At 44.7% G+C, this 576,716-nt stretch overlaps 1 protein-coding gene across 1 annotated transcript; it reads left to right on the forward strand.

Moving 5' to 3' along the window:
• The first annotated feature begins 39,762 nt into the window (after positions 1–39,762).
• SLF2 (SMC5-SMC6 complex localization factor 2) lies at positions 39,763–433,745 on the forward strand. The gene is made up of 20 exons (XM_069239517.1): positions 39,763–40,141; positions 77,275–77,321; positions 92,640–93,403; positions 93,908–93,962; positions 112,805–113,886; positions 118,133–118,206; positions 135,707–135,823; positions 160,404–160,571; positions 163,632–163,734; positions 179,881–179,956; positions 249,086–249,227; positions 274,591–274,693; positions 293,222–293,398; positions 293,560–293,657; positions 310,146–310,233; positions 331,581–331,712; positions 333,530–333,607; positions 410,238–410,324; positions 410,864–410,932; positions 430,705–433,745. The coding sequence occupies exons 1-20, from the start codon at positions 40,134–40,136 to the stop codon at positions 430,846–430,848; spliced, it is 3,612 nt and encodes a 1,203-aa protein (XP_069095618.1). The 5' UTR covers positions 39,763–40,133; the 3' UTR covers positions 430,849–433,745.
• Positions 433,746–576,716: the final 142,971 nt, after the last annotated feature.

Here is a 576,716-nt window from a genome sequence, read left to right on the forward strand (position 1 = left end):
ACTGTTGTATGAGCTACCTACTGGCCAGCAGCTACCAGCCATAGCGATGTGAGGTGCCCTGGAGGCAGCCGTCAAATATTCCAATGTGTACTGCCCTGAGGGAGACACCATCTCCAGCAGTCAATGTTGCAACTGGGGCAGTGCTTAATTTGTAAATAACGAGGTGCCGGTGCTCAAAGCCCTTCTCTTAAACGCGAGGCTGTTGTAATTAAATCTGCCAGCACTGAATACTGAGGCAGCGTAATCCTGGAGCCATCTCAGGCCTCTTCAATCCATTTACGGCCACCCCCTGCCCCTTCAGCTCACTCTTGCAGCTTTCTACTGTCTCCCTTTATGACGGTTTTTCGTTTTTCCTTCTTCCGTCTTTCCCATGTGTGTCTTTTGCTCGCAGCAAAATGCTTGAGGCATAAAAATAAGCCCCGGCCCTCACAAATAAGCGCCGGTGCTCAGCACCGGAAACAACAAGCACAAATTAAGCACTGAACTGGGGCAACAATAACTTGTTGTAGCGGTGTCTGCTCCCCTAGGGGCAGCCACGACCAGTGGTGTATGCTCTATAGATGGTGCTTGTCATAAGCACAGTAGTGTGTTCTGGCCAGGGAGGGAGGCCACCAGTGCCCAGAAGGAGGAATGTGTGCTGCCCTGGGGGCATCAATAATCAACCAAAGTGATGTGCCATGTCATGAGAACAGCACCACTAGCAACAACAGGCCGCTCTTAGGTTAGCTGTCACAGAAGTATGTTATCACAGTATGTGCTGTGCTAGTGCAGTGGCCACCAGTTGCTACCATCAGCCGCCTGATCTACCACAGTTCTGGCTGCCTTGGGCGCAGCATTCACCAGTCGTGCTGTTCACGGGGGTGACGTAACAAGACATGGAACTGCAGTCACAAAGAATATCCGAAAGAAGGCGCTGTTAAGAAGGGAGCAGTGAACCACCGCAGATTGTGTGTGTGTTTCCCTAAGCACAGAAATAACAAGACATAGGAATATTGGATTCTGCTGGTCACTACTTACCAGCTATAACAGTGCATTATGCATTGGTGGAAGCTGTCAGCCTGCATTAATGAAAGCACTAGAACTTCAAGTCTTATAAGCCACGTGTCACCTGTACCTCCTTCACCCAAACAAAAAACAGCCATCAGGTGCCACCGCCCAGGCCATTCAGTCTGAACTCAGCAACCACCAGCTTCAACCTCAGACAACTATCAGGTGCTTCTAAGAATCAAACCTATTGAATTTCGCACTCACCAGGCACACCTAAGAACTCACTGCATCAGTCTTGTCTGGGGGCCACAGGGCAGGCAGGCTACTGGACTAAAACTCTGGAGGTTGGAGACATTTGCCTTTGGTGTTTCCGAAGTCTGACCTACTATGTCTCCGCACTGGGTTAAGCACAACTCTTCTGCACTTGATTCTCAAGGTATTGAGGATGAGCAGCCAGAGGCTTCTCAGGTAGGTGGTGTGGGACCAGGAGCTCAGACATCAAACAGTTAAACAGCAGACCCAATATTTTATGGTTCAACCTAGTGCTTATCGTAGGAAAAAGAAAGAACTTTGATGCCACAGCAAAATGAAATGCTGCACAGTTTGCTAGTATTTCGGCCCCAGAGTTCTACAATCCCACCTAGAGACTAGTTAATCTCCACGCCACCTACAGTACTGTATCTCAGTTCCGGGGTGCGCCCAATATCTATGGTGACTTATCAGAGATATGGTCATAGGCAAAGATTAGGCATTAGTGTGAATTCTCTAAGTGATTACCGCACTGGGTAGTTTGTAAAACCGCTTAATCAGTTTTTGAGCCAAAAAGATCACCTGGATAATGTTTATTTACTAACAGCGGGCTTCTCTTTGCATGTTCAAGGGAAAGTCTCAGAGTTTCAATCTCATACCAGTGTTACATGCTCAATGAGAGGGAGCTGTGTGTGTCGTGCTGTATGGTGCATTTGGAGGGATTTCACTGGTGGCATTTTATTTGATGTTGCATGACCGCAGTTGGCAGCTTTGTTCCTTGCTCGAGCCACTGGGAAGTACAGCAAAACAAGCTTGGTTGGCAGATGCTTGTCTATGGCAGTTGCAGCCTCTGGGCCAAAGGTCAGGTCCTCCGCTATGATGGGGATATTGGCTTTTGCAGAATACTATATGTGTAGGAGAAGAACATGTCAAGAATAAGTTCCTAACACAGGCTGCAAGGCTGCTGGATGACACACTGTTGTTTTGGCTTGTTTTTCTTTATGCAGTTCACAACATGAACCCCAAGAAAGGACGGGTGACTTTACACGACTTGGGTCAGCACCGGTATCGCTTTTGATATCAGTCACCTTCTTCTGGTTGCTCTACATGGGGGGAGCATGGCTGGGTCCCTCCTCACAGACAGACTCTCCTCCAGGTGGGTTAGGCTCTCCCATTGTCTCTCTGAGCAGACAGCCAGGGTTCTAGGTGCTAGCTAGACCCACATCTTCTACAACAAACTTCAACAGCTTGATATCCACTCACCTTTGGGAGACAAGCAATAGCATTATAATGCATACAGCAGCTATCCATTACAGTGGCTTTTCAAGTACACAGTGGGGCACTCCCTTTCTTGGTCAAGAGGAACTTGGAAATGTAGCAAAGTGGGATGGTTTGGATCCAATCTTTAAACCCAGTTCCACTGTCTAAGGTTCTGTATCTGGTTTGAGGTAGTTCTTTTTCAAATGTCATTTTCTGGCTGTAGTGCAAACACAGTATTTGTGAAGTGTGAAGATTGATGGCTTTCACATGAAGTAGTCTGGCTCCCAGCAGGAGTATTCAAAACATGTTCACAATGATGTGTGAAGTCTCTCCCTCTAGCTGTCATCAGCCATCCTAAAGTAGGTATAAGGACAGACAAAAAGGCTGGCCCTACCTAGAAACATCCTCACCTTTAACAACAAAATCTGCTGACTAACCACATCATCGCACCTATACGCCAAATGGCAGAGTTCAGGAAGGACTAATCAGCAATTCCCTGCTAAACCATCATCATTTCATGACAATTGCAGAGTTCTGGATAGACTTATCAGCAATTCCTAGCTAAACCATCAGAATTTCTAAGGTTAGCTTTGTCTCCACCCACCTCACTTTGTCTGGGTCTCCACTCTCGAGCTTAAAGAATGGAGGTGATACTCTCACTGTCGATGGAAGCTGCATCCCCCCCATCTAGTGTTATGCTAAACAAGCAGCAATCTAAAATAAATCGCACTAAACCCAGCAATCATACTCTCTTCACGTATGGGGTCTTGCTATCACATAAGCGCCACACATCCACAATGCATACAGCATCTGGAATTTAAGCGCAAGGATCTTGGTGTTACATCTAACCAGAACTTTTCTTGGGTAGGCCAGCAGGATTCCATTCTCCCAGTATCAGAAAAAGGTCTATCCATGTCTATTAATTCCTAAAATTGGTACACTGCCATTTCGCTGTATGTCAGGAACCCGTGACATAGACATTAGTCCCATGTTGATAAAGAGGGTAAGTTTAGTGCACCCCTCTAGGGCACAGAACAGATGCTGGGCCTTGGCTGTATCATGGACAGGCCTAGGCCTCCGCTCAAACACAAAATTAGTGCCAGACCAATAAAAATTCAACATGCCATTTTTACATACAGTTGGGTTATTCAGGACCGGGGTACACAATCCTTCACCATGTAGAGGAAATTCCCATACAAGCACACAATGTGCTTAAAACCTACCAACCTAAGTTTGGGACACATAATAGGACCTCAGGACTTTTCCAAGCAGTATACTTACTCACAGGCTTTTTTCTATTCCTTAAAATAAAGTTTGATCCTCATCCTCAGGTCCTTCTTATATTCTGCATATTAACAAGTAGACATCTGCCCTCTTATGAAATGTGGAAGACGCTTGAATCATTATATCTTGCCTTATATCATATCACAGGGTCTTCCTTTGAGTAATGCTATCTTCGCCCACCATCACAAAATAGCAATCAGTTGTCCTCTGTTCACTGTGTCAAAATGTTTAATACATTAGTCTTATAGATTTAACTGGAATAATTGAATTAGACAGAAATAAACCATGTCTGCATTCTCTCTATACAAGCAGAGAAACGGAAAATGGAGTAAAATATAGAAAAAAATACTTTTGTATAGGTTTTGCAACCACAAAGGCATAACTGATGTTAGACCTGGCAGTTTGTTGGCATGTCTCCCCTTTCTTTTTGCCTTCTGACCTCCTTTTTTATGGTTTACTAGACTGTGTTTTTTGCTGGTTTAATGTCTGTGCGCGCTTTACCATTGATTAGTGCTAAAGTGTGAGTGCTCCCTATGTAAATTGTACTGTTGATTGGTTTATCCATGACTGGCATATTTGATTTACTGGTAAGTCCCTAGTGAAGTGCACTAGAGGTACCCAGGGCCTGTAAATCAAATGCTACTAGTGGGCCTGCAGCACTGATTGTGCCACCCACATACGTAGCCCTGTAAACATGGCTCAGACCTGCCACTGCAGTGTCTCTGTGTGCAGTTTTAAACTGCCAGATCGACCTGGCAAGGGTACCCACTTGCCAGGCCCAAACCTTCCCATTTTATACATGTAAGGCACCCCTAAGGTAGGCCCTAGGTAGCCCCATAGGCAGGGTGCAGTGTATTTAAAAGGTAGGACATGTACAGGTGTGTTTGACATGTCCTAACAGTGAAATACTGCCAAATTCGGGTTTCACTGTTGCAAAGCCTATGGGGGCTGCCTTTAAATAACTTGAATGTACAGATTACCTTTTAAAGCAGATAGAAATATTGAGTTTAGGGTTTCTGAACTCACAATTTAAAAATACATATTTTAGTGAAGTTGCTTTTTGGATTGTGAGTTTGAAAATGCCACTTTTAGAAAGTAACACAAAAGGATGATGGACGGAGTGCTGAACAATGCAAACACTCACCCCCAGTCACAGATCTGGGTTTGATCCATGGTTCTTTTGCTCACCATGCCACCCCAGTTTGGACCCAGCCATATGCAAATCAATCTTGACCCTGTTTCTCATGGGAACAGTCCAGCCCAAACTGCCAAGCCAGGTCCTCCCTGGAGCGGAAACAAGCATCCTGGGACAGGTTTCAGGGTATCACCCTTCATCAGCCAGCTAGCTTGAATCCAGTGGCACAGTGAGTATGGGAGCCACGTCTGAGCATACCCTTCTCACTTAAGGCAACTTTAGCAACACAAAAGGATGATGGATGGGGTGCTGAGCAATGCAAACACTCACCCTAAGTAACAGATCTGGGTTTAATCCATTGTTCTTTTGCTCACCATGCCACCCCAGTTTGGACCCTGCCATATGCAAATCAGTCGTGACCCTGTTCCTCATGGGAACAGTCCAGCCCCAACTGCCAAGCCAGGTCCTTCCTGGACTGGAAACAAGCATCCTGGGACCGATTTCAGGGTATCACTCTTCCTCAGCCAGGCTGACACCGCCGCCGCTGCCTGCACTGTGGCCTGTGGACAACACTTGTGAGGAACACGAAGCACTGTCCTGTCCCGCACCGCAGCCCCGGTCCATCAACACCAGCACCATCAACTCCGTGTCGTCACCAGGCATCCCTGCCTGCACCGTGGCCTGTGGACACCACCTGTGAGGGTCACGAAGCACCGTCACGTCCAGCACCGCTGGCTTGGGCCTACCAACGACAGTGCTTCTGCAACGATGATGACGCTGCCTTTACTGTGACCTGGTGACACCGCACATTGACACATTGCACCGCCTTGCTTCACACTAAAGCCCTGGTCTCACTGACACTGCTGGATGCCATCACCGAGCCGCTGCCGGCACTGTGACCTGTGGGTAAAGCATATCACATTGTCCTGCTTCGCAGCCCCGATGCCATCCATGCCATCGCTCCTGACTTCATCAGCCCGGAGTTTGATCTACACCGTGTGTGACTTCAAGGGTCCAACGACCCACACACCCACTCCGGAACAGACACAGTGACGTCATTCTCCGGAGCACACCGCAAGGATCAAGACGCCATGCAATTCCAAAGGTACTGTTTGCAGGTCTTCCAGACACCGTACCTGGCGCGCTATGCCGCAGCCGTCCTGAACTGTTGGTTTTGTTGATCACAACGCTGTGATAGCCCCAGGTAGAACTATTGACATCAAGGAACTGTATTTTTAAGTTAAATCTTACAAAATCCATATCTTTAGCACTGTATGTTGGATTGTGCTCATTTTCGTCTTGTTTTATACAGATAAATGTTGGCTATTTTTCTAAAAACTGGTGTGGGGGCCAATGAGGGGTTTCTTTACTTTGTTACTGTGTGTTATGTGCAAATGCTTTACACATTGCTTCTGAGAGACGCCTGATTGCTCGTGCCAAGCTCCCAAGGGGGTAAGCAAGGGTTATCGGAGTGGGTATCTCCCTTATCCTGACTAGAGCGAGGGTCTATTTGGACAGGGTGCAAACCAACTCCCAACTAGAGACACCATTTCTAACAGCAGGCAATGTACAAAAGTTATTTTGTCAGTTGGAAAAGTCTTTCCCACTCACAAAATGACTTCTGCAACCTAATCTGTCGTATAAATAGTAATGCATGTGAATAGAGTATATCTGTTGTTAGTCTTGCTCCTTCCCATCCTATTTCCCGAGGTTTTGGCCTTGCCACATGGGTGCTGTTAGTGAGAACTCGCAACTTTGCCTCAAATGTCCTGGCCACCCCTTTCCATGCAACATCCTGCAAACCAATGGTATCCTACAATGTACTTTGACTGTACTTTTCCAATGTACTATGTTTATGTATATACATTGCTGAGTGACCAATCTTTCTTCGAAGACTTGGTGGTTCGCTTTCACCTACAACTTGTCTTACAATGATCATGCTAATAAAATTTGTTTGCTGCTTACCACCGCCGCCTGGTCTTTAACAAGCATTGTAAATGGGACAATTTTCTTTGGGTATCTTTCATGGGATACTGCCCGTCTTCAGTCCTGACTGAATGCAAACTAGGTATCATCAATGATTCTCATCTAACATTACAGGGTCAAAATGCTACAGTTTGAAATCCTGCTTCTACCACTTGAATATGTTGAAGAGGATTCTTCCTTTTAAGGTGAGTTAAGCCATGAAAGTCGTATTAAAAATCATTTCACCCTAATTCTTAAGTCATTATTACACTTAGTGCACGAATACCGGAATAACAGACAAGAGAAATTATCATGGTTTCATTGTGACTGTGAATTGATTTTTAATACTGCTTTCCTGGCTTAACTTGCGTTTCATCAGTTTTGAGGGATCTACGCTGCGCTACAGGATGTTTTCACCGGATTTTCTGCTTGTGGATGACTTTGTGACCTGTGTGGCACTTCATTAAATCGACGGTTATCATAAACTGTTTGCATTTACAGAATCATTGCCTTGAAAAAGTCATTGTTGACGAAACATGTGGTGGTTGCTTGTCTTCTTGGATTAAACAGCTGGATCTTTCATTATAGACATTTTCTGCCTGGTACAATGAACTACCACTTTGTGCTCGGGGTGGCCTCTTGGTGTTTTCTATATAGGAGTTTTCTCCCAATATTGTAGCACGCTTTAGGTAGCAAAGTGTTGTCACCGTTGGAGCCCTTATACTATTTGTTTTGCTATTACATTGCTTAACTGTGAGGGGTGGAGAAATCCTTTTGTTACCACTGATACCGGTTTGTTGTTTGTAACATTTCATATAAAACGACAAAACTGAGCACAATACTCTATGTAACGTTTAACACGTGATTTGTACACTTTTGAGTGGTAAAATTAGCTTTTTCCTCTTGAATTTGCCATTCCATTTAACAGTGCCTTAGGTGTCAGCACAGTTTAGCTCTTTGGCTATAAAATTAACTTGAGAATATAGTGATTATTTGTATGGGAGAAGCTTGTACTGAGCTATCCTTGCAGTATCCATTCCTTGTGACGGGTCAGCTTGGGGGCAGCTGTAAGAGCAGTGTTTCTTGTGCTGCTCTCTTTCGTTTCCTGTATACAATATCATCTGTGCTCTTGTGTTGGCTGCCCATGTGTGCACAGTTCTGAAACAGAATCCCTTTCACATTCACCCGGGTACGCAGGAGCTCAGGAGCATGAAAAGGGAGCCAGCATTTGTTACCTAAAGAAGTTTTAGTACATAGCGGAGTGAAAGGAGGGTAAATGTTTTGGAGATAATCACGTAAAAGTTGGGACACCTGAGAGGTGTACAACAACTGATGCCCGAGCAGAGGTTTTCCACATTGGCTTGCGCCTCCTGTTGCTGACCCTCACAGACTCTGTGGGTCAGGCCCCCAATCAATCAATCAATCACTGAATTTATAAAGCGCTCTACGTACCTGTGAGGGTTTCAAGGTGCTGGGGGGAGGGGGGAGGGGGAGCTGCTGTTACTGATCGAAGAGCCAGGACTTGAGGAGTCTTCTGAAGGTGAGTAGGTCTTGGGTCTGTCGCAGGTTGGTAGGGAGGGTGTTCCAGGTCTTGGCAGCGAGGTATTAGAAGGATCTGCCACTGGAGGTCTTTCGTTGGATGCGGGGAACAACGGCGAGGGCGAGGTTTGCGGAGCGGAGCTGACGGGTGGGGGTGTAGAAGCTGAGTCTGTTGTTCAGGAAGGCTGGTCCGGTGTCATGGAGTGCTTTCTGAGCGTGGGTAAGAAGCTTGAAAGTGATCCTCTTGTCCATGGGAGCCAGTGGACATTTCTCAGCTGGTGGGAGATGTGGCTGTGGCGGGGTACGTCGAGGATCAGCCGGGCGGAGGCGTTTTGGATGCGTTGGAGGCGTCGTAGGTCTTTTGCTGGGATGCCTGTGTAGAGTGCATTGCCATAGTCTAGCCTGCTGCTGACGAGGGTCTGTGTCACTGTTCTTCTTGTTTCTGTCGGGATCCACTTGTAGATCCTACGGAGCATGCAGAGTGTGTTGTAGCAGGAGGAGGAAACTGCGTTGACCTGTTTAGACATGGTGAGGGAGGAGTCGAGGACGAAGCCCAGGTTGCGTGTGTGGTTGGTCGGTGTCGGTGGGGTTCCTAGTGAGGTAGGCCACCAGGAGTCGTCCCAGGCGGAGGGGGTGGGTCTGAGGATGAGGACCTCCGTCTTGTCCGAATTCAGTTTCAGACGCCTGCTTCGCATCCATTCGGCGATGGATTTCATTCCCTCGTTGAGGTTGGTTTTGGTGGTGCGCGGGTCCTTGGTGAGGGAGATGGTGAGCTGGGTGTCGTCGGCGTAGGAGAGAATGTTGAGGTTGTGTTGTCGGGTCACTTGTGTGAGGAGGGCCATGTAGATGTTGAACAGCGTCGGGCTGAGGGATGAGCCTTGGGGGACGCCGCAGATGATGTTGGTGGCTTCGGAGGGGAAGGGGGGGAGGCGGACTCTCTGGGTTCTGTCGGAGAGGAATGAGATGATCCAGTCGGGGGCTTTTCCTTGAATTCAGGTTTTGTGGAGGCGTGTTCTCAGGGTGCGGTGGCAGAGTGTGTCGAAGGCGGCAGATAGGTCCAGGAGGATGAGGGCTGATGTTTCGCCGTTGTCCATTTGGCGCCTGATGTCGTCTGTGGCGGCGAGAAGAGCGGTCTCAGTGCTGTGGTTTCGTCTGAAGCCGGACTGGGAGGGGTCCAGGATGTCGTTGTCTTCGAGGTGGCTGGTTAATTGTGTGTTGATGATTTTTTCAATGACCTTTGCTGGGAAAGGGAGTAGGGAGATCGGTCGGAAATTCTGAAGGTCGTTGGGGTCTGCTTTGGGCTTCTTGAGGAGCCATGCCTGCCTTTATTACAACATCATTGACTGTTCCATCTCACTCTTCAAGGCTGGTTTTGCTGGAGGGGGTGACCTCTTATACCGTCAATTTCCTGTGCCACTTGATGTTTTGATTTGTTGTTCAATTTTTAGGTTCCTCAACTCCAGTTTGTGTCAAAGTCTTTCCCTAGGTCCCTGTTGTGCTGAAGCAATACCAGCAGGTACAGTAATCAGACACAATGTTCCATCATGGTTTGCTTCAGCACATATTAAGCATTCGTCACATTAATTCAGAAGATATAAATCTGGCCTGATTATTTTACCTCACAGTGCGGGAGCGGTCAAAGGCAAGCTGAAGGAGCAAACGGTTGTTGATGTGCCCTCTATTATACTGTCGCTGAATGTGTTTTCTCTGTTCAGCAATAAGAATTAGTTACTTTCTCGGTAATAGTACACCAAACTTCATCACTATGCCCTTGTGGATTTAAGACTGTTTTCTATTCCTGACTACTACTTTTCTTAGAATCATATGTAATTTCCCTGTCTAAGCATACCATAGCGCCTGCTACTTATGTTCACGCCCATACGAATATTTATCGATCCAGTGGCAATTTGCCCCAAAATTATCAGTGAACTCTACTTATTCTAATCTGCACCCTGTTCCCTTGATGTGCAACTAACTTGTTACCACTAATAAGTGCCCAATTAGCACCACTTCCAGTGAAGCTAGTGGAGATTACTTTGCAGCTCAAAGACGAGAGTAGAGTGGAACAGAAGAAGTAATAAATGCACCATATGTTTAGCTGAACTAGCCTACATGACACGTCAGAAGAAAAATGCCCTCCTAGCTCACTGTATACCAGACACTCCACTTCTATTCAACCCTCTACCGCACATATTCTCCACTTATCAGTGCCCAGACAGACAGCTGTGTGCGACTAAAATGAATTCAAGCATTCCACCTATCACTTTTTTATTTTTCCATGTTATATGTGACACCTTCAGCTATTTCTTGGCAAGCCAGCATATTATGACAGAGATTCGAGCAAAGAGTCTGGTTTGTCTCTAATAAACAAAGAACTAGACGAGCCATTACGAGTTTTGGCTGATAATTGCCTCAACAAAAATTACACAAAAATACAATAAAATGTTTCAAATTATGTAAGGAAATGCCTCCTTGGCATGGTTACCCCCTGACTTTTTGCCTTTGCTGATGCTATGTTTTGAATTGAAAGTGTGCTGAGGCCTGCTAACCAGGCCCCAGCACCAGTGTTCTTTCCCTAACCTGTACTTTTGATTCCACAATTGGCACACCCTGGCATCCAGATAAGTCCCTTGTAAGTGGTACCCCTGGTACCAAGGGGCCTGATGCCAGGGAAGGTCTCTAAGGGCTGCAGCATGTCTTATGCCACCCTGGAGACCCCTCACTCAGCACAGACACACTGCTTGCCAGCTTGTGTGTGCTGGTGAGAACAAAACGAGTAAGTCGACATGGCACTCCCCTCAGGGTGCCATGCCAGCCTCTCACTGCCTATGCAGGTATAGATAAGTCACCCCTCTAGTAGGCCTTACAGCCCTAAGGCAGGGTGCACTATACCATAGGTGAGGGCACCAGTGCATGAGCACTGTGCCCCTACAGTGTCTAAGCAATACCTTAGACATTGTAAGTGCAGAGTAGCCATAAGAGTACATGGTCTGGGAGTCTGTTTTACACGAACTCCACAGCACCATAATGGCTACACTGAAAACTGGGAAGTTTGGTATCAAACTTCTCAGCACAATAAATGCACACTGATGCCAGTGTACATTTTATTGTAAAATACACCCCAGAGGGCACCTTAGAGGTGCCCCCTGAAACCTTAACCGACTATCTGTGTAGGCTGACTAGTTCCAGCAGCCTGCTACAACCGAGACATGTTGCTGGCCCCATGGGGAGAGTGCCTTTGTCACTCTGAGGCCAGTAACAAAGCCTGCACTGGGTGGAGATGCTAACACCTCCCCCAGGCAGGAGCTGTCACACCTGGCGGTGAGCCTCAAAGGCTCACCCCTTTGTGCCAGCACCGCAGGACACTCCAGCTAGTGGAGTTGCCTGCCCCCTCCGGCCACGGCCACCACTTTTGGCGGCAAGGCCGGAGAAAATAATGAGAAAAACAAGGAGGAGTCACTGGCCAGTCAGGACAGCCCCTAAGGTGTCCTGAGCTGAGGTGACTCTAACTTTTAGAAATCCTCCATCTTGCAGATGGAGGATTCCCCCAATAGGATTATGGATGTGACCCCCTCCCCTTGGGAGGAGGCACAAAGAGGGTGTACCCACCCTCAGGGCTAGTAGCCATTGGCTACTAACCCCCCAGACCTAAACATGCCCTTAAATTTAGTATTTAAGGGCTCCCCTGAACCTAAAACTTTAGATTCCTGCAACTTACCGAAGAAGAAGACTGCTGAGCTGAAAACCCCTGCAGAAGAAGAAAGAAGACACCAACTGCTTTGGCCCCAGTCCTACCGGCCTGTCTCCTACCTTCTAAAGAACCCTGCTCCAGCGACGCTTTCTCCAGGACCAGCGACCTCTGAATCCTCAGAGGACTGCCCTACTTCCAAGAGACCAAGAAACTCCCGAGGACAGCGGCACTGCTCCAAAAGAACTGCAACTTTGTTTCAAGTAGCAGATTTAAAGACCCCTGCAACTCCCCGCAAGAAGCGTGAGACTTGCAACACTGCACCCGGCGACCCCGACTCGACTGGTGGAGAACCAACATCTCAGGGAGGACCCTCCGGCGACTCTGAGTCCATGAGTAACCAAAGTTGTCCCCCCTGAGCCCCCACAGCGACGCCTGCAGAGGGAATCCCGAGGCTCCCCCTGACCGCGACTGCCTGAACTCCCTTTCCCGACGGCTGGAAAAGACTCTGCACCCGCAGCCCCCAGCACCTAAAGAAACGGAACTCCTGTGCAGGAGTGACCCCCAGGAGGCCCTCTCCCTTGCCCAGGTGGTGGCTACCCCGAGGAGCCCCCCCCTTGCCTGCCTGCAACGCTGAAGAGATCCCTTGATCTCTCATTGAAAACCATTACAAACCTGACGCGTGTTTGCACACTGCACCCGGCCGCCCCGCGCTGCTGAGGGTGTACTTTTTGTGCTGGCCTGTGTCCCCCACGGTGCCCTACAAAACCCCCCTGGTCTGCCCTCCGAAGACGCAGGTACTTTCCTGCTGGCAGACCGGAACCGGGGCACCCCCTTCTCTCCATTGAAGCCTATGTGTTTTGGGCACCTCTTTGACCTCTGCACCTGACCGGCCCTGAGCTGCTGGTGTGGTGACTTTGGGGTTGCTCTGAACCCCCAACAGTGGGCTACCTTGGACCAAAAACTGAAACCTGTAAGTGACTTACTTACCTGTGAAAACGAACAAAAACTTACCTCCCCCAGGAACTGTGAAAATTGCACTGTGTCCACTTTTAAAACAGCTTATTGTGTTTTATGTGAAAAGTATACATGCTAATGAAATTATTCAAAGTTCCTAAAGTACTTACCTGCAATACCTTTCAAATGAGATATTACATGTAAAATCTGAACCTGTGGTTCTTAAAATAAACTAAGAAAAGATATTTTTCTATAACAAAACCTATTGGCTGGATTTGTCTCTGAGTGTGTGTTCCTCATTTATTGCCTGTGTGTATGTACAACAAATGCTTAACACTACTCCTTGGATAAGCCTACTGCTCGACCACACTACCACAAAATAGAGCATTAGTATTATCTCTTTTTGCCACTATCTTACCTCTAAGGGGAACCCTTGGACTCTGTGCATGCTATTCCTTACTTTGAAATAGCACATACAGAGCCAACTTCCTACATTGGTGGATCAGCGGTGGGGTACAAGACTTTGCATTTGCTGGACTACTCAGCCAATACCTGATCACACGACAAATTCCAAAAATTGTCATTAGAAATTGTTTTTTTGCAATTTGAAATTTTTTCTAAATTCTTAAAAGACCTGCTAGGGCCTTGTGTTAGTCCCTGTTAGCATTTCCTTTTAGAGTTTAAAAGTTTGGTAAAAGTTTGAATTAGATCCTAGAACTAGTTTTAGTTTCTTAAAAAGTATTCCAACTTTTAGAAGCATAATGTCTACTACAGATGTGAATGTGGTGGAACTCGACACCACACCTTACCTCCATCTTAAGATGAGGGAGGTAAGGTCACTCTGTAAAATAAAGAAAATAGTAATGGGCCCCAGACCTTCCAAACTACAGCTCCAGGAGCTGTTGGCAGAGTTTGAAAAGGCCAACCCCTCTGAGGATGGCAACTCAGAGGATGATGATAGTGACTTGGAGGGTGATTCCCCCCTACCAGTCCTATCTAGGGAAGACAGGGCCTCTCAAGCCCTGACTCCACAAATCATAGTCAGAGATGCTGGCTCCCTCACAGGAGGGACCAACCTCTCTGAAATCACTGAGGATAACTCCAGTGAAGAGGACATCCAGTTAGCCAGGATGGCCAAAAGATTGGCTTTGGAAAGACAGATCCTAGCCATAGAAAGGGAAAGACAAGAAATGGGCCTAGGACCCATCAATGGTGGCAGCAACATAAATAGGGGCAGAGATTCTCCTGACATGTTGAAAATCCCTAAAGGGATTGTAACTAAATATGAAGATGGTGATGACATCACCAAATGGTTCACATCTTTTGAGAGGGCTTGTGTAACCAGAAAAGTGAACAAATCTCACTGGGGTGCTCTCCTTTGGGAAATGTTCACTGGAAAGTGTAGGGATAGACTCCTCACACTCTCTGGAAAAGATGCAGAATCTTATGACCTCATGAAGGGTACCCTGATTGAGGGCTTTGGATTCTCCACTGAGGAGTATAGGATTAGATTCAGGGGGGCTCAAAAATCCTCGAGCCAGACCTGGGTTGACTTTGTAGACTACTCAGTAAAAACACTGGATGGTTGGATTCAAGGCAGTGGTGTAAGTAATTATGATGGGCTGTACAATTTATTTGTGAAAGAACACCTATTAAGTAATTGTTTCAATGATAAACTGCATCAGCATCTGGTAGACCTAGGACCAATTTCTCCCCAAGAATTGGGAAAGAAGGCGGACCATTGGGTCAAGACTAGGGTGTCCAAAACTTCCACAGGGGGTGACCAAAAGAAAGGGGTCACAAAACCTCCCCAGGGGAAGGGTGGTGAGACAGCCAAAAACAAAAATAGTAAAGAGTCTTCTACAGGCCCCCAAAAACCTGCACAGGAGGGTGGGCCCAGAGCCTCTTCACAAAACAATTCAGGGTACAAGGGTAAAAACTTTGATCCCAAAAAGGCCTGGTGTCGTAACTGTAGTCAGTCTGGACACCAAACTGGAGACAAGGCCTGTCCCAAGAAAGATACCACTTCTAACTCCACTCCAGCTAAAACTGGAATGGCCAGTCTCCAAGTGGGATCAACAGTGTGCCCAGAGCAAATCAGGTGTCACACTGAAGCTACATTAGTCTCTGAGGGTGGGGTGGATTTAGCCACACTAGCTGCCTGGCCCCCTAACATGCAAAAATACAGGCAGCAGCTCTTAATTAATGGGACAAGTGTAGAGGGCCTGAGGGATACAGGTGCCAGTGTCACTATGGTGACAGAGAAACTGGTTTCCCCTGGCCAATACCTGGCTGGATAAACTTATCCAGTCACCAACGCTGACAATCAGACTAAAGTACATCCCATGGCTATGGTAACTTTAGAGTGGGGAGGGGTCAATGGCCTGAAACAGGTGGTGGTCTCCTCAAATATCCCAGTAGACTGTTTGCTTGGAAATGACCTGGAGTCCTCAGCATGGGCTGAGGTAGAACTGAAAACCCATGCAGCCATGCTGGGTATCCCTGAACTGGTGTGTGTCAAAACAAGGGCACAGTGCAAGGCACAGGGTGACAAAGTAGAGCTGGAGTCTGGAAGAAAGGCCCAGCCTACCAAGAGGAAAGGAAAGTCAGCTGGGAAACCAGCTGCAACACAGCAAGAAAAAGAGAACCTCTCTTCTCAGGAAGAAGTTCTGCCCTCTGAGGGAAAGGAGCCTATGGAGCTGGAACCTTATCAGGTTGAGCTCTTGGGCCCAGGGGGACCCTCAAGGGAAGAGCTGTGTAAGGGACAAGAAACCTGTCCCTCTCTTGAAGGCCTTAGGCAGTAAGCTGCTGAAGAGTCCAAAGGCAAGAAAAATGGAACACATAGGGTCTATTGGGAAGATGGACTCCTGTACACTGAGGCAAGAGATCCCAAACCTGGTGCCACTAGGAGAGTGGTAGTGCCTCAGGGTTTCAGAGAGTTCATTCTGACCTTAGCCCATGATATTCCCCTTGCTGGGCATTTGGGACAAACCAAGACGTGGGAGAGGTTAGTCAACCACTTCTACTGGCCCAATATGTCCCAGAAGGTTAAGGAGTTTTGCCTCTCCTGCCCCACCTGTCAAGCCAGTGGTAAGACAGGTGGGCATCCAAAGGCCCCCCTCATTCCACTTCCAGTGGTGGGGGTCCCCTTTGAAAGAGTGGGTGTGGACATAGTTGGTCCACTGGAACCTCCCACAGCCTCAGGAAATATGTACATCCTAGTAGTAGTGGATCATGCTACTAGGTATCCTGAAGCTATTCCCCTTAGGTCGACTACTGCCCCTGCAGTAGCCAAGGCCCTCATTGGTATCTTTACCAGAGTAGGTTTCCCTAAGGAGGTGGTGTCTGACAGAGGTACCAACTTCATGTCAGCATACCTAAAACACATGTGGAATGAGTGTGGGGTGACTTATAAATTCACTACACCATATCATCCACAAACTAATGGCCTTGTTGAGAGATTCAACAAGACATTAAAGGGCATGATCATGGGGCTCCCAGAAAAACTCAAAAGGAGATGGGATGTCCTCCTACCATGTCTGCTTTTCGCTTACAGAGAGGTGCCTCAGAAGGGAGTAGGATTCTCACCCTTTGAACTTCTGTTTGGCCACCCTGTAAGGGGACCACTTGCTCTTGTTAAAGAAGGCTGGGAGAGACCTCTTCATGAGCCTAAACAAGACAAAGGGGGTTATTCTAACTTTGGAGGAGGTGTTAATCCGTCCCAAAAGTGACGGAAAAGTGATGGATTTACCACCAGCCGTATTACGAGTCCATTATATCCTATGGAACTCGTAATACGGCTGGTGGTATATCCGTCACTTTACCGTCACTTTTGGGACGGATTAACACTCCTCCAAAGTTAGAATAACCCCCATAGTGGACTATGTACTTGGCCTTCGCTCAAGGATGGCAGAGTACATGGAAAAGGCAAGTAAAAACCTTGAGGCCAGCCAACAACTCCAGAAGTTGTGGTATGATCAAAAGGCTGCACTGGTTGAATTTCAACCAGGGCAGAAAGTCTGGGTTCTGGAGCCTGTGGCTCCCAGGGCACTCCAGGACAAATGGAGTGGCCCTTACCCAGTACTAGAAAGGAAGAGTCAGGTCACCTACCTGGTGGACCTGGGCACAAGCAGGAGCCCCAAGAGGGTGATCCATGTGAACCGCCTTAAGCTCTTCCATGACAGGGCTGATGTAAATCTGTTGATGGTAACAGATGAGGACCAGGAAGCTGAGAGTGAACCTCTCCCTGATCTCCTCTCATCAGACCCTAAAGATGGCTCAGTGGATGGAGTGATCTACTCAGACACCCTCTCTAGCCAACAGCAGTCTGACTGTAGGAAGGTCCTGCAGCAGTTTGCTGAACTCTTTTCCCTAACCCCTGGTCAGACACACCTGTGTACCCATGATGTGGACACAGGAGACAGCATGCCTGTCAAAAACAAAATATTTAGACAGTCTGACCAAGTTAAGGAAAGCATCAAGGTGGAAGTCCACAAGATGCTGGAATTGGGAGTAATTGAGTACTCTGACAGCCCCTGGGCTAGCCCAGTGGTCTTAGTCCCCAAACCTCACACCAAAGAAGGAAAGAGAGAGATGAGGTTTTGTGTGGACTACAGAGGTCTCAACTCTGTCACCAAGACAGATGCTCATCCCATTCCTAGAGCTGATGAGCTAATAGACAAATTAGGGGCTGCCAAATTCTTAAGTACCTTTGACTTAACAGCAGGGTACTGGCAAATCAGAATGGCCCCTGGAGCAAAAGAAAAGACAGCATTCTCCACACCTGATGGGCATTATCAGTTCACTGTTATGCCCTTTGGTTTAAAGAATGCCCCTGCCACCTTCCAAAGGTTGGTGAATCAAGTCCTTGCTGGGTTGGAATCCTTTAGTGCAGCTTATCTTGACGATATTGCTGTCTTCAGCTCCACCTGGCAGGATCACCTGGTCCACCTGAAGAAGGTTTTGAAGGCCCTGCAATCTGCAGGCCTCTCTATCAAGGCATCCAAATGCCAGATAGGGCAGGGAACTGTGGTTTACTTGGGACACCTTGTAGGTGGAGGCCAAGTTCAGCCACTCCAGCCTAAGATCCAGACTATTCTGGACTGGGCAGCTCCAAAAACCCAGACTCAAGTCAGGGCATTCCTTGGCTTGACTGGATACTATAGGAGGTTTGTGAAGGGATATGGATCCATTGTGACAGCCCTCACAGAACTCACCTCCAAGAAAATGCCCAAGAAAGTAAACTGGACTGTAGAATGCCAACAGGCCTTTGACACCCTGAAGCAAGCTATGTGCACAGCACCAGTTCTGAAAGCTCCAGATTACTCCAAGCAATTCATTGTGCAAACAGATGCCTCTGAACATGGGATAGGGGCAGTTTTGTCCCAAACAAATGATGATGGCCTTGACCAGCCTGTTGCTTTCATTAGCAGGAGGTTACTCCCCAGGGAGCAGCGTTGGAGTGCCATTGAGAGGGAGGCCTTTGCTGTGGTTTGGTCCCTGAAGAAGTTGAGACCATACCTCTTTGGTACTCACTTCCTAGTTCAAACTGACCACAGACCTCTCAGATGGCTGATGCAAATGAAAGGTGAAAATCCAAAACTGTTGAGGTGGTCCATCTCCCTACAGGGAATGGACTTTATAGTGGAACACAGACCTGGGACTGCCCATGCCAATGCAGATGGCCTTTCCAGGTTCTTCCACTTAGAAAATGAAGACTCTCTTGGGAAAGGTTAGTCTCATCCTCTTTCGTTTGGGGGGGGGGGTTGTGTAAGGAAATGCCTCCTTGGCATGGTTACCCCCTGACTTTTTGCCTTTGCTGATGCTATGTTTTGAATTGAAAGTGTGCTGAGGCCTGCTAACCAGGCCCCAGCACCAGTGTTCTTTCCCTAACCTGTACTTTTGATTCCACAATTGGCACACCCTGGCATCCAGATAAGTCCCTTGTAAGTGGTACCCCTGGTACCAAGGGCCCTGATGCCAGGGAAGGTCTCTAAGGGCTGCAGCATGTCTTATGCCACCCTGGAGACCCCTCACTCAGCACAGACACACTGCTTGCCAGCTTGTGTGTGCTGGTGAGAACAAAACGAGTAAGTCGACATGGCACTCCCCTCAGGGTGCCATGCCAGCCTCTCACTGCCTATGCAGGTATAGATAAGTCACCCCTCTAGTAGGCCTTACAGCCCTAAGGCAGGGTGCACTATACCATAGGTGAGGGCACCAGTGCATGAGCACTGTGCCCCTACAGTGTCTAAGCAATACCTTAGACATTGTAAGTGCAGAGTAGCCATAAGAGTATATGGTCTGGGAGTCTGTTTTACACGAACTCCACAGCACCATAATGGCTACACTGAAAACTGGGAAGTTTGGTATCAAACTTCTCAGCACAATAAATGCACACTGATGCCAGTGTACATTTTATTGTAAAATACACCCCAGAGGGCACCTTAGAGGTGCCCCCTGAAACCTTAACCGACTATCTGTGTAGGCTGACTAGTTCCAGCAGCCTGCCACAACCGAGACATGTTGCTGGCCCCATGGGGAGAGTGCCTTTGTCACTCTGAGGCCAGTAACAAAGCCTGCACTGGGTGGAGATGCTAACACCTCCCCCAGGCAGGAGCTGTCACACCTGGCGGTGAGCCTCAAAGGCTCACCCCTTTGTGCCAGCACCGCAGGACACTCCAGCTAGTGGAGTTGCCTGCCCCCTCCGGCCACAGCCCCCACTTTTGGCGGCAAGGCCGGAGAAAATAATGAGAAAAACAAGGAGGAGTCACTGGCCAGTCAGGACAGCCCCTAAGGTGTCCTGAGCTGAGGTGACTCTAACTTTTAGAAATCCTCCATCTTGCAGATGGAGGATTCCCCCAATAGGATTAGGGATGTGACCCCCTCCCCTTGGGAGGAGGCACAAAGAGGGTGTACCCACCCTCAGGGCTAGTAGCCATTGGCTACTAACCCCCCAGACCTAAACACGCCCTTAAATTTAGTATTTAAGGGCTCCCCTGAACCTAAAACTTTAGATTCCTGCAACTTACCGAAGAAGAAGACTGCTGAGCTGAAAACCCCTGCAGAAGAAGAAAGAAGACACCAACTGCTTTGGCCCCAGTCCTACCGGCCTGTCTCCTACCTTCTAAAGAACCCTGCTCCAGCTACGCTTTCTCCAGGACCAGCGACCTCTGAATCCTCAGAGGACTGCCCTACTTCCAAGAGACCAAGAAACTCCTGAGGACAGCGGCACTGCTCCAAAAGAACTGCAACTTTGTTTCAAGTAGCAGATTTAAAGACCCCTGCAACTCCCCGCAAGAAGCGTGAGACTTGCAACACTGCACCCGGCGACCCCGACTCGACTGGTGGAGAACCAACACCTCAGGGAGGGCCCTCCGGCGACTCCGAGTCCGTGAGTAACCAAAGTTGTCCCCCCTGAGCCCCCACAGCGACGCCTGCAGAGGGAATCCCGAGGCTCCCCCTGACCGCGACTGCCTGAACTCCCTTTCCCGACGGCTGGAAAAGACTCTGCACCCGCAGCCCCCAGCACCTAAAGAAACGGAACTCCTGTGCAGGAGTGACCCCCAGGAGGCCCTCTCCCTTGCCCAGGTGGTGGCTACCCCGAGGAGCCCCCCCCTTGCCTGCCTGCAACGCTGAAGAGATCCCTTGATCTCTCATTGAAAACCATTACAAACCCGACGCGTGTTTGCACACTGCACCCGGCCGCCCCCGCGCTGCTGAGGGTGTACTTTTTGTGCTGACCTGTGTCCCCCACGGTGCCCTACAAAACCCCCCTGGTCTGCCCTCCGAAGACGCGGGTACTTACCTGCTGGCAGACCGGAACCGGGGCACCCCCTTCTCTCCATTGAAGCCTACGTGTTTTGGGCACCTCTTTGACCTCTGCACCTGACCGGCCCTGAGCTGCTGGTGTGGTGACTTTGGGGTTGCTCTGAACCCCCAACGGTGGGCTACCTTGGACCAAAAACTGAAACCTGTAAGTGACTTACTTACCTGTGAAAACGAACAAAAACTTACCTCCCCCAGGAACTGTGAAAATTGCACTGTGTCCACTTTTAAAACAGCTTATTGTGTTTTATGTGAAAAGTATACATGCTAATGAAATGATTCAAAGTTCCTAAAGTACTTATCTGCAATACCTTTCAAATGAGATATTAGATGTAAAATCTGAACCTGTGGTTCTTAAAATAAACTAAGAAAATATATTTTTCTATAACAAAACTTATTGGCTGGATTTGTCTCTGAGTGTGTGTTCCTCATTTATTGCCTGTGTGTATGTACAACAAATGCTTAACACTACTCCTTGGATAAGCCTACTGCTCGACCACACTACCACAAAATAGAGCATTAGTATTATCTCTTTTTGCCACTATCTTACCTCTAAGGGGAACCCTTGGACTCTGTGCATGCTATTCCTTACTTTGAAATAGCACATACAGAGCCAACTTCCTACAAATTATAAATAGGTTAGTTCTTGAACACTTGTGTTTCAGTTCAGTACATTGTTTTAAATCACTTCATTGCCATTTATTGAAGGTAATAGTATTTAAACATGAACTTTCCCCTGCCCCCAACACAGCCAATGAGTGAACCAGGAGATGCCAATGTGTTTCTGGGCACTGTATGTATTGCCAATATTGCTATTTTAAAATGAGCCACAGTGAAGTAACATCTTTTATGAAAGATCATAAAATGTGTTCACGTGGAAAAGTTGGGATTTCAAAATAGATTCTTTAGTTATGGATTGTGAAGTTCATCTACTGGGGGAATATCTCCTGTCTATACCTGAATTATTTTAGATATGAGTTTGTACAGTATATTCAATAATCATAAATATCACCTGTTAATTCATATACAAAATGTCAAAATATTCTTATTGGAAAAAAGTGCAACGGTATGTGCCAGAGTTAGGATGAGACTATTTTTTATAGTACTAGCACTGCTCAAAGTTTCAAACAAATGCATAAATCACCTCGATTCCGGACACATTCATCTTTTCATGATGTACTGTTTTGCTTTCACTAATGACCGAGCTGACAAAAATCTCTGGAATGCACTTCTTAGTTTAAAGAAGAAATTTATTATTACTTCACCACGAGGTTCCTGAGAGAGGAGATTAGTAGGTTGGAGGCACACTTTTAAAAATAGTCACTGCAATGAAAGGAAACTATATCAAAGTTATTCTCAAATGCAATGTACACAGCAAATACATGTGATTATATTATAGCATAACAGTCAAGCAAAGAACAAAAGTCAAAATTCATCACCGTAGGGCCTATCACTGCTCGTCATCTTTCTCATGCCAGCAAGTTGATGACCCCTGTTCAACTGCGAGAAAGAGATTTTCCACCCTCACGGGACAGGTCAGGCAGTTGACGTCCACTCCTGACTGAAGTCTCTGAAAATTCCCTCTCACTGCTGCCCAGGGACACCTTTTATAATATTCAAAACATGCTGGCTACTGTATGTCAGAATTGGAAGAAACAAGCGTCAAAAGTTGGCCACGTTTTCAAGGCTGTCTCTCTGTACTGCCATTTGTTAAATTTTGTTTTGACCAATGACTTTGTGTTTCACCACTGCGCATATTAGTTGCTCAATGTTCACCAGTAGCACATGGTATGTTTTGTTCAGTTTAGCCGCCTATGGGCTTTGACATTGCATTAGTCATTACATTCTGTATTCTGCCTATTGGCTTTGACATGGCATTAGCCATTACTTTCTGTATTCAGTTGAGCCGCCTATGGGCTTTGACATTGCATTAGTCATTACATTCTGTATTCTGCCTATTGGCTTTGACATGCTGTATCCAGTCTAGCCGCCTATTGGCTTTGACATTGCATTCCTATTGGCTTTGACATGATGTATTCAGTTTAGCTGCCTATTGACTTTGACATGCTATTAGATATTCTGCCTATGTGCTTTGACATGATATTATATATTGCATTTTGTATTCAGCTTAACTGCCTATTGGCTTTGACATGATATTATACATTACATTTTGTATTCAGCTCCGCTGCCTATTGGCTTTGACATGATATCATATATTACATTTTATATTCAGCTCAGCTGCCTATTGGCTTTGACATGATATTATACATTGCATTTTATATTCAGCTCAGCTGCCTATGGGCTTTGACATGATATTATACATTGCATTTTGTATTCAGCTCAGCTGCCTATTGGCTTTGACATGACACTAGACATTGCATTTGATATTTAGGTTAGCTGCCTATTGCCTTTAACATGACATTGCATTTGATATCTAGGTTAGCTGCCTATTGCCTTTAACGTGGAGTTAGACATTGCAGTTGAGAATCCAAGCTGTATTTTTCCAAGCTGTGTTTTTGCACCAGAGAACCAAGATGTTTTTCTCACAGTAGACTAGACATGATAAGAGAGAGTACATGGGTGTTGTTTTTCTTCGCTTGAGCTTGGGAACAGGAGTAGTCTTGGAGACTGGCCAGTCTCCAAAAGGCTTGCTCAGTTTCCCAGGTCTGAGAGGAGGGGGCACACCTTTGTAACGAATGTAACAGGCTGCAGAGGGTCAGATTCGAATCTGCCGGACCTCGTGCTGGTGCTTGGCGCCAGCTGCCAGCAATCCCGTGTGGGTAGATGAATCTCTTTCTCGCATGACAGGGGTCATCAGCTTGCAGACCTTAGAAAGATGAAGCTGTAAATAGTTTCCCACACGGTGAAGTATTTGTTTTGCTTTGCATTCAATATCTTAGAAATATAACCTGCTGTGTATATTGCAAACTGATATATTTTGTTTGATTAACGCGGGCTTGAAAGCTACTAATTCGTCATTCATAAATATTGTGGTTGGGGAAGAATTAACAACAATAAAAGTCTTCTTTGAACTCAGAAGTGCATTTCTGTTGTGTTATGTTAGTGCTTTAGAAACTAGCTAAGAGGAAAGCACTACAATTGGTACCAGAAGTGGGGTCGGTCATTAAGAGGTGATTAAGAGGGTGTTGACGAGTTGGTAGATTTCTAAGTGCACACTTTAAAAGTGTAATTGTTTTTGTTGTTTGGAGAATTACAGAAATTGTTTTTTTTGGGAGAATCACAGTAGCACGGCAGACCATGTCTGAGAATGCATGTGTTGTTAAACTGCCCGATGGTGCTCGGAAAAACTGTGAATTGTTTTCTGTTTGGGGAATTACAGATAGTGTTTTGAGAAATAATTTCTGTTGTACATATGTAGAAAAAGTGTCTTTTGGAAGTAATGATGACAGAAAGGTCTGGATACCTTTATCTGCTTACAGAGAAATGCAGGAGAAATGTAGGAAGTTGGAACATGAAAATAGGAATTTACGTGAGCAAATTAGCCAGGATACAATAATTCAAAATAATGCTGAAAGTTATATGTAAGGAAATGCCTCCTTGGCATGGTTGCCCCCTGACTTTTTGCCTTTGCTGATGCTATGTTTACAATTGAAAGTGTGCTGAGGCCTGCTAACCAGGCCCCAGCACCAGTGTTCTTTCCCTAACCTGTACTTTTGTATCCACAATTGGCAGACCCTGGCATCCAGATAAGTCCCTTGTAACTGGTACTTCTAGTACCAAGGGCCCTGATGCCAAGGAAGGTCTCTAAGGGCTGCAGCATGTCTTATGCCACCCTGGAGACCTCTCACTCTGCACAGACACACTGCTTGCCAGCTTGTGTGTGCTAGTGAGGACAAAACGAGTGAGTCGACATGGCACTCCCCTCAGGGTGCCATGCCAGCCTCTCACTGCCTATGCAGTATAGGTAAGACACCCCTCTAGCAGGCCTTACAGCCCTAAGGCAGGGTGCACTATACCATAGGTGAGGGTACCAGTGCATGAGCATGGTACCCCTACAGTGTCTAAACAAAACCTTAGACATTGTAAGTGCAGGGTAGCCATAAGAGTATATGGTCTGGGAGTCTGTCAAACACGAACTCCACAGCACCATAATGGCTACACTGAAAACTGGGAAGTTTGGTATCAAACTTCTCAGCACAATAAATGCACACTGATGCCAGTGTACATTTTATTGTAAAATACACCCCAGAGGGCACCTTAGAGGTGCCCCCTGAAACCTATCCGACTATCTGTGTAGGCTGACTGGTTCCAGCAGCCTGCCACACTAGAGACATGTTGCTGGCCCCATGGGGAGAGTGCCTTTGTCACTCTGAGGCCAGTAACAAAGCCTGCACTGGGTGGAGATGCTAACACCTCCCCCAGGCAGGAGCTGTAACACCTGGCGGTGAGCCTCAAAGGCTCACCCCTTTGTCACAGCCCAGCAGGGCACTCCAGCTTAGTGGAGTTGCCCGCCCCCTCCGGCCACGGCCCCCACTTTTGGCGGCAAGGCTGGAGGGAACAAAGAAAGCAACAAGGAGGAGTCACTGGCCAGTCAGGACAGCCCCTAAGGTGTCCTGAGCTGAGGTGACTCTAACTTTTAGAAATCCTCCATCTTGCAGATGGAGGATTCCCCCAATAGGGTTAGGATTGTGACCCCCTCCCCTTGGGAGGAGGCACAAAGAGGGTGTACCCACCCTCAGGGCTAGTAGCCATTGGCTACTAACCCCCCAGACCTAAACACGCCCTTAAATTTAGTATTTAAGGGCTACCCTGAACCCTAGAAAATTAGATTCCTGCAACTACAAGAAGAAGGACTGCCTAGCTGAAAAACCCCTGCAGAGGAAGACCAGAAGACGACAACTGCCTTGGCTCCAGAAACTCACCGGCCTGTCTCCTGCCTTCCAAAGATCCTGCTCCAGCGACGCCTTCCAAAGGGACCAGCGACCTCGACATCCTCTGAGGACTGCCCCTGCTTCGAAAAGACAAGAAACTCCCGAGGACAGCGGACCTGCTCCAAAGAAAAGCTGCAACTTTGTTTCCAGCAGCTTTAAAGAACCCTGCAAGCTCCCCGCAAAAGGCGTGAGACTTGCAACACTGCACCCGGCGACCCCGACTCGGTTGGTGGCGATCCAACACCTCAGGAGGGACCCCAGGACTACTCTAAGACTGTGAGTACAAAAACCTGTCCCCCCTGAGCCCCCACAGCGCCGCCTGCAGAGGGAATCCCGAGGCTTCCCCTGACCGCGACTCTTTGAAACCAAAGTCCCGACACCTGGGAGAGACCCTGCACCCGCAGCCCCCAGGACCTGAAGGACCGGACTTTCACCGGAGGAGTGACCCCCAGGAGTCCCTCTCCCTTGCCCAAGTGGAGGTTTCCCCGAGGAACCCCCCCCTTGCCTGCCTGCAGCGCTGAAGAGATCCCTAGATCTCCCATTGACTTCCATTACAAACCCGACGCTTGTTTCTACACTGCACCCGGCCGCCCCCGCGCTGCTGAGGGTGAAATTTCTGTGTGGGCTTGTGTCCCCCCCGGTGCCCTACAAAACCCCCCTGGTCTGCCCTCCGAAGACGCGGGTACTTACCTGCAAGCAGACCGGAACCGGGGCACCCCCTTCTCTCCATTCTAGCCTATGTGTTTTGGGCACCACTTTGAACTCTGCACCTGACCGGCCCTGAGCTGCTGGTGTGGTGACTTTGGGGTTGCTCTGAACCCCCAACGGTGGGCTACCTTGGACCAAGAACTGAACCCTGTAAGTGTCTTACTTACCTGGTAAAACTAACAAATACTTACCTCCCCTAGGAACTGTGAAAATTGCACTAAGTGTCCACTTTTAAAACAGCTATTTGTGAATAACTTGAAAAGTATACATGCAATTTTGATGATTTGAAGTTCCTAAAGTACTTACCTGCAATACCTTTCGAATGAGATATTACATGTAGAATTTGAACCTGTGGTTCTTAAAATAAACTAAGAAAAGATATTTTTCTATATAAAAACCTATTGGCTGGATTTGTCTCTGAGTGTGTGTACCTCATTTATTGTCTATGTGTATGTACAACAAATGCTTAACACTACTCCTTGGATAAGCCTACTGCTCGACCACACTACCACAAAATAGAGCATTAGTATTATCTATTTTTACCACTATTTTACCTCTAAGGGGAACCCTTGGACTCTGTGCATGCTATTCCTTACTTTGAAATAGCACATACAGAGCCAACTTCCTACATTGGTGGATCAGCGGTGGGGTACAAGACTTTGCATTTGCTGGACTACTCAGCCAATACCTGATCACACGACAAATTCCAAAATTGTCATTAGAAATTGATTTTTGCAATTTGAAAAGTTTTCTAAATTCTTAAAAGACCTGCTAGGGCCTTGTGTTAGATCCTGTTTAGCATTTCTTTTAGAGTTTAAAAGTTTGGTAAAAGTTTGAATTAGATTCTAGAACCAGTTTTAGTTTCTTAAAAAGTATTCCAACTTTTAGAAGCATAATGTCTAGCACAGATGTGAATGTGGTGGAACTCGACACCACACCTTACCTCCATCTACAGATGAGAGAGCTAAGGTCACTCTGTAAACTAAAGAAAATAGCAATGGGCCCCAAACCTACCAAAGTACAGCTCCAGGAGCTTTTGGCAGAGTTTGAAAAGGCCAACCCCTCTGAGGATGGCAACTCAGAGGATGAAGATAGTGACTTGGAGGGAAATTCCCCCCCTCCAGTCCTACTTAGGGAGAGCAGGGCTTCTCAAGCCCTGACTCCACAAATAATAGTCAGAGATGCTGGCTCCCTCACAGGAGGGACCAACAACTCTGAAATCACTGAGGATAACCCCAGTGAAGAGGACATCCAGTTAGCCAGGATGGCCAAAAGATTGGCTTTGGAAAGACAGATCCTAGCCATAGAGAGGGAAAGACAAGAGATGGGCCTAGGACCCATCAATGGTGGCAGCAACATAAATAGGGTCAGAGATTCTCCTGACATGTTGAAAATCCCCAAAGGGATTGTAACTAAATATGAAGATGGTGATGACATCACCAAATGGTTCACAGCTTTTGAGAGGGCTTGTGTAACCAGAAAAGTGAACAGATCTCACTGGGGTGCTCTCCTTTGGGAAATGTTCACTGGAAAGTGTAGGGATAGACTCCTCACACTCTCTGGAAAAGATGCAGAATCTTATGACCTCATGAAGGGTACCCTGATTGAGGGCTTTGGATTCTCCACTGAGGAGTACAGGATTAGGTTCAGGGGGGCTCAAAAATCCTCGAGCCAGACCTGGGTTGACTTTGTTGACTACTCAGTGAAAACACTAGATGGTTGGATTCAAGGCAGTGGTGTAAATAATTATGATGGGCTGTACAATTTATTTGTGAAAGAACACCTGTTAAGTAATTGTTTCAATGATAAACTGCATCAGCATCTGGTAGACCTAGGACCAATTTCTCCCCAAGAATTGGGAAAGAAGGCGGACCATTGGGTCAAGACAAGGGTGTCCAAGACTTCAACAGGGGGTGACCAAAAGAAAGGGGTCACAAAGACTCCCCAGCAGAAGGGTGATGAGACAACCAAAACTAAAAATAGTAAAGAGTCTTCTACAGGCCCCCAAAAACCTGCACAGGAGGGTGGGCCCAGAGCCTCTTCACAAAACAATGGGTACAAGGGTAAAAACTTTGATCCCAAAAAGGCCTGGTGTCATAGCTGTAAACAGCATGGACACCAAACTGGAGACAAGGCCTGTCCCAAGAAAAGTTCCACTCCAAACTCCAATCCAGGTAACACTGGAATGGCTAGTCTCCAAGTGGGATCAACAGTGTGCCCAGAGCAAATCAGGGTCCACACTGAAGCTACTCTAGTCTCTGAGGGTGGGGTGGATTTAGCCACACTAGCTGCCTGGCCGCCTAACATGCAAAAATACAGGCAGCAGCTCTTTATTAATGGGACAAGTGTAGAGGGCCTGAGGGATACAGGTGCCAGTGTCACCATGGTGACAGAGAAACTGGTTTCCCCTGGCCAATACCTGACTGGAAAAACTTACACAGTCACCAACGCTGACAATCAGAGAAAAGTACATCCCATGGCAATGGTTACTTTAGAATGGGGAGGGGTCAATGGCCTGAAGCAGGTGGTGGTCTCCTCAAATATCCCAGTGGACTGTCTGCTTGGAAATGACCTGGAGTCCTCAGCATGGGCTGAGGTAGAGCTAAAAACCCATGCAGCAATGCTGGGTATCCCTGAACTGGTGTGTGTGAAAACAAGAGCACAGTGCAAGGCACAGGGTGAAAAAGTAGAGCTGGAGTCTGGAAAAATGGCCCAGCCTACCAAGAGAACAGGAAAGTCAGTTGGGAAACCAACTGCAACACAGCAAAAGAAAGGGAACCTCTCTTCTCAGGAAGAAGTTCTGCCCTCTGAGGGAACTGAGCCTTTGGAGCTTGAACCTTATCAGGTTGAGCTCTTAGGCCCAGGGGGACCCTCAAGGGAGGAGCTGTGTAAGGGACAAGAAACCTGTCCCTCTCTTGAAGGCCTTAGGCAGCAAGCTGCTGAAGAGTCCAAAGGCAAGAAAAATGGAACACATAGGGTCTATTGGGAAGATGGGCTCCTGTACACTGAGGCCAGAGACCCCAAACCTGGTGCCACTAGGAGAGTGGTAGTGCCTCAGCTGTTCAGAGAGTTCATCCTAACATTGGCCCATGACATTCCCCTTGCTGGACATTTGGGACAAACCAAGACGTGGGAGAGGTTAGTCAACCACTTCTACTGGCCCAATATGTCCAACATGGTTAAGGAGTTTTGCCTCTCCTGCCCCACCTGTCAAGCCAGTGGTAAGACAGGTGGGCATCCAAAGGCCCCCCTCATTCCACTTCCAGTGGTGGGGGTGCCCTTTGAAAGAGTGGGTGTGGACATAGTTGGTCCACTAGAACCTCCCACAGCCTCAGGAAATATGTATATCCTGGTAGTAGTGGATCATGCTACCAGGTATCCTGAAGCTATTCCCCTTAGGTCGACTACTGCCCCTGCAGTAGCCAAGGCCCTCATTGGTATCTTTACCAGAGTGGGTTTCCCTAAGGAGGTGGTGTCTGACAGAGGTACCAACTTCATGTCAGCATACCTAAAGCACATGTGGAATGAGTGTGGAGTGACTTATAAATTCACTACACCTTACCATCCACAAACTAATGGCTTAGTTGAGAGATTCAACAAGACATTAAAGGGCATGATCATGGGGCTCCCAGAAAAACTCAAAAGGAGATGGGATGTCCTCCTGCCATGTCTGCTTTTCGCTTACAGGGAGGTACCACAGAAGGGAGTAGGGTTCTCACCCTTTGAACTTCTGTTTGGTCATCCTGTAAGGGGACCACTTGCCCTTGTTAAAGAAGGCTGGGAGAGACCTCTCCATGAGCCTAAACAGGACATAGTGGACTATGTACTTGGCCTTCGCTCTAGAATGGCAGAGTACATGGAAAAGGCAACCAAAAACCTTGAGGCCAGCCAACAACTCCAGAAGTTTTGGTATGACCAAAAGGCTGCACTGGTTGAGTTCCAACCAGGGCAGAAGGTCTGGGTTCTGGAGCCTGTGGCTCCCAGGGCACTCCAGGACAAATGGAGTGGCCCTTACCCAGTGCTAGAGAGGAAGAGTCAGGTCACCTACCTGGTGGACCTGGGCACAAGCAGGAGCCCCAAGAGGGTGATCCATGTGAACCGCCTTAAGCTCTTCCATGACAGGGCTGATGTGAATCTGTTAATGGTAACAGATGAGGATCAGGAGGCAGAGAGTGAACCTCTCCCTGATCTTCTGTCATCAGACCCAAAAGATGGCACAGTAGATGGAGTGATCTACTCAGACACCCTCTCTGGCCAACAGCAGGCTGATTGTAGGAGAGTCCTACAACAGTTTCCTGAACTTTTCTCCCTAACCCCTGGTCAGACACACCTGTGTACCCATGATGTGGACACAGGAGACAGCATGCCTGTCAAGAACAAAATCTTCAGACAGTCTGACCATGTTAAGGAAAGCATCAAGATGGAAGTCCACAAGATGCTGGAATTGGGAGTAATTGAGCGCTCTGACAGCCCCTGGGCTAGCCCAGTGGTCTTAGTCCCCAAACCTCACACCACAGATGGAAAGAAAGAGATGAGGTTTTGTGTGGACTACAGAGGGCTCAATTCTGTCACCAAGACAGATGCTCATCCAATTCCAAGAGCTGATGAGCTCATTGATAAATTAGGTGCTGCCAAATGTCTAAGTACCTTTGACTTGACAGCAGGGTACTGGCAAATAAAAATGGCACCTGGAGCAAAAGAAAAGACAGCATTCTCCACACCTGATGGGCATTATCAGTTTACTGTTATGCCCTTTGGTTTAAAGAATGCCCCTGCCACCTTCCAAAGGTTGGTGAATCAAGTCCTTGCTGGCTTGGAGTCCTTTAGCACAGCTTATCTTGATGATATTGCTGTCTTTAGCTCCACCTGGCAGGATCACCTGGTCCACCTGAAGAAGGTTTTGAAGGCTCTGCAATCTGCAGGCCTCTCTATCAAGGCATCCAAATGCCAGATAGGGCAGGGAACTGTGGTTTACTTGGGCCACCTTGTAGGTGGAGGCCAAGTTCAGCCACTCCAACCCAAGATCCAGACCATTCTGGACTGGGTAGCTCCAAAAACCCAGACTCAAGTCAGGGCATTCCTTGGCTTGACTGGGTACTACAGGAGGTTTGTGAAGGGATATGGATCCATTGTGACAGCCCTCACTGAGCTCACCTCCAAGAAAATGCCCAAGAAAGTGAACTGGACTGTGGACTGCCAACAGGCCTTTGACACCCTGAAACAAGCAATGTGCTCAGCACCAGTTCTCAAAGCTCCAGATTATTCTAAGCAGTTCATTGTGCAGACTGATGCCTCTGAACATGGGATAGGGGCAGTTTTGTCCCAAACAAATGATGATGGCCTTGACCAGCCTGTTGCTTTCATTAGCAGGAGGTTACTCCCCAGGGAGCAGCGTTGGAGTGCCATTGAGAGGGAGGCCTTTGCTGTGGTTTGGTCCCTGAAGAAGCTGAGACCATACCTCTTTGGGACTCACTTCCTAGTTCAAACTGACCACAGACCTCTCAAATGGCTGATGCAAATGAAAGGTGAAAATCCTAAACTGTTGAGGTGGTCCATCTCCCTACAGGGAATGGACTTTATAGTGGAACACAGACCTGGGACTGCCCATGCCAATGCAGATGGCCTTTCCAGGTTCTTCCACTTAGAAAATGAAGACTCTCTTGGGAAAGGTTAGTCTCATCCTCTTTCGTTTGGGGGGGGGTTGTGTAAGGAAATGCCTCCTTGGCATGGTTGCCCCCTGACTTTTTGCCTTTGCTGATGCTATGTTTACAATTGAAAGTGTGCTGAGGCCTGCTAACCAGGCCCCAGCACCAGTGTTCTTTCCCTAACCTGTACTTTTGTATCCACAATTGGCAGACCCTGGCATCCAGATAAGTCCCTTGTAACTGGTACTTCTAGTACCAAGGGCCCTGATGCCAAGGAAGGTCTCTAAGGGCTGCAGCATGTCTTATGCCACCCTGGAGACCTCTCACTCTGCACAGACACACTGCTTGCCAGCTTGTGTGTGCTAGTGAGGACAAAACGAGTGAGTCGACATGGCACTCCCCTCAGGGTGCCATGCCAGCCTCTCACTGCCTATGCAGTATAGGTAAGACACCCCTCTAGCAGGCCTTACAGCCCTAAGGCAGGGTGCACTATACCATAGGTGAGGGTACCAGTGCATGAGCATGGTACCCCTACAGTGTCTAAACAAAACCTTAGACATTGTAAGTGCAGGGTAGCCATAAGAGTATATGGTCTGGGAGTCTGTCAAACACGAACTCCACAGCACCATAATGGCTACACTGAAAACTGGGAAGTTTGGTATCAAACTTCTCAGCACAATAAATGCACACTGATGCCAGTGTACATTTTATTGTAAAATACACCCCAGAGGGCACCTTAGAGGTGCCCCCTGAAACCTATCCGACTATCTGTGTAGGCTGACTGGTTCCAGCAGCCTGCCACACTAGAGACATGTTGCTGGCCCCATGGGGAGAGTGCCTTTGTCACTCTGAGGCCAGTAACAAAGCCTGCACTGGGTGGAGATGCTAACACCTCCCCCAGGCAGGAGCTGTAACACCTGGCGGTGAGCCTCAAAGGCTCACCCCTTTGTCACAGCCCAGCAGGGCACTCCAGCTTAGTGGAGTTGCCCGCCCCCTCCGGCCACGGCCCCCACTTTTGGCGGCAAGGCTGGAGGGAACAAAGAAAGCAACAAGGAGGAGTCACTGGCCAGTCAGGACAGCCCCTAAGGTGTCCTGAGCTGAGGTGACTCTAACTTTTAGAAATCCTCCATCTTGCAGATGGAGGATTCCCCCAATAGGGTTAGGATTGTGACCCCCTCCCCTTGGGAGGAGGCACAAAGAGGGTGTACCCACCCTCAGGGCTAGTAGCCATTGGCTACTAACCCCCCAGACCTAAACACGCCCTTAAATTTAGTATTTAAGGGCTACCCTGAACCCTAGAAAATTAGATTCCTGCAACTACAAGAAGAAGGACTGCCTAGCTGAAAAACCCCTGCAGAGGAAGACCAGAAGACGACAACTGCCTTGGCTCCAGAAACTCACCGGCCTGTCTCCTGCCTTCCAAAGATCCTGCTCCAGCGACGCCTTCCAAAGGGACCAGCGACCTCGACATCCTCTGAGGACTGCCCCTGCTTCGAAAAGACAAGAAACTCCCGCGGACAGCGGACCTGCTCCAAAGAAAAGCTGCAACTTTGTTTCCAGCAGCTTTAAAGAACCCTGCAAGCTCCCCGCAAAAGGCGTGAGACTTGCAACACTGCACCCGGCGACCCCGACTCGGTTGGTGGCGATCCAACACCTCAGGAGGGACCCCAGGACTACTCTAAGACTGTGAGTACAAAAACCTGTCCCCCCTGAGCCCCCACAGCGCCGCCTGCAGAGGGAATCCCGAGGCTTCCCCTGACCGCGACTCTTTGAAACCAAAGTCCCGACACCTGGGAGAGACCCTGCACCCGCAGCCCCCAGGACCTGAAGGACCGGACTTTCACCGGAGGAGTGACCCCCAGGAGTCCCTCTCCCTTGCCCAAGTGGAGGTTTCCCCGAGGAACCCCCCCCTTGCCTGCCTGCAGCGCTGAAGAGATCCCTAGATCTCCCATTGACTTCCATTACAAACCCGACGCTTGTTTCTACACTGCACCCGGCCGCCCCCGCGCTGCTGAGGGTGAAATTTCTGTGTGGGCTTGTGTCCCCCCCGGTGCCCTACAAAACCCCCCTGGTCTGCCCTCCGAAGACGCGGGTACTTACCTGCAAGCAGACCGGAACCGGGGCACCCCCTTCTCTCCATTCTAGCCTATGTGTTTTGGGCACCACTTTGAACTCTGCACCTGACCGGCCCTGAGCTGCTGGTGTGGTGACTTTGGGGTTGCTCTGAACCCCCAACGGTGGGCTACCTTGGACCAAGAACTGAACCCTGTAAGTGTCTTACTTACCTGGTAAAACTAACAAATACTTACCTCCCCTAGGAACTGTGAAAATTGCACTAAGTGTCCACTTTTAAAACAGCTATTTGTGAATAACTTGAAAAGTATACATGCAATTTTGATGATTTGAAGTTCCTAAAGTACTTACCTGCAATACCTTTCGAATGAGATATTACATGTAGAATTTGAACCTGTGGTTCTTAAAATAAACTAAGAAAAGATATTTTTCTATATAAAAACCTATTGGCTGGATTTGTCTCTGAGTGTGTGTACCTCATTTATTGTCTATGTGTATGTACAACAAATGCTTAACACTACTCCTTGGATAAGCCTACTGCTCGACCACACTACCACAAAATAGAGCATTAGTATTATCTATTTTTACCACTATTTTACCTCTAAGGGGAACCCTTGGACTCTGTGCATGCTATTCCTTACTTTGAAATAGCACATACAGAGCCAACTTCCTACATTATAAAACTGCTGTTGTAGAAGAATCTTTCTTTTCCCATTCCAGTAATGAGGGGGTTAAGACAGCTCCGAGCTGCACTGAGTTTTCGTGTGAGCCAGGGTTTTTGGCAGTGAAAGCGCATTCCTTAACTGATAAGACGGACGAGAGAGACCAGAATGTGATTTACGAGTTACCGTTGCAAAATGCACAAGTAAAACGAAGGATTTGAGAGCAAGACACCCCGAGTTTCATTAGCTTGTTTGATTTTTGGAAAAAGAATAGCTCTCATTTGAGAGAAATCCTAACACTTTTGTATATGGTCACTGTGAAAAATTATATGCAGCTGCGCGCTTGTGATTTGGCAAATGAAATAATGCAGACTTTAGGTTTCTGCGCAGTGCAAGAAGGAAATACTTATGTACATGTAAATCAAGAACAAGGAAAGAAAATAGTGCCCCTAGCTAGGATCATACACTGGTTCTGGTACTTGCAAGACAGGGCTAGAGTACCACAGATAAAAGAGTTATCAATGAAGTTGTGTGCACCATTTGAATTCGTGTCTACTGAAGATAAAAAGCATGTTTGTTTTACTAATGATTCATTGACTGAAATGTTGTTTTCTGGCACAGTAGAAGGAACAGCGTTGTATAATGTGTGTCAGATTTTAAAGCAAGAGCTACGTGAGATGTGTCATTTTTACGCTGATTTTTGGTTCATTGCTAATGTTTTAGCACCTAACTGGTTCAATTACCTTGCAGATGTTAATGAGAAAAATTCAGAGAGAGAAGTGTACACCCAGAATTCTGCCTTAGTGGGGATGGCTAAGTGGGTGCCCCAGAAATGTGAACAGCAGAGAGAAAAAGCCACTTACAGGTGGGCAGAGATGAGAGAGATGCACATTCCCCTAGATTTGATAAAAACTGTGCAGCACGCACAAAAGCAATCTGTCATGCAAGCAGTCACAGAGCAGTTGGGGAGAGGAAAGTTACCAGATCAGAAATGGCAAATTGATCAGGTTTTAGGGAGAGTGATTGCTGCAAATTACCAAGGAAAAATCGAAATTATGCTGATACCTAGAAAAGAATCTGATTCATTCATACAAATTGGAGACAGAATGGCCCAACTTGACAAAAATGCAGTGAACGGAGGTTTGGTAAAGAATGAGTCTGCCCCAGCCCTTCTGACAGTGCAAGAAAAGGGAAGCTGTGGTGCAGCAGATAAAAACCTCAGTGCTGATGTGTGGGCTGAAGCCCCAAGTGACCCTCCAGAACCTGCAGAAAATATAACAAAGGGCCCCAAAAACGTCCTGCTGATAATAAAACAGGGAAAGAAAGAGAATGGGTGCAGTTTAAATGAAAAATGTTATTTGCAAGAAAAGTCATACTTGTTTCTTTTGCAGATCCTACCACGTTTCGCCACTGTCCCTGAGTGTGCTGTGTGGTCCCCCTTCCGGTGTGTGCGTGTGGGGTCGGGGAAGGGACCGAACCCCCAACCTGAACCTGGCTGAGTAAAGTGCCAGCACCATAGATCCATTTTGCGCAAACTGCGCCTTCAGTTCAAGTTCAACTTGTTTGATTGCATTCTTCCACTGGAACTAAGCTGTGTTTTTTTTTTTTTTTTCCCTTCTCGTATGGAACTCTGACTTTTGCTTACCTTCCAGCAAACCTTTCAGGTGGACCGTGCATCTTTACATGAGTAGAACTCATGCCACATCAAATTGCTAACACTGTTGAATTAGAGACTCACTCAGAGTATAAAAATTGCCCAGTCTTTTCTGTATAGATGTATCTGATGTGAAAGGTTATGAAATCAATGTGTTAATTCACTTCTATTGCTTTACAGGGATCATTCAAATCTGACTTGCTGATAATGTTTTTTTTTTGTGCTGATGTTTTTTTTTTGTTTTTTTTTGTTTGAAACAAGAGATATGTGAAACAAAAATTCATTGGTCAAAGGGCGGAATGTACTGCCATTTGTTAAATTTCGTTTTGACCAATGACTTTGTGTTTCACCACTACGCATATTAGTTGCTCAATGTTCACCAGTAGCACATGGTATGTTTTGTTCAGTTTAGCCGCCTATGGGCTTTGACATTGCATTAGTCATTACATTCTGTATTCTGCCTATTGGCTTTGACATGGCATTAGCCATTACTTTCTGTATTCAGTTGAGCCGCCTATGGGCTTTGACATTGCATTAGTCATTACATTCTGTATTCTGCCTATTGGCTTTGACATGCTGTATCCAGTCTAGCCGCCTATTGGCTTTGACATTGCATTCCTATTGGCTTTGACATGATGTATTCAGTTTAGCTGCCTATTGACTTTGACATGCTATTAGATATTCTGCCTATGGGCTTTGACATGATATTATATATTGCATTTTGTATTCAGCTTAACTGCCTATTGGCTTTGACATGATATTATACATTACATTTTGTATTCAGCTCCGCTGCCTATTGGCTTTGACATGATATCATATATTACATTTTATATTCAGCTCAGCTGCCTATTGGCTTTGACATGATATTATACATTGCATTTTATATTCAGCTCAGCTGCCTATGGGCTTTGACATGATATTATACATTGCATTTTGTATTCAGCTCAGCTGCCTATTGGCTTTGACATGACACTAGACATTGCATTTGATATTTAGGTTAGCTGCCTATTGCCTTTAACATGACATTGCATTTGATATCTAGGTTAGCTGCCTATTGCCTTTAACGTGGAGTTAGACATTGCAGTTGAGAATCCAAGCTGTATTTTTCCAAGCTGTGTTTTTGCACCAGAGAACCAAGATGTTTTTCTCACAGTAGACTAGACATGATAAGAGAGAGTACATGGGTGTTGTTTTTCTTCGCTTGAGCTTGGGAACAGGAGTAGTCTTGGAGACCTGGCCAGTCTCCAAAAGGCTTGCTCAGTTTCCCAGGTCTGAGAGGAGGGGGCACACCTTTGTAACGAATGTAACAGGCTGCAGAGGGTCAGATTCGAATCTGCCGGACCTCGTGCTGGAGCTTGGCGCCAGCTGCCAGCAATCCCGTGTGGGTAGATGAATCTCTTTCTCGCGGCTGACAGGGGTCATCAGCTTGCAGACCTTAGAAAGATGAAGCTGTAAATAGTTTCCCACACGGTGAAGTATTTGTTTTGCTTTGCATTCAATATCTTATAAATATAACCTGCTGTGTATATTGCAAACTGATATATTTTGTTTGATTAACGCGGGCTTGAAAGCTACTAATTCGTCATTCATAAATATTGTGGTTGGGGAAGAATTAACAACAATAAAAGTCTTCTTTGAACTCAGAAGTGCATTTCTGTTGTGTTATGTTAGTGCTTTAGAAACTAGCTAAGAGGAAAGCACTACACTCTCCCAAGGACGAAAAACACAAAATATGCGCTTCCTTATAATGCTATCATCGTGTTCGGTAAGAGAGAATACGAAAAACACAAGCTTAGTTTACCATGTGGAAAAACACAGCTCATCTGCAATGTCTCAACTGCAATGTCTAACGCCATGATAAAGCCAATGGGCAGCTAAACTGAATACAGAATGTAATGTTTAATGCCACGTTAAAGCCAATAGGCAGCTAAACTGAATACAAAATGTAATGTGCTACTGGTGAACATTGAACAACTAACATGCACAGTGGTGAAACACAGTCAGTGGTCAAACATAATTATTTTCATTACATGTACATCCAGAGTAATTTCAATTGGCACAAGGTGTGCACAAAATTGAATATTGTGAGTGAAAATGTTGGAAAATCATAGTGTCACTGTTCTGTGGTTTCATCTGTACTCTTGTAGTCACACTTTGTGATTTTATACTATACCCTTGTGTTCCCACTTGAAATAAAGGTTGCCCCTGGTCTTTTATGTCTATTTATGTGATCTGGAGATTTTTTTGCATTTCAACCACTGATCAGAACAGAAACTTACAAATGCCACATTAAAATTTGGCGCACAACTTAAAGAAGAACAAGTGTCACATGATATATCACCATAACGAACGTGTTCCAGTGCAAATAAGTGACGCTTGAGCTGCTTCTGTCAAGGTTGTGCAGTGCCTTAATGAAGATTTGAAAAGTTTTATTACTTAAAAGCCCCATTTTTTCTTCCTACGTTTGTGCATTTTACTATCTCATTTTTGTTAATTTCTACACCCGGTCCTCTCCTTTGTTCTTCCGTTATTTCCTTTTGGTTTCATCACTACTGTTTCCCTCCCTCCAGTCTCTTTCCCTCTTGTGCATTTATTTCAATCACTTTCTTTATAGTACTGGAGGTTTCCGTTTAGTCGCCTCATTTAAAACATCGAATTATTTTGAGACTACCGCTGCAAGCAGTAAGAACAGGCAGCATTTCAAACAAACGCAATCCGTTCCGCGCTTTGGAGAGCCGGGTTAAGATTAACCCATTAGCAGCTGGCACAGTGATGGGTGCATTTCTAGCAGTAGTGCTGCTGCTTCAGCCGGGACTTTGCGAGATACGGCTGAAGTGTCCTTCTCCTGTAGTCATCGCAGCGCAGTCGTCCTAGCTGCATAATAGCGCAGAACTCTGAAAATAGTCTCAAAGCAGGCTGGTGCACGTTTTCAGTGGGATACTAAATATTAACTCGAAGCCAGAATCACTTCGGACCCACTGCTTTGTCAAAAGTATCAGCTTGGATAACTAGAACACCGGACCACTAGCGGCTGCACTACTACTTCCGGAGCAGCGGAGCGGCGTCTTTTGGTGCAGCAGGAGGGGCGCATTCCGCAGGGATAGGTAGGCTGTCTTTTCTAGGGCGGGACATTTGTTCTGACCAATAGAAGGATTCAATGGCACTTACAGCTACAAGCTATGGCGCCCCAGCCTGTCAATCGGCAAGAAGCTTGGTTTCGATTTCCCCTCCCGGCTTGCGTTCTATTGAAGTTCGTCTGTCGGAAGCGGCATTCCTAGTTTAAGGCCATTGGATTTTTGACATTTTAGCGGGATGTGAAGACCGAACACGGTAACCTCATGCATGGATTGAGCAGTTTGGAATATGGACGAGGGAAGACAATTTCCTTACAACGTTGAAGACAAAACACCACAACAGTCCCACTGGAGTCAAAACAACACGGGTAACAGTAGCACTGCTGCAAGAAGCCGTGGGCGAGGCCTTCTAGTCGTTTGCAATGTCACACCGGCGGGGACACCGACCGTAGCCGCGCAGTGTAATCGTAAACGGGGACACTCCACAACCAGAGCATAAACCAACTTTAGTGCGGAGCCCCTCAACTCCAGAGAATGCAGAGGTTGGTATCTTCTTTTTACCTTAAACGTATCTTGTATTTACCTTAAACGTGATTTACCCGTTCGTTATTGTGAAAGGACATGCTCTGTTTTTATTTGCTAAGCTGCCTTAGTCCGCGCCAAAGATGCTTCAAAACATTGAGCCGTACTGTCCATTTATATAAGGTACACCACGTTCAGGTCTGACCAAGTTTACCATCTGGGATGCAAGGTTTGTTCAGAGGGAGTATAGCCGTATACTTGTTTTAGCAGCGTAGGAAATAGAACATTTCTTTCTCGCCCCCACATACATAAAACGCATTCTCATTTCAACTCAGTTAATCTGCCCCCACAATGCACAAGCAAAATAAATGCATTGTATTTGCATTTACATAGCTTTTAACTAAGCCTGACGAGGCGTTGAAAAACTTTATGCCACGCAAAATGCTGCTGCTGAACCCAAGGTTGACGGTTCAGACAATGTTACTGGTTATTGCTACTAGTCTCGTGCGCTCATTCGAACGTTTCTCTGTATTCACTCGACTTTGTGGTAGAGTGTAGTAATAGGAGTTTGTTATCATTTTTTAGGAAGGGGGATACGTTAGTTCATGTGGATATTTTGTGGCATTAATAGTTCTTTTAGAGGAGGTTAGGCAGTGTAAGGATACAGGGGCAGCACTTAAAAAAAAAAAAAAAAAAAAAAAAAAAAATTGTGCTTTTTGAAATGAGGTGTGTCTAAATTTCAGAAACAGATCAATAAAGATGAAGGCAATCATGCATGTGTCGTGGAGAAGGTTGCACTCACAGAGAGGGGTAGTTTGCAGATGGAATGGAAGGAGTCGGTAGAATGGAAAAAACAGAGGCGACCATCAGAATAGAGAAGATGTTTTTGAGATGGCGTCAGTGGTCGAAGTGCATTAAAAAAAGTATGGAAAATGTGATGCTGCACAAAGTGTGGACGGGGCAAGTGAAGGTGGGGGCGTGGCCAAAACAAAATATTATGTAACTTTTTGGTCTTTCATTTTCAGTTAACTACATATAAAATAACACACAGCCTAACTGAAATTTAAATGCACGTTATGTTAATCAGTGTCGAATGGATGTCACACATTATGAGATCTCTATTAGTTACTTGCAAGACACATAATAACAATAAAGAAAGCCCGTTGCTTACCATTTATTGGCTTGCCTGGCATTTATCTTTACAGCCTCGTAATTGGTCACTGCAGGCCTGGCATTATTTCTGTTTCTCTCAGTGGAGCAGGGACCAAGCACTGATTGATTCAACATAATCAGTGCCCATCTGCTGCTCCTGACATGACAGGAACTATTTGTTCTTTTTAATTTCTAGTGCTCCGCAAACAGAAGGCATGTGACTGGCAAAAACGTGCCTAACAGGGCAAACAAAATTGCAAAGTTTTATTTTCAATAGTTAACTTTAGTTTATTTTGCCAAGTCTTCTCTTCTCTCTTATGTTTTGTTTTTTGTTTTTTCTCGTGAGCACTGTCTCCAGTCTACCCCACTTCAAACCAAAACAATTTGCAAGACTCCAATCCAAAACAATGTGCCCCACTCTAATCTGCAATATTCCGGTTCAAAACAAATTACCCCACTCCAATCCAAAACAGTCTTTCCCAACTCCAATCAAAAACAATTTGCTCCGCTCCAGGCCAAAACATTCTACCTCACTCCTACCCAAAACAATCCGCCCCACTCCAATCAAAAACAGTCTGCTTCACTCCAGTCCAAAACATTCTGCTCCACTCCAGCTCAAAATAATCTGCCCCACCCCAATCTAACTCACTCTAATCCAAAACAATATGCTCTCTCCTATTTGATATGCTCCAATCCAAAACAATCTGCCCCACTCAAATCTACCTCACTCCAATCGAAAACAATTTGTCCCTCTCTGATCTCACCCACTCCAATGTAAAACAATTCACTCCACTCCAATGTGCCGCACTCATATCCAAAACCCATTCCGCCCACTCAGATTCATTCCACCCTCCCACTACAATCCACCCCACTCCAGTTCATTACAGCCACTCACCCCACTCCATCCTCTCCACCCCCTACAAACCACCTTATCCACCCCACTCCAGCCCACTCCACCGTAATTCACCCCACTAAAATCCAGTCATACCCACCCCTGCCCAATGCTTCCCACTCCAATCAGATAATCTCCAGTCCACCCCACTGCAATCCAGTTCCTCTATCCAGTCCACCCATGCCAATCCAGTCTTATCCAATCCACCTCACCCCACCATATCCAGTCTCCCACCCCATTCAATCCACCCACTCCAATCTAGTTCACCTACCCAGTCCACCCCATTGCAATCCACCTAGTCCAGTCCAGCTCACTCTACTACTGGAATCCACCCACCCCATACCAGTTTACCCCACTCATTCTAAATCCATCCAGGACACTCCAATCCACGTCATTCTAGTCCACTCCACCCCACTCTAGTCCGCATCCACTCCATTCCTCCAGTCCAACCCACTCCTGCATTCCACCCCACTCTCATCCAGTCCACCCCAGCCCAGTCCTATCACTTCAATTCATCCACCCCACTCAAATCCATCAACCCCATCCAGTCCACCCCAATCTATCACAATCCAATTCCCTTCACTCCACCACCTTAATCCACTCCACACTATTCCACCCCACTCCATTTCACTGTACGACACTGCAGTCTACAACACTCTGCCACTGAACTCTACTTCCGTCTGCTTAACTCTACAACACTCTACTTCCCCACTCCACTCCTTGATACTATACACCAACAAATACACTCTACTCTGCAACACTCCACACCACCAACTTTTAGCCATGCTGAACAGCAGCTACACTGGTGTTCAACAGGGCAAAAACAAATTTTCAAAGCCAGGAACTCTTGTATAGGCGAGACCTGTTGGCTTTGCCAGAGCTTGTATAGGTTTAGTTCTACAAGTTATCAGTCTGTGAGAGAAAGCACTGTGAACATGGAAGTAATTATTTGGGAATTACTTTACACACAGTATAAGATAGGCTGTTAAAAGGTGATTAAAAAGGTTGAGTATTAAAAAAGTACTTCCAAAAATTAGATTTTAGTAATACCCGCACTGTTCGTAGTGCAATTTGTTTTTATAACAGTCTTTTAAAAGCACACTTTTCACAGTTTAGCTGATAGCTTCCTTACAATACCACTCAACAAGAATAAATGTGTTTCCTCAGGAAACGTCAAGTGATTCCATCAGTTAAAGTCAAGGCCGAGTTCAAATCACCCTTTACATTTGCAAATTGACCATTTGCACGCATTTTACATTTTTTAAAACATGTTTTTTTTAATAGGAAGCAGGCACTTTGGCAAGATGGTTTATTTAGCTGCCTGCCCCTTCCTCTGGTTCACAGCACAGGAGACACCCTCCCTTACACTTCAGCTGAAGCATTTCAGTCATTGGAATTAACTATACTGGGACAGTTGAATTTTCAAAAAAAAAGTGAGGGAACTGTTTTTCTAAAATTAGAAAAGTAAGGGCACATAGAGCCCCTCATATTCACCCTCCCTCTGTCAACCGCTAGATGGCATGCAGTTTTGAGGATGCAAGATTGTAGAAATAAACGTTATTTTCATGTGAAGATAGTGCTATATTAGGAACTCTGATGGGGACTGGAGTAGGGTGACAAGTCTGCCACTGCTAAGTTATCATTAGATTATTTTTACAGCTTCGGGTTTGGAAGTGTAAAGTAGCTGGATACAGATATTAAAAGGAGATTCTGCAAATACTGGAGAGGATGTCCTCAAGTGTGGCCCACAGTGTTAGTTATAAAGCACTGTGGGATCTTTTTAGGATGCCTCTGGTTTGACATGGTGAAGGGTGAGGGATGCTTGCCATATATTGGAAATGTATTGCTGCAGTCCTGTGGATGGAGCTCCACAACTGAGGTGAGGGGCTCTCTAAAAATTTAATAAAGCCTTGTTAGTTGTGGTAGCTGACTAGGCGTCCTTAAGTCCTGCCATGTATTAGATGGAGGGTTGAGGGGAGGAATTGCAGAGTCTGTGCATGGTGACGGCTGTCTTTTCGGTGAGGCCCAGCCTTTTGTTGATCACACTTTCAGTTGGACTAATGACTGAGATACTCTAACACCTCAGACCTCTTTGTGCCCCTGTTATGGGTGCTTCTGGGCGAAGAGTATGCTGCTGTGAGGAGCAAAGTACACAATGGCTGTGTCCGGAAAGCATCCTGTCAAAATCTTTTGAAAGGAGAGCCAGCCTAAACCTGTCTGGGGCATATACCGGTTAAAAACGTCTATCACCAGGAATGAAGAAAATAATTGTCCCCATGTTCAGGTAGCGAAAGTTCACTCACGTGATTAGTAAAGAACTTAAAAAATTGTACCTGGCACTCATGCTATACATTGTCCACCGGCACTGTTTTATTAACTTTTCCACTTGTATGTTTCTTCGGTGATAACATCAGCTGTTTTATGAACTCTGTTCGGCTGTCCAGGTGTCCTGAAGCTGCACTTTATAGATACTAATACAGAGACATATTTAAACGTTTTAGAAATGAAACCTGCTGTACTAAATGTTCGGGATATACCTGTGTCATTAAGCAAATGATCTGGTATGGATGGCTGCTAGATATCAAATTTTGTAGACAAGTAATACACGTAGGAGGTAAAAACTGAAACCTGTAGGGAACAAGCTCACATAGTGACTATAACCTGAAGAAGCGAGTAACACAAAAGATACTTCTCAGGACAGTGTTGATAGTTTAAGTCATAATGTCTTGCAACAGCACCAGAGCCTAAACTAAATTCTCCCCCTTAGTTGTGAGTATCTGTGTGAGTGGTTTTTGATCACACCTCAGAATTGGGGAGCAGCAGTCATATTAACGGTAATACTCCAAACCCAGGCACATGCTAGCACTTTTTTCTCATTAAAGTTATGTTTTCTGAGTTGGGAGTTATTGAACGTGGCTCAAAAGCTGTTATTACTTATTTTTCATTCTTACCTATTTTTTGTGAGTACAGCTCCTATATCTTCCACTAGCATCAGTTATCACCCATTTTGACTCTAGATCAAAACCCTGTGAAGGTGATGCTTCAAGAATATAATTATTCGGATTTTTAGAGGCTTGCTGACAGTCAGATGACCAAAGAAATGTCTCATCTTTCTCAGCTGCTGAATGGAAAATATTCTCGTAGAAACATTATTCACAAACTTAGCATTAAACTCGGCAATGCTTGGGAAAGATTGAATTTCATCCATACTTTCAGGTGCTTGTGCATCTATTACTGCGTCCCAAGTTCTTTTTTTTTTTTGGCTTGATTACCACACTCGTTACTTTATGACCCAATTTATGTAACACTGCTTTGGCTGTATAACGTGCCTTTGGCTCTCCTATCTTTAAGTGCTTGAATTTATACTCTTAATACATGTTATTTGTTGTAAAAAGAGGACCATCACTCCTAGGGTGGAGAGACCAAGAAGATAGATGGATGATACTCCACCCCAATAGTTCAGAAACTGTAATGTTAGTGAATGAAGACGATTTTGGTAGTAGAATGTTAAACATACCCCTTCCCCCACCCCCCAGTTATTGTTGGGAAAACTGGGAAGTTAAATGGATTTAAATGTAAAATAGTTTTAAAGCAAACTGCTGCACACTGTATGCACAAAGCAAGGAATATTCTGTTATCGCCAAGGGGAAAGGTGGAGCATGAATTAAGGAAACTACAAGATTCTGTGGCAATCAAACAGGTCGACTCTTTGATTCAGTGGTACCTCTGGTTGTAGCAAGGTGGTCTTTTTATGGCAAGGTAAGGTTACGTTTTGATTTTATTTAAAGTATTCAAATAAAACAGTCCAGATAGATTCCCTTACCTAAAGTAAGTGAGTTACAAAAGAGGCTAATGGAATTTTGAGATACAAAATTTCATTAGCCTCTTTTGTGCATACACACATAGAAATGATTTATGATATGTATTGTAAGCAGGAGAATGTGTGGTGTTTACTATATTGTTTATGTCTTTGACTGTAAGCAAACCATCGTACTTTAGTGCTCTGGAATGGATTCCAGCACACAGAGGTTGGTGGCAGCCAGGAATAGCAGGAAGAAGCGTGCATCCTGTGAACAGGAATGCAATACATGATGCATCTTTGGGAAGAGCCCATTGTGCGTATTTACTTTACAAAAACTTATCTTACTGAAATCCTCCATTTGCATATTTCACAACACCTCTTTAATCTTCTGCACCCTCTTTTTGCCGTTTCCTGCATGCTCTTCACTTTTTACCATTCCCCTCACATTCACTCATCTATAAGCACTGCATGTACATTTAGTTCTGCACTGTATATAACTTGCAAGGTGTGTACCTCCGTCACCTATTTTTGCCTACACTCTCAATTGTGCTTGGTGTTGATCATTTTTCTTTGCGATCTTCAGGGAGGTCAAGGACTGGATGGTCACGTACTCGGAGAAACTTCCATTGCCTTCAGCCTCCTCTCCAGTGCGCTCAAACATATTGAGTAGTAGACACCCCCCAACAGCCTGAACTTGCACAGACATCTGCAGATGACTCTGTTCACAGTACGCACAATATAAAATTAATATGCTGTGTGAAAAGAACTTCAGAAGAACAACATCCTGGAAAAAGCAAATACTGCTATTGGGAAAGTAAATTATGTTAAATATGTGAATTGTACACACATAGTACCTCGCTGACATGCGTTGTGTTAAGTTTGTACAGCCATTGTTCAGAAATCGGCAAGTGTTCTTCCCTGTAAAGTTAAGGGCAGATTATAATGGTGACAGAGACGTGCTTCAACATCTGATTTTTATCAACTGCTGGGTATCGGACCCTGTGGCACCCCCCGCTCCTCCCCCACCCCCCAAATTAAAGCACTGAGCTTTTGCCTCATCCTCCTCGACCTATCGGGAGCCTTCAACACTGTCTCCCACCACACTCTCATCTCCAGACTTCACCACATCGGCATCCAAGGCACTGCACAAAATTTGAATCCCCTCCTTCCTCTTCGGTGGAAAACAAAGAATCTACCTACCACCCATCGCCTCCGCACCCAAAGACATCATCTGCGGTGTCCCCCAGGGCTCCTCCGTGAGCCCCACCCTCTTCAACACCTACATGACATGACTAGAAAACATTGGCCACACCCACATATTCAACATAATCTCCTATGCCAGGGACATTTATCTCATCCTGTCCCTCACAGAGGATGCCATCACCACAAGTACCAACTTCCAAAATACCGTGACCGACATCGCTACCTGGATGAAGACTAACTGCCTTAAAATCAGCTTGGACAAAACAGAGGTCCTCATCTTTGGGAACAGGCCCCCCCCCCTTCCCCCCCCCCTCTTGGAATGACACATGGTGGTTCCCAGCACTCGGACCCTCACCCACTCCCACCAGCGATGCTAGCAACTTCAGAATCATCCTAGACACCCCACTAACCATGAACCAGATTAATTCAGTCTCCTCAGCCTGCTTTTACACTCTCCGCATGTTCTGCAAGATCTTCTGATGGATCCCTATCTCAACCAGGAAGACAGTCGCATAGGCCCTCATTTTCAGCCGTCTCAGCAACTGCAACACATTCTACACCTGAACACAGTGGGCAACACAACTAACCCCCTCAGAAGAACCAGCATCAGCCCTCACTTCAGGGCTCCCTGACCGGGAAAGATGCCTCTTGAAGCTCCTCAGAAATCTGTACCCGTCTACATAAACATCCCGCTGATTCTCCACCAACCAACCAGAGAGCTCTGCTTTACCTCCTGCGCCTTGGCCCACATCCCGTGCGTCTGCCATGACTGCTGTGGAGGGTGCCCCTTTTCCTACCTCACAACCAAGTCCTGGAACGACCCCCCCGTCACTTGCGCACCTCCTCATCTCTGAAGGACTTCAGGAAGCAGCTCAAGATCTATCTCTTTGACCGCCATCACCCTCTGACTGAGACTCACAGATCCCACCAGCGCCTGGAGATCCCCTGGGATGACAAGCCGTGCTCTACAAGACCTACTGATTGATTCCACAATAAACTCTGTAGTTTTTAACATTTTAAAGCAGTTATGAGATGTTTTATAATGCATACTAATGCTAAGGACCAAGCGTCCCTTTATATGTAAACTTAAACGTAAAGATGTACACAGGAATACATTCAGTCTTATAATTTCTGCCCAAAGGACAACACAGAACAATTTTTTATGCACAAATAGTCTGGGAACAGCCAAACGAAAAGACAGTCAATTTTGACTTAGTACAATTCGAGCGTAAGAGTGTGATAATATAAATTAAATAATTGTAGCCACTATCCCAAAGTAGAGGGCTAAAAAAATCATAAGAATGTTACTAGACCTGCAGGTCGAGTAACTTAAATAATCTACTCGACCTAACTGTAATGTACTTGACCTGTAAACAGATCTCAAATTCGGTGATCCTAGGCAAATAGTTTACAGAGTCGCCTTTTTCTTAATTCTCAAATATGATTGCACCTTCAAATATGTGAGCTCAGCATTTCTGCAGTACAGAAAAAAATAACTCTCTTGTTTGATTAAGTAGGCTAAAGGTTGCTGCATGCATCACAAGAATCTAGCCCACATACCCATTAGGTCTACGACATAACCTAGGGCTTCTTTTAGTTTACTAACAACATTGCCATCTGGGCAGGAGTGTTTCTCAGTTTGTTTAAATACTCAGTTTTAATAAATATATTACTAAACCATGATGTGGTGACATATTGTCATCTACACACAGTAACTTTCCAAGAAATGCCCAAAAACCTCTCGACTAACTTGCAGCTTTACCGATAAAACTATATAGTGTATTAACAATCTGTGAAAATTGGGTTTCAGAAAACATATCCTTTTCCCATCAACATGTAAAGTATTCTGATTTGTTTTCATCCTAGTAAAATATTTTTTCATCACACAGAAATATTAAAAAAGGGCTTTCCCAACTACTGAAATATATTTGGAAATGTTTGTACAGTTGACTTAGTCATTTAAATGTTGTGTGTTAGGAAAAACCTGACACCCTATATCCTATTATTTTACTTTCTAAGCAGCAGGTCACACAGTTCACCTTCCAAAGTCCTGGAACTCTGCAGTCAGAAGGAAAATTAAGTGTAAGAAAAACTGACTTTTGACCTCTGTGTGAACACAGAGCAAATGTGACATAAGAAGTAAGTAGGTATTAAAAAATAGTAAGACTCGCCAGTGCGAGCAGTCGAGTGGAGTTTTCGAGCCCTGAAGTATCAGTGCTCATATATACAATATTATATGATTGAGCCATGGTATAGTCAACCACATTTCAAAACTTTAGAGAATTGAAGGATCCTCATCAGGAGAAACCAAATATGCCTGAGAGAAAAAAGCTATATATTTTTTTAGCCAACATAAGTTAAAAAGAACAAGAGAAAGAAGTACAAAGAATTAATAGCTAAACTCGAATACGGAGAAATAGTTCATTCATTCATCATATACAACCTTGATAATATCACTTTGAAGCTGTGAGCAACCACTATTCATGCTGAAATGAATAATCATGCTGCAATGAACAGCCTGTTGTATGATTAAACAAACCTGGGCCAATAGTGCCCGAGCAGCAGAAATAAAAGTTAATGCCAATGTAAAGAATAATAACCCGCATGCAAGGACATGACACACTTGAGGCAATAATTAGTATAGTATACTTATCTCAGCCTTAAAAATCCAATAGCCTGAAAAATAAGAGGCCCAAGGGAAGATGCCATTGTCAAATATGGGACCAGGTGGAAATCTAAAACTAAAAAAATGAATGAGCAAGCAGATTCCGCACTAATCGTGTGCAAGAGATCACACAGAAGGTTGTGCTTACCTAAAATATTATAAAGAGTAGGCCTGCCAAAAAATCTTTACTTGTGGAAGGCCCAAATGTGCTGTGCCCAGGAGAATGTTCCGAAAACCACAATAAAAATAAATAAATAATAATAATGGAAACAGGTATTGGCAAAGCCAATAGGTTTTGCCTTTGTTTAGGGTCGAGTGCAAAGCGCTCAGTCCCCTTTGTTATCTCTCTGCAGGCTTGTAACTACGCCATTGTAAGGCCCATCGCTTTGGTTGGTTCGTGGGCTTGCCTTTTACAATTCACTTAATTTCATTAGTGAAAGGCATGCATAAGTCATGCCTTTTCCGGGTGTTTAGCCCGCTTCAAGCCACCGGCCAGCTACTGAAAACATACGAGACTCCATGTTTTCAGTATGGTTTCTGGACTACTTTTTCTCTTTATTTCCCAGGCAGCGTGATCTTGCTGGATAGTAGTGGAGCGCTTTGCATGACATCGACCCTGTTACACGGATCATTGCACTTATGCCAATCCGTTTCACTGTGAGTGAACTTCTGTTTCCTTTTGTGTGTTTGCTTTGCGCTCATGGCGGCCGTCGGCTCATTTATGTGAAACTGTTTTACTTTGCAGTTTATGTGGCAAGAAAAGTCTGGTTAGGAGTTTACAACGCTAATAGCTCGCACTCGAGTAAACGCGAGACCCTTTGCATTGCAAATGCTTGTTTTTTCTTTTGCTTTCTATCTTACTGTCTAACTGGATTATAAGTAATAGAACAAGGTTATAATAATGTTTTTTAAATTTGGTAAACCATTAATAGTTGTTTTGTTTTTTATTAATTCAACACACATCACAATGTAAACAGCTAATAACGGTTTATCAAATTTAAAACCAATTTTCTTACAACAATTTTCTAATATTTATAATGCAGTAAGATAGAATGCAAAAGAAAGGCGAAACCTGTTGGGACTGGTGGCATTTCTTCAATCAGTCTATGGCTCCTGAGGAACTGCGAGAGCAGGTGGTGTCTACACAAACTGAATGACTACTTCTGAAGAGCCCGCAACGTTATGTGTTAAAATAATTGACAATGTTTATGTATTTATCTGTGGTGTAATAATTCACACTACTCGTAAGATACAAGCATCGTCGTTGGTCATAATTTGGACTCAAAGTTTACTAATAGCCAACAAGAACTGTAGGTTTTAAAGATGTTCACATTGCACGTTACTATGTGCAATTTATTTTGTTGCAATGGTCAAACATTTATTTAATTCTTACAAGGGGCAGGCACCTGCCTGGATGTTGCATCTGCGTGGCAGATTCAAGACCCACTATCACACATCACGTAAACAACATACGTAGTCAGGCATCCTTCTCATATATATTCCTGAATGTGCCCTACAATTAGTCTAAACTGTTGAAATAAAAATGTATGCAATTCAGACACTTTTGTGGCTTCAATGTGTCACCCTAGGTTTGCACCATCATCAAAGATACATAGAGCCAGCATTAAATAAAGAAAACATCTGTATGAGACATTGGCGCAACAACTAACATTCATGCAGCGCAGGGCTGCATGATAATACATGTCCTGTGTTGTGTGAGTGGGAGTCCTCGGTTGTGCTCCTGCTAAAAAAGCTGCATTACCATGGTTCTGTAACACAAAGGCAATCCAACCGTGTCTTGTGTAAAATACCTATTTATTTTTTAATTTTTATTTTTTTTAACATGAAACCACTCCAGCGTAAGCTGTTTAAAATGTTTAATTTCTTGGTACACCACCTAACTGTATGGAAAGCATGCAATATTCTGATTGCCCTTAGAGTACATAGCTCTGTGTGAAAGCCTCGGTGCTTGAGCTGTTCTGGCCTCATTTAAAGTCCTTGTGCATACATTACAGTAGAGCTTGTGTCCCAGCCACAAAGAGATTTTGTGCTCTGCTTGCATCTATGTTCAGTGGAAAATAGTTCTGGAGCACAAACGTCGATTGGCAGTGCTTTGCACAAGTGCATACGCAAACATATCGTAATCCAAACGGCGCACATAATATCAATATGTCTTAATAGCGCAAGCAGAGGGAAGAATCTTCTGAGCCTGCCTGGGTGGTTAACCCTTTTTGCAAAATAATTCGACTCCACTTAAATATGCCTCTCGTCCTTGTATCATCAAAGCACTGCTTACCTTTAGGCAGAAGTTATATATGTGTGGCGTGATCGTGGGCACTTAGCAAAGTCCACCACCGCTTATTCAATTCCCTTGATGCACGTAAAAGCATATCACATATGAGGCTCACAAAGCGCTCTCACAAGCATCCTTGTAGCCAGGGCGACCTTAGTCCCCGCCCTCCTGTGAATGTCAAGTTTTTTTTAAACCTCAAGTGTTGCCCGGGGCGGGGGCAGCACAAGCTCTCATGGGTTCAGAGCATAGTTACGCATTAAAAACAACCATCACTTCCCTAATTGTACTACTGGATTGCTCTGAACAGGTTTATTCATTGCTCTTACTGCCTCTCAGCTGATACTGTATAAAACAGCTGAAACCTGCATTCTATTGCCTCATTTCACAGCTATGCAACAACATACATGCAGCACAGTAAGAGAAAAGGGACAGAATGAAACGTAAGATAAAAAGAAACGCAGACCTCAAGATAAAGAGAGTGTGAAGCGTTTGCAATTAATCTCACAGACAGCTATATTGTTTTATAAAAACAAACTGCCGCACACTTACAACTAACATCAGTGTGCAATGATCAATTTCAATGGGAGGGTGTTTGGTTAGGGAAGCAATGGCGCTCAAAGCCCTGAGGTATATCTATAGATCTCTCATGAATCCTAAACGGTGCACTCAGTTGGGATTACACCCTCGACCCCCCCCCCCCCCCCCCAACTGATTGGCAAGCCAATCAGATATACAATAGACAACAAAGAAGCACTCATTACTATCATGGATTTATACAAATGATAAATATCAGTATACTAATTAATGTCATTACAATTACTCCAAATGTTCTTTTCAAATGGTATCCAGCATAAAAAGAAAAAGAGGTGACAAGGAATAATCCAGAATTGAAGAGGCGTCAATAGTCTTCAGCTTGGTTCAACATTTTTGAAGTTTAATGTCTCTGCTCCATGTTTCGTGCTTCCATCACGTGAACACAATTAAATTAGATCAGTGGTTTTGCCTCCAATCATGTTTCTCTATTCCATATTGACCCCACAGCCAGTGGTTTTGCCTCCAATCATATGCTTCTCTGTTCCATATTGACCCCACAGCCAACACGTGTTTCGTCCAGGGACCACCCCTTCGACTTCATCAGGGCTGAAATGTTATCAATATCGATCAGTGGTTCCCAACCTGTGGTCCGGGAACCCCTGGGGGTCCGCGACTGCTCAGAAAATACACTAAAATTAACAGATTAGGTCCCCAGCTTTCAGTAATTGCTTAGTAGGGGGTCCCCGGATTCCAATAATGATTCAGTGGGGGTCCCCAGGTTCCAGTAATGATAAAGTGGGGGTCCACAGATGTGAAAAGGTTGGGAACCACTGATATAGATTACATAAGTAACCAGTGAGCATCAAAAAGATATATTATTACACCCTTCATAGTGAAAAGAGTGGGATAGGTAACCACAAAGAATAGTCTAAAAGACCAGTCTTGAAGTTAACTATGTGTCCAAAAGTAGACCCCATACCAATAAAAATCACCTCCAGTCATGTGTACCAAAAGACACTGATTGCCTCCAAACCACAAGCTCCAAGTGAAACCTAACTAATTTGAACCACAACCCGTGCAGAAAAACAATCAGACATCAGCTATTATAAAATGAGAATGTTCATCAGTATATATCGCAAACATTGATAGCCCAATTATATTGTACCAGTGTCCACAGTGTCCATGCATTACAAATATCAACATGGTGCTACGTGTAATAAGTGTAACTAGTACCTGAAAGGCACCTATGCCAAAGAACCAATCAAATCAACTATATCATTTCATACAGTTTGTTTTGTCGAGGGCCAAAATTCTTTAACTCCACATTGTTCTGTTAGGTAATAAATAAAATCAAATATTAAATTGCAAACCGGCACCTGAATACTACTAGAGTACGCTGTGCTGTAACAGTGGTGTATATATCAGGCACAATCATAGCAGAGTTAGTATTACATATACATTGAACTAACTTAGCCAGGTAACCCACCTGAATCGGTATTTTTCACTGGTGTGCCGCCATACCGGCACAGAGATCCAAGCGTGCAATCCGGGTGCATGTATGCTACCCATACCGCGACCGGAAGTGCCCCATTTGAATACTGTTAAAAAATAAAGAACGGTCTAACTGCAGTTCTACTCAAAGCCCCACAGCCTTCTTTCCGTACCCTTTCCCAATTCTTAGCTGACAACAAAGAAGGACTGTAAAGTTACACGTTCTCCGTCCAATAAAATGAGACCCGGAAATGTCCTAAAGTGGAGAGTCCATCAAAAGAGAGGACGGACTGTTCAGGTTTATAATCAGCCCAAAATCGCGTGGTGCGGCATTGCCATATTAGAGTGTGTGGCATTGTCATATTAGAGATCAATGATTAGTATGGATTGTGGATGCAAAGACAGAGAAAAGGAGAGTAAATGGAAATATAGTTACAAGTGCCCTTAAATGAATGATCAAAGAATAGGAAAATATTTTGTATCACAATGTGATACCCGTATTGTAATCCTCCTTCGTGTGTGATAACTCTTTGCTCTTTGATGATCTCGTGTATATAAAAATATAGTATTGATTCCCAGATTATGAGTTCATTGGCTAGTATAGCTTGTATATCCCCATGACCTCTGAGAATAATAAGTTACCTTATTGTATCAATATGAACATTCGACAAATATAGATGATGGAAGATACATCAATGACAAAAACAGTATGACAATTGGCATCATCAAACTGATAGTTGTTGTGTAATAAATAATAAGTATTAGTTTAAGAGAAGAACACATATGTAAATCAACAACAAAAAACATTTCTAATGTGTGTACTTTAAGGTAAATGCATATATTATATATCTTAACCCTAGATTAGAAACCAACTTCACATAATTCAGAAAATTTAATTGCACGATTAAATGTGTCCCCCCCCCCCCCCCAAAAAAAATATTCCAATTCACGGTCCGTATTCAGACCTTCTTCCACTGCTCTGAGGCGTAATATGCACATTGCCTTCCTCCTACGTAGGGCCAATTCTCAATTGTCCCCGGGGTCTCTTAATACATGTTCACATCCAAAAAACTCAAAACTCTTATGTGTGCCCTGTAGTTCACATGTCATTATGTGTGCCACCAACGGATACCTGTTATCTTGTAGTAATGCTCATGCATAATCCTCACTCTAAGCGGGCAGATTGTACTTCCCACATTGAGGCGATTACATTTACAAGAAACAATGTAAACCACATAAGATGTGTTGCAATTAATGATTGATCTGATCATAACGGTCTCAGCCATACTGTTAGAAAATTCTTTCCTGCCGTGACAGGCCCATCTGCACAATCCACAGTGACCACACCTGAAAAAACCCATCCTGTGGGCTGACAACCAATCAGTGCTCTTGTTTAATGTTGAAAAACTAAGGCTAAGAATACTTTTCAAGGATCTACCTTTACGATATGTAAACTCGGGTTTGTTAGTAATGAGATCCCTTAATGCTTCATCCTGCTGTAAAACGTACCAATACTTTTGAACGCACTTTCTTAGCAGCTGGGAAGTGCCCGTGTAGTCTGTGACCAGTCTCACCTTCTCTTTTACCTGTTTTTGATCAGAATGTTCTCTGGGCCTAAGTGTAGCACTCCAGGGAATACGTCCTACTCTATTCTGCGCTTTCCTTATAATGTGCTTTTGTTAAACTCTCTGTTCAAAACGTTTTCCCATCTCTTCAATACATTCATCAAACTCTTCGTTCTTGCTACAGTTACGTTGCGCTCTTATCATTTCACCATAAGGTATTGACGTAACTTGATGTCTTGGATGTGCACTCTCTGCGTGTAGAATAGTTACATGCTGTTGATTTTTGAAATAATCTGCATTGTACTCCGTTGTTCTCAATAAACAATTCAACTTCCAAAAATCCAATAAGTTTGTCACTGAGGTGGTGTGTAAATCTTACATTCATAGTATTGGAATTAAGAAATTCAAGAAATTCAGTCAATTGATCGACACTGCCAGTTCAAATCATAATAAAGTCTTCAATATACCTCCCCCAATACAGTACATATGACTGCCAGCGGGTGGCACCCGGACCCCAGACCCACCTCTCCTCAAACAGACCCATGAATAGGTTTGCATAAGAAGGGGAAAATCTGGAGCCCGTAGCCACCCCCTGTTGCTGTCTGTACCAATCCTTTTTAAAGAGGAAAAAATTGTTATTAAAAATTAGATTGATCATATCCATTTACATCCTAATGTGTTCCCATAGACTTGCAGATTTTCTATTAAGGAAACACTACTGCTTGCAGACCCACATCATGTCCTATACACGTGTACAATGATATTACATCCAAAGTGACCAACAACATATTTGTATCCCACTCCACATCGCTTAAAATACTTAGAATATGTGTTGTGTCCTTGATGTATGATGGTAGATTATAAACCATTGGTTGCAAGAATAGATCCACATATTCTGATAATTTCTCAGTGGGTCCCGCAATACCTAAAACAATAGGTCTGCCCAGTGGGAAGGTCAATTTCTTATGGATTTTTGGTAAGTTATATACACATGGGAATCTGGGTCGGTCCACCATGAGATATAAATATCCTTCTTAGTTCAATTTATATGTAATACTAACGCTTCTATGACTTTGACTCATATATGCACCATTGTTACAGCACAGCGTACTCTAGTAGTATTCAGGTGCCGGTTTGCAATTGAATATTTGATTTTATTTATTACCTAACAGAACTATATGATGTTAAAGAATTTTGGCCCTCGACAAAACAAACCGTATGAAATGATATAGTTGATTTGATTGGTTCCTTGCCACAGGTGCCTTTCAGGTACTAGTTTTACTTATTACACGTAGCACCATGTTGATATTTGTAATGCATGGACACTGTGGACACTGGTACAATATAATTGGGATATCGATGTTTGTGATATATACTGATGAACATTCTCATTTTATAATAGCTGATGGCCGGTTGTTTTGCTGCACGGATTGTGGTTCAGATTAGTTAGGTTTCACTTGGAGCTTGTGGTTTGAAGGCAATCAATGTCTTTTGGTACACACGACTGGAGGTGATTTTTATTGGTATGGGGTCTACTTTTGGACGCGTAGTTAACTTCAAGACTGGTCTTTTAGATTATTCTTTGTGGTTACCTATCCCACTCTTTTCACTATGAAGGGTGTAATAATATATTTTTGATATTTGATGATCACTGGTTACTTATGTAATCTATATTGATAAAATTTCAGCCCTGATGAAGTCGAAGGGGTGGTCCCTGGACGAAACACGTGTTGGCTGTGGGGTCAATATGGAACAGAGAAGCACATGATTGGAGGCAAAACCACTGGCTGTGGGGTCAATATGGAATAGAGAAACACATGATTGGAGGCAAAACCACTGATTGATTTGTTGGATCTAATTTAATTGTATCCATGTGATGGAAGCACGAAACATGGGACAGAGACATTAAACTTCAAAAATATTGAACCAAGCTGAAGACTATTGACGCCTCTTCAATTCTGGATTATTCCTTGTCACCTCTTTTTCTTTTTATGCTGGATACCATTTGAAAAGAACATTTGGAGTAATTGTAATGACATTAATTAGTATACTGATATTTATCATTTGTATAAATCCATGATAGTAACGAGTGCCTCTTTGTTGTCTAACATCAGTGGGCACTTGCTCAAATGATGATCCAGCAGCTGCTATTTAGTATTTCATTTTTGAGAAGGCATGCAGCTTCAGCGTTGTAGCCAGAGAGGAAGGACACTGGTCAGTGTCCCATGGGAAGTGACCGGAAGGAGAACTTGGTCCACAGGCAACCCGATGGCAAGAATGGCGAAGAAGACGAAGACAACAGGAAGTAACGCAGGACGTCAGGCTGGCTAATCAGAAATACGTAAATCGGAGTGATGTTGGACAAAGCCAATGGTAGTAAGGGGCTGTTATTTAAAAAATATTTTTATTAATAGATGTCACAAGCACTTGGGCAGGCGAAACCTAAAAACAATAAGGGGAGCCATTTGATTCAGACATTCTATGAAATAGAGACCCGTACCGCGTGCCGGCTGGGGGATGTTAGCCTACCAAAAATAATATAGAGGACGCGCTGCAGAGGGTGTGCAGACTGACTGCTGGCAAGTCAGGGACTGTATGATGTAGCAATAATAATTTTGAAGATTAGCTACAAGGAGCGTGCAGGCCAACTGCTGGTGGGACCATCAGGCAACCACTAATCAATGGTACCAATAAAAAATCAAGGAAAAGCCTTTTTAGCCGAATTAGGAGTCGAACAGTAATTCAGACTGCATACATCCTGGGAACTGGTTACCTACCAGTATCAAGAGTGGAGGCATGCCGCAGTTAGCATGCAGTCTGAATGCTGGTCAGCGGAATGAGTGCTCGGCTTCAGAATCGCCGTGAGTCACTATGGAACTGAGTCAGAAATTCCAACTAGGTGCAAGTGCTTGAGGCAACAGCTACAATATACTGCAGTGTGACAGCAGGTCGATGTTGAGTTTCCCTACATGGTGTACAGCTCAATGTCTCAGAATACATTGTCTCAATTGATTGGAAATTGGAGAGAATGAAGTGATATAAACTAGTCTGTCGTTCTTTTTCTCTTTCAGTGTCAGTCTCTGGGGCAGCACTATGCCCTTTTCATTGAACTCTTGACAAGGTGACAGGCTACCCTCTAGCAAGCAATCTGTTGGATAGAGTACTAGCTTCTTGGGAAAAATCTTGTTTATGAGAAAAGTTCCATCTACTATGGAGGAATTGTGAGTATGGCAAGGAGTCCCTGAGTGCTCTTGCGTGATGGCTGGAATAACGGAGTAAAGTGTTCCTTCTATTCAGTAGGTTTACGGTAGAGTAATGTATAAAGGTAACAATCAGTGGTTTTAATCTTAAAATACAGGAAGGCAATTTAAGATCTTCTTGTGGCCAATGTAAATTTAAGGCCCTTACAATTTGTGTTAAGTCAGGTGTGACATTCAACAAGAGTAGCATCTGATCCTTGCTGTATTAGAAAAATGTCTCTAACTTTTCCAAATCAAAATATTATTGCAAAAAAGGATTGACACTGGAAAGAATGACGTTCTGTTCAAAGTCATCCATGAATAATGTGGCAAAGGTAGGGGCACAAACAGCCCTCATCGGTGTCCCCTTAACCTTAATCTACTAATAGTAATGTCCATCAAAATAGAAAAAAATCCTGGTCAGGCAGTGGGTGAGAAGCTCTAGAATAAATGAAGTGTGTACCGAATGAGGACAGGGACCCTGTTCTAGAGACTTGTGGATCACATCAATCCCATCCTGCTCTGATTATTGGTGTACAAGGCCTCCATGTCGATGGTACACAAAATACTAGTGTCAGGGAGACAGGCTGGAGGTGGGTGGAAGGATGTCTGCGGTGCTCCCTTTGTGACTCCAAAACCAGTCCTGATTTTCCTTCAAGATTCCGCCCTCTTCCCGGCAGGAGCGGCAGCAACGCTGCACGGGATACCACCGAACGTTTATTAGAAATAAACAAAAATGTTCTGCGACGCCGAGTTTTGGCACTGCAGACTTTACTCTGTTCCTCCTGAATGAAGAAGCGGTGCTCGGCCGTGTAGGAGCTCCCGTCATGCTCCGCGGCTGAACGCCGGCTCGGAAGGACGCACGCTTGCAGGCAGACACGTTAATGCCAGTGCCGTGCTGCTGCTACATAGAAAAGACAGTTCGGATTCCTCTCCCCCTGCTGCTCACCGCTTGCCGTGTTTGCCGTTTTGGATGCATTTTTCTGGAGGAATTTCCCTCGGGCTCAGCTGGCTGTCAGGGGAACTCGTTTGCAGTCCTGAAGAGGCCTGAGACTGACACTGCATGCTCAGAGTTTTGTTCTTTCAGAACAGCGGGACTGGCAACGGAGGTGAGGGGGGCTATAGAGGGCATAACTTTTCACCACTGAGGGAAGTTTTCCCTCTGTTTTTTTAAATTAGACATGGAATAAGTTACTTGGCTGTGAGCATTGTCTGGTGTTGGTGCAGTACATTTTTGTACAATTTTGCACATTTATCTATTCTCTATTCTCTTTGCTGGAAAGTGGCTGGTTAAAAGGACACCTACCCCCCCCCCCCCGGCAAAAAAAAAATGAAACCAATTTTTTTTAGCAATAATTGGCGCAAGGCTAGTTCCTTTTTTTTTTCTTTCTCTTTCCAAAGCCTGCTGCGCTGGTAGGGAGAGGAAGGGGGTTGCAGGGCGCATGTAGGGGAAAGGAGCAGCGCTGTATAATGCCCTGATCTCTGCACTATCTTCAGGGAAAAGGACGCCCTGTTTCTAGGGCTCCTAAAGCTGCCCGCACTCCTAAAACAAAGCGCCCAGCCACATTCGACCATCACCTGAATATGGACTTGTCTTCTAATATCGTCCCTCCTCCAACTGTCTTATTACCTTCCAGCGACACTTCTCCTCATAGCTTACCGCCCTCTAAGACTAGCTCGCAAAATGCTGGGTTTGGATTCTCTTCTGGCAGAGGCTAGGAGCTCGTACTTGGACTTAGATTGAATTCACAATCAATGAATAAGGCTAGTCCACCTCTGAATCACTCGGCCTTGAGCTGTAGCGCCGAAGCTACTTTCAGCTGGGCTCTGGATATGGGTGTAGGCTCCAAAATGCTCTATCCTCTGTTCTCTGAACTTGGGAGGGGTCCAAAGGGTGGTGCTCCCACATTGACTACTAACTCTGCCTCTGCTCCTCAAGCAAACAGCTCTCTACTTGATCTCTCTCGCGAATCCTGTGAATCCGTTTCTGCGTCAGGGATAAGCACTACAGTTGAGCCCCCCCAAACCCTTCCGTTAATGGAACTTCTGAATCGGTCCAGGATCAGCTGAACTCTGAAATGGGCTTGGTCTCTCACGCACCTAGAGTCAAGGCAAGCTCCGATATTCTTTCGGAAAAGCTACTCCATCAGATCTTATCTGAGTTAAAAGCCTTGAAAATCTCACAAAACGAGGCAAATCAGAGGACGGAATCACAGCTGAATTTAATTTTGAGTAATATACAGCAACTTAACTCGCGCATTAAGGAGATTGAACAGCGAGTATCCGACCTGGAGGATGATCACGTCTCTGAGGAACCATCAGTGGCAAAATGTCAAGCTGATTTGTTAGACTTACAGATCCGGCTAGATGATGCTGAGAAACGCTCACGCAGATCAAACTTGAGATTTACGGGACTCCCTGAACGGCGTGAAAACGGACAGACTGTCACAAACTTAATCACAGACCTTATTCTGCAGCATGTTCTCTCTGAACCAGGCGATAAACATTTGGATCTTATGATCTTGTGGCCCATCGGGTTCCAGCAGTACAGTCACCTCAAGCAAAGTATCCTTGAACTATCCCCGTTAATTTTGGTGATTTTCGGGTAAAGGAACACATTCTTCAACAAGCAATTACGAGTAAAATACATCAGGTTCATGGCGATTTTGCCTTTAAAGATTTTCATATATGTCTGTGGCGGCTGCACATCGAAGGAGAGAATTGAAAGGGATGATTCCGGCTTTCCAAAAAGCTGGTGCTCCGGCAGGACTTGTACAGCAATCCAAACTTTAAGTGTTTTATCAGGGACATTCTAATTTAATTCATACAGTTGATGCTGCTAAGACTTTGTTGCATTCAATTCAGAAGCAGTCGGGACAGAAGGTAGAGGGATGGGGGGGTTAAATATGATTAAGAAAGGGGGGGTAGGAGGATGGACCTGGCACAGGGAAGGGAATTGCTCCTTCAGAAAGGTGGGTTTCATAGAGTGAAAATTGAATGCGTCTTTATGGTACTTACACTCCAGTCCATGTCAAGGCACCCGATTAAAGAAGGGTGGGGTTTGGGGGTGGGGGTGGCCCCGGATTGCTCAGGCGGGAGGGCCCCAGGCTCTGGCCACCCAAGGGTGGGGGCGTGGGTTGCGGTTGGGTGTCGGGAAGGTTGGTAAGGGGTGCAGGATCCTTGTTTTCCACACTAAATAGTAGCTATGTGTATTTCAGAATGGATAAGGTTATAGAGGGGGTGATGGTAATTGGATTAGGTTTAGATCATTTATTTCCTTGGCGATTTTTTTTTTTTTTTTTTTTTTTTTTTGAGAACTCAATGGCAAGGTTGAATATTTCACTAAGAATAGATTCCTGGAATGCCAATTGGTTAAATAATCTGAGGAAAAGGTCTGTAAAGGGTAGCTTCCCTAAATCCCTCGTTATTCTTTTACAGGAAACTTATATCCCAGTCAAAAAAATTGCGGGCTTCCACATGTTCAAAGAAATGGCCCATTTCAAGGTGGATGCCGCAGCCTCAGCAGCCCATAGAGGCGTTGCAGTCTTTCTAGCTAGAGGCCTCAATGCACGGCCGCTTGACTTTCTTTGCGATCCCGAACGACGATGGTGTTGGGTGCACTGTTTAATTGCCAAAGAAAGATTTGTTTTCGTTAGTTTCTGTGCACCCTTGTTAGATGATCCAGCTCCCTATGTAGGATTGTTCCAGTCCCTTTTGCAATTATCAGGTAAAATTATTATTGGGGGGGATTTTAACTTTCTTCAGGATCCAATTTTGGATACCACTGTCAGGGTCAAGAAACAACATAAGCCTAGAGTTGCCAAAATCTTTAAAGACTATGTCAAAGTGTTGATACTTTGTGATCCCTGGAGAATGAATTCCCCCCATGAGAGAGAGTATACGTGTGTCTCAACCCAGTTTAAAAGTGCCTCTCGCATTGATTTTTTTCTGATATCTAAAACATTGCGTTTTAAGACTCAGTTGGTGCGGCACTCTGGCTTATTTGACCATGCCTCCTTGGTTCTAGAAGTGTCTCTTAATTCAGAAGTACCCAAGTTTCAGACTAAAAGGTGGGCCTTTAATCAGCAACTTCTTCAAGATGAGAGATGGGTGCAGATCTCTAAGAATGAAATTAGTGAATTTTTCAAACGTAATCAGGGATCTTCAACTCCGGCTATAATTTGGGATTCGTTTAAAGCCTTCTTCAGGGGCTTGGCAATCGCCAAGGAGACAGCAGATACATTTTCTCAGAGGAGACAAGCCAGGGGCCTGGAAGAGGCAGTGCAAAGGTGTTTAATTGCTTATCTACAGGCTCCTTCGGAAAACAATAGACAGGCTTTTGAATTAGCTAAAAAAGGCATTGGCCAACAATTTTCTTAAGAAGGTCGATATAGGATTTCAGACTTATAAACAAAAGGTATATGAGGAGAGTAATTCCACAGGCAAATGTTTGGCATGGCAGGCTAGGGAATCGAATTGCTGGTAATATCATACATGCCCTGAGATGCCCTATCGCTGGGGTTAGACATACTGACCCCATAGCTGTGGACGGAATTATGCTAGAGCATTATAGGTGAATTTACAGCTATGCTTCCGACATTGACCCTAGGTCTATTAAGGAATTCTTGGGGAAACTGGATATTCCTAGTCTTACAGAAGAGGACAGCGATATCCTAATACAGCCGATTACAAAGCCAGAACTCCTTGAGGTTGTCAAGAACCTCCCTATGGGGAAGGCTTGTGGACCTGATGGCTTTCCGGCTAAATTTTATAAATCTTTCATTAAGGCATTCATTGATGATTTTCGCTCTTTAATTAATGGCCAACTTAGGGGCGAACAGATTCCCAATTCTTGGCACTCAGGGAATGTGGTCAGTTTTCCCAAACCGAATAAGGACAGGGAAGATCCTAATGCTTATCGTCCGATCTCTTTGCTAAATACAGATTATAAAATGATTACGAAACTCTTGGCTAATAGGCTCAATGGGGTTGTCAATAAACTGGTGCATCCCGATCAAAACGGGTTCATAGCTGGTCGGCAACTTGCATCTTAAACGCATTTTTTGGCCGAGGCTCTTGACTATTTCGCCTCTAAGGAATTTCTGTTATCGTTCTTTTATTAGATGCGGAAAAAAGCATTTGATTTGGTTGTATGGGATACACTCTTCGCAGTATTGGCTAGCTATAAGGTGCCCTCTCAGGTCTCTGCACTAATTCAAAGGTTGTATTCAAACTCTGACATTAATATTATTATTAATTCTGTCTGTGTTGGTCAACTTCAAGTACAGCGAGGGACTCGGCAGGGTTGCCCTTTATCTCCTATACTTTTTGCTCTTTTCATTGAGCCTTTAGCCATTAAAATTAGACAAAATAGTCAGATTCAACCCCCTTTAAAATCAATGGGAAAGATTAAACTCTACGCTGACGATATTATTATGTTTGGACGAAGAACGAACTTCGCAGGAAGCAGTTTTTAGTGTCTTTGCCGAATTTGAGCAAATTGGTGGCTACAAGATTAATATAAGTAAGACCGATATTATTCTGTGTGACACCTCTTCTATTAAACTGCTCCCTGAATTAAGACTTTGTGAGAATGCTAGGCCAAAGAGATACCTTGGGGTTTATTTTTCAGCCGATATAGGAGACCTGTATGACCTTAATTACGCTCCGCTGCTCACGAAAACTCAGGCTTTGTTTGCTCAATGGGGGTCTCTCCCCCTTTCTATACTAGGTCGAATTGCATTGATCAAAATTTCAGTTTTACCATTATTTAATTTTCTGTTCTCGGCCATCCCGTGTGTTTTAACACAAAACTGAAAAAAAAAAAAACTGGAGTCTATGTTTCGTTCTTTTATTTGGCAAAATCAGAAGGCTCGAGCTGCATTAAGCACATTATATGGGGATAAAGAAAAGGGGGGGGTTAGCTTTGCCCAATTTTAAAGATTATTACTTTGCCTTTTTTGCACATTATCTCACTAGTTTTAAATTAGAACGATCTGTAGGTTTGACATTCTATAATGACTTTCGTGGGTTAATATGTAGGGAGCACGATATTCGGAATCCAGCACTTTTGGCGAAATCTCCCAAAAAAGTTTGCTATAAGATTCTTAAATGGCTCTTTAAGAGAAAGTCCGATTTCAACACCCACCTTACACAGTTCATGTTACGCTCTGGTGCTCAGCTCAAAGAAAGACTTAGTAAGGAGGTGGGGGCATGCAGGATTTAGTAAAATCGGGGATTTTCGTATCAATGACAATTGGGAAACTCCCTTCGATATCCAGATGGTTGTCAAAAATGACTTTCTTTTGGTGGGATCCTATAACATTATGGTAAACAGTCTAAGGGATCTGAATATCAATTTAATCATTTAATGCCCAGGTGTTAGTCTCAGAATTGGCGGATCCTCCTGGAATAAGGAGTGCCGGGTCATGGAGAAGGCTATTGGTGGACAGGGATAAGGTTGATCTGAAGGCAAAGGCAAAAAGAAAAATGGGCTCGTCAGGAGGACTTTGATCTTTCAAGTGAAATGAAGTTTAGTGTTGTAATCTTTGTTTGCTAGTTGTCTTTCAGTTTCAGATTTATTCTTTGTCCTGAACAACTATTCCACCACCTTTGTCAGCAGGTTTTATTATAAGTGATTGACTGAATTAAAGATTGGCTAAGGCCTGCTTTTCATCTAGAGTGATGCTATAGGGAATACATTTGCATTGGTGTTCCAATGTGGTCATCTCTATGAGGACCAGTCTTTCAAAAGTGTGTGTATCTGGTGGGAGGGAATTGTTTGGTGAGGAAATCATAGGAGGAGGGTATTGGCAGTGTTATGTGTATGTAGGTTGTCACTGAAGATTGTATGAAGGCAGAGTTTTCTGAAAAAACAGAATATTTCTGTCTGTAGGGTAGAAAAGGTATTGCGAATAGAGGGGGGGGGGGCAAAGGAGAGACCCTTATTTAGTAATGAAGTCTCTGTTGAAGAGAGTTGATGTCTTGATAGGTTGAAGAGAGGAATAGTTTGAGAATTGTCATCACTTTCACTTAATTTAAGTACAAGTTGTAGGTAGCATGGGTATACTGACAATGCCACCACTGGTAATGCTCTTGGAGTGTTTGGCAGGTTCCCAAGGTACTGAACCAACGTATCGCGCGTCCCCTCGCACGCCTGGGGTGGTTTCTGACCTGTCCTTTTCCCCCCAAAAAATGAAATCCAATGTATTAGTTGAAGTACTGGGGACTTCACTGGAATCTGAGTTATCAGAAGATTCAGCTGATGTGTCTGAAAAAGTAACAATGATGTTCGGCTTATTGTATCTACTCCAGGGACATAAGGGTACTGGTTTCCATATGTCCTGTTTGTATAAAAATTGCCATAAAGGTGGGGGTATGTGTTGTCTACTCTGTAGTTATGTATGTCTCTCTTGACCTTGTTAGTTTTTTTTGTCTTTTTCCACTCCTTTAAGTTTAGTAACGATTTTTCAATCTTTTCTAGCAATTTTTTTCGTGTCAGTAATCCGAATAGACTCCTTGATTTGTTTTTCTAATTCAAGAATATCTGCTAAGAGTTTTTTGGAATGTTCAATGGCGGCATCAGTGCCCAGCACAGTCCAGTGCCAGGAGCATGTTTTTATTTAATTTAATTTTTTTAATTTATTTTTTAAACCAGATTTTATTAAGATTTTAACATATTCGATATTTCTCATACATATATTCCCTCTGCGGTACAATTATTATACTTATTTGATCTGTTTGGCATTGCCATCAAACAATCTGGCTTGGTAATATCTAAATGTTTGAGCAAAATTAATATTAACAACAATAATAACAAACCCCCCCTCCCGACCTCTCCCTAACCCCTTCATCCGAGAACCATGTTCCAACGTTGATATTGTTTTCGAAGGGAGTCATGTAATGTTTTAAAAGTAATTAGATATATTAAGGTAGAGTTTGGACTACTATGTCTTCAACATAGATTTGGGTGTGTATTCTGGTCTTTGATTAACGGTTGAGAGCCATGTCCACTGTTATCGTTTGTTATCCTGCCCGTGATGTTACTAACTGTGGGAACCTTAGGGTGCTGTTTCTGTTCTAAGTGTATCCATTATTACATCTCAGCCCTCCGACAGTTCCAGAGGTCTGATCCCTCTCCTAGTCTCCCGTTAGAGAAGCATTCCCTCTGCGTTTGCCCATTTAAGTAATTCGCTTTTCTAGGCTGATGTTCTGGGGCCCCTGGGATTTTTCCTGTTGGATGCAATCTCTCTCTTGGCCAATGTTAAAGCTAAGTCTTGGAATCTATCTGTGGTTTTGTGTTTAGTTGAGTGAGTGAAGGCGTATAAGAGACAGTTATACCTGGAGCAGGTCACATTCCTACTCAATAGATGTGTCAGGGTCTGGCAAACCTCTGCCCAAAAGGGTACCAGGGTAGGACAATCCCAAAACATGTGGCTGAACTCAGAGCCAATCAAATGCATCTCGGGCAACACTCTGTAATTTTACTAAAGTATTTATTTATGCGGGCTGGGGTCAGGTAGGCTTAGTGCAGTATGTAAAAATGTATACGTTTAAAATAAGCGTTTCGGGTTGCTTTGGGAAGGTTTCTCAGGATGTGTCCCCATTCTTCTTCCGGGATATCTTGGCTGAGGTCTTTTCCCCACTTTTGTTTGAGATAAGTCAAGGGTGCTATACTGTCTGCTCTCATCAGCCCATAGAGCGTTGAAACTACTTTAGTTTTATCATTTGCGGAAGACAGATATGTGCAGATCGCTTGTGAAGGGAGTTCTGCGCCCTTCTTTCGCCAGTGTTTATATATGTTGGCCTTTAAAGCCCCATACATTAGGAAGTGTCTCGCTGGAATGTCCTATTCCGTCCTGAGGGTCTCGAACGACATCAGTTTGTTATCCCTGAAAAGCATGCCCACAGTATAAATCCCGGCTTCCGCCCAGTCTCCTAGTTCAAGACAAGCGCTTCCCTGCGTTATTGCTTGCAAGGACATAAAGGGAAGCTCCGTAGAGTAGGGAGTTTCTATTCTGTTCCTGCGTAGAAAGGTCTTCCAGCATCGGGTTAGGATTTTTAATTCTGGAGAATCTTGCTTACCAACACTGGAGGTCCCCAGGAGAACCTCAAACAGCCTAACCTCCTGTGGGGTGGATACACTCGCATTCGTTTTAGCAAATAGTCTGTCTGAAAACCAGTGGGCCAACCATTGTAGTTGTGCCGCCAGGTAGTAGGTCTCAAAGTCAGGGGCTGCCATACCTCAATCTGTTGACTGCCTTTGGAGTTTTGTCAGGGCCACTCTCCTCCTACCTTTTCCCTATATAAATGAGATTACCATGGTATCCAGTTCCCTAAAAAAGTCCTAGAAATCCAGATCGGAAGTACTGAGAAATGGTATAGCAATCTCGGCCACAAAATCATTTTAAGAATCTCAATTCGCCCAGCCACTGACAGTGGCAGAGTTTGCCAGAATGCCATACAGGTTTTTATGGAACGGATTGTGTCACCGATATTACCCTACAGGGTATCCCGGGAGTCATGGTAAACTTTCACTCCTAAATAGGGGAGCCCATTCGGTACCTATCTTACCAAACCCAAGTTCAGGGGTGGTAACTGCTGTTCTTTGACTGGGAACAAACCTGTTTTATCCCAATTCACTTTTAATCCCGAGTGGCTTTCAAAGCTGGAAAGCATTAGATGTACTAGTGGTAGATCTCTTTGGACATCTTCCATAAATATTAGGAGGTCGTCTGCATAGAGGGCTATATGGTGTCTATCACCCCTCGCCAGTATACCCGGTCCTCCCTCCCCCGCTCTAGCCGCTGCATCCAGTGGTTCCATTGCCAGGGCAAACAGTAGGGGAAAGAGAGGGCAACCCTGTCTCGTTCTGCGCTCAACTCTATACTTGTTGGATATTGTGTGCCCTGTGCGGACTCTGGCAGAGGGGTCAGTATAGAGTGACTTCACCCAGGTGATATATTCGGGTCCAAGTCTGAGTTTGCCCATAACTGTATAGAGGAAATCTCAAAAGCCTTTTCTATATCTACTGCTAGGATACCCGAAGCTGTGGTGCCGGGAGCCAGGTCTCTCATGATGGCTATTAATCTATGGATATTCCCAGCAGTACTGCGCCCCGGTATGAAACCTGCCTGGTCGGGGTGTATCAGGAGGGCATCAGTGGGAGGAGTCTGGATGCCAGGATCTTACTAAGAATTTTATAGTCAAGGTTCAACATGGAGAGGGGTCTATAAGATCCCACCCTTGTTGGTTCCTTTCCAGGCTTGAGAAGGGGGACTAGGACTGCCTCGCGGGAGGATTCCAGCAATAGGCCCTGGTCCCTAGCAAATTTATATATATATTTTCTAATCTTGAGAAAGGATATCCGCGAAGGTCATATAAAACTCGATAGGGAAGCCGTCTGTGCCAGGCGATTTTCCTCTGGCCATTCCTTTCATGGCCTCATTAATTTCGGCTAGTGTGACGTTCCCTTCCAATGGTTCTGTGAGTTCAGGTTCTAGAGATTTTAAGTGTAATTCTGTTAAATAGTCTTCAGTTTGTTCTCTGTTAAGATTGAGTCTTTTTGTGTATAAGCCCTCGTAAAATGTCATAAACTGGGTAATAATCTGTTCTGGTTCATATAAGTGGGTCCCCGTCTCTGAGGTCAAGTTCATAATGTGGGAAGATCTATCGGATTGTGAAGCCACCCACGCGAGGAGTCTGCCCGCCCTGTCTCTCGCTCCATGTGCCCGGGTGAGGTAATTTTTGTAATCAAAGCATCTAAGGCGTTCACTGCAGTGAGCTACTTCGGTCCTAAGGTCTTGCAATATGTTTTGTAGGTGAGGGTTCCCAGGTCTGTCTTTCTCTGCCTCCCTTAGTTTACTCTCAGCTCGTTCCGTGTCACCTAATAAGGTCCGGCGTACCCCCACTGTCTCTGCTATGCACTTCCCATCCATTACTACCTTGAAGGCGTCCCATTATACCAGTGGATTAGCAGTAGTTGCGTCATTGTCTTCAAAATATTGCAACACACTTTGACAGAGCTTGGCCCGGAAGGGGGCATCTTCTAATAGTTCGGGCTTGCGCCTCCACGTGGGGATACGGGGAACAATGGATCCCCATTTCAGAGTTAATAAAAGAGGGTTGTGGTCCGAAATTGTGCGTGACAGATATTCTGTGTCTAGAATTTGTGAGTGTACATCAGGTGAGCAGAGGAAAGCGTCTAGTCGTACATGTAGTTCATGAAGACAGGAGAAAAAGGAGTAGTTTCTAAACGCAGGGTGCAATCTACGGCAGGCATCAGTTAGGCCCCAATTCATTTGCCAGGTGGTGAATTGTCACCAGGGGGGAGTTAGACAGGGGAGGGTAAGATCTGTCCATGTTAGGGTCCCCCACGCAGTTAATATCCCCCCCCCCCCCCCAGCCCCCCCCTCCCAGTATCACTGAGGATTGTAAGTACGATGCTAGTAAATTAGATAGTTGTGTAAGGAATTCTCCCTGATCAGTGTTTGGAGCATATACTTTAATCAAGGCCAGTTCTCTGCCCTCTAATCTGCCCTTGACAGCCACAAATTGCCCTTCAGGGTCTATAAAGCTATCTGTCATTTGGAAGGAAACTCCCGCTCAAATCCAAATCAGAGTGCCTCTCGAGTATGCTGAGTAGGAGGTATAGTATGCCTGACCCCTCCATCTTTTCTATAGGGCTTTACCCTCTGTCTGTGTTAAGTGGGTTTCTTGGAGCATGGCTATTTGAATTCCCCTCCTCTGTAGGTATGATGAGACCTTATATCTCTTAACAATTGAGCGCATACCCCTGATGTTCCATGTAAGTAACATGTATGATTTTGGCGTTGTCATGTTGCTAGCTTTTTCCCCCTGGTCAGGGTGAGCCTCAGGGGGCAGAGGCTTGCATAACTCTCATTCATGCTATTGGTATCCCTGAACAAATCCTTCGTTTTAGTAAGGGTTCTCAGAAGCCTAACTAGACCCAAAGTAATCCCCAAAACTGTAGTAACCCATCACCCGATCCCCAGGACAAAAGTCGAAACCTCTCTCGCCCATACTAGTGAAAAAACTTTAACCTGTCCATCAATGTGGGGGGTGCTCTGAGGTGGAATCGAAGCATCCTCTCCCCGACCCTCGGGAAGTTATCATATGGGGATTTCATGCCACCAAGTCTGTGTTGAGTGCAGTTATTTGTAGTCTGGTGGGTTACTCCGCAGGATAGTCAACAGTCATAGGTTTGGGTATAGGTGTAGCATGCTTTTTCTTCTTCAGGATTTTGTGTCTCTGCAGTTATGATTTCCTTATTGTCCATCAGATGATGATGTCGGAGGTTCCTGGCGTCACGTCTGGACCCTGTTTGTTGGATGCGAGCGAGAGTTCTGATTCTTGCTCGATTCAGAGTGTTGTATGTCGTCCTGGGATTGTTTGGGGGATCCGTGTTCTGAGCCACTGAGGGAAGCAGCTGCCTCCATAGCTTTTTGTCATTCTTTCAGAATTTCTAGAGGGGATGGGCTGTTTCATCCACTGGAATTATTTTGCTTGTGTTTTCCTTTGCGGTCCGAGTGATGCTTTTCAGGACTGTGGTTCCTCTCTCCGGTCGGTTGTTCGTCGATCCAACTCCAAGTCTCTTCTGCCGTGTTGAAGAATTGTGCGCCAGATGTGGTCACTATTCTTAATCTGGCTGGGATCAACATCCCGTTTTGGACCCTCATCTTACGGAGTTTTTGTTTGGCTTCTATAAAGGATGCTCTCTGTCTCTGCACTTCTCTAGAGAAATCAGGGAAGATACGGATCACGTGGTCAATCATGCAATCTCCTTTCTTCCTGCTTTGACTTAGTAGGTAATCCCTATCTCTGTAATGGAGCAATCTGCGTATTACTGGTCTAGGAGGAGCACCCGGTGGAGGGGGGGGCACGTTGGGACCCTATGGGCTCTTTCTATTGCAAAGAACTGGGATAGGCCTTCGTCTGCCACTGTCTCCTTGAGTCATTTTTCAAGGGATTCTACCAGGCTAGATCCTTCAGAACGTTCAGGTAGTCCTATGACTCGGATATTGTTTCGCCGGGATCTATTTTTGGCATCTTCAGCCCTTAGTTCTAATTCTCTGATTAGTTTCTCCATTTGACGTGTTAGTTTGGAATTATCCTTTATTTCAGGCCGCAGTTCTTCCAGTTGTTTATCTGTGCTATTCACTTTCGCTGCCAGGCGGCGATGGTCATCTCTAAGCACTGTAAGGTCAGTTACCAGTGAGTCTATTTTTCATTCTCGGGCAACTCTGGAGGCAGTTATGGCTCGCATCACGTCTTGGAGGGTAGGTTCTTCTTTCTCCTTCCTCTCTCCTGGAGCAAGTTTCCTCGGATTCTCTTGTTCCGACAATGCCTTGGCGGGGAAGTCAGTAGTGCAGTCTGTGTCGCGGCGTCTGCCCGTTTTTCCCATTTTATAGAACTGTAGATGTGCTCAATGTGAATAGTTTTCCGGCAGGTTGCTGTTATTTGCTCAAGAGAGGAGGTAGAGTCTGATGCTGTCCACAAAACTCGCTGGTTCCCCTTGGAGTTTCAATTGGTCTGGGAGAGCTGTTCTTAGTTCTTATGTGGGCCCTGTGCTCCTCTCTTGTGTTGAGTTGAGGGTGTGATTTTCTCTGGGACTTGGATTTCCGTTTTCCCCCCAGGAGATTGTCAATATTGGGGGCGTATTACTTTATTAGCCTTGGCTTTCGCTTTAACGCGTTAGACTTGTCAGGCTTTTTAGTGTCTCCGCTGGTGTATTGTTGAACTTAAGGGGAGGGGATCCTGGTGTTCATTCTCAAGGGGTTTCCAGCTGGGAGGTTAGGCCAGCTTCATTCTCGGCCCCCGAGCAGGGCTTTAGTGCTTCAGTTTTTTTTTCTTTTTCCCCCAGGGGTTTTATAGGCGCATTCAGCTCTCTCCAATGCGGTGGGCCTCACCGGTTCCGGGTCTTCTCCGGGGTCACTCCCTCGGTGCAGGGCCGGAAAATTCGACCCCGCCGGGGTCCGGAACCCCTAGTGATCTCAGGGCAGTAGCTAGCACCAGGGGGCTTAATTCTGTGCAATCTGGGGCCTCCCTCCGGTACCACTGCCGCAAGGCCTCACCTCCAAATTCCTCCGGAGGTATCCAGCTGGGTTTGCAGGTGTGAGCTTCCCGGGTCTGGTTATTAAGGGCCCCAAGCTGGGGGCTCTGTGTGCTATGCTCCCTGCTTTCGAGGCAGCAGCGGGGCTCCGCTCCCTTGCGCTCTGTGTTGGGCCGCGGGTCAGCGCTGCTCACCTTTTCATGGCCGGGCCTGCCGTGATCAATCTGTTCCGAAGCTCCGTCTCTCCCGTGGGCCCCGCCGCGTCTGGGCGCCGCCGCCGACTCAGCAGGTTGGAGGTGAGTCGGATGATTAGCGGCGAGGGCGGCGATGATCTCCTCCTCTTCCCTCGTATGCGCGCGGCAGAGCTGCGGAGAGCTTGGCGGCCGGCATCTTCTTTTCTGCCGCGGAACCCCTCAAAACCCTTTGGCTCATTTTGCCGCTCAGTGAAGAGGTTTCTGGGCTCCAAATTTCATTTTGATGTGACTGGGGGGGGGGTCACCACACCTTACGCTGTTCTTATATCTCATTTGGGGTAGATGGGGCTATCGTGAACCCGAGGGTGGGGAGATTGAAGCGGGAGCCTCACGGAGAGGCTGCGACCGCCATGGCGCCAGGCCACGCCCCCAAAAGTTCCCAGTGCCGGGAGCATGTAGTGCCTATAAAGCTGAAATCCTGTAAGGATTTCTTGTCGTCAGTGAACACCTCTGGGATATTCCTCACTTGGAGACCTACAGGCCTAGGATCAGATTTATGATATTCTCTTGGCATACAAATCATCAACTGGAGTCTGACATATTTATTTTTACATTTCTCTGGTTGGCCTAACAAGTTAGAGCAGGGAGGTTGAGTTGTGTTAGATGTATTTGAAAAGAGGGATGGACTTTCCAAATAGTTTTTAATATATTCGTCTGAGTAAAGTGCTTCGAGGCAAAATCAATAAAATCAAATCAATAGCATACGAAAGTATTTAAATTCAAGTTACTGCTCAAGAATAGGAATTACCAGTTACTTTTTCGTCCTTCATGTTTGTAGATTGTGTGCTGTCACCAACTTTGTAAAATTAGGTGCATGCTGCAACTCGAGGAAGCCAATTTAATGAGATTCAGAAAAGCTCTCAAAATGTGGTTCTGTCCGTATAGTGGATTATCCAGCATCTTATCTGCCATTTAGGTGTTTTGGTTCCTTGTTCTCTAAGGTCCTTGAAGCCCCCCAGGTAGTTTGTTTTGCTTTAGAAATATGCATATTCAAAGTGCATTGGCAAAATTAGCAGGTCTCTCCTATGAAAGCTGTTGGCTTTGGCAATAAGTTCTAGCCATGCTGTGCATCATGGGCTAAGAATAATTAAAATAAAAAAGTTAGAGGCAGCCACCGCTTGTGCACTTTTTTATTTGAGAAAAAACAAACTGTGTAGTGATATGGTGAAAGAACCAATACAGAGAGGTCTAGAGAGGAGTCAGGTTGGGGAGAGGACACTTGAGAGACGATAGGGAAGCACACAATGGAGGGCTGGGAGGAGCTGCTGTGCCAGCAGCCTGACAATGGATGTCTGATGTGATAGGTTAGGAAAATAGGCTGACAATTGAGGAGGCCAAGAGGGGCTGGGACAGCAAGCTGATAAGAGGGTGAACTGGAGGGGATGAGAAAGCTAGCTGACAACAGAGGGCAGGCAGCAGGGGACAGGGAAGCAAGATGACAATGGTGGGCAGGAGGGGATGGGAAAACGTGGGTGGGGAGAGGCTTGGGAAGCAAACTGACAATGGAGAATGGGGGAAGCAAGAATAGCAAGGTAAGGTGGGCTGGGAGGAAACAAGAATGGTAACTGAGGGATTGTGGGAAAGAGGGACAAGGAGGGTAGAGAAGTACATGAGGCAGACAGCTGAAAAACACATACACTCAGAGTGCTTAAAAAGAAGAAAATAGTGCCTGAAAAGTGAGCAACAAAGAGATACAAGTAATGCGTCCATGCTTCGTGGGCAAGACAAACACAAAAAGAGAAAGGAGAGCCCAAAGAAGCTGATGAATCAAAAGCTAACAAATTAGAATGATGATAAAGCTAAACAATCATAAGCAATGGGTGTGCTCTAACCCACTGTAAGCAAATTCCCTGTCTTAAGCGAGACCTAAAAAGAAGGGGACAATTGTATGTGTTAATGGTCTGTGTCTTTATACGCCACTTCTACGTTTTGCACACATTCTTGCCACCAACTAAGCTCTGGTAATAAAAGCATATCCAAAGCTATTGCATGATGGTAGTGTTACAAAAACAAAAATGAATCTGCAGTGGCAGACTCAGTTTTTATTTTGTTTTACTCCCTTACCTCCTTCAACTACATTACGGTCTAAATGAATCTCCAATAATCATCAAAACTCAGTATTGATTTCTCTTTAATATCCTTGAAATATTTTCTCATGACATTGATATTCAATGTATAATGATGTTGCTTCCTAATGAAATAGGGTAGGGGATACTGAGTCTGATCACTCCGACTGAAATATAAACCATGCAGCATAAAGTTGAAGTGTTGGTGTAATGTAGGAGGCAGTGGGAGACCAGAAGAAGATAATCGCACATCAGTAACAGTGATGGACTGTGAGAGGCTAAGATGCACGGGTGCGTGAGCATGGACCTGTACTAGCATCCTAACACAGCAAGATATCTCCTAGTGTCATGCAGAGCAGGTGACGTAACATATGGATCTTACTAAACTTATAGGGAGCTCTTAATGAGGCTTGCAAGAAGTTTACTCTACTTTGCCACACCCACATCTACAGGGGAGTATTCAAAGACACTGTAATTATGTACTCTGCGGTGGTTGATAGATGAGCCAGGCAGGAAGTGACCCTGGCACAACATCTTGTCCACTTCTGGTTCGCACCACTGCCCTTTAATGTGGGAGCAAGCTGCATGTTAACCTCTCGGCACAGTGGACCTGATCTTCATGCCCATAGTTCTCACAGCTGGGTGCTATGGACATCCAAGTGCGAGTAGCAGTCGTTGTGAGGTTCTCTAGTATTGTTTGCATACACACATCTCCCTCCCAAATACGCACCACATGACCCTGGGTCAGAGGAGGAAGACTATACCTCTAGCCTAGGTGAGTGTGAGGATCCTGCAATGACTCAATCATGTCACTAGCACAATTAAGTTGTTTGCAAGACCAGCACACAGTAAACAACTTCGTCGTTTCACTAGGATTGGAGAGGGTCCTGAAAACAGTCCTGTTATACCTGCTTGGAGGGAATAGTTCTCAAAGAGGGGTATTGCTGAAAAGCTGAAATATTCAGGTATCCAGCGCTGTAACTCTCTTGCCCTCCATAGCACCAGGTGATCACAGTGGAATGTGATCACCTGGCGCTTCCACTAGACACCAGGGCTTTGTTTGTAGGTGGAGCAGCCCATTGAACAAGGGCCTGTACCCCTGCATCTACCCCCCCCCAAATATTTTCAGTCTTTCTACACCACCCTCCCCCCCCCTTCTCTCTGGGGAGCATAAAGCTCTCAGACAACAGGGAAGGGTTTTAAAAAAACATAAAGGAGTGGCCCATCATGAGCAGGGCCTTTCACCAACCCCAAAATGGGGCTTTACAGTCTTTCTGCCACCCTTGGGGAGAGGCAGATTGGGGGTTTGCTTGCTGTCTGCCCCAGCAGGGGTGGAAAGCCCTTCTAGATACCAGGGATTTATTGGCCACATTTACCAAAAAAAACAAAAGGGTAGGGGCAGCCAATCGTAGCATTAGGCCATGCCCGTACCCCAATATGGGCAGAAAGTGTAATTGCCCATACCCCCGTGGAAGGTAGATATTGCGGAGATGAAGCCCATTCGACACCAGGAATTTTACATTTGAGCAAAACACAGAGTTGCATGCAACCCACTCTTGATTTGTTCACCACGTCCACCCTTAATTGGGGGTGGGGAAGTTGCCCCTTAGGCCGGGTGCAAAGAAAGTCCACTTCACGCCAGCCATATTTTTATTAAATATTGGGGAGGGTTCTAGCCATTCAGACATCAGTTCTCACCACCAAAGCCTCAACAGACTTTCTGTTCAACTGGCTGTCTGAACACTTAAGTTGTATTTGTTTGGGGGAAAGTCTAGTGTGTATCTTCAGTCTTCTTGTTTTTAGTTTTTGTGTATGACGGGGATGTGTGTGCGTGATAGAGACTTTATTAGTGACACCAATGCTCATCTGTATTATTGATTATGAATGTTGGTAATTATTGCTAGTTTATCTTTTTTTTCATTTCAGAAATCAGTCTATTACAGATTTCTTCAAACCAGCTCATAATTCATCAGGTATGTCTTGAAATTTTTAACTAAACAAATATTTTTTTCATGTGGCTTATACATTTAAAACAGATTTATCCAAATAGATTTACTTCTAACTTAATATTCACATTCTTGGATGTTTTTTCAAACTAAAAGCAGGTTCTTTGGTGCAGAAAAGAGATGGGTTTTGCTTGTTCTTGGGTTTGACCTAAAGTGCAAGTGGGCATGCTAGATAATTAATGGAAAGAGCTGATCTACTAGCCCTGTACTACTCCTTTTCTCTGCTGTAGTTTCCTCCTTTATTGCTCTGTAATCCTATGTGTGCCCAACAGAGTCTTCCTGGTGTTGTAGAATGTTGTCAGCTGTGGGTTTAGAGAAGAGGGGCTGGTTAGTGTCTTGTTTTTCCCTCAATAGTTTCATAATGAGGCAATCAAAATTCACAAAGCTTGTAGCACTGGCCTGTCCTTCCTCTACCACACACAGGTATGGTGTAAAATAGTATGGGGGATGTGCAAGAGAGGGGGAGTCAGGGAAGCCATTCTGTGCTAGACCATCTGAGCCAATGCCTGACGGCTGTTCAAGGCTTCCAGTTTCCTTGCCCCCCTTATTTGACTGTGTGTGTGTGTGTGTATACTTTTAAATCTGACAGAGGATTTTTGTGATATGTTGGTGCATATAGTTGTTAGCAAATGTTCCAATTTTTGGTAAACCGATTATATGCTTTTTGGGGGGTTAACTTATATTTCATTCTCAGTTTTCACACTGGCAACATTAACCTTGCAAGTGTTGTGTAGTTTGCTCTTTTTGGTTTGAATGCATCCTATAATAATCATTTTTAAATATAAATTGCATTTAAATGTATATCCCCCACAACAAACCTATATATTTTAATCCTGAACATCCCACCACACTCCCATCTCTCCTACCCCAAATTCCTACTCATTCAAGATGAGCTCCCAGACCGCAGGCAAGTATAATTTACGCAAGCAAGATCTGATGATCACTGTTCTATCGCTTCCTCCTCCCAGTCATTAGTTATCAGTTGAACCCACCACCTTGAGACCGAAAATTCCAGGAACATGCAATGCATCCATTCCCAACTGTGTGCCAGAAAGAGGCTAGAATCCTCAGCATCCACTTTTTCTTTTATATGGGAAGAAGAGACGCTGTGAATTGTTGTCAGATTAAAGATTTGTTGTAGTCTGTGCATCGCCACAGAAGGGTCATCTGCGGCTGCCTTACATATTTTGCTTTAGAAGATTTGCATACTGTTGCTCTTCAGAAGCCAACTTGCATTCCTATGCCTTTTTTGCTCTGAAGAGGATGAATGTTTTTTTTCAAGTGGAAGAATTCCTCTTCATTCAGACAGCATCATTAACAGCAACAATCCTCTCAGCTGTAAGATCTTCATTTTGTCAACTTCTGATAAAGCAACATAATTAATGCTCACGGATCTTGTGAACAAAATTGTGATTTTTGTTGGTATCCCAAAAAATAAACCTGGAATTGCTCAGCAAACCTTCTTGATCTTGTATTTGGGAGCTGTGGCCCAGGCTTTCTGGTAGGATCTACAGCACAGTGGTATGCGGTCCTGCCACAAGTATCTTGGAACTGTCCAGTACATGGGTTCGGCTCCAACCAAATGGTGCTAATGTGGAATTTCTCTATTGAACTAAATGAACCTTTGTCATGGGTCTCTAGAAAAGCGATGCCTCTGCAGGGATGTGGAATTCCTATCGCCCGGCGGCCATATTGTTTGGGGTCAAAGGCAACAGGTTTTCATGTTCATTTTGTCCTTGGGACAGGTAGGCCCAACCCCCTGTAGCACAAATCCTTTGGCTGCCAGTTTACAGAGAAAGGAACTGTCTGCAGTTGAGGTAATATGTGTGTTTATTTGTTAATGCTGTTCGAACCTGTTTTTATGGTTAATTAATGAAAAGCCTTCATTATTAGGGTGAGTGCAGTAAATACAAGTTTTAAGGTACACTGCACTACTGATGGTAGTTCCAGTAAACAAAAAAAGTGTACACACGTTTGAAAGGTTTAACAATATGAGGCTAAGTATAATGCTTAGATGCAGATGTTTGCAGAAAGAGTTATTATTCTTTGCTTTCTAAATAAAATGTTCAGAAAAAAATGCAAGTAGGACATTTTAGGTGCTATTTCTTTGAAGTGTCACTGAATTAAATGTGTTGATGCATGCTGGTATTTCCAAAAATATTCCTAATGGAAAATCAGTGTAACCATTTTCAACAAGATCATGGGAAACATGAAAATATACAAGCACTGGCAACGCCAACCAATCTGACTTTTTTTGTGAGTGTTTTGGTTTCGTCATTGTGGGTCTTGTTTTGACATGGCTTTTGTAACACTTTATTATTGTGGGAGCTGCCAGGCCCTCACCATTGTAACGAACAATGGCAAAAAGAAAAAAAAGCTTTTAGTCTCAAAACGCACACATTGCTGCCAGTGGCGTAAGTCCCCCTTGAAGGGGCCCCTTCAGCACAGCACCTGGCCTGAATGAGTCTGGTGTAGAGGGGTCCTCCATGTTCGTTATGCATCTGATTGCCACAGTTGTCCCTGGCACTGAATAAAACTACTTTGTGTGCCAATAAGCTCCTTGTGGAAGAGCGAATGCGATCACTCACAGTAAAGCCAGCCGATAGAGAAATCGAAGCTTAATAAAAACAAAATGTGTTTGTTAATGCCAGACCTAAATAGGAACCCTATTCTTAAAGAAAGTCACACAAGTGCACTCATGGTACATGTCTTTGAATTAGTGGCTTTCATTAATTCACAAGAACTTACAGAAGTAGACCAAGAAATCTCACTGCTAGAAAATATTTGTGAACTGTATTTTGGCACAAGCAAATATGCATGTGCAGATGTGCTCATGTGAAAATCCATTGAGCGTTTAAAAGTTCACTTTCCCTCCTACCACTTTTTTCCCAATCAGGAAAAAACTTCTACTTCTGCCATTGTCGGGAGTAAATTTCCAACCTTTCTCATTATGGGAAAAGAATAGAGAAGAGCTGGTGAAGATCCTTAAAACATGCAAGTTAGAAGGATTGCAGACTTGAAGGCATTCCAATCCTGGAACTATTGCTTACTGCTTCCTCCAGCCCCAGTATGTAGATCTGCTGAAAGGTGGCAAAATAGGAAAATTGCTATAGTAGGGATTGAAATTGCAATTATTCAAGCCCTATAATAGTAGTAGCCCTGACATAATCAGAGAGGCAATTATCAGAGCTCTTACATAAAGAGATTGCTGCCATAATTTGTCGCTGCACTACATGGCATCAAAGGGACAATTAGATTTTTTTACAGGACAAGTAGATTTAAGAAGCAACCTGTCACATGGACAAGTAACTATTTGATTAAATCCCACACTCCTGCTCTGCCTGACACTCCATTCTGTCGTTGTTGATTGGGCTTTGAATGCCGGTGCCTGAGTAATCATCCTGTCCACCCATCCTCTTGCACGTTCAGGGGTGCAAAGGACTGGTCTGGGCTTCCTGGTGCACAGGACTGGTTTGGGCAGTCTTGTGGTTGTCAGAGTCCCCCCATTTTGCCCTGCCAGTAATTCCAGCCTCCAGTCAAGTGACTCGGATCTTATGAAAGTTGGCAAAGGGTGGGTTGTTCCCCTGGTGCCAATGGATGTTATGTCCCCTTGCAAATGTATATCTAGTGACTCTCCAGATGTTGGAGCCTCTGTTGGTGATGCAAGTGCTAGAACCCTAGTTTCCTCAGGATTGTTCCTTCCTGACTTTGCTTTGAGTACTGTTAAGATCACTGAAGAAGAAGCAGATATAGTGAAAGCTTGCATTGCACCCATCAATTGGTGGGGGTGTTTTTTTATTTTAAATATAAATCATCAAATTAAGTTTGTCTATTGATGACTTCCCTGCTTCCTTGGGACTTTTTTCTTTCAGGGATTGTTGATCCTGCAGTGCCCTTACAGTGGATCTTAGAATTTCTGCTGCTCCATGGTCGACTAGCAGTATTACCTACCCCAGGACGCTGGCTGTAAAGAGCAGGGCAAGTAAGGTTGGTGGAAAATATCAGAAGGCCGACACTGACAGCAGTTAAGATACTATTCCTCTAGTGCTTTTTTATTTAATTGGGAGAAGTCAACACTTGCTTTTTTTATTGAGTCAGACCAACCCTTCAAAAATGCACAAAAGGAGTAACTCATTTCTCATATTTTAAAGCAAAGCACAATCTCTCCAACAACACAGCTACTGATATTGCAATGCCTTCAGACAGTAGTGCCAATGGGTAGACAGAATGGGAATAAGCATTTGTTCTGCGGTTTCGGTACAAAGACCTTTTAGGCATTAAGGCATATAAGTCGCAGTTTCCTGAATATCATAGTTAACATAGTTCAGTCATTAATGAGTGTTGTCTTCAGTATCTGCAAGTCTCTCATCTTCCAATCCTGAATAAATTTGGTAACCATACATGGTATCAGCCAGACATGCTTTCCACAGGAAATAACAAAGGTGATAGATAGGTAAGTGTGAGTTTGACGGGACTGGACATCAAGTGGTTGAAATGCACACCATGATAATTATAAATATTCATTGCATACTCTTTCATTGTATTCTTTTCTCAGTTGGATTTGATCTGGGTCCATGTGCAGTCTTCCCTTTCCCCGTTTCCTTGTCTTTACCCAGTTGACCCTGGTTTGATTGAGTTTAGTGAGGGTTCGGTTGAGAATCCTCAGTGGAGATTGACGTTGCTTCTGCAGGAGTTCCTGGGCGCATTACTCAATTTAGTGGCGATCCATTCTGTTTTCTGACAGTGGCTTCTTCCTCCTTGTAGGTGTGTTGAACTTTTGTTGGATTTATTGTATCTTCAAGTCCATGGAACAGGGGTCCCATTACATATATCGAAAGGATATGTTCTATTACTTTCCTGGTTTAGAAGGTATCTGGGAACCTTCAGGATAGACGGTCTTAAGATTCTGGATCAGTGGGTGTATCTGAAGACATTCAAACAGATAATCTTCAATTACTAGTTTCTCTGATATTCTGGAGACATTCATGATGGTGTTGATGTTCCATCAGTCCAGGTCATTATTGTTTTGTCACCTTCAATCGTACCTGTTTTGGTTTCATTCTATGTGGTGAAAGATGCAGGGACACATAGCTCCCTGCATCTTTCTTGGTCCGGGGCATGGCTTAATTTTACACAAGTCCTGTTACTTCTTCCGAAGTATTGGTCTTCACTATTACTGGATTGTAGAACAATGGTTGCAGTAACATTAGAAGTGGAACAGTCCCTTCTGAGGTTGGTGAACCTGGTAATTTATCTAGTGGATTTCCTTTCCACCGGGGGAATTTAAGGTGATGACGACAATCATCAGTGTCACATGAAGCAATCAGGCAGTACAGGATCAGGCGTCTGTGGTGGAAATTCCACATTACTTTGACTGCAAAGAACTGGTGGCAGTGTTCCGATTGTAAATGGACATCCAATCGAGGTTCACAACGGACCTGTTCCAGTAAAGTTGAAGTGGCTCCTGGGCTCAGGAGGTTCCTGGGATTCTGTATACAAACTCTGCATTTTCAGTTTTGAGTACTTCTCTTTGGCCTTCACTTCTCTTGTCTCTGCGTTGCTTCACAAAAACTGTGGCACTGTTGGTAGTTTTGCCTCATTTTTAGGGTTGGCTACATTAGGTTCTTGGGCTTGGTAGCAGTGAATTAGTTATTGGTGGGGGGGAGTGAGGGCAAAAGCCTATGTCTTTAAAAAGCTAGCCACATAAATGGCCATTTTTGCAGTAAAATGATTTCATCACCCTTTCTGTCGCCATACATTACCAGGGCATGTTTCTGGAGACTCTGTTCTCCTGGCATAGATTGTTTTGTATCTCAAGCGAATAACTGTTTTTTCAAACCTCTGCTCTTGTATTATGATCAAAGGCGCATAGGGGTGGACAACACCTTCTTGGGGTTCACTGTGGTAATGATGGCTCTTGGGGGCCATAATTTTAGATCCTGGAAGTTGGTAGACATTAACTTCTCGATCATTAGGATGATTTGTTTAGTTGCAATGTTGTCAGTTTGTAAAATTGGGTCAGGGGTGGGCTCAGTTGTATTTATATTATTGTAAGGTGGCAAACTCCGGGACATAACTCAGTGTTGTGTGATAACTGGAACCGGGCCCGAGAGACTTCCCGCCAATGCATAGGTGTGAGGAGTGCAGTGGGAACTTTAACCTGATGTTCGTTCTACACACCTTGTTGGCTCCCATAGTTGGTGCAGTGCTAGGTTTTGGGAGGAGACAGTGCTACTGCATGTCTGTGGCTCTGTAGTGCCAACAGTACTTCTCCTTGTCATATGTCGGAACACAAGGGTGGCTTAAATACAGAGTGCAAGATACTGTGCATCTTTGTGCCTAAACTTTCTTTATTTCCACTGCTTCTTCTGCCTTACTTGGCACCCCAGATACCAGCTCACCCATCATTACTTCTTCTTCGATTTAGTATGCTGTCTGTTGGTCCTTACCCCACTAACAGCTGCATATATGAACTTTAATGACTGAGCTAACGGTGGATGTGCATTAGTATTTAGCATGTGTGGCCAAAACTACATCCTCTTCTCTCTCGATAATCATTGTCCCAGCTTTTTCTCTGTTTGGGCTTGGTTAAACCCTAAGAACTAGGTCAAGACCTCTACCCTGCCACATATTTTATTTTGGCAAGATGGTTTTTTCACTAGTGTCACTTAGCAACCCCCAGTGTACTATTGCTGTAATTACCTTCCTGCTGATGTGCATGGATCATAAATCAAAATTCCTCGCATTTACTGGCTCATCACCTTGGATTTTCCATGAGTCATTTGAGTAGCATAAATGTTTTATTAGCATGGCCTTGGGGTGCTAATAAAGTCTGATACCATTCAGTGTTGGTTTCAAGATTTCTTGCATACCAGAATTTAATTTGACTTGTGAAGCTGTTTCATCAGTGCTGTATTTTTGGTTCATGTACCATTTCCAATAAGTGTGTCCCTTTCATTAGTAATTTCAAGTGTATTAAGGACGGGTGTCTTACAAAATAGATTGGGTGCTGTTCAGATTATTACACATGCACAATTGGCATGTAGTATGCGGTTAGAAAGTCATTATGGCCACATTCATGTTTATTAGAACTTTGGTTTGCAATAATGTTCCCCATAATGACAGTCCCCCTGAAAGCCATACACCTAAGTGCATAATCAACTCATTCTCTACGGGATACCTGTATGTGCAGTTTTTAGTCTGTGTTCCGTAGGTTTTATGTTTCGTCTTACTGGTTGGTGCTATTGGATGTATGTGAAGTGTTCAGTGTAAAGTTTTCTGTTGGATGCTATGTAGGTCAGTAGAGGCATTGCAGGCCAGGTTAGCTCATTCCACTGCTTTGCTTGCCTGCTTACAAGGAGCATTAGATGGTACAGTTACTTAATTTGGTTTAAGTATGTAAGAGTTCATTTTACCAGTGTAGTGGAATTGAAAATGTAGCTGTTTTTGAAAAACATTCTGCTTATGTGTTTTCATTATGAAGTATTTTCTATTACAAAAATATATCTCCCTGAGTAAGGTTTTAATCTAATTGTGAGAATGTTTGTGGGTATTTTTGTCCCTGGAAGGATTCTCTCTCTGAGTTGTGCACATAAGAATTTGGGTTTGAGGATCTGAGGCTGGCCAATGGGCATTTAAGAAAGTGGGGTTTGGTTGGTCGGGATGGAGATTGTGAACTTAATTTGTATTTCATTCTATTTAGTAATTTTAGGTGTACCACAGATTGCCGCCAATAAAGTGAATTTAAGGCAGGCTGAGTATGCAAAAGTCAATATAAATGAGGAAGAATGGGCCGCTTTGAATTATCAAGTATACCTGAAATTTGAAAGGACAGCAATGTTGGGCAGTCTTTTCTTATTTAAGAGCGTTACTTAGTTTCTAGAGAAGTGTAAGGTCCACCTAAAAGTGATACATAGGGAGGGTATAGTTGCTCAATTCTTTGAAGATTGTGAGTTTTGCCTAAAAGTTATTTGCAAGGACAGTAGAGGGCTAGTTCATTTACTGGAGGAATATCTGTATTTAGAAAAGCTCAACCAACATTTGTAGGTGCTACTGCCTGTGAGGTACAAGGAAAATTAACAGGTACTCACCCACTTAGAAAGCATTTATGAAGTTCACATAGTGTGTTACAAGGTCGAAAGAAAGGTACTAATTTCCTGAGGAAAATTATGAGGTCCAACCTGATATGAAAACAAGCATTATAGACAGCCGTTTGGTTTCTAGGAATAGACATTGATTTTTCTTTGCATAGAAACCTACTTTTTTAAGCTTCTTGGGAAGCATTTTGAAGTTCGTTTTTGAAGCATGTTTTGCAGAACATACAGAGTTGCTCAGTTCTTATTAGAAGTGGATTCCACCTAGATGCAATATACCAAGCACATGGAAAACTACCCATTTTTCAAGAAAAGTGGATGAAGGGTTTCCAAGCAAAATATTTGTATTCTTTAAAGACATTTGTAAGGTGTACTCCAATGGATTTATAAGCAGTCCAATAGATTGGTTTGTTATTAGGAAAGGGGTCTGTTTTTGTGGATGCTGTTAGAGGACTATTCTGCATGTGGTTGCAAAGACCATGGAGCTGGTCACTATGTTCCTATGCATATATGTACTGGGGTCACCATGGGGTGATACAATGGCTTTCTTCTTTAGTAGCTATTTTCTGTATTATTCTAAAGATGACTGATTTTGATCATTGTATATTCTGTTAACTGATAGCAATGCAAAAGTTTGCTATGTGGTTTATTAGTGCAGGAGATGCTGTGGGTCCTCATGTTCTGTGTGTTTCGAACATTAACACAGACTGTTCTGCTTGTATTAGCTGCGTAGTTTATCGGTTGGTCCAAGATTTAGGTAATCTGTGTTTGGCATTTCGCGGTCAGGTTGCATACTCCTTCTGCCCTCCCTGTTATTTGCTTAGCTTTTTGCTGGTTGCATGTTAGTTAGGCCCTGTGAACTTTTGATGGTATTGCATGTGGCACTGTTAATCTTTCTTGTAATAATATGGGTCACCTTAGCTTGATGCCTTGTCTAGTTTCTCCTGTTGTCCGATTCTCATCTTTGCCAATTGGCAGTCAATCTGGCAATGTGTGCATGTCCTCCCCTTTTACTTGTACTGTCTTGTTTGGTATGTTTTTTTGACTGTTACTCTACTCATTTTGATTTTGTAGTATCACTGGAACTGAAAGGTCTGGGCTTTATCTTCTCCAAGTGTGTTCACTCTGTTGTAATTATGCTGTTCAGGCTTTTCCTTGAAAACCCTACGGTTGAGACATTTGGGTATTCCATACTTTAAAGGATTCTGGTTGCTGCTTGCATTTTTGGGGTGGAGTACAAGGGAAGTTTCCTTCTTTTTCCATTCTTCAAGGCCTGTGGTGTATTGGGAACCATGCTGATCTGTTGTTCTTGAGTGTATCTGAGTGTGTGTTTTTTTTTTTTTTTGTTTTTTTGGGGGGTTTAAAAAAAAACATTTTAGGCATTTTTAAGTAGTATGTCAATTCCTGTGTTTTGAGGTGATCATTGTTCAGCTAATTTTTCCTAATGTTCATGAAAAAACATCTTACTAGCTTTACAATGTGAATTTTGGCACAAAATGCAGTTACATTTCTGTAATTACGAATTAGCCTGTGGTGTATATCCAGTCTTGAGAAAACAATGGGTACAGTTTGTTATCGTGCAGTAGGCTGATTGTCGTTTTTTTTTTTTTAGTGATGTTTTTTCTCCCTTCTTTCTCATTCCTATGAGAATTAACTGCTTTCATATCCTGAACAGGAGTTTGAAGATGTCTCTTGTAAATTCAATGTTCTGGCATATTTTTTTCAGCTCATTTTTTAACACATTTCCAACATCCAGTTCACGTAGCAATCAAGTAGCAGAATTAGGTCTCTTGCTTTGTTTGTTGTTTCGTCTTTGCTGTAGTTGGTGATTGAATTCTTTACAGTGCAGCTTTTTTTCGGAGATTAATACATTTTGTTTGTCTAAACCCTGGTAGTGAATTCAGTCTGCTTTGTGATGAATGCTGTATGCTTTACCTCTTTTGTGTTTTTAGGTCAGTTGTGCCACCAACCTGCTCTGGCATGGGAGTGCTGCTCTCTGTTTCAAAGGTGGCATTAAGACATTCTGTGCATACAGTACCGAATTGGTATCGGCCTAAAACGTTTGGCAAATGTGCTCCTCATTTGTAGACCTGGCTGAGGTTGTGTCATGAAATTTTAGTTTTTTATATATATAAAAATCTAATGAAAGATATGTAATTGTATATTAACATTTTCTCAAGATTTGTATGGGCACAATTTTACATTTTGATGCAGATGCACTTTTAAGGAAAGTAGTTGGATGTGTCACATGTCATTGCTTTGCTGAAAGAGTGTTGTGTTGCTCTTTGCTAAAAGGAAGATTGCTGCCTTGCTTGGAAGAAGAGTGTTTACAGTATTGCTAAAGTAACTAGATCATTTGCAGCCACATTTCCATAGCATGAGGGTGACTATTGTTCAGAGTTCCCTTGAAGTGTTTTAGTTTGAGAACTAAACCTGCTGTCCATGTTTTTTCCTTTAATGGACCTTCTTTCTTCCGTAATAACTTAAAGAAGGGCCAGAGCATGTGGTGCCTAGTTGCTCATCACTAATCTGGTAGTTGATAACATTATCTTAGTGGTGTGAATGTCTGGTGACCTAGTATTAGTTAGAAAGCTAATCACGTGATTGGGTGGAAAAATGCTAAGCATTTCAATTGCTGTTTAGCTCGAGTCAGATGCCAGCTGTTTACTGACTGATTGGTTTTGTATGTCTATGAGCAGTCACCAGTCTGAAGCTGCTGAAGACGTCCATTATCCATGTGAATGGATTGCTTTTTAGTCACACCAATTCTACAGCTGAATCTGGTGCCATTAAACAGCTTCTGCTGCATGATCATTTGAAACACTCAACCTGTTAGTGTCTCATAGGCTCATCAACTTAAGGATGCTGTTCTTCCTTGGTATTACTCCAAATGCTGCCTTGCTCAGAACTAGCTAAGGCTTGCCACTGTTCTGCTGCTTCAGTGTACTTTGTGTGTGCAAGGTTCAGCCTAGGTCTCCTATCTCCCACCTGGGCACGCTGTCTCCTAGGTAAGCAGTACCACCGCCATCCTCAGCCATTCGCTGTACGTGAGGATTTGGTTGTACTATATGATATGGCTAGGAAGCCCTATCATGTAGTACACTTGCAAATACCATCTTAAGTCCAGTCAAGTAAGCTTACTTAACCTTAAGCTCAACCTTGGGTAGCTGTGGCTACGATCAATGAGGCTTAGCAAAGGAACAATTTGTAAAGCACTTAACAGCACCCAATAAATTTTATAGCGACTGCAAAGAAAGAGTTGGTTAGCAGAAAGTTTACAAACTTGTGAAGAGTTTGTAATAACTTAGTTCAGCAAATCCATTGGTGGGGGCTAGTGTACCTTGGGTACGACAAATCTGGTCCTGGATAGCATTCCTAGGGTCAGCAAACATGAGTGCAGGTTTTGACTAGCTCGGATTTGTCTTCTTGGGTCCTGGGCTACTGGTAGCAGTAAAGCTTCTGCGGTGGCTACCAACTATGCGACTTCAATCAATCACTGCATTTGTAAAGTGCGCTACATACCCGCGAGGGTCTCAAGGCGCTGGGGGGGTGCTACTGGTTGAAGAGCCAGGTCTTGAGGAGTCTTCTGAAGGCCAGCAGGTCCTGGGTCTGTCATAGGATGGTGGGGAGAGTGTTCCAGGTCTTGGCGGCGAGGTAGGAGAAGGATCTGCCGCCGGCAGTGGTTTTTTGGATGCGGGGGACTGTGGCGAGGGCGAGGTTGGCTGAGCGGAGGCTTCGGGTGGGGGTGTGGAAGCTGAGTCGGTTGTTGAGGTAGATGGGTCTGGTGTTGTGCAGATCTTTGTGTGCGTGGATCAGGAGTGCGTGGATCAGGAGCTTGAAGGTGATCCTTTTGTTGACGGGGAGCCAATGCAGGCCTCTCAGGTGGAGTGTGATGTGGCTGCGGCGGGGGATTTCGAGGATGAGTCGGGCCGAGGCGTTCTGGATGCGTTGGAGTCGTCTCAGGAGCTTGTTTGTAATTCCTGAGTAGAGGGCGTTCCCGTAGTCGAGTCTGTTGGTGATGAGGGCCTGGGTAACGGTTTTTCTCGTGTCGAGGGGGATCCATTTGTAGATCCTGCGGAGCATACGGAGGGCGTTGAAGCAGGACGCGGAGACGGCGTTGACTTGCCTGGTCATGGAGAGAGTGGAGTCGAGGATGACCCCCAGGTTGCGTGCGTGGTCTGTGGGTTCCGGGGCTGTGCCTAGTGACGTGGGCCACCAAGAGTCGTCCCAGGCTGATGGGGTGGGTCCGAGAATGAGGACCTCCGTCTTGTCTGAGTTCAGCTTCAGTCTGCTGTCCTTCATCCAGTCCGCTACGGCCTTCATTCCTCGGTGGAGGTTAGCTTTGGCAGTGTGGGGATCTTCGGTGAGGGATATGATCAGCTGGGTGTCGTCGGCGTAGGAGATGATGTTGAGGTTGTGTTGTGCGACGTGGGCGAGAGGGGCCATGTAGATATTGAACAGTGTCGGGCTGAGGGAGGATCCCTGTGGGACGCCGCAGATGATCTCAGTGGTTTTAGAGCGGAAGGGTGGGAGGCGGACGCTCTGGGTTCTGCCGGAGAGGAAGGATGTGGTCCAGGCCATGGCCTTCTCTTGGATACCGGTGTCCTGGAGGCGTGCTGATAGGGTGCGGTGGCAGACCGTGTCAAAGGCTGATAGGTCCAGGAGGATGAGGGCGGCTGTTTCTCCTTTGTCCATCAGGGTCCGGATGTCGTCAGTGGCGGCGATGAGGGCGGTCTCGGTGCTGTGGTTACTGCGAAAACTGGATTGGGAAGGGTCCAGGATGTTGTTGACTTCAAGGTAGCGGGTCAGCTGTTTGTTGACAATCTTCTCGGTCACTTTTGCCGGGAAAGGGAGCAGGGAGATGGGCCGGATGTTCTTGAGGTCCGCCTTGGGCTTCTTCAGAAGGGCCTTGATCTCGGCGTGCTTCCAGCTTTCTGGGAAGGTTGCTGTCTCAAAGGAACAGTTGATTGTTTTCCGGAGGTGGGGTGCGATGGCTGCGCTGGCTTTGTTGAAGACGTGATGAGGGCAGGGGTCCGATGGGTATCCGGAGTGGATGGAGTTCATGGTTTTGATGGTGTCTTCGTCGCTGACGCTGGACCAGACGGTCAGGCGACTGGTGCGAGTGGTAGTCGCAGGGGTGGTGGACTCGGTGGTGGGTGCGGGGGGTTGGGGTTGAAGCTGTTGTGGATGTCGGTGATCTTGCGGTGGAAGAAGGTGGGCAGGGGAGTCACACAGGTCTTGAGATGGCGGGATGTCGTTGGTGATGGAGCTGGGGTTGGAGTGTTCTTTCACGATGCTGAAGAGCTCTTTGGTGTTGTGTGCGTTGTTGTCTAGGCGGTCCTTGAAGGCGGTCTTCTTGGCGGTCCTGATGAGTTGGTGATGTCTGCGGATGGCGCTCTTGAGGGCTGTGTGGTTGTCTGGTTTTTGGTCGTGGAGCCATTTGACTTGGGCAACTTCAGCTCTTGTGTCGATGGAGCTGGTTCCAGGAGATCAGCCGACAGATTCTTGTAGTCACTTTGTGGTTGGATGTTACTAATCAACTTTTCCCCGGACCACCATGGGCACAATGCAGTCTTTGATAACCCAAAATGCAGCTGGTGCAGTCCTTCCAAGTGTGCAGCCTCTCTTTGTGCGGGTCCAAGGGCAGCCCTCCTTCAGTCCTCACTCTGATTCCGGCGTGATCTGAGGGTCAGGATGCCAGGGCTCCAGGGCTTCTATATCTATAGTAGGAAAGTGCTGTGAGGGGACCATACGGTCACTAGCCAATGGTCTATAGGGTCCCCACCTAACTAGTGACAAAGTTCCTGTGATGTGTGGCATCTGGTTATCCTAGAATGCCACATTCTTTCCCCTTTCAAGATGGCACAACCCTTCCTCTGTCGTCAGGAGCTTGGTAGCTCACCCTAGCGGTGTTTCTACCTGAGGGCTACTCTCCTATGGTAAAACTGATTTGGGGTGATATTCCCCCCTCTGTGCTGTTGACAGGAACAAAAAGCTTCCTAGGGGTGTTGGGCCAGGCGGCCCATCAAAGGCGGCTTCTCCTTGAAGCTCACCTCCTAGCCACTCACTAAGTCCTTCCCCCTGCCTCCCACAGTGGCCATCCTGGCAGAGAAGGTGAAACCTTGCTGCTGTGGCACTGCCTTTGTTCCTTTCTAAAAGTTGGCTACTTTTAATAGTGACATACATTTCAAACTGGTCATCGGATCGCATTTAATGCCACAACTAATTTGATACCTTACATGACCTAGGTTGGTAGTCCGAGTCAAATGTTAGCTGGGTTGGAATGTCACTCGGTAACCATGTGTTACCCAGCGGGGCTACAAGCTTTACCCACAGCAGAATGATAATTTGGAAGTGTTTCTGTTAAGACATACCGGAAAGCATATGTCTGTCTTAAACAAATGCAGCTCCGTGCCATAGGCCTTCCTTTGAGGAGACTTATATATGTTAAGGGATAAGGTGGCTTTGCCATTGGTTTGAGTGGCAAAGTCGAATTGGAAGTAAAAACACTGTCCTTCCAGTCTGTAGTGGTAGGCTATGAGACATTTTGTACCCTGTCACATGAAGGATGGCACCAACAGTGTTTAAGTCATCCTGTCCTATATGCCCTGGGTGTACCATATATTAGGTACTTATAAGTAAGTCAGCCCTTGTCAGTTGGGTATATCCAGTTCGACATATACTTTGTATGGGGTTAAAACGCTGGCACAGAGGTCTAGTTAGCAGGTCTCTGTGCACCCTCTGGAGCCAAAAAAACAGCTGCATCAGTCCAAAAGGGTGGGGTAAACTTGCAAACAGAGGCCTTTCCTTACACTGTAGTTCAGTGCCACTAAAAGTGTGGTGGGTTTTACTGTTATGCTTTGAAAAAGATCCCTGCAGGTCTGTGGTATTGGCCTCTACCTGCCCTTATTGAGCCATATCACTGCTTAATATGATCTAAATGTGAGAGACATTTGCTCTGCTAGTGACCATATAATGACGTGTGTGTGTGTTTGGGGGGAGTTATACCCCTGCTCCTATGCCCTCTACTTTGTGTCCGAATAAAACACTGCACTTCGATGCCTTTGTTGTACTAGTTCTGTTTGTAGTTTTAAAGTGTTTGTAGCCAGCGGTGCCGTTTGCTCAGTCATTGCTAGTTGTTTGTCATCTTGAGGCGCTATGTACAGATGAATTCTTTTTTATGTCTTCAAAGACAGAACTGTGTTTGCTTCGCAATTGAATGGAAATATCAACGATGAGTTGGGCAGGTTGGCAATTCCTGGTGCTGAACAACTTGGAAGAAGTATTAAAGTTTCCTCTCCTGCTAGAAAAAGAAGGAAGATGCCCTGCCCATCACCGAATAAAAGCCCAATAATTGAAGCTTTTAAGAGGGGAGTCAAGCAAGTAAAATCAACCTCTCCAAACACCTTTGACAGCATCTGTGTAAGCAGCAAGGAGACCCTTACATCCCTATGCAGCTGTACAAAATGCCCTGAAAACATTACTCCTCAAAAGACTGCAATGAGAAAACTCATTTTATGTACAGATTCCTCATTACATGCTCCTTTGAATAATACATTTAAGAAAAAAATAGCAGCTGAGGAACAGTCCGAAGCAAATGGGTGTTTCTCTTTGGAAAATAGTTCTGAACAGAAGGTACAGTGTAAGCCTATGGGAGGAGTGGACTCTGAGGGTATGTGGTCAAAACAGTCTCCAAAACCGGCTCCAAAAACCGTCTTGAAGGACCGTGGCATAGGATCTGGGAACTTGGAGAACATATCAGTTTCGCACCAAAGACTGAAATCATCCATCAGTAAATCTTGTAATTTAACTGACCCGGATTTACAGATAGCTATAGAAACCACCTATGCTAACGAGGAGGAAAGAGCATTTAATCCTAGATTGGTGCAATCGCTGCAGCACTCATGGAATCAAGAGAGTGGATCCTTCTCGGGAGTAGGCAAAAATTCACCCCAGGTAGGTTCTTTGTTGCATACTTTTATTCTGAGGAGAAATCTTTTTTTTAAGAAGATATTGTACAGACATACACTTTACGCTTATACCACTATGTTTAGTGTTGTACTACTGCTGACTAAGCTCCATTGCTACAATACACCTATTTAGTGTGAGATTGCACCACATCCCGAAAGCACTATAAATATTAATCTAATGGTTATAGATGTACACTATAGATAGGTAAGATTGCCGAGTGTAATGCTGCTGTTATCGTTGTTTTTACAGTTTATTAAGCTACTCTTATTTATTTTCTGTGAAACCTGTGAAACATATCCAATCTGATTGTTGTAAAAACTAAACACTTTTCTTTTCCCAGTCTATATTTGTCTGTACACATGCCTGCCTTGAATGAAATAGGTACGAGGAGGAAATGATGCATTGTATTTTTGTTGCAGAATATTTCAGTAGTACCCTTTCCAAACATCATTATACTCAACCAGTTTTTATTTTCTTTGCTTTTACTAGGAAAATAGATCGCATGTGATGAATGGACTTGGTTTAGTACAAGAAAATCTCCCAGGTAATGAAACTCCCTTCCTGTCCTAAAATGTTATATTGTGAGGAGTATTTCAAATTTAAAATCCATCTGTGATTTGCAGTCTGTTTCTGCTAGATTTTCATGTTGTTTTGCCTCTTGAATAGCTTTTTTTTTTTTTTGTTTTTTTTTGCAGAGATCATTTTTGCTTTGTTTTGCATTGTATATGCATTTTGATTTAGCTTTTTAACTAGGTAAACTAACCTCTACATTATCCCTTAAATGCTCGTTCTTCTTGCCATCACACCTTGCAAAATAGGCGTTTATTTCATCTATTTTGCAAAGAAACAGAGCCATTTAGAATTTAGTTTTTCTCCTGCTGTAATATGCTTGGTTGTTCCTTAGCTAACCAATCTGACATTTCATGGATTGGTTATCATGATTTCTAATGTTAGAAATTCCAGAAAGTAATAATGTATGTTGCTCTCCCCTGTTTATTTGTTGTGAATAGCTTCCAGGAGAAGCCATCATCACAATCCTAGTTGCAACAGCATCCCTTTCACCTGTCTTGGGTCATACAAACCAGGGAGGTAGAATGGCAGCCTTCCCTTTCACCTGTGGGTCTCCAAGTAACTGGCGAGTAGAGCCTGTTTTTACAGCAGTTCTCACAGAGGCTGTTGGCATGACACTGGTTCTCTGCTCTGCTAAAAAGCACAATTTAAACTGGGAAAGGAAAGTGAAAACTGTGGTCAGGGTTGTGGCAGGAACAAGGCATATGTTATGTGTTTGGGGGAGGGGACAGAGGGCTGGAAGGAGGGTGACCCGTTGTTATTTTAAAAATAAAACTTAGGATGCAGGACGGGGGGAGTGCGGAGTTGGTCAGGCCCTTTGATAGTTGGTGGCCACACACCAGATGAATTAAAAAAATAATACAACTGGGAGGAAGCTTGAAGACGTTACAGCTACCCGGTGAGTGCCATATTCATGCACAACTCGTCCAAGAGTGGGGGAATAACTTGGGGAGGCATGTGTCAAGTAAAAGTGTACATAGGTTGCTTTAGTAATGCGGTGTTCCAATTTATGAACTTTTATGTTAAGTTTCTTTTACAACTTTAACCCTTCTTAGTAGTAGTATAAAAGCATGGAATACCAGCACCACCATTTTCAATCAATTTTGGACAGATTTGTGCATATCAGAACCAGTGAATTATTTGATGGTGGAGGTCATTTGTATCTCATACATACTAACGATTTAGTCTCAGAATTATCGCTCAGTGGCATATACTTCATAGAATTTGACTATCATTGTCACTGTTTTCCTGGCCCAACAAATACTGGGTATCCCAGATATCTGTAGGCATTAATGTCTTTGTTGACATCACTGCATGTACTGCTGAATTAGTATTAATGTGTTAAATCTTTTAGCCAGTCTTTAACAGTTGTTTTTTTCCCCCCAAGACACAAGGATTCTTTTAGGTGCCATACATAAATAAAGCCAGTGCAGTGTATTTCCCGTGAGGTTTGTTTTTCCTTTGCATATCCTAACAAGGTGATGAATGAAGACGTCTCTGGTCTAAAACTAATCATTCCACTAAGCTCTTCAAATGTCTGCGACCAAAACTCCCATATGGGAGGGAAGTATCAAGCTAGGTGAACGAAGACAGGGTATCATAATTCTCTTGGATAACCCAGGCCCAGATCAGAATGATGATCAGCGCCGAAGTATCTGATAGACCATTGGATCGCGTAATTAAGATCTGTTTTTTGGTTATGCTAGTGTAGGCACCATTATAGTTTTTAGCCAGTGTTTAGCAAAGACTGACAAGTGGCCAAAGGTTATGAAATCTCCGATTATGGGATTGAGAATGTCTTCTGCATATAGTTCCAGTAGGATTCTGCGAGAACCAAATCTTAGCACGTTGTCGAAATGAACTCCCCAAGTAGGCTTGCAAGGGGCTTCGTAGCAAAGATGATTAGTGATAATGGGTATCTCTTTGTCACCCACCTCCCCAACCGATTTTAATATAGCAGTTCATAAGTGATTATTTATTGTGATTCCGTCAGTTGAAGAGAGACATAGCAATCTTATCCACTGCACTATGGCCATGCCTATCCCCATTCTTTCCAAAATCACCAGTAAGAATGGCCACTTAGTGGATTTGAAAACCGTGATGGCCTAGAGAAGCATTGCTGCTACTTTGATCTCAGGTTGACTTGGCTTTTTTAATGGTAAACCGTGTCTGCATATTATCTGCTGTCAGCCTGCTGGGATGAACCCTCATTGAACTGGAAGCACCATGCCCTGCATAAAGGGCATTAGCCTATTTACAATGGTTTTGGCCAGGATTTGTTTGTCAACATTAACTAGTGGCAGTGGTCTGTATAAGTCACAGACAAGCGGAAGCTTATTGTGATTTAGTAAAGGGATTACTCTTGATTCCCGTAACTTTGTGGGGGGGGTGCAGTATACCATTGGCCGGGGCCTCCTCGTACATCAGTAGCAATTATCGGGGCTAATTCTCTAGAATATTCTTTATGGACCTTGGTTGGCAGTCTTTAGCTTCTTGGTGCATGACTACTGCACGTCTTTGAAAGCCATTTTAATTTCTTTCATAGTTATTTATAGTTACTGGAGAGAAGAGAATATCCCAGTCACTTCTACCCTGCTAATGTCACCTTGTCCAAGTCTGTTTATGTGTTAAACTCAGCAAAGTCCAATAAAATGTCAAATGTTATGTTTGTGACTTCGGACTAATTAATTATATAGAACTGAATAGCACCATAAAGATTATTTTTAGTCATTCTGTGCAGACTTTGCCTGCCTGCACATTTTTGAGCAAAGCAGTGGATTTCCTCCCAGCAGCTTATGGCGGTAAGATTGGCAGACTTCTCCTCTCTGGACTGAGCCCTGCATATGCTTGATCCAGTCTAAACCTGAGGACAGGGAAGAAAAGGTTCCGAGAATTATGTGGATGAATGTTGACTGATAAAGTGGCTGTGCATAGATATTTGGAGGAAATCCTTAAAGTCACTGTTGGAGTCTGCCTTTCCTGCATTTTCCTACGAGGTTTTTCGTCTTTTGCTGTGTCCTACATTTTTGCTGGCTTTAGGACGGTGCACTTTAACCCTGCTAACCAATGGGAAAGTGCCTGTGCCTGTTAAGGTGTGTAAAGAAATTCCTCTTTTTTCTTTTTAACCCCCAAAGTTTTGGACTGATACTGCTTTTTTATCAACCTTGAAAGTAGCACTGAGGTATGCAACTCCAGCCTCAGTGCTAGTGTTCTGAACCTACAAACTATATGGTTGATTGTCTTATACCGAATTGGTATAAGTCCCTATTATATGGTATCGGGGTACCCGGGCCTGTAAGCTAAATTGTCCCATGAGGGATGCAGCACTTATTGTGCCACCCTAGATTTGGCAGTGCGAAAACATATCTCCCAACCTGTCAGTGCAGACTGGCAGAGCATTTTAGAATGCTAACTCAACTTTGCCATTTAAACTAATGGCAAATCAAAAACCTCCTTGTTAGGTTGCAGCCTACCAGAGAGTGCAGCTGTCTGAAGACATCTTGGAGACCTTCCGAAATCTGACCTAGGAATGTGTTCTGCCCATTGTTTGCCATTGGCTTTGTGTTTGTAAATCACATTTTCTTGCTTTCCATTTGCTGGCTTTATTTGTTTTAGGCTGTGTAGCTTCAATTGGTACCTTCCCTTACCCAGGACTTATTTAGAGTATCCTTCTGAGTGCCTTACTGTAAACACCTGTATATCTTGTTGTCTGGCCAAGTTTGCTGTGCGTTCAGACACTGAGGTCAGATGTCAGCCGGAGTCTTCCAAAGGCACTTGTTTTGTTTTCTTTCTCAGACTTCAAAGTGAGAGAATTTATGTGACAATCCTGCTGGATACTGTGATAAGAAAGAGTTTTTCCAAGCACACAACAACATTTAAATGAACTGTATGAGCATTTCAGAATATATCAGAATTAGGAACACAATGAAGCATATTTTGTGTTATTTCTGAAGTGTGTTGATCAAAACAAATCATTACACTAGGTGGTGCAATTTCCACATATATTATACGCCACTCTGCAGCACTTCACTCTATGCCACTGCACTCCATGCTAATATACTCCACGCCAATGCACTTTACTCTGTATAACACTCAACGCCCCTGCACTCTTTGCCAATCAGCTGTGCGCCACTCTAATCTACTCTATGCCACTGCACTCTACACCACTTTACGCTAATCCATGGTGCTCTGTCACTCTACGCAGCTGCACTCTACCCAGCACCACTCCACTCTACGCCACTTCAGTCTACTCCGAAACAACCTATTGTACGCCACTGCACTCTATGCCAATACTCTACACCAATTCACTCTATGCCAGTGCACTTTAATCTGTATGCCATTACACTCTGTGCCACTTTACGCAACTGCACTCTGCCCTGCACCCCTCCACTCCACTCTACTCAAACTATCTACTCTGCCACTGCACCCTAAGCCAGACTAATCCACTCTAAGCCACTCAATGCCAATGCACTCTTCCTAACTGCCCTCTGTCACTGCACTATACGCCACTGCACTCTGCATCACTTTTCTCTGTCGCTCCTGTTTACCCCACTCTACTCCGACACTCTATTCTGCAACACTGCACTCTCTGCCACTGAAATTTATGCCACTCTACGCCACTGAAGTCTATCCCTCTTGAATCTACTCTACTGCTGTCTGCATCAATCAACTCTACTCCACTCTGTCTCACTCCACTCTGAACCACTGTATTCTACAACACTGCATTGTACCCTGCTGAATTCAATGCCACTGCACTCCACACCACTGTAGTCTGCAACTCTCTGAGACAATGCACTCTACACAGTCCACTGTACTCTTTGCCACTCCAGTGTGTGCGACTCCAAACTGTGCCACTCCAATACATGACACACTTTGCCACTCCACAACACTTGATTCCACTCTTCGCCAATACACTCTACGACACTCTATGCCACTTTCTTCTACACCACTTACTTTTAGCCATGCTGAAAAGCGGCCATGCTAGTGTACAACATGGCTGAAACACATTGGCAAAGCCAATAGTTCCTGCATAGGCGAGATCTGTTGGCTTTGCCAGTGCTTGTTTAATATGTCACCCCTACAGCAGGCCTATCAAGCCATATAGCAAGGTGCTGTATGCTAAAGAATAGGACATGTATTTTTTCTACGTCCCAACAGTTAAAAAAAAAAAAAAATAAAAAAAAAAAAAATGGAATTTTACTGCTGAAAGGTTAGTAGCCCCGTTGATGAATACAGGGTTACACGCTGACCTCAGCTGTGCTAACTTCTGAATGGGACTGCTAAAATTGATACTTAAAGGTACCAAAATAATTGTTCCATTAAACCAGACTTGACACCCAAGTTGAATTTAATGTATCTCTTTAAAAATGCAGCTTTTAGAAAGTTGCCTCTCTGTTGCCCAAGTTTTCCTGTCTGCACTCAGGTGCTGGCAACAGAACAGCCCTCTGCTTTCCTGGTGAGAAGTGTGAGTGACTCCCAGGAGTATGAAGGCAAGAGTACTGCCATTGGAAGAGGTAACACCTCTCCCTGCCAGGAAGCCACATGGGTTGTGAGCTTCAAAGGGGAAGCTGCCTTTGAAGGGCAAATGGTGGGCACACAAAGGGAGCTGCCCTTTTGATGAAGACAGGTTGATGTTGGAGACGGAGAGGGTAGACCAGTTGCCAGGCTGGTTTTCCTGTGGGTGTGCAGCCCTCAGGTAGCCACACCTCTAGTGTCGGTTACCAAACTCCGCACACTGAGAGAGGAGTTCTGCCATCTTGGAAATGGGCAGAATAGTGCACTCTGCCCATTACAGGAAGTCCTTATCAGGTGGGTAGGGTCCTAGTAGCACATTGGCTAGGAACTGCGGCGTGCCTGAGGGCACTTTCTGGGCATAAACATGGCTCCGCTATCACCCAGACCTCAGATTACATCTAGACTGGAGAGAGAACCGAAGAAGGACTGCCCTGAGAGGCTACATAAGCCACTGGACTACACCTGCTGATCTTTGGGTTAGCAAAACAAGGTTTGTGCCTGTTGTGATTGGCTTGTGGAAACATCCTGAGCCCCAGACAGAAGAGGTGAACTGCAAGAGTCAGTTGTCTGACTCCCGGTTACAGGACAAAGGCCACATAAAATGACGAAGCCTCTCCTGGCCATTTAGTAGCCCCAATAGCTTGGTTGCCACTGACTTCAGACGTGCAGCCCAGACAATCAAGACCTGACCCTTAAAAGTTGTACCCGAGTCTGCTGGAGAGTTGTAGGAGTGTTGTTTCTTCACCCAAGAAGGACACTAGCCTCTGCGAAAGGGAACCCCTAGTTTCTCTGGGATCAGAGCCTAATAGTCCAGAGACAACTGGAAGTTCACTGGACCAAAGAGGACTTCAAGGGACATCTACCTCGGTAGTCAAAGTTGCTTCACCTGGACTGTGGACCGAGGAGTAACCCCAGAAAAACCTTTGTCAACTGCACAGCATCCGCAACATCTTACAGCAACTTCAGCATCCTGTATCCCTTGCATAAGGCCCAGTCCATTAAAGTCTGTGGCAGTTCACACGTAAAGCCTGGAACTGGATTTGAGAATGCTTTGGTGGCATGGTTAACTACTACTTTTCATTAGGTCCCCTGATCTTTTCCTCTGTCGAAATTGTTCACCCAAAGTGGGCTTGGGTAGCCAAATACAACTCTTCAAAAGATTCCAGACTTTGTGGTTACTGATGCTTGCTTGCATTTTTGAGAGAAAAGTTGTGACTTACCATTTACTTAAAAATCCATACCCTCATAACCCTCTGGTAGATTTTGTAGATTTTGATGTCTAAAACTTAATAAAATAAGATCTGTTTTTATAAATTGACATCTGATTTCTTTTGTGTTGCATGACTTTCTTATTTAGTTTTTTGGTACATCTAAATGCTTTATTCTTGTTCCATTGTTTAAGCCTTACCGCTCAAAGCCACAGCTACCCAGGATTCAGCTAAAGTTTAATAAATTAACCTGACGGTCCCCAGTCAGTAACATGAGTTTATTCCATGGTTTGGTCGCACAATGACATTACATAATACACCACTTCCTTCACATTGGTGCCTAGCGGCAAGATCCAGAACTTGTGTTTAAAATATCAGTTGATGGTGCATTGAATAAGTTGTATATTGAAGCCAAGCTTTTCTTGTAGCATAAATAGATATTTTCATTCAAGAAATCAAACTGCTTAGTGGTGTTGAGAAAAATGCCTGTAGCTTTTCTTTTTGAGTTCATAAAATGCAATAGTGCAAAAATGGTGTGGATATTCTGCCGCCTGGATCACCCTGGAATGAATCCTGCCTGATCTGCTTTAAGGATACTTGAGAGCATCCTTTCAGCGCTAAAACTTCTCAGGCGGCTTGTGTGGGTTCACAATGGTCTCTAATAAGGCTTCCCAAATCAGTGGTGTAAGACAACCGGTTGTCCTGGCTTCTTCATATTATTGTAGCAGACGAGAGGTTAGCATATCCACACAGTGATTAGCCCATCAGATCCTTGGGCTCTATCCACTGACATGCCTTGGATTACCTGCTCAATTTCTTCAACGGTGAAGGGAGCATTGAAATATTGCTTGTGTGCATCTCTAGCCAGGCTAGTTGGACAGAATTGAAAAAATATGGGATGTCCCTTGGGTCAGGATAAAGTGTGTATTGGTACAAAATACTATAGAAAATAACTGTTTGAGTAGTATCGTCTACATTAGAACAAGCAACCCCATTCACATTCACAAGTTTGATGATATATGAACTGGCCCAGGGTTTATTGCGCAGGCACACCAATGTCTTGCCAGCTCTGTTGCCATCACCTTATTGCCTAGCAATTACTTCCTTGCCAAGATATTGAGTTGCCCTAATGGCCGCATCACTCTACAGCATTAGATTTGCATTGATTTCAGTTAGTGTTTGCGCATCACCAGAGGTATGATAATTCATTTCCATTGCTTGTATTTCCTTTTCTAACTCCCGAGTTTCCTGTGCACTAAATTAAATACACCAGATTGACATTCATACCCCTGAAGTGATGACTTTGTATGCCTCCCAGAGTGTGCACTATACTCTGCCTATAAACGAATCTCACTGGTCCCATGTGCACACACATCCACTTATTCCCGGAAATGAGGTCCTGAATTCAGGGACTGGCCTTGATGGAAATGAAAAGGGAGTGCCAGTGAAAGAGGTTCAGTAGACAGAATGATTGGAATCTACATATGAAGCACAGGTTGTTTGGACAAAACTGGAATGTACAGCTTGACAGACCAAGGGCAAGGGGTAGGGGTTATAGCAGGTTAGTCTTTTAGTGTGAGGGACAGGAGAAAGGTCAGGGACAGCTTTATATTTTTTAATTGCTTTTTATAAGTTTTATATAGAAATGTCATTCCTGTTCTGGCAGGACATCTTGGGTTATACCCTATTGATCATCCCCATATGAAAGTAGAGCCACGTAAAACCCCTGTCTCATAGCAGCTTCCCACACTAGACTTCACTTGTGTAGTGCCCAGGTATCCACTTTGCATCTTCCAACCAGTCCCATCTCGAGTCTTACAACCTAACAGCAGCAGCAGTTAGACCACGGACATCTTTAAAGGGCAGGGCCTGTACTTTGTACACATTGCTTTTTTTCATTACATAGCCAGCTGACATGAGTTAGCGGTGTGTTGAAGGAGATGTATAGTGTTAGTGAATTGAAATTTCTGATGGATACAGCTACCTGTGGAATCCTCACCATATGAATTCTCCCAGTGCGCCAGCATTCAACAGAAACTTTCTTCTGAGCTCTTCACGTCGACCAGGACCTCACAATTGCCCGACTCCGTCTGATGTCATCAGGGCAATAAAAGGTCCCCGCCGGCGTGCTGACGTCCGTTCCATTTTTTCCGTACCTTTGAAGCATAACGGTTTTCTCCTAGCTCTTGGAAAAGGCTACTGTTGTCGAAGGTGTTGATTGTTGTTACAATGTCTCCCCCTAGGAAATCCTGTTTTAAACCTTGTCGGGAGTGCGGGGGTCGCGTGTCTGTGACCGATCCACACAATGATTGCCTGTGGTGCTTTAGTTCTGAGCACGACGTGAAGGAGTGTGGATCCTGCCAGAAAATAAACCCAAAGGCGCTCAAGGAGACGGAGGCCAAATTATTTTTGGCTAAGGCAAAGAAGGACAGGAGTCATTGGAGGTCTTCTTCCGGAAAATCCTCAAAGTCGCACAAGAAACGGCATCAGCATCATTCCTGGCGCTGTTCGGATAGAGGTCGGTCGAGGTCTCCATCCAGTCTGCATCGTGCGACGTGGGAGGTGAGTCCGGCGGTGACTCCACAGCAGAGTCCTTAGGCTTCTCCAGCGCTGTCAGTCTTCTACGTGGTTGAGCCTCAGGGAAGTCCTCGCTTCTCACCTGGAGCACAGTCTGATGTTCCGGATCCAGCACCGATGCCGCAGGAGGAGCATAAGTATCTTGCCTTCCCCGCTCCGGGAGCAGATCCAGCGGCATTTCTGAATGCCATGTTTAATATCTTTAACACCATGGCTCCTGGTGGTGCACCGGCTGGTCCCACAGGTCCTTTGGCCTTTACATTTGGTGCTCCGGCTCCATACAAGCTGGCGCCGTTTATGTCCTTTTATCCTGCTGAGTGTGTTGGTCTGGCGCAGATGCCGATGGTATCGCCTGGAAGACCTTTGATGCCGATGTATTCACCTGCTAGACCAGTGGAGCAGATGACGTCGCCCCAGGCTCGATCAACGCAGGTGAAGCAGCCCCGAGAGTCCACAGCGCCAATGGATTCGGTTCCGGCGCCGGATGAATCCGGAGATCGGGGTGTGTCTGCTGGTCGTCAGTCAAGTTTGAAGCCGATGATGTCTGCGAATTCCATGTCGACGCCGAGATTAGAGGCCAGATTAAGATCTAGGAGAAGAGCACTGAGGCTCTTAGAGGAGCAGAAATATCACAGGCAGCTCCTGGAGGAAGGAGAAATTGCTGAGCCTCTGGGGGGCTATTAGGGCTTGGACTCTGCAAGTGGTTTGGACACTTCCCCTGAGTGGGATCTAGCCTCTCCAGGAGAATACACAGAAGAGGCGGCCTCTTTTCATTTGGTGGTACAAATGGCAGCAGAGTTCCTGGACCTCCCACTACCTGCTGCAGAGGTTAAGACCAACATCTTGACTGAGGTCCTGCATCCTGCTTCAGCTGCTGGCAGAACCACTACTTCCTTTTGACGATGCTCTTACGGAGCCCATTCTGGAAGTCTGGAAGAAGCCAGTGACGTCGTTAGCTGTCAACAGATCAGTGGCAAGAAGGTACAGGGTGTCTCCGGGCGATCCGGGGCTCCTGTCACAACATCTGACTCCGGAGAGTTTGGTGGTCCAGGCTTCTTGCTCTTCTCGTTCGGCTCCAGGTTCCTTCCCCGCTACACCTTCAGACAGGGAGTCCAAGAGGATGGAGCAGTCGGCCAAAAAGACCTTTTCATCCTGCAGCATGGCCCTCAAATCTACAAATGCGACTTGCGTATTGGGCAGGTACATTCATGCCCTGATGGAGGCAGCTAAAACTGCGGTACCTGATCTGCCTCTAGAATTGCAGGGACTCCTGTCGGATGCGCAGGCTGCAGCTAGGCAAGTCATCCAGTTGGGCCTGGATACTACAGACTCTGTGGCCAGACGATGGGCACTTCCACTGTCACCAGGAGGCATGAGTGGTTGAGATATTTAGGATTCTCTACGGATATACAGACAACCCTTTTGGACCTACCTTTTGATGGGGACAAATTATTTGGAGCTAAAGCTGACTCTGCCTTAGAGCGTTTTAAGGAAAGCAGGGCTACTGCCAAGTCCTTGGGCTTGCAGGCTTCCACTACCACCCCATTCAGGTCTTTCAGAAGGTTTAGGGGGTTTGGGAGAGGAACTTCCTTTCGTGGAGACCTCAGTCAGCAGCCCAGCAGCCTTCAAGTCTGCCCTATAGGTCCTTTAGAGGGTGGGGTAGGGTTAGAACAAGAGGATCCACCCAGCAGCACACTGCCTCCTCCTCTTCCTCAGGGGGGACGCAGCAAGGAAAGCAGCCTTATTTCTCCTCCCATTATGTCTCATGCTTCTCCTGTAGGGGGAAGGTTATTTAATTTTCTCCGCGAGTGTGAGTTAGTTACATCGGACTCCTGGGTTCTCAACATTGTGGGGAAAGGTTATGCCCTTCCTTTTCTGGAGTTTCCTCCTCCTTTCCCTCCCCGTCCATCCTTTTGCACAGAAGACCATCTCCTGTTGTTGCAGCAGGAAGTTCTAGTCCTTTTATCGAAAGGGGCAGTGGAGTTGGCTCCAGAGCAGGAAAGGGGTCAGGGTTGTTATTCAAGATATTTCCTGATCCCCAAGAAGGATGGTCGGTTGAGGCCTATCCTGGACCTGAGGGTTTTGAATTGGTTCCTCAAACAGGAGAAATTCAAAATGCTGATCCTAGCGCAGGTGCTTCTGGCGTTGAACAAATAGGATTGGATGGTGTCTTTCGACTTACAGAATGCTTACTTTCATATCACTATTCTGAAGTCGCACAGGAAGTATCTCTGGTTTGTGGTAGGGATGCAACACTACCAGTTTGCGGTCCTTCCTGTTGGTCCTACTTCAGCACCTCGAGTCTTCACGGAGGTGATGGAGGTGGTTGCAGCAAATCTCAGGAGGAAGGGACTATCTGTATTCCCTTACCTGGATGACTGGTTGATCAAAGCCAAGTCTCCAGAGCTTGTGCTACATCACCTGCAGATGACAAGTTGTTCGATCTGGGTTTTTTGGTAAATGTGCCCAAATCTCACCTGGAGCTCTCTCAGCGCCTCCTGTTCATAGGAGCAGTACTGGACACAACGTTGGATCGGGCCTTTCCTCCGCCTCAGCGGATCCAGGACATTCAGGTGTTGATTCCAATGTTTCGAAATTAAGCGGTTGTTCCAGTCCTCAGGGTCCTACGTCTGCTCGGTTTGTTTGCTTCTTGCATTCTGTTGGTCACTCATGCACGTTGGCACATGAGGGCTCCTCAGTGGTGCCTCCGCAGGCAGTGGTTTCAACACAAAGGGGATCTTGAGGAGTCGATAATGATCTCCAGAGATGCTGTGGCAGATCTACGATGGTGGGCTGTGGACGGCAATCTTTCACAAGGAAGCCAGTCTTCACTACTGCCTCCGGTGGCCACGGTCATAACGGATGCTTCCACTCTAGGGTGGGGAGCACATCTGGGGGACCTGGAGGTCAAAAGTCATTGGTCTCCAGTGGAACAGATGTTTCATATCAATCTGTTGGAATTGTGGGCGATACGTCTGGCTCTCAAGGCCTTCCTCCCCTCCCTTCGTGGTCAGTAGGTCCGAGTCCTGACGGACAACACTACCGCGATGTGGTACATCAACAAGCAGGGAGGAGTAGGTTCGTACCTTCTCTGCAGAGAGGCTCTGCAGCTCTGGTCCTGGGCTCAGGACCACCGGATATGCTTAATAGCAAACCATCTGTCCGGAGTTCTAAATGTGCGTGCGGACAATCTCAGTCGGCATTTCTCGGCCGATCAGGAGTGGCGGCTACATCCAGACCTGATCCTTACATCTTCCAGATGTGGGGGTTTCCTCAGTTAGACCTGTTTGCCACTCTGGAGAACGTGCACTGGCCGTCGTTCTGCAGCCTCCAGTACCCACTGCAAGGAGCGTTGGGGGACGCGTTTCAGATTTCTTGGAATGGCCAGTTGCTTTATGCATTTCCCCCATACCCTTGATTCCTCGGGTTCTGAGGAAGATTCACCAAAACCGGGCCCAAGTTATCTTAATAGCTCCGGATTGGCCGAGAAGGGTTTGGTACACAGACCTTCTCCAACTCTCACTGTGCCCTCGGCTACGTCTCTTTCACAGGGTAGACCTCCTGTTGCAGTCGCAGGGGCAGGTTCTACACCCCCACCTCCAAACCTGCACCTACATGCCTGGAGATTGAATGGGGCAATCTGAATTCTTTTTCTCTCCCGACAGAAGTGGTGGACGTTATTTTATCGGCCAGGTGCCATTCCACCAAGACTGTCTATGCCGGGAGATGGGCGAAATTTGTTTCTTGGATGGAGAGAGACAAATTGATCCCTTAAATGCCCATTTATCTGATATTTTGCTTTTTGCACTTTCATTGGCACAGAAGGGTTGCGCAGTTGCAGCGGTGAAAGGCTATTTATCAGCGCTGTTGGCTTTTCTTTGCCTTCCTGATCAACCTTCCTTATTTAAGTCCCCTATAGTTCTTAGCTTCCTTAAAGGGTTAACTAACAAGTTTTCTCCCATTCCGTTTGTTATGCCTCAGTGGGATTTGAATTTAGTTCTCACTTTTCTGATGGGTTCACCGTTTGAACCTTTGCTTTCTTGCCCATTAAGGCTATTGGTTTTGAAGACAGTTTTCCTCACAGCCATCACGTCTGCTTGGAGTGTGAGTGAGCTACAGGCTCTTATTGTAAAACCCCTTTCACATCTTTCAATGCAGACAAGGTGGTGCTGAGAACCAGGGCAGCTTTCCTACCAAAGGTAGTTAATTCATTTCATATGGGGCAATCCATGACACTTTAGTCCTTTTACCCTCCTCCCCATCCATCGAAAGAGGAGGAAGAGACTGCATCGACTTGACCCAAGGAGGGCTTTAAGCTTTTATATTGAAAGGACCAGAGAGTTTTGAGTGGACGATCAATTGGCTATGTGGGGAAGAGGAAAGGAATGGCAGTCCACAAGAGAACATTGTCCAGGTTGGTCATTCTTTTAATTAAACTCTGTTATTCTTTGGCAAAGAAGGTTCCTCCTGTTGGTATTAGGGCCCATTCCACCAGGGCTAAGTTTGCCACTTCAGCCTTGGCAAGAGGTGTCCCGGTTGCTGAGATCTGTAAGGCCGCAACTTGGGCTTCCCTCCACATTTTCGCTAAGCATTATTTGCTTGGACTTGTAAGTTAGGAGGGACGGCCATTTTGCACATTCTGTGCTGCAGGATTTCTTGGTGTGACCATTCAGGCACCCGCCTCCGAGTGTGGTACTGCTTTGGGACTTTATTCATAAGGTGAGGAATCCACAGGTAGTTGTATCCATCAGAAGAACAAGTTACTTACCTTCGGTAACGCCTTTTCTGGTGGATACACTAGCTACCTGTGGATTCCTCACAGTACCGCCCTCCTCCCCATTTCCAGTCTGGTCATATCAAGATTTCTGTGGGTGTATATGTATATACGTTTTTACTCTTTTTATTTGAATAAATATTATGTATTATTTGATTGACGTTTATATATATATATTGAGTTTGTGAAGTCGGTGATCACCTGTTCGCCTCAAAGGCACGTAAAAAAATGGTGAAAACTGACATCAGCACCCCGGTGAGGACCTTTTATTGCCACAATGACGTCAGACGGAGTCGCGTGGAGTCGGGCAATTGAGACGTCCTCGTCAGCGTGCAGAGCTGGGAAGAAAATTTCTTTTAAATGCTGGCGCATTGGGATAATTCATAAGGTGAGGAATCCACAGGTAGCTAGTGTATCCACAAGAAAATACGTTACCGAAGGTAAGTAACTTGTTCTTCAGGCCTTATTTAGGGATGTAAAGGAGTTCTGCATGAGACATAGTAGCAAAATATTGCTTATTCCAGTTTACTGGGAACAAGATAATTTCTGAATGCTTTGGGTGTATGGAAAGGAATGAAAGGCTGTAGCTTATGTATCTTTGAAACCTCATACCAAGCAGCAGAGGTAGGTGTAAAAGATTCTGAGTACGTTGGAGTGAAGGGAACAAACAGGTTTGTGAAAAAGGCCAGTGTGTCAGTTGGAAAGTTGATTGGGTAAGTTAGAGAGCATAGCAGTTGAGGAAGGAAAGGTTCAGACTTCAGTCTTTGACTCTAGCATTAGTGATCATTATCCTTTACAATGGCGAATAACTGTGAGAAAGTCTGAAATATGAATGAAAGGGAGGTGAGGAAATGGGAAAGTGCCATATTTGCATGTTCACTAAGAAATTATGTCACTAAAAGAATTGGTGCATAGAGAAAATAACATTTGACCCAGGACTATGCGTTATTTGACACCACCAGTAATTCAGTGGGTAAGGAGAAATTTGGAATTACAGGCTACTGATATTACGCCATTGGGCAAGCATGAATAATGATTAAGGTGATGTAGGAAAGTGCCTTTTTGGCATGGTTACCGCCCCCTTTTTTGTTTGATATTGATGCTGATTTGACTGAGAGTGTGCTGGGATCCTGCTAACCAAGCCCCAGCACCAGTGTTCTTCCCCAAACACTGCACCATTGCTCCCACAATTGGGACACCCCAGCCCACAGTTAAGTCCCTTGTAAAAGGTACCCATGGTACCAAGGGCCCTGTGGCCGGGAAGGTCCCCGAGGGCTGCAGCATGTATTATGCCACCCAGGGGGACCCTTCACCAAGCACATGCACCCTGTCATTACAGCTTGTGTATGTTGGTGGGGAGAAAAAGACAAAGTCGACATGGCACCCTTCTCGGGGTGTCCTACCCACAAACCACTGCCTGTGGCACAGGTAAGTCACCCCTCTAGCAGATCTTACAGCCCTAAGGCAGGGTGCACTATACCACTGGTGATGACATTGCTACAGGAGCAATATGCCCCTACAGTGTCTAAGTTCATTCTTAGACATTGTAGGTGCAGGGTTGCCATACGAAGTACATGGGCTGGGAGTTTTTCATTATGAACTCCACAGCTCCAAGATGGCTCCACTGAAGTCTGAGAAGTTTGGTATCAAACGTCTCAGCACAATAAACCCACATTGGTGGCAGTGTTGGACTTCTTGAAAAATGAACCCATAGGGCACCTTATGGAAGCCCCGCGTAGTTTAGCTAAACGTCTAGTGCAGCACTGACTGGTCTGTGCCAGCTTGCCACTTACAGATGAGTTTCTGACCACATGGTGTGAGAGTCTTTGTGCTCTCTGTGGCCAGAAACGAAGCCTGCACTGCATGGAGTTGCTTTACAACCCCCCTCCCCCCGCAGGAGCTGTAACACCTGGCGGTGAGCCTTAAAGGCTCATGCCTCTTGATACAGTGCCCCAGGTCACCTCTGCTAGTGGAGATGCTGGCCCTCCAGACAAAGCCCCACTTTTGGCGGGTAGTCTGGCGGGAAAATTAGGAAAAACAAGGAGTGACCTCTTCAGCTGGGAACACCACAGTTCTTGAAAACTATTTAACTTGCCAAATTGAAACAAAGTGGTGTTGATACATGTGTATGATACTTACTTGCAAATGTACTTACCTGCAAACTGAATCTTGTGGTTCTTGAAATAAAGTAACAAAGCATATTTTTGCAATATAAAAATCATTGGCCTGACGTTTCTCATTGAGTGTGCTTCCTTTATTGCCTGTGTGTGTACTACAAATGCTAGTATTATCTACTTTAGCCTCTGTTAAGCCTCTGGGGAACCCCTTGGAATCTATGCATGCTATATCTTATTTTGTTATAGTATTTACAGAGCCAGCTTCCTACAGGTGATATCTAGGTAGCAAAGAATAGAGTGATCAAAGTGTGAAACATCACATATAGATGAAGAAAAATAATGGTAGATGGTTATGATAACCTGATGTGATGAAGTTGGCTACATGTGTGAGTGGTTTCTGTAGACTAGAAGGCACAGATCCATCCCTGGATAGAAGGGTTTAAGCAGGTTTTTGTACGGGGAGATGGAGTAAAGACTAGGAGTTCCAGTATTTTTAAGAATAAAGGGATCTAATACACTGATGATTGATGAAACGAAAGACTATATCGTATTTTATTTTTGTTTATTTCTTATAGTGTTATGAGGCAGTGATTAAAAGAGAAGTAAGGCAGAGGAGAACTTTATAGAAAAAAGTTAGATGTTTAACGGTTTGTGGGCTAAGAAGATCAGAAAGAGGGCATGAAGGATTAGGGGGATTTGATTAATGGCTAAGCTGTGCTGATCAGTAGGGTGGACAGACCAAAGAGCGCAACTTAATTAGGGTGGTAGTAGAGCCGCCAGGAATATCTCTAGTGGTGGTGATTTTAGATGAGAAATACAATACAAAATCAGTTGTCGTCCGTGATGGTTGAATGCATTTCACGTAGACAGTAACTGCTGATGATGCATGCATGTTCTTGAGATGAGGGTCATTGAGAATTAATAAGTTTCTGTAAGTATTCTGGTTTTCCATTGTGAAGGACAAACTTCAGTACATCTATACTACTTCATGGGTATTGCAGTTTTGAGTGCTTTTCTCTTATGGTATTTTCTAAGTAATGATAACAGTGTAAATCAAACACTAGCAAATTACTCTTTGTAGAAGCCAGTGTCTTGTGATGTATTAAAAGTGTTAACTGTATGCCAAATGTATTCCAAAGTCTTAGTGGACAGAATATAACGTGTTTTAATTCAGAGTCTGAGTGAATTAATTAGGAGGAGACTTCCTTTAAATAAGGTGTTTGTATATATATTAAAGGGGCATTTGTGTGTATGTGTACACACAGACACACACAGACACACACAGACACACACAGACACACACAGACACACACAGACAGACACTCACAGACACTCACAGACACTCACAGACACACACAGACACACACAGACACACACAGACACACACAGACACACACAGACACACACTCACAGACACACACGCACACACATACATACCTACATTTTTCCATAGGGTCTTTAGACACGCCTACAGCCCGAACCGCTGAACGGAATTAACCAAATTTGGCAGGCAGCTAGATCCTGTTCTGCAGATTGTGCTTTTTGTGATTTGTTGTAAAACCGTTCAGTAGTTTCTGAGATATTAGAGGTCAAAATATGTAGATATCTAGGGGTGCGGTTCCTCCACGGATCCAACTGTCCCCAAGGTGATACCCCATTGGCTGCCAGCACTTCAGCAAGGAAGTGTTGGCAGCCATTTTGGGACTCTGCCTGAGCCAACCCCAACAAAAAAAGTTTTAAAAAAAATAAAGAAAAGTGGCTAGTGTAGGGACCCCTCTAGCCATGGTGCAGAGGTTTCCAAGGAGCCCTTCCATGGCTAAAAAGCATATTTTGAAAAACAAAATTGTCAGAAAAATCTGCAACTGAATCAGTGGATTTTTCTGAGTTAAAAAAAAAAAAAAAAAAAAGCGGTCTCCTTTGCTTTTCTTTTACTTTGCCCCCAGGGTGGACCAGGTGCAAGGGGCATTGGGGGCTGAAAAAAGGACGGGCGCACAAGGCCCCCTTCCTGAGATTTCTAGTAGCCTAGGGGACTAAGAAACAAACATATGCGGGGCTGCATCTGCTGGTGATAAACTCTGCTGCAGTAGCGTTGTCTGGCTTTGCCTCAATAGCTTTAATGCATTGGATAGTATCTAGTTGGTAAATAACGCAGCCAGTGTAATTATATTTTTAACTATGGTATTCTGTATGTCTTTCTATAATCCCATAAGCTCTGTGGTTTATTTTTTTTTGCAAATAGACTGCAAAATAACAATATTGAGCATATCAATCAGTTAATTTTTTTTAATTGCTCATTAAAAGAGGCTAATAGCATTGAAGCACAGTGTTGGTCAAAATATTAGCCTCTTCTAGTGGAGAAATCAAAGATTAGTCATTGGTGGTCACAGTTTTATAGATGAGCATTGTATGGTCTCCTCTTTTTTTTTTTGTTGCCTTATCCTCTTCTTTCTGGTGCTCATTGTAAAATTGAGGGTTTTAAAGTGCTGTTTTTTCTGGATGGTGGCTTTTTTTTTTTTTTTTCTTTGCCCATTAAACCTACATAAGCAAATGTAAATAGTCTGAGTAACTGTACTAGTCTTTTCAAGGTGCTTTCACTTCGTAATGATGATTTTCTTTTTTCCCACAGTTGGTTCAGCTTCCTGCATTCAACGTATTGTCCCAAGGATTTCTTTGCCAGAGGCAATGCCAGTGTCTAGATCTGTTATGATTAAAAATAATTCATTTTCAGTGATGTGCTCCAATGGAAAAAGAAAAAGGACTTCTGGCCACTCTGGCTTTCAGAGCTTGGGGCACTCTGAGGGGCAGATTTCTGAGTCTTACCTGCATTTATCTGGTAAGGAATTGAAGAACACAAAAAGTTGCTTCATGGATAATGCGGTAACTGCTTCCAGTCTTGGAGTTCCAGACTCAAAAATAGCAGATTTAAGAACTAATAACGGCTCACTTTCAAAAGTCTCCTTAGAAAGCAACACACAAAATGCAAGGAGATTTGTCTCACTTAACATTGACCCCTCATCAGTGAAAGCTGTTAATGCTAGACAGTGTCACCACAATACCACTGAACATTCCAAAGACACCTCTCTAATTGCCCAGCCAGCGGAAAGTTTGAAGCTATCTGTTCCTTCTGATGAACGGACTACATACCGTCATTTAGCCTGTCTGCAGACAAAAGCTTCTTCAAACCTTCATTCTCTAGAACAAATGCATTTGCGGCCACACCCTTCAATTATGGGTTCTACCTCACCGGAGCCTCAGGACACTAACTGTATGATTGCTCTTCCCCATGTGGAAGAGATTTCACTTCCATCAGAGTGCTGTGGAACACTGAATTGCAAAGGAGATTTTAAGCCTGCTCTGCGTTCCTCCGAGATAATTCGAAAGCCTTTACTCTTGAAGGAAATTGATGGCACAATTACATCACATTCTTCAGAGGATGAGTTTTCATCTAGAGATTTGCTTCCATCTTCAAATGGAGATGTTCTCAGATGTGAGCTTGTAGATGACCACAAACCAAATAGAAGACGGCAAGACTCTCTGGATAGTGATGACAGTTTTGAGTGCAATTTGGATAGTGATGATGACGATGAGATGCTGCAACCCCTTGAAAAAATCATGCAAAATGCTTCCAGTCTTCCAACTGCAACACCAGAGAAGGCGTGTTTTGAAGTTCTCTCTTCACAGGAGTCGATAACGCCATTGAATACTCAAGTAAGTATGCAAAGTATTTCCTGTTAGCTCTGCTAGATATAATGTATCGATATAAAATAAAGAAAAGTTTTGCTTTTCCAAAACTTCAATTTTGAACTATTTTATCTAACCTCTAGTTCTACTAAAATGACACTATCCATAATAATAATTACATTCTTTAATACGTGACATACTTGTATTCAAATTGAAATAAAATGCAAAAGTCTCTAAAGTCCAAATCCTTATTCCACATATAAGCAAATGAATTCTTCACACAATAAACATACAGTTAGTATATTTAAGTTTCGATTGGACTATATGTCCCATATGAGTAAGAAGATATAGAAAGAGTGTTAAATTCACATGGATGTTAAATACTTTTTCTTATCCAAAATTTGATATTTGTCTTGTCTTCTGAGTTGAATGATAGTTACTTTAAAGGCAATGGCTCGAAAGCTACATCATCATTCATCGAATACAAAGATGCCAGTGTTTGCGATGGCTCCATTCTCTTGCTAAATTGATTTGAAACTCATCAGGCACTGGAAGATCAACAGCTGTGTATGTGACTTAGGTTACTTCTTTTGGATTATTACACACACACCCTGGTCTTTTAGGTCAGTTACTGATATTATTTTGCAGGGTTTGAAAGCTGGATAACTGTAGTGTCACCTGTCCTGTACCCTGGATGTCTACCTCGCTTCGTTCATATGTAGTACACTGCAGCTCGACCACCTTCTTGAGCTGTCTGCAAAAGTGTTTTTTGTGTGAGGAGGACCCTTGTTAGCAAAATCAATTATCACAAATCTAAAGCTGTGATAAAATGGAACTTTCACCTTTATCACGTTTTGGAGCCGACTATTACATTTTCTTGGCCTTACCAAAAAAGTGGCCAAATCATCCTGTTACTTTAAAAAACAAAACGGAGAAAAAAGATATAACAAATGAATTTGTCCAGATTTGTGGTGCATTAGCAGCTATACAGAGGTGTAATTGCTCATGTTTAAATGGAATTGACATTCTTTTACGAAAAATATGGTTTCCTGTAACCTCTTGTGAATTCTTGAAAGTTGTTAATATCCACCAATTCAAGACAATATAATTACCATGCGTCAAACACTTTAAATTAGGTCTTAGATAAATATTTTTTAATTTTTAAAGTTTCCCTGTCACCTTTTGTCTGTTGGTTTTCAAATAACAATTACTTTTTTTTTTTTAAATAAACAATTACAAATGTAGTTCTTAATTCTCAGAAGTTGCCTTTTCCCCATATCTTAGTACCTGCTTAAGTCTTTGATGATGGTAAGAAACGTTGGCATTCTTCTGGACTGTAAGTTTTGCAAGCCAGGATTTCTGGGGAGCTGCACCCGTGATCTTTTACCATGCGTCCTGTACTTCTCAGTGTGCTGCAGATCTACAGTTAACCTGCAAACAAAGTCAGCTAGAGGGTAACAAATAAAAGGTTTCCTATTTGCTGCTGTGGCTGGGATCATTACAGTTTCAATTTCTCGCCGCTAAGTAGCAGTTTGTGTGTGTTTTGGCCTAATGCTATCAATCAATCAGTAATTTGTTACGCGCGCTACTCATTCGGTAGGGTCTCAAGGCGCTGGGAGGGGTGTGGGGTGCTACTGGTCTAAGAGCCAGGTCTTGAGGGGCTTCCTGAAGGTCAGGAGGTCCTGGGTCAGACGGGGAGGGAGTTCCAGGTCTTGGCGGCAAGGTGGGAGAAAGATCTGCCGCTGGTTGTGGTACGGTGGACGCGGTGGCGAAGGCGAGGTTGGCTGAGCGGAGCTGGCGTGTCGGGTGTAGAAGTTGAGGCGCTTGTTGAGGTAGGAAGGTCCGGCGTCATGGAGAGCTTTGTGGGCGTGGATCATAAGTTTGAAGGTGATCCTTTTGTTGACGGGGAGCCAGTGGAGGTCTTTGAGGTGGGCTGGAGGTTGAGGATGAGTTGTGTTGAGGTCTTCTGGATACCCTGAAGTTTTCTCTGGAGCTTGGCGGTTGTTCCCATGTAGAGTGCGTTACCGTATTCCAGTCTGCTGCTGACAGGGGCGTGGGTGACCGTTCTTCTAGGTTTCAATGGGAATCCATCTGAAGGTCTTGCAGTGCATGCGAAGCGTGTTAAAGCATGAGGATGAGATGGCGTTGACTTGCTGGGTCATAGTGAGCGATGAGTCCAGTATGAAGCTGAGGTTGCATGCGTGGGTGGTGGGCGGTTCCCAGCGTGGCAGGCCACCAGGAGTCGTCCCATGCGGCTTTGTTAGAGCCGCAGATGAAGCTAACCACATGGACCTGCTGACTTATGACATGGAAGTCATAAAAATACTCTTTCTGACTTCTTAATTGAGCAAAGGTAGCGGGTCCAGAGAAAGCTTTGACCAGGTATGTTCATGTGTGAAGTAGAACCATATCGAACTACAGATGGGGCATGGGGCTATTGAATGTGGAATGGAACCAGGACTTGGTCAGACTAGGTCTGCAAACTAGGTTGACCTCAGATCTGTAAAGTCTTTATAGCTCTTTATAGGTATCCTTAAATGTTACACAAGCAAAACGATTTGCGTAATGTTTGGGGGCTTCAGGGCTGTTTGTATTTGAAGATACCTGCATAGGATATCCAACACATTCCCCAGGAGCCCGTCAGAATCTTTTTAGTAAGCAGTGCTCTTCAACACCACCCCACCACCTCAGCTGGCCGCAGGAATTTGATCATTTTGAGCTGAAATACCAACAGCTCCGACCTTGGGATACCCCTGGGTGAGGTCTGGAACATATAAAGTAACTGGTGCAAAATGTTATTTCTTATAACATGGATTTAACATAGCTTAGGCAGGTACAGTGGGCACTGTTGTCTTTTGACTTCTAATACTTGCTTTGTAGTTGAGGCTATTTAGCTTTGCACCAGCCATCCAATTTAACCTTAATGTTGAGACACATGTATTTCAGTTTGCCTGGTACCCAGATCACTGATGAGCATTATTGCTTAAACTGATCAGTTCTGGATTTTGTTAGAGCTTCTGATTTTTCTTTCTTGATATAGAATCTTAATTCCATCACAGAGCGGTCCAGTGTTTCAATAGTGCATGGATTGACATCTCCACATTTGTTACTGTGGTCAGCACATCATCATCCAAAAGATGTTATTCCTCTGCCCCAAACCTGATCCTCTTGATCTGTGGGTCGGTCTTAATCATAGGTCCAGTGGTTTCACTGCCAGGGTCAACAGCAAGGGGGAAATCAGGAATCCCAGTCTTGTCGCCTTTGCTAAGGGAAAACCATCCGAGTTCTTGTTGTTAACCCTAGTATTCGGGGCTATGTAACTCTCCAGTACCAAATTTATCTTACTTGGTCCCAGTCCCAATGTACGGTGGAGGGCTGCTAACTCCCGCTGTCAAATGCTTTGTCTACATCAAGTGATACTGTTTCCACTAAGTGTGCAGTTCTTCTAATGTTATCCTATTTCAAGGCTTGATAAATCCCGCTTGATCTGATGTAACTAAAAAGGGCATCAGATTCTCTAGTCTTTTGACTAGAATCTTAGTGATGATATGTGCATCTATGTTTAGAAGGAAAATTGGCCTGTACTATGCACATTACTTGTTGTCCTTGCCTGGGGCGTGAAGGTGATTTGAAAGCATTACACTTTTCCCTCTGTCCACTAGTTTTAGTTCTTTGTCATAACCCATCAGCGCCTGGTGTCTGCATGGGCTCACCTGTTTAAGAGGTTAAATTATTTCTGCTATAGTAATGGACACCTCTAGACTTTCCACATATTCACTTGGAAGGGTCAGAATCCCTTATGTTCGACAAAGGTTTGTATCTCCCTCGAGTCTACTTGCTTGCTGGCATATAATATTCAGAAAATGGCCTAGAAGAGGGACTGCTTTTCGCATTTCCTGAGTGCCCAAACCCTAGCCTGCAGAGATGTGTCCTAGTCTCTGAGTATTCCTCTATTTCCCTAGCCATTTGGGCTTTGTCTGCTGGGCCCCTGAACAGTCCCATGGTCTTCAGAAAAAAATTCAAAATGATTAGTGAATGAAACAGATTAGCTAAATTAACTCGGTTAATGGTAGACTACCGATGTCTAAACAATATTCTTCACATGCAGGAGAGGAAGGATGATTATGCAGATTAATTTTGACCTTCACTTGCTGCATATTGTTTTAATACCAGCATAGTAGAGTGATTTGCCGTGGATATTGCAAATATTTTTTTGAATGGCTTTTAAAAAAAAACACATTTTTTTTACTTTTGTATTCTGTTTACATTTCAGTTTACTGCACCCAGTCCTGTGGCTTACGCTAACAGCCTTGACCGACTTTTAAGAGAGAAAGAAGACTCTAAAAGGTTAGTTTAATATGTGTCAATTATTCAGCTACTACTGCCACTAAAAGAATGTTGTTTTTATGAAGACTGACATATTTCCAACTACTTTGTAAAGCAGAAGCCATGCATCATGCTGTTTTTAATGAAAATAATATGACTATGTAGTGGCCAGTAATGGGTGTGGTTTTGCCAGGTCCTGGAACAGTAAGATGGTCCCGTTAATAAAGGAGAAAGAATTTTCGTTAGGTGATGCTTCATGATAGAAAGTGTGTCTCTAGTTGGCTGAGGTATGCACCCTGTGCATGTAGACACCAGAATCCTAGTCGGTGTAAGTCAAATACATCACCTTAATTAACCTGTGCTCACCCTCTGGTAGCATGGGACAGAGCAGACCAGCTTAACCTAGATGGCAATGTGTAAAGGATTTGCGCAGTACTTAATTACAATAACATAGTGAAAGACACCACAAAAAGACTCAACACCAGATTAAAAATAAGTAAAATTTATCTTATTAAAACAAGAATAAAATGACAAAAATCCAGTCAGTAGAAGTCAAGATATAAATTTTTAAAGATTAAATCTGAAAGTCTTTGATGTCCCTGAGAGTGCTGAGAACGGCGACAACCCCTTGGAGGATCTTGTTTGCAAGGATGTAGAGAGCAAGTGCAGTCCTTCGCACTGCAGTTCAGAAGCAGCAGACCAACACAGCAGAGCAAACAGCAAAGTGTTAGTCCCTCCTACATCACAGCACACAGCAGCAGTGGGCCAATACAACAATGCAGTTGAAGAGTGGCAGTCGCTACTGGCAACACAGCAGTCTTTCTTCCTGGCAGAGTGACCTTGCTTCCTGTAGAGATATGATTTGCTTGGGTTTGGGGGTCCAGTAGTCATATTCAAAAACACCTTTGATGTGGGGGAGGCTTCAAAGAAGTTCACTGAAGTGCACAAGAGTTCCTTTCATCCTAACCCTGTCTGCCAGGCTTCCTGTGGTTTGGAGAAAGGGGCGTACTCCGTCCTTTGTGTGGAGACAGGACACCACCTATTGAAGTGTATGTGCCAAGCCCTCCCCTTCCCTCTGCCAAGGAAGACCCATCAGTATGCAGATAAATGCAGCTGAGTGTCCTGTGTTTGTGGCTGTCTAGAGGGAATTCACAAACTGTAGCTGTTACACAGCCCACCCAGACGTGTATTCAGAGACAGGCTAAGACACAAAATGGTTTAAGGTAAGAAAATGCCAACTTTTTTAAAAGTAAAAAGAACAGATGATGTACGGAATGCTGAACAGTGCAAATATTCACCCCCAGTCACAAAGATCTGGGTTTAATCCATCGTTTTTTTTTTGTTTTTTTTGTTTTTTTTCTCACCACGCCACCCCAATTTGGACCTAGGCATATGCAAATCAGTCTTGATCCCCTGCTCCCCATGGGAACAGTTGAGCCCGAACTGCCAGGCCAGGTACTCCTGGACTGGAAAAAAGCATCCTGGGACAGCTTTCTGGGTATAACCCCATATCAGCCAGGCTTGCTTGAATCCAGGGGCATGGTGAGCACGGGAAAAGTCCCCTCTATAACTTTGCGCTGCTCTCATACTTATTTGTATGCTGCTTATTCATGAGGTGCAGTGAACTTAGTTGCCGTACATAATTATGATTAAGAAATTACATCATTCTTGAATTATACTCATTTTCTTCTAAAAATCTATTTCTCCCAAGTACCTACTTTTTCCTAGGTTCTTATTGGTTATACTCTATTCAGACTAGCCTCGCCTGCAACAACAAAGAGGCAGAGCTGGATGTTTTATGCAGTTTAAAAGTCATACTCTCAACTGATATTTTTCCTTCAGGCAATCATAGTATTAACCTTTATTATTTATTGTCTCCTCCGACTGTTCGAGTAAGACCACTTTTGTTGACTAATTACTGAATGAATTAAATGCAGTCACCTCTCATCCATTCACTTTCGTTATGTGACTTTGAACTGTTCTGCTTATTCAACAGATGGTGTTCTTGTATATTCACAGCACATCCCTGCTTATTGATTCAGTCACTAAATCTCCATTTTATTTTTTATTTCTTCAGCTTTACCTTTCCTCTCTTACTGTTCACTAAACTGTTGCTGATAAACAATTAATGCCCTCTTACAAAGAACTGCAAAGCAACTAGTTTTGCTTTTAGACATCACTTGTTCTTGCAAACTTTGTTTATGTAGTTGTAATGTGGGTTAATAAACACTACTTTGTGTATTGCTAATCCCTTTGCAGTGAAACAATTGGCTTCTTTGTAGTGCCAGTGACACAAAAGGGAATGGAAGGGAATGATTACAAAAAGTCTAACCCCTGGCAATCGCTTGCTGTAGCGTTCTATTCCATGGGTACACCCACCGAGGATCTGTAGACAAAGGCCCACGTTATGCATATCAGTGGAGAAACAACAAAAGGAGGGGCAAAAAATGGGATATTCGGAGTACAAACTCCTGGTCCCGTGCGTAAGGCTCCCACTAGACAATGAATCAAAAAAAGTTACACACGGTTCCAAACAATGTAGAAGGTTTCCTTCCAGGGGATGGTCCAATCAGTAGATGGAAACCGAAATTTTTCAAAGCAAGAGCCCTCACTCACCATCCGGTGACATGCTTCATCATAGGGCTCAGCTCCTCGTCAGGCCAGCACTGCAATGCCTGACGGGCCCCACAAGGGGGCTCTTTGCCGGAGATCTTTTGAAAATCGTATGTAGCCGGTCAAAAACTAAAAAGTGTGAAGGATTGGTATATAGGAAGAATGTTAAAAATGACTAGAGGTAAAGACTAATGATTTTTATTCTCATGCTGATACCTCTGACATGATTAAAACCAGAAAACGGGGAATTGGTGGAATAATGTCCACATACCCCAAAAACAGGTAGGTATAGTTGTTATGTCTCTTAATAGGGAATAGTAAGAAAGAGACAGTGCACACAGGGTCCCCTGTGTCACTTTATGTAGTTGGTCAACATGTTTCTTGCTTTTTCAAAGAATTATCTTACGCGATTCGTCAGGACCTAATTACATACCTAATCCTTTAAATAATGGGTATTCCCACAAATGAGAAAATCAAAACCCTCCAAAAACTAATGGTAGGGCCACATCAGGGTAGTCCAGGCTCTAAAAAATCCACTCTGATTTATACAAGGGACGGTCACTGCCGGAACACCTATGCCTGCTGCTATACCCGGTATCACTCAGGCTCAATTCTTCATTGGAACAGTCCATCCGAATTGCCAGACGAGATCCCTTGTAGAAGAGAACCAGCAATCTCAAACTGATTTCAGCCACTTTAGTCCTCCAGTGAGGTATAGATTGGATCCTATGGCACAGGGAACAAATGACAACCATTTGAGCATACCCTTGGCCAGTTAGGGTGTAACACCAATCACACATGTAGTGCAACATATGTAAGTCCACTTTCACTTCTTTTATTGAAATTGTTTTTCTTTTAAACACCCCTGTTCACACTCCTCAGCATATATAGAGCCTTTTTACTGCCAAATGTTTATCTTATAATTTCTTAGCCCTCAAAATATTTTTCCATGTGGTCAGACTTGGAGACTTCTTAAGGAATGCATTTTTCACACGCATTCCTAGAATAGAATATGCAATATTGATCTTAGCTTCTCGTATAAGTCAAGTCTGAATATCCTATCATTCTGGGAGTTAGTAGATTTATATCGCTAAAATGCAACAACAGCGCAAAGCTGTAGCTACCATGGTTTCACAGACTGCCTTAGATTCGATTGATAGAATTTGCCATAATACAAAAGGGCCTTGTACATTTGTTTATATACAGAGTTAAGTTTAGCTATGAGCTCCTCGCACAAAGACCAAATAGCAATTCTGTATAAACTTTAGGTTTTTTTTTTTAACTTAAAGGCTTAGTTCATTAACTAGCTATTCAAAGAAAGAACCCAGAATAAATTGTTACATTATGGACAAGAAAAGAATACTACTGACGAAATAAAAGAAAATCATGGCTGCTCACACTGTGTCTGTGGAAAAAGGGGCGTGCACAGTATAAGTGAACAAGAGTCCATAAGACTAGACAAATACTTAGAAGGAGCCAATGTTAATCTAAATTTATCCCTGGGAATACGTTATGAAATCCTTATTCAAATGAAAGGAAGGGGATATTTAATCTTGCTGCTCCATAGCTGGGATTTTTTTTTTTTTAAAAAGGGTTTTGGGGTAGAGGTGTAATAAGCAGGAATGTGTAGGCTGAGCTGTTAAATAATCATCCCTAGCTTTTCTAATTGTATGTCAGTCACAAGGGCAATATATCTTAAGGCAGAGACCTCTGGTTCTCCGTTAAAGTTTACTTCTTGGTCACCTCATAGAGGCCTGCTGCCTCGTCAAGGTTCAAAACTACCATAATTGTTGAAAATGTTGGTGTGTCTTTCTCATCACGTACTATTTAAACATAATTTAAGAAAAATGATATAATCCTGCTGTCGGCTACCACTTATTCCACATTTTTTTCATTTGTGAGCAAACAGCTATGCAGCTACTTTGAAACTACTGCTACTGGTTAGTAAGACATGTAGGACCCACCTGGGCTTCCTTGTGACACTCATGTTTTGTGGCCCCCTGTGATACAAATGTGTGGGGTGAGGTGGGCATAAAATCCAGGGCAAAGAGTATTCCTGCTGTGCAGTACTAGAGCAAGGGTTGCCCATTGTTGCTTATGTGATGGTGTGGCCATGGAAGCATCTAGTTATGGGACAGAAACTCTTCCTTGTTGTTCTCCTCAGCTGTAATAAAACTATTCCTGCAGGCCATGTATGAGGGTCTGAGTGCAAACCACACTTCTTGGGCATCTTGACTACAAATTCCAAATAGATTTAGCCTGTGTCCAAACCATTGTAACAGTTCCAGTTCAGGCGTTGGAGGAATGATCCTTTATTCAGAAGATTGACAAAGGGAGGCAAGTCGAAGCCTTATTTAGTAAAGGAGATTAAGAGGAAGATGTGAAATGACAAGGGGTGATTATATCCCACAAACTCAGTATACACTTCCACTCTGTGGGAGAACCGATGAAGAGAAGGATTGAGTAGTGTGCAGTTATTTTGATTCACTAGATACAAAATGGATCTTCATGTTGGCCACTCCCTGAACCTCTGTTAAAGCTGCAAATGCAACAGTGGTTCTTGCTCTGTAAGTGGAACTGTTGTTCTGATATATCCCTATCTCTAAACGAGCTTTCACTAAATTGTGGCAGCCATCTTGAAATCTGAGCAAACTTTGTCAGCTATTGTAAATGCCGCAACCTGTGATTTGATGCACTAGCAACTGGTGCTCCCCTAATGTCTGAAGACAAAAAGTACCTCCTTTAGGGCTCAAATCCGATCTTGGAAGCTGAACATGTCCTTTGAATATTTCTGGCAATCATGTTAATGACTCCCTAAAAAGACAAGCTAACAACAAAGTCATGGGGCTTGCTGTAGTGTTTGCCCTCTAGTTCATTTTTCAGGAGTCTGACCTAACTGCAGTGAGGATTGTATAAATATCATCTTGGTAATTGTTGTTGTAGAGGCAGGATGTAACGTATGGTGGGAGCCAGTTGTATACTCAATACGGGCGATTTAGAGAAACCATGGAGGTAGACCTACCTAGAAAACAAGATACGTCCTGCCGCTGTTAGGAGCAAGCAAAGCAAACATGACTTCACATTCAATTTACCTTGCCTCTTAAGCCTTATAGTGGGGTAGGGGCAGTGTTCAAAGTCCTTAACCAGAATGGAAGAATGTTACCTTGAACAAATGACAGGTGAAAATAGTTTGATTTAGACATTCACAGGAGTTCGACCACAGGCAACAATCAAAGAAGGAACATCGGCATCCGCAAGAAGCGCAAGAGTAAATCCTAAAGTTGATAAAGAACATCATAGAGACAGCACAGAATATGTTTACTTTAGGTTCCTGCCATTGCAGATATCTTACTGTCCTACTATGCTGGACCTCATGAAGTTGCAGAATATGGATTGAAGATGGTAGCTGCCAAATGTTCCACGATCCTTAGCTTAGTTAATTTTTTTTTTTTTTTTAGCAACTTCAGATCTAGGACACATGCGATCATATTTCTGTCCACCTACGGCAAGGGTATTTTCAGTTTGTGGACATTACCACTGTTACCTTGAGAACTTTGCAGTTGGGCCTCAAGTTTTTTGTGAGTACATTTCTGTGATGGCAGACAATTTTGTGATATATGGGGAAACATAATGAAATGAAGTAGCGATCAAACACTGAGCGATACATCTGTGTGTGGACGTTTGGTCTCTACCTCATCACCAACCATAGAAATTAAGCGAACTACAATACATGTATGTATTAAAGTTTACACTCAAAAGGAAACTCTCCGAGCACAGACCTAGGATATATATCTATCACACATTATTCTGCAGAGAGAAATCAATTGTATGCGCCTGGCCAGTACATTGAGATGTGCGCAGAAGTGACAATACATGGATGAAAAGCATCTTTGAGTTGCACGCCCTCATGTTTCCTGATTCTAGCTCAGAATGCAAGGCATTGAAAAGGAACTTAAAGTCCAATAACATTAAAACAAGGGAGTGATCATATGCTTATCACTCTATATCCAAGGGTGTCCTGGTATGGTGTCCAGTCAGAGCTCACATCTTTAAGGTCCAATGTTGAATTGCTTAAAAGAAATAATTCTTAACATTGGATGCCTTTGGTTGATTCAAGTGGGCATCTGTAACAACGCTCTACAAAGGCCATATTTCTTAGCAAGAAACTCTGCTACACAGAAACATGCTAAAACCCACGGCAGTGAAACTGCCCTCAAAGCCTGTCTTCTGCAAGTCTGAAATTCTCATGTCCGGTCATGAACAGACTTTGACTCTTTGTATGTGTGAAAACAGGCAGGAGAGGTTCCTCCCTCCTAATGTTGCAAAAGGCTCAATAGCTCTGGTTCTACCCAATAAAGCACTGCTATTTTGTTATCGGAGGAGCATATCCCCGACCTCTGTGACAAATGGACGATGTTTGAAGTAGGGTGTAGATCAGCTCTCTTGAATGTAAAATAGATGGCAGAGAGCTATGACTAGTCTTTTAGGTATGGGGAACACCATAGTGGGACCTATTGGACATTTCACAATTTCACAGAATGTCAAACGCTGACTCGCAAATAGATGGTAGTGCCCATGGACTTAGTGGATGGGGAGTGGCGAGGGTAGGAAGAACTCATTTTCAATAAGAATAGAGAAGAGTTTTGCCTATGCCTGTCCTCCATATTTGCTCATTTTCACTCCCTTGCTCATGGTGAAGATAGAGCCATGCTATGTTATTCTGGTGACTCTAGCATGGACCAGACAGTTCTGGTGCGCAGATCCATTAAAGTGTTCATCTGATTATTGATAAAATTGGAGCCGAAGCCTAGTTTGCTGAACAAAGTTCAAGAGTAGGTCCATTACCATGACACAGCATCATTTCATCTAGGTGCTTGGCTGTAGAGGACCTAGAATTTTCATCCTTTAATTTGAAGCCGAACTGCATTAAGGCGCTCTGAGAAAATAGAGCAAACTCGACCAAATGTAACTATGCTTTTAAATGGAAATAATTTCAATCTGGGTCTATCCCAATAGCTTGAATCCACTTCCACCTTTCTTGCTGTACCTTGCCTAATAAGAACTCAAATCCTTCTCCTTTTAGGGACACATAGCTGCTGTGTCAAAATACTGAAGAATGCTAAAAAGGTTACGTCGTCAATTTTTGGAAAGGGTTTTTTCTGTGCTCTTTTACTGGTGGCAAGGCCTCCCTCATCCAGAGAGCTGAACAATTGTGGGTGCCTGGTTGGTGTGCAGCACAGAACCTCCATCTCATTAGCCATGTGTTTATACAGTGACGTAGATGAACTACAAAAGATGAGAGAGTTATAGAGGCATTTCAACAAATCACACATGCATTCTCACTAGAACCAGAACTCTTTGGCCTTCTGAAAAAAAGTTATAATGGGTAAAACCCCAAAAGGCCTATAATCACTTTATGCTGGGAAATAAAACAGTTGCTTTTCCCACATGATACTAGAACTAGAAAGAAAGAACACATTAGTTATTGGTATTGAATTTCCTTTATTTCAAGTTTGTAACAAAATACAGCATCCCCTCAATGTACCCTCTAATTACATCCATGTTCAAGTCCACAGCTTAAATATAGGAATTTACACTTCATTCTTAAACATCTTCCCACGTCTCAACAACTACAGTTATTATGTTCACTGTTTCGGATGGTCTTCACCTACATCCATGTTTGAGAGTAGATACTCCCTGAATGGAAACCAAATGTCCTTTGCATTAGAGGCCTCGGGAAGAAGTTCCTTATCAAGTTCTAATTGTTCATTGCAATTAGATAGTTAAGTGAGCTATAGTTTGTGTCTGGGAGCTTCCTTGTCCCCAGTGCTGTGTAACCATTAGTTAGGCAATCAACTATGAACGGGCAGTGGAATAATTTCTTTGACCCAACCAAGTAAGGCAGCGATTGGGGACATCTGAGTAGGGTTTTCAGTAATTTTGTTGGTATTGTGTTTAATACCTACTCCCAGTATTACAAAATTCAAGGGCATGACCAACCTAAGCTGATAAACACCTCGCCTTCCTCCTTGTTTCTCTACCATCGGGAATGGGCTTTCAGTTTCCATTTGTGTAGTAATAGTGGGGTATAGTAGATATTCTATGAATAAATCTAAAGTGGATTATTCATAGCCTGCTGCTGGGCAGGAGTTCACTCATCTGCAAGCAGCAGTATTCTCAGATTTTTACTGTGAGGGTAGGTACCTAGATCCATGTCTCATCTTGCAGGAATATCACGTGTTGAAAGCAATTTATGTATTTCCCAGTATAATGCGATTATAGTCCTCTTGGGGTTTTAGCCATCACAACTTTTTTCAGTAGGCCCAAGGGTTCTGGCTCGAGTTGGAAGGCAGGTGTGATTTGTTTACGTGTGGACTGTGGTAAAGGAAAACGGCCAGTGGATTAACTTGAAAGCGAGCTTTAAAGGTATCAATTAAGATGATTTGTCCTTCCTATTAAAGGCCTCCCCATTCAGTAATGTTTAATTTGAGTAGTTAGGAAGCTGCTTTTTACTACCCGATTACAGGGAAAATGGGGTGTGTTAATAGATGGATATGAGATCTTTATAGCAGTTGAGTTGTACCTTTTTTTTGAGGTTCTCAGGCAGTCTTTCCACAGCAAGTTGGATAATGTAGTGTTCTGGGTTAAGCCAATAATGTGCAAGGTGCACTTAAATAATACAGTTGCATATCAGGAACCTTGAAGTCCCCTTGTTTAGTGGCTAGAGTGGGTATTTCCCAAGCAGTTGTGAGTTTTTGTTATTTTGTTTTCCTTGCTAATTCAATTAGAGTTGTGAAGGATTGAAAATAACTTTTGTTACGTGGTGTGGGTGCATTGACAAAGTAGTATAGAAAATTAGGAAGAATCAACATTGTAATTAATCCCAAACGTCCGGACACTGTCAGCGAAATTTTAGTCACCTGTTAATGTGTTCCTCAAGGGTTGCTGAGTGCACATTCATAATTTAGTCTCATAATTTTGTTCCTATTGCGACTAAGTTGTATACCCTGATATTTAATGGATTAGTTGTCATTCCCATGGGATGTTCCGAGATCTCCCAAATCAAATGAAATGCTTAATTATGGTGTTGAGGGTATCGTCAGGGTTTGTAAGGTAGAGGATTATGTTATCTACATAGAGCAAGACAAGTAACGATCAGTCTGTGAACCTCAAGGCATAGTGCATATGTTTTTGTCTGAGTTTAGAAGCAAGAGGTTCTAGCACCATTGCAAATAAAATTGGGGATAGGAGGCACCCTTGACTGGTTCTGCATTCTAATGAAATCAGAAGGGGGGGGAGGGGGTGAATTCAGCCACTAATATACAGTTTGACAGTTGGTGAGATATATATATAATAGCTAATTAAGTGCAGGAAAGGTCTTGGCATGCCTATACAGTGCAACACTGTCAGAAGATAGGTCCACTGTAGGGAGTCAAACGTTTTGATAATATGCAAAAAGACTGCTTCAGCGATGGCCGCAGTTTAAGCTGGTATGGGACTGTAAATATGGTTAGTAATTTGTGCAAGGTTGACCTACTAGGGATAAAATCCACCTATTATTTTGTGCAGTATCAGAAGTATTTTACTATCAAAGATTTAAACAAATATTATAGTGTCACAATTGATTAGTGAGAGAGGCCTGTATGAATCACAGCTGTCTGTATGTTTCAGAATAACTATCAGAAAGTCTTTGCGAAGGGGAAGGCAGCCTTTATCAATAGCTTCATTAAAGATTTCCAGTAATTGTGGGACTAACAGATCAGAGTAGATCTTATACAGTTCAGTAGAAGGCCATTGGATATTGGGCCTTTGCCATTCAGAAGGCCATGTACTGTCACTTTGATTCCCTCTATTGCAGTGTTTCCCAAACCTTTCAGAGCCATGCCTTACTTTTTAGAATGAGAAACGTTTGCTATCTACCTAGCTTTAATGAACAGGAGGCAGGCGTTATTTATTAATTTTTAATGTAACTAAAGCATTGTGTGGCAGCACACTGTCATTTACAGATGGCACAACGTCCACTGAAGTGGCAACTAAATTGGAACAGACACAGTTTTACCGATAAAACTATATTACACACAAATGATATTGTGGTGACGTCGGGTTTCACAATATTTAATTTTTGCTTCACCCACTAAAATGACTTTATTTGTTTTGATACAGATAAAATTGTTGTTCTGTCACGCTTCAGAATTACAAAAAATGTGCTTCGTTTTTGCTTTCCTAACTGCTCAGTGTGTACAGTTCCTTGAGACATATTTAAGTTTTTGTGTGTTACAAAAAATGACCGCCTACAGCCTTTCACACTGTCAGTACAACAGCCATATTGACGCATGATCCACTTTAATATCTTCAAAGTGGGGTGTTTGAAACACCAATACCCATGTGTGTTTTTGTATTTTTTTTAATTTTTTTAAAGCAGTTTTGTAAGAAGACACAGACTCACATTTGACCTCCCGAGTTTGATGAGCAACAAAAGTGGCAAGATAAATACAGATTTAATAGCATCTTTATTTATTGCCTAGACTTTTATGACCCACCAAAAATTGGCTTGCGACCCACAGTTTGGGAAACACTGCTTTAATGTAATGGGCAGTGATGAAATTCTTGATGGGCATTGTTTAGTGAGGCAATGGTTGTGTTTCTAGGTCCTGTTGGATGTGTGCCTGTTCAATGTTGTATTGTGAAGAATATAAGTCTCAATACATTTTATGAATACTTCCTCAATTCCTCTCTCTCGTATTTGAGGCTGCCGCTGCTAGTATTTATGGAGATTACATTGTTTTTGTCAAGGAATTTTCACTGGTCTCCCTCCTTCACTGTACGCTTAGGCTTTGGCGTAGTTTTCCAAGTAGTTGACCTTCCTCTCCCCTATTTCATTATATTCCTTAACTTTTTTCCTGATGTTTTCCCTGATCGCCATGTTTTCCCATTGGACAGGCTGTGTTTCTAGGGGTTTTCTGTCTTGCTTCAGTGGCAGTATGTGTTGGCATAAGGTCTTTAGCTCTCCATGTTGTTCTGCTATAAGTTGCCCTCTAATAGCCGTTTAAAAGGCTTTTCATAGAGTTGCTGTTGACTCTACGATCTTCTGATTATCAAAGTATTTTTTTTATTTCTGTGCATATTTCCTGTCTAAGGACTTTGTTTAATGGCGTTCTCTGTGATAATCAACATAAATATTCCTGGCTGTGAGTGCTGGGAATCTTGAGGTGCAGTATAACTGGAGAATGATCTGATAGGGTTGTCTGCCTCCATCTGTGTGTACGTCTTTGTTTGTTAACCAATAGTTGAGTGTGAAACACACGTTGTGGGTAGCGGTGTAGTATGAACCCTCTCTCAGGGATGTATCTAGTTTGTCATATTTCACTGACTTCCCCTTCTTATGTTATTCCCACCATGGACATACTCGCTGCAGTTTGCTTCTGGTTGTTTATATGCTATCTTTTCATGAGGCACAAATATTGTGATGATATCCCCTCCCGAGATTAATGTTTTTTCAATTCTATTTCCTTAATTTTACCCAATAGGAAATTAAAACATTTGGAGTTGTCATTATTTAGGCCATAAGTATTGACAATTGTCAGGTGTTTCTTATCCAAGATGCTCTGAAATATAACCTATGTGCCTAAAGCATCTACTGCTGTGCTTTTAGAGTGGAACTGTGTATCCAGTATTATAGTTATGGTGATTTCTCTAACATACAACGAACTTGAGAAGGCCACTCTTAGTCCTACCCATTTTCTATATAACTGTTTGTTATGCGTGTTTAACAAATGGATATTCTATCATTTACACCAGATTCTAAATCTTTTAATCCATTGCTATGATGTAGCAACACTTGATACTACAACTCGTTACCAACTGTTGCTATGTCATAAAGGCCTTGGGCTCTGAATGACATCATAGACAGATCTAATTTAGATCTTGTTGTCTACTTGCTATCACTGAGAACGCCTCAGTGAAAAACATTCTTGTAACTGTTATCCATCTATAATTCTATGTGTTATGCTTAGACTCTCATAGAAACCCTCCAGTGTTTACACCAGATTCTAAGTCTGGTAACTCTCTGCTATGACATAGCAACAGTTGATTTAAAAAAACAACAAACAAAAAAAACTTGTTTCCCACTATTGCTATGCCATAAAGGCCTTCCAGTCCAGGCCAGGCTGACAAGACTCTCAAAGAGCCTGCCCGGTGCTAGGTACTGCTACGGTTGGTTAAGGTTCTTATTTTTCACACACGGGCCAGGGAGGGGAGACCATGCTGTGTATGGCTTCCCCATCACTCCTCCGCACCTGAATAGCAGTTGAAAGCAGAGGCAAATAAAAATGGGGGCAAATGATTTGGGGGCCATAAATAACAAAGTTATAGATGGTTAAAAAAGTGAATTACAGGGATGTTTTTCATTTTACCGTTATGAGTGATATCATTGAGCTTCACTTTGTTTTTAATGTCACTCAGAACCCCTCAATGAAAAACCTCTCCATAATTCACTGTTACCCAGCTATATTTCTATTTGTCATTCAAGTGGAATGGGGGTCAAATGGGTCTCCTGGAGCAAGTCCATATTTACCTCTTTATGCTTTAAATAATATATCACTTTTCATATTCCTGGGATTATTTAGGCCTCTCACATTCCAGGTAATGAAGTTCTAATGCTCATTAGTTTTGATGTGATTGGTCAACTGGTGACACAAGGGAAGTGTGAATTGAGCATGCTAGCAATTAGAAGGTGATGTGTGTTGTTAAGCTCAGGTTGTATGTCTCAGTCTTGCACATTTGGAACAGGACTAGCCCCACCCACCCCCATTCAGTCAGGTCCCCTTGTAACTTTACTGTGTAAGTCACTGATTAGAATAAAAACCTTGAACATAAAAAATATTAAATCTGACATTTCCCTTAAAAACACCCCCCTTTATAATAAAAAAAATAAAATACAAATTCATTACAATTGTAAAAAGATCTGATAGTTATTTCAAGATTTTGCATCCGTAGATGTATTAAAGATAAGGTCACTATCTCATTTGCTTAAGATAAAGGTATATTTGATCAAAACATTTCATAAGATTACCAAAAAAGGAATTGCTGTGAACATCATTAAAACAGAATTTTACAGCCTCTTTTATTGTCCTCATGTTAAATTCTCTAAAATGTTTCAATACAAATGTCTTCTGAATATCCTAAAGCTTCAGGTACAGACAGATTATGTGCCCTATTGATTCTCCCTTATAGCCACATAACCTACATCCCAATACATTGAAGCAGGTGGAATTTCACAATCGTTCAAATTGGGAGATTAGAATATACATTAATCTAAATCTTGAAAATGTCAGTTTTACATGGCCTACCAAATGAGAAGTGATATATGGTTGTTTTATAGTGACGTAGGAGTCTAAAACCAAACCTATATGTTGTTATTTCAATGATACCGAAAGGTCTTCTTCTATACTACTACTCAGTAGAGAATTATTTCTCACTTCCGAGTACCTTTGGGCAACTTCCTGAGATTTTTAGTTGGGGTAGTTTTTGTGCCTCCGATAAGTTCTTTAATAACCAGAGTTTTAGACTTCCATTTTTTCTGTGTTTGTATTCGGATCTTCAAAAATAAGCCACTTGAGGGAGGCTGCTTTAGCTGTGTTAAAGTCTCAGACATAATTTTCTATTGCTGCCTTATGAAGGGCTCATAGTGAGCACTTCATGTGGTAAGCATAGCAGGCTTTGAGGAGTTGCCTACCGGAGATTAAACAAAAAATGTATCACCTGCATATGTATGGTATTCAGGTTGGAGATTGTTTTTAAATGAAAAATCTGTGATCTGTGCAGCAATGATGGAATTACTTTTGGGTTGAAAACTTCAATTGATTGATCAATTTGCCCTTCCTCCATAGATTCTTATGAATTTTTTTATAGCATTGATTACTACTTCAACGTTGTTTCTTGTTTGAATGTGCAGGCTCTATTTTACTTTGTCTACGTTCACACTAGGATTCTTACTACAGTGCTAATTTGTACTGAGACAATTTTCCATATTTTTTTCTTATAGTATTTCCCAAAACATTACTTTACTTTTATTTTTGTTTGATCATGAAAAAGTTCAAGATAAATTCAAGCAGTCTTGATAACTGAGTTTGGAGTCCTCTAGCTGAGGGGTAATCTGCAAACCTAAAATGTGTTATTAATTGTTTTCCTAATTTTGGTGGTATACCGTCTGTATGTTCTAGATAAGTATGGAAGTCGGAAATACAAAGGGAAAACAAAAGAGAAGCAAACATGCATTCTTTTTAATTCCGGTAACCTCTGCCCCCAAGCAAGAAATTAAGAAGTTTTAAAAGCTTGTTGTAAATTTTTGCAAATTTTAATGAATGCTTGCTGGCAAGCTGATTTTTTTGTTATACGTGATCAAATATTCTGTGGGTAATCTGTGCCTGTGAATCTGGTTGCTGTGTAAATATGCACCTATAAACGTTGGGTTGAAAGGTTGAAAGGTTTCCAAGTGATGTGAATCTGCTGCACAGCTGAGTGCCAATATTAGCTGAAAATGAATTATTTTAATAAGGGGAACAAGTGAGGGGCCACACAGTTTGGTATACAGAGGTTTGAATGCAAAGATTACGGATTTAGCTTTTTGTCTTTGCATTTGAAGTTGTTGTTTGAAATTGTATTGGTTGTTAAAATTACTCCTAAGTAAATTTAGGTTGTTACCAATTTCTTCTTTGAGAACCAACGTTTTTATTACGTTGAGGGCCAAAAAGCAAGACTTTAGTGTTTTTTGAGTATTCATTTCCATCCCGCTATTCCTTGTGTCAATTGAGAATGCAGGTATTCATCATGCTAAGGAGTACTATATCTTCTGCATATTGCAGGCTAGCAGTTTGATTAAGGTTCGCCCAGGAAGTGGTGTTTTTGCATTTGCATTCAATATGCCATTTTGATCAGCAGTAAAAAGTTTAAATAAAAGCAGAGCCAATACCCAACCTTGTTTTAATCCATCCTATGTTGGAATTTGCTTTGTGTTTATTGAGCTGTCTCCTAGCTTTCCTCTCACTCAGGTAGATATGTGTGTGTGTGTGTGTGTATATGTGTGTGGTGTATTCCCCAACAGTTCCTTCCTATCTGTAGAGTACTTCTCAAAATCTTGTTGAATGTGGATTTCAAGTCCACAACACATGCAGAGGGTCTTTGTAATGCTAGAGGATATTATAACTGATATAGCCATGAGATTTGGTGTAGACCTGCTCCCTGGGCGAAAGCCTGTCTTATTCCTGGACAAAAGCTGGCTTGATTTGATGGAACAAGGCTAAGTTGGTCTGCCCAGGCTTTGAAGTCCTTGGGCAGAAAGCTGGAGAAGAACTTTGCTTCAATGTCTGTAAGGGCGAACATCTTATAGTTGCTGGATTCCAGTTTTATACATTGAGTAACCTATGGCGCCTCTCCAGGTTTCTGGGAAGGTTCCAGTGTTCAATCAGTTGTTATACAGCAGAATTAAGGCTTTGTTGCAAGGGCTTTCGGACCTGGAGCCCCATCTCTCTTGGCTTTGTTTATGACCAAACAAAGTTGAGTGGAATTAAAACTGGGACACTGTTCCTTGTGAAAATGTGTACCACTATTTCTGGAAAAAGTTTGGGCTCAGTAATTTAAGGTACAGCTGGAGATTTAAGACAAGCAGTGTTTTTTTTCTGATAATGATTCTGGTTGCTCCAGACTGGCCAAGACATTTGCGGTACATTTTGGGACCTGCTGTTTGCCCTCCCCCCTCCCCGTCCCCCTCCAAGACCCCCTGTATCGCATATCAGGCTCCTTTAGGCAATCTATCAGCGCCTCCAGGCCTGGGCCACTTCCATAGAGCATGGTCCCTTCCTGGCCTCTCTAAGGAGTACCTTGCACTCATAATTCGCAAAGAGCTTGAGCTTCCCCTGAAGCCCCCATCACCCCCTACCCCCCCCCCCCCCACCACCACCACCACCACCACCACCACCACCACCACCAGGCCAGCTCTTGAAATCTGGTTGTGACCTTTTTAGTGGTGTGAGGGAACCAACCTAGTACACTGTGGCTCAGCAAGCATGGAACGTCTTTGGCAATAGTATCTGGTACCAATGTTGTGACCTCCTCCTTGTTAGCCATTAATAGAGGACAGCCCCAAATCATGTTTTTAAGCTCAGCTCCAACCTTCCTGCATTGCGGGCAAGTCGCATCCACAGTGTGGGAATACCTAATTATATGTCCTGGGGTAAGGTATGCCGTTTGTAGTAATCAATCAATTTAAATGTTGTACCCTTTGTTTATATACTTGTTTCTTTTGAAGACCCATACACTATTTCTTATCTGTATATTTTGAAGAATGCATGAGGCAACTGTTTCATAAGCAGAACTTGCAAATCTGCATATATAACTAAATGCTCTAGTCCAGCGGTTCTTAACGTTTTGGTTTCTGTGGACTTCCACTGAATCATTACTTGAATTGGGGGATCCCCACTGAGTCCTTATTGAAACTTGATCGGCCTCTGTCCCTAGCAGTGTCTAGGATTTGAACTTAAAACAATGCAAAAAAAAATACAAAAACCAGTATACCTCAAACCAGCGCTCGCATTTTGAAATATTTTGTTTGATTCACAATCAAATATAGAGAAAGTTCCCCCTTATTTCAGTTTTGCTTCTATATTTGTATATACATTAATAATTGTAATTCATTATAATATTATTTAATTTTGTAAATCAGTCAAGGGTCCCTTGAGTAGGTCTCACGGACCCCAAGTTATGAACACTGTTCTAGTCTAACACTACAGTTAGACTCCATTCATATACCAACTAATCTAAATTTTTGTCTTGCTAGTGCTATCCCTGTTTAAACTACATACCCTGAATTTTCTATGCTTATGACATTCACCTTTTCTTTCCTGTTCCACAGATTAGATGATCTGGAGCAGAAATTGAAGGGCGACATCGAACAGGGAATGGGCATATTCTGCCCATTTGCAGACGAACCGAACACAGATGAGGAGGGGACACTTTCCGAAGAGCATAGGTTGATGATTGTTACTTTATTTAAAGTTTTCTGATTAATACCTGATGTATGTGAATTTAAAGAGTATGATGAAGGTCCACAACTTTAGCAGCATAATGAAAGCTTTAAGTGTAGTTCACACGTGAATCTGCCTCCTGTTCATCATGTAGGTAGAAAGAAGGGGACTGAGTCTTTGGTGGATATGAGATTCTGAGTGCAAACCGCAAATAAGGATCCATTGAACCATTTGACAAAATAGTATGAAACTAGTTCATGTTTGTGTCTGTGCATGATTAAGCTTAATTTGAATTGAGAGATTGCATATTTTACCATTTTATTTTCTATATTGTAACTAGTAGCAGTCCACAAAATTTCTTATAGCGGAAATGGGAAGTAATAACCTTGCACAAATGTACACTATTTGTGATCCAAGCCTGCCAGTGATGGTGATTGGTCATGAGTACAATTGTCTCCAGGCAAAATTATCCAGCGGTTTAATGTTATTTTGTCCATAAAATCTGAGGTTTGACTGTGTCGTAGCTAATTTGACCTAATATAGTTTGTGGCTTGTTGGTGCTGGCTGCTGTTATGTATTCTTGGTATGGTGTGTGCTTGACTGTATTGGCCTTACAGAATACCCTCTTGTGTTTGTAGAATCCTCATCTTCCCTTCTAACCTCACTGCGGCTCCCAGAGCCTATAGTGAAATTTTCTCAGTTTTGAAAAAATCTGCCTTGGTGTGAAATAACCATACTAACAAGCAGTACAGTCATGCCCCTGTCATGTTTGATCAGTTTCGTGCTAGGTATGAGGGGAACTGGACTATTAAGTGAATTACAAGCCATATGGGTTCTCCCAACTGTACCACAAAGATGGTAATTTTGTAGCAAAGTCAGGTTGAAAGGCATTGATAGTACAACAGAGGTTGTGCTGTGGTTAAAATGATGGATGTTGCATTTTCTCACACTTCAGCAACCCAGTAGAACAGTTATTTCATCACTGCTTGAACTGCTCAGACAAAAACGTCTTACAGACTGTAGCTTGTGGATACAATTTATGAAATGTAGAAGAGCTTCTAAAGTGGCTAAAGGAAATGTTGTGTGTTTTGTTTCATATATATGTATATAAATAGGAGACTGTCTGTAGAAATGTTGAATTGTTAAGGCTAATGCTGGGTTCCAATCCCCCAGACAGCGGAATTTCTACAATTTATTTCTGTTGTTTCTTAAGGAGGCCGACGTCATGTTGACTTCTGTTATACATGAGATTTACTCCCACAAAAATGGGTATTGCTCAGTTGTATAATTTAGCATATAAAATTGTAACTGTAATCTACATAATTGATGGTTTTAAATATAAGACTAGTCTTCAAAATAAATTTTTGGTGGATATTCCACATGCAGATCCCTCACATTTTGATTAGGTCCAGGTGTCCAACTCAATATATCTGGAAACTTTGCAGTATCTCTCCTGTGTTTGTAGGTGGCACTTGTTCCAGTTCAAAGCTGGAAGTTGCACATTTGTGACCTAACTGGATCCATATAGCACCACTGTGCACCCTAACTCCCATTCTTTTTTTACCTTTTTTTCAAAGCCCTTTGTTGCGGATTCAGTGTTGGTCACCATCAGATATCCCCCCACCCCTCCCCTTCAGGTTCTTACAAAGTGTGCACTGCTTAAAGATGTCACCACCTAAGAAATATAAGTAGTTTAAGCCCTGCCTGTCATGAACATCTTTGACCTGCTTGAGGTCTACCTGTTGTGCTTAGGGCCGACAAGCATCAAGACCAGTGACATTCATGGTTGAGGTCAGTCTTGAAGTTCTGCTCTTCTCCCTCTTTCAAGTCATGCAAGGCAAAGAGGAAGCATACGAAGAGGAGAGGGAAGGCTGTACCACTCAATGTTTCTTCCACTCATGTGGTAGTTTGCCTCAACGAGTTGGTAGACATTACTCCACCCCAGAACACTCGACTGGCAGCTCCTCCTCTAGCCTTATTGCTGACACTGGCCTCATCGCGGTACATGGCCCTAGCCCATCCCAACCGGAGTTTCTAGCGTCTTCTGATGGCAATCTTCATTAATGCAGCAGTCACTTCTGGGGCTCCAGCTAGTTCCGTAGTTCTGTTCAGGGATCCGATTGGATTACAGCCAGCGAACTCGCCTTCTGTGCCCTTCTGCACCAGAGACCTTCCCTAGGCACAATGTTGATACTAGCTTGAGCTGTCTAAGCACCAAGACCTAAGCCAGTGCCTGCTCTGTTGGTGCCACCAATGCCAAAACCTGAGTTTTCTCCAGTGCCAGCCTCTCCTTATGATCATGGCCTGAAGACAAGATCCACAAGGAAGCATGTTGATTGGCTGAGAAGGGTGGCTAAAGGAAGGAATCCCAATCTGAGCATACTCTGCAACAGCAGTACTGGCAGGCGATGGATGTCCTCTTTGGATCTCATTCTGGCCATTGTCAGATGCCAGAAATAATTTGCATCATATGATAATAGCAGTTAAGCTACAAGTTACTACCTCCTGCATCCTCTGACATGGCTGACTATTGGGCTCAAAAAAATTCCAGTAATTTTGACTCCTCTCTGAAACTGAGATCGGGTACCTCTTTCTGCTGGCAGCTCCTGAAGAAGCCTCTTTCCGCGCATTTCCAGTAAAAGCAGCATAAGTGATGAAGCTATTACCCACCATAGAGGCTACGTCAGTTCTCTTGACTGGGGCATTGCAACCTCCCTCGATGCCTCAGAACTGCTGCTACTTTTAATGAGGCCTTACTGGAACGCATCAAGGTAGCTTAGGACTAGCCATCTTCTGTCCGCTGGTACAGCTCGATTCCAGTGAATCCATATACCTTGCTGAAACCTCCCTCTCAGCAGAGCTTAGTGATGCAAGCACCTTCCTGCTCCTAGCAGAACCCAGAGAGAGTCTAAGCAGCTTTAGGCCTTTGGGAAGAATTTATTTTCAGCAGGGACTCTTGTCCTGCTCTCTGTGAACACCACCTATTTAATGGCAACGTACATCCACATATTGTGGAAAAAGGCTAGCATGGTGGTACCAAGCCTACCAGAACATCTGAAAGCGCCATGGGATCATTCATTGCCCTGAAAGGGCACACTTGGTTGAGGTTGTTCTTATTTTCCAGTGGTATACAGACAAGCCTCATGGATATACAATTTGATGCCTCTCCCCTGTTTAGGGGGAAAGTCGAGTAGCCCCTGGAGTTGTTCAAGCTAGGCAGAGCAACTGTCTCATTCTTTGTTGGCATCCCCAGCCCAAAACGTTCACTGATGGTACCAGCAGTTTTGTTGCTACTCAATAAGGGTTTCCTTTTTGCTAACTCTAGCCTTACCATCCAGTCCAACTGCCCGACCACCGTCGCCGATAATACATGTAGAAGTGGCAAATAGGCCCAGAAGTACAAGTTCTACTTGTCCTGTGCTACCTGGTAACCCTATTAAACTTTTCCCCACGCAAAGGGAAAAGACATAGCTTGCTGGAGAGAGGACATTGTCCTTTCTGCATTCCTGGAAGATCAATACAAGGAACCAGTAAGTTTTGCAAATTATTGAAAGGGGAATATGTCCCTTCCCTTTCAACAGCCACTCACTCCAAATCCTACAGCAGAGCCTCTTCAGTCAGAAAATCACCCTCGGATTCTGCAACAGGAGGTATTAGTCCTGTTGCATAAAGGAGCAATGTTATTGGTCTGATAAGAGGAAATTGGGCATGGAGTAATACTCCTGGTACCTTCTGTTTAGTAAGAAGGTTCTGCGTCTGTCTGCACAGAAAGTGACTTCACCGGTTTCTCACAAAAACGGTCTCTAAAAGAAGAGGCTAAGCTGGTTGGTTCATGAAGGAACTCAAACTGATTTAACGCCGCTACAAACAACTGGAGCGCAAATGGAGAATGAGCCGGGACAACACAGACGGAAGCACGTTCAAATCCGCCCTGAAACTAACATCAAATGATCTGGACACCCAGGCGGTGGCGCTCTGATGGACCACATCTATGCCAGCATCAACAGAAGAAAGGAAATCTTTGCCATTGTGAAGGATTTCACCTCCTCTACGACTGTCTCCAGCTCTATCACCCAGTCGCAGGACCTCTGCAACAATCTTTCTCAATTCTTTAGTAACAAAATCACTGCCATTTACAACAACTTCATCCATCAGCTGCACTCCGTAGACCTTGCCAAATGCCTCCTGATATTACCCAAAGAACCAATGCTAACCACATGGCCCCTCATAGCCCCGGAAGAAACTGCTGCCACCATGAAGGGCATCCACTCAAAGGCCCATTCGACCTCTGCCACCCAACACTGCTACTTCAGAGGACTGCCTCCTATGTCATCAGAGCCATGCTAATACCCATTCTGAATGCCTCTACCCTTTCTGTGACCTTCCCAGGTTCTTGAAAGCTGACGACTGGCCTCTCATTGCTGAAGAAACCCTACTTGACCCTTTAACGCTCACCAACTACAGACCAATCTCCCTACTACCATTCCTGGCTTAGTTCCTAGTGAAAATCATCAACAGATGCCTCACTGAATAACTCAACAACCACCATCTTCTTGACACTGCTCAGTCTGGTTTCAGACACATGCACAGCAGCGGAAACTGCCCTCATCGCACAACAGACGACATCTGCATGAATCTGGACAGAGGAGACACAATGGTCCTTATCCTCCTGGATGTCTCTGCAGCATTTGACACTGTCTCCCACCCCATCCTCATCCAACACCTGTACGACATTGGAATCCAAGGGCAGGCACTTCGATGGATCTGCTCCTTTTTGACTGGTAGGACCCAGGCAGTCAGCCTGGTACTGTATACATCAGACGCTCGAGGCCTCATCATCAGAGTTATGCAGTGGTCCTCCCGGGGCCCAACCCTGTTCAACGCATACAAGATCACACTAGCCAGCATCATCCAGTCTCACTATGCCAATTCCTCTCCTATGCCAACAACATGCAACTTATTCTTTCCCTCATGGACAAGACGCCACCGAAGCGGACCAAGTTCAGTGTCTGCATGATTGAAATTGTCCACTGGATGAAGGCCAACAGTCTGAAGCTGCACACTGTAAAGACCAAATTTGCGATCTTTGGGAAGAGCACTTCACTGGGGGACTCCACCTGGTGGCCATCACAGCTAGGACCAACACCCAACTGTGCCAAGATCCTCTGGATCGTCCTCGGTCATGATTTTATACCCTGAAGATGTTAAGTAAGAGTTTCAAATGGATTCCAATCAGTACCCGGAAACCTGTCATACATGCCCTGGTCACAAGCAAGCTGGACTACAGCAGCACCCTCTTTGTGGGATCAACAAAAACTCGTAAGAAGACTGTAGACCTTTCAGAACTCAGTGGCCAGAATAACGTTTTACCTCCCAAGCCAAACTCTCATCACACCACACCTGCAGCAACTTCACTGGTTCCCCATACACAAACAAGCACAGCCACCTTTTCAAGGCCCTGTATAGTACTGTCCCAGTCTACCTCAATTTATTTTTTTATTTTTTTGAATGAATGAATGAAATGAAGCATACTTGCTGTCACAAACCCTCCAGACCCCTCTGATCGTCTGGACTTCTGCTTGCACATTGATACCGAGAGCTAGATCCAGTGGTCGAGCTCTCTCCTACATTGCTCTTAAAGCATGGAGTGGCCTGCCACCACACGGGTTTCTTCCTCACTTCTTAAGTTCCTTGAAAAGCTGAAGACCTGGCTTTTTTGTAGTCCAACTAAGTCCTAGGTTTGGCTAGACTCACACCTGCTCAGCACCAGGATGCCTTCCAGGGAGATAGTGCGCTCTGCAATTAAGCAAAACATTACATATCATCATAGAGTTTAGGCTGTTGAACGTTTTTTGTTTCTTTGCAACAAAAAGTTAAAGATGCTGTCCATTGCACAGAGGCTTTTTGCAATGGGAATTGGAAGACTGGGTGGTGCTCCTGCACTTGCAGGATGTGTATTTCCACATACCAATCCTATTCATTCGAATAGGAGGTACCAGTGTTTCATGGCAGGTGCCACTCACTGCTAACTGGCCGACCTCCCGGCTTGATTGACATTGGCATCCAGAGCCTGCACCAAAGGAATGACAGTGGTTGCAGCGCATCTGCAAATGTTAAGCACGTCTGTATTCTTGTACTTTGATGATTGACTGCTCATAGAGGGCTCTCTGCAGCTGATATCTGAACACCTGCAGGCCACACCATCCCTGCTGTTAGACTTGGACTTTTTTGTCAACCTGCTCAAGTCACTGCTGGAGCTCTCTTGGTGCTTCCTGTTCAAAGGAGCAGTACTATGCATAACATATTTACAGGCATTGTCTCCTCCTCTCATGCTGGTCACACTTGCATGATGGTACATGAGGTCTCTCGACTAGTGCCTAAATATGCAGTGGTTTTAATACAGGGGCATTCTCTCTTGTCCTGGTGATCAGTAGACAAGAACTTCTCACAAGAATAGGCCTTCTCCCCATTGCTTACAGTCACCAATGTGGTGACCATAAGGTGGGGGACTACAGCTGGAGGGACTGGAGATTGAAGGCCTCTGGCCTTCAGATGAACAGGTTCAGCACACAAACGTACTTGAACTGTAGATGTTTCGCCTTGCAATAAAAGCCTTTATGCCCACACTTTGTTCCTGATCTGGTCAGATTTTGCCAGACAACACAGCTGCAGTATGTTGGGTGTCAAAACAGGCTGGTGTGAGGGTCTTATCTTTGCTATCTAGAAGCTCTGAGATTCTGTGACTGGGTAGAAGCGCTTAGGATCTTGCTGGTCGCTTGCCATGTGGCAGGCTCTCTGTACACAAGAGTGCATGTCAATGTCAACTTGCCAAGTGTAGGAAAGTGGGTTCTGGTTGCAGAAGCCCCACATTTCTTGCCTGGTTTTTGATGCAGCTTTGACTAATGTGCACTGGATTCTTGCTAACCAGATCCCCAGTGCCAGTGTTCCTTCCCTAAAGCAGGAGATCTGGTCACTTGATCCCCAAGTGGCCAGGCCCTTTAGCACCTCTGTAGGTCCCTAGTAAATGGTGCCTCTGGTACCTAGGGCCAGGGAACTAAAGAGTCCCTCAAGAGATGTAGCACAGCTTGTGCCACTCTAAGGGACCCAGCATCAAACACATGCAGACTGCAACTGCAGGCTGCGTGATAAGGTGCTCCAACAAGTGAAAACACAAAATGGCACACAATTGGGTCCCTTAACACTGCCTGAAATACTTGTAAGTCACCTGTACAGCAGGTCTTACACCCCTAAGGCAGATTGCATTATATTACAGGTTAGGGCATATCTGCATGAGCAAATATGCCCCTCCTTTGTCTTTGTCGATTCTTAGACATAGTAAGTGAACAGGGAAGCCATTTTAAATACATGTATTGGACACTGTGTGGTAGATGTCTCTCATGGCATCTCAGCAGATGGTAGAATGTAAGGGATTCTATTCCCAAGGTTGATGTCACTCTTGACCTCCCATTAGAGTGTGGAGTGTTGTAAGTCATTTGCTGGAGACTGAGAAGAGAGATGGATGTCCTGTGATTGCAGGTGGATAGGATGCGCTAAATAAAGAACCTACATCTCATTTTGGATCGTGTTTCATCTTTACATTTGGTGACGAGGGTCCATTGGAGCATCCTAACACATATACTATTGTCATACCCCTTGGGATTAGCATTGAGGAACATTTTGCCCATCGAGGAACATTCTATCTTTTGTTGAACTAAGGACATTAAAAAATAAATCTTTCTCCTTCAACATCTAATGCTGGTGCTGGTGAGCATATTCCCAATTTTATTTCTGCCTCACTTTTTACTTCAGTTTTCTCTGATTGCTAAGCACGGAATCATTTATATTCAAAACTATACTTGCCGCTCTCTTGCTAGTGCCGCGCACCCACTTCAACCAGAGGATTCCTCTTCATGCTCATTCACGCGCGTGTGTCTCCTGTCACCACACATGCATTATTTGTTTGCTCGCGCTCAACTACAGCGCGTTTTCCGCTCAGCAAACTCCCAGCATCACGCGTTCATCATTTGTTTTCCGGCAGAATCCACACTTCAAATTGCACACGCAGGCGAGCTCGTTTGAAGTTATACATAAACGCAAGCAGCAGTTCCCGTGTTCATCAGAAAGTGTACTCGAAAGTAAAACAAGGGGTATATCCTAACAAAATAACCGCTTTTGTTGGAAGAAAACACCGACAGATACAGAACTTTGACGTTTTACTTTCAAAACTGAAACTGAATTGAAACTGAAACAAAGTGTATAGGATTCTTTACAAATACTGTGTCTTTTTACAAGAAATATTTGTGCAAAAGTTTTGTTTTAGTTTTCCATAATTGTTTTTGCTGTTTAGACTTTAAAAAGTATTTTAGAAGTACAATGCAAAATATTTCACCTCCACCTTTTTTCTTAACTATCCCGGGAGAACCACCCATAAAATGGTCAAAATGGAAAAAAACATTTCTTCATTACTCCAGGGTGTGTGGTACTAACCTGTCTAATGAGAGGAAAACAGCTTTACTTATGCACTGTTTGGGCGTGAAGAGCAAGAAATCTTTGAAAATCTGCTGGACCCAGGTGATGAAGGTACAGATCTAAATGAAATTGAAATATGCTTGAAGAAACTAGATCTACATTTCTTACCCAAGGTTAGTACCATTTTAGAACGTTTTCATTTCGTCTTGAGAGAGCAAAAATCTGGCGAAAGTACTGAAGAATACATTACCGCTCTAAGGAAATTAGCATCTACTTGTAAGTTTGGGAGTACTATTGATGAGCGGATCAGAGACCAGTTTATGTTGAGGTGTTTAAGTGACAAAATAAGGCAAGAGCTGTGGAGCAAGGATGATCCATCTCTGCAGGAAGTTATTATATTAGCAAAGGGTGTGGGGCACACCTTAGCTTGTTTTGAAGAACTAGAAAATTGGAAGAATGTTGGGATAAATAAAATTACTACAAGAAAAGAACAAAACCGAGGGAAAGAAGCAGATGGCGATAGAGTGGAAGATAAAGCTGATCAAGGACAGTGGGTCAGATTCAAGGATGCAAGGTGCTTTTGTTGTGGGAATAGTGGCCACTATGCATCATACAGGAAGTGTCCTGTGATCAATATGACTTGCAAATTGTGAAACAAAAAGGGACGTTTTGCTAAGTGCTGTAACTCTAACAAGAGTCTGACGTCGGTGCAAGTCGTAGAAGATTGCATATTATCGGTTACAACGAACGCTGAAAGGAAAAAGCACCCGAAGGATACTGTTACTATTTTAGGTGTTACATCTGAAGTACTGTTCGACTCTGGAGCATGGTTGACTTTGATATCCAACGATCTATTTGACGAACAGCTGAGTCACAAGGTTGAATTGAAAGACCCTGATGTTCCGTGAGCTTATGGGGGGCAAGTTATTGATTTAAGAGGTTACATTGAAGCCGAAATCTCTTTCCAGACAAACACAATCTTTGGGAAAATGTATGTTACTGTAAAGGGGGATAGTGTTCTGAGCTGGCCACACCAGAAAGAGTTGAATGTCATTTTAGACTCCAATTCACCCACACCTGTCATGATCAAGGATGATTTTGTTGACATGTTGCGAAACGTATGTGAACTTTCTGTGCAAGATGGAAAGGGAGAGTCTTACCTGATTTTGTTAAGTCCTTACCTGACTTTGTTAATGAATACAAAGGGGTATTCAGTGACAAATTAGGTTGTTTGAAGAAGTATTCCCATCGTATAAGGATAAAAGAAGGGTCCGTTCCTGTGGCTGCCAAAGTACGTCCCATTCCGATATCTATGAAAGATGACGTTGAGAGAGAAATACGTAGATTGTGTAAAGATGGAATAATTGAGCCAGTAGAATCCTTGGATTGGATTTCACCCATCGTCGTTGCACGAAAGCAGTCTGGGGAGATTAGGCTGTACATTGATTTGAAAAATCTTAACAGGTGTGTGGTCAGTGATCAATTCCCATTACCCAACATAATGGAGATGGTCACAATGTTGCATGGGTCAAAATATTTCAGTAAGCTTGACTTGACTTCTGCGTACCATCAGGTTATGTTGCATGCTGACTCAAGAGACTACACCACATTCATTACTCCTTTTGGAACTTTTAGATATATAAGGATGCCTTTTGGGTTAGTGTCTGCTGCTGCAGTATTTCAACGCTTGATGTACAACTTGTTTGGCTCAGAACCTTGAGTGAAATGTTTCCAGGACGATATTTCAATACATGGACAAACTGTAAAGGAGCATAAAATTAGAGTTAGGAGGGTTCTAGCTATATTGAGAGACCACGGTTTAACTCTTAAGTTAAATAAGTGCTCCTTTTGCAAAACTGAGATTGAATACCTAGGTCACAAGATTACAGCTAAGGGTTTATGTCCTAAGGAAGAGCTAGTCAGGAACATATTGAATCTGCGTAATCCAGAGAAGAAAGAGCAGTTTCTATCATTGCTTGGAATGGTAGAGTTTCATGCTAAGTTTTTGCCCAATCTAGCCTCTAAAACAATACACATGCGTAAACTGCTAAAAAAGGGGACTGAGTTTACATGGGATGAGGAGTGCAAAAGAGAATTCGAAGGGATAAAAAAGGAACTATCGACGATTGGAAGCTTGAATTCATTTGATCCAGATAAGAAATGTGTGATTATGTTAGATGCTAGTGTGAGAGGTTTAGGGGCAGTGTTGTTACAGGATATGGGTGACGGTGACCTTAAGCCCATAGTGTATAGTTCTAGGACGTTGCGAGGAGCTGAAGTCAATTATTCCACAATTGAGAAGGAGGCTCTGAGTGTCTTCTGGGCGGTTAACAAATTCAAGAATTTTGTGTGGGGCATAGAATTTCAGATTTTTACGGACCATAAACCCCTAGTGGAAGTCTTTATGAAAAAAGGTCTGGATATGATTTCTAGTAGAATTATCAGATGGGTTGTCAATCTACAGGATTTCTGTTTCAGTATGTTCTATGTTCCTGGATCCAATAATAAGATTGCTGATTGTTTATCTAGACTAAGTTCTGAAACGGAAGAAGGGTTAGAAAAAAGTGAGGAAAGTGAAATCAGTGTGTGCAGTGTAACTTGGAGGTATTGTAGAGCAGGATGAGTGGTTAAGAGCAGTAGTTGAAGATTCTGTATTACAGCGGGTGCGTGAAGGACTTAGGTACGGGTGGAATAATAATGTGAAACGGGGGTTAAGGAGTTGGGAGGATTTTGGAAAGTGAGAGATGAGTTATCTATAGAGAATGGTGTCCTTTTGCGTGGTTTGAGATTAGTAGTTCCAGCTGTTTTGAGGGACAAGATTATCGAGTTGGGACATGAAGGACATCAGGGGATGAGTAGGATGAAAGCCAGGATGAGCCTTAACTATTGGTGTCCAGGAATGGATTTAATGATTGAAAGGATGATCAGGAATTTTCCAGACTGTTGCAATAGTGACAAGGTGTACAAGACTAGAGTACCACCGATTTGTATAAGAGACATGCCTAACAAGCCTTGGGAAGTGGTAGCAGTGGATGTTGTTGGACCTATTTACGGGAAAGGTGGGTCCAACTACATTTTGGTTTTGGTAGATCAGTTTTCCAGGTGGGCTGAAATATGAATCTGTAGTAGCATTGAAACTAAGATAATTATTGAATTTTTCAATGACATTTTCAGCGTGAAGGTTTGCCAAATACAGTTGTGAAAGACAATGGGCCGCAGTTTGTTTCTTCTGAAATGGAAGAATATTTTCAGTGCAGAGGCATTAAACATAGAAGGTGTTCCTTGTATCATCCTGAGGAGAGTGGTACAGTGGAAAGGTTTAATAAATGTGTAAAAGAATGTATACAATTGGAGAGTATAGCCAATAGGAACTGGAAAGATGGTCTCAAGAATTTCCTTGATGCCTACAGATTCACGCATCACTCTACTACAGGCGACGTCCCTTTTGAACTTTTTAGAGGTTGTAAAGCTAACACTCTTTTGGCACCAGGATGGGTGTGTTTGGGAAAAATGACAGTGTCTCATGGAGCAGCGTGAGTGGGGGGAATGAGTGTGAAAAGAAGTGCATACAAAGAAGGAAGGAATATTTTGATGAAAAGAAGAACACACTAAACATTGGTGTGAAAGTTGGAGATCAGATTTTAGTCAAGAAACCAACACTGTGTAACAGTGGGAGTAAGTTAATGGGATCATTTGAAGTAATCAGACTTTTCAGGAATGCTGTAAAAATTAAGGATGGAAGGGTGTGGAATTTTAATAGAGTGGTGATATCTAAAAAAGTTTCATGATGTTAAGTTTGTTTATAGGGTTTCTCCTCCCTGTTTTTTTTTGTCCTTATTTTGTTTTGTTGTATATTTTAGTTTTATTGAACATTATAATCTTGTGTCCTATCTTTAAGAGGGAAGGTGTGTGGTAGGTGTCTCTCATGGCATCTCAGAAGATGTTAGAATGTAAGGGATTCTATTCCCAAGGATGATGTCACTCTTGACATCACATTAGAGTGTGGAGTGTTGTGAGTCATTTGCTGGAGACTGTGAAGAGAGATGGATGTCCTGTGATTGCAGGTGGTTAGGATGCTCCAAATAAAGAACCTACATCTCATTTTGATCGTGTTTCATCTTTACACACTGGTCAGTACGAGTTCCCCAGCTACATGATGGCTTCACTGAAAATGGGGATGTTTGGTATCAAACATCTCATATTAATAAACCCTCACTGACTCCAGTGATGGATTTATTAATACATGCACCCAGATGGCACCCTAGAGGTGGCCTCTGAAAACCTACCAACTGTTGGTGGGCTGACTGACTAGTTTTCACCTGTCTGCCACCAACAGACAAGTTTCTGACCTCCACGGGTTGCTCTCATGTGGTCAGGAACAAAGCCTGCTCTGGCAAGGGTGTTAACACCCCTCCCAACAGTGTTAGCTGTAAATCTGTATTCCACGTCAGGGGATGAAGTGAAGTTGTAGTGCCTCAAGATTATGAATAAGCCACTTTACAGAGTTATACTCAGTTTGCTCAAAATGTATGTACAGGTCTCCGAATAAGGTAAAATTTGCTTTTTGAAGGCTGCACTCATCCATTAATTCCGGTAAGGCTGCTGCAAATTGGGAGGAGGCTCCAGGAAGGCTTTGCATTACAGGTCCTGAGAAGGTGAAGGTCTGGGCAAACTCGAGGGAAAACTGGATGCTTTTACAACTTTTCATGTCTATCGATCTATCGGTGTGAAATTGGCCATGTATTTCTTTTTGAAAATGATGGCAACCCTTCCGCCTAATCTACCCTCCCTATTCTTATTAGCTATCATGTAGACAGGTGGCAGAGTCATAACTGTATCAGGAGTTGACTCATTTTTTTTCTCGTCTCTTCTAGGACAATAAACAGCTCCGAGCCGAGTTTAGGAATGGACCTGCAGTTTAAAAGGTTCATCTGCTTCTTATAGATGAGAGGGTGTGGGTAGTTTGGAACTAACCGTCGGTGTTGTGAGGTGTTCAGCCTTCCAGTTACAATTAGTGCAGGTGGTAAGAGTGTCCTGCAGAGATAATACTTTTGTGCAGTTATTTGTCATCCCCTTAATAATTTGAAGCAGCTTTTCAGAGGTGTATGTTAGGTGTGTCTTAAAAAAAATCTTTAAAAATGCACGGAGCTTCAGGCCCCTGGCCCTGGCCGGACATGGACAGGCTTGCCTTGACGCACTGGTGGCACAACCTCTTCGTGCGTCCAGTGCACGTCCGCAACATGGAATGCCTTACGTACCGGGCTGGGCAGATGTAGAAAAGACTGGACCGCTTTCTAAAATGGCGGTTTTACTCAAGCTGGAGTGGCAACCAAGAAGTGGTTGTAGTGGCACTGAAGGCGGCCACAGATTAAAAAAAGGTAAAAACACCTCTGCCCTCCACCCCCATTGACACACTTCACAAATAAATTTATCCCCCACCACGATTTAAAAGGATGAAAACAGTGACCGTTTTCACAGTAGGGACAAATGGGTATATTGTTGCAGCAGTAAGGTAGGGAATACACTCAGTCGAAGAGTGTTGCCAAATATGTGTCTGTGCCGCTGTATGCCTTAAGTACTGACCTGGACTGATATAGAAAAGACTAGACCGCTCTCTAAAATGGTGGTTCTCATCCAGCTGGAGTGGCAACCATGAAGGGGTTTCAGTGGCATTGAATATGGCCACAGATTTAAAAAGATAAAAACAGCCCCTGCCCACTTCTCCTGTTGACACATTTCACAAATAAATTGATTTCCCCAAGCATGATTTAAAAGGATAAAAACAGAAACTATTTTCACAATAGCAGCAAATGGGAAAATTGTTCCAGCAGTAAGGTAGGAAATACTGGCAGTCGAAGAGTGTTACCAAACCATTTCCACACAATATCCTTAATGCAGACTTTCTGTGACTTCCACTGGGTCCTCTACTCTAGCTACCTCTCAGAGCAGACCTTCTCACTCAGTTGCCAGGGCAGGTTCTTCACTCCAACCTCCAGAGCCTCCACCTTCATGCTTGGGAATTCAACAAAGACAGCTTTGACATGCCGACGGAGGTAGACAATGTGAACTTGTCAGCAAATCGGTTTTGTTACCTGATGTGCAAATGAGCATGTAGATACCGTGAAAGCACACATTCCAAATATTACATTTTTCTATTTGAGTAGCACAGCATTGTTGTGCTGTGGGCACTGTTACAAGCTACATTGCAGGCCTTTCGAGGTTGCTTAGCCTTCCGGAATAGCCATATTTTTTTAAGACCCTGATTGTTTAGAATTTTGAGGGGGCTTACATGTATGTTCCTCTTTAAACTTTTGCTTTGTACCAATACACCTTACATTTGGGACTGTTATTCTTGATAGGAGTCCATTCTCAACCTCTAGATAGTTGTTAGTTGTGAATGTTGATCCTTGAAACTGTGTTCTTGGTAGCCATACGTCAGTGCAACATGTCGATGAGCTGCATGCCTTGTGTCTGTCCAGCCTTCACTTCCTTTTATCTGGACAATCTGGTCCCGAGGATTAAAGCAGTCTTCCATATGGGACAGTCCATTACTCTTCCAACGTTTTTCCCTCTGCCCCATCCCACCAGAGAAGGAAGCACAATAACATTGACTGAACCCCTGTGTGGCAATCACTTCTTATATCAACCAGATGAGAATTGAGGTGTAATGACCAACTGCTTGTGGGATGTGCAGGCATTAAGAGGAGTATGGTGATCCAGAAGATGGCTTTGTTACAGTGGATTATCCTCTGCTTCGAAATCGGTTACTCCCATGCTAAAAAGCAACAACCAGAGAGAATCTCTGCTCATTCCACCAGACTGATGGCCTTAGCCTTGACACTGAATGGGGGTGCTCCTGTGGTGATTTGTCAAATGGCGACATTTTGCTTGTTAAGTGGTGCAGGATTTATTAGTCTGGCTGCTCCCAGAGGCCCACTTACTGTTAGAGGGGAATGCTATGGTGCCTATTCCAAAGGTGAGAAATCTACAGGTAGATGCATCCATTAGAAGAATAAGTTGCTAACCTTTGGTAACAGTCTTTTTGGTGGATTCTTTATCTACCTGCAGATTCCTCATCGATGCTGCCCACTTTCCCCTTCTGAAAGATGGTTGTATACCTTTGGAAACTAATAAGGTTGCAACTTTGTTCTGCTGTGCTGCACATTCCCATATGATTTGATGCCGTCCTCATATATGCCTATTAAAGACTGATAAAATGTATGAATAAGTGTAATAAGGGTGCTAGGGTGCCACTATATGGCACCAGTGATGTCACACCCGTACTGCATCCTGTGCGGAGATGGAGCCAGCACCACCTCCCAGTGTGTGAGAACTATTGCAGAGTTCTTGGATCCAGACAGATGCCGGTGGATATTCAAAATGTGATGATGATACAGGTAGAGTATCCACCAGAAAGATTGTTACCAATGGTAAATAACTTCTCATTTTTAGCTTAAAGATCACCCAAAGTTCTATGACATGCTGAAACAGGATATCCTTTATTCACAACTACATTCACTTGACTATAGGATGGACCCCAATTCATTTGTGGCGAAATAACATTCTGTTACATGCCAACCATACAAAATACACCATGATTTATTTAATTGAAAAAAACAAAGTAAAACAGACATCCTTAATGGTATAATTAATTTTTGGAAAAGCAACCAATAGTAAATATAAAAATCTCCAAAAACTAAAGCTTGGCTGCTGTCGTTTATGAATTTAACAATGATACCTTTGAAAGAGAACTTGTGATAAAATAATTCACTTTTTTTTCTTAGTAGATGCCCAATTGATTCTGGGAAGCATTACTAAATAGATAAAGGGAAACTTAAAGATTAAAAAACAAAAACACTTGTTCCAAAATAGTTTTTGACACACAGTGTGGTGATCTTGACACCCATTATCTGAAATAGTAAACTGTGATCTGGGTGATTGTATCAAGATTGCACTCTGCACATGCTCAAGTTGGTGGCCTTGTTACCCCGGTTATGTATGCTAAGTAAATAATTACAGACCTCTACTTTCAAAGTCATTCTTACAACAGAAGTATCAACTTTCATCTCTGGTACCTGCTTTTTGACTGAAAGATCACTTCACACAATAAATAAGGTCATTCTCCCTGTTTTGACAAAATAAATCCGGAAACTCTGACAAACTTGTCATAGCTTTGGTCATCAGTGAACATGTAATGGCATCAGAAAGGCAATGCTTGCTGTATGAGTAGTAAACTGAATTTAGATCTGTTTCAAATTCAGTAACTCCTAGGTATTAATGGTCTTTAAATAGGTCCTTCATTTTATAGATGGAATTCCCTGCCATAAGTTCTGTGTGCAGTATGTGAACATATAATGCATTCGTAACACAGAACAAATGTCACTCGTGTGACATCAGGTTGTTCCTTGTGTTATTGTTCATTAGTGCTGTCTATTATTGACTCCACTTTTACTGGGTCTGCCTTTCTGAGGTAGAAGATGGCAAATTTATTCTTCACATGTTACCTCCCAAAGTAAGTTGCAGGAAAAAGGCAGTCTGAAAATGTCTCCTATTTATGTAGCGTCACTTTTTTTGGGTCAACATTTTACTTGATATTAGGGCATGACCAAGATGACCCCGCAGTCAGATGTGTTGTAAGAAGTGCTGCTGAGGCCTGCCAGAATCCTGATATTAATCCTCACCACCCTTAACTAGGGAGCATGCAATCATATGCACACCTCCCACCCCACCCCGCCTTCGCCCTTGTCGATTCCTCTGCAGATCAGGCTTTTTTTTTTTTTTTACTCTCCTGCATTCCTCAGGTCGGCTGCGTGACTGGCCTGAGCCGAGACCAGAGTGTGGCACAAGACCTCCCCACTGGCGATTGGGGAGCCGAGCGGCCTGAGGGCACCCTTGAGAGGCTGACTAGAGGCGGTCGAGCCTATGCAGGGTTGGCGTCCCACTGCCTCACAAAGAGCTGCTTTGCCTCAGAGGCCCTGGTGTTGGACCTACGAGGACGACCTGACGCACTGTGCTACTGAAGTGCCAGACCACAGTAACAATTAGTGGTGTCGGCTGCTAGGGGATTGTGCAGCCCAGGGATGCTTCCGGAGGGCTGCAGGTAGGGGGTGGCTGGGAACACACTGGATTGGTGTCCCACCACCTCCTCAGGGGCTGCTTGAGCTCAGAAGCCCTTGCGACGCAGAAGAGAACAGAGCCCCCGACCTGGGTCACAGGAGGTGACTGGGGGATGTGGAGGATACAGCCTCTGACTGCTTGGCGCTGCAGAGCAGAGGCGACGGAGGAGCAAACCCACTGTGCATTCCTGGTGATTCTGGACCAGAGACCATGGCAGCTGGGGGATCCTATGGCCCCTGAACTGTGTAATCAAGAGTAACAATGTGCACAATGCACATTGCCAAGAACGCCAGGATTGGGAAAGTGGCCCTTTGATTTGAGGCAAGCCTGGGACCATCATGCCTGATTGGGAGGTTATCTCCTACTGCTGGATCTGTGTTTACTATTCTTCCCTGCGACCCTGAAGGGGGTGGGGGGTCAACTTTAGCATTCTCTGCCTTCAGTGTTCATTTCGAGCTTCCTGTAGATGGAAGAATCCCTGGTGGAGCATTCCCATTCCAACAGTATGGAACTAGCAACTATTGTGTCTAACACATGGCTAGATCCCCCCCTTCCCAGAGAAGTTGATTGCTGTGAGGCCCAGGGCAGGACCCTAATTATACCAGAGTCCTCTGGATTGCCTAGTATTTGAGACTTTGGGTCTTTGGGGGACACTACAAAAAAACTTTGGTGTGTGGCACTCAGTTTATGTCCTGGCGGTTCCCCCTAGCATTGCATAGGCTCCAGGTGGAGGCAGTGGGGATTAGTGGCGGTGCCTGATAATCACAGTCTTGCTGTGCCAAAATGGGTAAACCCATAAAGAAGAAAGATCTAGATTCCGGGTGCACCAGCCACGATGAAGGCCTCTAACCTCAACTTAAATTATGGAGGTCCCAGCTTGGCGTAGCAGACCCCATGAGTTCCCACATTGAAAGACGTACTTCAAGCAATCACTACTTCCAGGGAAGCTTTGGAAACACAGATCGACTCATTGGAATTCGGAATCCTGAAAGATGTCCATCGACGTTTAGCTGAAAGAGTACCCCACAGCGGAAGGGACATTACCAGATATCCTCACTGATCTTATAGCGATGTGGGAAAGACTAACAATCCTGGAGGGCAAAGTTCAGACCCTGGAGCTGCACGCAGAAGACTAGGAAAACAGGTCAAGAAGGAACAATATCCGAATAATAAAACTAACTGAAAAAGTTGAAGGGCATAGCATGGTGGCCTTCCTGGAGAAATAGATCTGAGAAGAACTGGCACTGGAGGGCCTCTCACCCTTCTACACACTAGAAAGAGCGCGTCGAGTACCAGCATTGTCACACCCATTGGGGGTAAATCATAATATTACAGAGACCAAGATTACACCCCAGCCCAAGCCTGGAAAAAAGATGACCTCATGGTGGACAACAGCAAAGTAAAGATTTTTGAAGACTTTACTAGATAAGTACAAAAACCACGGTCCACATTACTGACGGCAAAGCAGCACCTTCGTCAAATGGGTATAACTTATCATATGTTTTTTCCTGCCTGACTGAGGGTGATCACACCGGATGGAGTGCATTTCTTCAGCACCCCACAGGAAGTATGGGACTAGATTGATCACCACCCACAAGCGGACCCCAGCTGAAGCGCGACTGAGTGCTCACCGAGACAGAAGCGGCTACGATGTGGACCTTGAGGCACCCCTTGAGGGACCCATTCTGAGCAGAAGTTCAACGTGGGCAGCAGAGGGCGCTGACATTAGCGGGAGCCCTGAGCGGGAGCGAGCCCCCCCCTGCTTCCTTAGATGAGGAGGAGTAGGAACAGGCATTCAATCTTGAGAGAGGGTCCACCTCTGCTGAGGACTCAAATGCTGAACTACCTGTGGTGACTCCTGGAACAGCAGGTGAACTTATTTGACTGGTCTATGGTATAGTAAGAAGGGGAATGAGTAAATCGGACACAGACCTCATGCTGGCAGGGGAGGAATGCAATATAATATTTCAAGCAGACCACTAGATTGACAAATCACCCTATATGCTGGCAGACTCTGCAAGTCTATTGATTTCACTGATTTTAACAAGTGGCAGGACCTGTGTTGGCTACCCCAAGTGACTCACACCCACTACTGTTTGTATTCTTGCAAAAGTTTGGATGAGGGTGTTCACCTGCTAGTCCTGGGGAGGGGGAGTTGGGTTGATTGTTGTTTACATGTTTGGGACGGTTACACCTGTCGCTCTCCAGGAATACTAATTGCATTAATTTGTGGAAGGTTGCTGAATTGCACTACTGTGTTTCTGTCCGATCAGGAATTAGGCTCCTCTATTGCTCTTTCACAATGGCTACCCCCAAAATGTATATAATAATATGCTGGAATGTGAAGGGAATGCACAATATGGCCAAGCAATATAAAGGCTTTTCATTTTTATCTGGGGTGGGTGGTTATGGTTCCAGATAGCACTCCTTCAGGAAACACACCTTATCATAAGAAGAAGGGGTGGCTCTTTACTGTAGTTGGCGAGGCCAGGCTTTACTATACCTCTTATGTGACATTTGCACAAGGGACACTGATATTGGTGCGCCCAGTAGTTTCTCTTTCAGTGCACTGGGGGATCTCATTGATATAGATGGCTGTTGTGTGGTGGTCACGGCTCATCTTGATGGTAGAGTCATTACCATAATAAACATATATTCCCCGATCACAGATCAAGAAGTGTTTTTGGCTGAACTGTCAAGGAAATTAGTCCCCTACTTAGTAGGCACTGTTATCATGGTAGGGAACTAAAATTGTGTAGCTAACACAACACTGGACTGATCCCATCCCTCTCTGGGAGACTCCCCAGTTATTAGAACATCTACCTTTTTTTACCAAATGGCAGGCGGAATGGGAATTGGTGAATTCATGGTGGCCCCACCACCCACAGGAATGGGACTAATCTTTTTTTTTTTTCTCGCCTCTACATTATCTCCACTTGTGCTTGGACGCATTCCTTTGCCCCATGGTCTAGTGCACAATATAGAATACCATTCTCGAACCTTATCAGATCACAACCTGATTTTACTGCACCTAGAATGTCTCCACATGGATGCTGAAGTTTGAATCCCTGGAGGACCCTGTATACCAGAACTCAATAGGACAGAGAATTAGTCAATACTTTGAGGAAAACTCTGGAACAGCATCTTCCCAGGTGGAGTGGGATGAATCTAAGGTGGTGCTCCAAGTGAGGTGCATAACTGAGTTGGTGTGCGTGAGACACACCTAATTGACTGAAGTGCTGTCCTCTGAGAGCACCTTGCGATCCCTTGAATTAGCCAGACTGGGGTTGCCAGACCGCCAAAGAGCACTACTAGAAGCAAAGGAGGTAACAGAGCAGGTGGAACACCTTCGGTGGTTTGATTACAAATTCTATATGATAAGAGCACATTCAGAAGTTGACTGCACAGGCCAACTTTAGGCTTGGCTTGCACATCCTACCAAATTAGGTTCTGTAATAGTCGAGTTTGAGACGAACCAGGGAGATGAGCTCTTTAGACAATTGGACATCAACCACAAATTTTATACTTATTATTCAAACCTCTATAAGAGCGCAGCCTTCTTGAGGTGATACAAATATTCAAGACTTCCTGTGACTCCAGTGCAATTTATCTCTACATATGCTTAGGATCTGGCCCCCAGACTGGTGGGCGTATATATAAAGCAGCCAGGGATGCAGGAACTCTTCCAAACTCCATTTGAGAAGTGTTAATAGTACCACTCTTGAAACAAGAGAAACCTGCCCATGACCAAAGGGCATATCGACCTCTGTCTATTTTTTTTTTTTTTTAATGTTGATTACAACATTTTCAGTAGAATTCTAGCTGCTAGACTTCTTCCCCATATGCCCAAGCTTATTCATCCAGACCAAGCGGGGTTCACTCTTGACTGTAACACAACACTGAATATTCGCAGACTTTTTACAATACTAGAAGCTGAAGCTAACAACCAGTTGGATTTTTGCAGTCAACATAGAAAAGGAGTTTGATAGCCTGGAATGAGTCTTTGTATATCGGGTTATGGCACGCTTCCAGGTGGGGCAGGGGTTTTGGGATTGGACCAAGTTGCTGTACTTCGCTCCTATAGCCAGAGTTAGAATGTGTAAGATCATCTCAGAGAGTTATAACATGGGATGCAGAACTCGCCAGGGATGTCCTTGATAGTACCTACTCTTTGTGTTAGCTATGGAGCCCTTAGCCTGTTACGCAAGGATGGGGAATAGCTACAGGGGCGTTGAGGTAGATGATCAAACCCACTATTTAGCCCTTTCTGCTGATGATAGCAGCATAGATTAGTTTGGAATGTTTTCTAGGTTGAGAGTTGGCAAAAATCCAGACTATTCTCAGCAAGGCCAGTTCCTGAACCCACTGCTGGACCTAGCACCCCTTTAGTGGGATCCCAGTTGCATATATTACTTGGGGGGCGTGAGTATTTCACGACTCTACAGATCTTTAAGAAGGTAACGTTAGTCGAGCGATTCAGTCCCTCCACCTTAGTAGGAAGTTTTGGGGAACGCTTCCCCTCTTAGTTGCAGACCAACTGGTGCTATTGAAAATGTTCACATTGCCCTGCTTGCTATACTACTTTGGAGTCTTACCGGTGTGGATCCCGCGGGCAATCTTCAGAAAAATCGGGTCACTAGTGGTATCATTTCTGTTAGGTTCCAGTCGTAGATGAGTGGCATTGACTACACTACTGCGACCAGTGGGGGAAGGAGGCTTAGCCGTCCTGGATTTTGAATCTTACTATCTAGCTGTGCAGCTGCAATGGCTGACGCAGTGGGCGGCAGGAAGGTTGACTCCCAAACAGGAGTGGAGATCTGAAGCACCAGAACTCGAACATCTGATCAAAGCACTGCTAGGGGTTAAACGCACCACTGATGGCGACTGTACTGAATTTACTGTGCTAAGTAGCTGCTGGATTGGATGCTTTCAAAGAACACTGACTGGAATTCCATAGTCTCCTGACATACCGCTTAGAATGCTGAAGGCTGTCCTCCCATGGGGGAATTTGGAGAGGACTAGCTAAATGGATGGCAGCTGAGGTAACTACTTGGGGGACTTCTCAAACGGAAGGAATACCCCTTCTTTGTAGGAGTTGGGGGAGGAATATGACCTACATCCTAGACGTGTCTTACTCCACAATGCAGTGACCGCTGCTATAAGTAAACACTGGAGAGTGGGATTGGCGGAACCCCCACAGCAAAAGAGCTGTTCATATATAGTGACATCAGGAACCTATAAAGCAGTTACCTGCTTATATAGGGCGATAGGTGAAGACATTATGTTATCCTTGAGCACACTGCGTACACAATGGGAGAAAGACTCTGCTAAACCCATAGATAAGAAAGTTTTGGCAACAGTATTAGGGAGAGGACCTAAGATATCAAGAAATGCCCGGTTCAAACTCAAACGTTTGTGTTCCACAGCACATACCTTACACCTGGGAGGATAAATAGGTTTATGTCTATACCAGATGCAAAATGCCTGAGATGTGGAGAAGTGGGTGCAGAATTTGCCCATATCCTCTGGTCCTGCCCGAACCTTACTATTTTTTGGGAAGAGATCACTATGATAGTTGCATACATTATAAACATGGAGGTCCCGTGTGAACCAGTATATTGCGTCCTGAGCAATTTCCCACATACAGCAAAAACAAGCCACTAGTAGGTTCCAGGACATAGCTTTTGTACTGATAAAGAGTGATCACTGGGAACTGGAAAACAGCTGGGGGACCTAGATCACTGGTTTGGCGTATAGAACTGGATAGATGGACTGACTACAGGGGTGCTTTATTGCTCCATGAGGCTAGACACAAGCGGGAGATCATGGACTTGGCCAGAGTCTGTGAAGTATTGGTGGAGGTGATGAAGCATCCAGAGACCACCCCCCACAAACCCCGACTCAGCCAAACACTCTGTAGAAGATATTCACTCCTTGACTAACCATTATCTCAGCAGTGAGCCTAGGGGAACAGAGTGTACATGTTGCTTCACAGTAGATAGACCTGACCTAAATTTTAACAGTCTATCCAACAATACCTTTTAGCATTTCTTTCAGATCATGGTTGACAAGGTGCGCGACAGAGGATAGAACTGTTCCCACATTGCTTTGGCTATTAATTTCTAACTAACGCTGGAGAAGTAATACAAAATGCACAGCATAGCTGGCAATGTGTGTTTTCGGTGCAATATCAATAAACTGTTTTTTTTAAAAAACATTCCCAACAGCTAAATGGCAAAATAAAGTACAATATCTAAATATATATTATGCACAAGTGGCAAAAGTACTGTTTAAGACAAGTGCAGTTAAGTTAATCATTCTAACTTTGATTGACTTCTGTATTTCTAGTATTTTAGCCCCATCCTCCAACCAACCCATTCTCCATTCCTGCTCTTTTTATTTAAATGAGAAAGAGAGATCGGCAAAACCAGATTGGTGTTTATGAAGGTTTGCTTGGATTAAAGTTGGCTGTTAAGACACTTTGCACATCTATATACAGATGTTTTGCTTTGCTGTGCAAATGTTATCCAGTTGTCCCCATACCAGGATGAAGTCTGGTTATCCTCAGTGAAGTTGGATAGTTTAGACATACAAGAAATACAAGTGTTTGTGATGAGTAATTTGTACGTTGGTTTGATATGTGCCGTGCATACTACAAGGTGCACACAGGAAAATATTAACACAAATATTTGTGGGGAAGCACACTGCATTTACAATAAACATTGTACAACTTTCTGAGCTGTAGAAATAAACAGGGGGAACATGATAATTGTGTCCTTTTGAAATAAATGTATTTGGTTCTGATAATGATTTATGGATTTGCATACTACGAAGGCACTTGCCACAGCTCCTAGTTTCTTGTTTGACTGGTGTGTTAAGGATACCAGTTTTTCTTACTGTATACTGGAAGATAGCCAAATTGATTGATGATTCATTTCTGAGCAAGTAATTTTGTCCTTCACTGCCTTTAAAGTGTTTGGTTTTTATTGTTTCGTACAGGGCATTTATAAACAAGTTTTCTGTTGTGACTGATGCTATTCCTGACCTTCATCCGGGTGAGGAAATATTTCACTTGTCAAACTCAGGGAAACTATTTAATCAGCATACACTGGATTTGAAAAACTTTGGATTTGTACCACATCGTGAGGAGGAGAAGCTTATCTTAAGGTATGGATGTACAAGCTTAATGCTAGTGCATGTTGTCCACCATTTACAATGTGGGTACTTTCCTCCAGGACAGGCTTTATGTAAGACCACATTCACTTGACTGTTAAGTTAGACTCCAATTCATTTGTGGTGAAATCACATTTTGTTACATGTCATCCATACAAATATATACACCCAGATTTATTTAATTTAAAAACAAAAAACTAAAACTGACATTTATCCAGTATGGTAAGAGTAATTTGAGGAAAAGCAACAAGTACTAAAGACAAAATACAACAAAAAAACTCCAAACCCTAAGGCTCGGCTGGCGCAGTTTATGAATTTACCTTTGAAAGAGAACTTGTGATAAAATAATTAACTTTTTTCCTTGCTTCTTCCTTTCTTCCCCACTAAATGCACCTTTTAGCTTCTTAGTAAATTACACAACACTGAGTTGTAACGTATGCAGCAACTTTTCTTCTTTAAGTTCTCAACGTCTCCCAGAATATATTTGACCAACCATCTGATGGCAGATATCATTATCATACATTATATGTGTTGTCACTGTAGTTGTTTTGAAAACTTTTTTTCTTCCTGTAGTTGGTCAAATAAACTTTTGTAGTTCAGGATTTAACCCCCAGGTTAGATGGGGTACAGGATGTGTTCAAGTTCAGTTGTAAACTTTAAATTCTGGAAAAGGTTTTAGTACAAGTGTCATTCAGAAAGTTGTCAATTTTCCATATACCCAGAATGTTTTTTAACCTCTTCAGTATCTGTATCTGTTAAGCTTTGCCTTACATGTGCCCTGGTTGTCATCTGGGTTGGTGTGTTCCTCCATCTCCTAAACACCCTTAATGAATATCTGCAAATAGTCGTCCAGTAGTGCCATTATTTTCAAAATGTTTCTATGCCTGTGTTAACTATAATATGTTGAATCTCCATCAGTTTTCTGCATCACCTCCCATCTTTTTCCTCTCTATATTGCTTATAGAAAAAGGCCCTTACTTTCCTCAGAACATTAGACTGAAACTATGACTCTTATTTATATACCAATCACAATGTCTGTCAAGTATTTAAAACTCCAAACGTATTTGCAGCGTTTACGCAGCTAGAGGCTGCCATTTCCTCTTAGGTTTAATTTCTGATACCTCAGACTCATCCATGATAAATTTCCTTCTACACATTTTTGCCTTGATTCATCAGAGTAAACATTTTTATCAAACATTATTCACATTTTATTAATTATGCTCCTGTCTCATGCTATTCTTAGCACCCTCCCCCCCTGGAATCCTTCACCCTCTCTCTTCACGGATCATACCACTCATCTTCAATATGCATACTCTATTGAAGACTCTAAGACACTGGATTTCCATGATCTCCTGAAGCAGCTTTGTGATGGTTTTTAACCCATTACCATGAAGAGGGCTGCTTAATCCTCTTTTTTTGTGCTTTTGAAGAAGATAATCTAGAGGAATCTCATAATGCCAGAGCTGCATTTGAAATCTGTCTATTTCCCTTTCTCTCCCCAAAAATATAAAAAATCCCCTTATTTTTATTGCCATATTCAAGTGAACTAAAGGTAAAGCTTAGACTGTGCATGTTTTAGGTTACATTTGCACATTTGCACAATATATGTGAATTCCATACATCTATGTTCATAAACAAATTATCTACCTAATTAGCACAGACAGGATAAACGTTTTAGCAATCAGCCAAACAATTGTAAAGTGCAAACATAGTTGAGCATTTTCTGACTTCTAAGTTTAGAGATAAAACTTCCATTTCCAGTCAAATGGGACCCTCCCCCCTTTTAAGTATGGTCACACATTTGACTGTTAAGCCACCCAAAACATTGAAGAGGCTTAGCCTTAATGTTTCATCTTCTGAAAGATTTACAGTCCACCAGTTAAAGGTTAAACACCTGTGAAGGTTACATGATTTAAGATTTGAAAATAAATCATTATGATTGAACACAAGGAGATACCTTGCTATGCAAAACATTTAGTGCTAGAACGGTCTTCAATGTTAGATGGTTGTAAAACTAATCAATGCAAGCCATTTTATTAAATGTTAATTTGAAATCCAACAATTTAATTTGGTAATTATTTGTTCAGGTTGGATTAATTGTCCCTGAGGTAACTTGCAGCTTGATAATTCTGTGATTTTTTTTTTTTCACCACTAGCAACTACATCTAATAATATCAACCAATACCATCCCAGCATTATAATTAGAAAAAGAAATTGAGTAAAATATAGGTGGTAATTCTTTCCAAATAAAAAGGGCAGGAGAACCTACACAAATATATGGAAAACAAGAAAGTAATGAACCAAAAAATATTCTAGCACCCTTATTCTCATTTGCAGAATTTACTTGATAAATTGGGCATTGCAAGCATTGGAAGGCCGGTTTACCATCTAGTACTGACTCAAGCGTTTTTACCCATAATTTTCTAACTAAGGTTAAGTATAATGCAGAGCTTAGCATGTTATGCCATGTGCTATAATGCCAACTAAACTTCTCTAGTCGAGCAATAGGTATATAGGTTCATTATAGCAAAAAAATCTAAATTTAAGATAAATTACCAAATTTCTATATGGACCATCTCTGCTATCTTTAAAAAATGTTGATTGATGCACGTTTTCTTCTCTTTTGCAACAGTAAAGCACTTTAGGGCCCTTTTTCATTGTCTCTCTCAGTCACAAAGCACAAGTTAAATGCGTAATTTTGAGGTTAATTCCATTGTTTTATTGTTTGCAGTTGGTTTGGGACGAGGAGGAGTTAGTACAACGATAAGGGAACCCAGATTATGAAGGTTGAATGTGTGAGAGAATTGTCTGGCATTACATTAGGTTGAAATCAGTAGTAGAAGACTTGCAGGGATTAGTCCAGTTGTTTATACTTAAAATGGCACAGCCTACATCATCTAGAAAAAATAAAATTTAGTGCGTTAAATATTTTTTGCTTGAGCTAAAACTGTTGAATGTGCTGTGACCCAGCAAATATTTGTTATTCAAACAGTAGGACAAAGAACACAAAGTAGTTAATATTGTGCGTTAATATTGTACTTTTTTTTTTTTTAGTGCAGGGAAAAAACAGCAGATCAATTTAGCTACTCAAAGTTTCCTCAGCCTTATCTATCGGTTTGTGCAATGCCCAGCACCCATCTTAAGGTGGCTTTTTCAGGTAAGATGTTTTTTTATACCATGTATTCTTTGCCTCTTGTGTGGGCATGGTAAATGTTTACGACCCAAAAAATATTAGGTTCGACAGGAGAATGTGTTCAGTTATGTATCCCTTTCCTGACACCTACGTATACATAAGACATTCTTTGTTTTCACAACATTGTTACAATAGCTTGATTTTCTACTGTATTTACAATGAATTTTGGGACCAAAAGGTGGTGAAGATTTGATTGTTACACAAATGCACTGTAAGACTAGCAGTATGCAAAATCTAAGCTGTATGTAGCTGGACATATTTATACTTTTGCAGTACATTAAATTATAACTTTTTAATTGTAGCTGTCTGAATTTTCCACTAAAGTGTATTTGTATATTTTTTGCAGATGTTTCTTAAAGTACCACCCAAATATTTTTTCTGATCGTTCTAAACATTAGTGCACTATATACATCTAAAGTAACCTAATTATTATACGTCTGGTCTCTTTTAAAAAAAAAAAAAAACAGATCAAACAAAATGTTGACTGAAAAGTAAGATTTGTAATTCATTCCTAAGGCAGAAGTTGGAGGAGGTTTGCCCCGCTTAAGTGGGCAAGCAATTCCAAAGTGAGGAAGTGAAAACAGAAAACTAGCAAACACATTTGGCCCACTGAAATTTACAGTGTAGCTAGCATCTGATTTGATAAACTGAGGCCTTTTAAGAACTGACTAAATCAGATGATCGGAGATGTGGTTAGATACACAACTAGCAGTGAAGCAGTAAATGAAGCATGGGATCTAAAAAGATTAAGGCGCTGACAGCGGGCCAAAATCAGGGGAGAGTATGACAAGAAAGGCATGTTGGTTTTGAATAGGTTGTAGGAGTGGTATGAGAGAGTGCTTAATTCTCAGGTGGTTACTGTTGCAGCAGTCCAGTGCAGATTAAACCTCCATCTGTGACTGGAAGGTCATCTTCAACCAGGCTTTGTATCAAAGTTAAGGACGGGGTGACAGATGCCTCCTGGGACTCCAGTTGAACAGTAGAGTTAATTTTAACTGTTAGGCTTTTTACTGTACTGGGTGTCAAAATTACGAACCCAAAAGAAACAAAGACTGGTCTTCCACATGTGACCGAGTTCTATTTTTTTTTTATATGAGCTTCGGCCAATGAAGCCCCATCCATTGTTGGACTTCTAATAAGCTGTTTCTTCGAGAACAATCATCTCGGGTACAGCTTTCAATCTGAATAATAATTAGCATCAGTGTGTGTGCATACTTGCAGTCCACAAACACAAATTAGAGTGTCAAGAAGTCTGTCAAGTATTAAATAATACTGGAGAGCTCAGCCCCTGGGGAACATGTAAATGGACTTGTAGGCAGATGAAATGCCTTTGCCTCTCTTCAGTTCCACTGTTGCTCATTTAATTTCACTTAAGACAATGGTTAGCAGTATCAAACTCCGATGATAGGTGTAGTAAAGTATTTGAAAAGTGATAGATGGAATGGTTAGTGGGACAGGTATACCCAGACATGGGCCTTGTGCATACTGTGTCACTAGAACCCAGCTATATCTGGTTGATAAGCCCATAGCAAGGGCGAAACTGGTCCTGGGTTGCTTGTGTTCCGGTACAGGGAGGCATGATTACATATAGCTGAGTCCAGTCTGAAGTGGAATGGTGTGCAGAATAACAATGGACTGGGATGCGCCCTTAGTAATTACTGGTGGCTGAGATCAATTCAAGCATTCCATCCATTACTTTTTCTATACTGTGATAGGTGCATTAAGTCAGGGCATTGATACTTTTGACATCAGCAGCTAAACACATCATCTAGTGCAATAACACCCGTTTCTGTGCCTCTGTTAGGTTGGAAACCCTGATGCAGATGAAGGATGAAATGTAATTGTCCTGTAGTTTGCAGTGAACTTAGAATCTAGACCTGCATTCTTCAAAAGAGGGAACAGGCTTCCTTCTTTGAAAAGAAGCAACACTATGATGGAAGAACAAGGATTAGTTCAAGATATCCCATGCGGACTCTGTAAAATAATTTTGTACAGCGGTAGAATACGGACTCGTTCAAGGCCAGAGCAATAGCCAAATCTACTATGAATCAATATCTAAAGACGGCTGGGTAAACATTAAAGCCCACAATCTACCCAGAATGAGGAAAGTACTTCATCTGGTCAAGGCGGTATAGCAGCGGTAGTGTTTTCCGCAGCAATATTGCCTCTAATTTCATTAAGAGGTAAAGAAATTCAGCCATATTGCCACAAAAAAGGAGATTGGAAAGTATGATCAGCATCTGTTAATTCATTATTAATCTTAAATATTTTCTTTGGCTTCTTACTGGCTGTTAAAATTCTAGACTACAAAATTTGACGAGCCTGCCAAATTAAGTTTTCTGTAACCAAACAAGAATGTTAGAACCGTCAGGCATAAGCAATTTAATAGGGTCAAAGGTTTGAGACACAAGAGAAACTACAGTTCATTCATCCCACAAATAACTGTAGTCTCTGTTGTGTACTTGAGGGGCATGATTTTCTGTACCCAGATGTATTGCGTGGCTGCACATAATCTAACATTGAATCTGTTTCATAGCATGTCAGTGCCAGGCAAGAGTCAGTTAAGGGGAACATAAGTGCATGAAGATGAGATTTCTTTGGGGCTATTGCCATGGGAGTCACCCTCAGGATCATCTCACAGTTGTAGTAAAGCGGATGTGTTAGAGTCGTGCGTCTCTGGAGTCTGAGGATTCCTGCCATGGCAACCTTATTTCATATTTCCTTGGGCACCTGCTTGCTGTGTATATGTTTTTTCACGTCCTGTGTCTATCCCTGGAGGGATGGCGCACCTTGAGACCGCCACCCATTTGCTATATAGTTTTTAGCAATCATACCGCCCATTCATAAGAGTTTATATCCAGCTCTGCGGCCCCCTCATTCTTCCAACATGCCCAAAAAGGCCATTTTAGGTGTAAGGGACAAGGGTTCATAGTAGGGCAGGAGCAAGTCATATTGTTGTAATTGCTCTTCTATTTTATTTTTGTTCCCTCCCTTTTTCCCGAAATGTGCTAGTTTAGTATGTTAAAGTCAAGAGACAGCTGGAACTGCTGAAGTTACCGGAGAAGAGCTAGGAAGGGCAGTTAAATACGTCCTTTCTTCATCCTCTCTTCATAGAGGGCAGATTATGCTGCCAGGCATTGCAACTCTTTCATCAGAGGCCAGCTTCATGTCAGCGTAGGGTGAGGCTCAACTTGCCGATGTTTCAGAGCCATCACCATATCTCCTACTCAGGGTGTGAACCCTGCATGTTAGCACACTGCCTTTTACTCGAGGGCTTCTGATAACTTGAGATGGCATGTCTCTGTTCGATATTGTACTGAGACATTGTGTGAGGAGCAGATTCTGCTTACTCTGAGATATGACTTCTTCCTCCTCAGAGTACCACTCTGCTCTTCCATAAGCTGTTGATAGTTGTCAGATCTTCCACGCTCCTGTGGAAGGATCGGATCCTGCAGTCACGGTGTATGCCACCTTCTTCTTGTGTTCCGTCTTTTGGACCACAGCTCCGCCACACTCTACATGCTGCCACCTCTTTCTTCAGAAAAGCACTTATAGAGAATGAAACCATTGTTAGCAAAGCATTCTCTACCTTTCTGGATACTGCCCAAGGAGGACTACACTGACTATACCAGCAGATATGCTACAGAATGCTCCAGTTTTTACTTTAAGCGCAATATGGGGATGCGTTCTGACATATGTGCCACTTCATATGGTGAGATACAAGTGGGTGGTACCCCTTCTTACATTAGTTTGAAGTATAAGCACCACAATTGGAATGTATTTTGGCTGAATTTGTGCTATGGTCGTAATACATGATATTAGTTTCAAGTTTTTCACTTATTCAGTATGTTACCATTCACTTTTATAGTTGTGTGAAAAGATTATACAGTTATTTCTTATGCAGCATTATGACTTTTTCAGGTGTGGTGTTTTCTAGCTCAGTTTCAGTAGTTCTCTGTTTAACATTATGGTACATCATATGGATTTCACCACTAATGAAATCTTCTCTATCTTGATATTCTTTGGTTCACTAATTTGCATTGTCTCAGGCTCAAGCTCCTGATTGTCCTTATTGTTCAACTGAATCTGTCTCAACATTTGTTTCATTTGAGGAGATGTTAGAAGGTTGCATTGGGCACATTGTTATTTTTTTATAGTTCACGCTTTAGTGACATGGTTATAAGGATCTTTTAAGTTACATTTTTCAAACCCCCTTTTGCAACATTAGGTGGTCCTAAATCCAAATAATCTGTTTTATGGTGTGTAATTCTGTTACATTGATTGTTATGAACACTGTTGTGTCTTGCGTCGATCATCTTTGAATCTAGTTGTCGCTCATTCTTGCATAAGCTCTTATTAGTTTTGTTAGCATTTAATATGTCCTTTATTGCAAAGATGTATTTCTGATTTTTGTTCCTGTGTGACATATTCAAAATAATAGTGCATTTTTTAGTTTGTCTTTTTTCAATACTTTCCTTAGTTTTTTACAGTTTTTTTTCTCATAGAGCACCTTTTCAAATGGCCATTCCTTTTATAAAGGAGGATTCTCAGTAGTGTTTTGCTGTTCTGTAATATGTAGAAAAGATTAATCATTTTTGTGATCCACTAGCTATTCTGATACCCTCCCTTCGTAGTTCAACAGCTTTAAACATCTGGGTTATAGCTGATTATTGGGTTGCATTTTGTCTACTTCTATAGACGTTTGTCCAAATATACTACTTATCATGTCTTATTTTGTTCTTTTTAGGTTGTACCATGCTGCTGTCATTGAGTGTAATATAGTTGGCAGAGTCCCCAGTTTGTCAGTGATTTCCCCGCAAAGCACATTTTTTCCTCTGGAATTGCCTTACTACCATATAATGGTGTTACTTTTGTGTCATTTTCTTTTGGTTGCATTGCAATATTTATATGTGTCTCCATTTTAAAACTAAGACCATGTACTGTGGCTGTTAGAGAGCAGTCACTGAGTCAGGAGTTACTTTCAGTGTACCTTTTATATCTGGCTCATCTGGTTGACCTTCACAATATTGGGTTGTATCCCTGTAGAATCCCAGCAAAGAGTATCTGAGAAGCTTCAGTCAATGTTGATCAAATTGTGTCCTGCCTTGTTTGTCTCACCATTTTCTTTAAAATCTTCCACCGAGACAAGGTCCATTGAGTTATCCAGAGCTTCCAGGGTTGACGTGGTGCTCTGTCGTACTGTAAACTTCTCCAATGGTTCCACAGTATTAGTTATTTGTCTCACATGGAGCTGCTATTTTCAATCTCACAGGTACTTCCCATAGTCCTATTAAAAATCTATCCTGTTATCTGCCCTAATCCGGGGTCAGGTATGGTTAAGTTCCTTACCTTTGTTTGCTGAAGCATGATCTAGCGCACCTCAACAGGCTCTATGTTGACAGTTGGTTTATAGGTGTTTGATTTGCTTGTCAATAAGTTGACTGCTTTTGGATGAGCTAATGCTTCTACCGTGATTCTTCACACTTCCCTGACTTGTGTCCTAGGTCATTCAGTTATTAGTGGCGAGGATGGCATGATGTGATAATGATGGTCAAAGTGATGGTAGGCCTCGCTCAGTGCTTTGCTGATGCTTCAGGAGATTCTGTATGCAGAATACAACTGCACTCCAAAACTACTTACCTGATTAAGTTGATTTGTATCCATCATCCTTTATCTCTTTTTTTGTGTGCAGATATGATGCAGTGATGGAAAAAAAAAACTTTCTCAAGGTGTTCTTTTGCTGTGACATAAATGATTTAATCGTGGTCATTTTGGAAATGTTAAAACTCGTTCCTTTGTGTTGCTGTCTATGGTTTAAGTGCCTGAATTAGATTTTGCTTTCTGTAACCTTATTCTGTGTAGAGCCTGTTGGAGTTCCTTTTGCTTGGTATATTCCTTTTTTTGTCATATTGTGTTTATTGACATTTTTTAAAGGCACACTTTTAATGATAACGCCAGACAGATAGGTCATTAAGCAATCTGAATAGCAATTAGTCACTACCGTTTCAAAAGAATTAGTCAGACACACTGCATACCTCATATGTAACGTGATGTCAACAAAAGAAAGATGATTGTTTCTTCTAGCTGCAAATAAGAGCATATACAGTTTCTTTTACATTTCTCATTGATCAGGAGTGCCTCAAGTAAATCAAAGAACAAACATACAAAAACATGTATAACTTTCAAAACCTAAAGTATGATTGTCAAGTGGAGCAGAAGTGGGCAGAGGTGGGTTACGGCCCATTGTAGGAAGCAGTGGAGAAATGTCATAGTTATGTTACAAAGCAAGGAGGTAAGCGGCATTGTCATGTTTGGAAAAGGTGCTGTGCTCGTATGCGAGTAGGGCATGAGAAAAGCAGCAATCCTTGTGAAAGAAAGTGGTCAACTGGGCCCCAAATAAAATCAAAGCCCTTCCCGGCATCCTCCATAATATGTCATGCGATCCATCATCAGAGCTTGCCATAGGCGGGCATGCCATTGGGCCATAGAAGGATCCTCCGGTTTCTTCCAGGCCACGGCTAATGCCATTTTGGCTGCCCCTAAACACAACCACATAATAGATCGGTCACCCATTGTTTGGTATTTAAGGGTTGGAGAGCGGAGTATCAGAAGTTCCAGTTCAGGAGTGCATGGCACTGGATATCCCAAAATGTCCTTGATTTGGGCTCCGATTTCTGTCCAATACGGTTGGATAGTTGGGCAGTCCCACCATATGTGTTGGAAATCCTCTAAGAGGCTGCAGCCCCTCCAACAGTGGTCTGAGGTATTCGGGAAAATCTTTTGAAGTTTTGCAGGGTGTAGGTAACAATCATAAAGCACTTTGTAATGTGCCTACTGAGCAGTTGGACTTTGTTCTATCTGTCCACAACGTTTGCCATTGCTTATCGGTGATTGGTTTTCCTAAAGTGTGTTCCCAGAATGTAACATAATGGGGCAAGGGGTGTGTGTGTGGTGGATTGCAAAAGTGAATAGAGAAAGGAAATGGATCCTCGAGTGCCCCTGCTCTTTTCAGGAATTGCTCTATGGAGAGAAGCTCCCTAGTGGCGGCCTCTCGCTTTGGCGGGGTAAGAACCCAATGTTTCAGTTGAGTATAGTGGTAGATCTCAGAGATAGACAATTGAAAATTGTGGCAGCAGTTTATAAAAGTCAGGATATCCTCGCTGTGAAACAAGTCAGAGATAGTAAGACATCCACCCTCCCTCCGTCTATCAAAGGGGCCTTGGTGTAGTGCTGGTTGAAATGCCTCATTATAGTTGATAGGCATATAGGGAGATGGGAATGTCAGCAGGCCATTCGTGCGGATTACCTTGTCCCATACTTTCAGCGTGGTAGCCGTCAGACTACTTAAATATGTGATTACGTTTGAGCTTCCACAAAACAACCCAGATTTTCCTCCCTGCCACTGCTCTATCCATGTGTAGCCATTGTTTCTCGGAAGCTTTAAGGGACCATTCTGTTACGATTCTTAATTGAGATGCTCTGTAATAGTTTGCAGAGCCAATTTGCCAGCCTCTCTCAGCGTGTCAATAACGGGTGCGATAGGCGGGGTCTACGTCCCTGCCATATGAAATTCGGCACCATGGTACGTATGGTTTGAAAAAAGCCCCTCTCTAATTCAATAGGGAGCCCTTGGAAGAGGTGTAAAATGCGAGGTAATACGATAATTTTGACTGCATGACTGCTTCCTACCCATGTCAATTACAGTGGGTCACAATGCTTAAAATCTGCTTTTCATTGTCGTAGTAAGAGGGGATAATTTGGTTTATATAAATCTGAGATTCTAGGGGTGATCATTGTACCGAGATATGGGATTTCCCTTTCCACGCTTTGGTTAGGTTGTCTCCACTCGTGGGACAGTAAGATTGAGTAAGAAGGATTTACTAAGGTTATCCCTGAACACCGCCACTGATTCAAAAAGTTGAAGTTCAGTTCACAAGGCTTGGAGCAATGTTTTAGGAGCAGTGAGAGATAATAGAATATCATCAAATAAAGAAATCTTGTGTTCAACGGAGCTAAAGGGGACACCGCAAATGGCTCAGTGCTCAAGACAAACAATATAGGGGATAGAGGACATCCTTGTCTAGTACAGCGGGAGAGTTCAAAAAGTTCTGAAACCACCTAATTCACTAGTATTCGGGATCTGGAGGAAATGTAATTAGCTGTATCAATCTGATAATACGTTCGTCAAATCCAAACGTATGTAATGTCTGTAAAAGAAAACTCCAGTCAACTTGGTCGAAGGCCTTTTCGATGTCCAGCAGCAGGAGAATTGTTGAAATATTCTTTTTGTTAGCCTTCATAATTAGGTGTTTCACCCGTCTCCGATTATCATTGGTCTGCCTTCCTTTAATAAAACCAGATTTATCCAGATGTGTTAGTTCTGGCATGAGATCTTCTAGTCTAGTGGCCAATATTTTTGTATAAAATTTAGCTTCGACATTAAGTAAGGTGATTGGCCTAAAGGAAGCACAGAGTTGCTGTTTTTTCTCAGGTTCTGGGAGAATGGAGATTATAGCTTGGTAGGAGTCACTGCATGGGAGTCAGCCTTATAATTATATAATTCCGTCAGGTGAGGGATACTGAAAGTCATGTAAAAATGTACATTGTCTGTCTGCACCCGGGGATGTTCGAGAGTATTTATTGCATTTGTACCTCCTCTCTAGTTATAGGACCATTTAAGGTGTTGTGGAAGGCTGAAGGGACCTGAGGCAAGGTTGTGGCCTCTAGATAGGCCAGTTGGGCATCTGCATCCATGGGATCAGCAGTATACAATTGTTTATAAAATTGTTTGAGCGCCTCCACCTTTTTCTCTTCAGTGTGGTGAACAGCCCCAGAGTCCTCTCTAATGTAGTTTACATACGCTTTCTCCTGTTTAACCCTCAGTTGTCTCGCTAGATGTGTATCTATTTTGCTACCCTGGTCGTATGTGTTTTCTTTTAGGCGAAGATGTGTTCATTCTGCTCTTTTGGAGTGTATAACTCTAAGTTTGTCTCTCAATGCCGTAACCTTCCTCTGAAGAGGAATCGAGGGCGTCTCTTTATGCTCTCTTTCTGCTTGAATCCATTCCACTTCTAATGCTAGACATTCTTTGGTCCTTTGTTGGAGCAAAGTAGACATCCAAGATAAAAAATTTACCCTAGATCACTGCTTTAAATGCATCCCAGTTTGTAGAGTGGGATGTATCTTGAGTGTTATTCAATTGAAAATATTCCTGAATCGTTTTATGGATTTCATCCCGAAAGAGATGGTCTTGGGTCAGTATAGCTGGGAAATGCCACCGGTGAGCTTTCGGGGTCGAAGGGTGCCGGTCCATCACCACATCCACCGGGGCTTGGTCCGATATTGCTATGGGGTGAATATTAGCCTGCATTATAGAGTATTGTAAGTGTTGGCTAAAGAAGACATGGTCTATTCTAGAGTAGGTTTGATGCGAGTGGGAGCAAAAGGTGTAGTCCAGTGTAGTGGGATGAAATTCCCTCCAGGCATCCAGCAAACCCAACTGATGGAGAGTCAATTTATTTCTTTTTGGGAATGTACCGGCTTGTGTCCTGTTGGTGAGTTCTATCAATGGTGGTATCCCATACTATATTAAAGTCTTCCATCTGAATGATGTCCCCTTCTGTAAATACCCCCAGTAAGGAGAGGAGATAAAAGAAAGTCTGATTGGCCCATGTTTGATGCATAAAGCGTTACAGTGGTGCGTACTCGGCCCTCCAACCTCCCCTTGACCATCATTATCCGCCCATTCTTTTCAGATTTGCTGCCCATGACCTGAAATTTCAATGAAGTGTAAAATAGAAGTGCTACCCTGTTGTGTTTAGTGGTGGCTGATGATTTATAGATTTAGGGATACATTTTATGTCACAGTCTATGTTCCTCGCTATGTTTCAAGTGAGTTTCCTGGAGAGATACAATATCCAGGCACCTATCGAGAATATATTTCTATACCTGGTGACGCTTCATGGGGGAATTTAAGCCCTTTACGTTCCAAGTTAAAATATTAAGAACCATTTGGGAGTATGTGATGAAAGGACACAAAATGTCTCTCCCCCCCCCCCCCCCCCCCCCAGATCCCAATGGACCACTTAGACCCTGCCCATTGTTTCCTAGTGTCTCCCCGCTCCACCCCCTGTCACCCTGCCCCTCCACCCCTCCCGCCGCATGTAAACACTTGACCATCCATCCAACAGTACAGAACAGAAAAAAAAGAACCAACCAAAGTTTAGGTGAATGAACCCCTCACGGACTATTAAGTCCATTGAAACAACAAACAAAATGGGCGTATTGGCACATATCCACCACTACATCCCACAGATGATGTAATCTTAACATACAGTAGTATCCGAGACTATGGTAAGGCTAAGTCCTCTTAGGTGCCGCCACAGTCAATCACCACAGAGCAGAGTCCCACATAAGGTTGCCCTCTTCAAAATATGTGCCACGCAGAGAAGAGACTAAGTTAACCTCAAAGCATTTGCCTAGAGGAAGGAAGAAACACAGCCTCCACAATCTGTAACCCTTACATGCTTACAGTGTCAGAGGTGTGTTTAGCAAATCTAAACATCAGGAAGTCCCAGGAACAGTATATCTCTTGTTGTCTCGTCTTCCCCTCTGCTGAACATGCCATTCTCCTGCTGAGGCTTTGGCTGCATGTACCGGTGGGGACCCTTCAGTACTATCACTTGTCTCTGGGAGTGTCGTTTGGGAAAGACCGAATAGTGAAGCTGCTTCCTCAAAAGATGTGCAATGATGTTGCTTGTTATGAATTTCGAAGGCAATACCAAAAGGATAGGTCCAGCGGTATTTGACTCTGTCTTTATTGAGTGCTGCGTCACCGTCTTGAACTGCATGCGTCGTGCTAAAGTAGCGGGGCCAATATCTTTATGAAGGGAGAATGTCACCCCTTGAAAGGTTACTGTTTCCTTCGTTTGCGCCGCTTGGAGAATTCGTTCCTTGAGTTTAAAGGAGTGCAACTTCGCAAGTATATCCCTTGGTCTCATTGCTTTCTCGAAGGATTGAGGGCCAACCCTTTGCACCCTTTCCAGCTGCACCTCCTGGTGTCCTTCGTCTAAGATTACTTAGAATAAGCTGACAACAGATGCCTCCAGATTAGGTCTCCCGACTTCCTCCTCCAAGCCTTTCAATCAAATGTTCTCCCTCTGAGATCTATTTTCCAAATCTTCGCATTTGAGTAGAGCCATCTGCAGTTGCAAATGGAGGTGGTCCAAGGCCCCGCTCTGTGTTGAGAGCCATACCTGCGTCTAGGATCTCCGACAGTTGCCCTTGCTATCGTTGTAGGGAAATAATTAGACATTCGATTACTGTTGTTCTTTTTTTGGTGGCATATAGGTTGCTATATCCTCGGCATGGGAGAGGTCATGCAAGAGTATGTGAGGTATGGCTATCACCCGGACGGTCTGCTGTGTTATAGATGGTCATGTAGCCTGCGGTATGCCTTTAAGATAAACATTGCTGAGTCTGTCTCTCGCCGTCCACCCCCTCAGACACTGTCTTCTCCAGCAGGAGCTAGGGGCGCATCTCTTTTACCTCAGGCGCTGACTTTCCCCTATGCATGGGGTTCCCCTCCCAGTTTTCCTGATCAACACTGGAGCCTCCCAAATCCAATTAGCAGTGTGGTGAATAGAGGGTACCCAGCACCTAGAATGCTCTGTGATGATTCATAGCAGACGCCATGTCGAAGTCAGGCATGGCTACTCTGCACTCCGTTCCAGCCCAGCTGACACCATCCCCGCTGCTAGTGTCCCGTACCTGTCTCCTCTCAGCCCTTCAACAAACCTTTGCTCTGTAGCACACATCCCAGGCCTCCACTCGAGGCATACAGCCGTCGCCTCTCCCCAGACACCCGGAACAAGGAGCAGACAGGACGGAGCTTCTCTCCACAGCTCAACAACTCTGGTACTATTTCTCCACCTTGCGCCGGCTTCCAGCTGATGCCTCTATGCCTTTCCTGTTGCTTGTTTTACTCGGATGAAACCGTGGCCGACTCAGCGCTTGCGGAGCGTCCCGACCCTCTTTGCTGCCATGTTGAGGTAGGCTGCTTGAACTGTGCTGTGCATTTCAGGGTAAAGTCACCAGCGTAGAAGCTCAAACACCAACTGTAGTGTTTCACTTTCTTGCCCTCATCTTTCAACCAGTGCCAAAACAAGCTGATGACCTCGGATTTGCTGATTTCTGTAGGGTAGTTGATGGAGCCACTGTGGATCAAGTCCACATGACCATGACGGCTGGCCACGCCCGCGGTATTTCCTTTTGTTGTGGTATTTTGTTTTTTAATCTTTAGGTGTTGGCTTTGCCCAGTTCAGACACACAGTACTTTATGCCCTTTTGATAAGCTCTTTGTGTACTCTGCAATTCCCATTAAAGAGTAACGATTTTAGAACTTGTATTATAGCATAGGACCTATAAGTGGGCCACTTGACACGCATTTCAGGCGACAGCAATTTAATTCAGAGCACAATAAACAAATACTTTGTGTGTTCATTTACAGTGGGCTGTAGTAGTAAGCAGCTTCAAGCAATATATGTTTATTGCATCACAATTGGAAATCTATAGTATTCAGTTCCTTAATATAGGAATTCCCACTGTCTTAAGTTCACTTCAGTGTGCAGTTCACTTAAACTTAGATGCACACCATTGCACACTAACATGGGTATATGGTTTGTTTGGCACTTCAGTTGGACGGATACTTGCACTTTGGTGGTTTCAAAGTATATTACTAGAGCCTGGGATGTATACAAATAAACTCAAACAGTGCCACCACTTTCCTCCTGCTGCTTTCAAAGTCTGTGTGTGACTTTATCAATACCTAAAATGAAATCCAGGAGGACCCAGTAGAACTCTAAAAAACATAATATTTGCAACAGCAGGAAACAAAACGGTCATGAGGGGTGCCGTCTGACCTCTTTGGCGCACACTCACACACACACAGGCACACACAGACACACTCCTCTTGCTTTTCACACAGATTCCTCCTGTTCGCCTCTTTGATTTTTTTGTTAGTTATAATACTTCTACAAGGTCCCTGTCCCAAGACTCCAGTTTCTCAGGATTTTGACTATTTTAAGAGCAGGGAGGCCTAACGGCCTCCTGAGCAATCAAATATGGTGAGCCCTTCTAGGCTGCTCGCCCAACTATGGCTTGGGCTTAGCTAGCAAATTTAGACTGTGATACACCTGCACTCCCAGCTCCTTGACAGTGCGACACAGATGAGCCAACCGGAAGGTCGATGCACATATGGATGATTGTGTTTGTATTAAAAAATTTTGTTTGATGAGTGATTCTAAAGATCCTGAGGCCTACAGAGGATCTCAGTAGGGAACTATTTTTAAGGAAAAGTAACTTTTCATTCTCACCCTGCCACTTCAAGATTTCTGAGGCCTGGTGGGTTGTCCCATTTAATTACCAAAATGTGAATAATCTCTATTAGGTTGGTTTCTTTCAGCAGACATGAGGCCAAGCTAAGATAAGAGATATGCCAAATCGTTTTGGAATAAAAGTTGTTGAAGCTCTCCAGTCTTTCAAAACTGATTCTTTGAGTGGTAGAACAGTATTATCCTACTCTGAAAGATGGCCTTTCGCTTTTTGTAGGTAAAGAATGCGTGTTTAGGCCACATATTTCTTTATTCTCTCTCTTTTTGACAATTCCATTCAATGACCTGTGACAAAAGAAGCCATTTCAGTTCCACTGCAGAGATCTGCAACCACCCCCTATCCCCCTACCCCAAAACCACAAAAAAAAATCTAAATTAGGTCTTAAACCAGTTCGATCAAAAGCAGTCAGAGATAATGGGAAATGGTGTAGAAATACCAGGTGTGAGGCATTGTGGTTTTGGGAGAGTGTTCAAGGGAATATTTCTTCCCCTGTGCCCTGTTCCTTCCCTCTTAACCCTTGCACAGCCTCTACTTGAACAACAAAAAATGTTATGGTATTATTGTTCTGCTGCTAGTAAATGAGTGGCTGTTGGATAGAAACAATGTATTGTTCTGAAGGCTTGTGTATCCTTCTCCTTCACCACCTACCTTTGCCCCACAAGGCTGTAATGCCCATGAATCTTGAAGTATGAATAATGCTCGGTGCAGGGAGACTCTTGCCAGTCATTACTGAAAATTAAGCCAAACTTTGGTGGGTGTGCTATTTCAGTAGTGGTGGCCACCCAGTAAGATCTTTGTCACAGATGATTGTGAAAGGCCCAGACTTCGCATTTAAGTTCTTTAGGCAGTGGTTAAAATGTGAGGCATGTTTAAACAGGCCAAATTTGTCTTCCTCCAAGTCTCCTAAAATTAATGGTAATACACACACACTTAGGTGATGCCCCTGGCAAGTGAGTTGTGATCTAGATCTCCTGCATGTCTCCATGCCACCACTTGGCTGCTTGCCAGTCAAACTGAATATCCTCATAAAGGTTAAGGACAAAATGTACACCACAACCCAGCTTCATGGGAGGTCAGTATCCTGACTTTCTGGGTGTTTGGTCATCTCATCTTACCAGAACACTATATGTAGTTCTTGTTAGAACAATCAACTTTGACAAAACCTGTCCCATAAATGGGAAATGTATGTAGTCTGGATGAAGAGCAATTTCCTCCATTCTGTAGTTTCTAGGCCACAATACAGTCACGATTTGGCAGAATCTGAGCTGGTGTACTACTTTTGAAGGTTGATCAGTCCTTGATTGGTAAAGGTAGAAAGTGAAAATTGCTAATCTTTGATCAGAACGACCCATGTTGTAGCACGGAAACTGCTGCCTTTCACATCATAGATGAAGTCTCTTAACCACCGATTAAGATGACTCCTGCCTTCTAATGTTGCTGGACCTCTCAGGTGCTTTGAACACTGTCAACCATCCCACCTCCATATGCCCTTAACAGGTTCTTCTCTTACCTTTCCACCAACACCAGTTTGTTCACATTGGGATGTCCAAGAGAAAAGTGTATACCTTTAGTGGCCCCAGTACCAGATTAGAGAACAACATGAGGAACCAACTTCAAGATAATAGTTGCTTGGTTTTTGTTAAAATTGCATTTAATCTATAAAAGATTGTAAATGCTAGGAAAGCTGTTACCTGTAACATTGGTTCGCTAGCAGTGATATCTTTCATAGTTGCATGCAATGTACCCAGGTTCTTTAGTCTGCCAAGCCCATCTTTAGAGAAGGCAACACCCATCTTGAGAGCAAGGATTAGGCAGTCATTAGCAATTTGCCTGACCGTCATTAAAAATAAAGTTGTATACAGTTTAATAAACTATTCATGCCATGCATATACCTATAGTAAATCATTTCCTGTTGTCAACCTTGGAATTTACAAATGTATTTGTATCTCTGAAATATATCTAAAATGAAGAGCCACGGTCACAAAATCACTTATTTATCCTCCTCATAATATGCTTGTTCTGATAATCTTTAATCCCCACCTCCCCAGATAGTCCTCCATGTCTGTCTGCTTTGGGGTGCAGAAAATATTTCAGGTATGACAGCTTGTGGGACGTAAAGGGGTATATGTTGTGCTGCACATGTGCCCAGCTTCCAAATCTTGTGCCTGGGTATGTATGCTGTGCTGTGGTGCAAGCCCTCAGGCTTGGGACATTGTTAGAGTCTGTAGAAAGAAACTGGGATTACCATTAAAAGAGTGAGTATATTTTTGGGCATTTTCACCTGCATCCAGTGTCTTGAATTATACTGATCTAGCAGCTGTTTATCAAAAGGAACTCAATATGTTACTCTTGGAAATTCTCCTTTTCACATGAGAGGTAGATGGTTGGGTTAGTAATTTGGATAAATTAGGTGGGATGTTCTAGTTTTCCTCTGGCAAACATGGGTGATTAACCATGACATATTGTCCAGTAAGTGAGCATATGCTTATGCAATTAGGAGGGAAAATTCTAAGATAGTAATTAAGGACCATATGTACCAACGCATTTTCCCATGGACACAGAATGGGTAAAACCATTTGATGCATCTGGCCCTAAGTTTCTTAAGTCTGTTATCACTGTTATTCAGCTGATGTTTGTAAACTAGATAGTTATATCTTGTGATGGTAACTTTAATCACTAAAGTGTAAATTGTGGTTTCACCATTTTCTCTTTTAACAGATGATGTCAGTTCATTCGGATTACATTGTTTCAGTTCAGATCTTAAACACTTTGATGGATGTAACAGTTAGCAATTGTAAGTATCTAACAAAAAGAGGTAATTAGTTTAATGTACGGGATGTGGAATTTTATAAACAATATCTACTTGTCCATGGGACACGTTACTTCATAAATCTACCTGTCCTGTTAAAAAAAAAAAATCCACTTGTCCCTTTATGTGCCATGTAGTGTGGTGACAAATTATGGCACAATCTCATTATATTGGAGCTCTGATAATAGCCTCTCTGATTATGCCAGGGCACATACTATTGTAGGCTTTGAATTCTAGCAATGCTGTATTTTTGCCCCCTTTCAGCAGATCTACATACAGGGGTTGGAGATAGGGTTATGCAATAGTTCCTGGGTTGGAATGCCCATTCGAGTCTTTTCAAACTTACAAATTTGCATGTTTTTAGGATTTTCACCTGGTCTTCTCAAATCTTTTCCCATGCATAGAATGGTAGAAAATTTACTCCTGACAAGGGCAGAAGTAAAACTTCATCCTGTGTTGGGAAAACGTGGTTGGATGGAAACTGAAATTGTAAACGATCAACAGAGTTTTGCATGAGCAAATCTACACATGCATGTTTGCTCATGCTAAAATGCAGTTCACAAATATTGCCATTTCTTGGCCTACTTCAATAAATTCTTGTGAATTAGTGAAAGTCGTAAATCTGCACTAATGCAAGGACATATATCATGGGTGCACTTTTGTGATTTTCTTTAAGAATTGGGACCTTTTGTTTTTATTTCAGTTCTATCTCTCTCTCTGTTTATTGACTGGCTTCACTCTGAGTGGCAGCATTGTGCTCTTTCACAAGGGCCGTATTGGCACAAAAAGTAAGATGTGCTTTCTTAGACCAAAAATATTTTTTAATGTTTGTTATGATTGTGAGGGCCCAGCAGCTCCCACCACAAAGAAGATTCACAAAATCCATATCAAAACAAGACACTCATTGACAAAACCAAAAGCTGACCACCAATATCAGACCTGTTGGCTTTTCCAATGCTTGTTTTAGTTCCAAGTTTCCCATAATCCTGTTGCAACTAGTTACACTGATTCCTCCATTCTGATTGTTTGGAAATACTAGCATGCATCAAAGCATTTGACTGATTGATGGTTCAGAGAAATAGTACCGAAATTTCAGTGTCGGTCAACAAAACGTTTTTTCCTGGTTGCATTTTTGTGAACTTTACTTTTGAAAGCAAAGATCACCAACCCTGCTTTCAAGCTTCTGCAAATATTTGCATCAAACCAGAGAGCATGCTGGGAACATTATACGTAGCCTTCTATTGCTAAACTTTGCAAATGTGTGTACTCAGTATAGGAACTACTGTCAGTGTGAGCTAACAGCATTTTCTTAGAGTGCCCTCATTAATAATAAAGACTTTGAGTTCATGAACCCTAAATACAGGTTCAAACAGCATTAACATATGGACACAACTATTACCTTAATTGCAGACAGTGTCATTTCCTGATCAATTGGTACTGTAAACTGGAAGACAGTGGGCTTGTGATGTAGGCGATTGGGCCTACTTGTCCCAAGGACAAAATTAAACATAATAACTTGTTGTCCTTGATGCCAAACAGTATGTCCTGGGCATCGAGCTATAAGAATTTCACACCCATGAATTTAAGACAGACTATAATGGCATTCCTCTACAAAACAAAGTCTAGGGTGCGTGCTGTTTATCCTTCATTCCATGTCTTGGTACATTGTGTTTTACCATTTCAATATTTGCATTTCTGGAATTAAGTGGAATCATCTTGATAGCCATCCTGCTTCCTTGTCTGATCTGGAATGACATCTGGCTTAATTTGATTCTTGTCTCATTCTTGGCCATCCAAAATATAAGCAAACACTCTAATAGTGTAAAAAGAGTTTTCCTGGTTTTCAGGAGATACTTGGGTGATAACTCCTTTGAACTAACCAGCAAGATGTTTTACTTTCAGTGAGAGGTTGACACTGTTAGTGGACTGGTGTTGGAATGAAGTCCCCTGCATAGATTTAGAGCTTGAGCCCTTCCTATTACACACACTGGAACCTTGAGAGCTTGGTACTCGCAAGTCTAGGTAGGCTCCCAAAGTGGGTCCTTCTGGAATGAGCAAGAGTGACAGACACTTTCTGCATCAAACCTTGTGGCACTGGCATTGGTGCAACATAGTCTGAAGCAAAGGGACAGGCCTTTCTCCTTTGGTGGTAATGCCTTCAAAACTCTCCTGTGTTAATGTTGTGACAGTCTCCTTTAACTGGAGCTTTTGACTTGCCTCTTTCAGAGTAAGGACTGAAAGGTGTGTGTACTTTGTGTGTATCGCAAGATGAGTGAGGATCCTCAAAGAATGTCTGACAGAATGCAGCAGGGAATCCATATGCGTATGTGTGGGTAGTTTTTGCTCGCCAACCTGCCAGCAGTATAGTGGTTGTCTTTATACAATGTAGCCTGTGTGTCTGATGACCTAGGAGCCTGCAAATTTCCATTCCTTCTCTACTCCCAGTGGTACTATATGTTAGTGTCCTGTGATGTGGAGGAGAAATTAGATTATCCTGTTTCAGATTGTCTGCAGTTTCCCTGCCAGATTGATTGCAGCTCTGCAACTCTTTTCCCTTCCTAACCACACCTGAAGACACATAGGATTTCACTTGCCCTACAAAGAATTCTGCCTGAGCTTACTGAAACTGTCTCAGGAAGGTATAATGGTTTTCATGGCTCCATACATGGTCAGTCATTAAGGGCCGTTCAGGAACTCCCACTTACCTCATCCCACTCTGTGACATGTTAGGGAATGTCCTCCTCTCATTGGCTGACCACTGGCAAGTTCAGCCAGTGAGAGCAGGTGGTGGAGTTCCCATCCTGTCCTTCCCTGAAGTCTCCAGAAACCCCCACATCCTTTCTGCTGCTCCGCCTGCCACCCAGTGTCTCCACCACAGCCCAGCTTCTTGATGTTGTACAAATGTATGCATGTATGAATGTATGTGTATCTGTGCTTGTGTGCCGTGAATGGGTTTGGGCGTATGTGTGTGCTTGTTTGGGTGTTGGTGAGTGTGCATGTGGATAAGTGGGTGTGAGTATGTATGTGTGTGTGCTTGTTAGTGAATGAGTGCAAATGAGTCCCCACTCCACTGCTCAGCCAAATTATGGGCTGCCACCTCATGGCCCTCTTAAGAACTGATCATGCAGTAACCGTGAAGTATTTGCTTGAAGGAACCTTCCCAAAAAATGTGAACTATGCAACAGCTGACATTGCTGCTCTGGCCAGTGCCTGGTTCCATGATCTCACGTGATCAAGAAAGGGGTCGTACAATTAGGAAAAAACTGAGCTCAAATGAGAGACTGTATCACTGCTTTCCTACTGTGAGAAAAGGGGTATTAAGTGTTTATCCCATGGTCTTTACCCTGCAGGACATTACCATGCATGTAGTACCATTCACATAAGTGCCATCGTGGCAGTTTATTATTTTTTTTACTTTACCAAGTAGTACTTTGCTACGCACGTAGGATTTAAAAAAAAAAATCTCATTATGATGTAATTTACAAAAAGGAGGTTTTAGGGGTTAAGAGATGGTTAGGAGTTCAGGATATGAAGGGTAGTAAAGTGTTTTTTAGGCTTCGGGCTATAGTGGTAAGGGATGGTAAGGTGTTTTGTTTAGGGTTCAGGGTGGGTAGTGGTAAAGGGAGGTAAGGGGTTCTTGGGGGTTCAGGGGTTGGAAGAGGTAAAGGCAGGTAAGGGGTTTAAAAAAAAAAAAAAATAAGGAGTTTAAAGGTTACTCCCCCCTTCCTCAAAAAAATAATATATGTATGTTCAATGGCATGTGTAGCTGCAGATACACATGCTATGCACAGGTCCTGCCATCTAGTGTTGGGCTCGGAGTGTTACAAGTTGTTTTTCTTCAAAGAAGTCTTTTCGAGTCACGGGACTGAGTGACTTCTCCTTTTCGGCTCCATTGCGCATGGCCATCGACTCCATCTTAGATTGTTTTCTTTCCGCCATTGTGTTCGGACGTGTTTCTTTTCACTCCGGTTGTTCGAGTCGGAAAAATATTACAAACTCTCTACATTCGTCAGTATTGTTTTCGATCGAGTACCATCTATCATCAACACCTCGGTACCGGCGGATACAAATCTCTACTTGCCCTTCGGGGCACCCGCGCCCAACTTGTATCGTCGAAGCCTCATGGACCAGACCACGTTTAGATTCTGCCCTCGGTGCCACGCCAAGTATCCCTACATGGACCAACATCTAGTTTGTAACCTGTGTTTATCTCGGGATCACCGAGAGGATACTTGCGAGGCCTGTAGATCCTTCTGCTCGAAAAAGTCTCTAAGAGACCGAAGAGCGCAAAGGTTAGAGATGGCGTCCAGAAGCACCGAACGCCTCGACACAGAAGAGGAGGAGATGATCCACACCGCCGTCTCCGTTTGGGGGTCTGATTCCGAACACGAGTCCGACATCGACCGACAAATAACATCGGGCCAGCACGTGAGTACGCTTGCGCTGACCCAATCCAAGCCCAAATACAAGGCCTCTGGGACGCCACTGTCAGAAGGCCATGGCTCCACCCGTAAGGAAACTACAGGTGACCAAGCAACATCTTCGGCACCGAGAAAGGCCACACCAACAGCAAAGCCTTCGGACTCGAGCCAAGGCACAGGCTCTGAAATTATAAGGCACCGACCCATCGAGTCTAAACCCCGAAAGTCACTTTCGGAACCGAGGCCAAAAAGTACTTCAGGCCCTTCAACCCAGAAGAAGCCAGCTTTGGAGCTGAAAAAGCACACATACACATGGACTTTGGAAGCACACATACGCATGGACTTTGAAAGCAATTAAAAGAAAGCCAAACATTTGATGAAGAACTCACACAAATGGAGGATTTTGACGAGAAACAGGCCAGAATTCAAATCCATAAAGACACTGGCAAAATCCTCACTGCTCCTCCTCTAAGAACAAACAGGAAACTGGCCTTCCATGGACGTTTGGACACTGATCAGCCACCGGCTAAAGTGCCAAAACCAAGAGAAAAATCTCTGCCTCCTTAATTTTCACCTCACCAGTCTCCTCCTCATTCTCCTCACCTAACTGTCTCCCCGCCTGCTACCCCCACTGCACAGTCTCCATCACACACTGTACAGTCACAACACGATGACACTGATCCATGGGACCTCTGTGATGATCCAGTTTCAGATAATAGTCCAGAGTGCTATCCATCAAAGCCATCACCCCCTGAGGATAGCACCTCATATACACAGGTTCTAGCTGGGGCAGCGGCATTCCACAACGTAGCCATGCACACAGAACCTCTTGAGGATGACTTCTTATTTAACACATTGTCCTCAACTCACGCCACATACCAGAGTCTACCCATGCTTCCTGGCATGTTAAAACATGCACATCAAATCTGCCAGGAACCAGTTAAGGCAAGAGCTATAACTCCAAGGGTAGAAAAGAAATATAAGCCACCACCCTCAGACCCAATTTTTATTACCCAACAGCAATCCCCAGATTCCGTAGTGGTCAGCGCAGCAAGGAAGAGGTCTAACTCCCAGTCCTCTGGGGACGCACCCCCTCTGGATAAAGAAAGTAAAAAATTCAGTGCTGCAGGTAAAAGGGTGTCATCACAGGCAGCTAATCAATGGCATATAGCCAATTCTCAGGCCCTAATGGCCAGGTATGACAGGGCTCACTGGGATGAGACGAAAGACATTATTCAGCATCTCCCCAAGGACCAACAGAAGAGAGCCCAGCAAATAGTAGAAGAGGGACAAGCAATCACAAACAACCAGATCAGGTCAGCGTTAGACTCCGCAGACACAGCCGCAAGAACTATTAATACAGCTGTCACCATTAGGGGACACTCATGGCTTAGGTCATCAGGATTTAAACCTGAAATCCAGCAGGCTGTCCTCAACATGCCTTTTAACGAGCAACAACTCTTCGGCACACAGGTTGATACAGCCATTGACAAAATGAAAAAAAGACGCCGACACTGCCAAAGCTATGGTGGCGCTTTACTCATCCCAATACAGAGGCTCATTTCGAAAGCCCCAAAATAGGGGAGGCTTTAGACCCCAACCATCAGAGCCATCTACCTCCCAAACCAAACCCTCTTACCAGATGCAAAACCAGGGAGGGGGGGATTCGGGGAACCTACAGAGGACAATTTCCTAGATCTAGAGGAAAATACCAGCCCTCAAAGCAAGCCACTCATGCCAAACAGTGACTTTACCAACATCTTCCCTCACAACACTTGCCCTGTGGGAGGAAGACTACAAAAGTTCCATAACCACTGGTTACCCATCACAACAGACAATTGGGTGTTATCCATTATCCATCATGGTTACTGCATAGAGTTCACACAAACTCCTCCAGATATTCCCCCAAAAACGCACAAACTCCCATCTCAACACATTTCAATGTTGCAAACAGAAATACAGGCACTATTACTCAAACAAGCCATAGAACTTGTGCCACATCATCAGAAAGGAACAGGGGTTTACTCCCTGTATTTTCTCATTCCCAAAAAGGACAAAAAATTGAGACCAATACTAGATCTCAGGACTCTCAATCTCTACATCAGATCAGAACACTTTCACATGGTAACACTACAAGATGTAGTCCCACTGCTACAACAGCAAGATTTTATGGCATCACTGGATCTAAAAGATGTGTATTTTCACATACCCATCCATCCAGCCCACAGAAAATATCTCAGGTTTGTAATACAAGGAAAACATTACCAATTCAAAGTGTTACCTTTCGGGATAACAACAGCTTCCAGGGTATTTACAAAATGCCTTGCCATAGTCGCAGCATACATAAGGAGACAACATATACACGTCTTTCCATGTCTCGGCGACTAGCTAATAAAAGCCAACACTCAAACACAGTGCCAACATCATACACGGTATGTAATAAACACCCTACACACACTAGGGTTCTCAATAAACTACCACAAATCGCACCTACAACCAGCACAAATTCAGCAGTATTTAGGAGCCACATTAAACACCCAAAGAGCACTTGCAAGCCCAAGTCCACAAAGGGTACAATCGTTCCACAGCATATTGCCAAAAATCCAGCCAAACCAACAGTACACAGTCAAATTTGTAATGAAACTGTTGGGCATGATGGCATCATGCATCACCATTGTCCCAAACGCAAGATTAAACATGCGGCCCTTACAACAGTGCCTTGCAAAACAATGGTCGCAGGCACATGGTCATCTTCAAGATCTAGTGTTGATAGACCGCCAAACTTAGATATCGCTTCAGTGGTGGAATTCCACAAATTGAAGCAAAGGGCGGCCATTTCAAGACCTTGTGCCTCACGCCATTCTTACAACAGATGCATCAATGATTGGATGGGTAGCACATCTCAACAATCACAACATTCAGGGACAATGGGACACCAAACAAAAAAATCTTCACATAATTCACTTAGAACTGCTAGCAGTGTCCCTAGCACTAAGATATTTGCAACCTCTTCTTGTTCACAAACACATTCTTATCAGAAGAGACAATATGACAACAATGTACTATTTAAACAAACAAGGAGGAACCCACTCATCACAACTTTGCCTTCTGGCACAAATAAATTGGCATTGGGCAATTCACAGCAACATTCACCTGGTAGCTCAATATATTCCAGGGATTCACAATCAATTGGCAGATGACCTCAGCCGAGATCATCAACAAACACACGAGTGGGAAATTCACCCCCAAGTGCTTCACAAATACTTTCGCCAGTGGGGAACACCAGACATAGATCTGTTCACAACCAACCACAACTCAAAATGCCAAAACTTCACGTCCAGGTACCCACACCCACGATCCAAGGGCAATGCTCTATGGATCAACTGGTCAGGGATATTTGCTTACGCTCCCCCCCCCCTCTCCTGCTCATTCCATTTCTGGTCAACAAACTGCGTCAAAAACAAACTCAAACTCATACTTATAGCACCAACGTGGGCACGTCAACCATGGTACACAACATTATTAGACCTGTCACTAGTACCACACATCAAACTTCCAAACAGGCCGGACCTGTTGACACGAAACAAACAACAAATCAGGCACCCCAATCCAGAAATACTCAATCTGGCAATCTGGCTCCTGAATTCTTAGAGTTTGGATATCTACAACTTCCACCAGAATGTATGGGAGTGATTAAACAAGCAAGAAAACCCACCACCAGGCAGTGTTATGCAAACAAATGGAAAAGATTTGTTTTCTACTGCCAATCCAAACACATAACACCCCTTGACGCAACCATACAAGACATTGTAGGTTATTTACTCCATCTACAAAAAGCCAATTTAGCTTTTTCATCCATTAAAATATATCTCACAGCAATTTCTGCTTTTTTGCAAAATATACAAAACAAATCTCTATTTACAGTGCCTGTCATCAAAGCTTTCATGGACGGTCTAAAACGTATCATACCTCCAAGAACTCCACCAGTACCATCATGGAATCTTAATATTGTACTCACACGACTCATGGGTCCACCCTTTGAACCCATGCACTCCTGTCAAATTCAGTTCTTAACATGGAAAGTAGCATAGTACTTCGCACAAACCCAAAATAACTACCTAAAGTCATTTCACCGTTTCATTTCAATCAAACAGTGGAACTTCCAATCTTCTTCCCACAGCCAGACTCAGTGGCAGAGAGAGCACTACATACATTAGATATTAAAAGAGCTTTAATGTATTACATTGACAGAACAAAATCATTCAGAAAGACTAAACAGCTGTTTGTCGCATTCCAAAAACCCTATACTGGTATTCCTAAATCAAAACAAGGCATAGCCAGATGGATAGTAAAATGTATCCAAATTTGTTACCTAAAGGCTAAAAGACAGCTGTCAATAACACCAAAAACACATTCCACTAGGAAAAAAGGCACAACAATGGCATTTTTGGAAAATATACCAATGACAGAAATCTGTAAAGCAGCTACTTGGTCAACACCCCATACATTTACCAAACATTACTGTGTATATGTGTTAGCAACACAACAAGCCACAGTAGGACAGGCTGTACTAAGAACACTATTTCAAACAACTTCAACTCCTACAGGCTGACCACCGCTTAAGGGAGGAGAACTGCTTTGTAGTCTATGCATAGCATGTGTATCTGTAGCTACACATGCCATCGAACGGAAAATGTCACTTACCCAGTGTACATCTGTTTGTGGCATGTTCCGCTGCAGATTCACATGCGCCCTCCCCGGGAGCCTGTAGCCGTTTAAGTTACATTTAAATTTGTACATATGTATATAAATCTCCTTTCCATTGCATGGACATTTCTTTCTTTATACTCTTATCACTCCTACCTTACCCTCTGCGGGAAAACAATCTAAGATGGAGTCGATGCCCATGCGCAATGGAGCCGAAAAGGAGGAGTCACTCGGTCCCGTGACTCGAAAAGACTTCTTCGAAGAAAAACAACTTTGAACACTCCGAGCCCAACACTAGATGGCAGGACCTGTGCATAGCATGTGAATCTGCAGCGGAACATGCCACAAACAGATGTACACTGGGTAAGTGACATTTTCCATATATATATATATATATATATATATAGGTTCGATGGCATGTGTAGCTGCAGATACACATGCTGTACATTATCCTGCCATCTAGTGTTGGGCTCGGAGTGTTACAAGTTGTTTTTCTTTGAAGAAGTCTTTTCGAGTCACGAGACCGAGTGACTCCTCCCTTTTGGTTCCATTGCGCATGGGCGTCGACTCCATCTTGGATTGTTTTCTTTCCGCCATCGGGTTCGGACGTGTTCCTCTTTGCTCCGTATTTCGGTTCGGAAAAGATAGTTATCCATCGGAAAATTAGACTGTATTGTTTGTGCTCGTTACCGGATTAGTTCTAACACATCGACACCGAGGAAAGAAGAGCTCCGGCGGCCCTTCGGGGCTTCCATTCCTCGGTGGGGCCTGGTCGGCCCGACCGCGTCCATCTTCAAACCTCATGGACCGGACCCCCTTCCGCTTCTGCCCCAACTGCCACGCAAAGTATCCTTGTACAGACCAACACTTGGTCTGTAATCTGTGTTTGTCCCCCGAACACAAAGAGGATACTTCGAGGCCTGTCGGGCATTTCGATCCAAGAAAACACTGCGGGATCGAAGAGCTTGAAGACTTCAGATGGCGTCGACACGGGCCGGGCACACCGACGTCGAAGAAGAGGAGAGATTCTCTATTCGAGATTTGGACTCTGACGAGTCCGAGAGTGAGCAGCCGAAGACGCAGCAAACTGTGAGTGAACCAGCCCTGGCAAAAACTCACTCGAAAATAATGAGGGCCAAGGGGATGCCACCGCCAATAGGCCATGGCTTAACCCGAAAACACGGTGACCAAACATCGGCACCGAAATAGGCCTCCCAGCAGCCGAAGACATCCGACTCCGGTCGAGATACCGGCTCCGAAGAGACTCGGCACTGAGAGTTCGGCACCCCGAAAGTCAAAAAGGTTTCCTCTGAGCCAAAAAAGACTGTCGAAAATATTTAGGTGCCGAAACATGCAGCCTTGGAGCCGAAACAAAGCTCCTATACAGAGGAACAAGGCCTTTCCACACAATTACAAGGTCACAGATTTGAACAAGAACTGGACATGGGAGAGCCAGACCATACCCAGAGGAGGCTCCATATACAAAAAGACACAGGGAAAATCAGAACTCTTCCTCCAATAAAGATGAAGCAGAAGCTCGCATTCCAAGAGGCGGAAATGCAGCCAAAAGCAAAAGTGCCTAAAGAAAAAACACCACCAACACAGTCGCTACATCTGTCCCCCGGTAGCAACACCCCCAATGATGCAGTCACCAACACACACAGGGATGAGCCAAGATGACCTGGATGCATGGGATTTGTATGATGCACCGGTCTCTGACAATAGTCCTGATTGCTACCCGGCAAGACCTTCACCACCTGAGGGCAGTACTGCTTACATGCAGGTGGTTTCCAGGGCAGCTACCTTTCATAATGTAGCATTGCATGCAGAGCCCATAGAAGATGACTTCTTGTTCAACACCCTGTCATCTACGCACAGCCAATACCAAAGCTTGCCAATGCTGCCAGGCATATTAAAACACGCCAAACAAGTGTTTCAGGACCCAGTCAAAGGCAGAGCCATCACGCCTAGGGTGGAGAAGAAATATAAACCTCCCCCTACTGACCCTGTGTACATCACACAACAGTTAACTCCTGATTCGGTGGTAGTAGGAGCAGCCCGGAAAAGGGCAAACTCACAAACTTCTGGAGACGCACCACCGCCCGACAAAGAAAGTCGGAAATTCGATGCAGCCGGCAAGAGGGTGGCAGCACAGGCAGCCAACCAATGGCGAATTGCCAATTCTCAAGCTCTACTGGCAAGATACGACAGGGCACATTGGGATGAAATGCAACATCTCATTCAACACCTTCCCAAAGACTTCCAGAAACGTGCCCAACAGGTTGTCGAGGAGGGCCAAACTATCTCCAACAACCAAATAAGGTCATCTATGGACTCAGCAGACACGGCGGCCAGGACAGTAAACACGGCGGTAACCATTCGGAGACACGCATGGCTACGGACCTCCGGATTTAAGCCCGAAATTCAGCAGGCTGTGCTGAATATGCCTTTCAATGAGCAACAATTATTTGGGCCGGAGGTGGATACGGCGATAGAAAAACTGAAAAAAGACACGGACACGGCCAAAGCCATGGGCGCGCTCTGCTCCCCACATAGCAGAGGCACTTTTATGAAGCTGCACTTTAGAGGGGGTTTCGGGCCCAAACCACAGAGCCTTCCACCTCACAAGTCAGACCCACATATCAGGGCCAGTATCAGAGAGGAGGTTTTCGAGGACAATATAGGGGTGGACAGTTCCCTAAAACAAGAGGGAAATTCCAGAGCCCAAAAACCCCACAAACTAAACAGTGACTTCAATGTCACAAACCCCCACCTCACAACACAGTGGGGGGGAGACTTACAGATTACCACAACTGGGAACACATAACTACGGACGTGTGGGTCCTAGCCATTATCCAACATGGTTATTGCATAGAATTCCTACATTTGCCACCAGATGTGCCTCCAAGAGCACACAATATGTCCAAACAACACTTAGACCTGTTACAACTAGAAGCCCAAGCATTATTACAAAAAGAAGCAATAGAACTAGTACCCAACCATCAAAAAGGAACAGATGTTTACTCCCTGTATATCCTTAATTCCAAAAAAGGACAAAACACTGAGACCCATATTAGACCTCAGAACACTGAATCTTTACATCAAATCAGATCACTTTTACATGGTGACACTTCAAGACGTGATTCCGTTGCTCAAACAAGAAGACTACATGTCAACATTAGATCTCAAGGATGCTTATTTTCACATACCCATACATCCTTCCCACAGGAAATACTTGAGGTTTGTAATCCAAGGCGTGCATTACCAATTCAAAGTGTTACCATTCGGCATAACAACAGCCCCAAGTGTATTCACAAAATGCCTGGCAGTAGTAGCCGCTCACATCAGGAGACAGCACATGCACGTATTCCCTTACTTAGACGATTGGTTCATAAAAACCAGCATTCAGCAACAGTGTCTTCTACACACAAAATACGTCATAGAAACCCTTCACAAACTAGGGTTCTCTATAAACTACCAAAAATCACATCTACAGCCGTGTCAAATACAACAATACTTAGGAGCAACATTCAACACACAAAAGAAGATTGCCACTCCAAGTCCACAAAGGGTACAAGCAGTCCAAAATGTAATACTGAACATGTACCCAAACCAACACTATCAAGTGAGGTCTGTAATGAAACTCCTAGGCATGATGTCTTCATGCATAGCCATTGTCCCAACCGCAAGACTACACATGAGGCCCTTACAACAGTGCCTAGCAACACAATGGACACAAGCACAGGGTCAACTTCAAGATCTAGTGTTGATAGACCGCCAAACACACTTCTCGCTTCAATGGTGGAATCCTATAAATTTAAACCAAGGGCGGTCAGTCCAAGACCCAGTGCCTCAATACGTGATCACAACAGATGCTTCCATGATAGGGTGGGGAGCACACCTCAACCATCACAGTATACAGGGACAATGGGACGTTCAACAAAGGCAACTGCATATAAATCATTTAGAGCTGTTAGCAGTGTTTCTAGCATTGAAAGCATTTCAACCGCTAATAGTTCACAAACACATTCTTGTCAAAACATACAACATGACAACAATGTATTACTTAAACAAACAAGGAGGGACACACTCATCACAACTGTGTCTCTTAGCACAGAAGATTTGGCATTGGGCGATTCACAATCACATTCGCCTAATAGCACAATACATCCCAGGGATGCAAAACCAGTTGGCCGACAATCTCAGTCGAGCTCACCAACAGACACACAAATGGGTAATTCATCCCCAGATACTACAAACTTACTTTCTACGCTGGGGAACACCAGAAATAGACCTATTTGCAACAAAAGAAAACGCAAAATGCCAAAACTTTGCGTCCAGGTATCCACACCCTCAGTCCAAAGGCAATGCGTTATGGATGAGTTGGTCAGGGATATTTGCCTACGCTTTTCCCCCTCTCCCTCTCCTTCCTTATCTGGTAAACAAATTGAGTCAAAACAAACTCAAACTACTACTAATATCACCAACCTGGGCTCGCCAACCATGGTATACAACATTACTGGACCTGTCAGTAGTACCTCATATCAAACTACCAAACACACCAGATCTGTTAACTCAACACAAACAGCAGATTAGACACCCGAATCCAGCATCGCTCAATCTAGCAATCTGGCTCCTGAAGTCTTAGAATTTGGACATTTAGACCTTACACAAGAATGTATGGAGGTCATTAAGCAAGCTAGGAAACCTACTACAAGACATTGTTACGCAAACAAATGGAAAAGATTTGTTTATTACTGCCATAATAATCAAATTCAACCACTACATGCTTCTGCAAAAAAACATTGTAAGCTATTTATTGCACTTACAAAAATCAAAATTAGCATTTTCTTCTATCAAAATACATCTCACAGCAATATCTGCCTATCTGCAGATTACACATTCAACATCACTCTTTAGAATCCCAGCCATCAAAGCATTTATGGAGGGTTTAAAAAGAATCATACCCCCAAGAACACCACCAGTTCCCTCGTGGAACCTCAATATTGTATTAACACGACTCATGGGTCCACCATTTGAACCCATGCACTCTTGTGAGATGCAGTACTTAACCTGGAAAGTAGCCTTTCTAATAGCTATCACATCTCTTAGAAGAGTAAGTGAAATACAAGCATTCACTATACGAGAACCCTTTATACATAAACATAAAGTGGTTCTCCATACAAATCCAAAGTTCTTACCAAAAGTTATATCACTGTTCCACCTAAACCAAACAGTGGAACTCCCTTTTTTTTCCCCACAACCAGACTTGGTAGCTGAAAGAGCCTTACATACGTTAGACATCAAAAGCGCACTAATGTATTACATTGATAGAACAAAACAATTTCGCAAGACAAAACAATTGTTTGTAGCCTTCCAAAAACATCATGCAGGAAATCCAATATCCAAATAAGGCATTGCCAGATGGATAGTGAAATGTATTCAGACCTGCTATATCAAAGCAAAAAGAGATCTGCCTATTACGCCAAAGGCGCACTCCACTAGGAAGAAAGGCGCCACAATGGCCTTTCTAGGAAATATACCTATGACAGAAATCTGTAAGGCAGCCACATGGTCTACGCCTCATACATTCACAAAACATTACTGTGTAGATGTGTTAACAACACAACAAGCCACAGTAGGACAGGCTGTATTAAGAACATTATTTCAGACAACTTCAACTCCTACAGGCTAAGCCACCACTTTTGGGGAGATAACTGCTTACTAGTCTATGCACAGCATGTGTATCTGCAGCTACATATGCCATAGAACGGAAAATGTCACTTACCCAGTGTACATCTGTTCGTGGCATGAGACGCTGCAGATTCACATGCGCCCTCCCGCCTCCCCGGGAGCCTGTAGCCGTTATAAGTTGATGAAACTTGTACATTTGTAAATTTGTAAATATATACTATTTTTATACACATTATGTACATACATACTCACTCCATTGCATGGGCACTTTTACTATATACACAACTCCTACCTCACCCTCTGCGGGAAAACAATCTATGATGGAGTCGACTCCCATGCGCAATGGAGCCGAAAGGGAGGAGTCCCTCGGTCTCGTGACTCGAAAAGACTTCTTCGAAGAAAAACAACTTGTAACCCAACACTAGATGGCAGGATAATGCACAGCATGTGAATCTGCAGCATCTCATGCCACGAACAGATGTACACTGGGTAAGTGACATTTTCCATATATGTGTGTGTGTGTGTATATATTTATTAGTTAAAAAAAAAAAAAAAAAAGGTTACAGGGACGTTATAGTTAGGTTCTGAATTCACTCATAGAAAACCATAGAAATTCAGCAGTTACAGTACTTTCAAGTAACTATAACTTGCTCCCTAAGGTAACTATAACTTACACCCCCACCATGCACTGCTAATTAATCCACAAATCACGGCACTCATAACATCTTTGATAACATCATTGATAATATCAATGTAATATTTGCAGTAAAATATTTGATGAATAAACTGCAGGTCATGCACAGTTGTCTCATCAATAATTTTATTGCAAATGTTCAGTGATATAGTATGTGGAGTAATTAGCTGTGCATGGCAAAGGCGTGCGTTATAGTTACCTGAGGACGCTTGTGTAAAAAAAATATATATATCCCAGGTGGGCCAGGTCCTGGGGGCATTATTTAGAAAAGAAAAATGGAGGGGACACATGGGCCCCCCCCCCCCTCCTGAGGCTCTTGGAGCCCTGGGAACCACCACCACCACCTCCACGGGGCTAAATCGCAGTACCCTTGCCTCCCTGGAACCACGTGAGCAATAAAGAGGGGGGGAGGGGATAGGGAAGCTTGCGCAGGCCATGGGTGCATTTAAAAAAAAAAAAAAAGGAAGGGGACCTCCACCTCCCCAGGGCTAAATTACTGTAATGAGTAATGGGGGCTGAGTGGACACCCCTGCCTCCCCACCCCCAAACACGGGGCGTAGTGACCACCGCCTCCCTGGGACCACGTTAGCAATAATGATTGGGGGGTGGGGGTCTCCCGCACCCATCGTGTCCCTACCCTGGGCTAAGTAGAAAGTAAGGGGGTTGAAGTAAGGGGGCTGGCTCACGGACACCCCATGGACCAGCACCTCCCCATGGTCAAAAAAAGTTTTGAAAAGTGAGGGGGGGGATCATATACAGCCCCGGGGACCACTGCCTCTCCTGGGCCGGCCCATGAGCAACAAAGGAGGGGAGCTGTGCCCCTTCCTCCCTCCCCCCCTCCTTTCCAGAAGCCATATATGGTCCTGGGGACTTTCACCCCCATGGCCAGCTCCTGCTATGTCCCAGGTTGCCCACTCTAGGGACATAGCTGTTTGCTCGCTAATGGTGTCAAGATGGACATCAAGAGTGGTGTCAGAGCACACTTGCCACTCGAAGTCCTAATGTACATCGACATCGAGAATCCCATCTACGTCCAAGTCCCATCATCCTTTGACGTCGAAGCAGACGTTGTTGTAGAAATGCTCGTTAGCAGCAAGATCACCATCAAGGGGCATCACCGTTGAGGTTACTGCAGCCGTTGACATTGAAACACCTGTTGACATCGAGGAAGGTTAAACCGTCAAAGAAGATATGACATTCATTGACGTTGAGAATGCACTGGTCGACGTCGAAACAGCCAGAACAATCTGCAGACTGTTTCTCGAGCCCCATCAACATCAAGAGCTCGTTTGACGTCCTCAGAGGCACAACTTATACCATCAACATCATTGTAACACAATCTGGTTCTCCAACTACTCCTTCTGAGAGACTGAATAGTTCTCCACGTTGGCTAGAAAGTTTCACACACATACTCACCTGTGCCTAGTTCTCCTTGAAGAGCTAGGTGTCCTCTAAGACATAGATCAGTCGCCTGACAGAACCAGATCTACTTCAAGATCCCTTAGATTTCATCATTCCACATCAAGGTGAAGACAGATCTCCCAGCTAGTCACCAACTTTCGCTCCTCGGTGAAAGAGTATTCACCAGCATTAACAGATACACCCCTGGAAGAGTTTTTCCAATTAGGTATTACACCATTATACAACGTATTGGTTAGAGGCTCATCAAAACTCAGTATAGATATTCCCATGCCCACAACTTTGACATCAGCCACCTTCGTACTCTCCATCACAGAGCGGTATCAAGACCACCTTTACCTCTAGTTCCAGGCCTTTTAGAACCGGCCATGCAACTTTTCTTGATTCCAGCTGCATTACAAGCAGCTCCATCACGGATCCCTAAAAAATATAAAGCTCCGGACCAGGACCCACTATAACTGAGGACTCATCTCCCACCAGATTCAGCCGTCATAGCTTCTGCTTGAAGGACACATTCTGTGGCCTCGTCAGTAACAGTTCCCCCAGACAAGGACAGTAAACAAATCGACACCATAGGCAAGATGATGTGTGAAACATCTGCTTCAGCCATTAAAGTGGCCAGTACCTCTGCCTTACTGGGACGTTATGATTATGGGACTCTCTGAGTAGATTTACAGATAAACTGCCAAAGAAAGGAAGTAAGACGACTCCGAGGAAGTCCTACATGTAGGTGGATTAGTGTCCAGACAAAAAAATAAGTGCAGCAGCAGTTGCCTCAGATCTTGCAGCGCATGAATATTCGCATGGCATCTGCGGCAGAAGGTCTTCATGGTCTGTTTTAATGCGCGTAAAACTAAAGGCCCCATATAGAATCAAGAAAGTACCTTTTACAGGAAATTCATTGTTTTGTTCCCATGCAGATAGTGACATGTCCAAAATAAAAGCCTAACTAGACATTTATTTTTTTATTCAAAGAATTTATTTTTTTATTAAACTCAGTACATCCTTAACATTGTACCATGAACAACCTTGCATATAAAGGCCAGACCCCCCTCCCCCAACCACAAGCGATCACAGATGTATTCCCCCCCCATAAGAAATGCAGAAGTTACAGAACATTTGCATTCAAACATAAAGATATTGCTTTAAGTGTTTTCCCTTATAACTTGCACAATGGTTATCCCCGAGTCCGCATAGGTACATCCTGCCCGGGTTCTTCAACTTCCTCTATTCGTGTGAGTATCTCCTGCCATGTTTGTATATCTTCCTCAAGGTGATTGTCCCGTCTATCTGTTGTAGCCGTATTTCTTCTGCCACTGCCCATTGCTTCACATCCTTAAGCCATCCCTTTACACTGGGCCCCTGGGTGTTCATCCAATCGATCGCCACCCGGCGCTTGGCTAACAAAGTTAGCTGCATGAATTTCCATTCCTTTTTTTTACCTTTCTTTTTTTTCCCATCGTGGCCCTATAGATGTGGGATATAATGTGTTTTAACACCCTCCCTCCCCAATATTCCAGGAATGCCCCTGACCATTGCCGATGAGGCTGGGGCCTCCGGGTATGTGGGCCATACCTCTCTTGCTATTTTGAGTATGCTGGCCTATATTAAAAACTGTCCCTCATTCAACCCGCAAATGTCCTGTGCAGCCTCAAAGGTTACAAAAGTCTCATTGGGATAGAGGTCCGTGAGTGTTAGGCACCCACCCTCTTGCCAAAGTCGAATATCCACTGTGGTGGTCAGGTGTCGAAACGCTGGAAGATCCCTAAACTCAAGTTCCTGAGCAAATGGTGCCCGCTGTAAGACCACCTTCACGGTTCGCATCCAAAGTGTTGAGGTATGCTTTATTATGTATGGGAGTGTGTGGTCCACTCTACTCCCAGTATGGAGTAGCTGTTATAGTGCTTTGTGTCGAGAGTCATCCCTAGGGAGGGTTTCACCCAGTTATCGCCCTCTGCTAACCACAGTGCTGCATGCTGTAACTGGGACTATAATAATACTCCAAGTTGGGTAATGCCAGTCATCCTTCCATCAGTGGGAGTTGGAGGGTCTCATGTTTCACACTACTGCGGCCGCCCGACCATGCCAGGAATATTAGCTGGGAATGCAGATGCCTGAAAACTGAGCGAGGAAGAGTCCAGAGAATGCTGCAAAGTAAATAGGCATCAAGGCAAAAATAAAAATTTTGCTACTGCTACACGCCCCATTATTGACAATGGGAGGGTATTCCAAAAATGCACTGATCCTTCTAAACCTCACAGTACTCTATGTTGAGCTGATTTGTCAGTGTGACGGTGTGGGCCACCATTATTCTGAGAAAAACCGAAATGGTCAGTTTCCCATCGTAGGGGCATAACCGGTAAAGCTTCAGATGGGAGTCTTGCTAGGCTTCCCAAAGGGAATAACAGTGACTTATTCATATTAATACATAGGCCAGATAGTCGCCCAAAGGTTTCCAGATCTCTCATCAAAATAGGGATGGAGGATCTTGGCTCTGTCAGGTAAAAGAATGTATCATCCGTGTACAGTGATAATAGGTGGTGCATCCAACCCACTGGAATGCTCCACCCCTCCATGTCACGCCTAAGTTGCTCCCGAGCCGTTGCAAAAAGCAAGGGCAATAAGGGACACCCCTGTCGTGTACCCCTCTCTATCTTCAGTATTTTGGAGTACTGCACACCCCCTCCCCCCAAATTTGGACCTTGGCTGAAGGTTCCGTCTAGAGAATTTTGACCCACCTCTGGAATTTTGTCCCAACCCCCATGGTTGCCAGGATCGCCAAAAGCTAATTCCAATTGACAGTATCAAACGCCGTAGCGATATCTATCGAGACCAGTGCCAATTCATCCTCCCTATTCCCTAGCCTTGACCTCGTGGAGGACATGCTTCAGTCTGCGGGTATTCATAGTCGGATTCCGTCCTGGTATAAACCCACATTGGTTAGGATGCACCAGCTGGGTCACCTTGAGGCCAAACCATGTTGCAAGGATCTTACACAGTATATTTACATCAAGGTTAATCATAGTGATAGGTCGATAGGACGCTGGATCGGCTGAGGCCGCCCCTGGCTTGGGGATCATAGCAATGAGCCCCTCGCGCATCGACTCTGGTAATATATTAGCAGTAAATGCCTCGTTACACACTTCTAAAAGCAGAGGAGCGAGTTCGGTCTCAGATGCCTGATAAAGTTTGGCTGTAAAGCCATCACTGCCAGGACTTTTACCCATTGGGAGAGATTTAATTGCCGCTTTAACGTCATCAAGTGTTAGGTGAGAGTCCAGCACCTGTACCCCCGTCTCACGCAGCTGAGGACAAACCGATCCAGTTAAGTATTCCAGTAAACTGTCTCGATCTGGGTCCCCCGGATTGGAATATAGTCTCTCAAGATGATCCTGGAACACCGTGACTATATCACGCTTTGTCCTCGCCTCTCCCCCCTGGGGGTTTGTGAGGTGAAACACTAAGGAGCATGGCAGCTTCCGTCGGAGGATCCACACCAGGAGCCTCCCTGATTTGTCGCCCTCTCGATGTAGGAGTTGTCGATATGATTTCAAAGTGTACCATTAAAGTCTGTCTCTGGTTTCAGTCAGTTGTCTAATAAGATTAGTTTCCTCTCCCTGATGGTGTCTCCCCCGCATTGGGCTTTAACTGCCATGCCGTCAGGGCATCCTCCCTATGAGCAAGTTCTGCCTGTAATGCTCGCCGCACTCCACAGGTAATCCCCACACATCGTCCCTGGAGCACCATCTTGCATACCTCTAACTCTGTTGCTCGCCTTTGTGTAGACGTCCAGTTCTGTTCCTTGTCGTCAATTATTGATTGTGCAATCGTGTTACTGCCACTGGATCTTGGAGAATCTCTGATGGGAATCTCCAGCTATATAGAGTTCGGGAGCTACAACCCCACTGAAACACACACGTCACTGGGGCATGATCTGATAAGTATTGTGTAAGATGGGATACTTCCTGTATCCTGGGGACTGTATGTTGCGTGAGCAATATACGATCTAGTCTACTGAATGTGCCATGTGTATTCGAGTAACAAGTATACTCCCGGAGGCCTGGGTGTGTGCCCCTCTACATGTCCCTGAACCCCAGTTGTGACATTGTGCCCCTCAAACTCAGTCATTCGTGGCTTGGTGCCTTGTCTGGAAGGGTGTCCATCCAGGTCCCCATCCGTATTGCAGTTAAAGTCCCTCACCCAAAGAGTCTCAGTCCCCATGTGCGTGGACGGTTCACTTGCCAACATGGGGTAGAATGACTCATCTGTGCTCGGGGCGTATGAATTTAGTATCTTCAATTCCTGACCATCCAATGTTCCCCTAAGCAGGTTGTATCTACCCTCAATATCGACCTCCATAAATTGCAGGGCAAAGGGCACCCCTGGGGCTATCCAGATGAGCACCCCCTGGGGAACGAGGAAAAGGTAGCATAGTAATTTGCCCCTTCTATTTTTTAGCCAGCTTCATTCAATCAATCAGTATTTTTAAAGCGCGGCTACTCACTTTGCGTGTCTCAAGGTGCTTGGCGGGGGGGGGGGGGGGGGGGAAGGGCCCTCATTCGAAGAGCCACGTCTTGAGGTTCTTCTTGAAGATGGTGAGTGAAGGGTTTGTCTGAGGTGCTGGGGAAGGTTGTTCCAGCTCTTCACTGCAGTGTAGGTAAAAGATCGTCCTCCAGCGGTGGTTTTGCAGATGCGAGGGACAGTGGCCAGGGCCATCTGGGTGGAGCGGAGGGATCTGGCGGGGGTGTGGAAGGAGACGCAGAGGTGCACTAGGCTGGTTCTGCATTGTGTATGGCCTTGTAGGTGTGGGTGAGAAGCTTGAAGGTGATTCACTTCTCTACCGGTAGCCACAGGAGGGTCCTCAGGTGTTGGGAGATGTGTTCTCAGCGAGGGAGGTCCAGAATGAGTCTGGCGGTGTCATTTGGGATGAGTTTGATGTTCCTAGTTGAGGTGCCGGCGTAGAGGGTGTTGCCGTAGTTGAACTTGCTCGTGACTAAGTTGTGGGTGACTGTCCTGCGACATTCTGCTGGGATTCATCTGAAGATCTCCCTGAGTTTGCAGAGTGTGTGCCAGTAGGAGGAGGTGACAGAGTTTACCTGGTGGACCATGGATAGGGAGGCGTCAAGGATGATTCCTAAGTTGTGGACGTGCTCAGTTGGCGCATGGGCGGCGCTGAGGGATGTGGACCATTATGAGTCATCCCAAGATGAGGTCTTGTTTCCAAAGATGTTGAGCTCCGTCTTGTCGGAGTTGAGCTTGAGGCAGCTTTCTCTCATCCAGGTGGCAACAGCTTCCATTCCTGTATGAAAGTGCCGTGTCCGGGTCTTTGGTGAGGGAAATGACGAGTCGTGTGTCATCGGCATATGACACGATGTTCATACCGGGGGCCACGTATACGTTGAAAAGTGTGGGACTCTGTGAGGATCCTTGGGGGGCTCAGCAGTTGACTCCTGTGGGTCTGGAGGTGTAGGGTGGTAGTCCGACCCTCTGCGTCCTCCCAGAGAGAAGGAGTGGATCCATTCCAGGGCTCTTCCGCAGATTCCTATGTCGTGAAGTATGGTGCACAAAGTGCTGTGGGAGACTGTGTCAAAAGCTGCTGAGAGTTCGAGGAGTATAAGTGCTGCGGTGTGGCCACAGTCTAGGAATAATCGGATGTCGTCGGTGGCTGCCAGGAGTGCTGTCTCTCTGCTGTGATTGCTTCCAAAGCCGGATTGCGAGCTGTCCAGGGAGTTATTGGCCTCGATGAAATTCCATAATTGTGCGTTGATTGATTTCTCTAGTACTTTGGCGGGGTAGGGTAGCAGCCAGATGGGCCAGAAATTCTTTAATTCTGATGGGTCGGCCGGAGGTTTCTTCAAGAGAGGGCTTATTTTGGCGTATTTCCAGTCCTCAGGGGAGGTGCCTGTGCTGATGGAGCAGTTGATTGCGTTACGAAGCTCGGGGCAATGGATGTGCTGGCTCTGATGTATATGTGGTGCGGGCAGGTGTCCGAGGGGGCTCCGGAGTGGGTGCTGTTCATGATGTTGACTGTTTGCTCTTTGGTGAGCGTGGACCACTAGTAGATGGTCTGGGCGGGTTCTGGGTGGGGGTGTCGGTCGCAGGTTCTGGTGCCAGGTGACAGAAAGCTGTCGTAGATGGCCCGGATCATGTGGTGGAAAAAGGAGGTGAGTTTGTCGCAGAGGTCCTGTGACGGGGGGATGCTGATGGCTTCAGAGGGGGGATCTATGAACTAGATGACTGAGAAGAGTTCCTTTGAGTTGTGTGCGGAGGAGTTGATGCTCTCCTGGAGTGCGTCCTTCCTTGCGTTCTTGATTTTTGGTCAGTAGGTGGTGGTTAAGGCTCTAAATGAGGCAAGGTCTTGACTAGATTGGCTGTTCCTCCATTTGTTCTCTAAACGTCTGCGGGTATGCTTTGATTCTTGGAGTTGGGTGGTTAACCAGCTGGCCTAGGTATGTGTTTGGCCAATGTCGACTGGAGAGGGGCTACACTGTTGGCGCATTCAGTAATTCATGCGTTGAGGTTGCCCACTGCTGTGTTGGCATCATCCGAGGAGGGAGGGATTTGGCGAGCGATGAGGTGAGTTGCTCGTTGGTGATTTTGTTCCATTTCCTGTAGGGTGTCCTGGAGGTGCGAGTGTGGCTGCTGGGTGCGGTGATTGTGAAGTGTATGCAGCGGTGTTCGTTCCAGTCTGGGTTGGAGATGGTCTTGATGGTTATCTGTTTGCTTGAGGTGAAAATGGGGGCCAGTGTGTGTCCTGCGATGTGTGTGGGTGCGGAGACCACCTGTCTGGGGCTGAGGGTGGTGAGGTTGTTGAGTAGAGCGGTGGTGTTTGGGTCAGTGCGGTCCTCAAGGTGGAAGTTCAGGTCGCTGAAGAGGAGGTAGTAGACTGATGCCAGGGTCTGGGGGGGTAGCGCTGTCTACGGCGTCATCTATGGAAGCTGGGCGGGGGCTTTGTGGCCTGTACACCAGGGTGCCGCAGATGGAGGAGTTGTGGTTGAAGTGGACCAGGAAGTGAAGGTGTTCCATAGTGGTGCAGTGATCTTCGTGGATGGCTTTGACACGTAGTGAGGACTTGTGTATGATGGTGAGTCCTCCACCTGGGCGGAAGGGCCGGTCTCGCCTTAGGATGCTTCTGCGCTTCAGTGTCCGCCAGGTGGGTCTCCTGAAGACAAGCTGTACTTACCCCCCGGCGCCTAAGCAATGACATCACCCTATATCATTTCTTAGCATTACCAAGTCCTCTCACCTTCCAAGTGAGAAGTTTATAGGTGTTTCGGACTACCATTGTGTTGCATATTCTAAGTTTTCCCTCTGTGGGGTCGTCCCCAGGCTGACACTGCCATTTTGTGCATAACTAACCAATGTATTAAAAATAGAAAACCTTACCCACAACTTTCCCAATTCCCTCCCCCTTCCCATGGACAACCATAGCATTAACATAAATCTCTCGGAGCCCACGCAATATTGTCTGGACGTTGACAATCCCACCTACTGGTCCAACTGGGACCTATAACCTTATGCTTGCTGCTCCCCCAGGTTACAACCTCTATTAATCTCATGTACGCCCATCTAGCTGACTACTATAAAGGGCTGAAGAATGTAATAAGCTCATTATGTTATTTCAAACCAGCTTTGTGGTTTGATGCCATGTGTCTCAGAATAATTAGAGGTGGTCATTTTGTGGATTCTGTGTGCGGGCAAAAAGTTCACTCCTGAGCACAGGTGGTGCCCCAGAGTTCTAAACAAATAGAAACTACATGTTCGATGGCATATGTTGCTGCAGATACACATGTTTGGCACAGTCCGCTGCCTGGTGTTGGGCTCGGAGTATTACAAGTTGTTTTTCTTCGAAGAAGTCTTTTTGGTCACGGGACCGAAGGACTCCTCCCTCCTCGGCTCCATTGCGCATGGGCGTCGACTCCATCTTAGATTGTTTTTTTCCGCTGTCTGGTTCGGACGTATTCCTTTTCGCTCCGTGTTTCGGTTCGGAAAGTTAGTCAGAATCTCGGAAGAAAGCGTCGGTATTGTTCCGTTCGGTATCAGGATAGTTAGGTACATCGACACCGATCATCGGAAGACTTTGGGGTAGTTTCAATCCCCCATCGGGGCCTGGTCGGCCCGACCGCGTGCAACATCGAAGCCGATGGAACGGACCCCGTTTCGTTTCTGCCCAAAATGTCACAGTAAGTATCCTTATACAGATCAGCACTTGGTCTGTAACTTGTGCTTGTCCCCCGAGCACAAGGAGGATACCTGTGAAGCCTGTCGAGCCTTCCGGTCCAGAAAAACACTCCGGGACCGAAGAGCCAGGCGTCAACAAATGGCGTCCACGTCGACAAAACAACGTTTCGACGAGGAAGAGGAAACATTCTCGGTTCCGGAATCAGAATCCGGAGACTCCGACGTCGAACAACAGCAACAAACTGTGAGTAAGACGTCGAAAAGTAAATCCATCGACAAACCGAAAGCCCAGGGGACGCCACTGCCAACAGGCCATGGCTCGACCCATAAAACAGGCGACCCGTCGAAGGCGCCGAAAAAGGGCACGCCCATAGCGAAGACACCCGACTCCGGTCGAGGGACCGCCATGGAGCAACCTAGGAGCCGAGAAAGCGGCTCCGAGAGACAAAAACAAGATACCGGCACCGAAAAACATCGGCACCGAGAATCCATGCCGAAAGGAACAAAAATTCTGTCGGTGCCGAAACCGAAAAAAGATTCTCTCTCGGCGCCGAAAAATACCACACCTTCATCCTACTCAGAGGAACAAGGAATAAGTGGCCAAATGCACAGATTTGGACAAGAGCTCCAAAGTGTAGAATCGGACTACACACAAAAGAGACTGTACATCCAGCCCGACACAGGGAAGATATCAACCCTTCCCCCAATCATGAGGAAAAGAAGGATCGGACTTCCAAAGGATGACGCACAACCACAAGCCAAAGTGGTTAAAAAAGTCACGCCTCCGCCCTCTCCACCACAGGCATCGCCGGCACAAACACCGCCACAAATGCACTCACCAGCGCAAACTACCATAAGTCATGACGATCAGGATCAAGACGCTTGGGACCTGTATGACACCCCAGTGCCGGACAATGATCCCGAGTCATACCCCACAAAGCCGTCACCGCCAGAGGACAGTACCTCATACTCGCAACTGGTGGCTAGGGCAGCAGAATTCCACAATGTCCAACTGCATTCCGATCCTATAGAGGATGATTTTTTATTTAACACCCTCTCGGCTACACACAGCCAATATCAATGTCTCCCAATGCTACCAGGGATGTTACGGCACGCAAAACAAATTTTTGAAGAGCCCGTAAAATCAAGAGCCATCACCCCAAGGGTGGATAAGAAATACAAACCACCACCCACAGACCCAGTGTTTATTACTTCGCAGTTACCACCTGACTCCGTGGTAGTAGGGGCAGCTCGCAAGAGAGCAAATTCACATACATCTGGCGACGCCCCACCTCCGGACAAAGAAAGCCGAAAATTTGATGCGGCAGGGAAAAGAGTAGCATCACAGGCAGCCAACCAGTGGCGCATCGCAAATTCACAAGCGCTGCTGGCCAGATATGACCGCGCACACTGGGACGAGATGCAACTTCTCGTAGACCATCTTCCCCAGGAATACCAAAAAAGGGCGCAGCAAATAGTGGAAGAGGGACAAACGATCTCAAACAATCAAATCCGCTCTTCACTAGACGCAGCCGATACTGCAGCAAGAACAGTCAACACTGCTGTCACCATAAGGAGACACGCTTGGCTACGCACTTCAGGCTTCAAACCTGAAATCCAGCAGGCTGTCCTTAATATGCCCTTCAACGAGAAACAACTTTTTGGCTCTGAAGTGGATACAGCCATTGAAAAACTTAAAAAGGACACAGACACGGCCAAGGCCATGGGCGCACTCTACTCCCCGCAGAGCAGAGGCTCTTTCAGAAAAACTCCATTTAGAGGGGGGTTTCGTGGCCAACCCACAGACACCACCAGCCAACAAACAAGAACCACACCATATCAGGGTTCCTTCCAAAGGGGAGGTTTCAGGGGATATCGGGGGGGTCAATTCCCAAGGAGTAGGGGAAGATTCCAGACTCCAAAAACACCTCCACCTAAACAGTGACTTTCAAGTCACGCAACCCCTTCACTCAACACCAGTGGGGGAAGACTAAGCCAATTCTACCAATCTTGGCAACAGATTACAACAGACAATTGGGTATTAGCAATAATCCAACATGGCTATTGCATAGAATTCCACAACTTCCCACCAAACATCCCCCCCAAAACACGCAAAATGTCACCACAACATTTAGAACTTTTAGGACTAGAAGTTCAAGCACTACTGCAAAAGGATGCAATAGAGTTAGTACCAGTACAACAAAAAAACACAGGAGTTTACTCCCTGTACTTTCTAATTCCAAAAAAAGACAAAACATTAAGACCAATATTACATCTCAGGACACTAAATACCTACATCATATCGGACCATTTTCACATGGTCACACTACAAGACATCATTCCACTGCTCAAACAGCAAGATTACATGACCACATTAGACCTAAAGGATGCGTACTTTCATATACCAATACACCCTTCTCACAGAAAGTACCTACGGTTCGTATTCAAAGGAATACATTACCAATTCAAGGTGTTGCCATTCGGAATAACAACTGCACCAAGAGTGTTCACAAAATGTCTAGCAGTAGTAGCAGCACACATCAGGAGACAACAGATACATGTGTTCCCTTACCTAGACGATTGGCTAATCAAGACCAACACAGTAAAAAAATGCGCAAACGACACCACATTTGTCATACAAACCCTTCACAAACTGGGGTTTTCCATCAACTATACAAAATCACACCTAGAACCGTGTCAAACACAACAATATCTAGGAGCAACCATCAACACTTCAAAAGGAATTGCCACTCCAAGTCCACAAAGAGTGCAGGCATTCCACAAGGTAATAAGTGCTATGTTTCCAAACCAAAAGATACAAGCAAAACATGTGCTAAAACTTCTAGGCATGATGTCATCATGCATAGCCATTGTCCCAAACGCAAGACTACACATGCGACCCTTACAACAGTGTCTAGCATCACAATGGTCACAGGCACAGGGTCAACTTCAAAATCTGGTGTTGGTAGACCGCCAAACATACCTCTCGCTTCTATGGTGGAACAGCAAAAATTTAAACAAAGGGCGGACATTTCAGGACCCAGTGCCTCAATACGTTATAACAACAGATGCTTCCATGACAGGGTGGGGAGCACACCTCAATCACCACAGCATTCAAGGACAATGGGATATACACGAAACAAAATTTCATATCAATTACCTAGAACTGTTAGCAGTATTTCTAGCGTTAAAAGCCTTCCAACCCATAATAACACACAAATACATTCTTGTCAAAACAGACAACATGACAACAATGTATTATTTAAACAAACAAGGAGGAACACACTCAACACAATTGTGCCTCCTAACACAAAAAATTTGGCAGTGGGCGATTCACAACAACATTCGCCTAATAGCACAATTTATTCCAGGAATACAAAACCAACTAGCAGACAACCTTTCGCGAGACCACCAACAAGTCCACAAATGGGAAATTCACCCCCAAGTTCTGAACAAGTACTTTCAAATTTGGGGAACACCCCAGATAGATTTGTTCGCAACAAAAGAAAACTCAAAATGCCAAAACTTCGCATCCAGGTACCCACACCGCGAATCACAAGGCAATGCTCTATGGATGAGTTGGTCAGGGATATTTGCGTACGCTTTTCCCCCTCTCCCTCTCCTTCCATATCTAGTAAACAAGTTGAGTCAAAACCAACTCAAACTCATACTGATAGCACCCACATGGGCAAGACAACCTTGGTATACAACTCTACTAGACCTTTCACTAGTACCGCATGTCAAACTACCCAACAGGCCAGATCTGTTAACACAACACAAACAACAGATCAGGCATCCAAACCCAGCATCATTGAATCTGGCAATTTGGCTCCTGAAATCCTAGAATTCGGACACTTAGACCTCACACAAGAATGCATGGAGGTCATAAAACAAGCTAGAAAACATTCCACTAGACACTGCTATGCATCTAAGTGGAAAAGATTTGTTTACTACTGCCATGCCAATCAAATACAACCATTACATGCCTCTACTAAAGACATAGTAGGATACTTACTACATTTGCAAAAAGCAAATCTCGCTTTTTCATCTATAAAAATACACCTCGCAGCAATATCTGCTTACCTACAAACTACTCATTCATCGTCTCTATTTAGAATACCAGTTATTAAAGCATTCATGGAAGGGCTAAAAAGAATTATACCACCAAGAACACCACCAGTTCCTTCATGGAATCTTAACATCGTCTTAACAAGACTCATGGGTCCACCTTTCGAACCCATGCATTCCTGTGAAATGCAATATCTAACCTGGAAGGTCGCATTTCTCATTGCAATCACATCCCTCAGAAGAGTAAGTGAAATACAGGCATTTACCATACAAGAACCATTTATTCAAATACACAACAATAAAATAGTTCTAAGAACAAATCCAAAATTTCTGCCAAAAGTAATCTCACCATTCCATTTAAATCAAACAGTAGAATTGCCAGTGTTCTTCCCACAACCAAATTCTGTGGCTGAAAGGGCACTACATACATTAGACATCAAAAGAGCACTAATGTATTACATTGACAGAACAAAGCTAATCAGGAAAACAAAACAACTGTTCATAGCTTTTCAAAAACCACACATAGGAAATCCAATCTCTAAACAAGGCATTGCTAGATGGATAGTCAGATGCATTCAAACATGCTATCTTAAAGCCAAAAGAGAATTGCCTATTACACCAAAGGCACACTCAACCAGAAAGAAAGGTGCTACAATGGCCTTTCTAGGAAACATTCCTATGAGCGAAATATGTAAGGCTGCAACCTGGTCTACGCCTCATACGTTTACTAAACACTACTGTGTAGACGTACTAAATGCACAACAAGCTACAGTGGGCCAAGCTGTACTAAGAACATTATTCCAAACTACTTCAACTCCTACAGGCTAAACCACCGCTTTTAGGGGAGGTAACTGCTTTATAGTCTATGCCAAACATGTGTATCTGCAGCAACATATGCCATCGAACTGAAAATGTCACTTACCCAGTGTACATCTGTTCATGGCATTAGTCGCTGCAGATTCACATGTACCCTCCCACCTCCCCGGGAAGCCTGTAGCCGTTTAGAAGTAGATCATAAATCTTAAACATCTGAACATTTGTAAATAATTATTAGAAACTCTTAACGTACACACATATTCACTCCATTGCATGGGCACTATTTATACCAAACAACTCCATCCTCACCCTCTGCGGGGAAAACAATCTAAGATGGAGTCGACGCCCATGCGCAATGGAGCCGAGGAGGGAGGAGTCCTTCGGTCCCGTGACCAAAAAGACTTCTTCGAAGAAAAACAACTTGTAATACTCCGAGCCCAACACCAGGCAGCGGACTGTGCCAAACATGTGAATCTGCAGCGACTAATGCCACGAACAGATGTACACTGGGTAAGTGACATTTTCATTCCTCTCTGGTGTATGTTTCTCTACCTTCCTGACTCCTCTTTTCGAGTATCGCTGTATCTGGGACAGTCTTGAGTTTGGGGCGCAGACTGTGCGAGACAACCTCCCCTGAGGATGCCCGCTCCGGCAACCAGTCAGCTCTCACTGGGGAGCTCAATTTTGTCAAATGCATAGAGCCATCTTCTCCTATGTGAATTCGGTTAGAAGTCGAAGAGTTGTGTTTCGTTTTTTTTCTGCAGGCGTCTGCAGTTACTCTGGGTGGTCCAGTATCCTGTGCTCTCCTCCAGCGTCGGTCCTCCCTGGCCTGGCCTGCGACCTCCAGTTCCTCGATCTCGAGCCAGTCCCAAATGTCTTGTGTCTTATCAAAAAAATGCGCTTTGCCATTGTGGATGACTTCCAATTTTGGCAAGGTACAATAACATATAAGTCAGTCCCGTGGCCTTCAGTTTTTGCTTTGCTTTGCTGCCAGGAAGGATTTGCGTTGTTCCTGCACTTTTTTGTATAGTCTGGGAAAATATCAATATTACAGTTCTCATACTGTTCCCGGGTGGCTAACAAGATACAGTCCCTGTCCAAGGGCCCTCGGAGGGGCACCCGGGCGTGGAGGAGGAACCAGGTCTCTGTGCGCCCTTTCAATCACAAAGATCTCTGAGAGGCCACGGGGTTTCAGGGTCGACCTAACCCAGTCCTCCAGGAAGTGCTCCGTCGATGCACCCTCTGCATTTTCCGGGAAACCCAGCACCTGCATATTACTGCGGTGGGAGCGGCCTTCTGCATCCTCTGACCTCCTGCCTAGTTTGGCCACTTCAGTGCTTAATGTGGTCATCTGTCTCTTCAGTACTGCCATTTCCCCCTGGAGGGTCCCTATGTTGGTCTCTGCTGCGGAGACTTTGTGTGAGAATTTGTGCAGGTTCGCCAATAAGTTGACATCAATAGACATAGTCTCTATCTGGTGTTCCAGTGCTGATCAGAGTCCCTGAATGGCCTGCATCAGACCCGCCTTTGTGGGCTCCGTTATTTCCCCTTGGGGGGTCCCTATCAACACGCCTCCATCTGTCTTGTCAGCCGTTGAGTGGGCTGCCTTGGGGGTGGTATATTGTGTTATGGAGTGCAAGCCGGCCGCCCGCGCTGCCCTGTCCTTCCCCATAAGACCTTGTGTGCCCGTCCCCTGAGGTGGGTTAGGATAGTTCTGCTGTTAATCTGGCAAATTTCCAACAAGACCGAGAGGGCCCTCCGACAGGTGCACTTTGGCACCTGCCCGGTGTATCCTCGTGCACCAGTCAATTAGAGCCTAGTTGTTACCTGGCAAGTAGCCACCATCCTGTCCACGCAAGCGGCCACACCATCGAGGCAAACGGGAGGCCAAGATATTGCCACCCCTCCTGCGCCACTAGCACAATGCGATTTCTCTGTCCTCTGGCCATATAAGCGGTCTCCCGGCAGGCAGGCAGAGCGACCTCCCTGGAGCTCTCAATCTGTCATCCCAGAACCAAGTCACCGATAGGGGGGAAGTCTGGGTGCTCTGCTTCCGCACAAGGACCCCTTTCCGCCAGACACACCGGTCTTCATCTCCAGCCAGGCCACCGAGCTCCTCTTCCGCAAATGCTTCCTCTGTCAGCACCAGGCCGGCGTGGCGCTCGCCCCACTTCACCGTCCGGATCACCCTTGCAGGCCCCTGCTGATTTCTCCTGGGGCAGACACCAGGACCTGGCCGGTGGCTCCCACCTGCGTTCTTTTCTCTTCAGGAGTCCCCCTTGGCGTCCCCCACGGACCCTCTGCCCCCAAGACCCACCTCTCAGGATGACCCGCTGAGGGTCTTGGGAGTCCTTTCCGTTGGAGTCTTTCCGAAGGATCTGTTCCAGTCTGCGGCTCCACGCACCGCGGGGCTCCCCAGGAGCTGGATTCTGACACTTAAAGGATCTCTGGAAGGCTGCCTGCCTTCAGCTCGTCCTCCTCGTTCTCCAGGCCTCTGAGGGTCGGAAGCAAGTTACGTGGCCAGCTAGGCTGCTGTAGGCCCTCTGTTGGTTGTCGCCGCTCCAGTCGGGTCATTTCTGCCCTACCAACCACGCCTGCAACCTCGTCTTCATCCTGGACTCAGCACTCTCAATAAACCGCCAAGTCAGCGCAGTATCCTCCGCCTGCTTCCACACCATGCGCCTGCTCCATAAAATCTTCAAATGGGTCCCAACCGAATCCAGAACAGTCACCCAGGTCCTTGTCAGCAGCCGCCTAGACTACGGCAACACACACTACGCTGGAAGCACCGCCAAGGTACGGAAAAGACTGCAACATATCCAGCACGCCTCCGCCCATCTCATCAAGAACGCCCCCAGACACAGCCACACCTCTGCCCTATTGAGAGACCTGCACTGGCTCTCAATAGACAAGCGAATAACATTCAAACTTCTCATGCATGCCTACAAAGCCCTTCACAATGTCGGACCAGAATACCTCAACTGCATACTCCTCTTCTACACGGGGGGATGGAGATGGATTGTGGACAGTGGGAGGGGCATCGTTGGTGGAGGTATCACAAAACACCTGGAAGAGTAGCACACGATCATGAGAGACAAGTGGTTACTCTTCATTTGAAATCCCGTCCTCCCGCTGTCCCACCTGCAAAAACATAATGTCATCAGCAAAGCCTCTTACAAAAAGACGTCACCTGCTGTCCAGAAGAAGGACTGGGGAACTCTCTACCTGAAAAAGGACTGAATGCGATACCCTATTGTATCCACCAGGAAGAACAAGGCCCGGTCCCCTTACCCCCTTTCTCCTTACTTCCTTAGGGGTCTCTAAAGAATACAGGGAGGGAACTAGACAGCCCCTACTTTCCGCTTGAATATAGTACAGGCTGCACAAAAGAGGAGATTTCGGACAAGAGCCCTTTAAGGGGGCATGGCCCAAAACCCAGAGGAGTGCCTGTCAAGCGGACACTGAGGAGGAAGAAGTGCGCAGCCTTTGGAAAACTGGGACAGAGAACGAGAAATCGGCCTGTCCAGAGGATGAAATCAGAAACAAAAACTCAACGGAAGAAGCCGAGAATTCAGCCGGGAATTCAGGAAGGCATGGGAGGTCCATGGACAAGCTGAAGGGGAGTTGACCCGGAGAAAACCTTGGAATCCAGGTCTGTGGTAGACCACTGTCCAAGCAAGCTGCCTTGCCGTGTCCCAGGAGGGACATGGCTCTCCCAGGCACGTAACCAGCTCTGGCGATGCCCGGTGTGAAGAAAGGGGCGGGAATTTGGGAGGTATAACGAGAAGGGAGGATCCAGCAGCAACAGATTAATACCACAAACGGAGAGAAAACAAAGTGGAAACAGTAGCGAGAGATCAATCTTGAATGGTTATGTTTCCTTCCATATGCCACATCAAAGTATCTGATTTACGGAACTTATTCACAGAACCCATTACCAAAGACTCATGAAGAGCACGTTTGTCCTTGGTTATTCAGTTTTCTTTTGTTTGGCACTCTTTATAGGGAGTGATTAAAACTCTCCCTACTGGGGTGGGAACTCTCTCCATTTCGTATCTTTTATTTTCTTTAATGATATCATTATATATCTTTGGTGAGAGTGGCACCAAAAACAAACACAGACGAAAGAAGAGCACTTGCATGACAAAGAAACCAAACCCATAAACAATAGCCATAAACACTTACCTGTAGCATTTCTTTAGTTTTGAGGGATGTGACCCAAAGACAGTGGTCTGAGAGTAGCTCCATCATGCAGAAAAGAAAGTTATATGTAGCTGTATCTTTCCAAGGCTATGAAATAAGTCCAATGAAGACAGTGGAACCCTACAAAAGCAGGTGTGGTGTAATAATAGGCCTCTTGCATTGTTATAGTCCCTCACGCAAGATTGCACATGAGACTTCTTCAGCAGTGTCTACAGGACAAATTGATCCTGTCACAAACTGCGATCCTATGACTACTGTGGTGGTTTCAGAGGCCCTCCCATACAGACACTGATCACAGATGCCTCCCTCCAGGGAGACACTGATCACATGGATTCACTTCAAATGCAGTGAGCGTGGTCGGAAAAGGAGCAGAATTATCACATCAACATGCTAGAACTCCCTCAATAATAAGCTCTGTCCTCATCCGAACCAACACCATCACCACCATATACTCCCTAGGCAAGCAAGGAGGAACTCATTCTCTTCCCCGGTCAGTGGAAGTGCAGGCCATTTGAAATGGCTCATAGCCAGGAACTTGACAATATCAGCCATTCACCTGCCAGGAGTCCAGAACATATAAACTGACTTGCTCAGTTACAACGTCACAACTGGATTCTAAACAACGATGTCATACAATACATCTTTCAAGAATGGGGGCATCCTCAAATTGACTTATTTGTATACGCAAACAACAGAAAATTACCTGACTATGCATCCAAGGGGAATGCCCTTTTGATAAACTGGTCAGGGAAATTTCTTTATGCATTGCTGCTGACTATGCTAATACCAACAGTGATCAACAAACTGTCCAAGACCAGAATGATTCTCATAGCATTAGTATGGTCTCGCCAGTGGTGGTTCACCTTGCTTCACCTATCGGAGAGGCCACACAGGAGGTTGCCATGCAGACAGGATCAACTGTGCAAGTTTGGAGTGCATATCTTCCATCCTAACTTTCCCTTGCTGAGCTTGGCAGCATTGCTCCTGAGTTCCTACAATACGTAAAATTTAGGCCAATCACAAGAATATATGAACATTCTTAAAGAGTCCAAAAGACCTTCCACCACAAAATAGAATGCCTTTGATTGGAAAATGTTTTATGTGTGGTATGCCCAAAATGATCTTTATCCAATTTTGGGTCAAGAAGATGTATCTTACCTGCTCTAACTAGTGAAATGTGGTCTGCAGTTTTCCTCTATAAAGGTACATCTCACAACTATAACAGCTTACAAAAAGTCTCCTACACAGACCTCTTTCTTTCAAATGCTTGTGTCAAGGATTTTTGAGAGGGGGCTAAAAAGGCATTCCATCCAGTTAGATCAGCTTCTCCCCATGGGAATTTACCATAGTCCTGTTAAAATGAATGGGTCCTCTTTCGAATCAATACACAAAACCTCTTTACCTCATCTCACGTGGTAAGTGGCTTTTCTGGTTGCCATTTCCTCAGCCCTTGGAGTCAGTGAGATACAGTCCCTGTGTGCTAAAGAACCTTGTACAGTTTTTCATGCTAATAAGGTTGTCATGAGAACTCGGCCTAGTTTTCTTCCCAACGTGGTTTCTGACTTTCACATTAATCAAACTATTTCACTTCCAACTTTCTTCCCTGAACCTTCTACCACAGCAGAAAAGGCCTTGCATTAGTTAAATCCTAAAAGAGTACTAAAGTTTTACTTAGACAAAACAAAATACATCAGACAGTCTGACCACCTCTTTAACTATGGTCCAGTGAGAACAGGCATGGCTTATTCCAAGCAAACAATCTCTAGGTGGATAGTTTTCTGAATAGTGTTTTCCTACCAGTTATTAAACAAACACTTATCTGCCAGACACAAAGTCCACTTTACCAGGGGTAAAGCGGCAACCGCTGCTCTACTGAGAAATGTACCCATTTCTGAAATTCGGAAAGCTGCAACATGGAGATCGGTACACACTTTTACCAGACTTTACTGTCTCGATTCAGACACTCAGACAGATACTCAAGTAGGGCAGGCTTCTTTAAGGAATGTTTGGATAATTGTGATGGCTGCTGTTTAATTTTTTCATCCACAAGTGTGTGGGATGGGCCAGCTATTCTATTCAGTGCTTATGACTGTTGATGAGGATTCCCTGCAAGAGAATGATAAATTGCTTACCTGTAATCCTAACTCTCTACCAGGGGTCTTAAATACACGGTGCCAGTTTTTTCTCTGTTGTTTTGAATGCAGCCTATTGGCTAAGAATGTCTCATATTCCCTTGTATTTTCCTTTTTAAATAAAGGTTGTGAAATCATTTTATGTTTTTTTTTTCTGCTTTTAACATAAATACCTTGGTAATTCTTTTGTATTTTAAAATGAAAACTCAATGTAATGTGGACATTTTTAGGCTTTGTCATAGGCTGCAGTTATATGTATGTAGTGTGTGTGTGTGTGTGTGTGTGTATATATATATATATATATATATATATATATATATATATATATATATATATATATATTCGGTGGCATGTGTAGCTGCAGATACACATGCTGTGCATTATCCTGCCATCTAGTGTTGGGCTCGGAGTGTTACAAGTTGTTTTTCTTCGAAGAAGTCTTTTCGAGTCACGAGACCGATGGACTCCTCCCTTTCGGCTCCATTGCGCATGGGCGTCAACTCCATCTTAGATTGTTTTCTTTCCGCCATCGGGTTCGGACGTGTTCCTCTTCGCTCCGTATTTCGAATCGGGAAAGTTAGCTAAATATCGAAAATTCGACGGTATTGTTCGTGCTCAGTACCGGTTTAGTGTTAGCGTATTGACACCGACAGTAGAAGCGCTCCGGCGGCCCTTCGGGGCTTCCACTCTTCAGCAGGGCCTGGTTGGCACGACCGCGTCCTTCGATGAAACTAATGGACCGGACCCCCTTCCGCTTCTGTCCGAAGTGCCACTCGAAGTATCCTTATACAGACCAACACTTGGTCTGTAATCTGTGTTTATCACCAGAACACAGGGAGGATACTTGTGAGGCCTGTCGGGCATTTCGAACGAAAAAGACCCTACGCGATCGAAGAGCCAGAAGACTACAGATGGCGTCGACACAGAGGGAACAGCTCGAAGTCGAAGAGGAGGAAAGAATTTCCATCCTGGGAACGGACTCAGATGATTCCGAAAGTGAGCGACCTGCGACGACACAGAAAACAGTTAGTAAAACTGCCCCGTCTAAGACTCGCACAAAGATCGTAAAGGCCAAGGGGATGCCACCGCCAGCAGGCCATGGCTTAACCCATCGAAAAGACGGTGACCAAACATCGGCACCGAAAAAGGCCAAAGAACTGCCGAAGACATCCGACTCCGGCTGAGATTCAGGCTCCGAACGATCTCGGCACCGAGAGTTCGACTCACCAAAGGTGAGAAAAGTTATGTCGGAACCGAAAAAGACTTTCACTGAAGCTTCGGTACCGAAAAAACTGCTTCGGAGACGAAAAGAAGCTCTTACATGGAAGAGCAAGGAATTTCCAGCCAAATGCAAAAACACAGGTTTGAGCAGGAAATAGGTATGGGGGAACCAGACCATACCCAAAGGAGGTTGCATATCCAGAAAGAGACTGGAAAAATACAAACTCTTCCTCCAATTAAAACCAAAAGAAATCTGGCATTTAATGAGTCAGAAATGCAGCCAAAGGCAAAGGTGGCAAGAGATAAAACACCACCACCAAGGTTTTTGCCACAACCTTCTCCACTGCATTCACCACAGCTGTCCCCGGTAACAACACCCCCAATGCAGTCACCGACCCATACAGGGATGACACAGGATGATCCGGATGCATGGGACTTATATGATGCTCCGGTATCAGACAACAGCCCAGATTGCTACCCAACAAGGCCGTCACCTCCAGAGGACAGTACTGCATATACGCAGGTACTATCAAGGGCAGCTACATTCCATAATGTAGCAATGCATTCGGAGCCAATAGAGGATGATTTCCTATTCAACACCTTGGCGTCCACCCACACTTCCTACCAGAGTCTGCCAGTGCTCCCAGGCATGCTTAAGCACGCAAAACAGGTCTTCCAGGAGCCAGTGAAAGGAAGGGCTATCACACCTAGGGTGGAGAAAAAATACAAACCTCCCCCAACGGACTCTGGGGGTTATTCTAACTTTGGAGGAGTGTTAATCCGTCCCAAAAGTGACGGATATACCACCAGCTGTATTACGAGTTCCATAGGATATAATGGACTCGTAATACGGCTGGTGGTAAATCCGTCACTTTTCCGTCACTTTTGGGACGGATTAACACCTCCTCCAAAGTTAGAATAACCCCCTCTGTGTTTATAACACAGCAGCTTACGCCAGACTCAGTAGTTGTAGGGGCAGCAAGAAAGAGGGCAAACTCTTAATCATCAGGAGACGCTCCACCGCCTGACAAGGAGAGTAGAAAGTTTGATGCGGCGGGCAAACGGTTGGCAGCACAGGCAGCCAATCAATGGCGAATCACAAACTCGCAAGCCTTACTGGCTCGCTACGACAGAGCACACTGGGACGAGATGCAACACATTATACAGCACTTGCCCAAAGAACACCAGAAATGTGCCCAACAGGTTGTTGAGGAAGGACAAGCAATATCCAACAACCAAATAAGGTCCGCATTACACTCGGCAGACACAGCAGCACGAACAGTCAACACTGTGGTAACCATTCGTAGGCATGCATGCTTACGAAGCTCAGGATTCAAGCCAGAAATCCAACAAGCTGTGTTAAACATGCCTTTCAACCAGGAACAATTGTTTGGGCTGGAGGTGGACACAGCACTTGAAAAATTAAAAAAGGACACAGACACGGCCAAAGCCATGGGCGCGCTCTACTCCCCACAAAGCAGAGCCACATTTAGAAAGCCACAGTTTAGAGGGGGGTTTTGTATGCAAACACCAGAACCTTCCACCTCTCAAACCAGACCCACCTATCAGGGTCAATACCAGAGAGGAGGGTTTCAAGGCTCATATAGGGGTGGACAAAGAGCAAGGGGAAAATTCCAAACCCCTAAAACAAGTCAAACCAAACAGTGACTTCAATGTCACAAAACCCCAACACTTAATACCAGTGGGGGGGAGACTTACTGCATTCTACAAAAACTGGGCGCACATAACTACGGACTCATGGGTCCTAGCCATTATCCAACATGGTTATTGCATAGAATTCATAAATTTCCCACCAGATGTGCCCTCAAGAGCACACAATATGTCCAAACAACACTTACACCTGTTACAAATAGAAGTCCAAACATCGTTACAAAAACAAGCAATAGAGTTATTACCCAACCATCAAAAAGGAACAGGCGTCTACTCTCTATATTTCCTAATTCCAAAGAAAGACAAAACGTTAAGACCCATATTAGACCTCAGAACGCTGAATCTCTTCATCAAATCGGATCACTTCCACATGGTAACACTTCAAGACGTGGTTTCCTTACTCAAAAAAGAGGACTACATGTCAACATTAGATCTCAAGGATGCCTACTTTCACATACCCATACATCCTTCCCACAGAAAATACTTAAGGTTTGTAATACATGGCGTGCACTATCAATTCAAAGTGTTACCGTTCGGGATAACAACAGCCCCAAGGGTATTCACAAAATGCCTTGCAGTAGTAGCCGATCACATAAGGAGACAGCACATGCACGTATTCCCATACTTAGACGACTGGCTAATAAAAACCAGCACTCAACAACAGTGTCTTCTTCACACGCAATATGTTATAGAAACTCTACACAAACTAGGGTTTTCTATATATTACCAAAAATCACATCTGCAGCCATCCCAAGTACAACAATACTTGGGAGCAACACTCAACGCACAAAAAGCGATTGCCACTCCAAGTCCACAAAGGGTACAAGCGTTCCAAAATATAACATTAAACATACACCCAAACCAACACTACCAAGTGAGGTTTGTAAGGAAACTTCTAGGCATGATGTCTTCATGCATAGCCATTGTCCCAAACTCAAGATTACACATGCGGCCCTTACAACAGTGCCTAGCAAAACAATGGACACAATCACAGGGTCAACTCCAATATCTAGTGTTGGTAGACTGCCAGACACACTTCTAGCTTCAATGGTGGAACCCTATAAATTTAAACCAAGGGTGGCCATTCCAAGATCCAGTGCCTCAAGACGTGAACACAACAGATGCTTATATGATGGGGTGGGGAGCACACCTCAACCAGCACAGCATACAGGGACAATGGGACAATCAACAAAAACAACTACACATAAATCATTTAGAACTGTTGGCAGTGTTTGTAGCATTAAAAGCATTTCAGCCACTGATAGCCCACAAACACATTCTTGTCAAAACCGACAACATGACAACAATGTATTACCTCAACAAACAAGGAGGGACACACTCATCACAACTGTGTCTCTTAGCACTGAAAATTTGGCATTGGGCAATTCACAATCACATTCGCCTAATAGCACAATACATCCCAGGTATAGAGAACCAGTTGGCCGACAATCTCAGTCGAGATCACCGACAAACACACAAATGGGAAATTCATCCCCAGATCCTACAAGTTTACTTTCTACGCTGGGTAACGCCAAAAATAGACATATTCGCAACAAAAGAAAACTCAAAATGCCAAAACTTCGCGTCCAGGTACCCACACCCTCAGTCCAAGGGCAATGCGTTATGGATCAGTTGGTCAGGGATATTTGCTTACGCTTTTCCCCCTCTCCCACTCATTCCTTATCTGGTAAACAAACTAAGTCAAAACAAACTCAAACTAATTCTTATAGTACCAACCTGGGCTCGCCAACCATGGTACACAACACTGCTAGATTTATCAGTAGTACCTCACATCAAATTACCAAACAGGCCAGATCTGTTAACGCAACACAAACAAAAGATCAGACGCCTGAATCCAGCATCGCTCAATCTAGCAATCTGGCTCCTGAGATCTTAGAATTTGGACATTTAGACCTTACACAAGAATGTATGGAGGTCATTAAACAAGCTAGAAAACCCACTACAAGACATTGCTACTCAAACAAATGGAAAAGATTTGTTTACTACTGCCACACTAATAAAATTCAACCACTGCATGCTTCCGCAAAAGACATTGTAGGCTACTTATTACACTTACCGAAGTCTAAGCTAGCATTCTCTTCAATTAAAATACATCTCACTGCAATATCTGCAGATTACACATTCAACATCGCTTTTTAGAATCCCAGTCATCAAAGCATTTATGGAGGGACTAAAAAGAATCATACCTCCAAGGACACCACCATTACCTTCGTGGAACATTAATATTGTATTAACACGACTCATGGGACCACCATTTGAACCCATGCACTCTTGTGAGATGCAATACTTAACTTGGAAGGTAGCCTTTCTAATAGCTATCACATCACTTAGAAGAGTAAGTGAGATACAAGCATTTACTATACAAGAACCCTTTATACAAATACATAAACATAAAGTGGTTCTACGTACAAATCCCAAATTCTTACCAAAAGTCATATCGCTGTTCCACCTAAACCAAACAGTGGAACTCCCAGTCTTCTTTCCACAACCAGACTCAGTAGCTGAAAGAGCCTTACATACATTAGACATAAAGAGAGCACTAATGTATTACATTGACAGGACAAAACAATTTCGTAAAACAAAATAATTGTTTGTAGCCTTCCAAAAACCTCATGCCGGTAATCCTATATCCAAACAAGGCATTGCCAGATGGATAGTTAAATGCATTCAAACTTGTTATATCAAAGCAAAAAGAGATCTACCTATGACACCAAAAGCGCATTCCACTAGGAAAAAAGGCGCCACAATGGCCTTTCTGGGGAATATACCTATGACTGAAATTTGTAAGGCAGCCACCTGGTCTACGCCTCATACATTCACAAAACATTACTGTGTAGATATGTTAACAACACAACAAGCCACAGTAGGACAGGCTGTATTAAGGACATTATTTCAAACAACTTCAACTCCTACAGGCTAAGCCACCGCTTTTTAGGGAAGGTTACTACTTAGTAGTCTATGCACAGCATGTGTATCTGCAGCTACACATGCCACCGAACGGAAAATGTCACTTACCCAGTGTACATCTGTTCGTGGCATGAGACGCTGCAGATTCACATGCGCCCTCCCACCTCGCCGGGAGCCTGTAGCCGTTGTTAGTTGATTAAGATTTGTAAATTTGTAAATAAATATTATTTTAATATACATTATGTACATACACACGTACTCCATTGCATGGGCACATCTAGTACACTCTTAACTCCTACCTCACCCTCAGCGGGGAAAACAATCTAAGATGGAGTCGACGCCCATGCGCAATGGAGCCGAAAGGGAGGAGTCCCTCGGTCTTGTGACTCGAAAAGACTTCTTCGAAGAAAAACAACTTGTAACACTCTGAGCCCAACACTAGATGGCAGGATAATGCACAGCATGTGAATCTGCAGCGTCTCATGCCACGAACAGATGTACACTGGGTAAGTGACATTTTCCATATATATATATATATATATATATATATATATATATACAGTGTATTTATATATATATATATATATATATATATATATATATATATATATATATATATATAGTGAATTGATTTATAGAGCGAGCGATTACCCATAGATATCTTGGTACTGAGAATCAGAAACTGCAGCTCGAGCTAATACCGTGAGGGGCTGACACAACATATCCTTATATTAAATTAGGCAGGGAACAGCCAAGGTTCAATAGTTTTTGAAAAGCAAGAACATTGGATTGTTGTTTGAGATATAAAGGCAATCCGTTCCACTGCAAACATGTGGTATGCACACAAATACGACCACCCCAAAAAGTTGTGTGAATCCTGGGTACTATAACAAGCATTGATGGTGCTGATCTAAGATGTCTGTGGGGCCGATACTACCTTACTTTTTTCTGCCAAGCCTGGAGTCTTTGTACTATACAAAGTCTTGTGGGCTACGCAAAGGGCTTTAAATATCACCCTTTCCTTTGCCGGGAGCCAGTGAAGTTCCTTTAAGACACTTGACACTGATGAATGTTTAGGAATCTTCTTTGAATTATTTACGGCGGCATTCTGCACCACTTGAAGGTTCTTGAATACAGATTGATGTGAGCCCATTTAAAGGGCATTGCAATAGTCAATCCTGGAAAGAATGAGGGTAATAATCACAGTTTTTGTTACTGAATAGGGTCATATGGGAACACTTTCCTTTTTGACCTAAGAACCAGGATATATGAGGACACACCTTGTTTACCTGGTCCCGAAAAGCGAGATCGGCAATGAAATTAAGCCCAGATTTCTTACTTTGGTCACCGGTGCAGGAGTAGAACCAAGGGAATACGGCAACCATGAGTAACCCCAAAAAGTAGGCCCTTTACCAAAAATGAGTACCTCTGTCATTTCAGACAGGTCATGCATGTCATAATAGCATTCATACATCTGGTAAACCGGTCTGCCTCCTCATTCACATTGCCGGGAACTGATACCACTATCTGAGTGTCATCAGCATATGCAATAATAGTGAAACCAAAAGATTGAATCAGTTTGGTTAAGGATGCAACGTAGATGTTAAGAGTGTAGGACTTAATGAAGACCCTTGGGTGAACTCCACAAGGGAGAGAAAAAGGTTTTGAGCGAAAAATTCCCAAGGGCCACATCTGCTTTCTTTTGTTTAAGAGTGAAATTAAATCGGGCTCCCCTCTGGATCAGTGTCCTCCTTCCATTTTTCACTTTGTTCCGGATTTAATGGCACGGATGTTGGTCCCCATTTACCAAGAGGTAGCTATGTCTGGGGAGTACCCATCTATCTGGAAAGAAACAATAGTAGTACCCCTCAAGAAAAAAACAGAGGGGGATAATCAGGACATGAGTAATTTGCGGCCAATAGCATGTCTCCCGTTTTTGGCAAAGATTCTAGAAAAAAAAATTGAACTCTGAATTGATCGAGATTTTAACAAAAGCGGATGCTCTTGATATCTCCCAATACGGGTTCAGAAAAGGGCATAGTACTGAAACTGCCCTAATCTCATTTTCTGATACTATTCGAAGGATGGTTGATGAAGGCAAGGGGGCCGTTTTGGTTCTTTTAGATTTATCCGCTGCCTTCTACACTATCTCTCGCACACTATTAATGTCCCGTTTGCATCATGTGGGTTTGAGGGACAAGGCGCTTAAACTTTTGAAGTCTTTTCTTACAAATAGATGGACCACAGTTAGCTGTGGTGATTTCAAATCTAGACCTTATCTTCTGCCATGTGGGATTCCGCAGGGATATTCCCTCAGCCCCACATTGTTTAATGTGTTTGTAGCGCCTTTGGCTAGTCTAATTCGTACTTTTGGTTTCATTCCATCTTCCTATGCTGATGACTCCCAGCTTATTATTCCTATTAATCAGCCATGGGAGGAGGTTGCAGATCGGTTCAGTAATTGTATGGTGGAAGTGAGTAAATGGATGAAGACCAATTGGCTAAAAATGAATGCCACCAAAACTGAAGTTTTATGTTTTGGACCTGGAAAGAATTTATGGAACTCACGGTGGTGACCCTCTGAATGTGGTAACTGCCCTGTGCCCACTACTGTTACTAGAAACCTAGGCATCTTGTTCGACGAACATCTGTCTTTTAAAAAACAGATTAATCATGTGGTAAACATCAGTTTATGGTCAATTAAAATGCTCAGAAAAATCTTCCCCTATCTGTTACATGAATGGAGAGTATCTGCTATCCTGGCATTGGTAATGTCCAAGATAGACTACTGTAATGCACTGTTCCTTAATCTGGATAAGGGGCTGATAAAAAGACTCCAATTAGTTCAGAATTCCGCTGTCAGAGCGGTTCTTAATCTCCCACGATGTATATCAGTTAGAGAGAGTCTCAGGAAATTACATTGGTTACCAGTGGCGCAGCATATCCAGTTTAAGGCCCTCTGTCTTACTTTTAAGGCAGTTCATGGAAGAGGCCCATGGTACCTGACTTCCAGACTCCTCCTGCATGTACCTAAAAGAAGCTTGAGGTCTTCCCAAGCTCACTTGATTCAGGTCCCTCGCACACATAAAGCCAAATGGGGAGACAAAGCTTTTACAGTAGCTGCAGCCAGAGGATGGAACTCTCTCCCACAGAATATTAGGCAAGAATCCGGTTATATGAAATTTAGGAAAATGGTGAAAACTTGGCTCTTTCCTCGTAAATGTTTTGGTACATCAAGATCAGGGTCTTTGATTTAGTTTGTTTCAGTTTCTTCTATTGGATGTTTTTCTATCTTCATTATTTCTGTTATTTTTCTTATCCTCTGTCTATTTTTTACTACGTGCTTTCTTCCCAGCGCTTCGATGCTCTTTGAGTAGGAACGTGCTTTATATATCTCGAATTACATTACATTACAAGAGTGAGGCGGTGAGATCATGAGCTGCTCCATGAATCCTAATTTCTGACAAACATTGTAACAGAACTGAGTGACTCAGTCAGCTGCGACAGCGGCCGGGAGATCCATAAAGACCACTGCCAAACTCCCTCCATTGTCTGTGATCTCTCTGATCTCCGACGACACCGTGATTAATGGTGTCTCGGTACTGAAGCCTGCTCTGAAACCAAACTGTGATTCCTCCAGCACGCGGTCGGCTTCCAGATATTGGGATACGCACAAATTCAGATGTTTTTCTAAAAGCTTGGCCGTAAACGGAAAGTGCAAATTCGTGCAGTAGTTCCTCTCAACGGTTGGATCCATCTTACGTTTTTTTTTTTAAACAGTAAGGATGGAAATCTTTTTCCATTCGGTAGGAAAAGAACCCAATGAGATGACGACATTCAGCAATTATGTTAACATTGGAGCTAAGTTTGCTGCAAGCTCATGAACTATCTGAGGCAGACATGGCTCTGAAGGTGCTCCAGATTTCACCTGGGCAATGAGTCTACTTGTTATTCCAACAGTTAGTAAAGGGAAATTGGCAAAAATCGTCTTACACCGTGGTGTATTAAAGGCTGCTTGTGAAGAAGGGATGACCGTGTCGAACTCCCTATGCGCAGACTCTGTATCTTGTGTATAAAATATTTGCTAGCCTATCACAGAGTTCTGACTCAGAATAATGGTCATGGGGGAGTCTGGATTAGAAAGGGATCGAACAACGTTAATTATTTTCAAAAACTTTATGCAGCTTCAATTTTGTTGGAGAAATATTTAGATTTTTCCTTAATAATGAGGTGCTTGTATTCCCCAATAGCTTGCCTTTAACTGCTTATCTGGGACTCACTATAGTCGGTCCACTACAGTGTCTCAAGTTTACAGAATTTTCAACTCATATCTATGAGTACTGGAGAGAACCAGGGAGCATGGGGACTATTCCTCTGGGGGTTAGCTGTTTTTAATGGAACATGTCTCAAAAGTTCTGAATTTAGCCAGTCATGGAATTTAGCTACTGCCGTGTTAGATCCATTGCCCAACTCCAGCTTCATAAGCTCAAGACTTTCAACCAGGATCAGCTTGTCTAATTTTTTCCATAATCTTACCGTCTTGCATTGTGTTTCCCTTTTCATAACAGAAGGTAATATCTGAAAATCAAGGTTAAACTGAAGACCAAATCAAGGTTAATGTGCCCATTCAGTGAAGATTATATATAATCTATAGATTCAGTGCTTATGATGAGGATTCCCCCTAAAAGAGAACTATGATTACAGGTAAGCTTTTTATCCCTCTGTCTCAGACCCTCTGGAATTGGGCTGTACATCACAACATTTACCTGTTAGTGGATGAGGTGGTGCAGAATATTTGCCCACGCTTTTCCACCTCTCCCTGTCTTTGCATTTCTGATTCAAAAGCTCAGGCAAACGTCACTCTCAATGATCCTAGTAACTCCTACTTGGGAGCGTCAGCCTTGGTTCACAACACTTCTAGACCTCTCTATAGTTCCACAAGATACTTATTAACAGGCTGTACCTTCTCACTCAGAATCGAGGGCACATCAGACACCCAGATCCCAAAACTCTCAACCCAGCAATTTGGCTCCTGAGGACATAGTTTGTCTACCTTAACTTACCACCTGAATGAATGGGCATTGTTAAAGAAGCACGTAGACCCAACATGACAGCCTGTTAAACCCAAAATGGAAAGGTTTTCCTTACTACTGCCATTCAATGCAATTGGGCCCTTTCAGTGCACGGTGCAAGACATTATTTGCTACCTACTTCACTTAAAAAAGGCTAAATTAGAGTACACTTCTATACGGTTACTTCGCGCTGCAATAGCTGCCTACCTCCAAAATAGGCAGCACCTTTCCTTTTTCCAAAATTCCAGTCATGAAAGCCTTCGTTGAAGGATTCAAATGCGTTATTACATCAAGGGTTCCTCCTGCACCTTCATGGAACCTTAATATTTATAATTAGTAAAGACTCGTGGGTCACCCATTCGAACCTCTACACTCATGAGTTTATTTCTTGGAAGGTCTCATTCCTAGTCACCATCACTTCCCTTATGCGTATTACTGAGCTCCAGGCTTTAAACTTAGAAGAACCCTTCTTACAGAGATAAAGTGGTCCTCTGTACCAACCACAAATTCCTACCCAAGGTAGTGTCTCAATTTCATCTCAGTCAATTGAATTGCCTGTTTTTTTCCTTCAAACAGATTCTGTTGCAGAAAGAGCTCTTCATACATTAGAGCATTTATGTTCTACGTTGATAGAACTGAAAATTTTAAAATTTGTAAACAACGTTTTGTCGCCTTTTCACCACCATACGAGGGCAATCCTGTATCTAAATCAGGCATAGCCAGTTAAATAGTAAAGTGCATTCAGACTTACTATGCTAAAACCAAAAGACATTTGTCTGTGCCTCCCAGAGCACACTCTACTATCAAAAAGGGAGCAATAAAGGAAATATTCCCATAGCCGACATATGTAAGGCAGCTACATGGTCCACACCTCACACTTTAACCAAACATTACTGTGTGGATGTATTGGCACACCAGCAAGCCAATGTAGGACAGGCAGTACTATGTACCTTCTTTGAGAACTCAGCAACACCCACAGGTTAGCCACCTCTTCTAAGGAGGGACTGCTTTACAGTCTATGCAGAGCATGTGTATCCACAGCCACAGATGCCATTGAACGGAAAATGTTACTTACCCTGTAAGCATCTGTTCATGGCATGAAGTGCTATAGATTCACATGCGCCCATGCTCCTTCATGCTCACCTGTGGCCATTGCAGTTCTTTACATTGACTAGTTTTCACTATTTATACATTGAGCATGGCCATTGCATTACTTACACATACTTTACAGGGCCAGGGTTGCTATTCATGATACTTCCTGGTCCCCAAGAAGTATAGCAACCTTCATCCAGTTGTAATCTCAGGCCTCTGAGCTGCTTTGAAAAAAGGATACTTAAAAATGCTGTACATACCTCAGGTTCAGCTTGCACTGGAAGTGGGAGACTGGATAGTGTCAGTTGACCTGCAGGATGCCTATTTTCACATTCCCATCCTGAGATCACACAGGAAGTAGCTTCTCTTTATGGTGGGTACCGAACATGGCCAGTTTTCTATCCTCCCATTTGGTCTGACTTTTGCACCACCAATCTTCACAAAGGTGATGGTGGTTATAGCAACCTGTCTCGGACACACAGGAATGACTAGCTAATAAAGGCTGGATGACTGGCTCATAATGGCTGGTTCTACAGAGTGCCAGGCCACTTGCAGATGACTTCCACGCTGAAGTTGAACTTGGTCCCATCTGGTGCCCTGTCAGCGCATGCTGTTCAGAGGGGCAGAACTGTACACCACATTGATTCGAGCCTTCCCCCTCAGTGAGTTCAGGACATTCAGGCTATGATTCTGATATTTGAAAATGGAGCACACATGCCAGTTCAGATGGTATTATCTCTGCCAGCTTCCTGCATTCTGTTGGTTACTCATGAACATTGGCTTACGAGGGCTCACCCGCGGTTCCTTGAAAGTAGGGACCACAATCTTGTCAGGTTAAGTCAGATACACAACCTAAATTAAACTGTGCTCACTCTCTGGCAGTTTGGCATAGTGCATTCAGGCCTAACTCAAGAGGCAATGTGTAAAGTATTTGTGCAGCACTTAAATTACAGTAACACAGTGAAAAACACCACAAAAAAACTCCACACCAGTTTAGAAAAATAGAGAAAATGTATCTAAGTGAAAGAAGACTAAAACAACAAAAATCTAATAAGTAGAACTCAAGTGTTTTTACAGAATAAACTGCAGTTTTGTTCTTGGAAATCAATAGCGCTAAAAGGATACTTGAGGTCGTGGTAGACCGAGGTAAATCCAAAATTCAGGCTGACTGCAATGAAGGCAGGCCGGCTACAGAGCTCACACGGATCCCGCTGAGAAAGTACATTGGATGGAGCAAGTGCCTGCATCGAAGACTTGATGCGTCTGTTCCGAGTCATGCAGTCGGGCAGATGCGCCGTTGTTAAGCCTCACACTCGGGTCCTGCATCATTGTGGACCCTTTTTGATGCAAGTGAATCGTCATCGAGCTGCGCAGTGATGTCTTTGGATCGGCGCTGTGCTGTCATCGAACCTCACAGACTGGACCTGTGTCGTAATCGTCTAATCAGCACCGCAGCAGCGTTGTAGAGCACTATGTAGGTACCGATCGGCACAACACCATCAATGCGCTGACTTTTTTAAGGGAAACAGCGGCAGAGTCCCCTTTCGAGGCCCAGAACTGGACTGGCACCTCTTGGAAGGACAGGACCCACAGTTGGCAGAGCCCAGCGGCTATAGCGAGGTTGGAGGAAGTCTTTAATGGCCTTGAGACTTCAAGAACAGGAGGCAAGCCACCAAACCCTTAGAGAACTTGATTTCAAGGATATAGAGAGCAGGTCCAGTCCTCCTCACACCCATACAAGAAACAGCAGGCCAACACAGCAATCAGCAGGCAGGAGGCCGACACAGCAAAGCAGTTACCAATGTGGTAGTCTCTCCTGCCAGCACACCAGCTATTCCTCCTGGCAGAATGTCCTTGGTTCCAGCAGAATTCTGATATGGTGGTGTTTGGTGTTCGGTACCTATACTCATTTGAGCCTTAGAAGTGGGGGAAGACTTACCTCAAAGAGAGGCCTTTGAAGTGCATAAGGTTCCTGCCCTTCCTCCCCTGGCTCCATACTCTCTACAAAGGGTTCTGCAGCTCTTTGTGTGAGAGCAGGCACAGCCCTATTCAGGTTTGTCAGCTCCTCCATCTCATCTTGCTCAGGAAGGCCCATCAGCCTGGCGATGAGCCACCAGGATGCAAATACCACACCCCAGCTCCCTTTTTGTTTCACTTTCTGGAGGGAATACACAAAGCACAGCTGTCACCCACCCCAGATGCATATTCAGAGACAGACCGAGGCACAGAATAGTTAAAATAAGAAAATAACAACTTTCTCAACATTGCATTTTCAGACTTACAATTTAAAATCCGAATTCACCATAAGTTTAGATTTAAAATTTTGAGTTCAGAGACTCCACATTTCTGTCTTTTCCCAATTGGAAGTTACACTTAAAGACTGCTTTATGGTAATCCAAATGTTAACTTATGGGTGAGATAGGCCTTGCAGTAGTGAAAAACAAATGGAATCGTTTTTCACTACTAGGACATGTTAAGCTTAAAAGTACATGTCCAACTTTTTAAATACACTCTACCCTGACCTTGGTGCGAACTAGGGCCTACCTTAGGAGTGAATTACATGTAATAAAATGAAGGGAATGGTTGAGTGTTTGAAAAGTTTCAACACTTTGTTCATCATTTTATTTTGTGGTATTGCTATGTACACTTTAAGTGGCATAGCCCTGTGATGTAGATTGCGGTCTTGTTGGAACAGGAGGAGTGCCCAAAGCTCTACCGTTAAAGTGGTAAAAGGCTACCGCCTTTGCCAGGAGTTAGGTACCACAGGCATGGTGGTGGCTGCATACTGTGTAGTGATACATAGAACTGAGCAGGCCTCTCTACATGTGTCACTGGAGTGAGGCCTACAGGCTCACTCGTGTAAAGTTCAGTCATTGTCCCACAACAAGTTAGTATGTAGTGCTGTGCTGCACGAGTTGCATGCGTGTGCTGGGTATAATTGTGTCTTTGAATGGTACAATACATGGAATACTTTGGGTTCCATTTTGGGAGACCCAGGGCTGACTAGGAGCATGAATATGTAGAGGAATCCTCCAAACAGATTTCTGGATTGCTTCACACGTGTAAGCTGGGTGAGACACTCTGGAGAAGAACCTAGCTCTTCAGTGCACTTGAAAGGGGACTGACACCTCTCGGGTAGGAGATGGGTCCGATAAGAGAATTATAAGGATTGGGTCCTTGACTTAACCTTTTGATGCACATGTCACAGTGGCGGACATTTAGATGTGAATCTCTAGTCTCTGACATGGCCTGTGTTGTGGTGCTATCAGATTTCGTGTCGCTCCTGCTATGACAGACAGATTTCTAGAGGAAGGGCAAGACAGAGGACTGGGCACTTCAAAAAAGATGCAGAGCCCCCTCCCCCCTCCCCTCCCCACACACACACACACATCTGTGCATCGCCTGTCATTAAAAGGAAATGCCAATAAGAGCAACACAGGAAAAGGTAAAAATCCCTGTTAGACCTGGCATTTTTTGGCGTGGTTTCCCCTGACGTTTTACTTTCTGACCTGCTGTTTTTACTGTGTGCTGAACTTTGTTTTTGCTGGCTTTAGGACTGTGTGCTTTTTTACTGCTGACCAGTGGTAAAGCGGATGTGCACTGTGTCTGAAACATGGTGACAGTGGCCTATCCATGACTGGCATATTTGATTTATTGGTAAGTCCCTAGTAGGGCACTCTGTGTGCTCAGGGCCTGTAAATCAAATGGTACTAGTGGGCCTGCAGCACTGATTGTGGCAACTACTACTGCAGCCTTTCAAACATGTCCTAGGTCTGCCACTGCTGAGCCTGTGTGTGCAGTTTAAACTGACTTTTTGACCTGGCAAGTGTCCACAGTTACCAGGCACAAACCTTCCTTTTTATTACATGTATGTCACCCATAAGGTAGGCCCTAGTTAGCCCCTAGGGTAGGGTGCACTGTATCTAAAAAGTTGGGCATGTACTTTTAAGTTTACCATGTCCAGATAGTGAAAAACTCTTAAATTAATGTTTCACTATTTCAAGGAATATCACTCCCATAGGCTGGCATTGGGGTTGCCTTAAAACATATTTTAAAAGTAATTTCTAATTGGGAAAAGCTAAAATATGGAGTTTGGTGTCTCTGGACTCACAATTAAAAAATACCTCTATTGGTGAAGGTGGTTTTTTAATTGTGGGTCTGAAAATGCCACTTTTAGAACGCTGACCTTTTCATACTTTAACCATTCTGTGCCTTGGCCTGTCCCTGAATACACATCTGGGTTTAGATGCCAACTACATTTGTGCATACCCTCTAGACAGCCACAGCACAAGAGGGGCTAGGTGTGACAGGGGATACATCTGCATACTGATAATCTATCTGGGCAGGGAGAAGGAAAGGAAGTTCACACTTACATCTGAATAGGTTGTGGCCTGCCCTCCTACAAAGGGCTGATTACCCCCTACTGGTAGTCTGGATCCAGGACTGGGTTGAAAGGGAACCTTGTGCGTTTCAGCGAATTACTTTGAAGCTACCCCGACATCCAAAGACCTATTTGGGTATTACTACTGGGCCCCTGACACCATATACTCAGATCACTTCTGGACTGAGAACATTCTACCAGGACTAAGGACTGCTGTGCTGTCAGAAGGTATTTCCATTTAGCTATTTGAGCTGCTGTTTAGGCCTGCTGCTTCTTGTCTGGGAGTGAGAGGATTGGACTTAACTTTCTACATTCTGCAATCTAAAAAGCCTGTGTAAGCTTTTCTCCTATTCCTGAAGTCACAGGGATATCAAAGACTTCACCTACATCTTGCTTACCAGCACCTGGGGTCCTTTGCTGTGAGTCCCACTCTGCCAAGTGGTGCCAAATCCAGTCCTCGGCCCTTGGAGTTGAGTGTGGTGCTGTAACACAAGCACTGACACATCAACACCGGCGTGTCACTTGGAACCAACGCATTCTGCTGCAGAAACATCATTTTACTGCTCCCTGCACCAAAGCTGCAGACCATGCTCGGCGACTACGTGTCACAACAATCCTGACTTTGAACACAGCACCGGCTTGGCTGACTCAGTACCGACGCATTAGAACCATCACACATCAATTCTGGACATCAATGCATCGATGACGTTGCTTGATCAGGAAACAATGCTTCTCCTGCAAGTGCAACGCAACCCCTCCTTGGATCAACGCATCGTCACCGAGCATAGATGCAACCAAGGTACTGCCAGCCGTGCTCCATTGCGGTCGTACTGAACATTTGGATTTTCCCGAGTCCAGCGTGACCAGATAGTCCTGGTAGGACCTATTGTTTTTTCAGCACTGTATTTTGATTTAATCTTTGAAAATTCATAACTTGACTTGATAAAAATGTACATAAAGTTAATCATACACCATAGCTGCTAGGCATCTGTTTATCTTTATTATGTTGCCATGTGCTCGACAAACCTCCTGAACTTTGATGATTGACCTTGTGCTCGCAGCCTTGGGCTGCAATCTGCTTATCGCTGTAATTTACTTGTTCTAACCGTAGTTCGAGAATGTTTGTGCTTAATCAGTAACTGCCAGAACAGGTTCGTACAGGTCGTTGCCACCTCCTGCCAGCTGCATCTGTACTTTCTCCCACCACACGTGTATCCCTGAAATATTCTGAAGACCGCAGAGGACCTTGAATACACTAGGGGTGGAGTTGTCCTCTGACTAAGCAGTTTTGTGTGTATATAAGGTTTGGTGCCCCAGAGTGAAAGGGTAGCCTCCGTAGGAAAGTCTCTATGACTATCCTGGGACTCTGTACTGGCTCGGGCTAGTAAACCATCTAATAAAACGTATCTTTTCTCCTACAGTTGGTGACTCCGTCTGGTTTGTGTAATGTATGACTATATACCTTGAGGACTTAGGGTGTCCCTCCACCGCTGAGAGAGAATCAGCAACATTTTCTCCCGGTTCCTCAGACTTGTGTATGTTAGATTTTTGTAGTGTTTGACTCAGATAACTATTGGCTATTTTTCTGACCTGTTTTCACTCTATTACTGTGGGTGTGCTCAAATACTTTACACATTGCCTCTTTATTTTAGCCTGACTGCACCAGAGGGTGAGCAAAGGTAAACCTTTAGTGTGTATCTTACTTGCCCTGACTAGAATTTGAAGTCCATACTTGGATAGAGTGCAAACCTCTGCCAACTAGAGACCCAAATTCCAACAATCCCCTACAGCACAGTGAGCTTGAACCCCCTCAAAGAAGTTAAAAAGTAGAACCAACTAGCTTTAAAGTGCAGTGTATGCAGTATGTATGAAGCAATTTCATTCAATGCAGTCATAATGCAGAAAGTCGTTATACATAATCTTTTTGAAGTCCAGCTACTTTTCTGGTAGTCCAATTAATCATTTGTATTCTCTGAGGAAGTCCAGATAACTAATGACAACACAACAGGAGTGCTTTACCTGATCAAAGCTCACAACTTAATGATTCTGATATGATTTTGAGAAGAGTGTGGGTAAGGGGCTCATATCAAAAGGTCACCTCTTCTAAGATTTTTACAACATTTGGCAACTTGAGCAATAAACCTGGATCAAAGAAATTAGTAAATTGGTCTCTTCTTGAACACGCAAAACAGGCCAAAGTATTGATTTAAAATTTGGTTCTAACAGCTTGCCTCCCTCTCTGTTCTTGAAGCCTTCCCTTGGACTAACCCTCTTGGAGTCCCTTTTTCTTTACCTTTGAGTGTCCTTTAAATGCAAGGTCTACACTGGACAGATGATTTAAACAGCTGTGCTCCTAGTCTAAATTGACCACTGATAATTTCAGCAAGGCTTTACACGGCTTTGCATCTGTTCTTTACAGCACAGGTATAAATTATATGGTCTTTCACATTAACAGTGAACCTTCCCCAGCTCTCTCTGAGAAAACGTCACTCCTCTTAGGACTCAATCCACTATACTACGATTCTGTCCGATGAGGTTGGACTCTACATTGATGCACATCTTTTCCATATCGTCTGCTTCGCCTGATGATCCCTGCCCACTCTATTACTCAGACTTGTACTGAATCTCCTAACTCCACAACGTATTTCCTTTTGTAACGTTTCCTAATCTCTTGTCACACTATCTTGACTTTGGAAAGAAGCAATAGTCATTCCACTGCTGAAAAACAATGGCAGATCTATCCATGCCTATTAACTATCGTCCCAATGCTATTCTTTCCTTCCCAATCAAGATCTCATAAAACGAAGTAAATGTGCAGTTTGCATTTATCGAAACTAACAGCGTTTTGAATGACTCACAAGCTGGATTTCATTCTTTACCTAGAACAGAAGCAATTTTGCTTGCTGTTACTGACTATATATTGTATGATGGTGGATAAACTAGGAAATGCAGCACTAGTCCTTCTCGGTGTCAGTGCTGCCATGAACACTGTTTGTCATTTAGTTTTCGGCCAAAGGCCTTATTCTTTTGGTATTGGAGAAAAACTCTGGTATGGCTATCTTCTTTTTGATTGCCTGTTCTCAAGCGTGATTGCGCCACCCTGTTGATCCAGCTCAGACCTCTGGTATGTGGACTACTGCAGGATTCTGCACTTATCCTTATGTTTTTTAGTATCTACATAACCCCCCTGGTTGAGCTTGTCCAATGTTTCAGATTTTCCTTCATGTCCTAAACAGACAACACCCAGTTTGTCTTCTTAATGGATATGTCTACTGCAAATCCTTCCAACTACCACGCTTGTCTTACTGTTGTGGTATGTTAGAGGTGCAAATATTCTTCAAAACGGAGATAAGACAGAGCTGCCCCTTCATTGAGAGTGCCTCTATTATTTGGTCTCCATCTGGTTGTCCCTCCAGCTGGGTCTGGGTAAAAGCCAACCCCCTTACCCACCACTGCACTGCCAAAGGATCTGTTAAAAAGGAGGCTTATTATTTTATTCGTACATGTCCTTTCAAAAAATAATGTTAAATCTGTGTGTTGCTACTACCTGTGGATGTCAAGGAAGGTCCTTCCTCTGCTCCTGCCAAAGTGCTTTTGTTTAGGGGTTCAGATCACCTTGTCATAAATTGATTACTACTGGAACTCTGTTTACTAAAAGCACATTACATCCTCTTCAACTCAGTTAGAATTTGGCGGGCAGACTTTTACTCAATATCCTGCCATGTTTTCTCTTAATCTATCATTTTAGAAGTCTGTGTTCTGTGTTGGTTGCCCCTGGCACAAAGCTCAGTGCATTATTTAAAGACCTTACCATACCCTCGGACCAGCAGTTGTTTGATCTAGTTTAAGCATTACTTTCCAGACAGACTCTTTGTTCTGGTTATGTATTTTTCATACTATTTATCAGTATGCGGAAGAACCTTTGCTTACTTGAAGCCTAAGTTGTGGAACTCTCTCTCTGTTTAGATTTGTTCGGAAAATGACCATCTAAAGAGTAGAAAAACTTGTCTGTTCCATTGAATTCAGCTGTTTACAGCCCGGTACAAGGACACTTTTAGTTTCACACTTAGCGAATCAGTTTCATTATTCATCCATTCAGGGTTGATGCGAATTGCTCTGATTCCTGCCCACAAAGAGTACAGCTGCTAAGTCTGTGATCAGACTGGACATTTTTTGGTCTTTAAGCATGTGAAAGGAAAAGAGTTGCATGTGAACTTTGTGAACACAAGATTTTTCATGCGGTCGAGCATTTTGTCCATTTTTAGGTCTAGCCTAGAGACCGGTTTAGTTGCTTTGCCAATCTTGTTTTTATTAAAAATGCCCTTAGTAAAAAATACATATATGTAGATACATAGAGTAGCTTTCGGCTAGCCCTCTTTATCCACTGATCTGCTCAACTGTCATGCGTAATTTTGCTTTTGCCCATCACATGAATAGCATGTGGCAATGGATTAGCCACTGGAATCTAATTCTCTGGAGGTGAAGCAATGGTGCCTCATAACACATGCATAGTCAGCTAGAAAAAACTCACTTCAGTGCCAGGCCTGGTGGGGCCAACTCTTTACTTTGCCAGTATTTTTCTTCCCATTTGTTTAGCAGTATCTTAGCCATCCTTGTGTCTTCACTCACGTTTCTACCTATTTGAAGACCAACACCTTCAACATTCTAAACAGTTGTACGATTATGAGGCAGTGGGTCAGCCTAAATAAGCCACTGGTGAACTTCACTTTGAGTGACTGCATTTTGCTCTTTCACAAGGAGCACATTCTGACACAAGGCTTTTCCCTTCAATGACAGTGATTTTGCTATTACTTAAAAATTACTTTAGTGTTGCACTTGTGTTTAGAGACAAGATGTGATGGCAGGGTGATTTTAAAGGGAGCACAGGGCTTCTTCTGGCTTTCGGTTCCTGTCTTCTGCCAGTGCTTTTGTAATTTCCTTTTGGAGTAGCCTTTATTTATCTGACTGCTGCTATGTAAAAGCTTGGCAGATTTTGTTAATTTAAAACGGTCTGTATTAAGTTATCCTCCTTTTACTGCCCTCTTTCCTTTCCTTCTTTCTTTCTTGCTTTCTTACTTTATTTCTTGCCTTCTTTGTTGCCCTTCTTTCGTTTCTCTTCTTTTCTCTCATGCCTTATTTCTCAAATGCAAGCTGTAAGGAAATGCCTCCTTGGCATGGTTGCCCCCTGACTTTTTGCCTTTGCTGATGCTATGTTTACCATTGAAAGTGTGCTGAGGCCTGCTAACCAGGCCCCAGCACCAGTGTTCTTTCCCTAACCTGTACTTTTGTATCCACAATTGGCAGACCCTGGCATCCAGATAAGTCCCTTGTAACTGGTACTTCTGGTACCAAGGGCCCTGATGCCAAGGAAGGTCTCTAAGGGCTGCAGCATGTCTTATGCCAGCCTGGAGACCTCTCACTCAGCACAGACACACTGCTTGCCAGCTTGTGTGTGCTAGTGAGGACAAAACGAGTAAGTCGACATGGCACTCCCCTCAGGGTGCCATGCCAGCCTCTCACTGCCTATGCAGTATAGGTAAGACACCCCTCTAGCAGGCCTTACAGCCCTAAGGCAGGGTGCACTATACCATAGGTGAGGGTACCAGTGCATGAGCATGGTACCCCTACAGTGTCTAAACAAAACCTTAGACATTGTAAGTGCAGGGTAGCCATAAGAGTATATGGTCTGGGAGTCTGTCAAACACGAACTCCACAGCACCATAATGGCTACACTGAAAACTGGGAAGTTTGGTATCATACTTCTCAGCACAATAAATGCACACTGATGCCAGTGTACATTTTATTGTAAAATACACCACAGAGGGCACCTTAGAGGTGCCCCCTGAAACTTAACCGACTGTCTGTGTAGGCTGACTAGTTCCAGCAGCCTGCCACACTAGAGACATGTTGCTGGCCCCATGGGGAGAGTGCCTTTGTCACTCTGAGGCCAGTAACAAAGCCTGCACTGGGTGGAGATGCTAACACCTCCCCCAGGCAGGAGCTGTAACACCTGGCGGTGAGCCTCAAAGGCTCACCCCTTTGTCACAGCCCAGCAGGGCACTCCAGCTTAGTGGAGTTGCCCGCCCCCTCCGGCCACGGCCCCCACTTTTGGCGGCAAGGCTGGAGGGAACAAAGAAAGCAACAAGGAGGAGTCACTGGCCAGTCAGGACAGCCCCTAAGGTGTCCTGAGCTGAAGTGACTCTAACTTTTAGAAATCCTCCATCTTGCAGATGGAGGATTCCCCCAATAGGGTTAGGATTGTGACCCCCTCCCCTTGGGAGGAGGCACAAAGAGGGTGTACCCACCCTCAGGGCTAGTAGCCATTGGCTACTAACCCCCCAGACCTAAACACGCCCTTAAATTTAGTATTTAAGGGCTACCCTGAACCCTAGAAAATTAGATTCCTGCAACTACAAGAAGAAGGACTGCCTAGCTGAAAACCCCTGCAGAGGAAGACCAGAAGACGACAACTGCCTTGGCTCCAGAAACTCACCGGCCTGTCTCCTGCCTTCCAAAGATCCTGCTCCAGCGACGCCTTCCAAAGGGACCAGCGACCTCGACATCCTCTGAGGACTGCCCCTGCTTCGAAAAGACAAGAAACTCCCGAGGACAGCGGACCTGCTCCAAGAAAGGCTGCAACTTTGTTTCCAGCAGCCTTGAAAGAACCCTGCAAGTTCCCCGCAAGAAGCGTGAGACTTGCAACACTGCACCCGGCGACCCCGACTCGGCTGGTGGAGATCCAACACCTCAGGAGGGACCCCAGGACTACTCTGATACTGTGAGTACCAAAACCTGTCCCCCCTGAGCCCCCACAGCGCCGCCTGCAGAGGGAATCCCGAGGCTTCCCCTGACCGCGACTCTTTGAATCCTAAGTCCCGACGCCTGGGAGAGACCCTGCACCCGCAGCCCCCAGGACCTGAAGGACCGGACTTTCACTGGAGAAGTGACCCCCAGGAGTCCCTCTCCCTTGACCAAGTGGAGGTTTCCCAGAGGAATCCCCCCCTTTCCTGCCTGCAGCGCTGAAGAGATCCCGAGATCTCTCATAGACTAACATTGCGAACCCGACGCTTGTTTCTACACTGCACCCGGCCGCCCCCGCGCTGCTGAGGGTGAAATTTCTGTGTGGACTTGTGTCCCCCCCGGTGCCCTACAAAACCCCCCTGGTCTGCCCTCCGAAGACGCGGGTACTTACCTGCAAGCAGACCGGAACCGGGGCACCCCCTTCTCTCCATTCTAGCCTATGTGTTTTGGGCACCACTTTGAACTCTGCACCTGACCGGCCCTGAGCTGCTGGTGTGGTGACTTTGGGGTTGCTCTGAACCCCCAACGGTGGGCTACCTTGGACCAAGAACTGAACCCTGTAAGTGTCTTACTTACCTGGTTAACCTAACAAATACTTACCTCCCCTAGGAACTGTGAAAATTGCACTAAGTGTCCACTTTTAAAACAGCTATTTGTCAATAACTTGAAAAGTATACATGCAATTTTTATGATTTAAAGTTCCTAAAGTACTTACCTGCAATACCTTTCGAATGAGATATTACATGTAGAATTTGAACCTGTGGTTCTTAAAATAAACTAAGAAAATATATTTTTCTATACAAAAACCTATTGGCTGGATTTGTCTCTGAGTGTGTGTGTACCTCATTTATTGTCTATGTGTATGTACAACAAATGCTTAACACTACTCCTTGGATAAGCCTACTGCTCGACCACACTACCACAAAATAGAGCATTAGTATTATCTCTTTTTACCACTATTTTACCTCTAAGGGGAACCCTTGGACTCTGTGCATGCTATTCCTTACTTTGAAATAGCACATACAGAGCCAACTTCCTACATTGGTGGATCAGCGGTGGGGTACAAGACTTTGCATTTGCTGGACTACTCAGCCAATACCTGATCACACGACAAATTCCAAAATTGTCATTAGAAATTGATTTTTGCAATTTGAAAAGTTTTCTAAATTCTTAAAAGACCTGCTAGGGCCTTGTGTTAGATCCTGTTTAGCATTTCTTTTTAGAGTTTAAAAGTTTGTAAAAGTTTGAATTAGATTCTAGAACCAGTTGTAGATTCTTAAAAAGTATTCCAACTTTTAGAAGCAAAATGTCTAGCACAGATGTGACTGTGGTGGAACTCGACACCACACCTTACCTCCATCTTAAGATGAGGGAGCTAAGGTCACTCTGTAAAATAAAGAAAATAACAATGGGCCCCAAACCTACCAAAATACAGCTCCAGGAGCTTTTGGCAGAGTTTGAAAAGGCCAACCCCTCTGAGGGTGGCAACTCAGAGGAAGAGGATAGTGACTTGGAGGAAAATTCCCCCCTACCAGTCCTATCTAGGGAGAACAGGGTCCCTCAAACCCTGACTCCAAAAATAATAGTCAGAGATGCTGGTTCCCTCACAGGAGAGACCAACACCTCTGAAATCACTGAGGATAACCCCAGTGAAGAGGACATCCAGTTAGCCAGGATGGCCAAAAGATTGGCTTTGGAAAGACAGATCCTAGCCATAGAGAGGGAAAGACAAGAGATGGGCCTAGGACCCATCAGTGGTGGCAGCAACATAAATAGGGTCAGAGATTCTCCTGACATGTTGAAAATCCCTAAATGGATTGTAACTAAATATGAAGATGGTGATGACATCACCAAATGGTTCACAGCTTTTGAGAGGGCTTGTGTAACCAGAAAAGTGAACAGATCTCACTGGGGTGCTCTCCTTTGGGAAATGTTCACAGGAAAGTGTAGGGATAGACTCCTCACACTCTCTGGACAAGATGCAGAATCTTATGACCTCATGAAGGGTACCCTGATTGAGGGCTTTGGATTCTCCACTGAGGAGTATAGGATTAGATTCAGGGGGGCTCAAAAATCCTCGAGCCAGACCTGGGTTGACTTTGTAGACTACTCAGTGAAAACACTAGATGGTTGGATTCAAGGCAGTGGTGTAAGTAATTATGATGGGCTGTACAATTTATTTGTGAAAGAACACCTATTGAGTAATTGTTTCAATGATAAACTGCATCAGCATCTGGTAGACCTAGGACCAATTTCTCCCCAAGAATTGGGAAAGAAGGCGGACCATTGGGTCAAGACAAGGGTGTCCAAGACTTCAACAGGGGGTGACCAAAAGAAAGGGGTCACAAAGACTCCCCAGGGGAAGGGTGATGAGACAACCAAAACTAAAAATAGTAAAGAGTCTTCTACAGGCCCCCAAAAACCTGCACAGGAGGGTGGGCCCAGAGCCTCTTCACAAAACAATGGGTACAAGGGTAAAAACTTTGATCCCAAAAAGGCCTGGTGTCATAGCTGTAAACAGCATGGACACCAAACTGGAGACAAGGCCTGTCCCAAGAAAGGTTCCACTCCAAACTCCCATCCAGGTAACACTGGTATGGCTAGTCTCCAAGTGGGATCAACAGTGTGCCCAGAGCAAATCAGGGTCCACACTGAAGCTACTCTAGTTTCTGAGGGTGGGGTGGATTTAGCCACACTAGCTGTCTGGCCGCCTAACATGCAAAAATACAGACAGCAACTCTTAATTAATGGGACTAGAATAGAGGGCCTGAGGGATACAGGTGCCAGTGTCACCATGGTGACAGAGAAACTGGTTTCCCCTGGCCAATACCTGACTGGAAAAACTTACACAGTCACCAACGCTGACAATCAGAGAAAAGTACATCCCATGGCAATGGTTACTTTAGAATGGGGAGGGGTCAATGGCCTGAAACAGGTGGTGGTCTCCTCAAATATCCCAGTGGACTGTCTGCTTGGAAATGACCTGGAGTCCTCAGCATGGGCTGAGGTAGAACTAAAAACCCATGCAGCAATGCTGGGTATCCCTGAACTGGTGTGTGTGAAAACAAGAGCACAATGCAAGGCACAGGGTGAACAAGTAGAGCTGGAGTCTGGAAGAATGGCCCAGCCTACCAAGAGGAAAGGAAAGTCAGTTGGGAAACCAACTGCAACACAGCAAAAGAAAGGGAACCTCTCTTCTCAGGAAGAAGTTCTGCCCTCTGAGGGAACTGAGCCTTTGGAGCTTGAACCTTATCAGGTTGAGCTCTTAGGCCCAGGGGGACCCTCAAGGGAGGAGCTGTGTAAGGGACAAGAAACCTGTCCCTCTCTTGAAGGCCTTAGGCAGCAAGCTGCTGAAGAGTCCAAGGGCAAGAAAAATGGAACACATAGGGTCTATTGGGAAGATGGACTCCTGTACACTGAGGCCAGAGACCCCAAACCTGGTGCCACTAGAAGAGTGGTAGTGCCTCAGTCGTTCAGAGAGTTTATTCTGACCTTAGCCCATGATATTCCCCTTGCTGGGCATTTGGGACAAACCAAGACGTGGGAGAGGTTAGTCAACCACTTCTACTGGCCCAATATGTCCCAGAAGGTTAAGGAGTTTTGCCTCTCCTGCCCCACCTGTCAATCCAGTGGTAAGACAGGTGGGCACCCAAAGGCCCCCCTCATTCCACTTCCAGTGGTGGGGGTCCCCTTTGAAAGAGTGGGTGTGGACATAGTTGGTCCACTGGAACCTCCCACAGCCTCAGGAAATATGTACATCCTAGTAGTAGTGGATCATGCTACTAGGTATCCTGAAGCTATTCCCCTTAGGTCGACTACTGCCCCTGCAGTAACCAAGGCCCTCATTGGTATCTTTACCAGAGTGGGTTTCCCTAAGGAGGTGGTGTCTGACAGAGGTACCAACTTCATGTCAGCATACCTAAAACACATGTGGAATGAGTGTGGAGTGACTTACAAATTCACTACACCATACCATCCACAAACTAATGGCTTAGTTGAGAGATTCAACAAGACATTAAAAGGCATGATCATGGGGCTCCCAGAAAAGCTCAAAAGGAGATGGGATGTCCTCTTGCCATGTCTGCTTTTCGCTTACAGAGAGGTGCCACAGAAGGGAGTAGGATTCTCACCCTTTGAACTTCTGTTTGGTCACCCTGTAAGGGGACCACTTGCTCTTGTTAAAGAAGGCTGGGAGAGACCTCTTCATGAGCCTAAACAAGACATAGTGGACTATGTACTTGGCCTTCGCTCTAGAATGGCAGAGTACATGGAAAAGGCAACCAAAAACCTTGAGGCCAGCCAACAGCTCCAGAAGTTTTGGTATGACCAAAAGGCTGCACTGGTTGAGTTCCAACCAGGGCAGAAAGTCTGGGTTCTGGAGCCTGTGGCTCCCAGGGCACTCCAGGACAAATGGAGTGGCCCTTACCCAGTGCTAGAAAGGAAGAGTCAGGTCACCTATCTGGTGGACCTGGGCACAAGCAGGAGCCCCAAGAGGGTGATCCATGTGAACCGCCTTAAGCTCTTCCATGACAGGGCTGATGTAAATCTGTTGATAGTAACAGATGAGGATCAGGAGGCAGAGAGTGAACCTCTCCCTGATCTTCTGTCATCAGACCCAAAAGATGGCTCAGTAGATGGAGTGATCTACTCAGACACCCTCTCTGGCCAACAGCAAGCTGATTGTAGGAGAGTCCTACAACAGTTTCCTGAACTCTTCTCCTTAACCCCTGGTCAGACACACCTGTGTACCCATGATGTGGACACAGGAGACAGCATGCCTGTCAAGAACAAAATCTTTAGACAATCTGACCATGTTAAGGAAAGCATCAAGGTGGAAGTCCACAAGATGCTGGAATTGGGAGTAATTGAGCGCTCTGACAGCCCCTGGGCTAGCCCAGTGGTCTTAGTCCCCAAACCTCACACCAAAGATGGAAAGAAAGAGATGAGGTTTTGTGTGGACTACAGAGGGCTCAATTCTGTCACCAAGACAGATGCTCATCCAATTCCTAGAGCTGATGAGCTCATAGACAAATTAGGTGCTGCCAAATTCTTAAGTACCTTTGACTTGACAGCAGGGTACTGGCAAATAAAAATGTCACCTGGAGCAAAAGAGAAAACAGCATTCTCCACACCTGATGGGCATTATCAGTTTACTGTTATGCCCTTTGGTTTAAAGAATGCCCCTGCCACCTTCCAAAGGTTGGTGAATCAAGTCCTTGCTGGCTTGGAGTCCTTTAGCACAGCTTATCTTGATGATATTGCTGTCTTTAGCTCCACCTGGCAGGATCACCTGGTCCACCTGAAGAAGGTTTTGAAGGCTCTGCAATCTGCAGGCCTCTCTATCAAGGCATCCAAATGCCAGATAGGGCAGGGAACTGTGGTTTACTTGGGCCACCTTGTAGGTGGAGGCCAAGTTCAGCCACTCCAACCCAAGATCCAGACTATTCTGGACTGGGTAGCTCCAAAAACCCAGACTCAAGTCAGGGCATTCCTTGGCTTGACTGGGTATTACAGGAGGTTTGTGAAGGGATATGGATCCATTGTGACAGCCCTCACTGAACTCACCTCCAAGAAAATGCCCAAGAAAGTGAACTGGACTGTGGAATGCCAACAGGCCTTTGACACCCTGAAACAAGCAATGTGCTCAGCACCAGTTCTAAAAGCTCCAGATTATTCTAAGCAGTTCATTGTGCAGACTGATGCCTCTGAACATGGGATAGGGGCAGTTTTGTCCCAAACAGATGATGATGGCCTTGACCAGCCTGTTGCTTTCATTAGCAGGAGGTTACTCCCCAGGGAGCAGCGTTGGAGTGCCATTGAGAGGGAGGCCTTTGCTGTGGTTTGGTCCCTGAAGAAGCTGAGACCATACCTCTTTGGGACTCACTTCCTAGTTCAAACTGACCACAGACCTCTCAAATGGCTGATGCAAATGAAAGGTGAAAATCCTAAACTGTTGAGGTGGTCCATCTCCCTACAGGGAATGGACTTTATAGTGGAACACAGACCTGGGACTGCCCATGCCAATGCAGATGGCCTTTCCAGGTTCTTCCACTTAGAAAATGAAGACTCTCTTGGGAAAGGTTAGTCTCATCCTCTTTCGTTTGGAGGGGGGGTTGTGTAAGGAAATGCCTCCTTGGCATGGTTGCCCCCTGACTTTTTGCCTTTGCTGATGCTATGTTTACCATTGAAAGTGTGCTGAGGCCTGCTAACCAGGCCCCAGCACCAGTGTTCTTTCCCTAACCTGTACTTTTGTATCCACAATTGGCAGACCCTGGCATCCAGATAAGTCCCTTGTAACTGGTACTTCTGGTACCAAGGGCCCTGATGCCAAGGAAGGTCTCTAAGGGCTGCAGCATGTCTTATGCCACCCTGGAGACCTCTCACTCAGCACAGACACACTGCTTGCCAGCTTGTGTGTGCTAGTGAGGACAAAACGAGTAAGTCGACATGGCACTCCCCTCAGGGTGCCATGCCAGCCTCTCACTGCCTATGCAGTATAGGTAAGACACCCCTCTAGCAGGCCTTACAGCCCTAAGGCAGGGTGCACTATACCATAGGTGAGGGTACCAGTGCATGAGCATGGTACCCCTACAGTGTCTAAACAAAACCTTAGACATTGTAAGTGCAGGGTAGCCATAAGAGTATATGGTCTGGGAGTCTGTCAAACACGAACTCCACAGCACCATAATGGCTACACTGAAAACTGGGAAGTTTGGTATCAAACTTCTCAGCACAATAAATGCACACTGATGCCAGTGTACATTTTATTGTAAAATACACCACAGAGGGCACCTTAGAGGTGCCCCCTGAAACTTAACCGACTGTCTGTGTAGGCTGACTAGTTCCAGCAGCCTGCCACACTAGAGACATGTTGCTGGCCCCATGGGGAGAGTGCCTTTGTCACTCTGAGGCCAGTAACAAAGCCTGCACTGGGTGGAGATGCTAACACCTCCCCCAGGCAGGAGCTGTAACACCTGGCGGTGAGCCTCAAAGGCTCACCCCTTTGTCACAGCCCAGCAGGGCACTCCAGCTTAGTGGAGTTGCCCGCCCCCTCCGGCCACGGCCCCCACTTTTGGCGGCAAGGCTGGAGGGAACAAAGAAAGCAACAAGGAGGAGTCACTGGCCAGTCAGGACAGCCCCTAAGGTGTCCTGAGCTGAAGTGACTCTAACTTTTAGAAATCCTCCATCTTGCAGATGGAGGATTCCCCCAATAGGGTTAGGATTGTGACCCCCTCCCCTTGGGAGGAGGCACAAAGAGGGTGTACCCACCCTCAGGGCTAGTAGCCATTGGCTACTAACCCCCCAGACCTAAACACGCCCTTAAATTTAGTATTTAAGGGCTACCCTGAACCCTAGAAAATTAGATTCCTGCAACTACAAGAAGAAGGACTGCCTAGCTGAAAACCCCTGCAGAGGAAGACCAGAAGACGACAACTGCCTTGGCTCCAGAAACTCACCGGCCTGTCTCCTGCCTTCCAAAGATCCTGCTCCAGCGACGCCTTCCAAAGGGACCAGCGACCTCGACATCCTCTGAGGACTGCCCCTGCTTCGAAAAGACAAGAAACTCCTGAGGACAGCGGACCTGCTCCAAGAAAGGCTGCAACTTTGTTTCCAGCAGCCTTGAAAGAACCCTGCAAGTTCCCCGCAAGAAGCGTGAGACTTGCAACACTGCACCCGGCGACCCCGACTCGGCTGGTGGAGATCCAACACCTCAGGAGGGACCCCAGGACTACTCTGATACTGTGAGTACCAAAACCTGCCCCCCCTGAGCCCCCACAGCGCCGCCTGCAGAGGGAATCCCGAGGCTTCCCCTGACCGCGACTCTTTGAATCCTAAGTCCCGACGCCTGGGAGAGACCCTGCACCCGCAGCCCCCAGGACCTGAAGGACCGGACTTTCACTGGAGAAGTGACCCCCAGGAGTCCCTCTCCCTTGACCAAGTGGAGGTTTCCCCGAGGAATCCCCCCCTTGCCTGCCTGCAGCGCTGAAGAGATCCCGAGATCTCTCATAGACTAACATTGCGAACCCGACGCTTGTTTCTACACTGCACCCGGCCGCCCCCGCGCTGCTGAGGGTGAAATTTCTGTGTGGACTTGTGTCCCCCCCGGTGCCCTACAAAACCCCCCTGGTCTGCCCCCCGAAGAATCGGGTACTTACCTGCAAGCAGACCGGAACCGGGGCACCCCCTTCTCTCCATTCTAGCCTATGTGTTTTGGGCACCACTTTGAACTCTGCACCTGACCGGCCCTGAGCTGCTGGTGTGGTGACTTTGGGGTTGCTCTGAACCCCCAACGGTGGGCTACCTTGGACCAAGAACTGAACCCTGTAAGTGTCTTTCTTACCTGGTTAACCTAACAAATACCTACCTCCCCTAGGAACTGTGAAAATTGCACTGTGTCCACTTTTAAAACAGCTATTTGTCAATAACTTGAAAAGTATACATGCAATTTTTATGATTTAAAGTTCCTAAAGTACTTACCTGCAATACCTTTCGAATGAGATATTACATATAGAATTTGAACCTGTGGTTCTTAAAATAAACTAAGAAAAGATATTTTTCTATACAAAAACCTATTGGCTGGATTTGTCTCTGAGTGTGTGTACCTCATTTATTGTCTATGTGTATGTACAACAAATGCTTAACACTACTCCTTGGATAAGCCTACTGCTCGACCACACTACCACAAAATAGAGCATTAGTATTATCTCTTTTTACCACTATTTTACCTCTAAGGGGAACCCTTGGACTCTGTGCATGCTATTCCTTACTTTGAAATAGCACATACAGAGCCAACTTCCTACACAAGCCCATGCTCAAATGATTGGCTTTTTTAGGTCACTGTTACCCGAGACTTTTGGTTTTACTAAAATTATGTGTGGAACATAGTTAATTACAGGGTGTTTAGTCAGACCTCATCCATTCGTCTGTGGTTGTCATTCACATTTTTCTTCCATCCACTCCAGCATGCATCAAGGGACAATGCATCAGCCCTCTTCAGCGATTAGCTAATTTTACTGGGAGTTATGACATGTGCCCTTTCACAAGGAGTACTTCCACACACAAGTTAGTTCCCTTCACTATCAAATAGTATGATTGCTTCTTTGACTCCCCCAAAAAATGTTTTGCCTTTAGCCGTTTTTTTTAGATTTATGAGGGCCAGGCAGCTTCCCGAACAATAAAGTTTTGCAAAGATCTTGAAAAAACAAACAAGAATTAACAAAAGGTTGCCAGCCAATGCCACACCTATTGTTTTTGGCAATGCCCTTTAAATCTCACCAAACTAGCTTTGAAGGAGCAGATGTTTTTCAGTAATACAGCTCGGCATTTACAATGTTTAAAATGGTCATTGATCATGACTGTGCACGCTACTGCCAAGTTTTAGAATGTGTGCTGCTCGTTGTACAGTAATTGTTTTATATTTGCTCACTTCCTTGTAACCAGTCTTTTACTTAAGTCTCTCTCCTGAAGAAAGTTCTGTTTTGTAGCAAATTTGTGAAAGCAAACCGTTTTCAGGCTCTAATACCTCTCAACAAAGATTGTAATTGTATTATGATGCAATCAACTCCATGAAAATGTGTTGTTTATTTTTGTTTTCGTTTTGTTTATATTCTAGTTTCAACCAGTGATGCACATTTCAGACCTTGGATGCCATCCATCTTGGATGTGGCTGTTGTGTTTCTCAACATGGGAATTCCTTTCACATCCTTATTTTCGTTGCAATGTCTTCAACCGGATTTCAAAGAGGAGGATATTCTGTAAGCATACTTTTTGACTTTTTCTTATGACAAAACCAGTTACTGGGTACTCCTGGTAAGCCTGAATTGTATTTATTGTTTCTGTTTATTGATCTTGTGATATATTTTGTCAACGTCCATCACACGCCTAATTTATTCCAATATATATTTGTAGTGTTTGAAAGATTTTAATGCAGTAACAGTAAGTGAGAGAGCAGTCATTCTGTAAGGCCAGTGGAGACTGTGCTCTGTTGTATCTAAAACACTGGAGCAGTAGGTGAATTGAGAGGCAAAGTGATGCAGGCAATTTGTTGCTTTTGTGCGATTCTTTTTTCGCTGGTGTGTTTCTCTCTTAGCAGTTCTGTTAGCTCATTGTCTCTTTCTGTTTCCTGTGGCATCTCTCTGTGACAGAATATATTTTCTTTTGGCTTGTCTTATTTAGTCATTGCTCTTTGCTCATAGCGTCTTTCATTCATCCTGTGGTTTGCTTCTGTTCATGGGCTTACCCCCTCTTTTTTCCGCCATTTTTTAGATATTACCTCTTTTTTTAATGGATTACATATACGGTCAGTATAAGCTTCACCTGGACAAAACTGTTACATTGGTATACTAAATACCATTATTCTAGTATGTCTTTCCTTCGCACACTCCTTTCCAAGGCATCTGCTTTATCATTGTAGTGTTCATCTTTCTGAGGCACTTGCTGTTCACCAACGCCTGCCGCTCTCTCCCATTTTGGCTTTTTCCAATACCTCAACATCAAACAGCGAGACGTTTCCTGATGTCCACTGGTATTCTTAGGACACTGACATGGTCACAGATGTTCTCCGATGCATAGATAGGTTGAGAAAGATCGACCATAGACCACACAAAGATGGACAGAAAAATGCAAGTCAAAAGACAAACCAACACAGAGAGGACAGGCTGTTTCAGAAAGCCAGACAGCTATTTCCCACCCCAAAGGATGGATGGAGAGAGGCAGACGGACTGAGATAGTTGAAGATGGACTGACAGAGGCAGACACACACACAGCTACACAGGCACATACTGACGCAGTGGGAGGGAGAGATGCGATCACAGAAGACTTCACTAATGGACATACATTAAAACTGCCACAGAAGGGCATGGATAGAGAGGGTTGCAGAGAAAACTGAAATAGACTATCATCAAGAAATGTGGACAGAAAGAAACAGACAACCAAACTAGACGGACACACTGATATTAACAGATGAACTCAGATTTCGCAGATGGCTAGAGACAGTTGCAGATTGATGCATAGAGAGACTGAGGTTGTTGTAGACAAATGGAAACGGATCTTGCGGATGGGTACAGGCAGTTGGTGAAGGACACTAACAAACAGGCGGAGGCAGGCCCAGTTCGGGATGGGTACAGGCAGGCCCATTTGTGAATGGGTGCTCTCAGGTAGTAACAAACCTGAACAGAGAGTCTCAGGTGAGGACGAACAAAAATACAGTCATCATTATTTTCTTTGGCTTAGTCTTCAATCTGCTGCATTTGTTCTATTGATGGTTCTCGGAGAAAGACGCAACAGAACCTTGTGTACAGTACCAACGGATCAACATTGGCTGGTGTTCCAAGAACAAATGGAAGATGATACCTTTAGCTATGGCATTAGAGCAGAGCGGTGTGGCCCCCTTCCTATTTCTTTTTGGGGCTTATGGTACTACAGAAAGGAATGATGGGGTTGACAGAATGTTGGCAGGGTACAGAACCATGGAGATGGATTCCATGGTAAACCTCTTAGGGGTATCAGTCTGAACCATTTACAACTTGTGTTAACTGTGCCTCCTAGTGGTGGATCCGAAAGCTTCTTCTATAGCTCTTTTAGTATTGAAATTGGCACACAATCTGCATATGTATGTCATCATCAGCTTTACCTGTGCAAATGCGTGTCCTTGCCTGTTCCCTTTTCCGCAGAATAATGTGTAGCAGATCTTGACTTTCTACATGTTCCCATGTATCCTTAGTCGCAAAATTCTGATATTCAGAAACCTTTCACTTTGTATCTGGATCGAACTAATGAGCTTCTTCTGACAGACCAGGTTTTTATGACATTTGTAGGCAATGGTCCTACCAGTGCCATCACTGCCATACTGCTAATGTCATGGATACACTTAGCATATGGCATAGCCTTTAATTCGTGGCAGGGCACAGCCAGCAGTGTTGAGGCCATACGAGTGGCCTCCAGACACTATAGAGTGATGCAGAGTTTGACCTAAAAGGTATGTGAAACCTTTTCCCTAGCCTGACCGAATCTGTCTTTCTCCTGTCTGCTTTCTGTTTCTCAGGTGCTTTAGAAACTTTCAGTAGGTTGAGAATGGGAAAGAGCCAGCATAAAGTTACCTTTGTGATTCCTTTTTTATCTGTAGACTTTTTCCCATTTTAAACTTCCTTCCACTCAGCTGTTAGTCGAAAACAAGACCAATTTCCTCCATTTTCATATTGAAAGTACCTGAAAGGGCATGCTTGCTCACACGCAGATGGGGCTGTTCTTCTTATGAAGTTCAAAGAGCCTATGATCTACAGTATAACTCTAATGTGAACTTTATGCTTCTGTCCATTTTTTCTTGGCAGTCGGCCATTGGCCAGTGACGTAACGAAACTTGAGGGGCCCCTCTGCAAAGTACATTGAGGGCCTCCCTCCCGACTCACTCAGGAGGTCTCAGACCAGGGTACTGTGCAGAGGGAGCTCCCTTGAGCTTGGCCTCGTCTCCACCCCACAAGGGGTGCGGGGCCTCTGTTACACCACTGCCGTTGGCTAAAGGTGATGTACCACGTTACTGGTTGTCAAAACCATTCTGATTTCAGCAAATTTGATAAAACCCCCGTCCAAAATTTGTAATAGATTTCTGTAATAAGCCACTCTGATTGGCTGTTGAGTTTAATCATAATAAGTAGGACATCCTTGACTCCCTAGAATGTTTTACAATCCACAGGAGCACAGTCAGCTTAAACACAGAGTTTCTGTGTTTGGGCATGGAAGCCACGCTTTAATTTTAGTATGTTTCTGGAGTGGGGTTGGTGATTTTTCAAAATGAATCCACTCTGCAGATTGACTAAGGAGAAGCCTGAATACTTAGATCCTGCTTTTCAGCCCATTGAACTAATATGATGGGTTGACCTATGTTCTTTCCATCTTAAAGTTTGATCATATCAATTTACATTTCTTTTATTAGTTCAGTTGCTAGCTTTTTCAGTTTTCTCTCTGTTGCTGTCCTTAATTGACATTCCTTTTACCATTTTTTCTACTGTTTTATTGTCTTTTCGTTCCGACGACTTCTTTGTTTAATTCAGACATCCCTGCTATGTTCTGTTTATTGCATTCCATTATTTTTACCTTCTTGAGAAGAAGGAAATATTGCAGCATTGTGTTACACGTGGAATGGACTTGGTCACAAATAGAGATGATAGGCCCCATGCAGAGTGCACACCCTAGATATTTTTTTAAAACATTGCTTTTAACTGATTTGGAGAGAAAAGGGCTGCGGCAAGTTGTAAATGATCTCTCTCTGCTCAGGCATGCAGCACTTCAGGTTAAAAGGCAAACTAAGCTGACCTATTAAGTCACCTTACCGCCCAGAAGCAGGTGCAGTGTGGCAGAAGCCAACTGCCCACTCAGATTCAAAATTGTCCTTTTGGATGGAACCAACCATTACAAAGTGCATTTTACCTTTAGATGTTGTACAGTACAGTGGCTGCTAGCTACCAAAGGTTTATGTGTCTTTATTTAATTCAGACAACCTATGCATTCTCGATCTGTTGGTGGGCTTCTTCTTTTTGGTAAAATCAGAATGCGGTAGATGGGCATGCAACCCAAATGTGTAGGTATAAACTAGTGCACAGGCTGACCTGTTGGGACTTGCGTGATCCAAGGAAGCTGTCCTGGAGTCATTGTTTCTGATCCATTGAAATGTATCTGAATCCAAACCAGACGTATGCACTTTATAAGCCCTAGAATATGACAACATCCCGGTGTATATGTCTGCTTCTGTTTTTCTACCCTTCTTGGATGTTGGTTTGGAGCAATTATGTATGACTCAACGATGCAATTATACAGCAATCAAACAGTGAATAGGTCAAGCGTCTTTCCTCGAGGTTTTGGTAAAACCTGTCAAAGATGTAAAAACACGCCTTTGTGGTACATGCATCTCATCTGCAGGCGGTGTCTTGGATCAGATTGCTGAGCTCCTGGGAATGCAACTCTTGCTCTTTAATGAAATCGAAAGCCAACAGGGAGAAAGAGGCCAAGCTATTTTGACTAAGGCCCAGAGGTACTCTCCAAAACTTTCCTCTCTATGCCTTCACTCAAGTCTTCATACTAAGAATGATCCCTTCATGGATCTTCCTATAAAAAATGCCATAGGTAGGTTGAGTCCTCTTCCTCAAAGAAACAGTCTAGCTCGTGGCACAGTTTGGAAACTAGACACTGATCCTAGATGCTGGTCTCTTCCTTATAATGTGAGCCGATTCTGAATCTACAAACGATTAAACTGAAGTCTCGGACTCCATCTGCTACCGTCTCTGATTTTAAGCTGCATCACTTCTGGGGTCTCCATTGAAACTGGAGCTGGTAGAGATCACCCTGGTGCCGGATCCAGTTCCTGCCCAGATACGACTTTGGCTCTGGTACCACCCTTGGCATACCTAAAGGACCTAGCACCACCTATTCACAGGTGATGGCCTTCACACAAGCTTTGTTGGCAATGTTGTGCTACACCAAGTTCATCCTGGCACATCTTTGGGGCCCTCTAGACTGAGTCTTGGCACATGCAGTGGGTCTCCTCCTGGCACTAGTCAACCCTCAAACATCCTTCTTCATGGCACCCTTTGCACTCCAGCCGGTACCACTCTTATGCCGAAGGACCACCGGAGCATCTCCAAAGTCTTCTGAGTACTTTCCGAAGACCAAAGTCATTTTCATGTCCTCAAGTAGGCCGGTGCAGTGCCTGGTGGATGAAGTTCCATGATAGCAGTAGTTGCAACACATCTTCACAGGACAGGGATAACTGTGTCCCCATATATGGATGATAGGCCGCTGATGGCAGGCTCACAGCTTTTGTCAGACTACCTGAGTGCCACAGGCTCCCAGCTTTTCAAATTGAAGTTTTCTGTCAACTTACCAAGTCACTCATGGAGCATTAACACCACATACCTTTCTTCGGTGCAGTGTTGGACATGCTGTCTCTCAAGCCCTCCTTGTTTCTGGAGACATTTAGGACATTAAAGATATGAATCAGATATTTCACATGGGAGCTCTTCATCCAGTGCTGAAACTCCATTGCCTCCTTCTGATTACCCATGATCGTTGGCACATTCATGCCCTTCAGCAGCTTCCAGTGGGTTCAACACTGTGGTGGACTTGTAGACAATGGCCTGAAAAATCTGCACTCTGCAAAACATTTTCGGTGGATGTCAGTGAAGGAGAATTTCACATCTTCATGACTCTTCAGCCACGCCACCCCCCCCCCCCCCACCTCCAAACAGCAGTGGCCAAGATGGTGGCAGATGCATCGACTCTAATATGTTGTGCACATCATGAGGACTTTGGTCTCCAGCAGAGCAGAGTTCCAAGACTGGAACTTCTGGTAGTTGGCATGGTGCTGATGACATTTGTACCCTCCATTCCATGTGTGTCAATTCAGGTTCTTATGGAAAATGTGTATGCAGTGTGGTATATCAGCCATCAGTGGAGCTTGAGTTAGTGTCTCTCTGCTGAGCAGTGCTGAAGGAGTAGGCTTGAGCATGTACTGAGAGCGGGCTGCTTTTGAACCACTTGGTAGGTCCCTGAATGTGAGAGACAACAAAGTGAGTAGGTATCATCCTGCCTACTACTGTGATGTCTTCATTCAGAGGTGGTTTCCTCCATCTTTGCCCTCTTGGGCACCGCCCTGGTGGACCTCGTCTCCACTCACTGCCTGGTGATCTGTGCCCCTCTGTTTCTGTTGCAGCTCTATAGGATGCATTTTATCTGAACTGGGACTTTCCCCTCCAGTATGCATTCCCTCCCATTCCTCTGGTCTCTAGAAAGCTGTCATGATTAGGAGCAGATGATACTGATTGCACCAGACTGGTCACAGACAGTATGATATATAGACTTATTGTGCTTGTCACTGTGTCATCCACTTCCACTTCCATTTTGGGCAGGCCTCCTTTCAAAGTCAGAGGGGCAGGTTCTGCACTCCCAATCACCAAAGTCTCTACCTTCACGCTATGGGCACACAGTGGAGCAACCATAGTTCTTTTCATCTACCCTCAAAGTTTCTGTTCTAAATCTGTATGCTCTGGGAACTGATTCTGTTTTGTATCCTGGTGTGCTGGTGTGAATCTTGGTCCCCTTGAGGCATATCTGTCAGATATGCTGTGTTGTACTTTCTTTAGTCTGGCAAGCTTTCACTTTGGACACAATTAAAACGTACTTTTCAGTTCTTTCAGCCTGTTTATCCAAAAGACCAGCCTTCACTTATTAAGTCTCATATTGTGGTGTGGCTTCTAAAGGTGTTAGCTAGATGTTTCCCCTTTCACTGTTAATTGTTAGTCAGTGTGACCTTAACTTGGTTTTTATATTCCTGATTGGGTCTCTGTTTGAGACCTTGAATAGCTGTCAGTTGCTGCTGACAATAAAAACGACTTGCTTGATTGCCATTACTTTGTCTCAACCTGTGAGCATGCTACAGGTGCTGCACGTTCATCACCCCATTTAGCTGTTCATTTCTGGACCAGCTGATTTTGAAGACAAGCTTTGTTAGTTTTGAAGGTGGGGACTCGTACTTCAACCTATCAACCTACTTACATTTTACCCTCCTCCTCATCACATAAGGAATACAAGAGATGCCACGGCTTGGAACCTTGTGGGGCTCTCTGCTACTTCACGGACTGTTCCAGGGAATTCTGGTCAGATTATCAGTTTTTCATGGAAAATGTTGGTGCCTTCAAGGCCAGAAGAGAACACTGTCCAGTTGGATTGTACTGTGCATTAAGGTCTGCTGTGTGTATATTCCATGATGAAAAATGATGCCCATTTCATCAGGGCGAAAGCAGCTTCTTCAGCTTTGTCCAGAGATATTCCTGTTTTGGACATATGTCGGGCTGCGACGTTGCTTTGATCGACACCTTTAACAAGCATTATTACTGGGACTTGGAATTCTGAAAAGGTTGGCCATTTTCAAGAGCTGTGCTGCAGGACTTTGTGTTGTGGCCATTTCCTCTGAAACATAACCTGGGCTGGCATTGCTGTGGTACTGATTCAAGAGGTGAGAATCTGAAGGAAGAAAGATTATCTGCCAGAAAGCTCATTACCACAAAGGTTAGGAGTTTTGTTTTTTTATCTCAGGGAGCAATATTTACTGGGTGCACTATTACAACCCCATTAGGCATTTTATTGGCCTGTATGTGTGATTAATGTTGTAATACTGGACTTTTTCCCCAGTTCTGAGCTGTAAGGCCTGTAAAATTGTTTCACTGCACAAATGTAGCCAGGTTTAAACTTGCAAAATTTGCATGCGTAAGGTGGGGGTATGAAAATTTGGCACTCATTTTAATCCCCACCTTTGTAAAAACTCCTATTTTGGTCCAATCAGAATTACTGGGGAATTAAGAAGCTTTTTTGTGTACAGTGATAAACTAGAGAAGGAGCTGGGGAGCAACTTCTAAAACGAAGGGAGGGTACTGGATAGAAATAGATGGGGAACACCTGAATGGAGAGCATACTCCAGATGGAAGGTCGGCACACGCAAGTAGGAGGTGAGATAGAGGGCATGTGTGCGGAAGAAGATGGCAGGCACATGTGAGTTGGACATAGGAGATCATGGTAATTTGGGGCGAATGGAAAGTAGTTACAGAGGGGAAAATAATGTAGAGCAGCATCTATGAATGTAAGGATGTGAGGATGGATGAAGATCAGGGGAAATGAGGCCTGGTGAGTAGGTGGATTGAATGTCTGGTTGGTCAGCCATACTCTGTCTCTCACTCCTCAGAGAGAGATAGATAAGCTCTTGCAAGAGTAGAAAGTGGTGAAAGGTTCATATAGGTTAACAGAAGAGATAGTGGGCATTAAACTGGGGTGGTAGAATATTGCAGTCATGCATGATAAGAAAAGAAGATGGTTGGCTCATCTGATGGGTGGAGGGACACGCCAGATAAAATACCCGGAGAGATGAGGAGAATAGGTCTGGTGTTTGATTGGGGGCAGGAAGAGAATAGCATTGCATACAGGTATGATGGGGAGATGGAAGTGGATGGCTGTGCCCTCTGTTGAAGCAGGGCTGCCGACAGCATGCACATGGTGGAAGAAAGATGATGGGGCATGTTTGGAGAAAGGATAGGAGAAAAAAAGACCAGACGGCAATGCAAACAGAAGGGAGAAATTAAGACAGCCATAGGAGGGGAAAGAGCAGGGGAGTGAGAGTGCTGTAAATAGAAGGCCAGAAGAGGATGCAGGGGAGGTAGAAAAGACAAGATGGTCCTTCAAGATGGAGGGTGGATAGGAGGGGGAGAATCAAGAAGAGAAAGGCAGCTGCGGTAGAGTGAGGGAGAGGATAAAGTTGAAAAGAAGGCAGCCATGTGAAATCAGGACAAGGAAGAAGAAGGAGCCGGAGAGGGATAAGACGTTGCCCACATGAGGGTATCTCAAGGAATATGAGGCTAGAGGAAGGATTGCATGAGCAAGGAGAGGATTGCAGGCCCAATGTAGCAGTCATGTCCAGTCAGGGAGGCCGAAGACGATGGTGGGGATGCATGTAAGAAGGGAGATAGAGAACAAACACTGCATGGGTGCATGGGGTGAGAGATAAAATAAGTTGTTGGGCATACACAGAGCACAACAAAAACGGTCACAGATGGGAGACCTGTGGAGACTTTTTTTTTTTTTTTTAACAGTTACATTAGGAGAGGAGGACTGCAAGCACAGGTGATTGTCGGAAGGTGACAGTGGGTGCAAGTGGATGAATGGGCGTACTTGTGATCGGGAGAATACGGCAATTTTTAATGGGGGTTGGTTTGTGCAAGTGAGATAGAAGAGAACATTAGGGATGCTTGTGCTGGTGGGGGGAAAGGACGCTCAGCAGGTCTGTACAACGGTGGAAAGAATGTCAGGCATGTGAGAGTACATGATGGTAACAAGTGAGAGGAAAGGAAGAGGTGCACATTCGGGCAAAAATGATGTGGGCATGCACACTAAAAACAAAGGATGAATGGGTTAGGTGGTTGTCTGCGGGTAGAGTGACTTGTTATAGATACTCGTAACTTTAGGTTCCTCGGTTTTTTAATATTCCCTAGGTGTCAGAATGGATCCGGATGTGCGATCGGTCTGGTGGCTCTTCACCAGCGTTGTTCCACTCCGAAAGTGATGCTCGAAACCGCATATAGGTGCCACTCGCATGCACTGATGTGAGTTCTTTTTTTTTTTTGCTACACCAGATGCAGGTCCAGAGATATCCCTCACCTTTCACGAGACCTTCATCTAAAAAATGCATTGTGCAAGGGAATATACCAGCTCCCAAGACTACAGAATTTAATACATACCAAGAATGTTGCAATCAAATGTCTGTTACAATCTCCTAGATTTATTCCGAAGGACAGATTGACAATGTACGAGACACACAGATCTTTTAACCGTTGCCTGAGGTGGTGGGAAGGATTATCTGGGGGAACAACCCCAGAGGAGATCAAAGGATACACTCTCCTGATTTTAAACAATGTCTCTATCCTTAAACCAGGACACAAAAATGCACTGTTGGCACTCTTAACATTCATTTACTGATTATGCCTTCTTAGGACTTATTTCTATTCTTTTTTTTTTATTTTAATTTTATTGACCTTCACCCACTCTAGTAGTGGCATGCTTCATTATTAGGTCCATCCCACCCCCTTACACTCCAGGGTGGGCTCAACCCACTAGCATTAGCACTTAAACAGATCCTGCCGGGAGTATAAAGATTAAAAATACCTTATTGATCACAAAGGTGTCAGTAGGTATCATTAAAACAACAAAAACAAAGGGGTACTCTAGGTTATTATGGTCCTATGACCCTCTCCTAATGTGTTATTGTGTCGACATGTTTCTTCCCTTCAGAGGCCATAAAGGTCCTGGGCTTTCTTCAGAACATAGGATCTAAAGTGTAGTCCCGGTGAATAATACAACACCTCAGTAATGAAAAAACAGGCCATGTGTAATGTATTAGGAATGCGGAGAAAATCTTAAGTCACCTGCAACTAATTGTAGCATGGATGTGGGCCCTAGAGGAAAAGAACCGAAAAAGCAAAGCATATTCGTTTTGTGGCTATTGCCAGAATAACATACTTAATCGTCGCTTTTTGGAATAAGCTATTATTTTTCATCCATCTGAAAGAAAGAAAAACAATGTATTTTAGACACTGCAACACATATGGGCATATATCAGGGGCCTGTATTCTCTGGATGCATCGGTTGCAATAACACGTTCAAAGTGATACACCACCTATGCAAAACACAAAGTACAAACACATATGAGTATTGGAGGACCAACATATAAAGCAGCCCATGTGTACATATGACTGAGAAAATAGCCTTCTTTTTGCACTCACCCGTGTCCGGGAAACCAACCAGCATTTCTAGGGGAGTAGTGTAGCATGCCCCTGTAGTCGCACACTGAGAGTACAAAACATTTGAAGGAAACGAGCAGTTAAGTGCTTACCAGCTTGTTCTATTTTTTCCCTCACTTTCTCTGCTTTGCTTTGTATGCATGCTCCCTGCAGCATGCAGCTTCTGAGAGACTGATAGCCTTCGCCTCCCTCGCGTTGAACTAAGACCCCAGCCAGTCCATTTTGATAACTGCTCTTTGGCTCCTGGCTTTGTAGCCCCTGCCCTGGATCACCCTTCTGACCCTCTTCTTCTGCCTGCCATTCCTGTAGAAACTGCCCTGTATGATTACTCAGTATTTCATCACCTGGATTCCTTTGCCAGTTGATCTTAGCCTGGTGCTCATTAACTGTTGGGACTGGCTCTGACTGTCTGGACATGCCATGATATTGCCTGTGGAGATAATGCTTCCCAGACAAATATAAACTCATATCTTAAGGAATACTGTTGGGACCCATTGGATCTCCAGCACTTAGAACTCCACGAAGACCCCATCAACTTGGTGAAGCTGTAAAGAGCCCTCATGGAACTGCTGATGGGCTACACCCCAGGCCCAGTCGGTCTATTTGTGGTATTCTATCAGCAAATTCTTTCATCACATCCAAGATCATATTCTGTCCTTATTTAACACATTTACCGCAGACACAGGCCTCACCCCCACCATGGTGGCAGCGGAAATAGTACTTATCCCAATGCTGGGTAAAGACCCTTCTCTGAGCTCATTGTATTGACCCATAGTTCTTCTGAACACAAATGTCACAATCTGTACAAAGATTTTGGCTAGTAAATTAGAACCATACTTTCTGGCCTGATAGTCCCACATCAAGACAGTTTTATTCATCAGAGGGAGGCAGTGGACGATATATGTCGAATCGCTCATCAAATAGAAAAAGCCCATTGCCACAATATTCCTACCTGCTTGCTCTCGCTGGACATAGAGAATGCCTTTGACCGAGTCAGCTAGCCTTTTCCTATAAGCTGTTTCTAATAAAATTGGACTTGGACATGGTATGATCTCTAGGATGACAGAGTCATATGCATTTCCCAGGCCCATGCTCTGAGTTAATGGGACAGCGTCATCGCCATTCCACCTGCCGAGGGGAACCAGGCAGGGCTGCCCCCTCTTGCCTCTGATTTTTGCTCTAGCTGTTGAGCCCCTAGATATTAATATTCTTAGAGCGGTAGACATAACAGCCCTTCCCTTTGGAAGATGTGATTATAGGGTATGTATTTTGTCCTTCCAGTGGGCTTACCGCTCTATCAAATACTTGGGCATTAACTAACTACTTGGCACCATGGACTCCAGCCAGCTGGCCGAATTACCAGTGCTCTGCCCTGGAGGACCCGGGTAGATGGAAGCCCCACCAGATATCTTGGCTGGGGCATCTCAACATTGTTAAAATGTCTCTGCTACCAAAAAGTCTCTATCTATTCCAGATACTACCCTCTCCCATCCCCCAAGACGCTATTCTTCATCCCTGGAGAGACATATGCATGTTTATCGGGGTGGGAGATGCACCCTAGATTCTCCAACACTATACTGATGCTCCCCAGAGATCGAGGGGCCTGGCGTTCCCCTGCCTCCTCGAGTACTACTGGGTGGCACAGTTGCACTATATTTTGGAGTAGGTCATCCATGACAGTGAGAAACATTAATTTCACATGGACTGGGCAAATGTGTGCCGTCCACTCTGGGATCTGGCATGGATCCCTAACAAAATAGACTGCAGAGTGCTTATATTGTCACCCCTGCCAAAATGGTCCTTATTGTCTGGGACAGAGATGCCCTCAAGTGGCGACTGACCACCTTTCCTTTCCCAAACACTCCGCTTGCCCTCAACCCAGATTTCACGACGGCCTTACAGCCCCACTTTTTCTCAACCTGGAGGGAGGGAGTATGCCGCTCCTTCCGAGACCTCTTTGAGGGAGAGCAGATCAAGTCCCTCGAACAGTGCAAACATGGCTTTCGAGTTCCAGAATCATCCAGACTGCAATATTATCAACTGAGACATTGGGCACTCTCTCCAAATTAACACTCAAGTATGCAGCACTGCAGTTTGAGACTAGTGTGCTCCTTCAATAGGACAATGGGTTGATCTTGTGCACCTACAAAGTACTCCAGCACTCGACCCCTGTAACATCACACACCTACCAGTCTCAATGGACCAGGGAAGGGATCTCCCAGAAACAATGGGAACAGTTGTGGCAGGATATCCCCAAATTATATAGGAGTACACCTCCGCGGGAGAGCGCTTACAAGCTGATGACACAATGGTATTACACCCAGACCCCTTATGCACTATCTGTCCATCTACCTCTCTGCTCTGTTGGTGCTGCAACTTGGCACCAGGCCACATCAAAGGGGTCATTGGGTCCCTGTTCCCTAACGCTCCCACCACGATGATTCTTGGCATACGGCACCCGACACTTAGACATGACGCATGGTGAATAGCGACTGATAGCTCATATGTTAGGTGCCATGAAGCAACTTATCGCGCTCCAGTGGAAGAAATCTGTTGCCCAGCCTGTTGCTCAGTGGTTCACATGCCTTTGGCACGTATTCGCTGTGGAACACCTATCTCATAAGGTAGCATTTGCGTACACCAAATTTACATATATTTGGTGACCCCTGATAAACTACTTCACGTGATTGGAACATCTCTGCTTTACCCCACCTAGACTCAAAGCACAACAACTGTTTGATTGACGCATCCTATGCTTCTAGTAACAGATTATTCATTAGGTGATCCACTTCCTAGTAGGCCTCCATTGACTGCCATTTCCATGCTCAGGCACCCCCGACTCATTCACCCACAGGGTTCACTCCCGGTCCTGTACCTCTATCCTCTCCCCCTGCCTATTCTTGTCTTTCATACACCTGTTGAAAACCTTATTTATGTCGTAGTTGGAGTCTTGCTCTAGGCAAGACTGCTGGTTTAGGGATGACAGCACTTTTGTCTGTAGGCAACTAGGCCAATCCTACATCAAGTCGCAAATTTCAGGCCAACCCTCCCGGTTCACAAGCAATACCTAACCAAAAACCCAAAGAGTAAACAGTGATTTGTGGTAGCCTTTACGCATGGACCCAAGAGTGCACATCTCAAGGGAGTCGTGGTTAAATGGCGATTACTCTTTTCTCACATGAGCAACATGTCCAAGTTAAGCCCAGGCAATGAAGCATTTGCAGTAAAGTTATCAATAGGTTTTATTAACATGGCTGCAATCTACTATAAATTGCATAGGCTGCAATGATTACGACAATGAACAATGCAAGAAACAGAAAGGTAAAAACGAGGGTCATTAATACAAAGACCCCCACCATCTTGCAATATCATGAGATGTAAAATAGATGTGAAATTAATCATAACAGCCTAGCATGATGAACCTAATCTCTAACCTAAAAGATCTAGGTGTGTTAAACCTAATCTGACAGTACCATGTCCATGAGAAGAGCGCCTCAACCCTCGTTACCTTGGAATGAGGTCTTTAGATCAGATTCCGTGGTGACACGATTAGGTCTGCATAATGGGGACATGTAGCATAGATAGCGTTGATGGCATCTGGTAGCAATCCCTCTGATAATCTTGTCTGTGTGAGATGTCTTTATACTGATCTTGTAGGACCCCTGGTGCAGGCATGTTCCCAAACAATATATAAGAAGGCATGCCTGGGACAGCAATTATATAAACATTTTCCTGAAAAGAGTACATTAAGTTACTGTCACACAAAAGTGGGAAAGTACATGATGTGAATACCTATGTATCTCATTTATCTTTGACGCTCATAGTAATGCCTTTAGAGTGGCACTGATGATAACGTGAAACTAAAACATCTTCCGAACTATAAACATAGCCATCTTGGAAGAAATAATGTGCTAAAAAAGAGCAAACTAAGTAGGTTAAAATTCACTAGGTGACGGGGCACAGGCCTGCAAGCCAGAAGGCTAAGCTAAATCCTGATTCCCATTAAAACTAAATAAGATCCTCTACATTTACTTCACTGTTTATTTTATTTGTACTAATTGCCATGGCTTAACCTGATATTTTTGTGATAGGTTTGTTTGTGTATGTTGACTATGTAATGTAATGTTTCAACGCTCTATGCACCCTCTATAGGGCACCCCCTGGGGTTCAACTTGTTTTATCCTTGGCCTTCCCTCAAATACCCCATTTTCTTACCTGTTGCACTGCACGTTTAATGCCGGCACTCCTCAATGCATTTATAGGCTGCACTCTTCATTATTTTGTCTTGAAAGAGTCCTAGTAAAAACAAGGCAACATGTTGGCTCTTTTAGCTTTTTTGCAGTTGCCAGATCAGAAGTCTTTGTTTAAATCACTTATTGTGAAGTATTTTTGAAGGTTATGTAACATTTTGTTTCCACCTTCTCCCTTTATCATGCCTCAGTGGGACCCTAATGTGGTCCTCACCTTCCTAGTGTATACTCCTTTTCAACTATCTTTTAACTTCTCACCCTCAAGATAGTGTTCTCATCACTCTAACATTAGTACAGCAGGTGAGTGTGAGAAGTTGGGTTGTTGGTTGAATGGGGGTGACCCCTATTAAAGCAACAGCCGCAATCATTGCCAGGGTTAAACCAGAAAAGTCACTAATTTAGCCTTGCTTAACCATCTGGAAGCTCAGCATAAAAGTAGTCAGGTTTAACTTGGAGGCAATGTGTAAAATATTTATGCAGCAATCAAACTGGAATAAAGTTAAAACACAGTACAAGAAAAATCTAGAAACCGGGTAAATTTTTGTAAATTATTTTACACTAAAATGACAAACATCTAATCAGTAGTGCAAGCGTTATGATTTTTTGAAGTTTAAGGTGAAAACTAGTACCTAAAAGAGCAAAGCGCCAACCATGGACATCTAGTCGCACAGGACCGGGTCAAAGTTGAAAAATATGGCTGACTGCTATGGAGCACGGTTCGACTGCAAAGAGTGGATTTGGCTGGTCGGTGGTTACCTTCAGACTTAGAAAGGTTTTTGAAGAAAATGTTCTGAGAAGGTGAAGTTCAGCGGGGTAGGGCTGCAGGCGATGTCTGAGGAGAGAGCTTTGTCATATTTATGGCTGCCTGGGAGTAATAAACAATGGCCAGCTACACTCAGTCATGTGTCCCATGATCAGGCTGCAGGCACCAAAGAGGGCAGGAAAATGCCAACTTTCTAAAAAGTGGCATTCTCAAAATTGTAACTTAAAATATGACTTTTAATATTAAAGCCTACGGTTCATTACAATTTCCCAGACACCAAACAAAAAATGCTTACCTGTTCCCAATCAAATGTTAGCACTTATCAAATATAATAAGGCAACTCAATGTTATCCTAAGGGAGAGGTAGGCCTCACAGCAATGAAAAACAAATTTAGGAGTTTTTAAGTTCCACCACATGTAAAACTTAAAAGTATATGACTAACCTTTTATTTACAATGCACCCTGCCCTATGGGCTATCTAGGGCTTACATTAGGGGTGACTTACACGCAATTACAGGGGATTTTAAAGTTTGGCAGTTTAGTGCATTCAGGCTGCAGTGGCAGACTTGGGACGTTCTTTAAGGGGCTACTCAAGTGGGTGGCACAATGAATGCTACAGGTCCCAAGTAGCATCTAATTTACAGGCCCTGGATATATGGTACACACCTTAACTAGGGGCTTGAAAGTAAATTAAATATGCTAGTGCAGTAGAATCCAGTTTTACCATGTTTTAGGGAGAGAGGGCAAGCACTTTAACACGTTAGCAGTGATAAAGTGCACATAGTCCTAAAGCCAACAAAACAAATTCAGCACCATAGGAATGTAAAGGCAAAATGTTTGGGGGAAGACCACTCTGAGGCTGACCGATCTAACAGTTAGTGAGCAGCAAGCCCTCCATCAAACCGCCATGCACTACTTTCTTCCCGGACAAGCTGGTCCTGAGAACCGCAGCTTCCTTTCTTCTAAAAGCGTTGATCCTTTTTTTACGTCGGAGGGGGAATGTCACTCTACCAGTGTTCTCTTTTCCATCTCACCCCTTTAAGTATTAAGGAGAGACTCCATCAGCTGGATCCTAAAAGGGCTCTTAACGTTTACAGGGAACATGGTGTGAATGATCCGCTCTTTGTGGGATTCGCTGGAGCGAAGAAGAGCAAGTCAGTGTAGAAGAGGGCCATCTGTCGGTGGATCCTGCTCTTCTGTGTTATGTTAGGTAGAGTTGTGTAGAGTACTAATCACCTGTGAGAGTATTCAGGCACCTGAGCAGGTGAGTTGGACATATGATCTCTGCTGAGTTATTCGAAGAGCCAGGTCTTCAGTTTTTTGTAGCACCCTAGAAGTGAGGAAGAGACCATAATGTGTTGTAGAGGTTGTTCCATGTTTTGGGCACAGCGTAGAAGGAGTGACTTTAGCTTTTTTAAATGCAGGGGCATATGTGAGCAAGAGAGGGTAGATGTGTAGTCGGCTGGTGAAAATGTATGAGGTTGTTAAGGTATGTTGGTCCGATGTTGTACAGGACTTTGTAAGTGAATGGGCAGCTTGAATTGGCTGCATTTGTGAATGGTGAGTTAACAGTAGTTCCTTGAGGTGCAGGGCAATATAAGTGCAACATGGGAAGTCTAGTATGAGTCTTGCAGTAGCGTTTGGGATAATCTGGAGTCTTTGTAGGGGTTGCTTTGAGATTCAGATGTTTGTGTTGCCATAGTCAAGCCTGCTTGTGATGAGTACTGGGCTGATGGCCTGCCTGGTGTTTTATGGCATCCACTTGAAGATCTTACATAGCATGCATAGAATATGGAAGCATGATGTGCTCATTGCATTTACTTGTGCTGTTATGGGGAGATTGTTGTCTAGGATAAATCTCAGGTTACTATTGTGATCAGTGGGTGTTGGTCCTAGCTCTGACAGCCTCCAGGTGGAGTCCTAGGGGGAGGTCTTTTTTTTACTGAAGATCAGAACTTCTGTCTTATTGGAATTGAGCTACAGTCTCATACAGTCTGCTACCATTGATCATGCAGTTGGTGAAGTTGGTTTTGGAGGAGTTACAGTTGTTCTTCAGGGAGAGGATGAGTTGGGTGTCGGCATATGAGATGACAGATGCCTTGAAATCTCTCAATTTATATCTATCTCACATTGACCGAGAAGCAGCCCCTGGAAGGTTTACAAGCTTATTCCACCAGAGCCAGGGCTGCTAGCGCCATCGTTGGCACACAGAGCCTGTTCTGGATATTTTCCAGGCTGCTACATGATCTTAACTCCATATGTTTACAAAGTACTACTGTCTGGCCTGGCAGGTCCATCAATATGGGTGTATTGTTCATTTGGTCCTGCAGGACTTCCTCTTTTTGAGCCAGTTCACAGACCCACTACCTGAGAGTTTCTGCTCTGGTATCTATTCAAAAGATGGAAGATATGTGCTTGGAACCATCTATCAGAAAAACAAGTCACATACCTTCTGTAATGTTCTGTTCGATGGCATGTGTGGCTGTAAAAATATACATGTTCTGCATATCTCCTGCCATCTAGTGTTGGGTTCAGAGTGTTACAATTTGTTTTTCTTTGAAGAAGCATTTCTAAGTCACGATTGAGTGACTCCTTCTTAGTGATACTGCGCACGGGCATCAAGACCTTTGTTAGATTGTTTTCTCTCTGCTGTCTGGTTTTAACGTGTATTTGCTTGCTCTGTTTTCGACTTGCTCCGGTCAGAAACTTTCCTTCCATCTCTCCTATATTCAACTGTATTATTTTTTCAGTCACAAGCTTCAATCTTCTGCGTTCATACTTTCAAAATCGTCAGCTCCACTTCTGACCGTGCACTCTTCAGGGCGGGCCTTGACCGGTTTCGGGCCTGCCACCAAGCAGCACCAAAGAGAATGTCGATCTGAAGTAATGGATGCTGTTTCGCTTCTTCCCACTGTGCCACTCCAAATTCCCTCACAACAATCAACATCAAGTGTGTAATCTGTGTCTTTCTCCCGATCACCAGGAGGCTACCTGCACGCTTGCAGATCCTTCAGATCAAAGAAAACCTTTCGAAATCGAAGAGGTCACCGGGCCGCCACTGCCACTATGCTATGGTCTGTCTCGGAAAGCCATTTCAGCTGCCCCACTCCTCGGCACTGAAACTAGCGAAAGCTGTACTTTTGCTGTCAACCTCCTCCATCTTTGTCTTAATGTCTTCCACCAAGCCTTCAGTAGCAAGCACATCGGGTCTGAGCCGAACCACATCCACTGCAGCTTCAGCACTGAAAAAGGCTCAACAACCAAAACCGTCTGTACCAAAAACAGGAGACCACTTCTTCAGAGCATCTGAACTCGAGCCAATCCTCCACTACACAATCTCCAATCGAGCCGATATTAAAAGTCATGGATGCTAAACACCGCCGCCTCCACATTCAGGAAGGGATAGGGCGTATTGTTGCTTCTCCCCCTGTCACCCTTAAGATGAAATTATCATTTCAAGAGGCCATGGACACTTCACTACCTCCAAAAAAGGCTATTAAGGACACGGGCACCACTTCTTTGCCCAGGCCTTTACCTCCTCCTCCACTACCTTCCTCACCACCTCCAATTACAACTTCTTCTTCACTCCTTTTCCCTCCTTGTTCTCCTACCTCTCTACTGCAGGAGAACTCACCTCTCTGGGTTCACCCTTACTTGTAGGGGAAGATTTAGCTGTTACACTTCCAGACCCATGGAATAAATACGACCCCGATCCCATGATCAGTACGGATCTAGACTTATATCATATATGAATACCCCCCCAGCAGGTCATAGCAAGGGCAGCTGTCTCTCATAATGTTCAGCTGCACAGAGAACCAATAGAACAGGATTTTCTATTTGACACTTTGACCATTACCCATAAAGACATCCAGTCATTTCCAATGCTCCTGGGCATGATTCGCTATGCAGATGTTATCTTTAAAAAGAACCAGTCCGCTCTAGGATCATAACTCCTAGGGTGGACAAAAAGTATAAACCTGCTCCTTCAGATCCACTATATATCAGGTCTCGGGACCCACCAGATTTGCAAACAGCCAGGCTGCAGGGGACTCTCCTCCACCAGACGAGGAGAGCAAAAGGCTTTATGTGTCAGGCAAGAGATTTGCTGTTCAAGAAACAAACCATTGGCGCATTGCCAGTTTGCAGGCCTAACAGGATACGACCGGGCTCACTGGGATGAGGTGGAGGAGTTTTGGGAATATCTTCCAGATGAGCATTGTAAACGTGGTAAACGTATTGTGTCCGATGGGCAGCCAATCTCAAACAATTCATTACGCTGTGCACTAAATGTTGCAGACACAGCTGCACAGGGGGTAAACACCAGCATACTGCTAAAGAGACATGCATGTCATAGAGGTTCAGGCTTCAAACCAGAAGTGCAACAAGCTGTGCTCAACATGCCCTTTGACAAGGAGCATCTTTTTGTCCTCACTTGAGAAGTTGGTATCAAACTTCTCAGCACAATAAATGCACACTGATGCCAGTGTACATTTCATTGTGAAATACACTCAGAGGGCACCTTAGAGATGCCCCCTGAAAACATACCCGACTTCCAGTGTGGGCTGACTAGTTTTGCCAGCCTGCCACACACCAGACATGTTGCTGGCCACATGGGGGAGAGTGCCTTTGTCACTCTTTGGCTAGTAACAAAGCCTGTACTGGGTGGAGGTGCTTCTCGCCTCCCCCTGCAGGAACTGTAACACCTGGCGGTGAGCCTCAAAGGTTCACCCCCTTTGTTACAGTGCCACAGGGCATCCCAGCTAGTGGAGATGCCCGCCCACTCCGGCCACGGCCCCACTTTTGGCGGCAAGGCCGGAGGAGATAATGAGAAAAACAAGGATGAGTCACTGGCCAGTCAGGACAATCCCTAAGGTGTCCTGAGCTGAGGTGACTCTGACTTTTAGAAATCCTCCATCTTGTAGATGGAGGATTCCCCCAATAGGATTAGGGGTGTGCCCACCTCCCCTCAGGGAGGAGGCCCAAAGAGGGTGTAGCCACCCTCAGGGCTAGTAGCCATTGGCTACTAACCTCCCAGACCTAAACACACCCCTAAATTGAGTATTTAGGGGCCCCCAGAACCTAGGAAGATAGATTTCTGCAACCTGAAGACGAAGAAGGACTGCTGACCTGAAGCCCTGCAGAGAAGACTGAGACACCAACTGCTTTGGCCCCAGACCTACCAGCCTGTCTCCCCACTTCAAGAAAAACTGCAACAGCGACGCGTCCCCCACGGTCCAGCGACCTCTGAAGCCTCAGAGGACTACCCTGCATCTAAAAGGACCAAGAACTCCAGAGGACAGTGCCCTGTTCCATAGAAACTGCAACTTTGCAACAACGAAGCAACTTTTAAAGACCACACGTTTCCCCACGGAAGCATGAGACTTTCCACTCTGCCCCTGACGCCTCCGGCTCGACCTGCGGAAAACTAACTCTACAGGGAGGACTCCCCGGCAACTGCGAGCCCGTGAGTAGCCAGAGTTGACCCCCCTGAGCCCCCACAGCAATGCCTGCAGAAGGAATCCAGAGGCTCCCCCTGACCGCGACTGCCTGATCCAAAGAACCCGACGCCTGGTAAACGCACTGCACCCGCAACCCCCAGGACCTGAAGGATCCGACTTCCAGTGCAGGAGCGACCCCCAGGTGGCCCTCTTCCTAGCCCAGGTGGTGGCTACCCCGAGGAGCACGTCCCCCCCACCCCTTGCGTGCCTGCATCGCTGAAGAGACCCCTGGGTCTCCCATTGAAACCTATTGCGAACCTGGTGCCTGTCTGCACTCTGCACTCAGCCGCCCCTGTGCCGCTGAGGGTGTAACTTCTGTGCTAACTTGTGTCCCCCCCGGTGCCCTACAAAACCCCCCTGGTCTGCCCTCCGAAGTCACGGGTACTTACCTGCTGGCAGACTGGAACCGGGGCACCCCTATTTCCATTGAAGCCTATGCGTTTTGGGCACCACTTTGACCTCTGCACCTGACCGGCCCTGAGCTGCTGGTGTGGTAACTTTGGGGTTGCCCTGAACCCCCAATGGTGGGCTACCTTGGACCCAACTTTGAACCCCGTAAGTGCTTAACTTACCTGTGAAACTAACAAATACTTACCTCCCCCAGGAACTGTTGAATTCTGCACTGTGTCCAATTTTAAAATAACTTATTGCCATTTTTGCCAAAACTGTACATGCTATTGTGATGATTCAAAGTTCCTAAGATACCTGAGTGAAATACTTTTCATTTAAAGTATTGTTTGTAAATCTTGAACCTGTGGTTCTTAAAATAAACTAAGAAAATATATTTTTCTATATAAAAACCTATTGGCCTGGAATTGTCTGAGTGTGTGTTCCTCATTTATTGCCTGTGTGTGTACAACAAATGCTTAACACTACCCTCTGATAAGCCTACTGCTCGACCACACTACCACAAAATAGAGCATTAGAATTATCTCTTTTTGCCACTATCTTACCTCTAAGGGGAACCCTTGGACTCTGTGCACACTATTTCTTACTTTGAAATAGTACATACAGAGCCAATTTCCTACACGCAGTTTCACCTAGAAGGAGTCACTCGATCCCATGACTTATAAATTCTTCTTTGAAGAAAAACACCTTGTAACACTCCGAACCCAACAGTAGATGGCAGGAGATAAGTAGAGCATGTGAATCTACAGTACTACATGCCACAAACACATGTGTACTGGATAAGGAACATTTTCCTTCTGGTAGGTATTCTGCCTACCCAGGATTCCTCACTGACCCTCTCCCCCTCACCATGATGTGGAGTGGGCTCCTTTCCACCAAAAAGGGTCCCAAGTGTAGACATCTCTACGCTGGTCAAAGTTAATTGGGCTCTGTGTCTGGGAGTGCAGACTGCCTACAAATTATCTGGCTTGAGCGTGCGCAAGTGACACCTATATGTGGTTCTGCCTGTCCCTGCCAGAGCAGAACCACGTCAACCCAGAGTGGCGCAACGCCACGTATAAGCCAGGTACTGCTTAAAAAAATCATGATCAAGTTCGGGGATATGAAAACAGAGAGTGAGAAATCTGCAGTTGGAGTATCTACCAGAAAGAGTGTTACCGAAGGTAACTAATTTAATCATTAGGATGGCAGGCCTCCTTTAAGGATTGAGAGAGACAGAAAGCTATGAGTATGGTAGTCGCAGAAAAGAAAGCGTGATGGTTTAAGAGACTGGAATGGTCACCTGTTGGTGGGCAAAGATGACTGTGAAACTTACGATGGCTGGCGTGGACAGGATGGAGGAATGCAGGAGAGGATGACTGGCCCTTGCTGAAGAGGAGAAGAACTTGAAGGCATGGTGGGTAGAAGAGTTTGGCCAGCACACAGATATAAATTGGCAGGCTAAGAAAAAGGCAGGTATAAGCGTGATGAGAGAATGATAAGTGTTTGATGAAAGGGCAGAGGAGGGTGAAGCGGGCAAGACTGAAGAGGACTGAGAGTGAGAATAGAAAGAGGACTGGTGGCACACAGAAATAAGAGGATGGTGGCATATGTGCAATGGGATGAAGTAGAAAGATGAGTCCCCATGAGCACACACAAGGCTGGGAGAGACCGAATGGCTGGCACCTTTGGGAAAGGAAAGCGAATGTCTGGCACCTGTGGGAAGAGGACTGTATATAGGACATGATATAGGGCATGCATTCAAGTTGTAGGGCATGCCCAGATGGGAAATGCTACTGGATGTTTGTGCAGGGATGAAGGCAAACTTGAGAGTGTCGGGTTGGTTGAAGAGCCTGATGGGGACAAGGATGATAGCTCTAGTGTTGAAAGGGGAGCAAGAGGATGGCAGGTTTGCACACCTGGGAAAGAAAGTATGTGTGTGTGAGGACTGTGGCTGCATGTAAGGGTTGAGAGGAGTTTGTGTTAGGGGAAATAGCAGGCACGCATTTCAAATTGGGGAGCATGAACAAGGTTTTAGACATGCACAAAAGATTTGGGTGAGCCTGATAGAGGTGGAAAGAGGACAAGTTATGGAGAGAGAAATGATCAAGTTGACACGCAGTAAGGGAAGAGAAACCAGATGGTATGCATATGTAAAAGTTGGTGGGTGCAACCAGTTGGCAGGGATGTACAGTAGGTCAAGCTAGAAAGTAGCATGGTGGAGTGCAATTTTCATGTTCTGAAATGTGATGTTAATGGGCATTGGCGTGGTAAAAGATAGAAGATTGTGTAAAAAGGAAGGTATTAATGACAGAACATGCCCAAAGAGGTTGGTGGATTTCTGTGAGGAAGATGATATTGGACAAGGGGGAGGAGAGGATAGTAAACACATGGCAAGGATGGGAGAAAAAGATGGTGGGAATCCACACAATGAAGTTGTCTGTTACAAAGCTGTGTGCCTACTTTTCTGTACCTGCAAAGTGGTACAATGTGGTTCTCTTCAAGTGGCACACCACAGTTTAGCTTGTTACACTACAGTTGGGCATATTCTTAATAGGAAACGGTGAATACAGGTGATACTAATTTAGTTGAAACCTGTTGATTAAAACATTGGTAGCAATGTTTGCCTAGATATAAGCTCTTTCGTTTTTTCAGTTGGTTTTCATTGTCAGGATAATTGATCTTCCGACTCATGCTTATCATGCTTCCTGTGGTTCCAATGCACAATGGGTTTCAAACGGGTTATATTCATATATTCATGTACATGAACTGTTAATCCGCAAGCTGTCTGATTCCAGAAATCCGTTTATGATCTTACTAAGAACGTACAACGGGTTTACAGCCTGCCCATTGCTTATCAGTTATTGGCTTCGTTTTCCCTTTCATTTGCTTGCTTCTTATTTATTGGTTTATGTTGGCTTCCCTTCCTTTCTTTGTTTTTGTCTTTATCATCAGCATGGCCTCTTTACTATTCTTTTGATTGGCTTTCTTATATCCTTCCTTAGCTCACTTTGAGAGATTTTTCAAGTACTTTATGAAAACAAGTTTTCCCAGCTCTCTCCCTTCTGTGTGTCTGCCGCTGTGCTCCATGTTCTCTCCATCGTATGCTTCTCCACTCATCCCAGTGTTGATCTCCCCCACTTGTGCTTCACCCCCTGCCCCATGTCACTCTGTCTTGTGTGCTGCATTTCCCCTCCTCCCACCACAGGATTTTATTATATAGGCTAGGTAGCATATTTTGTGGCTTCTCTGCCTTAAAATTAATGCTTGTCCAGTCCTTAAGTTTACTATTTTCTCCTTTCAGTCTCTTTCTATTTTCATTTTTTAAAGCATACTGCAGCGTCTAAGATAGTATTCAAAGACCACACTGATTTGAATCCAGTGGCTATCTTTGAATGCTATTGTGCTTATTGTATCATAGCTTTACCACTCAAAGATGGCAAGCACCTTCTAACTATTGTGGCCTTGCACTACTACATTATGTGCTGTATCATTGCATTACTTTGTTTATTTCTTTATTGCAAGAACACACCAGCCACAGGTTTTTTCCCTCTACTTTTATCCTTTTATTTTCTTTTGCATATGTTACGTTTGTGTGTGTTTTATTGTGCATGTGTAAATGGATGAATGCAAGATGAGTCAGTGGATAGATGAATGGTTGCATTAGTGTGAGTGACAAAGTGCATGTAAGATAAATATGCCCATCAGTGACTAAAAAGGCACTATAGTTTTATAAGCCATCAACTGGCATTGCCAAAGATTTTTGATTTATAAAATAGGTCTTACATTTCATCGGTCAGTCACAAAATAGACTACCTGTTTTATAGGACCTGTTGTAATGCATCGCAGGTACCAAAAACATTTCACTTAATGTTTTTGTCTTTCAGGTTTCAAATGAGGACATCTGTAAGTCAAGAAGAAAACCATCAAAGCACAAAAAGTCCAGCCTTTTCAAGATTTCCGGAGTCAAACATCATAAATATAATCAAGGTAAAGATTGTAGGACGTGTTTAGTGACGTATAGACACTTAGTTTTTCTGCTAGATTTTCCCTTATGTCAAATAGACCATAGGAATGAACATTATCAGATCCTTTATTTGCTCACTGGATGTTTTATTCATTATACAAAATACCTTTGCTTACATAAATACCTAGCACTTAAAAACTAGAGTTGCAATTCTTAAGTCGTTTCATATTCATTTACAGTTTTCAGAGTCATGGAACTAGGCAGATAAAAAATAAGTATTGGGGTAATAGCAGAGGTAAATGTGAAGTAAGATATGCCTTAACCAAGAGTAGAGCCCTGTAGAGTACATTTTAACACTGATATTTTCACATGGCCACAATGAACACAGTGCACAGCTGCTTCCACAAATAAAGCTGTTAGGGGGATGTATAGTTTCCAATATCACAGACCTTTTCCTAGAATTCCCATCTTTGGGTCCACACATACTCTACCAGATAGCTTTCACTGATATTTGCTGCCATGTTGTGGTATGTACTTCAGTTCGAGTCTGCGCCCGAAAGGCATTCATGTTGATTTTATTAATCTGTAGGTTCAGGAAGGAATCCGTTTTGGCTTCCCCTTCCTACAGTGTTTGGCTAAAGAGGGCTAGGCGTCCTAATGATGGTGGCCAGATTAATTTCCCTTATATTTGCCTGCAGCCCGCCCCTGAATACTTTCAGGTCATTCCCTACATCTTGCCTGATGTGCTTTCACAAAAAATGTGGGCTTCTGTCTGGGCCATCTCATAAAAGGATCCTGTTGCCCATGGCCTTGGCATGAACTGCTCATGCAGAGGCCATGCAGTTTTTGATTGGAGGAACCTCTAAAAAGTTGAACTATGCACGAGAGCCGACAGGACAGCTCTGGGGATAAATACAGCCTTATTGGATATGTACTTTGTTCAGGGATACTTTTTTAATCCAAGGTGGAGCCTCACCTTAGTGGAGAGACGAGTTTAAGGAGCAGCAGTATGCTAGTGGCGGCTCTCCTTACAAATCTGAGTTGAAATCAGACTTAAGAATGCTGCTGAAAGTGCTGCTGGTTTAAAAAATGAAGGCATTTCTGCGTATTCTGGTAGAAGTTATAATGCTGCGTTCTGTAGAGGAGAACGTGCTTCTGAAAGAAATTCATCTTTCAAGAACACTGTGGACCTTTGGTGTCTTTGTTTCTAGGTCAGGAAATCACTCAGTTACTGTACAGTGTAAAGAATTACTCGCATCTGTTTGCATTGTAGAGAAGAATAACTGTGCATCTTGTTTGGTGAGGCCCTTCTGTCCTGATCATACCAGAGCACATGGAAACCTATGTGCCCTGTGCCCATTTGCCTCCACAGAACCCTGAGCCCCTCCCCCAGAGTTCTATCTCCTTAACTGGTGCCAGTTAAAGAGTTAGCTACGTGAGGCATCACTGAATCAGATCTTGCAAATCTTAAAATCAGTTGAGGTGTTGCAGAGATTTCAGCATTTAAACCTCCTGCCCTTACATTGAATCTGGCAAGGGAGTCTATCTGCCTGGATGTGTGGACACCACCCGGTATGGAAAATATCCAGCTGCATCTATCAGTTTCAGAAATGTAGTGCCTTTTCTTTATATCATTTGAAGGATGGGTATTCCAGTGGATGGTGCTGGAAATTTTTAGCCTCCCAACATCGTGACTGTGTCTTCTGAGGGACCACATATAGGCCATTGGTCCATTCAACCCCTCAATTGCTATCTGATCAGCATCACCATCTTTGGTTGGGCTTTCCTAGCCATTTTGAGTGGATGAGATTGATTTGAGTCTGAGTGACTTCCGTGCGAAAGCACATGAACCTTAAAACATTTTGCAATCATTGGAGTGGTATATGACCCCATAGTCAAGTGAATTGCTATAGAAAGGTAATCTTCCAACTCTAGGCATTGGAATCGCTTCCCTCAAGACACGAAGACACCTCATGGCATAAGATCAGAATCCGACCAGAGGACATAAAGGTCAAGTGATAGGAAAATGACTTATGGTGGAGGAAATAGGGTATGGGGAACACACCTTTCCAGTTATGGGCTAAATATAATAGTAATTTCCTGTGGGCAGACAAATATAGGCTCTGCAGTGTAGAATCGGGCTGTTCAGTCTGCAGGTCGTTGGAAACAAAAATACTATCTGTTTCCAAAGAGAACCTTGGTGGGTGCACTACTGGATGCCGAAGCAAAGTGATCACCTGAACTCTGCACTAAGGATGTTGAGGAGACATATTCAGGTGTAGCAAAGAGCCCCATCAAGTATCTTGGGATGTTAAAGGAAGCAGATTGCACAGTACTTCTCCTCAGAGGACACCGATTTTGGAGAAGCACCATCTCCAGCGCTCAGTGAAGCCTAGACACAGACTGTGCCTAGGGTTCTGCCATCCACAGCGCTCAGATCTTTCCTCCGGGTTTCGACTACGAGTGGAGCCTAGGATCCAGAGCAATCAGAATCAATCACCTTGCTAGGTGCCCAGAACTGTCACAGAAAAGCCTTTGAAAGTCTGCACGAATCACTGCCCCTAAATCATCTCTGCATCAGATGCTATCTTGAACCTGGAGAAGCTTGGACATCAGCCTATTGAGCCTCACACCATCCGAGGAACTGGCAGAGCAGCCTGATGTTAGGCAGAGAAAAAATATATTGATCCTGTCACTAGCACATTGTAGCACATCCAACACAACAACCACCGCCTGTTGACCAGACCCAAAGAAAAGAAGGATCATTCACGAAGCGACTGTATAAGAATATCTTAGAGCTAACCTATCCTGGAGAAACAGAGGCCTAGGGAAAGTAGTCTCTCTACCAGCATGGATCTATCACTGGAACATTTTGCCCACACAAACTTGAGAACCTACCATGGATCTTATGGAGAGTCCGTCGTAACAGATGATTGAGGCAGCCCCTTGCACAAGCACGATGTAACTCCCCAAAAAGACCCATCTTAAGAACCTTACCCAGTTCAACCTTCCTCACTGGATGGCAATACATCCTATCACACAGTCATTCAGAGGGCGGCTAACCACCAGAATTTATAACTCCATGTGTGGGGGCAGAATTGTTATTCCTGATAGAAATGCTCTAACAATTGAGTGCTTTGTGCACTTCTTTCTAATTTTGAATCGCATGTCATAGAGTGTGACAGAAAACATCGGAGACCGAAGGAAAACCTGGGTCATGACTTCAATGTAAAGCGCTAGAAATCTGTTACTGCCATGTGCAATCCAATTCCATTGTAAACCATACCACCAGGAAAAGGGCTTTTGCTCAGGGCACTGGAGATTCCTATCCTCCTGATGAGGAAAGTAGGGCAATTGATGCAGCAGGCAAAGGTTTAAACTTTGGAGTGGCTAGTCAGTTTTATTTTGCCAGTTCAGTGGACCTTCTGTCCAGACAAACAGCTGATTAAACTCCTTCCAACTGCCTACTGCAAAAGAGGCAAGGAGTTCCAAGAATGGAAGATAATCTCCTATGCAAATGTCAGATGCACCGTAGTTGCTCCTAACACTGCCTTCTGGGAGAATAGCAGCATCCTACTATGGCGATGTGCATGGCTAATAGTCTATGGCTTTTGTCTTGAATTCCAACAAAACCTTCCTAGTGTCCCCTTCAGATCTTTTTGGCCTACACCTGGAGCCTATGCTTGAGAAGATAAAGATACTGAATTACTCGTAGCCCAAATAGACAGATCACGGATTCTGCATCCACATTTGGTAGTGGCAGCCACACTGCATCATCCAGACTACCAACAACTGTCCTTTCAGGAGATTTTAACATCATTACTCCTGCTCGCCAGGAGGGGGCATCATGTGGCTCCATGTTGACTTTGTTCTACCCCAAAAATGACAAATGGAGCCACTTGTAATTACGACTTCAGCTCTCTGTAGTGAGTTCCTTTCTTTCTGCACTTCATACGCTGATCCAAAGCTTGCTCTTAACTTTTTCCTCATCTTTCGACATGTTTGTTCTTCACATTCTTTTTTTCAGTGTGCAAGGGCTATGTCCCCTCCTTAAACTATAGGGTTTAAGTATTATTATGGACTGTCGCAAATAGATGTCTGTGACAGATCCCCACGAGGTCAGCCTCTTGGTGTTTGGGTTCAGCACATAACTTGTGAATGTGATTAGATTTATGAAAGACTTTGCTTATTTATTTAGCTATGCAACCCTTTGTAATGCCACAGTAGGATCTTAATTTGGTTATTAGTTTCCTTGTTTGTACACCATTCAAACCCATGGAGAACTGTCCATTACATCTCAAAACTGTTTCTAGTGGTAGTGAGCATGGCTCGTCGCATGAGTGAACTCCAAGTTCCCTCAATGCAACAACCTTTTATAGTATTATTTTTCCAGACAAAGTAGTACTGAGGACTGTAGAGGCTTTGTTGCCTAAAGTTGCTATGGCTTTCATGTTGGGCAATCTATCACTTGTCCAGCATTCTTGGCTCTGTCCGACCCCTCGAAAGAGGAGGAGAAGCTCCATCATTTGGATCCTAAAAGAGCTTTGAGTTTCTACATAATTCACACCAAAGACCATTGGGTGGTTGATCACTTTTTGTAGGGTGCTATGGGGCAAAAAAGGCAGGGCAGGCAGAAAATGAATGTGCTGAGGTGCATAGTTCTCTGTATTAGGATGTAATAGGCAATGTCCAAGAAGCAGCCTCCTGAAGCATTAAGGGCTCATTCCACCAGGGCCAAGGTTCCTACCGCTGCACTGGCATGCGTAGTGCCTGAATTTGACATCCGTCAGGCTGCAACATGAGAGGTGGCACATAAATTCACAAAGTGCTACACACCTGACAGCCAGGTCCATTTGGAAGGACATTTCATTTGTTTGGTCCAGCAGTAGTTTTTGATCTGAGCCATTCTACAGTCTGCCCACCTTGGGAGGCACAGTTTTGGTATCCATTCCAATTATGATGTATCTGCAGTTCAAATTATACATCAGAAGAACTTAAGATAACACTTGTTCTGGTGAGTACTCATCGCAGATTCCTCACCTCTCTCCCAACTCCCTGTTTTGTGGCTTGGTCTCTTTTTCAGTCTAAAAATGTCCCAATATAGGAATCTAAAGACTGTTATCTACTGAGTATGACCTTCACATCCAAGGGTGTGATCAGAGTCCAGAAAGAAACTGATGTCAGCACACTAGGATGGCACTTGTATGTGGCTCTGATCATGACTTCTGGGTTGGAACAAAGTCAGTGCTGAGCCCCACGATGCCACCTGCTGCCACGCAGGAGTAGTGCTGTTAAAATATTCTGGATCCAGTGTGATACCTAGGGATATTTTAAAGGTGAAGGATATGCATTTAGATAGAGTATCCAACAGAAAGAGCATTACTGAAGGTAGCTACCTTGGCTAGGAAAGGGCAACAGCTGACGGCAGTGCCTCACTTACACTCAGGAAGCAGTGTCCTCCACAAAATAGGTTTTACAGTGAGTGCCAAAAATGTATCTCTCTCCTGAACAACATTTACCCTTCGTTGGGACCCTGAACCTCAGTCTTCTGGAACTTCTGGCTGTAGCTGGCACTTCAAGCATTTTACATAGTGAACTACGACATGACAGTGTGCATGCCTACAGACATGTTGATCATGTATTGCATTAAAAAAAATGGGCACTTCCTCACCCCATTTATCAACCTTGGTACAGATATTATAGCATTGGGCTATTCATTATAGTCTTGCTCCTAGCAAAGCATTTCCCAAGAGTGGACAGTAACTTCACTGGCCTACACATCAGGATTCATGAAAAAACAATTGAATGGGAGTTAAACAGCCAAATACTTCTGCTGCTGGGGAATCCCTATAGTCTCTCTTTGCTTACCAGCAAAGTGAATGCAAAATGCCTAAGCTATGTCTCCAAGTACCCACATTCCATGGACAATGCTCTATGGCTGAACTGTCTGGGATATTCACCTATGTTTTTCCTTCTAGGCTACTAATCTCATATGTAGTAGGGAGGATGAAACAGGCACCCACGAGTCACATTCTCGTTGTGCCCTTCTGGGGGATGCAATCATTCAGCTATTGGACATGTCGGACTTCCTTGCAAGAAATTACCTACCAAGGACACGCCTATTCACAAAGCATCATAGTTTGCTCCGATTCTCAAATCTCAAGACACTGTGATTTTGGCTCCTAAAGTCTTAGAGTTAGGGTTGAGCATGAGTTAAAGGTACTGGGAAGCAGAGTGCATGCTCATTCTTAAGGAGTCGCGTTGGCCTGTCGTGCTTCCAAATCGGAAATATTTGTCCAGTATTGTCAGCTTTAACCAGCAGCCCTGAAGGCCTTAGTACAAGACAATATATGCTACCTGTTTACCTGCAAATGTCAGGTCTGGTGTAAACTTCTGTTAGGATTCATTTAGCAGCTTTCAGGGAGTGCATACAGAATAGAAAACACTAAGCTATATTCAGAATTCCAGTGGTTAAAGGTTTCATAAAGGGTCTTTAGAATCCTTCCTCCTAGAATGCCACTAGTTCCCGCATGGAGCCGTAATGCTGCTTTTACTCTGTTTGTGGGGCCTCTTCATAACCAGTTGCACTCTTACTCGTTCCAAGTTCTTTCGTAGAAAGTGGCCTTTCTCATTGCGGTCACCTCCTTTCATAATTTAATTACAAGCCCTGATGGTGGTTGGACCAAACCCTCATTTCCTGCCTAATGTCTTCATGTTTCATGTTAGTGAAACTATTAATTTTCAGTTTTCTTTCCACAACTCCATAGCTGTAAAATGGGCCTTGCACACGTTAGTTGCCAAAAGAGCCCTCATGTATTATGTTTGCCAGACTAAATCTGTTCGAAAATCAAAGCAACTATTAGAAGCCTTTGCTAAGTTACCTTGAGTAAAACTTTTTTCCAAGACTGGTCTTGATAGATGAATACTGAAAGTGCATCCAAGTGTTATACCAAAGCCATTTGCACAGCACAAACTTTGCATAGGTCACATTTTACCTGCGAAAAGAGAGCTACTGTGTCTTTCCTTGCCAATGACCCACTTGTTGCCACATGTAATGCTGCAAATTGATTTAACACACACACACACACATTGATTTAACTAACACACACACGTTTACAGAGCATTGTTGTGTGTGTATTCATGGAACAAAACGTTCTGTAAACCTTCGTTCTAAACATCTTCTATTGCAGCTCCCAATCCACTGCTTAGGAAGGACACGTTTTTTTCAGTCTGTGTAGATCTTGTGCCATGGAGACTGTTACAATCGGTTTGTAGCTTCTAGTGCTGTATAGTCTCATGCTCCTTCCCACCTCCCAATGAGAGTTATGGTATGAAGCTTGGAACAAGAGTAATAATCACTCTATTTTTCACATATTCTCTGCCCGTACACATGGACATAGATTCCCCTTCTTTTCATCACATACTCTTACCTGTATGAAAAAAAACACAATCTGAGATGACTTATTTTGTTCTGGTGTATTGCGGGTTCCAGGGGAGGGATCATGTGCTGCCTCAAAATCTTTACTTCAAATAAAAACAACTTGCAGTGCCTGCACCAAACACTCGATGACTGGAGTGGACAGAGCATGTCATCCACAGCATTACAAGCTGTAAACAGATTGCTATGGGTGCCTGATGCTTTCCACAGATACTCTTGAAGTAGTGACAGCAGCGTGTGGCCGCTGAACTCTCTCCCTCTCGCTCTGTAATTGAAACAAGACTTGTGTTTGTGCCTTTGAATGTGAGTTTTCAGATTGTGCTTGAGAATCTGGACCTGGTATTTGCTAGCATCATTGAAAAATAGTGTTGCAATAGCATTTGAACTCTGATCTTTGGTGGGCGAGTTCTGTTTCTCTTTACTGATTTTCTATTTGTGTGTAGTATTTAGTATCTGATAGAGACTTCAAGTGCAGATTCCTTACCTTAGAATTATCCCCAGGCATCGGACTGATAAGGAATTTTTTAACACTATCCCTGCGCGCTGGTAGCTGATGTCGTTCAGTTCTGTGTGGCATTGCCCACGCCAGAAGTGACGTGTGCGGTACCTATAGTCAGTTCTTTTCTTCCCGCCCCAGCCAGCGCAGATCCAGAGAGAACAACCCCAGTCATTTTTTTGACTGACCTTTTGTCAAATTTTTGTCAAATTGTTTTGAGCTCTTTCTCCTGATGTGACAGGGATGTCTTCCAGGAAAGCTGGCTTTGAGCCCTGTAGCTCCTGTCACAGACAGATGTCAGTTACAGACCTGCATCTTGTTTGCCTCTGGTGCCTTGAGCGCAACTACGATGCGAAGACCTGCATCGACTGCCGCGCCATGCACCCCAAGCCCTAGGGAGAGCAGTCCCTCAAGCTCCATGCCACTCAACACCACAACTGCCTCAATCCCGGTCGAGAGGAAGGTCCTAGATTGGTTTCAGGGCCATCAATCTTCATTGCAGCTGAAGTTGTCTGGGCTTTCGGGTCAGTCCCACAAGAAGAGAAAGCGTAAGAAGTTGAAGAGGACATCACTTGAACTTCATCCTGTCTATCAACGTCATCTGATGAGACAAAGTTGCTTCATTATTTAGGGCCTGGCTCTGCAGTTCAGTCTGCACCTGTCCCAACTCAAAACCTCGCTGAGTTTCAAGGAGCTGGAGTGATCCTCCTGCCAACTCTGCAATTCTTATGAGACCATGCACCTCATATTTAGGCGCTCCATGTGTTTGGGAAGGGGCCCTTACTGGTTTTCCACCGGCAGATCCACCCCCAGTGCTAGTTGGGCCCATTGTATCCACAAATGGATCTAGACCAGCCAATCGTACTACCTCGACCTTCCCTGGATCTGGTCTTAATGTTGATGCTCCTGGGGCTTTCTGGTGGCGCTGTCCCTATTCTCATCTTCGGCAGGGAGCAGGAGGGTCGTCTCCTGACTCCCGGTGACTGGAGCCTTGTTCTCCAGACCAGAACCTGATCCCTATTCCTACGGACTGAAACTTGCAGAAGATTGGGAGAGGCCACTAGACTCTGAGGAATACCAGCCCCTAGACCACAACATGGACTGGCGTGAGGAATTGGCGGGTGCCAGTGGACTGGATATCTCCCCAAGTACTGCTATGGTCTCTCTTCTTACTGTGGCACTTCTTTTGCTGTGGTTCTGAGAAGGGTGCAGAGGTCCTGGTCCTTAGCCTGGCTTCAGTAGCAGTCAAGACATATGTCTTGACAGAAGTGATTCAGTCAGGAGTGAACCCCCTCTGAACTGCTTCTGCCATTTAATGAAGCCCTTAAGAGCGTCCTGCGTGGGACCTGTTCCAAGCCCTGCACTAGTGCTTCTGTGAGCTGGACAAATGCCTGCTGCTATCGCTCCGCCCCAGGGGACCACAATTACCCTACCCCGGAGAGCTTGGTGGTCCAAGTCTTCACTTCCTGTGTAAACCCTGTCACATTTCCTAGCATGCCACCAGACAGGGAATCCAAGAGGCTCGACACCTTAGGAAAGTAAAACATTTATCCACCAGCCTGGCACTGCAGTCCGTGAACACTGCATGCCTTTTGGGTAATTACTCCCATGCAGTGTGGGATTTGGTTGCGCAGGTGCTGCCCATGCTCCCGAATGATGCCTGGGTATACTCTTCCAAGCTATGGCAGGCGGGATAGATGTAGCCAAGTTAGTGATCAGATGTGGGCTGGACCAAACTGACTTGCTAGGCAAAGCTGTTTCGTCGTCAGTGGCCTTAAGGCACTATCCCTGGCTTTTCAGGGGATGTCCAAACCTTGCTTACGGACATGCCCTTTGATGGCTTCCATTTCTTCAGAGATTGAGTGCTTCAAAGATAGCAGAGCTACAGCCTGCTCCTTGGGTCTTTCCATGGACCTCCGCCAACCCCAGTCTGCCTTTCTTTCTTTTTGTGGCCATTGATGGGGTTTCCAGCCTCTTCTTTACCTGTCTTTCCACAACAGTACCCAGTTCTCCAGCTTCTGCATGGCCAAAGACACAGTACCCCCAGACCTTGTGGGATGGGCAGCCAGGTCAGCCAGTACACTCCCCTGGGCAGCGGCAGCCTCCAAATCTCTTTAGTTTGAACACAGACCACCATGGACAACCAGTAAGAGGTAGAATACACCATCACCTGCACCACTGGAGGTTGATAACATCAGACCGCTTGGTTCCCAAGATTGTTGAAGGGGCTACTCTCTCCCCATTGTGAGTACTCCTCAACCCATGCCACCCACTTGTGACCGGCTGACTGAGGACCAGCTCTCATTACTCCACCAGAAAGTGGTAGCTTACTTAGCAAAGGGAGCCATATAGTGGGCGCTACCTCCGGAAGTAATTTGTGATTATTATTTCTGCTATTTTCTGGTGCCCAAGAACGATGGAGAACTTTGTCCTGTCCTAGACCTGCACCCTCTCAGTTTCTTCCTCAAGAAGGAGAAATTCAGAATGCTGGTGCTTGCTCAAGTCTTGCCTGTCCTGGACCCCGGAGAATAGATGGTAGTGTTGGACTTGCAGAATGCATATTTCCACTTTCCCGTCCTACCTGCCCACGGCCTGCCTTACCTGCGGTTCACAGTGGGCCACAAGCACTTTCAGGTCGCTGTGCTCCCTTTTGGCCTTACCAGCCCCACTCGGGTGTTCACAATGGTTATGGTGGTGGTTGTAGCTTAGTTGTGGAGATCTGGGGTACTAGTCTTAATCTATTTTGACGAATCATCTCCTATCTCCACAGTATGGTGGCCCTTCTACACTTGCTGAGGTTCACTATCAACGTGCTGAAGTCACACCTGAATCCCTCTGTTGCTTCCTTTAATCATAGCTGTTCTCGATGCTGTGCAGTTTCGGGCATATTCTCCTGAAGAGCAAGTCCAGAATATTAAGCCTATGATACTGATGTTTCAGCCTGTTTCTTGGGTTTTGCTGAGAGTGACTCGGAGGCTGCTTGGCCTTTTGGCCTGACAGATGCCCGCTGGCATATGTGGGCTCTGCAGTGGGACCTAAAGTTCCAGAGGGCGCAGCATCATGAAAATCGTTCGACATTGTTCAGATCTCGGAGGGAACTGCAAAAGATCTGCAATGGTGGTTAACGAACTTTGATTGGGTCAGCTGCAGACGCCTCACCCTTCCCAAACCAGATCAGCAGTGGTGACAGATGGATTGCTTCTGGGATGGGATGGGCATCTGGGAGAGTTGGACATCAGAGGCCTCTGACCTCCAAAGGAATCTGGTCTCCACATCAACCTATTGGAGCTCCTGGCAATCTGGCTTGCATTGTAGGCCTTTCTACCTCCTTCAAGAGAAGGCAAGTGCAGGTGTTTGCAGTTAACACCACCCCCATGTGGTACTGCAAGAAACTGGGTGGGGTTTTGGAGCCTTTGTCAAGAGGCCCTGCACCTCTGAACATAGCTGGAATGTCAGGGTATAACCCTGGTGGTTCAACACCTTCCGGGCTCTCTGAATGCCAGAGCGTACAAGCTCATCCTAAGATGCCTAGCAGATCATGAATGGCGTCTCTATCCGGAGGTGGTGCAAGGTCTCTTTCAGCAGTGAAGAGAGCCTTGGTCAGATCTGGTTGCCACCGTTGAGCGATCAATGTCAGCACTTCGGCACACTGGAGTTTCGAGGCAGCTCTCACTTGGAAACGTGTTTCATCTCGAGTGGAGCTCAGGCCTCCGGTATGCCTTTCTGTCCATACCACTCCTGTCCAGAGTTCTCCAGAAGATCAGGAATGACCAGGAACAAGTTATCCTTGTGGCTAAGTACTGGGCTCAGAGAGTTTGATATCCCGAACTGTGGAGCATGGCCATTGGTCCTCTCTTCAGACTGCCTCTTTGGGTGGATCTTCTGTCCCAGCAACAGTCGAGAGTTTTCTCCCTGACCCTTTCAACTTTCCATCTTCATGTGTGGAGATTGAGCCATGACAGATGACAGCTTTCGAACTTCCACCCAAAGTCTGCAATGTTATCTTGAAAGCAAGGTGTCCCTACCAGGGCGGTATACGTCAGGCACTTGGGCAAGTTTGTGACATGGCATGCAGAAAAGGAAGTTGACCCTCTTTCTGCTTCCCTTTCTTAGGGCCTTCAGTTTATTCTTTCTCTTACCTAGCAGGGCTCTGCTTTGGTCACCTTAAAGGGCTTTCTTTCTGCCATCTCATCCTTTCTGTGGTTGCCAGTTCAGCCATCCCTGTTCAAATCCCCTGTTGTAAACCGGTTTTTGAAAGGTCTCCAACTTAATTTTCAACTTTCACTTTCACCCTTCACCCTTTATTCAGTGGAATCTGTGTATCAGTGGAATCTCGTAGTCGCGTTTCTGATCGTCTCTCCCTTTATGATGCTACATAACAGTCCTATGAGGTACCTTACCGTCATGGCCTTCCTAGTGGCAATAACATCTGGTCATATGGTCAGTGAGCTCCAGGCTTTCTTAACTAAGCCTTCATACCTCAACATCTTTCCAGATAAGCTGGTTCTTCACACCAGAGCTTCCTTTCTGATTAAAGTTGTCACTCCCTTTCATGTAGCCCTGTCCATCAACGAAAGAGGAGCAGCTCCATCGACTGGACCCAAAAGAGCATTGTCCGTACAAAACCGCTCTGGGTGGACGACCAACTCTTCGTGGGGGTTTGTCAGAGCAAGAAGGGGAACGCTTTACAGAAACAGACCATCTCCCAATGGTTTGTACTCTGCATTGAAATCAGCTATGTACCTGCCAAGAGGCAACCCTCTCAGGATTTTCGTGCTCATTTAACCAGAGCTAGGGTTGCAACCACTACGTTGGCTTGCAGAGTTACGGTACTGAACACCTGCCAGACAGCAGTGTGGGCGTCTCTGCACATGTTCACCAAGCACTTCTGCCTGGACAGTCAGGAATGTTGCCTGTTTGGTCTTGGTGGATTTTCTAGTGTGAATTTGTTCCGCAGACCCACCTCTGGGAAGATATTGCGTGGGATCTATTCTAAGGTAAGGAATTTGCTGCTAGAAGTATCTATCAGATGAACAAGTTACTAAACTTTTTGTAAGGCCTTAACTGGTAGAGAGACTATCTAGCCATGGATTTCCTTACCGACCCACCCATCCTCCCCGCTTTGTGAACAGATTTCTAGAGACATTCCTTTTCCCCTTTCAGGGGCCTAGTTTTCCACACCAGTGGTCGGTGTTCTTTATGGCTTCGGAGTCCTGGTGTAGGAAGTTGTGTGAAGAAACTGACTTTTGCTTCACCATGTTTTTCCACAATGTAACCATTCCTGTCCACATAACCACTCACAGCTCTGTTATCTGTTTGGTTGAAAGCATGAATCATCTTTCCAGCTCGCTAGTTTCAGTACACTGAAGATCCTGTTTTGAGACAGGTGTTCTCTTCATGGCTTGGAGAAGCTGTTTCTGCTTGCTTTATCATTTTTATCTGGCATTTTTGGTTTTACCCTAGTGGACTCAACAAGCTCAAATTTCAACGAAATTGCTCCACTTTTCTAAGTGATACATTTAATGAAAAAAGGTAAAGCTAAAGTGCCTCCTAAACCAGAAGAATGATGTCTTCTGCCCCCTTTCCAGACTCTTACCAGACTATCGAGAGACAGGCAGTGGATTATAGCTGAATTGTACACTCCTTTTCAAATACCATGTTGGATAGAATGCCCACTGGCTCTCCCCTGTAAAGTACCATCCACTACCCATTACTGATACCCTCAACTGTTGTCCCTGTGGTGAGAAATCCCTTAAGGCTGTATTTCAACCATTTCTTTTATTTTTGAACTCTGCATGTTTGGAATTTTGAACTCTGGTGCGGAGAGGGAGGCCCTGCTAATAAACTTCAAGCTGTATTTGCTCTGCGTTTTAACCGAAATCAGCATTGTGATTAATTTGGCATAATTGATACTTAGTTGAAGTCAGCTGTAAGTATGTGCAAAGGATTTTTGCTTAGTTGCCCAAAGTTAAAATCTGAGCTGGGCGCCTGAAGAAGCTATTTTCTCTACTTACATCCATTAAAAGATAACTTGGTTAGCTGCATATGTTGGTGCTAAAAGTGCCAGGCTTGAGTTGAAAAGAAAATGACAAGTTTTCTTTTGTTTAATTGGCCAATAATATACTTTGGCAAATATGTTAAATGTACACTAAGTTCCAAACAGCTGCATAAAATTCAGTGAGTGCTCGCACACCAATTTAGAGTTAGTAAATTTTTACTAGACTTGGGCAAACCTCATTTGAGTCTTTCAGACCAAACCAAAGTCCACAACCCAAAGATGGCAAAAAGAGCCGTCCTCAGCTGGAAGCTGTAATCCGTTGTACATTAGAGAGGTTAAGGGGGCAATTTACAGGGCACCTTACTGAACAGTTAACAGGACTCCCCAGCCATTTATGGACTGTTTTCTGGTGTGTGGGTGGAACATTGATCTTCTGAAGGAACATCTTTTTGATGTTTTGCGCTTTACACATACGTTAGCCCACCATGGTTGTGCAGTATCGTAATTAAAAGATACATTTCAGCTTTGACAGCTTTCATTTGTTTACTCTACCAACCTTCTCTTTGTGAGTCTCTGATTGTCATGAGGTTTCTTAAGGGGTTGACCTACATTGTTCCCCTTTCACTGTAAATTGTGTCTCACTGGGACGTTGACCTTGTTCTCAGAGTTCTGATCAGGGCTCCATTTACGCTGTTGCATAGCTGTCGCTTGTGCCTTTTTGGTAATGAAGATGGTGTTTTTGGTGGATATCACGTTGGCTCTTGTCAGTGAGCTGCAAGCACAGTGTGGCTGTCCTCCATCCATATCCTTTATCACAGACAAGCTGGTTCTGAGAACAAAGACATAATTTCTTCCAAAGGTGGTATCCCCGTTTCATGATGGATAGTCTATCACTCTTTGTATGTTCTACCCTGTGCCCCATCTTACCAAGGAGGAGGAGAGGGTGCTTAGGTTGGACCCTCTTAGAACAGTCAACTATTACATCAACAAGACTAAGGAATCTTGATTGGATGATCTGCTGTTGTCAATTACATGATCTTTAAGAAGTGCAATAACACTCAGAAGAGAGCTTTGTCCGGATAAACCATGCTTTGCAACGCCCTTTCCAAAAAAGGCCTTAGCTAGGTGTCTTCCTATTGTATATGTCGAACACCGACTTGAGCACCGATTTATGCGGTAGCTAAGCAGTAGTGCTTGGACTCAGAAGTCCAAAGGGATAGCCGTTTTGCTTGCTCGGTGCTCCATGACTTTGTGGTGTGAGCATTTCCTCAGACCCACAATGTTGGAAAGGTATTGGTCTGGTATCTGTCCAAAAGATAAGGAAACTGGAGGTAGAAGTATCTGCCCTAAGAACAAATAACTAACCACCATTAACACATTTTCTGGTGCATATTGTACCTGCAGAGTACTTACTGTTGCTACCAGAATTGCCTGTTCTGAGCAGGGGGCATAGTCATCTCTCTATTAAGGTTCCAGTTTAGTTTGCTGCACTGTTGAAATTCTACTGTTCTTGTCTCCACCTCTAAGGGCTAGGAAAGAATGGGAATGGAATTGACATACAGGCAAAGGAGTTGGCACTGTTTGGCTCTGATGATGTAATTCAGAAACAGAGCCATGTACCGCCTGTTGGCGGGGGGAGAAGTATTGCAATGTTTCCAACAGAGTACTCTATCTGAAGTATAGATTCAGGTAAGGTAAGTTACATGTTCGACTGAGCTGACCTGTAGTTCTTCTAATTGATACTCTTCTGACATCTCAGAAGAGGCAATGAGGAGAGTTTGACTACTTTAATGGTTGACTGCATAACTGAGGTAGTGTTGCTTTCTTGTATTAATTAGGGATATAAACCTAAAATATGCTGTGGCTGAACTAGTCTAAGTGAGATAATTTTCTAATTTCGGCTTTACCCCCAGTCTGACTGTAGCTGGTTGTTTATACACAGGGAAACATTTTTGCAGTGAGCAGCCTACATTCAGCAGCTTCACAATGTTAGATCAACCAACACAGTCTGCTCAGTTCATACTAGATAGGTGTGAGTCCACTTATAATATCTTCCAGCTTTTGGAAGGCACTGCTGTGATATACATTTACAAGATGAGGAATGCATGGTTTAGGAGTATCAATTGGCAGTACTAGCATCCATTGACGCCACCTGCTGGACCATCAAAGCAATAGCCATGAATAATTCCGGATCCAGTCAGGACCTTAGTGATCTTTAAAAAATGAAGAATCTGTGGTTAGATAGAGTATCCACCAGAAAGAGTGTTACGAAAAGTAAGTAACTTGTTTGTTACAACTAGCTTAGATTTCCAGTTTTAAAATTATCCTGCCTAATTTGACTGTGCATATTCAATCATTAAAATAGTCAGGCTCTTGAACTCAGTTAAGTCCCCCAATCTCGTGGTTACAAATGGGCGAGTAGATATGTCCCTTTATTTTGACATGTTGTAACTGGTGGCCTACTGACATTTCATGGCTATCTTCTTTCTCCTAGCCATACTTCTAAAAAAATTTGATGCCATGAAGTCTGTTGGTTAATTCCTTTATTAGAAACGTTTATGAAGTGTGGTCAAAACTTGAGCTTGCATGTTTGAAGGAAGCTACTGAGGGGATTGCTTTTAACCTCTCGTTAAGTGCTGCTCCTCAAGTATTCTCCCTGTAGTATATTGCAAAGACGCCCACCATGGCGACTGCTTGAATACTTATTTTGGTGACTTTCAGGAAGCATTCGACAGCTAGGATTGATCGTGACTTTGTGTTAAATTAGAACAGATGGTCATAAGGAGACCATTAACAAATGTTGTTCAGATATTTCACTCCTTTATGTGGGCTAAAGTTTCCTTAGGTAAGAAAAGCCCACATCAATACCATTGCAGTTGGCAACAATTTGCAAAACGAATGAGGAATTATGCTGGAAGAACCGTTATAATTTTGTAAAGGATCGGGCAATTTGTGTTTTTGTGCGTAATGGAAATCATTATGGAGTGAGATTGTTTCATAGTTCCTGCGCTTATCGCAATGCAAGTGATTTTTTAAATTATTTTTTTAAAGAGAGGCGACTACTGGCAAAGTCATTTGAAGTCGTACTGTTCTGGACTCTGCTAATAAATTGTTCCCTACTGGTGGGGGTTTGCCTCAATACTAGAAACTGCTCTTTCAAGATTTGTATCAGACAAGAGTCTAAATGGAAACCTGACTTGATTGGGCTAATCATCGTTTTGATTCCAATAAATGGTTCCAAGTCCACTCCAGGCGTTCCAGCTTTATCTAAACCAGACAGCACTTGATAATTCTCCAGAGATAGTTATTTACATGACTTTCTACTCAAACCATTCGTATATCTTAAGGTAAGAGGCTGTAGTGAAATACCAATATTCTCATAAAAAATGACCTTAAATCTAGTGTTAAACAGGGCACATTTCAGCTCTAGATTGCTATGTGATGGAGACATCAAGCTATAACTAGTAGAGCTAGTGAACAAAAATACACCCTTAGTGTTGTGTGGTAGTCCAAATGTTAGATTAATTTAAGTAATGCAGACCTCTATGCTTTACAACTGTAGTCCAACATTCTGGACTGGTGACGTTCTGTTAACAATGGTGTCACAAGCATGGTAGAGCACTTCTTCAAAATTAACCTAACTGGTGATAGATTCATCAAGATGGTAACATTTCATTACAGCTATATATTTTTGTATTCATGGCAGCATGAATTGGTATTGTCATTGTGGGTTGGAGCAACCACCACAAGGCCAAATTAGTTCAAATTCAGCCTCACCAAACAAAAACAGGCTGCTCATAGAATATCAGAGTCACTAAGAAGGTCTTTCCTGCTTCCAGTACTCGCATGTATTGTTGCATAGTGTCCATCACAAGAATACAATAACATTAAATAAAGGTAGAAATCACATAATGTCTTAAAGAAATATAAAATGTTGCTCAGGTTTATCTTGTAAAGTCAGTTCCAAGATTTTAACTTTGTGTAAACAGACTTGTGATAGTCGATTGAGATGACTTTAGGTGCGGATTGTAATATATTTATATAATTGTAATATTTTATCTTGACTCTCAAATGTGTATTTTAGCCGCCTTCAGTTTAGTTTTTAATGTACAACTGCAATCTAGTATCTCAAGTTGTCTTTAGATTAAACTGTACCATGCCTCTGAGGCTTAGGATACCCCAGAAACAACTTATTTATAGACAACTTAGTAGGTTTCATTTTATACAAGTGTAAACATTAGGAGAGTAAGTATTGCTTAGGAAATGTTACGTGCTTCTTTTACTATGTTGTATTGTATAAAACTAATTTTGTAGCATATTCGATTTTTGTGTATAAGTTGTGACACATAATTGTAGGGCATATTATTCATACAACATATGTTACTTTTGCACGAAAGTTGAATATTTTGATATATGTGGTGGGTGCTGTATGTATTTAACTTGTTTTGAAACAAAGAAGTTATTATGGGGGATGGTAAAGAGTTTGTAAAGCTCTTCTTTTGATTAATTTAGAACCTTAAATATTTTGAAATCTAGGACCTTTAATAAATATCAAATACAATATTTTGAATATGAAGTATTCGTTCACAATAGTCAATTTGTATTTTTACTTTTGAAAGTTTTTAGGTTTTTGTACAACTGTTTGCCCTGAGCATTACAAGGACCATGATATCATGCAGCTCTTAATATTTCTGTTCAAAATAAGGCTGGAGAAACAACTGAAGCAGATTCCATTGGTAGATATCCATTGTTTACTAGAAAACCTGCTGAAAAATATCAGAGACTGGAATGTAAAGGTAAAATGCAACATCTTAAAATACATCTTTTGGTGTTTTGTTAATTAAACAATCTTTGCCATTTACTTTGAGAACGACTTTGCATACTTTAAGACATACCTAATCGTTTTGCTTTAATTTTCTGAAATAATGTGCTGTCTAATATTTGCTATTTTTTTCAGATGGTAGAGCTCTGCATGTGTATAAGTAAACTTTCCAGCCATCATCATAATCTTCTGAAGTTGGTGCACCTCGTCCCCAATTCAATAGCACGTGGAAGGTAATTTTTTACTTTGATAGAGTGGGCCTGTATGTGTGAAAGAACCAGGAAAGAGGTGTGTTGGGCCCCAGAAGTAACTAGAATGGGAGGGTAGTACATTGAACAAGGGTGCAACCTTGTAGGAAAATAGAGGTCTGTGTTACCCCTCAAAGTGACATAGTAGTTAGTAGGGAAAGTGTATAGCAACCGTAAACACAACTTTGTAGGTCAGGGTAGGAATTTCAATCACCAGAAGAAAATTATTTAAAAAATGTGACAGATTTAGTCACTGTGTCTGCATAGTTATCTGCTGTGTTTGATTTTGCTCAGTACCTGTGATAATTTTAGGACTTCAAAAAATATGATATTGGTAATTAACGCTTGTCCATTTCTGTTTTGAAAAAGGGGACCACAGAAAGTCATTGGTTAAAATGTGATGCATTCATCTATCTATAATAGTTTGGCCCCAGAGCCCTGTATTACATGTTTAGTATTTGAAAATAGGCTACCAGTGGAGCTAGAAACTACTGTCCATCTATTTTGAAAAGACTGGACAGGGCAAGGAATGCTATAGCACCACAAAGTACTAAATAAAAAATGGTGCAAGGATGACATTTTATTTTTGCTACACACCTGTAAGACTTTGTGTTATGTTATGGGCATTTGTATAGAACAACCTTTGCCATTGTTCTAGTCACTTAGAATCAGGTTGGTGATGGTACCCTGGGAATCATGTGAAAAGTCACTATCAATCATAGCATTTGTAAAGCGCACTACCCACCCGTGAGGGTCTCTGGTGTCTCCTGAAGGTTAGCAGGGTCTGTGTCTGTCGCAGGTGGATAGGAAGGGTGTTACACGTCTTGTTGGCAAGGTGGTAGAAACGATCTGCCCCCTGCAGTCGTTCTGTGGATGTGTGGAATGGTGGCGAGTGCAAGATCAGCGGAGCGAAGCTGGCAGGTCAGGGTGTAGAAGATGAGTTGCCTGTTGAAGTATTCTGGTCCAGCGTTGTGCAGTGCTTTGTGAGCGTGGGTGAGGAGCGTGAACATGATTCACTTGTTGACGGGGAGCCAGTGCAGGTCTCTCAGGTGGGCTGTGATGTGGCTGTGTCGGGGATGTCCAGGATGAGGCATGCGTTGGCGTTCTGTATGCGTTGCAGCCTTTTCTGGAGCTTGGCCGTGGTTCCTGCATAGAGGGCATTGCCGTAGTCCAGTCTGCTGCTTATGAGGGCTTTGGTGACCGTCCCTCTGGTTCCGGTGGGGATCCATCTCTAGATCTTCTGAAGCATGCAGAGGGTGTTGAAGCAGGAGGAAGAGACGGCGTTGACTTGCTGGGTCATTGATAGCAATGAGTCCAGGATGAACCCATGTTGCGTGCGTGGTTGGTGGGTGTCGGTGTGGTTCCCAGTGTGGCAGTCCACTAGGAGTCGTCCCAGGCTGAGGGGGTGGAGCCAAAGATGAGGACCTCAGTCTTGTCAGAGTTCAGTTTCAAGCAGCTGTTCTTCATCCGTTCGGCGATGGCCTTCATTCCTTCGTGGACGTTGGTTTTGGCAGTGGCGGGGAAGGATCAGCTGAGTGTCGTCGGTGTATGAGACGATGTTGAGGTCGTGTGATCGGACATTGTTTGCGAGTGGTGTCATGTAGACGTTAAAGACAGTCGGCCTGAGGGATGACCCTTGGGGTACGCTGCAGATAATCTTGGCGGCTTCAGAGTGGAATGGAGGGAGGCGGATTCTGGGTTCTGCCGGTGATGGAGGAGGTGATCCAGTCCAGGGCTCTGTCGTGGATCCCTATGTTGTTGTGCGTAGTGTGTGGTGGCAGACGGTGTTGAAGGCGGCCGAGAGGTCCAGGAGGATGAGGGCCGCGGTTTCGCAGTTGTCAATTAGGGTCCTGATGTAGTCAGTGGAAGTGATGAGGGCGGTTTCGGTGCTGTGGTTGCTGTGTGTTGTTCTCCTTGAGGAAGCAGGTCAGTTGTCTTTTGACAATCTTCTCGATGTCTTTTGCCGAGAAGGGGAGCAGGGATTTGGGCTGGAAGTTTTGAGGTTCTTTGGGTCCGCCTTTGGTTTCTTGTGGAGGGCGTTGATCTCAGCGTGTTTCCAGCTCTCCAGGAAGGTGGCGGTCACGAAGGAGCTGTTGATGATCTTCCGGAGTTGAGGTACGATGACGGAGCTTGCTTTTTTGAAGATGTAGTGAGGGCAGGGGTCGGATGGTGACCTGTAGTGGATGGTGTTTTGATTTTGATGGTGTTGTCGTTGTTGACGTGGGTCCAGGAGAGCAGGAGGTTGGTGTGGCTGAGGGGTGGTGAGTCTGTGGAGTCGGTGGTTGACGGGGGGTCTGGGTATTGAAGCAGTCATGGATATCTGCGATCTTGCGGTAGAAGAAGGTGGCTAGGGAGTCGCAGGGGTCTTGCGATGGTGGGATGTCGTTGGCATTGGAACCGGGGTTGGAGAGTTCCCTCTCGATGTTGAAGAGCTCCTTACAGCTGTGTGCGTTGTTGTCGATGCATTCTTTGAAGGAGGTTCTTTTGCCGGTTCGGATGAGTTGGTGGTGTCTGCCGATGGCGTTCTTGAGGGCTGTGTGGTTGTCCGGTGTCTGTTCTTGGTGCCACTTCTTCTGCCGTCTAGTATTGAGTCCAGAAGGTTGCAAGTTTTTTTACTATGAAAAGTCTTTTGAGTCACGAGGTATCATGACTCCACCTCTTGATGGTAAAGTGCATGGGGTTCGACTTCATTTTTAGAATGTTTTCTTTTGCCATTGGGTCCAGTCCTGTTTTCGTCATGCTCCGGTTCCATACCGATTTCCAGACTCTTGTCTCCTTGAAATACGTTCCGTACCATCTGTGTTGTCTTTTAAATGCGTATGTCCTAGACTTTGTATTCCGGGGCCTAAAGAAATTATCTGTTTCATCAACACGTTTCAACAAAGGCCCACTGGGTGACCATTTTCTCAGTTCCATCTCGAGGAGAGTGCACATCTAATGGAACAGACTCCCTTCCATTTCTGCCCTAAGTGTCATGTAAAGTTCCCGTGGACTGACCAGCAACCAGGTGTGCAACCTCTGTTTATTTCTTGACTATATAGAGGAGGAATGCAAGGCTTGCAAATCTTTGAGGTCTAAATAGTCTCGGAGGGATTGAAGGGCCAGTCGTCGTGAGATGCAATGACAGGAGATCAAGGAGATCCCAGACATTTTCGGGCTACAAGACACTGTCTGAACCAGAGCAGGATGTACAAGAGGCCTCCCCTTCTCAGCCCAAAAAGACAACCACTCATACCGAAGCGAAGGCTACTGGACCGCCACAGCTGTCGGGCCATGGTTGGCACTGAAAAACTCATTCGGAAGCCCAGCCACCAGGGTCAACTCTGAAAAATAATCCTCAGCAGACCATATCTGTACTGAGCTGAGCAGCACCAGCTTCGGTCTGAAACCTTCGACCTCCCAATCGGCAAAGGCCACTCTGGCGTGATAAAACCATTGCCTGCCTCAGCACCAATAGTTCTGGGATCGTAACACAAGCACTATGGCCTGAGAAAATTGAAAGTCACCGCGCCTTTGGAGCTGAGTACTTCAATTGAGCCTGTCGTCCACAAAATGAAGCTGGACACTAAACAAACAAAGCTTCTTATCTAACCGCAGACTGGACGGGTTCTGGTTAAAGCTGTTGTTTTCACACCCTCTAAGAGGCAGCTTACTTTTGAAAAGGTCATCAACATTCCCAAGCCTCCTGCGAAGACCAAAAGGAATGATAGAAACTCTTTTGACATGTACCCTCCTTTGCCTTCTTCTCCACCACCACCACCACAAACATCACTGCCATCATCCTCCCCCTCACCACTTCACATCCAGGGTGACGCCTTGATATTACACCTCAGTGCTTCCCCTACTCCTTTCATGATGCTCGGGAAATAGGGGATGATACAGTGGCATTTCCACAAGACAGACCTGTGGTCACAATATGATGTTGACCATTACATCAACACTGATACAGAAATCTATACAGCCAGACCTCTTCCCCGCCATATACTACCTCCTTTCAGGAGCTCATTGGGAGTGTGGTCACTTGCCATAAGGTACCTCAAGACAGAGCGCCAATTGAGGATGACTTCCTCTTTGAAACCCTCACTACATCACACAAGGCCACACAATACCTTCCCATGTTTGAGGGAATGATGAGTCACATAGACAATATTTTTAAGGGTCCGACAAGGGCATATATCACACTGCATGTGGATGGACAATTCAAAGCCTCTTCCTCAGACCCTGTCCTTATTAGAGGTCAGATTCTGTTGTGGTCTCTATTACAAGGGAGAGAGCCAGTTCACAAGCACCTAGCTGTGCTCTGCCTCCTGATAAGGAGAGGAAGCTAATTGATGCCTCTGGAAAGCGGGTTGCTACTCAAGACGCCAACCATTGGCGTATTGCTTACACTTAAGGCCTGCTGCTTAGGTATGACCATGGTCCACTGGGACGAAATGGAGGAGCTCCTTCAGTAGCTCCCAGAGGAACACTGAAAGAGGGGCAAAGAAATTGTCAGTGAAGGTCAGCTTATATCTAACAGTTCTATTTGCTCTGCCTTGGACTCTGCTGACACGGCTGCCTGGGGCATCAACACCAGTGTCCTCTTGCGCCGTCATGCAAGACTTTGTATTTCCGGTTTCAAACCTGAGGTACAGCAAACCACACTTGGCATACCTTTTGACAAGGAGCACATTTTTGGCCCACAGGTTGACCAGGCGCTAAAAAAAAAAAAAAAGGACAATTAAATGGCTAAATCCATGACCACCCTACAAAACCCACCTCTAGAGGGGCTTTTTGTAGGCCATTATAGAAATCATCCTCCAAACAGCCACAGATACTTCATCCTCTTATCAAAAAGGCAAGTCCCACTCATCCTACTATAGAGGTTTTCATAAAGCCCCGTGTAGGGGAACAATAACAGAGGCCATGGTAAGATAGCCTCCCTTAGAGGCTCCTCCACTGCATCCAAACAAAAACTCTCTTCAACCCCACCCGACTGCCTAATACCCATCGGGGGACGTCTTCAACGATTTCTCCAGACATGGCACACTATCACAACAGATCAAAGAGTGTTGAATATTATCCAACATCGTTACTTTCTGGAGCTCATTTCCACACCACCAAACATCTCCTCTCGCACTCACAAACTTTCTCCAGAACATATTGTGCTCAAACAGAAAGTGCAAGCTTTACTAAGCAAAGGAGCTAAAGAACCCATTCCTTTACAACATCAAGAAAAAGTGATACACTCCCTGTATTTTCTCATTCCCAAAAAGGTCAGGCCGTTAAGGCCTGTTCTAGATGTTCTGTTAGAACATTTTCACATGGTCACCCTTCAGGACGTGATTCCATTGCTTCAACAAGGCGATATCCTCTCCGCACTAGATTTAAAGGATGCCTATTTTCACAATCCTAGTCACCCAGTGCATCGCAAATATCTCAGATTTGTGAAAGCAGGATAAGGTTACCAGTTCAAAGTACTCCCCTTTGGAGTCACAACCTCCTCAAGAGTGTTCACAAAGTGTCTAGCAGTCATTGCCGCTCACTTGTTATATTCTTGTCTTCCCATGTCTGGGCCACTGGCTTATCAAAGCCAGCACTCTCAAACAATGTCTACATCGCACTCAAGAGTCTATAGACTTGCTACGTCAACTAGGCTTCACTATAATTTCCAAAAATCTCACCTACATCCTCTTCAGATCCATTTCTATATCTGGGCTGTTCTGAATACACAACTGGGATTCGCTAATGCAGCAAGGATATAAAACTTTCAAACACAACATTTGCTTTTATGCCCCAATCAATAAGTTGCAGTCTTGTTATGATACTTTTAGGCATGATGGCCCCTTGCATTACCATAGTGCCAAACTCCCGTCTCCACATGTGCCCATTTCAGGATTGTTTAGCAGTGGTCTCAGGCACAGGGTTATCTAGAGGATCTAGTGTTGGTAGACAGCCGCACCCATTGCTCTCTGCATTGGTGGAACAAAACCAACTTGTTGAAGGGGCGGTTCTAACTAGACCCTGTTCTAGAGATTATTCTAACTACAGATTCATCTCAGCCGGGTTGGTTCGCTCACTTTCAGGATCTCACATTCCAAGGTCTCTGGAATTGCAAACATCGCACCATGCACATCAGTTGCTGAGAGTGTTCACAGTTCAACTCATCAACAAAGTTGTCCTACTACGCACAGACAACATGACAGCCATGTATTATGTGCAGAAATGGGAGACACTCTCTCTACAGCTTTCTTGTCCATCAGAGACAATCTGGCATTGGGCCATTCTCAACATCGTTCACCTGCTAGCAGAACATCTCCCAGGGACACACAACAATTTTGCCGACCTCCTCAGTAGGATGTGGCAACTAGTTCACAAGTAGGCATTCCACCCACAGGTCCTGCTTCTCTACTTTCAAAAGAGGGGGTACCCACACTTGGACCTATTTGCAACAAAAGAAACTAAATGCCCACAGTTTACCTCCAGGTTCCCACACCCTCAGTCCAAGGGCAATGCTCATTGGATGAACTGGCCAGGGATATTGGCCTATGCTTTTCCACCTCACCATCGCCTTCTGTTTCTGGTTCGGAAGCTCAGGCAAACAGTTAATACTGGTGGCCTCCCAAGTAGGCCAGACAGCCGTGGTTCACCACTCTTCTAGAATTATCTGTTGTTCCTAATGAGAAGCTTCTCCTCAGCTCAACCTTGTCACTCACAACCATGGTCTAATCAGACACCCAAATCCCGAGGAATTCTATCTTGTGAATATGGCTCTTGAAGTCATAGAGTTAAGATACCATAAATTGCCTAAAAAATGCATGGATGTTCTGAAAGAGGCAAGCAAACCCACTTCTAGAGTGCTATGCAGCAAAATGGAAACGTTTTGTCTGTTACTGTCAATCCAAACAATGGGACGCCTTCAAGGTGTTGGTACAGGGTATTATTTTGTACCATCTACATGTGCAGAAAACAAACTTGGCATACACTTCCATAGTATTACATCTAGCAGCTAAAGCAGCTTGCCTGCAAAACAGACAGCATTCTTACCTTTTCAAAATTCCAGTCATTAAAGGTTTTATGGAAGGACCTAAGAGAGTGATTCCGCCAATGGTACCTCCTGTGCCTTCTTGCAATCTTAACGTTGTACTCACTAGACTCATGGGTCCACCATTTGGACCTTTACATTCATGTTCCTTTTAATTTCTGTCGTGGAAAGTGTCATTCTTAGTTGCTATCACTTCACTTAGGTGCGTAAGCGAGCTCCAGGCCTTAACCTTAAAAGAACTCATCCTCCAAATACACAAGGAAAAGTAGTTATTCGCACTAATCCTTAGTTCTTACCAAAGTGATATCACAATTTCACCTAAATCAAACCATTGATGTGCCAGTCTTCTTTCCACAACCAGATTCTGTTGCTGAAAGAGCTCTCCACGTGTTAGATGTGAAGAGAGCGATTATGTTATACATTTATAGAATTAAAGCATTCAGGAAACCTTAACAGCTTTTTGTTGCCTTCTCACCACCTCATAAATGCAATCCTATATCTAAATCTGATATAGATTACTGGACTGTTAAATGTGTCCAGACCTGCTATGCTAAAGCCAAAAGACCATTACCTATTCCTCCTAAAGCACACTCCGCTCAATATAAAGGAGCGACTAGGGCCTTTTTAGGTAACATTCCCATTGCTGACAAATATGAGGCAGCTATATGATTTATACCACACACCTTCACTAAATATTATTGTGTGGATATCTCAGGACGCCAACAAGCTAATGTAGGGCAGGCAGTGCTTCATACACTATTCAAAACAGCTACAATACCCACAGGTTAGCCACCGCTTTGGAAAGGCACTGCTTTACAGTTTATGCAAAGCATGTGTATCTGCAGCACACATGACATGAAACAGAAAATGTTACTTACCCAGTAGGTATCTGTTTGTGACATGTAGTGCTGTAGATCCACATGCGCCCACCAGCCTACCTGGACACCTGTGGCCATTACCGTTTTATTTTCCAATACTCATACATTCATTTGTATAGTCATCTATTCTATTCTCTTATATTTCACTCCGTCCTAACCCGACTTGGGGAAAGTAGTCCAACAATGGAGTTGATGCCCATGCACATTACCAGGTGGAGTCACTCTACCTCATGATTCGAGAGACATCTTTTAAGAAAAACAGCATGCAACCTTCCAGACCCAACACTAGATGGTAGAAGTATGCAGAGCATGTGAATCTACAGCACTACATGCCACAAACAGATGCTTACTGGTTAAGTACCGTTTTTCTTGTTGACCTTAGGACTCTGTGCACTTTAACACTGCTGACCAGTGCTAAAGTGCTTGTGCTTACTCCTTAAAACGTGGTAAAATTAGCTTACCCCTGATTGGCATATTGTTAGACCTGACATGCCTTAGGGTGGTCACCCCTAACGTTTTGCCTGCCTCCCTCCACTTTTTGGACACTGTTTTGCTGGCTTTTAGACTCTGCGCCCTTTACCACTGCTAACCAGTGCTAAAGTGCATATGCTCTCTCCCTTTTTAAACATAGTAACTTTGGATCATACCTGATTGGACTATTTAATTTACTTATAAGTCCCTAGTAATGTGCACTATATGTGCCTAGGGCCTGTAGATGAAATGCTACTAGTGGACCTGCAGCACTGGTTGTGCCACCCACTTAAGTAGCCCCCTTAACCTTGTCTCAGGCTTGCCATTGCAAGGCCTGTGTGTGCAGTTTCACTGCCACTTCGAATTGGCATTTAAAAGTACTTGCCAAGCCTAGAACTCCCCTTTTTTCTACATATAAGTCACCCCTAATGTGTGCCCTAGGTAACCCCTAGTGCAGGGTGTTGTGTAGGTAAAAGGCAGGACATGTACCTGTGTAGTTATATGTCCTGGTAGTGTAAAACTCCTAAATTCGTTTTTACACTACTGTGAGGCCTGCTCCCTTCATAGGCTAACATTGGGGCTGCCCTCATATATTGTTGAAGTGGCAGCTGCTGATCTGAAAGGAGCAGGAAGGTCATATTTAGTATGGCCAGAATGGTAATGTAAAATCCTGCTGACTGGTGAAGTCGGATTTAATATTACTATTCTAGAAATGCCACTTTTAGAAAGTGAGCATTTCTTTGCACTTAAATCTTTCTGTGCCTTACAATCCACGTGTGGCTTGGCTTGGTTGACAGCTCCTTGTGCATTCACTCAGACACACCCCAAACACAGGGTACTCAGCCTCACTTGCGTACATCTGCATTTTGAATGGGTCTTCCTGGGCTGGGAGGGTGGAGGGCCTGCTCTCACACAAAGGACTGCCACACCCCCTACTGGGACCCTGGCAGACAGGATTGAACTGAAAGGGGACCTGATGCACTTCTTAGCCACTCTTTGAAGTCTCCCCCACTTCAAAGGCACATTTGGGTATAAAACAGGGCCTCTGCCCTACCTCATCAGACACTTGCTGGAGAAGAAACCTGAACCAGAAACTACATCCTGCCAAGAAGAACTGCCTGGCTGCTCAAAGGACTCACCTGTCTGCTTTCTACTAAGGACTGCTGCCTTGCTGTTGGCCTGCTGCCTTGCTGAACTCTTGTCTGGCTGTGAAAGTGCTCTCCAAGGGCTTGGATAGAGCTTGCCTCCTGTTCCCTGAAGTCTCAGGACCAAAAAGACTTCTCTTTTTCACTTGGACGTTTCATGCGCCTAAATTTTCGACGCACAGCTTGTTCCGCGGCGAGAAAAACGCCGCACACCGACGCTGATCGACGCGACGCCTTCGGGACGACCGGAACTTCGATGCACGGCCTCGCAAGGACAACGCCGCCCGACCTCCAGAGGAGAAATCGGCGCGACGCCTGCCGTGAAAGCAAAACTACGACGCACAGCCGGAAAACAAGCAGGAGAATCCACGCACAGACCCGGGACATCTGGTAATCCCCGCGATCCACTGAAAGAGACTGTCCGCGCGCCGGAAAACGACGCACGACTTCCCCGCGTGAAAAATAACGACGCAAGTCCGTGTGCTGGGGAGAAATCGACGCACACACCATTTTTCCACGTATCTCTTCTCTGTGGCCCTCTGAGGAGATTTTCCCCTCCAAACCAGGTACTTTGTGCTTGAAAGAGACTTTGTTTGCTTTTTAAAGACTTAAGACACTTTATATCACTTTTCAGTGATATCTCTACAAATTCACATTGCAACTTTATTCGTTTTGACCTACAAATATCCTGATAAATATTATATATTTTTCTAAACACTGTGTGGTGTATTTTTGTGGTGCTATATAGTGGTATTGTATGATTTATTGCACAAATACTTTACACATTGCCTTCTAAGTTAAGCCTGACTGCTCGTGCCAAGCTACCAGAGGGTGGGCACAGGCTAATTTTGGATTGTGTGTGACTTACCCTGACTAGAGTGAGGGTTCTTGCTTGGACAGAGGGTAACCTGACTGCCAACCAAAAAACCCATTTCTAACATATTTAATATACTTATAAGTCCATATTAAAGTGGAATACCATATACTTGCGGCCGGTTAATTAAATGCGAATGGTGGGCCAGCAGCACTTATTGTATACCCACTGAAGTACCCCATGTCTCAGGCCTGCCATTGTACCCTGCGTGCAGTGTTAAACTGCTCATTCAACTTGGACAAATACATCTTTTGCCAAGCCTAAATCTCCCTTTTAATACATAAGTCACAGCTAGTGTAGGCCCTAAACAGCCAAAAGGGCAGGGTGCGGTGTATTTAAAAAGTTCAATCTGTTTAGGAGCATGTAGAAATCTCATGTTTGGTGTCTTAAAAATTGTAAGTCGGATTTTAACTCTCGAGTCTGAAAACGTCACCTTTTTTAAATTTGGGATGTTTGTCCTCTAGCCAGTTGGTTCATATAGCCTGTTCCTAGTTTGTATGACTAGGTGTAGTTTGCAGTTGGTCTTTGTGTATTCCTCCCAGACTGCCACACAATAGGGGGACTGGATGTTGACTGAAAGAGCCTGCCTGGCAGGATGGGGCTGGTGGAGCTTTGCTCACCCTCTCTTGCGCTGCAAAGACTCTGTCGCTGTTCACTGACAAAGAACTTCACACTAACCTTTTGTGACTATAGACATCCTCGGACCAGGGCAGGGAGGCATGGAATTCAAGACACTTCTGTGGGGAGAAAACTCCAGAGGTGTCTTCCACTTCAAAACGGGCACCAGATGTAAAATCAGCATCCTCAGACTTGATTTTCAGTACATTTCAAGACCTGCGGAGGACTGCCCTGCTATCTTTGACTCGCTGTGTACTTCAGAAGACTGTCCTGCTGCACCAAGAAGCTTGCCCAGCTGCCCAATGCCTGCCCTGCTTCCCGAATCCTGCCCTGGGCTCTTAGAGGACTTTCCTGCTGATTGAGACCTCCTTTTTTTGATTGAACCCTGGATTTTCAGAGTGAGTCGGAAGGGCTAGTTGGCTAGCATCCTGATAAGACCCTCAGGGACAGAAATGGCTCCAACCATCTTGATCCCGCCCCTGGACCCAGTCTGACTGAGTCCTGACCCTCCAAGTGGTGTCGCTTCAGTCCTGGACCCTTGCTAGTGGTGTTATGGGTGCCCACATAGCCCAAACTGAAAACTTGGGAACATTTTCAGCCAAATAATGCTCTGAGAAATGAGAGAACGGGACCTACTTGCTCGCTGATCGCCCAAGGTATGTCACTGGTCGGCCTGACTCCGCCTCAACTTCTGCTGCGTTTTTTTTCCCACAGCAGCAGATCTTGTTCAGCAGCTCCTCACAGAAGGGGTTGTCTGGCCTTGTGAAGCTCTCGAAAGCTACAGCGTGCCACTTAGTCCTGATGGAGATTTTTGAATTCCATAAAAGAGACCAAACGTAGAAATCCGCACGGCATCCAATGGTTCCTCGACAATGACTTCTCCTTTTCAGACATGCCGGGTACCTTACCCCGCTGAGTTTTACCTTCTCATTCATTTGTTTAAAAACTGATCTGAAAAAGTCCAATGGTAAGGGGAGACCGGGCCCAGTCCACTTTATGTATCCAAACCACGCTCCATTGTGGTCAGCCATAACTTTAGAGTTAGTCTTGGTCTCGCTCGACTAGATTTCCGCAGTTGGTGCTTTGAATTTAGCGCTATTTTTCACATTAAACCTGAAAAAGTAACTGCTTTGGTGCTACTGATTGGATTTTTGTTGTTTTGGTGTCAAATAATATATTTATATTTTCTCTATTTTTCAGAATAACTGTGGGCTTTTTCTTGTATTTTGTTTTCACTTCATTACTGTTTAAGTGCTGCATAAATACTTTACACATTGCCTCTAAGTTAAACCTAACTGCTTTTTTGCCAAGAGAGTTAAGCACATGTTAATTTAGTGACTTTTTGTGAAAGATTGTGACTCTTGCCTGAGAAGAGCTCAAGCCTCCATCAACCAACAAACCAGTTTCTCACAAGATCCTTAACAGAAAGCATGAGGCAAGCAGTAATTTTTTTAGGATGCATTTAAACCCATGGTCAGTGCACATAAAGTTTTATATAGACCAAGTTAGTAAATATAGAACTAGCAAGGCATACGTTGTTACCTTTGCTTATTCAGAGAATGATGGGCCCTTGGTGGCCGTTTATAAGACGGGTTTCTGGGTGTTCGTAAGGCATGAGTGTGATGGCACATTTCAGATTTTCATGAGCTGCACATAAGCACCTTCTGCAGTTATCAAGCAGAAACTACATGTGTAGGTCCTAGAGTATGTATTGGTTATACTGAATTTGCGTTGTGAACAATGACATATTCTGAAACTGATTAGTTTGTTACATCAGGTTGTCATGCTACTGGTTATTGACTAGCACATTAGTGCAATCAAAGCACCCTAAATCAGCCTTAAAAGCCAATATTGAATGGTGAACTACCCATGCCAGACTGAAGCTATGAATAGCAGAGCCCCTCTCTGCCTTAGTCCATGTGTCTGTGTATATTTTATTTACTAAATCTAGCAGCATTTATATCACTTTTGTAGACCTCTTTTAATTCCGTTTGTCATAATGTATAAATCCTGAAGCCTGCAGAGAATCTTAGGATTTACTAACTGAATTTTTCTCTGTGATAGCGAGAATTGAAACCATATTATCTTTCAGGCTCTTACAATGAGACCTGATGCGTCTTGAGTTTAAAGACATTGACATTTTGATGTTTGATGAAACATCCCTCTTTTAATTACGTTGCACATTTAGTCACATAACTTTTCTGCCTTCCAAGTCAGGGATCCATTGTATTTCGAAGAAGGTTCTATTTTGTTGTTGTTAAATGCAGAATTAGAGGAACGCCATGAGGAACTGTTTCCCCCTGATAAAAATCTGCCACTTTCATGGAAACAATATATTTCATATTAAGCATGTAGTGGTCTTTGAGCCCACCTGTATGATATAAGATCTTTTAACTAGATTGCTAATTCTTGTGCAATTATTGGTTAGACAAACCACTTACTGCTTTAGAGAGGGGTGCAGTTCTTCTTGTAAGACCAATTTGCTTTGTAAAAACGTTTTGTTTTTTGCAGATCTGTTTCATCATATAGTTATTGCTTAAAGGACTGTATAATATTGATGGAACCAATGACCACCAGTATCCATTCTGATCCTTTTACAGAGGGGTTCTGCAGTCAAGGTTAAGTCTCAAATCAGAGGGAATTGGTAGGTGGAATGCTGCATGCCTTAAATTCTGCAGTGAAAAGAGTGCCAACCCTCTGGAAGTTATTTGACAAGATTGACACCAATTGTGTAAATCTCATAAGCAGCTCCCTGAGGATCTGTGTGCATAATTTTGCCTGTATACCTACTGTGTAGATCAAATGACAGGTGGGGCAGTCAGTTTTGATATAACTATGTTAAACAGTTGCTGGTAATGTAGCACTACTGTTTGTTTCCCAAAAACACTTCTGATTTTAATGTGACTTATGGTTTATATGCTTAGTAAACAAACAGACTGATGCAGTAGCTTAAGAAGTGTCCCCTACTCTGTTTTGCACAGATTAGTCTGGATTCTTGGCCATGAGGATAGTGAAATAATGTCCACCCACGTGGACAAAGTCATGTGAATAAATCCTACCCTCCTAGTTTAATTTATAATTTCAAAGTGTACTGAACACTAAATACACTATGACATGGAATCAGCAGTACCTATAATAAAATTATCTTCCAAGTCCTACAAATGCAGCTTGAATGCTTGTGTTATGAATCGTTCTATGCTGTTGAAGCTGGCAGCCCACAATATTCCTTCTCTCTGCTTTAATATACTTCCACTCAAGCAAATAAATCAAAAAAAGAAAAGTTCCTTACATGATAAAAATGTTTTCCAATATTGGAGTCTAGATTCAGATATGACCTTCCCCCTTCAAAATGTTTTCCAATATTGGAGTCTAGACTCAGATATGACCTTCCCGCTTCTAATTGTAACAAATGTATAACCTCTCTTTTCTGAAAGAACTGAAACTAAGATTGGTTGAGATTTTGTATACCTTCAAAGACAACATTAAGCCTTTTAGGCTGTTCCAATCAGATATATAAGCTTCAAAATGTTTTTAGTGTCCTAAACATTCCCCATATCTCTGCTTTTTTTATGATGGTAAACATGTGAATCTATACAAATATCAGTTATTAGTCTTGTCTAGATTTATTTTTCTACCCTTCTATACAGTTAATCTCATCTAAATATGTTGTCTTAACACTAGCTTCAGCTATCGGCAAATTTAATTTGGTTTTCTTTTAGGTCACTGCAGTTCAGAATTGATTTTGCAGTCTCGGTTTGTGAATTTTGACAAAGTGGAACAAGGTTTGCTGTCTGTATTTCATGGCAAAAATGCACTCGTTTAAGTGATGATGGGAGGATAAGAATGCTTTCCAGCAAATAATTATAAACCTATTGAAAGTGCTCCCTTGTAGCCCTTCAGTAAACCCAATCACATTGAAAAATTAGAGACAAAAGCAGTTCTCCGCTTACTCTGCTTTCGTCTTTACTGTTACTTCTTGTTTCTCATGTGGTAACCGCATTTAACATGCTTTGTTTTTCCTCGCGTATTCTGCATACAGTTGCCCAAACCTGCAAATCAAGTGGTGGTAAATGGCTTTTTATTTTCAGGAAGGACATTACTTATGGAACAAGCAACTAAGGGTTGAACCAAAATTAATATACTGCAACTTTTCAGAAGGCCTGGTAGTCTGTGTGGAGGATTGTGTCAAATTGACGTGCACAATCATCAAACTTTATTTTTTTTAGAATTTAGAGAAAGTAGAGAGTCACTTAATTGCTACTGCACATCGTCTTTGAGTACCACCCATTCCCATATGGTATCCATAGTCAACCCACCAAGAGTTAAGACTTGGCGTCACAGATGATAGTGTCTGCACTGGCTCCTGCACGAATTAAATATTCACAAGGGCATTGGTCTTGTGTTTCTCAGATTTTCTTTTCCTTTTCTGTACTCCTTTTTTGTCAACACATTGCACAGATACTGTATAGACTTGGGTAGTTCTTAGGAAGTAGTGTAAAGATTCTGGCACTGAAGAATGCTGCAGACCCATAGTTGACTACACAGAGAAACAGAAGAGGGTAGATCAGCATGAATTGAAGGGGTCTAAATACATTCTCTGATGTTTTAATCTTGCCTACAGGAGACCATAATAAACTTTGTACAGTCTGCAATGAGATGTTAATTTGATTTTGATCCCTCCATGTTTCTTCATCTGTTGAGAAGCCACAATAGCGTATTGCTGCACAGACAACTTCTTACCGAGTATTATAGAGCTCTCTTCCACAAGAGGAGCCCATCCATGTTGACAGTTGTTTTCCTAGTGGGCAGAAGGTGCTGGCGTCCTGATGATGATTGCCATCAAGGAGGACGACAGCCCAGTGTTCTTTTTAAATGAGAATGCAACTCTGCCCTGCCCACCACTTCCTAGTCAGGCTTGAACTCAATTTTAGTTGAGAAGCATACACTGGAATCCTTTTATTCAAGGGTAGGTAACATGTTTTATTGTTTTTGAGAATACGATATCTTTTAGTGACCTATTTGAAACGTTTTTGCGTGTAGAAAATATTTACAACAAAAAGAGTGAGAACGGGTATGTACGCAAATCTGAACATTCAGTTACGTGAACTAAAGTAAATGTTTTGTTGACTATAGAATTATGAGCATGCTAGGAAAATAGTAATTGGGACCCAAAAAGTTGAGTCATTTGGGCAAAAACCTGGATGGCTCAATTCCATAGAAAAAGTTTCTACTTTTTTCATCTGATGCTTGTGCCCACTGTATGCTAACGTTCTTCCATCTTCCTCAGATATTACAAAAGTAAGTTTGAAAGGAGATTAACATATTTAATGCTGAAGTTTTTAGATTTGGGATGTTTAATGGAAAATGTACTTTCTTGATTCTTACAAAAACAAATGGTTCTTACAAAAGATAAAAAAAAATACAGCTGTACTTTTAATTAAGAATATTTATTGAATTTTCCAGACAGCTCAGAAAACACCTCAGCCTTTTGATAATCTCCAAACTGTTAGACAAAAAGTGTGAGTGCCTTCCACAGGACAATAATTTGCAGGTATGAAGTATATTTTCAAAATAATCAGTTTTATGTGTGTACTTCTGCTACATGAAATGTATTCATTAGCCCAACTCGTGTTGTCCGATTGATCTTTGGTGTTCTCATTCATAGTGGCCTAATATAAGCACCATTGGTTTTCACTCCAAAGTCAAGGTACACTAAGAAATTGAGTATTTACAACATTTCGAAACATCAATAGTTTTTAAATTACTGTATTTACAGTTTTCATAACGCACCTTAACCAGAGGTTAAAGGGGTGGCATAAATTATAATTAAAGACACAAGTAAGAAAAATTGGAACAATGGTACACAAATGAAATAAAGACATGAAAAAAATTAACCGTGTTCAAAAGAGCAACAACAGAAGCATTTTCTGATTCCAAGGTTTTTTTTCTAAATTGCTTTAAAAACCTTACACAAAGACAGTGGTAGTGACAAAAACAGATCTCAGGTAGCCAAAGGTTTCATAGCATTAGACTAAAAATCTGACACACCAGAGAATATTAATGTGTGCAATGCAGAAATTACTAAGACCCAGGAGGCTGAAAATAACGGTTGATTTGAGAGGCAAATAATGGGGATAGTTTTGAAACAGGTAAGTAATGTGGTATTAAAAACTGTAAGTTGATTCAAGAAGAAAGCTTAGGGACCCGGCTACGAACTAAAGACTCAGACTTAAAAAGATTCAGTTTGGTGGAGTGGTAGACACCCAGTCCCTTAATACTGAGACAGTGCCTCATACAAGTGATATGCAGCATTGATGCTTTAAAACAGAAATGGGTGTTCTCTCGCAGTGGCAGACTGAAGATGGTTGTGTACAGTGCCATGAACCCTAGCTACTCCTTGGTGATGATCTACAAGATGGGTTCCCCAGTGGCACCATACAGGTCACAGTGATGAGGCTTTATCTAGTACAGCCAATCTAAACAAACTGAGTGCATCCATAAAGGGAACTCCTCAAGTGAGACCACCATTGCACATATGTGAATGATAAGGAAATAAGTGTCTCATAGTTCATGGTCTGGCAAGATAAGCAAATAGACAAAATTAACTTTTGCAGACCCTTGGCTTTCCACTTTGAGGGTGCCTGTTGTAGTACCAAAAGCCACATTGTTATAGGTAGCAAATGTTATGTGAAGGGAGATGACTTTGAAAACTAGACTTCTCCAGTATTGGATCGTTCATATATTCACATGTTTGAATCATTCCCTGTTGTTGAAGTGGGATTTCCATGATACAATTAGAAAAGCAGTGTAATGTTAAACATAACTTAGGAAGGCCATAAAGCCTTCACTTAGGTAACATATTACTATCATTTAAAAGAAACCAAGCTTCAACCAATCAAGTTGCAGCACCCTGTAGAACACCTCCTGCATATACTGCCCATACGCTTCTCACAAGGTAAAATATTGTAAAAATCTGTCATACTTTCTCTTCAAAAACCCTAAAATAGAGAGAAGGGAGGTTATTGCTGTGGCTATAAAGGCTAAAAGCCAAGAAAGACCTTGTTTCTGGGATGACAGTCCAGAAGAGATACAAAAAGGGAAAGCGAGAGGTCAGAAGTTCGGTTAGCTCATGAGCATCCCAAGAAGTCTTCTAAAAAAGACTCACTATTTATTTTCCAAGGAGTGCAATCCCTCTGAAGGTCACACTCACAAGCATAAGGGACATGACATTTCCTCAGAAGAACCAGGGAAATCAAGATCTGAACCCTCCACACCTTCCCCTCAGATTTCTCTTAAGTTTAAGAAACCGGCATCGCCGAAGGAGAAATTGTTGACAAGCACACCATCGACGAAATAATTGTCTACATTGATGGCGACGATCACAACAAAGGTAATGAGTGATTGTGGTCACTTCACCGATGATAACTACATCAACAACGGTACAGTCTACGGTGCCCATCCCGTTGATGGCTAAACTGGTCTATGCCTTGTCGGTGACGATGACCTAGTTGATGGTGAAACCGATTTCATCTGCAGTACTGGTCAGACTGCCATCAATGTCGTAGACGAGAGGAGAATCACAGGAAAAAAACAAAGAAATGGGGAAACCGTATCTCTGATACCAGAACATGCATCCCCAAACAAGTTATGACCCTTACTACCCAGTCATCTCCTTGATGAGGATGACTCAGATGATTAACTTTTTGGAGTAGCATGCAGCCATCAGAGCTGCATATAAAATATGAACAAGATGATGATGAGGAGGAGGAAAAATACTATGGTCAGGAATATTACCCTCCACAACAAGAGGGCCTTCATTATCAGGAGCAATTCCAGCCATATCTGCAGCAATAATATCAGAAGGAAGTGGTATGTGTACCAAGTGCACTGGTCTCTATGACCTCCAGATGATTTTGGCTGATTACCACAAGAGATTTCTGCCTACAACTACCTCACCTAAACAGGTTACAGTGCTTCCTAAAACTCCTTCAGTACAGCCTTTCACGCCTCAAACGCCACAGAATATACCAACAGCCGCCCCAAGGCATACACCACAATCCAGAATCATGCCAGGGCATGATATCTTGTCTTCTGGTGACGAAAGGGAAGAGAGGGAACTTCGAGATATCCACACTGAGTGGGATGATTACATCATGCCGACTCCATCATCCCCAACACCGTCACCCACGAGTTTGCCCCCCCTGTGGATATAGAAGGTTTCCATAATCTCCTGGAGAGAGCAGCTAAAAGGTGTGACCTTCTGATGACAACTAATCAAACTGTTTTTATTCGATTTTAAAGAAACCTTCTGTAAGACCATCAGAGCTATTCCTACTGGCGACTACATCTGGGAGGAAGGTATAAAAACGATGAAAAACCAGCCACAGTGACTACAGTGTTGCAAAGCCTAGACAAGAAGAATAAGGCCCCGGAAGATTCTCCAGCCTGCCTAATTAGATATCCAAAACCTGACTCTGTAGTCATCCAAGCGGCCCAGCACCTTCCCAAAAATCCATCTGCACCAATTTTAGCACCTCCTGATAAGGACGGCAGTCACCTCAATAATATTGGCAAGCAATTTTCTCCGATGTTGGCACTCACAGTGCAAGCAGAAAACTTGCTGCCAGTGCTCGGAAGATATGTCTACTAAATATGGTCAGACATAGCACCATGTATTGATCATCTAGCAGAGGATGCCAAGGCCGAAGCCAAGAAGATCCTACAAGAAGGAGAGTGTGCCTCCTCCGAAATAATTGACTGCACCATGGACATTTCGTCCACAGTATTTAGACAGTTGGCAGGAGCAGCTGGCCTATGGAGGCATGGGTGGTTAAAAGCTACTTCTTTTAGGTCAAGGGTACAGAGTAAGATTCTAGACCTCCCATATGGCTGTGAAACCCTGTTCGGGAAGCACATTGATGAGGCTTTCCAATCCATTAAAGCGGATACTGCCAAGTTGCTGGGTACCCTGCAATACCAAAAGATTCCTTTCCATGGTGCACGTGGTTCTACTACAGAGATGGTTATCAAAAATACAGGTACCCAACATACCAATCTGAGTTGTAACTGTTTAGTCCACAATACCAACAGCGACAGCCTCCTCAGACAGACTAAACAAGGCAGACCCAGAGAGGATAGCTGGGTTGACAGAGCAAGGACACAGGAGATCAACAGCAACATATTACAGGCATCGGCCTCTCCATCTCCTCTGGCATGTCTCGGAGGCAAAACAGCCAATTGCCTCCCTGGATGGATAAACATAACAGGCCAATAGCTTTGGATTTAATTACATTCGGTCACACACTGAAAATCATTCAAAAATCACCTCTGAGACCACCCCAGAAGTCTCCGCCAAAATATCTGTATCTTCTCAGGTTAGAAGTCCAGACCAGGCTCAGCAAATATGCCATAAACGAATCCCTCCAAATCAGAATGGAAAAGGTTTTTATGCCCATTTCTTCTTGGGCCAGAAAAAGTTAGTGGAATGGAGACCTATCCTCGATGTAAGAGCATTGAACAATTATCTCCGGAAATAGACCATTTGTCATACTCACAGGGCAACATTAGATCTCAAAGATGCATATTTTCTTGTCCCAGCTCATACACTCCATTAAAAATGTTTAAGGTTATTAAGGCAAGAAGAACACCAAGTCTTTCTGTACCTCGACAACTGGCTGGTCAATACACCTTCCCATCAATCTGCACAGAGGTAGCCAACGCAGGCTTCCTCTTTTTCAGCAAACTAGGCGTTACGTTGAACCCAGAAAAGTCAGTCCTTTAGCCATTTACAAGGATAACATTCTTGGGAGCTAAGCTGTACACACTGCAGAACAGGATATCTAACTCCAGAAAGATGGGAAAGATTGTTGCGCTTGGCTTGTTTAGTACAAGGAAAAAGTCACTTTCAGTTTGCCTGTTCAAATCCCTGCTAGGAATGATGTCCTCATGCATTTCTTTGGTACTGTTCTGCCGCCTCTGGATGCAACAGTTGCAAGAGGAACTTGACCAGCAATGGGATCCAAACAGAAGGATGTTTCGATGATATAGTTTGTGTCGCTCTGGAAATAGGCACAGCCCTTTCCTGCTGGCCTCGAGAGGCAAATCTTTCCACAGGCCTAACATTCATATCCCAAGCTTCCCGGTTGGCCATCACAACAGACACTTCCTTAGCCTGTTGGGAAGCTTGTGTCCAAGATTTGCAAGCTAGCGGCTAATGGGAACTGTCTTGTTTATCTCTACATATCAGCCTACTGGAACTCAAGGCAGTGCACTTAGCCTTGCAAGCCTTCCTGCAGAGAACTCAAAAGTCTGCATTGCTCATCCGCACAGACAACACTATGACCATATGCTGTATCAACAAGCAAGGGGTCACAAGATCCCAAGCACTGTCCCAAGAGGCACTAAGGATTTGGGTGTGGTCGATCAGTCAGTAGATACATCTGACAGCTGAGCATGTACAAGGGAAGCAAAATGTCATGGCAAACACATTGAGCAGAATGAGAAGTATCTGGCATGAGTGGGAAATCAATCAGCAAGTCCTAGAGGAAACTTTCAATCAATGGGGCATGCCAAACTTTGATTTTTTTCTCAACTTTCTAAAATTCTACTGAAGCTGGCATCCACACCCAGGCTTGTGAGGGGATGCATTTTGATTGCAAAGTTTTCCTCCAACTCCTCTCCTTGCAAGTATTCTCAGGAAGATGAAGGCAGAACCCTGCAGGATAATTCTTATAGCTACAAGATGGCCAAGACAACATTGGTTCACAGAGCTTCTTCTCCATTCAGAGAGACAGCTCATCCAACTACAACCATTTCCGTCGCATCTGACCATCCGGATCCAAGATCCTTACGCTTGTCAGCCTGGCTCCTGAATTCAATGAGTTTTCACATCTGAATATCCCAGGATATTGCAGAGATATTCTGGCCAGAGCTAGAGCATATAATACTAACAAGACCTACAGTCTTAAATGGAAGCGGTTTTAAATCTGTTGTCAATGAGCAGTGTACACCTAGTGTCATCTCCGCCAGAAGAAATTCTTCCTTACTTGCTACATCTGGCACAGTCAGGACTTGTTCATGCCTCCATTAAGTTTCAGTTAGCAGCCATATTCTGCTTCAGAAGATTGTTGACATTACCATTGTTAAGGTTTGGCAGGCTCATCAAACTATTTCTTAAAGATGTCCTTTCCTGCTCTGGCAACTAAATACTGTACTTTCTCAACTAATGAAAAGCCCATTTGAGCCTGTACACAATTTGTACATTTACTTCTTGGAAAGTGGCAATCCTGCTGGCACTAACATCTGTAAGACGAGTAGGTGAAATACAAGCATTCACCATTCACAAACCCATTTTACAGTTCAGGAGTGATAGTGATTCTGCGAAAGAATCAGAAATTCGTTCCAAATGTTTCATCAGGCTTCTTGCTGAATGAACCAATAATTGCAAATACATTTTTTCCAAATCCCCAGAAAGTAGCAGAAAGGACATTACATTCCTTGAAAGTCAAGAGGTGTTTGAAGTTTTATCTTGACAAGACAAAGCAATTCCCCAAATCCAGTCACTTGTTAGTGGCATACAGTGCTCCTAGATAGGGTTATCTGCTGTCTAAACAAAGCATAGAAAGTTAGATAACTAGTGCCATACAATTTTGTTGTCAAAAAGCTGGCACACCAACAAAAGTACAAGCTCATTCTACCAGGAGTATATCAACTTCGACAGCGTTGTTTGCTTATGTGTCTCTTCAAGATATCTGCAGAGCAGCAAGCTGGAAGAATAGACACACCTATACGCAGCACTACTGCTTGAATTCCACAGTCCACAGCAATGCAGCCAAGTGGCGTTACAAAATCTTTTCTATTAGAGGTCAGGCATCATATTAAGTGATATCCCTCCATCCTCTTATGTATTGTGCACATTTCACATTGTTTATATATGTAAAGGTGTGTGTGTGTGTGTGTTTGTATATATGTGTGTGTGTGTGTATATATATATATATATGTATATATATATATATATATGTTCAATGGCATGTGTAGCTGCAGATACACATGCTATGCACAGGTCCTGCCATCTAGTGTTGGGCTTGGAATGTTACAAGTTGTTTTTCTTCGAAGAAGTCTTTTCGAGTCATGGGATCGAGTGACTCCTCCTTTTCGGCTCCATATCGCATGGGCATCGCCTCCATCTTAGATTGTTTTCGTTCCGCCATCGGGTTAGGACATGTTTCTTTTCACTCCGGTTGTTCGAGTCGGAACAGTACTACAAACTCTCTAAATTCATCGGTATTGTTTTCGATCGCGTACCATCTATCATCGACACCTCGGTACCGGCAGACACAGATCTCTACTTGCCCTTCGGGGCACCCGCACCCAACTCGGGCCTGGTCGGCCCGACCAAAGTCTTATCGACGCCTCATTGACCGGACCCCGTTTCGATTCTGCCCTCGGTGCCACGCCAAATTCCCATATACGGACCAACATCTAGTCTGTAACCTGTGTCTATCTTCAGACCACCGAGAGGATACTTGCGAGGCCTGCAGATCCTTCCACTCGAAAAAGACTCTACGAGACCGAAGAGCGCGAAGGTTGGAAATGGCGTTGAGAAGCACTGAACGCCTCGACGCAGAAGAGGAGGAGATTATCCACACCGCAGTCTCCGTTCGGGGGTCTGACTCCAAGCATGAGTCCGACAACGACAGACCAATAACAGTGGGCCAGCACGTGAGTACGCCTGCCCTTACCCAGTCCAAGCCGAAACACAAGGCCTCGGGGACGCCACTGCCGGAAGACCATGACTCCACCCGTAAAAAGAATGCCAGTGACCAAGCAACAACTTCAGCTCCAAGAAAGGCCATGCCACCGAAGCCTTCAGACTCGAGCCGAAGCACAGGCTCCGAAATACTCAAGCACCGACCCATTGAGTCGAAGCCCTGAAAATCCCTCTCGGAGCCGAGGCCAACGTCTACTCCAGGCCTTTTGATCCAGAGGAAACCGGCTTCGGAGCCGAAAAGACCCATATATAAAGAGGAGCATTGCCTTTCCAAACAATTGAAAGAAAGCCATAGATTTGCAGAAGAACTTACGCAAATGGAGGAATTTGACGAAAAACAGGTCAGAATTCAAATTCATAAAGACACTGGCAAGATCCTCACTGCACCTCCTGTAAAAACAAAGAAGAAGCTGGCCTTTCAAGGACATTTGGACACTGACCAGCCACCGGCTAAAGTGTCAAAACCGAGACAAAAATCTCCACCTCCTCAGTTCTCACCTCACCAGTCTCCTCCTCATTCTCCTCAACTAACTGTTTCTCCACCTATTACCCCCATTGCACAGTCTCCAGTACACTCTGCAGAGTCACACCAGGATGAGGTAGACCCAGGGGACCTTTATGATGATCCCATTTCTGACAATAGTCAAGAGTGCTATCTGTCAAAGCCATCATCCCCAGAGGATAGTTCCTCATACACTCAGGTTCTAGCTAGGCCAGCGTCATCCCATAACATAGCCACGAACACTTAACCTCTTGAGGATGATTTTTTATTTAATACGTTGTCCTCAACTCACGCCACCTACCAGAGTCTACCCATGCTTCCTGGCATGTTAAAATATGCACATCAAATCTTTCAGGAACCAATTAAGGCAAGAACAATCACTCCTAGGGTATAAAAGAAAATATAATCTGCCTCCTTCTGACCCACATTTTATTACCCAACAGCTACCCCCAGATTCTGTAGTGGTCAGCGCAGCAAGGAAAAGGGCTAACTCCCAGTCGTCTGGTGACGCACCGCCACCAGATAAAGAAAGCAAAAAATGTGATGCTGCTGGTAGAAGAGTAGCATCTCAAGCGGCTAATCAATGGCGTATAGCCAGTTCCCAAGCGCTAATCGCTAGATGCGACAGGGCCCACTGGGACGAGATGAAAGACATCATCCAGCATCTCCCCAAGGATCAACAGAAAAGAGCCCAGCAAATAGTCGAGGAGGAGCAGGCCATTACCAATAATCAAATCAGGTCAGCGTTAGACTCCGCAGACACAGCCGCAAGAACTATTAATACAGCTGTCACCATTAGACGACATGCATGGCTTCGGTCGTCAGGCTTTAAACCTGGAATCCAGCAAGCTGTTCTTAACATGCCATTTAATGAACACCAGCTGTACGGCACACAGGTTGATACAGCCATTGAGAAAATGAAAAAGGACACCTACACTGCTAAAGCTATGGTGGTGCTTTACTCAACACAATACGGAGGCTCATTTCGAAAGCCTCAATATAGGGGAGGCTTTAGAGCCCAAACATCTGAGGCATCTACCTCACAGTCCAAACCCTCTTACCAGCCACAATACCAAAGAGGGGGGTTTTGAGGAACCTACAGAGGACAATTTCCCAGAACTAGGGGAAAATATCAGCCCTCAAAGCAAACCACACACACCAAGCAGTGACTTGCTCTACATCGTCCCTCACCACACTTCCCCTGTGGGAGGAAGACCGCAAAAGTTCCACACACACTGGTTACCCATCACAACAGACAATTGGGTCTCATCCATTATCCACCATAGTTGCTGCATAGAGTTCGCACAAATTCCTCCAGATATACCTCCAAAACCACACAAACTCTCCTCCCAACACATTTGAATGTTGCAAGCAGAGGTACGATCATTATTACTCAAACAGGCCATAGAGCTTTTACCACATCATCAAAAAGGAACAGGTGTTTACTCCCTATATTTCCTCATTCCCAAAAAAGACAGAACATTGAGACCAATACTAGATCTCAGAACTCTCAATCTTTACATCTTATCAGAACACTTTCACATGGTAACACTACAGGATGTAGTCCCACTGTTACAACAACAAGATTTTATGGCAACACTGGATCTAAAAGATGCGTATTTTCACATACCCATCCATCCAGCGCACAGAAAATATCTCAGGTTTGTAATACAAGGAAAACATTACCAGTTCAAAGTGTTACCTTTCGGGATAACAACAGCTCTCAGGGTATTTACAAATTGCCATGCCGTAATCGCAGCCTACATAAGAAGACAACATATCCATGTCTTTCCATATCTCGACGACTGGCTAATAAAAGCCAACAGTCAAACACAGTGCCAATACCATACACGTTATGTAATAAAGACCCTACACACACTAGGGTTCTCAATAAACTACCAAAAATCTCACTTACAACCAGCGCATGTTCAACAGTATTTAGGAGCCACATTAAACACCCAAACAGCACTTGCAAGCCCAAGTCCACAAAGGGTACAATCACTCCACAACATATTACCACGAATGCAGCCAAACCAACAGTACACAGTCAAATTTGTCATGAAACTGTTGGGCATGATGGCATCATGCATCACCATTGTCCCCAATGCAAGACTAAACATGCGGCCCTTACAACAGTGCCTTGCAAAACAATGGTCACAGGCACATGGTCAACTTCAAGATCTAGTGTTGATAGACCGCCAGACTCACATTTCGCTTCAGTGGTGGAATTCCACAAATTTAAACAAAGGGCGGCCATTTCAGGACCTTGTGCCTCAAGCCATACTTACAACAGATGCATCAATGATTGGATGGGGAGCACACCTCAACTATCACAACATTCAGGGACAATGGGACAACAAACAACTTCACATTAATCACTTAGAATTGCTAGCTGTATTCCTAGCACTAAAAGCCTTTCAACCTCTTCTCGTTCAGAAACACATTCTCATCAAAACAGACAATATGACTACAATGTACTACCTGAACAAACAGGGAGGAACCCACTCATCACAACTTTGTCTTCTACCACAAAACATTTGGAATTGGGCAATTCACAACAGCATTCACCCTGTAGCACAGTACATTCCAGGGATTCACAATCAATTAGCAGACGGTCTCAGTCAGGATCATCAGCAAACACACAAGTGGGAAATTCACCCCCAGGTACTTCACAAGTACTTTCGCCAATGGAGAACACCAGACATAGATCTATTCGCCACCAGCCAGAAGGCAAAATGCCAAAACTTTGCATCCAGGTTCCCACACCCTCTATCCAAGGGCAATGCTCTATGGATCAACTGGTGAGGGATATTTGCTTACGCTTTTCCCCCTGTCTCGCTCATTCCATTTCTGGTCAACAAGCTGCGTGAAAACAAACTCAAACTCATACTTATAGCGCCAACGTGGGCTCGTCAACCATGGTACACAACATTGTTAGACCTATTACTAGTACCACACATCAAGCTACCAAATAGGCCGGATCTGTTGACACAAAACAAACAACTGATCAGGCACCCCAATCCAGCAATACTCAATGTAGCAATCTGGCTCCTGAAGTCTTAGAGTTTCAATATCTACATCTTCCACCAGAATGTATGGAAGTAATTAAACAAGCAAGAAAACCCACTACCAGGCAGTGCTAGGCAAACAAATGGAAAAGGTTTGTCTTTTTCTGCCAATCCAAACACATTACACCTCTTTCCGCATCCATACAAGAAAATGTAGGTTACTTACTTCATCTACAAAAAGCAAATTTAGCTTTTTCATCCATTAAAATACATCTCACAGCTATTTCAGCCTATTTACAAAATATACAAAACAAGTCTCTATATAGAGTCCCTGTCATCAAAGCCTTCGGGGAAGGACTAAAATGTATCATACCTCCAAGAACACCACCAGTGCCTTCATGGAATCTCAATATTGTACTCACACGGCTCATGGGTCCACCGTTTGAACCCATGCACTCGTGTCAGATACAATATCTAACATGGAAAGTAGCATTCCTCGTTGCAATCACTTCATTATGAAGAGTTAGTGAAATACAAGCATTCACTATTGAACAACCCTTTATACAAGTACACAAACATAAAGTCGTACTTCGCACAAACCCAAAATTCCTAATTAAATTTGTCTCACCGTTTCATATAAATCAAACAGTGGAACTTCCAGTCTTCTTCCCACAGCCAGACTCAGTAGCAGAAAGAGCGCTACATACATTAGACCTTAAAAGGGCTTTAATGTATTACATTGACAGGACAAAATCATTTAGGAAAACTAAATAGTTATTTGTCGCATTCCAAAAACCCCATACTGGTAATCCTATCTCAAAACAAGGAATAGCCAGATGGATAGTAAAGTGCATCCAAACCTGTTACCTAAAAGCAAAAGGACAGCTATTAGTAACACCAAAGGCACACTCCACCAGGAAGAAAGAAGCAACAATGGCATTCCTAGGGAATATACCAATGACAGAAATCTGTAAAGCAGCCACTTGGTCAACACCCCATACATTTACCAAGCATTACTGTGTAGATGTGTTAGCAACACAACAAGCCACAGTAGGGCAGGCTGTACTAAGAACACTATTTTAAACAACTTCAACTCCTACAGGCTGACCACCGCTTATGGGAGGAGAACTGCTTTGTAGTCTATGCATAGCATATGTATCTGCAGCTACACATGCCATCGAACGGAAAATGTCACTTACCCAGTGTACATCTGTTGGTGGCATGATCCGCTGCAGATTCACATGCGCCCTCCCTCCTCCCCGGCAGCTTAAAAACCTTTTTGTAGCACTGAAGGTTTTAGAGCCAAATTCAAAGTAAGAGAGTACAGATTTTAACAGACAATATAACTGCCATGTTTTACCTAAGACACAGTGGGTAACCTTATTCTACTCGCTCTCAAATCTACCAGTGCATCTGCAGGTGGGCAATAAGAGACAATCCGCAGTGGCGAAACAAAACTCAAGGGCCCCCCTCGCAAAGTACATGGAGGGGCCTCCCCTCCAGTCTCACCCAGGAGCTCTCAGGCCAGGATACTGTCCTGCGGGGACCCCCTGGAGCTTGCCCCCTTTCCCCCACACCACAGGGCTAAGGGGCCTTCATAATGCCACTGACAAACAGTTTCTAGCATTTTAGATCCCAGGTTTAGGAAACACTTAAACAGAAAAACTCAGCAGTCAAACAAACATTTCCTATGAATAGGAACTAAAACAAGACCATGTAAATGAAATCTTTTCAGCTGTGAGAAACACCACTGGAATATCTGTCCACAACAGCAGAAAATGCAAAATGTTATTCCTTCACATCCAGGCATTACCATCAACATTCCCTAGGGAATGTCCTATTCATAAACTGTTACAAGATGTTTGCTTTTGCTTTCCGTCTTGTATTATTATTGATTCCATTAGCATTGCATTAGAGTCCCTGGTTCTGTAGATATCTGCATTTGGATACCTGTTTTAGCTATCAGCTACAACACTGAACATTATTGGAGACCTGCTTATGTCATCCACGAGAAAGTGTTATGATGTATAGTGGAAAAGATGTCTAATATGGTGTAAGAAGAAACATGTACTTTACTGCTTGTGTGATGAAACAGTGATGGTTAGATAGCCCACACCATCTGGTGAAGTGCAGATTATCGTAAGCCTTCATAATGGTTCACCTAGTGACAGTGGCAGCATATATTAGGGGAAGTTATACTAAATAGGTTTTGTCAATCAAACTCATTGAAAAAATCATGGAGGGAGCAAAAATACTTTTCTTGGACCGTTCCAGCACAACAATGGAACTTCAAGCTAGTTCTAGCAGGATTAACAAAACCACTCTTTGAACTCATTTATAAAGCTTAACTTAAGTGTATAGCATTTAAAACAGATAGTGTAGCTGCAGCATCACTTAGGGTAAGCACGGTGGTCACCCACAGTCCAGTAGCCATAGTTATCTGTCTACAAGGGCAAGGTAATAACAAGGACATAAAAAATGTTTACCAAAGGTATACCTGAATTTTCACATAAAGTAAACAGTTAAACTACCAGACTTCCATTAAATGTAAGGAGAGCTGTAATGTACCACATATGAAATACTCAGGCATGAAAAGAAAAAAAAACAGTTCTCTGTCGCCCATTCAATACAAACACTAGGCACAGATTTAACAAGAAGACCAAAGCAAGATGGATAATGCAAACAATTGAACATTGTTTCACAGGGCCCAATAAGGCACTAGAAATAAAGCCCAAGCTTAGTCCACTAGAACAAAAGGGAGCAACACTTGTATTTTTGATGGTAAGGATTGGGTTATTGGGTGAGGGGGAGTGAAAACCCTACTATAACAACAACCGCAATCATTGTCAGGTCAACCACAAAAGTCACTAAATCAACCTGTACTTTACCCTCTGGTAGTTTGACACAAAAGCATTGAGGCTTAACTTAGGGGCACTATGTAAAGTATTTATGCAGCACACAAACAGTAATAAAGAGAAAACACAAGACCAAAACAATTTAGAAAAATAGAGAAAGTTGTTATAACCCCTTCTGTGCCCAGGACGTAATGGTTACGTCCTGAGGCACAGTGCTCTTGTGCCCAGGACGTAACCATTACGTCCTGGGCACAGAGCCCAGAGGGAGCGCTAGCGCTCCCTCTGTGGGGTTCTCCCCCCAGCCCCCCAAGGCAGGGATGGAAGGGGAAGACCTTACCCTTCCACCCCGAACCCCCCACCCCCCTTGTGATGTCAGCGCGCAATCACGCGCTGATTGTCACGGAAGGCCTCCTCGCGATCTAAACTCTTCCGATCATGTGGAGGAGGCCCGGAGAGGCTTCAAAGGGAAGGAAATGTATTTCCTTCCCTTTGAAGTCTCTCAGGGCATTTCAAAAGCCGGATTGCAAAGCAATCTGGCTTTTTGAAATGCCCACTAGACACCAGGGATGTTTTTTTAGAAAAAGGAAATTGGCAAGGGTCGCAATTATTAGGCCGATCTGCCCCCAGTGGGGGCAGAAACCTCTAGGCACCAGGAATACATTTTTTGTTTGTTTGTTTTTTATTTTAGAGGTGGGGAGCGACCCCTTAGGCAAGGGTCGCTCCCATAGGGGGCGGCAAATTATATTTAGGCCATTTCTGCCCCCCTTGGGGGCAGATTGGCCTATTTTTATGAGGCCAATCTGCCCCCAAGGGGGACAGAATCCACTAGACACCAGGGAGTTTTTTTTTTCTCATGAATTTCACGCAAGGGGAGCGACCCCTTAGGCAAGGGTCGTTCCCCTGGGGGGGGGCAAATTTATTTTAGGCCATTTCTGCCACCTTGAGTGGCAGATCAGCCTATTTTAATTAGGCTGATCTGCCCCCAAGGGGGGTAGAAACCACTAGGCACCGGGGATTTTTGTTGTTGTTGTTGTTGTTGTTTTACAGATGGGGAGCGACCCCTTAGGCAAGGGTCGCTCCCCTGGAGGGGCAAATTGTATTTAGGCCATTTCTGCCCGCTTTGGGGGCAGCTCGGCCGATTTTAGGTCAATCTGCCCAAGGGGGGCAGAAACCACTAGGCACCAGGGTTTTTTTTTGTTTGTTTTTTTGCGCAAGGGTCGCTCCCCAGGGGGGGGGTGGGGGCAAATTTATTTTAGGCCATTTCTGCCCCACATGGGGGCAGATCGGCCTATTGTTATTAGGCCGATCTGCCCCTAGGGGGGCAGAAACCTCTAGGCGCCAGGGCAATTTTATTTTTGTTTTTTGTTTTTTTAGAGATGGGGAGCGACCCATTAGGCAAGGGTCGCTCCCCTGGAGGGGCTAATTGTATTTCGACCATTTCTGCCCCCCTTGGGGGCAGATCAGCGGATTTTAGGTCAATCTGCCCCCAAGGGGGGCAGAAACAACTAGGCACCGGGGATCTTTTGTTTTGCGCCAATGTCACGCATGGGGAGCGACCCCGTAGGCAAGGGTCGCTCCCTGGGGGGGAAAGGGGGGGGGGGAATTTATTTTAGGCCTTTTCTGCCCCCCCTGGGTCCGGCTGAGCTAGAGGCCAAAATCCACAGGTAGGCACTTTGCAAAAAACACCTCTGTTTTCTGTGAAAAAATTTGATGTGTCCACGTTGTGTTTTGTGACATTTCTTTTCGTGGGCGCTAGGCCTACCCACACAAGTGAGGTACCATTTTTATCAGGAGACTTGGGGGAACGCTGGGTGGAAGGAAATTTGTGGATCCTCTCAGATTCCAGAACTTTCTGTCACCGAAATGAGAGGAGAAAGTGTTTTTTTTGGTCAAATTTTGAGGTTTGCAAAGGATTCTGGGTAACAGAACCTGTTCAGAGCCTCACAAGTCACCCCATCTTGGATTCCCCTAGGTGACTAGTTTTCCAAAATGCGCTGGTTTGCTAGGTTTCCCCAGGTGCCGGCTGAGCTAGAGACCAAAATCCACAGGTAGGCACTTTGTAAAAACACCTCAGTTTTCGGTGAAAAAATGTGATGTGTCCATGTTGTGTTTTGGGCCATTTCCTTTCGTGGGTGATAGGCCTACCCACACAAGTGAGGTACCATTTTTATTGGGAGACTTGGGGGAACACTGGGTGGAGGGAAATTTGTGGCTCCTCTGAGATTCCAGAACATTCTGTCACCAAAATGAGAGGAAAAAGTGTTTTTTGGGTCAAATTTTGAGGTTTGCAAAGGATTCTGGGTAACAGAACCTAGTCAGATCCCCACAAATCACCCCATCTTGGATTCCCCTAGGTGTCTAGTTTTCATAAACGTGCTGGTTTGCTAGGTTTCTCCAGGTACCGACTGAGCTAGAAGCCAAAATCCACAGGTAGGAACTTTGTAAAAAAAAAAAAAAACACCTCTGTTTTCTGTGAAAAAATGTGATGTGTCCACGTTGTGTTTTGAGCCATTTCCTTTCATGGGCGCTAGGCCTACCCACACAAGTGAGGTACCATTTTGTATCGGGAGACTTGGGGGAACACAGAATAGCAAAACAAGTGTTATTGCCCCTTGTCTTTCTCTACATTTTGTCCTTCCAAATGTAAGGCAGTGTGTAAAAAAGACGTCTATTTGAGAAATGCCCTGTAATTCACATACTAGTATGGGCGTGCCGGATTTCAGAGATGTGCAAATAACCACTGCTTCTCAACACCTTATCTTGTGGGCATTTTGGAAATACAAAGGTTTTCTTGATACCTATTTTTCACTTTTTATATTTCAGCAAATGAATTGCTGTATACCCGGTATAGAATAAAAACCCATTGCAAGGTGCAGCTCATTTATTGGCTCTGGGTGCCTAGAGTTCTTGATGAACCTACAAGCCCTATATATCCCCGCAACCAGAAGAGTCCAGTTGACTTTTGTCTACCTTTTAGAAATGTTTAGCTTTCTGGGATCCAGAATTGGTTTCTCACCCATTTTGGTCACTAACTGGAAGGAGGCTGAAATCACAAAAAATAGTAAAAATGGGGTATGTCCCAGTAAAATGTCAAAATTGTATTGAAAAATTGGGTTTTCCAATTCAAGTCTGCCTGTTCCTGAAAGCTGGGAAGATGGTGATCTTGCCACCGCAAACCCTTTGTTGGTGCCATTTTCAGGGAAAAAAACACGAGCTGCCTTCTGCAGCCTTTTTTTCCCATTTTTTTGAAGAAAAAAAACTACATTTTCACTGTATTTTGACTAATTTCTTGGTCTGCTTCAGGGGAACCCACAAAGTCTGGGTACCTCTAGAATCCCTAGGATGTCAGAAAAAAAGGACGCAAATTTGGCGTGGGTAGCTTATGTGAACAAAAAGTTATGAGGGCCTAAGCGCAAACTGCCCCAAATAGCCCAAAAAAAGGCTCGGCACAGGAGGGGGGAAAGGCCTGGCAGCGAAGGGGTTAAATAAAATGACACCAAAACGATTCAAATCCAGTGAGTAGAACCGTAGTTGTGAATTTTTTTAATCTTTAGTGAAAACTAGCATCTCTTGGATTTCTGGTCTTGCAAGACCAAGGCAAAGTCAAAAGTTAAGGCAGACCGAGATGGAGTGATGGTCACATACAAGAGGTGGATTGGGCCCAGCCTCAGCTTATCATTGGACTTTGAAAAAGTTTGAAGAAAAAGTCCAGGAGAAGGCAAGGTTCAGTGGGGCAAGGCAACATGCTGTTACCAAGTCGTAGTTGTCACCGGGGAGCCACTGGACGAAGTCTTGGTGAAGAATTTGACAGTGGGTGGGAAAAGCTGTATTTCCAGACCGAGGAGATGGTCGCTCTCAACCCGGATGAAGATTTTTTTTACCTTCGGACCTAGACAACTTTTCTGAAGTCAAAAACCTCCAGTGGGATGAGGCTGAATGATGTAGCTGAATAGAGCTCCACAAGGCTGAATACTATCCCTGAGAGGTCCTGCTGAAAGGGATTTGGTGCTGCAGAGAAGGTAGCAGGAGCTACAACGAAGTCAGGCCAACTGGTGTTGCACCTTGGGCAGATCGCCAGGTGGGTAGGTTCCAGTCTTCTGTCTTCTCTAGGAAGTTCTTGGTGAAAAAATATTCAAGTCCCTAGTTTTAGGATTAGGCAGGATCAGTAGTACCAACACCACTTCCAGGCATCCAGGAGCTGGTGGGCACCACTTGAGTGGTTAGGGCTCACTGCAGCAGAGGCCAGGCGCAGAATTCAAGGCCCCAGGAGTTTGTCCTTACAGTTCACACACAAGGTCAGCCAACTAGCCCATGGTGTCACTTCAGGTAGTTCTGGGGTCAAGGAAAAGGTCCAGTTCTCCTTCAAGTAGCAAGAGAGTAGTTAAAGCATCAGGGTAGTCCTCTGATGGGCAGGCATTCCTTCCAAAGTCTTCCACAGTTCCAGGAATGTACCAAAGATGTATTCTGAGGGTTGAGTATTTATACTTGGTGCCATCCTTTGTGTGGGGTGTACACCTTGCCCATCTCCCACATCTGGTTCTGAAACGTTCTTCCCTTTGACAAGGCTGTAAGAATTCTGGGGTAAAAGCCTCGTATCAAGGTTCTTTGTGTGTGCTGGAGGCAAAACACTCCGAAGTGTAAATGGCAGGGAAAAGCTTGGCCCTCAGCAATCCTTGCAGGATGGTCCATCCTGCCCACATCTAGACCCTTTTCCGTCTCACTTTCTGAAGTAAATACAAAAATGCCCAACAGCAGAGCCATTCAGAATCATGGGACACAGGACACTGGCAGAAGGCACAAATGGTTTGGTCAAGAAAATGGCAACTTTCTAAAAGTGACATTTTCAGAATTGTGACTTAAAATCCAACCTTACTATTAAAGTGTATTTTAAATTACAATTCATTTACGTCTAAACATGACATTGCTACCTGCTCCCAATCCAAAGTTAGCATGTATTAAATGAAATAAGGTAACTCAGTGTTAGCCAATTGAAGTGATAGGACTTACAGTAGTGAAAAACAATTTTAGGAGCTTTTCACTACCATGGCATGTACAACTTAAGCATTCATGTCCTACGCTTTAAATACAGTGCACCTTGCCTTTTGACACCTTAGGGCATACGTTAGGGGGTGACATATGCAATACGAAGGAAGGTGTAGGCCTGGCAAAAGGTTTATTTTGGCAGCCCAAAATGGCAGTTTAAAACTGTTCTACAGTCTGCAACGGCAGGCCTGAGACATGTTTTAAAATACTATACTGAGTGGCACAAGGAATGCTGCAGGCTCAGTAGGAGCATTTAATTTACTGGCCCTGTGTACATGTAGTACCATATAATAAGTATTTATAAGTGAATTCAATGTGCCTGTTCGGTGTTATCCAATTTTACTGGGTTTTAAGGAGATAGCACAAGCACTTTGTGCACTTTGCCATTGCTAACCAGTGCTAGAGTTCTAAACCCAACAAAAAACAAATCTAGCAAAACAGAAGGGTTGAAGGCAAAGCGTTTGAGGGAATACCACACCAAGGATGTCATGTCTCCCAATGACCAATGTGTCATGGCCTTCAGAGCACACTTTCGCAAGACACTGTAACACTCACAAGGAGATGGAGATACGAAAGTCAATAGTGAAACCGTTGTTCTCATCCAACCCCTCTTGAAACACACCACCACTGGGGGATGGAACAGTGAGATGCTCACCATGTAAATCGAGAAGAGACTTCACACTGCAAAAGGAAACCAGTTAACTGCAAATAATTTTTTTCAACTTGAAGATCATCTAGATTCTCATATAACCCTTCCCACCTCCCCAGTAAAGGAGGGTATTAGAGGAACAGCAAAAAAATCTAAAATGGCGATCTGGTGATTAGGCATTTTAAGCTTACGGTCAACTTAAAACTTGGTCTAAATGTATGTTGACGCACACTTGAACCCAACCACTAGATGGCAGAATTATGCACAGCTTGTGACTCTAGAACTTTGTGCTGCTAAACCATAATTACAGGTAAGTAACGGATTCCTCTACTTGCTTTAAGATACTGTTTATGAAGCAGCTTTGTGATTATGGATACTCTAGAGTTTGGTAACAGATACCCTTTTAATTTGGATGCTAAGCATAGCGCCTAAAGCTGGAATTAAATGAATGACTTGGCATGCTATTATGTTAAGCGCAGGTACTTGTTTTACATTTTTTGTAACATTAGTAACATTGTGACCCTGAAAGAAGCAAATGATTGTCTGTTTTCTGTAGTTCAGCCCCCCTGTCTCTATGCCAGTATTCACCACAGTCAAATGTATTTTCCACTTCTCATCCAATTTCTAAGCTGCAGTATGTGAATATCAATCATCTGTGTCTTGACATACTGTTATGTGATACAGATTTCAATAACTGGGTTTTGGTTGTTAATGTATAAAGACATACCACTGACGCTCCTAGAGATGATAGTTACCTCACTGTGGACAGCCTGAGTTTAATTACTACTCTAGTATGAAGATTCCGGTTTGCAGCCTTTCCTTATCTAATAAGTGTATTCTCAATGTAGTAGAGGGAGCTAAGATGCCCACAGATAGCTCACAATTTTATATCAGTGATATTAAAGGATATTATTTGTGCATTGTACATTTGCATCATAGGCAACACATGCTTCTAAAAGATGCTCTGAGATTTTCTGTATATCTCCAGGAAATATTCCAAAGCTTGTATCTTTGTTTATCTATTGTTACACATAAGTAACCTTTCCCGTAGACCTCTTAGATCAATGTGTTTATTATATGAAAGTGGTTTCATTTGTAAAGAAAGGAAAATATGTGATTAAAATAAGGGTCCTGAAAAGGACAAGAGTTTATTTGACTGTTTGCTTGCTGGCATCGTTTATAGCAGCCAATTCTTAATAAACTTCCATGAGGTCAGGTGTTGGTACAAAGTCCTATATGCTGTAAGAGGTTTTTCAAAAGAATGCCGCTGGTCTCATGGAACATTGAGCCTGAGTTTGTCAGATGGAGTATTGTCCGTCCAGATGAAGGAGGACATTACCCATACCATCCTGATGCTACTCAGCCTGCCAATTTTAGAGAAGGCAGATGCCTTGTGGTCATCTCTACACTGAAAGAAACTGCTATTATGGTGCTTCCCTTCGATGTACTAAATGTTTTGATGCCCATACACCAAATTATTGACTTTTTTTCCCAAAAACAAACTTCCAAAATGTAAATTTGTTTTTGTGGACCCACCACACCCTGGCAGCGCTCTCCATGTATTTGTGAGTCATAGTTTTTTTCCTGTCCCAAGAGACCGAAATAACAGTCATTACACTGTCCACCTTAAGTATGGTGGATGGAATAATGCTCTTCTTACGATAGCCACTCCTCTGTGAGGCTGCTGGATGAAGTATTTAGTTAACAGTCAATCGATACTACATTGACCGAATACTACATCTGCCTATCTCTAAATGAGATAAGCAGACCCTAGGTTTGGAAGAATGGGTACTCTGTCATATTTGCAACAGAGTACTCTGTCTGCCAAACTTTATATTGGGCCCTCCTCTTCTAGATCACGACCTTGAACAACCTGGTAGAGAGATGAAGGTGGTCCTAATTTTGGCATTATGTGTATCAGTGTATCCATTCCTCAAGAACTACTACCCGATTCAGTGCGGTACCATAAACCATCTAGCAACAAGTATCCAAAAAAACTTTTTCAAGTACATAAATGTGTCTTTAGGAATCCAAACTAAATGGTTGCTTTTCTTGACTGTTTCTCTTTGCAGATGTCACTTCTGTATCGGTATATCATTCAGATGAAGCCTTCTACTTTGACAAAAAAAATGTTGGCAGAAGAAATAGCTGAGCACCAAAATGATTATCCTGAACAGGTTGTACATGCAAAGGTTGAGCAAAAGGTACAATATAGATTGCTCTAATGATCTAGATTTGGAAACAACACTTACGCTAGTTAGGAGTATAGAGCAATTTGAATGTTTTGTGAGGGAAATGAATAAGCAAGGTGGTAAAGTATATGGTAAATCACAATATCATGATCCTATGGATCGTGATAGGACTGTGTGGCGTAAGGATGATATTTTGTTTGTTTTTATTATAGACGCCAAGTACATATGGGCAATAGAAAGAGTTATTTGGCCACATTCATGCTATTATACCCATCTTTCAGCCTTGGTCCTGGATTTCAGTGAGGCCAACTCTGAGGCCGCTAGAACTGTTGGCTTCCTGCATCCTGCTGTTTGGAGTAGCTCTCTAGGAGAGGTTACGATCAAAGACCTCTGGTCCCTGGCAGAACCCCAGCTCCATATCAACCTTCTGGAGAAGATTCAAGCTGCTTGGTGTTGAAAGGCGAAGTTTCTGATCTGCAGTTGTTGTTCTCCTTCCCAGTTATCTTCGTGATATTCAGACCCGGCCAGTGTCTCATTTATCAGAGAATTCCAAGATGTCTCAGTTACTTCAAATAGAAATCAGGGAATTGCTTGACTTAGGGCATTGCGGATGCTGTGAAGCTTCACAATTGCAGTTACCTTTGTAGCTTCAGCATGAGTATCCTGCTGTAAAAACACTGAAAGAAGTGTTCGTTTTTTTTAATGACCTGATATTTATCGATATAGTGAAGAAACATTTGATGGAGAACTTCTTTTAAAGTTTAGAAACTTTACCCTGTCCTTAACCTCATTCCTCTAGCAAGTCACTCAGTATTCCCAAGGTTCCTCTGAGCTAAATTTACTTGGCTAACTAGTGAATCTTGAAGCAGAATTATATCTAAACGGTTTGGGTTTTATTACCTGTGGCCTCATAGTATAGACAGCTGTGGCGCATTTGCCAACACTGGTTGCAGTGCGACCATTCCCTTATATCATTAACGAACAGGCCAGGACTTGCATGCTCCAAATATATTGCAAGGATGTTAGTAGCATTTCATAATACGTGCATGCATGAGGTCACTGTGTGAAACACTGTTTTTTTCCTTTTTACAGTCCAGCTGTTAAATCACCCCATTCCTCTAAGAGGAAAATGGCATTGCTGCTGTACTGTAATAATTTTACGCAGATGAGTTGTGACTTCCCAATGCCTGCTGCCAGTCGGCACTGTTAAAGGCAGGCCATTGAGCTGTACATCTGCTCTTTAACCTGTGAAAGGGATAACTAGCTTTTCAGCACTTATAACCTATTTAACCTAACAATTCATTCATTAGTGGACAAAAGACTTCTTTATGGCACCCTTATTAATGTGCTGCACTGATAATTACAGCAAAGCAGAAATGTATTCAAATGTGACCATGTGTGAATTACAGCCACTGTTTTCAAAGTTACTCATGGACTTTCTTAAATATATTTCGCAGTCAAATGGAAGTGGCATTGTCTTTATTTTAACAGTAAAAAATTCTGTGTTTATTGTACATATCTGCAACCGTAGAATGCCATTACTAAAAATGGTGCAAGAGCTTAACAGATTTAAAGTACTGTTTGGGGATGAAAGATGCTATGATGAATAAAATACCCTATTATGTACATTAAATGGAATTGCAAGCCGCCGTGGAGGTCTTTGATTACAAGGAAAAACTGGTTTGGTCTTGTTCCTTCATATGGTCAGAGAACTCCTCAGTGACATGCAGTTTACGTATAAACTGCACTAGAAGCTCTTTATTCTATTCTATATATATATTTGACCAGAATTAATGGTTTTCTCACTCTGTTGTTGCTATCTGTTTTAGGCATATTATCTCACCTACAGTCTTCTTAATTTGGTCAATGAAGCAAGTTATTTGGATGTTTGCCTTTCTAATGAAAGGGTAAGTGGCATTATCTTACGTAATACTGCTGTTAAACAATGTTGCACAACTTAATCAGCACAGTTATTTATTTCCTGTTGGAACTAATCACAGATTTGTTTGGACATCCTATTCATACACTTTCAGGTTGTGTACGTTTTGAAGAATTTGGTGCACTTTACAAAAGTAAATACCAATCAAGTTTGCTAGTTACAATACTGGACTTTCGAAGAGCAAGGTTGTATTGTTTTTGTGACTAGAAAAACATTCCAAAGTAGATGGTGTGATATGACTAGTAAAAGTCGTCTATGTCATTGTTCTTTTCCATTCTTAACTCTTTCCTTATTGGTACTCCTTCCACGCAGTGGCAGGACCAGAAACTGTGTATTGCTGGTAATACAGATCTTTGTGCTCCAGTACCGCTTATGCATGCGTTGGTCATAGGCGACATGCTTCCATTGCAGCATATTAGCAGGCACTTTTGGTTCTTTTTTTTTTTTCCCCACTGTGGTTCAAACGTGCTTCTCTTGCACTCAGTAATTGCTAAGGAGTTTCCAAACCTCTTCTTGCTTCCCTCAGAACAGGCTTCCTGTTGTGATTCCATGCTAGCCATTAAACTAACCTCAGACTCCTTTGGCAGTGTTCTTACAGTGAAGTTGAAGTCTTTGGCAAACTACCCCCCCCCCCTCCTCCCCCCCAGGTCCCCTTCCTCAAACCCTGGTGCACTCCACAACCAACCCCCCCCCCCCCATACCCCCCTCCCCATTCAGGTGATGCTTTGCCACCAGAGAGACCCAACCAGAGGCACTAGCCTACATTGACATGGCTGGTTCTCATCCATCTGCCTTTTTCAACCCCAGTTGTGTCCTGTCTAGGTTGGCCTGCAAAGATGGAAGATTCCCTATATTTCGTTTAGGTCGTCTCCTGCAATATGACTTATTTGAGGAAGAGACACCAGCCTGTACACAGATCTGGAAACTGGTACCTGTAAGCATCCTCCAACCGTGCATTTCCATGCTTTCTTGTCCAAGGATTTGAAAGGGCTACCCATGGAAATTCCGGCATCCTCACCAGAGAATGAGGATATTCCTTAGTGGCAAAACCTCTTCCATCAAATCCAGCCCAGGCACTTGGACATTGGTGCTGAAGCAGGCCCAGAAAGTTCAGAGAAGTCCTTTCCATGATCTTGTTATGGTCGTTTGCGTTGTGAACACCGTAAACCACAGCAAGTATGCTGTCTTCCCGACACAGACCGCACAAATTTCTACTGACTGCAATACTGCCACATTGCACACAAGGAAACAAATTAATCTCTATTCGGTTTTGCAACAAATCATAACAGGCAGTACAGTGCATCATTACCAGTATAAAACATGGTTAAAACAATCACGTTCATCCTAACTAAGCAAATATGTACAAACAGGGGCTAGACTTCTAAATCAACCTGCCATTGATTTCCTACTTCTCGCTGGCACTTTAAGAAATGAACGCACACTAAAACATTCATCTAGACTTCCTAAAAGCTAAACATAAAATAATGCATCTTTGCATTTCCTAAAATTGAGGCATTTTAAAATTAGCTTTAAATAAAGTAAAAATGGACCTCTGTAATATTTACAAAAGCACAAAGTGCAACAAGATTTGTATTGATGAACTGTCACAAGGGTTGGCCAAATCGCACGTTCCCTGATAAAGAGCACCTTTCCAAAAAATAATAAGACACCATACAGTACCCACCCTAAAATGCAATAAGAGTGATCTCTCCTACCGAGAAAGGATTTAGAAATAGATAACCGGTACCTCTGACATTCTAAGCACAGTGTACGCTTTGACTGTGCTTTTGTTGGACTCTGCGCATAATCTGTTAGAGTGGCAAAACGTGTCAAATCTGGCCTAAACCACATTCATGTCAGATTTTATCTGATAGCGACATCTAGTTGCAGATTCCTTTCCTGAGATATTCCTCCAGGCATCAGTCTGGATCTGGAGATTTTTCTCAAGCAGTACCCCTGTGCGGCATTAGGTGGCGTTGGTTGGTACGGTCGTCTGCGTCATCTGCCGCGGATATAACGTTGCGGGTCCTATATAGGCGCCACTCAGGGGGCTGATGTCCGTACTTTTCTTTCTGCGCCAGCCAGCACTGATCAAAAGAGAGCTACCCCTCAGTCACATTTTGACTGGTCTTTTTTCGACTTTTGTCAAAGCTTTTTTGAGTGTTTCTACTCCTGGTTGCGACGAGGGATGTCTTTGTGTTAGACTGGAATCCTGCTGTAATGTCCTTGACTGATCTGCACCTCAAGTGTCTTTGGTGCCTGAAGCGCAACCACTACTCAAAGTTGTTCTCCGAGTGCCAGGCCATTAACCCGAAGGCTTTGAGATGGTGGTCTCTAAAACTGATGGCAGCCCGGTGCTTGGTCTGCGTAAGTCCCGATCTCAGTCGAGCGGAAGGTTTTGGGATCAGTCGTGAAAGTCTTCGGGACGATCGGGTAAGTCGAGGCATAAGGAGAAGGCAAAATGTTCTTCAACTTCACCTCGTTCGTTGGCCGACCAGGGAGTGGGAGTGTCGTCATTCGAGGCCTTTATCTGCAGAACCTGCATCTGGGCCGACTTTGTGCTTCCCTGAGGTTCCGAGAGCCGGACCGACCCCTGCCCAACTTAGAGTTTTATGAGGCCATGTGCCTCATTTTTGGACAGTCCAACTCCGCTGGATCTCTTTTTGGCACCTGGGACTCCGAGGGTTTAGGAAAGTGCCCCTTTTGGCATGGTCACACTCACTCACACACGCACTCTCATGCACTCTCCCGCACACACACACGCAAATTTTTTGCCTGATATTGATGCTGACTTGACTGAGAGTGCTGGAATCCTGCTAGCCAGGCCCCAGCATCAGGGTTCTTTCCCAAAAACTGTACCATTATTTCCACAATTGGCACACCCCTAGCCCACAATAAAGTAACTTGTAAAAGGTACCTATGACACCAAGCGCCCTGTGGCCAGGGAAGGTCCCCAAGGACTGCAGCACTTATTATGCCACCCTGGGGGACCCCTCACCCAGCACATGCACACTGCCATTGCAGCTTGTGTGGATGGTGGGGAGAAAAAGACAAAGTCGACATACCCCCAAACCACTGCCTTTGGCATAGGTAAGTCACTCCTCTGGCAGGCGTTACAGCCCTAAGGTAGGGTGCACTGTACCACAGGAAAGGGCATAGTTGCATGAGCAATATGCCCCTACTGTTTCTAAGTCCATTCTTAGACAGTGTAATGTGCAGTGTGGCCATACTGAGTATATGGGCTGAAATTTTGTCATTACGAACTCCACAGCTCCATAATGACTTCACTGAAGTCTGGGAAGTGTGGTACCAAACTTCTCAGCACAATAAACCCATTCTGATGTTAGTGTTGGATTTATTGAAAATGCTCACAGAAGGCATCTTAGAGATACCCCCTGTATTTTGGCTAAACTTCTAGTGCAGGACAGATGGGTCTGTGCCAACCTATCCCTTCCAGACAAGTTTCTGACCAGATGGGGTGAGAGCCGCTGTGCTCTCTGTGGCAAGAAACAAAGCCTGCACTGGGGGGAGGTGCTTCTCACCTCTCCCCTGAAGGAACTGTAACACCTGGTGGTGAGCCTCAAAGGCTCAGGCCACTTGTTAAAGTGCCCCAGGGCACTCCAGCTAGTGGAGATGGCCGCCCCCCAGACAATGCCCCACTTTTGGCGGCAAGTCAGGCGGGACAGTTAGGAAAAACAAGCAGTCGTCACCACTTCAGCTGGGACCACTCCTAAGGTGTCCAGAGCTGAAGTGACCCACTCCTTCCAAAATCTTCCATCTTGGTTTGGAGGACAGGTACAAATAGGGTTCGGACTGTGTCCCCCTCCCCAAAGGGCGTGTACACCAGAAAGGGCTTAGTCACCCTCAGGGACAGTAGCCATTGGCTACTGCCCTCTGATCCTTGTAACACCCCTAAATCCAGGAATTAAAGGCTCCCCTGAACCTAGCTCATCAGATTCCTGGCAACCTCAAGAAGGTGACAAGAAGCAAGAAGGACTGCTAAGCTGACCCCCAGCAGAGAAGACTGAAGACACCAACTGACTTGGCCCCAGCCTCACAGGCCTGTCTCCAGGTTCTAAAGCCGTGCTACAAAAAGGCGACGCATCCTGCAGGACCAGTGACCTCTTAAAAACCTCAAGAGGACGGGCCTGCACCAGAGAGGGGTCAAAATCTCCAGTGGACAGCAGCCCTGTCCAGAAAGAAAGTCCAGCAAAGGACTCCAGAACCGCCCTGGATCCGCAAGTCCTGCCCATTCTGCACCTGACCCCACGGACCGTGTCCTGGTCACCCAACTGACTAGAGCTCGTCCCCAGATGATTCTGACCTAGTGTCCACGATGGCTTGCCCCCTCCTGTCCAACACAACAATGCCTGCATCTGGATGTAGCTGGAACATCAGGGCATTTCACTGATGGTTCAACATCTGTCAGGCTCTATGAACGTGAGAGCAGATGAACTCGGTTGACAATGCTTAGTTGATCACAAATGACATCTCTATCCGGAGGTGGCGCAAAGTCTCTTTCAGCAGTGTGGAGAGCCTTGGTTAGATCTGTTCACCTCCCCAGAGAGCGTGCAGTGTTAGCAGTATTGCACTTTGGAGTGTCCAGGCCGTCACTCCCTCTGCAATGCTTTTAATCACGAGTGGAACTCAGGCCTCCTTTACGCCCATATCGCTTCTGCCCAGAGTTCTCAAGAAGATAATAAGGACCAGGTACAAGTAATCCTTGAGGGTCTGGACTGGGCACAAAGAGTCTGGTATCCCGAGCTATTGAGCATGGCCATAGAGCCTTTGGTCAGAAAGCCCCTTTGGGAGGATCTTCTGTTGCAGCAACAGGGGAGGGTTCTCCTCCTGAACCTATCCAGTCTCTGCTTCTTGTGTGGATATTGAGCGGTTGCAGTTGACAACTTTTGACCTTCCACCCAAAGTCTGTAACCTTATCTTGGCAGCCAGGTGTCCCTCGACGAAAACAGTATATGCCTGTCTGACAATATTTGTGGCATATTGCACAGACAAGCCTGTTGACTCCCTTTTTCAGCCCCTCGCACTGAGGTCCTGTTTATCCTTTCTCTGGCCCAGCAGGGGTCTGTTTTGAACACCCTCAAAGGTTATTCATCTGCTCTGCTCTCGGCGTTTTACTTTTTTGTTTGTCTCCTAATGTTAATAGGTTACTCAAGGGTCTTACCCATATGTTTCCTCCATCCCCATTCATTATGCCCCGGGGGGATTTGAATTTGGGTCTGACATTGCTAATGTGCACTCCTTTCGAGCCTATTCACAATTATCCTCTCAGGCTTCTAACATGCAAAACAGCCTTCCTTGTGGCCATTACGTATGCCCGCAGGGTGAGTGAGGTGCAGGCATTGTCATCTAAGCTGGCTTACCTTTCTTGTAGACCAATTCATCACCATGCCTGCTTACATTTTACGCACCCCCCACATCCTTCTAAGGAAGAGGAGAGACTCCACTGCCTGGACCCAAAAAGAGCATTGGTGTTCTACCTTGATCGTACATAAGATCTCCATGTGGATGATCAACTCTTTGTCGGTTATGTGGGTGCGAAAAGAGATCAGGTAGTGCAGAAGCGGGCCATGTCGCGATGGGTCATAGACTGCATTAAAATGTGTTACGCATTGGCTAAGAAGCAACCCCCTGAGGGTTTGCGTGCTCATTGTGCCAGAGCTAAAGCTGTGACCACTGCATTAGTAGGTGGAGTTCCAGTCCTTGATATCTGTCTGGCGACAGCGTGGCCATCTCTGCACACGTTCACCAAACACTGCTGCCTGGGCAGTCAGGGCTGTAGGGACAGGCACTTTGCCCTTTTGGTCCTGCAGGACTTTCTAGTATGGTCTTAGTTCTCAGACCCACCTCCGGGGATGGTATTGCTTGGGTATCTATTCTCAGGTAAGGAATCTGCAATTAGATGTCTCTTCGATAATGCTTTTTCTGGTAGAGACACTATTGAGTTGCTGATTCCATAGCGACCCACCCATCCTTCCCGCTCTACAAACTAATTTCTAGGGACAGGGACTACCCTTCAGGGCCCTAATTTTGATGCACCATCGGTCAGTGTTCTTCATGGCTCTGCATGGCTCTGTGCTCCTGGTGTGGAAAGTCGTGAAAAGAAACTAACCTCAGCGCACCGGGGTGGTGACTATATAGGACCTGCAACATCCTACCTGGTGCGGTCACGATGATGATGGATGCGGAGCCAGTCGACCCCACTTAACGGCGCGCAGGGGTACTGATTGAGAAAAATCTTCGGATCCAGGCTGACGCCAGGGGGAAATTCTAAAGTAAAGAATCTCCATTTAGATATTGCCTTTACCAAATAAGGTGTTACCGAAGGTAAGTAACTTCCCTGATAAAGTGCTTGAAACATATCAGACAAAACTAACTCTCAAAATAGTTTGCAGACGTATCGTAGCCAGGACATAGAACAGTTCTAGTTTGTGACAGTCTAAAATAATGTCCCTGCACAGTCTGGCATGAGCATTAGTCCATATGTTAACCCAAAGTAAAAGTGGGAGCAATTGAATTTTATCTGTAATGAAGGGTTGGTTTGGCCTCATGTGAGTAATAAATTAGGAGCTGGTCGTGGACAGATGGAGCAGTCATCTGCAGCTGCAATTCTTCTCTAACTGTATGAAGGAAGTATTGAAATAACCCGAAACCCCTGCTGCGGTAACACATCGTGCATTGTACATTTTTGAATAAGGTGCAGTTGAACTTTTAACTGCCGCCTGGGTTATAGAGAAAAGGGCCCCAACCTACTCAGTTTCAACCGAGCAGAGGTGACCTGTAGCTGCCAAGATCCTGATGAGTTGAAGACGACCACAAAATAACAAAAATTGTTCCTGCTCAAGGGTTGATTATTACTAGATATCGAAGCTGACCCTTTTTTTTTTTAACGTGTGCCACATGCCATGATGTGGGACTTTCCAAAATTAGGGCCCGATTTAGATCTTGGCGGAGGGGTTACTCCGTCCCAGTGCCTTGCTTTAGTGTACTGACCAACAATCAAATGTAAGTTCAGGCACTGTTGCACCACACCTAGCCCTTAGTGAAAACCGTACTGAAAAGGGCACAAGATATTATTTTAGTTAATCCAGTCTCTCATACTCACAAAAATCACCCTGCCCACAATCTTCACAGTTCTATCTAATGAAGAAATCGGACATTAGCACGTAGGCGAATTCCAGTCACCCTTTTTGAAGTTAGGGACTACAGTAGATGTTGCCTAGGAGCATGGTATCTTGCTACATAGAGCGTTGTTAAAACATTGGTTAACAAGGGCCCCCATAGATCTATGTTGTTTGATAAGGTCCATCGGTACCCCATCTGAGCAAGGCGCTTTTCTGCCCGGACTATGTATTATGGTAACTTTTACTTCTTACAATGTAAAATACAGGCAGGGGAGATTGCGCCAGTCATCCTACAAAAGAGCCTCTCAGCTCTGTATCCTCTACAGTGTGATAAATTGTGCCGAAATTCGAGACCCAGTTGGAGCCAGACACATTAGAGGAGAGAAGAGGACTTACCAAAGCATCCCTTTGCGTACTCCGATTCACCAAATTACAGAACGTTATTATGTGTGGCTCCAGGTTCTGTAGTGAATCCTAATTTGTTTTAATGAGATAACAGGAGTTAGCTTAGCCTTTAGCTTGCAGACTCGTGCCCCCGTCACCTAGTGACTTTTAACATACTTAGTTTGCTCTGTCTTAGACCATTTATTTAATTAATTCTTCTAGGATGGCTGCCTTGTTTATAGTTAGGCCCTTTTGTTTAGAGCTATGTTATCAGTGTCACCGCGCTAAGGCGTCAACTCATGTGACAAAGACAAACAAACTGTAGGTGCTCACATTAGAAATTACCGTCCCAAGCATGTGGTGTTATCTATTGTTTTGGAACAACCTACGTCAGGGGTCCATGTAGATCTGTATAAATACATCACACTTTAGATAGATAATCAGAGGGATTCCAACCAGATAACATTGCTGCTATCGATGCTGCACGTCGCCTTGACGCTGACCCGGACTTCGTGTTCTTCCGAAGTCTGAGCTTGATACCTCATTTCAAGGTAACCTGGGTTGGGGCTCCTTCCAGGGACATGGCATTGGCAGATTAGGTTTAACATACCCAGCTCTCCTCTAGGTAGAAGGTTAGGCCTATCATGATAGGGTACTAGGACAAATTATACACTTTGTCTTTCCATGCTAACGCAAGATGCTAGGGGTCTTCATAATCATGACTCTCGTCTTTACAGTTCTATTTCTTGCACTGTTCATTATCCTAATCATTGCAGCCCATGCGATTTACCGCATTGTATTAAATAAAAACTGTTGAAACATTACTGCATCTTCGTTATTGCTTGTGTTTGGTTGAGACATGATATATCTGTGAGAAAGGGGTAATCTCCATTTAACCACAACACTCCCAGAGATGTCATACTTCTGAGTCCATGCGTAACCGCTGCCACAAACCCTTCAACTGTTTGGGTTTTTGGTGAGGTACTGCTAGTGAGCCGGAGGGTTTGGGATTACAGTTGCAACTTGTTGTAGGATAGGCATAGCCGCCTACAAACATAAGTACTGTCATCCTTGAACCAGCAGTCTTGCCCAGAGCAAGAGTCCAAACTACGACAGTTCCAGCTGATTCCAGTCCCTTTTGAGCAGAGATTCTCTCCTCACTTTCAGGGTGCTTTTATAGTGCGGCTTCACAGACCTTAACTTATCTCATGGGTATCTTTAGGGGAGTTAGAAAAGCGTCTTTCCAATTGGCGATGAGCCGCCAGGCAATGCTTTTAAAACCTGTGAGGGAACTCCATTTTACGCCAACCAGGCTTCAGCAGATGACTCCTAATACATGAACAAGGATTTTCATAATAATCTTACAGTACACCACCACTCGTGTTTGCCAAGCAACCCTGTAAGATCTCCTGGTGGTTCCTTAAAAGTAAACCTAAATTGGACAGGGATTCTTTTAGGAACCAAAGAAGTCTGAGACCATCATTTGAGTGCTGGGTGAATGCAATGGAGGATACTGGTGCTTTGGCCTTGTGCCCAGGGAAGTAAACTTCAGCTGTTAGAGCATCATGATTTCCCTCTCTGTTTCCTTTATGTAGAAACAAAATAACCAAGGCAAAAAGGCTCTACATGAGGTCTTTGCTAAACATGCAGACCATGTCAACCAGGTCTGAGCTGAGAAGGAGCCCTAACTTCTTCCCTTTAGAGTCAATCTGCCCTTGGGGAACAGCTTGATGTTCACTCTCCCGCTCCTCAGGAAAAGCCGCTACTTTCACATTGAAATCCCCACATAAGTGAGATATTGGTTGGGAGCAGGCCCCTTCTTTAACATACTTCAGACGGGATAAAAAAGAAAACAACTCAATAAAATGTACACATACTAGATTTAAGAAGTCATTTGTGTAGAAGCCTACCAAATAGAAATAATAGGGGCAAGGGTGTCTTGGTCTAACACAGCTTGAAAAGCAGAAATCACAGTAGCTAAGACAGAAACTTTCACTTTCAAATTTAGATGGACCCAGATGGAAAGACCACCTTTAGCCCTCCCTCGTGAAGAAGGGATTGCAGAACAGGAATAGCATGTTAAACCAGGGCATGAAATAGAAGTTGTAGCCCAAGTGTCCTGAGGTACCACAAAATTATACTTGGCAACGAATTCAAGCCAAGTGGGGTTTGTTAACTTTTCCTTAATGCCTGCGGTGTTCCATCTTCACAAAAGAAAAGGGTGAAGCAAGTCTGCCATCACTGAGCAAGAACCTGCAGATGAAACAAAACTCCTTAGATGGTCATTAAGGGGGAGTTCTCCCGCTGGGAGCAATCGAGCATCAACACATACATCCTTGGTGGTATAGCCTAACACCAAATTATCATTCCACGTACCATCAGAGTTAGAGGGAACTGCTCGTTGAACATCAGTGAGTCAATCAACACTGACTAGCTACAGATACATTAAGTACATCCACTTCACACAAAGGAATAAGAGCCCGACACGTGCGGCCCACAGGCCTCAGTTAATGCGCTAGCATTGGGAGTATTGCCAACCACATGGAACTTGCTTGGCTGACATTCAGTGGCCGATACATGGGCAGGACAAGGTTATTTTACTCCAAGCAGCAGGTTTACTCATGTGCCTAAAGTGCAAACTCTGCCCCAAATAAGGGGCCTGAAATTTATACTAAGTCTCCTTGTCTGTCCTTCTGCCAGAGCCCAATCTTTCCAACCCTTCACATTAATAAGATGTTGGTGACAGAAGGAAAGGGAAAACCCCTGTTCCCCTTGAGCCAATCCTAAAGTTTATTAGAATTAGCATTCTCTACCAGGTGCAGATTATCTGGGTGCCAGGGTTATAACCATTTCCATTCCATAACAACCTGTGAGGCTGTCTGGGCCCACATCCATAGCCTGGGTATCATTATGCACTAAATTAGAGACAGATGCAGAAGAGGGTAATGGCTGCTTAAAGGTAGATAGTTTGTGCTGGATTGCGTTCATATGATCAACAGTGGGAGAAAGTTTGGATCTATGAAGTGTCTTGAAGTTAGGGAAGCAGTCCTCCAATAGCTGTGCTGCACAAGGAGGTCTTAGCTCCATAACATCCTCCTCTGCAGCTGCCAAATGAGTATGCGCCTGTCCCTGAAGACCAGAAAAGCATGTTTGACTGGCAACGCTATGATTGTTACGAGCTGTCCATCTTGTCCGTCATTGCCAGTTGACACTTCACCTGTAGAGGGATTTGTGGGCAAAAGTGCCACAGAATATGAGAGCAGTAGGGCATTGTTAGCTGCTAAGGTGGAACCAGAGTGAGCGAGAGTCTCCACTCAGTTAGAGCAATTTCCATACTAATGACCCCCATGGCCCCCTTCAAAACGGAGGTGCCTTTAACAGGGGGAGTAGGAGCTGGGGTAGTGCCTGTGACTTTCCTTTTGCCCATTATAACTACAAAAAAAAACTAAATGCACAGTTCCAGTTATCTAAAGAAAAGCAAACAAATAACTTCAAATGAAGCTAAGAGGAATGCCGCAGCCCAGTCTTCTCTGGGATCTGGTCAGTACAGGTGGGGCATGCCCTTAGCCCGGCCTTTGCCTGGATGCATCCTGCACAGCAGGAGGGCCAGTGCACTTTTCAGCATCTCAGTGGTGTGCCCTGCCGTCTTCTCTGTGGGCTTGTGCAGCGGGAAGCCCAGTGCAGTTTTCAGCTCCTCAACTGTAAAGCAAAAAAAGAGTTCAAAAACACTCACACAGTGGGAGGCCCAGCGCAGTTTTCAGCGCCTCGACGGTGTGCCCTGCCACCTCCTCTGTGGGATGGTGCTGGTGCAGTGAAGGTTTCTGGGACCCATAGTCCTGCAAAGAAGCAGCAGAGTCCAGCACACCCTCATAATTTATCATATCACCAGCACAGTATCCTAAGGCTGTATGCTGCAGTTGGGCAAAACATGTTGATTGTGACCCTAAATACACTTACCAAAGAACTTAAGCAGTCAACAAAAGGACCCATGTCTGCGCATACCTGTCCACTTAGGACCGCACTCTAAAAAAAAAAAAAATACAATCGGTGATGGATGGAATGCTTGAGTTACTCTTAGCTACTGGTAATAACTCTGGCCACATCCCTGTACATCATTGCGACGGGTCTGCCCAGTTGTGAGCCCAGATGCACTGTTTCACTCGAGCCAAGCCATACCTGACTGATGATTCCTAACTAGGACTGGTTTAGTCCTGGGTTGCTTTTGTTCCGGTTCAGGGAGGACCTGGCCTGGCAGGTCGGGCTGGACTATAACCATTGGCGCAAGGTCAAGACTGATTTGCATATGATGGGTCCACACTGAGGTGGCATGGTGTATAGAATAACGATGGACTGGGATGCTGCCTTGAGTAATTACTAGTGGCTGAGATTATTTCAAGCATTCCATCTTCCACTTTTTTGTATACAGAAAAAAGTAGTGGCATGCTCTTTGCAAATTTCAGATAATCTTTCAGAAGTCTTTACTATGAACACTCTCATGACCTCATTCCTTCAAGCAGAATGCACTGTCTCTCAATTAGGCTTTTTTTAATTACATCTAGGAAAATATAATACATTGAATCTATCATCTGGCTATGGCAATGGCAACTTTTGCCATTGCATATCCTGTTGTGGTTGTTTCATAAGTATAAAATAAGTTTGAAGTCACTCTGTTCTTTTGCAATCCATTGTGTGGATAGCCTTTTCAGCCAAACGTGTTGGTTTTTGGAAAAAAAACAGTAAAGAAACAGTCTGAAGGAAATGAAATTTAGAGACAGGTAGGGCATAACCGATTTAATGTATTGAGTTGACCATTCTTCAAATGGGAACCACACAAATGTAGTCCTTCACAATCAGAAGAGCTGCTTCTCTGGTCAGATAGAGGTGATGTTGAACATAATAGAACTAGTTTAATCTTTCCTGGAGGTCTTATGGAAGGTAATTGGTAAAAATATCCTGTTCCACTGTACATTCTTATCTGACAGAGACTTCTAGCTGCAGATTCCTCACCTTAGAGTATCCCCTAAGCATCAGACTGAATCCAGAATAATTTTAGCAGTACCCAGGCATGCACGTTAGTGGCGTTGAACGGTTCTGCATCGTAGGTGTGGTCCGAGAACATTGTGATGAACATGGTGCCTATATAAGCACTACCCTGGCGTGCTGACCTCCATTCCTTTCTTTCTGCACCAACAGAGCAGGTCCAGAAGTGCTACCCTAGTAAATTTTTGACCATGTTTTCTAAAAAAATTTGTATTCTGCTCCTAGTGATAAGGATGTGGTGTAAGAAGCCAGTGGGTTTTTAATCTCTGTGGGGTCTGTCACAGGCAAATATCTGTTAAGGTCCCCCATCTGGTTTGTCTGTAGTGCCTGGAGGTAGATGATGACTCCAGGAACTGTTGCACCATGAATCCGAGTGCGATTCAGTATTGGAAGACAAGGCTTTGTGGCCCAAAATCAAAAATCCACACCCATCCAGGTCCTAGTTGAGTGGAAGGTCCCAGATCCGCTTTTAGAGTTGTTCCTGTTGGTTGTGTAAGTCATTGTTGGGTAAGGCCCACAAGCACAAAATAAATCTAAGCAAATGAAGCCCCCTTCCACCTTGCCTTCTTGGTCGAAATAATCGGATGAGGCTCAGGAGCTATGCTATAATTTGAGGCCCTGCCCCCGCAAAACACCTGCAGAGCCTGAGCCCATTCTGAGACTCTGTGAATTTCCTGGAGCCAGAGAGACCCCTGTCCAACTCACTTTTATGAGGCTTTGCATCTCATATTTGGGCTCTGGAGTGCCTTTGAGACCCACGGGTCTAGGAGGTGCCCCAACTGGAGTTCTGGCGTGTTCACCTTTGGTGCCTGTCGGGCCTTCAGGATCTGTTCCTGTATCCAGAGTGACTGCGGTCACATATCCACAACCTTTGCTGGGGTCTGGCCCCATTGTGCCACTCCAGACGCCACCAAGCCCATAGTTCTTCCCAACTCCGACAAGGAGCTCAGCATTGGTAAACACCGGACACCAAAGACTGTCCAGTTCGAGGAGAATGCTTCCTTTCTTTGATAGGCTCTGTGGGGATTTTGGCTGTCTTGAAATTGAGGATCCTTTCGGCTACCTTGAGCCCTATGAAGACTTTTTGGCCAAAACGGATGATAACTGGTATGAGGAGCTGTCAGATGATAGTGGCCTTGACACCTCACCAGACATGGGCCTGGGCTCTCCTCCTTGTGTGGCTACTGAGGAAGGGGTGTCATTTGCCATGGTGGTGAGGACAGCCGAGGTCCTCGACCTCCAGTTTCCCTCAGTGGAAGACAGAAGACAAGATCAATGTCTTGATGGAGGTGCTTCTACGGGGATCCTGCACAGTCACTACCCTTCTATGAATCCCTCTCTGATGCCCTGCTCTGGGCATGGACTAGATAATCTCTTCCAGATAAATCACTACCGAAGGTAAGTAACTTTTTTTATGATCTGTTGAGACAAAATCATTTCCTATGCACTTTTTCCCTATAATATGTAACCTTTGCTTGATGATGGGTAACAATGATGTCTTGAAAAGGCAAGATTAGGTAGCTGTGGCAAAATTTTATTGTGTTTGTAGGTACTGAGGTTCAAGATTCTGTTCTGGTGTTAGAGTGAAACTCATTCTGTTTTTGTAAAAATGTTTTGTTCATAGTGCATGGTTTTGGCAATACTAATATTCTGTGCATTTCTGAGTCATGTAGCCCATCATCTAGCTGCCTCCCCACCGGGCCCATTACAAGTTTCCTTTAAGGTCAGCGGGCCTAAACCTCAGTTTCTGGCCGCTGGCCTAGCGGGAAACGGCCTACAACATTGTCTCCGGCTCATAATAGAGCTGACGGCAATTTTGTAGTGCGCAGGGTTCACCAGCACCATCGCTTATGTTCACTGTCTGCAGACAGCGAACATAGCGATGGTGCTGGCCAGGGGTCCCCTGCACTGCCCATGCCAAGTACATTGGCAATGCATGGGCCCCCTGCACCTGTTCTTCGCCAGTCTTTTTATGGCGGTGAAACCGCCATGAAATCACTGGTGGATAACGAGGTCGTAATGCCCAGGGCGGCACTGCAGCAGCGCTGCCCTGGTAGATTAGGCCCGCCTGAACCACCAGCATGCCGGGATAACTAATCCTGGCAGTGCTAGCAGTGCGACCGCGGCACGACTGCCATGGTCGTAATATGGCACTCGGATTGCCACATTGGCGGCTGTCCGATTTCCATCCGCGAACCTGGGATCATGAGACCACCAGGTTCGACGTGAGGGCCTGAGTGACTATACAGGAGCTTTCTTGACTTCAAACTAAGAACGTAAACAACGCAGGTTTGTCCATGACCAGAAATCTCATAAGTACCAATTTTTTAACAGCATGTACAAGCAAGTGGCTTTAAAGTCTCGGACGTACATGAAATATCCAGGTTGGAGGATTGATGTGATATTTGCCCAGGCTATCATGCACAAATATGGTTTGTAAATTGATCTGTTGAAGATGCTTAGGTCTATGATTGGCCTGATGTGGAAGAACAACTTTTGCACTTGGAAATACCTTGAGTAGTTGCTTCCCCTTATGATTTCATAGAGTCCGGTTCTCTTGGCAACTGTTTGAGCAAAATGGCCCAATCCGCTTCAATAATCGATGCCTTTCTTTATGATCCTGCCCCTTTGAACCTCGAGCCATCATCTGAACCATCCTTCCTTTTTGTTGGCCTCCTTCGGTGTAAATATGTAAGTAGAGGCGCTACGTTGAAGGAGATGCAAGATTTTTCTGAACCTTGTCACCTCTTATAGATCAGGCACACTTAACCAAATGGGCAGAAATAATTGCTCACACACACAGACTGTCTGATGCACATATAGTTATGTGCAAATACACATTTTTTATGTTTAGCTACAGGCACGTGAATCTTTCCATTTAAATAGTGAGGGATTCTCAATTTCTGTTCTCTTAAATTGGTATGTATTCGCAATTCTAAATTGTGATTCGGCAACATGCTACTGAATCGCAGTTTGTAATTCATACATACCAAAATGCATTTTTCTGGTCGCAAACAGACCTATTCTGCGGAAAAATGCATGATACATCTGGTCATTAATGCTAACGGTTGGATACCTCTTAAAATATATTTCTACATGCAGCAAGGCTTATATTGGCACCAATTATTTAGCACTGAGGAAAATTTGTTTGTTCATATTTCCGCTCCCTCAGGAAATAACATTTGTTTGTACTTCTAGAACAAATAAGTGCAGGTAGCTTCCAGTGAGGTGCACAGTGATCATACTATGAATAAGCACACATTCCACTTCATGGCTCTTGTCATGGATTTTTGGATGATAATGAGCATTCTTTTTTCCACTCTTGGGTGGCTCATATGAGATTAATGAATATTACTCAGAAAGTCCTGATGACTTATTCCATGATTGTCCCCACTTGCAGATTTTATATCTTTTAGGACGCAGGATTAAAGCAGTAAGAGAATGTAATATCTGGCTGCAACAAATAAGACTGCAATAATATTTTTTTAGACTTTTGAGACTCCTCCAAGTTTCAAAGTTTTCATCTCTAATATGCAAATGTTTTTTCAAAGCTAGTGAGCTAAGGGCTTCTGGCAAAGACCTCTAATAGAATGATTTGAACATAAAATGCTTGCAAGTACAAAGCTTCTGATCCTGAATCCTTCTTTTCGTGGGCCTTACCTAATCTTCAGCAGTTTTTATAGTGGACTCTGCAGTCGCAAATACCCTGCAGACTGAAAGTCAAAAACTAGACATCCCAGCTCTCATGTTGTAAACTTTATGGTGGGTAATGAGAGAGCCATTCCAGATAGATTTGACTGGAGCAATTGGGACAAAGTGCAGGAGGGGGTATGTATCTGCAAAGATGTTTGTTAGCAAAAGAAGCCATGGAGTAACTACCTTTTTTTAATAACAACCTGTTCGATGGCATCTGTCGCTGTAGATACGCATGTTCTGCAATAGCTCGCCATCTGGTGTTGGGCCGGAGTGTTACAAGTTGTTTTTCTTCGAAGAAGTCTTTCGAGTCACGGGACCGAGTGACTCCTCCTTTTGTCTCCATTGCGCATGGGCGTCGACTCCATCTTCGATTGTTTTTTTTCCGCCATCGGGTTCGGACGTGTTCCTGTCGCTCCGAGTTTCGGAACGGTAAAAATAGTTAATTTCGCGGTATTGTTGCGTTCGGGATCGGCGTACTTAGATTCAACACCGCATCGAAGATCGAAGAGCTCCGGTGCCCTTCTGGGTAGTTTTTTCGATCCTCCGTCGGGGCCTGGTCGGCCCGACCGCGTGCTGAGGAACGCCGATGGAACGGACCCCGTTCCGTTTCTGCCCCAAATGCCACAATAAATACCCCTACACAGACCAACACTTGGTCTGCAACCTGTGCCTGTCACCTGAGCACAGCGAAGACACCTGCGAGGCCTGTCGTGCGTTCCGGTCCCGAAAAACACTCCGAGACCGTCGAGCCAGAAGACTTCAAATGGCGTCCGCACCGACAGCCCAACGGGAGTTCGAGGAACAGGAAGAAGAAGGTACCTTCTCGATCCAAGACTCAGACTCCGAAGGATTCGACGACACACAAACCGTGAGTAAGACGTCGAAAACCACACAAAGAAACATTTACAAGGCCCAGGGGACGCCACTGCCACCAGGCCATGGCTCCACCCATAAATTCGGTGACCGACCGTCGGCACCGAAAAAGGCCCAAACAGTGCCGAGATCGTCCGACTCCGGTCGAGACACCGGCACGCAGCCTTCTCGGGACCGAGAAAGTGCTGGAGACAAGCCTCGACACCGAGATGCCGGTGTGGACACGGCTCGACGCCGAGACAGCGGCACCGAAACAGATCGACGCCGAGAGGTTTCGGCCCCGAAAAGGAAAAAAGTCACCTCGGAGCCGAAAAAACACGCAGACAAAGTTTCAACGCCGAAACAAACTGCAAGCGACCCAGCTTCAGGCTCTTATACAGAAGAGCACTCGCTAACCTCCCAAATGCAAAAGCATAGGTTTGAGGAAGAGCTACAAGCAACTGATGTGGACCATACGCAAAAGCGCATCTTCATTCAGCAGGGGACAGGAAAAATAAGCACCCTTCCCCCCATTAGGAGAAAGAGAAGGTTGGAGTTTCAGACGGAACAAGCACCACAACCAAAAGTGGTTAAAAGAATTACACCACCACCCTCTCCTCCGCCCGTGATTAACGTTTCACCAGCACAAACTCCATCTCACTCCCCAGCTCACACCACCATGAGCCAGGGTGACCAAGATCAGGACGCATGGGACCTATACGACGCCCCAGTGTCAGATAACAGCCCGGAGGCCTACCCTACAAAGCCATCTCCACCAGAAGACAGCACCGCGTACTCTCAGGTGGTGGCTAGAGCAGCACAATTTCATAACGTAAGCCTCCACTCAGAACAGGTCGAGGATGATTTCTTGTTCAACACACTCTCCTCCACCCACAGCTCCTACCAAAGCCTGCCTATGCTCCCTGGTATGCTCCGGCACGCAAAAGACATATTTAAGGAGCCGGTCAAAAGTAGGGCAATCACACCAAGGGTGGAAAAGAAGTATAAGCCGCCTCCTACGGACCCGGTTTTCATCACTACACAGCTGCCACCAGACTCTGTTGTTGTAGGAGCAGCTAGGAAAAGGGCCAACTCTCACACATCTGGAGATGCACCACCCCCAGATAAAGAAAGCCGCAAGTTCGATGCAGCTGGTAAAAGAGTCGCAGCACAAGCTGCAAACCAGTGGCGCATCGCGAACTCCCAGGCACTACTTGCGCGCTATGACAGAGCCCACTGGGACGAGATGCAACATCTCATTGAACATCTGCCCAAGGACTTCCAAAATAGGGCGAAACAAGTGGTTGAGGAGGGACAGACCATCTCCAACAACCAGATACGTTCCTCCATGGACGCTGCAGATACAGCTGCACGGACAATTAATACATCTGTAACTATCAGACGGCATGCATGGCTCCGAACGTCTGGATTTAAACCAGATATTCAACAAGCAGTTCTCAATATGCCTTTTAATGAAAAAGAACTGTTTGGTCCAGAAGTGGACACAGCGATTGAGAAACTCAAAAAAGATACGGACACTGCCAAAGCCATGGGCGCACTCTACTCCCCGCAGAGCAGAGGGAATTACAGCACATTCCGTAAAACGCCCTTTCGAGGGGGGTTTCGGGGTCAAAGCACACAAGCCAGCACCTCACAAGCAACACCGTCCACTTACCAGGGACAGTATAGAGGAGGTTTTCGGGGACAATATAGAGGAGGGCAATTCCCTAGAAATAGAGGGAGATTTCAAAGCCCCAAAACCCCTACTACTAAACAATGACTCACATGTCACTCACCCCCTCCACACAACACCAGTGGGGGGAAGAATAGGTCATTATTACAAAGCATGGGAGGAAATCACTACAGACACTTGGGTTCTAGCAATTATCCAACATGGTTATTGCATAGAATTTCTACAATTCCCTCCAAACATACCACCAAAAGCACAAAATTTAACAACACACCATTCCAATCTCCTGGAGATAGAAGTGCAGGCACTATTGCAAAAGAATGCAATCGAATTAGTGCCAAACACACAAATAAACACAGGAGTTTACTCACTGTACTTTCTGATACCAAAGAAGGACAAAACACTGAGACCAATCCTAGACCTCAGAGTAGTGAACACTTTCATCAAATCAGACCACTTCCACATGGTCACACTACAAGAAGTATTGCCATTGCTAAAACTACACGACTACATGGCAACTTTAGACCTCAAGGATGCTTATTTCCATATACCAATACACCCATCGCACAGGAAATACCTAAGGTTTGTATTCAAAGGAATACATTACCAATTCAAGGTACTGCCTTTCGGATTAACAACCGCACCAAGAGTCTTTACCAAATGTCTAGCGGTAGTCGCTGCACACATAAGAAGGCAGCAAATACATGTGTTCCCATATTTGGACGACTGGCTAATCAAGGCCCACTCGTTCATACAGTGCTCAAATCACACAAATCAGATCATACAAACCCTCTTCAAACTCGGGTTCACCGTCAATTTCACAAAATCCAAAATTCTGCCACGCAAGGTACAACAATACCTGGGAGCCATAATAGACACATCAAAGGGAGTAGCCACTCCAAGTCCACAAAGAATTAAAAATTTCAACACCATCATACAACGCATGTATCCAACACAAAAGATACAGGCAAAGATGGTATTACAACTCCTAGGCATGATGTCATCATGCATAGCCATTGTCCCAAACGCAAGACTGCACATGAGGCCCTTACAACAATGCCTAGCATCGCAGTGGTCTCAAGCACAGGGTCACCTTCTAGATCTGGTGTTAATAGACCGCCAAACTTACCTCTCGCTTCTGTGGTGGAACAACATAAATTTAAACAAGGGGCGGCCTTTCCAAGACCCAGTGCCACAATACGTAATAACAACAGATGCTTCCATGACAGGGTGGGGAGCACACCTCGATCAACACAGCATACAAGGACAATGGAACGTACATCAAACAAAACTGCATATCAATCACCTAGAACTTCTAGCAGTTTTTCAAGCACTAAAAGCTTTCCAACCAATAATAGTTCACAAATACATTCTCGTCAAAACAGACAACATGACAACAATGTATTATCTAAACAAGCAGGGAGGGACGCACTCCACGCAGTTAAGCCTGCTAGCACAAAAAATTTGGCATTGGGCAATTCACAACCAAATTCGCCTAATTGCACAGTTTATACCAGGAATACAAAATCAACTCGCAGACAATCTCTCTCGAGATCACCAACAGGTCCACGAATGGGAAATTCACCCCCAAATTCTGAACACTTATTTCAAACTCTGGGGAACACCTCAGATAGACTTGTTTGCGACAAGGGAGAACGCAAAATGCCAAAACTTCGCATCCAGGTACCCACACAAACAATCCCAAGGCAATGCCCTATGGATGAACTGGTCAGGGATATTTGCTTACGCTTTTCCTCCTCTCCCTCTCCTTCCTTACCTGGTAAACAAACTCAGTCAAAGCAAACTCAAACTCATATTGATAGCACCAACTTGGGCAAGGCAACCCTGGTACACAACGCTGCTAGACCTCTCAGTGGTACCCTGCACCAAATTGCCCAACAGGCCAGATCTGTTGACACAGCACAACCAAAAGATCAGACACCCAGATCCAGCATCGCTGAATCTAGCAATCTGGCTCCTGAAATCCTAGAATTCGGGCACTTACAACTTACCCAAGAATGTATGGAAGTCATAAAACAAGCAAGAAGGCCATCCACCAGGCACTGCTATGCAAGTAAATGGAAGAGGTTTGTTTGCTACTGCCATATTAATCAAATACAACCATTACACACAACTCCAGAACATGTAGTGGGTTACTTGCTTCACTTACAAAAATCTAACCTAGCTTTCTCTTCCATTAAGATTCACCTTGCAGCAATATCTGCATACCTGCAGACTACCTATTCAACTTCCCTATATAGAATACCAGTCATTAAAGCATTCATGGAGGGCCTTAGGAGAATTATACCACCAAGAACACTACCTGTTCCTTCATGGAACCTAAATGTTGTCCTAACTAGACTTATGGGTCCACCTTTTGAACCCATGCACTCCTGCGACATACAGTTCCTAACCTGGAAGGTGGCATTTCTCATCGCCATTACTTCCCTGAGAAGAGTAAGCGAGATTCAGGCGTTTACTATACAGGAACCTTTTATACAACTACACAAAAATAAAGTCGTCCTAAGGACCAATCCTAAATTTTTGCCAAAGGTTATTTCACCGTTCCATCTAAATCAAACAGTGGAACTTCCAGTGTTCTTTCCACAGCCAGATACCGTAGCTGAAAGGGCACTACATACATTAGATGTCAAAAGAGCATTAATGTATTACATTGACAGAACAAAGAACATCAGAAAGACTAAACAACTCTTTATTGCATTTCAAAAACCTCATGCAGGAAACCCAATTTCAAAACAAGGTATAGCCAGATGGATAGTTAAATGCATCCAAATCTGCTACCTTAAAGCTAAACGACAGCTGCCCATTACACCAAGGGCACACTCAACCAGAAAGAAAGGTGCTACCATGGCCTTTCTAGAAACATCCCAATGCAAGAAATATGTAAGGCAGCCACATGGTCTACGCCTCACACATTCACCAAGCACTACTGTGTAGACGTGTTATCCGCACAACAAGCCACAGTAGGTCAAGCTGTATTAAGGACATTATTTCAGACTACTTCCACTCCTACAGGCTGATCCACCGCTTTTGGGGAAATAACTGCTTACTAGTCTATTGCAGAACATGCGTATCTACAGCGACAGATGCCATCGAACTGAAAATGTCACTTACCCAGTGTACATCTGTTCGTGGCATCAGTCGCAGTAGATTCGCATGTGCCCACCCGCCTCCCCGGGAGCCTGTAGCAGTTTGGAAGTTACCTTCAATTATCTATATATGTATCATCTCAACCTTAAATAGGTGCATACTTAGTCACTCCATTGCATGGGCACTATTACTACAATTCAACTCCTACCTCACCCTCTGCGGGGAAAAACAATCGAAGATGGAGTCGACGCCCATGCGCAATGGAGACAAAAGGAGGAGTCACTCGGTCCCGTGACTCGAAAGACTTCTTCGAAGAAAAACAACTTGTAACACTCCGGCCCAACACCAGATGGCGAGCTATTGCAGAACATGCGAATCTACTGCGACTAATGCCACGAACAGATGTACACTGGGTAAGTGACATTTTCATTATTGCATTTTCGAAGTAAGACAATATGTAAATATCAATAGTAGAATCATAATGTACTCCTGTGCCATCATACATGCTGCCATTCTACAATGGTGTAGTAAAGCTTTGAGACAATAAATCATAATGTGTATTGCAACAGGAGTAGTAAATACAACCCCATCAATGCCCCTCTCCCGGTTCCCAACTTTAACATTGTCCAAGCTGTGTCCGTGGAACAATTTCACTGGTGCACCATAAAGGGAAGAGATGAGGTCCGTGGTGTGACAAGGTATAATTAGTGCGGGTACCCATGAATCAGTACTACTTAATGGGGTAGGTATGTATGTGTCCATCCTGTCTGGGTTAGGGTAGCCTACTTGGTATTGAAATGTGTGGCCTTCGTTTAATGATTGGGTTCATGCGAGTGGAGTTTCTCCGTTAGGGTGTCCCATTCCATTGAAATAAGTGTTTTGCTTAATCCCCTAAGTTCCTTGTGGCGAATCGCAAAACTCTCTGCATTACCCCACTTTCACAACTCCTCCTAACAGTCGGCTATCCAAGGCGGTGTCACCAACTTCCACCTTTTGCCATTTGCTATTAGTAGTGCTAATTAGAGAAATCTCTCCTCTACTTTGGTCCCCTGTGGCTGAGCAGGTAGACTAAGTATACAATGTGCAGCACTGTCCCTGGTTGCTAAGCCTGGTATTTCGTGAAGCGTTCGAGTTGTACTAGCCCAGTACACTGTCAAACAGGAGCAGGACCAGAGCATTTGTAAGAGGTCTGAATCCTCCTCACAGCATCAAGGACAGGCAGATCACCATTGGGGTATATCTTATTAATGTGATAGGAAGTTAAGTATGCTTGGTGTAAAATTGTATATTGAATACATTTGAATCTTGTATTACGGGACACCCTACAAGGGTGTTCAATTATTATTTCTCAATCTTTTTCAGAGAATACGTGATTTAGTTCTGCCTCTCATTGTGTTCTAATCAATAGCAAAGGGGTCATCAGGTCTGTCCTGAGGCCCTGGTAAACCCATTTCACTAAGTGGCATCCTTCGCCCATTAAGTGCAATGCCGTAAGTAGTTGGTGTGTCAAATGTTTTTGATTGTTCGGCACCCAGTACCCACGTTTAAACCTGAGAATATTGGCATGCGTTAGAAAAGTGAGTTAGGGAGAGTTTGTGTGGTAATGAAACCCTCATGTTACATCAGGGTGCCTTCCGAAAAGAGGCCTCCCACCGATGTAGTTCCCTCTTGTTCCCAGGGTGCTAATCTACATTTAGTTAGTGTGCCCGACACTGTGGGGAGACCCTGTACTAGAACATTGGGAACATATGGTTCGCCCGTTCCCAGTAAGTGCAGGCAACCTGTAGTAACAGTGGTTGTGTAGGTGGTAGCAGCATATTACAGAAGAGAAGATGGTGCAGATGGCCCTGGTCTAGGTGGGACTTAATGAAATCTATCTCAAATAAGTTACAGCCAGTTGGGCTTCAAGGCAATAAGCTCAGAAGCCTGGTGTCCACATACCTCCACTTTCTGAGGGAAGTTGTAATTTTGCAGGGCTAACCCTATGGCATCCCTGTCCCCATGTAAGATTCGTCAGGATTGTATTCAGGTACCGAAAGATGGATACTGGCACCAAGATTGGTAGATTAACAAAATAGTAGAGGAGAACAGGCACCATCACTCTTTTGGCTAGTGTCACTTTACCAGCCACTAACATTGGGATAGTATTCCAAAATGTTACTTGCAATTTAAGTGCTATGAGAGAGCACCCTAGATTGCCTTTCATGAGGTCTTGACTGTTACGATATATTTGTATTCCGAAATATCAGAAGATACCTTGTGCAGCTAGGATTGATGTGTCTCAAAAGTGTATCTGAGGCTCCATGTAGGTTCCGGCAAAGGAGTATGACAAGGATTTATTGCCATTTATGCAGAGATCAGCGAGATCTCTGAAGGCAGAGAAGACCTCAGCGGGCTCTCCACGGGGCTCTCCAATACGGTCAAGGTACAGTAACTGAAGCCACAACTAAAAGAGCCATGCATTCCTTTTTTAATGACCAGAAATCCTTCAAACAAGTGAAACTTTAGATTTAAGACTTCTAAATAAGGTTCTAGACAGAAAGAAAATCATGTAGTCAGTTGGATCTACAGGATGCATATTCCTATATTCTTATCAAAAGTCTCACAGACACTTCTGCACCTTGTGATTGATGGGAGTATTCTTTCCTTTGAGTTACCATCAATATCAAGGAAATTTATGAAACATCTAACAGGTGTTTTAGGTCACCTTAGAGGTAAAGACATATATTGCACCCACAACTTAACAAATAGTTAGTGAAGCCTCTATCAATAACAGTGATGACCACAAGCCTTCACACCATTGGAAAGATGAAGCGGATTCCATTGTGACTTTCAGAAGATCTGAGGTCTGTTTATAGAATTTGTCAGTCATGTTGATTCTCAGTGAATACACTGTCTACACCCTGTGCAGGAGTGACATCAGCTGCACTGAGTGAGCACCCCAGGCAACCTGAGGGACAAAGACACGAAATGTAGTTCATGCACCCAGATGGTATACAAGATCCCAACATGACACACATTATTACTAGTTATTGCTCTTTCCACACGGAAGAGAAGGGTCATGAACGATCTCTCAAGGATGGAGTAGCCCATATAAGAGATCGTGCAAAACAGTGCTTCTTGTTTTTGTAAGTACCTCTGTATCTCATAATGTGCTGAGTTGAGAGTCCTAAGATTAGCTCTCCATGCTTTTATTCGGTACTGTTCTGGGAAAATGTATGTGTTAAAGATGTGAACATCAATTTGTTTTTGGTGTGCATGGAAGGAGGGAGGAGACCTCTGAATCGGATGTACACCAGATTCTATACTGGGTGATCCTATCAACCACTACCTGGTGATTTTTACCATTACCTTTTTTTATCTTTGATTAACAGACAATACATTCTCACCAACACCCAACTTGAGAGAGGCACTTTCAAATCAGTTACTAAATTGTGTACTTCCACTTGTCTTTTGCCATTACACCACTAAATACTGGTGCCCTTCTACTCATTGTACTGGCAACCACAGGGTGTGCTTCTTCCTAAGTGATCATGATATAAGACCTTGTTATTATTCTACTTATATTGAAAAAAGAAGGGACTGGGAGGTTATATGGTCCAGTGTACGTACTCCCTTTTCTTTCCACAGGTATGGTTCAGTTCTGCTGACAATCAACAGGAACTGGTGTGAGTAGAGTCTCACAGTAATGTAGTTTTTGTGTTTTTTTGACTGATGAATTTTCTTTTAATTCCTGGAGAAGAATTTATCTAGTCCTGGAGAAGCACCAATTGATCCGTATGGACATTGCAAGGTGCGAAACATGTTGACTTATTGGAGTGGAATAAGCAATATCTTCCATAGCCATTCCTTTTGTTGAGAGTATAGGACCATTGCCTCCACTACTCCAATTTTGTTTTTAATCTTGACCTACACTTCCTTGTTCTAATACAAGTGGTTCTTTTGGGAGTGTTAGAGCCAATTTTAACACTTTTCTTTCTTTCCAGTCTTTTTTTTAGCTCTTTGTTTTTCCTCGAAATTCAGGCAAAGAGGCCCTCTCAAGGGTCTCGTCAGACATTGCAGCGCTAGTCTGACGTGGAGCAAGCCCAATGATGAAACATGAGGGCTTCTGCTTCTGAATTCACCCATACCTGAAACACCTGAAATTCTTTGCCGTTGTTGTGGTTGCTCTGGAATAGTGTACTATGTAAATTGATATATTGTTCTTCTTAGTCTGAGGCAGGAAATACGCATGAAGCACGTGTTGGCTGACTCTTTATACAATAACCTTTTCAAAAATAAAAACTATAAACAAAAATGAAGCAAGAGCTTATGTACAAAACTTATTTATTGATCAGTCTTGTCTCCTCCTAAGTTTAGACGTTAATATTTGATTACTGTTGAGGGGATCAGTGCGATAGCATCAAGGTATAGTTCCAAACAAGCGTGTCCCATTATACACCATCTGCCTAGTTGCAGACTTTTGAAAATGCCATTACCTCCACACAATCACTTCGTTTTAACTTTGATCTCGATAACCATTCCTAACCTTCAACCTAACCAGTGGGAAATATTTAATAATAGTAACATTAAATTCAGTTTTAAAAAATGAGGTTCACTTGCTGTAACCCATATGCTAACCCTAACCATAGTAAGTGTTAACTATTTCATTTATTAAATCAGACCATTCCTCTAATCCTACCCATAACAAGCTAAACCTGTAATTACGTTAAAAAAAATACAATTTAAAAATGAGGAACCCTTACCCCAAGTATGAAGACTAGCCACTGTTAAATATTTGATTATATAAATATTTATTAGATTGATTTCAATTAAAACAACTTAAAGATGAGGTACGTTTGCTTATTGTGATGACCACAAATTATACAAGTATTGTCAGTTTAAATGTAGGCATGATGGTATAAAGGTCAAATGAAATAAAGTAGGCAAAGTAATGGTATGTCACCCCTCTGATACTTTCCTGTAAAGCTAAGGAGCTCTAGTCCTGGTAGAGTACAACAAGTAAGCTGATGCATTTAGCAGGCATGGATGGGAGCTGTATTCAGATATGATTATACTTCATTTTCACTTTTGGAGAGAACCAGACATAGACCTGTTTGTCACAGAAGAAAAATTGTGTAGTTTAAGCATACAAACTTCCAGAGCGAAGTTGTGTGGGGAAATGAACTGTTCATTTTGTACAGGGTATTGCATGCTGTTTTACTCATATTTCGCATACTAACTACAAATTATGAATTCAGTAAAATTAATTTGATGGTCATACAGATGATCCCCAATTGGGCAATGGGATTTAGTATCCAGATCATGATGGTCTAACATCAGACGTGCAATGCGTGACCATATTGTAGAAATTATCATAGGCACAAATTTGTGCCCATTCTTGTACTTCTGAGGCAATTCAGTATTTTATAAAGCGGTCACAGATGTTTTTGTAATACCCATTGTGTGGCAAAAATTCAGAATTTAAAATGGGAGAACCCTAGTTTGCTGTGTGCTTGGCCCAATGTACACAAGGGAATTACTTTGCAAGTGTGCCTATAGCATATCAACAGTGTAATCGTACAGAAAAATGCTTGTGAAATGTGTTCTGTGCAAAGCTTAGAGCCCCTGCTTAATGGTGCCCTTTGTGAGCAAGCACAGATGTTTCCAGGAAAGCAGGATTGCTCCCAGCTGCTGTGCGTGGAAGGGATGCTGTGACCCTTTTCCAACTGGAGATCATAGGAGCTCATGCACAGACATGGGCATTTAGGCAGGGGCTACAATGTGAATATTTTCATTGGAGCAACCTGTGGGGAAATCCTAAAGGTTCCCTCAACTGTACCCCCTTTGTGGGGACATTAAGGGTCATTTAAAAGTTCTGATGGCCACATATTTAGAAGCATGCTGCAACAGGTAAATGTGCATGGCTTGAATGTTCCTCTTACCGAGTCTAAACTCCATTCACTAAGTTGCTAGCTAGCACGCCTGTTGGAGACAGCTGTTTAAAAAAAATATAAATTAAGCCTTATTCCACTCTGACCTGGGTGTATCCATTGTTCAATTGCGGTGGCTTCATGTGCTCAGTCAGATCCAGACCTTAATCTTATCTTGTGATGAGATGAGATCCTCTAATATATCCTGATTCATTTATAGGTTGGCTCCAGAGATCCTTCAGAGATTTAAGCTGTGGTTATTTTGCTTTGGGGCTTATCCTCCTTAATAGAAAATATTTTTTTATTTGGTGCTTGACTTATGATTGTGGCTTCACACCTGTCAAGGAATTTTCATTAACTGGAAGACAGCAGCTTTGGCCGTTTTCAACCTCCCACAAAAAAATAAGATAACTGCTTGCAGATCTGTTAATCGATGATATGATTGTGACAAAGGCCATGCTGCAAATAGGCTAAGATGTTGTAGATACTGTTGCAGGCGCCACGAGGGCCAAATGCCATTCCCACAGGGCGTGGCATGGATGGGATCACTCCGCCTTTGCTTGGATGTGTATCCTTGTTTGCTTGCTATACCATTTGATGGCCAGAAATTATGCAGACAAAAAGTTTAGGATTGAGAAATCTACACCACATTGCTAGAGGAGCCTGGGTGCTGGGAGTAGTTTTCTTGGCCACAACATTCTACTAGCAGGTTTGAGGCAAGAGCCAACACTACATTAGATAAGTGCAGAAAACCACCAGCTCTTTAGTATCTCCACCTATAAAAGGAAGAGATGTGAGTAGAGGTTGTCAGCAGCTATTCCTCCAAGCAGCTCAAGACTCAATGGGGTGGTGTCTTTCTCTCCAAATTAAGAACTGACTATGTTAATCTGAGTATAGAGCTGTTAAAATTGAATCATGTATATACTGGAACCACGGGATATTGAACCCATTAGAATTGACATCCACCTTGCGGTCGGGTGGGGAGTGGGGGATTTCCTTCAAACATCTTAGAGGGGTCATCATGCAGGCTGCTTTGTTTTGAGTCTGATCGGCTGTAAATCACACTTAGGACACAAGTTCACTTACAAATTATATACCTCTCTGAATTGGAATGTACTCGTGAATGTTCTAGAGTTGCATGTTTAGCCCTGATAAGCATTCTTTCCCCTGTTGAAGGGAAAGCATGTGTAGGTTCTGACTGCCAAGGTGGCCACGATGTTTACATGAATAAGCGCATGGAGTGAACTTCAGCCCTTTGTGAGGAGCTGGCATATTGTTTTCGGTCATATACAAAGAGATTTCACAGTAAGCAAATGATTTAGCAGGACACCGAGAATAGACCTTCTACGTATACTGAATACTGTGATTAAAAAATGGAAGCTGCTTCCTCAAAGAGTGGCACAGCTCCCATAGAAGTGGGGACATCAGTTAGCTTCAGACCTATGATAATGGGTCTTGTCAACCAATTTTTATTGGTGTAATTCTCTGCGATAGTGCCATTAGGAAAATCTCTTCATCTAGAGTGGACATTCATTCCTAAGTGTGCTTTCTCACAGCTCCTACTAATTCACAAGGTGGTTTAAAAATTCGGCCATAAAAGGTGCATTACACCCTAATTGCTCTTGTTTAGGCTGATACCCAGACTTACTAAACTGCATCTCTGTGTCATCTTGGCCCCTGCTTCACAGGGAATTCTTTCTATTGCAACAAAATGGGATCTTACTACATCTCATCCTGCGCACTCTTTGTATTTTATGAACCGGATAGGTTACTTTTGGTTTGAATACTTCATATCACTGGACATTGTTTAGGCAATATAAGTTCCTAAGAGAGAACTGCATATTTAGTAGCTGTTTTTATTTGGTTTTAGGCTTCTCTCTAAATTTTATTCCAGGTAGTGTCCATCCTCTGTGTTGTCACTCATTGAGACATTTTTAAATATATGTTTCTTAACCTGTTTTTCGGTCTACCTCTATTGCCCTTATCAAGGTTTCTTTTCCGACCACCTAGCAAGGCCAGATTCTTCAGACTTTGAGAGTGTGTTATCCAGGTACCTTTTGTCATTCCTTCTTGTGACCTTAATGCAATACAGTTGTTTCTTTGGGGGAAGGGGGCCTTTCAACCCTTTATTCCTGTACAGTGAATTACTTATGTCTAAAGACAGCTTTTTGATATACTCCCCACATCAACAAAAAGGCTAGGAGAAATATGGTGCTGTCAGCCTCCCCCATGCATCCACTGTTTTTTCTTAGGACAAGCTGAATTGGGTGGTAAAACCATCCTTGCTACCTAATTTTGGAACTTCATCTCTTGCTGACAATATATGGCGCTCTTCTATTACAAACATGGGTTGAGTTTCACATGAGTGGACTGTTTGTGGGTTAGGAAGGATCTAAATCTAGTAAAGCAGTCAAGAAGCACAATTTCTAGATTGCTCTCTTCGTCAAACACTGTTATAAGCTCAGAGGGTGAGACCGTGCAAATTGATTTAAAGCTCACTTGGCTAAAACCAATGTTTGGATTTTAAGGTCAATGCAGAATCCCAACTGGGCAGGGGTGTATTCAAGTGATTTTTTGATATAGGATTTATTATTACCTAAATTTCAGCCTGTATCCATTTACAGACTAGCTTGGGAATGTTTCACAAAAAGCTTTGTTTGTGAAAGTGGAGCAAATGGAAGTATAAATGACTTACCTTTGTTAACATTCTTTCTGATAGATGATTAGCGTCCAGCAGATTCCTCATTGCCTTTGCTATCTTTCCTCTCTGAGGCAGTTAGCCATTTGTTATTTATTTTTGAATTTTTTTATTGTATTTAGCTAAGTTATATTACATCCTCAGCCTCTGTAGACTGTTGAAAATTGGTGGAATTAACATCACTGGGGGTGTCATATAATAATGGCTGAAGGTGCACCATGTCACCTAGCTTCCGATGAGTGACACTGCTTCAAAAAATTCCATATGTCCTATTTCTCTTGGGGCAGGGTCTGCACCTAAGGGATCTGCATACAACTATGCATCCCCTGGAAATAATATTACCAAAGTTAAGTAACTTAGGGCCTGATTTAGATCTTGGCGGATCGAATACTCTGTCACAAACATGACCGATATCCTGTCTGCCGCATTATGATCTCCATAATAAATAATGGTATTGTAAAACAGCGGACGGCATACTCGTCACGTTTGTAACAGTGTATTCCCCTCCGCCAAGATCTAAATTAAGCCCTTATTCTTTAATGAGGGTGTCATCCTTACATTAATTATCAAAAATTCATTTTTCCTTGATGGGTTTTCCCTGTATGAGAAATATCAAGTGAGCAAAAAGAACTAGTGTCTTCACTTGGTGCCAAACTTGAGGTACAATTACATTTAATTATTCTTTTTACAAAGGGGAAGGGTTTTGAAGTATCTTTTGATTAATTGTTTTGTTAACACAAGATACAACAACTATGGTGGAAGAAACAGTGTTAAAAAAGGTGTTTCCAAAGTCCCAGATGTATTCTAATGTTATGAATTTGGGAAGCATATCCTTACCGCAGAGCTGTTATTACAAATAAGCAACTTTCTGATCTTAAGCAATATGAGGATACGCCTCACTTATATAGAAGTAGAAGCCAGAATCCCTGTGTTGGCCAGTGTTTGCCTGGGCTTTAGTAATTCTTTTTCTTATGTTTGATCAGAGTGGTAAGATACAAACATACATTCTACTTTTGGCAGAAGGAAAATTAAAGAAAAAGACTATTCTACATACAAAGTAGACCAGTTTATGATGTCTACTCTGCAGTGTTTTAACAGTGTTCTTTTACATTGGTTTTGCCTTCCTTACCTTCACAAAGTTGTAATTGGGTCTCATATTATCCATAAAGCCTCCTATATCTTGATTGTTGTCTAATATGGAGGAAATGCATTTCCACCAGATGCATTGTTTTCTTTGTTTTGATTGCCCACTTGTTTCTGGGTGGTGGGTCTCTAGATTCTTACGTTTGTGCTATGGTAGATTTTGCAGCCAATGACCCAGCAAAGATCAAGTTCTTGATTTCCAGCTTCTTTCCAACACCAATCAATGTCATACAATGATTGTTATGCAGTTCCCATTCAAGTGCTTGTACTAGTGCTCTATATATAAAAACACCAAGTTATCCTACTTTCACCAGTTCCGAATCATATGCTTCCATGACCCATATGCTTCTAGGCATCTGGTGCAGAGACTGCTTATTTTGATTGTAATGTTATGTCTTGGCTGAATGATATAATCATTATAGAAAAATATATATATTCTACTACCAGGGAGCTGACAACAAGGTAACGCAAGGTAATATTTGTGTTAAGCCTTTTTCAGATGATATGTGAATTCCTAGATTTTCTGCCCATCTGAAGCAGGTTTTGGAGAGATCAGGTATTTACATTTCGAATAGTTTTCTACATATTTTTCCAATTTATCCCTGACTGGGCAAGCGCGAAAATACACCATCAATCAATTTGGTATTCTCTTTTTAATGATTAAAAAAAAAAGCTTGATGTCTGTAAATATGTAAACGTCAACTACAAAACTCTATTTGATATTTTTGCTGGATCCTCGAAAAAATAATTAACCCATTTCCATCTACAATTTGATCTGCATCCCTTGGACCTATCTTTAAAACTAATTCAGAGTGGATGCAACAAAGTTCAATGCATTCAACACTAATGGTTTTATCACCCCATATTAAAGCGGTAATTATAGCGAGAATTAACCTGTCAAGCTTAGAAAAAAGTTTTTTGTTTTTTTAGGTAATACAGGAAACATTAGAATAAAAAAACCACTTTGGCAAAGTTATCATTTGAACTAGATGTTCTGAAACAAGGGCAATTAATATCTACTGCCAACTCTCACTTGTTATTTGGGATTCGGAGGAGCAAAAATGTCAATATATAAATAAATTAAAATTGTGTGCAATTTATTTTGCTGCTTAATATACAGATCTATAAAATATAAATATTACTATTTATTGCCTTATTGTCATTTGAAAAATGTCCACATATAAAAAGACAAGAGTCTAAAGTTTAAGGATTCTCTTAAAATAATGATGTTCTTCACACTTTATAGTGCTCCTTGAAAAGTTCCCTTCTCACGTACAGTTGAGTTCCTTTCTTAATCTTAACACTGATTGCCTTTCATCAGACCTGATTCAGTAAGTCAAAGAATACGGCGAAGACAATCCAAGTGGCTCCTTTTGAAGGTATCCAAATGGATGCCATCCAAACAGTTCTGGAGCAGAGTCCTTCCATGTGCCAATTTTAACTTTGTATCCCAGCAGCCAGCCATCACTTGTATCACAGGACCACCTTGCTGCTTCCTTGGAGCTGTACAGAATACATCATTTATAAACTGTGGGAGAATATCGAATATGTACTATTAAATTACATTAATTTCATTCTTTAATACAATTTACGAAACCAAAGGGCATAGTACACATATTAATCACTTCAAAAGCCACTGGGACATAGGCCCTCATAATGAACACGGCGGTGTTTACCGCCGTGTTCAAGCTGGCGGTCATTTAACTAACCGCCAGCACCCCTGGACCCCGCCGGCCGCATAAAGAACATTCTGCTGGGCCGGGACATTGCATCAATGCCTCTGTGTGGCGAGTGCAGCCCGTAAATTGGGCCAAGTGCAGGGGTCCCCTGGGGGGACCGGAACACCCCTTCTGCCAGCATTTCCCTGGCAGAGGAACTGCCAGGGAAATTCTGGGGACAGTAGGGATCATTATCCGAGGGGCAGCAGCGCTGCCCTGTCAGATAATTATTCCTTCCACCGTCAGGCTGCCTTTTGGAGGCAGCCTGGGGGTGGAGGCCCTCCATGTGTTCCTTATATGGCGGTTCAGCCCGCTATGCCGGTGGTGGTCTTTTCACCCGCCGCCGGCATGGCGGGCTGAACCGCCGGGGTTCATAATGACCCCCCATAGTGTCCAAAATAGGATAAAAATATCTCAGAGGAAATGTCATAGTGATATATAGTATGGCATATTAGAAGGCCTGTCTATAAGTTGTATTATATTTCATTAGCAAATGGTGAAGCCACAAATACTGAATCTAATACAGACTTCTAGTTGCAGATTCCTTACCTTGGAATTTCCCCAGGCGTCAGACTGGATCTGGAGATTTTTCTCCAAGCAGTACCCTTGTGCGCCTTCATGTGGTGTAGGTTGACTCTGTGTCCATCGTTGGCATTGTGGTTGCCGTGATAATGTTCCAGTCATATATAGGCACCATCCAGGCGCACTGACGTCAGTTCTTTTTTTTTTTTTCTCACCAGCCTACTCGCAGATCCGGAGAAGAGCAAACCCTTAGTCGCTTTTTGATTGACTTTTTGACCCTTTGGTGAACTTTTTGACTTCTTGGTGTGTCAAGATGTCTTCCCGTAAGACCGGATTCAAGCTCTGTAACTCCTGTCACCCCATAATGTCGGTGACTGATCCACCACATGTGTGCTTTTGGTGTCTGCAGCGCAACCACGACCTGAAGTCCTGCTCCGACTGCTGGGCCATGAACCTGAAGTCTTTGAGAGAGCGGTCCCTAAAGCTCATGGTGTCCCGGAAGTCGGGTCCATATCACTCCCAGTCTCGCTTGAGAGGAATGTCACTTGACCGTTCGCAGAGCATCACCACTCATCCGCGTCCCACTCCAAGTCCTTGGGACACTCTGGTCACAACCAGAAGTTGTCGAAGAGGAACAAGCTTTCTTCGACTTCACCTCATCTCTCAGTCCATGCTATGTGGGAGGAGCGTCGTCGTTGTAGGCCTTCGTCCTTGGAGCCTGCTTCTGGGTTGGCTCTGCGCCTCCCTGAGTTTCCGGAAGCCAGAGCCACCCCTTCCCAACTCAAGGAGTTTTATGAGGCCATGCGCCTCATATTTAGGCAGACTAACCCTCCTCTGACACTCAGGCACAGAAGGGTTGGCGGGTGCTCACTCTGGCTCCTCGCCAGTGGCTTCGGCTTCGCAGGGCACGCAGGATCTGTTTATGGATCTGACCCAACGCCGTTCGTGCCATTGCGACCTTCCCCGGCACAGAAGCTGGCGCCCCCGATGTTGGTTGGGCCAAAATCGACGTCGATCCCTGTAGGAAGCTGGCCTGTTGTGTGGCGGGTACCTAAGGTACTTACACCTTATATCGGGTCCAGGTATCCCCTATCATTGAAGTGTAGGCAGTGTCTAGAAGCCAGGCTCTCTAGAGGTAGCTGTATATGAAAGTCAAGGCTTATCTAGGAGACATGCAAAGCTCATGCAATACCACTGTAGTCACACAGCACTTACACATGAAAGAAAACACTCAGTTGTACAAAATAAAGGTACTTTATCTTTGGAGCACAATACCACAAATACTAGAAGGGCAATCCACCAACAGGAGGTAAGTAATTACACTAAATATATACACAAGCAATCTGGATTTTCCCGAAACCACCCAAAAGGAGGAAAAGAAGAAAAAGAAGACACCCAGACAAGACTGCAAGAAAACCAGCGCTGCGGTGGATTCCTAAAGAAGGAAGACCTATGGAGAGAGGGGACCAAGTCCAAGAGTCACAGTGGAGTCCAGGAGGAGTAGGATCTACTACCCACGCAGCTGTAATTGCAGGAGTTGGTCGGTGATGAAGAACAGGTCAGCACTGCAGCCCTGGAGCCGTAGAAGAGTTCCTGATGGATGCAGATGATGTCCCTCGCTGGAGTGAAGATTGCAGACGAATGTCGGTGTAGGAATTCCACTAATAAGTCTTGGCAAAGGCAAGCTCGCGGTTAGTGGAAAAGTGGTGCTGCAGGGGACCAGCAAGGCCCAGGAGGACTCAACCCAGGAGGGGGGAGTCACAGGGGACCCTCGGCTTCGCAGAGAGTCCACATGAGCAGAGGCAGCATCCACAGGAGTCCCACAGGATGGGGACACAGGAGTTGCAGGAGAAGCCCATGCAGCACTACAAAAGAGGATCCCACGCAGCCAGAGAACCACATAGGAGGCTGTGCTTTGTAGAAAGGAGTGCTGGGGGCTGGAGCTACATATCGCCCGAGGAGATGCAGACAAGCCTTGGCAGCTGCAAGAGACCATGTGCACGGGGGTACTGTCCTGTGTGGGAAGGCAAGGGCTTACCTTCACCAAAATTGGACAGCTGGCAGAGAGGACCAAGAGGACTACTCCAGACCACCACCCATGATGCAGGATCCACGCAGCTCAAGATGAGGGGAGATCCACGCAGCCAGTTGTTGCTTGTTGTAGGTGTCTGCGGTTGTAAGGGAGTGACTCCTTCACTCCAAGGAAGGTTTCCTCTTCTTGTGCAGGCTGAAGAGTTGCTGTCTTATAAGGATGCATGGCTGAGGAAATGTTGCAAAGCTGACAGGAGACGTGGAAACAAAGTTGCAGGACAGTCTTTCATTATTGCAATGTTGTCTGTTCCTGGAGGGTCCTGTCGCAGTTTCAGTGGCCAGAAGTCGAAGTGGAAGTTGCAGAGGAATTCTGCTGGAGTCTTGCAAGTTGAATCTGAGGACCCACCCAAGATAGGGACCCTAAATAGCCCTGTAAGGGGGATTGGTCACCTAACTCATTAAGCACCTATCAGGAGTGGGATCTGACGTCACCTGTCTGGACTGGCCACTCAGATGCTCCCAGATTTCCCTGCCAACCTTGAAAACAAGATGGCAGAACCCGTGGACCCTCTGGAGAAGCTCTGGGCACCACTACTGGGGTGGTGATGGACAAGGGGAGTGGTCACTCCCCTTTCCATTGTCCAGTTTCGTGCCAGCACGTCCCTGAACCGGTGTGGACTGGTTTATGCATGGAGGGCACCAAATGTGCCCTTCAAAGCAAGCCAGTGGCTTGGGGAGGCTACCCCTTCCAAGCCAGGCACACCTATTTCCAAAGGGAAGAGGATGATACCTTCCTCTCCCAAAGGAAATCCTTTGTCCTGCCTTCCTGGGCTTGATCAGATCAAGCCACAGGAGGGCAAAAACCTGTCAGAGAGGTGGCAGCAGCTGGATTGCCCGAAAAAAACCCTGTAAGACTGGCGGTAGCAATGCTGGGTGTCCTCTAATTAGCCCCCAGAGTGCATGAAATCATACTTGCAGCAATATTGGGGTATGAATCAGACATGTTTGATACCAAACATACCCTGGTTCGGAGTTACCATTATGTAGCTGGACATAGGTAGTGAAAATAGTGTCACTGCACTCACAAAGTCCAGGAAAATGGATCTGGAGTTTGTGGGGCACCTCTGCTAGTGCAGAGGTGCCCTCACACTCAGGTACCTGCACCCTGCCCTCTGGGCTAAGAGGGCCTGCCATAGGGGTGACTTACAGTGACCTGGTGCAGTGACCTGTAGTGAAAAGGGTGCATGCACCCGTTTCATGCAGGCTGCAATGGCAGGCCTGCAGAACCCTTTGATGGGCTCCCTGCAGGTGGCAGAATAACTGCTGCAGCCCATAGTGATCCCCTGGAACCCCAATTCCCTGGGTACCATATGCTAGGGACTTACATGGGAGGACCAGTAAGCCAATTGTGGTAAGAAAAAGGTACAATTTATAGGAGAGAGAAAAACTACTGGGGTGATTAGCAGGGTCCCAGTAGACACAGTCAAACACACTGACAACAGGCAGAAAATGGGGGTTACTATGCCAAGAAAGAGGGTACTTTCCTACAATCACATACTTATTCCCGACTCAGAGCCAGAACGGGCTATGCTGATTCCGACTTAGACGAGGACCTCACTCCCCAGGTTGGATCCCGACTCTTACACTTATGCGTATGGGTACTGCAAGAGTATGGGGATGGTCTCTGGACCCTCTAGAATATCAGCTTGAAGACCCTTCCAGGCTCAGGAATTGGGTGAAGCTAGTGGGTTGGACACCTCCCCTGATTCAGGCATGCTTTCTCCCCGTACCGTGGCTCCAGAGGAGAGAGCTTCCTACTCGATGGTGGTGGGAAGAGCGGCCGAGGTCCAGGACCTCGAGCTGCCTTCAGTGGTCAGGACTAACCTCCTGACTGAGGTGCTTTAGCCCGGGGCTTCCGCATCTGAACCCCTATTGCCCTTCAATGAACTCCTCACTGATGTCCTGCTGGGGACGTGGTCTAAACCCAGCACAGGGACTCCTGTCAACAGAACAATAGCCCGCCACCATAGACTTGCACCTAACAACCCTAAATTCTTGACCAAACACCCTACGCATGAGAGCTTAGTCATTCAGATTTCTTCCTCTTCTGGCGCATTCCTTTCCTCACCCCCAGACAGGGAATCAAAAGGACTGGAACAACTTGAGAAGAAAATGCTCTCTTCCTCCAGTCTGGCAGTGCGGTCTGTGAACACCGCATTCCTTTTTGGCTGCTACACCCATACACCCATACTTTATGGGATGCAGTCGCACAGGTGCTGCACAGGTCTCAGAGGAGACCCGGGCCATTCTTTCCCAAGCTATTGCTGATGGGAGAGATGCAGCCAAGTTCACGATTCACTATAAACATGCCAAAGTCACACCTGACTCCCACTCAGACGCTCCCTTTCATCAGAACTGTTCTGGGCACAGTGCATTTTTTGGTTTATCCTCCCGAGCGGTGAATCCAGGATATTCTGACTACAATACTGATGTTTCAGCTTCTATCCTGGGTTTCGGAGAGAATGACTCTAATGCTGCTGGGCCTTCTGGCCTCCTGCATCCTGCTGGTCACACATGCCAGATGGCATATGCGTGCTGTACAGTGGGACCTGAAGTTGCAGTGGGCACAGCATCAGGGGAATCTCTCTTACATGGTCCAGATCTCTGAGGGAACTACTCAAGATCTGCAGTGGTAGCTAATGAACCGAGGTTGGGTCAAAGGCAGATCCCTCTCTCTTCCTCAACCAGATCAGACAGTGGTGACAGCTGTCACTCTTGGGATGTAGCGGCCACATGGGAGAGGCAGAGATCAGAGGCTACACATCAACCTTCTGGAGCTCAGGGCTATCAGACTTTCATTGAAAGCATTCCTTCCCTCTCTCCAGGGGAAAGTGGTGCAGGTGTTCACGGACAACACTCCCGCCATGTGGTACTGTAACAAGCAGGGTGGGGTCGTGGACCCTTTGTCAAGAGGCCCTGGTCTTTGGATATTGCTGGAACGTCAGAGCATATCCCTGGTGGTTCAACATCTGGCGGGCTTTCCGGAGGCCGGAGCAAACAAACTCAGCTGTTAATGCATGGTCGGTCATGAATGGCATCTCTAGCCGGAGGTGGCGCATGGTCTCTTTCGGTAGTGGGGAAAGCCTTGGTTAGATCTATTCGCCTCCGCAGAGAATTCCCAATGTCAGCTGTTTTGCATGTCAGAGTTTCCAAGGTGGCACTCACTTGGCGAGGCTTTTCGTCTTGAGTTGAACTCAGGCCTCTTGTGTACGCTTTCAGCCATTACCACTTCTGCCCAGAGTTCTCAAGAAGATCAAGAATGAAAGGGCCCAAGTAATTCTTGTGGCTCCGGACTGGGCACGGAGATTATGGTATCCCGAGCTTCTTAGCATGGCCATCGATCCTTCACTCAGACTGCATTTTTGGGAGGATCTTCTGTCGCAGCAGCAGGGGAGGATTCTCTACCCTGCCCTACCCTGTCCAGTCTCCACCTTCTTGCATGGAGAATAAGTGGCAGCAGTTGACAGCTTTCGACCTTCCGACCGAAGAATGTGATGTTTATCTTGGCAGCCAGGTTTCCCTCCACCACAACAGTGTATTCCAGTCATTTGCATAAATTTGTGGCATGGTGTACCAATTAAACCGTTGGTCCCCTTTCTGTACCTCTGTCTGATGTCCTCTTGTTTATTCTCTCTCTTGCCCAGCAGGGCTTTGCATGGGGCGCCCGTAAGGGTTATCTGTTTGCAATCTCTGCTTTCCTCAGACTTCCTGATCAACCCTCCTCGTTAAAATCTTCCATTGTAGTGCAATTTCTTAAAGGTCTTACCCTCATGTTCCCGCCTACCCCGTTCATATTTCCCCAGTGGGATTGGAACCTGGTGCTTACTTTCCTCATGTGTGCTCCTTTGGAGCCTCTCCATAATTGTCCTCTTCAGGTACTAACCTTAAAAACAGCTTCCTTGTGGCCATCGCCTCTATATGGAGAGTGAGTGAGCTACAAGCTCTTATTTGAAGCCATCCTTCAGCTCTCTCCATAATGATAAAGTGGTGCTTCATATTAGGGCCTCTTTCCTCCCTAAAGTGGTCATGCCCTTTCATGTAGGCCAATCCATCACATTGTCTACTTTTGATCCAACCCCACATCCTTCTCGTGAGGAGGAGAGACTCCACTGTCTGGATCCAAAAAGAGTGTTTGTGGTCCATCTCAATCGTTCCAAAGACTTCCAGATAGATGGACGATGCAAAAGAGAACCATCTCTAGAAGGGTTGTTCTCTGCATCAAACGGCTGTGCTTTGGCTAAGAAGCAACCGCCTGAGGGTTTGCGTGTTCACTCACCAGAGCAACAGCTGCAACCACTGCGTTAGCACACGGAGTTCCAGTCCTGGACATCGGATGGCTATTTTGGCCATTCGGTCATGCAGGGCTTCCTAGTATGATATTGGTTCGCAGACCCACCTCCGGGGATTGCTCAGCTATCTATGCTGAGGTAAAGAATCTGCAACTAGAAGTCTCTATCAGATGAACAAGTTACTTACCATCAGTAACAAATTATTTGGTAGAGACATATTCTAGTTGCAGATTCCTTACTGACCCACCCATCCTCCCTGCTCGGCGAACTGATATCTAGGGACAGGGAGTTCCTTTCAGGGCCCTAGTTGTGGTGTACTAATTTCAGTATTCTTCATGGCTCTGCGCTTCTGTCATGGACAGTTGTGAAAAGAAACTGACACCAGCGTGCCTAGTTGACACCTATATACGACCGCAATGTCTTCGCGGCAACCGCCACACCAACAACAGACATTGATTCGCCCGATGCCACCTGACTGCGCGCAAGGATACTGCTGAAAGTAAAATCTATGGATCCAGTCTGACGCCTGGGGAAATTCTAAGGTAAGGACTCTTCAATTAGGATATGTCTCTTCCAGATAATTTTTTACTCAAGGTAAGCAACTTGTACTTCACATTCCTAGTTATCCCCATATATAACATGAAAATATGGCCTAGCCTCAGTGTTACACAATTCAAAGAAATGTGTGAAGACAGTCCCTATTTGTCAGTATAGTCTTAGTCTGACAAAAGTATATTATATGTGCACAAATATCACCTGGTTTGAAAGGGTTATTGTTAATGTTGCAATGATGAGAGTACTTGATTTAGACTCAAATTGAACATGGGCATTTGTGGTCAACAAGAGAAGCAACATAGGGGAAGCTAAGATAATACAGACATGATAGTTGCAAGATAGGATAGTCTTTTCAAAACTAATTTGACTTTGAAGTATTATCTTCTGTCTTTTTGATTCTTTACTTGTACGTTAAGAACCCATTGCTGAATTGGAACTTCTAGCAGTGGAAAACCACATGGTTCTGAGTTGCCTCATGGTTAGTAACCTGTAGAAACAAATATCAAATGTATTTTCATAGGGCATTTATAATAATAGGTGTACATTTATAGATATCATACAAAATGTAGATATAGAGATCTGCAGAATACAGTTGGTGCATGGGGCATACAACTTTTGGGAGGCAAGGTATTTTATTCATACCAAAGTCAATATTGTAGTTTCTTGAGTACATCCCCAAGGCACCTAGATTAAGTGATGCCAGTTACAAAGACATCTTGCATTTTAATTACTTATTCTCAAAGTGTGATACTTCTATACTGCACACTTGCAATAACCTGCTAATAGCAGTTCTATCTTATCATTGTGCAATATAGACCCGCATGTTTGTAGGCTAGTGGTGGCTTTAAAATTACCTATTACAACTGTGCATTTATTTAGTAACAAGTGCCTGGTCTTGGAGATAGAAACAGTTTCTTATAGAGAGTTCCGATCACAGATTCCTCACCTTAAAATACTCATCAGCCATCAGATTATATCCAGAAAAACTTTGAAGCAGTACCTACCCCTGCACGCAGGGAGGTGGCACTCAAAGGTCTGCATTAACGTTGTCCACACAAGAAGTGACATGCTTGGGCATATTTAGGCATCGGTCAATGCGCGCTGATATGAGTTTATTTTTTTCAGTGACTACGGGCACGGATCTGGAGCTCCCCTGGCCTCTGAGACTGTTTTCCTTGAAGTTTCAAGGTTTTAATGTCCAAGTTCTAACCAGTATGCGAGGGACATGTGCCCCAACAGGTCAATGGGGTTTAAGCCTTGTGGTAAATGTCACAGCCAGTGTCTGAGACTAAGCCCCACTTGGTCTGTCTGTGGTGCTGGTTTATGCTTAAAAGATGGAGCACTTCACTTTTAGAACTGGTCAGACAAGGAGATACCTGAGAGGAGCTTTTTGCACCGCTAGTTGCCAATGGTTGCCTGCTGGTAGCCTTTGTTGGCGCCTTATAGCAGCTCTGCAGTTCTGTGGTTCAGTGTCTGTGTTTTTGTATTTTCTCAGATGCTCACCAGTGTACACTGCTTAGATAATGAGAGTAAATAAGAAACATAAACTCTAGCTCCGTTTTTTACCCAATTCAGCAGCCCTTGTTATAGCCAACGGTGATCAGATTGCCCATAAAGTCAAATCCTTCCACGGTACGAACCACGGACCAAAACTCAATACATTGGACTCGCCTTGACTTTGTTACCCAACGCTCAGAATGAAACTTTAAGCAGATGCCTTTGCATTATTTCTATCCCCAGTGAAATTAATGTAGCTAATGCCCTACAGGTAATTAAAACTTCTACTGCGTTATGGGCTATAAAATTAACAAAACTAATGCAGAAACTCTGCTGTTTAATACATTGGTTCAGATTTTGCCACCAGTATTAAGATATTTTTAAAAAAGAGCCTAAAAGCTACCTTTACATTTTTTTATTCAGAACAACCGAAAGTCCTTTTGCTTATAACTAGATACTCCATTAAACTTCTTCCAGTTATGTGTGGGTGCGGGGAACCCCTAAATTCTTACACCTCAAAGAGAGACCTTTTTTACAGTAGTTTTTATTGAAGTACAGGGAAATAGGCTATGGTTACAGATTCAATTTGTACATCAAACGTATATGGTCATAGGTGTATCATCGCAGGCTTAATCTGTTCTGTAGTAACAGCCTTATAATAATTCCACTGACAATTTATTTTTTATAAATAGAGAAACTGAAACTACTAGGAAGAACACTGTTAACCCCACCCACTTCCCTGCTATCTTATATGCCACACTGTTATGCATTTCGACCTTCAGGTACTTAAATATCAGTATGAAATACATATTCCCTTATGTTGTAAGTGAGAAACCAAGCAAGGTCCATCTAATACCGTGTCCCAAACTGTTCAGAGAATGTTGTGTCTTACAATCTCTGTATGATAGTGAAGGGGTGTGAATATGTGTTTGTCAGGTCTTTGGTGATACCTTTGAAGCATGTCCCCTGCTTGGGTGATAAAATATTTCCTCAGGCATGCTTGTTCCTCTCTAAGAAGCAAGGTGCTCTCAGCTTGGCTCTACGAGACTACAGTTTGAGCCCAAGTTGTTATGGATGGGTCAAAGATTGTCTCCAGTGCATTGTGATAGTTTGCTTTACTAGGAGCAGGGCCAGGTCTAGGAATTTAATCCTGGGTCTCCATGTTAGGACGAGGGAAGGGTCCTAGGAGCACGTCGTCAGGGGAGTTTGTTAATTGGACTCTGACGGTAGTAGTCAGTACATTTAATATTTGTGACCAGTATGTCAGGATGCAGGGGAGAAGCCCAAAGCATGTGGAGAAGGTCCGCATCAAAGACAGAACATGGAGGACATCCAGCTTCAGAGCCTGAAAAAACATTGTTGATCTGGGCCAGTGTGAGTTAGGCTCTGTTCAGAATAATACATTTAATGTATTTAAATCGGGACCTCCCCTTACCACTTTATGAGGATAGTCTCATACTTTTTTCCATCCTGCATCATGGAATGATTTAGCTAGGGCTGCCTCCTGAGTAGTTTTAAGAGGTGATTGGGACCTATCTTCCTGTTGCAGGAATGGCCCTGTAGGACCACCTTTTCAGCTTACCCCATGTGCCTGCTGTGTGAAGTGTCTGGTATACTTCGTGCATCGGAGGTACCTCATGGCGAGTGGAAAAACAAGTGTGAAAAGATTGTTTGATGTCTTCATGTGTGATAAATTACCCGGGTTTGGAAATACATCATCTTGCCATTAAAAACATACATCGCCAGTTGTAGGGAGTTCATTGTCATGTCAGATTTGCAAGTCTCCTGGTCTCAAGTGTCCTGTTTTGGTAGGCAGACCCAACAATGGTTTGCAAGAGCAAAGGATGTCACCATGCCAGTCAGTCTGTTAGTCCTAGGTGACAGAAGCAAATGGTGTCACCATTCCAGTCAGTCTGTTTGTCCTAGCTAGGTATGCTACTTCTGTGTGAAGTAGACCCGTAGCCTGGAAATCGAGATGGGTGGTGTAGGAGGCTGGACTGGCTTGTAGTGAGTACCAAGGGGTACTTGCACCTTGCACCAGGCCCAGTTATCCCTTATTAGTGTATAGGGTGTCTAGCAGCTTAGGCTGATAGATAATGGTAGCTTAGCAGAGCAGCTTAGGCTGAACTAGGAGACGTGTGAAGCTACTACAGAACCACTTAGTGTCATATGCACAATATCATAAGAAAACACAATACACAGTTATACTAAAAATAAAGGTACTTTATTTTTATGACAATATGCCAAAGTATCTCAGAGTGTACCCTCAGTGAGAGGATAGGAAATATACACAAGATATATATACACAATACCAGAAATATGCAGTATAGTCTTAGAAAACAGTGCAAACAATGTATAGTTACAATAGGATGCAATGGGGACACATAGGGATAGGGGCAACACAAACCATATACTCCAAAAGTGGAATGTGAACCACGAATGGACACCAAACCTATGTGACCTTGTAGAGGGTCGCTGGGACTATTAGAAAATAGTGAGAGTTAGAAAATTAGCCCTCCCCAAGACCCTGACAAGTGAGTGCAAAGTGCACTAAAGTTCCCCTAAGGACAAAGAAGTCGTGTTAGAGGAATAATGCAGGAAAGACACAAACCAACAATGCAACAACTGTGGATTCCCAATCTATGGTACCTGTGGAACAAGGGGACCAAGTCCAAAAGTCACAAGCAAGTCGGAGATGGGCAGATGCCCAGGAAATGCCAGCTGCGGGTGCAAAGAAGCTTCTACTGGACAGAAGAAGCTGCGGTTTCTGCAGGAACGAAAAGGGCTAGAGACTTCCCCTTTGGTGGACGGATCCCTCTCGCCGTGGAGAGTCGTGCAGAAGTGTTTTCCCACCGAAAGAACGCCAACAAGCCTTGCTAGCTGCAAATCGTGCGGTTAGCGTTTTTGGACGCTGCTGTGGCCCTGGAGGGACCAGGAGGTCGCAAATTGGACCAGGAGAGAGAGGGGACGTCGAGCAAGACAAGGAGCCCTCTCAGCAGCAGGTAGCGCCCGGAGAAGTGCCAGAAACAGGCACTACGATGATGCGTGAAACGGTGCTCACCCGAAGTCGCACAAAGGAGTCCCACGTCGCCGGAGAACAACTTAGGAGGTCGTGCAATGCAGGTTAGAGTGCCGTGGACCCAGGCTGGACTGTGCACAAAGGATTTCCGCCGGAAGTGCACGGAGGCCGGAGTAGCTGCAAAAGTCGCGGTTCCCAGCAATGCAGCCCAGCGAGGTGAGGCAAGGACTTACCTCCACCAAACTTGGACTGAAGAGTCACTGGACTGTGGGGGTCACTTGGACAGAGTCGCTGGATTCGAGGGACCTCGTGCTGAGAGGAGACCCAAGGGACCAGTAATGCAGCTTTTTGGTGCCTGCGGTTGCAGGGGGAAGATTCCGTCGACCCACGGGAGATTTCTTCGGAGCTTCTGGTGCAGAGAGGAGGCAGACTACCCCCACAGCATGCACAAGCAGGAAAACAGTCGAGAAGGCGGCAGGATCAGCGTTACAGAGTTGCAGTAGTCGTCTTAGCTACTTTGTTGCAGTTTTGCAGGCTTCCAGCGCGGTCAGCAGTCGATTCCTTATCAGAAGGTGAAGAGAGAGATGCAGAGGAACTCGGCTGAGCTCTTGCATTCGTTATCTAAAGAATCCCAAGAGACAGAGACCCTAAATAGCCAGAAAAGAGGGTTTGGCTACCTAGGAGAGAGGATAGGCTAGCAACACCTGAAGGAGCCTATCACAAGGAGTCTCTGACGTCACCTGGTGGCACTGGCCACTCAGAGCAGTCCAGTGTGCCAGCAGCACCTCTGTTTCCAAGATGGCAGAAGTCTGGAGCACACTGGAGGAGCTCTGGACACCTCCCAGGGGAGGTGCAGGTCAGGGGAGTGGTCACTTCCCTTTCCTTTGTCCAGTTTCGCGCCAGAGCAGGGCTAAGGAGTCCCTGAACCGGTGTAGACTGGCTTATGCAGAACTGGGCACATCTGTGCCCAACAAAGCATTTCCAGAGGCTGGGGGAGGCTACTCCTCCCCTGCCTTCACACCATTTTCCAAAGGGAGAGGGTGTAACACCCTCTCTCAGAGGAAGTCCTTTGTTCTGCCATCCTGGGCCAGGCCTGGCTGGACCCCAGGAGGGCAGCTGCCTGTCTGAGGGGCTGGCAGCAGCAGCAGCTGCAGTGAAACCCCAGGAAAGGGCAGTTTGGCAGTACCAGGGTCTGTGCTACAGACCACTGGGATCATGGGATTGTGCCAACTATGCCAGGATGGTATAGAGGGGGCAATTCCATGATCATAGACATGTTACATGGCCATATTCGGAGTTACCATTGTGAAGCTACATATAGGTAGTGACCTATATGTAGTGCACGCGTGTAATGGTGTCCCCGCACTCACAAAGTTCAGGGAATTGGCTCTGAACAATGTGGGGGCACCTTGGCTAGTGCCAGGGTGCCCTCACACTAAGTAACTTTGCACCTAACCTTTACCAGGTAAAGGTTAGACATATAGGTGACTTATAAGTTACTTAAGTGCAGTGTAAAATGGCTGTGAAATAACGTGGACGTTATTTCACTCAGGCTGCAGTGGCAGGCCTGTGTAAGAATTGTCAGAGCTCCCTATGGGTGGCAAAAGAAATGCTGCAGCCCATAGGGATCTCCTGGAACCCCAATACCCTGGGTACCTCAGTACCATATACTAGGGAATTATAAGGGTGTTCCAGTAAGCCAATGTAAATTGGTAAAATTGGTCACTAGCCTGTCAGTGACAATTTGAAAGAAATGAGAGAGCATAACCACTGAGGTTCTGATTAGCAGAGCCTCAGTGAGACAGTTAGTCACTACACAGGTAACACATTCAGGCACACTTATGAGCACTGGGGCCCTGGTGAACAGGGTCCCAGTGACACATACAACTAAAACAACATATATACAGTGGAAAATGGGGGTAACATGCCAGGCAAGATGGTACTTTCCTACAGGTGGAGGGTAGCATAAGGTAACGTAACAAACCTTCCTTGAAGTCAGCCATAGAGAACCCTGTTTTGTATAGGGAATACCTGGGGAGCCAGTGAGCCGTCCATTTCAGCTGCACAGCTAAGTAATAGCGTTCATAATCCTTGAGGGCCAACCCTGCATCAGTCACGTGAAGTTTCAGCATGACGTGGACCACTCGGCGTCACCCCATCCCCCTAAGCAGTGTAATCCGAGATAAATCCTGTTGTTTGGGAAAAGAAACGCAGGATGAGATGAAGGTTGATAAAATATTTTTTTTTAAATGAGGTAAAGCCACCATTTTCTTCAAGGCCACATGGCCAGTCACCAAGAGAGGTATAGAAGACCAAAGGGGTTTCTGGGTTCTGAGCACTCGCATTTCTTTGCCTATATTACATGGGAGAATGATAAATGTTGTTTCCCAAATACCTAAATGTGACTGTTTCGAACTGCAAGAAAAAATACAAGACATAGCACAGTTCACTTTGAGGGCCTAGAGGGTCACCAAATCTGTTAATACCTGTTATTGTGGAGAGTCGATGCTCACATTCTGTACATTCAAAAGAAGGTTGTGAGCATATAAGGATACTGCATGAGTCACGCGCTGGATCAGTATCCCCCAAGATGCTCCAAGGAGACGAGGAGGACTGCTAAGGGCTCCATGGCCATGGAGAATAACAGTGGCAAAAGTGAGCAACCCTGTTGGCTGCCTCTACACACAGGCCACGAGGCAGAAATATATTGCCCAGTGTTTACCCATGCTGAGGTGTCAAAATATCAAATTTGTATCCGTTTCTTCCAATAGGGGTCTATTCCAAATAAATGTAGCACTTTATGCATATAACCCCAATGCAGGGAATCGAAGGCTTTCTCTAGATCCAATGTAATACAAACAACACTGGGAAATTGAGCTGCAGATTTAACTTTAACATGCCATAGCCTATGAAGATTGAAGGAAGTGTTTTCGACCCAGCATAAAATCCACTTAGTCCTCATGGATTATGTTTGGTAATTCCATGAGTAGATGAAAGGTCAGTAGTTTACTTAAGATATAGTTGGTGTTTAAAATGGACAGTGAGCGGTACAGCGCTGTCTATGTCTTTACATGGTTTCAGTAAAGTAGAAGTCAGCATTCATTGAGGGTAGGGGGGAGAGAGTTCAATGTGTAAATGGCATTGTATAGTTTCACCAGTTTGGGTGGTAGGGTGTGAGCAAACTAGGTGTAAAATTCAGGTGGCAAGTCGCCTTCCCCTGGGGCTTTCCCACAAGGCAAATCCCTCAGGAGTGATTGGATCTCTTGAGTCATGATAGGGGCATCAGGGATGGTCGTGTCTCCTGGGATAAATGAGTAAGGCGTATATGAGCGACAGCGTGATGAAGCATGACATCAAATATCTGCTATGGGGCAGTATACAGTTGACTGTACTATGCATTGAAGGCAGCGTTAATGGTTTACTGGGTATGAGCAGTACCCCCGGATGGGAGAGAAATGGAGAGCAGGATGGATTCAACCTGATAAGTAATGAACCATGCCAGTATGCGGTTAGGTGTGTCTCCTTTGCTGGTTCTAGCTAAATAAGCTGCGTAATCATGGCTGCGGAGGAACTCCACCACATCAAATATAGAAGTTCATCCAATTTATCAAGCGAGGTTACTAGGGCCTGTTCAAACTCCAACAAAGAAGCTTCTGCCTCTGCAACATCCCGTACAAGAACTCTGCGGACTCCTATTGTGGTTTTGATGTCTATCCCCCCTTTCGGCAACCTTAAACGTTTCCTGCTCAATCAAATTAAAGAAGAAGTCCCTGCATTTTCCTGAAAGAATGTATTAATGTGCTCCAGAAATGTCTGACTGAACATTGCATCCTCCAGCATCGAGACTGCAAGCCTCCAAGTTGGGATAGGGGAGGGCGGGCTCCTCCAGGCTACTGTCCTAACTGGAGTATTATGTCCAGATAAGACTCTGGGTCACTAGATTATGGAAGTGGCCATCATATGGAGGAGCAAGGAGCAAAGAAATCTGTATAGATGCAAGTTTAATTTGTAGACCAGGGAATAAAAGGAAAATACATGCTGTGTTGGGTATGTTAGATACTGTGTAATTCAAAGCCCATTGAGATGGCCACTGCTACAGAAGGTCAGAATCTGATTCCTTACCTTAGACTTTCCCCCGGTATCAGACTGGATCTGGAGATTTTTCTTCAAGCAGTAGCCCTGCGCGCCTTCAGGTGACATTGATCAACTCCGCGGGCGCAGTTGGCATCATGTTGATGATGTTGCGGTCGTAAATAGATGCCACCACAGCACTATGCCGTCAGTTCTTTTCTTCCTGCACCAGCCTACATGCAGATCCGGAGAAGCGCTACCCGTAGTCATTTTTTGTCTTACTGCAACAGTTTTGTCATTCTTTTTGACGTGTTTTGGATGCGTCGAGGGATGTCCTAGAACCGGTTTTAAACCCTGCGACTCCTCTCACCGAATTATAGTGACGGATCTGCATCTCGTTTGCCTTTGGTGTCTAGAGCGTGACCACGACCCAAAGTTGTGCTCCAAGTGTCAGGCCATGAACCTGAAAGCTTTGAGGAAGTAGTCCCTGAAGCTCGTGGTGGCACAGTACCCTACTCCGCATCGCTTCCAGTCTCGTTTGAGATGAAGGTCGCAAGACCGCTTGCGAAGTCATCACCACTCCTCTTCGTACAAGTCATCAGGACGATTGGGTCACAAGAAAAAGAAGTCAAAGAAGGCCAAACGTTAATCAACTTCACCCAGTTGCTTCTTGAGCGACGCGGGAAGAGCATCAACGCTCTGGGTCTCCACCTTCGGAAAAGCGTCAGCTCCGCACCTCTCTGACTTTCCGGGACCGGGGGCCATCAGTTGAAAAAGTTCTATGAGGCTATATGCCTCATCTTTGGGAAGACCAAGCTGTCTTCGGGCCCAGGAGAGTCTGTGAGGGCCTCTTCGGGTTCCACACTGGCAGCTTCCGTGCGGTAAAGCATATGACGCACCCATCAGACTTGGACCTCATCGTTTTTGTAGGAAACTCTTGCACTGACAAAACGATTGGAGAGAAGCATCATAAGTAAACCGTGCTACTCTTTCAGGAGTAACAGATTGTATGGCCGGTGTTGGGGTGTGGATAGAACCAAATCAACAAGACCATTCAAAATATCTGCTGCCTGAGTCAGCTGACCAGAAGTAATGAAGAAGTTTATCAATTACTCCAGTACCCCTGGTGCCATTGCTGGTAAATGGGAGTAGCGGAAAAAAGTCTCATGTTAGAGTAACAGAGTGTTCGCGGGTGAAAAGATGGCTAAGCACAGAACGCCTGCAAGAGAGGAAAACCTGACACTAATGCTGTTCATGCAAATTGGTTGGTTCATCGATATTATTTTGAAAATGTTTATTTAATTTACACGTTTACTAAAAAATAAAATAACATGATGTATATATTACTCTAGAAATCAGCATCTTGAAACAAAAAACATACATAATTTATTCGAAACAGATGAGTGAAGCAACCTAAAATTGGCCCAAGTTTATCGTTTTCACAATAAAGAACAGCATAGAAAGAAACATTAGTACATTGAAAAACTCAGCTTTGTGCATCTTTTGTGCTAGGGCTCTGGTCATGAATCTAAATGGTGTGAGAAATGTCCTCTCATACACTACAGAGCGATCAGAGAGGGTGAGGGGAAACTCTGCATCGCAAACAAGAAGAGGTTGCTTTTGAAACAGATCTGGCTCCTACACTAAGTTGTTGGGCCTCCCCCAGTCATATGGGGGTGCAGAGTCCCGCTCTTGCTGGGAGATTTCGAATAAGTAGTTAAAAGGCATAATAAAGCCAAGTGGTACTTGACCCCATGCCGCCACTCTAAATCAGGCGAGAAGTCAGGAGGGCGACACATCCCTAGAAACTGAGCTGGACTCATCACTCGATCCACTAACAGAAGAAAGCGCCTTCTTTGAAGTAGTCATGAGTGGCAATGGAGCTACAGCACAGAGCGGCAGAGGCACTAAATATTACTGCCTCCAGTTGAAAGGAAAGCCAATTTGCTGACTAAAATACTCTAACCAAGGTTGGCTTCATCAGATCCTCTATTGCCATTTAACGAGGCACTCATGCACACCCTCATGCCTCTTTGACAAAACCATGCTCTGCTTGTCTAGTCAGCATGTCCAGTCAGCCCTGGGCCACACTGATTTCCTGACAAAATGACCTATGCTGAAAGCCTTGTAGTGCAAGCATTGAAGGGTAATGTGAATCTAATCCTGATCGTGGAAAGAACCATGAATCAACCGCTCTCCAAACACCTGGAAAGACACAATCTTCTGGGCTCTTCCCAGTGCGTTTTTCACACCAACTACAGCACTGAGATAGCCCTCATCGCCGCTATGGACATTAGGATCCTCCTCGACCAAGGAGAGATGGCTGCCCTTATCCTCCTAGACTTCTCTGCCACACTCGACACCATCTCCCACTACACCCTCCCCTCCATACTCCACCACATTGGAATCTGAAGCATCACTCTCAGATAAATCCATGCCGTCCTTGCGGGATGCACCCAGAGAGACCACCTCACACCATGCACATCGGAACCCAAGAGCACCATATGCTTCATCCACCAGGGATCCTCACTCAGCCCCACCCTTTTTAACACTGACATGATATCATTGCCTAAGATTTTCCGCTCCCACGGTATCCGCATCACCTCATACGCTGACAACACCCAACTAATCCTCTCCCTCTCCGGAGACCACGCCACCCCCAGAGACATCTTCTGCAACACCATGTCCCACATCGCCGACTGGATGAAAGCCAGCTGCCTGAAACTGAAGTCCGACAAGACAGAGGTAATCATCTTCAGAAACAACCCCTTCCCCTGGAATGACTCCTGGTGGCCTTCCACACTCGGACAACCACTTACCCCGACAGACCACACCCGCAACCTTAGCATCATCATGGACAGCAAACTCCCATTCAAACGCTAGATAAACACAGTGGCTGCCACTAGTTTCCACAACCTGTTTGCTATGGAAGATTTTCAGGTGGATCCCCATCCAAACCAGAAAGATGGGAACAAGCCATCATCACCAGCCGCCTATACCACGAAAACACCATCTACATCAGACTCCCGCCCAGCTCCTCCACGGCCTCCAAACTATCCAGAATGCAGCAGCAAGAATCGTCCTGGACCTCCCCAGCCGAACCTGCATCACCCCTCACCTCAAAAGTCTCCACTGGTTGCCTGTCCTCAAGAAGTGCAAATTCAAGGTCCTCACCCTTGCATACAAAGTCCTGCCTAACATCGGACCCAACATCATCAACCATAGACTCTCCTTCCGCCGGCCAGCCAGGGAATTCTGCTCCTCCGCCATCACTCGTGCACAAGTTCCAAGAATCCACTGCAGCCGCTGCAGTGGATGTTCCTTCTCCCATATTGCCACCAAGAACTTTAACAACCTACCCCCGCCTACGTACCACTCTCACACTCCTTGACTTCAGGAAGAAGCGTAAGACCTGTCTTTTTGAAGAGTAGTGTACCAGTTCCCTACTGCCATCCACAGCACCTGGATATCACCTGGGGTGATTTGCCGCGCTTTACAAATGCTTTGATTGATTGATTGCATGTTTTACACTCGAACCCCACCAGACAGGGAACCAAAACGTATTGATGACTGTGGCAAAAATATGTTTTTGTCAGCTAGGCTGGCCTGATGGTTCTTGAATGCAGTGGGCCTTCTGGGCAGGACCTTTGACGCTTGCCAGTGAGATTTTACCAGCTGTTCTGGAAAACTTCGGGCTTTCTTTGTCCAAACTAATCAGGATAGATAGGATGCAGCAAATAATGTTTACATGCTGGCCTGGAAATCAAAAGATTGCATAGGCCATGCTGTCAGCACCAAATAAGTGCTTAAACGATACACTTGAATGCTATGCTATGCTTGAATGCTAGGAGCTGGATTTTCAGGGGACATTCAGGCATCTCTGATGGCCATGGCATTTGAAAGATCTGGACATTTTTTTTAGAAAAGGCGGGCTCTGTGCTGGAGTGAGTTATTGAACGTTTATCCACAGCATGATCCTTGTGATTGTTGTCGTCCCCGTGCTGATTCCACCTGCAGTACAGGAAAATTAGGGGTTACTTCAGAGCCCTGGCTTACTGGCAACACAAGGCTTCCAGACAGTGCAGCAACTGGCCCAGTGTGAGGCAGAGGACGTGGTAGTGGTCAAGCCCATTTACACTAGCAGGAGCATCGCTCATCTGCTTCCTCCTCCCCTTCCTTTAGAAGCCTCCAGGACACTCTGATTGAACCTTGCAGATCCTCTGTCAGTCGGTAGGGGGCAGGAACAGACCTTTTCTTCCCTGGGTGGAAATCTGTCGGGGGTTGTTTATCACTGAATTGATGGGAGTATTGTTTTTTGTTTTTTTAGATTTTTGAAAGGGACAATGCCCTACCTTTCATTTCTTCCCTGCTCCTTCCCTGCACTCAAGGACAGATTTTACAGATTTCAGCAAACCACGCATCAGTCTTCATGCTGTAAGTGAACCTCTTGCTTGCCAGAGGTGCCATAGAATGGGTGCCGGACACAGAGGAGGGCAAGGGATGCTATTCCTTCAGCCGCTGAAGGAGGACAGTGGCCTCAGACCTCCGGTCTATACTGCACCTCTGGCCATTGAACGCCTTTTTGAAAGTATGCATGGATCGTGGAGACTCGATAGTGTCCTTGGACGTGCAGGACACTTGTTTTCATGTACTTGCCCATCTAATAGAGACTTCTAGCTGCAGATTCCTTACCTTAGATGTGTCCCATGTGTCAGACTGGATCCAGAATATTTTTCATGAGCAGTACCCCTGTATGCTGGTAGGTGGTGTTGATCAGCTCTGCATGCGTTGTTCGCACCAGAAGTAAAATCCCCGGCCTGTATATAGGCATCACCAGGCAAACTGACGTCAGTTCTTTATTTTCCGCTCCGGCAAATGCAGATCCGGGAAGAGCTATCACGCCAGTCTTTTTTCCACTGTCCCTTTTTTGACGTTTTGTGAATATTTTGTTTTTTTTTTAGGTTTCTGTCCTGATGTGGCAAGAAGTCATCCAAGAAGGTCGGCTTCAAGACCTGAGGTGCCTGTCACCGGCTGATGTCGGCGACGGACCCCCATTTTGTCTGTGGTGCCTCGAGTGTGACCACAAAGTCATGCTGTGGCTGCAGCATGATGAACTTGAAGGCTTTGAGGGAGCACTTTTGCAGGACGAGAGGAAGGTCCAGGGATTGGTCACGGAGTCTGAGGTCATCGTCCCATGCTAAATCTTAGTAACATTCAGTAAGTCAAAACACAAGAAGTAGTAGTTGAAGCATGCTTCAACTTCTGGGTCGGCTGACAAGATGCAGGAACACCCTCATTCAAAGCCTAGCTCAGTGGTTGAGCTTGCACCTGGGCCAGCTCAGCGTTTTCCTGAGTTTCCAGAAGTCAGAGTGCCTCTGCCCAACTCAAGGAGTTTTATGAGCCATGTGCACCATATTTGGGCGGCCTGCCTCCTCGGGCTCACATTCGTGCCCTGCAGTGGGGCCCTGCTGGTTCAGTGCCAGTGGCTCTGGCATCTGTGCCAGTGGGGCTTCAAGGATCCACTTCTGGATCCGGACTGATTCCAGTCATTGCATCTTGACCTTCGCGGTTCCTGTCCCAGTCCCAGTGCCTACTCTCCTGGCACCCACCTGCGACACCATCTCCATTCTAATCCCTCACTCCAGTACCGAGCTGGAGGGGTTTCGCTCAACGCCATATCCGGCACCATCAGGAGCTTTGCCTCCCATATCAGGTCCAGAGCCCTATTCCCATGGGCTTGGCCTCTGGAGGAAAGGGGGTGGAGTCACAGGACCCTGAAACCCAACCTTAGGAATAGGATATGAACTGGTGTGAGAATGGAGTGAAGCCAGTGGCCTGAATACTTCCCCAGATTCTGGCATACTTTCTCCCCCTACCATTGTTACGGAGAAGGGGAGCGTCTTATGCTATGGCGACTGAGATGCTGCACCTTCATCTGCCCTCTGTTGCTGTCAAGACTAATCTTGTGACAGAGGTGCTGCAACTGGTAGCTTCCACCTCAGAACCCCTGCTTCCATTCAGTGAGGCCCTCACTGACGTCCTACTGGGTTCCTGTCCAAACCCAGCACAGGGGCTCTTGTGAGCATGCTGATTGCCAAATTTCTTGATGCAACACACCACCCCTCAGAGCTTTGTGGTCCTAGCCTCTACCTCCCAGGGTGTGTTCCCTTCCGCTCCCCGGATAGGAAATCAAAAGGCTGGACTCACTTGGGAATAAAATATTTTCTTCCACCAGCCTTGCTTTGCGGTCCGTAAACACCGAATGTCTTTTGTGCCATTATTCCCACACACTCAAGGACACAGTTGCACAAGTGGTGTCACGGGTTCCTGAGGAGGCCCGGGCTGTACTCTGGCTGTTGCCGACTGTAGATACAAAGCAAAGTACACAATTCATTGCGAACTGGACATGACCGACTCGATAGGCAGATCTGTTTCATCAACAGTGGGCCTGAGGCACCATACCTTTCTGAGGATGCCTGGCTTTTCAGGAGAGGTCCAGGCTTCTTTAATGTACATGCCCTTTGATGGCATGCTGCTTTTCAGAGACCAGGCAGACTCTGCGCTTAAGCGCTTCAAGGATTCTCAGGCTATGGCCAGGTCCCTGGGCTTAGCTGTAGCCCCACACCCCACCAGTCTGCCTTTCGTGGCTACGGAAGGGGTCACCAACCACGTCTATTCCTGGCTAGCTACCATGCTATGCATGCTGCCCAACCTCTGCATTGCCGGGGGCTGGAACCACCGACCTTGTGGGTCAGGTGGCCAGCGGTCTGTCAGTCCGAAGCCCCCACTCCCTCTGCAGCCTCTAAACCATCCTAGTCTGACACCCCCCACCATGGGCCAGTTGGTAGCAGGATTCACCATCATCTGCTCCGCTGGCAACCCGTTAAGTCAGGCAATTGGCTTTTGCAGATAGTCTGATGGGGCTACTCCCTCCCCTGCAAGACTACCCCTCTATCCATGCCATTATCTTATGATCGGATGACGGAGGATCCTTTATTCCTTCTCTATGTGGAATTTACGGCTCTCTTGTCCAAAGGAGCTATAGATACGGTTCCAGTGCCAGAAGTAAGCTGTGGTTGCTATTCCCGCTACTTTCTGTTAACCAAAAAAGGATAAGGGTCTTAGCCCTATCCTAGACCTTCAGTCTTTCAATCCCATCCTCACGAAAGAGAAGTTCAAGATGCTCACATTGGCTCATGGTCTGTCTGTCGTGGACCCAGGAGACTGGATGTTAGTGTTGGACCTGCAGTACGTTTATTTTCATATCCCTATCATGCCTTCCCACAGACTTTACCTGTGGTTTACTGTAGACCACACGCACTTTCAGTTCACCATGTTCCCCTTTGGCCTTGTCAGCAACCCTCGGGTGTTCACCAAAGGCATGGTGGTGGTTGCAGCTCAGCTGCCGAGATCAGAGATTTCAGTCTTTCCCTGTCTCTACGACTGGCTGTTAAAGGTGGGCTTGCCCTGGCTGTCATCTCCAGACTACGACGGACCGCCTGCATTCAGTGGAGTTCACTCCAACCACGCTGAAGTCACACCTGACTCCCTCTCAGACACTCCCTTTCATCTGAGCTCTTCTGGTCACAGTGCAATTTCCGGTCTATCCTTCTGACCAGTGAGTCCAGGATATTCTGGCTATGACATCGATGTTTCAGCCTATTTCCTGGATTTTGGTGAGAATGAGATTGAGGCTGCTGGGCCTCATGGCCTCCAGGTTCCTGCTGGTGACACATGTCAGATGGCATAGGCGGGCTCCACAATGGGACCTGTAGATCCAGTGGTGCAGAATCAGGGGAATCTTTCCGGCAAGGTCCAGATCTTAGAGGGAACAGCAAAATTTCTGCAGTGGAGGTTAACTAACTGCGATTGGGTCAGAGTCAGATCCCTCTCCCTTCCCCAACTAGACCTGACAGTAGTGATAGGATGTGTCACTCCTGGGATGAAGCAGCCATCTGGGAGAGGTGGAAATCAGAGGCATCTGGTCTCTGGCGTAAAGAGGCCTCTACTTCAACCTGTTGAAGCGCCATTCAATCCTGCTGGCATTAAAAGCATTTCTTCCCTCTATCAAGAGGAAGATGGTACAGGGTGGTAATGGACAATACTACTGCCATGTGGTACTGTATCAGTCAGGACAGGATGTGGTCATGGACCCTTTGTCAAGAGGTTCTGCGCCTTTGGACGTGGCTGGAACAGGAGGGCATGTCCCAGGTGATTCAACATCTTGTGGGTGTAGAAAAATACCCTCTTTTTGGCATGGTTACACATACTTTTTACTTGTTGTCTGTGTGTTTTGACTGAGATCCTGCTAACCAGAACCCTAGTGATTGTTATAAGTCCCTAGTATATGGTACTTAGGTACCCAGGGCATTGGGGAAGCCCTGGTGCCCCCTGGGCTCCAGGATGTATTATGGCACCCATCGGAGCCCATGCATAATGTGTCTGCAGGCATGCCATTGCAGCCTGTGTGAAAAGGTGCATGCACCCTTTCACTACAGGTCACTACACCATGTCACTATAAGTCACCCTTATGGTGGGTCCTCCTAGCCCAGAGGGCAGGGTGCAGGTACCTGTGTGAGAGGGCACCACTCAGATTTGACATGCAAGATTGCAGCAGGACTTCTCTGCTTCATTTACTTCATCTTCTGGCCACCTGGACTGCAACAGGACTCTACAGGTGCTGACAATCTGCAACTTCCATGACGATTCCGTTCTACAACATTGTTTCTCCAGCTCCCTCCGGCAACTACAACATTCCCCTGGCTGTGCGTCCTCTGAGGGCGATAAGTCTTCAGCCTGCACAAGAAGTAAGAAGGAATCTCCCTTGGAGTAAAGGAGTCACTCCCCTGCATCCGCAGGCACCAACTGCAACGATGATAGGTTGCGTGGATCCTCTCTCCCCCAGAACTGCGTGGATCTTGCGTCACATTTGGTGGTCTGGAGTGGTCCCCTTGGTCCTCCCTACCAGCTGTCCAACTTGGGAGGCGGTAGGCCCTTGCCTCTCCTTGCAGAATAGTACCCCTGTACACCGTGACTCTTGCAGCTACCAAGGCTTGTTTGTTCCTCCTCCAAGGGATCTTCAGGCTCCGTGTAGCCCTGCCACCCAGCACTTTTTCCTGCAACGCACAGTCCCCCGCCTGCTGCTCCATCGACATGGGACACTCCTCCAGGTGTGCTGAGTTGGCTTGTGCCTGCTGCCCAGGGGTTGCCTGTGGGTGCTGCCAACTCTTCTTGTGACTCTCCAAGCTGCTGAGGGTCACCCCGGACTCCCCTCCTTGGGTCAATGCCCCTGTACCTGGCTGGTCCTCTACAGCCTTGCAAACCTTCTTCGTCTCTTGCATTTACCAAGGCTTGTTGGTGGTTCTCCAGCACCACTGACCGACTGCATCGCAATACCAACATGGGACTTCACTTGCATCACTTCTGGAACTCCTCTTCAGCTCCTGTGCTGCACTGCTGACTTTCTTCATCCACCGTCGACCCTCCAAAGAAGGGTGGGTAGTGGCTCCTGCCACAACCAGACACTCCATCTCGAACTGGACTTGGTCCTTTTCCTTTGCAGGTCCTCTTCTGTGAGAATCCACCTTGGGGTTCTTCCAGTCTTGGTTGGGTCTTGCATGATCCTTTTCCAAAGTCCTCCTGTTGGTTTTGGGGAAAACAGGGTACTTACCACTGCTCTTCTGTGGTACTCACCTCTTAGGGTTTCTAGTTCCTCCAGCTCCCTGCTATTGATTACACTTCCTTGGGTGGGGGACTGCCTTTCACGTTCCACTTTTTTAGTATACAGTTTGGCCCTCCCCTAGGGCCCTCTCTATTTGCTATTGCTTTTACCATTGCTTATTGCTTTCTATGCTATTAACTGATGGCTAATGTGTTTATAATAGTGTGTTTACTTGCCTCAAGTTAGAGGACTGCCTGTTCAGTATTCTAGTATTTGTGTTACCCTAATAATGTACCTTTATTTTTTGTAACACTGTGGTTCTTTCATGTGTGTTGTGGTATTGCATAAGATGTGCATGTCTCCTAGATAAGTCTTGGCTGCTCATCCACGTCTACCTTTAGAAAGCCCTGGCTTCCTAAACACTGCCTACACTTCTCTAATAGGGGATACCTGGACCCTGGTATAAGGTGATAACACCATAGGAGCTCACCACACACCAGGCCAGCTTCCTACAGTGGGCTCTCTGAAAGCCAGAGCTAACAAATTCAGAATTCAGCCGACAATGCCTAGCGGATCATGAATGACGTCTCCATCTGGAGGTGGTGAAGGCCTCTTCTAGCAGTGGGGAGAGCCTTTGTTAGTGTTGGCCTCCACAGAGAACATGCATTGTCAGCGGTTTGCACATTGGAGTTCTAAGGCAGCAATTGCTTGAGATGCTTTTCGTCTCGAGTTGAGTTCAGGCCTCCTGTATGCCATTCTGCCCATACCACTTTTACTCAGAGTTCTCAAGAAGATCAAGAACAACCGGCCCAAGTAATTCTTCTGGCTCCTTACTGGGCACATAGTGTTTGGTATCCTGAGCTGCTGAGCGTATCCATCCATCCTCCGATCAGACGGCTCCTTCGGGAGGATCTTCTGTTGCAGCATAGGGAGAAGGTTCTGCACCTGAACCTGTCCACTATGCCTTATTGCGAGGAGGATGATCGTCAGCAGTTCAAAGCTTTTGACCTTCCGCCCAATGTCTGTAATGTAATCTTGGCAGCCAGGCATCCCTCCACCAAAACTGTATCTGCCTGCCGTTTAATAAAATTAGTGGCATGGTGCATAGACAAATCAGTTGACATACTTTCTACCCTTCTCTCTGAGGTCCTGTTTATTCTTTCCCTTGCTGTGCAGGGCTATGCTTTGGCCACTCCTAAGGGATATTTGGCCACTATTTCTGCTTTTTTGAGGTTGCCTGATCAACCTTCTTTATTTATGTCCTCTATTGTACATAGATTCCTCAAAGGTATTACACACATTGTTCCACCATCCCCATTCATTATGCCCCAATGGAATTTGAATTTGGTTTTGACCTTTCTGATGTGCGCTGCTTTCAAGCCTTCCCATAATGGTCCACTCAGGCTTCTTACTTTGAAAACTGCCTTCCTTGTGGCAATCACATCTGGCTGTAGGGTGAGTGAGCTGCAGACATCGCCATCTAAGCCACCCTATCTTTTTATCTATCCTGACAAAGTGTGCTTCACACTAGGGCTACTTTTCTACCAAAAGTAGTCATGCCCTAACATGTATGGCAATCCATCATCTTACCTACTTTTTTTTCACCTCCCCACAACATCCTTCTATGGAAGAGGAGAGACTTCACCGCCTAGATCCAAAAAGAGCGTTGGCATTCTCCATTGATCAGACCAAAGAGTTCAGGGTAGATGACCAACTCTTTGTAGGGTATGTGGGTGCAAATAAAGGTCTGGCAGTGCAGATGCGGACTATATCCAGATGGGTTGTATTCTGAATTAAGATCTGCTGGTCAAAAAGCAGCCCCCTGAGGGTTTTCACGCGCATTCTACCCAAGCTGAAGCTCCGACAACAGCATTAACAGAGTTCCATTTATTGACATCTGTCAGGCAGCAACGTGGACTTCTCTGCACACATTTACCAAACATTACTACCTGGACAGTCCGGTCCATAGAGCAGGTACTTTACCTGTTCGGTCCTGCAGGACTTTCTAGTATGAACTTGGTTTGCAGACCATTCTCCAGGGATGGTATTGCTTGGTTATCTATTCAAGGTAAGTAATCTGCAGCTAGAAGTCTCTACCAGATAAGGCGTTACAGAGGGTAAGTAACTTATTCTTCATTTCCACAAATGCACCCAGCAGTTCACAGTGGGACGAGATCACTTCCAGTTTGCCTTGCTGCCCTTAAACCTTATCTCAGCCCGTCTGGCATTCATGAAAGTAATGACAGAGCTTTGTAGCTCATCTTCGGAATTCAGGAATACATGTATGTCCATACACCAATAACTAGCTTGCGATAGGAACCTATCCACATTTATTTACTGACCACTGTCTGCACTGTTGTCCTCCTTAATCCTGGAGAGGTATACTCTGCTTAGATCTACAGTGTTCTCTGGAAATGTTCAGGCGAGCCTCATAAATATGCTAATTAACAAGGCTTGCCTGTTTGAAGACGTGGTGGACTTTGCCTTGGAGACATTCAAGAAAGGCGGATCTACCCCATATCGCCTGGACACCAGTACATTACTGCAAGCAATTCTCAATGTTTCATGGCTTTCCAAATATTCCTTTTTCGACAATGTCAGGCCTTATTGCCGGTCCACCAGGCAAATCTGTTGCTTTGCTAGTGCAGATGCAAAGGAAATGGTCATCAGGCCTAACCATCGTCCTCCACCATACCGTCTGAAAATCTGCTTAAAGGAGCATGTGGGGTGAGGGGGGGGAGGTGTCTTGGAGGGAATGGGAGGGAGGCATATATCCTCCTTTCTACAGGCTTGGAACACCATAACTTAAGATCAGTGGGTTCTACCGACAGTAGAAATGGGGTAAGTTCTTCTGTTTCTCCCCAGTTCCCTGCCATTCAGTCCCTCAAGTTGAAGGAGCACATTTGGGTTCTATAGCAGGAGGTGGCAACCCTGCTGCAGAAAGGAGTGAAGTGTATCCTATAGCTGGAAATTGTGCAGGGTTCTACTTTTGATACTTCGACAACTGACTGCCCAAGCCGAACTTTCAGTGTCAGACCACCTGGAAGAAACAGCATCCCTGCTGTTCATCTTGGGTTTTTCCCTGAGTGTGCCCAAGTCTCATCTAGAGCCCTCTCAGCTCCTCCTTGTTCATATGGGCAGTACTGGACACAACATTGTGAGCTATCAATTCCTCCTCAGAGGATCCAGGGCGTTCAGGTATGATTGTTATTTTTCAGCAGGTGACTTGGGTTTCAGACCTGATGGATCTTTGTGTAGGAAGATGGCTGTGTATATACCATACCAAAGTAAGGTATAGTGTGCACAGTTTCCAGTGGATCCCCAGAGACTTTACAGAGGCTAAAGTAGATAATACTAATGCTCTTTTGTGGTAGTGTGGTCAAGCAGTTAGGCTTATCAGAGGGTAGTGCTAAGCATTTGTTGTACACACACAGTCAAGAAATAAGGCACACACTTGGTGCTAACTCCAGGCCAATGTTTATGTATCAAAAGATGTACTTTTTTACTTTATTTCTAGAACCAAAAAGATCTTTGTTGCAGGTAAGTACAGTTTTAAGAATGCATCATTTTCAAGTACCAAATTCACTTTGTTTGAAACTCACTGATAAAACTGTTTTCAGGTAAGTAATACGTATCAGCTTCAAAAGTAGAAAGTGCAATTTTCATTGAAGGCAATGCAAAGTAAGGTATAGTGTGCACAGTTTCCAGTGGATCCCCAGAGACTTTACAGAGGCTAAAGTAGATAATACTAATGCTCTTTTGTGGTAGTGTGGTCAAGCAGTTAGGCTTATCAGAGGGTAGTGCTAAGCATTTGTTGTACACACACAGTCAAGAAATGAGGCACACACTTGGTGCTAACTCCAGGCCAATGTTTATGTATCAAAAGATGTATGTAAGGAAATGCCTCCTTGGCATGGTTGCCCCCTGACTTTTTGCCTTTGCTGATGCTATGTTTACAATTGAAAGTGTGCTGAGGCCTGCTAACCAGACCCCAGCACCAGTGTTCTTTCCCTAACCTGTACTTTTGTATCCACAATTGGCAGACCCTGGCATCCAGATAAGTCCCTTGTAACTGGTACTTCTAGTACCAAGGGCCCTGATGCCAAGGAAGGTCTCTAAGGGCTGAAGCATGTCTTATGCCACCCTGGAGACCTCTCACTCAGCACAGACACACTGCTTGCCAGCTTGTGTGTGCTAGTGAGGACAAAACGAGTAAGTCGACATGGCACTCCCCTCAGGGTGCCATGCCAGCCTCTCACTGCCTATGCAGTATAGGTAAGCCACCCCTCTAGCAGGCCTTACAGCCCTAAGGCAGGGTGCACTATACCATAGGTGAGGGTACCAGTGCATGAGCATGGTACCCCTACAGTGTCTAAACAAAACCTTAGACATTGTAAGTGCAGGGTAGCCATAAGAGTATATGGTCTGGGAGTCTGTCAAACACGAACTCCACAGCACCATAATGGCTACACTGAAAACTGGGAAGTTTGGTATCAAACTTCTCAGCACAATAAATGCACACTGATGCCAGTGTACGTTTTATTGTCAAATGCACCCCAGAGGGCACCTTAGAGGTGCCCCCTGAAACTTAACCGACTATCTGTGTAGGCTGACTAGTTTTAGCAGCCTGCCACAAACCGAGACATGTTGCTGGCCCCATGGGGAGAGTGCCTTTGTCACTCTGAGGCCAGTAACAAAGCCTGCACTGGGTGGAGATGCTAACACCTTCCCCAGGCAGGAATTGTCACACCTGGCGGTGAGCCTCAAAGGCTCACCTCCTTTGTGCCAACCCAGCAGGACACTCCAGCTAGTGGAGTTGCCCGCCCCCTCCGGCCAGGCCCCACTTTTGGCGGCAAGGCCGGAGAAAATAATGAGAAAAACAAGGAGGAGTCACTGGCCAGTCAGGACAGCCCCTAAGGTGTCCTGAGCTGAAGTGACTCTAACTTTTAGAAATCCTCCATCTTGCAGATGGAGGATTCCCCCAATAGGGTTAGGATTGTGACCCCCTCCCCTTGGGAGGAGGCACAAAGAGGGTGTACCCACCCTCAGGGCTAGTAGCCATTGGCTACTAACCCCCCAGACCTAAACACGCCCTTAAATTTAGTATTTAAGGGCTACCCTGAACCCTAGAAAATTAGATTCCTGCAACTACAAGAAGAAGGACTGCCTAGCTGAAAACCCCTGCAGAGGAAGACCAGAAGACGACAACTGCCTTGGCTCCAGAAACTCACCGGCCTGTCTCCTGCCTTCCAAAGATCCTGCTCCAGCGACGCCTTCCAAAGGGACCAGCGACCTCGACATCCTCTGAGGACTGCCCCTGCTTCGAAAAGACAAGAAACTCCCGAGGACAGCGGACCTGCTCCAAGAAAAGCTGCAACTTTGTTTCCAGCAGCTTTAAAGAACCCTGCAAGCTCCCCGCAAGAAGCGTGAGACTTGCAACACTGCACCCGGCGACCCCGACTCGGCTGGTGGCGATCCAACACCTCAGGAGGGACCCCAGGACTACTCTGATACTGTGAGTACCAAAACCTGTCCCCCCTGAGCCCCCACAGCGCCGCCTGCAGAGGGAATCCCGAGGCTTCCCCTGACCGCGACTCTTTGAACCTAAAGTCCCGACGCCTGGGAGAGACCCTGCACCCGCAGCCCCCAGGACCTGAAGGACCGGACTTTCACTGGAGGAGTGACCCCCAGGAGTCCCTCTCCCTCGCCCAAGTGGAGGTTTCCCCGAGGAATCCCCCCCTTGCCTGCCTGCAGCGCTGAAGAGATCCCGAGATCTCTCATAGACTAACATTGCGAACCCGACGCTTGTTTCTACACTGCACCCGGCCGCCCCCGCGCCGCTGAGGGTGAAATTTCTGTGTGGACTTGTGTCCCCCCCGGTGCCCTACAAAACCCCCCTGGTCTGCCCTCCGAAGACGCGGGTACTTACCTGCAAGCAGACCGGAACCGGGGCACCCCCTTCTCTCCATTCTAGCCTATGCGTTTTGGGCACCACTTTGAACTCTGCACCTGACCGGCCCTGAGCTGCTGGTGTGGTGACCTTGGGGTTGCTCTGAACCCCCAACGGTGGGCTACCTTGGACCAAGAACTAAGCCCTGTAAGTGTCTTACTTACCTGGTTAACCTAACCAATACTTACCTCCCCTAGGAACTGTGAAAATTGCACTGTGTCCACTTTTAAAACAGCTATTTGTCAATAACTTGAAAAGTATACATGCAATTTTGATGATTTGAAGTTCCTAAAGTACTTACCTGCAATACCTTTCGAATGAGATATTACATGTAGAATTTGAACCTGTGGTTCTTAAAATAAACTAAGAAAAGATATTTTTCTATATAAAAACCTATTGACTGGATTTGTCTCTGAGTGTGTGTACCTCATTTATTGTCTATGTGTATGTACAACAAATGCTTAACACTACTCCTTGGATAAGCCTACTGCTCGACCACACTACCACAAAATAGAGCATTAGTATTATCTCTTTTTACCACTATTTTACCTCTAAGGGGAACCCTTGGACTCTGTGCATGCTATTCCTTACTTTGAAATAGCACATACAGAGCCAACTTCCTACATTGGTGGATCAGCGGTGGGGTACAAGACTTTGCATTTGCTGGACTACTCAGCCAATACCTGATCACACGACAAATTCCAAAATTGTCATTAGAAATTCATTTTTGCAATTTGAAAGTTTTCTAAATTCTTAAAAGTCCTGCTAGGGCCTTGTGTGTTAAGTCCCTGTTTAGCATTGTCTTTTTAGAGTTTAAAAGTTTGTTAAAAGTTTGAATTAGATTCTAGAAACAGTTTTAGATTCTTAAAAAAGTATTCCAACTCTTAGCAGAATAATGTCTGATACAGAGATGAATGTGGTGGAACTCGACACCACACCTTACCTCCATCTTAAGATGAGGGAGCTAAGGTCTCTCTGTAATATCAAAAAAATAACCATTGGCTCCAGACCTACCAAGATTCAGCTCCAGGAGCTGTTGGCAGAGTTTGAAAAAGCCAACCCCTCTGATGATGACATCACAGAGGAAGAAATTAGTGACTTGGAGGCCAATGTCCCTCCTCCAGTCCTAAATAGGGAGAACAGGACCCCTCAAGTCCTGTCTCCAACTGTGTTAGTCAGAAATAGTGAGTCCCTCACAGGAGGGTCCCACATTTCTGAAATCACTGAGGATGCTCTCAGTGAAGATGACCTCCTGTTAGCCAGGATGGCCAAAAGATTGGCTTTAGAGAGACAGCTCCTAGCCATAGAAAGGGAAAGACAAGAGATGGGCCTAGGACCCATCAATGGTGGCAGCAATATAAATAGGGTCAGAGATTCTCCTGACATGTTAAAAATCCCCAAAGGGATTGTGACAAAATATGAAGATGGTGATGACATCACCAAATGGTTCACAGCTTTTGAGAGGGCTTGTGTAACCAGAAAAGTGAACAGATCTCACTGGGGTGCTCTCCTTTGGGAAATGTTCACTGGAAAGTGTAGGGATAGACTCCTCACACTCTCTGGAAAAGATGCAGAATCTTATGACCTCATGAAGGGTACCCTGATTGAGGGCTTTGGATTCTCCACTGAGGAGTACAGGATTAGGTTCAGGGGGGCTCAAAAATCCTCGAGCCAGACCTGGGTTGACTTTGTAGACTACTCAGTGAAAACACTAGATGGTTGGATTCAAGGCAGTGGTGTAAGTAATTATGATGGGCTGTACAATTTATTTGTGAAAGAACACCTGTTAAGTAATTGTTTCAATGATAAACTGCATCAGCATCTGGTAGACCTAGGACCAATTTCTCCCCAAGAATTGGGAAAGAAGGCGGACCATTGGGTCAAGACAAGGGTGTCCAAGACTTCAACAGGGGGTGACCAAAAGAAAGGGGTCACAAAGACTCCCCAGGGGAAGGGTGATGAGACAACCAAAACTAAAAATAGTAAAGAGTCTTCTACAGGCCCCCAAAAACCTGCACAGGAGGGTGGGCCCAGAGCCTCTTCACAAAACAATGGGTACAAGGGTAAAAACTTTGATCCCAAAAAGGCCTGGTGTCATAGCTGTAAACAGCATGGACACCAAACTGGAGACAAGGCCTGTCCCAAGAAAGGTTCCACTCCAAACTCCCATCCAGGTAACACTGGTATGGCTAGTCTCCAAGTGGGATCAACAGTGTGCCCAGAGCAAATCAGGGTCCACACTGAAGCTACTCTAGTTTCTGAGGGTGGGGTGGATTTAGCCACACTAGCTGTCTGGCCGCCTAACATGCAAAAATACAGACAGCAACTCTTAATTAATGGGACTAGAATAGAGGGCCTGAGGGATACAGGTGCCAGTGTCACCATGGTGACAGAGAAACTGGTTTCCCCTGGCCAATACCTGACTGGAAAAACTTACACAGTCACCAATGCTGACAATCAGAGAAAAGTACATCCCATGGCAATGGTTACTTTAGAATGGGGAGGGGTCAATGGCCTGAAACAGGTGGTGGTCTCCTCAAATATCCCAGTGGACTGTCTGCTTGGAAATGACCTGGAGTCCTCAGCATGGGCTGAGGTAGAACTAAAAACCCATGCAGCAATGCTGGGTATCCCTGAACTGGTGTGTGTGAAAACAAGAGCACAGTGCAAGGCACAGGGTGAACAAGTAGAGCTGGAGTCTGGAAGAATGGCCCAGCCTACCAAGAGAACAGGAAAGTCAGCTGGGAAACCAACTGCAACACAGCAAAAGAAAGGGAACCTCTCTTCTCAGGAAGAAGTTCTGCCCTCTGAGGGAACTGAGCCTTTGGAGCTTGAACCTTATCAGGTTGAGCTCTTAGGCCCAGGGGGACCCTCAAGGGAGGAGCTGTGTAAGGGACAAGAAACCTGTCCCTCTCTTGAAGGCCTTAGGCAGCAAGCTGCTGAAGAGTCCAAAGGCAAGAAAAATGGAACGCATAGGGTCTATTGGGAAGATGGACTCCTGTACACTGAGGCCAGAGACCCCAAACCTGGTGCCACTAGGAGAGTGGTAGTGCCTCAGCTGTTCAGGAAGTTCATCCTAACATTGGCCCATGACATTCCCCTTGCTGGACATTTGGGACAAACCAAGACGTGGGAGAGGTTAGTCAACCACTTCTACTGGCCCAATATGTCCAACATGGTTAAGGAGTTTTGCCTCTCCTGCCCCACCTGTCAAGCCAGTGGTAAGACAGGTGGGCATCCAAAGGCCCCCCTCATTCCACTTCCAGTGGTGGGGGTTCCCTTTGAAAGAGTGGGTATGGACATAGTTGGTCCACTGGAACCTCCCACAGCCTCAGGAAATATGTATATCCTGGTAGTAGTGGATCATGCTACCAGGTATCCTGAAGCTATTCCCCTTAGGTCGACTACTGCCCCTGCAGTAGCCAAGGCCCTCATTGGTATCTTTACCAGAGTGGGTTTCCCTAAGGAGGTGGTGTCTGACAGAGGTACCAACTTCATGTCAGCATACCTAAAGCACATGTGGAATGAGTGTGGAGTGACTTATAAATTCACTACACCATACCATCCACAAACTAATGGCTTGGTTGAGAGATTCAACAAGACATTAAAAGGCATGATCATGGGGCTCCCAGAAAAGCTCAAAAGGAGATGGGATGTCCTCTTGCCATGTCTGCTTTTCACTTACAGAGAGGTGCCACAGAAGGGAGTAGGATTCTCACCCTTTGAACTTCTGTTTGGTCATCCTGTAAGGGGACCACTTGCCCTTGTTAAAGAAGGCTGGGAGAGACCTCTCCATGAGCCTAAACAGGACATAGTGGACTATGTACTTGGCCTTCGCTCTAGAATGGCAGAGTACATGGAAAAGGCAACCAAAAACCTTGAGGCCAGCCAACAGCTCCAGAAGTTTTGGTATGACCAAAAGGCTGCACTGGTTGAGTTCCAACCAGGGCAGAAAGTCTGGGTTCTGGAGCCTGTGGCTCCCAGGGCACTCCAGGACAAATGGAGTGGCCCTTACCCAGTACTAGAAAGGAAGAGTCAGGTCACCTACCTGGTGGACCTGGGCACAAGCAGGAGCCCCAAGAGGGTGATCCATGTGAACCGCCTTAAGCTCTTCCATGACAGGGCTGATGTGAATCTGTTGATGGTAACAGATGAGGATCAGGAGGCAGAGAGTGAACCTCTCCCTGATCTTCTGTCATCAGACCCAAAAGATGGCACAGTAGATGGAGTGATCTACTCAGACACCCTCTCTGGCCAACAGCAAGCTGATTGTAGGAGAGTCCTACAACAGTTTCCTGAACTCTTCTCCTTAACCCCTGGTCAGACACACCTGTGTACCCATGATGTGGACACAGGAGACAGCATGCCTGTCAAGAACAAAATCTTTAGACAATCTGACCATGTTAAAGAAAGTATCAAGGTGGAAGTCCACAAGATGCTGGAATTGGGAGTAATTGAGCGCTCTGACAGCCCCTGGGCTAGCCCAGTAGTCTTAGTCCCCAAACCTCACACCAAAGATGGAAAGAAAGAGATGAGGTTTTGTGTGGACTACAGAGGGCTCAATTCTGTCACCAAGACAGATGCCCATCCAATTCCAAGAGCTGATGAGCTCATTGATAAATTAGGTGCTGCCAAATTTCTAAGTACCTTTGACTTGACAGCAGGGTACTGGCAAATAAAAATGGCACCTGGAGCAAAAGAAAAGACAGCATTCTCCACACCTGATGGGCATTATCAGTTTACTGTTATGCCCTTTGGTTTAAAGAATGCCCCTGCCACCTTCCAAAGGTTGGTGAATCAAGTCCTTGCTGGCTTGGAGTCCTTTAGCACAGCTTATCTTGATGATATTGCTGTCTTTAGCTCCACCTGGCAGGATCACCTGGTCCACCTGAGGAAGGTTTTGAAGGCTCTGCAATCTGCAGGCCTCTCTATCAAGGCATCCAAATGCCAGATAGGGCAGGGAACTGTGGTTTACTTGGGACACCTTGTAGGTGGAGGCCAAGTTCAGCCACTCCAACCCAAGATCCAGACTATTCTGGACTGGGTAGCTCCAAAAACCCAGACTCAAGTCAGGGCATTCCTTGGCTTGACTGGGTATTACAGGAGGTTTGTGAAGGGATATGGATCCATTGTGACAGCCCTCACTGAACTCACCTCCAAGAAAATGCCCAAGAAAGTGAACTGGACTGTGGAATGCCAACAGGCCTTTGACACCCTGAAACAGGCAATGTGCTCAGCACCAGTTCTCAAAGCTCCAGATTATTCTAAGCAGTTCATTGTGCAGACTGATGCCTCTGAACATGGGATAGGGGCAGTTTTGTCCCAAACAAATGATGATGGCCTTGACCAGCCTGTTGCTTTCATTAGCAGGACGTTACTCCCCAGGGAGCAGCGTTGGAGTGCCATTGAGAGGGAGGCCTTTGCTGTGGTTTGGTCCCTGAAGAAGCTGAGACCATACCTCTTTGGGACTCACTTCCTAGTTCAAACTGACCACAGACCTCTCAAATGGCTGATGCAAATGAAAGGTGAAAATCCTAAACTGTTGAGGTGGTCCATCTCCCTACAGGGAATGGACTTTATAGTGGAACACAGACCTGGGACTGCCCATGCCAATGCAGATGGCCTTTCCAGGTTCTTCCACTTAGAAAATGAAGACTCTCTTGGGAAAGGTTAGTCTCATCCTCTTTCGTTTGGGGGGGGGTTGTGTAAGGAAATGCCTCCTTGGCATGGTTGCCCCCTGACTTTTTGCCTTTGCTGATGCTATGTTTACAATTGAAAGTGTGCTGAGGCCTGCTAACCAGACCCCAGCACCAGTGTTCTTTCCCTAACCTGTACTTTTGTATCCACAATTGGCAGACCCTGGCATCCAGATAAGTCCCTTGTAACTGGTACTTCTAGTACCAAGGGCCCTGATACCAAGGAAGGTCTCTAAGGGCTGAAGCATGTCTTATGCCACCCTGGAGACCTCTCACTCAGCACAGACACACTGCTTGCCAGCTTGTGTGTGCTAGTGAGGACAAAACGAGTAAGTCGACATGGCACTCCCCTCAGGGTGCCATGCCAGCCTCTCTGCCTATGCAGTATAGGTAAGCCACCCCTCTAGCAGGCCTTACAGCCCTAAGGCAGGGTGCACTATACCATAGGTGAGGGTACCAGTGCATGAGCATGGTACCCCTACAGTGTCTAAACAAAACCTTAGACATTTTAAGTGCAGGGTAGCCATAAGAGTATATGGTCTGGGAGTCTGTCAAACACGAACTCCACAGCACCATAATGGCTACACTGAAAACTGGGAAGTTTGGTATCAAACTTCTCAGCACAATAAATGCACACTGATGCCAGTGTACGTTTTATTGTCAAATGCACCCCAGAGGGCACCTTAGAGGTGCCCCCTGAAACTTAACCGACTATCTGTGTAGGCTGACTAGTTTTAGCAGCCTGCCACAAACCGAGACATGTTGCTGGCCCCATGGGGAGAGTGCCTTTGTCACTCTGAGGCCAGTAACAAAGCCTGCACTGGGTGGAGATGCTAACACCTTCCCCAGGCAGGAATTGTCACACCTGGCGGTGAGCCTCAAAGGCTCACCTCCTTTGTGCCAACCCAGCAGGACACTCCAGCTAGTGGAGTTGCCCGCCCCCTCCGGCCAGGCCCCACTTTTGGCGGCAAGGCCGGAGAAAATAATGAGAAAAACAAGGAGGAGTCACTGGCCAGTCAGGACAGCCCCTAAGGTGTCCTGAGCTGAAGTGACTCTAACTTTTAGAAATCCTCCATCTTGCAGATGGAGGATTCCCCCAATAGGGTTAGGATTGTGACCCCCTCCCCTTGGGAGGAGGCACAAAGAGGGTGTACCCACCCTCAGGGCTAGTAGCCATTGGCTACTAACCCCCCAGACCTAAACACGCCCTTAAATTTAGTATTTAAGGGCTACCCTGAACCCTAGAAAATTAGATTCCTGCAACTACAAGAAGAAGGACTGCCCAGCTGAAAACCCCTGCAGCGGAAGACCAGAAGACGACAACTGCCTTGGCTCCAGAAACTCACCTGCCTGTCTCCTGCCTTCCAAAGATCCTGCTCCAGCGACGCCTTCCAAAGGGACCAGCGACCTCGACATCCTCTGAGGACTGCCCCTGCTTCGAAAAGACAAGAAACTCCCGAGGACAGCGGACCTGCTCCAAGAAAAGCTGCAACTTTGTTTCCAGCAGCTTTAAAGAACCCTGCAAGCTCCCCGCAAGAAGCGTGAGACTTGCAACACTGCACCCGGCGACCCCGACTCGGCTGGTGGCGATCCAACACCTCAGGAGGGACCCCAGGACTACTCTGATACTGTGAGTACCAAAACCTGTCCCCCCTGAGCCCCCACAGCGCCGCCTGCAGAGGGAATCCCGAGGCTTCCCCTGACCGCAACTCTTTGAACCTAAAGTCCCGACGCCTGGGAGAGACCCTGCACCCGCAGCCCCCAGGACCTGAAGGACCGGACTTTCACTGGAGGAGTGACCCCCAGGAGTCCCTCTCCCTCGCCCAAGTGGAGGTTTCCCCGAGGAATCCCCCCCTTGCCTGCCTGCAGCGCTGAAGAGATCCCGAGATCTCTCATAGACTAACATTGCGAACCCGACGCTTGTTTCTACACTGCACCCGGCCGCCCCCGCGCCGCTGAGGGTGAAATTTCTGTGTGGACTTGTGTGTCCCCCGGTGCCCTACAAAACCCCCCTGGTCTGCCCTCCGAAGACGCGGGTACTTACCTGCAAGCAGACCGGAACCGGGGCACCCCCTTCTCTCCATTCTAGCCTATGCGTTTTGGGCACCACTTTGAACTCTGCACCTGACCGGCCCTGAGCTGCTGGTGTGGTGACCTTGGGGTTGCTCTGAACCCCCAACGGTGGGCTACCTTGGACCAAGAACTAAGCCCTGTAAGTGTCTTCCTTACCTGGTTAACCTAACCAATACTTACCTCCCCTAGGAACTGTGAAAATTGCACTAAGTGTCCACTTTTAAAACAGCTATTTGTCAATAACTTGAAAAGTATACATGCAATTTTGATGATTTGAAGTTCCTAAAGTACTTACCTGCAATACCTTTCGAATGAGATATTACATGTAGAATTTGAACCTGTGGTTCTTAAAATAAACTAAGAAAAGATATTTTTCTATATAAAAACCTATTGACTGGATTTGTCTCTGAGTGTGTGTACCTCATTTATTGTCTATGTGTATGTACAACAAATGCTTAACACTACTCCTTGGATAAGCCTACTGCTCGACCACACTACCACAAAATAGAGCATTAGTATTATCTCTTTTTACCACTATTTTACCTCTAAGGGGAACCCTTGGACTCTGTGCATGCTATTCCTTACTTTCAAATAGCACATACAGAGCCAACTTCCTACAATGTACTTTTTTACTTTATTTCTAGAACCAAAAAGATCTTTGTTGCAGGTAAGTACAGTTTTAAGAATGCATCATTTTCAAGTACCAAATTCACTTTGTTTGAAACTCACTGATAAAACTGTTTTCAGGTAAGTAATACGTATCGGCTTCAAAAGTAGAAAGTGCAATTTTCATTGAAGGCAATGCAGTCTTAGGGGGGAAAAGTACATACACAGTTTGCAGGTAAGTACTCAACTTATGGCCCAGTCTTCAGGGGTTAAGGTGTCCTCAGGGCAAAGTTTAAAAAGACAACAAGGGAGCACCACCAGCAACACAGGGCCGGCCGGGTGCAGAGGTCGAAGTTGGTGTTGGGCACCCAATGGAATCCTATAGAGATTGGGGGCACTCAGAAGTGAACGGTTTGCAGGTAAGTACCCGCGGTTTCAGGGCTCAGAACCTGGGGGGATTTATATCAGCACTCGCGGGCCAAATGCACACCATCAACGGCACAGGGACGACTGAGTGCAGGGTACAAACACAGCGTCGGGCGCCCAATGCCTTTCAATGGGAAACTCTGGGTTCACAAAGAGGCTACAGTCTTGATCCAGGGGGTAGCCTGAAAAGACTAGCAGCTGGACAGGTAGGTTGAGGCTCTTCTGGACGTTGATGGACCGTCGGCTAAGTTCTCCAAGGCCAAGAGGCTGCAAGTGCAGTTGTACATTTAGGCTTTGGGTATCTTCACTGGATCCGGTTGCGGTCAGGGTTCCTCTGTATTCAGGCTGTAGGCGTTGTCGTGGTGGCCAGGAGGGGGGAACCTGGGGTGGACTCGAGGTCTGAATCACCTGGGGACTCTCTCTGGTCAGGTGGGCCACCTGGACTCTGGCAGTGGGCATCTGGTGCAGAGTGGGCAGGACTCGCGGATCCGAAGGGTCCTGGAGTCCTGCTTGGAGGTTTCTTGGTGGACAGGGCCAATGTCTTTGGGAGATCTTGGCCTTTAGGGAAGGCAGACAGTCTTCTATGGGTTTGTAGAGGTTGCTGGTCCTTCAGGATGAGTCGTCTTCTTGTAGCAGGAGTCTTGAAGATGCAAACAGGCCGGCAGGACTTGGGCCAAGTCAGTTTTTGTCTGGAGTCTTCACTGCTGGTGCGGCTCTTCAGGCCACCGCCTTCTTTAGGTTGCCAGGAATCTGAAGAGCAAGGTTCAGGGGTGCCCCTAAATACTAGATTTAGGGGCGTTACATTGGTCAGTGGGAGGTAGCCAGTGGCGACTGACACTGAGGGTGGCTATACTACTTCTCAGGACAGATCTGGCTCTGCCCGCAACCTCCATAGCCTCTAGCTTCATCCTTGGACACTGAGCAGGGTCTCTTGAGCACCTTCCGGCTGCCACCGGAAGTGATTGGCGACCTTATTTCAGCACGTTGTGCGGAAACACCTTTTGTGTCCCTACAGCTAGTCTTCGACAATTAAGGTCTGCTTCAATTAGACATATAGACCATTACCTGCAATTCTGGAAAGCATTTAATTATAGCCTTTTCCTTCATTCTAAACTCTATCTGCAGACTGTGATGTATACAAACCAGTATCCCGCATCTTGTTTGGAACATTTCTTTAAACCTCAAACATCTCAGCCAACCTCCTTAAGACAGGACATATTACATACATCAAACACCTATCCAACCACTCACTTCAGAAATGATGTCCAGAAACAGATGAAAATGTGAGTGTTTTGTGGCCCTGTTGGGGTATTAAGTGCTATAGAAATCTAATACATTTTGTCTTTGAAATGCTATAGCCTGCTGCCAATAAATGACAGTGTAATATTAATCTTATGAGGCTGCTGCCCATCTTTCCTGCATTGTTTACGTTTGTGGGTGAAATCAATACCTTTAACCCAGTTGATGATTTGCTGTGTTCCATTTGCAAAAAGGAAAAACATCTTTATAGTTGTCTTTAGGCAGCCCTCTGTATATCATGTGTATATTTGTTTTGTTTTTTAAGAGGTTTGTGGACTTACAGGGAATCATTGTGGAGAAGTGGGGTTACAGGCAATTCGTAATTTTTCCTTATCATTATCAAGTACCAGTTGTGGAGGGAATTTTGCACATGCTTAATGCCAAGAGAATTCTGGAATTGAGCAAATTTGATGAACAAAAACTGTGTTTTTAGTGTTTGTCCAATATACTTGACATCTGCATAAGAATCCAATCTGCCATGGTGGTCTATAGCTTGTACCTTGTATCGCCTACTGCTACCTACCACTTCTTTAACAAAGCATTGAAGACAAAAGCATGTTCTTGGAGACAGAAGGCACTGTGCCATTGATTAACAACTGTAAGCAGATACTTAACCCTATACACACATAACTTTTCAAACTCTATCATTTAAATTTAGATGTATTGCAATGAAACCCTATTACAGACCTGCTCTGAGTAAATTAACTTTTTGATGAAACAACCCTTGCCCCTCAATTACTCGCTTAACATTTAAAGTATTGTGGATCTGGAACAGATTTGTGCTGTAAAATATAGTTATTTACCAGTAATGCCGGTTTGGCAGCCTGATCTACACTATGGAATTGCGCATTTCCGTCCCAGTCATTCCATGAGACAAATATGGTCAGGTTTTAACAACTTTACTAAAGAATTTAAATTTCAGTCAAATCCTTAAAAGATTCTACACTTCTTGCTCCAGAGTCTATTTACAGACACTGCCTTAATCAATACCTACAGCTTTTTTTTAAAACAAAAAAATAAATCCACATCAATCCACTAAGCCAGAAGTATGCAAGTGTGTGGATTTGTAACGGATTTCTAGCTACAAAACAGTTACTTCAGGTGAGTAATCTATTGTTCATTTTTTTCTTTCATTTTAACATTGACATCTAATTTGTAGCAGGATGGTTTGAGGTTTAAGAAAGAAGCCATCTTCCATTGCAGCTTTCATGCATTGAAATGTTTTTGAATCATCATATGTATTCATTTTGCAGAGGTGAGTTTTTAGTCTGATTCACTCATAGTTGATCTGATTTGAAAAGCATTGTCAAATATAACAACTTTTATCTAGAAAACAGACTGACTTTCGTGTCCCCAAAGTACACTTGAAGAGGTCAACCTTTGCAAGTTTCTGTAGAATTAGCAGTTGAAAATTCAGCGGTTTAATAACTTTCCTTTGTTTTTACCTTATTTCATAGACATTCATACTGAAGCTGTGTAGTGCCTTAGAGAAGCATGTTAAGTGTGATATCCGGGAAGATGCAAGGTTGTTTTACAGAACTAAAGTAAGTTTAAAACAATTATTTTCTTTTTAAAGCATCAAGGACACTAACCAAATTAATGATTGCTCACTTTCCAAAACAATCAGCATTTATGTGAGAGGGATTGTCTTTTTTTTTACTATTTTCTAGCTTTTGAGTTCAACTAGTTAGGTTACAAGGTCAAGTCTGATGTATATTCTTAGCTCTTGCTGTGCGTGATTTGGGCATTTCTGGTTAGCTTTATTGATTCCTGTAGATTTTGCCAAATGCTTGATGTGATGGCACTGATTTTCAGTTAATTTAATTTGACATACACACACTTGCATGTATAACATTTGCCTCTGTGCAATACTAGGTTTCTTTAAATAAAAACAAAACAAAAAAAAACAAGCAGACTATGTAGGTATGACATGGTTTGCAATACTTTAATAGGTGTATACTGAATTATTGAGTAGACATACACTCTTTCACCTTTGTATAACCAACTATGATGAAGTGTGTATGGAATATGCCTTGCCCCAAAGTTCACTCAGACACTTGTCTTTTTTGTCTTTCCATTTTAGGTTAAAGATTTAGTTGCAAGGATATATGGAACATGGCAAGAGTTACTACACAACTCGAGACCTAACAAGGTGAAGTAGATAATAAATTAAATTAGATCATTTTTTGACTTTTAATTTAGTTTTCTTTAGGCTTGGTTCTTTTCTGTTTGCCACGTACTTAAGTTTGCTCTAAGTAGCTCATGCCCATCAAAGTGAGGGGGCGGGGCGAGGAATAGGGAGGATGGGTGGGGCAGAATTAATTCAGCTCTCCCAAGGTGGCAATCAACTACGTCCGAAAGATAGATCTTACAAATCGTTCAACATGGCTGTGCCCTGCCATTTCTTGTAGCTCTGCCAAATATCCCTCTACATCATAGCAAATTCCTGAAGAGCACCTGCCTGTTGTCTTGTTGTAGATGAGAGTATAACTCTCCAATGGTGCTACTAAGAAGGTGTCAGACTCAGAACGAGGGGAGGGTTGTTATTTTGGCCCTGGGCTATTTTGGACCTGCATCCTCTACATGCCTTCCTGGAGAAGGTCAAATTCAAAATGTTCACCATGAACTATTTAAACTGTCCTGCAGTCTCGCAGCTGTTCTGTGTGGTTCAAGGTAAGCCAGGAGCATTTTCTGTACTCCGTTTTGGGCTCACTAGTTCCCCTCGGGCTTTCAAGAAAGCGATGTCAATGGTCGTTGCCTACCTTTGAAGGTCAGGGATACCAGTTTTGTCCTACTCCAATGACTGGCTGTTGAAGGTAGACAGTCCACAAGGATTCCTATACAACCTACCGACTACTGGGAACCTTTTGATATGGTAAGGGGTTTACTTTTAACAAGCCAAAATCACATCTGAGTCCTTCACAGAGGCTTCCATTCATTAGAACTATCCTGAACACTGTACAGTTCAGGACATTAACTCCACCGAAACAAGTTAGGGACATTTGGATTATGATTCTGATGTTTCAGCTTTCATTCTGGATTTCGTGAGAGCAACTCTGAGGCTTCTCAGCCTCCTGCATCCTCCTGCAGCTACTTCAGATTGTGGCTCCGCAGTGGAATTTAAAGTTCCAGTGGGCCCAGCATCAATGAAACCTGACATATTCCAGAGGAGGAGGCTCATGATTTGCTGTAGCGGCTCTTCAAATACATTTGGTCCAGCGACAGTCCCCTCTCTCCTTCCCCCACCCAGAGCTGCTGACCATAGTGATGGACAAGCCCCTGCTGGGAAGAGGGGGGTAGGTGAACAGCAGAAGTCTCTGGTGTCTGACGAAAGCCCAGCTCCATATCAACCTGTTGGAGTTTCGGGCCATTCTTCTGGCTCTGAAGATCTTCCTGCCGTCCGTTAGTGGGTGGTTGGTTGGTACAGGTTCTCACAGGCAGTACGGCTGCCATGTGGTATTGCGCTGGGTAGGGCAGAGTGGGCTCCTGAGTACTATTCCCTGAATGCTCTGCCCCTCTTGAGTTGGTTGAAGCGTCAGAGCATTTCCCAGATCACAAACCACCTGGCAGAGACCCTGAATACTGGGGCAGACAAACTGAGTAGGCGTCATCTGGCAGATAATGAGTGGTGTCTACATTCTAATTTTGGGCAGGGCAAGGTATCTTCCAACAGGACAGAGAACTCTGGCTAAATCTATTTGCCACTGCTGAAAATGCGCAGAGTTGAAGTTTTTGGGCCTTGAAGTTTCAACAAGACCACTCATTAGGATATGTATCTGATAGAGACTTATAGTTGCAGATTCCTTACCTGTGAATTTCCCCCGGACCTAACCTTGATCCGGAGAATTTTCTGAGCAGTACCTTTGCGCACCGTTAGGTGGCATCGATCAGCTCCTTGTCAGTCGTTGGCATCGTCTGCACCGGATGGGACGTTGCGAGTCCTCTATAGGTGCCACCCTAGCACACAGATGTCGGTTCTTTTCTTTCAGCACAAGCAACCATGATCCGAAGAGAGCTACCCCTCATTCACTTTTTGACTGCCTTTTTTTTTTTTAAAAAATATTTTTTGTTGAAGATTTTATGGTACTCCTGGTGCATCAAGGATGTCATCGAGGAAGTCCGGGTTTAAGTGCTGCAGGTTGTGTCATCGGACGATGTCCATGACTGATCCACACCTCGTGTCTTTGTTGCCTAGAACGCAACCACGACCCAAAGTCTCGCTCCGAGTGTCAGGCCATGCATCCAGAGACTTTGAGGGAACAGTTCCTGAAGCTTATGGCGGCCCAATGCTTGACTCTGTGCAAGTCAAGGTCCAGGTTGAGAGAAAGGCCTCAGGAGCAGTTGCAGAGTCCTCCATTGTCATGGTGCCACTTGAAGTCCTTGGGATGATCGGGTAAGTCAAGGCACAAGAAGAAGAATTCTTAAACTTCTCCTCCTCTGAAATGAGGGCGCATCGGCACTCTGGGCCTCATTCTGAGGAACCTGGGCCGACTCCGTGCCTCCCCGAGTTTACGGGAGCCAGAGCGACCCCTGCTCAACTTTGTGAGTTCTACAACACCATGCATCTCATTTTCAGGGAGCCCGACTACACTGGAGCCCCTTTGGGTCCTACGGAGTTGGACGAGCCCCTTTGGGTTCTGCGCCGGCGGCGCCCATGGATCTAGACCGCGGACGGTCGTACCACCCCCACCTTCCCTGATTCCTGTTCCCTTCCAGCGTCACCCGCGTCTACTGGCAGCAGAATCCCCATCCCTATTCTCATTGCTGACTCTGACACGGAGCCGGGTGGGTGTTGTGAGACTCCGATGCCGACAGGAGCCTTGCCTCCTATGTCGGATCCTGAGACCCTTTCTAATGGGCTAGGTTATGGTGAAGAATAGGAGGGGCCACTGGACCCATTAGAATGCCAGCTCCATGACCCTATGGACTGACGTAGGCTTGGATGATGGTAACAGACAGGATTCTTCGCCAGATAATGGCATGCTTTCTCCTCCTACTGTGGCTATAGAGCAGGGGTGCTTCCTACTCTGTGGTGGTGGTAAGAGCAGCTGAGGTCTTGGACCTTGAGTTGCCTTCGGTGGCATCCAGGACTAACCTCCTAACAAAGGTGTTTCAGCCTGGGGTTTCCTACTCTGAACCCATGCTCCCCTTTAATGAAGCCCTTATGGATGTCCTCCTGGGTACCTGGTCCAGACCCAGCACAGGGGCTCTGTGAACAGGGCAATTGCCCACCGCCATCGCCCCAATCCAGTGTACATAAGCTTTCTGATGTAACACCCCACCCCTGAGAGCTTGGTCATCCAAGTTACAGCTCTCTTGGCCAAGGCAGCCATAGAGAGGGTTCCCATGCCAGAAGTAGGTTGTGGCTGCTATTCCTGCTACTTTCTGATGCCCAAAAAGGACAAAGCACTCCCCCCTATCCTATACCTTCAATCCGTCAATCTCTTCTCCAAAAAGGAGAAGTTCACAATGCTTGCTCTGGCTCAGGTTTTATCTCTCCTGGACCCAGGAGACTGGATAGTAGCGTTGGACTTGCAAGACACTTTCATATTCCCATCTTGCCTGCCCACAGACATTACTTGTGGTTCACAGTAGGGAACAAGCACTTTCAGTTCACCGTGCTCCCCTTTGGCCCTACCATTGCCCCTCAGGTGTTACCCAAGGTGATGGCGGTGGTCACAGCTCATCTGTACAGATCGGGGGTTTCAGTCTTCCCCTGTCTTGATGACTGGCTTTTGAAGGTGGACTCGCCCCAGGCTGTCGTCTTACACCTCCAGACTATGGTGGACCTACTACATTCACTGGTGTTCACTATAAATGTGCCGAAGTGACACCTGACTCCTTTTTTAGACACTCCCTTTCTTAGGAGCTGTCGGGTCACAGTACTGTCTCAGGCTTATTCTCCTAAGCGGCGAGTCCAGGATATTCTGGATATGATACTGATGTTTCAGCCTCTATCCTGGATTTCAGTGAGAATGACTCTCTGGCTGCTGGGCCTCATGGCCTCCTGCATCCTGCTGGTGACACATGCCAACAGTCCCTCATGGACATGCCCTTTGATGGCTCCCGTCTCTTTGGAGACAAGGCGGACTCGACCTTGGAGAGATTCAAGGATTCCCAGGCTACGGCTTGGTCCCTTGGTCTTTCTTGTGCCCCTCGCCCCCCACAGTCTGCTTTTCGCCCCTTTCGTGGCCACGGAATGGGCTCCCTGTCGCGTCCCATGGTGTCCAGCCTCTGCGTGGGCGTGGGACATAGAACCAGAGGTCTGCCCAGTCCACCCCTGCTCCCGCTGAAGCCTCCAAACCCCTCTAGTCCGTCCCCTCACTTCCATCCAGTTGGCGGCAGGATTCACCATCACCTGCCCCACTGGGAATCCATCACTACGGACAGGTGGGTTTTGCAGATCGTTCGAAAGGGCTACTCTCTCCCTTTCGAATCTGCTCCACCAGCCATGCCTCCATCCTTCAGTCACCTTCCAGAGGATCATTTGGCACTTCTCCGCCAGGAAGTTGCAGCTCTCTTAGCCAAGGGAGCTGTAGAGAAGGTCCCTGTGCCCAAAGTAAGTTGTGGTTGTTATCCCGCTACTTTCTGGAGCCAAAAAAGGACAAGGGCTTATGTCCTATCCTAGACCTCCGGGACCTGAACTACTTCCTCAACAAGGAGAAATTCAAAATGCTCACTCTGGCTCAGGTTCTGTATGCCTTGGACCCAAGAGACTGGATGGTAGCATTGGACTTACAGGACGCTTATTTCCACATCCCCATCCTGTCTGCCCACAGACGTTACCTACAATTTGTGGTAGGTCAAGAGCACTTTCAGTTTACCGTGCTCCCCTTCGACCTTACCAGCGCCCCTCGAGTGTTCACGAAAGTGATGGCGGTGGTTGAAGCTCATCTGCACAGGTTAGGGATTTCAATCTTCCCCTACCTCGACGACTGGCCCCAGAAAGTCATCTCCCACCTTCAGACTACGGCAAACCTCCAGCACATGCTGGGGTTCACTATAAACGTGCTGAAGTCACACCTGACTCCCTCTCAGAAGCTCCCCTTCATCTGAGCTGTTCTGGACACAGTGAGGTTTCGGGCTTATCCTCCTGAAAAGAAAGTCCAAGACATTCAGGCTATGATTCTGATCTTTCAGCCCCGGTCTTGGGTTTCGGTGAGACTGACTCTGAGGCTACTGGGCTTCATGGCCTCCTGCATCCTGCTAGTAACACATGCCAGATGGCATATGTGGGCTCTGCAGTGGGACTTGAAGTTCCAGTGGGTGCAGCATCAGGGGAATCTCTCCAACATGGTCCAGATCTCGGAGGGGACTGCGAAAGGCTTGGTGTCTTTCGAATCCGCATTGGGTCCACTGCAGATCCCTCTCACTTCCCCAACCAGAACTATCTATAGTGACAGATGTGTCACTTCTGGGTTGGGACGGCCACATGGGAGAGGCGTAGATCAGAGGCCTCTGGTCTCTGGCAGAGTCTGGGCTCCATATCAATCTTCTGGAGCTCCGGGCGATCACGCTTGCGTTGAAAGCATTTCTTCCCTCTCTCAAAGGGAAAGTAGTTCAGGTGTTCACAGACAATACTACCGCCATGTGGTACTGCAACAAACAGGGCAGAGTAGGGTCCGGGACCCTTTGTCAGGAGGCACTGTGCCTCTGGACATGGCTGGAACATCAGGGCATTACTCTGATGGTTCAACATCTGGTGGGTTCTCTCAGCGCCAGAGCGGAGGAACTCAACTGTCGATGCACAGCCAATCACAAATGGCGTCTCCATCCGGAGGTGGCGCAAGGCCTCTTTCAGCAGTGGGGAGAGCCTTGGCTAGATCTGTTTGCCTCCGCAGAGAACGCGCAATGTCAGCTGGTTTTTGCGTTGGAGTTTTCAAGGCGACACTTACTCAAAGACGCTTTTCGTCTCGAGTGGAAGTCCGGCCTCCTTTATGCATATACCACTTCTGCCCAGAGTTCTCAGGAAGATCAGGAACAACCGGGCCCAAGTCATCTTAGTGGCTCCGGACTGGGCACAGAGAGTCTGGTATCCAGAGCTATTAGGCATGTCCATTGATCCTCCACTCGGACTGCCTCTTCGGGCGGATCTTCTGTCGCAGCAACAGGGGACGGTTCTTCACCCAAACCTGTCCAACCTCTGCCTTCATGCGTGGAGATTGAGCGGCGACATTAGACGACTTTTGATCTTCCACCCGAAGTCTGCAATGTTATCTTGGCAGCCAGGTGTCCCTCCACCAAAACTGTATACGCCTGTTGTTGAAATAAATTTATGGTATGATGCACGAACAAATCTATTGATTCCCCTCTCTGCCCCTCTATCAAAGGTTCTTCTGTTTATTCTTTTGTTGGGCCAGAAGGGCTCTGCTTTGGGCACCCTTAAAGGGTATTTATCTGCCATTTCAGCCTTCTTCAGGTTACCTGAACAGCCCTCACTTTTTAAATCTCCTATTGTGAGTAGATTCCTAAAAGGCCTCACCCATTTATTTCCTCCCACTCCATTTATCATGCTCAGTGGGACCTCAATCTTGTCCTTACTTATTTAATGTATACTCCCTTTGAGCCGATGCACAATTGTCCCTTGCGGCTCCTCAGCTTCAAAACTGTCTTTCTTGTTGCCATCACCTCTGCTCGCAGGGTGAGTGAGCTTCAAGTCCTTTCGTCTAAATCTCTATACTTGTCTGTGCACCCTGACAAAGTGGTGTTGCGCATTAAGGCTTCCTTCCTTCCAAAGGTGGTTACGCCTTTTCATGTAGGCCAGTACATCACCCTGCCTACTTTCTACGCACCCCCACATCCTTCTCATGAGGAGGAGAGACTCCACCGTTGGGAACCCAAAAAGAGCGTTGGCGTTCTATCTTAAACGTATTAAAGATTTCTGGGTGGGCGATCAACTCTGTCGGGTATGTGGGTGCGAAAAAAGGGAAGGTGATGCAAAAGCGTACCATCTCTCGATGGGTGCTTCTTCGCATCAAAATGTGCTGCGCTTTGGCCAAGAAGCAACCTCCGAGAACTTGCGTGCTCATTCCACTAGAGCAACTGCTGCTTATACTGCGTTAGTACGCGGAGTTCCTGACCTGGATATCTACCAGGCAGCTACGTGGGCATCCCTGCAAACGTTTGCTAAGCACTACTACCTGGACAGTCGGTCCGTCGGGATGCCTACTTTGGTTGTTCGGTCCTGCAGGACCTCCTAGTATGATCTTGGTTCGCAGCCCACCACCGAGGATGGCATTGCTTGGGTATCTATTCTAAGGTAAGGAATCTGCAACTAGAAGTCTCTATCAGATGTACAAGTTACTTACCTTCAGTAACTACATATCTGGTAGAGACATATTCTAGTTTCAGATTCCTTACCGCCCACCCATCCTCCCCACTTGCAAACTGATTTCTAGGGATAGGGATTCACCTTTCATGTCCTTAGCTCTGGTGCACCAATCTCAGTGTTCTTAGCGGCTCTGCGCTTTGGCGTGGAAAGTCATTAAAAGAAACTGACGTCACTGCGCAAAGGCAGCGTCTATATACTACTCCCGACGTCATCACGGCGACTATGACGTCCGTGGAGTCGACCGACGCCACCTACCGATGCGCAAGGGTAATGATCGAAGAAAATCTCCAGATCCAGTCTGACGCCTGGGGGAAATTCTCAGGTAAGGAATCTGCAACTAAAATATGTCTCTACCAGATATTTCACTACCGAAGGCAAGTAACTTGTATTTCATTACGGCTGTAATATCAAAATGGAACTCCTCGTTGCCTTCCTGCCGTCGCCTCTCCTGCCCAGAGTTCTGAAAAAGATCAAGAATGACTGGGTCTAAGTCACCATGATGGCTATGGATTAGGGCGGGAAAATGTATTACCCAACACTTACTGGCATGCTATCAGTCCTCCAATCAGACTACCTCTTCACAAGGTTCTTCTGTTGCAGCAATAGGGCAGAGTTCTCCACCCGAATTTGTACAATACACACCTACATGCGAGGCAATTGAGTGGCTCGGTGGATGCCATCCTTCCCACCAGTGTCCTTAGACAAAGTCCATTTAGGCCAGGTACTCGGACAAACCTTCGGCAAGATTGATCCCTTACAAGCAAAGCTCTCAGACATCTGTTTTTTTGTTTCATCTTTGGCCCAACCAGGCCTTACAGTGGCCAGTATGCACTATTGAAGATTACTTGTCTGCACTTTCGGTCATTCTGCGTTTAACAGACCAACCGTTCTTGTTTAAATCACCTGTTGTGATCAGATTTATTAAAGGTTTGACATACGTTCCCTCCAAAGCTGTTGTGATGCCATAGTGGGAACTTTATTTGCTCTTGACATTTCTGATGGTATACTACTCAAGCTGATACATTGCTGCTCACTGCATCTTGTGTCTTTAAAGACTCTGTTCCTCATTACGATTATGTTGGCTTATCGCATGAGTGACCTTCAGAACCTTTTGGTGAATCACCCTACACTACCTTTTTCTCAGAGCAGTCCATGCTGCAGAATTAAGCTGCATTCTCCAGTATTGGGGTATCTTTCATAGATTCACATGCTTGAATCATTCCCCGTCGTCGAAGTGGGAGTCCCACGGTACATAGAAAGCAATAAATAGAGAAAAACCTTTTTTTTTTTTTTTTCTTTCATTGAAGTCAATAGGAAAAAACACATTCAATTGTAGAACTATCAGCCTCTTTAGAAAGAGCCCAAACTTCAACCAATCAGGCGTGACCACCCCTTTAGAACCCTCAGCACAGAGGCTCAGTCTGTCAGATTTTCTACTGCACGTCGTGTGTAAGGGAGTCTCCCTGAGCTTTGCTCAGTTTTCTATCTCTTCAAGAGAAATCTTTAGAAATTTTCACTTGGCTTTTTTCTACAAGACTTTTTCCATCATGTCTACAAGAAAAGGTCTTTTTAGACCTTGTGGGACCTGTGGCAAATTGAGACTTCACTGTGAGGATCCTCACAAAGAATGTATCTATTGCTTACATCCAGAGCATAAGGTCAAGGACTGTAAGATCTGCAGGACCTTTCCTAACAAGACTCTGAGGGACAGAGAAGCCAGGCTCCTACTTTGGCTCCAGAAAAAGAAGGCAAGAGAAGCTCTTTCTGAAGAGGAGAGTGACACTTCAGTGACCTCAAAGAAAAGGAAGAGGTCTGTGGAGAGCTTATCCCCTACAAGCAGTAAGTCAGCCAAGAAGCTGCATGTTTTTAAGGACACGGGGGATCTTCCTTCAACATCCAAGGTAGCATGTGGCAGGGTTCACTCAGAGCCATCCACACCTGCTTCTTCTTCAAAGAAGCTTAAAAAGCCTTCAAGCTCACTGCCTCCGTCGACGTCCAAAAAATCGACACCGTCGACGAGCGCTCTGTCAACGACAGGTCTCCCTGTGACGACGACTACAGTGACGGCTACGTTTACAGCTCCTCCATCACCGATGATAGTAACTTCGTCTCCGCTGTCATCTACGACGATAACATCAGTGAGTCTAAAGTATGGTCCGTCGTCGTCGCACACTTTGAAGATCACAAAGAAGCCGTCGACGGGTAAAAAGCTAAAATCTTTGCCGTCGACGAAGAAATTCAGAAGGTCGCCGTCGGCTTCGCCGACGAATATTCCATCGACGCACCTGACAACGACAACTCCGTCGACGACAACCCCGTCGACGGGTGGCGTAGTGACATTGACTTCGTCGACGAGACCTTCGTCGACACTGGTATCACCGACACCAACTACACCGACAGCCCCGTCGACGCCTGCTCCGTCGACGCCTGCACCGTCGACGAGGACATCATCGACGAATGCTCCGTCGACGACTCATTATCCTCACTCTGGAACATCTCCTTACCTACCGCAAAGGATTTTACCTGTGCAGAGCAAGTCGTTTTTATTGCTGCCATCACATACATCGCCCAGCAAGGTTGCACCAGTTCCTCCGCAGCATCTTTTTGCTGATGATGAGGATGACGGCGATGGTTACTCTGATGACGGATTTTTTCCGGTAGCGCGTAGTCCATCCGAACTACGTATAAAGTGCCAAGAGGAAGATGAAGAGGAGGATCTTCAGCCTTTTCCGGACCAGCAGGATCAAGGGCATTTCCAACAACAAGAACAGACAGTACAGATGCCGGTCTCGTTGATTAACAACCTTCAACAAATGATGCAGGACTACTATGCGAGGTTTCCCCCGCCTGGTTCTTCTACACCGGTACAACTTCCACAGACACCTGTGTCCACTCCGGCTAGGCCTTCAGAATTTCTGGACCATACCACAGCACCTCCATCGGTTCAGGGTATTGCGTCACCGTCATCCGAGGAGGAACAGGAGGAAGGGGAGATACAGGACTCAGATTCTCTCATACCGGAGTGGGATGAGTATCAGATCCAGACTCCATCTCCGTCTACACCACCGCCAGTGGACTCTCCACCGCAGGACATTGGGGGTTTCCATAGTGTCATGGAAAGAGCTGCAAAAAGGTTCCAGCTACCGATTACGTCAAAACAATCAGACTGCTTTCTTTATGATTTTAAAGAAGACACTAGGAAATCGGTAAGGGCCATTCCCATTGTCGATTTCATCTGGGAAGAGGGCCTAAAAGTCATGTAGACTCCGTCCTCCATTCCTGCAGTCTTGCCCAGACTAGAGAAAAAATATAAGGCACCAGACAACTCCCCAGCATGTTTGATCAGCCATCCTAAGCCGGATTCGGTTATTTCACAAGCAGCTCAGAGGAGGTCCAGGAATCCGTCGGCTTCTCTGACTGCCTCCCCAGACAAGGAAGGACGTCGTTAGGACTCCATAGGCAAAAAAAATTCAACTATGGCTGCCACCACGGTTAGAGCGGCTACCTCTCTAGCAATACTTGGGAGATACGATCGCCAGATGTGGTCTGACATGTCACAATTCATTGATATGTTACCTGAGATCAGTAGAGCAGAAGCACGCAGAATTATGCAAGAAGGAGAAAAGATTTCGGCTGAAATCATAGACTCTGCCATTGATGTTTCCTCCACAGGATTTCGACAATTGGCCGGGGCGGCTGTGCTCAGACGCCAAGGGTGGCTAAAGGCTACCTCTTTTAGGCCTGAAGTTCAATTGAAGGTTCTGGACATGCCGTATGATGGCGAGCTTTTGTATGGCAAACATGTCGACGAGGCATTGCAGTCTATTAAGGCAGGCACTGAAACAGCCAGATCACTTGCAACGCTTCAGTACAAAAGGCAACCTTTTCGGGGAGCGAGAGGGAGAGGAACCCTTTCACATAGAGGAGGCTTTCAACAATATCGACCTTACTCCTCTTACCAAGGGCAATTTCGCTCAAACCTACGGACAGCAACAGCCGCATTCCTTTCGTCAGCAATCATCAGCTCGCTTCAGACAACAAACGAGAGGAAAGTCTGCTTTCAGAGCCAAAGAAACAGCAAGAAAGCAGTGACCCTCATCAAGTGTCTGCACCCAGCCCCTATATCAACACTCTTATAGGGGGCACAATTTCCGAATTTCTACACCAATGGTCCAGAATAACAACAGACAAATGGGTTTTAGATATTATCAATTGGGGGCATACACTAGAATTCAACCAACCTCCCCCTCAAGTACCACCAAAAGGCCCCCCGCCAGCCCATCTCAACGAGCTTATGGAACAGATTGCTATCTTAATGAGCAAGGGAGCAATAGAGATCGTGCCAAGAAGCCAGAGGGGAACAGGTTTTTACTCCCGTTTTTTCCTTATCAGGAAGAAGACCGGAGACTGGAGGCCTATTCTAGATCTTCGTTCGCTCAACAAATACCTCAAGAAGCAATCTTTTCGCATGATCTCTCTTCAAGACGTTCTGAGCCTGCTCAACCGAGGGGATTTTATGACATCGTTAGATCTTCAGGATGCATATTTCCACATTCCAATTCACCCCAATCATCGGAAATTCTTGCGGTTCAGGGTCGCAGGCATTCATTACCAGTTCAGAGTGCTTCCTTTTGGCCTCAGGTCGGCTCCAAGAGTGTTCACCAAGGTTTTGGCGCCAGTGGCAGCCCACCTCAGACAATTAGGGGTACAGGTGTTCCCGTACCTAGACGACTGGCTAATAAAGGCACGTACAGCGTCGAAGGCTGCCAGAGACACGAAGACATGTCTTTCCCTTTTCGGAGCTTTGGGTTTGACAGTCAATTACCCCAAGTCTCACCTAGAACCCACTCAGAACATCACGTTTCTAGGAGCCATCTTAGAGACACTGCAAGCGAAAGCCTTTGCTTCGCAGGACAGAAGAAAGAAACTTCGAAACTTAGCAGCACGGCTCAGCAAAAGAAGGTCCGTTTCAGTGCGGACTTACAAGTCTTTTCTAGGGATACTATCGTCTTGCATTCCGTTGATAAGGAACTGTCGTCTGCACATGAGGACTCTTCAACAACAACTAGACAACCAATGGAAACAGACAGAAGGCTCTTTCGACGAGGTAGTACAAATAACCCCTTCAGCGAAACAGGCTTTCAGGTGGTGGAAGGAAACTCCCCTAGTCTCAGACGGACTGTCATTTCTAAAGGACAGGACCATGCACATAGTAACAACAGACGCATCCCTGGAGGGATGGGGTGCTCATTTACAGAATCTTTCCGTGAGGGGAAAATGGTCCACTCAAGAATCAACTCTCCACATAAATGTATTAGAGTTAAGAGCGGTGGCTTTGGCACTCAAATCCTTCCTCACGAACATCAGAGGCTCTTCAGTTTTGATAAGGACGGACAACACCACGGTCATGCATTATATCAACAAGCAGGAAGGCACAAGATCTCGAGCATTATCTCTGGAGGCGCAAAAGCTGTGGCATTGGGTGATTCAGCATCGAATCTCCATCCGAGCAGAACATCTCCCAGGGATCACCAACACCTGGGCAGATGCCTTGAGCAGGAATCGAACCAGCTGCCACGAGTGGGAACTCAATCAATCGGTTCTCGACAGTCTCTTTCGTCGTTGGGGCAAACCCACTCTAGATCTGTTCGCGACCAGAGACAACAAGAAATGCCGACACTTCGCAAGCTGGCGTCCGCAGAGGGGTTCGAAGGGGAATGCGTTTTTGATCAGATGGTCAGGGATTTATGCATACGTTTTTCCCCCGCTGCCACTCATCCCGAGGCTTCTGCTAAAGATGAAGAGGGAACAATGCAGGATTCTTCTAATCGCTCCCAGGTGGCCACGCCAGTTCTGGTTCACAGAACTTCTATTGCTATCGGAACAACCTCACATTCGGCTGAAGGCAATACCGGATCTGTTGACAATGAGCCAGGGTCAGGTTCGTCATCCCAACCCGACATCTCTTCGTTTATCAGCCTGGCTCCTGAATTCTATGAATTCGATAGATTAAATATTCCTCCGGATTGCAGAGAGGTGCTTGCCTGTGCCAGAGCTCAGTCTACAAATCGCACATACAAGTTCAAGTGGAAGAGGTTTTGCTTGTGGTGCGCAGCTTCCAACATCCATCCTCTAACATCATCTCCTGAACAAATTTTGCCATATTTATTGCATTTGGCTAAATCCGGTCTTTCACATTCATCGATTAAGGTGCATCTGACTGCCATATCACGTTTCCGACGAACGTCTCAGTCACCTTCACTATGGTCCTCCAGAATAATAAAACAATTTCTTAAAGGTTTATTTAGAAAGTTTCCACCAATTCATCGTCCTGCACCACAATGGCATTTGAACATTGTACTCTCCCAATTAATGAAACATCCGTTCGAGCCTATTCATAGAGTGGATCTAAAGTTCGTTTCTTTTAAAACGGCCCTTCTTTTAGCCTTGACATCGGCAAGGAGAGTCAGCGATATCCAGGCCTTCACAATTTCTCCACCTTTCCTTCAATTCAAGCCAGAGGTGGTCATTTTGAGAACAAATCCAAAGTTTATACCTAAAGTTCCATCATCTTTTCACTTAAACGAACCAGTAGTTCTAAGAACATTTTTTCCAAATCCTCAAACGGCAGCGGAACGAGCTCTGCATTCTTTAGACATTAAGCGCTGTTTAAAGTTCTATATAGAAAGGACAAGTGGTTTCCGTAAATCTGAACAATTATTTATCAGCTATGGAAAGATCAATCACGGTAACGCAGTTACTAAACAAACTATAGCGCGCTGGATCTCTTCCGCCATTCAGTTGACCCACCAGTTGGCGGGGAAGCCATTATCATCCAATGTCCGAGCGCATTCCACTAGAGCGGTATCCACTTCCACAGCTCTGTTCGCTGGAATCCCTCTGAACCAGATCTGCAGGGCGGCAACATGGACACGTGCTCATACTTTCACCCAGCATTACTGCCTGGAAGCTACTGACAAGGTGGATGCTGCGGTTGGACAAGCAGTTTTGCGCAATTTGTTCACATAAGGTGAGCCTATAATCTCTACCCTCCGTCCTCTGGGTATTGTTTGAAGTATAATTTAAAGTATATAGTTGCATATGTGTAGCTATGGATACATATGTTTTTATATAGATAGAGGTGTATGTGTAGGTATATATATATATAGGTATATATATATATATATATATATATACCTATATATATATATATATATATGTGTATATTTATATATCGGGGTTTTTATATATATATAGATGGATACTATATGTAGTTAATATGGTTAGCACTTAATTTGCAGATGTTAATTGCTTATATAGATTCAGACAACATGCATTATAATTATGCATGCTATTGGTGCTACAAGAAGTAACATTTTGTTATTACTGATGGCTATTCTGATTCAAGCATGTGAATCTATGAAAGATACCCCAATACTGGAGAAGAAAATGAGCTACTTACCTGTAACTGTGGTTCTCCAGTATTGGTATCTTTCATAGATTCACATGCGACCCACCCTCCTCCCCAGAGAGGCTCACCTTCTTGGATTTTTTCCTGTATTCTCTAATGCGGAGAAATCTGACAGACTGAGCCTCTGTGCTGAGGGTTCTAAAGGGGTGGTCACGCCTGATTGGTTGAAGTTTGGGCTCTTTCTAAAGAGGCTGATAGTTCTACAATTGAATGTGTTTTTTCCTATTGACTTCAATGAAAAAAAAAAAAAAAAAAAAAGTTTTTCTCTATTTATTGCTTTCTATGTACCGTGGGACTCCCACTTCGACGACGGGGAATGATTCAAGCATGTGAATCTATGAAAGATACCAATACTGGAGAACCACAGTTACAGGTAAGTAACTCATTTTCTTCTTGCCAATACTTGTGACTTCCTTCTTCATTTGGCAATCCATCACTCTGCGAAGCATTCTTTTTTGCTGCCAACCCTTGGGAAGATGAAGAGAGGCTATATTGGTTTGACTCCAAAAGGGTTTTGAGCTCTTATATTGATCTTTCCAAGGAGCACCATGAGGACGATCAGCTTTTTCTGGGCTTCTACAGGGCAAAGAAAGGGAAAGCAGTGCAGAAAGGGACCCTGTCAAGGTGGATAGTTGTCTGCATCAAGATCAGCGACACAGTTGACAAGAAAAAGCCCCTTGATGGTCTGAGAACCAATTCTACCAAAGCTAAGGCAGCTTCTGATGTGTTCACTTGTGGACTGCCTGACCTTAACATCTGCCAGTTTGTGATGTTGACATCAGTGCACACAGTCACAAAGCACTACTGCTTTGACAGCTAGGTCTGTCAGGAGGGGCACTTTGCATGCTTATTCCTGTTGGAATTTCGTTCATTTGAGTCCACTCCACAGACCCTCCACCTGGGCGGTTAGTACTTTGATTTCTATTCTGAAGCTGAGGAATCTGCAGTTATAACCATATATCAAAAGAAAAAGTTACTTACCTTTGGTAATCCTCTTTCTGGTGGATGCAGATACTCTAACAGCTTATTCCTGACCTTTCATTCCACTTCTCTGTTATATGAAGTTGCCTCTTTTAACTTCTGAAAAGGTCCCAAGTTAGTATTCTGCAAACTGGTACCAACAATGGTTCACTCTACATGTCCGAAATGTGCAAAAAGGAGAAAGCAAAGCTGACCTGAGCGCACAGGGATGGTCGTCACACAAGGAGCACTACTGATGAAATGTTTTCTGGATCCAGTCTGGTGCTTGTGGAGTATTATAGGATGAGAAGTCAAAGATTAGATAGAGTATTCAACAGCACATTACCAAAGGTAAAAAAATGTGTTTGTTGTGTAAAAATATGATGGACTCATTAAGATGAAAAAAGTGTAGTTCTTCAACTTATGGGGCGTGTGTTCCTTATCCCTGCACTAAACGACCCTTATCAGAAGTGGTAGTTTGTTAGATGCAGTTTTTACCCCACCTCTGCTGTGGTAATGATACCAGAGAAATCCGTTTTCTCTTTCCCTATATATGATCAATATTATTTGTATTATTATTAACTAGTTTATTTGTAGATATAGCACATGATCTGAAGTGAATTAATTTACTATGCTTCCAAATGTGTTTATCAAGTAAAAGGAGGCACAGTCAAGTAATATAGTTGCTTAGAATCTACAATTTGGTCAAGTGGAAAAGCTGGGATTCAAATCTGGGTGTCCTTGGTTGCACATTGTACAGTTCAGCCACTCGGTGGATTCTTCTCTCCCCTATGTAGATCTTAATGACCATTAATCAACCATTATCAGAGCTTAATTTTTCAAGGAGCTAAATTGGTACAAGGAGTTAAAAAAAATACACTTGAAATACATGGGATTCTGCAACCCTTGCATTAGACCCCTGTCTCTAATTTCTTATAATCGGCGACTTGTGACGGTTTCAGGGTATCACCCTTCATCAGCCAGGCTAGCTTGAATTTGATAGTATTACAAGCACGGGACCCACGTCTGGGCACCCTTCCCACTTGGGGCGACAAATGCAAAAACAGATGATGGACGGAATGCAGAACAAATCAAACATTCACTTCCAGTCACAGATCTGGGTTTAATCCATCAGTTTTTTTTTTGCCATGCCATTCCAGTTTGTGGGCTGTGCAGTGGGATCTGAAGTTCCAGTGGGTGCAGCATCAGGGGAATCCCTCCAAAATGTTCCAGTTCTTGGGAGGCACTGGAAAAGGTCTGCAGTGATAGTTCATGAATGGCGATTGGGTCTGAAGCAGACCTCTCTCCCTTCCCCACCCCGATCTGATATTAGTGGGAGATGCATCACTCCTGGGCTGGGGCGTCCATCTGGGAGAGGTGGAGCTCAGTGGACTCTGGTGCAATCTGGACTCTGCATCAACCTGTTAGAACTCCAGGAGATCTGACTGGCATTAAAAGCCTTTCTACCCTCTGTCAAGGCAAGGCTAATGCAGGTTTTCATGAACAACACTACTGCCATGTGGTACTGTAACAAACAGGGTGGGATGGGGTTGTGGACTCTGTCAAAAGACCCTACATCTCCAGACCTGTCTGGAACCTCAGGGCACTTCCCTGGTGGTTCAACATATGGCAGGATCTTTGAACACTAGAGCGGACAAACTCCGCCAACGATGCCTAGCGGATCACAAATGTCATCTCCATCCGGAGGTGGGCAAGGTCTCTTTCAGCAGTGGGGAGAACCTTGGTTAGATCTGTTTGCCACTGCCAAGAATGCACAATGTCAGCAGTTCTGCATGTTGGAGGCAGATTTTGCTCAAAAACTCTTCATCACAAGTGAAACACGACCCTCATATATATCTCTCTGCCCATACCACTCCTGCACAGAGTTTTCAAGAAAATCAGGACTGACCAGGCCCAAGTCACCCTTGTGGCTCCAGATGGGGGTTGGATAGTCTGCTGTCCCAAGCTGTTGAGCATGACCAACGGTCCTCTGATCATGTTGCCTCTTAAGGAGGATCTTCTGTTGCAGCAGCAAGGAAAGGTTCTCCACCCGAACCTGTCAATGCTTTGCCTTCATGCATGAGATTGAGCGGCAGCAGTTGGCAGATTTTAACTTTCCGCCCAAAGTCTGTAATGTCATCTTAATAGCTGGGTATCACTCCACTATAATGGTATAGGTATGCTCTGTTGGAGTCACTTTGTGGCATGGTTTGCAGAAAAATAAGATAACCCACTTTCTGCTTCCCTTTCTGAGGTCCTTCTGTTAATTCATTTTCTAGCCAAGCTGGGCTCTGCTTTGGGCTCCATAAAAGGCTACCTTTCTGTCATATTGGCATTCCTGTGGTTGCCCGATCAGCTATCCCTTTACAAGTCCCCTACTGTACATAGGTTTCTGAAAGGTCTCCTTCATCATGCCTCAGTGAGACCTAAATTTAGTTCTGACATTTGACGTGCCCTCCTGTCAAGCCACTCTGCACCTCTCCTAGCAGGCACCTTACCATTGAGACAGCCTTTCAATTGGCAATAACATCTGCCTGGAGGATCAGTGAGCTCTAGGCTTTCTCATCTAAGCCTCCGTACCTCAACAGCTTCCCAGACAAGCTGATCCTTCTCACTAGAGCTTCATTCCTTCCAAAAGTGGTCACTCCCTTTCATGTAGGCCGGACCATCACCCTGCCTACCTTTCACGCTCCACCTCATCCCTCTAAGGAAGAGAAGTGACTCCACCAGCTAGACCTAAAAAGAGCTTTGTTGTTTTACCTTGATGGCACAAAAGTCTTCTGGGTGGACGAACAGCTCTGCGTGTGGTATGTCGGAGCCCAGAAAGGGAAGGCGTTACAGAAATGAACCATCTCTTGATGGATCGTGCTTTGTATCAGAATCTGCTACGCACTGTTCAAGAAGCAACCACTTGAAGGGTTTGAATGCAGAGCCAAGGCTGCGACCACTGCATTAGCAAGTGAAGTCTCATTCCTGGACATCTGCCAGGCAGAAAAGTGGCATCTCTGCACACGTTTATCAAGCACTACTGGCTTGACAGTCAGGTCCATTGGGATGGACACTTTGCCCTTTCAGTCCTGCAGGTCTTTCTAATGTGAAATAGTTTAGCTGACCATCTTCCAGAGAGGTATTGCTTGGGTAGCTATTGTAAGGTATCCGCCCTGCTCTGCAAACTGAATTTCAGATTCAGGGCCCTAGTTTCACACACCGGTGGTCAGTACTCTTCATGGCTTCGCACTTTTGGCTTGGAAAGTCTTGAAAAGAAACTGACGACAGCACACTGGGAAGGCCCTCATATAGGAACAGCACAAGTCCCTTTCAGAGTGGACGATGCCTTGCAGAGCCGAATGATGTTACCTGCAATGCGCAGGGGCACTGCTAAGGAAAAATTCCTGGATCCAGTCTGATGGCTAGGGATAATTATAAGATAAGGAATCTGCGGCTAGATAGTATCTAGCAGATAAGGCATTACTGAAGGTAAGTAACTTGTTTCAGAATGTCTCAAATTATCTAATAATGGAAAAGTGATAGTTGCCTGCATTCCTAATCTCAATCATGGATATTTTCTTTGAATTCTCTTCCCTCAACATTCTCCCTCTGGGAAAGCCATAGTGGTGAAATCCAAATTTAAGAACCATGTTTTATCCTGGCAGTATTGGCTGCGAAAAGAACTTGCCTCCTTTTTCCCTTCCTTAATCGGAATATTAATTTCTAAATCATGTATTTAAAATACATATCTATAGTTTGAAAACTCCAAGATAGAAATTATGCTTTAGCTATGCAGTACACGTATATTAAACTCTTTTACAAAAGCTTTACGAAATCATTCACTGCAGCAGAGTTCCAGGAAGATCTTCTCATGATGGTTTAAAGGTAACGTCAAATTTGCTTCTTGTCAATCGATTTGAATACAAGCAGTACTTGGTTCGCTTGGTCATCACCTTCAAGCTTGTTCCTCGCTGGCCAGTCTGTTCCACCAACCTGAAATTTGGATGAAGATGGGCGCAGGTGTAAGGAGACTGATCCAATCATCCCAAGAATGCAGTGTACCAAAGAGTGGCTGCTTTTGCATGATGCCTATGTTTCCTTCTTTTTTCAAGCTGTATAAGAATATTTTGTCACTCAAATGTTTGCTGTAAAGATGTTTTTTTATGCTTTTCAGGGAAAGCTGCACGATTACTGGGAGCCGGTTTTTGAATGCCAGTCCCCAAACAGTAAAGACATGGACGAGGCTGTAAATTTAGCTGAACCTTTTCCTTTAAAGAAAGAAATTGAAGAAATTGCCCAGGATACCAAATCTATATAGAGAAGATCAGGATGGCAAAGCAGGAATGAGGCTCAAGATGTTGGTCTTCATTTAAAAGATTCAAAGCCAGTTCTCTGTGCTCAATAAGTTGTTAAATCACCTAGTTTTCATGCTCACATACAGTTATGATTGTGCATAAAAAAAAATACTTGTATCGGAATGCTGCCTGGCATGTTTGTCACTTTATTTGTCTAACTATTCCCATTATTATACCACGCTGTTTATTTTAAATGAGTGTATTTTGTTGTCTTGTGTTGGTTTTTGTTGTACTTCCTAAGCCTACAGAGAAGGTTAAGTGGAGGTCGCTGCACTAATTTAGATGCACGTCATGTTTAGCATGGTTTCATTAACACCGGTTTTGAATGTTTTCTGGCGTGTAGAGGCGGGCCTGTGTGCCACTCCTGGTCTTTTGCTGTAATGCATATGCTAGATGAACACAGAACTCAATATCTCTCAAAAGATGAAGCACTTTGAGAAGAGTAGTGATGCTTATCTACTGGCCGACAATACACTGAAGGACACTGGTTACACCTGTTATTGTCAACTTCACAACATTCTGCTGTTGGCAAAAATGATTATAATGGAGCTGTTGTAGGAATGGAAGGCGAAAGAGACGATTTGCAAAGACTAGTTCCCTATTTGTGAATGTTGTGACAGAAGGTGCTCAAATTATTTGGATTCAACGGTAAAGAAAGGTTTCCTCTTCTCACATATGATAGTCAAAATATTTGTGTTCAATGGGGTCAAAAAATTCTCACTGCTCGGATATGATGCTGGAAATATTTGGGTCCAGTGAGGATGAAAAGTTACCACTTCTCAAACATAACTTTGGAGGGAGAGGTGGGTATAAGATTATGTTGATCTGTTTCTCGTTCCAATAAAAAGCATGATTCGGCAACGTGTATTGTCTGAGTGCATGAAATGGAAAGGTGAAAATGAAGTGCTAGGTTTCCCAGAGTACATGTTCCCTACTGGCGTGCTCGTTTACAGTTCAGCAGAAATCTGATTTTGTGTGAAAAATGTGTAGTAACCTGACTGCTGCAGAAAACGTAGTAAGAGTCAAGTGATGGATTCACGTTTGATGTAGTAATAATGCATCACAGTGCCCTTGGCTTACAGAAATCCATAAACGTTAGCACCAGCGGTAATGGTGGATAAAAATGTGCAGTAACGGAAGTGACGCTGTGTCGGCATTGTGTTCCTCATTTCCCCCAAGAGACCCGTGAAAAGGCCTGCAAATGTAGTAGAATGTTCTAAATTATATGGTGGAGCGCTTAGAGTGCCACATGTGTGACACAAAGTTCTGTGAGGGAAGGCAAGAAACACAAGACATTTAGAGTAATATTAACGTTGCCACTCGCCTACTTAGGCTTCTTTTCTCCCGTACTCCCCTTACTTAAAGGCAAGCCCAGTACCTGAGATTTCACTTAACGAGGGCCCTAGAGTTCACTTACGTTAACTGAATTTGCAGAGCTCCAGTTTTGAGGGGAACGTTTTATTGCTGTAGGTCTACAGTCTTGAAGTCAAGAGAGCTGGGAAATGTTCTGACATGTCGGCGTCCAGGGAAAGGCAGGAATCCTTTTCAAACACGATTGTCTCCTAAAAGCTTCAGATTTATAAAGAGAGACTTGTATCACGTGCCTCATGTTTACCTGGTGCACTTGCCTTTGCACTGGAAGCCTTGAACCTTATGCCATCTTCTGGCCTTTGCTCCGGATGAGTGACACTGTGTGATTATGTACACCGCAAGTGCAGTACGTCTAACATTATGGACTGTTTGTGGAACACAGTAACTTCAGGCACACGCTATCTGATTACATTCTGTTCCTCGCTTTAAACCATGGAAGAACAATGGCATATGCACAGCAACTTGCATGCTGCTCAGGTAGAATTACGTTGGAAATTTACAAGATTTATATGTGGCTGTTGCTTCTTTACAGAAAAATCCCCAATTCTAACTTTATCACTTTGCATATATGTATGAAACCAGACAATTGATGCTACGTTTTGGTGGAATATTTAGGCGAGAAAATATGGCAAGAAAACCTTCAGCGGCTCTCAGTAGTTATTTTTAAATACTACTGTTGAACTTTTTTATATAGCATTGCATGTTTTTGGACGATTAGGTACTGGTGTATAATGCCATTTTCTAATTGGTCAGAACAGTACAGTGGATGCTTTATTTGTTTTCCAAAACGTTTTTAAAAGAAAATATTCCTAAACTCGGCTGCAGAAAGAGACAAATGCATATTTTTCTGTAGAACCATACACGTCACTAAGCAGGAATATTTCCTGCTGCCCCTATTTAAAAAAAAAAAAGTTTTGCGTTGAGAAAGGAAATAGTTTAATGCCTACAAAGGTGTGTTTCGAGTATAGATGTTCTCATTGCTACTGTTTTATTGCTTCATTCCAGTTCTCAAAATAAATACTCAGGTGATGAATATATAAGTAATTGTGATATATGGTAATTGTTTCATTCATTTCCTCACTACTCTTATTACTCCATACGTTGTATTGAGGACTGGAATTATAAAAGCATGATTTGACTAAGGAGTAATTGACTCAAGTTAACATGCCACTTTGAATATTCTAGTTTTTATTTTTTGTTGATATTGTAAAAAAAAAGGCTGAATGCACTGTTGTTTTTTACTGTAATTAAAAAATATCTGTGGAATTTCTATATTTTCTTACCTTGTTAATCTAGAAATTAAATTGTCTTAACAATTTGGGTTTTGTACATTTATCTGTAACAAAATTGAAAAAAGAAATTGAAACTTTTGCTTTTGAATGGAAATTTGAATATAAACTGTATTTTTTATATTATTTCGTACAGTCACTTTTCTATGTCTTTTTTTATATGATTTTGAGCCAAAATTAAAAGCTTTCTATTTCCTTTGCGTATTTGTCACATTTATTGGATACACGTTAAATGGCATAAAAAATAACCTTACCGTTGTTTAGCAGCATTTGAGCTTACGTGTTTTCACATGCATGATTGCCTATGGTCGAGCTGAGAGTCCCTGGTGACTTAAAATAACTGCATTTTGAAAAGGTTATAAACAGTGCCCCTTTAGTAACATTCTTATCTTATTTGAAAAGATTGTAACGCCAGCCAGTAATGTGACTGTACTGAATTCCGCTTCCTACAGAGGCCACCATCCCTCAGATTCTACCACACCTGGTGTGTGAAGAAGTCCCAGCACCCAACTCGGCTCTTCGCCATTTCATATTATCTGTAGGGATTTTTAATCTAAAAGTCTTCACTGGATAATTTTTCCAAGCCCAGTAGCAGTTGCCACCCATAGAAAGCTCTTTGCTGAAAACAGTGACCTGGGGAAAATCATGTTCAAAGAGCAACTCGGGAAGTGTGGTGCCAGCTGACTCCATGACTAAACCCTCCAGAGACCCAGAGACACTCGCTTCCAAAAATGACCCTTCTTTGGTTATAAAAACCTGCTGAAACTTTTTTTTACTGTTATCAGAGAATATCTGATGGATACTTCTACCTGCAGACTCCTCACCTTTTAAATACCCCAAGGTGCCAAACTGCATTCAGACATTTTGCAGTTGCTATTTTGTGCTGGTGGGTGGCTTTGGCTCCATCTTGACCATGGATACTGCCCTGACATGGCGTCACTGGAGCCATAAAGACCCAGCCGGTGCCTTGAGACCAGTACCCCCCGCCCCATACACACAAAAACACACTTCGACGTTGATGCAGAGCAGCTCTTTCTGGAACATTTCTTCTAAAAAGTTCATAAAATTATATTCTTGCAATGCTAGGCAGGATGTCACATACTAAAAAGTCTGGATTTGAGCCCCATTGTTTCTGCCACGGTTATCTGCCTTTTCAGATCCCCATGAGGACTACTTGTGGTGCTGTGGGCCAAGGACAACCCAGGTTGTGTGAACACTGCTGTCCCATGCATTCCAAGGCCACAAGGACACGTGAGGTGATGTTTGCACTCCAGATCCCGCTCCAAGTCAGTCGTCTCCTTTTATAAAAGGTCAAGAATCATGAGAAGTGGCTCTGGCAAAGGCAGGACTCCACACCAAGACACCATTCCCTCTCATATGTATCTCTTTGCCACTCCCTACCTCAAATGGTTCCTGCTCCCTCAGAGCCAGAAATTGTGTAAATCACTCTGACAGAAGTGCTGATTCTGATCATGGTGCTTTCTCCAGTGTATCTGGAGTTTCCTGAACAATCTGGCACAAGTCATCGCTTACACACAGACCATGTTAGGACTTTTCGTTGTGCCTTGGTTCCTTCTGCAGCACCCTAGTACTTCACGTAACTGACAGGAGCTTGGAGTGGGAAACTGCTGGCCGGGCTTCCTTCTCCAGATGACAACGGGCGTTCTTTCCAGGGCCTCTCCTGCAGCCATAGCTAGCTACAAACCACATCCTAGACCCCTGTTAGTTGCACCTCCACCACTGATGTCGTGAGTCCTGAGCCTACGCTAAAGGCAAAGGTCGTATTGCAGCACTCGAGGGAAGCACAGAGACTGGTGGAAGGGGAGGCTTAATATGGGGAGGAATACTGAACCAGACCATTGGCCAGAGAATACTGGATGATGTATTTGCGTTAGATTCAGACCTCATTCAATTGTAATACCACGTGACAATTATGACAGGTGCGAGGAAGCCAGTTTACTGCCCCCAGACAAAACAGATGCTACAGATCACCTGGTCCTGCAGAATAAGAGTGATCTGAATACCTCTCTAGCAGTGGACTTAAGAGTGCCCTTGGAGCCACCCTCTGCAGAGATTGCATCCTTCAGTGCAGTAGTCAAGAAGGCTGTCGAGAGTTGCTTCCTCATATTGAGGAAATCAAGGTAAACGTCTTAACAAAGATTGTACACGAGTCTCCTGCCACTTTGAAGCCGTTGTTCCCATACATAAGGCTTTAATGGAGCCTATTATGGCTGATTGGCCTAAGCCTGTCAGTGCCTTTATTGAGCAGGCATATTACCCACTGTTATCAGCTGCCACTGGTAGACTCATCTTTCCTTTCCCAGTCTTCACAAGAGAGCCTGGTGTTGGGAGGTCCTGGCCAAGAAAGAGGCTGACCCTGAGCTCCATGAAGGCCACCTGCCTTTTGGCTAGGTGCCCTGGAAAATGGGGCAGAGGCTGGTACCAGGACTTCGAGACCACCACAAGGAGAATTATGTGGAGTAGTCCGTGATGAACAGAACGCAGCAAAGCATATCTTGCAAGTGGGCCTGTACATCGTTTATTCGGTGGCCAAAGCCTAGGGTTCTTCCATTTCAATCATATTCCACCTTCCTCTCAATGTGCTTTTAAGAACATTTAATTGATCTGCCCTTAGATGGAGCTCGTATTTTTGGTGACAAAGCTAACTTGCCCCCTGGAAAGGTTCAAACAGGAAACGAGGGCTATGACTTACTTGGTCCTTGGTGATAGCATTCCCTACCTGAGACTTCTGCAGGGAGTGCTGCACGTTTCACAGCTAATCTAAGAGGCTGCCATTTAGTCATCACCAACCTTCCTAGGCCAACCAGTAGCCAAATTAATTTCTTTGGCAGTACAGAGGCAAAACCAAAATCATGGAAACCCAACAGCCTTCTTGCAGACACCTGGAAAACCATGTTAGTTTTCCCTCAAAGAACATGTATGACGTGAGTGGATGGGAGGGGGTCTTTTCAGCTACAGGCCTGTGAGGCCATTACTTCGGAGCAGTTGGTCTTGGAACTTGTAGAAAGGGTCTATACCCTTCCTTCTAACAGAAACTGCCCCTTTTGCCTCAGGTCATTCTTCCCAATCAAAAGACCACAATTGTATTCTTCAACAGGAGGTCACAGCACTACTGCAGATATGGGCAGTGGAGTTGGTCCCAGAGCAAGAAATCGGGCAGGGACTCCTTGTTTCCAAGAAGGATCAGTATTTTGTTCCAATCTTGGATCTCAGGGTCCTGAATTCCTCCCTTTGCAAAGAGAAATTAAAGATGCTGTCTGTAGCTTGGGTGCTTTTGAAAGTGGAGCCGGAAGACTGGTTGGTATCAGTCACATTGCAGGATGCAATTTCCACATACCGATCCTGCAGTTGCACTGGAGGTACCTGCAATTTGTGGTAGGCTCCACTCACTACTGTTTCAAATCTCTCCTGTTAGAAATGGGGTTTTTGGTTGGCAGTCAGGTTGCCCTCTGTCCAAGCAAGAACCTTCACTCTAGTCAGGGTAAGTCACACACAATCCAAAATTAGCCTGTGCCCACCCTCTGGTAGCTTGGCACGAGCAGTCAGGCTTAACTTAGAAGGCAATGTGTAAAGTATTTGTGCAATAAATCATACAATACCACCATATAGCACCACAGAAATACACCACACTGTTTAGAAAAATATATAATATTTATCAGGATAATTGTAGGTCAAAACGAATAAGGTTGCAATGTAAATTTGTAGAGATATCACTGAAAAGTGATATAAAGTGTCTTAAGTCTTTAAAAAGCAAACAAAGTCTCTTTCAAGCACAAAGTACCTGGTTTGGAGTGGAAAATCTCCTCAGAGGGCCACAGAAGAAGAGATACGTTGAAAAATGGTGTGTGCGTCGATTTCTCCCCAGCACACATGGACTTGCGTAGTTATTTTTCACGCGGGGAAGTCGTGCGCCGTTTTCCGGCACGCAGACAGTCTCTTTCTGTGGATCGCAGGATTACCAGATGTCCCCGGTCTGTGCGTGGATTTTCCTGCTTGTTTTCCGGCTACGCGTCGAAGTTTCAATCTCACGGCCGGCGTCGCGTCGTTTTCTCCTCTGGAAGTTGGGCGCCGTTGTCCTTGCGAGGCCGTGCGTCGAAGTTCCGGTCGTCCCGAAGGCGTCGCGTCGGTGTGCAGCGTTTTTCTCGCCGCTGAACAAGCTGTGCGTGAAAAAGTTCGGCGCACGGAGCGTCCAAGTGAAAAAGAGAAGTCTTTTTGGTCCTTAGACTTCAGGAAACAGGAGGCAAGCTCTATCCAAGCCCTTGGAGAGCACTTTCACAGCCAGACAAAGAGTTCAGCAAGGCAGCAGGCCAACAGCAAGGCAGCAGTCCTTTGTAGAAAGCAGACAGGTGAGTCCTTTGAGCAGCCAAGCAGTTCTTCTTGGCAGGATGTAGTTTCTGGTTCAGGTTTCTTCTCCAGCAAGTGTCTGATGAGGTAGGGCAGAGGCCCTGTTTTATACCCAAATGTGCCTTTGAAGTGGGGGAGACTTCAAAGAGTGGCTAAGAAGTGCACCAGGTCCCCTTTCAGTCCAATCCTGTCTGCCAGGGTCCCAGTATGGGGTGTGGCAGTCCTTTGTGTGAGAGCAGGCCCTCCACCCTCCCAGCCCAGGAAGACCCATTCAAAATGCAGAGGTATGCAAGTGAGGCTGAGTACCCTGTGTTTGGGGTGTGTCTGAGTGAATGCACAAGGAGCTGTCAACTAAGCCCAGCCAGATGTGGATTGTAAGGCACAGAAAGATTTAAGTGCAAAGAAATGCTCACTTTCTAAAAGTGGCATTTCTAGAGTAGTAATATTAAATCCAACTTCACCAGTCAGCAGGATTTTGTATTACCATTCTAGCCATACTAAAATGACCTTCCTATTCCTTTCTGATCAGCTGCTACCACTTCAATACTGTATGAGGGCAGCTTCAATGTTAGCCTATGAAGGGAGCAGGCCTCACAGTAGTGCAAAAACGAATTTACGAGTTTTACACTACCAGGACATGTAAACTACACAGGTACATGTCCTGACTTTCACCCACACCGCACCCTGCTCTAGGGGTTACCTAGGGCACACAGAGGTGACTTATATGTGGAGAATGGGGAGGTTTAGGCTTGGCAAGTACTTTTAAATGCCAAGTCGAGGTGACAGTGAAACTGCACCCACAGGCCTTGCAATGGCAGGCCTGAGACAAGGTAAAGGGCTACTTAAGTGGGTGGCACAACCAGTGCTGCAGGCCCACTAGTAGCATTTAATCTACAGGCCCTAGGCACATATAGTGCACATTACTAGGGACTTACAAGTAAATTAAATAGTCCAATCAGGTATGATCCAAGGTTACCATGTTTAAAGGGAGAGAGCATATGCACTTTAGCACTGGTTAGCAGTGATAAAGTGCGCAGTTTAAAAGCCAGCAAAAACTGTCCAAAAAGTGGAGGGAGGCAGGCAAAAAGTTAGGGGTGACCACCCTAAGGCTGTCAGGTCTAACGTGTCCCCCCCAGCTGAAAGTGTGGAGAGCTACCCGACCTCCTGGGAGCGCTCATCGCTAAGGCGGAAGTATCTGGAGAGACCATCAGCGTTAGCGTGGTCAACCCCTGGGCGATGCTCCACCGTAAAGTCCATCCCCTGTAGGGAAATGGACCACCTCAAGAGTTTCGGATTCTCACCCCTCATCTGCATGAGCCATCTGAGGGGCCTGTGGTCTGTCTGAACCCGGAAGTGAGTCCCAAACAGGTAGGGCCTTAGCTTCTTCAGTGCCAAGACCACAGCAAAAGCTTCTCTCTCAATTGCACTCCACCTCTGTTACCGTGGGAATAGCCTTCTGCTAATAAAGACTACTGGTTGGTCTAGGCCCTCCTCATTTAGCTGTGCTAGGACCGCCCCTATGCCATGCTCTGAAGCGTCTGTCTGCACGATAAATTCCTGGGAGTAGTCCGGGCCTTGAGCACGGGGGCCGTGCACATGGCTTCCTTCAGGGAGTCAAAGGCTTTCTGACAAGCCTCTGTCCAATTCACCAACCTAGGTTGTTTCTTGGAAGTGAGTTCTGTCAAGGGTGACACAATGGTACCATAGCCCTTGACAAATCTGCAGTAGTATCCTGTGAGGCCTAAAAAGGCTCTCACCTCAGTCTGTGTTCTAGGTGGTTGCCAGGCCTTGATAGTTTCAATCTTGGCCTGGAGTGGCTGCACCTTGCCACCACCCACTAGGTGTCCCAAGTACACCACGGAACCCTGCCCAATCTGGCACTTACTAGTCTTGATGGTCAGGTCTGCCTGTTGCAGGGTCTGAAGCACCTCCTTGAGGTAGAGCGGGTGTTCCTCCCAGCTGGAACTGTAGACAGCTATGTCATCCAGGTAGGCTGCACAGAAGGCATCCTTGCCAGCTAGGACCCCGTTAACCAACCGTTGGAAGGTAGTGGGGCATTTTTCAATCCAAATGGCATCACCCGGAACTGGTAATGGCCATCAGGGATTGAAAATGCGGATCTCTCTTTAGCCCCCTCAGTCAGGGCGATCTGCCAGTACCCTGAAGTAAGATCAAACGTACTCAGGAACTTGGCAGCGCCCAGCCTGTCAACGAGCTCATCAGCTCGGGGGATGGGGTGAGCATCAGTCCGCGTGACTGAGTTGAGATCCCGGTAGTCCACACAGAACCGGAGTTCTGGTTTCGCACCTGGGGCAGTAGCCTTAGGGACCAACACCACTGGGCTGGCCCAAGGACTACTGGATTTCTCGATAACCCCTAGAGTCAACATCTTGGAGACCTCCTCCTTGATGCTGGCCTTCACCTTATCCGACAACCTGTAAATTTTGTTCTTCACAGGGAGACTGTCACCAGTGTCAATATCATGAACACAGAGGTGGGTCAGTCCAGGAGTAAGGGAGAACAGGGGGGAGAACTGCTCCAACAGCTCATAGCAGTCTCCTTTCTGGTTTAGAGTCCGAGAGAATGACCCCTTTTACTGACCCATCACCTTCTTGGGCAGAGAAGAGGTCGGGGAGAGGTTCACTCTCCTCTACCATTCCTTCATCTGTGACCAGAAGCATGCTGACCTCAGACCTCTCAAAATGAGCCTTTAGTCGGTTGGCATGGAGCACCCTTAGGGGGTTCCTAGGGGTTTGGAGGTCCACTAGGTAAGTGGCCTCCCCTTTCCGCTCCTTTACTTCAAATGGGCCAGACCAGCGGTCCCGGAGAGCTCTAGGCTCTACTGGCTCCATTACCCACACTTTGTCTCCAGGTTGAAACTCTACCAGGGTGGCCTTCTGGTCATACCAGCGTTTCATTACCTCTTGACTGGCCTCAAGGTTACTTTGGGCCTCTTTCCAGAAGCGGGTCATCTGGTTGCGGAGGGCCAACATGTAGCTGACCACATCCTGAGGGGGCGTCTTTGGAGCTTTCTCCAACCCCTCCTTGACCATGCTTAAGGGTCCCCTGACAGGGGACCCATAGAGAAGCTCAAAGGGACTGAACCCCACCCCCCTCTGGGGGACCTCTCTGTAAGCAAAGAGAAGGCATGGTAAGAGGACTTCCCACTTGCGCCTCATGGCCTCAGGGAGGCCACCAATCATGCCTTTCAAGGTCTTGTTGAATCTCTCCACAAGACCATTAGATTGGGGGTGATAGGGTGTGGTGAACTTGTAGATTACACCACACGCATCCCACAGAGACTTCATGTATGCAGACATGAAGTTAGTGCCTCAGTCAGACACTATCTCCTTTGGGAATCCCACACGGGTAAATATCCCCATCAGAGTTCTGGCCACCACCTGTGCAGTTACGGTCCTCAGAGGGATTGCCTCTGGATAACGGGTGGCATGGTCCACTAAAACCAGGATGAACCTGTTGCCTAGGGCAGTTTTGGGGTCCAAGGGACCAACAATGTCGATGCCCACCCTTTCAAAGGGGGTGCCAACGACAGGAAGTGGAATCACGGGGGGTTTTAACCCTTTTCCGTGCTTGAACCACTGGCCTGGCAGGTAGGACAAGATCTACAGAACTTATCTGAGTTTGTCCTCATTCTGGGCCAATAAAAGTGGGTGACAAGCCTGTCAAAGGTCTTGCCTTGCCCCAAATGTCCTGCCAAGGGAATGTCGTGAGCCAGACCCAGTAGGAAGGTTCGGTAACACTGGGGGACCACCAGCGCACGCGCTGACCCCATCGCCGAAACCTTAGGCTCACTGTAGAAGAGATCATTCTCCCAATATAGGTGGTGATCGCCAGAGGCTTCACCTGCTGCCTGGTCTGAGGCTTGCTTCCTCAGACCCTCTAGAGTGGGACATTCTTTCTGCGCCTTGCAGAATTCCTCCCTGGTGGGTCCACCCTCCACTTGCCAGCCAGCAAGCTCGGGTAGGTCACCTAGGGTGGCAATGTCTTCCCCAGTTGGCTCGGGAGCCTCCTCCTCAGGAGCCCCGTCAACCACTGCGGGAACTTCTGGGACCGGTTTCCCGCGCCCCGTGCCCCTCCTCTTGGCAGTTCTCTGGGCCATTGTTCCGGGCTCCAGATGTCCTTGACTTCCCTCTCGGTCAGCCATGGACCGTGTGGTCATGCAGACCCACTCAGGTAACCCTAACATCTCCAGGTGAGATCTGAGCTCTACTTCTTTCCAAGCACTATGCTCAAGATCATTCCCTAACAGACAATCTATAGGCATGGCAGGACTCACAGCTACTTTCAGAGTACCAGAGACCCCCCCCCCCCCACTCAAAGGGAACCAGAGCCACTGGTAGGTGACTCTCACGATTGTCAGCGACTATGACCTGGTGGAATGTATTAGGGACTATCTGCTCTGTTGACACCAGCTGACTCTTGATAGTGGTCATACTGGCTCCTGTGTCACGCAGAGCCTCCACCTTCTGCCCATCAGTGGTGACCCACTGCCTGTACTTGGAAGTATTTTGAGGCATGTGGGCTGTGGGCACCATTTTTCCTTCTCCCAGGGACACTAGGGAAATCTCTACCTGTTCCCCAAAGCTATCTGGGTCCATCTCCCCCCGAGCGCTACACTAGTCAACCCAGGTGTCTGTCCAGTAGTGGGCGGTGCCCTCTTGGAGCACTGGGGGTCGCCTTTATAGTGACCATATTGGTAGCACTCTAAACATTTGGGGTTGGATCTCCCTAATTTGTCATAAGTCCCTGGCTTTTTCCCAAATCTGGAAAAGGAATGGTTGCCACCCCCTCCCTGGGAATTCTTTTGGGGGCATTTTGAGAGTTCCTTATCTGTAAGTTTATCTCCCCCCTCTTTCTTCTGTTGGGAACCCTGACCACCTTTGTGGGTGTCCCCCCCAGGTACCTTTTTGGACACTCTGGTGCTAACCCAGAGGTCCGCCTCCTCAGCAAGCTTCCTGGGATCAGTCAGCTTACTATCTACCAAGTGCTGGCGCAACTCTGTATAGTTAACATTGAGTATATGCTCTCTCAGAATCAAGTCATATAGCCCTTTATAATTATCTACTTTGTTGCCCCGCACCCATCCATTCAGTGCCTTACTGGAAAAGTCAAAGAAATCTACCCATGTTTGTGTGGTTTGTTTGGTGCTGTCCCTGAACCTCTGACGGTATCCCTCAGGGGTCAGCCCAAACTTGGCAAGTAAAGTGGCTTTCTGAAGTGGGTATGTGTTTTGATCAGGTTGATCCAATGTGAGAAGTGTGTCCCTCCCCAATGGCGGCACATAACCCCACATAGCTACCCCCCATTGCCCTTCAAGAACCTCATGAGCCCTTAGTGCAACTTCATTAGCAGCTAACCATTTATCTATGTCATCTCCCACCACAAAACTGGGCACCACATTCTTGGGTATACGAACCTTCTTTTCTCCAGCAGGTCCTGTCTGTATGCTGCCACCATTATTGCTGGATTCAGACTGTGTCGCCTTGATCTCCAGCTCCTTGAGACTCAGTTCATGAGCCAACAATAGTTTCTTTTCAGCCAAAGCTCTCTCAGCTTCCACCTGTTTGGCTGCTCTTTCAGCTTCAGCTTGTTTGGCTGCCCTTTCAGCTTCAGCTTGTTTGGCTGCCCTTTCAGCTTCAGCTTGTTTGGCTGCTCTTTCAGCTTCAATTTGTTTGGCTGCTCTTTCAGCTTCAATTTGTTTGGCTGCTCTTTCAGCTTCAATTTGTTTGGCTGCTCTTTCAGCCTCAGCTTGCTTGGCTTCTCTCTCAGCCCTTCTTTCCTCCTGTTGAGCCTCAATTTTCAGTTTTGCCATTTGCAATTGGAACTCCCTTTCCTCTCTCCTTTTCTCTGCGGTCAGGCTTTGCACAGAGACACTGCTCCCTGGTCTGGAAGGGGGCACAATTGCAGTGGTAACATCATCCACAGATAGCAACAAATCCTCTGAGCGGCCATTTTCTGGCTCCTCTTCCTCATCATCCTCTTCTAAATGGGCTTCTGCCCAGGCCCTCAGCGCCACTTGAAAGTCCTCCTTTTTGGAGGCCCCTTGGGTGGGTACCCTCATTGCCCAGCAGAACCCTCTTAGCTGTTTGAAAGTATATGTATCCAACAGGACTAGGTCAAAGTCTCCCATTTGAGACCCAGTCAGAGACATGTTGAGTGAGGATTTAGTTTTTGAAAATTGTCAGGAGAAAAAAAAAATGAATTTTGCAAAAAGAGATTAAAATCAAGTTGACCTTCAACTGTGGGTAGGTAGTAAAATAATTAGCTACTGTATGTCACTGCACAAACACAAGTCCTATCCTCACCGCTGATCACCAATGTTAGAAATGGGGTTTTTGGTTGGCAGTCAGGTTGCCCTCTGTCCAAGCAAGAACCCTCACTCTAGTCAGGGTAAGTCACACACAATCCAAACTTAGCCTGTGCCCACCCTCTGGCAGCTTGGCACGAGCAGTCAGGCTTAACTTAGAAGGCAATGTGTAAAGTATTTGTGCAATAAATCATACAATACCACCATATAGCACCACAAAAATACACCACACAGTGTTTAGAAAAATATATGATATTTATCAGGATAATTGTAGGTCAAAACGAATAAGGTTGCAATGTAAATTTGTAGAGATATCACAGAAAAGTGATATAAAGTGTCTTAAGTATTTAAAAAGCAAACAAAGTCTCTTTCAAGCACAAAGTACCTGGTTTGGAGTGGAAAATCTCCTTTGAGGGCCACAGAAGAAGAGATACGTTGAAAAATGGTGTGTGCGTCGATTTCTCCCCAGCACACATGGACTTGCGTCGTTATTTTTCACGCGGGGAAGTCGTACGTCGTTTTCCAGCGCACGGACAGTCTTTCTGTGGATCGCGGGGATTACCAGATGTCCTGGGTCTGTGCGTGGATTTTCCTGCTTGTTTTCCGGCTGCGTGTCGTTCTGCGGGGCTGCGCGTCAAAGTTTCGATCTCACGGCCGGCGTCGCGTCGATTTCTCCTCTGGAAGTCGGGCGGCGTTGTCCTTGCGAGGCCGTGCGTCGAAGTTCCGGTCGTCCCGAAGGCGTCGCGTCGATCAGCGTCGGTGTGCGGCGTTGTTCTCACTGCTGTGCGTCGAAAAGTTCGCGCACGGAGCGTCCAAGTGAAAAAGAGAAGTCTTTTTGGTCCTGAGACTTCAGGGAACAGGAGGCAAGTTCTATCCAAGCCCTTGGAGAGCACTTTCACAGCCAGACAAGAGTTCAGCAAGGCAGCAGGCCAACAGCAAGGCAGCAGTCCTTTGTAGAAAGCAGACAGGTGAGTCCTTTGAGCAGCCAGGCAGTTCTTCTTGGCAGGATGTAGTTTCTGGTTCAGGTTTCTTCTCCAGCAAGTGTCTGATGAGGTAGGGCAGACGCCCTGTTTTATACCCAAATGTGCCTTTGAAGTGGGGGAGACTTCAAAGAGTGGCTAAGAAGTGCACCAGGTCCCCTTTCAGTCCAATCCTGTCTGCCAGGGTCCCAGTAGGGGGTGTGGCAGTCCTTTGTGTGAGAGCAGACCCTCCACCCTCCCAGCCCAGGAAGACCCATTCAAAATGCAGATGTATGCAAGTGAGGCTGAGTACCCTGTGTTTGGGGTGTGTCTGAGTGAATGCACAAGGAGCTGTCAACTAAGCCCAGCCAGACGTGGATTGTAAGGCACAGAAAGATTTAAGTGCAAAGAAATGCTCACTTTCTAAAAGTGGTATTTCTAGAATAGTAATATTAAATCCAACTTCACCAGTCAGCAGGATTTTGTACTACCATTCTGGCCATACTAAATATGACCTTCCTACTCCTTTCAGATCAGCAGCTACCACTTCAATACTGTATGAGGGCAGCCCCAATGTTAGCCTATGAAGGGAGCAGGCCTCACAGTAGTGCAAAAACGAATTTAGGAGTTTTACACTACCAGGACATGTAAACTACACAGGTACATGTCCTGCCTTTCACCCACACCGCACCCTGCTCTAGGGGTTACCTAGGGCACACATTAGAGGTGACTTATATGTGGAGAATGGGGAGGTTTAGGCTTGACAAGTACTTTTAAATGCCAAGTCGAGGTGACAGTGAAACTGCACCCACAGGCCTTGCAGTGGCAGGCCTGAGACAAGGTAAAGGGCTACTTAAGTGGGTGGCACAACCAGTGCTGCAGGCCCACTAGTAGCATTTAATCTACAGGCCCTAGGCACATATAGTGCACATTACTAGGGACTTACAAGTAAATTAAATAGTCCAATCAGGTATGATCCAAGGTTACCATGTTTAAAGGGAGAGAGCATATGCACTTTAGCACTGGTTAGCAGTGATAAAGTGCGCAGAGTCTAAAAGCCAGCAAAAACAGTGTCCAAAAAGTGGAGGGAGGCAGGCAAAAAGTTAGGGGTGACCACCCTAAGGCTGTCAGGTCTAACACCTCCCATTCCGTTTGACCTTGGCCACATGGCACCAAGGTGTTGGTTGCTGTGGTACATCTATGCATGTGGGGGTTCTCAGAATCCTCATACCTGGACAATTAGCTGCTCAAGGCATGTTTACAGCACCTGATGTCAGTCCACCTACACAATACACCATATCTGCTGTTTGACTTGGGCTTTTCATTTAACAACCCCAAGTCATACCTAGATCCTTCTAAGGGCCTCCTGTTCCTAGGGGCAGTACTGGATGCAACCTCTGAGACGTCTCTTCTCCCCAGAGGATTTGGGACATTCAGGATGTGATTCCAGTGTTTCAGAAGTGGGCTCATTCCAGTCTTGAAGGTCCTTCCGCCTGCTGGCTTCCTGCATACTGCTGGTCATGCATGCATTAGAGTACTGTAGTGGTGCCTCTGTCAGCGATGGTTTTGATATAAGGGCTTTGTAACGTACACCATCTGAATCTTCTTGCACACCACAGATCTTCCATGGTGGTCGGTTTAGGGGAACTTGTAATTTGTAAGGTCATCTTACCCTCAGTAATTGTGTTTGCCTCGATTTTAGGGTGGGGTGCCCATCTTGAGAAACTGGAGATCAGAGTACCCTGGTCTCCGAATGAGAAAGATTTACACCTCATCTTGCTTGAACTGCAAGTGATTTGCTGGACCCGAATGCTTCCCTGCCATACCACTGCGGTTGATCTATCCAGATGATGAATAACATGACGGCATTGTGAAATGTGAACAAGCAAGAAGCTTTGTAGAGCAGCTCAGATAGTTGGACTGGGCTTAGGAGCATGTGATCTGGCTGATCACCAGCCACCCAGCAGGCTCCCTGAACACAAGAGCTGACCCCCAGAATCTATTGTCTTGCCAACCATGAGTGGTTGTCCACTTGGAGGTGGTTGAGAACATCTTTGTCCTGTGGTGTACTCCTCAGGTGGATCTTTTCACTGCCTGAGAGAGTATGTATTTCGCGCTGTTCTGTGCCCTACATTTTCTATTGTAGGGAGCTTTGGGATGTTGGGGGGGGGAGGGGAGTTGAGTTTTCGGTTGAAGTGGAAGTTTACACTATGCTACCCACTGTCGCCCACCCCAATCTTTTCAACCCTCGAGTGTTCAGGAAGCTGCATCAGGAACGGGTGCAAGTCATTATGGTGGCAGTGGACTGGCCAAGACTAGGGTGAATGCAAATGTTCTGAGGCTCCCTGTGTCTTCCAACATCATGTCCCACTCAGCTCTGAAGTACACTCAAAGTCGGATCAGTAGGTATCCATCTCAGTCGGTGAAATATTTTTGTTGTCTGATGTATGAATGAGAGTATTGATCCCTTAGGGCAGATCATTCCGATGTCTTGTGTGTTGCGCTTCTCCCTGTGTCTTCCAACATCATGTCCCACTCAGCTCTGAAGTATACTCAAAGTCGGATCAGTAGGTATCCATATCAGTCGGTGAAATCTTTTTGTTGTCTGGTGTATGAATGAGAGTATTGATCCCTTAGGGCAGATCATTCCGATGTCTTGTGTGTTGCGCTTTCATTAGCCCAGCAATGTTGTGCAGTGGGCACAGTTGTGGGCTATTATAGCATTCATCTGTTTGCCTTGTCAGCGTTCATCTGTTTGCCAGACCAACCTGCTCTGTTCAAGTCAGTCTTGAGTTGTTTAAGCAGCTGTTATATAGGTTTTTGCTGTCCCCTTACATTAAGCCTCAGTGGGACCTTAATTTAATTCTAACCTTGATCGCAGCTCCATTTGAGTGTGTGCATAGTTGCCATTTGGCACTTTTAACATTCAAGACTGTGTTTTCAGTGGCCATCACATCAGTTCTACATAGCCATTGCAAGTGTCGTGTATCCAATGTCCTTTTGCTTGTTTTAACCTAAACAAGCTGGTTCCAAGAATAAAGAGGGCTTTCCTTCCAAAGGGAGTTACTCCTGTTCTATGAGTCAGTCCACTCTTCTAAGTTTGCCCTTCCGCCCAGTCCCAACAAGGAGGAGGAAAGACTACATAGTCTGCTCCTATGTCAACAGAACCATCGATTTTTAATCTAATGACTAATGTTTTGTTGGATACCTAGGAAAGAAGTAAGAGCAAAAGTGCCCAGAAGACCACCCTGTACTGGAGAATGTGTTTTGTATTAAAATTAGCTTTATACTTTTCAAAAAGGAACAACCAGAAGGGATTAGAGTTCATTCTACTAGAAAAGAGGCATCTTTCTCTTCTTTGGTTAGGGGGGCGTGCCCACTGCAGAATATGCCATGCGAGGAGGCCCAACTTCATACATTCGCCAAGCGTTATTGTTTGGATTCAAAAGTGAGAAGGGATGGCTATTTCATGCATTTCGTACTCTGGGACTTTCTGGTGTGACCATTCCTTCAGACCCACCACCTGGAGGGTATTAATGTGGTACCTAGTTAAAATGTAAGGAGGCTTTAGGTCTAGAAGAAAGCGAATTTCCTTTGATATCAGTCTTTCTGGTGGATTCTGTGTCTGCCTTCCAATTCCTCCCAGATCGTCAATTCATATGTTTTGGAAGTACTACTACCTTGATAAGTCTGGTGGAAGGGCACTTTGGCCATTCGGTCCTGAAGAGTTTTCTGGTTCGATCCATTCCACAGACCCACCACCTTGGGAGGTACTGCATTGGTATCTATTTAGAAGGTGAGGAATCAGCTGTTAGAAGTATTTATTAGAAGAACAAGCTACTAACTGCAAATTGCTAACTGCGCTCCCACCTTCTCATTCTGTGTGGTGGACTCTCTTTGCCAGTCATAAAAAAGACCTGTTTAGAGAACTGCACACCATCTTTTCTGATGAGTTAGTAAACTCTGTGCTGGACACAGTCCAGAAAGAAGACACTTATATGTGGTTCTGACATCTCTTCCAGGGCAAAACTGAGTTGACGCAGAGCCGCACGATGCTGACACAGCCTCCACTTAAAGAATCCACCAGAAAGAGCATTTCCGAAGGTAAGTAACTTGTTCATTAGTACAAGAGCTCTTTCATTGCTCACCGCGCCTCCCCGGCCTGAATTTCCAAGGTCGTGGCTCTACGGCTTATCAAGGCCTCCCATACCATTCTTTACCTACGTGTTCAATTACCTAATCACCCTTTTGCTGCTCAGGCAGCCTTACCACTCTGAATTTCCTCAATCTTTAAAGATCTTTATCACCTATTCCAGCCCACAGATCTAATTAACATTGATTACTCAGGCCGGACGGCCCAGCCTTGATGAAGTCACCTGTGTGACGAAACACGTGTTGGCTGTTTATCCATGACGATTATCATGCTCTACAACACCTACGAATAAAGGCACTTTCTACTAACAAGACTCTGGACGTTTTCTTCAACCTCAAACTTTCGCTCACCTTCAACATACCATCAGGGTTTCTCATCCCTGCAACACTATTGGACACTACATTCTGTGTGCTCTGGCCAATTTTTTCTCTCTAATTTGCATATGGATGGGTCAAAAGTGAGGTTGCATGGTGGGCAAAATAAAGGGTCGGAATGATACTCACAGTGATTGCCAGTGGTTAGACAAATTGTATAGAATCCTCTCCTCCCCTTTTGTGTGTTTGATGACCATTGTATTTGGTACCATCAACAACATCTTCAGTGGCATCCGTGTTGATGAGGTCTTTAAATATCTCCTTGCCAACGGGCCTCAAAGGTACATCTAGCAGATCAAAAACATGGGGGCAATGCAGTGCAAGGTAGCTGTGATTCCTCCCATATGCTCGCCTGCAGTGCTTTGGGAACTAAACACTGTGCTGCCTCAATGGAGGAAGCGTCTGCCGAGCTTATCCAGTGGGAAGGTATGGATTTCCTATCGCAAAAGAAAGCACTTCTTCTAGCTTCGAATTTCTGATAGGTGGTTAGGAGAAAGAAACTAATTTACAGTTCGGCCTCCTTAATGAGCTTCAACAACTGTAAGTAATATTTCACGAAAATCAAAAGTCTTGGTGAAGGTCTCATCAGACTTTCATCTCTAAAAACCATTCCCTATTGTGTTATTTCTTCCCAACTCTTTGTTCTGCATTATAACAGGCATTTTGCTGTTTGAATCTCTGCCAATGACAAAAGTCTCTGTTTACAGAGCCAAGGACATTTGGCTGTTTGTACAGCTCTTTATGTCCTTTGGCCACCCAGGCACATGGACATCCACCATTCAAAACAGTCATTAAATGAGAGTTTAGCCAGTATGAAGCACAGTTGTGTAAAGGCCAATTGCCCTCTTGGTGGAAGATTAATGGGATGTTTCCCGAGTAGCATGGTCTCTACTGCAGCTTTGCAGGAGAGCCTATTTGTGGCATCTGCAGTGCTGCTACATAGAAAAATTGCCATATGTCTACCTAACACTGTTGCCTTAAAAATGAACGTGGCTAGTAGACTGCAGTGGAAAAAGATGTTTTTGAAACTTGCTAAGGTACGGGGAGCCTATTTACTTTTGGGTTTTCTTGGTCGAGCGTAGGCGTTCGAGCTGGTGTGTACTGAAGTATACTTATACTGTGTGCACCGTCGATACATAGGTGAAGGGCCTTCATCATCAACTACGAGGAACTTCCGACGGTGCGTAGGCTACGCCTGCTCTTGTAGTTACTTTAAACTCATGCTTGCAGGCAGCACATTGCTTTTCTGATTTGTTGCATGTCGCATAAAACATGTAACAGAAAAATAAAACTTAGAAAGGGTGACCACCAGTGCTTCGAGCCATCTAGAAAAACACAGGTACATACTTGTTCGCACACATTCACTGCATGAAGAACACTCGTTATAAAATATTGATTTTATTTCTGCGAATGTTGGGTTTTACCAGCCACAAAGTGGTTATTGTGGGTTCTTGTATTAAGGAAATTGCACGCGGGTTCCTCCTTTTTATTTTGTGGTTAGTCTGTTTGGTTGATTAACTTCCTGAATTTTGCAAGAAGTTCTGAAAGTCATCAACAACATCTGTCATGCGCCATTCTTCTATTTACAACTTCTTCAAAGCATATGCCACAACTCTGTTTCTAACCATGTTACTAGAATGCAACTAAGTTATACGTTTGTTATGCTCCATACTACTTCTACATTACCCGAAAAAAAGCATTTCATAATGCTATACTTCCAACTTTTTATTTATTTATTTAAGTCGGAGACGTTTCATCCTCGGTGTATTGTGCTAAAACAAGTATTTTTTACTTCGTTTGGATGTCTGCCCCTCACGCAAAGAATTCGACTCTTACCTTGACGTGTCAGGAGGCCTAACTACTCAGAATGAATTAGTAAGCAAAGCCATGAAAAGTACAAGATGTGCAATGCTGAAAAGCTGCTTCCGTTGGTGTGCAAAAACGTTTTTCAGCATGCTCCAGTCAGAGAGAAACAGGCATGCGATAGGCAAAGTTTCTACTTTAAAGTTTGGTTATAGCGCCAAAGCGTGTTTCATATCACCTAATGTCGTCTCACGAAGAGAGTCTGCATTTGCCTCTGATCCTTTAATTTTTGCAGACGTATATCTCTCCTATAGACTGGATAATCTTCGCCTTTAAGTTTCTTTGTATGTGTACCTCATTCTGCTTGTTCATCTTGGAGCTCGCTCGGTAAGGCTTCCAGGAACAGTGGTTTTTCTTTAGTTCTGGCTTAGAGACAGCTTTAGTTATTTCTCCTGTCTTTTGTGATCTACAAAAAAAATCACAAGTAACACATACATACATATATATATATATATATATATATATATATATATGTGTGTGTGTGTATATAGAGAGATAATGTTTATTTTATTAGTTAATTAAAACCATAGAAGTAATCCTTCAACATAAAATTGACAGAACCATGTTAATACACTGAAACGTATATATTACATAAATTTATACAACTGGAAAGAGTTAAATACATTCTACAAATTTGAATTGCTCCTGCTTGAATCCGGTTACTGGTGTAGGACTTCATAGCGGTCTAGCTGTGTGACCAGCAATCTTACCAAAATACCTTCCTTTCTTTGATGTGTTTACTCAGAGTAGATAGATTTTGTCTCTATTTGCGCCCTCCCTATCACAGGCTTGTTTCAGCAGATGTTTTTTTACCGTAATAGATTTCCAAAAATTGAACCAATCTAATATTCAATATGGTGTTTTGTGGATTGAATGTTTCAATTAGTGCTTGTCTGCAGGATCTAATCCCTAAGCCATTTAGTTCTTTTTTTCAGTAAGCATTTTCTTTCAACAGCCAGGGCGGGGCAAATGCAGACCACATGCACCAGGTTTTCTACCGCCAGATGACAAAGGCGGCACTCATGCATGCCCGCTCGTGGCCCCTTCTTTCAATTTGGCAAGAGGTCTGGTGTTGGTACTTCACCCAGCTTGAGCCTTAGAAAGCATTGCTTAATTTTCTGTGAATAGGGGGCAGCCATAAGTGATGAATCTGAGAGTTTTATACAATTTGAGAATCAACCAGCCATGCGACCTTTTAGTCAGAGCCTCCCTGTCTTCTAACCAGCTATGTAGTTTACTTGACTTATTGACTGCTTTGTTAAAAGCCGGTGTGGGAAGCGACTGATCCCATACCTCACCTAGGTTCAAGAGGCTTATACTCTTTTCCAGATACCTTTTGTAGTTTCCATTCCCTCTTTCTAAGGTAATTTCCTGCCAGACTAGATTGGTTAAAGACCCTTTTTGGGCGCAACTCAGTTTGTAACAACATTTGATGAATGCCTCAGGGCGAGCCAGCGACTGCTTAACCAACATAAATTCTAGTCTGACCTGGGCTGCAGAGGCATGCCTTGGTAACCGAAAGACACACTTTACATCTTTATCAGAAGCTTCTCCAAAAGAGCTACCTCCATCCCCCTCATTATTTCTACCCCATATGAGAGGGTTGGCAATAATTTTGCTCTCATTATGGCTGTCAAAGGGTTCAGGGCATGGCCACAGATTGAATTAGAGAGCTTGCAAAAGGCATAAGCAAGTGTCTGCGCCTTATTTTTTATTGCTTCTTTTTGTGGCGTGTGGTTGCACCTGGCATCAACCACGACTCCTAGGTATCTATAGGAGCTTACTTCCTCCAAAGTCTTTTCATTTAGGTACCATTTATGCTGGCTAGTGGGTCTGCGATTTATAGTAAGCATTTTAGATTTGTTGTGGTTGATTTCTAATTCATTTATATTTGCAAACTCTTCTAATTTGTTTAGCAGTTTTTGCATGCCTACTCTGGTGTTGCTAATTAGTAATAGGTCATCTGTATATAACATATTAGATAGTTGCTGGCCGCCCAGAGAGGGGGAATGGGATGATTCCACGTTTAACTTTGCAGACAGATCTGCTATATACAGGTTAAAGAGTGTTGGGGCCAATACACAGCCTTGTTTAACACCAACTGTTGTTTTAACCGCCTTGGATAGATGTGAGCCGCCCCTAGTTTTACCTTCACCCATGTATCAGAATGAATCATTTCAATAGCTTTTAAAATAGTAACTGGTAGCTTCCAAAGCTGTAGTTTAGCCCACAGTTTACTACGGGGGACACAATCAAAGGCAGCTTTAAAGTCAACAAAACACAGATAGCTGGTAGTCCTGGTTGCTTTTGCTCTGTTGGTAATAAGTCCCAGTGCCATGAGGTTTGTTAGTGTTCCTTGATGTTTAGTAAAATCGCTTTGATTGAACAGCAGAATGTTTTTGTCTGTAATCCAAGTCTCTAGGTGGTTTAACACACAAGATCAAAAATACTTAAGGTCGACATCTAGGAGAGCTATAAGTCTATAATTACTTGGAGAAGCCGCGTTCCCTCCTTTGTAGATGGGGTGAATTATTGAGCCTCTCCAGGTTGCCCAGACAATTCCCGTTGTGAGCACACAGTTGAACATCGCTGCCAGGAACTTGTCCCATCTTTCTGTTTCCTGTTTAAACAGTGCCTGTGGTAAACCGTTAGGCCCTGGAGCACAATCAGTTTGCGACTTCCCAATGATTTTTATTAATTCTGATGCTGAGATCTTCAGGCTTTCTACAACCTCGGGTTCCTGGATTTTCAAAAACCCCTGGGTTTGCGGCACGATTTCGGTGTCCAACTCCTTTAGATGCATCTATAAATGGCACACCCATGCTTTCTCTGATATATTTGCATTATTAGCTGCCATTGGACCCTTGTCCATTGTATTAATGATTTTCCAGAATCTTTTGGGATCAGATGTTTTACACGCATAGTGTAGTTTGGCCCAGAGCGTCTCCTGCTGATTTTTTTAAAGGACCATAATTCGCCTTTTAATTGTTTCATTTGCTCTCGCAAGGCAGCCAATAGTGTTCCATTGTCTGGGAATTTAAGCATTTGCCTTAGTAGTTTACCTACAGTTGCTTTCCTTCTACCGTCTGGCTGTGGTAGATGTAAACATTTCTTGTAGATCAATTGTACTCCCTTTCTTGTGTTTCTTACGGTGTCTTTATTGATAAGGTCAGTAGCAAAGTTCTCCCAGACCGTTGTCAAATTCGCCCTGCATGTGACCATTGATTCTAGCCTTAGTAGAGACCCTTCCACTTGGCTTTCAATGGTATGGGATGACCATTTAAGTCGTTTTAGGTTTTTGGTGCCAATTACCCCTTCCGGGCTACCGCTTTCTCTGGCTTGTATGGTGATGAACAAATCCTGATTACCTGTGGCTTGTGATCACTTTCCACTCGGTCCAAGACGCTGAAGTTACTCACTAATGTATACAGGGCGGGAGTTACCAGTGTATAGTCAAGGTGGGAGACTGTTTTCCCGGAGGATCTTGTCCATGCTGGTGGGATGATATGCAACTTTCGACCATTTAATGCAAAAAGGCCTACAGCTTCACAGGTGCGTATAAAACTCTCACCTAACTTGTCTTTCCTGCTTTTTATTGGGAGGGTGTGGGTGGGCACTGTTGCCACTGTTTGGGTGTGATCTTTACCAGGAATGTGGAATACGTTGAGGTTGAAATCACCCGAAATTAGCCAATATGCCGATTGTACCGTACTTCTCATTCTTATCAGTTGGTATAATAACTTATTTACTTCAATTGTTTTGGTTTTTTGATTGATGTATATATTGACTAAGATCAGGGGTTCCTGTATATTCTTTCCCCATCCATCAAGCCTGACTAGTTGAAAGGTAGGAACTTCCTCCTTGTGCTCTGAGATCCTTGCTAGGATGCTCGTGCTAATATATATCACTAGGCCTCTCTTTGGCCGGCCAGGCCTGTTCGTTTTTGTGGCTGGACTGAGATATTCTATAAATCCTACTAATGGTATTGATTCCATCGGCCAGGATTCCTGTAGGAGTATGATATCAAAGGCACTAAAAAACTTTGTTACCTCTGGATCCTCCATCTTTGCCCGCAGGCCACCTATGTTCCACAAGCAGATGTTCAATATGACTTGTGGGGATAATTCTTCAGCTGTTCAGCTGTTACCCATCGCTCCTCAGGGAGGAGCCAATACTACCCATTCCCTTCCCTGTGGGATCTCTGACCTCGAACCAGTCTTTTCCTGCCTTCTTCTTTCCATATTTGGACTTTCAACAGGGATTTGGGAAGTCTTCACTTGCTAATCGTTTCTTCAGAGACTCTGCTGTAAGGGATGGCTGCTCATGCTCCATGCAAGACGGACCACATGCCTTTGGGCATTTCCAGATGTTGAGAGTCTAATAGTGGGGGTGGATATCATTCACCTTTATAGATGACCACCTCAATACCCCATGCTTTCAAAAGGTCCCTTCTCTCCATAATCTCTTTGGGTAGGATTGGCTCTGCAAAGATACTAAGCGTTGGGTCCATGTGTTGGCTACCTCTGGATTGGATAAATTTAATTGCAGCAATGTCATCCGAGGCCTCGTGCTGTAGATCCGGGAGTGCCTTTGAGTCTTAGAATAGTAGAATGATTGAGAACATCTGTGGAGGATCTTGAGGTGAATTCCGGAACCCAGAACAGCTGGTAGTTTGGTTCGTCATTTTGGGTACTTGCTTGAGGGGCCTGGATTTGCTCGGCATGCTCGATATGTTCCATGTAGACCACTTCACCCAGCCTTGTGCCATGGTCATTCCTCTTGCTGCTTGAAATTGCCTATGATGGTTGTCTGAATTGTCCGAGCATAGTGGTTTTTAACTTTGTGCTCTGCTGGTCCCTTTGGGGACTTGTACAATTGTCCGTATGTTTGCCAAGTACAACAGGGGGGCCTCAACAGGGACTTTGTTAGCTGGACGACACCTATTGGGTCAGAAGGGGTCTTTACTCCAGCTTTTGTGTCGGTGCTAGTACTTGCTGGAACATGGATATCGCTGTTTTGCTTTCCACTTGGTGCCATGTGCTCCTGCTTTTGTTCATTTCAAATAATTTCAGTGGTTTTTAAGATGAATAGTTGGAGCGATCGTGCAGACCTCCTTCCTTTTCTTGCCCATTTACGTTCTCTTTTTGATAGAACCCGTGTTGAAGGTTTCTCAGAGTTCCCAGGCTTGGCAGTACCTTGCGACGAAAAGTGATTCTCCATAATTTCCATACTGAAGCTTGCTGAAGCATCACTTCCTGCCTGAATTCTTTTCTCTCTTATGGTCGACGGTGAGGTTGTTTGAGGGGAGCGGAGCCTCTCCTCTTGTTTTTGCACAAAGGGGCAGATGTTAACATGGTAGCGAGGGGAGTAGTACGTGTGTTGTCATCATTCCGGGCAGAGTGGATTTCTTTTAGTATTCCTTCTAGGATTTGCGGCAGTTGAGACAATTTATCTACCACCTCCTTGCAGGAGTAGATGGTAAAGTCATTGGCTTGTTTAGCTTGTGCCCTTGTTATTAAGGCGTTTAACTCTTCCAGCTTGCTGTCGATACCGGAGACAAATACCGCCATTGTATCTAACAAGTCTACTTGGATATCCATTTTATTTGAGTGAAACTGCAGAGCCATAACCGTTGCTTGCATTGAGTTTAGGATTGCAGCCCACATGTCATCTGCCCTTATAACATCCGGGGGTCATGGTTGTGATTGTGGTTGCAAGTTGGATTTGTAATCCCCGCTTAGGGAACCTTCCATATTGGTTGCTTTATGGGCATGGTTCTGAGCGGCTATTGCTATTTCTTATTTGGGTGATCTAGTTGAACAACACTGTTCCGTACTCCAGAGCTCAAGATCCTCATTTTCACATCCAAATGTTGGGGAGGAATGGAGTTTGGGGCTTTGGCACAGGGGGCCGCCGTGCCGGGGGTCTTGTTCTAGGATTTCTGCAGTTGCTACAATTTCTGAGTCCAGAATCGATTGGTTTACTGAGCTGGATGTTCGAAGGAACTTGGCGGGATCTGAGCTGGCGCTCCATATGGTTTTCTCTTGCCCGAGAGTGGGAACGCTCCTGGTGCCTGAGTGTGGGGCACCTGAGCTATGCGCGGGGTGTCTAATTTCAGAGGCTGCTTTCTCATGATCACTATTGTTGGCGAAAGAGGGACGGGGACAGGTGAATTCACTCTAGGACTCTCTCCGAACCTTCCTTGCATTTGCAAATCGAAAATGGGTGGTAGGCCACTCCCTATGGATCGTTTGCTTGGTGCCGGTGATCTAGTCCTTTTTCTGGCACCATAAGTTGTTACAGCAGTGAAGTAGTCCGTTATCTTGCGGTGATTGGGTAGAGGGCTCCCAACTTTCCGAGGGTCCGGTTCTCCCCAGTTTGTTTCTTCCATGCTAGAGAATTGTTCAACCAGTCCCCTGCCTGAGCCGTTGACTGGGGAGAGTCTCGTGCATGGAATGGGGTGATCCAAGTCACTGCCTGTTCTCCTTTTTACTGCTACTCCATCGGTAGCTGGTTCTCTTTTCCTTTTCCTCTTTGTTTGATTTGTGGGTTGACTGTTGGCATTACTTCGTGCTTTACCTGATCTCATGCTCCTTCCCACTGACTCGTCAATCTGTTTGCTAGTTTACTAGTGAAAAGGTGGTCTACTCGAGGAGACCTTCAGGTGGCTTTCAGTTGGGAGTGGTCGTAGATAGGCAATGGGAGTGTTTGCTAGCTCTTTTTCTCGTAGTGAGGAGTTGCCCCGGAGTACACTCCAACTATTGCTGGCTGCTGACTGGCGCAACCTCCTTATTGGAATTGTGGGTGATATGCCACTTTGCTTGATTTCTCCTTGCGTTGTTGAGGGACGGGCAGGTGTAGAAACCGCTAGCCTGTGACTGCGAAGTGCGGTGATTCCGGTACTGATGCTCTCAGGAGTTAGCCGGGCTGCCTCTCACCGATTTCTGTTCCTGGTGGGTTTGAGTTGAATTGAATTGTGACCGTAGTTTGTGGTTTGTATGTGATCAGTCTGTGAACTCGTTTGTCTAGATTGAGCTCCGGCTCCACTGCTCGCTGCTGCTGTTGCCGTTCGCTGAGCTGGTGCACTTCCACGCTCCGCTCTGTGGTTGCACTTCCTCAGGCTGAGTGCCGAGGGACCAGGGGTCGAGGACCAGTGCAGTCGGGGATTGCTGCGCCTGCACAACCCTGCACAAACCCAGCAGGGCAGCCTTAGACGTGGTGATGCCCTGGTCCGGGTCCGGGTCCGGGTCCAGGTCCAGGTTAGGTAGGACCGAGCAGGGTTGGGGCCGGGGCAGGGATTGCAGGAGGTTGCAGGTGAACCGACGGTGTTTGGATGTTCTGGAGCCCAGAGTGTCGCTTTTTTCCCCCCTGCAGCTCACCTACTTCCGAGAGTACTTGTGGTACTGGGGGCCTGCTAAGGGCTGGCGACTTGGCTCAGAGCCTTGAGCTTTTTTACTGGTGCGGGTGCTAGTGCGGCTGGTGCCACCGCTCGGGCCTTTCCCCTGCTTTCAGGGCTCTGAAATTCCCCCCACCCCCCGACGAGGGAGAGCGCTGCACCCACGCTGCGGGCTCTCCCGCCTGGACCGGTGTGCTGCAGACAGAGAGGACGGACAAGCAAGAAAGTGGGTGGCACCACGCAATGGCAATCCTGTAGGGCGTGTGTCTGTGTCTATGTCTGTGTGTGTGTGTATATATATATATATATATATATATATATATATATATATATATATATATATTATAATAATATGTAAAGGGATTTTGGGTCAGTCTTTTCTATCCATTGGTCTGTACAGCTGTATGTATTAGGATTTATATAGTGTGAACCTACCTAGCAACCGACAGAGTGCTGTACATTACAAGGGGGATGGGTTAGGAGTCAATCTACAAAAATCATGTACATCAACTGGGAAAGACGAAGTTTGCTTTGGTTCAAACTAGAGTAGTATTAATATCTCACATTGTGCTAGTCACTGTTCCGTGTATCATTCTGCCGTCTATGAGTGACTTCCATTAAAGTGCACGAAGGACTATTTTACATCTGAAACATACTCTCAAGCATCACGCTATTTGTCACACTCAGTTTATCTCCTATGTGCAATCTATACAGAAAGCAGTTTTGTTGTTCCTTTATTAGGTTGAGCATAGCAGCGCGCAAGCGCTGCTTTTCTGTTGTGTTGTTATCTATTTGGGCTTTTAACCGCGCCCACCTCACACCCATTACTATCACCTGTTCATGGGCTTGCCCTTTAAAAATCTGTTATCATTGGTAAATGCTTTACGTTTGTCCCTTCTTGGGGCAGTTTTTTTAACTCCTTGGACATTGGCCCTGTTACTTGGCTAATTGCCCTTTTGCCGATACGTTTGACTGCAAGCAACTTTTTTCCCCTTTTGTGTGTCTCCTTCACTCTGATGCTCATGTTGGCCGCGGTGCTTTGAATCGTCTCACTTGTGTGAAACTGTTCTACTTTCATTTTCAATTTATGTGGCAAGAATTGTCCGATTAGGAGTTTACAACGCTAACAGCTCTAATTCGAGCAAACGCAAGACCCATTGCATTGCAAATGCTAGTTTTTACAATAGAACTGGCTTGCTATTTGGATTCAAGCGTATGAGTCCAAGAAAGAGACAATGCTGGGAAAGAAATGTTAGCTGTAGCTACAATTCTGCTGTGTTGGTATTTCATAGATTTACTTGTGGCCCATCCTCCACCAGGATCAGTGACTAACTGATCCTGCTTGAAGTTTTACTTGTGCTCAAAATGTGAGATATTGTGGACGCTGGCGGAGTGTGCAGTGCATTTGCACCTCATCTGCTGAACTTCAGGACTTTACAAAAGAGGTGATTGTGCTACTAAAGTGGCATTGTGAACCACCTTTAATGCGTGTTCTAGTTGTCATCGTATATTTTTAAAGATACTGTGTAGTTCTGATAGACTAGTCAGCAGTCAATGAGGAAACTTGTAGATCATATTTTCCAAGATCAAAAGGAAGATTTTAGCGCATTGCTGGTGGAGTGTAAAAAAGATATCCAGGATTTTGGGGGAGAGTTTTGCATTTGGAGGACTCAGCAGAAAGCAGATCCATGGAGCCAAAGCTCCTAATTCAAGTGGTGATCACACTACAAGAATAAAACATTGTTGTCTCAAAAATGTATGAAGCTTTGGAGAATCATGCTCGCTGTAACGCATTCCAAATCAGGGGGTACCTCGGGATAGGTTGAAGAGCCTGACATTGAAACATACATTTGGCTTTTGTATAGAGCACTATTTGGAACTGCAGAATTAGAACAGAGAACTGGATAGGACAAACTGAATGGCAGAAGTGCTAAATCAAAACAGCGGAGCACCAGATATTTTAACCAAATTCCGTTACGTTGATTTAAAACAGATAATTGAGTTATCCTGGAAAATGGACAACTTTCGATTTGAGAGGTCCAAAATTGCCTCATGCCAAGATTTTCAGTTCATCCAGCAGAAACATAGAGCACTTCACTCAATCACTGACATCCTCAGGGCCAACAAAGCTCCCTAGAGATAGGGCAACCTGTTCCAAATCATCTGAGTCGATCAAGCAGTTGATGCACATTAAGGGCTTGATTTAGAGTTTGGTGGATGGGTTACTCCTCCGCTAACTTTTTGGATATCCTGTTCCCCCCTATTACAAGTTCCATAGGTTTTAAAAGACCTGTAATAAGACAGATCATATATCTTTCATGCTTCCTTAAGGAAGCTAATGGTGTATGGGTCATTTAGGATGAAACACAGGAATCTGACTGCCCAGGAAGGAGCCAATGTATTGATCCAAGATCCCAGCAAAAAGAGCACTGCCAGACCCTAAGCTGACATTATGCAAAAAGAACAGAGGGCAGTCATTTACCAGAAGGGAGCTGCTCATCTGAGGCCTGCTGGAAAGACCAGGAACACTAATTTCAGGCAGCAATGAGAAAGAGACCAGTTTTCAGTGGGACCCCAACACACTAGTGAGCTGGAGAGGTGTGAGTTGCGGGGGCAGAGTGAGAAGGGGTGATTTTGGGTTGCCCATGTCCAAATATCTGCCTAAATTATATGTTTCAGTTTCAGTGGAGGGTTGAATAGTAGGACACATGGGGCCACTGCATGAGAAGGGAGAGATGGTAATATCGAATAAGATAGGCCTCACAGACACTTGGCAGTCATATAACCCTAATCACAGAGATTACTCTCAACGCTCCGCTTCATTTAAGTTGTACACAAGTATAGATACGATCTTCCTAGGTGGCACATTCTAACATATGGTACAGGGGGAGGAGAACAAGGTCATTTTCCCTTCCGATCATGCCCCAGAATATGCCAAATATGATTGAAAACAATGGATTGTAAACACACATGCTGATTGACACCCTGCTTTTCGAGCCTGATATAAATATAGCAGTAGGCGGATTAGCTTGGTGAATACCTTCAATTTATCTGCACTGATGGTGATAGTCTGAGAGTGATGTGGGTGCTCCTAAAGCAGTAGTGAGAGAGCTATGATAGTAGACATCTGGATGAAGTGTTTTCTTGTCCAGACACATCCAACGACCACCCCGTTCCCCGTGTCAACGCTGGTTGCTCTTTTCCCATAACTTTTTTTCTTTCTCAATTTTCACTTTGTCCTCATGATAACCATGTGATTTTTTTCACAGGGGTCGAAGCTTCACCATTGTACCAATGACACTAATACAAAAAATCGCATGGACTAATCTTCGTTGATGCCTTTAGGCGTGACCTGAAATTATATTTGTTACTTTTGTACACGTTGTTCAAGGGCCCCAAATTGTCTCTTAATACTTTATTCACATTTCCAAAAAAAATTCTGCACTGAGCGCTGCATTGCATCACTTCACTGCAATCTTTTTATATAGTTCTGAAATCAACATATCTAGCCCAAACTTCAATTTATATATCTGCCTTGTACTTGAGAACATTATTAATAGCTGATAATATCTAGATGTCCTCTATTATAAATATGCAAGTGTAGTTTGAGGCGGAACCATGTGTTGTCTTGTTCAAACGCAACAAACAATGGGCCCAGACAGTTTTACACTACCGATTCAAAAGGCCAGGGCACTCCTATGAAATAAGATAAGAGTCTGTGCAGCTAGGTTCTTGGTCTTCGGAGAATCAATATATAATCCAAACAGAGATAAAGTTCAGTGTCTTTATACTTGTGCGAGGTTTTCATACATGTTCATCACATCAGAAAGATTCCATATGTGGTCATCACAACAACATCCAACAGCCAACACGTGTTTCGTCTCCGAGAAATTAATCTCATTGACTTCCTCAGGGCTGTAAGAAACATAATAATGAGCTTCGTCATGATCTGTAGTTATACATGATTATGGAAAATTAATACCTGGCACTAAAATCGTGGCCAAGTCCTTCATCAGTATCGCGTGAGTGTCTAAAATCATCAAGTGACATTACCAAACGGAGCCACAGAGAAAAAAACTGTGATTACAGTCTACCACGAGTGATAAACTTATTATTATAAATATCACCAAAAGTTTGATGTGCACGTGAAACAAAGTAGAAATTGAGAATTAGAAATAGGGATAAAGACTCCCACTAGATATGTGGCGATGAGAAACGGAAACCTAGGTTGAGAAATGTACTCTTAATGACAGGGTGTCATTAGGAAAAAAGGAAACAGAAAGGCGTCATAACACCTAGGAAATTGATGAGTGAATGTGCTAAATTAAGCATTCGCAAGTGTGTCTGAATAAAGAAAAACGTACCAAAGTATAAGTAAGGTGTTAACATGAATAAATGGCTTATCCTAATTAAGTAAAACTCTTCAAGATCATGTACGATCTGAAATAAAATGATTGTAAGTCATTAGGAGGAAGATAATGAGTAAGCTGAATTTAAAAGGAACTAACAAAAGGACTATCACGTACCAATAGAGAAAGAGTAGTGGGAATCACATGACGGGGGCAAAACACTATTATCCCCGAGTCTTCGTGAGGGAGTACTCATAAGTCAGCACGTATGGGTCCAAAATCTTTTACGGTGCGATCTAGAAGAGAAGATCGCTATACTAAGGAAGTAGTGACAAGCATAAGCAATATGGCATAATTCTAAAAGTAAAAGTTCACGTACCTATAAACAAAACAGTTCTTTTGGGTAAATTCTTGTGTTGGGGGCGCTGTGTCTTGCTTCCCGATAATTAAGCTGGCGTGTATGTAGAGAAAAAGGACGTGTAAGCCCTCCGTCTCATCTAAAACCGATGTAACAAAGATTATAATCATATGTTGCTTCTAAGTCGAGCAACCAGACTCAGCCCCCTCAAAATAAAGTGCAAGATACATAAGTTAACATTAATGTCACCTACCTAGAAGTATAAAGTATAGAAGAGACACAGAGTAAGGTCTCAGGAGTGTGTGTGAAACTCCTCGGCATGACGGGCAGTATGTTTGTTTGGTCCTTCTTTTAATCGATGATGAGAATCATTGGCTGGCCCGAAACAGAAAAAGGACAAGTGTTAAAAGAAAAAATGGGCGCCATCTTGAAATTGCTATGCATTAGTTAATGCGAACAGCCTTAGGCGCTTACAAAATTGATAGAAAGACTCCGAAAAAGGTGTTACACGACACAGAGTAAGGTCTCAGGAGTGTGTATAAAATTCTTCAGCATGACGGGCAGTATGTTTATTTGGTCCTTCTTTTAATCGATGAGGAGAATAATGTAACTTAGAAGTAATTTGTTCGAAGGGTCCCGAGAATAAGAGATGATACAAAATAGTAAAAACAAAGTGTAATCAGCCAAGTAATCCTAAGTAGTCATCGTCCTAATTATTCGTTTCACGTGATCATCAAAGATTGGTGATACTTACCAATAAAGTGTGAATTCATATGTAATGTAAATACTGTAATAATAGTAACACTTCACATTTGAACAGAGTTCACCATCTTAGCACCAGAATTGAACTGGGATCATTCTTCCATATTAGGTAGTGTTTTATACTATGTTGATAGAGTTTGACAGTAATGATTAAATTCATACTTGGACATACAGTGTACAAATTATACGTTATTATGATAGTAAAATGAATCACCTAGGAAGTACTACATTTCATAATTTGTGTTAAGACCTTCCTCCACTGCTCTTAATTTGAGGATCCAAGTACATTCACGTCCTCTAAGGTGTAATTCTCTATTCCCTCCTCGTGGGTCTTTTGATATATTCTCAAACCCATAAAATTCAAAGCTTTTGGTTAGGTCCTGGGCCGGGCATTGATTGATGTGTATAGCCACAGGATACCGACTGTCATTTTGTCTCACTGCTCGATAGTGTTCGCTCATTCTTATTTTGAGGGATCTGATAGTGCTGCCTACATAATATTTGCTGCACTTGCAAATGATCATGTAAATTATGTAATTGATGTTACATGTAATGTGAGAGGTGATGGGATCGATCACCAATCTGATTATGAAAGGTAGAGATCCCCGTTCTTGCCCATCTACACATTCCACATTGCCCACATTTATAGAATCCCTTATTGCGGCTAGTGAGCCAATCTTCGTGGTGTTGTTTACTAGGGTAGCTCGGACATAATGTATTCTGAAATCAACATATCTAGCCCAAACTTCAATTTATATATGTGCCTTGTACTTGAGAACATTATTAATAGCTGAAAATATCTAGATGTGCTCTATTATAAATATACAAGTGTAGTTTGAGGCGGAACCATGTGTTGTCTTGTTCAAACGCAACAAACAATGGGCCCAGACAGTTTTACACTACTGTTTAACAAGACACTGGATTTAATGATGGGACTTTTTAACTCCTCTACTGACTCCGCAAGGGCCATCCCAACTATGGCAAAGGTGAGGATCTCAGCCTTTCTTAATCTTATAGGGAAAGTCAAGGAGGACAGCAAGTTATATAGACACATTTCATTGCTTAAAACAGATGCTAAATTGTATACTAAAAATTCTGGTGACTAGATTGAATGAGATATTCTGCAGTTAATACATCCAGACCAGTCTGGATTCCTGGGGGGTGGGGGGGAAGAGGAGGGAATGAGAGGGGTGTTTGTGACATCGATAACACAAAGTAAGTGGTGCACTTGAAAAACAAGTTACTTCCCTTTGGTAACACTCTTTCTGGTGGATACTCTTTCCTTCTACAGATTCCCCCCCTTTGGAATATGCCCAGGTGGCAGACTGGATCCAAAAGAGTTCAGTATTGTCCCTGCACACCAGTTGTGTGGCTCCACATCGGCTCCTCTCCATCCTGGTAGTGACTCCTTGAGTGGGTACTAACGGGCAGGCAGGCCCCTCATCTCTTTGGTGCCTTTGACAGAGTCCATTACCCACAAAAAGTGAACTATTAAAGACTAAAAATGCCCCCCCCCAAAAAAAAAAAGCAAATCGTTATAATATGTATATTCTACTTTTAGATTGATATATTGTTAAAATAGGACTCAAGATACCCTCCTTCCAAGGTGACATACTGCATCATACCATCTACTCCATTCACAAGAAGGTACCTCAAATGTGTGTTTTTGTATGGTTTGCTATTGCATGTGAGCTCATGGAGGTAAACTTTTATTCCTTTGAAGCTACTAAAGGTCAAGCTAATCAAGCTAATGTCTTGCTTTGAAAAGGAGCTGGTACTCCTGTGGAAGTGAAGTAAAATTACCTCATGATAGATAAAAGCTATCTATTGTTACCTCTCCATGGTAAGGTTAAAAAGTATGTGTCAGATAATAACACATCCCTCCTATACTAATTGCTGAAATGTTGCAACATATTTAGAGCCCGTCCTGGGTCTAAGACTTTTATCAGGAATGAGGTCCACCACCCAACATTATTGGCACTATTGGTCAGGCAGGGGCATCTGGGCATCTAAGGAAAAGGACTGGATTATTTACCTCCTCCCTGTCCACCCAGAGGTGCATAATTCCACTGCACCTCCAAGCACTACTACCTGGAGATGGTGTCCTCAGGGCACAATAATTTCTCCCATTTTCAGCATCTAGATCAGCACATTGCCTGGACTGATCTAATATGTCGGGCTATTTTACTAGTACTACGCTAATCCCACTCAAATTCTCCTCAAATCCAAGAACCTAAATGACAACAGGACATCCAGATTAGAAGAAAGCCTGATTGACTTGAAAGAGTGGATGGCAATCAGCCATAATAAACTTGAACCAGACACAAACAAAACTGACCACCTGTACTAGAGATCTCAGTCTCACCTACTGACCTACGTGAGGTGCTTCTGCATCAAACACAACAAAAAACTTAGAAGTCATCGTAGACTAAGATCTTTATCTGGAACTACAAGCAGACGATGTTTAAATCTGCAAGAAACTTGATGGCAATCTTAAGATGGATTTCCCTTTCCTAGGCTTCCTACAACTATGTTCCAGCCATAGCCGCACTTGTGTTCTCCCTGTTGGATTACATCAATGCCCTTTACTCAGGAGCAAAAAAAAAAAACTAAACCAATCACAATGGCTGCAATTGGGGCAGCTAGGCAACTTCTGTACAAGGAACTCTGAGACTGCATCATACCGGCTCTTGGAACCTTACACTAGCTCCTGAGGTCTCGACTGAGTCAAATTTTAGCACTGTATATATATCAGCAACAAAACAGATCGACGTTTCTAAGACACAAATTCCAGATCCCCACCCATATAGCTTTTGTCTCTACCTGCTAAAGTTCTAGGAATACACATGAATCAGGAGCTGATGGCAGTGACTGATAGTCATGCCCTGCATGATCCTTCTCAAAATGGCTTTAGAAGTGGGTATAGTACTGAATTGGCGTTAGTGGCAGAGGTCGGTAATAGAACAATTGCAGATGCAGGGGAGGCAGTAGTACTTATGTTAGATCTGTCCACAGCCTTTGATATGGTGTGCTCTGTACTCCTGATATCTCATCTCACTCAGCTAGCGATTAAGGGTAGAGCTCTGAGTTTACTCAGTTCCCATCTGTCAGAAAGGACTCCGTCTGTCAGATGCAGACAGTTCATTTCCAAACCCTACTCTACCCTGTTGAGTTGCCATGGCGTGCATCTTAGCCCTCCCTTATTTAACTTAAACGTTTCATCTTTGGCCAAGCTCATTCAGTCTTTTAGCTTTAGTGTATTATCCTATGCGGATGATACCCAGATCATTGTAACAGTGACAGATGATATTCTTTCAGTGGCCCAGAATTTTAAGAACTGTATGCTGGCCATCAGTAATTGGATGAAGGATAACCTTTTAAAACTTAATGCTGACAAAACTGAGGTCCTTATCTTTGGATGCTACCACTCTATCCGGTTCAAACACTGGGGGTCCTCGGCTTTAGGTTCTGTCCCTGTTCCAGCCAAGTCAGCCCAAAATCTGGGGATGATGTTTGATGAAAAGCTTGCCTTCGATGCTCAAGTTAATTGGGTGGTCTCCTCATGTTTCAACATCATCTGTTCTCTAAAGAAAATGTTCCCCTTCATCCCAGAGGCAGTGGGAAAACTGTTATTGTTGCACTTATCTCTTCAAGGCTGGAGTTTTGTAATGCACGATATCTCAAAATCAATTAGGGTTCCGTAACCAAATTGCAATTATTCTTGACACCCCTTCATATCGATCAGTAGCTGAGGAGTTTAGAAAACTGCTCTGGCTGGAAGGGGATTTCTTTCGAGGCTCCCTGCATTGCACACCATTCTTTGCATAGTCAAGGACTCCAGTTCTTAAGGTCTACGTTTCAGTGGTACTGCCGTACAAGGATGTTATGCTCAGCTCAACGCAGATGGTTGATAGTACCCAGATTCATAGAGCAAGATGAGGAGGTAGGCCCTTTATTAATGCTACAGCAAAACTGTGGAATTCACTTCCTCGACACATTTGAGAACTAGATAACCACCTTTTATTCAGGGAAAGTCTGAAAACTTGGCTCTTTACCAGTTAAGATTATTTCCAGATGCTTCTGATATTTATGTACCCAAAATCCGCAGGTGGGTAGACTATGGCTTCTCAGCGCCTTAGGGTATTTGTGCGCTTTATGATTTGTATTCCATTTCATTTCACACAAGCAGACCAGTGGTGGGACGTCACGCACCTCAACCAGCTCATCCCATGAGAAAAATATTAAAACCACACACTTCTATAACCAAACATGCAGGTCTGCTTGCACTTGCTGCAGGCAGCTGGGGTGCTAACATGCCACACTACTGACGGTTGCATGCTATGCAAGTACAGATATAATAAATACACACATTCCTTAACCCCTGCTGCACATTTAGCACCTGGTGTGCGGGCAGTTGAGTGTGTTCGTATGTATGTGTGTATTGCTACGGTCTGTGCTGTAAGAGGGCTGCAAGTTAGTCAAGGTTAACAAAAGTCTTTCACTATACAAAAGCCAAAAATGAGTGGCTTTTTTAAAACCTGCTATTTTTGACAATCGTATCTTAAACGATGCCCATGGCAGGGTACTTGTTAAACGAATACTTATGATTAGTTACATAAAACACTTCCATTTCATATGCTCATTAATCGTCTGCTTTCTTCACATCCTATTACAGACTCTAATTCCTCCCTACAATTAGATGATGTAATATAAATGTTTTTTTATAATCAATTTGTATGAAATATTACTATGTTTTGTAAGCAACTGAGAAATGGCAAAAAAAACTAAAACGTGTAAATGCTGACAGGAGTGTTATTGCATTATTAGGTTTGCATTTTCTATAATGCACACATGCAGATGCATTCAACATATAAGAAAAAAGGCACACATACATACACATTTACCTGAAAGTGACGGACTCCCATATGTGTGCACCTATGCACGATGGTAGCACCACAACAGGAGACTTTAAACTAAATGTGGTAACCCCTCCTCTTGAATTTACTGCTTCTCTAGGAGACGGTCCTTTGCTTGCTATTGGTGACTCCAAAATGTCTTGCAGCTTGTCCTTTTTAATTTTAACCTCAGCTGAGTATCTTTCAGAGGATGATTTGCTTCACTGAACATTCCCCACGTTTTCACACATATGTTTAATTTTAGTAGGCCACCAACTTTGTACCCTGAGCCAAAGATGGGGTGGATTCTAAGCAAACAATTCTGATTTTTTCCTCTGTGGTTCTTGTGGAAGTCAGTGTTTGGCATTTCTCTTCAAACATGTTGATCCTGTGACTGTGAGAAGTCTCAACAGACTGTCACCGGATTGAAAAGTCTCTCAACCTAGTCTGTGACATACAGAAGGGTAAAACACTTCCATGGTTTGAAGTAAAACTGGGCACCATAACGAACTAAGTACCGCTGTCCAACAGTGGTGGCTGGTGAATTTTGAAAGTGGTGGGGCTGTCATACATGGAAGGATGAGGATTAATCTTATTCATTGTCAATGCAGTACTAGTAACCAATCTTATCTCACCTGAAAACACATTTGAAAGCCAAGGCTCTGAAGAATTCATGATTGATGCTTATTCAAGGCCTGATTTCTTATACTTCTTTTTACCTAAACTGCTTTTATTTTTCTCTAAATGGATCTTTCCTATAACATTATTGCCAGGCCTCGAAACGCCTAAGAAATGTTACCAGACCTGCAGGTCTAGGCCCATATTTATACTTTTTTAGCGCCGCATTTGCGTCGTTTTTTGACGCAAAATCGGCCCAAATTTACAAAATACCGTTGTATTTTGTAAGTTTGCGCCGATTTTGCGTCAAAAAACGACGCAAATGCGGCGCTAAAAAAGTATAAATATGAGCCTAGTGTCTTGAATTATCTACTGAACGAAACTGTAACACACATGAACACCATCTGGTTTCACACAAAGACAGTTTAACATTTATTTTTATACAAATATATCAAGATACATTGAATATGCATATGATACTTAAATTGAATAGTGGCCTGATTTTCAAGAAATAACCGAGTGGAAAACGCTATCTCTAGGTGGCAAAGACACAAAGAAGCAGCTATCCATCCTGCTGACTTCACAATGTCTAACCAGGAGCACTGGGTTCAAATCAAAGCGCTGGCTAACGCCATTCTGAAGCGCCATACGGGCGCCGTATTTATTGAATGACGTTAGCCGGCGTTAGCCGCCGGCGCCGTCTGGTGTGCGTTAAAAAAAATGACGTACACCAGGCAGCGCCGGCTTAGGGGGATATGGGGCTTGGGCGTCAAGAAATGGGGCAAGTCAGGTTGAGGCAATTTTTTCGCCTCAACCCGATTTGCGCCATTTTTTTTCACTCCCAACCCCCATAGAAATGACTCCTGTCTTAGCAAAGACAGGAGTCATGCCCCCTTGCCCAATGGCCATGCCCAGGGGACTTATGTCCCCTGGGCATGGTCATTGGGCATAGTGGCATGTAGGGGGGCACAAATCAGGCCCCCCTATGCCACAATTTTTTTTTTAAAAAAACACTTACCTGAACTTACCTTAATGTCCCTGGGATGGGTCCCTCCAGCCTTGGGTGTCCTCCTGGGGTGGGCAAGGGTGACAGGGGGTGTCCCTGGGGGCATGGGAGGGCACCTCTGGGCTCCTTCAGAGCCCACAGGTCCCTTAATGCCTGCCTTTTGCAGGCGCTAAAAAACGGCGCAAAAGCGGCCGTACGTCATTTTTTTTGACCCGCCCACTCCCGGGCATGAATTTTGCCCGGGAGTATAAATCCGACGCACATGCCTCGGAGTCGATTTTTTAGACGGGAACGCCTACCTTGCATATAATTAACGCAAAGTAGGTGTCCACGCTAAAAAATTACGCTAACTCCATGGACTTTGGCGCTAGACGCGTCTAACGCCAAAGTATAAATATGGAGTTAGTTTTGCGTCGAAATTGCGTCAAAAAAAACGACGCAATTCCGGCGCAAACGGAGTATAAATATGCCCATCAGTTCATGATGATTGCTACCTGAAAACTCCATATATATGGTTTAATAGACAATGCTGGTCAGCATGCAGCGGCAGTATTAGCCATGATATGCACATGACAAAGTAACAGTTATTCCCTGCAGTGTTGTCAGGGCACTGGAGGCAGGGACAAGTTTGTAGTGTCAAAACGAGGTCGCGAGCACTACCAATAAACATTGATGGACTAAGGGTATTAGCCCAGGCACCCCTGTGCATATGGTGTTATGATTTAGTTCGGGGTCACGTGATATTAGTCCAATAAATAGGACACGGCCAGCAGGCAGGGCCCGTATAGTAACTAGCAGAGCAGACTGCTGGACCCCGATCCACAATAACAATACTTTGTGTCAGTGTTGTTTACGCCGCTGCGCAAGTAACTCAGAGCATCGCGCAACTGAATGCACCGACACAACCCTGGCGATGAGTATGGCTTACCTGCCGTGCAGTAACTGACGCAGCAGCCGCTTGCCATACAACGCTCTAAGACGGAAAGCCTTGGAGGGTGATGTGTGCCGCCCCTCTGCCTGCACATGGTGCCGAGCGCTCAGGGAAGCGTCTTAAAGTGAGAGAGATGCCCAAATGCCACACAAGGAGAACCTCCACCAATTTTGCACAGTAAAATAAAAAAAAAGTGAAAAAGAAATGGACACTTTCAACACAAACTGATACAGCAACAATAAGAGAACATACATAAGGAGATAGAAGACAATAAATACACCTGTGACGGCAGGCCCCACCATAAACAAGGATTATCCACATATAAAGTGGAAGCACAACCACAGAAATGACACAGTTGAGTGACACGATCAACAGTAGCACATCACAAAGGCCACCATACCACCCAGTGAGCTGTTCTTTGTTGAGGGTGCACCATCAGCGCAAACATCTAGATGGAACGACTGGGTAGAGAGAGTGAAACTATTTTTCGAAGCCGCAGTAAGAGAGCCATGCTATTACATCTTGGAGATAAAGACATACACTGCATATCTAAAACAAGCTGAGCCAAAGAGGCACCTCACTCTCATTGCAGCCTTGAAGGCACATTTGGAACCTATGGCTAACATTGACTATGAAAGGTTCGTGTTCAGGCAAGCCAGGCAGCAACCTGAGGAGTCCATTAATATGTTCTATATGAGGCTCAAAGAACTGGCCAGCATGTGATTTCCACAATGAGAACAAGGAAATCAGGGGGCAGATTATTCAAGGGTGTGCTTCATCAAAATTAAGAGAACGCACATTAGAAGAGTCAGGACGATCCCTAGCTGACATCCTGACCATGCGAAGAACTAAAGAATTGTCAAAAGCGTGAGCCTCCCATATGAAAGCAGCACTACAGAGTCCGATCAAAGCAGAAGAAGTCACTGCAGTGATGCCCGCACCCACCAGGCCAAAACCTTGCAAAATAATACCACTGCAGAGAATTTGTGGTTGCTGTGGAGGGCCGTTACACCAGCTGGCAGACTGTCTGGCCAAGGGAAACAAATACCCACGCTGTGGCAAACTTAACTACTATGTGAGACTGTGCCGTTTGACGAGAGGAGGACCCTCCGAGCCATGGCAAATGCTGCCCTTGAGGTGCAGGCAAGAGGCAGTGATATGGATGATGATGAAGAGGCGCAGACAGTGCACTCAGTTTTTACCATCAGGACTGCTACTCAGAAGGTTCGAAGACTACACAAGGGCCAGGTGCTGATAGCAGGATGTCTTGTCTTTGCCATATTGGACACTGGGGCGTCCACCAATGTGATACGCCACGTACCAGGGACTCATGCCATTGCCTGCCCCTGACGCCAGCAAACATCAAATTATTTGTGTATGGCAAGAGCGACCACTCACCATGAAAGGGAGATTCCAGACTCTAGTACGCTATGGCTCCCAGCAAGTAGAGGTGCAAGTATATGTTGCTGAAGAGGGCCAACCAACCCTTCTTGGATGCCGCACAGCAGAAGCTCTTGGTGTAGTGACTTTCACATTTAGGGGCATATTTATACTCCGTCTGCGCTGATTGTGTGTCAAAAATTTTGACGCACATTCAGCGCAAATGTTGCCCCATATTTAAACTTTGACACCCGAGCCTGCGGATGACAAAATTCCGCTGTGTACGTCATTTTTTTGATGCGGCAACCCGCCTTGCGTTAATCATATGCAAGGTAGGCGTTACCTTCCAAACAATGGCTTAAACGGCCGTGCGTCGTATTTATGCTTTCGGGCAAAAATGACGCACGGCTGGGAGGCGGAGCCAGAAAATGACGCACAGCCCGATTTGCATCAAAATTTAACGCCTGGGTCAGGGCAGGCGTTAAAATGGGGCAAACACACCTGTATTTAATCAGAACACACAGAACAAACAGCAGAGCAGCAACAGGGAGCCATGAAGGTGATTCTAATCAGGCGTGCACGCAGACGCAGATCCCAGCAGCAACAACAGCAGCTACAACAACACCAGGAGGGACCCCAAAGGCAGCGCAGAAGGCAGGAGAGGATATTTCGCCCCAGAACCACCCTTCAGGGCCTCAGGGAACACAATATCATCCAGAGGTACCGGTTGAACTGGCAGGCCATTCAGCAGCTGCTGCGCAACATTGAACCGCAGGTGGCCCCCACTTTGGTGACACCCTGCACCATCCCAACAGAAACAAAGCTGCTTGCTGTACTTCATATGCTGGCAAGTGGCTCTTTCCAAACAACTGGTGCCCTGGTTGGCGGAATATCACAACCATCATTCTCTGCCTTTTTGCCCAAAGTACTGGATGCCATCATTGTACTGACAGCCCGCCACATCTGCTTACCTAACACACTGCAGAAGCAGCAGGAAACAAAACAGGGGTTCTACCTCATCAGTGGATTCCCACACGTCCTTGGTGCAATCGACTGCACACATGTACGCCTTGTGCCACCTGCTGCAACTGAACACCTCTACCGCAACAAGAAGCACACACATTCCATCAACGTGCAGGGCATAGTCAATCATCAGTGATAGATCACCAACATCGTGGCTAAATATCCTGGGAGTGTGCATGACTCATACATCTTCCGTCACTGCACCATCAATGAACACTTCCAGGATGGACGGTATGGCAATGGACTACTTGTTGGTAAGTACAAAAACCTACTTATCTACACACTGCACAGCAACCCTCTAGGACACACAACACATACACCACAACAGCAACATGTCAACAGGAACACACTGAGGTCGTGACATCGCTAGCCATGTTTCTTAGGTCTGCAGTGAACCTGTCACACATCTGAAATGAGTGTACAGTCTAATGTTAAGAGGTGAATGATCACAACGTGTGGAGTGGGTTGCCTAAATGTCACCTTGCAAAATGTAAGTGTCCCAATGACGTTTACATTAATCCACTGCATAAGTCTAAAGGTATGGGATGTCCAGGGTACATTGATATGAACGTGTTAACAACACTGTCAATTTTAACCTGTGTATGGAACTATCATCTCACCCCCAGTGAAGACACACGGACACCTGTATCACAAGTCACAATGCTAGGGAGGGCACACTGTACTGCAAATCCCAAAACATACTGCTGACAAACGGTTAGCAGACAAACACTCGTTCAGCCAAGGAAACAACACAATGCAGATGGTACATCCTACAAGCCTAGGATGCTAAATAATAACACAAAAGAGTCACAGACAACACAAGACAACTACTGCCATGAAAGGTCATTTCAATAGTGTCAGCTACATCAACATGATCCCAATCATTTTCTCTTGCAGCTGATCAGGGGTATGGCATCCAGCCATGGATTATGACACCCTTTGGCAACCCGAGTACTGCTGCAGAGCATGCCTACAACGACCCACATAGGAGGACACGCAGCATTGTCGAGAGGACCTTTGGCATTTTCAAGTCAAGGTTCCGGTGCCTCGACATCACTGGTGGTAGCCTCCTACATTCCCCGGAGATGGTCTGTAGGATCATCCTAACATGTGCAATATTGCACAACAATTGCATCAAAAGGAACATTCCCCTCCTGGAACCAGAGCCACACATTCCTGAAGAGGAGGAAGAGGAGGATGCTGGCCTGCAACATGAGGGGGAACTACAGAACACGGCCGCTGGTATACGCAGGCGGCAACAGATCATCAACAACTTCTTTTGAATATGACCACCTTCACCACTTTAGTTAACGAATTTAAATAAACACCTTTTATAATCACCATATAATGGTCTGGCTATTCCTTTTTGCACACCTTCATCTCTATTTATCAGAATAAGAGTGTTGCCTCATGGCGCATTGCTGATATACTGAGTAGGACACTTAACATCCCAGAGCTAATGTGATGCCTAACATACAATGGTCACATACACACAAACTCTTAATGACATATATCATTTACATTTCTCATTTGAAGGCCAATAGCAGAGGACCACAACTATTTCACACATACATGTTGAAATCCAGGTCCAACGCAGCATATGGCACACAACTAAGACACCATCACTAAATAAGGGGAAAACAAGCCTCATACATGAGGCAGTCAATGTGCTTTGGCATCAGTAACAGGAATGCCTGACCAGACCCTTGACAGCAGTAAGTCCAACTGCATCCAATATTTGCAAGGACTATCTGTGACCAGAGTCCCATAGAAGCAGAACATAGACAGCACAAGTGCCACACAAATGAGCAGCATTGCGCACATGACATTCCATGTACATGTCAGCCCATTTCCTAACTCCTGACACACCCATGCACCTGGTCACAACCCACCTGTCGGAAGAGGTCCCTGGAATACTAAGATGTGTACCCTGATATTCCCTCCTCTACACACACAGACCAACATTAGCAAACCAGTGTGCTACACCCTTTCCTATGGTACGCCATTGTCATAGAACATCTGACTGCATGGACGTCAGGTTAATTTATACACTGTCTTTTAGTTTCAAAGCCCTGTTAGCACCTGTAGATTGCTTCCCGTGTGATAATATCTGTTGGCCCATAGAATGCAAGTCTCACCTACAGGACTGGTGAGAAACAGATGCAGCCCACACCTGTGATCACCTCCATGCACACCACCCATTTAAAAAAACACTGCCCCTGCTGATGCCTGGAACAGCATAGGAGTTGCCATTATGTCAAATACACCGTTAAGCATTGATACTAATTAAGCCGTGTAACACAGCCACTGGGTTCATTTGTCACCTTCAAAAACACAGGACATACACAGTTTGACATGTCAGCTCTCTAGTTTGTCCTCCAAACAGTCTTAGTCAGACCACTGATTATGTAACTTGTCAAGTAGCTGGATCCTGAATCACCTTGCATTCTGTCAGCCTGACTGGCAACTGTCTGTGCGTCACACTAAAGTATACCTGTGTCTACATATGTACCACACTTGCGTTAGCAAACCTCTCATTCATCAGGGGTATTGGGCATGGGCTTCTTCAATGCATATACAAATACATTGTATAGCATCATCTGCCTTTTAACTGTACATTTGAGTTACATCCTCTTGGAAAAGCAAATTTCATGGCCCATCCCTTGTCTGGGTTTCATTTATGCATGAATGACAAAGTGTGACAGTGTCCCAGGGCCGTAGGCAGGGATTGGGTACGGGGCTTTCAGCACAGCCAGCAACCTCTGATAATGTCCATGAATAATACACAAATGTCAGGACCATGACAGTTCGCACAGAGATTCACAGTGCTCACAACATAGTGATGGGCCGTGTGTGGTTAATAGCTGCGAGAATAATCAGCACAGAGGCTATGATGTTCCCAGATGCAGTGGGAATTGCAGAGGCTAACCTGTGTACAAATGTTGTAATGACACCTGCTGGAACATGACACCTGAGACATTATCTCACTCAGCACACCAAGGTTGCCCTGTTGACTGTCTCATTACACGTCTTTAGTGACAGGGTGGGACCATCCACATGTTGGTTCACATGTCCACATCCACTTTACTCACTTTGATCAACCAAGGATACTCAGTAGATACAGGAATAGCTGCCAATGACTCATGATGAGTCCTGGACCGAACTGTGACAAATTACACCCCAAACAATATACAGGATCATCATTGGACCACACACATGAACAAGACACCTATCTGCAATTGATCACTGGAAATATGTGGACACGTGCTGCCTCGTATGCTGGTCCACCACAGCCACTTGATAGTTGGGGCTCACTTCTATGGCCTCACCTGTGGTGTCATCATACATTTGAGATTCACCCTTGTCTGTCTGTGCAAACAACATGGTACCCACTTCCTCAATGCATGTGGGACTCACTGTGGGATTTACCAACTAGTGTCTAGGAAGCTCTTACCAATACTCTAGGACATAGGATGTAGAAAATGTGGACCATTGACATGAACAAGCATTTGCCATCCATCTGGTGCATGCTATGTCACATGTGGTGTCTAGGTGACCCTAAATCTTGGAAGTCCACTTTACAGGTGTTGTTACATGTATGACTAACACATGCCCTCTCTCATTTCCACAATGACTTGCATCTAAGGATTGGACACATGGATGTCACATTCATACAAGCATATGTACAAATATGCTTCATGTGATACACACACACTTGGTCAACAAATACATTAGTTACCAAAGCACACACTTTGAGCCAAAGGCATTTAGGTATTGTACACATGTGCGTCACACTGCTATCTTCTCCTTATGGCAAACATGCACAATTTCTGCAACACATATATGTAGGCCACACTTATGACCAACTATTGCGTCAGCCAACCGTAAATACACTGTGAAGGGAGTAGCAGATCATGGTCCGCTGCAGTATGATGTCACACATGTGAACATACACCATCAACGCTATAGTGTCTTCAATCAGCCTATCTCTGATGTGTCCCAAATGTAACATAACAAAAAAACAAGAAAAATTGCCCAAAACCAGTTAATGCACTGTAATTTTGACGTTCCTAGCGTTATGCGTCATTTTTTGTCTACCAAAACTGTATTTGCGTCATTTTGTTTTGACGCACAGGAGTGAAATTTAGCCCGCATCCAGATATTTGTACAGGCCATGTACTATTAAGTGGATGCGGGCTAATTTTCACTTCTGTGCATCAAATAAAAATGACGCAAATACAGTTTTGGTAAACAAAAAATGATGCATAATGCCAAAAAGGCGGGACTTTTCATACAGTAAGTGATGTAATAGGATATCCTGTTTACAGATCATGTACAGTGGGTGTTCTTTCACTTTCACTTTGCAGTCTATGATCCTTCTAGACTGTGTGGCTGTGTAGTGAGTGTTGTCCTGAGATTTTGTGCTTTTTTGTCCTGTGTGCTATCTGTAAAGACCATTTGTGAAATAAATATTGTTGCTGTATACTGTACTACTGTGTTTTGTCTACATTTGTCCATTTATCTTGTGTTTTTGTTGTTTGTGGGAGTCTGTTGTGGGTAGTGTTAGTTTGGGGATAGTTGGGCTCTTTTAGTGGTTAAGTTTACTTTTCATCTGTATTTGTACCCCTACTTTCCTCCTTTTCCCCTTTCTATTTCTTTTACCCCTATTCCCTTTCACTTCTCAAGTATGTCTGGTAGGCCACGTCTTGGCAGGATGGGGGAAGAGGAGTTGGGGGGTTCATCTGGCTTGTGTGCCATTTCTTGCCGCTCATGATCCAGGCAGGGGGCAGGGTGATACAGGGGTATCCAACAGAGGCGCACAGAATCCGGTGGGGAAAGGTGCTGCATCACCTGCAGAGTGTGTATGCCAGCCAGAGGAGTGACCACCAGCTGAAGCACCGGTGGGCTGACCTCATCACCAGGGAGCAGGATCTCTTGGACCACCTGGGAATCATGATTGGTGGCACTGTTGTTGAGTACTAATCATGTTAATTTGCACAATTAAATGCTCTGTAGTGACATAAGGGGATTAGTACAATGCCTGCCAGCTAACTTGCTGACTGTGTGTAATGCTGGGGAAACATAAAGGGATAATTGATGCACTATGGCAAGGATCACAATTGCTAGCTGTCAGGTAGCACGTGCTCAGCAAACTTACAGGTTACTTTTCCATGAAGGAAATTGGTGCGGCCTTTTTGTCAGAAAAGCAAACAAAATAGGAGCCAATCATGTCTACATAGGGTACTATTGACAGAGAAGTACAGATGTACCAACATTTAGGCCAACTTTGTTGATGCAATTGCTAGACTGACTTTAGAATCACTACATGATGCAGAAAATTAGTGCTGCCTTCACGTCAATTGATAATAGCAAAGTGGCTCAGACATATGTCTCATGTGAGTCTGGTGAGTGTGGAAGGAAAGCGTTCACGGAAGTACTATGAATGTGTGGTATTATTGTGTTCCTTGATCTTTTTGGATACATGTCAGATCTGGATTTGAAAACATTGTGAAAAGGTGTAAGGTGCCCTCAGCTAACATCTTAGAATGTTTGTTGGAGTTAGTTGTGCCGCATTCCAAATATGGATGGCAGTCCAAGTGTATGCACATAGCTTCACATCTCCATGGTTGGTGCAAATCACCATAGCTGGGCCACATCAATTGAATAAACTGTAACAACAGGGGGGCTTACAAAAGTCCATGCCCCTCCCTCTGGACATTGTACCTATGTGTCATTAATGTGTCATGGCCACAAGGCATGTTTGACTGGTAATGCAGTCCTCAAGTAACCAGGCTTTGGATATCTCTCTTGGATGCACATGATGAGACTATTACACTCCATATTTTTTTCTGGTCACCAATTACGGGGCATGTTTGCAACCACATGATAGTTAGGGCCAATGTATGTGTGCAGATATGTGTGTAACTGTCACAGGAGACCCATGCTATGTAAAAGTTGGCCGTGATATATCAGATGCAGTAGCATCATGTCTGAATGGCTGCCATTTCCTTATTCAGCCTACACATTGTATATGTTTTGAAATTGTTGCGCTGTGCGCAGATTTTGAGCACATTTCTTCCTTCCATACCTTACAGGTGGACCGGCACCCTACACTGTGGGAGAGGTGGCGACATTTGAGGACCCCGACCACTCCAGTAAGTGTTGATATGTCTGTTATGTGTTGTGTTTGCTGGTTATGGACTTGTGTGAGTTGGACGCATAGCAAGGTGTGATGCGCTGGGCAAGCTTTTCTCTTGTTCCATGAGTGGGAATTCAGTTTCTCACATGTTTTGAGTTGGCCAATGCGTATCCAATGGTATCATGTAGGGATTGTAGGCCATTCCTGTAGGCCCCACTGTGAGTACAGGGGTTAGTCATGTGGATGACACTTGTATCACCAAGAGTCGCACTGGAAGTCAGCTTTCATTTAGTCAGCCTGTCAGACCCACATTCTCCAAGATTGGTACAGCAAATTGCTTTCCAATAGACATCTGCTTCCCTATTTACCTACGTAATTATGAAACAGTAGGTAGAACCTCCTACCAGCATGTACTTCCACATGTAGTGCTACAAGTATGTGGAACTTGAGTGCAATGGCTTAGGTGTGCATGCAATTCATGATCATGGGTGTTCTAGCAACTATGGGGGTCATTCTGACCTTGGCGGTCCATGACCGCCATGGCGGAGTGCGGCGGAAGCACCGCCAACAGGCTGCCGGTGCTTCCTGGGCGATTCTGACCGCGGCGGTAAAGCCGCGGTCGGAAAAGGGGAGCCGGCGGTTTCCCGCCGGTTTCCCGCTGGCCCAGGGAACCCGCCATGGCGGCGCTGCTTGCAGCACCGCCATGGGGATTCCGACCCCCTTACCGCCAGCCTGTTTCTTGTGATATGAGCTGTTACAAGTACAGTAGATGTATTGTCTGATTAACTTCTTGTGCCATTTCACACAATGCAGTTACTAATGTAGAATATCTGCATTTGTCTTCACAGCTGCTAACATGACTCCAGACCAGGTCCGTGAATTTCAGCGCCGGGCCATGAGATACCAGCACATCCTGCTGGTGGAGTCGGGGTTCCGGAGGATGGCCCGGCGATATCACCATGAACGGGCCTCCGGGGCATGGAGAGCCTTCCCACAGGGTGGGCCTACTTTGCCCATCACAGCCACCACCAGCACAACCACCAATCCCAGCCAGGTGGCCCCACCCACAGCTGGCACTGTTGGTCCGACATCTGCTGGACTTCCAGGCCCCAGCATTGCCACCGGTGCAGGACAGCCCACTAGGCCTGGCACCACACAGACCTCCTCCACCGGTACCCAGACTGCCACAGCTCCATCTGTTGACCCTGCAGCCTTCAACCAAATGGAACGTAAGATGGACAAAGTGCTGCGCAAGTTGAGCCACCTGAGCCGGGATGTGCGCCACATTAACCGGTGTGTTAAGTCTATTAAGAGGACCCTCCGGAGGGCCAACCTCTAGACATTTTTAGATGGACATGATTCCCTCCCCTCCCTCCTCTTTCCTTGTTCTTATAGTTAATGGGCTTAGGGGGCTTAGTGTTAGGTTAGTATAGGCTGTTAGTTTAGTTAGTGTTAGTGGGTGGGGGGTCCACACTCTTTATATATTTACTTCTTAAGTGTGTGGGTGGGTGGGTGGGGGGCTATGTTGGGGTTCTTGTGTGTTTAAAAAAAAAAAAAAAATTACAAATATATATATATATATATATATATATATTTGTATAGGATAGTATAGTATGTGTTTAGGTTAGTATATGTTGTCCTCCATGTGTCCCGTCTCATAAGGGGGGCAGGGGGTAGATGTTTAGAACGTTTCGTTACATGTGATAACTAAGTGTAGCTTAGGTTAGTTAGGGACAGTTGTGGGTAATAAGTCAGGGTAGATTAGGGTAGGTAAGATTTTTCCCTCAGTTTCCTCATCTGTGATTGGCATTTAATAAATATTTGGTTAACCCCTAATAGTATGTGTTGAATGGTACTTGATCGTGGGTTTGGATTCAGTGTACATCAATTTTGTACTATTACATTTGTGTCCTATGCTACAAACAAATCCCAACTGAGCTGTACGATTGGCAGCTAGCCCAGAGCTACCTTGCAAAGTGTCAACACTTCGTTGCAACCACCAATCGCAGTTAATATGGATGACAATGTGTTTCTGTTGATAAGTGTGTTTTTAAAGTCACAAACAGTGCTTCCAGACTTGGTATTGGGGAAACAGTTTTAGGTCTGACTGCAGTGTGATGATCATGGACACCCTTATAAGATGAGTTCTCATTGGCAATCTTGAATTCTTGTCTTCATGACCCTCATACATCATTTGTGACACAGTTCAGCATGATTACCTATTTGTATGTTAACTCAGACACCTTCATTTATGCAGTTTTTGTAGTGTTTGTTTAGATTAGTGTGCCATGTTATTTGTGTTATTTTTGCATGTTGACAACATTTTGCGGCCACTATTTGATGACTTAGTTATCCCCTGAGGAAGCATTCTTCTGTCCAACACAGCATGATGGTGTATGGTTTCTCACTTCATCAGATTTGTCCCTCAGGATGGGCAGACTATGATGCAATCATGGGCACTGTGCAGATTTCTCTGACTACATATTATCAGGACAGTTGTATTGACAAGCTACGTAATTTGACAGTAGGCACATTTCAGTTATCTACTGCACAGTTGATATGTCACATTACCCAGAGACAGATTTGATGTGTAAGTGCTATTTATTGAAAAGTGCTGTAGTGCTATCTGTACATTGTCCATGATTGTGAGTCCATTATAGTGACATCTTACATTGTGATCCTACACAAGGGGTTAAGGAAATGCTTTTGACATGCTGGGGTTGATGTTTCAGACAGTGCAGAGGGACAGGATTTGCCAATGAGTAGGAGAGAGACAATCACTGGGCTGGGTGACAAGATATACAGTGGTTTGCAGAACAGTGCCTGAGTAAAGTTGTTGCAAGACTGGCAAGTTACAAAGCGCAGGACCTTGGTAAATGTGGGCCATGTGGCAGGGACTAGTGCTTCTGGGTCATTTTCCTTGTGAATGTGATCTTTTCCATGTCTTCTTCTTCTGATGTGTGTGTTGTCTCCTCTGTCCTTGTTGTTGTTGGTTGTGAAGGGGCAACACACACCTCAGTGTTAGAAGACGTGGAGTCAGACATCCCGGTCTGTGCTCCCTGTGAAGGTCTTAAGGGCAGTACTGCAGCAAGGAGGGTCTGCTGGTTCTTGAAAATAGCAGCCACATCACGATGGTAGGCAGCCAGGTCGGCCCTGACATGGGTCATGATTGCATTCGTGGATGCAGTGGAAGGTTTGGGGTGCGAGGTGTTGTGGCAACTCCCTTACTACAGTGGTGAATTCCTTGACAGTTTCTTGTAGTCCTTGCAGGATGGATGTTAGGGCTTGCATAGCTGCTGCCTGATCTGCAGATGACATCATGCACAAACGCAGCCCCTCAAGGCTGGCTGCCATATTTTGCATCCCCACCCGCACCTCCTTGGCCAGCTCCCGCTGTACTCCAACTACAGTTCTCTCAAAGCTGGTGCCAGTGTCGCCTGAGTCCTCATCTGTACTGGAGCTGGCAGGTCTTACAATTGGGGGGGTGGATGGATCCTCTGCGATGGCTGCTTGTTCTGTGCTCCTCCTTGTGACTGAAGGTGGGGTCTGGAGGGTGTCAAGGACCTTTTGGATAGTCTCCTGGGGAATGTTTATCGGCTCGTCATCCATGTCATCAGGGAAATCTGGGACAGGCATATCCGCAGGAGATCCATCTTCCTCTGCAATGAAACAGGGTACAATGAGTGTGTCTGTGTTGTGGCGATTTTGATGTGACTTGCCTGCCTTTTGATGAATTCACTTTGTGATCTTGTTTTGTGTTAATTTCTCCAGTCCTTCAGATGGGCATACTTCCAGGCCTATGGCCCACCTGCATGTCACATGTATGTTATTGAGTTATCAGACTTGTCAGCCTCATCGCCTCTAGGTGTTGGTTTATGCCAAATAGAGAATTGCCACCTTCTTTTCCTACTCAACCCTCCGTCTACATCCATTCTCATGGTTAGACCTTTCACTGGCTGTGGGTGTACTGATGGCCCGGCAGCACACTTAACAATCTGGACCTGCCCCAATCTCTGATCTTTCACATCCACTTAAATGTAATTGACATGTGGCATATCCTATGCATGGCAATGTTATGATCTGATATGGATGTCAGCATTGGTAATGTGTACAGCTGCTGTTGGGGAATGTGTGGTACATTGGATTGCCCTGATAGTCGTAGCAGTGTCCTATTTCCTCCTCTGACTGTGCAGGTGTATTTCAGTGACCAGTTACATGTGTGTCCCCCTCAATGCTGTTGTCTGAGCAGTATGGCATTTGGGATGTTGCATTGCTACCCAGGCACAGGATGGACCCAGACATATGCAGCATGGGTGTGTCCTTAGTGCTGTGTAGCTCCTATTGTTGTTTACATTGGCTGATGTTTGCGACAACTATGGGCATTGACATTTGAGAGTACTGGGGCTTTTGTCTTGTTTCTGGGGATTGTTGAAGTTGTCATCCTCACCCCCTAATTTAGGTGTGTATGATCCATGGGGAGGTTACTGCCATTGGCTACTTGAGCTGCACACAGAGCAGAGGTGGTAATGGCAACTGTTGTCGCAGTTACATTCCAGTTGTCGGTATGGCTAGAGGTTGTTAAGAGGGCCCTAGTTAATGTAGGGGTATGTTGGCTGACGTGTGCCAGGATGTCAGTTTGACGTTGTGCCCTTCCCTCCTGGCGTGGCTTTCCCTTTGCTCCATCGTTGGCATGACAGCATGCCCCTATGGGACTGTTGTTGGTGTTGTGTAATGGTGTGCCCCAGGTCTTCTCAGAACGGGCCATGCCCCCATGCCGTGCCCCTTTACCCATGCCACTCCATGTATTAGATGACTTCCATGCATTTTGTGGTCGGTATCCCCCCCCTACTCACAGTTGACATTATTGCATTATAATTCCCCATGCGACTTACCCTGCATGTACGTTGTTTCCTGGTGGTCTGCGCTGTCCTGTCCTTGAATCCCTGTGACGATCTCCTCAGGGATGATGGCTGCGACCATCTCCTCCATGTGGTCCAGGGCCTCCTGGTGTGCTGGACTCCCCCCTCCAGTCTCCAGTCTGCAGTGCTGCCTTCCTGTTCCTGGCCATCTTTTCCTTGGTCCTGCGCTTGCAGTCATGCCAGCGTTTCTTGCACTCGATGACAGTTCTGCGTACTTCAGCCACACTGTTAATCTTGTCGACAATTTGTTGCCATATAGCCTCTCTCCTACTGATGGGCAACTTTGAGGTGACAAACAGTTTGTGCTGGTGTTCCGTCACCTCTTTAACCAGGATTTCCTGCTCCTCTGCACTGAAGCGACACTTTCTTTTCTTCTTAAAAGTGTCCTGGTTCTTGTGTGGATCCTCCTGGCTGGTTCCTGGTCTGCTGTCATCTTCCTGGGGTCTGTAGTGACATCTGGGATACATTTTGGGTCTCCTCTGGTGAAATGGCGGTGTTCGCGTTTTTTTTTTTATGCTATTGCTTCAAAAAACGGCGCATATCCGGTTTCCAGGGTCGTAAATCGACCCACAGTCATTTCCGGCACTTTACGACTTAACGCTGCGGTGTGCGTAAAAAATAATGACTCCCACCTGTGGTTTGCGCCGCCGTACGTCAAAGTATAAATATGACGCCCGCACGGTGCACCAAAATGGTGTTAGCCGGCGGTAATATTTTTGACGCAAAACTACTCACTTTGAGACTGCCCCTCCGGCCATGCCTCCATCCTACAGCCGACTACCGTAGGATCATCTGGCACTTCTCTGCGATGAAGTTGCAGCTCTCTTGGCCAAGGGAGCCGTAGAGAGGGTCGCTGGACCAGAAGTAGGTTGTAGTTGTCATTCTCGCTACTTTCTGGTGCCGGAAAAAGACAAGGGTTTACGTCCTATCCTAGACTTTCGGGCCCTCAATCTCTTCCTCAAAAAGGAGAAGTTCAAAATGCTCACCCTGGCTCAGGTCCTGTCTGTCTTGGACCCAGGACACTGGATGGTAGCGTTGGACTTGCAGGACGCTTATTTCCATATCCCCGTCTTGCCTGCCGACAGATGTTACCTACGATTTGTGGTAGGTCACAAGTACTTTCAATTTACCATGCTTTCCTTTGGCCTTACCAACACCACTCGGGTGTTCACGAAAGTTATGGCGTTGGTTGCAGCTCATCTGCGCAGGTTGGGGCTTCAGTCTTCCCCTACCTCAATGACTGGCTGTTGAAGGCAGAGAAGCCCCAGAAAGTCGTCTCCCACCTTCAGACGAACCTCCTGCACACGCTGAGGTCGACTATCAACGTGCCGAAGTCACACCTGACTCTGTCTCAGACTCTCTCTTTTATCAGATCTGTTCTGGACACAGTGTAGTTTCGGGCCTCTCCTCCGGAAAAGAAAGTCCAGGATATTCATGGTATGATTCCCATCTTTCAGCCTCTATCCTGGGTTTTAGTGAGAATGACTCTGAGGCTGTTGGGCCTCATGGCCTCCTGCATCCTTCTAGTGACACATGCCAGATGGCATATGCTGGCTCTGCAGTAGGACCTGAATTTCCAGCATCAGGGAAATCTCTCCAACATGGTCCAGATCTCAGAGAAGACTGGATTGAGTCAACAGCAGATCCATCTCCCTTTGCCAACCAGATCTGTCAGTAGTGACAGATGCGTCACTCCTGGAATGGGGTGGCCACATGGGAGAGGTGGAGATCAGAGGTCTCTGGTGGAGTCTGGACTCCACATCAATCTTTTGGAGCTCCGGGCGATCAGGCTTGAATTTAAAGCATTCCTTGCCTCTCTCAAAAGGAAAGTGGTGCATGTGTACATGGGCAACCATACCGCCATGTGGTACTGCAACAAACAGGGTGGAGTGGGGTCCTGGACTCTTTGTCAGGAGGCTCCGTGCCTCTGGACATGTCTGGCACATCAGGTCATTTCCCTGGTGGTTCAACATGTGGCGGGCTCTCTGAACACCAAAGCATACGAACTCAGCCATCGATGCATAGCCGATCACGAATAGCGTCTCCATCTGGAGGTGGCACAAGGTCTCTCAGCAGTGGGGAGAGCCTTGGTTAGATTTGTTTGCCTCCGTAGAGAACGCGCAATGTCAGCTGTTTTGCGTGTTGGAGTTTCCAAGGCGGCACTCGCTCAGCGATGCTTTTCGTCTCGAGTGGAACCCTGGCATCCTTTCCTTCTATACCACTTCTGCCCAGAGTTCTGAAGAAGATCAAGAACGACTGAGCCCAAGTAATCTTAGTGGCTCCAGACAGGGCACGGAGAGTGTGGTATTCAGAGCTACTGAGCATGGCCACCGATCCTCCACTCAAACTACCCCTTTTGGAGGATCTTCTGTCTCAGCAGCAGGGAACGGTTCTCTACCCAAACCTGTCCAATCTTCACCTTCATGCATGGAGATTGAGCGGCGGCACTTGATGGCTTTTGACCTTCCACCCGAAGTCTGTGATGTTATCCTGGCAGCCAGGCATCCCTCCACCAAAACGTTATATGCCTGTTGTACGCATACATTTGTGGCATGGTGTACTAACAAGTTTGTTAAACCCCTTCTCTTCTCCTCTATCTGAGTTTTTTTTGTTCATTCTTTCTTTGACCCAGCAGGGCTCTGCTTTCGGCACCCTTAAGGGTTACTTATAAGCTATCTAAGCGTTTCTTAGATTGCCTGATCAACCTTCCTTTTTTAAGTCTCCTATTGTTGGTAGATTCCTTAAGGGTTTCACACATTTGTTTCCTCCCACTCCGTTTATCATGCCTCAGTGGGACCACAATCTTGTCCTTACTTATTTGATGTGTGCTCCTTTTGAGCCGTTACACAATTGTCCCTTACGGCTCCTTAGTTTCAAAACTGTTTTTCTTGTTGCCATCACCTCTGCTCGCACAGTGAGTGAGTTTCAGGCTCTTTCTTCAAAGCCCCCATTTTTGCCTGTGCAGCCTGACAAAGTAGTGTTACGCACTAGGTCCTCTTTCCTTCCCAAAGTAGTTACAGTTTTTCATGTAGGCCAGTCCTTCACTTTGCCTACTTTTTACGCTTCTCCACATCCTTCTAATGAAAAGGAGAGACTCCACCTCCTGGATCCAAAAAGAGCGTTGGCGTTCTACCTCAATCGTACTAAAGATTTCCGGGTGGACAATCAACTCTTGGTTGGATATGTGGGTGTGAAGAAAGGGAAGGCGGTGCAAAAGTATACATCTCATGATGGGTACTACTTTGCATCACAATATGCTACACTTTGGCAAAGAAGCAACCCCCTGAGGGCTTTCGCGCTCATTCCACCAGAGCAACTGTTGCTACCGCAGCGTTAGCACACAGAGTTCCTATCCTGGACATCTGCCAGACAGCAACGTGGGTATCCCTGCACACGTTTACTAAACATTACTGCCTGGACAGTCAGGTCCGCAGGGATGGCTTATTTGGTTGTTTGGTCCTGCAGGCCTTTCTAGTATGATCTTGGTTCGCAGCCCACTACAGAGGATGGCATTCCTTGGGTATATATTCTAAGTTAAGGAATCTGCAAATAGAAGTCGCTATCAGATGACCAAGTTATTTACCTTAGGTAATAATTTATTCTAGTTGCAGATTCCTTACCGACCCACCCATCCTCCCAAACTTACGGACTGATTTTTAGGGACAGGGATTCCCCATTTGGGGCCTTAGCTCTGGCACACCATTTTCTCTCTGTACTTTGGTGTGGAAAGTCGTGAAAAGAAACTGACGTCACCGCGCTAAGGTGGCATCTATATATGACTCTTGACGTCATCACGGCAACCATGACGGCCGCGGAGTCGACCAATGCCACCTAACAATGCACAAGGGTACTGCTTGAAGAAAAATCTCTGGATTAAGTGTGACGCCTGGGGGAAATTCTAAGGAAAAGAATCTGCAAATAGAATATGTCTCTACCAGATAAATCATTACCGAAGGTATACGAATTGCCTCTGCCCGGAAGGTAATGCCTGATCTCGCTGTGTATTCATTTCTACAAGACTATAATCAGACCCCACACTCCACCACTGGAAGTGCCCGGAGTCATCGCTTCATGGGCCGCATTGAAGTCAATGCCATTCCTCATCATGAGTCATGGACGCCTGCTCCCGGAGATAAGAGGTAAGACTATCACAAAAGAAAGAACTCCAATTACAAAGCGAGCCACCGTCGGTGAGCCCACCATTTAGACCTGCAAGTTGGAGAGCACATCCTCATCAAGATCGGTTACCATTTGAGTGCCAACTGTGGGTCATTGTTAGGCACCAAGGATCCTTAGCAGTTGCTCTTAGGGACTGAACAGGTAACTCCTAACATTTCTTGTTTTAAAAGATTTTTTCCCCGACACCTGCAACTGATGTTGCCAACTGGAATAATACAACAAAGGATGATGGTCATTTAAGGTGAGGCAGGGCAGCCTGATGGGTCCGCACCATTGGTTGGCCCTCCTGGCCGTGACGTTGACTCACAAGAGAGGAATGGTGGGCCTAGTTCTATCGTCTGCCAGCCTGCGTCACCTAAGGGTCGTAATACCTGCACCCAATACGAATTGAAAAGTAATCCTGCACCTTCCATCCGCTTGAAAGATCACCTGTTGTGACTGGTGGGTGGGTATTTATAGACTGGGCAGACGTATGTTTTTATTAGTTGTCTTGTTAGTATGCCTGCAATTACTGAAGTCATTCTTTGTGATCCTTCAATTTCTGTTTATACTTTCGGAGGGATGTAGTGTCGCCTGTGATGAAACAAGGTCGGGAGCACTTCCATTAAACACTGACGAACTAGGGGTGCTAGCCCTGGCACCCCTCTGCGTATGGTGTTATGTTTTAGCCCGGGGGTCACATGATATTAGTCCAATAAATACGACATGACCGGTGGCGGGGCCAGTAGAGCAATGAGCAGAGCAGTGCCGGACCGCGGTCCACAATAGCAATACTTGGTGTCGGTGTTGTTTATTCCGCTGCGCGAGAGACTCACGGAGCATCGCGCAACTGTTTGCACCAACACGACAAAGTACTGGTTGTATGTCTCTTACTTCCATCAGTTGGAAGTGCAGTGATGTCATCTAATGTACTGAAGTGTCACGGGGAGTTCAAATACGAATTTCTTATTAATGTAAAAGTATCTAGCGTTTTCTTGTAGGGTGGTTGCTGTACCTTTTACAAGTTGAATGGCTAATTACTTGGATCATGCTATGGCTCTCGGAGCCTACCCCTGAACTCATGGTTCAGCTCTCCCTACAATTTTCTTGGATTATCCACCTCCAGTAAATAACAATAAGGTGCATTTTTGTAGTCACTTCTGTGATCACCGATGCACACAATCAACTGAATCCTTTCAGGTGTGTAATATGTCAACAGGAACTCTCTTTGACTTAGCACAAGGGCTATTAAAAATGCTCAGGCTCAACACTTTGTGTATTGCCATAACTGCAAGAGCACACAGAAGGGCAAAAGCCTTAATCTGCAAGCTGGTGCAGGCACCAACATCAAATTTGCAGCTTTATATAGCGTTAGCGAGGCACAAGGCATCGGAGCACTTTACATGAGCGGAGGTTATATTAGACATGGTAACATTATTTTTTTTAAAGGCTCAGAGAGGTTAAGTGATTTGTCCAGAATCACAGAATGGTGAGCCAATGCTGTGACCCAAACATGGTTTACTGCTTTCAAAGTTGGCAGCTCTGGCACCATATTCTCTTCAATCCTGAGCAGCTTTACAAACACCTTGTGCTGCAGAACTACATATCCCTGTGCACACACAAGGACATAATTTGCAAGTGCTGAACAGATGTCTTAATTAGAAATTATTAATGAGTGTTTACGTATTTTGAATAATGACATGTAGAAAATGAATAACGTAGAGAAAAATAATGCGCACGTTTGAATTTGTGACCTCGAAGAATGGCCACCAGTATTCACGAAATGTACTAAATAATTATTAATACTTAGGAAATATTGAAAATGCCTTAGATTATAGTGGTAATATGTAATATTGAGAGTTATGAAGTATGTTCTAGCTTATTAAATGTAGGCCTTAATTTAGCGAGTGTCTTGGCCTATTTTGCCAGGCCTCATGCAGAAGCTATATTTCTTAGCGTTTAATAAAAGTGCTGACAGATTGAACTAACTGTGAAATGTTCATTGTCTTGTTAAAAGTACTTAGTAGAAGCTTTCCATGAGAAACGACTAACAGGAGACAATGTCCTTAAAATCGTAACAAGCGATGTGTAATGCATGTGAGAGGTTCTTTCCCAGGACACGAACAATGAAGACACTGACTGGAGATGAAGATGAAAGAAGTTCGATACCTGATGAGCCGCATGATGAGGATATCGTAAAGTGGACAAATCAATGTTGTGTGAAGAAAGAAATATTAGAATTCATAGATTAGCTATAGAAATATTATTGGGTAGAGTAATAATGTACGATTAACTGACCAATAGGGAATTTGGGGATAGTTTGGGTGACTTTGGTATAACAACGAAACAGAGGAAAAAGACTTCAGATCTTACCCCGTTATGAGATGCGATATTAAGAAGAGACTCGAGATTCTAACATTGGGCTCATACTCTCTGACAGAGAGCCTGATGTTTTGCTGATCGACTGATGATGAAGACTGATTCTGCTTGCTAACCCATACCGTGGTTAGGTAGATATGACAATATGATTGAATTGCATTTTTATGCCTTTTCTTTCTAGGTACCAACTGCACTGTTTTAATAGATTTCTAGCTAGATGTTTTTCTACATTTGGTGTTCTAAATTGTTTTACATGAAGCCCCACATGCCGATGCTAATCTGAGTTAGTTGAGACTATTTACATGATGACTGAAAAATTGTAGGGACAATTGTTTGATGAGCTATCTTGCTGAATTCGATGTATGCGATTACTTCATCGCAACTGACTGTTATTAATCTGCACAGTTGCTTAAGAATGTGTTTCGATTCAAGCCTTGATTAGATTGCATTTCTTCCGTCGCTTTGGTCAACTAGTATTGTTTTTATATGCATTTCATTTGATTTTGAGATTAATTTACATGACTTTAGCATTGTTAATATAAGGGAAATAAACATACTAAACTTTACTAAAGGTGTGGTTATTCATGGCTGATAAGTCATGGTGCGTGACAATTACAGACTCCATTGATTAATGAATTGACTAATGATTATTGATCATTGTATATGAATTATTGCTTCTGTTCTGGAACTATGGTAAGAACATCTTAAATGAGTCAAAAGGTTCATCAACCTATACGCGTCCCCTTGTAAGTTTACTTATTAAGGACTGACGCGCTAACACAAGCATGATGTTTTTGCACAGGGGCCCCAACTGCAGCGACTGGCGCAGGGTAGTCCAGCACCAGTGGAGAAATTCAGGCTAAGAACCATGCAGAGGGGTTACAGATAATTGAATCAATTCAAAGAAAACTGAGCAGTGACTATTACAAGCTGCTGAAGCCCACTTTGTAATTCAGCAGTTGAAACACTGAGGAAGCCTAAGAAATTCACCTGCGTTTAGCTCCCTATGCCCAGTGCCGCACTGTCAGTTCTGAACAATGGGGTGCAGAGCTAGGGTACCCACAGAAAACAATGCGTAAAACGAGGCATACATTGAACACAGACAAAAACATTTTTTGAATTGTTTTCACCTTATTTTTGGTTACGGTACCTGCAGTGAAGGCAAGTAGCCACAACACGTTGTGTCAGCCCCAGAAGTGGCCAATCAGCGAATTTGTGGCAGCGAAGCACCACTTAGAATTCAGAGCAAACTGAACCTGATTTCAAACATAATTTCTGAAGTTACCATCTTTAGGAGCATGGAGGCACGCACACAAAGCCTGGCCAAGACACTAGGGGCCATATGTACGAACACATTTTCCCGTAGACACAAAATGGGTAAAACTTTTTGATACATCTGGCCCTAAATGCGCAGTTTGGACCGCATGTCCCTCCCTGGCTGATAGTAATCATCTAATGGAAATGGGGTATATTTGACTGATGCTTTTTCATCGTGTAGTAACGAGGTGAGTAGGTAACATGATGTTAATTTAATAAAGGAGCACCAACATCTGGAGCGTTAACTGAATTAGAATGCTGATGAAAAACAGCCCGGGGGCTCACACATACACAGAACGGAGAGGAAAAATGGGAATGGAACGACGATAAGGGAAATGACGACAGGCTTCAATAAAAAAATTATGCATTGTGTTTTACACAATAAGGGAAGACACTACATCTTCTCTCTCATTCCAATCAAGCTAATGACGTACATAGTCCTCAAAACAAGACAGGGTGCAGTATTCCTTTTAGAACGCCCCACATCACTTGAAGGCACAGCACTGTTAGGACTGCTTCCGTTCTGGGCACATCTTGCGTTGCTAACACTGATACTGGTATTTAAACCCATGTGGGCACTGGCATTATCATTGTCATCAAGGGACCAACACTCCTGAAAGCAGGATGCAATATTGAAGGTATGTGTAGGCATTTTAGGCCACACACTGGCTTAGACAGAGCAAAATGAAAGCTATTCCAGTACTGACCATTTTCCAAAAGGAGTATTATACCAGTTTCTATGATAACTTTAACAGGATCACTAAATTTACTATTACTGTTTTTTTCCAGCATAATTGATTCTAATTCGATCACCAGTTGTGCTTTGGGGAGTGGTGCGGTAAAACCATAATCTAGGTCTTAGAGCTGCCTCAAAATAGGCATGTGACCTAAGTGTAATTTGGATTTTTTTTTTATGAACATATTGGCCCTTTCCACTTGTCCATTGCTTTGTCGATGGTATAATGAAAATTTCAAATGCTCAATGTCAGTTTAACACTTCCAAAGAGTTAGGGTAGGACACAAATTTGACTTCTTCTGATTTGCTGTAGTAATCTGTGAGCACCACAGCACAATGCTTTTCAAGAGAAAGGGCACCAGGAGGTCCAATAAAGGCAATGCAACCTTCAAACAAGGTCCTTCAGGTAATTCTACAGAAGTCATGGGACTTTTGTCACGATTTAACAGTTTTGTCATTGCACATTCACCTACTGCATTGGTTAATATATATTTCTACATCTTTGTCCATGGATAGCCACCAGTAGGCCATATGTAACTCCTTTTTTTGTACCTCTTATACCCAAATGTCATACGTGTGCCAAGGTAATGAGTTTACCCTTGAGGGAACTGGTTGGCACCACCATATCACCACACAGCATTAGAGCTTCTTCAATAGTAAGATCTTTCACCTTCCAAAATGGCTGTAAACTCAGACTTAGCGTTTCTCTCACAAGGCCATTCATTCACAATTTATTTTCTTAACTTCTTTTGAGTACCTCGTCCTCACCATATGCTTGCATCCTTTCCTTTTTGGATATTGCCTCAATGGCTTCACATTTATCAGACAACCATGCAACTGTTAAATCATCATCCTCTTTTGATTCTTCCTAATTTTTTTCATCCTCACATGGGGGTCTTGATAGATAACCTGCAGACACATTATGTCACACTGAAATATGTACCAACTTGAACTGATACTTTTGTAACTTGCAAGCCAGTTTTGCTACTCTAGGGGTTATTTTTCCAGAACCCCCGGCTTCCAGAATCCTCACCAAATGTTTGTGGTTACTTTGCAATATAAATTCCTTGCCCCATATAAAACTTTTAATTTTGTTGACTGCCTACACACATGCCCACAACTCACGCTAAATGGCTGAATATTGTGTTTCTGGCCCTCTTTGTTTGTGTGAAGCAAAGGCAAAGGTGTTATAAGCTTTTTTGGTCTTTTGATTGAGCAATCCAGCTAAGACGATTTGGCTTGCATTGGTAGTGACTATCCACTGTAGGTTTTCATTAAAGGATTTTAATGTAAATGTAAATTAGCACTTGTATAGTGCACTACTCACCTGTTAGGGTCTCAAGGTGCTGTACTCATACCGCTATGGAACCCCTCCTGGCTTTTCCCTGTGAGGCACCCACTCCTGAGCACCCCCAGGGTGAAGCCAAGCATCCAAGCGCTGTTGGGGCCGTTGTGGAGATTAAGCAAGCTATTGCCCAGAGTTGCAGAGTGGGACCCATGAATTAGATTAGGCACTGATTCGAGAATTATCTGGTCAAGGGGAATTGAGCCCAAGACCTGCCGAAGCGGGACTTGAACCTTGGTCTTGAGCCAGATCTCTGCCTCAGGGTCTGACGCTCTAACCATTGAGCCACACTTCTCCACAGGGCTTTTTCTAATTCTCCCTTTAACTAAAAAATGCTCGCTTCACATTCCTTATTTCAAACAAAATCTTTTTTTTTATCAGGTTGCTCATAAGTTCCACCTTTTCCACATAGTTCTTGACGAACTTTGAATGGAATTTGCACGTTACTAAAAATAAGGCCAATTCTTCTTCTTTTTTGCGGGGCAAAGGTGCTTTTGAAATAGCTGACACTAAAGATGGGTTGGGGTGGACATCATTCTCTCCTATTACATGGACCAAGTATTCTACATTGCTTTTAAAAAAGATACATTTTTCTTTTGGAAGTGTTAACCCACTTTCCTGTATTCTCTGTAACACTTGTTTCAAAGTTTTAACATGTTCATCAATAGTTTCACTGTAAATTAAAACATCATCTTGGAATGCTCTTACACTAGCCATTTCACTGAATGGTCTGTTCATAATAGGCTGAAAAACAGCAGAAGCGGAACTGAGGCCAAATGACATGCGGTGCAATTGATATGCCCCACTCTAGTGTAACGAATGCAGTATATTTTCTGGAATCCTTCTCTAAAAGCACTTGATCATATGCAGAACTGAAGTCAAGAATGGTGAATACTTTGGCTCCATTTAAGGTCATCACCATTTTGTTGATAAGGGTAACGGTAGACAGTCTGTCATGACACATGAATTTAGTTGTCAAATGTTGACGCATAACCAGATCTTTCCATTTCTTCTTTTTAGCGAAGACCACTGGAGACAACCATTTGGATGTGTTGATTGGTTTAATGAGTCTGTCTGTGCACCACTCTTTAAGAATAGATTCAACCTCTTTCCAGACTCATAAGGGTATATTCCTCACTGTCTGTTTTACTCTCTGCCCATTTCCTTTAATAATTATTTTATGTTTGAAGTCCCTTGAACATCCAAGTTTTTTGTTCAATACTGCTTTATATTCTTCTAGTATAGACATGAGATTGTATTCTTGTTCACTGAAAATGTATGATGGTTTGCAAGGATTAATTATCATTTTTAGATTTTGTTGTTCAAGCAATACTAGGACATCATCTACGACGTACACTTTGCTGACACAATTCTTTTACTAAATGTTGCATTTGAGTTATGTACTCTTTCCAGCTTTATTTTGTTCCCTCCATATGCTCCAGGTACTATTCTACTACACTTGAACATTTCTTTATTCTCAAGGTATTCTTAAGTATTTTTTTATATTATTGTTATGTTTGACCCAGTGTCAACTAAAACATCTACCACAGTTTTTATGTTGCATTTAGTCTGGTTTTCATCTTTATTTTTACCTGTACTAGCTAGTAATAATACAAGTTCTCCATTAGTTCTTCTTCTTCGTGCATGTCATCTGTTACAGTATATATTTTTTTACCTAGTATAGACTTGAATGCTTTCATGAAGTGCCCTTTTTTCTGCATCCTTTACACATTTTTCCCACAGCTGGATAGACCAATGCTTTTGGCAACTTGTATGCAATTCAATTCCCATCTTCCTTATATGGAATTTAAACTTGTTTACAGGCGTGGCTCCTCCACTATGGCGTAGGAGCGTCACCCCCACCACAATCAGCAGGAGCTGAAAACCTTTAAACTATGTTTATTAGCTTTTTGTAGTAAAAGGGGCAGGGCACTGGGGATGACAGCCATGGAGGGGAGTGCACAGAGCACTCCCCTCAGTGCGCATGTATGCTTGGTCAGCCGTCTCAGGCCAGCCAAACACACATGCACGCTGGGCTCTCTCCAGCCCGGCACTGTGTTGCCGAGCTGGAAATAGCAGGCACAGGCTCTCAGTCTGCCTGGGAGCACCCTGGGTGGGCGCTCCCAGCCAATCCTAACACTACTGTGAGTAGCATCAGGATTGGCTGCAGGGCAGGCTGGGTGCTTGTGCCTGCAGCAGAGAAGCGGCGCGGTGGTGGCAGCAGCGGCGACGATGCAGGTGTTTACGTGTATTTAAAAAAATAAAAATCCACCTGCTCCCTGGTCCCTGCGTGCCTTCTCACCCATACCAAGTATCTCGAGCCACTCCTGCTTGTTTAGCATATTTACCTTATGTGTTTTTTTTTTCTTCTCTGTTCCCCAGGTTACTATTGGTCCTGATGAGACCCTTGTATCCCCTATAAGGGTCAAAACACTGTTAACACTTTAAAAGACAGACCTTTGTTGATCAATCTACACTGGGAATAACCCTGATTCACCCTGTGTCATTATCTGTATTCAAACATTGGAGACTGTCTGCATAATTTTAACCAATATTCTAACCATTGTTTATAATACCAGACACTTCTCCTTCTGTTTGGTCTGCTTCAGTTGGGGTGTATTTTCTACTTTCACTTTACTCACCAATTGCAAATGTTTTGGTTCTCTTTGCATAGCCTTTGAGAATAATAAAAACAATCTTATTGTTGATTGACCGAATGTACTGGTTGTGTTGTTAACATGTTTATTGAGGATTATTTTTGGTTAAGTTCTGACAGGATGCATAGTGTCTTATTGGAAATGTTCCCTCATTGATTCATTCTACACAGAACTTTCTACTGTATTATATTTAAATTACTTAAATGAGTTCCATGTGAACGATTGCTCTTTGCTTTATTTTTAGCCCATGTTCACATGGACATTTGGGTTGCTCATTGCTCAGAAGAGAGGTCCAATTAAGATGGACATAGCAGGTGCGGGCCATAGAACCCCACCCAAACAAGTCACCTGGTATATATTCTTAAGCAAACTCTGCCAATCACCTAGAAATCCACAACAAGGAGTCCACCATTCCTTATCAAAGCCTGGAAGTACATTGGACTGTATATACTTTTACCAGCAATGAAATACTCCTGAAAGTCAGAGACCTAATTGAGACCAAAGAACAGGGCCGGACTGGCCGTAGTGGGTATCTGGCGTTTTCCTGGGAGGCTGGAAGGGCGCAGCTGGTTTTGCAGCAGTGGGGGCTGGTTTTATAGCGCTGCTGCAATAACGGCCCCCAAAAGCAGCAGTTCTTCACTCTTGCACCCTAGCTCCCAGGTGCTGGTTTGAGAAGGTTGCCAGGGCTCCTTTCTGTTCCCAGACTGGTCCTGCCAAAGAACTCCAGGTTGTAGTCATTCACAGACTTTTCTGTGGTTCTGTCTGAGCCTCCTTGACCAAAAGTACAAGATTTTACTCAGAAATAGATATAAAGTAGGTGAAATACCCACCTGCTTCATGAAGAAACTCCTGCACGCTGACAAAATAGATATGACTGCATCTTATTACACCATGGCATTTTACAATGCCTGAAAGACACAGATAATCTGTAATCCTGCTGCAATCATCTAGAGGAATCTATGCCAGGATTTCATATTCCTCTAAAGGTTTCTCAAACTTGCTCAACATCTACAATGCAGATCCAAGAGGAACTAATCTTGGGGTCTGCTGTTTGTGGGTAAATGACAAAAGCAGCAAAAGAGGCGAGTCCAACATTTAACCCCCTCTTGTGTCATAAGGTGAATCTGTTTTGTGTGTGTATCTGATAAAAAATAAGATGCTGATGTTTGAGGGACTTTTTTGCACTAAAAACGATATATGTACATTTTAGGGCTAAGAGTGGCTTTAATGTTAGACACGTGACTTTGTTTGGGTTATTTCAATGTATTTATCTAAAATAGTTGGGACAAAATGGTCAACAGTGTCTCCATGGTGCCAGAAGGAACTTGCTTCAGTAGTTGTTATTACATGACTTGTCGAAGATGCCTCATCATCTGAATTGATAAAGCTTTTTTACCACATTCACACTTGATTTCAGAGGCCTGAGCATGCAAGATAGGTAATAGAATGTACTGGCCCTTTGCCATTTGCTCTACCTCTTGCCCCTTTTGGAATTATTGCATGTTGATCACATGGTTTTCGGATTTCAACTTGAGCAGTGTCGCCTGTCTGTGGTCTGATACGGTAGGTTTGCTGCAGTATGAGCTATAACAATGAGCCCATAACAGGGCCGGATGTAGATCCCAATTCGTCTTAGGCAATCCAAAAAAAGTGGCCCACATTCCCAAATAGTTCATTTTTTTTGCAGTTTTATATGGCGAGAATTCATCCCAAAGGCATTGGAGCAACTAGCATAAGCACCAGCTACATTGCACAAGATCAAATTCATTTTTACTTTAGATAGAGAGATTAAGGGCCATATGTACGAAAGCTTTTTCCCATAGACACAGAATGGGTAAAATCCTTTCGTACATCTGGCCCTAAGTGATTTGCACAGAATCACTGGATGTTGCAATGATGCCAGAACGCGAATGTACTTCCCCAGTTCCAACTTCAGCATCTTTGAGAACATAATGCAACATCCCAAGTTTTTATCACTGAGAAAGGTGACCTCACAGTGAGGCCTATGCAAGCACTCCCCCACCCCTCCACCAAGGCCTTAAAGACACTGGGACCGAGGTGACAACACCTGACCCCTGGTGAGGCCACGTCTGTTACTCTCTCCCTCCCCAGCCCACTATAGCCTCAGGGAATGACCTGACAGGGTTGTGGCTCAAGAAAAACACAGAGCTGCTACTCCAGGTGGCTTAGGTAAGAATGCCCCCTCCTCCGATGCCCCTGCATATTCCCCATGCCCACCATGGCTTGAAAGTGATGGCCCAGCGAGGAAACTGCTTCTGGGTTGGGTCAGCCACAGGAGGCTGATGTGAGAATGCCATAAGGGCCAGAACAACTCCTGCCCCCGAGCCCCAGTTTGAAAGAATGGCAAGGGAGTGCCCATGATACTGGTGACACATTATAGTGGTCTGGTGGGGGCCGCCAAAACATTATCGGTCTCATTATGACCCTGGCTGTCTACTGACCGACAGGGTCACGGTGGTGGTCTTACGGCCGAAGGGCCGGCATCTGCCAACCTGCCACATCTCCACTCATACCGCCAGGGCAGTTGGAACTGCAGGGCCGGAGATGACCATCTCCAACCCGGTGGTCCACAGAAAGACCGCCGGCGGTATTAGGAGCTGGCTTGCCGTCATGGTTTCCATGCAGTAGCACCACCAGGAAATCCATGGCGGAAAGGCTACCGGTGACAGGGAATTTTTTCTCTGTCACGAGTAGATGAGTCCCCTCCTTCCCCAGCAAGCACTAGACTCCCCCTCACCATCCCCTAGGCACAGCGCCCCCCATACTCCCTTTTGACACAGCGCCCCCTCTCTGCATACATGCACACAGACATCCACACACGCATGGCGCATACACCCATTGACCTACACTTACACACACGCTTTCACTCACATGCATCCATACACGAATTCACCTCAGCATTCATACACACATTCACCTCAGCATTCATACATGCATTCAACCACGCATCCTCACACCCATCCAAACACACATATTCACACGTAGACACCACACACTCACACATGCACACACAACACCCCCTGTCTTTTCACCCACCTCCCCTGTCGGATGATCACCTTACCTGGTCCGGGGAGAAGGTCGTCTGGCACGGAATGGGAAGGGGCGTTCCCACCTCTGGCAGCGCCCCGCCAGCAGGACACCACCAGGCTGTGTTCTTGCCCAAAATACGGCTGGTGGAGACATACTGGCAAGGCGGGCTGGTGGGGGAACTGCCACAGCGCCTCCGTCCACCAGCATGACTTCTGCCGGATTTCCGCCCAAAGTGTGGCGGAAATCCAGCAGTACCCGTGATATGGTGGGCAGAAGACCACCAGCACTGGCGGTCTTTTGGCACCCACTGATTTGGCGGTCTTGCTAAAAGACTGCCAAAGTCATGATGAGAGCGTAAGTTCAAAATTCGGCCTGTCATGGAACATTGTACAAAGGACGGCTGCTTTTCAGACAATACATTGCGAGCGAAAGAGCTTGCTATGGCATAAAGCTGTACATGCTGTGTGAGAGCTCTTCTGGCTATGTGTACAGCTTGATACTGTACACAGGGAGGCATCCTACCCTAAACCCTGTAGGTTGCCCTCCCACGTTAGGGGTCACAGGTAAGATTGTATGGGAACTTGTCCAGCCACTTCTTCACAAAGGTTATAACCATTATGTGGCCAATTTCTATACAGGAGTAGAGCTGTTCAGTGAGCTCTACAAAGCTGGCACTGTGGCCTGCGGTACAGTTTGTTGTAACTGCAAAGGATTCCCACAGGAGCTTGTTTGCAAGAAGTTCTAGAAATCCCAGAGTACTGCATTGCGTTCTAACGACCTGCTCACAGTCAAGTTCTTGGATAGGCGTGATGTATACATGCTCACTACAATTCATGATGAGAGCACTTCCCCCATCAGGGTTTGGGGTCAGATGGCCGAAGTCCACAAGCCCATCTGTATACTTGATTACAATAAGTACATGGGCGGAGTGGACAAGAACGACCAGGTTCTTCAAATATACAATGCGTGTCGTAAAACTCGCACTTGGTACAAGAAACTGTTTACCCACCTGATTCAGATGGCAACATACAATGCGTATGTTGTTAACCGTCAGACAACCACAGGAAGACTCATGACTTTCCTTGACTTCAAGTTGTCTGTAATTGAAAGCCTCACTGCTGTTACAGAAGCAGCAGCAGCCTCCACCTCATATGTTCTGGGGGATGTGGTAAGGCTACAGGAGCAACACCTTGCTGATCGCATTCCTAAAACACCCAAAAACGATTGTCCATGTCGTGGCTGTAAAGTGTCGGTATTACTGTCCCCCAGTGTCCATCACAACCAGGCCTCTGTATCCCTACTTGCCTTACGTTGTATCATACTAAAGCAAAGTTCTGGGAAATCGACTGAGGTTGACCTGCCGTTGGGTAATCCTTTCAGTGGCAGTGCATGGATACTGAACGTCCCTGGGCCACTGCTACGTTAGGCAAGGAGCCACAGAATTTTACTTCACCATGGACTTCCTTATGGACTGCTTGAGAGCTAAATCCACCGTCAGAACGTGGTAGATGTTCTGTTCACTTAACGTGCATTATATTCTCCCTACTGCATATACTAGTGGACAGAACATATGCCACATTGTCACGGAGTACCCTTTCTTCACCAGCATGTTTACCTTAGTTTCAATGGTAGATATGCTTACTCAGTTCGGCAGCCATATAGGGAAACCTACCAAATGCAGACATTTCTGAAAACTAGACACCCAAGGCAGTCCACGTAAGTGTGGCGTGTTTTGGATTTCACAGAGTTTTCTGACACAGAATACCCTGCAAAAGTGAAACGTTGATTAAAACCACTATTTTTCCTTTCTTTTTTTATCACAGAAACTACAGGAATGTGCAGGGATCCTCAAAATTCCTACCACCCAGTGTTTCTCCACTTGTCTTGAAAAAAACACAACCCCACTTGTGTGCCTGCGCCTAGTGTCTGCATCAGGAATGGATCATCCAGGGTTAACAGTAGCCTTCATGCAAGGACTTCTACTGACCCTTGTGTGATCAATTCCTGTTGCGGGCACTAGGCCTACCCACAAAAGTGAAGTACCATTTTTATTGGGAGACTTAGGGGAATGCTGGGAAGGAGAACATTTGTGGCTCCTCTCAGATTCCAGATCTTTCTGTTACCGAAATGTGAGAAATAAACGTGTTTTTTTTTGCCAAATTTTAACCTGGTGAGAGCCCCACAAGTCACCCCATCTTGGATTCCTTTAGGTGTCTGGTTTTCACAAATGCACAGGTTTGGTAGGTTTCCCTAGGTGGCGCCTGAGCTACAGGCCAAAATCCACAGCTAGGCACTTTGTAAAAAACAGCTCTGATTTCTTTTGGAAAATGTGATGTGTCCACGTTGTGTTTTGGGGCATTTCCTGTCGCGGGCACGAGGCCTACCCACACAAGTGAGATACCATTTTTATCAGGAGACTTGGGGGAACGCTGGGTAGGACATTTGTGGCTCCTCTCAAATTCCAGAACTTTCTGTTACTGAAATGTGAGGAAAAAGTTTTGTTGCCAAATTTTGAGGTTTGCAAAGGATTCTGGGTAACAGAACCTGGTAAGAGCCCCACAAGTCACCCCATGTTGGATTCCCCTAGGTGTCTAGTTTTACAAAATGCACAGGTTTGGTAGGTTTCCCTAGGTGGCGGCTGAGCTAGAGGCCAAAATCCACCGTTACGCAAGTTGTAAAAAACAGCTCTGATTTCTTTGGGAAAATGTGATGTGTCCACGTTGTGTTTTGAGGCATTTCCTGTTGCGGGCACGAGGCCTACCCACACAAGTGAGATACCATTTTTATCAGGAGACTTGGGGAAACACAGAATAGCAAAAAAAGTGTTATTGCCCCTTGTCTTTCTCTACATTTTTTCCTTCCAAATGTAAAACAGTGTGTAAAAAAAGACGTCTACTTGAGAAATGCTCTGTAATTCACATGCTAGTATGGGCACCCCAGAATTCAGAGATGTGCAAATAACCACTGCTTCTCAACACCTTATCTTGTGCCCATTTTGGAAATACAAAGGTTTTCTTGATACCTATTTTTCACTCTTTATATTCCAGCAAATGAAGTGCTGTATACCAGGTATGGAATGAAAACCTATTGCAAGGTGCAGCTCCTTTATTGGCTCTGAGTACCTAGGGTTCTTGATGAACCTACAAGCCCTATAAGTCCAGCAGACGTAACGGTATTTTGCTTTCAAAAATTTAATTTTTTTGAAAAAAACGAAATGTTTGCTGTATTTTGGCTAATTTCTTGGTCTCCTCCAGGGGAAACCACAAACTCTGTGTACCTTTAGAATCCCTAGGATGTTGGGAAAAAAGGATGCAAATTTGGCATGGATAGCTTATGTGGACAAAAAGTTATGAACGCCTAAGTGCGAAGTACCCCAAATAGCCAAAAAAGGGATTAGCACGGGGAAGGCCCAGCAGCTAAGAGGTTAATGAACCATAATACAGAGTACAATTTTTGAGCTGGAGAGCGTGTGTTATCTCAGTTAAAAGAATGCATGAGACACCCACGTTATCTTAATGGCAAAACTGTTATCTTGAACCTGTTCTGTCAATATTCTGTCTAATGTTTTGGTCTTCGATCAGTTGTATAGGTTGGGCATACAGGGATGGGATCATCTCCGCTTTACAAGTTAAACCTCTGGTGCCAGTCAGTGGTCAGAGCTGCCAACGTGCCATGCTCGAGTGTTTTTCCTCTTTGACAATATCTCAGTATTATTGTTATGCTGTGAGGCAGAGCCGTAGTGGTTTTGGGAAATTAGATAATAGCAGACGATCTCATGCAGGGGAATGAGACATTTCTGGGACAACCGCAAGAAAACCGTCTGCCTTCCCTCTGACCTCTGAAATCAACAAAAACTAGCCTCGTGCACCAGAATTAAAAAGAACCAATAGCAGTTAGAGGGACAAGTATGTAATTAGTATTTCTTAGAAACGAAGTTCTGCCTGGCAGAGTCGGCATCACTTTATTTTATTTTATTTTTTTCTACGCTTTGATCCTACCGGCGTGTGCAGATGCAATTATCTGGTAGCAGAAGGCAAACAATGCTTGAGTGACAACAACAGTCTACTTAAACACGCCCAATAAGAGGACCCTCGGGTAAAGCAACTTTTTCAGAGGAAGTTAAAAACGGTTAAAGAGTTCCCCCACCAAAAAATAAAAACACAAACGTTGCAGCGTGGGCTTTTTTTGCAGTAAGAATCAGTAGAAGACACGGCAAGTATGCTTTCTGCAAGGTACCACGCTCGCACAGCTTTCTCAACCAGAAAATAAAAGTAAAATGTTAGTTGACATAAGTGAGTTGATTCAAAGCAACATGGCCCCCATGAGCATGAGCGCTAAGGAGAGCCACAAGAGGGGAAAAAGAAGTTCGCTCACAGTCAAACATGGCAGTCGTGCAATTATCCATGTAACAAGGGGAGCCTGCAAGGCCGTAACAAAACCTCCCCAAGGCTGGACGAACGGAAAGCATTTACCAATGATAACAAAGGAGTTTTGAAAGGCAAGCCCACAAACGGGTGAAAGTGATGGGCGTGAGGTGGGCGTGGTTAAAAGCACACAATGCTTACAACAGGTCAAAGCGCTTGCGCGCTCGACCTAAAAACAACATAGATTGACCTGTCAGACCAGCCACTGTCTGATTGCCGTAGAGGTCAGTCCGACTCTGAACACTTTTTGAAAAGTTTTGGGTAATACAAAATTGCCCTCTTTTATCCTGATATATTTTTGGGGGGAGACACCACCTGAACTCCCTCACTTGGTTCTATTCGGGGCATGCATTTACAACCCAAACTATCAAACCTCACTAACTACCACTGTCCACTTTGGCCTTTGAAAAGCCTTTTACCCTGGACGTGAAAACTTTTCTCTGTTACTGTTAAGGGCTAAATTGTTACTTTAATGGGCTAATCTCCACCCTATATGGCATTCTTAACTCCAGCAGAAAATATTTTAAGAACTAGTCTTCATACATCTTAAACATGCCTATTTCTCCACGTAGGACATTGTGAGTAAGCCCCAAAGTTAGAAGCTGTATACTGCAGACTCAGGTTTCATACGGATGAGCAACCATGCTTTTATTTGGCGAAACACTCCGAATCGATTTGTTTCCTTTTTCAGTTCTTTTGATTGTAGAAAATGTTGGCAGCATTCCATAGGTAACCCCAGACACATTTGTACTTTAGTGGGGCGGGCCCCCATCAGAGAGAGATGCTATCTGAGTTTCTAAGCACCGCAAAACTGGTAACCGAGTTTGGGCTTACTCCTCAAAGCTATCACAGTTTGCAGAGATAAGCAAAGCTTAAGGGATGGAACTGTCCGAGATAATGCTGTACCCAAATAAGTTTATTTTTGGATTGAAGAATTTGCATTTCTCTCTGTGCAACGTGAGGCCAGCTTCTCAAATCCTCTGGAGGACCCCACGCAGATGACTGTGATGTTCCTGTATCAACTTGGCATGAATGAGGATGTCATCGGTGACGTTGATGTCTCCTGGGAGGCCACTGAGTACTTTGTGAATTGTGTTCTGGAAAAGGTCAGCTGCACTTGAGATGCTGAAATTGAGGCAGCAATAGCGGTGCATTCCTAAATGCGTTGTGAAGGTTGTGATGTAGCGTGAGTTTTTGTGGAGGGGCAGCTGATGATACCCTGAACACGGGTCAACTTTGGAGAACCATTTAGCTTTGCTAAGCTCAACCAGGATGTCATCTACAGTGGGAGTCAAGTGTAGTTCCCGCTTAATGGTTGCGTTGGGTAGTCTCATATCCACACAGATTCTACCTTTTCCTGCTGCTTGAATTATCTGCTGACGACGACTGGGGAAGCCCAAGAGGTGGGCCCAATACTTTTTCAATGATGCCAGCTTCCCTTAGTTTGATCATTTCTTCTTCAACCTTGGCTCTTAGGTGGAATGCTATCTGGCTATGTTTCAGGGCCATCGGTTGAATTGATCGATCGATATGGAGCTTGACTTTGTTGTTTTTGAGACAGCCAATTCCTTTGAACATGTCTGCATATTCTTCTAGGAGATCAGCTAATTCTTCCTGTTTCACCCCCAAGGCGAACAAGATCAATCCTAGCGTCTCTGCTGTCTGCCCACTGATCAGCATTCCGGACTCTCCTTTGGCTACATAGGTAGTTGTTTCAATCTCCACACACACATGGGATACCGAAGTCTGAAAGCACCCCAAGAGTGGTTGGGATCGTGTCTGCCCATATGTGAATACTCTTATTTTCGCTTTGGTTAGTTGGCGAGGCTCATCCACGGAATGATAGGTGTCCTCTGACATCAGTTTGATGGACGCTCCTGTCAATCATTGCTGTGAGCTACTGGTTCCCTATTTTAACTTGGCATTTTGGAAGGGGCCGACGAGCTTGTGGCATGGTTCCTACAGCAAAGACAGTATGGACTACATCCCTTCTGCGACGTCGGCCATGTCTTCAGATCCCTCAGGACTTTCAGAGATTGCTTGGATAACTCCTTTGGTCTTTGGCTTGGAGGAACCGCACATCTTCGCGAAATGGTTGTATTTCCAGCATGAGGCACGTCGTTGACCATTCGAGGGGCAGACGTTGGGTTGATGGCGAGATCCCTCACACTATCAGCATTCCTTGTATTTGCCCAGGGGTCCCTTATGGGCCTCTGTGTTTGAGCAGGCTCTGACAGTGTTGACCTGTTCTGTTTTGATGGGTCGATGAAGGGCAGCTTCAATTTTAGAGGCTCTGACATTTGGTAATTCCTTCGCCCTCCCTAGGGTAAAGTTGCTCTGTAACGATTTGCCTGTTATTTGGAGTATTGCTTCCCTCAGCTTTGTTGATAAGCACTCTTGTATCACTTGCCCTAATATTTCATCCGCAAAGCCATAGCTGCGAGCCAGCTTGATCAGTCTCCCATGGAGTGCGTCTAGAGACTCTTCCGTTTCTTGGCGGAATACAAATCTTTCATAGTCTTAAATTGCCATTGGTTCAAAATGTTCAGGGCCCGTAGCAGGGTGACGTATGATTTAGATGTTTTTTCTGTCAATGCTTTGTATATTTTATATAATGTATTTTTTGCCTATATGTAATAGGAGAGCCCTTCGTCGTTCGGCGGGGATGTCTGCACCCTCAAAGTAGAACTGGAGACGCTCCACCCAATCCTTCCATTGTGCGCCAACACTGAGGGTGCGCCATCAACAGCGAACGGTTCATTGGCTGGGAGGGACGCCATGTTTGTGTGGCTGAGGTTTTGTTATAGCCCGGGCTTGGTTTATGATGGTACTCCTGTGGGTTGTCTGCTCGTGGCACAAGCACTGACTTGTTTAACCCAGTGACAGTTGCCAGACCAAGCTTATGTTATTATTCTAAACAAGGCTTGAACTGGGTGGTGAGGGATGTAGAGCATGCTTTTCATATAGTATGGAATGGTTGTATCCAAGCATGCTTCTCATCTCTCCCTTGGCTATTGCGGATGGGAAGCTCTTGTGTGCATTGGGCTGAGATACCCTCTCCAGTCAATGATAATGAGCAGATCTCCCTTTGGCAGAGTCAACTAATGGTGGGGCACTGCTCCTTGAGAGCTGGGAGGTATGGACTGACCTGTGTCCTCGAGGTGAGCTGCGCGGGTGGCTGACTGGCCGTGCTGGCGCACGTGGTGAAGTCTGGTCTGCAGGCGCTGTGGCCTTCTGTCTCTCTTGCGTGACAGGTGCACAGCACACTGCAGTCGCTCACCACTTTATGTGCACGGGCGGGGTTCGCATACACGCCTTGTCGTCAATGTACTTGCGTCTTTTGCCATCTTAGAAGCGGCCCCGGGAGCCAGCGAGTCAGAGCGGTAGGAGCAACTATCACACGGACACCAGTTGCTTTCTACGGGCGCCCTGGTCTGACATCATCACCACCGCATGACTTTTATTTGCGCCTCAGCTTGCACTGGAACGGACCAACTTAAAACACGTAAACGGGGCTCAACGTGGGATCACCCCGCAACAACATTGTTTTTGGTATAGTACAGTGAGTTCCAGATAACATGAAGGGAGCTGTCATTTACATGAACAATATTTGCTTTACGTAAATCTCCACCTACGCTTATAAAGATTTGTATCCTTGCTGAGCGTCCTACAGAAACATCTAATGTCCACTTGGTGGCACAGACGATCCTTCGTAAAGTGTAATACCTAACAACGTTCCAGGCAGAGCTATAGTGAAACGGGAGAGGAGTTTCACAGGTTTAAAAGTGGCCACGTTTGATTGGAGGGACTAAAGCCGTCATTGTAGACCAGAGCGAGGAAAGATCGTGCTGCGCTGGGAGAGAGAACTCGAGATTTATTATTAACAAATAATGAAAGCCTTACCCCCTCTTGCCAAGCCTTCGCTATTTTAACAACCACCAAACAGTACCCATTCGCTTCAAGTGGGGTAGCTAGAAATCGGGCTAATGGATCAGCCGCTCCCTGTCTTTCGTTTTCATTTGTGCACCCCTACGGTCCTTACTAATATATATTTTGTTGATGGTTTAAGAATCCCTAATCAGGTACTGCCGTGGCGGGAGTAATTATGGACTTGCGAGAGCGAGGCAATCAGCCTGTGCCTGGGCACTCAAGGGAGTAGCAAGAAAAATAAAATATCCTCCACTTTGAACCCTATTCTGAACGGCACTGAATGAGGCGAGCGAGTCGGGCAGTGGTTCAGTTGAGTCCTTGGGGAAGTTCTGAAAACACCGTTGCCAAATAGTGTCCCATGACAGCTCTACAAATGTGATCATCCATCTATACGTCTTTCCGTCATTCCTTCTATACATTCATCCACCTATCTATCATCGCTTCTCTCTATTTATACTACTTCCTCTCCATTAATATTTCTTTCCATCCATCACTGTAGCTATTCATCTTTCCATCTAGCCATTCACCCATTCTTCTCTTCATCCTTGTTTCAGTGGTTCCCCCACCCCACAGTTCCATCATGCTGTTCCCTAGAGGCAGTATTTATGAGTGCCTGTTTGGAGGCCATCAACTCTGAAGAAAGTCTAAGAAACCAGAAACATTTCACAGTTTTTATGTTGCACACACCGCCCAGTGATACTCGCCCCCACTCAAGCTGCTAAGGTGGAGAGTTTATGGTGCCCTTGTGAGTAGTCACCAGTCAATTAGTGTAATGAAGCTGATGCCCGAATGAGATTCTTTAGCTGCTGCTTGATCCAGTGGCCCAGGTTTTCACCTTTTAAATCTGCCAGAGGCATGGGTGAACCCTTCCAGAACCCATATTGCTTTCAACACTAGGTAGTGCCTAAGCAGAAGGTGCCTTCCCAAAAAGGTCCCAAATGGAGAAAAAAAGCCTGACTTAAAAAAAACCCAGAGAGGACACATGAGTCCTTGACTGGAGAACTGACTAATGCTGAAAGGGACTCGAGGCCAAGGACACTGATGAAGAAGAGACGATCCTTCCAGAAGAACTCCCAGGAGGAAACAGAAGAGGACTGGAAGAGCAGGATAATCCAGAACAAAGATGGATAGGAGGAGAGCTGACAAAGCCCCAGGAGAGAATTGACATTCAGTCAGGACCGCTGGAACAAAATGAAATGTCTGCATGAAGCACTGCAAGGAATGAGCCAATTTCTTTCCTTCTGTAGGTTAGAAGAAAAGGAAAGTCCTAAGAGTCCATAGTGGTTTGAGCCAGTACTAAATTTGAGCCAGTGGTTGCCGGTGGAGCCCACACTAGCACTCTTTTTGCGGACCGGTACTTATTTATCCTCATCAGCAATTTACAAAGAGCAACAAAGGGAAAAACACAAAAACAGGAAAGAGAAAGACGAAAAAACCTTCACTAAGGTAGAAAGCAGGAACCCACCAGAGTGAGCTAAAGACGAAGGGAATGTCTGGCAGTTGAATAGAGACCTGGGGTGAATTCAAGACTATGCAGCCTTGGAGTTCAGAGCAACAACATTTAATAGCACCAGATGCAGGCTTGTGAGCAAAGGTTTGTGCACTAATACTCATTCTTTCACAAATTAAGCACTGAACTGGGGGAAAAGGTTATAGACTTTCATACTGTGGCCACCTTGAATTGGATAAAATATTAAACCTTAAAAATCCTCACAGGGGATTCTGAGAGAGAAAAAGAACTGGAAGTACCAATGGCATCTCCTGATAGAGACTCCTCAGGGAGAGGGAAAGTAGCGTAGAGAACAACATAAACAGGTGGGCACCTGAAGGCAAATTTAGATTGAGAGGAAGGTGGTCCGCCTGCACTCTCACAAACCTCCCCGCTGTGCTGTAACCGTGCGACCCACTCGCCTGAGAAAGCATCGGGTGCTGGCATCTGGCAGGAAGCTGGCAGCAGTGCAAAAACCAGAGTGATAAGTTCCCTTCATGTATGAACAAATCAACAGATTAAACTCCATCTGGAAGTTGGCACTATCTGGCATTGGCTCTGAGTATGGCACTTGTGGTAGGCACTACATAAATGGAGATATTGCAGTCGTTCAAAGCCTGAAGTCTCGGTGTGTTTCCCAGTCTAAAATGGTGGTGGTATCATTAGGCAAGACAATCTTATTCCCTTTTCAAGATGGTGCCGACCTTTCAGGCAGGAACTAACAGGACAAGATCGGCAGAGCTAGCATAGGAGGCTGATCACCATGTGTTGTCGAGCCTGGCAACTGTGCTTCTTGCTGAAGATTCTCTTCTTCTCATCCAGTTCACATACAACCCTTCTTCATATGAACCTTTGTTTTGCTCATTGTTTCTTCAGGTTCTTAAATTCCTGCTACATTGTGAGTCCTGCTATCTTACTATTTTACAGAACATTCACTGTCCTTCACCCTTACAGATCTCTACTGATTTCATCTTCTGGTTGGCCAATATCATGGAGAGCGTCAATCTCACACCGTGGATTATTCTCTCCAAATGGTGAGCATCTATGGTTATCTGTTATACTACATGTTTTTTAATATCTGAAACTGTGGCAATTGTTATAGCTGGCAGTAGTTTTTGTGAATCTGCATACTTAGGTAGTGGTATTAACTGAAGGGCATTGGGATGCTGAAAAACCTTGTAGCAGGACCAATGTTTCTCGCTTACCTATGCCTCCTTACCTGTTACTCCTCAGTCAGTTACTTTGTATTTGTCTATTATTTGAGCAGCAGTATACTTGGGTCTTTTAATTTAAGGGGATTGTCTGCTAGATGCTCGGCTTGGCATCCATCTTTCCAATATTTCTGTGACAAATCATGACACTGCTATGTAGAAATCACTGACTGAATTATAGCAGGCATGTCAATATGGTATATGCTAGGTGTGTAGGTGATGAAAGTAGTAGTAGTCTTGGCACCAAAACATAGTTTAATAAAAGTAAAAGAAGGCATTTCAGGACCAAAAGAGTGCTTTGTACATGGAACTGACATTACTTTCTTTAAGGTAATTGAGTTTATTTTGCACAATCAAAGCTTTGTTTTTGTCAAAATGTCTGCGTTTTCGGAAACCAACACGCTGATGTTTACTGACAAAATTATTGCATTTAAAAAATGGCAACTTTACAACTCATGCTGAATTCGCCACAATTGTTGGTGATGTCGCCCTGGTGACAGTGCTAATTTGCTGCTGTGTATTTTTTGCCAGAACTGGAAGCATTTTGGGGCATATTTATACCTTGTTTGTGCTGAAATAGCGTCATTTTATTTACGCTAATACAGCACAAACTTAACTTCATATTTATATTTTAGAGCTAGACATGTCTTGCGCCAAAATATTGGAGTTAAAATCATTTTGTGTCTGTGGAAAACTACATTGAGTCAATGAGATGCAAGGTATGCATTCCTGGGCAAACAATGACGTATCCCCCGTGCTTGATTTTAGGATTGAGGATTGTTGAATTGGAGATAATGTATAAGGCTAGAATGTAGGAAAATAGCTTGTCCTGATTATCTTACCACAGGAGAGTTATTTGGAATGTAGGAAGATTAATGTTCGAGATCGGCAGAGGCGTACTCTGCAATAAGTGTGGGGTCTGTATTAATTGGAAAATAAACTAGTTGAACAGAGCTGATGTGTTGTTGCATCGTAACAAAATTGGTGACGATCACTTGACAGCCCCGACAACATTTCCATGCGTTTACGGAGTTCTGATTCACTGAATGATGCCACGGATCGTATAACATATACAGACTCTGTTTTTACTTACAGACCAGTTGATTCAGCAAAGTCGACAGGACAGTGAGTGGATAAAATGTTATTTGTTTTTCATGCTTATATCATAAGTTTTTTTATAAATTTCTTCATCATGTGTTTGTCACGCTCAGCAATCTTTGTGCGCTTGTGCCGCTGGATACTGTCTTTCCCTGCTCTTGAGCAAACAGCATGACATCGTGAATGTACATCATTGTCAGCCATTTTTTTTTAAAACTAAGGATATCGCACTAGTTCAAAAAAAAAAAGGAAGTAAGGACAACAAAACGAAATCACAAATTAATAACACAAAGTATGGCATAAAATACAATGAATTTACCCCCACATAACCATTTTTGCCTGGTATGGGGGATTCCTCAATGAAATGGCAGGACTGGCAAGAATACTTTCTAAGTTACATATCTACATGTGATGAAGACAATGATTTTACTACAGAAAAAAAGAAAGAAGATAGTATTGCATTACCTAGGTCCTCAAGGATTAAAAAAGTATAATCACATTGAAAAAAACCATAGAGAAGAGGGACAATGCGATGTGTTTACACATGCTTTAGAGGACTTGGCAGATACTACGCTCCCACAGTATGTGTTGTTATTGATCGTTACAAATGTTATCACAGGAAACAGGCTAAGGATGAATCAATTAAAGATTACGTGTCTGCATTAAAAAATTTAGCACTCACATGTAGATTTGGCACTTTACATGATTAAATGACAAGAGATCAAATAGTTATGCATGCTGCAAACCAAAATATACAAGATTGCTTGTGGACTAAAGGGAAAGCACCTTTACAAGAAGTAATAGAGGTAGTCAAATAAGCAGAATTGACGGGACGGTGTGCAAAAGCAGTGTTAATGGGAAACAAAAAGGAAGATGAACACAGATCGGAGTCTAAAGACCTAGTCAACAAGAAAAAAAAATGAAGAAAAAGTTCGAATATGATGAATAATAAACCAATTAAATAAAATTTGTATAAACCGTGACTTAAAAAAGAAGAGGATCATACGACCACAGTTAAATGTTTTAGGTGTGGAATTACTGATCATTATGCAAATGATAAGAAATGTCTGGCCCGGAACTAGAACTGTTCTGGATGTGGAATTATGGGACATTTTCTTAAAGTCTGCAGAAAAAGGAAATAAAGTGCCATTTAATTATTAGAAAGTGCTACTGATTCGGGGTCCTCAACATCGGATAGTGAGGACAAGAATATGTGCATCCTTAATATAAAAAACACCGACTGTTCAACCACATGCAATCAACGGAAGAAGCTGAAATGTGAAATACTTATTGGGGGTGTTACTGTTACTATTACAGCAGACTCAAGGTCGCCTTACACAATTATTAACAAAATGGTTTGGAGAAAGAAACTTAAACACATTGTGAGAGGACATTTAGAACTGCTTGATATTCCTCCAAAAAGTTTTAGTGGTGAACCAATTGATTTGATAGGCTACAGAAAACTATGTTTCAGATTTAAGAATAGGTTGGCAGAGTGTAAAATGTATGTTTCAAAATCAGGTCCATTGGTTATAGGTTGATGGGATCAAGGTGCACTAGGTATGATTCTTGATCCCAATAGCACAGAACCTGTTTCTGTGATCCAGGACAGGGACATGATTGAGGAAACCATTAAAATATATTCCCATAGGTTTTCTGGTAATATAGATAATCTTTAAAAAATCCAACACAAAATTCTGTTAAAGGAAAATGCTATACCGACAGTCCATAAAGCAAGAAATACACCTTAAAGCATTAGGAGTGAGGTATCTAATGAATTGGATAAATTACTACAGACAAGTATTATTGAACAAATTGAAGAGTCAGATTGGAATGCAACATTAGTGGTTGCAAGACGTGCCAATGGTAAACTGAGGTTATGTGTTGATTTGAGAGAATATAATGGTGGACCAATTTCCTTTACCTAAAATCAACAAAATTGTAGCATTGACTAAAGGCATGGAATGGTTTACCACAATTGATTCAACCTCATTTTAACATCAAGTGTCTTTACATCCAGATAGCCGTAGACTGACTGCTTTTGTCACCCGATTTGATTGTTATTAATTTGTTAGGGTTCCATTTGGTCTACCTTCTGCAGCCGCCATGTTTCAAAGATTAATGTTTAAACTATTTAACAAAATACATGATGTGTTTTTTTTCAAGATGATATCCTCATTATGGGAAAATCGTAAAAAAGAACATGATACCAGATAAAGGAAGTCCTACAAGTATTAAATGATAATGGACTCATAGCTGAGTATAGTAAGTGTAAAATTGCTAAATGAAGTGTAACATATTTCGGAGATAAGATCAGTGGGAATGGTGTAGAACCTAAGGCTAGTTTAGTGGTCGTGGTAAAAGAACCACCTGCTCCCATTAATAAAGATGAGGTTAGAGCATTCTTAGGGCTGGCAGAGTTCTATGCCAAATATGTGCATACTTTCTTCAGTAAAACTTACCCCATTAGACAGTTGTTGAAAACAAAATGTGTGATTGAGTGGTCTAAAGAGTGCCAAGAGGCTTTTCAAACGATTAAAGATGGCATAATTAGTGAGCCTGCTCTTCAAGGTTTTGATCCCAATTTACAATGTATTGTCACGATGGATGCCAGCAGTAGAGGTATCAGTGCTGTACTTACACAAATGGAAAACAAGGGAAGAGTGTGTAATTGCGTTTGCTTCCTGTTCAATAACTGATACTGAAGCAAAATATTTGGTTATCAAATGAGAAACCCTGGCATGCGTTTGGGGCCTGGAACATTTCAGGTCATTTATATGGGGGACAAATGTTATCTTATGTGATCATAAACCTCTCACTAAAGTCTTGACAATGAGTGGGTTGTTCAAGGCTTTTCCACGTATAGCTCTCCTGTCCATAAGACTTTTGGGCCCATATTTATACTTTTTTACGCAAATCAGCGCCAGGGCAGATTTGAGTCAAAAAGTTTACCACCGGCTAACGCAATTCCCATGGAAATGGCTCCTGTCTTAGCAAAGACAGGAGTCATGCCCCCCTGTCCAATGACCATGCCCAGGGGACTTCTGTCCCCTGGGCTTGGCCACTGGGCACAGTGGCATGTAAGGGGGGCCCAGGTTAGGCCCCCCATGCCACTTTAAAAAATAATAATAATACTCACCTGCACTTACCTTGACTCACCATGGATGGGTCCCCCCATCCATGGGTTTCCTCCAGGGGTGGGCTAGGGTGGCAGGGGGTGTCCCTGGGTGCAGGGTAGGGCACCTGTGGACTGCTTCCATGGTCTCTCACCATGGAAATGAGCCCACAGGTCCCTTAACACTTGCCCTGACCCAGGAGTTTAAAAAAAAGCGCAAATCCGGCTGGGCACCTTGTTTTAAGGCCTGCCTCCTCCTGTGTGCCTTTTTGACGTCGGAGGATAAATAAGGCGCACATGCCTTAGAGTAATTTTTTGCACAGGAACGCCTACCTTGCATTTCATTAGGGCAAGGTAGATTTCCACGTCCAAAAAATGACTGAAACTCCATAACTTTGGCACTGGACGGGTCTAGCACCAAAGTATAAATATGGAGTTAAGTTTGCGCCGAATTTCTGTAAAAAAAAGTGATGCAAATCCATAGCAAACAGAGTATAAATATGGGCCTTAGTTTGTAAGTATGAGGTGCAATATGTACCAGGAGTAAAGAACAAAGTTGCTGATTTCTTGAGCAGAATGCCATTGGTAGAATCAGATAAATGAATTTGAAAATTATTGTGTAGCAGATGTTGTTTATGACGTTCAGGGAATCACAGAAGAAAAATGGAACAAGGCGTCAGAAGAAGATATAACTTTACCTAAGGTACAAACTCTGTTATGTGAAGGATGGCCTACTAAAAATGACCTAGAAGGGAATTTGCGTGTGTTTTGAAAATTTAAAGAAGAGTTATCCATGGAAAAAAATAGATCAATGCATAATGGTAGACTCATTCCTCTGGAGGTACTTAGGAACAAAATACTGGATATCTGTCATGAGGGACATTTAGGCATTTCAAAGACAAAAAGTAAAGTTAAAGAGTTGTATTGGTGGCCAGGAATAGATGTTGCTATTGAAAGAAAGATGATAGAGTGTATTCTATGGAATGAATTAGAGAAAACCTTATCAACATTTATACCTCACTTGTGTCCTATTAGGTGTCCACACATGCCGTGAGAGAAAATATGCCTAGATATAACAGGATCTATATATGCAGAAGAAGGATCCAAATACATTGGGGTAATGATATATCATATCTCTAAATTGCCAGAAATAGAAGTTCTGAGTAAGGTTGACTGTCAAGCCATTATTAATTATTTGGACAAAGTTATTTTGAGAAAGGGTTTACCAAATGTCATTGTTACGGAACATGGGCCGCAATTCTTATCTGACAAATTTAAAACATTCTTGTTAAGGTGTGGTATAAAACATGTTACTACATCAAATTATCATCCAGCAGGTAATGGTGCTGTGGAACCTTTCAACAGAGTACTGAAGAACAGCATACAGTTAGCAGAAAGTGCAAAATTGTTTTGGGAGAGAGAGAAGTGTGGAGAACAGTATGGTTGTATAGGACAACACCTTGTAGTTCCACAGGATACAGTCCTTTTGAAATTATGAGAAGAAGGATTCCATTAAGAAAAGATAACATGCTGGATGTTTGGTGGAAGGAAGAGTAGGTGGACAGCTGAGGCTGTCAAAAAGAGTATTATGGTCACACAAACACAGTCAAAAAAACATTATGATGCCATTCACAAATGTAAAGAGGTAAATGTGCGAGTTGGTGACTGGGTAAAGGTGAAAGCACCTGGGTTTAAAGAGTATGAAAAAGGGAAATTCTATCCACCTCTAAAAGTGGTGAAAGTGTTATTCAATGCTGTGTTGCTTGAGGACAGAAAGGTAGGGCATTTGAGCCGTGTGTCACTGTACAAAGGGGGAAGAAATATAAGTGTGAATAAGGCTACCTGGTTGAGGGAGGAGGTAACCAGGGGAGATAAGGACATGCAGGAAGTAGATAATAGAAATAATAATGTTCCAAGTCAAGATGATTATGACACACAAACATTTAGCTATAACAAAGAATCCGTGCAAGATCGTAAAATAGCAAGTAGTGAGGATAAATTTAGTAGGTGAGGAAGGAGAATCATTAGACTGGGGTAGTTAAGTGACTATGTATGTAACAGTTGAAAAAATATGTATCCAGTCAAAATTTTGTATTAAGAAAATTCTACTTATAAGTTATATGTGACATCTAAACCTTTGTAACCTATTTATATCAAAATTCTGTATTAAGAAAATCCTACTTATAAGTTTTATGTGTTTTCTAAACCTCTGTAACCTATTTATAGTTATGTTCTTTTAGTAGTGATCCTGAAGATTTTTTTTTATATATGTTAGTTAGTAAATATATAAATGTAAGTGCGGGTTGTGTGATGATGGAGATGATGTAGATAGCCTACATAGTGTTGGTTAGAATGTAGAAAAATAGCTTGTCCTGATTATCTTATCGTAGGAGAGTTATTTGGAATGTAGGAAGATTAATGTTTGAGATCGGCGGTTGGGACTAGAGAGATCGAGAGAGACAGAGGCGTACCGTGCGGTACGTGTCAGGCTGTATTTATTGGAAAATAAACTTATTGAACAGCAGCTGATGTGTTGTTGTCATCGTAACAGAAATCCATCTGTCATCCAGCAGTGCTTTAACTGAGGAAGGAAGTGAGGTTCACATAAACACATTTGTGGTCCCAGAATTTCAGGACCTTTCTCAGGGTAAGCCTAAGAGAACCCCAGTTAACTCTCTCAATTTAAGGAGCTGTCCAAGACATACTTACGCAAAGTACCTTAATCAAGATGGTAGGTCCTGGTCTCCAGCCCTTCTCTGAACAACTTTTGACTCACCATACTTCAGAACCCTCTGTAGTATTTTCTCATTCATTGTTTGTTGTTTACATTTAGTACGTTCCTCCATATCTGTCCCTCACCTCCCTCCCTCTGTGCCTTTGTATTGTCCCTCCCCGGGTTCCATTAGAATGCTATTATTTGAAATGTAGTTGGTTGGCTACTGAGAGTTGAGTTGTATCTTGGACTATTCAGACTATTCTGTGGATGGAGTTCCTCATATACGTGAAATAAACCTCTTTCTCTTTTTTGAATGCTTCAATTTAAATGGAATTTTTTACCCTCGCTCCATCATGCCCTCCTCCACCTCAGCACCATCCCCAACTTTCCCTTGATGAAGTCAAAGAATGCTTCAGCTCCGGCTTTTGAAGTTTCAGTCATTAGCAATGATGATGACTGAGCCACTGATGTAGATGTTTATGTTGTATTGTGTTCATTCACACAATGTTGTGTCATCTTTAGCCGACCTTTATTGTAACTTTTTTCAACTGTTTATCTGTAGGAGCACCTACAGAGTCAACGGCCATGGTGTTGTGTTTTCAGCGAAGACTAGAAAGTTGGTGTAGGCCTTGCCTGGTGTGGCAGGGTGGTAGATGTCCAGAGAGTTTCAGGTGACTTTACACTGTTAATTTCTTGAACATTTGATAAAGCAATACCTTTATAACAAATTATTTCAAAGACACAAGTTTACTATTGGCTGTGAAACCGATACCTAACTGCACTGTTCATTGGATGCTTTTGATGATGGGTAGGTTGAGGGGATGATGGAAAAGCAGTCTGGAGTTAGTGTGAGAGTTTATCAGGAATAGGAATTGTGCATTATAAGTTGCATGTCCAATTTCTAGTTTAACATTTTGAACATACATAGTTTTAGTCTGTGTTTTATTTATGGTGCTATTAGTCTAGTAGAAGGATTCAGCTTTCGCCAAAATTAAGTCATATTTTCTGTTTCTGGGTGAACCACCATTACTAGGCAGCATCCCTAGGTTTCTATCCATTTTTTGCACCAGGGTTAAGAATTGAGCATGAGCTGTTAAGTCTAACTATCTCATTGGATATACTGGATATATCTCTTCTGTTTTTGCAGCTTTTATATAGTGTGAGCATGGCCAAAGGCATTAGAGCACTTTACATGAGCACCAGATTACATTGCACAAAGCTAGATGTTCTTTTTTTTATGCATGGGGAGATTGTGATTTGCCTAAAATCACTGATTAATGATGGACTTGAATTTGTTTCCCCATTCCAAGGTCAACAGCCCTAGCACGGACAGCTTTAGGGTGGTGCGATCAGTGCCATTGCACTGGGTGTCGAGCTTTGGGGTCACTATGATTTGAATATCTTATGGGGTTGAAAGCACCTGCTTCAGAGTTTCTTGTGTGTCCAGCTGTAGTGAATCCTATCTTGCTTTAATGGGAAACAAGAGTTAGCTTAGCCTTCTGGCTTGCGGACCTGTGCCCCGTCACCTAGTGACTTTTTACCCTACTTAGCTTGCTCTGTGTTAGTGCAATTATTTAATTATGTTTCCAAGATGGCTGCCTTGTTTTTAGTTAGGCCAATGTTTTAGTTTCACGTCATTAGTGCCACCATGCTAAGGAGTCAATAGCAAGCGACAAAGATAAACAAGCTGTAGGTATTCACATTAGGTTATTTCCCTCTTCAGTCTTCGAGGGAATTGTTTATGTAATTGCCATCCCAAGCATGTCTTGTTTTCTATTGTTTGGAAACAGACCTATGTCAGGGGTCCAAGCACATCTGTATAAATGCACCTCACTTAGACAGATAGTCAGAGGGATTTTGACGATACCATCGCTGCTATTGATGCTGCACGTCGCATTGACGCTGACCTAGTCTTCGTGTCCATACGGAGTCTGAACTAGAGACCTCATTCCAAGGTAACGAGGGTTGGGAGGCTCTTCTCATGGACATGGCACTGGCAGATTAGGTTTAACACACCTAGCTCTCTTTAGGTTAGAGGTTAGGTTCACCATGCTAGGGTTTTAGGACATATTTCCCATCTTGTGTTATCTTATGTTGTTGCAAGATGGTGGGGGTCTTGGTATTAATGACTCTTGTCTTTACAATCCTGTTTCGTGCATTATTCATTATCCTAATCATTGAAGCCCATGCAGCTTATCGTGGATTGCAGTTTTGTTAAATAAAACCTATTGAAACCTTACTGCATCTCCTTCATTGCCTGTGTTTGATTGAGACATGTTGTTCATGTGAGAAAGGGGTAATCTCCGTTTAACCATGACACTCCCTGAGATGTTGCACTCTTGAGTCCATGCGTAAAGGCTGCCACAAATCACCATTTACTGTTTGGGTTTTGTTGAGGTGCTGCTTGTGAGCCGGAAGGGTTGGGACAACAGTTGCGACTTGTTGTAGGACTCGCATAGTCACCTACAATCATAACTACTGTCATCCTTAAACCAGCAGTCTTGCCCAGAGCAAGAGTCAAACTATGGCAGAGCACTACTCAGGCACCAATAAAAATATCAAGGTAACTCTGGTGATTAATGTACCTGCTAAAAAGAGACTGGATTGTTTTTTTCTAGCCGCAGTTTTGATTTATCATAAAGTAGTGCAGAGAGTTAATATGACTGATGCAAAGATCGTGTACTGTATAGATCATAGAATTGTATTTTATGTAGATAGCTCAGTGGATTACTGCTTTTGTCACAGAGATTCTTTTGTTACTTGTAGTTCATAAGTTACAACCTATGAGCTATAAACTGTCATCATAGACAAACTGTATGGTACAGGTTAGAATGTTATTTTTATTCCCAGTCTTTTCATTATCCTAATGCTACTTAGAAGGGTTTTTTGAGTAGAAATATATTCTTCTCAATAAAGCTAATCCCAACTACTGTTAGTTTTTAAATACAGTTTGTGCTGCTGTAGACCAAGCACTGTTAAAATATACTACCTACCAGTATTGTTGACATTTGACATGTGCCTCCTACACCGTGTAGTCCTCTTTGTATGTAACATTTCATATACATTGATTCACACACTTGCAAGATTAATTGTCTCTGTGTATGTGATGTAAAGAGGTCTGACACCTTACACTGGTGTGAATATATCTATACAACAAATGAATACCTGTGAGAGGGGGCTAAGGAGAGATGATCGGCACTGGTGGAGGGTGGTAGTGAGGGAATATGTTGAGAAGAAGGTAATTGGGGCGCCAACAAATATTGTCGCACCTGAAGCCACCAGCACTAAAGCCAGCCCTGAGCTGTGCCCATTAGGCCACGTCGCCTTCACTGTTGGTGCACACCTATAAACACAGAATTATCCGACGTGGTCCCGTGCCTTGACTGTTACAATTAGAGGATTTTTTGGTTTCATATTGGTAGCACACCTATATGAAAGTTATGTACCTTACCTGCGCGCTAGTGAACCAATCCGTCCACCAGGGGGGAGTATTGCTCAATAAAACAGACAACACAGCTAAACATCGTGTTAAAGCCGTGATCTCCACAATATGATAGTTCTTTTCAAGTATTCCACAGATAAATTAAAAGTATATAAACAAAAGCAAAGTCCATACACTGAACTGTGGAAAGGGAGTGCTACAAGCTCATTCTACTAAGGAAAGTGTTCGGATTCCAGGCCAGTTGTGTCTGAAATAGATGATTTCTCAGACATGGAACCCAAGAAGAGTAGAAATGAAAAGGGGACATCCACTTTTATAGATGGAAATGCTAGGCAACATCTTTCAAACACTCTTAGGTATTGGCCTATTAAAAGGTAGAGCAGACACAAAATCGGTTCTAGTGGAGTGCCGCTGACAGGGTGCTACCAACAAAGCTGACCTAGACTTCTATCCTTTCGAGGTCGGTAAATTGGGTACCATGATTGGTTATTAGCTACACCTGTCTTTTGCGGTGCTTAGAACTAGGATAAAGCAATATATGTGAGCACAAAATGTATCATGTCGACTGGTTCCATCTACTTTGAATGACTGAACAAGCCTTGTGCACGTTTTTTATATCTGCTTAAAAGTAGTTGATTTCTCTTCAGTGACAAAGCGAATTAAAAGTGTGCTTATTATTTTTATTTTTGTGTGTTATCTTTAAAAATAGCTATTTGTTTAACTCGCACCTCAGGTTCCCAGTTGGACGGTGCGTTATTTCCTGTTTCCTTTTTCAAGTTGCTATTATAAAGTGTTTAAGTGACATTGTAGATGCCTTCAATTTCAATACGTATTTGTTTCTCGTTGCCTTTATGTAAAGTAATGGTAAAATCATGACACAGGTGAAAGGCTTGTTTTGTTTTATTTTTTATTTTTTAAGTGCCAGCAAAACGGCCGCAAGTTTTTTTTAAATATACATTTTTTCTCAAACTTATGGTGTCCCCACTTATATGGCTGTCTGTTTTCTTTTGTTAGCGTATGATTGGAATTAAACTAAACCATCGCACCAGCATGCCAAGGCCAGACCTGTTGGCTTTGCCAATGCCAATTTTTGTAATGTATCTCATTACACGATTGGAACTGCTTTGTTCTACTTGAGATTTAAAAAAAATCACTCAGTGCCACATTCAAGGCATATACATTTCACACATAAACACGCTGAAAACATCGACATGTCACATATGGAAGCGGAAAACCTGGAAGCTATTGGTCAAGCCAGAGAGATACAACATGCAGCAAAGGTGAAGTCGTCTCAGCATCCCCCAGTTTCTGGGTTTGGGATGCAAAAGTTCTGTTAACTCGAGCAGCAAAATCTCTTTCACTTCCTGAGACAGAATCACCTATAAAACCATCTGGAGATATGCTAAAATACAACTCTTTTGTTGAGTATTAATTTCTCTTGTAATCCTGGACAAGTAGTAAGATAACTGAAAAGGATTTCTTTGTTTTTATAAGGTATTCGGATTTTCTATGTTTTCCTTTTGCACAAAACACTGTAACTTTCAGAGTTTGTGTCCCCTCTCTGAATTTCAGTCTAAAAGGGAAAACGATAAGTCCCGCTCATGTAATCGATCTACTGTGCCAGTGTTATGGGTATTAATAATATTTGTCGTGCCATTCACAGAAGTGGAATTGATTTTTGTATGTGGACTGCATCTGCTGACAGGAGTCGTTGTTCCGCAGGCCCACTCTCCCTACTTCAGTGTGGTGATATCACTACCCAACACTTCAATGCTTTGAAAATAGAGAGGTGGGTGCAACGTCTTCCAGAAGTAAAGAAACATTTGAGGGGAGCCTGAGGGCTCCCAGCAGAAAGTTTAAAAAGAGAAAGTCGGCACTGGACTGACTGGCTGGGCCTGCTCTGATCAGTGCTCAGACTTTCTCTTACCACACCTGGATTCAGCCTGAAGGTCTCCAAGGGGGGGTGAGTCAGCCACAGAGATGTGGGTTTCGTTTCATATTGATCTTGGGAACGTACGTTAATGCACGCGAGAAGTGGAGACAAAAGAGCCCTGGGCTGGGGTTGCCATCCTACTACAAAAACACAGAAAGCAAGAGAGATGCGAGAGTCTAAGCTCGTCCCTTCTGACGTGATGGAAATTCTGCCGAGAGTCTTCATGGCTCTTTATTAGTGCTGACAGCCGTGTAGGCCTTGGCACCACTGTTCCTCTCTGCTGGGCCAGAGAGTGGGCATCTGTTGGGTACTGTGCAGCGTAGCTCCACTTGTGGTTCCCATTGGACCCACCCATAATGGATACTGATACCTTGTAGTGACAAGGTTCAGAGTGAGGACTGAATTAGCTGTGGCGTTCGCTAAGTGCTTTCCGTTGATAACAACACTATTGCATGGTTAGAGCCTGGTCCAGTGAAATTAGGAGGTCATCCTGTATAATAACCTAAAAAACTGAGCACATGTGTAATACAGTGGTAAGGCATTAATCTCTCTCTCCTCCGTGTTTTTCCTTTTTTTTGCCCTTTTTTTTTCCCTTGTCACCATTCTAGATGGATAAATAGACAATAAACCATTGCCCAATATCAATGAAATGGTCTCTATGTTGGAATGAGCCACTGTTTTATTTTCAAAATTCGATCTTCAAAACGTGCATAACAGTAGAAGTATGACAAGATTCCAAACCCTTAACTACATTCATCACCCTTTTGAATTATTTTGCTTCCAGACCATGCCATTTGGTCCCAGTTTTTCAGAGAGCGATGTTCCATTTGTTTGATAATATGGACACATGCGTCCAGATTTTCCAGGATGACAATGTTGTGGACACCAAAGGCCATGTGTCACATGTTGACTCGCAAGAGGTATGTTGTCACCTGTCTAAAGATGGACTAATGCTGTCAGAAGACAAGTGCTCCTTATTCCTAGCAAAAGTTGACTACTTAGGACATACCAACTTCTCAGAATCCATTATTTCCCCAAAAGCCCTTAGTGGAAACTATTAAAAAGACCCCTGCATCTGATTTTAAAGATGTTTGTTTCCTTTTCCAGGTTGTGAATAATAATGGTATAGAGGATTTTTCTGGTAAGATGGACATTTTTGAGGAAGCTGCCAAGGAAAGGCCTGGAGTTTGTGTCGGCAGCACCAACAGATTTCTTTTGAATCCATCAAAGAATCAATTGTGTCCGCTCCTATACTGAAACCATTCAAAGTGAACAAGCAACTATTACCAGCTCTTACTGCAGTTTTAGCACAGTGTGCAGGTAATTATGGGTGGAGCTCTGCTACTGGGTCGTTGAAAAGCAGCTGTTGGTATACGTTTGGGTCATAAATAATTTCAAGCATTACATGTGAGGGAACAAGTTGACCTTAAGGACTGACCAAAAATCATTGAACATTTTGACTTCAGGATATGGACTGTCAATGACTGTCCACAGTGTCTGTTTAAGCTCCAAACAACAATAATATAATTCTGAGGACAAAGTTGTTACAGGAAAGAGCAACCTCAGTGCAAACTGTTTCTCCTGTTTACCCATGTCGGCTCCCTTGACAGAGGAAGGGAGGGAAAATGAAGTCGATGAGGTTTCTACCATCCGTGAAGTGGTCAGTCAGCCCTTTTGGGGAAAGTGAGAGACTCAATATCACTAAAAAGTACTTAGCTGAGGGTTGGCCATCCATCAATTCCTTGCAGGGGCAATTAAGATCTTCTTGCCATGTGGCACTTGATCTTAGTTGTGTGGGAGATCTGGTTTCCACAAACGCCAAATGCATACTTTCACCACATGCCTACCAAAGCATCCCATTCAGTGGCTCTAGACTGCTTGGCAAAAATGTGCCCTGGACATTACATTGTGGTACCTTTTAAAATCTTGCTCTCTGGTGGTGATTGACTATCACCCCAAATGTCCAAAGTCTGTAAAGAATGTCACTACCAAATCTGTTCTAAATGTCTTATTGCTGTATATACATTCAGCGGTGAATGGTTAACACAGGGCAAGATTCACAAAGGTAAACTCAGGGAGAACAGTGCACATAAAAGATAGGCATGTCCTATCTTTTTATGGGCAGAGTGCTCCACCCTGACTGCAGAGTACACACAGTTGTAAAGTTAATATTAAATTGCAGTTTTGTGAATATGAAAAAGAGTAAACTTACACAAATGTGTAAATTTATCTTTGCGAATCAGGCCCTGAGTGTTTAATCGCAGAGGTGTGCAGATTGTTTCTGAAGAGATTAAAGACTTTCTGAAAAGATACCATGTCAACCACATTATGAATGCATTGTACAACTAATTTGCAATGATGAGGTAGAACATTTCAACCGTTATTTGAAGGATAGAGTTAAGTTGGCTGTACCAACCAACGCTCCATGAGTAAACACAGTGAGGGAAAGTTTGTGAGCATATAGGTTAAATACCCAGAGCAAAGCCTATAGTGATGTCAGAAGGGGCTATATGGTTAGGATCAAATTACGGAGGCGTTACAAGAAAGGCAAATCCAAGTCACCACTCTCTCTCAAGTTGGTCAAACGGAACAAAGGAAGTTTAGACACCCAAGATGGGAAATGGTTGAACATGAGGAGGGTTGCTTTATCAAGTAATCTCACAACTTGCTTGTATCATGGCATAACTAACACCAACAATGATGACTCTTGAGTTTGCAATTGATTTTGCTCCAATGAGGAGGCCTTTGTAAAATGAGGTTCCTAAAAGTGTGCTAGTCCCCTCAATGCTGACTCTTCCTGTAGCAGCCCTTAGCCTGTGGCAGGTAGTTCAAGAAGTGCTTCTTGTCCAAGGAATGGTAGAGATACGAGTCTAATTAAAAATGCTTCTAAACTCAGGAAACGTGTTGTAACTATGTTCTCATTAGAATTGTGTTTGCCTATTAACATGAACCTTTTGCAATTGAAAAGATGCTATGATGTCCAGATGTTTCTCTGGCATAGGCCAAATAAGGCCTCAAAGAGGCGTCAACTTCATCTTGTATTAGCATCCATATTATTCATTGCGTGTTCATATTTGTCATTGATACAGCAGGCAGCAAAATGTGCACTGATGTTTTATGACGATATGCTGTTCTCGAAGAACTCTGGAGGAAGTCCTCAGTTACTTTTCAAGGCCTTCCTGCTTGCTTACTGTAGGCTATTCATTCATGAGACTTTTCATTGTTTAAGTCGCCAGATTTGTTTTGACTCTTTCAATGACATTAGGTCAGAAGGAGACTTTAGGGGTGGAAGGCTAGGATGGTGGGATCATATGATGGTTATAAATACTTTGACAGTATGTTGATACGTTTGATCACCTTATGTTGACTGTGCAATTTCCATTGCTTTCCACTATAAAAATGTATAATAAAAGGCTCTGGTTTTGGGGGTGAGCCCCTCCGTTAGAGGTGATGCACGTTTCTCTATTGATTTGCTGATCATTCTATTTTCCAGACTTTGCTAATGCTACATCAATTTTAGAGCCTTTGATCTCGATGAATGAAATATCGAGACTACATATATTTTCGTCTTCTGCATTGCACTTTAATATTTTAACAAATTGTCATTATTTACTAATTTACTGAACATTAGCCTTTTTGAGCCAGTACTTGTTTAGTGATTGTTATTTGAAATGATATTCTGAATCTGACCTTCAGGGACATATTTCCTCATCTGTTCTTGAGGCGCTATGACTAACATGCAGATTATCTGAGCGAATCGTGAGGATGTTACAAGATAAGAATGGTTTTGCTTTGCAGCTCAGTTCTTGTGGGTCCTACTGTTATAGCTGATGTAACATTTCCATAAATTCTTAGCCTATTCTCATGGCTGTTTTAAGGGAAAGGGGCTGCTAAACAGCATCTTACCCTTTCTCCCGTTCTCTTCCTTTGGTTTTCCATTTTCTCAGTATTTTTTCTTTTTTCCTGTCCATCACTTTTTCTCCTGTCACTGTTCTCTTACTAGAAGATTCCCTCTGCTTCTCTGGATGGAATGTTGAGGTTGTGAAGATTCCAAGGTTGGCGGTTGGGACTGGTGTGGTCATCTCTCCACTAGTAGAGCCTTTGTGGTGGGGATGGAGGTTGTGTGTCACTGCCTTACAATTAATTTGGAGTTCTGAATCGACTCTTTGTTATATCATCATGAACTGTCACCTGCGTGAAAGCTCACATGACAGGTAATGCAGTCATTACCATGGTGGAATCAGAGCTGTTAAACTTAGTGCAGACATATTTGCATAAAATGTGTTATCCATCTTTTATTAATATGGAAAATGATGAAATCCGGGGAGTGATGCATCTTACGGGGTGGCTGCTGTGTACACCCTTGTAGAGCTGCTTCTCAAAATACACATAGGCAGTGACTCCGACATACACACTGCATTTCTCACAGCATAGTGCAGGTGAGGGGGGTGGCAAGAGGAAACCGGCTTTGGCGCCTTACTGGAAAAGGTCAACAACATGAGGGTGATTCTTTGAAGCCCATCTTAGTGTTATCCTGAGCAAATTAAGGGCCATATTTATACTTTTTGACGCAAAACTGCGCTAACGCAGTTTTGCGTCAAAAAAATTAGCGCTGGGTAACGCCATTCTGAAGCGCCATGCGGGTGCCGTATTTAATCAATGACGTTAGCCGGCGTTAGCCGCCGGCGCTGCCTGGTGTGCGTGGAAAAAAACGACGTACACTAGGCAGCGCCGGCGTAGGGGGATATGGAGCTTGGGCGTCAAAAAATGGGGCAAGTCAGGCTGAGGCAAATTTTTCCCCTAAACCCGATTTGCGCCATTTTTTTCCACTCCCAACCCCCATAGAAATGACTCCTGTCTTAGCAAAGACAGGAGTCATGCCCCCTTGCCCAATGGCCATGCCCAGGGGACTTCTGTCCCCTGGGCATGGTCATTGGGCATAGTGGCATGTAGGGGGGCACAAATCAGGCCCCCTATGCCACAAAAAAAATAAAAAAATACTTACCGGAACTTACCTTAATGTCCCTGGAATGGGTCCCTCCAGCCTTGGGTGTCATCCTGGGGTGGGCAAGGGTGACAGGGGGTGTCCCTGGGGGTATGGGAGGGCACCTCTGGGCTCCTTCCGAGCCCAAAGGTCCCTTAACGCCTGCCTTGTCCAGGCGCTAAAAAACGGCGCAAAAGCGGCCGTACGTCATTTTTTTTGACCCGCCCACTCCCGGGTGTGAATTTTGCCCGGGAGTGTAAATACGGCGCACATGCCTCGGAGTCAATTTTTTAGACGGGAACGCCTACCTTGCATCTCATTAACGCAAAGTAGGTGTCCACGCTAAAAAATGTCGCAAACTCCATGGACTTTGGCGCTAGACGCGTCTAACGCCAAAGTATAAATATGGAGTTAGTTTTGCGTCGTAATTGCGTCAAAAAAAACGACGCAATACCGGCGCAAACAGAGTATAAATATGCCCCTAAATATTACGTCATAGCCCATGAAAAAAGGTAGAATGTGGCAGTGATACAGTTGATTGGACATATGCACACGTCTACAGTGGGGCAATAGCGAACACAAAGATCACAATTGTCCCTCAGACACTTGCACAATTAATTTACCCCTCCCCTCATCTGCTTTGGCGCATTTAGGGTGTCAAATACAAAAACAACAAGGTGATGGGTGGAATGAATGAATTAATCTCAGTCACTGGCAAGCACTCGGGCCACATCCCAATCCATTGTTTTTCACCCACCATGCCACCTCACTTTGTACACAGCCACATGCAAATCGGTCTTGACCCTGCTCCTCATGGGAACAGTCCAGCATGAGGCCAGGTACTCCCTAAACCGGAATAGAAACAACCTAGGACCAGTTTTACCCAAGCTATCCCCAACTGATGAGCCCAAACAAAGAAAAATCGGTCTTGGTTTGCTTGTGCTCCAGTTCAAGGAAGACCTGGCTTGGCAGTTCAGGCTAGACTGTTCCGACTGGAGCAGGGTAAGGATTGATTTGCATATAGCTAGTTCAAAACATAGGTGGCATGGAGTGCAAAATAACTCTTTATACCTCTTTCTTACAAGGAATTACTGTAGGCGTACACACCCCGACTGTGCCATCTTGAGGCCAGGCAATTCTTCCCGTTGTACGATTTTGCAAAAAACTCTCCAAAGTGGGCAGGGGCATAAGCCAGGCCCCTGCAGCACAGGGAAGTCCCCAAACCTCCTAAGGCCAATAAACGTGTGTGAGATATGGCGGACTCAGGGGGGAGGGGGAGTGCATCATTTTATGTTATTCCACGCAGTGAAAGTGGGCATGGGAGAGGGACTCGAGCTGCTTATCATTCCACCAGCTCTGCAGCAAGACCTTCTGTTAGCAGTGCCCTTGAAACGCTCATGAAGACACTGGGAAGCACCAAAACCCCCATCACACACAAAGGCTGGCTCTGTTCACGAAATAGTTAAATCAACAAAAATGATGGAGCTGGTAGAAAGGGGAATCTCCAAATCCAAGACCTACAGCGCTAACATGAAGCCTGGGGAGAAAGTTAGAGAGACATACCCTTAGGAGAAGGTGGGGTAAGAAGGAGCCGGCAGGAAGCCATAGGAGGGAAGGAGTTTCTGTCTCCGGGCCCGCGGTGCATACTTATTATATAAGGACTGTGTCGAGAATGACGGATGAGGTGCCGCTATGATACCGCACATTCGCCTTTAAGCAGCATGTCCAACACAAATACATACAGTGTCAAAACATTTCTAGGTTTTACCAGCTTCTCCTCAATGGGCATCAGAGCCATGATATTGTGTCATTTACTGGCTATAATTAACTTCATTGCTCAGATAGAGTTGCATTTTTTCTACGGTACCCATTCAGCAGTGCGTGGGAGTTATGCCACTTAATCTATAGTTTTTTAGTGCAGGCTGTTCGGCACTCAAGTTGGACAGTTTCGTTTGTGAAACATAATCCGTCTGCTCATGACTGAGTACAAAGGTTTGGTGCGGAGAGCGGAGGCGGAGCCCTGTATTCTTTCATTTGACATACGGAGTCCTGGGGATGGTTACAGTGGTGTTCACTTCCCTCGACCCGCTGCTGACCTGCGGAGCAGACTTTACTTCAATATGAGCAACTGCAGCCTTCATAACACCTTGCATGGTTTCAGTGGGCAATCTTGCTCTTTCAGTAATGTCACTTTTGTCATTTTTCGCTCATGAAATAGAATATTTCCAATTATGTTTTAAAACGTATTCATTCTGTATTCAAAATGAAAGTAAGCGACGAGTATACGCACATCATTTGGCACCATGCGGGCACTGTTTAGAGAGGCATTAAAACAATTAATGGATTGGTCAACTTTGTGGCTGCAAATTGTGTCACTTGCAAGCGTCCTCTTTTAGCGCACGCTATCATAGTGGCAACCTTCTCTCAAGCGTCAAAATGGCGAGAAAGTATAGAATTTTATACAAACGGCATAAAAATAATGATAAAAGGTTAAAACCCGGCGGAATAAGAAGTGTGAGAGGTGAGCCACGCCTGTGCAGGGACAATGACATTGTGTGATTCTGCGTATGCAGTGTTTTCCACACCACTATGATGAAACAGGCGAGTGCCAGGAGTTTCGCTCACTGGCATCACTGAAGGTCACTGATCCAGAGATTTAGGAGGAGGCCTGAACAGAGGAGTGCGTAGAGGCGGAAGGAAGTGTCTCCCGAGACATTTATAGAGGATTCCCCACAATGCAGTGGGCTGTGTGTACAAGGCTGTGCCTCTCGCGGGGCCTCAAAGCTTCTATGGCAGAGCAGAGTGCTATTTGGATCCAGCAGGCCGCTGTGGCATAGGCGCAACCATAATGACATGCAATGACGTCAGCAGTACTCCTATAGCAAAAGACGACAGCCGTCCGATACTGTCAAAGAAACTCTCATAATGAGAATCCTGTGGCTTTGGTGAAGAAGGGGAGGACAAAGGTGCCAAAGAAAGAGACCATTAGAAAGGAAAATCACTTCTGTTTACAACAGAATGTAAACTTCCTCTGCTGAGCAAGCTAACCAAGACTTTCTCATCTCGACAGCCACGATGTGAGAAAGAAGCTCTAGATGTCATAGATGCACATGTCATTTAGGCACAGTTAACATGAGCAAGTAAACATGGCTGCAGAAATAACAGTTACGCTATGTCAATATTTGATCTTGACATAAACAAGCAATGCAATTTTCAGTTATTAACCTAAGAAGAAAGGCAATTTGAAGGGATATGGATTAGCAATAATGATGTACACAGTCACAGCTGATTGTCCGACAGTTTCACCATGAAGGGCATTCCTTAGATTAAGAAATTCACCTTGATGAATGCCTCCCATAACAAAATATCTTTATAAGTCAGTGTGACTTCAAGGTCACTTGTGATCTTGAAGTCAAATTGACTTCAAGAGATGATCTTGAAGTCAGTTTGCCTTTAAGATCACATGATCTTCTTTATTTTTTAAATTAGAAGGCTACCTCTTTTAAAAAGCTTCACATTGATTTCCTTTACACATACCCCTTTTCCACCTCTTGATTCTTCTTTTCCCTTCTGTTTTCATCAAGCTCACATTTTCATATATATTTCTGAGGAAGGAGATCCCTAAGAATGTGTTGTCCTTCTCCCGATGCCCTTATCATTACACTTTTCCTCCTCCTCCTCCTCCGTCCCATCCTTCTTCCTCTAAATATCCTCCTCCCTCTTGCGACCAACATTGCAAACTTTTGCTCTCCCCTGTCTCCCCTGTCTCCTTTTTTTCTCTTTAGCTTTTTTTTCTTCTTAGCATTTTATTCCATCCAGCCTCCTCGCCTATTTCCATTCCTATCTTGATCACTTTAGCCATATAAAGCAGACACCTGTGAGCATTTTGTTCTGTATTTCCTCTATGCCATTAAAAAAAACAATGAATCTATCTCCCACTTTCTTTTTTGGAACTGCAAGAAAGTTGTAATGATTTATTTTCCTGGAGAGCTTGGGATTTCTTTATTTTTGTCAAAATAGGATTTCTTCCATGTGGCATTTTGCCATCTTAGAGATATTTTGTTCTTCATATGTCAGACAGGGTTTCTACAACTTGGGTTTTCGCCAAATTGAAGTACTTAAATACATTTCCCTTAACCCCAGCTTGATGTTGGTCACAAGAACAGAAGAGATTTACAAAACCTGAAAGGCCCTCATATGCATTGCATGAGTTGTTTGTATGAGGACATTTAAATTGTATTTAGGAAGGTCTGGCAGTCTCTGTATGCAGCTGTCTTACCAAGACCTCTGTGTGTAAAGCTAAACATGTAGTTGGTGAGTCAGTTCTAAAGTGTTGTTCTAGTCCACATCATGTCCAATACTGACGATGGTCGCTGTCCATGTTTGAGTGGATGGGAGACTGATATTCAGCTTCCTGTTTCCAATCGGTCATCTCTGACCAGGAGTGACTTGATTTGCTCTAGCTTATGATGGAAACCATGTATGGGAAGAGGTGAATCTTGGTTTTGTGTTAAATATTAATCTGGATACAGATTGTTGAGCTTCAGTTCGTGGCTGACCCATCATCTTCTTTTGTTTTTTTTGCACTAACTTCTTCCCTTTAAAATTTCACATTTCTGGGGTTCCAGCATGAAAGTTGTTTAGCCTTTTTTAAAACTTTTGTTGAAATGTTTGCAATTGACAATGATTGTGTTTTCCAACAACAGACTGATATTCCCCTTTCTTTATGCAAACGTCTATCATTTGATTTTGACACACTATTTTCCTCATAATAAGATAAGTCTGGTAAATAAGTGATACATTAGATTGCATTGAATAATTTAAACAAAGATGGCGATTAAAGCCGCTAAGTCTTTGATGAACCAAAATTGGCTAAGTGAGAATTGCAAAAAATCGGGACACAGGCAGATAAATTAGGACATGGAAACAATGTCAGAAGTGTTGTTTCTGTTAAAGAAAGATGGAATATATGAATAATTATTTGAATTGTACACAATTGCCCATTCACATCGCTCATTCACACAATAAGGTATGTGCTAATCCTTGGCAACAGATAATGCACAGTGATATGATAGATTATAGCTGATAGTGGGCACCAGAAGATACTTTTTCTGTCCATACTGTGCTGGTAAGGACACCTGAGATACAAGAGAATCTATCATGCTGCTATATCATATTCAAGACTGTTTCAGACAGATGCAAATATCCACTGCCTCCTTCCAGTCTGCTCATTATGGGTCATATGTACGAAAGTCTGGCTTAGCGATTTACAAATAGGAAATTGAAGAAATTGCTATTAGGGAATCGAAATTTTGTAAATTGCTAAATTGAGATTTCCTAATAGCAAATCACAAATTAGGAAAAGTCATTTTATTTCAGGTTTGAGTTGCAAATATAGCAATGCCTTCACCCCTGCCACCCACCCAGGACACAGAGGAACACAGAATGTTCCCATCTATCAGCACACCGCCTCTGCTTTTCTTTCAACCGTCACTGCCTTAAACCCACTCCAATTTACCACTATGTGGTAAATCAAAGCAGATTTGTCCTCAAATCTAGGGACACAGCATGTGGATTTGGACCTGGTAATGCTGGGCCCGCATGTTATTCCTCATTCAGGGGGAAAATATTTGTAAAAGATGGATTTATGCGCAAGGATACTGGCCAGGAACTGTTATTGTCGGTGACATGGTATCCAGGCACATATGTCCACCCACCTCATACCTTTGGCATAAGTGGCACAGCATTTTGTCTAACACAGCCCTATTCCTACGCAGTTAGAAAGAGCATTGCATGTATTGCTCATCAGCTTACATTAGGTGGTGTGATGAAGGTCCCAGGCCCCAGTTTAATTGTTGGTGGACAAAGTAAACCTCGTTGGCAAAAAGGAGGACTTAATGTCCACCAGGTCAAGACTATTGCATCCATCAAATTTTAATGACTGCAAAGCCGGCAGTCATTTCTAAAACATGTTGGGAAATGCTGTCGCAGTGGTTCCTGTCAATGCTGTTGACAGTTTGGTGCATGGCTCCATTAACATGATTGGGCCCTGCACCAAACTGTTTTCTCTTTTATGTTCAAACAGAAAATCCAGAATCTGGATTAATTTGCACAGGGGGCATATGGCAATATGTATGCCATAGACACAGCCAAGTACATTGGGAAACTGTGCTTTCCTACAAAACATTACTTTGCTCTGGTACAAATACTGGGGCATGTTTGGTAAACACAAGTATTTATTTACTTTGCTAACCATGATGTTCAGAAAACGGTGACGAAACAGGGTGACCCTCACCCTAAATACCCTCTCCTGTCTCTGCCTCCTTCTCTGCCTACTTGCCAAAATCCTCATCCTCCTCGCCAAGGCATGCAGAGCTGCCATTCTGAATGAGTCAGATGCATTTTGGCTGATTTTTTTGAGATTGCACCTGGTTTCCGCTAAATTCACACTGATGGTAATTGCACTTCCTAAATGGCCATTTTGTGGCTATTCGCAATTAGGACATCCTTTAGATATAATGTTAGTGATTCATTATTTGGAAATCCCTATTTGGGATTTCCTATTTAGCGATTTCCAAAATGAGATTTCTACTAGGTAGAAATCACATTTTGCCCCAACCGCAAATGCCTTTTGTATATACCAAAATGGCATTTTACATTTCCTACCAGCCCAAAATAGCAATTCACATCGTTAAGAAATGCAAAATGCCTTCGTACATATGGCCCTAAGTCATTTATTAAAAATGAAAACCGATAAAGATTCACTCAATGCAGGATGTTTGCACTGCATTCAAGCCACCAGTATTAATATTGTATTGGGAAAACCTAAAGCAGGATCTCTGACACTAAACTGCGGTTGCTATTACTAAAGAGCAAAAGGTTCAATTTGCAAGATTGTAGAGGCAAATCTGCAGATCTGCTTTCAATAGACTTTTCCACTTCCTCTGATATGGTGAATCATGCAGGCGGTGCTTCTATGTCATTTCAATAGACTCTCTGCAACATCTGGATTTCCCCTTGTACACTTCCTTGACAGACCATACTCGTTATAAAGGGTGAGTTTGTCCTCCAAGGGCGATTTGTGTTGTCCTACTCGATTTGGCACAGTCACCAGAAATGCCTGATTTCCCAAGAAAATAGTAAATTTCATAAGGTGTATTGTGCGTAAGCTTTGTAAAGATTTACCCTTGTTTCTTTGCAGAATATTCAAGCTTTTTCTCACATTTCTCCAGTGCTTAGTTTAGAAGTGCAGATGTGTGTGCAAAATAAATTTTAACTGTGAAGACCTACTAAGTTGTGACTGCGTGAGTGTTTTCGTCATTAGGTCTTGCCTGCGATAGCGCAGGCGCTGCTTACACTCTCGCTAGCAAGGGATGTTGTAAACACCAAGAGGCTTGGAGCCCGCTTATTACTTGCCATTTGTTGCTTTCATTGGCACTCTAATTTTCTTCCTCCTAATTGGACAGCGCCTGCCGCCTTCACTTCCTTTTCTTTCCCCTGGAGCATGGACGAAGTACAGATTGATTTTCTTTGATTAGTGTCTTTCCTCTGATGTTCACGCTGGCATTGAGGTCCTTTTTCTGTCTTTTTCCCTGTCATTCTTTGCCTGTGTTGATTGCCCCCATTGTCTGTGCAAACCTCCCACTTTCCCCTTTTTTAGGGTCGAGTCTGCGATAGCATGCACTAGTGCATGCCTATCGCTAGTGAGACACTGCTGTAGCTAGAAAAGGGCTTGGTGCCTTCCAGTGGCTTACCATTTGTTGGCTTGCATGGCACTCTTCTTTCCAGCCTCGTAATTCGTCACTGGAGGCCATTTCATCATTTCCCTTCCCGTCCGTAGAGGAGTGACCACGCCTTAATTGATTCAACTTAATCAGTGTCGTCCGCTGCACATGACATGATTAAGGTACTACTTTCTTCTTTTAATTTCTAGTGCCCTGTAAAGTGAAGGCGCATGACTAGCAAATACGTGCCCAGCAGGACAAACAAAATTGCAAAGTTGTATTTGCTACAGTTAATTATTTTGTTTTATTTTGCCAAGTCTTCTTTTCTCACTTTGCACTCATGTTTTGTTTTTGCTCGTGGGCCCTGTTCTCAAACAATGACTATTATCTTGTTATAACTATTGCAAATCAGCATTGTTTCTTTGTTATGTGTAATTTTCAAAACCATACTTTTAACACATAATCGTGCAGTATGCCCCAATCCACCCCACTCCAATCTGCCCCACTCCAATCTAAACCACTCACCCCAATCCACTATAGTCCATCACACTCCAATCCTAACAACCCACCCCACTCCAAAACAATCTGCCCCATTTCAGTTAAACAAAATCCCACTCCAATACAGCAATGAGAAACGATCTGCCCCACTTCAATCCACAAAAACATGCCCCACCCCAATCCAAAGCAATCTGCCCCACCCCAAACCAAAGCAATCTGCCCCACTCCAGCTTGCCCTACTCCATTCCAAACAATCTGCCCCACTCCAATCCAAAACAATATGTCCCACTCCAATCTACCCCACTCCAATCCAAAACAATCTGCCCCACTCCAATCCAAAACCATGTGTCCCACTTCAATCTGCCCCGCTCCAATCCAAAACAATCTGCCCCACTCCAATCCAGAGCAATCTGCCCCACTTCAAAACAATCTGCCCTCTCTAATCAGCCACACTCCAGTCCAATCCACCACACTCCAGTCTAATCCAATACTCTCCAGTCAAATCCATCCCACTCCATCCCAATCCACCACACTCCGATACACCCAACCCACCCACCCCAATCTGTCTCCCTCAATCAAAAACAATCTGCCTCACTCCAATACAGCAATCCAAAACAATCTGCCCAGCTCCAGTACACAACAATCTGCCGCCACCCAATCCAAAAGAATCGACCTGACTCACTCCAATCTGTCCCATTCCAATCCAAAACAATATGCCACACTCCAATCCAAAACAATCTGCCCCCACTCCAATCTGCCCACTCCAGTCCAAAACAATCTTCCTCACCCCAATCTGCCCTACTACAGTCCAAAACAATTTGCTCACTCCAATCGGAAACAATCTGCTCCACTCCAGTCCCCCCACTCCAGTCTAATTGGCCCCACTCCAATTCACCCCAATCCATTCCAGTCCACCTCACCATGATTCACCCAACTCCAATCCAACCCACTCTAATCTGCACCACTCCTATCTGCCCCACTCTCATCCAAAACAATCTGTTCCACACCAATTCAAAACAATATGCCCCACTCAAATCTGTTCCATACTAATTCAAAACAATGTGCCTACTCCATTTCAAAACAATGTGCCCCACTTCAATCCAAAACAATCTGGCACACTACAGTTTGTACCAGTGCAAACCAAAACAATCTGCCCCAATCCAAAACAATCTTCCCCACTCCAATCTGCCCCATTCCAACCCAAACAAATCTGTCCCCACTCCAACTTGCCCCTCTCCAATCCAAATAATCTGCCTAACTGCAATCCCAAAAAATCTTCCCCACTCTAAAACAATCTGCCCCAGTCCATCTGCCCCATTCCAACCCAAAACAATCTACCTACCCCACTATAATCTACAACAATCTGCCCCACTCCAATCCAAAACATTCTGCCCCAGTTCAATCCAAAACAATCTGCCCCACTCCAATCCAAAACAATCTGCTCCACTTCAATGTGTCCCACCCCTATCCAAAACAATCTTCCCCACTCCATTCCAAAACAGTCTGCCCAACTTCAATTCAAAACAGTCTGCCCCACTCCAATCCAAAAACATATGGCCCACTCCAGTCTGCCCCACTACAATCGTAAAAATCTAGCCCACTACAATCCAAAACAATCTGCCCCACTTCGATCTGTCCTAGTACAAACCAAAAGAATCTGCTGCACTCCATCCTGCCCCTCTCCAATCCAAAAAAAGCTGTAACTGCAATCCAAAGTAATGTGCCCCACCCCAATCGGTCCAACTCCAATCCAAAACAATGTGCCCAACTCCAATCTGCCCCAATCCTACACAACCGTCTCCACACCAATCCATAGCGATGTGCCCTACTCTACAGTGCCCCACTCCGGTCCAAAACAATCTGCCCAACTCCAATCTGCCGCTCTCCATATCAAAACAATCCGTCCCACTCCAATCCAAAACAATCTGCCCCACTCTAACCTAAAACAATCTGCCCCACTCCAATCTGACCTACTCCAATCCAAAACAATCTGCCCACACCAATCCGAAAAAAATCTGCCCCACTCCAATCCCCCACTTCAGTCCAATCCCCCCACTCCATCCACCCCACTCCAATCTGCCCCACTCCAATCGGTCCCACTCCAATCGGTCCCACTCCAATCCAAAACAGTCTACCTACTCCATTCCAAAACAGTCTGCCCCACTTCAATCCAAAACAATTTGCCCCACCCCAGTCTGCCTCACTACAATCCCCAACAAATCTGCCCCACCACAATCCAAAACAATCTGCTCCACTACAATTCAAAACAATCTGCTCCACTGCAATCTGTCCCAGTACACAAACCAAAATAGTCTGCCCAAATCCAGTTTGCCCGCTCCAATCTGCCCCACTCCAATCCAAAAAATTCAGCCACATTCCAATCTACCACACTCTAACATAGAACAATCTGCTCCACTCACAATCCAAAACAATCTGCCCCACTCCATTCCGAAAGCATCTGCCCCACTCCAATCTGAAACAGTCTGCCCCACTCCAATCTGAAACAATCTGCCCCAGTCCAATTCCCCCACTCCAATACAATCAACTCCACTCCAACCCAGTCCACCTCCTGGCAATCTGCCCCACTCCAATCTTCCCCATTCCAATCCAAAACAATCTGCCACTGCAATCCAAAGCAATCTGCCCCACTCAAATTCAAAATTATCAACCCTACTCCAATCCAAAAGAATCTGCCCCACTCCAATCTGTCCCACTCCAATCCAAAATAATCTGCCCATCATAATCTAAAGCAACGTGCCCCACTCCAATCTGCCTTACTTTAATCTAAATTAATCAGCCCCACTCCAGTCCAAAACAATCTGCCCCACTCCAATACAAAACAATCTGCCCCACTCCAGTACCAAACAATCTGCCCCACTCCAACACTTAACAATCTATCACATTCCAATCTAAAACAATCTTCCCCACTCAAATCCCTCATAATCTGACCCACTCTAGTCTTCTGCACTCCAATACAAAACAATCTGCACCTCTCCAGTCTGCTCTGCTGCAAACCATAACAATCTGTCCCCACTCCAATCTGCCCCACTCCAATCCAAAACAGTCTGCCCCACTCCAATCCAAAACAATCTGCCCACTCCAACCCAAGACAATCTGCCCCACTTCAATCAAAACAATCTGCTCCACTCCAATCCAAACTGATCTGCCCTACTATAGCCCACCCAACTCCAGACCGCCCCACTTCAATACAGTCCATTTCACCCCAATCCAATCCAATACAATTCACCCTACTCAGTTCATCTCAATTCATTTCAGTCCACTCCCTCCCAATTTACTCCACTCCAATCCAAAACAGTCCACACCATACCAATCCAATCCTCCCCATTCCAGACCTGTCCAATCCACCCCACTCCAATCTAATCCAATTTACCCCAGACCAATTCACTATAATCCAACCCACTCCAAACCACACTGCTATAGTCCAACCCACCCCCTCCAGTCCAATCCATCCCCCTCCAAACCACCACATTCCAATCCATCCCACCCAACTTCAATCCATCACATTCCAATCCAACCCACCCCACTCGGATCCAGCCCACCCCATCCATCCAACCCAATCCGCCCACTTCAATCCACTCATCTCACCTCAACCCACCCCACTCCAGTCCAATCCACCTTAATCCACCCCAGTCCACTCCAATCCACACAACAGCACCTTAATCCACCCCAATCCAATCCACCCTACCCCACTGCATTCCAATCCACCCACTCCAATCCTTCTACTCCAATCCAATTCAAACCATTCCAGTCCAGTCCACCCCACTCCAATCCACCACAGTCCACACTACTCAAATCCAGTCCACTCCAATCCAATCCATCCCAATCCAAAAAAATCTATTCCCCTTCAATCCACTCCTCCCCACTCCAGTCCATCCACCCCACCCCAGTCCAGTCCACCTCAATCCAATCCACCCAAATCCAGTTCACCCCACTCAATCAAATCCACCCTACTCCATTCCAACCCACTCAATTCCACCCTAGTCCAGTCCAACCCACCCCACTCAGTCCAACCCTACCTACCCCACTCCAATCCACTCCACCGCTCTCCAGTCCAGTTCACCTCACTTCAATACAATTCACCCATCCCCAATCTACCCCAATCCAATTCACCCCACCCCAATCCCATCCACCCCACACCAGTCTACCCCACCCCACCCCAATGCAGTCAACTCCACTCAAATCCTCCCACTTAATTTCAGTCCACCCCACTCTAGCCCAATCCAATCCTCTTTACCCAATCGCATCCCATCCAATCCACCCCGTCCCACTCCAATCCATCAACTCAACTCCAGTCCAATCCACTGCACAATCCACCCCACTCAGAACCACCCCAATCCAATCCACCCCACCTCATCTCATCCACCCCACCCCAGTCTTATCACTTCAGTCCAATCCACCCGCCCCACACCAATCCTATGAAATCACTCCACTCCAATCGACCTCACTCCATTTCAATCCACCCACTCCAATATACCCCACTCCATTCAGTCCACCCCACTCTACTCCAGTCCAACCCATCCCACCCCTCTCTACTGCAATCCACCCCACTTCCTCAGTCTACTCCAACCCACTCCACCCTGTTCCACCCAATGCGACTCCACACTATTACACACTCTGCCACTAAATCATTGAACTCTACTCTTCTCCACTCACCTCTATGACACTTTACTTCCCCTACTCCAGGCTACAACACTCTACTCCCCCGCTCCACTATTTGACACTCCACACCACTAACATTTAGCCATGCTGAACAGCAGCCACACCAGGGGTGGCTGGTGTTCAAGGGCTAAGGGGCTGCGCCCCTAGCCTTTTCTGGCCTCTCTAGTGAAGCATATATTTAATTACATGATGAAAGTAAAACATTTTCTGGACAACATTTTCCGAGTGAAAGTTGTGCACTTTGAAAAGCCCCACTGCGCCTGCGTCAGTATGTGGCTGAAAGCTGCACAGTAGGGCTGACAGGGCTTGCCCACGCAAAGCCCTTACGTTTTCTCAGAACGCAGTGACGTCCCTGGCTTATCTCCTCCTCCACCAGAAGCCCTGATAGTAAACTGCCTGGAGCGTTTTTTCTTCAGCCTGGGTTTCTGAAAACTTCATGCCACTCCGATATTACTATCCACCCTTTCCTATTTACTCAAATTGTGGGGTGTGATCAGAAGGGTCTATGTACCACAGGTCACATTATATTAAAAGAATGTGGCATTGCACAAAGAAAATCCCCTTTTCCTGCATTACAAGCAGTCTGTGGCAGAGAAATTGAATAAATACAACAAATAACTCCATCCAGGGCTCTCTGGGAGACAGGAGTGTGACCTGAAGACCTCAAGTCATAAATATGCCAAAGACAACCATGCACACAAGTAAGTTGGAGCGCTATCTTTTTTACAGACAATAAGAAAAAAATCTGTTCTTTCAGCTCTCCTCTCCTTTCACTGCCTCTGTAGGTGATTTTGTCTCTCAAAGGCAGTATCTGCGCTCGTTTTATTTCTTCTGTAGACTAATGACGTGATATGTCATATTAAACATGTAATCCGCAGCTCAAATACATGTGTACCTTTTATCACTGAAACTTCTTCATCCCAGCTGTCTAACATTCACTGACATAGAGCCCACTCTTTCCCCCATTCCTCACGCAGTAGAAGTGGATGCAAGCATGAGTAACTTGGTGTCTTGTCTTGGGTAATGGTAAGTGTTATAATGCTAATCTTATGTTATCTTTATGGTACTGAGACCCCATGCCACACTAACCTCCCCCACTGTGACGCCCCAGGCCCTGGATGCAAATCGCTGTTTCCTTTAGAAGTGGAGGTGCTGCATTTGTTCCCTCATGAAATTGATCCAAAAGACGAGCATGGTTCTTGTTCCCTTGCAAAATGTATCCAAATATTGGATTCAAGCACATAGGGGCAGAAATATGTGCTTACAGTAAAGGCATTTATCTGCTGTGTGGCCTTAAAACTGTCCCTATCATCATGCCCTTAGCATTAATGCCAAAAACATGAATTGATATGCAAACAATGAATATTAAAAAGTGATTTAGTTACTCTTATTTCACATGTTTTAATTAATGTTGCTTTCACCAAGAGAGTTAGCTGTTTCATCATGATCTGTTTCTGTCTTTCCTAGTGCACACTTTGATTCGTGCCAGGTGTTTATGAGGTGCTTTCATTGAGAGTGCTGGTGCTGAGGCTGAAGGTAAAGCAGTGCCTGTCAGTGTGTTGGCGTCTTCACAAAGCACACAGAACAATGGTCAAGTGTTCCAATTACATTTGACATTTAGGGCCAGATGTATCATGAAGGCCTTTTACGATTCGGAAATAGCGATTTTTAAGAAATCGCTATTTCCAACCCGCAAAATGGCATGTATCACATTTGCGAATCGGTAATAGCGATTTCCTACAAATCGCAAATGCTATTACTGAATCGCAAATTGCGATACCGGCCCCATTCGCACCTATGGCTCATATCTGCGAATTTTTTGCATTTAGAAAATTGCGATTTCTTAGCCAGAATTTTGGAAATGCAAAACCCCAGGGTGCTGGGGGGCTAAGGCCCCCTCTGCTGCACCCCAAAATTATTTTTTGGGACATGTAAGGTGCACACATGCCAAAAGGGCATGTGTGCTTTACATGTACATTTTAAAAATGCATTTGAAATGCATTTTTAAATTTTGCACATGGTTACCACCAGGTTCAGCCTGGTGGTAAATAGCGATTCCTAAATGCCCAAATCGCATTTAGGAATGGCTTCATACATGTGCTAAGAAATCGCAAATAAGGAACCCTTATTTGCGATTTCTTAGTTAGAGAGTCGTAATTTGCGACTCTCTAAACAGGGTCGCAATTTTCTTAAAATAGCGTTCAGAATGTCTTTCTTACATTCTGAACTGGCTTTTTGCATTCGCAAACGGGCATTTGCACCGTTTGCGAATGCAAAAAACCTTGATACATCTGGCCCTTAGTGTAAATGTGTGTCAAGAGGATGTACAGAGGTCATAATATTTAGAAGGCAAAAGCAAAAGGAAATAAAGTGCTTATATGTGAATGTGTGCAATGTATGTTTGAGGTGGTAAAATGAGGGAGATGCAGGGAGTGCATTCAGGGGAGAGTGAAAAGAGGATGCTGAAGAGGAGAGAGGAGGTTGAAAATGTGCAGATGGATGAGATGTGAAGAGAAATAGGGCAAACATATCTAACATTAAAGAACAAATAACTGAGGGCCCTACTCATTCCGCAGGCCTCAACAATATTTAATTCATAGTCTCACAATTTCAGAATTGAAACATTTTCAATGTTAATTATTTATAACTAATCATTGTTGTTACTCATTTATCTTCCACAGCTAACAACCACTGACAAAGCCAACTGTACTGACAGGCTTTACGTGATGTCAATTGTTGTGTTATATTTCTGGATGCAATAACATCTCATTTTGCATTTTCCCTTTTAGAGAGCCCCCACTTTTTTCATCCCACTTAAAGACCTGTCTGCACATATTTCTGTATGACTGGTTGCAGCCAGCAGTTGTGTGTGCTTCCTGATGCCTGGTTAGAACATATTCTTCCAAAGTTGATGCCGCATGGAGTGCAAGACAGTGGGTAAACATACACTTTAAAGGGCCTGAAGTTGTTGCAGTGTACAATTCGCACATTAAAGTAAAGGGTGAACGTATTAATGCAGTAAGATATGTGTTTAATATTTCAAGACTATACATTCCAACTGCTTTCTAAACCTTGCTTTCTCACTAAATTTATTTCCTTTCAAATGGACCACTTGTCAATCTTTTTTCTATTTTTTCTTGGGTGGAGGACCCACCCTGGACCCCACGTTTGTCCACTGAGCTTGCTCGCTACATAAAAGTCGTACCCAGACTATTACGCCCCACCACTTTCAAATGTCACCAGCCGCCACTGGCCACACTGACGTACAACTTGGTAAAAACATATTGCCAAGTTCAATATCTCTTGTATAGGCAAGACTTATTGGCTTTGCCAATGCTTGCTGCATTTGGCTTCTGTTATCTCTAGGAAAGAACAGCACATGGTCCAGCATGGAGGGGAATAGTGATGGGAGTGGCCTAGAGAGGAGTGAATGTGTTTAAGAGGAAATGTACACTTGCTTAACTTTTCTTACTTTAAGGCTCTAGATAGACAGTTCACACTGTCAGCTGAGAGGGCGCTGTATCACCAGCATTTAAACTTGCACCCTTCTAGTTTTACACATACCTTTGCAGAAGTGATGTATCCTACTGAATTTTCTTGTGCAGAGCACAACCTGTGATGTGCGGGTTAACAGCTGATCTCTACAGTAGGTGTACTAATTTACAGATCTAATCGGGTGACATTCAAATATCAAATTGCCTATTAGGCCCCTTAATGCATTAACACATTGAGACATCTCATCCAAATTCTAACTTATAATATGCAAAGCCTGTCAGCATCATTCTGAAAATGTAGATCTTGGCAAAAGAGATGTTCTGAATTTGACCCTGGGGCTCAGAAGTAGTTGGCACAACCCCAGTCCCTGAATCAGGGCTTCCTGGTGTTACGTTTGCTTGAGCATCAGCATTCAACGAGACGAGTCTCTGCTGTCAGCAGTCAGGCTTACATTAAAACAGAGGGGAGGGCATGTTTCTCCCGAAAACCTGCATGCTGCTTGTTGGTAGAAAGATTAACGTTCACTTATTCACCTCCACCTCGCTAGGCAATCGTTACCTCACTAAAACAATCAGCTGTCCATAGGAAAGACTGGACCAGGAGGCTCCAAGAGGCAGCCGCTTGCATTCTTGCTCTACGTCCCGCAGCTGCTCGGAGCCCTGCCACGTTTCCCAGGCTCGTGCGTGATGTGCTGCTCTAGGCCAGGTTCTTTGAATTCTGGGACTTGTAGTTGCATTTACTGTATCATAAAACAGGACTACTAGTCCCATAAATCAAAGGGAAAATCCTGGAATAGAGCGGCACGTCACGCATGGACCTGAGAAACTTGGCAGCTGCTGATGAAGGCCCCGGCTGAGGGTGGTCCTAATGACGTCTCAGCCTTGCCCGATTGTAGATCATCTGCTGCTCTGACCACTCCTCTGACCCCGCACTGGAAATAACTTCTTCACACATGTGCAATCTTTGCATAGATTCCACACACATAGATGGCACCGTCTGTGCACCTTTGGTGTTTACAGCAAGTTTAACATGGGCGTGTTACAACTTTTTCCAAGACACTTGGGCTTGGTTTCCTCTATAGTTTCATGTTTGCATGGACCCCTTGCCTTGATCATTTGTTAGTTAGAAGAAGGTGCATTCACAGGTAGGCTGATATTGCAGTAATCCCGTGCTGCCAGACATGGCTGCAATAATCCGAGCCAGTGAGGTTGGAAATAGCAAGCCCAAAAGGATGAAATCAAGTAATGGTGTTTCATTTCAGGAGTAAGGTTTACTACTACAGAAAATAAAATAGTGTGACCTTTTCAAGCCTTCGGATCCTCTGCTGAGGCCTATTGCACACTGGTTCCTGGCTGACCTGCCACTTGATTAACTTCATGTATAATTGAGAATCCTGTCCTGTTCTGAACATACTGCAAGAACATCCTGCGTGAAGCGAACGTTCAATTAAATGAACAATCATTTAATCAAAACTCATGTAGCATCCGTAACTAACAAAATGCTGACAAAGTGTGTGACAGACTGAATACTCCAAACTGCATGACAAATGTGTGTAAAGCACTATAACAAACTGTAATTCCGTATGCATTGCAAAATCTATCATGTTGTGAACATCCAACTGAGCTGCTAGCTACTCTTTCAATAAACGATTCAGTGCCTCTTCTGTACAAATGTGCGGAATGGATCTTGGTGTTGCAGCCATGGTATGGTTTGCATAAGAATGTGCACTGCCTCATCGATCCACAAAGACTTTAGAGCAGAGGTCTTCAAACTGGGGGGCGGGCCCCTTTTCATCTGGGGGGGGGGGGCGGCATTAAAAAGTTTGGAGACATCTGCTTTAGAGACACATGGGCTGACCTAAAGTTCTGAGTAACCGTACTCCGGAGTTAGAGATGTCTGCCCCCCCAGCGGACATCTCTGATATTGCCAGGAGCCACTGTCACAACAGTTCCTGTCAGTGCATTAAAAGTGTGCTGTGCAGCTCCATCAGGATGACGGCACCGTACATCACACTTTCAATATGTTTTTATTTAAAAATATAAAATCGCAAAGTGGAATTTTCTTTTTGAAAATAAAAAAACCTATTGCCATGGGAGTTTTTCTCCCATAGTGTGGGTGTCAGTAAAATGTTTTTAATTTTGCTTTCTGCCATGTTTTGGATGGTGCTGTATGAAATTGGCCATTTGTCTGCCCACTCTAAATAAGGCAAACGGCCAAATGGCCAAACCTCCGAGGGCCCTTGATCCTTTGAGTCATTGGAGGAGTATGTCAGTGGCAGAGACGGAATAATCTCCATCACTGAGTCACTTAAGAACCACCCGACTCTGAATGAGGTGGGCGGGTCTTCAGTTTGGCAGAAAGGGTACACGTTGCTGTTGCAAGGAATCACCCTGCCTCCCAAACTCTAAGCCAACCAGCTCACAGTGCGATAAAGTGTAATGGAAATTGTGGTACCAAGTCCATCGATTCTGTCTGTTTCTTGCCCAGTGTTAACACACACAAAGACACAAGTGTATCCAATGTAGTCTCCAAATGTACCCTTTATTGTGCTGTGGTTGCTGTTTGTGACCCAGTCCAGACTTATTAACATTAATCAGACATACTCATAGAGATAAGGACAGATACATGGTCTTCTGCCGCCCTACTTTACTGATCAAGCACGCTGTGCCGTATGCCCAAGCCTGCCAAGTCTGTCAGGAGCTTCAGAGTTCAATTTGTTCTTATGCGTCTGACAGGTCCCAAATTTATCATGTTGTAAAATGTGAACATTTTCCAACTGCTTTATAAGTAAAAAGGTGGTGTCCTCATTTCATTGGAGGATAGATTTTCTTTGGCCTTGGACAGCTCGTGGATTGATTACTACATAATATTTTACACATCTGACCTCTAAAAAGTCTAAATGACTTTCAGATATTTCACAGCCAGGCTGCTTTGTTCGTTGTAAGACTCAGGAGAGGAGATCATGTAATCATTACTTAGCCACTCATTAACTGGGCCTCAGTCAGGTAAACACTGGATAGACGGTGTTCTGAGCTCTCCCTTGAATTCTTATATTTGGAAGACCTCACGCTGAAAAATGTATGACGCAAAGAAGACCACAACTAACATTACTGTAGGCTGAGAAGATCCCCAGAGTAAAACTTGCAGAAACAAAAACTGCTCTGGAAATTAAAAAAACAAGCAAGAAAAAAGAATCAAGTGCCACGTGCAGAAAAAATACAACATAGCATGTGAAGCAAACGAGAGTCAATTGCAGAGACAAAATAAATAAAGAATATAACATGCTCAAAAAAATAATAATGATAAAAGCATAACAGACTGGGTTTTATACAAAGCACGATCAGTAACACATATGCAATGAACTCTAAACCATAGTTTTTAGAAAAGAGCAACTAATAATACATAATAACGAAACCACCATAATTGTTTAAAAAAACACAGGTGATAAATAATCTACATTTATTGTTAAAAGACATAACCAATCACACATACAATGTAATCTCGGGGCTTATTGAAAACAACGTTTGAAGAGTTATACAATATGAGGTACTAGCTGAACAAAGGCCTTGGTCCAGGTTTTTTTAAACATATCATTGGGGAAAAAAGACAAATGCAGGTCATTGTTTAAAGAAACCACCAACATAGAAACAGAGAAACTAAAACCCTGGTTGATAATAATGTATTAATAATGTGTGCATGACAAGTAACTAAAGCCCAGAATAAACAAACGGTATTCAAGCAAAAAGATACTAGACTATGGTGCAAACAAAACAATAAAATGCCAGGATAAAGAAACTATAATGGACTATCCAAGTAACATTTCAATTAAATGCACAGAATGAACTAACTACTTCCGACGATGGAAAGAGAGCAGCAAACAATCCACTAGTATTAGACATTCTACACACCATGTCACAACAATAGCATTCCAGATCTTTGCATTGGATAGCAGGCCAATAAAGAACTTGGGTTGCATGACTTGTAGTATGGCCAGTGGCACCCTATCATAATGTTTCCAGACATTAACCTTGATCGCCCTCACAAGCCGTCAAGCCATCAAATTTCACTGTAAATAATATTTTATTGTTACTGTCCTTCCTCACAACCAACGCTCATTGGGAAGGATGACAAAATTATTTGAAATCAGCGTCCAAGAGGCTATTTCCTGTTCCATATGTGTATACTGTATTTAGCACGAGCCAAGTGAAACATCTCTCAGGGAGGCTTCCTGCTACTGGAGAGGACTTCAAGTTGTCAGGAAGCTATGATAGTGTAAATTTCAATTGTAACCACGCCTTGCAATTTAGATCAACGTCCATGTTTTGTTTTCATGCGTTCTGTGGTCAGTTTTTCTGGTATGACTGTAAATGTTAATATCTGGAGCATGATGAGGCCACATTATCTACTCTAGCACTGTTCATCTACCAAGCTTTGGAGCTAAATGATGAAAGTAGCAAAAATGATCTTTATGCTTCATATTGAAGCCTGTTCATGGTCAGTAGGATGCAGAGCACCAAATATGGAAAAAGTATTGGAAAATACCATGTTTTCTTTAAGAAATGGACATAAATTCTATTGCTGTTTAGCCAATTTATTTCAAAATATTAAACAAATCATCTTTGGGGAGAGAAGCTCCTGAAACAACTGGTGAGGGGAAGGGTGAAGGGCTGCTGGCCAGCATCGCACCCCCAGCTGTTAGCACGTCAATGAGCCTCTATTGCTCCTTTTGCAGCAAATTCATATTTGTACCAATTTGTCTCAGGCTAATGGCAGGAGAAAAAACTATTTCCATTTGATAAGTAATGACTGTAACAAACTGTTGCAGAAGACCCCCCCACACACTTTTTGCCTGGGTTTTGATGCAACTTTGACTGAAGTGCACTGGATTCCTGCTAACCATGTCCCCACTGCCAGGGTTGCTTTCCCCAAAACAAGACCACTGGTCTCTTGATCCCTAAGTGACCAGGCATTTAGCACCTTTTGTAACTCCCTAGTAAATGGTACCCCTACCTAGGGCATGGGTACTAAGGAGGGTCCAGAAGTGCTGCAGCATAACTTGTGATATTCTAAGGAACCCAGCACCAAACTCATTTAGGCTGCCACCAGGGCTACATGGCAAGGTGCTCCAAAAAGTTAAAACACAACATGGCATACACTTGTATGCCATGTCCACTAACACTGCCTGTAATATTTACAAGTCCCCAGTAAGGTATGGTGCATTATATTCCAGGTGAGGAGATATATGCATGAGCAAATATGCCCCATTATGTCTTTGTCGATTCTTAGAAATAGTAGCTGAACAAATATGCCATTTTAAGTACATGTGCTGGACACTGGTAAATACGAGTTCCCCAGACACATGATGGCTTCACTGAACCTAGGGATGTTTGGTTTCAACATCTCATATTAATAAACCCTCACTGATTCCAGTGATGAATTTATTAATACATGTACCCAGAGGGCACCCTACAGGTACCCCTGAAACCTACCAACTGCTGTTGTGCTGACTCACTGGTTTACATGTCTGCCACCAACAGACGAGTGTCTCATCCCCAAGGGTGAGAGCCTTTGCTCTTGAGCAGTCAGGAACAAAACTTGCACTGGCTACTCCCCTTCACTCCCCTTAACACCTCTAAGTTGAGTGTTTAGGGGACCCCCTGATACCAGGACCTCAGATTTGCTGGACTACAGAAGAAGGACCTGCACTGCACCTGTGCTCCCTAGCACGAGCTGAAGTGGGCCAACAGTGGTCCCCAGGCCCTCCAGAGCCAAAGTCCACCATGCGTTTGCCAACAGTGGACTTCCCAATGCAGCCTGCAGCCTCTTTCTTTAAGCCCCCTCCAACCGCGAGTATCCCCTGCACCGGAACCCGTCAGGTATCCAAGAGAAGAATTGCTATAGTAAAAATAAACTCAAGAGCCATTGTCTTCCAATAATGACCTTAACGTAATGTTTCAGTTGATTTTGTCTAGACCATACATTATGAGGGAGAATCAGAAGGTTTTGGTAAACAAGAAATTAACATTTTGTGTAATTAAAGTGGAGAAAGACTGTGAATATTTTAGCCACCCTAACACACAATGTCAAACAGTAGACCTCACACTTATTCCTGAACAAGAACAACGGAAATTGCCTGTCTCATCTTGTGAGGTGGCCATATTGGTAGGAGGCGCAAAGCCTGACGATGACCCATTCTAGATTTTTTACTGTGTTGTTGTTCAGGAAACAGAAGATCCTGATTCTTTGCTTCCCAAGTACTGTAGGAGAAGTCGGATTCTGCAGGTACCAAATCAATCTCAATAGTCATCAAGCTTCCTTTGGCTTTAGTCTTTGAACTCTGGATAGTTCCAGTTCGGCGAAGCGCTTCCTGCTTCCCATGTGGGGGATGCTTATTACTGAAGTGAAGATTACGCTAGATGTTAAAAGATCGAACGACTACAATTAATTTCCCCTCTAGTTTTTATAAGCTATACTTTGGAGCAGTTTGTTCTTATCTTATATCAAGAAAACCTTTGGGTTTGACTTTTTGTTGACTGAGGTTGGAAAGCGTGTTTGTTTCTTGGATTGGTGACTGATGTAGTTTAGTTCTGTGAGTGCTTACTGTTGTGTCGGAGGTGTGCACGAGCTGACTTCGCGCTCGTGTCACTTCCCTACCTTATAAATGTGTATTATCATTTAAATGTGCGGATTCAGTGCGCGAGCGGGTCATCTGTTGATACCACGCTCGCGCATTGCTCCACAAATGTTGAAGTTATATGTGTATATAACGGATAACAGGGAGCGTGCCTCAGAATGCGGGGAAGGGGTATACCCTGAGGCGGGAGGCTCAACTGCCATTCTTACATGCAGCTTTACTTGTGAAAAAAATGACCTATACGTTCCAATAAACGGCTTCTGTGCCTACGTTGCTTTCCTGTGATTTATTGCGCTTCGCTGTTTCATCAACCCACCACGGTTCTTACACTTACAGTTTGAATTAACTTAACGGTATTGTAGATAACTAAACTTGGATGACTGATGAACTTCCCCGTGTAATGGAAAAAGGAATTGCAGACAACTAAATGTCATTTTGATATATTTTTCTAACATTTTTTTATGATTGCTGATAATTGAAATTCTAAACAAAAGAAAGACAGCTGAGTTTAGGGAAACAAGTGCTAAAGGAATTAAAGATTCCACTCATTACAAATAATTACTTTATACTAATCATATGCTCTCATATCTATCAGGTGCAAACTTGGAGCGCTAGGACCAGACCAGAAGCAAAGCCTGGCTGACTGCTGCCTCTCTTTCTCATTCCCCTTTCCCATGGCATTCTTGCGCCCAGTCTTTCTCTATGGATGACGTGCATTCTGGGAGAACAAGGTGAAGTGCTTAATTGATGCTGGAGTTTGATGTGCACAGAGTCCACCACTTGGGGGTGCTGTGTGTCTGTTTTTTATAAGAGCATATCAGAGCAGGGTTCATTTAATACACTTTTAAAACACCATCAAACTATTACTTTAGGCCATCCCTACAGTTTGGGGTGATCTGGAATAATTAAAAATGTAACACCTGTTTTAGTGTAATTATTAGTAGGTAATGTCAGCAGTGTAATGTGGCTGCAGTGGCAGGAACTGCGAGTGGTGCCAGCTGATGTGGACTCCTGGGAAATACCTTTGGTCATGGCACTTACATTTTACAGATAAAGCACTGGCGAGGGGAGAAAATAGTTACCTTGGTCCACAATATGCATGTAGAAAAATTAGCAGTTAAGGGTAATGGGACACAGCATTCATACGTCCCCTCAACTCATGTGTCAAGAGGCATGAAAACACCAGCACTCTACTGCTAATAGCTAGATTTGCGCTATACGAATATCAATTAGATACACACACATACACTGTGAGAAAATTAGTGTAGATAGTACCCCCCACAAGTACTAATATTACTATTCCTGTTAGGTCCGGTAAAGGTTTCATTAATATAAACCTGAGCTCAACCCTAGGTAGCAATGGCACAAAAAAGGCAGGCTTAAATTAAGAAATCATCTAAAGCATTTTGGTGTACCAAGACAGTTAAAACGTTGAAAACACAACTAATTAAAAATCACACTCCAATTTATAAAAAATAGAGAATATTTTATTGAACCAACTCAACAAAATCTAATAAGAGGAACCGGATACATACATTTTTCAAAGTGCAAAATGCAAACTGCCAATAGTGGGAAACTGGTTGTTTTCGACCGGGACAAAGGTTAAGGTGTTATGCTGACTGCGATAGAACACAGGTGGGATACAAGGCCCAGGCAGGTCTCAGTCAGTTACCTTTGGACTTAGACATTTTTTAAGATGAGAAGATGGTTGTGGACAAGTTTTCGGGGAGGTAAGCTGCAGGCTCGATCCAAAGCAGGGCTTGATGATGGTGGGTTGCTGAAGAGCAGGGTCCAGGTGTGGTCATCGACAAAAGAGGTAAAGCTCTGAGCAGGTGAAGTACAGAGGTTGTGCCCAGGAAAGCCTTGATGTTGGTCAACTTCAGCTTGCCATCTCAGTAGTTACTAAAAGCTGACCAATGCACGCCCCTGAGGAAGAAAGAAAAAATTGGTTGGATTCTTTAATTTGGTGCTCTTGGTCTTCTTTTCATGATTAATGCCTTTATTGAACTGAGCATACTGGATTGAGTCGACTCTAAGGGCCTCTCATACACTAACTATGTATAGGCCCGGTGAAATGCAAGGACAGGAATCCCTGCTTCCGAACAGTATCCCCACATTTATATCTGTGGATTACTAGTCATTTCCTCTGGAATAGAAAATAACATGGGGACCTGAGACTACTAGGTGTACCTCCATTTGTTTTATCCCTTCTGTGGGAAAAAGGGCCCTAAATATGCACAAATTTTACCACCAACTTAAGTTATGTGATAAATATGTGTGGGGGCTAATTTCTGTCCCATAGTGTGGATGCTGTGTGGTGGGCATGGGGAAGGCAGAGGAGGTGAGGAGAGTGTTTGCTGCTCCCCTCATCCCGCCTTAACAGAGCGTGAGGCTGCTGAGTGTAGCAGCTCCGCAGCAGGATGCTAAAGTCTGGGCATTAGAATTATCGGGCCCCGAGATTGGGGAGCCAGTAATTCTGGGCCTGGAGACACTAGGGCCCATATTTATACTTTTTTAGCACTGCATTTTGATGCAAATGTGGCGCAAACTCCCAAAATACAATCGTATTATGTAAGTTTGCGCCGCTTTTGCGACAAAAAATGACACAAATGCAGCGCTAAAAAAGTATAAATATGGGCCTAGAAATCTAAGAATGGCCTGGAGAGGTAACCCCCAAGGGACACTCCAGGCCCCTTGAAATGGGCGAGCAAGCATATTCTAAGCAATAGGTCTATTTTACAACTATTCTGTCTCAACTCAGACCTAATAATCCCGACCTCCTGGTATACCTCTGTAAAAGAAAATTGTTGTGCAGAGATTTTCATTTTTGATTTGTGTTTTTGGCTCATTAAAGAAGTAATTTAGCTTGGGTAGGCATTGCTGATCAGGGCCCAAATTTGTCTGCTTGAACTTTTTACAAATGGAGGCTGTGTTGCAGTGATGATGTAATATTTTAGGAACCATGAGACCTATATACCTCAATTTTGTGTCAAAACATAGGTTTTGGGGGTCAAGTATTCTTATAGAGACAGAAAATAATTAATCAGAGCAATCCTTCTGACATTTTCCAAAACGGGGGCTACTATAGAGGACAAAGAGACATTGATAGAAATTAAACAAATAATAATGCTTTTTATGTATACACCAAACAATGTTTATGATCTGAATATAAGAAATATTATGTTTAAGTCTCCTGTTTTATACAAATTTTCATAGCTCACTTTATTTATTTGTTTTGGCAATCGCTCATGGTACATTTGGAGAATGTTGAATATTTGAGAAGAGCATATCGACAGGTACATATTTTTGTAGGACAGGTTTTGCAAGTACATGTATGTGTAAGGTCTGTGGGTAGAGGCATTAGAAATTTCATAGGTTTTAGCACCTCATCAATATCTTCCCAACCAAATTCACACAGATCTTTCTCTACAGATGTATGATCCAAAGCATTTACACATCTTATGATCAAGTAGAACGCTCTCTTAATGTGTCCACACATAGAATTTGGCTTTGGTGGAAGGTAACTTAGTGGGACAGATCTTTTGAACTCACTGTACTGAAGATCGTCAAATGTGTGACAGTCAGAACTTGTTTCCACACACACACACACAAGGTATTTTTCTACATCTTTAAAGTCACATTCTTCTTCTTGTCTCAGCAAATCCTTTTACAAACTTCAGGGGTTCAGCAGTTAAAGCTTCAAACTTTGTCCCAATTTTGCTCATAGTAATAATAATAATATTTATTTATAAAGCGCGCTACTCACCCGTGACGGTCTCAAGGCGCTAGGGGGAGGGGGTTACTGCTGCTCGAAGAGCCAGGTCGTGAGCTGCCTCCGGAATGCGAGGTGGTCTTGGGTGGTCCAGAGGTTGGCGGGGAGGGAGTTCCATGTTTTGGCCACCAGGTAGGAGAAGGATTTCCCACCTGCCGTGGTGCGGCGGATGCAGGGGACGGCGGCGAGTGCGAGGCTGGCGGAGCGAAGTTGACGGGTGGGCGTGTAGAAACTGAGGCGACGGTTGAGGTATTCGGGTCCCTTGTTGTGGAGGGCTTTGTGTGCGTGGGTGAGGAGCCTGAAGGTGATCCTTTTGTTGACGGGTAGCCAGTGCAGGTGTCTCAGGTGGGCGGAGATTTGGCTGTGGCGGGGTATGTCGAGGATGAGGCGTGCGGAGGCGTTTTGTATTCGCTGAAGACGTTTCTGGATTTTTGTGGTGGTTCCTGCGTATAGGGTGTTTCCGTGGTCCAAGCGGCTTGTGACGAGGGCGTGGGTCACAGTTTTTCTCGTGTTGGCGGGGATCCAGCGGAAGATCTTTCGGAGCATGCGGAGAGTGAGGAAGCAGGAAAACGAGACGGCGTTGACTTGTTTTGTCATGATGAGGAGCGGGTCCAGGATGAATCTGAGGTTGCATGCGTGGTCTGAGGGGGTTGGTGCGGTGCCCAGGGCCGAGGGCCACCAAGAGTTGTCCCAGGTGGACGGGGTGTTTCCGAGGATGAGGACTTCCGTTTTGTCCGAGTTCAGCTTCAGGCGGCTGAGTTTCATCCATTCTGCGACGTCTTTCATTCCATCCTGCAGGTTGGTCTTGGTGATGGTAGGGTCCTTGGTGAGGGAAAGTATCAGCTGGGCGTCGTCGGCGTAGGAGATGATGTTGATATTGTGTTTGCGTGCGATGCCGGCGAGGGGGCTCATGTAGACATTGAAGAGAGTCGGGCTGAGCGAGGAGCCCTGTGGGACGGCGCAGATGATCTCGGTGGGGTCCGAGCGGAACGGCGGGAGGTAGACTCTTTGGGAGCGGTTAGATAGGAAAGAGGTGATCCAGTTCAGGGCCTGTCCTTGGATACCGGTGGAGCGGAGGCGGGATGTTAGGGTGCGGTGGCAGACAGTGTCGAAGGCAGCCGAGAGGTCGAGGAGGATGAGGGCGGCTGTTTCTCCGTTGTCCAGCAGAGTTCTGATGTCATTGGTGACTGCGATGAGGGCGGTTTCCGTGCTGTGGTTGGCTCGGAATCCGGACTGGGAGGGGTCGAGTAGGTTGTTGTCTTCAAGGAATTGATTGAAGACGGAGTTCTCGATGACTTTGGCAGGGAAGGGGAGGAGCGAGATGGGGCGGAAGTTCTTCAGGTCGCTGGGGTCCGCCGTAGGTTTCTTCAGGAGAGCGTTGACTTCCGCGTGTTTCCAGCTCTCGGGAAGGTGGCAGATGCAAACAAGCTGTTGATGATGGTCTGGAGATGGGGGGCGATGATGTTGTCGGCTTTGTTGAAGATGAAGTGGGGGCAGGGGTCCGAGGGGGCACTGTAGTGGATGGTGTTCATGGTAGTTTTGGTCTCTTCCGTGCTGATGTGTGTCCAGGCGTTGAGGGTGGTGGCTGGGGCTGTGGGTTCTGTGGTGGTAGGCTGGGTCTGAGGACCGAAGCTGTTGTGTAGGTCGGTGATCTTTCGATGGAAGAAGGTAGCGAGGGAGTTGCAGAGTTCTTGTGAGGGCGTGATGGAGTTGGAGTTGGCGTTAGGATTGGAGAGCTCTTTGACGATGTTGAAGAGTTCTTTGCTGTTGTGAGTGCTCTTGTCCAGTCTGTCTTTGAAGGATGTTCTTTTGGTGGCGCGGATTAGCTGATGGTGTTCGCGGGTGGCGTTTTTGAGGACAGACATGTTTTCTACGGTGTGGTCTTTGCGCCAGGTTTTCTCGAGGGTACAGCAGGTTTTTTTGTAGTCCTTGAGGGCGTCTGTGAACCACTGAGGCTTCCTGGCGTTGGTCTGTCTAGAGAGGCACTGAGGGGTGCGAGGTTGTCAGCGCAGTTGGTGATCCATTGTGTGAGGCTGAGGGCTGCGTTGTTGGCGTCGATGGTGATGGTAGGTTGGTTGTGGTTGAGAGTGGAGAGTAGCTGTTCCAATTTTGTTCCAATGTCTGCGTGGGATGGGTTGTGTGCGGAGGTGGAGAGTCTTGCGTCTGAAGGTGAAGTGGACGCATCTGTGGTCGGTCCAATGTATTACGGAGGAGTGGCTGAAGGATACGTGGTTGCTGGCGGAGAAGATGGGGTCGAGCGTGTGTTCGGCGATGTGGGTGGGGGTGTTCACCAGTTGCTTGAGACCGAGGTTGGCGAGGTTGTCGAGCAGGGTGGTGGTGTTGGTGTTGTTGTTCTTCTCCAGGTGGAAGTTGAGGTTTCCGAGGAGGATGTAGTCCGGCGAGGCAAGGGCGTGTGGGGAGATGAAGTCTGTGATGGATTCGCTGAAGAGGGCGCATGGTCCAGGGAGTCTGTAGATGAGAGTTCCTCTGAGGGTAGTCCTGGGGTCGGTGTGGATCTGGAAGTGCATGTGTTCGGCGGCGAGGGGGGTGTCTTCGGTGGAGGTGGTGACGTTGATGGAGTCCTTGAATATGATGGCGATTCCTCCTCCGACTTGGTTAGTGCAATCTCTCCTGGTGATCTTATAGCCATCGGGGATGGCTATGGCGATGTCGGGGGCTGAGGAGGCGTTCATCCAGGACTTAGTGATGAAGGCGACATCCGGTGCGGTGGAGTCCAGGAGGTCCCATAGTTCAATGGCGTGCTTGTGGACGGAGCGTGAGTTGATGAGGATGCATTTGAGGTGGTTATTGGCGCGAGGGCTGGCGGGCGGGGTGCAGTCGCGGTGGAAGGTATGCTTGCAGGTAAGACATGCGAAGGGTCCATGAGTGCGTTTCGGGTTGGCTTGGAAGCAGGTTGTGGGGCGTCCCGGGTTGAGTGCGTGGAGGTAGGTGGGGTTGTAGCGGCGGTGTGGGGTTTGGGAGTGCTGGGGGCCAGGGGTTGTGGCGCTGGGTGCGGTCCAGGCACAGACGGCTTGCCTTTGGCGTGCCAGCGGCACGCCCGCTGCGCACGGCCACCATAAGAGGGAGGAGGGGGAGGAGGGGTCAGCTGGGGGCGGGAGGGGGGGCGACGAATGGGAGCAGGGGGGGGGCGGGGCCGCACGGGTGGTGGCGGCGGGAAAGCAGAGGGCAGGGGCCGGGGGGGTCAGATAGAAGGGAAAGGGAAAGAAGAGAAGGAAGGGAAAGTGAGAGAAGAGGGGGCCGAAGAGGAAAATCCACAGGAGAAGGAGGCGAAAAAACGAGGAGCGAGGCCAGGAGGAGAGCAGAGGAAGCGCAAAGAAGAATGGACAAGGGAGAGAACAGAGAAGGAAGAGGAAAATGGACTACAGAAGAAGGGAAGAACACAGAAGAAGAGAAGAACACAGAAGAAGAGAAGAAGAACACAAAGGAAATGGAGTACAGAAGGGGAAGAACACAGAAGAAGAGAAGAACACAAAGGAAATGGACTACAGAAGGAGAAGAACACAGAAGAAGAGCAGAACACGAAGAAAATGGGGTGAGGAAGAAGAGCAGAACACAAAGAAAATGGATGCCAGAGGAAGGGCAGAAAGCGAAGAAAAATGGTCAGAGAGACGACAGCAGAGTTACGAAGAAAAAGTTGGAAGAGAGAGAGTTCAGAAGACAGAGGTGAGTAACGAGGGGCTGGATGGGGAGAGCGCAGGGAGTACTTACAGTTTTGCTGGGAGGTGGGAGGAGCCTGGGCAGGTGGAGCTGCAGCGGTGGGGGAAGCACCCTACCCTAGGGTCAAGGGTCGCTGTCTCTGCCACGCAGCGGCCGCCATAAGAGGGAGGAGGTGGGGGAGGAGGGGTCAGCTGAGGGCGGGAGAGGGGTCGACGAATGGGAGCAGGGGGGGAGGGCCGCACGGGTGGTGGTGGCGGGATAGCAGAGGGCGGGGGCGGGGGGTCAGATAGAAGGGAAAGGGAAAGAAGAGAAGGAAGGGAAAGTGAGAGAAGAGGGGGCCGAAGAGGAAAATCCACAGGAGAAGGAGGAGAAAAAACGAGGAGCGAGGCCAGGAGGAGAGAAGAGGAAGCGCGAAGAAGAATGGACGAGGAAGAGAACAGAGAAGGAAGAGGAAAATGGACTACAGAAGAAGGGAAGAACACAGAAGAAGAGAAGAACACAGAAGAAGAGAATAACACAGAAGAAGGGAAGAACACAGAAGAAGAGAAGAACACAGAAGAAGGGAAGAACACAGAAGAAGAGAAGAACACAGAAGAAGAGAAGAACACGAAGGAAATGGAGTACAGAAGGAGAAGAACACAGAAGAAGAGAAGAAGAACACAAAGGAAATGGAGTACAGAAGGGGAAGAACACAGAAGAAGAGAAGAACACAAAGGAAATGGACTACAGAAGGAGAAGAACACAGAAGAAGAGAAGAAGAACACAAAGGAAATGGAGTACAGAAGGGGAAGAACACAGAAGAAGAGAAGAACACGAAGGAAATGGACTATAGAAGGAGAAGAAAACGAAGGAAATGGACTACAGGAGGAGAAGAACACAGAAGAAGAGAAGAACACAAAGGAGATGGAGTACAGAAGGAGAAGAACACGAAGAAAATGGGGTGAGGAAGTGGAGCAGAACACGAAGAAAATGGATACCAGAGGAAGGGTAGAAAAACGAAGGAAATGAAGAAGGAGAAGAACACAGAAGAAGAGCAGAACACAAAGAAAATGGGGTGAGGAAGAAGAGCAGTACACGAAGAAAATGGGGTGAGGAAGAAGATCAGTACACGAAGAAAATGGGGTGAGGAAGAAGAGCAGAACACGAAGAAAATGGATACTAGAGGAAGGGCAGAAAGCGAAGAAAAATGGACAGAGAGAGGACAGCAGAGGTACGAAGAAAAAGTTGGAAGAGAGACAATTCAGAAGACAGAGGTGAGTAACGAGGGGCTGGACGGGGGGAGCGCAGGGAGTACTTACGGTTTTGCTAGGAGGTGGCAGGAGCCTGGGCAGGTGGAGGTGCAGCGGCGGGGGAAGCGACCTACCCTAGGTAGTGTCATGACCCGTAAGAATATGTAGCTTGATAAGGACACTAGGCATCTCTGAGTCAAGTTTCTTGTACAGAATATTAAGTGGGACTAAGGACCTCATTACAACCCTGGCAGTCGGTGATAAAGTGGTGATAATACCGCCAAAAGGCTGGCGGTAAAAAAAAATGGAATTATGACAACAGTGGAAACCGCCAACACAGACAGCTACTTTAAGCACCGTGGCGGTAACCGCCAACAACCAGGCGGAAGACAATGTACTGCCCACATTATTACAACAAGCCAATCCACCAGCTTTTCCAGGGCAGTACCAACGCCATCAAAAGCATGGCCGAAACAGTACACAGAAGGGAAACGACTCACCTCTGGACACTCAAGGAAGAACCATGACACCATGGAGCCCGAACTGCAGGTGTTCCCCATGCTGGTCTACCTCTTCCTACACCAGGAATACCAACGCTGGTGACGACCACCACAGTGAGTACCGCACGTAGCACACAAGGGAGGGGGGGGAAGAGAGTGACACACACACGCAACTTGCAACACCCCCACCCCACCCCCAACCCCAACACCATACACAAAAACAAATGCAACAACATTACATATCCACCCTGTAACCCTCAGGAATATCGCAAGGACAAAAGGAAGTGAGTAAAGTCAGTGTAATAATATAAATTTCGAGAAATACATCCTCAAAGCACAAAACAGTATCTACAATATATACAAATGGAGGGACACTGCCCAGTCCAATTTGTCCGTGGCCCACAGGGCCATATCACATAGGCCAAGGCCCCACTTGACTCCTGCCTCAATACAGAGAGAACACTGCTCGGGCATCAAGTCAAAAATACACAGGCACCTCAGGGGGAAGGGGAAAGGAGGGCACCTCAGCCGGAAGATGGTACAACGACACTGCTCCTGGAGGGGGCCAAGTGCCCATCACTCTGTCCTGGGGAGTGCAAAGCCACAGTCTCTCTAGTGGGTGGTTTGCCCACTGCTTGGTCCTGGGGAGTGCAAAGTCACTGTCTCTCTAGTAGGTGGTTTGCCCACTGCTTGGTCCTGGGGAGTGCAAAGCCACAGTCTCTCTAGTGGGTGGTTTGCCCACTGCTTGGTCCTGGGGAGTGCAAAGCCACAGTCTCTCTAGTGGGTGGTTTGCCCACTGCTTGGTCCTGGGGAGTGCAAGGCCACAGTCTCGCTAGTGGGTGCTTTCCTCCTTCTGGAGGGGGCCTTGTACTCAGTGTGCTTCATCCTGGCAAGGAGGGGGTGAGTGGATGCCTTCTTCCACTGGTTCTGGAGGGGGCTTTGTACCCAGTGTGCTTCATCCTGGCAAGGAGGGGGTGAGTGGATGCCTTCTTCCAGTGGTTCTGGAAGGGGCCTTGTGCCCAGTGTGCTTCATCCTGGCAAGGAGGGAGTGAGTGGATGCCTTCTTCCACTGCTTCTGGAGAGGGCCTTGTGCCCAGTGTGCTTCATCCTGTTAAGGATAGGGTGAGTGGATGCCGTCTTCCACTGGTTCTGGAGGGGGTTTTGTGCCCTGTGATGCAGATCTTGGAGAGTGCAAGGTCACAGTCTCTCACCTCGGTGTAACACCTACAGTTGTTGCAGGGGCCAGGACACACTACAGCCCATGGAGGCACCACTTCACACTGTCTGCTGGCAGTCTCGGCTGCTCAGGGGTGGCAGTGGCGGTGCTGCCTGTGGTGGGGTAGGCTCCAGCCCTTCCCCCGCAGCCTCGGATCGGCTGCCCATTGGTGCTGCTGCTGCTGGCACTGGTGGTGGCAGTGGTGCTGGTGGCGGTGCTGGTGACGGTGCTGGCGGTGGTGCTGCCTGTGGTGGGCGAGGCTCCAGCCCTTCCCCAGCAGCCTCAGATGGCTGCCCACTGGGGCTGCTGCTGCTGGCAGTGGTGGTGGCAGTGGTGCTGGTGGCGGTGCTGGCGGGGATGCTAATGGCTGTGCTGGTGGCTGAGCTGGTGGCGGTGCGGGGAGGCTCCAGCCCTTCCCCCGCAGCCTTGGACGGCTGAAGTGCCATGGCTGGTGTTGTGTGCCCAGATGCTGCTCCAGCACCAGGCTCATTATCCATCCTGGCTGCGGTGTCTGTGCCTTTCTCATTGTCCTTGGCAGCTGGTGTTCCCTTGCTGTGCTTGGCAGCTGGTGTTCCCTTACTGTCCTTGGCAGCTGGTGTTCCCTTCCTGTCCTTGGCAGCTGGTCTTCCCTTCCTGCCCTTGCCAGCTAGTGGTGCCTCCTTGCTTCTGCCACCTGGTGGTGCCTCCTTGCTTCTGCCAGCTGGTGGTGCCTCCTTGCCTTTGCCAGCTGGTGGTGCCTCCTTGCTTTTGGCAGCTGGTGGTGCCTCCTTGCCCTTGCCAGCTGGTGCTCCCTTTTTGCCCTTGCCAGCTGGTGCTCCCTTTTTGCCATTGGCAGCTGGTGCTGGAACACTGGCTGTGTAGACTGGTATCTTCTCGGAGCCTCTCACAACTGCAGTGGCTGCAAAACGACAGTGGCCGTGGACTGGGTGGCTTTGGTGCTAGCCTGGGACCTGACCACCCTGGCCTGAAGTGAAGGATGGGTGGGGTGGAGGGGCAGGAAATAGGTCAATGGTGGAGAGGAAAAGCTTTTTAGGAAAATTGAGGCTTAAAGAGAGTGAAAGTTTGGGAGTGGAGGACGAGGGAGTGTTGGTAGGAGGTGTTTGTCTGCTGTGCTTGGGTGCAGGTGCATGGGCTGGATGCTGTAGTGAGGTGGATGGCTGTTGGGTGTCTGAGTGCTTGCCTTTGTGTACTTTGGGAGGAGGGGGCACAGACACAGTGGGAGAGGACACAGGGGACATGTGCATGGATGTGGGGGTGGTGACTGCCAGTGCGGGGCGTGTGGTGATAGGCGTGATGGTGATGGAGGCAGTGGGTGTGGATGTAGTGCATGCAGGTGTGAGTGGAGGTGCTACTGGGAGGGAGGTGGATAAGGAGGAGGAGGGGGACACAGAGGAGGCAGTGGATGTTGGCGTGTCTGCATCTGGATGGTGCTTGTGTGAGTGACACTGGGGGATGAAGTGTGGTGCTTGTGTTTGCCTGAGGCACTTCTGTGTGTTGATTTGGGTGCACGCTGGTCTGAAGGTGTGCTTGGGATAGGCTGGGGTTGAGCAGAATAGGACAGAGTAGAGGAAGTTTGAGGGGGAGGCTAGAGACAGGGACAATGGCTGCCATCAGGGAGTTGGCCAGAGCCTGGAATGATCTCTGTTGGGCCACCACGCCAGAGTGAATGTCCTCCAGGAATGCATTTGTTTGTTGCAAATGCCCTGCCAGACCCTGGATGGCATTCAGTATGGTTGACTGCCCAACAGAGATGGATCGCAGGAGGTCAATAGCCTCCTCGCTGAGGGCAGCAGGGCTGACTGGGGCGGGGCCTGAGGTGCCTGGGGCGAAGGAGACGCTCACCCTCCTGGGTGAGCGGGCACGGAAAACACGCTGAGGGGCTGCTGGGAGGGCAGTGCTGGTACGGTGGGTGGTGGATGTACCTGTAGTTGGGGTGGCCACAGAGGTGTCCGCCACCACCAGGGAGCTTCCATCGGAGGAGGTGTTGCTGTCAGAACTGTCCCCTCCATTCTCCGCCGTGGTGCTCCCCTCGCCCTCCGTCGCACTGGTGCCCTCACCGTCGGTGGATTCGGCCTCATGGGCCATGTGGGATGCAGCTCCCTTCGTCGCCTGTGCCTCTGCTCCTCCGCCAGATGATGCTAATGCACACAAGGACAGGGTGACAAAACAAAAAGGTGGGGAAGAGACAGGGGATACACTTGGTCAATGCCAGCAACAACACCACTGTTGGCATACAAAACACACAGGGAACAGCCCTATGCATTAGGCCATGCACTACTAGTTACAATGCTAGTCCTTAGGCCATAGAGTACAATGCCTAACGCCAATAGCAGCACACCTGAAATCCACAGGACCCTGCCAAGTAGGAGATGCCCACTAGCATATTTGGGGTTGTAGTGCATCAGACCCTGCCCATCATGGATCATACCCTACCATGTTCGTCCTGGCCTAGGGGCACCCACAGACCCACATCCCCCACCCAGATAGCACCTCAACACACGCAATTTTCAGAATCTGAAACTGTACTCAGCCCCTTGTGGCTGCTGTGATGCCTTCAAGCACCCATCCAACTCCGGATAGGCCACCTCCAGGATGTGGAACATCAGAGGGTTAAGGGTACGATGAGCACCCCTTCCTCGTTGGGAGGCCATTCCCAGCTGGGCCTCCGCCGTCTTCCTTGCTCAGCGACACAGGTCCTCCCAACGTTTGCGACAGTGGGTGCTCCGCCTGTCAAAGACCCCCAGTGTCTGCACTTCCTTGGCGGTGGCACGCCAAGTACCCTTTTTCTGATGGGCGCTGACCTGCAGAAAAAGATGCATAGAAGAAGGTATGAGTCATGCCATCCGGCCTGTTACACTCATGGCCCACCATATCCCTCCCATCCCCTTACGCACAGACATTGGCCACCAGACATGCAGCACTCTGCCCAGGACTCCTCAGGCACCCCCACTCACACAAGGCTTACACACACAGCACTCTATGCATTCATGCCCCATGCATCGTGCTCACAGTGTACTCACCTGTTGGTCTGGAGGGCCATAAAGTAAACGGTACTGGGGTAGGACCCCATCCACCAGTCTCTCCAACTCTTCCGAAGTGAAGGCAGGGGCCCCTTCCCCAGGCACTCGAGCCATGGTTGCTTCCAGACAAAGGTTACAGCAGCACTTGCATTGTAGGCCCTCTCCTGTTGAAGGTCAGGCAGCAAGTGAATGTACAGATAGAAAATGGCGGTCACGTTCGCGGCGGTGCTTACCGTCACTGCCGGCGTACATCACCATTGGCTACTGGAACCCATAGGGCCCAATGATAACCAATGAGGTGTTGCACGGCGGTCGTTGACCGCGTCCCGCAACGGTGCACAACGCCAGCATAATTACCTCATTTCCACTTGTCCCTCCACAAAGGTCAGGTGGCTGCCACTTCAGGGGGAACAGGCCATGGCACCTAACTGCCTCACAGCACACATAGGCACATTAATGGAACTACACGTTCACATACTGTTTCTGTCACAACATGCAAGGCATTTTACTCTGAGGATATGTTTGAACATGACCATCTGCTCACCGTTTTTCATCCTAGAGTTCAACCGCTGGAGATGGGACACACCCCCGTGTACAGATCCGTGGTGGACCTGGCAAAAAAAGGAGGACTGACACATTATCCTCACATACAGACTTGATAGGGCCACAATCCAAGAGCTGTGTGCCCAATTGGAGCCAGACCTGATCTCAGCTATCTGTCACCCCACTGGGATACCTCCTCTTGTGCAAGTCCTATCAGTGCTCCATTTCTTGGCAAGTGGCTCCTTCCAAGCGACAGTGGCCATGGCAGCAGGGATGTCACAGCCTATGTTCCAAACGTGCTGACCAGAGTGTTGTCTGCCCTGATGAAACACATGCACAGCTACATTGTTTTCCCCCAGGTGGAGGATTTAGCCACAGTAAAGGCTGACTTCTATGCACTGGGACATATCCCCAACATCATTGGTGCTATTGATGGTACACATATTGCCTTTGTTCCCCTCCCCCCCGAAGAAATGAACAGGTGTTCAGAAATCGAAAAAGCTTTCACTCTATGAATGTGCAGATAGTGTGCCTGGCGGACCAGTACATCTCCCATGTCAGTGCTAAGTATCCTGGGTCTGTGCATGATGCCTATATCCGGAGGAATAGCAGCATCCCATATATGATGGCTCAACTCCAGAGGCACCGGGTGTGGCTAATAGGTGAGTCTATGGTCCCCACCCAGTGGATGTTGGTATATTGGTGTGGGGTTGGCCCTAAGGGTGAGTGTCAGGCTAAATGGTATCCCTCGGTATTTGCAGGAGACTCTGGTTACCCCAACCTCTCATGGCTACTGACCCCAGTGAGGAGTGCCAGGACAAGGGCAGAGGAACGTTACAATGAGGCACATGGGTGAACAAGGAGGATCATTGAGTGAACCTTTGGCCCCCTGAAGGCCAGGTGCAGATGCCTCCATCTGACAGGTGGATCCCTGTGTTACTCACCCAAGAAGGTCTGCCAGATCAGCGTTGCATGTTGCACAACCAGGCCTTGACACGCCAGGTGCCTTTTTTGCAGGAGGATGAGGCTAGAGATGGTCATGTGGCAGTGGTGGAGCCTGTGGACAGTGATGAAGAGGAGGCAGAGGAAGAGGATGTGGACAACAGAACGACTATAATACATCAGTACTTCCAGTGACACACAGGTAAGACACTGTAATCTCATCTTCCATTGCTGTTCTGTGAAGTAATTTTTTTCTGCCTGGCTGCTGTTCCCGCTACAGAGCCCACTTATAGTACCCTTTAACATGTCTATTTGCAGATATTTGTGCCCTCTAGTGGCTCCTGGTGTATTGACTGCAGCACAGTACAGGTCATAACTATGTTTACATCACTGTACTGTCTATTTGCAATGTCTACAGATTGTTAAACAACTACATCCTTAAATCATTTGACATACTCCAAACGTGTTTATTTCAAGGGTGTTCATTTCAGTGCTGAGAAGTAAATGGGGATGTGCAATGGGCTTGGGTTATGGTGGAGGAGAGTCCATGATAGGGTACAGTCTATTGGTATCACAGGTGCATTGTCCAAGGGGGCATAGGAAGTGGAGCAATGGCAGTTCAAGGTGGACAGGGTGACAGTGTGAGACAGAAGGGTGACAATCAGGAGAGTCTCATTTCCTGGTGGGGGTCTCGGCAATGTTCTCTGGCTTCTGCCTGGATTGCAGGGACCGTTTGCGTGGTGGTTCTCCTTCTGCAGGGGGTGGGGTGCTGGTGGCCTGTTGTTCCTGTGGTGGGACCTCCTGTCCACTAGCATTGGCGGAAGTGGAGGGCTGTTCTTCGGTGTGGCCAGTGTCAGGGGCCCGCTGGTGTGCCACTGCCTCCCTCATAGTGTTGGCCATGTCTGCCAGCACCCCTGCAATGGTGACCAGGGTGGTGTGGATGTCCTTCAGGTCCTCCCTGATCCCCAGGTACTGTCCCTCCTGCAGCCGCTGAGTCTCTTGGAACTTGGCCAGTATCTGGCCCATCGTCTCCTGGGAATGGTGGTATGCCCACGGGATCCCTGCAAGTGCCTCGTGGAGGGTTGGTTCCCTTGGCCTGTCCTCCCCCTGTCACACAGCAGTCCTCCCAGCTTCCCTGTTGTCCTGTGCCTCTGTCTCCTGAACCGTGTGCCCACTGCCACTGACCCCAGGTCCCTGATCGTCCTGTGTTTGTGGGGTTGCCTGGGGTCCCTGTAGTGGTGGACACACTCCTGATTGACGTGTCCTGGGGATAGTGGGATGGGCCTGCTGGGTGGGTGCTGTGGTGGTGTTTCCTGAGGGGGAGGCTCTGTGGTGGTATGGGACTGTAGCTGGGTAACCGACTGTCCAGAGATCCCAGATGGGCCAGGTTGGTCATCCATATCCAGGCATGCAGAGCTGCTGTCATCACTGTGGGCCTCTTCTGGGGGTGGACTGGATGTTGCTGGCACCTCCTCTCCGGTGACGTTGTGTGGGGGTCCTGTGGGTATGTAAATGCAGTGTTATTGTTTCTACATGTGACATATGGTACATGGGTGTGTTTGCCTCTAAGGTTGTTATCACCAAGGCAGCTTTGGCTTGTGTGAGTTGTGATTTGGTTGACTAAGTGATTGTCACTACTGTGCATGCTGTGGTGATGGGTGTCCATGCAGGTCTGTGATGGGTGTCCATGCATTAGTCTTGCATGCAGGGCTTGGTTGTGGGAGGGGTGGGTTGTGATGGTGGGGTGTGTGGGAGGTGGTGGAGTGATAGGAGTGAGGGTGAGGGTGGGGGTATGTGATGGCATGCAGGTAGGGGGTGAAAGTAGTAAAGATTTGACTTACCTGAGTCCAGTCCTCCTGCTACTCCTGCCAGGCCCTCAGGATGCATTATTGCCAAGACTTGCTCCTTACATATTGTTAGTTGTGGGGGAGGAGGTGGGGGCCCACCGCCAGTCCTCTGTACAGCTATCTGGTGTCTTGCAACCACGGAACGCACCTTCCTCTGTAGGTCGTTCCACCTCTTCCTGATGTCATCCCTGGTTCTTGGGTGCTGTCCCACGGCGTTGACCCTGTCCACGACTCTCCGCCATATCTCAATCTTCCTTGCAATGGATGTCTGCTGCACCTGTGATCCAAATAGATGTGGCTCTACCCCGATGATTTCCTCCAACATGACCCTTAGCTCCTCCTCACAGAATCTGGGGTGTCTTTGTGGTGCCATAGGTGTAGTGTGTGTGGTGTGTGTGTGTGATGTGTTGGGGTGTGTGCTGTGAGGTGCGTCAATGGTCTACAGGTGATGGTGTTCCGTGGCTCTGATTCTGTTGGTGCTCCTGGCGTGTCTCTCTCTCTGTTGTAAATTGTTAGTTGTGGTAAATGGTTGTGGGTAATGTGGGTGTGTGTTTCATAGTGGTGTGAGTGTGTGGATGTGGTGTGTGTATGTGTGTCAGCTTTGTGTAGTTTGAATTGTCCAATGTGGTGTAGTTTTGTTAGTGTGTGTGCATTTTGAGCGCGGCATTAGTGACCCCAGGCTTGTGTCTGGGTGGAATTGACTGCCGCTCAGACCAATCCTGACACTGCTTACATGCTATTTCTAGCATGTAAGCAGCGCCAGGATTACTGGGGAGCCTGTGCTAGTGTTCCAGCGAATGCAACGTAAGTGGTTTCTTTTTTTTTTTTAAATGTTGTTTGCCTCGTCATCCTCCCTACCTGCCTCACAACCTCCTTGACATAGTCGGCAGCCACTGCTGGTCTTTATATCGTTATCCACATATTGTTTGGTCATGATGCTGTGTAGTCTTACAGGCTTAGTCATTTCAAAGGGGTTTCCTTACTGCTGTATGAAATAAAGAAGGCTGTCAGCATGTTTATTAAAATGTTGCCCTCGCTTTCCCACAAGTTCGTGGTGAGGAGCAGTTTCATGATGGTCCATTAATTTTGAATTTGTCATTTCAATTTCTCTCGAAACATTGCAAATAGAAAGGATTTCATGGTAAACTAATTGCCATTGAGCAACATATTCACTTTTTTTATGTGCCTGACCAACAATTCCCTTGGAACTTTTCTGTGATCTCTGGATCATCTGTTCCAGTTTCAGATATGGAGCCACAGCATTAAACCTTCCCTCTCTGTCTTTCACCACACAATGGGGGTTATTCTAACTTTGGAGGAGTGTTAATCCGTCCCAAAAGTGACGGTAAAGTGACGGATATACCACCAGCCGTATTACGAGTTCCATAGGATATAATGGACTCGTAATACGGCTGGTGGTAAATCCGTCACTTTTCCGTCACTTTTGGGACGGATTAACACCTCCTCCAAAGTTAGAATAACCCCCAATGTTTTTGGATGAATTGTCTGTAGAGGAATGTGTGCACATAGTCCAGGGGTCCTCCAGAGGCTTAACAGAGGTTAAAGTAGATAATACTAATGCTCTCTTTTATGGTAGTGTGGTCGAGCAGTTAGGCTTATCAGAGGGTAGTGCAAAGCATTTGTTGTACACACAGAGGCAATAAATGAAGCACACACTCAATGACTAACTCCAGGCCATTTGTTTTTATATAGCAAAAATATATTTTGTTACTTTATTTCTAGAGCCACAACATTTTGATTGCCGGTAAGTACATTTTTCAAGTGAGTAGCAAGCACCACTTTGTTTCAATTTGGCAAGTTAAACGGTTTCAAGAAAATAGCAATAATCTGCTTTAAAAGTTGACAGTGCAATTTTCAAACACAGTTCTAGGGGAAAGAAAAGTTAGTATACTTTCTAGGTAAGTACTAGACTTACAGCTCCAGTCTCTGGGGGTTAGGATGTACGCAGGTTGGGGTTCAAGTTAATCCCAAACATGTACCACCAGCAACACAGAGCTGACTGAGTGCAGAGGTCAAAGTTGCTGCAAGATTTTAAATGGGCTCCTATGGAGACTGGGGGCACTCGGAAATAGATCTGCCAGCAGGTAAGTACCCGTGTCTTCAGGGGGCAGACCTGGGGGATTAGGAGTGCACTGGGGTGGCACAGGTCAGCATGAAAACACAAACCCTCAGCAGCAAGGGGGCGGCCGGGTGCAGGGTGCAAACTCAGCATTGTGCTCCCAGTGCTTTTGAAGAAGGGATCCCGGGGATCACAAGTAGGCTGCAGGCTGGGTCCAGGAGGTCGGTTAAGGGAAAGCACTTTGAGACCCTTTGGGTGATTAGCCGTGCTCTACAAGTCTCTGATTGATTAATTGATTGAAACCACAGGCTGGACAAAGAGGAGGGCTGCCTGCTGCATGTTGCTGCACCAGATGTTGGGTTCTCCAAGGCCAGGGGGCTGTGTACAGGGTACCTTTTGGCATTGGGTATCTTTGCCTGGATCCTTCATGGGCGGGGGGGGTCCTCTGAATTTAGTCTTCAAGTGTTGTTGTGTTTGTCAGGAGGGGTCAACCCAGGGTGGACACTAGGTTGGAATCGCCTGGCGACCTGCTGTAGCCCGTTGGGCCACCTGGACACAGGCCGTGGGCATCGGGTACAGAGTGGACAGGACTCGCAGATCCGGGGCGGTTCTGGAGTCCTTTGCTGGAGTTTCTTTGTGGACAGAGCCGCTGTCCTCTGGAGTTCTTTGTCCTCTGGTGGGCAGGCAGTCCTTTTGGGGCTTTTAAGAGGTCACTGGTCCTGTGCGATGCGTCACCTTTTAGTAAAAGGGGCTTCAGACGCTGGAGACAAGCCGGGGCAAAAACCGTTGGTGTTTGCAGTCTTCTCTGCTGGGGATCACCTTAGCAGTCCTTCTTCTTTCTTCTTGTCTTCTTCTTGAGGTCGCCAGGAATCTGTCAAGCTAGGTTCAGGGGAGCCCTTAAATCCTGGATTTAGGGGAGTTATCGGGGTCAGGGGCAGTAGCTAATGGATACTGTCCCTGAGGGTGACTACACCCTTTTGGTGTTCACTCCCTTTTGGAAGGGGGACACAGACCTAAACTTATTGGTCCCTGTCCTCCAACTAAGATGGAGGATTCTGCAGGGAGGGGGTCACTTCAGCTCTGGACACCTTAGGGGTGGTTCTAACTGGAGTGGTCACTTCCTCTTGTTTTTTCTAAATTTCTCTCTGGACTAGTGGGCCTTTGTCCGGGGGATGGGCATCTCCACTAGCTGGACTGTCCTGGGGCACTATAACAAGAGGTCTGAGCCTTTGAGGCTCACCACCAGGTGTTACAGTTCCTGAAGGGGGAGGTATGAAAGACCTCCACCCAGTGCAGGTTTGTTTCTGGCCTGATAGACCACAAGGGCTGTCACCCCAAGAGAAACTTGTCTGGGGTTCCCAAAATGCACCCTGAAGACATCTCTTAGATGTCCTCTGGGTGCATTTTGCAATAAATCCAGCACTGGCATCCGTGTGGGTTTGATATCAAACTTCCCAGACTTCTGTGAAGCCATCATGGAGCTGTGGAGTTCGTAATGACAAACTCCTAGCCCTTGCACTCAATATGGCCACACTGCAATTACGATGTCTAAGAATGGACTTAGGCACTGTAGGGGCATAGCGCTCATGCAGCTATACCCTCACCTGTGATATAGTGCACCCTGCCTTAGGGCTGTGCGGCCTGCTAGAGAGGTAACTTACTTGAGCCACAGGCAGTGGTTTGTGGGCATGGCACCCTGAGGAGGGTGCCATGTTGACTTTGGCCCTCATTACGACCTTGGCGGGCGGCCGCCAATGCGGCCGCATCCCTGCCACAGCCATTTGGAGATCCCCGCTGGGCCGGCGGGCGGAAACCTAGTTTCCGCCTGCCGGCCCAGCGGGGATCCCGCCCGCAATACAGGAGCTGGCTCCAAATGGAGCCGGCGGTGTTGCGGCGTGCGACGGGTGCAGTTGCACCCGTCGCGCTTTTCACTGTCTGCATAGCAGGAAAAGGCTGGCGGTAGGGGGACTCGTAATCCCCTGGGCAGCACTGCAAGCAGCGCTGCACTGGCGGATTAAAACCGCCGGGGCCCTTGTGGTGGGATACCGCCGGCCCCGGCGAAGTGACCGCGGCGTTTCCGCCGTGGTCGTAATGCCATGGGAAGCACTGCCAGCCTGTTGGCGGTGATTCTGTCAAAACAGCCCTGGCGGTCTTTGACCGCCAGGGTTGTAATGACCCCCATAGTCTTTTTCTCCCCACCAACACACACAAGCTGCAATTGCAGTGTGCATGTGCAGGTAGAGGTCCCCTAGAGTGGCATAATACATGCTGCAGCCTTTGTGGACCTTCCCTGGCCCCAGAGCCTGTGGTACCATGGGTACCTTTTACAAGGGACTCAGCTGTGTCCCAGAGGTGTGCCAATTGTGTAAACAGTGGTACAGTTTTGGGAAAGAACACTAGTGCTGGCACCTGGTTAGCAAGATCCCAGCACACTCTCAGTCAAGTCAGCATCAATATCAGGCAAGAAGTGAGGGGGGTAGCCATGCCATAGGGGGACTTTCCTCCAACAAAAATCAGTGACTCTAATCTTCACGTGCAGCTCCCAATCACCTTCCCATCAGCATGTACCAAGTTTTTCACTAGATCTATCATGTAAAACATTTTGGTTAAATTCAGTTAAATCAGTTTTGTGGACCGCAGCATCGGGTAGAAGAAGATCTATGTCCTCAGCCACTTTGTAACTTTCTGGTAGACTGGGACGTATTGATGGCTTGCAGTGATTTTGCACATGTTGTCAAGGCAGTTGGGTGATAGGTTTGCAGCTTTGTTTGTTTATGCTTACCGCTGACAGCTTGTTTTTCAGCAGCCACTTCATTGGTACACTCTTGAAAAAGCACCACAGCAGTATCATGTGTGCTGGATGTTCCAGACAAAGAAGAGCTTTCTTCTTCTTTTTTTTTTCTTCTTTTTTTTAATTTTATTATCAGGAAAAAAAAAACATCAGTACACAACAAGATACATTGTCACTTTCACAAAATGAAACAAAAAGAAAGATCAGCCAAACTTGTCTAAGAAATAATTTCCCCAGATCAGAGAGAACTTTTTAACATTACCTATTCTATAGCATATCTCATCTCCTGAAGTCTAACTTGGACCATCCTATTATACCATTCTTGACTAGTAAGAGATAATTCAGACCGCCAGTTTCTCAGCAACAGTGACCTAGCCACCCCAGCGGCTATAAATACGAGCTTCTTCCATCTAGAGGAAAGTCTTGCCTCAGGATCATAGCCCAAGCTCAACAAGCGAATGCTGGGAGATATGGGTACCAACGCAATGGATGTTAAAATTGCAAAAAACCCTTCCCAGCATCCCTGTATACATCGGCATGTCGCAATCGTATGTATCCAACCTGCCGCTCCTATTTCCTTGCATCGAAAACACATATTAGGGTGGCCAGTCCCCATACGAGATAGGGCTTGCGGGGTTCGGTACAACAACCATTGACTAAAAAATATCATTAGATGCCAATTAGCCCCTCGTAGCACGGAGAAATTCAGGCGGTTAATAGTCTCCCAGTAATCACTTGAGACCTCTATGCCCTCCTGACTAACCCATTTCATCTGAGCTCTTATCCCAAGATCCACTTTGACCCTTTCTGCCAAGAGCCTTCTCCATGCCCCTGCATTCCCTATCCGCAAAGGTGTAACTAATTCTGTTACCAATGATTGGGCATTAATGATAGAATTAACATCCAAGTCTCTAAAAACCTGAAGCAAAATATAGGATCCGACCAGCAAAAAATTATTTTTAATTGTAATCATGATTTTCCATGGGGCTTCCCACTTATTCTCAGCACGAAAATCTCCAATTTTACTAAATCCAGCGCGCTCCCACCTCTTCACCACGACTTCGTTAAGCTGGGTCCCCGAATCTAGAAAAATCTGTGAGAGTGGAGTGTCAAAATGTATAGAAGGGATTGAATATTTTCTAAAAAAATCCAATCTTTTCTTGAGAAACCATTTAAGAATTTTATAACAAACTTTTTTAGGCGATTTCGTCAAGAGGGCTGGGTTCCGGATGTTATGCTCTCTACATATTAATACCCGAAAATCAGTAAAAAACTTGGAGCCCACAGAGTATTTTAATTTAAAACTAGCATAATAGTGTGCAAAAAATGCATAATAGTAATCTTTGAAATTTGTCAAGGCCAGTCCCCCCTTCTCCTTATCGGCGTACAGTATACTCAAAGCGGCTCGGGCCTTTTGGTTCCTGCAAATAAATGAGCGAAATAGGGATTCCAGTTTTTTTTATAAAAAGTTGCGTTAGAACACACGGAATAGCCGCAAACAAGAAATTGAAAAGTGGTAAAACTGACATTTTAATTAATGCGATGTGGCCTAATATAGAGAGAGGGATAGTCCTCCAATGAGTCAGTAGAGCCTGAGTTTTCTGAAGTAAAGGAGCGAAATTCAGCTCATAGAGATCACTTATATTGGACGAAAAATAAACCCCCAAGTATCTTTTTTGGAATGGGATTTACGCATTCTCTTAATTCAGGAAGAAGACAACTAGGAGTAGTACCACAAAGAATAATGTCAGTCTTGGTCCTACTAATCTTATAGCCACCGATTTGCTGAAATTCTTTAAATAGATTAAAGGCCGCTTCCTGAGAAGAGTGTTTTATGTCTAAAAACAGAATAATATCATCTGCATAAAGTTTGATCTTTCCCATTGATTTTAACGGTGGCTGAATCTGACTATGCTGTCTAATGTTAATGGCGAGTGGTTCAATAAAAAGGGCAAATAAAATAGGGGATAACGGGCACCCTTGTCTAGTCCCATGTTGTATTTGAAGCTGTCCGACACACTTTGAGTTTATAATAATATTAGCCTCAGAGTTTGAGTACAGCCTTTGAATTAAAGAAATAACTTGAGTGGGTACCTTATAACTAGATAAAATTTAAAAAAGCGTGTCCCAAACAACCAAATCAAAGGCTTTCTCCGCGTCCAGCAAAAGAATAAAGGCAGGGACTCTATTAGTCGTGAAATAATCAAGGGCCTCTGCTAAATAGTGTGTGTTTGTAGCCAGTTGTCAACGGGCCACAAAACCGTTTTGATCGGGATGCACCAATTTATTAATTACCCCATTAAGCCTATTTACCAGTAGTCTTGTCATTATTTTATAGTCTGTATTTAACAATGAAATTGGACGGTAAGCATTTGGATCCTCCCTATCTTTATTTTGCTTAGGGAAGCTAACCACATTCCCTGCATGCCAAGTTCTGGGGATTTCTTCGCCCCATAGTAAACCATTTAAAAGGGAAACTCCTCAGCAAATGCATTTATAAAAGTCTTATAGAACTCAGCCGGAAAGCCATCCGGACCACAGGTTTTCCCTGTGGGGAGATTCTTAACAACGTCTAGAAGTTCCGGCTTTGTAAATGGTTGAGACAATGCCACACAGTCCTCATCTGAAAGGGAAGGAATATCAAGGCCCATCAGGAACTTCTCAATGGTCCTGGAATCTATAATTGAAGCATCACTATAGATTTGTCTATAATGTTCCA

This window comes from Pleurodeles waltl, chromosome 6 (assembly GCF_031143425.1).
Source record: "Pleurodeles waltl isolate 20211129_DDA chromosome 6, aPleWal1.hap1.20221129, whole genome shotgun sequence".
In the NCBI taxonomy this organism is placed as follows: domain Eukaryota; kingdom Metazoa; phylum Chordata; class Amphibia; order Caudata; family Salamandridae; genus Pleurodeles; species Pleurodeles waltl.

Excerpts from the sequence above, each read along its gene's own strand:
- SLF2 (XM_069239517.1), top strand. Across the intron at positions 118,207-135,706 it reads GAGAAAGAAGACTCTAAAAG|ATTAGATGATCTGGAGCAGA; the intron begins GTTAGTTTAATA and ends CCTGTTCCACAG. Across the intron at positions 331,713-333,529 it reads ATGCAAAGGTTGAGCAAAAG|GCATATTATCTCACCTACAG; the intron begins GTACAATATAGA and ends TATCTGTTTTAG.